A 576,716-nucleotide genomic window follows, 5' to 3' on the forward strand; every position below is an offset into this window, starting at 1 on the left:
CATGTATTCTCCAGTCTGAGGCGCTGTGAACCTTGCCGCACACGCAAGTCTGAGGGCTGGGTTATTCATGTATTCTCCAGTCTGAGGCGCTGGGACCCTTGCCGCACACGCAAGTCTGAGGGCTGGGTCATTCATGTATTCTCCCGTCTGAGGCACTGTGAACCTTGCCGCACACGTAAGTCTGAGGGCTTGGGTCATTCATGTGTTTTCCAGTCTGAGGCGCTGTGACTCTTGCCGCACACGCAAGTCTGAGGGCTTGGGTAATTCATGTATTCTCCCGTCTGAGGCGCTGTGACCCTTGCCGCACACGCAAGTCTGAGGGCTGGGTCATTCATGTATTCTCCCTTCTGAGGCGCTGTGACCCTTGCCGCACACGCAAGTCTGAGGGCTGGGTCATTCATGTATTCTCCCGTCTGAGGCACTGTGACCCTTGCCGCACATGCAAGTCTGAGGGCTGGGTCATTCATGACTTCTCCAGTCTGAGGCGCTGTGACCCTTGCCGCACACGCAAGTCTGAGGGCTTGGGTCATTCATGTGTTCTCTAGTCTGAGGCGCTGTGACTCTTGCCGCACACGCATGTCTGAGGGCTTGGGTCATTCATGTGTTCTCCAGTCTGAGGCGCTGTGACCCTTGCCGCACACGCAAGTCTGAGGGCTTGGGTCATTCATGTATTCTCCAGTCTGAGGCGCTGGGACCCTTGCCACACACGCAAGTCTGAGGGCTGGGTCATTCATGTGTTCTCCAGTCTGAGACGCTGGGGCCCTTGCCGCACACGCAAGTCTGAGGGCTTGGGTCATTCATGTATTCTCCAGTCTGAGGCGCTGTGAACCTTGCCGCACACGCAAGTCTGAGGGCTGGGTTATTCATGTATTCTCCAGTCTGAGGCGCTGGGACCCTTGCCGCACACGCAAGTCTGAGGGCTGGGTCATTCATGTATTCTCCCGTCTGAGGCACTGTGAACCTTGCCGCACACGTAAGTCTGAGGGCTTGGGTCATTCATGTGTTTTCCAGTCTGAGGCGCTGTGACTCTTGCCGCACACGCAAGTCTGAGGGCTTGGGTAATTCATGTATTCTCCCGTCTGAGGCGCTGTGACCCTTGCCGCACACGCAAGTCTGAGGGCTGGGTCATTCATGTATTCTCCCTTCTGAGGCGCTGTGACCCTTGCCGCACACGCAAGTCTGAGGGCTGGGTCATTCATGTATTCTCCCGTCTGAGGCACTGTGACCCTTGCCGCACATGCAAGTCTGAGGGCTGGGTCATTCATGACTTCTCCAGTCTGAGGCGCTGTGACCCTTGCCGCACACGCAAGTCTGAGGGCTTGGGTCATTCATGTGTTCTCTAGTCTGAGGCGCTGTGACTCTTGCCGCACACGCATGTCTGAGGGCTTGGGTCATTCATGTGTTCTCCAGTCTGAGGCGCTGTGACCCTTGCCGCACACGCAAGTCTGAGGGCTTGGGTCATTCATGTATTTTCCAGTCTGAGGCGCTGGGACCCTTACCACACACGCAAATCTGAGGGCTGGGTCATTCATGTGTTCTCCAGTCTGAGACGCTGGGGCCCTTGCCACACACGCAAGTCTGAGGGCTTGGGTCATTCATGTATTCTCCAGTCTGAGGCGCTGTGACCCTTGCCGCACACGCAAGTCTGAGGGCTGGGTCATTCATGTATTCTCCAGTCTGAGGCGCTGTGACCCTTGCCGCACACGCAAGTCTGAGGGCTGGGTCATTCATGTATTCTCCCGTCTGAGGCGCTGTGACCCTTGCCGCACACGCACGTCTGAGGGCTGGGTCATTCAAGACTTATCCAGTCTGAGGCGCTGTGACCCTTGCCGCACACGCAAGTCTGAGGGCTGTGTCATTCATGTATTCTCCAGTCTGAGGCGCTGGGACCCTTGCCGCACACGCAAGTCTGAGGGCTGGGTCATTCATGTATTCTCCAGTCTGAGGCGCTGGGACCCTTGCCGCACACGCAAGTCTGAGGGCTGGGTCATTCATGTATTCTCCAGTCTGAGGCGCTGGGACCCTTGCCGCACACGCAAGTCTGAGGGCTGGGTCATTCATGTATTCTCCAGTCTGAGGCGCTGGGACCCTTGCCGCACACGCAAGTCTGAGGGCTGGGTCATTCATGTGTTCTCCAGTCTGAGGCACTGGGGCCCTTGCCGCACACGCAAGTCTGAGGGCTGGGTCGTTCATGTATTCTCCAGTCTGAGGCGCTGGGACGCTTGACGCACAGGCAAGTCTGAGGGCTGGGTCATTCATGTATTCTCCAGTGTGAGGCGCTGGGACCCTTGCCGCACACGCTTGGGTCATTCATGTATTCTCCAGTCCGAGGCGCTGTGACCCTTGCCGCACACGCAAGTCTGAGGGCTTGGGTCATTCATGTGTTCTCCAGTCTGAGGCGCTGTGACCCTTGCCGCACACGCAAGTCTGAGGGCTGGGTCATTCATGTATTCTCCTGTCCGAGGCGCTGTGACCCTTGCCGCACACGCAAGTCTGAATGCTTGGGTCATTCATGTATTCTCCAGTCTGAGGCGCTGGGACGCTTGACGCACAGGCAAGTCTGAGGGCTGGGTCATTCATTTATTCTCCAGTGTGAGGCGCTGGGACCCTTGCCGCACACGCTTGGGTCATTCATGTATTCTCCAGTCCGAGGCGCTGTGACCCTTGCCGCACACGCAAGTCTGAGGGCTTGGGTCATTCATGTGTTCTCCAGTCTGAGGCGCTGTGACTCTTGCCGCACACGCAAGTCTGAGGGCTTGGGTCATTCATGTGTTCTCCAGTCTGAGGCGCTATGACCCTTGCCGCACACGCAAGTCTGAATGCTTGGGTCATTCATGTATTCTCCAGTCTGAGGCGCTGTGACCATTGCCGCACACGCAAGTCTGAGGGCTTGGGTCATTCATGTATTCTCCTGTCTGAGGCGCTGGGACCCTTGCCGCAAACGCAAGTCTGAGGGCTGGGTCATTCATGAATTCTCCAGTCTGAGGCGCTGGGACCCTTGCCGCACACGCAAGTCTGAGGGCTGGGTCATTCATGTATTCTCCAGTCTGAGGCGCTGGGACCCTTGCCGCACATGCAAGTCTGAGGGCTGGGTCATTTATGTATTCTCCAGTCTGAGGCGCTGGGGCCCTTTCCGCATACGCAAGTCTGAGGGCTGGGTCATTCATGTGTTCTCCAGTCTGAGGCGCAGGGGGCCCTTGCTGCACACCCAATTCTGAGTGCTTGTGTCATTCAAGGGTTCTCCAGTCTGAGGCGCTGGGGCCCTTGCCGCACACGCAAGTCTGAGGGCTTGGGTCATTCATGTGTTTTCCAGTCTGAGGCGCTGTGACTCTTGCCGCACACGCAAGACTGAGGGCTTGGGTCATTCATGTGTTCTCCAGTCTGAGGCGCTGTGACCCTTGCCGCACACGCAAGTCTGAGGGCTTGGGTCATTCATGTATTCTCCAGTCTGAGGCGCTGGGACCCTTGCCACACACGCAAGTCTGAGGGCTGGGTCATTCATGTGTTCTCCAGTCTGAGACGCTGGGGCCCTTGCCGCACACGCAAGTCTGAGGGCTTGAGTCATTCATGTATTCTCCAGTCTGAGGCGCTCTGAACCTTGCAGCACACGCAAGTCTGAGGGCTGGGTTATTCATGTATTCTCCAGTTTGAGGCGCTGGGACCCTTGCCGCACCCGCAAGTCTGAGGGCTGGGTCATTCATGTATTCTCCCGTCTGAGGCACTGTGAACCTTGCCGCACACGCAAGTCTGAGGGCTGGGTCATTCATGTATTCTCCCGTCTGAGGCGCTGTGACCCTTGCCGCACACGCAAGTCTGAGGGCTGGGTCATTCATGTATTCTCCCGTCTGAGGCGCTGTGACCCTTGCCGCACACGCAAGTCTGAGGGCTGGGTCATTCATGTATTCTCCCGTCTGAGGCACTGTGACCCTTGCCGCACATGCAAGTCTGAGGGCTGGGTCATTCATGACTTCTCCAGTCTGAGGCGCTGTGACCCTTGCCGCACACGCAAGTCTGAGGGCTTGGGTCATTCATGTGTTCTCTAGTCTGAGGCGCTGTGACTCTTGCCGCACACGCAAGTCTGAGGGCTTGGGTCATTCATGTGTTCTCCAGTCTGAGGCGCTGTGACCCTTGCCGCACACGCAAGTCTGAGGGCTTGGGTCATTCATGTATTCTCCAGTCTGAGGCGCTGGGACCCTTGCCACACACGCAAATCTGAGGGCTGGGTCATTCATGTGTTCTCCAGTCTGAGACGCTGGGGCCCTTGCCGCACACGCAAGTCTGAGGGCTTGGGTCATTCATGTATTCTCCAGTCTGAGGCGCTGTGACCCTTGCCGCACACGCAAGTCTGAGGGCTGGGTCATTCATGTATTCTCCAGTCTGAGGCGCTGTGACCCTTGCCGCACACGCAAGTCTGAGGGCTGGGTCATTCATGTATTCTCCCGTCTGAGGCGCTGTGACCCTTGCCGCACACGCAAGTCTGAGGGCTGGGTCATTCATGTATTCTCCCGTCTGAGGCGCTGTGAACCTTGCCGCACACGCAAGTCTGAGGGCTGGGTCATTCATGTATTCTCCCGTCTGAGGCGCTGTGAACTTTGCCGCACACGCAAGTCTGAGGGCTGGGTCATTCATGTATTCTCCCGTCTGAGGCGCTGTGACCCTTGCCGCACACGCAAGTCTGAGGGCTGGGTCATTCATGTATTCTCCCTTCTGAGGCGCTGTGACCCTTGCCGCACATGCAAGTCTGAGGGCTGGGTCATTCATGTATTCTCCCGTCTGAGGCACTGTGACCCTTGCCGCACATGCAAGTCTGAGGGATGGGTCATTCAAGACTTCTCCAGTCTGAGGCGCTGTGACCCTTGCCGCACACGCAAGTCTGAGGGCTGTGTCATTCATGTATTCTCCAGTCTGAGGCGCTGGGACCCTTGCCGCACACGCAAGTCTGAGGGCTGGGTCGTTCATGTGTTCTCCAGTCTGAGGCGCTGGGACCCTTGCCGCACACGCAAGTCTGAGGGCTGGGTCGTTCATGTATTCTCCAGTCTGAGGCGCTGGGACCCTTGCCGCACATGCAAGTCTGAGGGCTGGGTCATTCATGTGTTCTCCAGTCTGAGGCGCTGGGACCCTTGCCGCAAACTCAAGTCTGAGGGCTGGGTCATTCATGTATTCTCCAGTCTGAGGCGCTGGGACCCTTGCCGCACACGCAAGTCTGAGGGCTGGGTCATTCATGTATTCTCCAGTCTGAGGCGCAGGGACCCTTGCCACACACGCAAGTCTGAGGGCTGGGTCATTCATGTGTTCTCCAGTCTGAGGCGCTGGGACCCTTGCCGCACACGCAAGTCTGAGGGCTGGGTCATTCATATATTCTCCAGTCTGAGGCGCTGGGGCCCTTTCCGCATACGCAAGTCTGAGGGCTGGGTCATTTATGTGTTCTCCAGTCTGAGGCGCTGGGGCCCTTGCCGCACACGCAAGTCTGAGGGCTTGGGTCATTCATGTATTCTCCAGTCTGAGGCGCTGTGACTCTTGCCGCACACCCAAGTCTGAGTGCTTGTGTCATTCAAGGGTTCTCCAGTCTGAGGCGCTGGGGCCCTTGCCGCACACGCAAGTCTGAGGGCTTGGTTCATTCATGTGTTCTCCAGTCTGAGGCGCTGTGACTCTTGCCGCACACGCAAGTCTGAGGGCTTGGGTCATTCATGTGTTCTCCAGTCTGAGGCGCTGTGACCATTGCCGCACACGCAAGTCTGAGGGCTTGGGTCATTCATGTATTCTCCTGTCTGAGGCTCTGGGACCCTTGCCGCAAACGCAAGTCTGAGGGCTGGGTCATTCATGTATTCTCCATTTTGAGGCGCTGGGACCCTTGCCGCACACGCAAGTCTGAGGGCTGGGTCATTCATGTATTCTCCAGTCTGAGGCGCTGGGACCCTTGCCGCATACGCAAGTCTGAGGGCTGGGTCATTCATGTGTTCTCCAGTCTGAGGCGCAGGGGGCCCTTGCCGCACACCCAATTCTGAGTGCTTGTGTCATTCAAGGGTTCTCCAGTCTGAGGCGCTGGGGACCTTGCCGCACACGCAAGTCTGAGGGCTTGGGTCATTCATGTGTTCTCCAGTCTGAGGCGCTGTGACTCTTGCCGCACACGCAAGTCTGAGGGCTTGGGTCATTCATGTGTTCTCCAGTCTGAGGCGCTGTGACCCTTGCCGCACACGCAAGTCTGAGGGCTTGGGTCATTCATGTATTCTCCAGTCTGAGGCGCTGGGACCCTTGCCACACACGCAAGTCTGAGGGCTGGGTCATTCATGTGTTCTCCAGTCTGAGACGCTGGGGCCCTTGCCGCACACGCAAGTCTGAGGGCTTGGGTCATTCATGTATTCTCCAGTCTGAGGCGCTGTGAACCTTGCCGCACACGCAAGTCTGAGGGCTGGGTCATTCATGTATTCTCCAGTCTGAGGCGCTGGGACCCTTGCCGCACCCGCAAGTCTGAGGGCTGGGTCATTCATGTATTCTCCCGTCTGAGGCACTGTGAACCTTGCCGCACACGCAAGTCTGAGGGCTGGGTCATTCATGTATTCTCCTGTCTGAGGCGCTGTGACCCTTGCCGCACACGCAAGTCTGAGGGCTGGGTCATTCATGTATTCTCCCTTCTGAGGCACTGTGACCCTTGCCGCACACGCAAGTCTGAGGGCTGGGTCATTCATGTATTCTCCCGTCTGAGGCACTGTGACCCATGCCGCACATGCAAGTCTGAGGGCTGGGTCATTCATGACTTCTCCAGTCTGAGGCGCTGTGACCCTTGTCGCACACGCAAGTCTGAGGGCTGGGTCATTCATGTATTCTCCAGTCTGAGGCGCTGGGACCCTTGCCGCACACGCAAGTCTGAGGGCTGGGTCATTTATGTATTCTCCAGTCAGAGGCGCTGGGGCCCTTTCCGCATACGCAAGTCTGAGGGCTGGGTCATTCATGTGTTCTCCAGTCTGAGGCGCAGGGGGCCCTTGCCGCACACCCAATTCTGAGTGCTTGTGTCATTCAAGGGTTCTCCAGTCTGAGGCGCTGGGGCCCTTGCCGCACACGCAAGTCTGAGGGCTTGGGTCATTCATGTGTTCTCCAGTCTGAGGCGCTGTGACTCTTGCCGCACACGCAAGTCTGAGGGCTTGGGTCATTCATGTGTTCTCCAGTCTGAGGCGCTGTGACCCTTGCCGCACACGCAAGTCTGAGGGCTTGGGTCATTCATGTATTCTCCAGTCTGAGGCGCTGGGACCCTTGCCACACACGCAAGTCTGAGGGCTGGGTCATTCATGTGTTCTCTGAGACGCTGAGGCCCTTGCCGCACACGCAAGTCTGAGGGCTTGGGTCATTCATGTATTCTCCAGTCTGAGGCGCTGCTAACCTTGCCGCACACGCAAGTCTGAGGGCTGGGTCATTCATGTATTCTCCAGTCTGAGGCGCTGGGACCCTTGCCGCACCCGCAAGTCTGAGGGCTGGGTCATTCATGTATTCTCCCGTCTGAGGCACTGTGAACCTTGCCGCACACGCAAGTCTGAGGGCTGTGTCATTCATGTATTCTCCTGTCTGAGGCGCTGTGACCCTTGCCGCACACGCAAGTCTGAGGGCTGGGTCATTCATGTATTCTCCCTTCTGAGGCACTGTGACCCTTGCCGCACACGCAAGTCTGAGGGCTGGGTCATTCATGTATTCTCCCGTCTGAGGCACTGTGACCCATGCCGCACATGCAAGTCTGAGGGCTGGGTCATTCATGACTTCTCCAGTCTGAGGCGCTGGGACCCTTGCCGCACACGCAAGTCTGAGGGCTGGGTCATTCATGTATTCTCCAGTCTGAGGCGCTGGGACCCTTGCCGCACACGCAAGTCTGAGGGCTGGGTCGTTAATGTATTCTCCAGTCTGAGGCGCTGTAACCATTGCCGCACACGCAAGTCTGAGGGCTTGGGTCATTCATGTATTCTCCTGTCTGAGGCGCTGGGACCCTTGCCGCAAACGCAAGTCTGAGGGCTGGGTCATTCATGTATTCTCCAGTCTGAGGCGCTGGGACCCTTGCCGCACACGCAAGTCTGAGGGCTGGGTCATTCATGTATTCTCCAGTCTGAGGTGCTGGGACCCTTGCCGCACACGCAAGTCTGAGGGCTGGCTGGGTCATTCATGTATTCTCCAGTCTGAGGCGCTGGGGCCCTTTCCGCATACACAAGTCTGAGGGCTGGGTCATTCATGTGTTCTCCAGTCTGAGGCGCTGGGGCCCTTGCCGCACACCCAAGTCTGAGTGCTTGTGTCATTCAAGGGTTCTCCAGTCTAAAGCGCTGGGGCCCTTGCCGCACACGCAAGTCTGAGGGCTTGGGTCATTCATGTGTTCTCCAGTCTGAGGCGCTGTGAATCTTGCCGCACACGCAAGTCTGAGGGCTTGGGTCATTCATGTGTTCTCCAGTCTGAGGCGCTGTGACCCTTGCCGCACACGCAAGTCTGAGGGCTTGGGTCATTCATGTATTCTCCAGTCTGAGGCGCTGGGACCCTTGCCACACATGCAAGTCTGAGGGCTGGGTCATTCATGTGTTCTCCAGTCTGAGACGCTGGGGCCCTTGCCGCACACGCAAGTCTGAGGGCTTGGGTCATTTATGTATTCTCCAGTCTGAGGCGCTGTGACCCTTGCCGCACACGCAAGTCTGAGGGCTGGGTCATTCATGTATTCTCCAGTCTGAGGCGCTGTGACCATTGCCGCACACACAAGTCTGAGGGCTGGGTCATTCATGTATTCTCCCGTCTGAGGCGCTGTGACCCTTGCCGCACACGCAAGTCTGAGGGCTGGGTCATTCATGTATTCTCCCGTCTGAGGCGCTGTGAACCTTGCCGCACACGCAAGTCTGAGGGCTGGGTCATTCATGTATTCTCCCGTCTGAGGCGCTGTGAACCTTGCCGCACACGCAAGTCTGAGGGCTGGGTCATTCATGTATTCTCCCGTCTGAGGCGCTGTGACCCTTGCCGCACACGCAAGTCTGAGGGCTGGGTCATTCATGTATTCTCCCTTCTGAGGCGCTGTGACCCTTGCCGCACACGCAAGTCTGAGGGCTGGGTCATACATGTATTCTCCCGTCTGAGGCACTGTGACCCTTGCCGCACATGCAAGTCTGAGGGCTGGGTCATTCATGACTTCTCCAGTCTGAGGCGCTGTGACCCTTGCCGCACACGCAAGTCTGAGGGCTGTGTCATTCATGTATTCTCCAGTCTGAGGCGCTGGGACCCTTGCCGCACACGCAAGTCTGAGGGCTGGTTCATTCATGTATTCTCCAGTCTGAGGTGCTGGGACCCTTGCCGCACACGCAAGTCTGAGGGCTGGGTCATTCGTGTATTCTCCAGTCTGAGGCGCTGGGACCCTTGCCGCACACGCAAGTCTGAGGGCTGGGTCGTTCATGTATTCTCCAGTCTGAGGTGCTGGGACCCTTGCCGCACACGTAAGTCTGAGGGCTGGGTCATTCATGTGTTCTCCAGTCTGAGGCGCTGGGGCCCTTGCCGCACTTGCAAGTCTGAGGGCTGGGTCATTCATGTATTCTCCAGTCTGAGGCGCTGGGACCCTTGCCGCACACGCAAGTCTGAGGGCTTGGGTCATTCATGTGTTCTCCAGTCTGAGGCGCTGTGACTCTTGCCGTACACGCAAGTCTGAGGGCTTGGCTCATTCATGTGTTCTCCAGTCTGAGGCGCTGTGACCTTTGCCGCACACGCAAGTCTGAGGGCTTGGGTCATTCATGTATTCTCCAGTCTGAGGCGCTGGGACCCTTGCCACACACGCAAGTCTGAGGGCTGGGTCATTCATGTGTTCTCCAGTCTGAGACGCTGGGGCCCTTGCCGCACACGCAAGTCTGAGGGCTTCGGTCATTCATGTATTCTCCAGTCTGAGGCGCTGTGACACTTGCCACACACGCAAGTCTGAAGGCTGGGTCATTCATGTATTCTCCAGTCTGAGGCGCTGTGACCCTTGCCGCACACGCAAGTCTGAGGGCTGGGTCATTCATGTATTCTCCCGTTTGAGGTGCTGTGACCCTTGCTGCACACGCAAGTCTGAGGGCTGGGTCATTCATGTATTCTCCCGTATGAGGCGCTGGGAACCTTGTCGCACACACAAGTCTGAGGGCTGGGTCATTCATGTATTCTCCCGTCTGAGGCACTGTGACCCTTGCCGCACATGCAAGTCTGAGGGCTGGGTCATTCATGACTTCTCCAGTCTGAGGCGCTGTGACCCTTGCCGCACACGCAAGTCTGAGGGCTGTGTCATTCATGTATTCTCCAGTCTGAGGCGCTGGGACCCTTGCCGCACACACAAGTCTGAGGGCTGGGTCATTCATGTATTCTCCAGTCTGAGGCGCTGGGACCCTTGCCGCACACGCAAATCTGAGGGCTGGGTCATTCATGTATTCTCCAGTCTGAGGCGCTGGGACCCTTGCCGCACACGCAAGTCTGAGGGCTGGGTCGTTCATGTATTCTCCAGTCTGAGGCGCTGGGACCCGTGCCGCACACGCAAGTCTGAGGGCTGGGTCATTCATGTGTTCTCCAGTCTGAGGCGCTGGGGCCCTTGCCGCACACGCAAGTCTGAGGGCTGGGTCATTCATGTATTCTCCAGTCTGAGGCGCTGGGACCCTTGCCGCACACGCAAGTCTGAGGGCTGGGTCATTCATGTATTCTCCCGTCTGAGGCGCTGTGACCCTTGCCGCACACGCAAGTCTGAGGGCTGGGTCATTCATGTATTCTCCCGTCTGAGGCGCTGTGAACCTTGCCGCACACGCAAGTCTGAGGGCTGGGTCATTCATGTATTCTCCAGTCTGAGGCGCTGTGAACTTTGCCGCACACGCAAGTCTGAGGGCTGGGTCATTCATGTATTCTCCCGTCTGAGGCGCTGTGACCCTTGCCGCACACGCAAGTCTGAGGGCTGGGTCATTCATGTATTCTCCCTTCTGAGGCGCTGTGACCCTTGCCGCACACGCAAGTCTGAGGGCTGGGTCATTCATGTATTCTCCCGTCTGAGGCACTGTGACCCTTGCCGCACATGCAAGTCTGAGGGCTGGGTCATTCAAGACTTCTCCAGTCTGAGGCGCTGTGACCCTTGCCGCACACGCAAGTCTGAGGGCTGTGTCATTCATGTATTCTCCAGTCTGAGGCGCTGGGACCCTTGCCGCACACGCAAGTCTGAGGGCTGGGTCATTCATGTATTCTCCAGTCTGAGGCGCTGGGACCCTTGCCGCACACGCAAGTCTGAGGGCTGGGTCATTCATGTATTCTCCAGTCTGAGGCGCTGGGACCCTTGCCGCACACGCAAGTCTGAGGGCTGGGTCGTTCATGTATTCTCCAGTCTGAGGCGCTGGGACCCTTGCCGCACACGCAAGTCTGAGGGCTGGGTCATTCATGTGTTCTCCAGTCTGAGGCACTGGGACCCTTGCCGCACACGCAAGTCTGAGGGCTGGGTCGTTCATGTATTCTCCAGTCTGAGGCGCTGGGACGCTTGACGCACAGGCAAGTCTGAGGGCTGGGTCATTCATGTATTCTCCAGTGTGAGGCGCTGGGACCCTTGCCGCACACGCTTGGGTCATTCATGTATTCTCCAGTCCGAGGCGCTGTGACCCTTGCCGCACACGCAAGTCTGAGGGCTTGGGTCATTCATGTGTTCTCCAGTCTGAGGCGCTGTGACCCTTGCCGCACACGCAAATCTGAGGGCTGGGTCATTCATGTATTCTCCTGTCCGAGGCGCTGTGACCCTTGCCGCACACGCAAGTCTGAATGCTTGGGTCATTCATGTATTCTCCAGTCTGAGGCGCTGGGACGCTTGACGCACAGGCAAGTCTGAGGGCTGGGTCATTCATGTATTCTCCAGTGTGAGGCGCTGGGACCCTTGCCGCACACGCTTGGGTCATTCATGTATTCTCCAGTCCGAGGCGCTGTGACCCTTGCCGCACACGCAAGTCTGAGGGCTTGGGTCATTCATGTGTTCTCCAGTCTGAGGCGCTGTGACTCTTGCCGCACACGCAAGTCTGAGGGCTTGGGTCATTCATGTGTTCTCCAGTCTGAGGCGCTGTGACCCTTGCCACACACGCAAGTCTGAATGCTTGGGTCATTCATGTATTCTCCAGTCTGAGGCGCTGTGACCATTGCCGCACACGCAAGTCTGAGGGCTTGGGTCATTCATGTATTCTCCTGTCTGAGGCGCTGGGACCCTTGCCGCAAACGCAAGTCTGAGGGCTGGGTCGTTCATGTATTCTCCAGTCGGAGGCGCTGGGACCCTTGCCGCACACGCAAGTCTGAGGGCTGGGTCATTCATGTGTTCTCCAGTCTGAGGCACTGGGACCCTTGCCGCACACGCAAGTCTGAGGGCTGGGTCGTTCATGTATTCTCCAGTCTGAGGCGCTGGGACCCTTGCCGCACATGCAAGTCTGAGGGCTGGGTCATTCATGTGTTCTCCAGTCTGAGGCGCTGGGACCCTTGCCGCAAACTCAAGTCTGAGGGCTGGGTCATTCATGTATTCTCCAGTCTGAGGCGCTGGGACCCTTGCCGCACACGCAAGTCTGAGGGCTGGGTCATTCATGTATTCTCCAGTCTGAGGCGCTGGGACCCTTGCCGCACACGCAAGTCTGAGGGCTGGGTCATTCATGTGTTCTCCAGTCTGAGGCGCTGGGACCCTTGCCGCACACGCAAGTCTGAGGGCTGGGTCATTCATGTATTCTCCAGTCTGAGGCGCTGGGGCCCTTTCCGCATACGCAAGTCTGAGGGCTGGGTCATTCATGTGTTCTCCAGTCTGAGGCGCTGGGGCCCTTGCCGCACACGCAAGTCTGAGGGCTTGGGTCATTCATGTATTCTCCAGTCTGAGGCGCTGTGACTCTTGCCGCACACCCAAGTCTGAGTGCTTGTGTCATTCAAGGGTTCTCCAGTCTGAGGCGCTGGGGCCCTTGCCGCACACTCAAGTCTGAGGGCTTGGTTCATTCATGTGTTCTCCAGTCTGAGGCGCTGTGACTCTTGCCGCACACGCAAGTCTGAGGGCTTGGGTCATTCATATGTTCTCCAGTCTGAGGCGCTGTGACCATTGCCGCACACGCAAGTCTGAGGGCTTGGGTCATTCATGTATTCTCCTGTCTGAGGCGCTGGGACCCTTGCCGCAAACGCAAGTCTGAGGGCTGGGTCATTCATGTATTCTCCAGTCTGAGGCGCTGGGACCCTTGCCGCACACGCAAGTCTGAGGGCTGGGTCATTCATGTATTCTCCAGTCTGAGGCGCTGGGACCCTTGCCGCACACGCAAGTCTGAGGGCTGGGTCATTTATGTATTCTCCAGTCTGAGGCGCTGGGGCCCTTTCCGCATACGCAAGTCTGAGGGCTGGGTCATTTATGTGTTCTCCAGTCTGAGGCGCTGTGACCATTGCCGCACACGCAAGTCTGAGGGCTTGGGTCATTCATGTGTTCTCCTGTCTGAGGCGCTGGGACCCTTGCCGCAAACGCAAGTCTGAGGGCTGGGTCATTCATGTATTCTCCAGTCTGAGGCGCTGGGACCCTTGCCGCACACGCAAGTCTGAGGGCTGGGACATTCATGTATTCTCCAGTCTGAGGCGCTGGGACCCTTGCCGCACACGCAAGTCTGAGGGCTGGGTCATTTATGTATTCTCCAGTCTGAGGCGCTGGGGCCCTTTCCGCATACGCAAGTCTGAGGTCTGGGTCATTCATGTGTTCTCCAGTCTGAGGCGCAGGGGGCCCATGCCGCACACCCAATTCTGAGTGCTTGTGTCATTCAAGGGTTCTCCAGTCTGAGGCGCTGGGGCCCTTGCCGCACACGCAAGTCTGAGGGCTTGGGTCATTCATGTGTTCTCCAGTCTGAGGCGCTGTGACTCTTGCCGCACACGCAAGTCTGAGGGCTTGGGTCATTCATGTGTTCTCCAGTCTGAGGCGCTGTGACCCTTGCCGCACACGCAAGTCTGAGGGCTTGGGTCATTCATGTATTCTCCAGTCTGAGGCGCTGGGACCCTTGCCACACACGCAAGTCTGAGGGCTGGGTCATTCATGTGTTCTCCAGTCTGAGAGGCTGGGGCCCTTGCTGCACACGCAAGTCTGAGGACTTGGGTCATTCATGTATTCTCCAGTCTGAGGCACTGTGAACCTTGCCGCACATGCAAGTCTGAGTACTGGGTCATTCATGTATTCTCCAGTCTGAGGCGCTGGGACCCTTGCCGCACCCGCAAGTCTGAGGGCTGGGTCATTCATGTATTCTCCCGTCTGAGGCACTGTGAACCTTGCCGCACACGCAAGTCTGAGGGCTGGGTCATTCATGTATTCTCCTGTCTGAGGCGCTGTGACCCTTGCCGCACACGCAAGTCTGAGGGCTGGGTCATTCATGTATTCTCCCTTCTGAGGCACTGTGACCCTTGCCGCACACGCAAGTCTGAGGGCTGGGTCATTCATGTATTCTCCCGTCTGAGGCACTGTGACCCATGCCGCACATGCAATTCTGAGGGCTGGGTCATTCATGACTTCTCCAGTCTGAGGCGCTGTGACCCTTGCCGCACACGCAAGTCTGAGGGCTGTGTCATTCATGTATGCTCCAGTCTGAGGCGCTGGGACCCTTGCCGCACACGCAAGTCTGAGGGCTGGGTCATTCATGTATTCTCCAGTCTGAGGTGCTGGGACCCTTGCCGCACACGCAAGTCTGAGGGCTGGGTCATTCATGTATTCTCCAGTCTGAGGCGCTGGGACCCTTGCCGCACACGCAAGTCTGAGGGCTGGGTCGTTAATGTATTCTCCAGTCTGAGGCGCTGGGACCCTTGCCGCACACGCAAGTCTGAGGGCTGGGTCATTCATGTGTTCTCCAGTCTGAGGCGCTGGGGCCCTTGCCGCACACGCAAGTCTGAGGGCTGGGTCATTCAGGTATTCTCCAGTCTGAGGCGCTGTGACCATTGCCGCACACGCAAGTCTGAGGGCTTGGGTCATTCATGTATTCTCCTGTCTGAGGCGCTGGGACCCTTGCCGCAAACGCAAGTCTGAGGGCTGGGTCATTCATGTATTCTCCAGTCTGAGGCGCTGGGACCCTTGCCGCACATGCAAGTCTGAGGGCTGGGTCATTCATGTATTCTCCAGTCTGAGGCGCTGGGACCCTTGCCGCACACGCAAGTCTGAGGGCTGGGTCATTCATGTATTCTCCAGTCTGAGGCGCTGGGGCCCTTTCCGCATACACAAGTCTGAGGGCTGGGTCATTCATGTGTTCTCCAGTCTGAGGCGCTGGGGCCCTTGCCGCACACCCAAGTCTGAGTGCTTGTGTCATTCAAGGGTTCTCCAGTCTAAAGCGCTGGGGCCCTTGCCGCACACGCAAGTCTGAGGGCTTGGGTCATTCATGTGTTCTCCAGTCTGAGGCGCTGTGACTCTTGCCGCACAAGCAAGTCTGAGGGCTTGGGTCATTCATGTGTTCTCCAGTCTGAGGCGCTGTGACCCTTGCCGCACACGCAAGTCTGAGTGCTTGGGTCATTCATGTATTCTCCAGTCTGAGGCGCTGGGACCCTTGCCACACATGCAAGTCTGAGGGCTGGGTCATTCATGTGTTCTCCAGTCTGAGACGCTGGGGCCCTTGCCGCACACGCAAGTCTGAGGGCTTGGGTCATTTATGTATTCTCCAGTCTGAGGCGCTGTGACCCTTGCCGCACACGCAAGTCTGAGGGCTGGGTCATTCATGTATTCTCCAGTCTGAGGCGCTGTGACCATTGCCGCACACACAAGTCTGAGGGCTGGGTCATTCATGTATTCTCCCGTCTGAGGCGCTGTTGGAGTTCTGGACTTTTTAGTTCCGTCCAGAGGTGTCAGGGACAACACCCGAAGACCCCGGAGTTCAACCTGTCTTGGTACACAAATAAACAGAAACACGGGCTTCTCGATGGCGGCGTCAAAGACCAAAGGTTTATTACTGCAGGGACACAGAAGTCACAGAAACTACACATGGGCAGTATCTAGGAGCCTGTTCCATTTGTACAGAGAGGATTGCTCCTTATATACTAAATATTGGGCTTCAGGCAAATTCTTTACATGTTACCACAGTTCTAATCATTTGTGTCTTAAACAATAAATATTTGGCGTTGCACAGGAATCGTCGACAGTATCTGATGTCAAAACATTACGAATGAGGGGTTCCCACTAGTCCATCATACTCCCATGTCAATTCTTCATTCAAGACCCGGACCGCCTCATCGTAAATTTCGTTACCTCCCCCTAATAAAGGCCCAGAAGGAAAGGAGTAGAGCCAGGTGTGGGAGATAGAAAGACAGGATAAGAAATGTTTGTGGGTCGTAAATGGGCACGGTTACCAGTTTCGGCCGCCTAATCATGATCAGGCCCACGAACACAAGAACCAGTATAGCAGGACTGGCCTCAGGCTGGGGAAGCAGTTCTTGCCGAGTCATGCTGCCACAGCGTTGCTGGCCTAAGGTGCACGTGTCACTAGCAAGGTGAATCGCCGGTTAAGGCCTACGTGTCCTTAATGAAAAAGAGGTCATTGCGTGTCCATTGACTATGTGAGGGCAAGGAATACAAAATGGCTTCCGTGATCTAAGATGGATGCCATGGGTAAATCACAAAATGTGTTGGTAACAGGAGTGCTCTTGCTCGTAGCATAGCGAAAACACCAGGATATACTAAATGGATCATTTGCGGTTCACCGATACCAAAATTATGTATTTACGACAATGTTATGAACACGAGTAAAATCGCCACGGAACCTCAGACCCTCCTTTTGCCCTTACATAGGCAATTACTTAGTCTATATCAGAGTCAGAGTCCAATTCTATGCTCATTAGATCAGCGATATGTCGTTGTGTCATCATCCTGCCTCGTGTCTTTTCTCCTAATGCAGGTGGTTTCCTGAAACAGGTTGCAGCGCAGAGACTACACAGAGCGGGACCACACTGGATAATAAGACAGCACGAGAACAGAAATACTAGGATGACACCAATAACCATTAGAACCTTCCATCCCCACGCTGATACCAGAGCCCAAAACCACTCCATGAAGGACCAGTTTCCCTTATCTATGTGTATAGAGTCGGAAATCTTATGTAACTTAGAGATTGCTTCATAGACTGTTGGAGCATTATTAGGAATAAAGACACAGCAGCTCGATTGGATCACTCTGCATACCCCACCTCGATCTGCAAGTATTACGTCTAGAACCATACGGTTCTGCAACGTCATGAGACGATCCGCCTGAAGCTCAGCTGTTAAGTTACTAAGGGCACCAGCAGTTTCTGTAATAGTAGATTCAACTACCCGTGTTAGTTGGCGTAGATTTCTACTGTTGGCCATAGGCCCCCAAAACGGAAGGAAACCTTTGAAAAAGTCTCCAGCTTCTTGACCAGCGGTATCTTCCTTGCTGAAGACACCTCTTGCTACTCTGGATTTGTGATAATCTGAAGAAGCAGTGTATGTCGGAGGTAACAATCGAGCAATATAACATGAACCTGAAAAGTCAGCAGGCAGCCATGTATATGCTCTGTCCTGACAAATGAAGTAGGTACCCCTAGCAGTCAGAAAGGCAGGGGAGGAGTCAGACGGAAATACGTAAGTCTCAACGCACTCGCTGCTCCCTAGCTGAGCTCTCGGATTTCTCCCATTTCCTTGCAAACAGACCTGACCTCGGTGAGGCACGACCCAAACTGAAGTGGAGCTTTTACGCTTGCTTTCTCCCAAACTAAGGCGGTACTCTGTAGAGTTCCAAGTCAAATACACCAGCAATTCATCTTTAGGATAAGATGGAGTATTATTGACGTCTTTAATCATATCAATAATTCCCTGGACTAAAGCTTTGTTGGCTGAGTTGTATTTAGTGGACCGTGGTGGACGCGGAGGATAGGTCTCAAGGGCGTATGAGAAAATGGTCTGAAAGGCCTGAAATGATCCATTATAGCTAAAAGGCAAGACTAGATAGGGAATGCCTTTATCCATAGTGTGAGGTATCAACCCACACACCCAGCAGTCTGTAGTATTAACTATCAGTTGGTGTTGATGCAAGAGCTGTACAAATGTATTGTTCATAAATTCTGAGCGTCGAGCTTGTTCGTGTTCAGGAAATGAGTGAAAAGAATGCATAGAAGAAACTGTAGAAGTAACAGGATTAAGGGGAGGCACTGTAGTTACTGGCATAAAAATCAAATGTATGCAAAAGATGATTCCACCCACCAACGTTATTAAAACAATTAAAAATGTAACTGCACATTGTATTAGAAAGCATTTGCTGTGAAGTATTCTGTACAGTCTATTTCTGCGAACATAAATTACATTTTCTCGTTGTAGCTCAGGAAGCTCCATCTTCTACGACCGTTCGCGACCACTGATGATGTGTACGTAGATGAAAATGCCTCTATCAGCCCTGGGAGTTCCCAGAACTAACAGAAAGGTCGACCTTGTGTCGGACCCCCGCAGATTCAACTAGGCACACAGCCACGACCCTACGGCTACCCAGACGGCAAGGCAATTTAAAAACAAAAAGAAACAACACAAAGTATTAGCAAACTTCCTGGCTGGAGGCAATGTTATAGCAAATTCAAATCTGAAAATAGGCAGTTTCCTGCTTTATTTGTCCATATTGCGAGAACGTAAGTTGTATCTCAGTTTTGCAGGAGCTGTCTGATCTGGAAACAATGTATTTTCAGCTGACGTTGCAATGTTCACGTTCGTAGATGGCAAATGTTCTTTTGGTGCAGATGGCAAATGTTCATTGGGTGTGGATGACAAATGTTCAGGGTTCCAAAGAGCAGTTTCAGGAGGAGAGTCAGAATTTGGTGAATCCGTGATCAGTTCTGTATTGCTGAAAGGTATGAACCTGGGGACTTGTTCCGTTTCAGAGGTACCGATTCCTTTCTTTACCCAGTTGTCGTAAGGAAGTGGCAGAGGCACACGTTTAGCGTGTGTTGTATGGATCCAATTTCTTCTTCCGGCCACACGAATAGCAGTTCTCGTTGCTAGCAGGACTTGGAACGGGCCAATAAATCTGGGCTGAAGATTTTTCGTTCTTGCAAAATTTCGGATGACCACCTGATCACCCGGTTTCAGCTGATGGCCTGGACTCTCCGATGGCTTTGGCAATGCATCGAAAACCTGTTGGTGAATAAGACTTAATTTAGCAGTCAAGTCGAAAAGGTAATCAATTAACATTAGGTATTCCAGCTGCTTAAATTCTTTCGGTCTAGGTACCCCCCAAACATTTGCAGGACGACCGAAAACTATTTCGTAGGGACTAAGCCCTACTCTAGAATGTACAGTTGCTCTTGTTGATAGCAAAGCCAAAGGCAATGCGTCTGGCCAGGACAAACCCGTGGATGCTTGTATCTTAGCGAGTTTCAGTTTAAGGGTGCCATTGTAACCCTCGACTAAACCCGCGGACTGGGGATGATTTGCACTATGGAATTTTTGCCTAATCCCTAGGCCGGCACACACACTCTGCATAACTTTCCCTACGAACTCACTTCCGTTATCTGACCATACAATCCGTGGCATTCCGTATCTGGGGAAGTATTCTTTAAGGAGAATTTTGGCAGTGGATAAGGCAGTATTGTCCTTGAGTGGGTATGCTTCGATCCATCTGGAAAAAGCACAAACTACCACTAGGACGTATTTCAGGTTATTACAACGGTCCATGTGAATGAAGTCTAGCTGGATCACTTCAAAAGGGCAGGAAGGAGGAGCGAAATGACCTGCAGGTGTGGGGATTCCCTTGCCAGGATTATGCATCAAGCATACCATACAATTCCTCACCACTCTCTCTGCACACCTACTAATCCTGTCATTCTTCCAGACCGGAGCCAACATCTTACAAATCCCTTTTGAACTGATGTGCGCTGATCCATGCGCCATCGTTACTACTGCAAGCACATACGCATCAGGCAACATCCAACGCTGTTGTTCCGACAAATCAATCCAACATCCACTCGAGTCCAATTTACCCGTGCTCTCTCTCCATGCACGTTTTTCCTCCTCAGTCGCCTCTTTCTGAATTTCCTTCACGCTTTCCACTGTGTCTTCACACATTCCAGACTCAGAAATCCATCTTGCAGACGTTGCAACATACATTCCACTCATCATATTTCTGGCTGTCTGTTTTGCAGTCTCATCAGCAAAAGCATTCCCACGACCAACATCATCCGTGATTGCTTTATGAGCACTGCATTTCACAATCGCAACTTCAGTCGGTAAGGTTAGAGATTCCAACAAGTCATTAACTAGCTGACCATGTTGAATCTTAGTCCCATGGGACGTAATGAAACCTCTCTCTTTCCACAAACGGCCAAAACTATGGGCCACGCCGAACGCGTACTGACTATCTGTGAACACATTCACTCTCTTTCCCTTAGCTAAAACGCACGCTCTTGTTAGCGCGATCAATTCTGCAGCCTGGGCAGAATTCTGACTCACTCTTGCAGTCTCCACAATCGTACTCAAAGTCGTTACGGCATAGGCAGCAGTCACATCACCATTCTCCAATTTGAAGCAAGACCCGTCAACATACAACGTGCCATCTGGATCTGACAACGGAGTATTTTTTAGATCGATTCGTCCTTTTGTTTCTTCCTCAGTTCTGAAACAACAGTCGTGTGGTTCGGAATCACTCGACTCTTGACTAGTCGGCAACAATGTTGCTGGATTCAATACATTGCATCTTTTGATCTGAATATGACTAGCTAATAGTGTCAGTTCATAACCTGATAATCTAGCACTGGTAAGGTGTTGCGTCTTGGTTCGGTTCATGAGTGTATCCACAGCATGCGGAACCATGACTACTAGCATGTTGTTCATTACTAAACCAGCAGATTGTCGAATGGAAGCTGCAGCTGCGGCTGTAGCTCTCAAGCAACTAGGCAATGCTCTAGCTACCGGATCTAACGTTGATGAAAAATACGCACAAGGGCGTTGTTTATCACCAAATTTCTGCGTCAAAACACTCAATGCACAACCTTCTCTCTCGTGGACATAGAGCGTAAATGGCTTACTGTAGTCGGGTGTACCCAATACAGGTGCTGAACACAGTGCATTTCGTAACTCAGAAAAACTCTGCTGACATTCAGCAGACCATGGTACCGGACTTGGAACACCTTTCCCAGTCAAGGCTACCAATGGTTTTGCTAGAAGAGAAAAATTTGGGATCCATTGCCTACAATATGAGGTAATACCTAAAAAGGCACGTACTTCTCTCTGTGTGCTAGGAACATTCATCTGTGTAATTGCTTTTATTCTCTCTGGGGTCAACTTCCTTCCCTCCTTTGACAAGAGATGACCTAGGTAGGTCACTTCTTGGCAGCAGTATTGCATTTTTGAAGGTGACACCTTGTGATTCAAATCTGACAAGTGATGCAATAAAGAAATCGTAGCTGTTTTGCAAGTTTCCTTGTCATCGGCAGCCACTAGAAGATCATCGACATACTGTACTAGAGCAGAACCACGAGGAAGTACGAAGGAATCTAACTGACTTTTTAATGCTTGACTGTAAATGGATGGGCTTTCACAATAACCTTGTGGAGCGCGTTTAAATCTAAAACTTCGTCCTCCTAGAGAAAAACCGAAAATATCTCTGCTTTCCTCGGCTATCGGAATGCTGAAAAAGGCATTTTTCAAGTCGACAACCGAAAACCATGCTGCTGTAGCAGGAATCAACGTTAACAATGCAGTAATGTCTGGTACCACTGGAAACTGTGGGATCACAATTTTATTAACCTCTCTAAGATCAATTACGAAACTATATACTGGAGGCTTTGTAGGGTCAGTTTGTTTCAAAATAGGCAGTACCGGACTATTACAGACATTACCTCTAGTTTCTTCTATAACGTCTTTCTTGATCAGGTCTTGTACTATTAGTAGGAGCGCACGCTCACCTTCACTAGAGATTCTGTATTGTGGAATTCGTGGAAGTTTGACATTTGCTTTCAAAGTTACTACATAGGGTGGAATTTCCAATAGACCTACATCATTAGGACCAGTCGCCCAAAGAGTATCAGGGAGTGAACGCAGCTCTGGTGGGAGCGCATCCATCGATAAGTACATCGGAGAGATTATTCTTTTACCCAACGTAAGCTGTACTCCTGCTGGAGAACAGTACAATGTCGCGTACAGGCGTTTTAACAAGTCTAAACCAAGCAGATTTTCGTTACAACCTGTCGTCAAAATCAGGGGTGCTTTCAATTGACGGGGTCCAACAGAAATAGACAAAGGACCAGAAACAGGGTTGTGAACAGGGGCGCCCGAAAAACCTACTGAAACGTTTGTTGAGCCAGACAAAGGTGCGCCAGGGAGTTTAGCATGTATGATAGAACTTTTTGCTGCACCAGTATCCAACAGAAACGGTTCGACTATACCTGATGTTGCTACTGCGACATAAGGTCCACTCTGATCTACTGGTACTGATACTACTCCCTCTTTTTGTCCATGGCTGTCCTAGTATTCACTTTGCTGAATTTCCTCACTAGTTTCATAATAGTCTTCGACATGATACTGTGGAGACCTATTCTGTTGGGCAGATTGTCCATTTCGCTGATCGAAATAATTAGAGGGGCGATCACTTGTCTGTGGAGGCATAGCACCTCGTCCTCGACCTCTAGAGTTTTGCATAGAACTACCACGACCTCTCTGAGCTGCCGCATCATTATTTTGCGCCCGAACTGGACAATCACTCTTGTAATGACCTTCCTTTTTGCAATAAGCACATTGATTCCATTGATATTGTGGCCTTTGAAAATTATAATCCGTTCTTTGATATGACCCTTGCTGCATATTAGTTTGATTCGTGCGAGGCGGATAAGCTTGCTGTAAAAGTACTTTAGTTTTTAAATCTTTCGTCTTTTTATCTGATTTTTCCTTCTCTTCTTTATCCCTATTTTCGTAGTACTGAGCAGTCGCAAGTATTTGCGCAGTCGTAGAGACAGCCCACGCACTTTCAGAATTCTTTAATTTACTACTAAGTTCTGGCAACAGATTGTGCACAAATTTATCAACAAATAATCTCTGGCCTCCTTCTGTGCTCATATCCTGACCACTATGATCTACGAAAGTCTCTTCGAATCTTGTGAAAAAGTCGGAGACGCTTTCGTCTTTCTTTTGTTTGCACGCGGACAATTTATCCCAGTTAACGCGTAATGCAGGCATTAAGGTTTTCATTAAATCGATTATTCTACCAGGCAAGTCAGCAATTAAAGGTTCAGGTTTGGAACCACCTATTTGTTGACCATCTGCTGCAATTATAGCTGCCCAGTCACCACCTAGGGCAACTGGATGATTCTCTTTACGAATTTTGGCCCAAATTGGTTGCGGTACTACATTACCAAACAGCAGATCTATGTCAGTTAAATTTAATACACAAGCGTCAACTGTCTGAGCCAACTCTTTGTAGTACCCTGCAGGATTTTTACGCGGATCTGGCAAAGCCTGTTTTACTGCTAATACTTCAGCTCGCTTCCATGGAATATGTATCCATACTCTCTGGAATTGGGCCGGAGCGGCTGCAATACCAAGCGGTGCATTAGCTTGCACAGCTTCGCGCCAAATTGGTGGAACCTCTCTCATTGGATATTGACGATTTCGTTTCGTACTACGTTTCTCTAACTCTCTCGGTGAAAGAAGGGATGAGTCGGATCTATAACTTAGAACCAGTTCCATCGCTTCTTTTATATTTTGTCCAACTATCATACCTGTAGCAAACTCTTTCTGAACATTAATTAATTCTCCTAGATTTGATTCAGGGTCATCCTCTTCCAATTCCTCACGTAGAAGGAAACACATTTCATCGAACACATATCGTTGTGTCGGTTCGTTCCATTGCATAAATGTATCTAATACATTTTGTACATTATATCTTCCAACTTTCGAAACCCATCTAAGAGCAGTGGAATCTAGTATTCCTCTTTCCTCAGTACTGGGAAGCTGACTACGTCTCTGCACAGAGTCAGAGGTAGGAGTCTTAATCAGATTTTTATAGAAGGGAGATAGAATATTAGAGACAGAATCAGTGATTCTTCGACGAACAGAAAGCGGAGTCATAATATTAGCAGAGGCAGTGAATAGAGTAGCAGTTGGGACAGATAGATCAGGAACAGTAGGAGTAGCAGGCAAAATAGCTTGTGAAGACACAGGCATAGGAAAAGAAGCCGGCAACCCTAGAAGAGGGGTTGTCGAAGGAACATTAATATTGACTACAGGAGGTACAGGAGCTAGATTCAGGGGAGCGGGAACAGGGACACCAGGTTGTCCAGCAACCGGTAATTGAACATTCGGTATAGGTGGAGCCGTAGCACCTTGTGCATACGGTGGGGGTGATCGTAACAAGTAAGACAACAGGGGATCCTTTTCAGGGTCCTCTACTATCTTAGCCGTACTCGATGGCAAAGCAGGATAGCACTTGTCTATCGCTAAATTACGCTCTCTGTCGGCCATCTCCATCGCTTTCTCAGACTCGTTGAGTTGCAGCTGCCTAGCAGACTGTTCTAAAGTCAACTCTTGCTCTTTCTGTTCTTTCTTCAGCTTTTTAATTTCTCTCTGTTTAGATTCTTTTCGCCAATAACGGAAAGAATCAAACATTGCCGGCCGGGCTTTCTTCTTAAACAACCTTCTTTCTAGATTATCGAGAACTTCAGGTTCAAAACTACCATGTAGTGGCCAACTAAGGACACCATCTTTTTCTGTATAGCGGATCCATATCTCGTTATAAGAGATAGGGCCCACACCAAATTTGCAATATAGATCATAAAGGGGAGTTCCAATCGGAGGAACCAAACACGAGTCCTCCAACCGGGAATCACTGTTGCAACTAAAACAAGACAACATACAATTTTTCTGACTTACCATTTTATAATCCGGAACACAAGACAAACAAGACACAAACAGAAAAGATGCGCACTCGAACCGCGAACTTAGGCCTACCAGAACTGACAAATGTATCGATACCTGAACTGAACAGAATGATTATCGTAACCAGAATAACCAGTGATAATCTTACAGAACTGAACTGAACTGAGAACTAAAAGGATTATCCAAACGGGAGCAATCCTCACAAAAATATTTAACTAGCAACCACTGAATACTTAACTGAGGCACTGAAGACGTCACCAAGGAGAAACCCGTCACGTTTCGCCGTACTGAGGACTGCACCTCGGGTCCAAGACAGGGCGACGGTCAAGGCAACGGAGCACTGCAGCCGTCTGAACGGGAACCCTCGTGGAAGAGGACGTCGGGGCCACTTTTGCGATATGCCGGGATCGATGAAGTGGGGCGCCTCCCTCTGAAATCTTCACACGAAGCTCCTCGAATTCTTCAGGCTTTTGGACCGGTACCGAATGACGTCGCCCCGAGTTGGGCGCCAAATGGAGTTCTGGACTTTTTAGTTCCGTCCAGAGGTGTCAGGGACAACACCCGAAGACCCCGGAGTTCAACCTGTCTTGGTACACAAATAAACAGAAACACGGGCTTCTCGATGGCGGCGTCAAAGACCAAAGGTTTATTACTGCAGGGACACAGAAGTCACAGAAACTACACATGGGCAGTATCTAGGAGCCTGTTCCATTTGTACAGAGAGGATTGCTCCTTATATACTAAATAGTGGGCTTCAGGCAAATTCTTTACATGTTACCACAGTTCTAATCATTTGTGTCTTAAACAATAAATATTTGGCGTTGCACAGGAATCGTCGACAGTATCTGATGTCAAAACATTACGAATGAGGGGTTCCCACTAGTCCATCATACTCCCATGTCAATTCTTCATTCAAGACCCGGACCGCCTCATCGTAAATTTCGTTACCTCCCCCTAATAAAGGCCCAGAAGGAAAGGAGTAGAGCCAGGTGTGGGAGATAGAAAGACAGGATAAGAAATGTTTGTGGGTCGTAAATGGGCACGGTTACCAGTTTCGGCCGCCTAATCATGATCAGGCCCACGAACACAAGAACCAGTATAGCAGGACTGGCCTCAGGCTGGGGAAGCAGTTCTTGCCGAGTCATGCTGCCACAGCGTTGCTGGCCTAAGGTGCACGTGTCACTAGCAAGGTGAATCGCCGGTTAAGGCCTACGTGTCCTTAATGAAAAAGAGGTCATTGCGTGTCCATTGACTATGTGAGGGCAAGGAATACAAAATGGCTTCCGTGATCTAAGATGGATGCCATGGGTAAATCACAAAATGTGTTGGTAACAGGAGTGCTCTTGCTCGTAGCATAGCGAAAACACCAGGATATACTAAATGGATCATTTGCGGTTCACCGATACCAAAATTATGTATTTACGACAATGTTATGAACACGAGTAAAATCGCCACGGAACCTCACTGTGACCCTTGCCGCACACGCAAGTCTGAGGGCTGGGTCATTCATGTATTCTCCCGTCTGAGGCGCTGTGAACCTTGCCGCACACGCAAGTCTGAGGGCTGGGTCATTCATGTATTCTCCCGTCTGAGGCGCTGTGAACCTTGCCGCACACGCAAGTCTGAGGGCTGGGTCATTCATGTATTCTCCCGTCTGAGGCGCTGTGACCCTTGCCGCACACGCAAGTCTGAGGGCTGGGTCATTCATGTATTCTCCCTTCTGAGGCGCTGTGACCCTTGCCGCACACGCAAGTCTGAGGGCTGGGTCATACATGTATTCTCCTGTCTGAGGCACTGTGACCCTTGCCGCACATGCAAGTCTGAGGGCTGGGTCATTCATGACTTCTCCAGTCTGAGGCGCTGTGACCCTTGCCGCACACGCAAGTCTGAGGGCTGTGTCATTCATGTATTCTCCAGTCTGAGGCGCTGGGACCCTTGCCGCACACGCAAGTCTGAGGGCTGGTTCATTCATGTATTCTCCAGTCTGAGGTGCTGGGACCCTTGCCGCACACGCAAGTCTGAGGGCTGGGTCATTTGTGTATTCTCCAGTCTGAGGCGCTGGGACCCTTGCCGCACACGCAAGTCTGAGGGCTGGGTCGTTCATGTATTCTCCAGTCTGAGGCGCTTGGACCCTTGCCGCACACGTAAGTCTGAGGGCTGGGTCATTCATGTGTTCTACAGTCTGAGGCGCTGGGGCCCTTGCCGCACTTGCAAGTCTGAGGGCTGGGTCATTCATGTATTCTCCAGTCTGAGGCGCTGGGACCCTTGCCGCACACGCAAGTCTGAGGGCTTGGGTCATTCATGTGTTCTCCAGTCTGAGGCGCTGTGACTCTTGCCGCACACGCAAGTCTGAGGGCTTGGGTCATTCATGTGTTCTCCAGTCTGAGGCGCTGTGACCTTTGCCGCACACGCAAGTCTGAGGGCTTGGGTCATTCATGTATTCTCCAGTCTGAGGCGCTGGGACCCTTGCCACACACGCAAGTCTGAGGGCTGGGTCATTCATGTGTTCTCCAGTCTGAGACGCTGGGGCCCTTGCCGCACACGCAAGTCTGAGGGCTTGGGTCATTTATGTATTCTCCAGTCTGAGGCGCTGTGACCCTTGCCGCACACGCAAGTCTGAGGGCTGGGTCATTCATGTATTCTCCAGTCTGAGGCGCTGTGACCATTGCCGCACACACAAGTCTGAGGGCTGGGTCATTCATGTATTCTCCCGTCTGAGGCGCTGTGACCCTTGCCGCACACGCAAGTCTGAGGGCTGGGTCATTCATGTATTCTCCCGTCTGAGGCGCTGTGAACCTTGCCGCACACGCAAGTCTGAGGGCTGGGTCATTCATGTATTCTCCCGTCTGAGGCGCTGTGAACCTTGCCGCACACGCAAGTCTGAGGGCTGGGTCATTCATGTATTCTCCCGTCTGAGGCGCTGTGACCCTTGCTGCACACGCAAGTCTGAGGGCTGGGTCATTCATGTATTCTCCCTTCTGAGGCGCTGTGACCCTTGCCGCACACGCAAGTCTGAGGGCTGGGTCATACATGTATTCTCCCGTCTGAGGCACTGTGACCCTTGCCGCACATGCAAGTCTGAGGGCTGGGTCATTCATGACTTCTCCAGTCTGAGGCGCTGTGACCCTTGCCGCACACGCAAGTCTGAGGGCTGTGTCATTCATGTATTCTCCAGTCTGAGGCGCTGGGACCCTTGCCGCACACGCAAGTCTGAGGGCTGGTTCATTCATGTATTCTCCAGTCTGAGGTGCTGGGACCCTTGCCGCACACGCAAGTCTGAGGGCTGGGTCATTCGTGTATTCTCCAGTCTGAGGCGCTGGGACCCTTGCCGCACACGCAAGTCTGAGGGCTGGGTCGTTCATGTATTCTCCAGTCTGAGGTGCTGGGACCCTTGCCGCACACGTAAGTCTGAGGGCTGGGTCATTCATGTGTTCTCCAGTCTGAGGCGCTGGGGCCCTTGCCGCACTTGCAAGTCTGAGGGCTGGGTCATTCATGTATTCTCCAGTCTGAGGCGCTGGGACCCTTGCCGCACACGCAAGTCTGAGGGCTTGGGTCATTCATGTGTTCTCCAGTCTGAGGCGCTGTGACTCTTGCCGTACACGCAAGTCTGAGGGCTTGGGTCATTCATGTGTTCTCCAGTGAGAGGCGCTGTGACCCTTGCCACACACGCAAGTCTGAGGGCTGGGTCATTCATGTGTTCTCCAGTCTGAGACGCTGGGACCCTTGCCACACACGCAAGTCTGAGGGCTGGGTCATTCATGTGTTCTCCAGTCTGAGACGCTGGGGCCCTTGCCGCACACGCAAGTCTGAGGGCTTCGGTCATTCATGTATTCTCCAGTCTGAGGCGCTGTGACACTTGCCACACACGCAAGTCTGAAGGCTGGGTCATTCATGTATTCTCCAGTCTGAGGCGCTGTGACCCTTGCCGCACACGCAAGTCTGAGGGCTGGGTCATTCATGTATTCTCCCGTTTGAGGTGCTGTGACCCTTGCTGCACACGCAAGTCTGAGGGCTGGGTCATTCATGTATTCTCCCGTATGAGGCGCTGGGAACCTTGTCGCACACGCAAGTCTGAGGGCTGGGTCATTCATGTATTCTCCCGTCTGAGGCACTGTGACCCTTGCCGCACATGCAAGTCTGAGGGCTGGGTCATTCATGACTTCTCCAGTCTGAGGCGCTGTGACCCTTGCCGCACACGCAAGTCTGAGGGCTGTGTCATTCATGTATTCTCCAGTCTGAGGCGCTGGGACCCTTGCCGCACACACAAGTCTGAGGGCTGGGTCATTCATGTATTCTCCAGTCTGAGGCGCTGGGACCCTTGCCGCATACGCAAATCTGAGGGCTGGGTCATTCATGTATTCTCCAGTCTGAGGCGCTGGGACCCTTGCCGCACACGCAAGTCTGAGGGCTGGGTCGTTCATGTATTCTCCAGTCTGAGGCGCTGGGACCCGTGCCGCACACGCAAGTCTGAGGGCTGGGTCATTCATGTGTTCTCCAGTGTGAGGCGCTGGGGCCCTTGCCGCACACGCAAGTCTGAGGGCTGGGTCATTCATGTATTCTCCAGTCTGAGGCGCTGGGACCCTTGCCGCACACGCAAGTCTGAGGGCTGGGTCATTCATGTATTCTCCCGTCTGAGGCGCTGTGACCCTTGCCGCACACGCAAGTCTGAGGGCTGGGTCATTCATGTATTCTCCCGTCTGAGGCGCTGTGAACCTTGCCGCACACGCAAGTCTGAGGGCTGGGTCATTCATGTATTCTCCAGTCTAAGGCGCTGTGAACTTTGCCGCACACGCAAGTCTGAGGGCTGGGTCATTCATGTATTCTCCCGTCTGAGGCGCTGTGACCCTTGCCGCACACGCAAGTCTGAGGGCTGGGTCATTCATGTATTCTCCCTTCTGAGGCGCTGTGACCCTTGCCGCACACGCAAGTCTGAGGGCTGGGTCATTCATGTATTCTCCCGTCTGAGGCACTGTGACCCTTGCCGCACATGCAAGTCTGAGGGCTGGGTCATTCAAGACTTCTCCAGTCTGAGGCGCTGTGACCCTTGCCGCACACGCAAGTCTGAGGGCTGTGTCATTCATGTATTCTCCAGTCTGAGGCGCTGGGACCCTTGCCGCACACGCAAGTCTGAGGGCTGGGTCATTCATGTATTCTCCAGTCTGAGGCGCTGGGACCCTTGCCGCACACGCAAGTCTGAGGGCTGGGTCATTCATGTATTCTCCAGTCTGAGGCGCTGGGACCCTTGCCGCACACGCAAGTCTGAGGGCTGGGTCGTTCATGTATTCTCCAGTCTGAGGCGCTGGGACCCTTGCCGCACACGCAAGTCTGAGGGCTGGGTCATTCATGTGTTCTCCAGTCTGAGGCACTGGGACCCTTGCCGCACACGCAAGTCTGAGGGCTGGGTCGTTCATGTATTCTCCAGTCTGAGGCGCTGGGACGCTTGACGCACAGGCAAGTCTGAGGGCTGGGTCATTCATGTATTCTCCAGTGTGAGGCGCTGGGACCCTTGCCGCACACGCTTGGGTCATTCATGTATTCTCCAGTCCGAGGCGCTGTGACCCTTGCCGCACACGCAAGTCTGAGGGCTTGGGTCATTCATGTGTTCTCCAGTCTGAGGCGCTGTGACCCTTGCCGCACACGCAAATCTGAGGGCTGGGTCATTCATGTATTCTCCTGTCCGAGGCGCTGTGACCCTTGCCGCACACGCAAGTCTGAATGCTTGGGTCATTCATGTATTCTCCAGTCTGAGGCGCTGGGACGCTTGACGCACAGGCAAGTCTGAGGGCTGGGTCATTCATGTATTCTCCAGTGTGAGGCGCTGGGACCCTTGCCGCACACGCTTGGGTCATTCATGTATTCTCCAGTCCGAGGCGCTGTGACCCTTGCCGCACACGCAAGTCTGAGGGCTTGGGTCATTCATGTGTTCTCCAGTCTGAGGCGCTGTGACTCTTGCCGCACACGCAAGTCTGAGGGCTTGGGTCATTCATGTGTTCTCCAGTCTGAGGCGCTGTGACCCTTGCCGCACACGCAAGTCTGAATGCTTGGGTCATTCATGTATTCTCCAGTCTGAGGCGCTGTGACCATTGCCGCACACGCAAGTCTGAGGGCTTGGGTCATTCATGTATTCTCCTGTCTGAGGCGCTGGGACCCTTGCCGCAAACGCAAGTCTGAGGGCTGGGTCGTTCATGTATTCTCCAGTCGGAGGCGCTGGGACCCTTGCCGCACACGCAAGTCTGAGGGCTGGGTCATTCATGTGTTCTCCAGTCTGAGGCACTGGGACCCTTGCCGCACACGCAAGTCTGAGGGCTGGGTCGTTCATGTATTCTCCAGTCTGAGGCGCTGGGACCCTTGCCGCACATGCAAGTCTGAGGGCTGGGTCATTCATGTGTTCTCCAGTCTGAGGCGCTGGGACCCTTGCCGCAAACTCAAGTCTGAGGGCTGGGTCATTCATGTATTCTCCAGTCTGAGGCGCTGGGACCCTTGCCGCACACGCAAGTCTGAGGGCTGGGTCATTCATGTATTCTCCAGTCTGAGGCGCTGGGGCCCTTTCCGCATACACAAGTCTGAGGGCTGGGTCATTCATGTGTTCTCCAGTCTGAGGCGCTGGGGCCCTTTCCGCATACACAAGTCTGAGGGCTGGGTCATTCATGTGTTCTCCAGTCTGAGGCGCTGGGGCCCTTGCCGCACACCCAAGTCTGAGTGCTTGTGTCATTCAAGGGTCCTCCAGTCTAAAGCGCTGGGGCCCTTGCCGCACACGCAAGTCTGAGGGCTTGGGTCATTCATGTGTTCTCCAGTCTGAGGCGCTGTGACTCTTGCCGCACACGCAAGTCTGAGGGCTTGGGTCATTCATGTGTTCTCCAGTCTGAGGCGCTGTGACCCTTGCCGCACACGCAAGTCTGAGGGCTTGGGTCATTCATGTATTCTCCAGTCTGAGGCGCTGGGACCCTTGCCACACATGCAAGTCTGAGGGCTGGGTCATTCATGTGTTCTCCAGTCTGAGACACTGGGGCCCTTGCCGCACACGCAAGTCTGAGGGCTTGGGTCATTTATGTATTCTCCAGTCTGAGGCGCTGTGACCCTTGCCGCACACGCAAGTCTGAGGGCTTGGGTCATTCATGTATTCTCCAGTCTGAGGCGCTGTGACCATTGCCGCACACACAAGTCTGAGGGCTGGGTCATTCATGTATTCTCCCGTCTGAGGCGCTGTGACCCTTGCCGCACACGCAAGTCTGAGGGCTGGGTCATTCATGTATTCTCCCGTCTGAGGCACTGTGAACCTTGCCGCACACGCAAGTCTGAGAGCTGGATCATTCATGTATTCTCCCGTCTGAGGCGCTGTGAACCTTGCCGCACACGCAAGTCTGAGGGCTGGGTCATTCATGTATTCTCCCGTCTGAGGCGCTGTGACCCTTGCCGCACACGCAAGTCTGTGGGCTGGGTCATTCATGTATTCTCCCTTCTGAGGCGCTGTGACCCTTGCCGCACACGCAAGTCTGAGGGCTGGGTCATACATGTATTCTCCCGTCTGAGGCACTGTGACCCTTGCCGCACATGCAAGTCTGAGGGCTGGGTCATTCATGACTTCTCCAGTCTGAGGCGCTGTGACCCTTGCCGCACACGCAAGTCTGAGGGCTGTGTCATTCATCTATTCTCCAGTCTGAGGCGCTGGGACCCTTGCCGCACACGCAAGTCTGAGGGCTGGTTCATTCATGTATTCTCCAGTCTGAGGTGCTGGGACCCTTGCCGCACACGCAAGTCTGAGGGCTGGGTCATTCGTGTATTCTCCAGTCTGAGGCGCTGGGACCCTTGCCGCACACGCAAGTCTGAGGGCTGGGTCGTTCATGTATTCTCCAGTCTGAGGCGCTGGGACCCTTGCCGCACACGAAAGTCTGAGGGCTTGGGTCATTCATGTGTTCTCCAGTCTGAGGCGCTGTGACTCTTGCCGCACACGCAAGTCTGAGGGCTTGGGTCATTCATGTGTTCTCCAGTCTGAGACGCTGGGGCCCTTGCCGCACACGCAAGTCTGAGGGCTTGGGTCATTCATGTATTCTCCAGTCTGAGGCGCTGTGACCCTTGCCGCACACGCAAGTCTGAGGGCTGGGTCATTCATGTATTCTCCAGTCTGAGGCGCTGTGACCCTTGCCGCACACGCTAGTCTGAGGGCTGGGTCATTCATGTATTCTCCCGTCTGAGGCGCTGTGACCCTTGCCGCACACGCAAGTCTGAGGGCTGGGTCATTCATGTATTCTCCCGTCTGAGGCGCTGTGAACCTTGCCGCACACGCAAGTCTGAGGGCTGGGTCATTCATGTATTCTCCCGTCTGAGGCGCTGTGAACTTTGCCGCACACACAAGTCTGAGGGCTGGGTCATTCATGTATTCTCCCGTCTGAGGCGCTGTGACCCTTGCCGCACACGCAAGTCTGAGGGCTGGGTCATTCATGTATTCTCCCTTCTGAGGCGCTGTGACCCTTGCCGCACACGCAAGTCTGAGGGCTGGGTCATTCATGTATTCTCCCGTCTGAGGCACTGTGACCCTTGCCGCACATGCAAGTCTGAGGGCTGGGTCATTCAAGACTTCTCCAGTCTGAGGCGCTGTGACCCTTGCCGCACACGCAAGTCTGAGGGCTGTGTCATTCATGTATTCTCCAGTCTGAGGTGCTGGGACCCTTGCCGCACACGCAAGTCTGAGGGCTGGGTCATTCATGTATTCTCCAGTCTGAGGCGCTGGGACCCTTGCCGCACACGCAAGTCTGAGGGCTGGGTCATTCATGTATTCTCCAGTCTGAGGCGCTGGGACCCTTGCCGCACACGCAAGTCTGAGGGCTGGGTCGTTCATGTATTCTCCAGTCTGAGGCGCTGGGACCCTTGCCGCACACGCAAGTCTGAGGGCTGGGTCATTCATGTGTTCTCCAGTCTGAGGCACTGGGACCCTTGCCGCACACGCAAGTCTGAGGGCTGGGTCGTTCATGTATTCTCCAGTCTGAGGCGCTGGGACCCTTGCCGCACATGCAAGTCTGAGGGCTGGGTCATTCATGTGTTCTCCAGTCTGAGGCGCTGGGACCCTTGCCGCAAACTCAAGTCTGAGGGCTGGGTCATTCATGTATTCTCCAGTCTGAGGCGCTGGGACCCTTGCCGCACACGCAAGTCTGAGGGCTGGGTCATTCATGTATTCTCCAGTCTGAGGCGCTGGGACCCTTGCCGCACACGCAAGTCTGAGGGCTGGGTCATTCATGTGTTCTCCAGTCTGAGGCGCTGGGACCCTTGCCGCACACGCAAGTCTGAGGGCTGGGTCATTCATGTATTCTCCAGTCTGAGGCGCTGGGGCCCTTTCCGCATACGCAAGTCTGAGGGCTGGGTCATTCATGTGTTCTCCAGTCTGAGGCGCTGGGGCCCTTGCCGCACACGTAAGTCTGAGGGCTTGGGTCATTCATGTATTCTCCAGTCTGAGGCGCTGTGACTCTTGCCGCACACCCAAGTCTGAGTGCTTGTGTCATTCAAGGGTTCTCCAGTCTGAGGCGCTGGGGCCCTTGCCGCACACGCAAGTCTGAGGGCTTGGTTCATTCATGTGTTCTCCAGTCTGAGGCGCTGTGACTCTTGCCGCACACGCAAGTCTGAGGGCTTGGGTCATTCATGTGTTCTCCAGTCTGAGGCGCTGAGACCATTGCCGCACACGCAAGTCTGAGGGCTTGGGTCATTCATGTATTCTCCTGTCTGAGGCGCTGGGACCCTTGCCGCAAACGCAAGTCTGAGGGCTGGGTCATTCATGTATTCTCCAGTCTGAGGCGCTGGGACCCTTGCCGCACACGCAAGTCTGAGGGCTGGGTCATTCATGTATTCTCCAGTCTGAGGCGCTGGGACCCTTGCCGCACACGCAAGTCTGAGGGCTGGGTCATTTATGTATTCTCCAGTCTGAGGCGCTGGGGCCCTTTCCGCATGCGCAAGTCTGAGGGCTGGGTCATTCATGTGTTCTCCAGTCTGAGGCGCTGGGGGCCCTTGCCGCACACCCAATTCTGAGTGCTTGTGTCATTCAAGGGTTCTCCAGTCTGAGGCGCTGGGGCCCTTGCCGCACACGCAAGTCTGAGGGCTTGGGTCATTCATGTGTTCTCCAGTCTGAGGCGCTGTGACTCTTGCCGCACACGCAAGTCTGAGGGCTTGGGTCATTCATGTGTTCTCCAGTCTGAGGCGCTGTGACCCTTGCCGCACACGCAAGTCTGAGGGCTTGGGTCATTCATGTATTCTCCAGTCTGAGGCGCTGGGACCCTTGCCACACACGCAAGTCTGAGGGCTGGGTCATTCATGTGTTCTCCAGTCTGAGTCGCTGGGGCCCTTGCCGCACACGCAAGTCTGAGGGCTTGGGTCATTCATGTATTCTCCAGTCTGAGGCGCTGTGAACCTTGCCGCACACGCAAGTCTGAGGGCTGGGTCATTCATGTATTCTCCAGTCTGAGGCGCTGGGACCCTTGCCGCACCCGCAAGTCTGAGGGCTGGGTCATTCATGTATTCTCCCGTCTGAGGCACTGTGAACCTTGCCGCACACGCAAGTCTGAGGGCTGGGTCATTCATGTATTCTCCCGTCTGAGGCGCTGTGACCCTTTCCGCACACGCAAGTCTGAGGGCTGGTCATTCATGTATTCTCCCTTCTGAGGCACTGTGACCCTTGCCGCACACGCAAGTCTGAGGGCTGGGTCATTCATGTATTCTCCCGTCTGAGGCACTGTGACCCATGCCGCACATGCAAGTCTGAGGGCTGGGTCATTCATGACTTCTCCAGTCTGAGGCGCTGTGACCCTTGCCGCACACGCAAGTCTGAGGGCTGTGTCATTCATGTATGCTCCAGTCTGAGGCGCTGGGACCCTTGCCGCACACGCAAGTCTGAGGGCTGGGTCATTCATGTATTCTCCAGTCTGAGGCGCTGGGACCCTTGCCGCACACGCAAGTCTGAGGGCTGGGTCATTCATGTATTCTCCAGTCTGAGGCGCTGGGACCCTTGCCGCACACGCAAGTCTGAGGGCTGGGTCATTCATGTGTTCTCCAGTCTGAGGCGCTGGGGCCCTTGCCGCACACGCAAGTCTGAGGGCTGGGTCATTCATGTATTCTCCAGTCTGAGGCGCTGTGACCATTGCCGCACACGCAAGTCTGAGGGCTTGGGTCATTCATGTATTCTCCTGTCTGAGGCGCTGGGACCCTTGCCGCAAACGCAAGTCTGAGGGCTGGGTCATTCATGTATTCTCCAGTCTGAGGCGCTGGGACCCTTGCCGCACACGCAAGTCTGAGGGCTGGGTCATTCATGTATTCTCCAGTCTGAGGCGCTGGGACCCTTGCCGCACACGCAAGTCTGAGGGCTGGGTCATTCATGTATTCTCCAGTCTGAGGCGCTGGGGCCCTTTCCGCATACACAAGTCTGAGGGCTGGGTCATTCATGTGTTCTCCAGTCTGAGGCGCTGGGGCCCTTGCCGCACACCCAAGTCTGAGTGCTTGTGTCATTCAAGGGTTCTCCAGTCTAAAGCGCTGGGGCCCTTGCCGCACACGCAAGTCTGAGGGCTGGGTCATTCATGTATTTTCCAGTCTGAGGCGCTGTGACCATTGCCGCACACACAAGTCTGAGGGCTGGGTCATTCATGTATTCTCCCGTCTGAGGCGCTGTGACCCTTGCCGCACACGCAAGTCTGAGGGCTGGGTCATTCATGTATTCTCCCGTCTGAGGCGCTGTGAACCTTGCCGCACACGCAAGTCTGAGGGCTGGGTCATTCATGTATTCTCCCGTCTGAGGCGCTGTGAACCTTGCCGCACACGCAAGTCTGAGGGCTGGGTCATTCATGTATTCTCCCGTCTGAGGCGCTGTGAACCTTGCCGCACACGCAAGTCTGAGGGCTGGGTCATTCATGTATTCTCCCGTCTGAGGCGCTGGGACCCTTGCCGCACACGCAAGTCTGAGGGCTGGTTCATTCATGTATTCTCCAGTCTGAGGTGCTGGGACCCTTGCCGCACACGCAAGTCTGAGGGCTGGGTCATTCGTGTATTCTCCAGTCTGAGGCGCTGGGACCCTTGCCGCACACGCAAGTCTGAGGGCTGGGTCGTTCATGTATTCTCCAGTCTGAGGCGCTGGGACCCTTGCCGCACACGTAAGTCTGAGGGCTGGGTCATTCATGTGTTCTCCAGTCTGAGGCGCTGGGGCCCTTGCCGCACTTGCAAGTCTGAGGGCTGGGTCATTCATGTATTCTCCAGTCTGAGGCGCTGGGACCCTTGCCGCACACGCAAGTCTGAGGGCTTGGGTCATTCATGTGTTCTCCAGTCTGAGGCGCTGTGACTCTTGCCGCACACGCAAGTCTGAGGGCTTGGGTCATTCATGTGTTCTCCAGTCTGAGGCGCTGTGACCTTTGCCGCACACGCAAGTCTGAGGGCTTGGGTCATTCATGCATTCTCCAGTCTGAGGCGCTGGGACCCTTGCCACACACGCAAGTCTGAGGGCTGGGTCATTCATGTGTTCTCCAGTCTGAGACGCTGGGGCCCTTGCCGCACACGCAAGTCTGAGGGCTTGGGTCATTCATGTATTCTCCAGTCTGAGGCGCTGTGACACTTGCCACACACGCAAGTCTGAAGGCTGGGTCATTCAATTATTCTCCAGTCTGAGGCGCTGTGACCCTTGCCGCACACGCAAGTCTGAGGGCTGGGTCATTCATGTATTCTCCCGTTTGAGGCGCTGTGACCCTTGCTGCACACGCAAGTCTGAGGCCTGGGTCATTCATGTATTCTCCCGTCTGAGGCGCTGGGAACCTTGTCGCACACGCAAGTCTGAGGGCTGGGCCATTCATGTATTCTCCCGTCTGAGGCACTGTGACCCTTGCCGCACATGCAAGTCTGAGGGCTGGGTCATTCATGACTTCTCCAGTCTGAGGCGCTGTGACCCTTGCCGCACACGCAAGTCTGAGGGCTGTGTCATTCATGTATTCTCCAGTCTGGGGCGCTGGGACCCTTGCCGCACACACAAGTCTGAGGGCTGGGTCATTCATGTATTCTCCAGTCTGAGGCGCTGGGACCCTTGCCGCACACGCAAGTCTGAGGGCTGGGTCATTCATGTATTCTCCAGTCTGAGGCGCTGGGACCCTTGCCGCACACGCAAGTCTGAGGGCTGGGTCGTTCATGTATTCTCCAGTCTGAGGCGCTGGGACCCTTGCCGCACACGCAAGTCTGAGGGCTGGGTCGTTCATGTATTCTCCAGTCTGAGGCGCTGGGACCCTTGCCGCAGATGCAAGTCTGAGGGCTGGGTCATTCATGTGTTCTCCAGTCTGAGGCACTGGGACCCTTGCCGCACACGCAAGTCTGAGGGCTGGGTCGTTCATGTATTCTCCAGTCTGAGGCGCTGGGACGCTTGACGCACAGGCAAGTCTGAGGGCTGGGTCATTCATGTATTCTCCAGTGTGAGGCGCTGGGACCCTTGCCGCACACGTTTGGGTCATTCATGTATTCTCCAGTCCGAGGCGCTGTGACCCTTGCCGCACACGCAAGTCTGAGGGGTTGGGTCATTCATGTGTTCTCCAGTCTGAGGCGCTGTGACCCTTGCCGCACACGCAAGTCTGAGGGCCGGGTCATTCATGTATTCTCCTGTCCGAGGCGCTGTGACCCTTGCCGCACACGCAAGTCTGAATGCTTGGGTCATTCATGTATTCTCCAGTCTGAGGCGCTGGGACGCTTGACGCACAGGCAAGTCTGAGGGCTGGGTCATTCATGTATTCTCCAGTGTGAGGCGCTGGGACCCTTGCCGCACACGCTTGGGTCATTCATGTATTCTCCAGTCCGAGGCGCTGTGACCCTTGCCGCACACGCAAGTCTGAGGGCTTGGGTCATTCATGTGTTCTCCAGTCTGAGGCGCTGGGGCCCTTGCCGCACACGCAAGTCTGAGGGCTTGGGTCATTCATGTGTTTTCCAGTCTGAGGCGCTGTGACTCTTGCCGCACATGCAAGTCTGAGGGCTTGGGTCATTCATGTGTTCTCCAGTCTGAGGCGCTGTGACCCTTGCCGCACACGCAAGTCTGAGGGCTTGGGTCATTCATGTATTCTCCAGTCTGAGGCGCTGGGACCCTTGCCACACACGCAAGTCTGAGGGCTGGGTCATTCATGTGTTCTCCAGTCTGAGACGCTGGGGCCCTTGCCGCACACGCAAGTCTGAGGGCTTGGGTCATTCATGTATTCTCCAGTCTGAGGCGCTGTGAACCTTGCCGCACACGCAAGTCTGAGGGCTGGGTTATTCATGTATTCTCCAGTCTGAGGCGCTGGGACCCTTGCCGCACCCGCAAGTCTGAGGGCTGGGTCATTCATGTATTCTCCCGTCTGAGGCACTGTGAACCTTGCCGCACACGCAAGTCTGAGGGCTGGGTCATTCATGTATTCTCCCGTCTGAGGCGCTGTGACCCTTGCCGCACACGCAAGTCTGAGGGCTGGGTCATTCATGTATTCTCCCTTCTGAGGCGCTGTGACCCTTGCCGCACACGCAAGTCTGAGGGCTGGGTCATTCATGTATTCTCCCGTCTGAGGCACTGTGACCCTTGCCGCACATGCAAGTCTGAGGGCTGGGTCATTCATGACTTCTCCAGTCTGAGGCGCTGTGACCCTTGCCACACACGCAAGTCTGAGGGCTTGGGTCATTCATGTGTTCTCTAGTCTGAGGCGCTGTGACTCTTGCCGCACACGCAAGTCTGAGGGCTTGGTTCATTCATGTATTCTCCAGTCTGAGGGGCTGTGACCCTTGCCGCACACGCAAGTCTGAGGGCTGGGTCATTCATGTATTCTCCCGTCTGAGGCGCTGTTACCCTTGCCGCAAACGCAAGTCTGAGGGCTGGGTCATTCATGTATTCTCCAGTCTGAGGCGCGGTGACCCTTGCCGCACACGCAAGTCTGAGGGCTGGGTCATTCATGTATTCTTCCTTCTGAGGCGCTGTGACCCTTGCCGCACACACAAGTCTGAGGGCTGGGTCATTCACGTATTCTCCAGTCTGAGGCACTGGGACCCTTGCCGCAAATGCAAGTCTGAGGGCTGGGTCATTCATGTCTTCTCCAGTCTGAGGCGCTGTGACCCTTGCCGCACACGCAAGTCTGAGGGCTGTGTCATTCATGTAGTCTCCAGTCTGAGGCGCTGGGACCCTTGCCGCACACGCAAGTCTGAGGGCTGGGTCATTCATGTATTCTCCAGTCTGAGGCGCTGGGACCCTTGCCGCACACGCAAGTCTGAGGGCTGGGTCATTCATGTATTCTCCAGTCTGAGGCGCTGGGACCCTTGCCGCACACGCAAGTCTGAGGGCTAGGTCGTTCATGTGTTCTCCAGTCTGAGGCGCTGGGACCCTTGCCGCACACGCAAGTCTGAGGGCTGGGTTATTCATGTATTCTCCAGTCTGAGGCGCTGGGACACTTGCCGCACACGCAAGTCTGAGGGCTGGGTCATTCATGTATTCTCCAGTCTGAGACGCTGGGACCCTTGCCGCACACGCAAGTCTGAGGGCTGGGTCATTCATGTGTTCTCCAGTCTGAGGCGCTGGGACCCTTGCCGCAAACGCAAGTCTGAGGGCTGGGTCATTCATGTATTCTCCAGTCTGAGGCGCTGGGACCCTTGCCGCACACGCAAGTCTGAGGGCTGGGTCATTCATGTATTCTCCAGTCTGAGGCGCTGGGGCCCTTTCCGCATACGCAAGTCTGAGGGCTGGGTCATTCATGTGTTCTCCAGTCTGAGGCGCTGGGGCCCTTGCCGCACACCCAAGTCTGAGGGCTTGTGTCATTCAAGAGTTCTCCAGTCTGAGGCGCTGGGGCCCTTGCCGCACACGCAAGTCTGAGGGCTTGGGTCATTCATGTGTTCTCCAGACTGAGGCGCTGTGACTCTTGCCGCACACGCAAGTCTGAGGGCTTGTGTCATTCATGTGTTCTCCAGTCTGAGGCACTGTGACCCTTGCCGCACACGCAAGTCTGAGGGCTTGGGTCATTCATGTATTCTCCAGTCTGAGGCTCTGTGACCATTGCCGCACACGCAAGTCTGAGGGCTTGGGTCATTCATGTATTCTCCAGTCTGAGGCGCTGTGACCCTTGCCGCACACGCAAGTCTAAGGGCTTGGGTCATTCATGTATTCTCCAGTCTGAGGCGCTGTAACCCTTGCCGCACACGCAAGTCTGAGGGCTTGGGTCATTCATGTATTATCCAGTCTGAGGGGCTGTGACCCTTGCCGCACACGCAAGTCTGAGGGCTGGGTCATTCATGTATTCTCCCGTCTGAGGCGCTGTGACCCTTGCCGCACACGAGGTCTGAGGGCTGGGTCATTCATGTATTCTCCAGTCTGAGGCGCTGGGACCCTTGCCGCACACGAGGTCTGAGGGCTGGGTCATTCATGTATTCTCCAGTCTAAGGCGCTGGGACCCTTGCCGCACACGCAAGTCTGAGGGCTGGTTCATTCATGTATTCTCCAGTCTGAGGCGCTGGGAACCTTTCTGCACACGCAAGTCTGAGGTCTGGGTCATTCATGTATTCTCCAGTCTGAGGCGCTGGGATCCTTGCCGCACACGCAAGTCTGAGGGCTGGGTCATTCATGTATTCTCCAGTCTTAGGCGCTGGACCCTTGCCGCACACGAGGTCTGAGGGCTGGGTCATTCATGTGTTCTCCAGTCTGAGGCACTGTGACCCTTGCCGCACACGCAAGTCTGAGGGCTTGGGTCATTCATGTATTCTCCAGTCTGAGGCTCTGTGACCATTGCCGCACACGCAAGTCTGAGGGCTTGGGTCATTCATGTATTCTCCAGTCTGAGGCGCTGTGACCCTTGCCGCACACGCAAGTCTAAGGGCTTGGGTCATTCATGTATTCTCCAGTCTGAGGTGCTGTAACCCTTGCCGCACACGCAAGTCTGAGGGCTTTGGTCATTCATGTATTATCCAGTCTGAGGGGCTGTGACCCTTGCCGCACACGCAAGTCTGAGGGCTGGGTCATTCATGTATTCTCCCGTCTGAGGCGCTGTGACCCTTGCCGCACACGCAAGTCTGAGGGCTGGGTCATTCATGTATTCTCCAGTCTGAGGCGCTGGGACCCTTGCCGCACACGCAAGTCTGAGAGCTGGGTCATTCATGTATTCTCCAGTCTTAGGCGCTGGACCCTTGCCGCACACGAGGTCTGAGGGCTGGGTCATTCATGTATTCTCCAGTCTGAGGCGCTGGGACCCTTGCCGCACACGAGGTCTGAGGGCTGGGTCATTCATGTATTCTCCAGTCTAAGGCGCTGGGACCCTTGCCGCACACGCAAGTCTGAGGGCTGGGTCATTCATGTATTCTCCCTTCTGAGGCGCTGTGACCCTTGCCGCACACACAAGTCTGAGGGCTGGGTCATTCACGTATTCTCCCGTCTGAGGCACTGGGACCCTTGCCGCAAATGCAAGTCTGAGGGCTGGGTCATTCATGTCTTCTCCAGTCTGAGGCACTGTGACCCTTGCCGCACATGCAAGTCTGAGGGCTGTGTCATTCATGTAGTCTCCAGTCTGAGGCGCTGGGACCCTTGCCGCACACGCAAGTCTGAGGGCTGGGTCATTCATGTATTCTCCAGTCTGAGGCGCTGGTACCCTTGCCGCACACGCAAGTCTGAGGGCTGGGTCATTCATGTATTCTCCAGTCTGAGGCGCTGGGACCCTTGCCGCACACGCAAGTCTGAGGGCTAGGTCGTTCATTTGTTCTCCAGTCTGAGGCGCTGGGACCCTTGCCGCACACGCAAGTCTGAGGGCTGGGTTATTCATGTATTCTCCAGTCTGAGGCGCTGGGACCCTTGCCCACACGCAAGTCTGAGGGCTGGGTCATTCATGTATTCTCCAGTCTGAGACGCTGGGACCCTTGCCGCACACGCAAGTCTGAGGGCTGGGTCATTCATGTGTTCTCCAGTCTGAGGCGCTGGGGCCCTTGCCGCACACGCAAGTCTGAGGGCTTGGGTCATTCATGTGTTCTCCAGTCTGAGGCGCTGTGACTCTTGCCGCACACGCAAGTCTGAGGGCTTGGGTCATTCATGTGTTCTCCAGTCTGAGGCACTGTGACCCTTGCCGCACACGCAAGTCTGAGGGCTGGGTCATTCATGTATTCTCCAGTCTGAGGCGCTGGGACCCTTGCCGCATACGCAAGTCTGAGAGCTGGGTCATTCATGTATTCTCCAGTCTTAGGCGCTGGACCCTTGCCGCACACGAGGTCTGAGGGCTGGGTCATTCATGTATTCTCCAGTCTGAGGCGCTGGGACCCTTGCCGCACACGAGGTCTGAGGGCTGGGTCATTCATGTATTCTCCAGTCTGAGGCGCTGGGACCCTTGCCGCACACGCAAGTCTGAGGGCTGGGTCATTCATGTATTCTCCAGTCTGAGGCGCTGGGGCCCTTTCCGCATAAGCAAGTCTGAGGGCTGGGTCATTCATGTGTTCTCCAGTCTGAGGCGCTGGGGCCCTTGCCGCACACCCAAGTCTGAGTGCTTGTGTCATTCAAGGGTTCTCCAGTCTGAGGCGCTGTGACCCTTGCCGCACATGCAAGTCCGAGGGCTTGGGTCATTCATGTATTCTCCAGTCTGAGGCGCTGTAACCCTTGCCGCACACGCAAGTCTGAGGGCTTGGGTCATTCATGTATTCTCCAGTCTGAGGGGCTGTGACCCTTGCCGCACACGCAAGTCTGAGGGCTGGGTCATTCATGTATTCTCCCGTCTGAGGCGCTGTTACCCTTGCCGCAAACGCAAGTCTGAGGGCTGGGTCATTCATGTATTCTCCACTCTGAGGCGCTGTGACCCTTGCCGCACACGCAAGTCTAAGGGCTGGGTCATTCATGTATTCTCCCTTCTGAGGCGCTGTGACCCTTGCCGCACACACAAGTCTGAGGGCTGGGTCATTCACGTATTCTCCCGTCTGAGGCACTGGGACCCTTGCCGCAAATGCAAGTATGAAGGCTGGGTCATTCATGTCTTCTCCAGTCTGAGGCGCTGTGACCCTTGCCGCACACGCAAGTCTGAGGGCTGTGTCATTCATGTAGTCTCCAGTCTGAGGCGCTGGGACCCTTGCCGCACACGCAAGTCTGAGGGCTGGGTCATTCATGTATTCTCCAGTCTGAGGCGCTGGGACCCTTGCCGCACACGCAAGTCTGAGGGCTGGGTCATTCATGTATTCTCCAGTCTGAGGCGCTGGGACCCTTGCCGCACACGCAAGTCTGAGGGCTAGGTCGTTCATGTGTTCTCCAGTCTGAGGCGCTGGGACCCTTGCCACACACGCAAGTCTGAGGGCTGGGTTATTCATGTATTCTCCAGTCTGAGGCGCTGGGACCCTTGCCGCACACGCAAGTCTGAGGGCTGGGTCATTCATGTATTCTCCAGTCTGAGGCGCTGGGACCCTTGCCGCAAACGCAAGTCTGAGGGCTGGGTCATTCATGTATTCTCCAGTCTGAGGCGCTGGGACCCTTGCCGCACACGCAAGTCTGAGGGCTGGGTCATTCATGTATTCTCCAGTCTGAGGCGCTGGGGCCCTTTCCGCATACGCAAGTCTGAGGGCTGGGTCATTCATGTGTTCTCCAGTCTGAGGCGCTGGGGCCCTTGCCGCACACCCAAGTCTGAGGGCTTGTGTCATTCAAGGGTTCTCCAGTCTGAGGCGCTCGGGCCCTTGCCGCACACGCAAGTCTGAGGGCTTGGGTCATTCATGTGTTCTCCAGTCTGAGGCGCTGTGACTCTTGCCGCACACGCAAGTCTGAGGGCTTGGGTCATTCATGTATTCTCCAGTCTGAGGCGCTGTAACCCTTGCCGCACACGCAAGTCTGAGGGCTTGGTTCATTCATGTATTCTCCAGTCTGAGGGGCTGTGACCCTTGCCGCACACGCAAGTCTGAGGGCTGGGTCATTCATGTATTCTCCCGTCTGAGGCGCTGTTACCCTTGCCGCAAACGCAAGTCTGAGGGCTGGGTCATTCATGTATTCTCCAGTCTGAGGCGCTGTGACCCTTGCCGCACACGCAAGTCTGAGGGCTGGGTCATTCATGTATTCTTCCTTCTGAGGCGCTGTGACCCTTGCCGCACACACAAGTCTGAGGGCTGGGTCATTCACGTATTCTCCAGTCTGAGGCACTGGGACCCTTGCCGCAAATGCAAGTCTGAGGGCTGGGTCATTCATGTCTTCTCCAGTCTGAGGCGCTGTGACCCTTGCCGCACACGCAAGTCTGAGGGCTGTGTCATTCATGTAGTCTCCAGTCTGAGGCGCTGGGACCCTTGCCGCACACGCAAGTCTGAGGGCTGGGTCATTCATGTATTCTCCAGTCTGAGGCGCTGGGACCCTTGCCGCACACGCAAGTCTGAGGGCTGGGTCATTCATGTATTCTCCAGTCTGAGGCGCTGGGACCCTTGCCGCACACGCAAGTCTGAGGGCTAGGTCGTTCATGTGTTCTCCAGTCTGAGGCGCTGGGACCCTTGCCGCACACGCAAGTCTGAGGGCTGGGTTATTCATGTATTCTCCAGTCTGAGGCGCTGGGACCCTTGCCGCACACGCAAGTCTGAGGGCTGGGTCATTCATGTATTCTCCAGTCTGAGACGCTGGGACCCTTGCCGCACACGCAAGTCTGAGGGCTGGGTCATTCATGTGTTCTCCAGTCTGAGGCGCTGGGACCCTTGCCGCAAACGCAAGTCTGAGGGCTGGGTCATTCATGTATTCTCCAGTCTGAGGCGCTGGGACCCTTGCCGCACACGCAAGTCTGAGGGCTGGGTCATTCATGTATTCTCCAGTCTGAGGCGCTGGGGCCCTTTCCGCATACGCAAGTCTGAGGGCTGGGTCATTCATGTGTTCTCCAGTCTGAGGCGCTGGGGCCCTTGCCGCACACCCAAGTCTGAGGGCTTGTGTCATTCAAGAGTTCTCCAGTCTGAGGCGCTGGGGCCCTTGCCGCACACGCAAGTCTGAGGGCTTGGGTCATTCATGTGTTCTCCAGACTGAGGCGCTGTGACTCTTGCCGCACACGCAAGTCTGAGGGCTTGTGTCATTCATGTGTTCTCCAGTCTGAGGCACTGTGACCCTTGCCGCACACGCAAGTCTGAGGGCTTGGGTCATTCATGTATTCTCCAGTCTGAGGCTCTGTGACCATTGCCGCACACGCAAGTCTGAGGGCTTGGGTCATTCATGTATTCTCCAGTCTGAGGCGCTGTGACCCTTGCCGCACACGCAAGTCTAAGGGCTTGGGTCATTCATGTATTCTCCAGTCTGAGGCGCTGTAACCCTTGCCGCACACGCAAGTCTGAGGGCTTGGGTCATTCATGTATTATCCAGTCTGAGGGGCTGTGACCCTTGCCGCACACGCAAGTCTGAGGGCTGGGTCATTCATGTATTCTCCCGTCTGAGGCGCTGTGACCCTTGCCGCACACGCAAGTCTGAGGGCTGGGTCATTCATGTATTCTCCAGTCTGAGGCGCTGGGACCCTTGCCGCACACGCAAGTCTGAGAGCTTGGTCATTCATGTATTCTCCAGTCTTAGGCGCTGGACCCTTGCCGCACACGAGGTCTGAGGGCTGGGTCATTCATGTATTCTCCAGTCTGAGGCGCTGGGACCCTTGCCGCACACGAGGTCTGAGGGCTGGGTCATTCATGTATTCTCCAGTCTAAGGCGCTGGGACCCTTGCCGCACACGCAAGTCTGAGGGCTGGTTCATTCATGTATTCTCCAGTCTGAGGCGCTGGGAACCTTTCTGCACACGCAAGTCTGAGGTCTGGGTCATTCATGTATTCTCCAGTCTGAGGCGCTGGGATCCTTGCCGCACACGCAAGTCTGAGGGCTGGGTCATTCATGTATTCTCCAGTCTTAGGCGCTGGACCCTTGCCGCACACGAGGTCTGAGGGCTGGGTCATTCATGTGTTCTCCAGTCTGAGGCACTGTGACCCTTGCCGCACACGCAAGTCTGAGGGCTTGGGTCATTCATGTATTCTCCAGTCTGAGGCTCTGTGACCATTGCCGCACACGCAAGTCTGAGGGCTTGGGTCATTCATGTATTCTCCAGTCTGAGGCGCTGTGACCCTTGCCGCACACGCAAGTCTAAGGGCTTGGGTCATTCATGTATTCTCCAGTCTGAGGTGCTGTAACCCTTGCCGCACACGCAAGTCTGAGGGCTTTGGTCATTCATGTATTATCCAGTCTGAGGGGCTGTGACCCTTGCCGCACACGCAAGTCTGAGGGCTGGGTCATTCATGTATTCTCCCGTCTGAGGCGCTGTGACCCTTGCCGCACACGCAAGTCTGAGGGCTGGGTCATTCATGTATTCTCCAGTCTGAGGCGCTGGGACCCTTGCCGCACACGCAAGCCTGAGAGCTGGGTCATTCATGTATTCTCCAGTCTTAGGCGCTGGACCCTTGCCGCACACGAGGTCTGAGGGCTGGGTCATTCATGTATTCTCCAGTCTGAGGCGCTGGGACCTTTGCCGCACACGAGGTCTGAGGGCTGGGTCATTCATGTATTCTCCAGTCTAAGGCGCTGGGACCCTTGCCGCACACGCAAGTCTGAGGGCTGGGTCATTCATGTATTCTCCCTTCTGAGGCGCTGTGACCCTTGCCGCACACACAAGTCTGAGGGCTGGGTCATTCACGTATTCTCCCGTCTGAGGCACTGGGACCCTTGCCGCAAATGCAAGTCTGAGGGCTGGGTCATTCATGTCTTCTCCAGTCTGAGGCACTGTGACCCTTGCCGCACATGCAAGTCTGAGGGCTGTGTCATTCATGTAGTCTCCAGTCTGAGGCGCTGGGACCCTTGCCGCACACGCAAGTCTGAGGGCTGGGTCATTCATGTGTTCTCCAGTCTGAGGCGCTGGTACCCTTGCCGCACACGCAAGTCTGAGGGCTGGGTCATTCATGTATTCTCCAGTCTGAGGCGCTGGGACCCTTGCCGCACACGCAAGTCTGAGGGCTAGGTCGTTCATTTGTTCTCCAGTCTGAGGCACTGGGACCCTTGCCGCACACGCAAGTCTGAGGGCTGGGTTATTCATGTATTCTCCAGTCTGAGGCGCTGGGACCCTTGCCCACACGCAAGTCTGAGGGCTGGGTCATTCATGTATTCTCCAGTCTGAGACGCTGGGATCCTTGCCGCACACGCAAGTCTGAGGGCTGGGTCATTCATGTGTTCTCCAGTCTGAGGCGCTGGGGCCCTTGCCGCACACGCAAGTCTGAGGGCTTGGGTCATTCATGTGTTCTCCAGTCTGAGGCGCTGTGACTCTTGCCGCACACGCAAGTCTGAGGGCTTGGGTCATTCATGTGTTCTCCAGTCTGAGGCACTGTGACCCTTGCCGCACACGCAAGTCTGAGGGCTGGGTCATTCATGTATTCTCCAGTCTGAGGCGCTGGGACCCTTGCCGCATACGCAAGTCTGAGAGCTGGGTCATTCATGTATTCTCCAGTCTTAGGCGCTGGACCCTTGCCACACACGAGGTCTGAGGGCTGGGTCATTCATGTATTCTCCAGTCTGAGGCGCTGGGACCCTTGCCGCACACGAGGTCTGAGGGCTGGGTCATTCATGTATTCTCCAGTCTAAGGCGCTGGGACCCTTGCCGCACACGCAAGTCTGAGGGCTGGTTCATTCATGTATTCTCCAGTCTGAGGCGCTGGGACCATTGCCGCACACGCAAGTCTGAGGGCTTGGGTCATTCATGTATTCTCCTGTCTGAGGCGCTAAGACCCTTGCCGCAAACGCAAGTCTGAGGGCTGGGTCATTCATGTATTCTCCAGTCTGAGGCGCTGGGACCCTTGCCGCACACGCAAGTCTGAGGGCTGGGTCATTCATGTATTCTCCAGTCTGAGGCGCTGGGGCCCTTTCCGCATAAGCAAGTCTGAGGGCTGGGTCATTCATGTGTTCTCCAGTCTGAGGCGCTGGGGCCCTTGCCGCACACCCAAGTCTGAGTGCTTGTGTCATTCAAGGGTTCTCCAGTCTGAGGCGCTGTGACCCTTGCCGCACATGCAAGTCCGAGGGCTTGGGTCATTCATGTATTCTCCAGTCTGAGGCGCTGTAACCCTTGCCGCACACGCAAGTCTGAGGGCTTGGGTCATTCATGTATTATCCAGTCTGAGGGGCTGTGACCCTTGCCGCACACGCAAGTCTGAGGGCTGGGTCATTCATGTATTCTCCCGTCTGAGGCGCTGTGACCCTTGCCGCACACGCAAGTCTGAGGGCTGGGTCATTCATGTATTCTCCAGTCTGAGGAGCTGGGACCCTTGCCGCACACGCAAGTCTGAGAGCTGGGTCATTCATGTATTCTCCAGTCTTAGGCGCTGGACCCTTGCCGCACACGAGGTCTGAGGGCTGGGTCATTCATGTATTCTCCAGTCTGAGGCGCTGGGACCCTTGCCGCACACGAGGTCTGAGGGCTGGGTCATTCATGTATTCTCCAGTCTAAGGCGCTGGGACCCTTGCCGCACACGCAAGTCTGAGGGCTGGTTCATTCATGTATTCTCCAGTCTGAGGCGCTGGGAACCTTTCTGCACACGCAAGTCTGAGGTCTGGGTCATTCATGTATTCTCCAGTCTGAGGCGCTGGGATCCTTGCCGCACACGCAAGTCTGAGGGCTGGGTCATTCATGTATTCTCCAGTCTTAGGCGCTGGACCCTTGCCGCACACGAGGTCTGAGGGCTGGGTCATTCATGTGTTCTCCAGTCTGAGGCACTGTGACCCTTGCCGCACACGCAAGTCTGAGGGCTTGGGTCATTCATGTATTCTCCAGTCTGAGGCTCTGTGACCATTGCCGCACACGCAAGTCTGAGGGCTTGGGTCATTCATGTATTCTCCAGTCTGAGGCGCTGTGACCCTTGCCGCACACGCAAGTCTAAGGGCTTGGGTCATTCATGTATTCTCCAGTCTGAGGTGCTGTAACCCTTGCCGCACACGCAAGTCTGAGGGCTTTGGTCATTCATGTATTATCCAGTCTGAGGGGCTGTGACCCTTGCCGCACACGCAAGTCTGAGGGCTGGGTCATTCATGTATTCTCCCGTCTGAGGCGCTGTGACCCTTGCCGCACACGCAAGTCTGAGGGCTGGGTCATTCATGTATTCTCCAGTCTGAGGCGCTGGGACCCTTGCCGCACACGCAAGTCTGAGAGCTGGGTCATTCATGTATTCTCCAGTCTTAGGCGCTGGACCCTTGCCGCACACGAGGTCTGAGGGCTGGGTCATTCATGTATTCTCCAGTCTGAGGCGCTGGGACCCTTGCCGCACACGAGGTCTGAGGGCTGGGTCATTCATGTATTCTCCAGTCTAAGGCGCTGGGACCCTTGCCGCACACGCAAGTCTGAGGGCTGGGTCATTCATGTATTCTCCCTTCTGAGGCGCTGTGACCCTTGCCGCACACACAAGTCTGAGGGCTGGGTCATTCACGTATTCTCCCGTCTGAGGCACTGGGACCCTTGCCGCAAATGCAAGTCTGAGGGCTGGGTCATTCATGTCTTCTCCAGTCTGAGGCACTGTGACCCTTGCCGCACATGCAAGTCTGAGGGCTGTGTCATTCATGTAGTCTCCAGTCTGAGGCGCTGGGACCCTTGCCGCACACGCAAGTCTGAGGGCTGGGTCATTCATGTGTTCTCCAGTCTGAGGCGCTGGTACCCTTGCCGCACACGCAAGTCTGAGGGCTGGGTCATTCATGTATTCTCCAGTCTGAGGCGCTGGGACCCTTGCCGCACACGCAAGTCTGAGGGCTAGGTCGTTCATTTGTTCTCCAGTCTGAGGCGCTGGGACCCTTGCCGCACACGCAAGTCTGAGGGCTGGGTTATTCATGTATTCTCCAGTCTGAGGCGCTGGGACCCTTGCCCACACGCAAGTCTGAGGGCTGGGTCATTCATGTATTCTCCAGTCTGAGACGCTGGGATCCTTGCCGCACACGCAAGTCTGAGGGCTGGGTCATTCATGTGTTCTCCAGTCTGAGGCGCTGGGGCCCTTGCCGCACACGCAAGTCTGAGGGCTTGGGTCATTCATGTGTTCTCCAGTCTGAGGCGCTGTGACTCTTGCCGCACACGCAAGTCTGAGGGCTTGGGTCATTCATGTGTTCTCCAGTCTGAGGCACTGTGACCCTTGCCGCACACGCAAGTCTGAGGGCTGGGTCATTCATGTATTCTCCAGTCTGAGGCGCTGGGACCCTTGCCGCATACGCAACTCTGAGAGCTGGGTCATTCATGTATTCTCCAGTCTTAGGCGCTGGACCCTTGCCGCACACGAGGTCTGAGGGCTGGGTCATTCATGTATTCTCCAGTCTAAGGCGCTGGGACCCTTGCCGCACACGCAAGTCTGAGGGCTGGTTCATTCATGTATTCTCCAGTCTGAGGCGCTGGGACCATTGCCGCACACGCAAGTCTGAGGGCTTGGGTCATTCATGTATTCTCCTGTCTGAGGCGCTAAGACCCTTGCCGCAAACGCAAGTCTGAGGGCTGGGTCATTCATGTATTCTCCAGTCTGAGGCGCTGGGACCCTTGCCGCACACGCAAGTCTGAGGGCTGGGTCATTCATGTATTCTCCAGTCTGAGGCGCTGGGGCCCTTTCCGCATAAGCAAGTCTGAGGGCTGGGTCATTCATGTGTTCTCCAGTCTGAGGCGCTGGGGCCCTTGCCGCACACCCAAGTCTGAGTGCTTGTGTCATTCAAGGGTTCTCCAGTCTGAGGCGCTGTGACCCTTGCCGCACATGCAAGTCCGAGGGCTTGGGTCATTCATGTATTCTCCAGTCTGAGGCGCTGTAACCCTTGCCGCACACGCAAGTCTGAGGGCTTGGGTCATTCATGTATTCTCCAGTCTGAGGGGCTGTGACCCTTGCCGCACACGCAAGTCTGAGGGCTGGGTCATTCATGTATTCTCCCGTCTGAGGCGCTGTTACCCTTGCCGCAAACGCAAGTCTGAGGGCTGGGTCATTCATGTATTCTCCACTCTGAGGCGCTGTGACCCTTGCCGCACACGCAAGTCTAAGGGCTGGGTCATTCATGTATTCTCCCTTCTGAGGCGCTGTGACCCTTGCCGCACACACAAGTCTGAGGGCTGGGTCATTCACATATTCTCCCGTCTGAGGCACTGGGACCCTTGCCGCAAATGCAAGTCTGAAGGCTGGGTCATTCATGTCTTCTCCAGTCTGAGGCGCTGTGACCCTTGCCGCACACGCAAGTCTGAGGGCTGTGTCATTCATGTAGTCTCCAGTCTGAGGCGCTGGGACCCTTGCCGCACACGCAAGTCTGAGGGCTGGGTCATTCATGTATTCTCCAGTCTGAGGCGCTGGGACCCTTGCCGCACACGCAAGTCTGAGGGCTGGGTCATTCATGTATTCTCCAGTCTGAGGCGCTGGGACCCTTGCCGCACACGCAAGTCTGAGGGCTAGGTCGTTCATGTGTTCTCCAGTCTGAGGCGCTGGGACCCTTGCCACACACGCAAGTCTGAGGGCTGGGTTATTCATGTATTCTCCAGTCTGAGGCGCTGGGACCCTTGCCGCACACGCAAGTCTGAGGGCTGGGTCATTCATGTATTCTCCAGTCTGAGGCGCTGGGACCCTTGCCGCAAACGCAAGTCTGAGGGCTGGGTCATTCATGTATTCTCCAGTCTGAGGCGCTGGGACCCTTGCCGCACACGCAAGTCTGAGGGCTGGGTCATTCATGTATTCTCCAGTCTGAGGCGCTGGGGCCCTTTCCGCATACGCAAGTCTGAGGGCTGGGTCATTCATGTGTTCTCCAGTCTGAGGCGCTGGGGCCCTTGCCGCACACCCAAGTCTGAGGGCTTGTGTCATTCAAGGGTTCTCCAGTCTGAGGCGCTCGGGCCCTTGCCGCACACGCAAGTCTGAGGGCTTGGGTCATTCATGTGTTCTCCAGTCTGAGGCGCTGTGACTCTTGCCGCACACGCAAGTCTGAGGGCTTGGGTCATTCATGTGTTCTCCAGTCTGAGGCACTGTGACCCTTGCCGCACACGCAAGTCTGAGGGCTTGGGTCATTCATGTATTCTCCAGTTTGAGGCTCTGTGACCATTGCCGCACACGCAAGTCTGAGGGCTTGGGTCATTCATGTATTCTCCAGTCTGAGGCGCTGTGACCCTTGCCGCACACGCAAGTCTAAGGGCTTGGGTCATTCATGTATTCTCCAGTCTGAGGCGCTGTAACCCTTGCCGCACACGCTAGTCTGAGGGCTTGGGTCATTCATGTATTATCCAGGCTGAGGGGCTGTGACCCTTGCCGCACACGCAAGTCTGAGGGCTGGGTCATTCATGTATTCTCCCGTCTGAGGCGCTGTGACCCTTGCCGCACACGCAAGTCTGAGGGCTGGGTCATTCATGTATTCTCCAGTCTGAGGCGCTGGGACCCTTGCCGCACACGCAAGTCTGAGAGCTGGGTCATTCATGTATTCTCCAGTCTTAGGCGCTGGACACTTGCCGCACACGAGGTCTGAGGGCTGGGTCATTCATGTATTCTCCAGTCTGAGGCGCTGGGACCCTTGCCGCACACGAGGTCTGAGGGCTGGGTCATTCATGTATTCTCCAGTCTAAGGCGCTGGGACCCTTGCCGCACACGCAAGTCTGAGGGCTGGGTCATTCATGTATTCTCCAGTCTGAGGCGCTGGGACCCTTGCCACACACGTAAGTCTGAGGGCTTGGGTCATTCATGTGTTCTCCAGTTTGAGGCGCTGTGACCCTTGCTGCACACGCAGGTCTGAGGGCTCGGGTCATTCATGTATTCTCCAGTCTGAGGCGCTGGGACCCTTGCTGCACCCGCAAGTCTGAGGGCTGGGTCGTTCATGTATTCTCCCGTCTGAGGCACTGTGAACCTTGCCGCACACGCAAGTCTGAGGGCTGGGTCATTCATGTATTCTCCAGTCTGAGGCGCTGGGGCCCTTTCCGCATAAGCAAGTCTGAGGGCTGGGTCATTCATGTGTTCTCCAGTCTGAGGTGCTGGGGCCCTTGCCGCACACGCAAGTCTGAGTGCTTGTGTCATTCAAGGGTTCTCCAGTCTGAGGCGCTGTGACCCTTGCCGCACATGCAAGTCCGATGGCTTGGGTCATTCATGTATTCTCCAGTCTGAGGCGCTGTAACCCTTGCCGCACACGCAAGTCTGAGGGCTTGGGTCATTCATGTATTCTCCAGTCTGAGGGGCTGTGACCCTTGCCGCACACGCAAGTCTGAGGGCTGGGTCATTCATGTATTCTCCCGTCTTAGGCGCTGTTACCCTTGCCGCAAACGCAAGTCTGAGGGCTGGGTCATTCATGTATTCTCCAGTCTGAGGCGCTGTGACCCTTGCCGCACACGCAAGTCTGAGGGCTGGGTCATTCATGTATTCTCCCTTCTGAGGCGCTGTGACCCTTGCCGCACACACAAGTCTGAGGGCTGGGTCATTCACGTATTCTCCCGTCTGAGGCACTGGGACCCTTGCCGCAAATGCAAGTCTGAGGGCTGGGTCATTCCTGTCTTCTCTAGTCTGAGGCGCTGTGACCCTTGCCGCACATGCAAGTCTGAGGGCTGTGTCATTCATGTAGTCTCCAGTCTGAGGCGCTGGGACCCTTGCCGCACACGCAAGTCTGAGGGCTGGGTCATTCATGTATTCTCCAGTCTGAGGCGCTGGGACCCTTGCCGCACACGCAAGTCTGAGGGCTGGGTCATTCATGTATTCTCCAGTCTGAGGCGCTGGGACCCTTGCCGCACACGCAAGTCTGAGGGCTAGGTCGTTCATGTGTTCTCCAGTCTGAGGCGCTGGGACCCTTGCCGCACACGCAAGTCTGAGGGCTGGGTTATTCATGTATTCTCCAGTCTGAGGCGCTGGGACCCTTGCCGCACACGCAAGTCTGAGGGCTGGGTCATTCATGTATTCTCCAGTCTGAGACGCTGGGACCCTTGCCGCACACGCAAGTCTGAGGGCTGGGTCATTCATGTGTTCTCCAGTCTGAGGCGCTGGGACCCTTGCCGCAAACGCAAGTCTGAGGGCTGGGTCATTCATGTATTCTCCAGTCTGAGGCGCTGGGACCCTTGCCGCACACGCAAGTCTGAGGGCTGGGTCATTCATGTATTCTCCAGTCTGAGGCGCTGGGGCCCTTTCCGCATACGCAAGCCTGAGGGCTGGGTCATTCATGTTTTCTCCAGTCTGAGGCGCTGGGGCTCTTGCCGCACACGCAAGTCTGAGGGCTTGGGTCATTCATGTGTTCTCCAGTCTGAGGCACTGTGACCCTTGCCGCACACGCAAGTCTGAGGGCTTGGGTCATTCATGTGTTCTCCAGTCTGAGGCACTGTGAACCTTGCCGCACACGCAAGTCTGAGGGCTGGGTCATTCATGTATTCTCCAGTCTGAGGCGCTGGGGCCCTTTCCGCATAAGCAAGTCTGAGGGCTGGGTCATTCATGTGTTCTCCAGTCTGAGGTGCTGGGACCCTTGCCGCACACCCAAGTCTGAGTGCTTGTGTCATTCAAGGGTTCTCCAGTCTGAGGCGCTGTGACCCTTGCCGCACATGCAAGTCCGAGGGCTTGGGTCATTCATGTATTCTCCAGTCTGAGGCGCTGTAACCCTTGCCGCACACGCAAGTCTGAGGGCTTGGGTCATTCATGTATTCTCCAGTCTGAGGGGCTGTGACCCTTGCCGCACACGCAAGTCTGAGGGCTGGGTCATTCATGTATTCTCCCGTCTGAGGCGCTGTTACCCTTGCCGCAAACGCACGTCTGAGGGCTGGGTCATTCATGTATTCTCCTGTCTGAGGCGCTGTGACCCTTGCCGCACACGCAAGTCTGAGGGCTGGGTCATTCATGTATTCTCCCTTCTGAGGCGCTGTGACCCTTGCCGCACACACAAGTCTGAGGGCTGGGTCATTCACGTATTCTCCCGTCTGAGGCACTGGGACCCTTGCCGCAAATGCAAGTCTGAGGGCTGGGTCATTCCTGTCTACTCTAGTCTGAGGCGCTGTGACCCTTGCCGCACATGCAAGTCTGAGGGCTGTGTCATTCATGTAGTCTCCAGTCTGAGGCGCTGGGACCCTTGCCGCACACGCAAGTCTGAGGGCTGGGTCATTCATGTATTCTCCAGTCTGAGGCGCTGGGACCCTTGCCGCACACGCAAGTCTGAGGGCTGGGTCATTCATGTATTCTCCAGTCTGAGGCGCTGGGACCCTTGCCGCACACGCAAGTCTGAGGGCTAGGTCGTTCATGTGTTCTCCAGTCTGAGGCGCTGGGACCCTTGCCGCACACGCAAGTCTGAGGGCTGGGTTATTCATGTATTCTCCAGTCTGAGGCGCTGGGACCCTTGCCGCACACGCAAGTCTGAGGGCTGGGTCATTCATGTATTCTCCAGTCTGAGGCGCTGGGACCCTTGCCGCACACGCAAGTCTGAGGGCTGGGTCATTCATGTATTCTCCAGTCTTAGGCGCTGGGGCCCTTTCCGCATACGCAAGCCTGAGGGCTGGGTCATTCATGTTTTCTCCAGTCTGAGGCGCTGGGGCTCTTGCCGCACACGCAAGTCTGAGGGCTTGGGTCATTCATGTGTTCTCCAGTCTGAGGCACTGTGACCCTTGCCGCACACGCAAGTCTGAGGGCATGGGTCATTCATGTATTCTCCAGTCTGAGGCTCTGTGACCATTGCCGCACACGCAAGTCTGAGGGCTTGGGTCATTCATGTATTCTTCAGTCTGAGGCGCTGTGACCCTTGCCGCACACGCAAGTCTGAGGGCTGGGTCATTCATGTGTTCTCCAGTCTGAGGTGCTGGTGCCCTTGCCGCACACCCAAGTCTGAGTGCTTGTGTCATTCAAGGGTTCTCCAGTCTGAGGCGCTGTGACCCTTGCCGCACATGCAAGTCCGAGGGCTTGGGTCATTCATGTATTCTCCAGTCTGAGGCGCTGTAACCTTTGCCGCACACGCAAGTCTGAGGGCTTGGGTCATTCATGTATTCTCCAGTCTGAGGGGCTGTGACCCTTGCCGCACACGCAAGTCTGAGAGCTGGGTCATTCATGTATTCTCCCGTCTGAGGCGCTGTTACCCTTGCCGCAAACGCAAGTCTGAGGGCTGGGTCATTCATGTATTCTCCAGTCTGAGGCGCTGTGACCCTTGCCGCACACGCAAGTCTGAGGGCTGGGTCATTCATGTATTCTCCCTTCTGAGGCGCTGTGACCCTTGCCGCACACACAAGTCTGAGGGCTGGGTCATTCACGTATTCTCCCGTCTGAGGCACTGGGACCTTTGCCGCAAATGCAAGTCTGAGGGCTGGGTCATTCCTGTCTTCTCTAGTCTGAGGCGCTGTGACCCTTGCCGCACATGCAAGTCTGAGGGCTGTGTCATTCATGTAGTCTCCAGTCTGAGGCGCTGGGACCCTTGCCGCACACGCAAGTCTGAGGGCTGGGTCATTCATGTATTCTCCAGTCTGAGGCGCTGGGACCCTTGCCGCACACGCAAGTCTGAGGGCTGGGTCATTCATGTATTCTCCAGTCTGAGGCGCTGGGACCCTTGCCGCACACGCAAGTCTGAGGGCTAGGTCGTTCATGTGTTCTCCAGTCTGAGGCGCTGGGACCCTTGCCGCACACGCAAGTCTGAGGGCTGGGTTATTCATGTATTCTCCAGTCTGAGGCGCTGGGACCCTTGCCGCACACGCAAGTCTGAGGGCTGGGTCATTCATGTATTCTCCAGTCTGAGACGCTGGGACCCTTGCCGCACACGCAAGTCTGAGGGCTGGGTCATTCATGTGTTCTCCAGTCTGAGGCGCTGGGACCCTTGCCGCAAACTCAAGTCTGAGGGCTGGGTCATTCATGTATTCTCCAGTCTGAGGCGCTGGGACCCTTGCCGCACACGAGGTCTGAGGGCTGGGTCCTTCATGTATTCTCCAGTCTAAGGCGCTGGGACCCTTGCCGCACACGCAAGTCTGAGGGCTGGTTCATTCATGTATTCTCCAGTCTGAGGCGCTGGGACCCTTTCCGCACACGCAAGTCTGAGGTCTGGGTCATTCATGTATTCTCCAGTCTGAGGCACTGGGACCCTTGCCACACACGCAAGTCTGAGGGCTTGGGTCATTCATGTGTTCTCCAGTTTGAGGCGCTGTGACCCTTGCCGCACACGCAGGTCTGAGGGCTCGGGTCATTCATGTATTCTCCAGTCTGAGGCGCTGGGACCCTTGCCGCACCCGCAAGTCTGAGGGCTGGGTCGTTCATGTATTCTCCCGTCTGAGGCACTGTGAACCTTGCCGCACACGCAAGTCTGAGGGCTGGGTCATTCATGTATTCTCCAGTCTGAGGCACTGGGACCCTTGCCGCACACGCAAGTCTGAGGGCTGGGTCATTCATGTATTCTCCAGTCTGAGGCAATGGGACCCTTGCAGCACACGCAAGTCTGAGGGCTGGGTCATTCATGTGTTCTCCAGTCTGAGGCGCTGGGGCCCTTGCCGCACACCCAAGTCTGAGTGCTTGTGTCATTCAAGGGTTCTCCAGTCTGAGGCGCTGGGGCCCTTGCCGCACACGCAAGTCTGAGAGCTTGGGTCATTCATGTATTCTCCAGTCTGAGGCGCTGTGACCCTTGCCGCACACGCAAGTCTGAGGGCTTGGGTCATTCATGTATTCTCCAGTCTGAGTCGCTGTGACCCTTGCCACACATGCAAGTCTGAGGGCTTGGGTCATTCATGTATTCTCCAGTCTGAGGCGCTGTGACCCTTGACGCACATGCAAGTCTGAGGGCTTGGGTCATTCATGTATTCTCCCGTCTGAGGCGCTGTGACCCTTGCTGCACACACAAGTCTGAGGGCTGGGTCATTAATGTATTCTCCCGTCTGAGGCGCTGTGAACCTTGCCGCACACGCAAGCCTGAGGGCTGGGTCATTCATGCATTCTCCAGTCTGAGGCGCTGTGACCCTTGCTGCACACGCTAGTCTGAGGGCTTGGGTCATTAATGTATTCTCCAGTCTGAGGCGCTGTGACCCTTGCCACACACGCACGTCTGAGGGCTTGGGTCATTCATGTATTCTAAAGTCTGAGGCACTGTGACCCTTGCCGCACACGCAAGTCTGAGGGCTGGGTCATTCATGTATTCTCCAGTCTGAGGCGCTGGGACCCTTACCGCACATGCAAGTCTGAGGGCTTGGGTCATTCATGTATTCTCCAGTCTGAGGCGCTGTGACCCTTGCCGCACACGCAAGTCTAAGGGCTTGGGTCATTCATGTATTCTCCAGTCTGAGGCGCTGTAACCCTTGCCGCACACGCAAGTCTGAGGGCTTGGGTCATTCATGTATTATCCAGTCTGAGGGGCTGTGACCCTTGCCGCACACGCAAGTCTGAGGGCTGGGTCATTCATGTATTCTCCCGTCTGAGGCGCTGTGACGCTTGCCACACACGCAAGTCTGAGGGCTGGGTCATTCATGTATTCTCCAGTCTGAGGCGCTGGGACCCTTGCCGCACACGCAAGTCTGAGAGCTGGGTCATTCATGTATTCTCCAGTCTTAGGCGCTGGACCCTTGCCGCACACGAGGTCTGAGGGCTGGGTCATTCATGTATTCTCCAGTCTGAGGCGCTGGGACCCTTGCCGCACATGAGGTCTGAGGGCTGGGTCATTCATGTATTCTCCAGTCTAAGGCGCTGGGACCCTTGCCGCACACGCAAGTCTGAGGGCTGGTTCATTCATGTATTCTCCAGTCTGAGGCGCTGGGACCCTTTCCGCACACGCAAGTCTGAGGTCTGGGTCATTCATGTATTCTCCAGTCTGAGGCACTGGGACCCTTGCCACACACGCAAGTCTGAGGGCTTGGGTCATTCATGTGTTCTCCAGTTTGAGGCGCTGTGACCCTTGCCGCACACGCAGGTCTGAGGGCTCGGGTCATTCATGTATTCTCCAGTCTGAGGCGCTGGGACCCTTGCCGCACCCGCAAGTCTGAGGGCTGGGTCGTTCATGTATTCTCCCGTCTGAGGCACTGTGAACCTTGCCGCACACGCAAGTCTGAGGGCTGGGTCATTCATGTATTCTCCAGTCTGAGGCACTGGGACCCTTGCCGCACACGCAAGTCTGAGGGCTGGGTCATTCATGTATTCTCCAGTCTGAGGCAATGGGACCCTTGCCGCACACGCAAGTCTGAGGGCTGGGTCATTCATGTGTTCTCCAGTCTGAGGCGCTGGGGCCCTAGCCGCACACCCAAGTCTGAGTGCTTGTGTCATTCAAGGGTTCTCCAGTCTGAGGCGCTGGGGCCCTTGCCGCACACGCAAGTCTGAGAGCTTGGGTCATTCATGTATTCTCCAGTCTGAGGCGCTGTGACCCTTGCCGCACACGCAAGTCTGAGGGCTTGGGTCATTCATGTATTCTCCAGTCTGAGTCGCTGTGACCCTTGCCACACATGCAAGTCTGAGGGCTGGGTCATCAATGTATTCTCCCGTCTGAAACGCTGTGAACCTTGCCGCACACGCAAGCCTGAGGGCTGGGTCATTCATGCATTCTCCAGTCTGAGGCGCTGTGACCCTTGCTGCACACGCTAGTCTGAGGGCTTGGGTCATTAATGTATTCTCCAGTCTGAGGCGCTGTGACCCTTGCCACACACGCACGTCTGAGGGCTTGGGTCATTCATGTATTCTAAAGTCTGAGGCACTGTGACCCTTGCCGCACACGCAAGTCTGAGGGCTGGGTCATTCATGTATTCTCCAGTCTGAGGCGCTGGGACCCTTACCGCACATGCAAGTCTGAGGGCTTGGGTCATTCATGTATTCTCCAGTCTGAGGCGCTGTGACCCTTGCCGCACACGCAAGTCTAAGGGCTTGGGTCATTCATGTATTCTCCAGTCTGAGGCGCTGTAACCCTTGCCGCACACGCAAGTCTGAGGGCTTGGGTCATTCATGTATTATCCAGTCTGAGGGGCTGTGACCCTTGCCGCACACGCAAGTCTGAGGGCTGGGTCATTCATGTATTCTCCCGTCTGAGGCGCTGTGACGCTTGCCGCACACGCAAGTCTGAGGGCTGGGTCATTCATGTATTCTCCAGTCTGAGGCGCTGGGACCCTTGCCGCACACGCAAGTCTGAGAGCTGGGTCATTCATGTATTCTCCAGTCTTAGGCGCTGGACCCTTGCCGCACACGAGGTCTGAGGGCTGGGTCATTCATGTATTCTCCAGTCTGAGGCGCTGGGACCCTTGCCGCACATGAGGTCTGAGGGCTGGGTCATTCATGTATTCTCCAGTCTAAGGCGCTGGGACCCTTGCCGCACGCGCAAGTCTGAGGGCTGGTTCATTCATGTATTCTCCAGTCTGAGGCGCTGGGACCCTTTCCGCACACGCAAGTCTGAGGTCTGGGTCATTCATGTATTCTCCAGTCTGAGGCATTGGGACCCTTGCCACACACGCAAGTCTGAGGGCTTGGGTCATTCATGTGTTCTCCAGTTTGAGGCGCTGTGACCCTTGCCGCACACGCAGGTCTGAGGGCTCGGGTCATTCATGTATTCTCCAGTCTGAGGCGCTGGGACCCTTGCCGCACCCGCAAGTCTGAGGGCTGGGTCGTTCATGTATTCTCCCGTCTGAGGCACTGTGAACCTTGCCGCACACGCAAGTCTGAGGGCTGGGTCATTCATGTATTCTCCAGTCTGAGGCACTGGGACCCTTGCCGCACACGCAAGTCTGAGGGCTGGGTCATTCATGTATTCTCCAGTCTGAGGCAATGGGACCCTTGCCGCACACGCAAGTCTGAGGGCTGGGTCATTCATGTGTTCTCCAGTCTGAGGCGCTGGGGCCCTTGCCGCACACCCAAGTCTGAGTGCTTGTGTCATTCAAGGGTTCTCCAGTCTGAGGCGCTGGGGCCCTTGCCGCACACGCAAGTCTGAGAGCTTGGGTCATTCATGTATTCTCCAGTCTGAGGCGCTGTGACCCTTGCCGCACACGCAAGTCTGAGGGCTTGGGTCATTCATGTATTCTCCAGTCTGAGTCGCTGTGACCCTTGCCACACATGCAAGTCTGAGGGCTTGGGTCATTCATGTATTCTCCAGTCTGAGGCGCTGTGACCCTTGACGCACATGCAAGTCTGAGGGCTTGGGTCATTCATGTATTCTCCCGTCTGAGGCGCTGTGACCCTTGCCGCACACACAAGTCTGAGGGCTGGGTCATTAATGTATTCTCCCGTCTGAGGCGCTGTGAACCTTGCCGCACACGCAAGCCTGAGGGCTGGGTCATTCATGCATTCTCCAGTCTGAGGCGCTGTGACCCTTGCTGCACACGCTAGTCTGAGGGCTTGGGTCATTCATGTATTCTCCAGTCTGAGGCGCTGTGACCCTTGCCGCACACGCACGTCTGAGGGCTTGGGTCATTCATGTATTCTAAAGTCTGAGGCACTGTGACCCTTGCCGCACACGCAAGTCTGAGGGCTGGGTCATTCATGTATTCTCCAGTCTGAGGCGCTGGGACCCTTACCGCACATGCAAGTCTGAGGGCTTGGGTCATTCATGTATTCTCCAGTCTGAGGCGCTGGGACCCTTGCCGCACATGCAAGTCTGAGGGCTTGGGTCATTCATGTATTCTCCAGTCTGAGGCGCTGTGGCCCTTGCCACACACGGAAGTCTGAGGGCTGGGTCATTCATGTATTATCCAGTCTGAGGCGCTGTGACCCTTGCCGCACACACAAGTCTGAGGGCTTGGGTCATTCATGTATTATCCAGTCTGAGGCGCTGTGACCATTGCCGCACACGCAAGTCTGAGGGCTTGGGTCATTTATGGATGTTTCAGAGACTACTATATGAAAATGCACATTATTCCTGCTTTTGAAAGCACTTTACATGCTTTAAAATCGCCAACATGTTGTTTCGTCTGTTGATGTTTGTCATATAATGATCTCAGTCTTATTTTTGGACATATCAGTGGAGAGGTGTGGCTCACTGGTTAGAGGCTGCAGACCTGTAAGCAGAGAACGGCCCCGGACCAGGGTTCAATTCCCGACGCGGCAGGGGCTTGGACCAGGTTCAACGGACTCGATAATTCTCGCCTCAGCGCCTACTCTAACCAGGGAACACACTCGGTAACTCTGGGCATTAAGCTTGCCTCATCTCTACAACGGCCCCCCACAGACGCCGGGGATGCCTGGTTTCACCCTGGAGATACCCAGCAAGGGACCATCTCACAGGGAAAACCAGGACGGGTTCCCCAGCGGTCTACAGCGCAAGGACACTCGGGTAGAGTAACAGTGCGCTTTACAAGTATCCCACATTTACATATGTTCAACACCTCAAAATTTATTTTCTGACTTTTATGCACAGTAGTGATGCATATTTTGTTAATAGTTGCCATATGATTTCATGCGTATAAACCCTGAAGGTCACAGTCCTTGACCTTTGACCCTAAATGGAGTGGTGTGGCTCACTGGTTCCCCAGCGGTCAATAGCGCAGAGATACTCCTTCGGGAGTCGATTCTAGCGCGTTAGAAACTCACAATTATTTAGAAACCCACAATTAATTCATGATAGCTCCTGGAAGTGTGCAAAGGATATGTCTTTGTAACATTGAAATTGTTTTTGCAAAGTGAGGTATCTTTGGAAAGGTCATTATGTGATCTCACAGGTCAACTAGTCAAATTTTATAAGAGGTGAAAAAAATGTGACCTTTGACCCCTAAATACACATTTTTTTTAACCTTTTTTTTTATTCTGTTACCCATGGATCAATTTCAACAAGTGTGACATTATTGGACTCGACGTGCAAAGTACTATTTTTTTCCTTGTTCAAATTATTGTAGAGAACTTAATATTTGACCTTTGACCTCTATTTGCCCTCATTGTAGGTGTTTTAAAGTGTTTGTTCCTTTTTTTGTGCCTATTTTAAAAGAGTAAAATTCAAGGTCTTACTGGGCGCTTTCAAAATCTGGACCGCGATTAGGAAAAAACTCAAGCTGAATAGGATTCATAGATATACACCCTTGTCAAACAATCCACTTTTACCGGAAATTTTTAACGATGGCTATATGGAACTCGGGAGGGAGAAAGGAATTAGATATATTGGGGACTTAATACGGGATAACACAGTTCTATCATTTGATGTCATAAAGGGGAAATTTGGAGTGGGAAACAATCACTTCTTTAAATTTTTACAAATTAGGGATAAAAAAAAAAGAAGATTCAAGGCTTTAACACCCCCCTTATGGAGGCGGCTTTGGGGACCCAAGGAATATCCATCTCTAAGTGCTATACACTGCTCTGTGATACCATGGAGGATGACCTCGCTAAACATATGGACCGATGGCAGGATAAAGTTCAGGCGGAAACAGGGGTGTGTGAGGACTCCCTGCTACTAAGTTCAACAGCAGCCATTTCCGCCAACATACAAGTTCAATGCTTCAAAACATGGCTAAACTTATATATTACTCCCTCTCGGATTTTTAAGTGGGGAGGCTCTACAGGTATTTACTGCCCACGATGCGGAGAGCTTGCCGCCGATAGTGTCCACTTGTTTGCCACTTGCCCTCGTCTTACTGAACTGATTGGCAAAATGGCGTTCTACGTCAAACAAATTCTGGACCATGATATAATGCTGTCTCCACAAGTTATATTATTAGGGGTGAGTAACCAGGCTCTGGCGGCGCCCAGGAAGACTTTACTCTTTATTATGATGGCTATATTTAGGCTTTCCATAGCAACTGGATGGTTAGACAAAGATCCTCCCTCAGTGCACTGTTGGCTGGAGAAACTATTAGCTACATATCGTTGGGAGAAAGAGATATAAAAATGCAGAGGCTTGAGAGCAAGGAAAAGAGGGAGGGATATTTGGTCTCCAATCAGTATTTGGATTAACAAACCTATATTTTAAACCTCAATTAAAGAGTATGACCATATGTGTCTGAAACAATGCGGATCTGGCGGAAATCGGGGGGGATACAGATTAATTAGTGGTCTGACAAAAGACTTAGATGTGTTAATCGGGGAATGTAGCTGCAGTTGAAGGGCAGTCTTCCCTGCAAATATCTGCTTACCTTTCTTTTTTGCTGTGCTTTTCTGTTTTGTAATATGTTCCAAGTTTAGCCTCCCATGGTCCTGGGAAAAGGGAGGGGGGTTGGGTGGGGGGGGGGGCGGGTTGGACAAAAAAAACAAAAATGGGTACATATTTTCTGGTTCTGCTTGTACAACATGTATTATGTATAATTTGTCCTTCCCTTATGTATTTGTAACAAGCATATGATATGGTTGACCAAATAAAGGTTTAAAAAAAAAAAAAAAGGTGTTTATTCCATTATAGTGAGACCATTGTTTACAAGTGTTGCAGTGTTTGAATTGTACTTACATTTGTGTTCATTAAATTGGTGGGAGGGGTCATGTGGTTTGACCTTTGACCTCTATTTACACTTTTCTAAGTGTTTCATGGTCATTAATCCATTACTGTTAGATCATGTGTTACAAGTGAGGCATTATTGTAATTGTAATTATGAGTACCTACATCCTCCTTAGTTACTGTGTTGGAGGAGGTTATGCTTTTTGATCTTTGACCTCTAATTATACTTGTTTAGGTATCTCAAGGTCGTTATTGCATGTCCCTTGGATCATTTGTTACTAGTGTTGCATTATTGTAATTGTCTTGATAAATACCTGCGTTTCCATTGGTTTAATTGGTGTTGGGGAGATCATGTCTGTAATGTTTCCTCTAGAAGCACTATGCCAAAAGTGCCTAGTGGCTTACCAGTTCATGACGACAAGGAGACAATGTCTTACCCTCACGAGCAGTTGTCAGTCCGAGTTCTGGTTCTGCTCAGCACGTTTCTGGTCTCTTGATGCAATTTCTTTAGAAAGTATTGTGCGGCTTTCGGGGTAAGAGGGATCGTGGAGTGGCCATCATGAGTCACCTTCAGCCGAGCTGGGTAGAGCATAGCGTACTCCACACCCAGCTCTCGCAGTTTCTTTTAGCCGGATTGAACTCCTTACACGCTAGTTGAACTGACATAGTGAAGTCCGGGTAAAACTCCAGTGCGTTACCCTGATATCTTATTTGCTGCTTCTCGCGGGCCATCCTCAAGATCACATCGCAGTCTTTATAATTAAGAAGGCGGGCGAAGATTGGTCGCGGAGGTGCGCCTGGTTTTGGTCTCGGGGCCAGGGATTTGTGGGCGGGCTCCACCAGCAACACTGAGGAAAGATGCTCTGTACCAAAGTTGTTGCAGATTAGTTCCTCCTCGTAGGTTTCCGTCTTCCCCGTGTTTGTTGATTCTGGAACACCCATGATCCTGATGTTATTCCGGCGTGACCTCGCCTCAAAATCCTCCGCTTTGTTTTTAATCACATCCAAGAGTTTTTCCATTTCCGCGCACTTCTTAGTGGTAGTATGGGACTCCTCTTCCACCGTAGATATCCGGGTTTCTGCTTCAACGAGTCTTTCACCATGCTTATCTAATTTCGCCACCATGTTGTCGACTCTTTGAGTAATAGTGTCTAATTTTCCGTTGATATCCTGCAAGCTCTGTTGAATGGCTCTTAGCAGTGTCTCCATGCCATTAGGAGCCTCTGTTTTGCCATCAGGTTCAGTATCAGACTGTGCAGTAGCTCCCTTAGTGTGCTTTTTTGCTTTTTGCTGGGTAGTCCCGCCCACTTCCTCTAGCTAAAAGGAGGTGCGCCGACGGGACACACAGCTGAACATTTTAAAAAATCCACCAGGTCAGACAGAGCGATTGTCTGCAACGCAATAGCGCTTTTAAACCTCACTTTAAAAAATTGTATCTTGCGCCGCTTACCTGCCTTGTACGTGCTTCCCCTGGTCCGATGCGGCTTGTGCCGTTGTGCGGAGGGGATCGACATGACCATCTTTGCTCCCTTGCCTCCCCGGAAGCTAGGTCAGCCATCCATGCGCTGGTGTAGTCCCGCCCACTTCCTCTAGCTGAAAGGAGTTGTGCCGAGCGGACGCGCACAGCAGCGCGCTAGCGGCGCGCCAAAGGCAAGCCCATCTGCACCCGTCCGCCCCAGACCAACGCCAAACTCCAGACACCCTGCCCTTTTTCATCCACAACTCCCTCCTAATCCCCACGTACCATTAGCAATGACTCAGATTCAATATACTAGCAAGGAGCTTCTCTCACTTAACAAAGCCTACCCTTTGGTAGCGGGTCCCTTTCCCTCTTATATCACAAGGGCACCCTCTACTCAAAAACATCCTCCTACCAAAGGACAAGCCAAACAAATAAAAAACAAAACTAAACCTCCGCTACTCAGTCCAGAACAACCAGAACATAAACAACTAATTGGTCTAAACTGTAACGCACGCTCTCTGGCTAAACACGCACTTGAGATCTGGTCTCTTCTAGACACAGAAAAACCTGGTCTCCTCTTTATTACCGAGACATGGCTCCACAAACTCTCGCAACCCGACCTCTCAGTGGCTCTCCCACATGACTACCAAATAATTAGACTGGACAGAAAAAACAAGAAAGGTGGCGGCATAGCTATTGCCTTCAGAACTAATACCAAAATTCATATGGTAGAGGCCGTGCAGGCCACTTGGGATGAAATCTGCATTTTCTCAATGGAGAATGCAAAAAGTGGAACCTGGAAAGGTGCCCTTCTCTATAGGTCACCCGAAAATAAAATCCATTTCCCCAGTAACCTTACCGAGCCGATAGCACCACATGTTCTAGCTGCCGATAACTTCCTGCTACTAGGCGATTTCAGTTTTCATGCTGAGCTTAATGCTGACCCCCATACCCAAGACCTTATCAACAGTCTTGAAACCCTAGGTCTAAAACAGATGATGACCGCCCCCACACACGTCACAGGCCACACCCTAGACTTATTATTTACCAACTCCCTGAATGTAAATATAGATCAACCTACCCCATCCTATGGTCCGACCCCCATGTAATAAAGTTCCATTTGAATGGGTTATTAACACAACCTCGTCCTACGAAAGAATATAAACTAAGCAGATCCTGGAATAAAATAAGCCTAGATTCCTTCGCTGCCAATCACATTCCGCCTGCTCTCTCCGAAACAGCGAATGTCAACCAGGCTGCAAAAATCTTTGACTCAGCAATCACTGGACATTATTGCCCCCAAGAAAATAACTAAATGTCCGAAGAAACTATCCCCATGGTTCCCCCTGATCTAAAAAGTGAAAAACTTATCGTAAGGAAGGCAGAATGCAAATGAGACATACGAAAAACATCACGGATAGGCAGCACTATAAAACTTTACACCACCATTACATGGAAAGCATTGCGATAACCAAAAGAGCATATCTAGGCAATTGAATGAACCAAGCTGCAAACTCTCATAAGGAACTATATAAGGTTGTGAAGGAATTCACCAACCCCGCCTTCCAGTCTACTATCTCAAACCGACCGCCTCCCAGGAATGGGTTGACTCCCTCTCAGATTTTTTAATTACCAAAATAAATTATATCCATAAAGCATTCCCTCTAACAAACAATACTCCACCACAGCAAAAATCCGCAGTAACACTCCCCAGCCCTGTCAACTACCTGAAAAATGTCAATGCAATAACAGAGGAAAGCACCTCTGTAACACTTAGGAAGATGCAATCCGGTTCGCCTGCGGATCCAGCATCCCCACAAATGTTAGCTAAAATTGAACAAATTCTCATCCCCAAATTAACCAAAATCCTCAACTTACCACTAGCACAGTCAACAGTTCGTTCTCAATTGAAGGAAGCCGTGGTGAGGCCAATCATGAAAAAAACATCTGCCGACCTCAAACAACTATCGAACTACAGGCCTATCTCACTGCCCCCCCTTTTTTGGAAAGTAATGGAGTCAATGATCAATAAGCAATTATCAAATCATATAGAAAACAATAAAATCCTTGACCCGTCACAGTCAGGCTTCCGATCCCATCACAGCTCGGAAACGGCTCTGGTCGAGATTGCCGACAACATCAGGCTCTCTCTGGATGCCAGGAAGTCCGCCATCCTAATCCTGCTCGATTTGTCGGCTGCCTTAGACACCATATCTAAAATGGCACCCAATGTAAAATGGCAATAAATAAATGTTAAAAAAAAATTCTTGGCAGAGCCAGGAGACACAAGACAATAGCGAGGTTTCCTTGAACCAACTGTACAACGTGGTTCTGTGGCTCTGCTGTCTGCAAACGCACCTCAGTGAGGGCATTAGCTCAAGGCAAGCTGCGAAGTATGTACCTACAAGCTGTCCCTAGGCGTAACCTGTGTAGTTGACAGTATTTGAAGTTCTGGTCCACCTAGAAGGGGAAAAAGGGAGTGTGCCTACCACCTGTTACTGTACTGTACATTCATGGCAGAGCAAGGAGATACAAAACGAGAGGCAGGTTACCTTGAACCAACTGTACAAAGTGGTGCTGTGGCTCTGCTGGCCGCAAACCCACCTCAGTGAGGGCATTAGCTCAAGGTAAGCTGCAAAGCATGTACCTACAAACTTTCCCTAGTCTAATGATATGTCGTAGATGGTTGTACAAGTGCCTGGTCCACCTAGAAGGGGAAAAAGAGAGTGTGCCTACAACCTGTCCCTGTTCTAAACATACTTGGCAGAGCCAAGAGACACACAAAATGAGAGGCAGGTTGCCTTGAACCAACTGTACAAAGTGGTGCTGTGGCTCTGCCGGCAGCAAAAACTCCTCAGTGAGGGCATTAGCTCAAGGCAAGCTGCAAAGCATGTACCTACAAACTTTCCCTAGTCTAATGATATGTCGTTGATGGTTGTACAAGTGCCTGGTCCACCTAGAAGGGGAAAAAGAGAGTGTGCCTACAACCTGTCCCTGTTCTAAACATACTTGGCAGAGCCAAGAGACACACAAAACGAGAGGCAGGTTGCCTTGAACCAACTGTACAAAGTGGTGCTGTGGCTCTGCCGGCAGCAAAAACTCCTCAGTGAGGGCATTAGCTCAAGGCAAGCTGCAAAGCATGTACCTACAAGCTGTCCCTAGTCTAAACATGTGTTGTTGATTGTTGTCGAAGTGCTGGTCTACCTAGAAGGGGAAAAAGAGAGAGAGTGTGCCTACCACCTGTCCCTGTACTGTACATTCATAGCAGAGCAAGCAGATACAAAACGAGAGGCAGGTTGCCTTGAACCTACTGTACAAAGTGGTGCTGTGGCTCTGCCGGCAGCAAAAACACCTCAGTTATGACATTAGCTCAAGACAAGCTGCCATAAACCTACAAGCTGTCCCAAAGCTAAACGTGTAGTTGACTATTGTTGAAGTTCCAGGTCCACCTTGGAGGGAAAAAAGAGTATGTCTATAACCTGACCCTATGCTCCTCTTGTTGAAGGAGTAAAAACTAGATCCGGATTCCTAGAGCGTATACCAAGATGCTTCCCAGGAGGTCCACAGATTTGGTATAACTTCTAGTCACCGACTTACCTGAATGATGTTTCTTTCCAACGTGACGTGATTGTTCATCTTCTTCACCTTCATCACAGACACCATAAAAGTGTTCTCATGAGTACGGTTTACACCTTGTGTGCAAAAAACATATTTTAATGATTAAATACTACTAGTCACACATCCCCAAATCGCACTCATCCATTTATTTGATACTCGCCCCCTTACTATGCAGAGTTGGATTGTAAGTAGCATTTTCAGAGGCAGAGCATCCCTCCAGAAACTCTCATGCAAAACACAGTTGGTGTTAGTGAAACCATGTAGTGCTAAACCAAGGGCAATAAAATCACTTCCAAAAAGACATTGGTCACCATCTCTCACCCCCACATCAAACGTGACTGACTTTCCACTGGTTAATATCCACCCACTTGTCAGTCAACACAGTATGCTTCTCCGTATCCTTTTCTGATAAGTTATTTATTAAGCAGAGTAGAGCAGTTCCATTTACTCTGCACTGTCCGCAAAGTCATGCAAGGCTAAGCTCGTTGTTTATCCAAGCTGAGATCAAAAGATAGTCACAAAACAGGACCCTTCCTGCTGGACTAACACCCCTCTGACAATCTCCCTTACAGCACGATACCAAGAGACCAATGCTTGCGTCAGGTTCACTAAACAAGTCATGTAGCAAGAGGCACAAAGTCAGATGCCTATGCAGGATATCAGAAATCCATGTTATGTGATGTTATTCCGGAAGGTATCCCGGTGCTGAAGCAGGAAATTTTTTGGCCAGAGTAGGGGCTCGGTGAAGAGTCAGGTTTTCAGTTTGTTATGGAATTCAAGAACTCAAGAGGTGGCTGTGATGTGCAGCGCCAGATCATTCCAGGCTTTAGAAGGGAGTTAGAAGGCATGACTGCCAGATCTGCTTATGTATATGCAGGTGTGCATGCGAGTAGGAGTGTGGCAGGGTGGAACTTTCTGATAAGTGTGTGGGAGGTTATGTGGTTGTTGAGGTATGTGGGGCTGTACCTTTATTAGGCACCTTCGATTGTAAGAACTAACTGAAATAAAAGAAGACATATGGTGCATTACTTTGGGACACTATCAAAAGATAGCGTGTGGAGGAATCAAAAGATGTGGGGTGGGGCGTTCCTTGGTAATGATGCCTGGCACTGCGCCAGATGTAACGGCCCTCCATTGAATGTCTAATGCTATGGAACCGGTAACTAGTTGGTGCATGCAAAGGCTATACACTTTCACTCAAGTAGCAAGGAAGAACAGTACAATATTTGCCTTGTAGTACAGGAGGCAGGGTGTGCGTGTGACCCGAGCAAAATCCATGATTTGCCGAGGTCACATGAAGCACTGTCTCTGGGGCTTACACCACTGTAAGGAGGACTTCAGCAACCAATAGCTGTGTAAAGCTAAAGAGCCTATACTTCCCCATCCCCAACCAGTGCACAGGCACTGTGCTGCTGCCTATGAATGTAAGCTGCCAACAGTTTGAAAAGGCTGAGATGGGCAGGAACATACATGTTTGTGACAGAGCACCCTATCCATGAAACTGTAAATCATACCTGCAGTTTATAAATGGCTAACAGACAAACCAGGGAACAGCACCGTCCCAATGAACAAATGCCAAATGGTCAAATGACAAAACAAAACACTGGGAAACAAGAGGCTATAACAATCTAGAGGGCAAAGGGAACCCAAATCTGATTGTCCAGACAGTCCAGCTAGACACTTTCCTATCAGAACAACTGGCCCTACCCTGTGGTGTCCCTCAAGGCTCATCCCTCAGTCCAACCCTATTTAATATCTGTGTCACTGATTTGGCAAGGCTATTTAAAGATTGGGGGATGACCCTAACATCTTATGCTGATGACACCCAGTTAGTTCTTACCATCAAGGAGAATGGAGAGAAAATAGCAGCCAACTTTCAGCCAGGTATGATGGCCATCAGTAATTGGATGTTGGAAAACTGCCTCAAATTAAACTCCAATAAAACTGAGGTCATGACCTTTGGCAAGCTCACTCCCACTTGATCTGATACATGGTGGCCCAGGAACCAAGTCCCCCCCCCCTCCCATCTAACAAGGTTCAAAATCTAGGAGTTCTCTTAGACAACAAACTCACTTTTTCATCCCACGTTAATTCCATTGCTTCCTCATCATTTTTTAAACTGAAAGCAATTAAAAAGATCCTTCCTTTCCTCCCTCCCAATTCTGGTAAAACACTGGTCCGCAAATACCGTCGAGACACCATCGATTATAAACTTGGCGAAGTTTATAATTGGGCAGAAGTATACGCAAGAAGAAAACAAAATCGCCAATACACACAACAAACGGACACATCATCCTCGGATACAGATGCCACATTAGAAACATCTAGGAGGACACCTATGGCACAAAAACCGTCCACAAGTTCAGATAAAGCACCTCAACCTTTTTTAGAGGTAGGCCCAAACGCAGGGGACGACCCAGGAGGTCAAGAAGGAAGCCACGCACAAGAGAAGGAGAAGGACCCCCCACAAACTCGGAATGCAGCCACGAGGAAGGACAGAAAGAAGAATCGTTAGATAATTTGGTCATCAATATCTCTAACATCAAACTCACCAAACTACAAACCAAAATCCTTCAAAAAGGGACATTGTTTGTGCCCACAGCACACACTAACAATTTGGAATTAAACATTAGCCTTTTCAAACTCATGAGGAAATTGAGACTACGCCATTTTTTCACTAATGTTGTAGCGGAACACCAAGATCGAAAAGAAGATTCTCTCAAAGGTCTCACTACTACTAGCACATACATTGCTCCCATCAGCCATAAAACATTAGATCTATTCGAACAAATGGTAAAACAGGATTTAAACAAAATCAACTACCGGAGAAGAACAAAAATCAAAAATCTCACACAAAAAGAATATGCCATTCTTCAAGCTATAGCTAATAACCAAAGCATCATTTGTCAAAAAGTGGATAAAGGTGGAGCTCTTGTTGTTATGAACTAAGATTACTACAACTCAAAAGCCTTATTGCACCTCGAGGATGAAAATACCTACATGGAACTAAATTCTAATCCCACTAAAGAAATTCAAATGACACTCCAAACCATCATACAAGATGCTATGTCAAGAGGATGCATAGATGACAAAATAAAGAAATATCTAATAACAGACCATCCTAAGGTACCAGTGTTTTACCTTACCCCAAAAATTCACAAAGACCCATTCAAACCTCCATGCCGTCCGATCGTTTCCACTTGTGAGAGTATTCACGAACCGGTGGGAACACTCATCGATAAATATCTTCAACCTTATGTTGTCACAATGGATTCCTATGTTAAAGATACCACAGATTTCTTGACTAAATTGAATAAAGCAAACCTTGACACAGATGAAGAAATTATCATGTGCACTATAGATGTCCAAGCACTCTATACTTCAATACCGCATAACATGGGAATAGAAGCTACAGAAGAAGCATTGCTTCACATGGATTATGAAGAACCCATGAAAGTGTTTTTATTGGAGCTACTAAACTTTACACTGATGCACAGTTATTTCAGATGGGAAAATCAATGGTATCTCCAAAAATCAGGTACATCGATGGGGAATCCAGCAGCGCCTTCATATGCAAATATTTTCATGCATAAATATGAAAACACCCACATTCTACAGAAAGACCAATGGAAACAAAATCTACGCTTATACCTGAGATTTATCAACGACATTTTTATACTATGGAGCGGTACAAAGGAAAACTTAATCTTCAACATTCAACAACTAAATGAAGTAGACCAACGAATACAATTCACCTATGAGACTCATGACAGCAGAATTAACTATTTGGATGTAACAGTCATCAAAAGAACAGGTAACAAAATAGAGACTACACTCTATACAAAATCAACAGATCGGAACAATTTGTTAACATACTAGAGCTTCCATCCATCTCCACTTAAACAACACTTGCCATACTCACAACTCTTGCATGTAAAGCGAATCGTCTCAGACCCAGAGGAAGCATTGACGCAATCACAAATCATGCTACAAAATTTTTAAAAAAGAGGATATCCAGATACGGTGTTAAACTCAGCCCCGGAGAGAGCTCAACTGAAAGACAGAGAGACTTTACTTTCAACATCCACAACAAAAAATAAAAATAAAATAACATGTGTCAGCAAATTCTCCACAGCGAGTCCAATATTCAAAAAAACTATCAAAAAACATTGGCGAATATTACAGACAGAACCAGACTTCAATAACATTTTTGCTGATGAACCACTATTCGCATACACTAGAGCAAAAAATCTAGGAGAAATTATCAAACATACCACAGTGTACAAACCGAATATCAAATACAAAGGCACTATTCCATGTAAAAATTGCAGCAACTGCCATAATATAATGGAAGGCAATACCATAACGCATCCGATGAGAGGAAACAAAATCAAATTACACGTTACTGCAACCTGTGACACCAAAAACATTATATATATGATGAAGTGCCCTTGCGGGAAAGCATACATCGGACAGACAGAACGGAAATTCAAGATAAGGCTCACAGAGCATAAAAGTAACATTAGAATGAAAGTTTTGAAATCAGCAGTAGCAACCCATTTTATTGAACACAATCATCAAATCAATCACATCAAGGCATGCATCCTAGAAGTTGTGGAAAGAAGTGAAGAAAGAGACAATAAAAAAACTCTCCTGAAACGTGAGAACCACTGGATATATTATTTACAAACATTAAGTCCTAATGGGATTAATGAACGGACAGAATTCAGCTGCTACTTATGACCACATGCTACTTTACATCATATATAATACCTGATATTGTGCTGTGAGACCATTGTATATGCACGATTTTAAATGTGTCTGTATTCAGTTATGATTTATCCATTATTAATTAGGTTGTTTTTGCAATTGACATGTATTTTGCTTGCCATCATTCACCGTATACTCATTGTTGTTCACACTCGTATGTTTATAAAGCTTTATTCACAACTCGATTGTGAACATTTACATTCTGAGCATTCGGCTCCTTTAAGAGATCACGCGCGTAGCTAACGTTTTAAAACACACCCCCCATACGTCAGACGCGAACTTCTTTCGAACCAAAGGAGAAACACACCTCAGCGCCATAAGACGTTACGAAAATAATATTCGGTAAGCAGCCAAAGCGGAGCGCAGCAACCTTTTGAAACCAGCGCGTAACTTTTCGTATGGTTTAGATAATTCTTGTATCTTTAATACCATAACTATAGATACCAGATAAGGTTGGACGTATGACACATTATGGCATACAAAGTGAAGGATAGTATTAGGAGTTGGAAAAACAATGTTGGTGATTGCACAAGTGATTTTTTATTTAACTTGTTTTTATTTAACTTGTTGATGTTCATTTAACGCACCGATGTTATACCGCATAGAGTTGATAATTGTAACACGTTAATCATTTAATGTTGCACGAAATAGTGATGGTTACATCATTTGTTTCACAGACTTCCCCGATGAAGGCCAGTCGGCCGAAATGCATTGGAAGACATAATTGTGTTGGATATATGAAAATTCAATCAGTCGAATAGTTTTGATACTCGATGGATAACTATAAAATACAATTGAGTAATTGCATTGAACTGATGCCATAAGTATGAATAAAATACTTGCAAAATCGAGAAGCGTATTGACAACCTTTGTTTGAAAACTTTATTCTACAAGAATCAGCTGGTGTTTCCAGCAATTACCCACCAGTGCCATAGGAGACACTGACACAGTTTGTGTCAGTGCGGTCTAGAGTTATTGTCATATACTCCAGAGCAGGGAGTATTCCTCATGATCACGGTATACGCCTTAAAAATCATCAACAAAACAACGCAGTGCACGGACAGTATCCATAGAAAACACTGGTCACCTCATTCATCATGTCCTCAGTGGACTACTGTAACGGACTCTTGGTCAATGCCCAAGAAAAGGTCATAAAAAAACTGCAGTATATACAGAACGCCGCGGCCAGACTGCTTTCGAACACCCCTAAATTCAAACCTATTGCTGACACAATAAAAAAATACCATTGGCTCTCAGTCAAAAATAGGATAAAGTTTAAGGCGCTCTGTATCACCTACAAAGCCACGCACAAACAAGGCCCACGTTTTCTCATCGATCACTTCAAATTCCATGCTCCTAATCGATCACTCCGATCAATGAACAATCTCACCATGACGGTTCCCCGCACCAGAACAGTGGCCTGGGGTGATCGCAGCTTTTACGTTTCGACGGCAAAACTCTGGAACTTCCTTGATTCAGACATTAGGTCTGCTCCCACTCTGACTGTTTTCAGGAAAAAAATAAAAACATGGCTTTTTAACCAGTAACTTATATTCCCTTTCATTCTGCCCTCCTTCACAGCGCCGAGACGCCCTTGGGCAATTGTTCGCGCTCAACAAATCACATAAATAAATAAATTGAATTTATGCTGAAATCTGACCCACTCACTAATCATTTTTCTGAAAGCAAAAATATTAACCGGCATGAAACAAACCAGGGGTTACAAGATGGTACATCTTAAAACCAAAACGGGTTTGGAGCAAAGTGTCTCTCTCCAAAAGTTGAACGCACAGCTCAGTCCTTCATAAATCAACCACAATTTATTCTATTTAAGCCAATTTTATTCCAACTTATTCCATATAATGATATACTCCTTAATCAATGTGCATAGACATCTGCGGGTGGGCGGGGTACTTACATGAGTTGTTTGAATAGGTTTTTGTAATATCATGCAAGTCAGTGTCATTGTAAAACATAGGCGCTAAATGCAACCAGAGCTTCCGAGGCAGCAAAAGCGGTGTGTTATGGAATTCGTAGGAACGAGGGAGTGGAGGTTCACATAATTGATTCATCAGGTGAGGCGTGGCTACGCCACACGAACTGATAAGCGGGAAGTCAGTTAAAAGTGAGGCTTTGCGGAATGGGGGACGAAGTTAAGAAGGCGCTTGCACAATCGGATAATTAAGGTATGGAAAAAATCGATGGGGTCCTGCTTAATGGTTACTATTAACTGTCAACAGCGTGGAGAACTAACTGATGGGTAACAGTCATCATGCCTTTTTTAAATAATAAGTGAAGAGGCAGAACAAGGGCGGGTTGTGCTACTTAGTGAAAGCTTATTCGGGCAACTGTTTTGAAATGCATATGTAAACATCAGTGCAGTTTAGAGGGAAAACGTTGACTAAAAGGTGTTTTTAAGAATATTGCATGCACTGTTTAAAGCAATAATTGATAGTATCTATGTACGGAGGTGTGAAGACAAAGTCTAACATTGATGATTTTAAATTTGTAGTGAAACCCCTGACGAAGGGCTTAAAAAAGCCCGAAATGCATTGGGTGTAAAAGACTAATTACTGAAGATTATGAATGTACGTCTCGTGCAACAGAAAAAGGCCCGGATGGGCATATCTGCTGCATCAGAAACTTTGAAGTACAGAAGTGCCTCTCATGTGAGAAGATGAAAAAGAACTGTTTAAATTATATGGAATAAGTTGGAATAAAATTGGCTTAAATGGAATAAATTGTGGTTGATTTCTGAAGGACTGAACTGTGCGTTCGACTTTTGGAGAGAGACACTTTGCTCCAAACCCGTTTTGCATTCCTATACATGTGGAAATTGGGTGGACCACGGAGCCGGGCTGCACGCTAAATGTTTAAAGAAAGAATAAAACTTCATGAGGAACAGAATTGGACTAACCCGGTGTGCACAGTCACCCTTTCTTGTATACATTTTAATACCAACCAGCAGACGAATATTAATGCAAAATGTTTTAGTGCTGAATACTAATGCAAAATGTTTTAGGACTACAAACACTGCAAACAGAACAGTCACAAAAAATCAGACTACTTCCAAAGCATCACTCAAAAAATAAAGCACAAACACAGAAACATTCTTATATGTTTCCAAATTGTTTTCTGGAACCTCACTAATGTGATTAAAAGAAAAGGAAAAGTGTCCGATACCCAAGAGGAAAACAAGACCAACAAACTCTTCAAACAAAACGTTTTACAATTGCAGTTGCCCGCCAAAGAAAACCTAGGACCTCCAGACGTAAAACAGGGCGGACTAGCATCCAGTCATACAAGGGCAAGTGAAAACCATATGTGGAAAGAAAACCACGGCCTTGTTATGGTCTGTGGCTGGTATGCCAAAAAAAGACTATGTAGATTTCATTTCTTGCACTTTGTCAATGCGCTTACCTCTCTGAAAACTTACCCAACACAACCAAACGTCGACAAAACATTGCCAAACATTCAATCTGCGCCAGCTCACAACATTCAAGATACCATTACAAATCCCCACAAACACCTACAATCACCCCCACCAGCCAGGTAAAAACATTGACACCGCACACCCTAAACAGCTAAATAGCACCCCAATGGCTCTGAAGACACTATGATACACCCAGAGACACCTGTATACACCCAAGGGAACAAAGACCAAGATCTCAGACATTACCAACATCATATACGTCCACATGCATATCCACAGAGAGCAACACCCAGTCTAACATGTCACAAACCAGTACATATGAAGCAACACTTATGAATATTCAAATACTCTGACAATGTATATACCGTGCTATTTGTAATGGAAATCACCTTCAACATAAGGGTAGGAAGAGGTTGATGGGGCGAGGCACAAGATCACAAAAACTCACCTGAGTGATAAAACCACCTACCTTTTCACCAGACTCTCCTCACACAACACAGCCTTGTGAAAACATAGCTCCTTCCAACCCAACAAGGTCTGCAACTTTTAGTCGGTGAGCATGTTTCATTTTTGAAAAAAGGCTGGACTCCCACAATAATACATGTTCGAAACCTGGAGAAAGTGCAGCTCCAGTCTGACATTTTTCCTTAAATAAAAACATAATACTGCAAAGTGTACCTTGAAAATATGCAGCACATGAATCCGGCTGCCCATTTGCTTCATGCAAATTTTAAATATGAATTCAATCAATCAATCAATCAGGGGTTTGTTAAAGCGCAACTACTCACCCGCAAGGGTCTCAAGGCGCTGGGGGTGGGAGGGTGCAGGTTCCAGGCCAACAAGGAGGGGGACCGTCGAAGAGCCAAGTTTGAGGTTTCTTATGAAGATGGGGAGTGATGTTGTCTGTCTGAGGTGGAGCGGAAGGGCGCTCCAGGCTCTGGCCGCGCGGAAGGAGAGGGAGCGGCCTTCTGATCTGTTTTTTCTGGTGCGTGGGACCACGGCATAGAAGAGCTGGGCTGATCTGGGGTCCTTTGGGGTGCGTGGAATTTGAGTCGGCTGTTTAGGTATGCTGGTCCAGTGTCGTGGATGGCCTTGTGTGCATGAGAATCTTGAAGGTGACTCTTGCCTCGATGGGGGAGACAGTGGAGTGTGTGCAGGTGCCGGGCGATGTGGCAGTGTCTTGGCAGGTTGAGGACCAGCCTGCGGCTGCGTTCTGGATGTTCTGTAACTTGCAAGTGAGGTTTTTGTTTGTTCCAGCGTTGAGTGCGTTGCCGTAGTCGAGTCTGCAGGTGATCAGGACGTGAGTGAGGGTCTTTCTGTGTTCGAAGGGTATCCATTTGAAGGTCTTATGTAGGAGGTGGAGGGTATGGAAGCAGGAAGATGAGACAGAGTTGATCTGGCGGTCCATTTTGAGCTCGGAGTCCAGGATGATTCCCAGGTTGCGTGCGTGGTCCGTGGGGGTGGGCCGGTTTCCGAGGGTGGGGGGCAACCAGGTGTCATTCCAAGCATTGGGGTTTGGGCCCAGGATGAGTACTTCTGTGTTGTCGGTGTTTAGTTGTAGGCAGCTGTGTTTCATCCATTTTGCGACGGCTTCCATGCCTTCTCGAAAGTGGTGTCTGGCAGGGTGAACAACCTTTACAACGAAACTTTTACAACGCACTACCATTACAACACGGTCATTACAATGCAAACTATTACAACGCATTGCTCTGAGGGGCGCTCTAGGATAGGGAATAGGTTAATTTACTATCCAATAACCTTCCCTAGTGTCCACGGGGACTGGAGTTGGAATAGTAAATTAAACTATTCACTATCCAGCACCCCAAAGCGCTATGCGTTGTAATGGACTGCGATGTAAAAACCGCGTTGTAAAGGCAGGCGTTGTAATAGCCTGCGTTGTAACGTCATACATCCGTCTGGCAGTGTTGGGTTTGTTGAATAGGGAGAGGATGAGTTGGGTATCGTCTGCATATGACACTATGTTGAGTCCGTAGGTTCTGACGATGGGGGCTGGCGGGGCCATGTAGACGTTGAAGAGTATAGGGCTGAGGGAGGACTACTGAGGGACTCCGCAGGTGGTTGGTGTAGGGTCCGATAGGAAAGGGGGGAGTCTGACCTGCTGCGTTCTATCGGAGAGGAAGGAGCTGACCCAGTTGAGGACCTTGTTCTGGATCCCTGCGTCGTGAAGTCTGCGTATTAGGGTGCGGTGGGAGACTGTGACCAATGCCGCTGAGAGGTTGAGGAAGATGAGGCCTACTGTTTATCCTTTGTCCAGTAGGATGCTGATTTAATCTGTTGTGGCAAGGATGGCAGTTTCTGTGCTGTGGTTTTTCCTGAAGCCAGATTTGGAGGAGTTGAGGATGTTGTGCTCATCGATAAATGTGGCGAGTTGGCAGTTGATGGCTTTCTCAATAACTTTCACAGGGAATGGGAGCAGGGAGATGGGTCTGTAGTTTTAGAGGTCGGTGATGTCTGCCGAGGGTTTCTTCAAGAGGGGGTTTACTTCAGCGTGTTTCCAGATGTCGGGGAACGTGGCGGTTGCCAGGGAGCAGTTGATGGTGTGGCGGAGCATGGGTGCGATGGTGTCAGCGACTCTGTTGAAGATGTGGTGAGGGCAGGAGTCTGTGGGTGCCCCGGAGTGGATTGCGTTCATCGTCTTAAGTGTGTCTTCAGTGGTGAGGGCTGTCAATCATTGGCTTCAGGGTGTCGGGGTGGTTGGTGGGGGTTGTGTGTGATGTTTGTCTTTGTTGACGTTGTTGTAGATGTTCTTGACTTTGTGGTGAAAGAAGGTGCTGAGTTTGTCGCAGAGGCCTTGTGATGGAGGGCTGTCAGTCGACTTGCTGGTAGGTTGGCGAACTCCTTGATGATGTTGAAGAGTTCTTTGCTGTTGTGTGCGTGTGTGGAGATTTTGTCTTCAATCGCTTTTTTCCTCGTTTTTCTGATGAGTTAGTGGTGGGCGTTGTTAGTGGATCTGAAGTTGTTGTGAGAATCTGTGGATTTGGTGTTCCTCCAGGACTTTTCGAGGCGGCAGCAGGTGCACCTGGACTCTCGAAGTTCGGTGGTGAACCATCTGGCTTTCTTGGCATGGGTGTTGTTGTTTTTCTTGAGGAGGGCTATCTTGTTGGCGCTGTAGGAGATCCACCTGTATAGGGTTCGGGCTGCTGTGTTGGGGTCGTGGTTTTCTGCGATGGTTGGAGTGGAGTTGCTGAGTGAGGTGGTGAGCTGGTCGCCTGTGCTGATGTCTGTGGATGGTGGGTGTTCTGAAGGTGAAGTGGACGCATAGGTGGTCAGCCCATGTGAGTTCGGTGGTGTGGCTGAAGGTGATGGAATTTTCTGTTGTGAAGAGGGGGTCGATGGTGTGTCCTGCTGAGTGCATGGGTTTGGTCAAGATTTGGCGGAGTCCAATGTTGTGGAGGTTGTCCAGGAGGGACGTGGTGTTGGGTTCCAGTTGGTTGTCGTTGTGGAAGTTGAGGTCAGCAGGATGTAGTTGGTGGATGCGATGACATGATGTCCGTGATGGAGTTGGTGAACGGTCCACGGGGTCCGGGAAGTCAGTAGATGAGGGTTCCTTGGTTGGTGGTGGTAGGGCTGGTCTGTATTTTGAATTGTAGATGTTCCATCAAGTCTGTGGGCTCGTCGGGGAGTATGCTCAGGCAGAGGGTGGATTTGTGGATGATAACGATTCCTCCTCCCGGGCGGGCGGGGCGGTCCTTTCTGGAGATCTTGTATCCTTGGGAAATGGCGATGTTGATATCCAGTTCCGAGGTGGTGTTGGTCCAGGTTTCGGTGAAGAACGCTATGTCCGGGGTGGTGCTGTTGAGGAGGTCCCAGATTTCAGTGGCATGTTTGTGGAGGAATCGGACATTGAGGAGGATGCATTGCATGGTCTTCGGTTTGGGTGTGTTCTTACGGTCGGGTTGTGCTGGGTTCATGTTCCTGGTGGTGCTGTAGGTTTGTTGGCAGAGGTGACAGCTGAAGGGTCCATGGGTGTTAGATGGTGAAGCTTGCTTGCAGTTGTTGTTGTGGCATGGGTTGAGTTTGTGGAGTGCTGCTGGGTCGTATCATTGGCGGACGGAGGTACAGGGTCCCTGGCACTGTCGGGTCGCGGACGAGTGCAGACGGGCTTGCCTTTGGCGTGGCCGCATAGCGGCCACCTTTAAGTAGGGGTCGGGGAGGGCTGGACAGCTGGGAGATGGAAATGGGGAGGGGGATTGGTCGCACTGGTCGTGCTGGGGGGAGGGTCCACGGTGGCAGCAGCAGCAGGGGAAAACAGACGAGAAAGGAGGAGAGTGGGAGAAAGGTGAAAAAGAGAAGACAAGCAGAGCACAGGAGAGTGCAGAAAACAGAAACGAAGCAGGAATATAGATTAGGCAAAGATGGTGAACAGCAAGTGAAAAAAAGAGTAAAACAAGTGGAAAAATGGAGCGGAAAGAGGGAGAAAGGTGAAAAAGAGAAGATTGGCAAAGCACAGGAAAGTGCAGAAAACAGAAAGGAAGCAGGAATATAGATTTGGCAAAGATGATGAAAAACTAGTGACCAACGAGTAAAACGAGTGGAAAACGGAGCGGAAAGTGGGAGACAGGGGTCCACTGGACCACCAGGGATGAAGCGCAGGTGAACCTGCAGGTGGAAGAGTGCCTCGAACACTCACACTGTAGAGTGCAGGGGCTGGGGGAGGCCTCACTCAATGGTGGAGCTGCGAGGGTGGGAGAGCAATTTCCTTGACAAGAGTCAGTGATCTTGCTCGCCTGTCCCCGCAGCGGCTGCCATAAAGTAGGGGATTGGTCGCGCTGGTGGTGCTGGGGGGAGGGATCGCGGGGGTAGCAGAAGTGGGGAAAACGGGCAAGAAAGGAGGAGAGTGGGAGAAAGGTGAAAAAGAGAAGACGAGTAGAGCACAGGAGAGTGCCGGAAACAGAAAAGAAGCAGGAATATAGATTAAGCAAAGTGCATTAAAATGTTGCATGTATCTATTTTTGAAGATGGGTAGGAAACCAAGCTTCTCAAGAGTAAACAGAGGCTGGTTGCTTTCGTGGTCTGCAGTTGTGCCTTGGTTTGTAAATACTAGTGTGTCTTTGAATGCATTAGGTGTCTAGTCAGCAAAAAAATAAGTTGTATGATTGTGATATCAAACCATAACATCAAACACATTAAAAAAACACACATACACACCTATGACCATATTCATTTGATAGGTAGTAGGTAATAGGAGCCAGGTGTCTGTAGCCACACTGGTCTCTGGTTATGTTTTGTACGAGCAGATTCCTTGGAGCTGTTAATTGATAACAGCTTGTGACATCAGGTGCTATATCAAAAACTGGCTGAGCATTCTGTGCCTTTTTCGTCCCTCAACTGGTAAGACTGGGTACAAGACTCTGACAGTCTGGGGCATATTTCATTGCTCCTGGTAATTACTCAGCCCACCTCCCTCACCCAAACCATGTCCATCTTGTCACTGTGCCTGCTCCTTACATACCACCTGAATTTACCAAAAAAGTGCAGGCCTTTCCTACAAAAGTAGTCTGAATCCTATCAACAAACATGGCCACAGAATTGAAAACACCTGCATTCATCCTCCTATCCATCCTACATAAAATATTTAAACTAGTTGCCTCCGCATGTGTTCAAGTTGCATACAGTTGAAGGTTGTAAAAACATATAAATGGCACAACTTGGAAAAGTGTGAAACCACAGCTTTCAACCCAGAGCCTTTAGTTTGTAAAGCTGCTTGATAGGAAATACCCGTGAGGAAGCAGCACATTGTATTTTCATTTCATGAGAGAGAGAGATCTTTACTCACATAATTGCACAACCACTAAAATTAAATCATAGCCAAGTATATCTTCAGTTTGAAGAGGTCAGACTGCAAAAGCACGTTCTAGTGAAATTAAAAATTACTTGTGTCACATGCATTCGTCGCGTCATCTTTTTCGCTGCTATTACTTCATCCCTTCATATTTTATAATATATTCACTGCACATGTTGATGCTCGAATTTTATCACAAATATTTTTTAAATACCGGCCCGCATGATTCAAAGAAAGGAAAGTATGATGTGCTCTGCTCCATTCATGTTGCAACACCTGATTACTCTATTTTGTGATGCCCCATGAGCACATTGCTACCTCCATCCCTGCTGCAAATGTATTACACTTCAATACAACTCTGGCACTTAGCAGCTCATGCTATTTTCATTGAGGCCATGCTTACAAGGCCTGCTCCCACTGCTGGGAGACGAGAGAATGTAATGCTATGAGTGACTCTTTCACACCAGAACATGAAGCCATTTAGACGAGGTAAACATATAAATATCAAAAAGTACATCCATTTGAGCATTGAGAAGCTAAGATGTCACAGAAATAAAGTGGGCCTATGACAGGCAGCTAAAAATTGAGCTGAGCAGAGTCAGCCTGCATGTCTTCATAGTCGCATTCCAAAGTGTGTGTGGTTTTTTTTCGCAGCAGGTATTATCGAACGTTTATAAATGTGCGCGCCAACTTTTCAATGAGGATGAAGTGACATCTGTAAATGGACGCTCATGGCAGCGCCCGACAAGTAGGTAGATAGACATTAATGCATAGTTTACATGAGTACTCACACACGTTTTACATATTTCAATGCTTGACTGCACAGTTCTTAGAGCTATAGGCAGCTCAGAACAATTGAAGCCTTCATGTAATATATTTAGAGCAGTGGTAGCCAGTCTTCACCCACACTGCCCCGTGGATCCTGCTTGCCGCCAGCATGAGTCCAGTCAAAGGCTGTGAGGCCCTAACATGAAAAACACGGACCTCAGCTGTCACCTGTGCTCGAGTCTTGCTGCCTGTACTTAGTGTGCAGGCGTCTCTTGCAATGGTGGCCGGCACAGAGTCACTAACATGGGTTCAGTCCACTGCTCCATCTCTGCAGGTGCCTGTTTCCCAATTGTTTCAAACATCGAGCAGCAGCTTTCAGTGCTGCGTGTTCTCATTAAATAACACTCATAATTCAAATGGAAACCATAGAGCCATTTTCTGTGTATGGGAGGTTAGACTCAATTCAGCAGGGTGACGGAGGCAGTCATGCTGAAACTGACTGCAAGCTTCGTCTGCCGGCCTGTGCCTTCTGAAAGAACCGTAAAACACACGAGATGGATGGAATGTTGCACAATGGCAAACCATCCACCCCCAGTCACAGATCTGGGTTTAATCCATCGTTATTTTGCTCACCAAGCCAACTGTTGTTTTTGCATTTGTCACCCCGAGTAGGATGGGTATGCTCAGATGTGAGTCCCATGCTCTCCACACCACTGGAGTCAAGCTATCCTGGCTGATGACGGCTGATAGCCAGAAACCGGTCCTAGGATGCTTGATTCCGGTCCAGGAAAGACATGGCTTGGCAGTTCTTGACTGTTCCCATGAGGCACAGGGTCAAGGCTGATTTGCATATGGCCATGTCTGAACTGGGGTGGTGTGGTGTACAAAAAAAACATGGATTTAGGCCCAGATCTCTGTACTGGGGTGAATGTATGACATTGTTCTGCATTCTGTCCATCAACTGTTGTTTTTGCGTTTGTCACCCCGAGTGGGATGGTGTAGGAAGGTGGATACCTGACTATGGTTACCCCAGATTTTTTGCCTTGCGTTTAGCTGGTTTTCGACTTAGTTGGCCTGGGATCCTGCTAATCAGGACCCCAGGCTATCTGTTCTCTCTGTAAAATGGACTCCATGTACCTCAGGTACATCTCCAATTGGGAATTGGGTCACCTTATGAGCCCCTGTACAGTGTACTATAGGTTCCCAGGGCATAGGTGCATCCAAGGCGTACCAGGGGCTGCAGCATGTATTATGCCACCCCTGGCTGGCCATTCGAACTGACACAACTGGCTGATCACTCAGCTCGGGCAAGGTTGTGTAATCACCCCTTGCTTAGGTATAGTATTCCTATATCTACCCTTATATATAGACACACAGTAACCTATAAGTCACTCCTATGGCAGGCCTTAACTATCCTGGAGGCAGAGTGCTTGGGTATGTGTGAGATGGTGCTCTAGCATGAGCTGAGCCTGTCTGCAGCTTACGGAACCAAGTCCTTATAGCTGTTCTATGATATCGCCATACCATATACTCTTAAGTGAATTACAATCCTCGCGGTTGATTGCTAACTTTGGTTTGGCTTTATCTAAACATGTCGTGTAAAGTGTCATAAGCTTTGGAATACTACCCCCTCGCCAATTCTGGCAACGGGGGTAGCATTCCACCCTTCTAGAGGGAGAAGGCATGTTAGTGCTGACTATCCCGGTTAAAGTTAACCAGAGCCCCAGCGTCACAAAATGGACGCTGCTGCCACAGACACAAGTCTGACCTCCTGCTGCTGGGAGTCCTTCCAGTCATGGAGGTTTGGAAAATAGGTTTCCTGCCTGGAGAGGTGCGAGCACCACCCTAGACAGGACTTTGTGTATTGGGACAGGGAGGGCTGAATAGAATGAGACACTGCCTGGGGCACACTAGGTGCTCCATGCATAGTCCAGTTCAAACCGGTGCTGGGGCACTCCAGCCCCAGCTCTGGCGTGAAACTGGACAAAGGAAAGAGGGTGTAACCACCCCCCTTCCTGTCCTACCCGTAGGAGGAACCTAGACAGTAATCCACCCCCCTTTAGTTGTATAAAGGTAGGAGCTGACCCCCAGGACTTTAGATTAATCCTGGAATCGACTTGAAACGAAACTCTGGACCCTTCGACATTCACCTGAGCTGAAGACTGAAGAATCTCCCTTGTGGCCAAGGAGTGACCACCCTGGGAAACCAGGCACCATTCAGCAACTCGACGGCTTGCTTTGTCCCCGTTCCCACCGGAACCCGAGCACAGAGCCTGACACAACCTCGACTCCCAGACCTCTCTGACCCCACTGCACGACTCCAGCACAGCTAAGCCCCGTGGAAGGCGTCGTAGCCCGTGGAACCAGGCAACTTGGAAAGTCTTCAACTTGCTAACAGCGCAGCTCCTGAGGCATCCTCGAAGCTGTGCCCTGGGGACTGAGACACCCCGACACTGAGCTCCACCTGCGCCGAAGCCCAGCCCTCCACGCTCCGCGAGATCTGCGTGGGGCCCTTCTGCTTGTGTTCTGCTCGACGCATTGTCCCGGTTGCTGGCCAGTTGGCTAGTAGCCCTGTGACGACCGTCCTTTTGAAAATCCATCGCTGGTCTGGTTGCTCCAGACTGGCACTTGCTTCCCTGAAAAGGTGAAGTACCTCGGACCCTTCTGGTCTGCACCAGAAGCTCCTTGTGTATCCTGCGTCGGCTGCCTTTGCTTAGGCTTGTTGGCTCCGATCTTGAAGTCGACCCCTCCATCTGCGAGAACCTTTGTGGGACAGCTCCTCTCCAGCACCTGGTCATCCTCTACGCCTCCTGGTCCGCGTGGCTGCAAAGACAAGCTTCACGACAGCACCTGATTGCTCCTCGGCGACGTCTGGTTCCTTCCTGGTTACACCCGGTCACTGGCTAGTGACCTAGACTCTGTCCTCTCTACTTTCAGGTCTTCTTCAACTCCGATCCACCCTTGGATCCACCCGGACATCTTCCTCCTGGTCGCCTGCTGCATCTTCTTCCAAGGCTCCATAGGAATCAGCAAGAAAACCCGACACACTTTGACACCTATGCACCAGCAGCCCGTGGGTGAGGTAACGCGAGTACTTCGGTGCTCCTGTAGGGATTGACTATCCTAGTGTCTGGTATTGTTAGTTGTATCTTCCTAGTTAGACCGGAAATGTCCTAAAACTCCATTTACTTACCTTTTAAGTTCCTATTGACTTTCTATTGACTCTCGCGTGAGTGTACTGACACTGCACGCGCCGCCTGTGGGCCTCCTACTCCTAACCTAAGGGTCAGATAGTGTAGCCCCACCGATTCCCTAGGCCATAGGCCTTCTCCTTTCACAAAGTCGTGGTTCTTATACCACTTGCTTAGTATATGGTTTTACGCGCCCCTAGGGCCAAACTGTAAATTGTGCTATTTAAAGTATTTCTAAGAGTAACTTGTTATGTGCTTTTGCCTCTGACCTCATAAAGAGTTCAGAGGAGTGTGTTAGTGAATAAATACATATATATTTTATATATATCCTGTGTGGTGTCCTTTCATTTGGTATTCAAGGGGTTACATATGGTAAAACAGCTGGCTTTACGCGCCCTCAAGAGTCTTTTAGCCTAAGACTGTTCTGTCCACGCTACCACGCGGATAGCTGGTCTATAAGGTTGACTTACAACCATCACCATAAGGGTTGTTTGGACTGGTGCAAGGTGTTCACTAGAATAGTGATCATCATATACCAGGCCAACTTCTCACAGATGGGTATGCTCAGACGTGAGTCCCATGCTCTCCACACCACTGGAGTCAAGCTATCCTGGCTGATGACGGCTGATAGCCAGAAACCCTTCCTAGGATGCTTTATTCCGGTCCAGAAAAGACATGGCTTGGCAGTTCGAGCTGGACTGTTCCCATGAGGCTCAGGCTCAAGGCTGATTTGCATATGGCCATGTCTGAACTGGGGTGGTGTGGAGTGCAAAAAAAGGATGGATTTAGGCCCAGATCTCTGTACTGGGGTGAATGTATGACATTGTTCTGCATTCTGTCCATCAACTGTTGTTTTTGCTTCTGAAAGAACCGTGGTACACAATACTGGCATATGAAGTCAGCAGGTCAGTCAGAAAAACTTTGCAAAGTTGATTGTAACAGCCCATTCACAGAAAAAGGCTCTATGGTTTTCATTTTATTTACGTAGCTGGAAGGCGGAAACAATTGGGAAACAGGCAGCTGCAGCACACATGGAGCAGCGGACTGACCCATAATAGTAACGGAAATGGAAATAAAGGTGGGAGTATTTGGAGGATGGGGCAAAGGAGAGGAATGGAAAAAAAAGGAGAATAAACGTGTCACACACGATTCAAAAGTAAAATCAATGTATTGTTTGGGAAATAAAAGACCCTACCTGCGCTGGTTTCTGTATGTCTGCAGTTCAAACCCAACACTGAAGTGACGATTCAGTCAAGTCATGTGCCCACACTGGCTGCACTGTCTCTGGGGCTGGCGCAAGTCTGAGGGATCGGTCATGTTTCCAGTCTGAGCGCTGTGACCCTTGCCACACACGCAAGTCTGAGGGCTCGGTCATTCATGTAACCAGTCTGAACGCTGTCTGTGACCCTTGCCGCACACGCAAGTCTGAGGGTTCGGTCATTCATGTAAAGAGTCTGAGGGCTGTCTGTGACCCGTGCCGCACACGCAAGTCTGAGGGCTCTGGCATGTTTCCAGTATGAGCACTGTCTGTGACCCTTGCCACACACGCAAGTCTGAGGGCTCGGTCATGTATGCCCCCACCTGACAATCCCGGACAGTGTCCCGTGCCAGGCTTTGCCTCTAGGCGCTGTGTCTTGAGTCCCCCACTCTACAGTCTGTGGGCTGTCCCCTGTGCCAGGCCTTGCCTCTGGGCGCTGTGTGATGTACCCCCTCCTCTGTGCCCGGCCTCGCCTCTGGCGCTGTGTGATGTACCCTCCTCCCCTGAGCAGGGCCTCACCTCTGGGCGCTGTGTGATGTACCCTCCTCCTCCCCTGTGCCAGGCCTCGCCTCTGGGTGCTGTGTGATGTACCCTCCTCCTCCCCTGTGCCAGGCCTCGCCTCTGGGCGCTGTGTGGTGTACCCTCCTCCCCTGTGCCAGGCCTCGTCTTTGGGCGCTGTGTGATGTACCCCCTCCCCTGTGCCAGGCCTCACCTCTGGGCGCTGTGTGATGTACCCCCCTTCACTGTGCCATGCCTCGCCTCTGGGCGCTATGTGATATACCGCCCCCCCACCTCTCCTGTGCCAGGCCTCGCCTCAGGGCGCTGTGTGATGTACCCCCCTGTGCCAGGCCTCGCCTCTGGGCGCTGTGTGATGTACCCTCCTCCTCCCCTGAGCCAGGCCTCGCCTCTGGGCGCTGTGTGATGTACCCGCCTCCTCCCCTGTGCCAGGCCTCACCTGTGGGGGCTGTGTGATGTACCCCCCTCCCCTGTGCCAGGCCTCGCCTCTGGGTGCTGTGTGATGTACCCTCCTCCCCTGTGCCAGGCCTCGCCTCTGGGCGCTCTGTGATGTACCCCTTTTCCCTGTGCCAGTCCTCGCCTCTGGGCGCTGTGTGACGTACCCTCCTCCCCTGTGCCAGGCCTTGCCTCTGGGCGCTGTGTGATGTACCCTCCTCCCCTGTGCCAGTCCTCGCTTCTGGGCGCTGTGTGATGTACCCTCCTCCCCTGTGCCAGGCCTTGCCTCTGGGCACTGTGTGATGTACCCTCCTCCCCTGTGCCAGGCCTCACCTCTGGGCGCTGTGTGATGTACCCTCCTCCTCCCCTGTGCCAGGCGTCGCCTCTGGGAGCTGTGTGGTGTACCCTCCTCCCCTGTGCCAGGCCTCGCCTCTGGGCGCTGTGTGATGTACCCCCTCCCCTGTGCCAGGCCTCACCTCTGGGCGCTGTGTGATGTACCCCCTCCCCTGTGCCAGGCCTCGCCTCTGGGCGCTGTGTGATGTACCCCTCTCCCCTGTGCCAGGCTTCGCCTCTGGGCGCTGTGTGATGTACCCCCTCCCCTGTGCCAGGCCTTGCCTCTGGGTGCTGTGTGATGTACCCTCCTCCCATGTGCCAGGCCTCGCCTCTGGGCGCTGTGTGATGTACCCCCTCCCCTGTGCCAGGTCTCACGTCTGGGCGCTGTGCCAGACCTCACCTCTGGGCGCTGTGCCAGGCCTCGCCTCTGGGCGTTGTATGATGTACCCTCCTCCCCTGTGCCAGGCCTCACCTCTGGGCGCTGTGCCAGGCCTCGCCTCTGGGCGCTGTGTGATGTACCCTCCTCTCCTGTGTCAGACCTCGCCTCTGGGAGCTGTGTGATGTACCCCCCCTCCTCCCCTGTGCCAGGCCTCGCCTCTGGGCGCTGTGTGGTGTACCCTCCTCCCCAGTGCCAGGCCTCGCCTCTGGGCGCTGTGTGATGTACCCCCCCTGTTTCCTGGCCTCGCCTCTGGGTGCTGTGTGATGTACCCCCCTCCCCTGAGCCAGGCCTCGGCTCTGGGCGCTGTGTGATGTACCCCCCCTCCCCTGTGCCAGGCCTCGCCTCTGGGCGCTGTGTGATGTACCCTCCTCCTCCCATGTGCCAGGCCTCACCTCTGGGCGCTGTGTGATGTACCCTCCTCCCCTGTGCCAGGCCTTGCCTCTGGGCGCTGTGTGATGTACCCTCTTCCCCTGTGCCAGGCCTCGCCTCTGGGCGCTTTGTGATGTACCCTCCTTCCCTGTGCCAGGCCTCACCTCTGGGCGATGTGTGATGTACCCTCCTCCTCCCCTGTGCCAGGCCTCACCTCTGGGTGCTGTGTGATGTAACCCACCTGTGCCAGGCCTCGGCTCTGGGCGCTGTGTGATGTACCCCCTCCCCTGTGCCAGACCTCACCTCTGGGCGTTGTGTGATGTACCCCCTCCCCTGTTCCTGGCCTCGCCTCTGGGCATTGTGTGATGTACCCCCTTCCCCTGTGCCAGGCCTCGCCTCGGGGCGCTGTGTGATGTACCCTCCTCCCCTGTGCCAGGGATCGCCTCTGGGCGCTTTGTGATGTACCCCCCTCCCCTGTTCCTGGCCTCACCTCTGGGCGCTGTGTGATGTACCCTCCTCCCCTGTGCCAGGCCTCGCCTCGGGGCGCTGTGTGATGTACCCTCCTCCCCTGTGCCAGGGCTCGCCTCTGGGCGCTTTGTGATGTACCCCACTCCCCTGTTCCTGGCCTCGCCTCTGGGCGCTGTATGATGTACCCCCTCCTCCCCTGTTCCTGGCCTCGCCTCTGGGCGCTGTGTGATGTACCCTCCTCCCCTGTGCCAGGCCTCACCTCTGGGCGCTGTGTGATGTACCCCCCTCCCCTGTGTCAGGCCTTGCCTCTGGGCGCTGTGTGATGTACCCTCCTCCCCTGTGCCAGGCCTTGCCTCTGGGTGCTGTGTGATGTACCATCCTCCCCTGTGCCAGCCTCGCCTCTGGGCGCTGTGTGATGTACCCCACTCCTCCCCTGTTCCTGGCCTCGCCTCTGGGCGCTGTGTGATGTACCCTCCTCCCCTGTGCCAGGCCTCGCCTCCGGGCGCTGTGTGACGTACCCCCTCCCCTGTGTCAGGCCTCGCCTCTGGGCGCTGTGTGATGTACCCTCCTCCCCTGTGCCAGGCCTCGCCTCTTGGCGCTGTGTGATGTACCCCCCTCCCCTGTGCCAGTCCTCGCCTCTGAGCGTTGTGTGATGTACCCTCCTCCCCTGTGCCAGGCCTTGCCTCTGGGCGCTGTGTGATGTACCCTCCTCCCCTGTGCCAGGCCTCGCCTCTGGGCGCTGTGTGATGTACCCTCCTCCTCCCCTGTGCCAGGCCTCGCCTCTGGGCGCTGTGTGATGTACCCCCCTCACCTGTGCCAGGCTTCGCCTCTGGGCGCTGTGTGATGTACCCTCCTCCCCTGAGCCAGGCCTCGCCTCTGGGCGCTGTGTGATGTACCCCCTCCCCTGTGCCAGGCCTTGCCTCTGGGCGCTGTATGATGTATCCCCTCCCCTGTGCCAGGCCTTGCTTCTGGGTGCTGTGTGATGTACCCTCCTCCCCTGTGCCAGGCCTCGCCTCTGGGCGCTGTGTGATGTACCCCCTCCCCTGTGCCAGGCCTCGCCTCTGGGCGCTGTGTGATGTACCCTCCTCCCCTGTGCCAGGCCTCGCCTCAGGGCGCTGTGTGATGTACCCCCCTCCTCCCCTGTTCCTGGCCTCGCCTTTGGGCGCTGTGTGATGTACCCTCCTCCCCTGTGCCAGGCCTCGCCTCCGGGCGCTGTGTGATGTACCCCCCTCCCCTGTGTCAGGCCTTGCCTCTGGGCGCTGTGTGATGTACCCTCCTCCCCTGTGCCAGGCCTCGCCTCCGGGCGCTGTGTGATGTACCCTCCTCCCATGTGCCAGGCCTCGCCTCTGGGCGCTGTGTGATGTACCCCCCTCCTCCCCTGTTCCTGGCCTCGCCTCTGGGCGCTGTGTGATGTACCCTCCTCCCCTGTTCCTGGCCTCGCCTCTGGGCGCTGTGTGATGTACCCTCCTCCCCTGTGCCAGGCCCTAGCCTCCGGGCGCTGTGTGATGTACCCCCCTCCCCTGTGTCAGGCCTCGTCTCTGGGCGCTGTGTGATGTACCCTCCTCCCCTGTGCCAGGCCTCGCCTCCGGGCGCTGTGTGATGTACCCTCCTCCCCTGTGCCAGGCCTCGCCTCTGGGCGCTGTGTGATGTACCCCCCTCCTCCCCTGTTCCTGGCCTCGCCTCTGGGCGCTGTGTGATGTACCCTCCTCCCCTGTTCCTGGCATCGCCTCTGGGCGCTGTGTGATGTACCCCCCTCCCCTGTGTCAGGCCTCGCCTCTGGGCGCTGTGTGATGTACCCTCCTCCCCTGTGCCAGGCCTCGCCTCCGGGCGCTGTGTGATGTACCCTCCTCCCCTGTGCCAGGCCTCGCCTCTGCGCGCTGTGTGATGTACCCCCCCTCTGCCAGGCCTCGCCTCTGGGCGCTGTGCGATGTACCCTCCTCCCCTGTTCCTGGCCTCGCCTCTGGGCGCTGTGTGATGTACCCTCCTCCCCTGTGCCAGGCCTCGCCTCCGGGCGCTGTGTGATGTACCCCCCTCCCCTGTGTCAGGCCTCGCCTCTGGGCGCTGTGTGATGTACCCTCCTCCCCTGTGCCAGGCCTCGCCTCTGCGCGCTGTGTGATGTACCCCCCCTCTGCCAGGCCTCGCCTCTGGGCGCTGTGCGATGTACCCTCCTCCCCTGTGCCAGGCCTCGCCTCTGTGCGCTGTGTGATGTACCCCCCTCCTCCCCTGTTCTTGGCCTGGCCTCTGGGCGCTGTGCCTGGCCTCGCCTCTGGGCGCTGTGTGATGTACCCCCCTCCTCCCCTGTTCCTGGCCTCGCCTCTGGGCGCTGTGTGATGTACCCTCCTCCCCTGTTCCTGGCCTCGCCTCTGGGCGCTGTGTGATGTACCCTCCTCCCCTGTGCCAGGCCTCGCCTCCGGGCGCTGTGTGATGTACCCTCCTCCCCTGTGCCAGGCCTCGCCTCCGGGCGCTGTGTGATGTACCCTCCTCCCCTGTGTCAGGCCTCGCCTCTGGGCGCTGTGTGATGTACCCTCCTCCCCTGTGCCAGGCCTCGCCTCTGGGCACTGTGTGATGTACCCCTCCTCTGTGCCATGCCTCGCCTCTGGGCGCTGTGTGATGTACCCTCCTCCTCTCCTGTTCCAGGCCTCGCCTCTGGGTGTTGTGTGATGTATCCCCTCCTCTGTGCCAGGCCTCGCCTCTGGGCGCTGTGTGATGTACCCTCCTCCTCCCATGTGCCAGGCCTCGCCTCTGGGCGCTGTGTGATGTACCCTCCTCCCCTATGCCAAGCCTCGCCTCTGGGCGCTGTGTGATGTACCTCCCTCCCCTGTGCCAGGCCACGCCTCTGGGCGCTGTGTGATGTACCCCTCCTCCCCTGTGCCAGGCCTCGCCTCTGGGCGCTGTGTGATGTACCCTCCTCCCCTGTGCCAGGCCTCGCCTCTGGGCGCTGTGCCATGAGATGGAAGTCCCCATTCCCCATGTACCCTGTGGCACAGCTGGTTCTCTGCTTTCTCCGAGAGCTGTTTCCAGGAACAGAGGGCACATCCCGTCCCCGCCCCGGCGCTGCCTGTTCTTTCTGCCCTCCGTGTCCACGGCGGCGCCCTGGGCTCCTCTCAGGCTCTCTGGGCGCTGTGCCCGGTGCCACCGACGCGGCGTGTGATCCTGCGCGGGTCAGTGCACGTCATACGTCATAAACATCAGAAGATGTAACTCGGGCAACAACTGCCAGGAAAACAAAGACTTTAAAAATAAACACCTTCACGTGTTAGTGTCTGAATGAAGTGATCGATTCTACCTCCGAATGGAGCGACATTTCTCGAAGGTCAGAGGTTAAACCGTGAAACGTCCACCAATCCCTGGCGGCGCTGCCTCGAGGCACCTGAAGCCTCATGTTCCTCCTTTAAAGAGCCGAGATTAGGATGGAATGTGAAACCATGTTATTTATACATCAGCATGTTGTTCCCAAGGACTTCCAGGCGCTCTCAAACTGCTTGTTTAAGGAACAAGATGCCTGAAGGCCTCCGATGTGCGGAGGATCACACGGTGCTAGAGGGGGAGCCGGGATTGGAAGTCGAGCAGTGCATGCCGGTCCGTGCAGAGACTGGAGGGTTACAGCGCTTTGAGGGCTTTGTGTTCACTTAGTGTTAGTAGACGGAGTTCAATTGTGGCACCTGGAATCAGACTGACACATGCACACATGCAGGGGCGGCTGGTGACATTTGAAAGTGGTGGGCGTATAGGTTTGAGTTCCTATGGCGAGCACGTGGAAAGGTTTTTCCCATTACACTGTTCGGAGACTCGAAGTCACTGCATTGACATATAGGTGCTTATTAAAATAATGTGGAAGTAAATCAAAAACATTTCGTAACACTAAATGAAATCATGCTATTTTTTTTTTACAGTTTTATATAGCGCTAATTCGGCCCGGAAGAAAGCATTGAAGCGCTTTACATGATCACCAGTTACCTGGCATTATGTAAAAATACCTAGCTGAAGGTCACATAACAACACATAGCAGCATGTAGCGCTCTGTGAACAAACATGCTTGCGGTAGTCATTTGGAGTTGAACACCCATGATGTATAAAAGCCCGGTACATCAGTCGCGCGGGGGGGGGGGGGGAACGGGGGCGGATTTGATGTCGCGCGGGGGGGGTTAAATATATAATAAAACTTACATCACCGCTGGTCCGGGTCCGCACCTCCTCTGCTCCTCAACCCCTTGGCGCCTTCACGTCCTCGAATGCCACTGGCAGCCCCTTGCAGCCAATCCTGGCACTGCAGGGGCACAGGTTACTCTGCGCCCGCAGCACGCCCTTGCGCAAAAAAGCGGAAACACAAGTGCGCATGCGTGGGCACGGGTAAAAAATTCACCCTCCGTCCCCACTCATGCGCACTTGTGTTGCTGCCTCCCTTTTGCCCTGGTGTCTGGTGACAATCATGTCAATCAACATGACGCCAGACCGCCCACCCCCTTCAGTCTCTGAAGGGGGTGGGCGGTCCGACGTCATGCTGACTGGCATGCATTGTCAGTTCTCCCTCGGCGTCTCCTGCGGGCGGCTGAAGGCGGGGGGGGCTACGCCCCCACGGCCCCACGCCCCTATGGACGCACCGCGCCTGCACACATACTGTGTACATGTTTGCTGCCCTAAGATTTCACTGTCTGCTTTTCTGTTTGAAATGTTTCTACGAACCCTGAAGAAAGATCAGTGATAGGTCACGCCAGTCTGAAATCAAGAACAAACTCTGGAAGGGGGGGGTGTTTATTGCTAATTAGACATTGGAATGTTGAGCCCTCCATTGAAGGCCATGAGAGGCGCTGGGCTTCTAATGGCTGTTAGAAGCCCGGAGCTCACACATGACAGGGTTTGTCTTTCACCGCAACAGCTCTGAACCAAGGCCTCACGGAGCCCGAGGGGATTCCTAATAGCCTTACAACCTGTTGTAGCAGGGCTATACCAGCCATTAAAGACCTGCTCCCTTTTTAAAGGCCCTTACCTTCGGCTTGGGCCTTTAACACTGGAGTGGGCCTTAAATGGGCGGAGTAGAGCAATAAGGCTATCATAAAACATTGGAATGTTCAGCGCTCCACTGAAGGCCATGAGAGGCCCTGGGCTTCTAATGGCTGTTAGAAGCCCGGAGCTCACACATGACAGGGTTTGTCTTTCACAGCAACAGCTCTGAACCAAGGCCTCACGGAGCCCGAGGAGATTCCTAATAGCTGTTAGTATTGGGGGTCTCTGGTTGGCGCAGGTATGCACTTGCGACAAGCAAGGACCATCTCCTCTAACTCAGGGCGAAGGATTACTCCCAGAAATAACCCCTGCTCACCCTCTAGGGAGTGTGGCGCAAGCAGTTAAGGCTGATCTCTGGAGTACATACGGTTAAGCATTTGAGGCATCCCCCACAATGACCATCAACCCATCACACAGGGACACAAGACTGTAGGTTTGTAAAAATATATATATCCTTTATATATAACTTTCAAGCAGGCTTCAAAAATACAGTCATTAGGCTTTAGGATGTGTCTCAGTAATGTTTAAAATAGGCCACAGTTCTTTATAGGCAACATTCAGTTCTTTTAGGCAAGTTCCTGTAAGGTACGGTGCTTACTAGCGCTTCTGTGCGCTTCGTTCTATGTGAGTTGAAAGGCCCTACCGATGCTCACGCATCTCGCGGTACCGAGCCTACTGTACTCCGGGTACGGCCCTCTTCAAAGCAAGGGTGAGCTGCGTATCGGGCTGGGGTCAAATGCGAGGTGCACAGTCTCAATGCCAAAGGCGAGGCGTACAGGCCTTAGCAATGCAGCCATACGCCGCGCACAGTCTATCTTGGACACGAAGCGCACAATACATTTTCCTTGATGTGCGGGTGCGATGCGGACGATGCTAGGCTGACGTCCCACATTGCGGTGCCGTCAGAAGAGTGTTGCGGCGCGGGGACCACGGAATCACTTTTCCTTTGGTTGGCGGTGCTCGGGGGGACACAGGCTCATAAGCAGAGTCCGCGACCTGAAGAGGGGGCAGTGGCTGGAGATACTCCGAGCGGCGATACGCTGTGAACAGGGCCTCTTCCTCGGAGGGACGAGTCCGGAGGCCATCAGTCTTTACTGTGCGTTTCTGCAGCTCGGGGGCCACGGGTTCAAGTTGCTTGGACCAGGTGGGGCCACAGGCTCTCAGAGTGCGGGACAAGCGTCAGTACGGTCCCCAAGTGCGGGACGTACCCAGCCGCAGTGCGGGTCGGAACTGTGCACTTCACAGCGGCGGACACTTCAGGCAGGACGTTGATCATCGGGAGGTGATGCAGGGCGGAGGTCCGTCTTTGCTTTGTGATCTACGGCGCGGGGCTCAGTAGATCTCGATGCTTGGACCGGACGGGTCCTCCTTCACTTTGCGAGCTAGGGCTCGGTGCGGTTGCAGTCACGGTGCTCGGGCCAGCGGAGGGCTGGTCTGTACTTTGTTTTTGCAGCACGCTCAGGCCAAAGTCACGGTGCTCGGGGGACACGGGTACACTGAATCACGGAGAGCGCGGCGAGGGTGCACAACGCTCTCAGTCTCCTCGATCAGCGCTGCAGGGACAAGCAGCACACACAGCAGTACCTTCTTCAGGGGGGTAGCGCCCAATGTTCCTGGAGCGCAGTTCAGGGGGCAAGTTCACAAGCAAGCCCTTGGAGATCTTTGTAGAAGAATGCACCAGTTGAATAAAATAAAGTCTTTCTCAGTCTTTGTCGCCTCTCCTTCTTGCAGCAAGGCACCCACCACAGGCCAAACAAGGAAGGAGAACCTGCCCTATAGGATCTAACAAATGGCCTCAAAAGAGGTCCAAAGTATTGGATGACGTACCCAGAACCCACGAAGGACACTTCAGAAGTACATTAGCTCTGATTTATCAAAATTATTTTTTATTTTCAAGTTCATTTTTCTTATAAATAAATGGAAACAATCAAGTGAATAAATATCTACACACATGTACAAAAGAGCAGCAACACGAAATAATCAATGGTTCTTACTCCACACAAACATACCAACTACACACATACTTAGACATTCATACATCACACAACACAATGCAGGGATGGTCTTTGATGCAGTGGAGACCGGTGGTTGGGTATCCTGGTTGGTTCTGAAAGTTCCAGCGAAGGAACAGACGCCAACGCGCGTTTCAGTGTATGGTTCCGTCACAGGACTACACCTTCATCAGGGCAGAGTGAGTTGGAGCAAGTAGAACCACAGAGCAGAAGAATGATCTATGTAGAACAATATATAGACAAAACATTTTTCAGAAACATCCTTACCAGGGTTCGGGGCACAAAAACATGAAATAATTAACAATAACAAGAGATAATGACATCCTGATTACCCAACAGTGATGACTAGGCCAACCTACAAACATTACACTAAAGAGACCACATACAAAAATCTATACTTTTCAGGAGCACACAAATGAAAAACAAACAATCAGAGGGGTGCAAGACATGAGAGCACATCCTACAATAGAAAGGTAAATGCAACTTCAAAGTCCTGTAAGTTACCTGAGAGTATAGACCTAAACTAGCGTAAAGTGATGGAGTCTTCTCATTCCGGGTAATTAGTTTCTGTAGGATCCACGTCTATAGGGGCGTCAAGGTCTAGAGATATTTAAAAGGATAGGATGATGGAAATATTTAAACATACCTGAGACTATAAAACTAAACTAGCGTAAAGTGATGGGGTCTTCTCATTCCGGGTAATTAGTTTCTGTAAGATCCAAGTCTGTAGGGGCGTCAAGGTCTAGAGACATCTAAAAGGATAGGATGATGGAAATATTAAAACATGATAAGTACTGCTTTCTACGGATCCTTTTATATATGGAGCATAAGGGAAGAGGGAAGATCTTTGTTATTACCGATCACAACATACCTGAGGTAAAATTCATATATATTGCCTCGAATAGGTGAAGGGACTGGATCAATAGTGGTCTCCAATACGCCGAATAAAATGGTTCCCTAAAGAGGAAGGAGATGGAAATAAACGGTCTTAGGCTAACAAAATGTGAGATTCAAAAACATAGGTGGACGGTCCCATCGTAAAAAGAGGGTAATATGCACCTGAACGAACCAGAAAAGGCTCCGTGGATTGGATTCCATTTTTCGTAGGAGATTAAGCGTGCTAGTGTGAACGCACGACGCCGACCGGTGGTCTTCTGGCAAAGGTCCTGAAGGAAAGAGTTCGAATTATATTAGTTACCTGTGGGAAAAATAATTGCTAAACATATCCACAGGTAAGAGAATCCCTGGTATAAGAGAGTCGGGTTCTGGGTGCAAGCATGTATCCTTACCAATAGGGGGACCTTTTTCCTCTTTTAAGGGAAACGGACGTATGGCTATCTAGTGATGGGAGAATTCTTTTGATGATGGATGGGAACACATTGCTCGTGGTCTGTGAATAATTACAAATTAGCGGAAGTTAGATGGATACAAATAGATTCATCTACGTCCTGCAGGGATTACAGGGGAGCGTAAAAAAATAATAAACACCGGAATCCTTACCTGGACGATGTTGGTTCCCTTTAAACAAAATAGAAGGACAAATTGCTGTTTAGAAACGCCAGGACTCTTTTCAGGATTGAAAGGAGGCTAGGGGAACGAGATCTATGGGCAAGGATAAGAAGGCAGAGAAATAGTGTACGCTCAGTTCAACTACGCTCGAAAGGAAAAAAAAGGGGCTACGGGAGAGAGGGGTACGAAAGAGATCGTCATACCTGGGGAGAAGGCATCTGTAATTCATCCGGTCGGCGGCGGCGATCGCACTGTCAAAGGCATAGAATCAGCAGACGACTCGGAGGAATAGCGACTTTTTATAAGGAAACGTAGTCTTAATTCGAATCAGCTGGGAGAATGCGAGATGGCTAATGCATAAAAAACATAGATAACGGACCCAAGTGGCCGCGTCTCCCCGTAGGTAATGAAGCGGCCATATTGGTAAAGGAGTTTATAACCCTTAATTCACAGAAGAAGCTTCTCAGGGCAGTGACCTATGTTGCACGAAAAGATTATTACTTGAGAGAAAATGTGTATATGGCAACGACGTGCCAACACATATAGATAATAGTTACACACTAAGGCGACGGATGGAAAAAATAATAATAAATAAAAAATAAAGAATAAAAAATAAAGATAGTAAATAAAAAGTAAGAAAAAAGTCGGGTTTTATCCTCCAGGCACACAGAAGAGCAGACAGAATAGATACAGAGGACCCTTGTTGTGGGAAGGCATCCCACGATCAAGTTAGAGAGGGCTTTCAATTAGAATATGAAAGCAAGATTGTCCAATGGTATCAGACGTGTCAATCAGTAAGGGGGAATAGGGTCAAGAGGAAAGCAGAGGCACGGAGTTACAGTAGGGCGTTGGCCCATGGGCAGTCCTCATTTAGGCCCTTCTCCACACTGTTGAGGTAGAAAATCCAAAAGACCTCACGTTTTTTTCTTTGGGAGACTACAGGCCAGTCTCTCAGGATTAGAGACAGTAGTCCTCCATGCAGCTTTCCCAGGTCCTTCTCTTCAGGCAGAGTTTCTTCTTAGCGCAAACAGGATCTGATTTCTTAGGAGCAGGGCTCCTACTTTTATATGACATTTAATTTGTTCTAGCAGGCCAGGGGGGCCTTTGCCTAATCCAGTCAGTCTCTGAGCACTTGGTTTTGCAGGCTCTGGTTTCTCCTTTCAGTGTGAGGAGTAGGGACAACAGACGCTCCGCAGGAGGTGGAGCCAGCATTGTGATGACAAGTACAGCCAGGAGCACTCTGTTGACAGTCTTCCCTCTTCCTGGGCCAGGTGCAGGGCAGAGTCATCAGTCGCTCCCCAGGGGGCGGAGCCAGCATTGTGGTGGCAGAGCACAGCCCTATTCAGAGTCAAGGGGCACTCCCCCCACCCATTCTGGTGTAATCCCTCCATTCACCACCTGTCATCCCTAGCCCGGTCACTCACAGAACCCAGACAGCAGATACACATAAGAGCAGAGGCGGGCTGAAATGGTTAGGCAAGAAAATGCTAACTTTCTAAAAGTAGAATTTGCAAACACAGAATATTAAAATAAACCTTACTAAAAGAAGTATTTTATTATCCTGAGTTCAGGCATACTAAACTTGACCTTCTACCATGTTTCCTGAGCCTGCTGGGATTATAGAGTGTAATAATTCCAGCAGCCCATTCTGGCCTATGAGAACAGGTAGCCTTACAATAGTGAAAAACGAAATTGGCTGTAATTCACTATTAGGACATGCCACACACATCAGGGCATTTCCTACCTTATGCTTACAATGCACCCTGCCCTATGGCCTACTATAGGGGTGACTAATATGAAGTTAAGGGAAGGTTTAGGGACTGGCAAGTAGGTGTACTTGCGCAGTTAGCATGACAGTACCAGACTGCACGCAGGTGTTGCAATGGCAGACCTTAGGCACATTTTACCAGGTCGCTTCTGTGGGTGGCACAACCAGTGCTGCAAGCCCACCAGCAGCATTTGTATTTACAAGCCCTGGCACTCCTGGTGCACTTTACTGGGGACTGACAGTTAACCGAATAAGTCAATCATGGAAACCAATCACATGTAGCAATTTACAGTAGGGAGAGCATATGCACTTTAGCACTGGTAAGCAGTAGTAAAGTGCCCAGAGTCATTAAACCAACAAAAACAGGTCAGAGAGAATATTGGAGAAGGCAAAAAGTTCAGGGATGACCCTGCCAAGAGGGCCAAGTCCAACATAGCCTTACAACCTGCTGTAGCAGGGCTATACCAGCCATTAAAGACCTGCTCCCTTTTTAAAGGCCCTTACCTTCGGCTTGGGCCTTTAACACTGGAGTGGGCCTTTAAAAGGGCGGAGTAAAGCAATAAGGCTATGATTAAACATTGGAATGTTCAGCGCTCCATTAAATAAAATGGAGTACTCTGTCTGGTAAACAACATTTAGGGCCAGATGTAGGTAATCTCGATTTACCTACTCTTAAATACCGAATCATACCGATTCGGTATTTAGGAGTAGGTAAATGGGATGTAGGTAATTTCTCTTTTTAAATTACCAAATTGGTAAGATTCGGTAATTACCATTCGGAGGCCCATAGGAATGAATGTCAATTACCGAATCGGTAAATACCGATTCAGTAATTGGGGGAAACATTGAAGAGTGGCAGTGTGTCACTTTGACACCCTGTTGCACCCCTCAATCGTTTATGGGTGCACATGTTGCAGACATTCATGCCTAAGGTAGATCCCACACTCCTGAGGCACAGCCGGGAGCTCTGTTCGTGAATTTTGCATTTTTAAAAACTGTTATTTGTGTGAACTGCTTTTAAAACTTACCAGTCTCCCCTTGCTTATACTCTGGTGGGACACTTATCTTCACCTTGTGACACCCGCGCAGCCGACATTAACGCTGCTGCGGGCTTGTAATTTCCATTGCCGCCATCAGCGAGCGAGCCTGTCTTCAGGACACGCCCACTTTTCACGAGGCCACGCCCCGGCCTACATAATCGAGCTGATCACTAGCTCAAAGTAGATCCGACACTTCTGAGGCACAGCCGGGTGCTATGTTCGTGAATTTTGCATTTTTAAAAACTGTTATTTGTGTGAACTGCTTTTAAAACTTTCCAGTCTCCCCTTGGTTATACTCTGGTGGGACACTTATCTTCACCTTGTGACACCCGCGCAGCCGACATTAACGCTGCTGCGGGCTTGTAATTTCCATTGCCGCCATCAGCGAGCGAGCCTGTCTTCAGGACACGCCCACTTTTCACGAGGCCACGCCCCCCGCCTACATAATCGAGCTGATCACTAGCTCAAAGTAGATCCTACACTCCTGAGGCACAGCCGGGAGCTCTGTTCGTGAATTTTGCATTTTTAAAAACTGTTATTTGTGTGAACTGCTTTTAAAACTTACCAGTCTCCCCTTGCTTATACTCTGGTGGGACACTTATTTTCACCTTGTGACACCCGCGCAGCCGGCATTAACGCTGCTGCGGGCTTGTAATTTCCATTGCCGCCATCAGCGAGCGAGCCTGTCTTCAGGACACGCCCACTTTTCACGAGGCCACGCCCCCGCCTACATAATCGAGCTGATCACTAGCTCAAAATAGATCCCACCCTCCTGAGGCACAGCCGGGAGCTCTGTTCGTGAATTTTGCATTGTTAAAAACTGTTATTTGTGTGAACTGCTTTTAAAACTTACCAGTCTCCCCTTGCTTATACTCTGGTGGGACACTTATCTTCACCTTGTGACACCCGCGCAGCCGACATTAACGCTGCTGCGGGCTTGTAATTTCCATTGCCACCATCAGCGAGCGAGCCTGTCTTCAGGACATGCCCACTTTTCACGAGGCCACGCCCCCCACATTCCCCATATAAACATGTGCACCTCACGTACGTGCAGCGGACGGGCGCAGCGGGCGCGCTGTTTGCGCGCCGAAGGCGCGCCTAAGGCAAGCCCATCTGGGCCCATCCGGGCCTAGCCGGACCCAGGCCCAGTTACTCTGCCCAAATCTCCCGATGGCCGACTTATCTATACTAGAGATAGGCTCCAAGCACTCAACCCGCCAAAAAATCCTGAGTGCAACTACATCCATTCGGGAGGAAAACCTTTCATCAACTGTGGTCTTTGTAATCCGGCCTCCACCATCTTAGGAGATCACGGCATACAGCTTGGCCTTCTCAACTGCCGGTTCCTTCCTAAACACTCCCATGAAATCAACCTTCTGATACGGGACCATGGCTTTGACGTCCTGTTCCCCACGGAAACTTGGCTTACTTCCTGGTCGGAGTCTGATATCATTGACGCCTTACCCCCGGGCTACCAAATTCAATCCCAAAACAGACCCCTCGGCAGAGGAGGTGGCCTTGCCATACTCTACAGAGAACATTTCTCATGCAGGTCTATCGACGCCAACATCGACGACTGCGAAAGCTGCCATTTTACGTTGCAAGTATCCCCCGTGCACTCCTTATGGGGGCTGCTGATATACCGCCCGCCGGGAACCCCAGGAAAATTTCCAAGTGCTCTTGTCGATACTGTCACCCAGATAGCGACTACTTCTCCCAACTTTCTTATCGTGGGAGACCTCAACCTCCATCTTTTAGACTCCAGGGACCCTATCACGTCCGAACTTCTTCTTGACCTCACGTCGTTTGACATCCGATTAGTTAACTCTGAACCCACCCATGACAAAGGACACCTCCTGGACAACGTATTCACCAACATAGCAAACCTCACCTCCTGCACCCCTCTTCCCCTTCCTTGGACAGACCACTTTTTAATATCTATCTTTTGGCACCTTTCCATCCCACCCACCCAACAGGCTAAAACTCGAGTCATGGACAGACGATGGCACAAACTTTCGCCAGATGAATCGGCCTCCATTCTCAGGGCCTCTTCCCCCTCCCCGATCTCTGACCCAGCCACCGCCGACAACCAGTTCAATTCTTGGCTCACCACATCACTGGACAAACTCCTCCCCAAAACCACCACCCTTAGGCGAATTAAAAGAGTGAGCCCTGCTCCCTGGTACACTCCCGAGCTTAACCTCCTTCGGAAGGAGTGCAAAAGAACGAAGCGCTCCTGGAGGAAAGATAAATCAACAGCCAACAAGGACGCATTCCGTACCTGCTTAAAAAACTATAAGATCGCTCTTCGCAATACCAAAAGTACATTCTTTCAGGAAAGGATAGAAAATTCCTCCTGTTCGGCTAAAGAAACTTTCATCATTTTAAAAGAATTACTTAAAGTCCCAGACTCGGTAGCAAAAAACCCGTCTGACCCCAAGGCAGATGAAGAGAAATGCCTCAAACAGGCCAAATTCTTCGAGGAGAAGATTCAGAAAATCCTTGCTTCTCTTCCGCCCGTCGACTTCAGCATCACTGAGGAAGACGGCACTAACTCAAACCATACCGCTCCCCACTTAAGCTCTCTCGGTCCAGTCACCATCGAAGAGGTCTTAGCCACGCTAGACTCTATTAAAAGCGGATCCCCCAGGGACCCAGTCCCTTTACGCATACTTAAGAAAGTGGCCCCCACCATCGCCCCTCCACTCACTCACCTTATCAATGCCTCACTGCTCCAGGGTAAAGTTCCTCCCGGCTGGAAGGCGGCGGTTGTCAAGGCGCTACTGAAAAAACCTTCTCTGGACCCCTCGGAGTTGGCCAATTACAGGCCAATGTCTCTCCTCCCCGGAACCAGCAAAATCGCGGAAAAACTATTTAACAAAAAGCTTTCGCAATATCTGGAGACCAACAACCAGCTCAGATGTTCACAAACTGGATTCCGCCCAGGGCAGGGCACTGACATCGCTCTACTCGCAGCAGTGGAGGAGGCCAAAGCCCTGTTAGATGCAGGAGGATCAGTGGCAGTGATCCTCCTGGACCTCAGCGCGGCCTTTGACACCGTTAACCATCGGGTCCTAATCCAGCGACTCAAGAACATTGGTGTTGAGGGCACGGCTCTGACCTGGTTCAAATCATTCCTTGGCCACCGCTCCTTTCAAGTCTGGGAGAATGACACCCGTTCCCCCGAAACCCTCCTCCAATGTGGTGTGCCCCAGGGCTCATCGTTAAGCCTGACATTATTCAATGTCTACATGTCCCCATTGGAGGAGGTTGTCACCCCGTTCGGAGTGAAAATCATCAGCTATGCTGATGATACACAACTAGTGGTGTCTTTATCTCACCCAAACCAAGAACCATCGGACCTCTACAACTGTCTTGCAGAAATTCAAGGATGGATGAATGGATCGTCTCTGAAACTTAACGGTTCAAAGACGGATATTCTCCTCCTCGGCCAGAAGGGGCTTTCCCTCTCGCAGAGCATCTGGCCCCCCTGCTTGGGTGAACCCCCAGCCCCCAAGTCTGAGATTAAGATCTTGGGAATTTGGCTTGAAAAAGACCTGTCCTTTAAGACTCAAGCCAAAAAAATCGCTGGGACCTGCTTCGGGCTCCTCAAAGCTATTAGGAAGATTCTGCTTTTACTTCCTCTTATCTCCCAGAAATTACTAATCCAAGGCCTCATTCTATCAAGGCTAGAATATAGCAATACCATCTATCTGGGCGCTCCCGAGGCAACCCTTAATAAACTGCAAAGAATCCAGAATGCCGCGGCCCGGATTCTCACTAATACCCCGGCCAGATCCTCGGCCAAACCAGCCCTGAAACAGCTCCATTGGCTCCCTGTGAGAGAGCGAGTGGAGTTCAAGGCTCTCTGTCTGTCACATAAACTCTTACAGGACAAAGGACCCCCTATCCTAAAAAAATTCATCAGGCCCTACAAAGCCCCAAGATCCCTCCGATCCGACCATGAATACCTTATCACTATCCCCAGAGTGAAGAAGGTGCGCACGGGTGGACGGCGTTTCTCTGTTAACACAGCCCGTCTTTGAAACTCCCTCCCCCGTGAACTCAGAACGGAACCAGACTATCTCCGATTTAGGAAGCGGCTGAAAACTCACCTGTTCCCCTGAGCTCCTTCTTCCCCCTCCTTCCCCCGGTCTATCCTTTGGCTTGTTTGGATCTTAGCGCTGGGATACTTATGGGTGACTACGCGCTTTACAAAAACCTAATAATAACAAAAACCTAATAATGTATGTCTGCAACATGGCAGCGTTTGAAAAGCAAGAAAAATGCTTTTTCAAGGCTTTTCATTAATTACCACCAACTTCCAGTTGGTGGTAAATAACGAATTCTTAAAGCTCTGTAGCACTAATTACAGTGCTACCTACATCTCATGATACAGATTCGGTAATTTTACAGAATTGGTAATTTTACTGAATCTGTAAAATTACCGAATCTGTATTTTAGGTGGCCCTACATCTCATTTTCCAAATACCGGTCGGTAACGGACGAAATTACCGAATTTCGACCGTTACCGACCGGTATTTGCCTATCTACATCTGGCCCTTTGTACGCAGCTCCTAGTGCGCATATCATTACTTCGCAAACGTTACTTCACTTGCGATGTTACAACACGTACCATAAGTACGCAAGTTGTTACATTGCAAGCGTTGTTACAATGCATGCGTTGTCATGGTATGTGCTATCCACATCGTTGTTTGGAAGGCGCTTCTGTTCGCAAACAACGAAGTACAGATCTGATGTCACTGGAAGCCGGAGAAGAGAGGAACCATGGAGGAGAGAGAGAGATAAGTGTAGTTTTTTTGGGTCATGCAGGGGTGGTTTTTTAGGTTATTGGGTTGTGTTTGAATAGTATAGAGTAGTGTATTTGAGTTTAGGGTAGTGTCGGGGGATAGTGATGTGGTGTTTGTGTAGGGTAGTGTTTTAGGGATTAGGGTAGTGTTGGGGTGTCGTGCCGGGTAGTGTAGTGTAGGGAGCAGACTGGGGTAAAGGTAAGGGTCATGCAAGGAGTAGTGTTTTAGGGTTTAGGGTAGTGGTGTGGGGTGTCATGAAGTGTAGTGTTCGAGTGTAAGGTCCAGGAAGGGTGAAGGTCGTGAAGGGGGTAGTGTATTAGGGATTAGGGTAGTGGTGTGGTGTTTGTGTAGTGTAGGGTAGTGTTTTAGGGTTCAGGGTAGTGTTGGGGTGTCGTGCAGGGTAGTGTTGCAGTGTAGGGAGTGAACTGGGGGAAGGGTGAGGGTCGTGCAGGGCAGTAGTGTGTTGGACCCGGCCTCGTGGCGTGGTCCCTCTCTGCCCACATGGTGGGCACTGGACAGCAGCGACCCCTGACCTCCGCGACGAAACTGCCTCGCCAACCCTCAACAAGAGCCACCACACCTGGCGACCCCCGGCTCTCCCCCTCAAGAACACGGTGACCCCTGCTCGCCCCACACGGCTGGTCCAATACCTACCTCGGGCCGCCATCGCCGGGCCAGACTCCATCTTGGACCCTCCACGTCCTGACCACGTGGCCTCGGCCCGTCCCTGGCCACAACCCCAGTGAAGCCCCGACATCGAGGCACCAAGATCCGACCAGGTGGTAAAGCGGCCACTTGACGGATCAAGGAGGAGGGGAGTTTCGATGGCCCTCCAGCCGTTCCCAGACGCCTGGTTTCGATCGCCCTCCGGACTCCCTGGGTGCTGGCTCCACCCCCCTGCTGGGTGTCTGGTCGCTCTCATCCCGGCCCCTCTGATCCCCAGGCATGAGGGTCCGGACATCAAAGGACTCCAGACCTATATCTGGGGCAGCTCTGGAATGGAACGACAGTTGTATCCTGGAGTCGAGAGCCCTGTTGACGCTGTTGCGGCTGACCCGAGAAGAACTCACTACCTTGAACCTTGAAACCATCTTCGGAGCCTGCTGGCGCAACGCGGTCCATCTTCGCTGAAACCACCTTTGGAGCCCTGCTGGCGCTGCCGCGGCCCAACCTCGCTGAAACCATCTTTGGAGCCTGCTGGCGCTGCCGCGGCCCAACCTTGCTGAAACCACCTTTGGACCCCTGCTGGCGCTGCCGCGGCCCAATCTCGCTGAAACCATCTTTGGAGTCCTGCTGGCGCTGCCGCGGCCCAACCTCGCTGAAACCATCTTTGGAGTCCTGCTGGCGCTGCCGCGGCTCGACCTTTCGGAACGACCCAGCTTGAGGATTGAGAGCTGTGCGCAGGGTATCCCTATCTCCTACCAGTACTGAGACTGTCCCACTACCCCCTGTTTCCCTGTTACCGAGACTTTACGGATCCCTCGATCCGATTGTACATATTGCCGAGATCACCAACCTTTATTACTGATAAAGCCTAAGAAACTATCCTCTTGTGTGGTGTCCATTTGTAGTGGTGTGATTGTTCGACTGTTACGATTATAGGAGAGGAACCTCACCCAGGAGGCCTCTCGACAGCGCTCGGCCACTTCCAGAAGGAGGGGTGGACCTAGGGGTGGTAAGTCAGACATCTTCTGTCTCCCCCGGGATAGCCTTTCTAACATTGGTGGCAGGCGGTGCGATCCGAGCCAACGCAAATTGTACAGAGAGTAACCCACCCACTACTGACAGAAACACACCGCGACCATGACTACCCAAGAAACCAGACCGACCGCAGAGTTCCAGAAAGAACAGTTGGAAGATTATAGTCATAAAGAATTGAAACAATTCTGCAAAGACCTAGGCATCGCTATCACTGGTCTAAGCACCAAAGAAGATTTCAAGTCGGCCCTACAAACATGGGTGGAGGCAGGAGCGACGCCACCCCAGAGCGAAGATAACACGGTCCCAAACGTACGCCCGGAGACCGACGCAACCCCAGCGGGGGAAAGACCTGCAAACATAGACACAGGCCTCTCCCACGAAGACGTCCGAGAGCGAGAAAGGAACCGGCTCCACGAATTGGAGCTCGCCCGACTCCGTCTGGACGGAGAACTGCAGCTAGCTGAAAGAAAGATAGCCCTTGAGAAACTACGGCTGGAGGGAGACCTCGAGGAGAAACGGAGGCAGAGAGACTTAGAGGAGAAGAAGCTCACGTTCGAGCACGAACGTGGCCTGAAAGAACTGGAGATCAAGGCCAAAACGAGTGAGGCCAGCGCCTCCGGGAACAGGAACCCGCCTCCACCTGTGGACACAAAAGTTCACATCCCCAAGGATGTCGTCAAGGAGTACTATAAAAACGACGACATCCAACAGTGGTTCAAAGCTTACGAAGTAGCCATGACCGCCCATCGAGTACCCCTCAAGGACTGGGGTGCTGGCTTGTGGGGGAAGTTCGTCAATGAAGGGAGAGACGCCCTGCTAGAGCTCCCAGACGCCGAGATGACCTCTTATGAACACATGAAAGCCGCCCTCCTCACTCGCTACGGACTCACCCCCGAAATGTACCGGCAGCGATTCCGAGACTGTAAAAAACTCCCCGGTACAACATGGGTGGAGTATGTAAACTTTTATAGTAGAGCCCTGGAGGGATGGATCAAAGGCAGCCAGGTCAGACTCACCACCTACGAGGAGCTGTTCAACCTCATTGTATGGGAGCCTCTCCAACAACTGTTTCATCGAACTCCAGCAGCATCTCCTCGACAGCAAACTGACCGAGCCACGGAAACTCGCCGTCGAAGCCGATCGATGGGTGAGCACCCGGGTCCCCCGGAGCCCGATGGGGGACTACGGCCGAGGATCCCCGGGGAGCCACCGGCCGTGCGGGGGAGGCCAGAACAGGGGCCGAGACTCCCCCATGGGGCCGCCCCCGACCTCCACTTCACCATCCCTGGCCCGAAGGGGGGCCCCCCCAAAACGACCGGGGCCTTGCCTGAATGTTACCTGCCACAGATGCCAACGGCCCGGTCACTATGCTAATGACCCCCTCTGCCCGATGAACACACGGCTCGGCCCCACCGGTCCGCCCAACCGCCAGATCGCGGCCGCCGCACTGGGCAAAGAAAGAGGCGAAGAAGAAGACGACGACCCCGACCAGGCCGAGTGGGAGCCCGCCGCTATGTCTCTGGTGTGCCTAGGTGAAAGAGACATGATCCCCCGGGCCCCGATCCCGGGCAACATGCAAAAGTACCGCCAATGGGTCACCATTAATGGACACCGGGCCGAAGCCCTCCCTGACACTGGAGCCAGCGTGACAGCTGTCCCCTGCCATTTGGTGGCCCCCGACCAGATCTTGCCCAATGTGCTGTGCCCAGTACGGTCGGCGGACAACTCCGAGAGCCTGTGCCAGATGGCCCGTATTCCCTTCGAGTGGGGAGGGGTGTCGGGCATGCTGAAAGTAACTGTCCGGGACGATGCCCCCGTGGACTGCCTCCTCGGGAACGACCTGGAAAGTTCCCCCTGGGCCCACGTCAAGCGGAGAGAGCATCTGGGGATGCTAGGCCTTCCCGAGTTGGTCTGTGCGACCACCCGATCCATGGCCGCACGGGCCACCGCCCCGACCGAAGTCGCCCCGACTGAAGAACCAGAGTGGCCCGCACCTCCGCCGCCCGCCGTCCCCGAAGACGCCGACCCGGAGCCCGGCCCTCGGGGGCCCAGCCATGAGGACATCGCCGAGCTCGGCCACCTCCCCGAACTAGCACAATGGCGCCAAGAAGGTGGCCCCACACGAGAACAGTTCCGGCAAGAACAGAAAACCTGTCCCTCCCTCGAGGGAATCCGACAGCAAGCCGCCACTCAAGCCGCCAGAGACCCATCGGGGTCCCATTGGGTCTATTGGGACCACGATCCCCTCTGCAGTGAACAGAAGATTGCCAGCCGGGTACTGGTGGTCCCCCTCCGATTCAGAGACTTCCTCCTGAACTTGGCACATGATGTGCCTCTCGCTGGGCACCTGGGGCAGGACAAGACATACAGCCGCCTGGTGACCCATTTCTATTGGTCAAAAATGAGGAGCGATGTGAACAATCACTGCCGGACTTGCCCCACCTGCCAGGCCAGCGGGAAGAGTGGAGGGAAGCACAAGGACCCCCTCCAGCCCTTCCCAGTCATCACCACCCCCTTCCAGCAGGTAGGAATCGATATTGTGGGGCCTCTGGAGCCCCGAACCTCTCAAGGTCACTGATTCATTCTCGTCCTAGTGGACCATGCCACCCGCTATCCCAAAGCCATCCCTCTCCGGACCGTGACGGACCCCGTGGTGGGCCGGGCACTGATGGGGATCTTCTCCCGGGTGGGCTTCCCTCGAGAAGTCGTTAGTGACCGGGGTACGAACTTCATCTCCCGGTACATGAAGTCCCTGTGGCAACAGTGCGGGGTCACGTACAAATTTACGACCCCTTACCACCCCCAAGGGAATGGCTTGGTGGAACGCTTCAACCGCACCCTCAAGGGGATGATCATGGGCCTAGAGGAGCCCCTGCGACGCCAATGGGACGTGCTGCTACCCTGCCTCCTCTTCGCCTATCGAGAAGTCCCCCAGAAGTCCCTGGGGTTTAGCCCTTTCGAATTATTATATGGTCACCCCGTCCGGGGTCCCCTCAGCCTGGTCAAAGAGGACTGGGAGGTCGCCGTCCGCGATGCTCCCCCCGACGTCTACCGGTACCTCCTGACCCTTCGAAATCAGACTCGGAAGTTCCGGGAACTAGCAGAAGCCAACCTCGAGGCCAGCCAGGAGGAGATGAAACGCTGGTATGATCAAAACGCCTCGTCCATCGAGTTCGAGCTGGGCCAACAGGTCTGGGTCATGTCCCCGGTTGAACCCTGTGCCCTCCAGGACAAATGGACGGGGCCCTTTAAGGTGGTGGAGCGCAAGAGCCCTGTCACCTTTCTGGTGGACATGGAGTCCCCCAGGAACCCCCTCCGGGTCCTCCACACCAACCGGCTCAAGCCCCACTTTATCCGAACAGAGCTTAGCCTGCTGATGGCTACCAATAGCGGGGCCGAAGATGACTCCGAGCCCCTACCGGACCTCCTGAGCACTTCCGAGAAAGACGGCTCCGCCGAGGGGGTCACCCTCTCCTCCACCCTGAGCCCAGAACAGCGCCAAGACTGCCGCACCTTGTTGGGACAATTTGCAGACTTGTTTTCCCTCACCCCCGGAGTCACCCAGTGGTGCGTCCACGACGTCGACACCGGGGACAGCGCGCCTGTGCGACACCGGGCCTACAGAGTTCCCGACGGAGTTCGGACCTGCATCTAGGCGGAGGTATCCAAGATGCTGGCCATGGGGGTAGTCGAGCCCTCTGTCAGTCCGTGGGCTAGCCCTGTCGTACTGGTCCCAAAAGCCGCCGCCCCGGGTGCCACTCCCAAACTGCGGTTCTGTGTCGACTACCGGGGGTTAAACGCAGTCACCCGAACCGACGCACACCCCATCCCCCGGGCTGATGAACTGATCGACCGCCTAGGGGCAGCCTGCTACCTGAGCACATTCGACCTAACCTCCGGCTACTGGCAGATCGGGCTCAATGTGGAAAAGTAAATTTTGCCATGTTCTGTGTCCCTACGTGTCATCCATCATATGTTATGTGTGCATGACCAATATGCATATGTTATTCCCCATGTCCGATTCAAGACGCAATTATAGTTGTGTCCTCCTCTAGTATGCCAGTTTCCAGTCCTCGTGAATACTACGAATATCAGGCCTATGTAAAGCTACGTTGCCACGTTTCTCAGTGTGCACGTTATTTCATTATAAAGTCCCCGTTTCCAGGCCTCAACAGGGCCCGGACATCAGATTCAGCTCCTGTCTCCTGAGCCTCGCTGAGGAGCGATCCAGCCCCCACCTGTATCCTCGACCTTTCACTTACTTCCTGCCTCGCAGTGCCCGGTGCAGCTTGGCTCTGCCTCTGAGTCTGCCAAGACTATGTTGTGATTCCAGCTATCAGTTTAGTCCTCCTTCCCTGCATTCCTAAGCTACTGAACTGCATCAATAGTTTCCGTCATTGTCTAGCCTATGCGGCTCCATGTTAAGAGAAATACTGTATTTAATGGTCATTTAATATTCTTCATCACGCACTACATGTAGAATAAATGCATGCTCTAGTCTTAGAGTCAATTAGCTTTTCCCCTCATGACTTCTAGTTTATATCAACATGTTCCCTAAACATCAGATACTAGATAGGGTTTAGGTACATGTCGCTCCGACCCTCCAGACTTTAGTCTCTGCTCCTAGCACAGAGTTCATAGCCCCCAGCTTCTCCTAGTAACACGTCATTGCCAGTTTGCGCGCACCACCAGGTTAGAGGTCCCGGCTCCTTAGGTAGCCCCCTCCATGGTTTCCGCCCCATTCATGACATATCCTGTTACGTCTGCACCACATGTCTATGTATACGCCCAGTTACACCTCTTTTTACTCTTATCTTTCGCGACTGCTACGCGTCACACCCACTGCTACGCCTACCGCAATGTAATGCTATGTGTTCGCGCTATGTATATATGCTCATGTATTGTTATTAAAAGTTAGCGCGCTCATCCCAGACCCAGCCCCAGCAGCTGCTGGGCCCTGTCATCCTATTCCTATGCAGGTTGTCCTGTTCCTGTCCTTATGCTGTATTAAACCTGCAAAACTCCTACTACCTCGAATCTTGACTCTTATTTATTGAGCTATCTGTTATGATATATGTCTAGTCAAAAATAGGGTATTATTTATTTATTTACCACATAATGGCGCCCGAATAGGGACTTGCCCTTTCCCCACGCGTCGGTGAAGCCACGCCGACCCCCTGACCCTCTGCAGTCGTGACGGAACTCTTCTGCGCAGTGGCAGATATTTCTGCTCAAGTATCCCTCAGGCCCACGGAGGAGACGGAGGAGGCGGTCCAGCATCCAGACGAGACGGTGGAGGAACGCGGCGAGTTCCGACCAGAGCCCAAGCCAAGAGTCCAAGGTCCGAGGTATCCGGAGGTCCACCCGTAACTGAAGTCCGAAGTCCGAAGTTCGTCGTCATCGTCGTAGCAGTCCAGTCCAGTCCGAGGCTTTCCGTTCTTGCTGCCCGGTGAGTACCGTTACTGGGGTGGTATCTAGACAGGGTCAATTTGATTGACTCTGGTCTGTGGGTTGGTGGTACACAGTCCCACAAACGAAGTGTCCACTTCGGTGGATGCGGGTCCTGACGTGTCTCTTTAAAGAGACCGGTAAGTTTCGTGCTGTTTCAGCAGTGCATCTAGTTTCTGTTCTAGTCAGTTCTGTTCTCGAGAAATTTCAAGTATTTCCAGGTAGTATTCTGTCCGAACTGTTATTTTAAATGTTTTTCATGTATTCTAATGTCGTGGTATGAATGGGAAATAAGTATCGTGTTTATTGTGTATTGTATTGTGTCTAGATTACAGTTCAGTCATGCCTATATTTTCCAAGTTACGTCAGTTAAAGACTAGAAAGGGTCTGCTGGAAGCAGCAGTTCCCGTCCCGCCCAGGGACAGTCCAGGTCACTTTATGTATCAGAAGCATGGCATAAGCGCCATATTGTATCTAGATTTATGGGTAGAGTATACCAAACAGTTAGAAGAAAAGTATAGATGGCCCGTATCGGGTACATGGGATGCCGAATGCATCATGCGAGTAGAAGAGGCATTATGGAAAAAGAAAGCCAGACAATCACAGAAAGACGCCATCGAGCTATGGCGCAAAGAAGCTCATAAAAGAACCGAAAAAGAAATCAGAAAGTCAGAATTAAGTAGAGAATCCCAAGAACGAGCCCAAGAAAGAGAATTGATCGAGATAGGTGAACAAGTCAAAGCCGAACAGAGAGACAGACAGAGGCATGCCCTTATTAAGGGTATGTATCCTCTTTTTGCCGAGGGCTTGCCAAAAGCGACCCCGGAGGCATCCAGTAATTTCCCGCCACCATTAGTTCCGACCAAGCTACGTCACAAACCGACCGCAGCTGATATTTTTATTTCGTCCTATCTGGACGACACAGTCCCCGAGTATGCAAATCCTGTTCGCGCTCCGCCCGTCCCTGTAAATCAGGTAATTCCTGCTCCTCCAGACACCGGGGTGCCCTTAACAGCTCCCCCGGGTCAGCCCGCCATACAAGTCCAGCCCACGTTACAATTACCCACCCTGCCAGGACGAAAAGCATCAGTTGATGATTCTAGTTTAGGGGCCGCAGGAGGAGGTCTTCCTCAAACCCCGCCGCCATACAAGCGTTTATCAGCACTCGAATTACATGCTCAAGCATCACAGCGTACTCCCAAGAGTAATAAGTCTGTTGCAGAGATCAGGCAAACCCTTGGCGAATGTGTCTATGACCCAGTTCCAGGCGAGTTTAATATGGTTTTATATTCCGTACGCGTAAGGAGAGTGACCGAGTATCTAGTCACCCTGCCGAATATGAAAGAAGATCTAGACCGGATATATCGTTTCATCCGTACAGGGGATGACCCACAAAGTATTAGTGATGCCATGTCTCAAAGGAAAGCCGAGATTCAGCGTATGATATTAAAGTTCTTAATTAACTGTCTAATAAGAGAACAGGATTACCCGTCTAAAGACCCGGAAGAAATGAAAACTCTAACAAAATGGAGTGATAATATAGCCGAAGGAAAGCACAATACCATTAGTGCCATGGAGAGTATGTACAAGAAAATCCGTAGAGAAATAATAAAGATACACGAACAACGTAAAGCAGCACAAGTAAGCGAGAAAGAAAGTAACTCTGATCCTGAAGAGGAAGACGACGAGAATACCGCCAGGATAGCGTATGTAGGAAAATCTAGATTTCCAGATCGCCATTTACGCCTAGAACACAAGTCAATTTTCCATCATTCAGCACCAGAACAAGGTTCCCTAGAACAAGTGTTCCAAGCTACCGATCACATTCTGAAATCACGAATCGGTTACAGTGAATTAAGTACCATGCATGAGCAGGAACTAGCCCGATCAGCAGTCCGATGGATTACTGATTCTACCACTTTTCCAGACGAAATAGTGGCACAAATGTTTCTGAAATTGCCCCCAGCCGAGCAGCGACTGGTGGGTATGTATATGATCCAGCACCTCATTACTCTGTATGAGGGTCAGCACTCTGATCCAGGTCCGTTACACGATATCCTGAACGAGTTACTCCAGTATAGATGGAGAGGTCTAGGTACCGATTTAATTAGTGTCATTCTAGAACAGCGCCACAAATATAGAACGTTTTTGAACCCGCATTTTGTCCATGTCCCACCCCCAGAAAGTAAACCCTTTTACATAGACAGACAGAATCCATTACGAGAAGTCCACCCAGTCAGAGGAGCGGGTGGCGAAATGCAGCGAGTGTTTGTATACACTCCGATCACAAAGATGGAACTTCTCGAGATGAAGAAATTAATTCCCTGTCATGACAAAGATCCAGCAGGGTTCCATAGAGAATTAAAAGACATGCTCCGTATGGGAGAATACACTTACCCAGATATCATTAAAATGTTAAAGGTCCTGTTGCCCGCAGGGGTGTATGAAAAGCTAAAGGAAAAAGAATGGGAGGTGGGAGAGAAAAAGATAGATTGGACAGTCCTAGAAGCAGAAGATAAGATACGTGTACCAGGTACCGGTCTTGGAGATAAATGTAAAGAATTACCAGAATTATTGATTCAAGTTTTACCCAGATTATTGACAACTAGAAAAGAAGACTGGGATGCAATCTCAGCCTGTAAACAGAAACAAGATGAAGATATTAGTGATTTTTATTCTAGATTTGAAAAATGTTTCAGTATCAACAGTGGCCTCAAGACAAGTAGTGAGTCATATCCTCACCTTTTCGTTACTAAATTAGTCGAGAATTCAAGCCCACAAGTTAAAAACCGAGTTTTGAAAGTCGAAAGCACCTGGCAAGCAAATACTCCGTCCCAGATGCTCCAGATGCTCCAGTATCACCAGAATAGAATCAGGGAAGAGCAAGAACACGAGAGAAAACGTATGAAAGACACGAAAATGAAAGTGCTAGTTGCACAATCTGTTCCTCAAGACAGTCAGAAGAGGGGTCCGAATCAAGCCAGTCATCCTGCAGCACCCGTTAAAGGGAACTGCAATTATTGTAAACAACCAGGTCATTTCATAAACGAGTGTACGGTTCTGAAACATAACATAGCTACTGGTAAGACTAAAGAAAGACCACGTCCGCCTAGACAAGAGCAAGTTTCACAGACTCCTCAGTCACAGAATGCACAACAGACAGTTACAGTACCGCAGCCTATTGCTGCAACACAGCATGTTACATCGCAGATGTACCAGTATGCACAGTCTGAGTATCCAGAGTACCAGCCATATTCATGAAACAGCCTAGAGAGGGAGGTAGGCTTGCCTCTCATCGAGATACCTGTAGATCAAGAAGGTCCCTATGTTCACAGTCAAGTATTAGGGAAAGACAGAAAGTTTTTGATTGATACAGGGGCAAGTAGGACCACAATTAGTCACGCCGAAGTTCCAGGGGCTCCGCTCTCAGGCTCTAGAAATGTTTCCCTTGGATTTTCAGGAAAGCCTATCGTTAATGAGATTTCAAAGCCAGTCACTCTAGAAGTAGGTCCATTGTCCCGCACTACTGATCTGTTACTTACTAAGTCATGTCCAGAAAATCTATTGGGCATTAAAACACTGAAAGAGTTAGGTGCAGTTATATGTTGTTCCCCGGAGGGAATACGTCTGTTCCTACGTGACTTTAAGGGTCACTATGTATTACGAGATTTTGATCCCAGACTGTCTAAAGTTCCGCAGCATTTATGGGCGCAAGGTCCAACTGATGTAGGTTACATGCAAATCACACCCCATCGTGTGACTCTCAAGCCAGGTGTAGTGTTACCACGAATCAGGCAGTACAGATTGCCACCCGAGGCTGTAGCAGCCTTATCCAAAATTATTGACGAGCTCATGGCTCAAGGAGTAGTTGTAGAAACTGACTCCAATGTATGTAACTCTCCGATCATTCCAGTTATGAAACGTACTGATCCAAATGCACCCCCAGTATATCGATTAGTGATTGATTTACGAGAACTTAACAAATGTATTATTCCACAGTACCCAGTTGTCCCAGATATCTCTTCCCTGTTAACTGCTATTGATTCCGAAGCCACGTTCTTCACTGTCATAGACCTCAAGAACGCATTTTTTAGTGTTCCTATTCATCCAGACAGCCAGTTTCTTTTCGGATTCTGTTTAAATGGAAGGAGCTATATGTTCACACGCGCTCCTCAAGGTTTCACAGAAAGTCCTAGTATTTACAGTCAAGCACTCAAGAGACAACTAGACAATGTTCACATGCCAACTGACACTGCCCTGCTCCAGTATGTCGATGATCTACTGATCACAGCTCGTTCTGAACGTGACTGCGAGCGAGCGTCACTGACGGTTCTGTATTTCCTAGCCGAGATGGGGCACAAGGTGTCCCCTTCGAAGCTTCAATTCTGTGTCCAGCAAGTGGTCTACTTAGGACACTTACTGTCCAAGAGGGGTAGGCAGTTGACACCAGACCGTATCCAGTTGATAGCGAGTCTTCCTCAGCCCAGAACCCAGAAGGAGGTGCGTGCTTTTATTGGCCTTACTTCTTATTGTAGACAATGGATTCCACAGTATGCATTTCTAGCCAAGCCACTGATACAGTTAACGACACAGGAGGCAGCCACAATGACTGTCCTCCCTTGGACATCTGAACATACACTTAGTTTCAACGAGTTAAAGAAAGCTTTATGTCAAGCTCCAGTCCTAGCTACACCGAACTACAGTAAGCCTTTTACACTCTTCGTCACTGAACGTGAAGGTACAGCATTATCTGTTCTCACACAAGACCAAGCAGGACAATACAAGCCGTGTGCTTATTTTTCTAGCACACTAGATCCAGTCGCCCAGGCGTTGCCTGCGTGCCTCAAGTCAGTTGCAGCCACAGCACTAGCTATCAGACAAAGTGATTCCATAGTTTTAGGACACTCCTTGACAGTACAAGTCCCACACTCCGTGGAAGTTCTTTTAAACCGAACACAAACACAGCACTTGACAATTGCACGTTTAACAGGTTATGAATTGACATTGTTTCAGCCACACATAGAAATCAGACGCTGCAACGTCCTGAATCCTGCTACACTGTTACCATCAGTTAATTCAAATCCAGCCACACATGATTGCGTGGAAGTAGTTAACATTACAACAAAGCCAAGACAAGATCTGACAGATATTCCGTTACCAGATCCCGACCTGACACTTTATGTGGATGGTTCATGCATGAGAACTAGTACAGGAGATTTAGTTGCCGCGTATGCAGTGACTACTGACACTGAGGTTATTGAAACACACCGTATTGATACTCTGTCCGCTCAAGCAGCAGAGCTAGTTGCTCTGACACAAGCCTGTATACACGCCAAGAACCTGAAAGTTAATGTTTACACAGATTCACGTTACGCATTTGGAGTCGTTCACGACTTTGGAGTGCTCTGGCAGGAGAGAGGTTTCATGACTTCTCATGGAACCAAGATTCAGCATGGTCTCCTTATTCAAGCTCTGTTAGATGCCATACACTTACCGACATCTATCGCTATCATGAAATGCAAAGCACATACGAAAGTTACTGACATTATTTCTCAAGGTAATGATCTAGCAGATCGCACAGCCAAGCTTACAGCACAGACTCCAGACATTCCAGTTAACATGACACATACTCCAGATCCGACTACATGTATGACCGTTAAGAACCCTACTCAAGATGTCATAGATATCCAGTTACATGCTACTCCCGATGAAATCAAGAAATGGTCTGAACAAGGAGGGGTCCAGACAGATCAAGGATGGTTAACGAAGGGTAGAACCGCATGGTTTCTCCCCGACTCTATGGTTCAAGTCATCATTAATACCGCACATAGTCCAGCACATTTAGGAGAAAAAGCTATGTTAGACAGTATCCAGAACATTTGGTTCAACAAGCATTTACGAGCTGCAGCTAAGCAGAAAGTCCGTACCTGTATGATATGTTGTCAGTTTAATCCAGGTAAAAGTGTCCCGGTGGAACAAGGGGGATTCCAGCCTCCTGACCACCCTTTTGAGGTCCTCCAGATGGATTATATTCAGATGGAGCGATGTCGAGGTTTCAAGTATGTCCTTGTAGTTGTATGCGCTTTGTCCAGATGGACAGAAGCATATCCAGTCCCAGATTACACAGCCGCGACCACTGCCAAACAGTTGGTTCGTGAATTCTTCCCTCGATATGGACTCCCTAGAGTCGTATATTCTGATAACGGTCAGCCATTCTCATCTGAACTGATGAAGCACGTTTCCCTGTTGTTGGGGTACCAGTGGAAGTTTCATTGTGTACGCCATCCTGAAGCAGCCGGTCTAGTCGAGAGACATAATCAGACTCTGAAAATTCGAATTGCCAAAATATGTAAAGATAAGGGTGTGGACTGGCTAGTAGCTCTGCCAGTTGCTTTATTTTACATGCGCATGGTCGCACATTCCAGATCAGGTCTGTCCCCGTATGAGGTCGTATTCGGCCGCCCCCCTAACATGTGGGGTACTCCTAGACCCCGAAGTATTACTGATGTTTCATGTAATATGCTGACAGATTACCTAGCTTCCTTGATGTCTGCCCTCAACTCATGTCGTTCACAGGTTGCCGCCACATTTCCAGACAATACCGAGGTGGCCCCGCATGAAATCATTCCAGGTTCGATGGTGCTCGTACGCAACTTTGACAGATCAAGTCCGCTGGAGCCACGTTGGAAGGAGCCCCGTCAGGTCCTCCTCACCACCCGTACAGCTGTGAAATTGGAAGGACGCCGCGGCTGGGTGCACCTTTCGCACGTCAAGAAATTCTACGGATTGAAACCGGTCTCTAAGAACATTTCCCAGGATATCAAGACTTGTCAAAACATTGTTCCTAAGGACTGTCCCGCAAATGACATTGATACAACCCCTCCCTTGGTAGAGAAAACTCCGCAGCAGGAGTATAAGCAAAAACTCCGGTCTAGTAAAATAAGTCAGTCAGTTTGATTGTATAAGTCCTCCCCTAGGTGAAACGGTTAGACTGTTTCTGACATGTATAAAATAGACCCCCATAGTGAGAGAGTTAGTCAAAACTCAATTCGATGTATCATTTTTCTAAGTTTCATATTATTTCTCAGCCTTTTGATTTCCTGCACCAGTTACGCATTTTACCTGTGTTTTCCAGTTCCTCATGTAAATAAGCATTCTAATGTTACAGTAGAACACACGTTTAGCGATCTGCCTCCTCATGAATATTCATACCGCTTCGCGATGCGTAACAATACATTTATCCGCATGTTGCATTATTCACACCAGACCAGCAATGCCACTAATTGTTGGGTGTGTGGTCGACTCCCCCCTTTCCAGACATCGAAGGGAGTTCTGCCACTCTTTCCTTATCCTTTTTCCCATAATGGTTCGTGTGGAGCATGGTCCACGTTAACGTCATCCTTAACAGATATGTCTTTTCTTAACAGCACATGTTTCCCAGACAAGCAAGGTCTCCCCCACAGAACAGGTTTAGATCTAGAAAATGAAGTGTATAATTTAGGTAACTATTCGTCGAATTTTATGGTCCTGAATGTTCAGTCTGATACTACTCCAGACTCACCTGCTATTTCAGTATTACCAGTAAAAGGCGAATTATGTGTCCGTAATTATGGTTCTGTACACGTAGGACATAGTGATTGTATTACTATTATCAAGTATAGTGACAGTGGGAAATCTATTTTTAAAGCTTCACGTCATTCTTATTTTGTTTGTGGTCAAACCGCATATGTTCGTCTGCCCCTCGATTGGGAGGGAACCTGTTACATTGCCTTCCTACTGCCACCTGTTTTTCTAGCCCCACCTGACTACCATAGGAATTCCTACCTAGTACATACTAGACACAAGAGAAATCTCCCGATTGTCGACTATACTGAAACTGCTCCAGAACAATTCATTGATATTGATAAAGGTGTTTTCCCTTATTTAGGTACAGTTGTAAACAGTAAGCTAATCCGTAGGTTAACAAGAACCCTTGAAGCTGTAGTAGATGAGACTGCCTCCGCTCTAGGTAACTTAACCGAAGAGCAATCCTTTATGAGAATTGTTGTGCTCCAGAATCGTCTCGTCCTTGACGTCATACTGGCCGATAGGGGCGGGGCCTGTAGACTCATCGGATCTAGTTGCTGCATTTTTATTCCAAATAACGCGCCGGCTGTTTATTCAGCTATAACCAGACTCCATAAAATAGCCCATCTATTACACCAGGATCCAGGCACCTGGACATGGTCCGGTTGGTTCTGGAATATAATTTCCGCATGGGGATGGAAAATCCTGTCCTTTCTAGGTATCGCAGTAGCGATCATATTCAGCTGCTGCCTCTGTATACAATGTGGCCCTGCGATTTGCGGCATGTGTGCTACCTCTTGTATTCCTAGTCCCAAGCCCCGTTCTAAATCTCGTTCCAAGACAATTCGAGATGAACAAATGGTACTGTATGAAATGATAGATGGTATCATGAATATTGATGTTTCCTGATGGAAACGTAGTGACAAGGAGGGAATGTGGAAAAGTAAATTTTGCCATGTTCTGTGTCCCTACGTGTCATCCATCATATGTTATGTGTGCATGACCAATATGCATATGTTATTCCCCATGTCCGATTCAAGACGCAATTATAGTTGTGTCCTCCTCTAGTATGCCAGTTTCCAGTCCTCGTGAATACTACGAATATCAGGCCTATGTAAAGCTACGTTGCCACGTTTCTCAGTGTGCACGTTATTTCATTATAAAGTCCCCGTTTCCAGGCCTCAACAGGGCCCGGACATCAGATTCAGCTCCTGTCTCCTGAGCCTCGCTGAGGAGCGATCCAGCCCCCACCTGTATCCTCGACCTTTCACTTACTTCCTGCCTCGCAGTGCCCGGTGCAGCTTGGCTCTGCCTCTGAGTCTGCCAAGACTATGTTGTGATTCCAGCTATCAGTTTAGTCCTCCTTCCCTGCATTCCTAAGCTACTGAACTGCATCAATAGTTTCCGTCATTGTCTAGCCTATGCGGCTCCATGTTAAGAGAAATACTGTATTTAATGGTCATTTAATATTCTTCATCACGCACTACATGTAGAATAAATGCATGCTCTAGTCTTAGAGTCAATTAGCTTTTCCCCTCATGACTTCTAGTTTATATCAACATGTTCCCTAAACATCAGATACTAGATAGGGTTTAGGTACATGTCGCTCCGACCCTCCAGACTTTAGTCTCTGCTCCTAGCACAGAGTTCATAGCCCCCAGCTTCTCCTAGTAACACGTCATTGCCAGTTTGCGCGCACCACCAGGTTAGAGGTCCCGGCTCCTTAGGTAGCCCCCTCCATGGTTTCCGCCCCATTCATGACATATCCTGTTACGTCTGCACCACATGTCTATGTATACGCCCAGTTACACCTCTTTTTACTCTTATCTTTCGCGACTGCTACGCGTCACACCCACTGCTACGCCTACCGCAATGTAATGCTATGTGTTCGCGCTATGTATATATGCTCATGTATTGTTATTAAAAGTTAGCGCGCTCATCCCAGACCCAGCCCCAGCAGCTGCTGGGCCCTGTCATCCTATTCCTATGCAGGTTGTCCTGTTCCTGTCCTTATGCTGTATTAAACCTGCAAAACTCCTACTACCTCGAATCTTGACTCTTATTTATTGAGCTATCTGTTATGATATATGTCTAGTCAAAAATAGGGTATTATTTATTTATTTACCACATCACCCCGGGCGCCCAAGAGCGCTCCGTGTTCTCAACCCCTGATGGCCACTACCACTTCAGAGTGATGCCCTTCGGGATGAAGAACGCCCCTGCAACGTTCCAGAGACTGGTGAATAAGGTGCTGTCAGGGCTAGAAGAGTTCAGCGCTGCATACCTGGACAATATTGCGGTATACAGCCTCCACTGGGCCGAGCACCTCAAGCACCTCTGGGAGGTCCTGACGGCCCTCCAACGGGCCGGACTGACAATAAAAGCCAGCAAGTGCCAGATAGGCCAAAGTTCCGTGACCTATCTGGGACACCAAGTGGGGAGCAGCCATGTGGCTCCCCTGCAACCCAAGATCGACGCCATCATGGCCTGGGAGCCCCCAGTCACCCAGACCGCAGTCAGAGCCTTCCTGGGGCTCACTGGATATTACCGGCGCTTCGTAAAAGACTATGGGAGCATTGTTGGCCCCCTCACCGAACTCACTTCCAAGAGACAGCCCCAGAAGGTGTACTGGACATCCGAGTGTCAGGCCGCCTTCGAGACCCTCAAGACAGCGATGTGTACCGCCCCAGTGCTCCAAGCCCCCGACTACAGCCGGGAATTCATAGTTCAGACAGATGCCTCGAAGCACGGGGTCGGGCGGTTCTCTCCCAAGTCAACCCGGAAGGAATCGATCAACCAGTGGCCTTCATCAGCAGACGGCTGCTAGCTCGAGAACAACGCTGGAGCACCATCAAACGAGAGGCCTTCGCCGTGGTGTGGGCCCTCAAGAAACTCCGACCCTATCTCTTCGGCACCCACTTCCGGGTGCAAACTGACCACCGGCCCTTGCGGTGGTTAATGCAGATGCAAGGAGAGAACCCCAAGTTGCTGCCATGGTCCATCTCCCTCCAAGGGATGGACTTCACTGTGGAACATTGCCCCGGCAACGACCACGCCAACGCCGACGGCCTGTCCTGCTTCTTCCGCCTCGACGAGGAGAACCCCCAAGAAGATGGGTGACTCTCTCCGCCTTCAGCTGGGGGGGACGTGTGTTGGACCCGGCTTTGTGGCGTGGTCCATCTCCGCCCACATGGTGGGCACTGGACAGCAGCGACCCCTGACCTCCCCGACGAAACTGCCTTGCCAACCGTCAACGAGAGCCACCACACCTGGCGACCCCCGGCTCTCCCCCTCAAGAACACGGCGACCCCTGCTCACCCCACACAGCTGGTCCAATACCTACCTCAGGCCGCCATCTTGGACCCTCCACGTCCTGACCACGTGGCCTCGGCCCGTCCCCAGCCACAACCCCAGCGAAGCCCCGACATCGAGGCACCAAGATCCGACCAGGTGGTAAAGCGGCCACTTGACGGATCAAGGAGGAGGGGAGTTTCGATGGCCCTCCAGCCGTCCCCGGACGCCTGGTTTTGATCGCCCTCCGGACTCCCTCGGCACTGGCTCCACCCCCCTGCTGGGTGTCTGGACGCTCTCATCCCGGCCCCTCTGACCACCAGGCGCGAGGGTCCGGACATCAAAGGACTCCAGACCTATATCTGGGGTAGCTCTGGAATGGAACAACAGTTGTATCCTGGAGTCGAGAGCCCTGCTGACGCTGTTGCGGCTGACCCGAGAAGAACTCACTACCTTGAACCTTGAAACCATCTTCGGAGCCTGCTGGCGCTGCCGCGGTCCATCTTCGCTGAAACCACCTTTGGAGCCCTGCTGGCGCTGCCGCGGCCCAACCTCGCTGAAACCATCTTTGGAGCCTGCTGGCGCTGCCGCGGCCCAACCTCGCTGAAACCACCATTGGAGCCCTGCTGGCGCTGCCGCGGCCCAACCTCGCTGCAACCATCTTTGGAGTCCTGCTGGCGTGCCGCGGCCCAACCTCGCTGAAACCATCTTTGGAGTCCTGCTGGCGCTGCCGCGGCTCGACCTTTCGGAACCGCCAAGCTCGAGGATTGAGAGCTGTGCGCAGGGTATCCCTATCTCAGATCTGTACTGAGACTGTCCCGCTACCCCCTGTTTCCCTGTTACCGAGACTTTACGGATCCCTCGATCCGCTTGTACATATTGCCGAGATCACCAACCTTTATTACTTATAAAGCCTAAGAAATTATCCTCTTGTGTGGTGTCCATTTGTAGTGGTGTGATTGCTCGACTGTTACGATTATAGGAGAGGACCCTCACCCAGGAGGCCTCTCGACAGCGCTCGGCCACTTCCAGAAGGAGGGGTGGACATAGGGGTGGTCAGTCAGACATCTTCTGCCTCCCCCGGGATCGCCTTTCTAACATAGTGTCTTAGGGTTTAGAGTAGTGGTGTGGTGGTTGTGTAGTGTAGGGTAGTGTTTTAGGGTTCAGGGTAGTGTCGGGGGGGTCATGAAGTGTAGTGTTCGAGTGTAAGGTCCAGACATGGGGAAGGGTGTGTTAAATCGCAGTTTACAAATATGAACATCACCGGCGCCATCTTGCCTAACAAGAGCCATTGTCCGCAAGTAAACGGCATCCATTTTAGGTGCCGGGCCATCTCGCACTTTGTAAGTCACCCACGATTCACCCTGACCTCGCAACCATCCCCAGTGCCCTGATTCAGCATGACCAAATGCACTAAGGTCATAAAACCTTATTTATTTATTTATTTGCGTGTTTGTAAAGCGCTTGAATAAACTCCCAGAGGAGTATCTCCGCGCTGAGAGACAACAGAAGCAAAACCGGGACAGTATAATCGTACAGGGCCAAGACTCGCAAAGTAGTAGATCATTAAGTTCTTATTAACCTAGCTAGTTAGACCTGAAACAAAAAAGTTTTCAATAGTTTTCTGAAAACAAAATGATCAGAACACTGTCTTAATTGGAGAGGGAGGCTGTTCCACAAAGTAGGACCAACTACTGACAGGGCCTTGCCACCCATTCTAGTCCTGCCAACCCTAAGTATCCTTAGCAATAACTGCTCGCTTGACCTAAGGGAGCGAGTGGGAACATATGGGACAAATTTATTAGCTAAATAGGTAGGGCCTAGATCATGTAGTCCTTTATGTACAATACAGCAAGTCTTGAATTTCACTCTTTGGCGGATGGATAACCAGTGAAGTTTCTGCAGTAGAGGTTTAGAGGAGGATCTGGGGGGAGCATTTAGGACTAGCCTGGCTGCAGTATTTTGTACCACTTGCAGTCGGTCCAACACCTCTTCCTTTGCAGACACCAGAAGACCATTACAGTAATCAAGTTGGCTGATCACTAGAGCCTGAACCAGAGTCTTTCTAATGGAGTCCGGAAGGAGCGGGAATATCCTATGGAGGAGTCCTATCACATGGAAACAGGACCCCACCGTATTATTTCCATGTTGTTCCATAGTCAGCTCCCGCTCCAGACGTACCCCAAGGTTCTTGATTACTAGTATTGGTTCTGGGACTGGTCCTAGATCTAAAGGCCACCAGTCAGGGGACCATAATATCTTGGCCTCACCGAAAAGCATCACCTCAGTCTTACCAACGTTACACTGAAGGAAGTTGGAAGACATCCACTGGGATATTGCTTTCATCCCCTCGGAGAAAGATTGTATAACCTCCGGGGTCAGTGATTTATAAGGAAAAAGCAGCTGAGTATCATCAGCATAAGACACTGGACAGAAACCAAAGGCTCTAGTTATATCTGCCAGGGGTGCCACATAGGTGTTAAAAAGAGTTGGGCTCAAACATGAGCCCTGGGGCTCCCCTTTGGTGATCTTAACCTCATCCGACCGAAATTCACCCATGGTGACACTTTGGGTGCGGTCGGAGAGAAAGCACTTTATCCAGTCCAGTGCCTTGCCCCCCAGTCCCTTCACAGTCAGGCGTTCGATCAAGATCTTATGAGAGATAGTATCGAATGCTGCCGATAAATCTAGCAGCACCAGGACAACCGAAATACCTCTGTCCTGGTACATACGAAGATCGTCAGTTATCGACAGTACGGCCGTTTCGGTACTAAATTTCGGCCTAAAACTAGACTGTGAAAAATCAAGGCTTCCCGATAGTTCCAGGAAGTTGGACAAATGCTTGTTAGTATGCTTTTCAATGATTTTACCCAGAAATGGTAGCAGGGAGATGGGTCTGAGATTGGACAGATTAGTCCAAGGGATGGCGGTGTTCTTCCGGATAGGTCTAACTAGAGCCTTTTTCCACTCACGTGGGACAAGTCCTGTTTCCAACTAGAGGTTCACCAGGCTCTGAATATCTGGACCAAGCACTTTCCCCACCTCTCCCATTGATCTTGCTGGTAATAGATCAGAAGGGCTCCCACTTTTGATGTTATTGATCAATATCTCAACCTCTGGCAGAGTGATATTCGGAAAGTTAAGAAACAAATCAGAGTCGGCCGCAACTGCTTGACCCGATGTATTAATGTTAAGATTATTATTTCTAGATGGAATGGATGCCTCAATTTTTTCATAGATAGCATCGATCTTATCGGTGAAAAAACTTGAGAAGTCGTCACATAGCTGTTGGGACGACATATCCGCACTTTCACATGCTACTGGTTTTAGAAAGGTGTTTATGATTTGATATAACACTTTCGGACCGTTACCTGCTGCCTCCAGTTGTGAGGTAACATGGCTCTTCCGTGTAGCTCGGATTGGCTTTATGGTAAGTTCTTATTGCCATCTGATAATTAGTTTTATCCATCTCTAAGTGCGACTTTCTCCAGACTTTCTCGAATTTCCTGGCAGTACGCTTAAGGCACCGCAGCTCTTCTGAAAACCAGACTTCCTGTTTTCTTGCAGGACGACTTTTAAATATTTTGAGTGGGGCGATCTGCTCTACTGCAGAACGGGTGGCTAAATCATATTTAAGTAGGGCAGTATCAATGTCTTCAGTAAGTAGAATTTTCGGAGCAACATACACCTTTTTAAAGGTTACATCAGATATTTTATGCCATTGCCTTCGGCGCGTCGGGATTTGTACAGGACGATTAGGGGGGATATCAGTTTTAGGCATTGAAAACTTTAAAATAGAATGATCTGTCCAGAACATTTGTTTCTGCGCCTAACATTTTATGCCCGAGAAGTTTGAGAGAATCAGATCTAAAGTATGCCCCGCCAAATGTGTAGGCCCGCTGTTACACTGTTTCAATCCCAGCGAAGAGATATCCAATAAAAAAGATTGTACCTCCCTATTGTCTTTCATCTCGCTATGGATGTTGAAGTCTCCAAGCAGTATAAAATCTTTGTCTGTGTCAACATACGGTGCAAGCGCTTCCACCAGCATATTAGAGACTTTATTAGTAGGACCTGGAGGACGATAGACTAATGATCCTTTTCTACTATGTTTGGCTGACGTGCCAATTATTTTGAAGACCATCATTTCAAAAGCAGAATTACACCACTGATCTAAGACTGAGACAGAAATGCTGCTTTTATGCACGATCGCTATACCCCCACCTACTTTCTTCGGTCGATCTAATCTGACCATTTTATACCCTTCTGGGATCCCAAGGGTGATGGCTGGGATAGAGTGGGGTTTAAGCTATGTCTCTGTAAGGAAGCACAGATCAGGTTCATGTGTAGAAATAAGATCCCAGACCTCGATGTAATGTTTGGGAAGAGACCTTATATTACACAACAAGTTCTTCCCGCCCTGATTGATTTCAGTGGTCCTGTGTGTAATATGATGTTGAGATTGGTCAATCGTTCTAAAACATGGGACACATACCGCCTGAAACTGGCACTGTCTGCATGAAAACGGTCCTTCGGGGGGGGGGATACACTTTTATCTCACAGTCCGACTGAAGATAGGTTTTTAAACACATCAGGGCCTGAGAGGTATAGCTCACCCTAGAATCATTTGGGTCACTTACCCCAGAAGATGTTAATGCCATGGCCCCTGGTCCCGTCCAGTCACGGACGGGCACAGACGGGCTTCTCTCTGGCTTGATGGGTCTTTAACCCAAGTCCCACCAGTGTCTTTAAATGTAGAGGCTCCAGAAGTTATAACTGGAGAGGGGCCATTGGCTCAGGAGCTACTAGAAACATCATTTTTCATGCCACCGCAGGATCTACTTATTGTACCCCCTTAGGTCATAGCTAAGATGGAGGACTATAATGCTCTGTCCTGGAATATCGCGGGGTTGGCAGAGAAGATTATAGATCCATTATAGATGCAGTTTGTCAGGCGCTTTTCTATAATATGTCTCCAGGAGACATGGATGGTTAATTGTAATTGTTTCTTGGAGTGGTCTAAAAAAAAATTCGGCCCTGCAACTCCAGCAGTTAGTGGAAGAGCAAGGGGTGGCCTGGTTATCTTTATTTCCTTGGCTGTAAAATGTAGGATTAAGGATATCTCGTGTGCTTATAGTGATTTTCAAGCATTCTCCTTAAGGCAAGGAAACCTCAGCCTGTGTCTGATTAACTTTTATAATGCTGTGCACAGGCAAGGGGTATGTAAGATAACCCAGCTGGGTAATTTTGTTAAGCAACATTGTGGCCCCTTAAGAAATAGTCTTATGATAGTAGGAGACTTTAATGTCCATCCGTGTGGGGATCCTGGTAATACTAACATGGGTGATCTAGGATGTCCACGGATCCGGGGTCTCCATTTTGAGCATTCTATACAGGGAGATGTTCTTAATGACTTGCTCAACGATTATGATTTGTTCTCAGCTATGAGCCTTCTAGCTCCGTCAAGTAAACAAAAAGTTCCGTCTTTTAAAGGTTGTCTTGGTGGATCCTTTATAGATCACATTTTGATCTTTACAAGCATCCAGTTTATTTTATCTGGGTATACTATACTGGAGAGTGCTTTTAGTGACCATAATCCTGTGTGTGTGTACTTGGGGGGTAGTATACAGGAAAGGGTGATAGCTCCAGCTGCGCTAAAACTTACTGATGGCGGGTGACGCCTTAAATGGGCCCAAGTAACCCCCTCTCATTTCTATGAAAAGGTTTACGATTCTTGCGTTTCAGAACTTTCTCACTGTGCGAACCCTCACTCTACTGCTAAGGGCATTCTTAACGCTTTTAATGGGATTGTCTATAAGGTGGGGACATTGTTATCGGTACCCGCCCAAAAAAGGATTAGCGGTGACCCCAAGTGGTTCAATCCCTTATGCTCCAAAGCCATTAGAGAATTAAAGGCGTCATTGAAAGCGAATCCCAGGGACCAATCCCATATTCGCATTCTTCGCACCAAATACAAAAGAATGTTGGCCAACCGTAAAATGGAATTGAAGGAGGCCACTTGGCGGGAACTTTTAGATCCTTCAACTCTATCTAGTAGTTCTAAATTTTGGAGCCTTATCAACAGACCACTGTTCGAAAGGGACAGAGCCGAGGATTTGGGCACTAACATAACGGAAGAGGAGTGGGTGTCCCACTTTAGTAGTATTTTAAGAGTGCCTCAACCTTAGCTAGGTCGCAAGTGAGGAGTCAGAATAAGGACGTAGTTGTATTTAGCCAAAGAGAAGTGGAGGAAGGTATCGCCATTCTCTCATGTAATAAGGCACCGGGTCGGGACAGTATTCCCCAGGACCTTTTTAAATCAAACCCCACCCTCTGGGCTTCAATCCTGGTGGCAGTGCTCACCGCCACTGCTAAGGAAGGGTGTCCTGAGTCTTGGGGTGTCTCCACAATCGTTCCTGTGTTCAAAAAGGGAGACCGTAACAGCACCCTGAACTATGGACGATCTCCCTCATCAACTCCGCGGTTAAGGTTGTAGGCGGAGTCGTATTAAATAGATTAACATCCTGGGCGGAAGAAAACAAGATTATCTCCGACATTCAGTATGGATACCGTCCAGGTCACTCTACCATGGCACAATGCCTTAATCTCTATCTGATCCTCAGAAAGTACACTGTTGCACGCCAGGGGACAATCTACATGGCCTTCATGGATCTCTCCTCCGCTTTTGACTGTGTCAAACGGGGAAAGTTGTGGCAGTCCATGAGGGCCATGGGGGTGGAGGCAACTTTGGTGGACTTTCTGATGGACCTACATAGACATACTAGGGCAAACATCAGATATGCTGAGGATCTGAGGGTTACTAGGGACCTCAGCAGTGAAAGGGGTGTGCGGTAGGGCTGTATTTTAGCCCCGTTTCTTTTTAACCTTTATAACAATGATTTAGACAAAGCTTGTTAGAAACTGGGGCTGACTTAGGGGCCTGCCCCTCTTGCTTTATGCAGACGACGCAGTTCTCCTGGCTCGCACCCCTAAAAGCCTACAGCTTTTGCTAGACACCTTTAGTAGGTTTATGGCAGATCGTGATCTGGCCATAAATAATTTGAAATCCTTTGCAATGCAGGTTGGGTTGCACCCTAAGAAACAGTACACCTTCAAGGTAAATGGTGAAATAGTGCCCATAACCCTTCTCCTACTGGACGACCGTCTGAATTGGGGTCCCTTACTCAAGAAAAAAAGGGGGGAGGTGTCCAGGTCAATCGCAGCAATTTTTAATTTTGCCTCTAAGATGGGCAAGCGCCCAATAGACGCGATGATAAAGATTTATCAAGCTAAGAGTATATCAATTGCTAGCTATGGTAGCGAATTGTGGGGGTATACAGGTTTGGAGGGAATACAAGTGGCAGAAAACTATTTTTTGAAACAGTTGTTGGGGGTCCCTAAAGGGACCTCAAACTTAGTAGTTCATGAAGAGATTGGTCTTACGTTTATCTCTGACATTCTGGCCTTGCGCCCATTGCTATTTTGCCTCAAATGTTGGCTGAGTGAAGATCTGGGCCTTACCCAAGTACTATTGAAAGAGACTCTAAGCCTGGACCATATGTTTGAAATACCATGGTTAAAGTATTTAAAGGGATGTTTTAAAGAGCTGGGACACTCTGACCTTTTTTTTAAATACCTAATCGTATTACTAGAGCTGATGTGGCTTCTGTGAAACAATCTTTTATTTTACGAAAGAGACTAAAAAGAGAGGAGACGGAATTGTCAAAAAATAGCGTCCGTAAGCATATGATGCTTAAATTTACACTAGATATGGAGCCATATCTCTCGAGGCCTTTGTCGACTCACGAGCGCTTCCTACTGATCAGGTTCAGATTGGATTATTTCCATGTTTTATTAGCCGTACCGAAGGGAAGTTATAAAGGACAAGTGTTAGCACCTTGTGGCTGCGACAGTAAGTCTCCACAAAATCTGCTGCACTTTGTGTTCTTCTGTAGTTTTTACAATGCCCCTCGGAGGCTCTTTTTTAAAACTGCTTTTAAAAAAGCTGGACTTCTCTCAGGTTCGCCCGCTCTCTATTTATTACAATTATTAAATCCAGAATGTATTCCATTTGTGGTTGCCTTTCTGAAATGTTCTCTAATGTATAGAAAAAGTCTGGAACGCTAAAAGTTGGATGCAATACTTTTATGAATTATTTAAAAAAAAATTATAATGTGGAGTCCTTTTTATCCTATGAAACTTCTTTGTATATAAACCGGTATATAGGTACTGTGTGAGAAGTTGGCCTGATAGGTGATGTTTCCAATTCTGGAACCACCTATTATCAGACCAAACAATCCCTTATGGTGTCTGGTTGTAAGTCAACCTTATTAGACAAGCTATCCTAGGGGTAGCATGGACTAAGCAGCCTAAAGGCTTAACTTAAGAGGTCGTGTTAAGCGAGCTGTTTTACCACATACAATCCTGTAATATCAAATGAAAGGACACCACACAAGTATATATTATAAAAATATATGTGTTTATTACTAAAAACAATCCCCAGTATTCTTTATGAATAAAGGGGCACAAGCGTTAAATCAAAAGCACTGTTTAAACATACAAGTTGCACAATTATGGATGAGGGCGGGTGGCCACTCAAACCATATACTAAACAAGTGGTATAAGAGATGCCACTCGAGCAGTGGTTAGGCCTAGGGCCTAGGGAATCGCTGGGAGCAGTCAGGACAAGCAATGCTGAAGTCGGGAATGGCCCTCGGGATTCGGGAGATGTGCGGAAAGCGCACGCATGCACCAATGTTAACCAATGGTGCGTAAAAGTCATAAAGTTAAAGTTTAAGGACACTTCCGCCGGACCTAGAGGAACAAAACTTAACACACAGACCCTAGAGATGTGCACCAGTGTGGGAACACCGGCGGAGCAAAGTTACCTCACCCACAGGAAGTGGGTGCACAGGGTCGAAGCGGCGTCGGGTTTTGACACGCAGGCTCTTGGTGCTTGAAGCTGAAAGGGCTGCAGGCGGGTTAAAGATGAAGTGTCCGGTGGAGTCCAAGGGTGGACTCAAGTCGAAGGGTACCTGAAAGCAGAGGGGACAGAGTCTGGGTCACTCAGCAGTGACCAGGGTGGAACCAGGACGGAACCAGGCAATGTCGGGCGCAATCAGGTGGTCGTTGAGGAGCTTCTCTCCGCTGTCACGTGGGCTCTGGGGCATCTGCGACGTCCAGGAGCAGGTCACGATCTGTCCCACGCAGGCTCTCACCGTCGGTGCAGTCGGCTTCAAGTTTGGAGCAAACAAGCCTTGGCAAGAGCAATCCACGCGGGATCGGAAGATTGCTTCTCACTCGGACCAGGAAGGTCAGAGTCGGGGCTCCTTTTCAGGGGAGCTGGTGTGGATCTGGAGCAACCAGATTCACGAGTCTTCTTTGTAGTTTCGTCGGCACAGGGACCACTAGCCTGCTGACAAGTGACCGGGCCAACGCGTTGAGCCAAATGGAGCAGAAGGGCCCCCCGCAGCACTCGTTGAGTGTGGAGGGCTGAACTTCGGCTCAGGAGTAGATCAGGGTGAGGGCTTCTCAAACCCCGGTGCACAGCTTCAAGGGTCACTCGTGGGCTGCACGGTCAGCGTCTCGTGGTCAATTCAAGATGGCGTGCCCCACGCTTCCGGTCGCCTCCACGGGTCTCAGCTCTGCAGGGACTGTGGATCGGGCTGTTGGAAGGCAGGCAAGCTTGATCTCGTCGATCTCAGTCGCTCGAGTTCCGGCGGGAACTGCAACTAAGTAGACGTCGAGGGCTGGATGGTGCCTGCTGCTGCAGGGTGGTCACTCCTTGACCACAAGGGAGATTCTTCGGGCTTCCACGTTGAGATGGAGGTCCAAGGGTCCAGAGTTTCGTTTCTAATGTTTCTTCCAGGAAATCTGATGTGCATGGGCACTGCTCCCACTCTTATTCGAATCTGGGGGGCGTGATTACCTGCTAGGTCCCCTCCTATGGGTGGGACCCAGGAAGTGGGTGGATACACCCCCTTCCTTTGATCCAGGCCGCCCTGGCACGAGGGCTGGAGTGCCCCAGAACCGGTTTGGCCGGATTATGCAAGGGGCAGCCTTGTGCGCCCCAGGCAGTGTCTGGTTTCTTTCAAACTTCCCTGCTACAATCCACTATCTCCTGTCTGGAGGGCGGTGACACCCTCCTGTGACAGGAAACCCTTTGTCCAGGACCCATTTGGTTGAGTTTCGGTCAACTGCAGGGGTCCAGACATTTGTCTGTGGCAGAGGCATCCATTTTGTGGATCTTAAGGTCTTTGGAGAAATTAACCGCATTTAAGTGAAGTAACATGTCTTACCCCTCTAGAGGGGTGGAATGCTATCCCCGTCGCCAGAACTGGCGAGGGGATAGTATTCCAAATCGTATGACACCTTACACGACATATTTTGATAAAGCCAAACCAAAGTTGCTATTTAACCGCGAGGATTATAAGGCACTTAAGAGTATATGGTATGGCATTATCCTGAAACAGCTTAGGGAGTTGTTCCCGACAGCTGCAGACAGGCTCAGCTCATGCTAGAGCTCCATCTCACATAAAACCACGCACTCTGCCTCCAGGATTGATGAGGCCTTCCATAGGAGTGGCTCACAGGTTTACATGTGTCCAGATATAGGTTTAGATATAGGTATACTATATCTAAGCAAGGGGTGATTACACCACCTTACCCCAGCTGAGTGATCAGCCAGTTGTGTCAATTTAAGAACCAGCCAGGGGTGGCAAAAGATATGCTGCAGCCCCTAGTAGGCCTTGGTGGCCCCTAGGCCCTGGGCACCTATAGTGCATTATACAGGGGCTGACAAGGAGTCCATTTCCAATTGTGGTATGTACCTAGGGTACATGGAATCCATTTTACAGAGAGAGCAGATGGCCTGGGGCCCTGATTAGCAGGGAACCAGGTCAACTAAGTCAAAAAACCAGCTAAACACAGGCAAAAATTCTGGGGTAACCATAGTCAGGTAGCCACCTTCCTACATAACCCCCCCCCAAACGAAAGGAGATAAGGCTATCCTTGGCCAGGTAAGCCTATATTGCCTGAGTGGCCATATAAGGAAGTACCTGCACTAGCATGGGTACCCCCTGTCTCATGGTCCACTAAGCAGTCCCTCACCCTTTGGGTATTAGAGGGTCTCCACCATAGGGAATCACTACCTTGGGTGTGTTTATGCAAAGTTAAAGGCTGGTTTGGATATGGAGTATTGAAGTGAGGCTCTACTAATTTAGGGCTTGGCTTCCTCCAATTATCTTCCACCATGTGTGCCTTTCTTTCTTTAACTGAGTTGCACTGTGCTCTCAGGGTCAACCTCTGGCTACCTAAAGCTGGAGGCTGGGTCCCTCTGTTTGGCTTGCTGGAGGGACAGTTCAGGTTTGGGCCCTTTGGGTCCCAGGTTTGGCTGTGCCCAACAGAATCCATCTGTGGGAGGTCCCTAACTGTTTTTAAGGGGGCTCCCTCAGGAGTTTTTAAAGTTTTCACCTTACTAGGGCTACTAGTTTTGGTGCACCTAATCTTTTGATGGGGGTGCTTTATTTGACAGGGGGCCCTCTGGGTCTCACTGTCCTTCTTGTCCTCTGCAGCCCTGGGCTGAGTAAGGCAAGGTAGAGAGGGGCAGGTTACCAGCTCCAGACTGGGTCCCACCTGAGAAGGGTCCACTGACATCAGAGGTTCTGTCAGGCTAGGCCCAACCACCTCTGGGGCAGTCCCTTCATCAGGGGTAAGATCAGTTCCCTGAGGAGGCTGATCCTGTCCTAAAGTCTGGTGAGGGGGAGATTTCTCTTCCTCCTCCATGCTCTCAGTTTGTGTGGAGTTATTCATCATTTCAGGTTTCACAACACACATATCAGTTTGAGTTTGGGCTGTGGCCATCACAGCCCCACCAACCTTTTCAGGAGGAGACTCAGTTTGGGTTTCTGCTGTTATCATAACAGCTTTGCTATTCTGTTCAGGAAGAGCTGTTGTTAAAGATGGGGCAGAGAGTTTCTCAGCCCTACCAACCTTTTCAGGAAGGACATCTTGGATTGGGGTTGTAGCCATTACAGCCCCACTAACCTTTCCATTGGAATTTACCATTCTAGAATGGATTTCCTGTTCAACCTCAGCCCAGGCTGAGATTTCCAAATCATTACCAAGTAGGCAGTCTACAGGCAAGTTTGATGACACTGCCACTCTCTTTGGGCCAATGACACCTCCCCAGCTGAGACTTACTACTGCCATGGGATGATTTGTTTTGATGCCATCAATGTTTGTTACCTGGTATGTGGTGCCAGGTAAAAGTTGCTTAGAGGGGACTATACAGTCAGCCACCATGGTGATGCTAGCCCCTGTGTCTCTAAAAGCTTCAACTTTCAAACCATTGATGATGGGTTCTTGTCTATACTTGTTCAAAGTATTTGGGCAATCAGAGAAGTTGGCAAACCCCCTGCCAGTCTCATAAACAAGATCATTTGGGGAGGGGGACCTGGATAGGCCAGGGTCCTCCTGGGCTCCAAAAGTATACCCACCCAGATTCCTGGGTGTGCTCCCACTTCCTGGGGGGTTACTGCTGACAGTAACAGGAGGTGTTGGAGCTGGCTTTGGAGGTATATTTTCTTTATTGTTATTCTTGGGACAACAGTTGTCTGTTTTGTAATGCCCAACCTGTTTACAGGCATAACAATAAGGCTTTTTCTCAGTTGAAGAAGTGTCTTGGGACCCACCCCCATCCTTGGAGTTTTGGGGCCCTGGGGAAGTCTTTTCTTTATTTTTATCCCCACCCTTATCTTGAGGCTTGGTAGACTCCTTCTTCTGGTTACTGTCCTGATTCTTAGGCCTAATCCTGGTTCTGACCCATTTGTCTGCCTTCTTTCCCAATTCTTGGGGAGAGGTCAGATCAGAGTCCACCAGGTGCTGGTGTAAGAGCTGGTTCTGACAATTACTTAGGATCTGCTCCCTCATAATCAAATTATACAATCTTGTAAAGTCATGTACTTTGCTGCCATGTAGCCAACCCTCCAGAGCCTTAGTTGCACAATCAACAAAATCAGTCCAGTCCTGAGTCTGTGTCTTCTGGGTGTCTCTGAACTTCAACCTGTACTGTTCAGTGGTTAAGCCAAACCCATCTATTAGGACACTCTTCAGGACTTTGTAATTGTTTGCATCCTCATGTCTGACAGTGAGGAGCTTATCTCTCCCTTTCTCTGAAAAGGAGTACCATAAGATTGCTGCCCACTGTTCCTCAGGAACCTGCTGTACCATGCAGGCTCTCTCAAGAGCAGTTATCCACTTGTGGATGTCATCCCCTTCCTTGTAGGGGGGCACAATCTTTGTCAGGTTTCTACTATCATAAGACCTGGGTTTCTCTTTAGGAATATTGCTGCCACCAGTGGCATCTAAGCCACACAATTTCTGCTCTCTTGCCAAGGCAAGTTTAGCTTGAGCTAAGGTAAGTCTAGCTTGACTCAGGGCTACCTCCTCTCTCTCTATTTGGAGTTTGACAGCCCTCATTCTAGCCCTATGCTCAGCTTTCTGAGAAGCAGTCATGCCTCTCTCTGATTCTCTGGAGGCACTAGAAATATGAGAGTCCCCTGAGGGAGATCTCACTCTTCTGTTGCCTGGGAGAATACCATGGTGGGTTCTGGGGAGGTGCTGGCCCTCTCCATTCCCCAGTAGGTCCAAGTTGGCCTGGCTAAGCCTGGCAACTGGAACCTGGCTACCCCTCTGATCCTGATCTTCTAAGTCCTCAACTTCTGAGTCCTCCTCCTCCTCTTCTTCTTCCTCATCTTCCTCCTGAGGGGGGTCAGTTACAGGGGGGTTCCTTCCATTTCCTGTTTCTAGGGAAGCTTCCTTTGCCCTTTCTAAGTCATCCTGCTCTAGGATTTCTACCAGGATTTGGCAGGTGGGGCTTCTGCCCCTTTTTAACCCTCTTGCTTTGCACAAGGCAATCAAGTCTCTTCGGGTTAGTTTGTCATATCCAAAAGTTGCCTGGGTAAGGTCAACTGTCACAGGAGTAGACCCTGAGGCTTTTCCTGTGTCAGACATGGCTGCTAGTGAGGTGTAAGTGGTGCACTTACCTACACTAAGTGTTTTCCTACTGTACCTTGCTAGTGAGTTGTAGTCAGGGTGTGCTAATCCCTTTAACCTACAACTACTAAGTTCAGTAGAACTTAATATGCTAAGCTTTTGATTTTATATGTACCTAGAGGTACTTGATGTGATCTTTCAATTTGATACAAAGATTGCAATGGTAAAACAACAGCAAGCTCAAATCCGCACCGCTGCTCACCAATGTGAGAAGTTGGCCTGATAGGTGATGTTTCCAATTCTGAAACCACCTATTATCAGACCAAACAATCCCTTATGGTGTCTGGTTGTAAGTCAACCTTATTAGACAAGCTATCCTATGGGTAGCATGGACTAAGCAGCCTAAAGGCTTAACTTAAGAGGTCGTGTTAAGCGAGCTGTTTTACCACATACAATCCTGTAATATCAAATGAAAGGACACCACACAAGTATATATTATAAAAATATATGTGTTTATTACTAAAAACAATCCCCAGTATTCTTTATGAATAAAGGGGCACAAGCGTTAAATCAAAAGCACTGTTTAAACATACAAGTTGCACAATTATGGATGAGGGCGGGTGGCCACTCAAACCATATACTAAACAAGTGGTATAAGAGATGCCACTCGAGCAGTGGTTAGGCCTAGGGCCTAGGGAATCGCTGGGAGCAGTCAGGACAAGCAATGCTGAAGTCGGGAATGGCCCTCGGGATTCGGGAGATGTGCGGAAAGCGCACGCATGCACCAATGTTAACCAATGGTGCGTAAAAGTCATAAAGTTAAAGTTTAAGGACACTTCCGCCGGACCTAGAGGAACAAAACTTAACACACAGACCCTAGAGATGTGCACCAGTGTGGGAACACCGGCGGAGCAAAGTTACCTCACCCACAGGAAGTGGGTGCACAGGGTCGAAGCGGCGTCGGGTTTTGACACGCAGGCTCTTGGTGCTTGAAGCTGAAAGGGCTGCAGGCGGGTTAAAGATGAAGTGTCCGGTGGAGTCCAAGGGTGGACTCAAGTCGAAGGGTACCTGAAAGCAGAGGGGACAGAGTCTGGGTCACTCAGCAGTGACCAGGGTGGAACCAGGACGGAACCAGGCAATGTCGGGCGCAATCAGGTGGTCGTCGAGGAGCTTCTCTCCGCTGTCACGTGGGCTCTGGGGCGTCTGCGACGTCCAGGAGCAGGTCACGATCTGTCCCACGCAGGCTCTCACCGTCGGTGCAGTCGGCTTCAAGTTTGGAGCAAACAAGCCTTGGCAAGAGCAATCCACGCGGGTTTGGAAGATTGCTTCTCACTCGGACCAGGAAGGTCAGAGTCGGGGCTCCTTTTCAGGGGAGCTGGTGTGGATCTGGAGCAACCAGATTCACGAGTCTTCTTTGTAGTTTCGTCGGCACAGGGACCACTAGCCGGCTGGCAAGTGACCGGGCCAACGCGTTGAGCCAAATGGAGCAGAAGGGCCCCCCGCAGCACTCGTCGAGTGTGGAGGGCTGAACTTCGGCTCAGGAGTGGGGGCTTCTCAAACCCCGGTGCACAGCTTCAAGGGTCACTCGTGGGCTGCACGGTCAGCGTCTCGTGGTCAATTCAAGATGGCGTGCCCCACGCTTCCGGTCGCCTCCACGGGTCTCAGCTCTGCAGGGACTGTGGATCGGGCTGTTGGAAGGCAGGCAAGCTTGATCTCGTCGATCTCAGTCGCTCGAGTTCCGGCGGGAACTGCAACTAAGTAGACGTCGAGGGCTGGATGGTGCCTGCTGCTGCAGGGTGGTCACTCCTTGACCACAAGGGAGATTCTTCGGGCTTCCACGTTGAGATGGAGGTCCAAGGGTCCAGAGTTTCGTTTCTAATGTTTCTTCCAGGAAATCTGATGTGCATGGGCACTGCTCCCACTCTTATTCGAATCTGGGGGGCGTGATTACCTGCTAGGTCCCCTCCTATGGGTGGGACCCAGGAAGTGGGTGGATACACCCCCTTCCTTTGATCCAGGCCGCCCTGGCACGAGGGCTGGAGTGCCCCAGAACCGGTTTGGCCGGATTATGCAAGGGGCAGCCTTGTGCGCCCCAGGCAGTGTCTGGTTTCTTTCAAATCTCCCTGCTACAATCCACTATCTCCTGTCTGGAGGGCGGTGACACCCTCCTGTGACAGGAAACCCTTTGTCCAGGACCCATTTGGTTGAGTTTCGGTCAACTGCAGGGGTCCAGACATTTGTCTGTGGCAGAGGCATCCATTTTGTGGATCTTAAGGTCTTTGGAGAAATTAACCGCATTTAAGTGAAGTAACATGTCTTAGCCCTCTAGAGGGGTGGAATGCTATCCCCGTCGCCAGAACTGGCGAGGGGATAGTATTCCAAATCGTATGACACCTTACACGACATGTTTTGATAAAGCCAAACCAAAGTTGCTATTTAACCGCGAGGATTATAAGGCACTTAAGAGTATATGGTATGGCATTATCCTGAAACAGCTTAGGGAGTTGTTCCCGACAGCTGCAGACAGGCTCAGCTCATGCTAGAGCTCCATCTCACATAAAACCACGCACTCTGCCTCCAGGATTGATGAGGCCTTCCATAGGAGTGGCTCACAGGTTTACATGTGTCCAGATATAGGTTTAGATATAGGTATACTATATCTAAGCAAGGGGTGATTACACCACCTTACCCCAGCTGAGTGATCAGCCAGTTGTGTCAATTTAAGAACCAGCCAGGGGTGGCAAAAGATATGCTGCAGCCCCTGGTAGGCCTTGGTGGCCCCTAGGCCCTGGGCACCTATAGTGCATTATACAGGGGCTGACAAGGAGTCCATTTCCAATTGTGGTATGTACCTAGGGTACATGGAATCCATTTTACAGAGAGAGCAGATGGCCTGGGGCCCTGATTAGCAGGGAACCAGGTCAACTAAGTCAAAAAACCAGCTAAACACAGGCAAAAATTCTGGGGTAACCATAGTCAGGTAGCCACCTTCCTACATACTGTATGTCCAGATATGTATTTATATGCTGTGTATATATATATATATATATTTTAAAAGATGTCTTGTAACTTTTATGGTTTTCTACATTTGCAAACCGAATAAAGTTTATTAAAGTAAAGTGCTCAATCTTACAATGAATACTTCCAAAACTGGATTCAAAACGGTTACAAAGATGCAAAGGGTGGCACAATTAAGCATAAGTTGCTTTGGGAACAAGTAGTTCAGTTACGCCAAGAACCACAAAATACTCACTTGATACATAGGCTGAGTCATCAACGTGATGGGGTTCACGTTGCAGGGAATTTATTGGCTGATGAAGCCGCGAAGGCAGCTGTGCTAATGGCTTGCGTAGCTGCAATTACTCGTTCAAAAACAAAAATAAACAGCAAAATAATGTTGGCTGTCAATGCTTCAAGCAAAGACAGTGGTAAAACATTACCAAAAGGGTTTCCACCCAAATACTCATACATAACTGATACGAACAGTGTTTATTTATTTATTTTAGTAATTTATAAAGCGCACAGCTACCTCCGACGGAGGTGTCTCGGCGCTGAAGACAGTATCTCGAAAGTTTCAGAGGGATGCAGAAGAAAGTGGATTGATTAGATTGAGGAAAAGAGCCAGGTCTTGAGTTTCTTTCGAAACAGAGGCTCTGAAGTCAGGAATCTCAGTTCTGTAGGTAGGTGATTCCACAGTCTGGAGGTGGCTACTGCAACGGCCCTTCCTCCCGTTCGTACGAGGTGAAAACGGGGGCAGATCATAAGATGGAGATGGTTATGTTTGCTCGAATCCCTGGAGTGGGGGATAGAGTAATTTCAAACATGAAACATAGATTAGGACTAATCTTCAGCAGCACATGAAGGGCTCGCCTCTGCACATGCAGGTGTTTCCGCCACAGTGTCTTCATTAAAGCAGAGATACTGGTGGCCACGCATGAGGAAACAAACCAGAAACTATGTTTTGGAATGTGAAATATGCCAAAAGATGAAAGTCTCTACTGTGAAACGTCCTGCGCAGATGCCCCTGTTGAATTCAGATAAACCATTAGCTTGCATTTACCTGGACCACTGCGGTCCCATACAGAGTGATGGCAACTATAAATATATCATGATCGCAGTGGATTCGTGTTCAAGATTCATTTGGATGTGGCCGCAGCGCTCGGCTGACGCTCGAACTGTTATAAAAGATTTGCGAGTCTTTATCGGCACATACGTAGTCGGCACGCTATATTCTGACCACGGTCCTGCGTTTAGCTCTCGAGCTTACAAGGAGGCCATGGCCAATCTGGGCGTTGCATTGCGGTACTCTAGTCCATTCCATCTTGAGGGAGTGGAGAGAAAAAACCGGGACATAAAGCAATCTATAACAGCTAGGGTATTAGGTTCAGGTGACGGGTGGGTCAAACATCTAATAAGTGTCCAACGTAGTCTTAACAATCTGCCAAGAAGTTCTCTAGGGGGTATCACTCCATATGAAGTCCTATTTGGGACCAGAATGTTAGTAGCGGACCTCGAATGTCAGACTTCAATGGTAGACCAAAAACTCTTTGATATCAAAGATCGTTTGGCTATCTTACAGGACTTAAATGAAATAAGAACGAAACAAAGTAACGTGTTCCTGAAGCCAACCAAGACTGAAGAGAAACCGACCGTCCCAGCAAGGCCTGTCTGGATCCCAAAGCTTGGTGATCTGGTTACAGAAAAGATCACGGACAAGAAGGAATTTGGGCCTTCTTACTGACAACCAGTACCTATCCTAGCAATCCACGGATCAAGAACAGTATTACTGCCGCCCTTTGCTGGAAAAAAGGAGAACAGGTTCGTGTCTATCAACCTGGTCAAACCACATCATGTGGCTGATCATAAGCAGTAGGCCAAGTGGACTCCGCCGATTTAGCAGACGCCCAGCTCTGGCTACTATCCAAGAGGGTCAAACTGAGAGATTCATCACCTTTGAAAAATCTGCAGTGCGAAATGAAGGACTAAGCAACAAAGCTATGGAACTTGTACCTCTTGAAACCCAAATAACAGTTCGTCAAGAAACGCCTGTCTACAATGAAGTAGCATCTGACTACACAAATGTTACAAGTAATCCTGAGGTTCCAGCGATTTCAACGAATCCAGAGGCAATCTCAACAATTGACAGAACTGCCTCTGGCTATTTCATTAACTTTGATACGTTTTCTGAGGATCCAAGCGAACCTGAAACTGCGCCAGTAAAAAGAACTTTGAAAGAACAAGCAACAGACCTTTTTCATCACCTGGAAAAGACTTATCTGGTTTCACAATGGATTGAACTTTGGATTGTATTGGGTGTGCTTTTTCTTCTACTTTGGTTGACTCTGGTAATAACTTTGGGAATGCTGATAAATGGAAGATCTGTCAAAATGGACACAGAAAGTAAGAATATCAAGTTACTTCGCAAGCCACACAAATCATCCCATTGTGAACAAAGAGACTTGTCATCAGTGAACATCACAGCCGTTCCTATACCAGGGAGTATAGCTTGGGACAGAACTAATTATGACATTTTTGGCCCGTCAGAGCTGTTGAAGATTCTACACCAGTTCAAGATTTCCTTGAATAACTTTGTTTCATCTAATACCTTTTCTGATGATTGGGACATTGAGACTGTTAATAACATGATGTCAGACTTTACAAATCATGAATACTTAGAAGGTTCATCAGATTATGAACAAATGTATTGTTATAATCACTATGGTCATTATTTCTTGCACAAATCTGCAAATCCTAGAAATGTATTAATGCATAACCAATGGGAACATTGTCCTACGCCACCAAAGGGTAGTTCAAAAACATTTTTTAGAAAATTTCCGTACTTTTTAGGGTTCAATTTATCCATTGCGGAATCATTTTACTTAAAAAATGTAAACAAAAACAGGAATGAAAAGTGTGTTAACAAATACCAAGCAAATGTATTCTACAGCCTTTTATGCTCAACTGTCTTCACTAGGTTTCAAATCTTGGAAAGACAACATTGAGACAAAAAACTGTCTAGGGCACAAAAGATTGGCAAGTGCAGGGGATAGAAGCTTTATTTAGCAAATTATGGTTTTGAATGACACTGTCCAACAGACGTCTTGTCTTGGGTTAGCCAAGATAAAAGACTTGAACAATCCGTCTATACCTACACCTACACCTGTTAGTGATAACACTTCAGAGAGAGGAGTCGACGTACATACTATTTTGCATCACAACAGAACAGATCCAGATTGGAATAAATGGTTGATCTGGCCCACAGACACAAACAACTGTCAAGATAGATTCCTGAATAAAACAAAGGGGTTCACATTCATTCATTAGGCCAGAACCAAGATATGTTCAAAGACAGCATCCAGGAATAGTAACAACATACAGTGTAGGGAAACTTTGCCTTGAATGGCTACATAGATCTACACTTAAGCATGTAAAGCAACACTTATCTTTACTTAAAGATGGCGCTGATCTTAGGGAATTGTTGCTAGGACCAAGAACACCGCGTCATAAACGTTTTATATATGCCGTATCTTTGCTGCTTATAATGAAGCATGGAAAATTACGCAAGCAGAGACTGCAGAACGAATACGAGAAATTGATCGTATTAATTTAGAGAAATCTCTCTCTGTGGTTGACAATGGGTTAGCGACTCTGTGGTTAAGGATATATTCATTAGACAGCATAGTGTCTTCTGACAGACATCATGGAAAAGGACTTGGTCATTTTGCAACCTGGTCAGTCACAATTACGTTCTATCATGCTATTAGGCTGGACGTTGCAAAACCTTCAATCAGGCTATGTGCCTTGACGTTTAATCAATACTACGTCACTGTTTTCAGAATTCAATCTAACTGATAAACAGATCAAATTGGCACAAAGGGGAGCAGACAATACGGTGCTGAGCATTGAAAAACTGGAAAGATTGCCATTTACTTTCGCTGAAAAGCCAGTTACGGAAGGTTCACCAGCCGAAGTGATTGATCCAATTTTTGGACAACTCTCGAATGGGAGTTACCGTATGTTGAATGATCGCAGCTGCTGTGGCATGTTGCCAGGAATGAACACTAATACTTTTCAGGGAAGCACACCTTCTAGCGTGCAACAGTGGGTTACGTGCTATCTATGCACGTCTAACTCAAACACTCTATTTCAAGTTTTAATAAACTTGACCATTGTGCACAGTTGCTCAAGCTTTTGCAATCACATTTCTCTTTCATAACAACAATGAACTTTTTCGCAAACAATATTTACATTGCATTATACTAATTTATTAATACAAAAATACTCCATGAGCAAACATATATTAATCAGATAACTTAATTTCCAATTTCAATTTCAAATCCAATCTTCTTCCGTAGTGAATTATTCTACATGTATTTCTTGCATGCCAATGCATTTCGGGCGATGAACCCTTCATCGGGGGCTTTGATCTGAAAATATAACATAATCATTCCAAAACACTATATCATACATCAGAAGTATCCAGAACCATTTTACTAAATCATTATATAACAATCCATTGTGTTTAACTTCACGCTTTAACAATACCACGCATTGACCATTTATTTATGGTGTCAGAATCTCAAATAAAACAAATCAAAGCTAAAATAAAACAAAAGTGAAAACCATAAAACTCACTAACGTAAATCACCCAACTGTTTCCTCCAACGTATACAAAAAATGATGGTAAACACTTCTCAAATACTGCATAATAGTGAAAATGTTTAAAACGATATTCCTTTCACTGATATCCAGCTTCACAAAAGTTGTCTCCAACTGGCTCTGAAAAAGTTTCGAGGTACATCTATAATTAACCTACAATCATCTCAACTGGCTTCAATGCCAGCCACTTATATCTCTAAAATGACTGCTTACCTCCTAAATATTCCTCTGCACGAACAGACGCCTCATTACACTATGTCTTTCATCTATATTGTCACGCTGTCAAAAAACAAAACATTTCTGTTATTATTGCCCTCACATACACGAATGCTAAAAGAGTGACTCCCTGCCTCACATTTCACTCCCGTTTCTGTTCTGTTGAAAAACACGGAAACGGGAGGTGTGTAAAATGTGAGGCAGGGAGTCGCTCTTTTAGCGTTCGTGTATGTGAGGGCAATAATAACAGGAACGTTGGTTTTTGACAGCATGACGATATAGATGAAAGACATAGTGTAATAAGGCGTGTGTTCGTGCAGAGGAATATTTAGGAGGTAAGCAGTCATTTTAGATATATAAGTGGTTGGCATTAAAGCCAGCTGAGATGATTGTAGGTTAATTATAGGTGTACCTCGAAACTTTTTTAGAGCCAGTTGGAGACAACTTTTGTGAAGCTGGATATCAGTGAAAGGAATATCGGGGTATATTATCAACAACTAGCGATAATTTTTGTCTCTAATTTGTTTAGAGACAAAAATTATCGCCGCACATCGGCGATTTTTATCGCAGATAAACCTTGCTATTAGCAAGGTTTATCGCAAATGCGATAAAAAACGCCCGCAATGCATGAATATCGCTGAAAAGTCAGCGATATTCATGCATTATCGAGCAAATGCTCTTAGCCATGTTATCCACCTCCCATTGGATAACATGGCTAAGAACTGCTCAGGGCAGGTGTTAGCTTTTGGAGATATTCGCCCTTAGCGCAAATATCTCCAAAAGTTGGTAATAGGAGATAGCGATGTTAGCGACTGTTTCCAGTCGCTAACATCTTGGCACGCCCACTTTGCATATCAATAGTGATAAATATCACTGACATGCAAAGTGGGGCCCATGATGGTCGCTATCTCCTATTAGCTGTCGCTAACTGGTGTTAGCGACAGCTTGGTAATAGGGAGATAATTTTATCTCCGCTTTCTTGGCTTTTAAAGCCAAAAAAGCGGAGATAAAACCCCTTGATAATATACCCCATCGTTTTAAGCATTTTCACTATTATGCAGTATTTGAGAAGTGAGAACCATCATTTTTTGTATACATTGGAGGAAATAGTTGGGTGATTTAAGTTAGTGAGTTTTATGGTTTTCACTTTTGTTTTATTTTTGATTTGTTTTATTTGAGATTCTGACACCATAAATAAATGGTCAATGCGTGGTATTGTTAAAGCGTGAAGTTAAACACAATGGATTGTTATATAATGATATAGTAAATGGTTCTGGATTCTTCTGATGTATGATATAGTGTTTTGGCACAACTTTAAGAAGGATTATGTTATATTTTCAGATCAAAGCCCCCGATGAAGGGCTCATCGCCCGAAATGCATTGGGCATGCAAGAAATACATGTAGAATAATTAAATACGGAAGAAGATTGGATTTTAAATTAAAATAGGAAATTAAGTTATCGGATTAATATATGTTTGCTCAAGGAGTATTTTTGTAATAATAAATTAGTTTAATGCAATGGAAATATTGATTGCGAAAAAGTTCATTGTTGTTATAAAAGAGAAATGTGATTGCAAAAGCTTGAGCAACTGTGCACAATGGTCAAGTTTATTAAAACTTGAAATAGAATGTTGCCAGGAATACCATATCTAGTAACTGTGTCAGCCAGGGTCACTTGCTGTATGCAAGTATTGTTTTCTAAAACCAAGACAGCTGGGAGTCGCCACTTTGGCCTTCACTGAACATCTCTTCTATACAAATTGATACTTTAAGCAGAATGAGAGCCATTCTTTTGCAAAAAACTGTGCCACTGACCTCGGCCAAAGAAACCTATGATCTGCAAGTCACAAGGACTCCGGCCGAGTTACATGCCCTCTTAACTACAAACTGCCCTATACATTTCTCAGAAATATTAAGTTATATCTTAACCATGTCTGATACGAGTGGTATTGTACATGTATTTAACACAGTATTTTCTGGACTGTTAGCACCTTTTGAAGCAGTCTTAGTAATATTTCCAAACTTTGTGCACTCTGTGTTTGGCGGATTGCCTCTCATTTTGAGACTAGCTGCAGGAATACTATTTTTGCTCCTATTGCTGCGATATAGCAAGTCATTTCACAAACGAATCCTAGTTCTCCATGGAGACAACTCTACTGGCGATGAAGTGTCGTGAGCGCATCGTCCAAATTTTGGGACTACCTCGTCTAAGAGAATTAAATGCCACATGGTTTCTGTCATTCAGACCAATTTGGCAAGATTGCATCCTACCTGTTCTACGCTGCCTGCTATGTGGAGAATGCGTGTTAGACACATGTCTCACACTCCCATCAGTCATGCCAACGGATGTTGATACTTTGCTTGAACCAGTAACAGCCCATGCAGTGTGTTGTCCCTAGCGGCTACCGATTCTGATGACGGCATTCATTGAGATCTCACAGACGCAAAATGCTACTGCTGTAATTCATGAATTTTTATCTTGTGTTCTGATTAACTTGGACATATTATATTTGTCAATCTGTAACTTGGAAGATGTTTTTCTTTTATAAAACCGAATAAAGTTTGTTGATAATAATCACTAGGGGATTCATTTACAGGTAGCATGGTATTCCTCACAATACCTCCAGGAGTCACAGTCCACACAATGTACATGCTTTGTTCCCCTTACTTCCAACCTTACATGTACCCCCAGTCACCTGCCCAAACATCTCCCTGCTGATGCCAATGTGGTCCTCCGTCATCCCACAGACCATATTTTTGGCCCCTTTGAAACTGTCCATACAATAAAAATGCTGCAGTTGTAAATACACATCAACTACCATTTGTTGTGTTTGAAACATTTTATTGAATAATAAAACCTAATAAATATGAGCTGATTATTAAAGCAAAATAAAACATCAGTTGCCATACACATAAGAGACAAAAGTAGTACATAAAAATCAACAGACTGTAACACAGCCAAGTAATGTAGAGCACAATTCCTAATTTCGGGCAATCTTTAAAGTTCAACAATAGAAACGTCCATAAAGAACAGGAAAGGAAACAAAGAAGGTAGGATACAGTGCTTTCATTAATGTAATGCTTCCTACGTATATAATAACAAATACGAATTATTTTCCTTAAGCAATAAAGTCCTTACATTAAAATACTACTAGAGAAATATATTGAACAATGAACATTTCATATGTAATTAGAATTCAATTTGAATATTTTAACCTCCTCAGCATTATTTGACTCATGATTACAACCTGAATGCTTTCTGGAAAGGAACCACCTCATGGGGTTCAAAATAACATATTTTCGAACAATAGGATTTAAATGATAAACTTGAATTTCAATTCAATTTAGTGATTCAGGCCATTTTGGAGATGAACAATTTGCAATAAATGCAAAATCCATACACTTTTGTAAAATTGTCTCCTAAACTTGAATTCCATCCACCTTTTGATTTAACACTTCCCATTCCAGCAAACATCCCAAGACCACTTGTTGTTATCTTCCCAATTAGTGATAATGTTTCGGCTGGCAACAACAATAAATATGTTTAGAATTTTACCTCATAAAGCAAAAACATGCCATTTCTGAATCATGGTGCACAATAAAATGTAGGAAAAGAAGGGCATCTTTTGGTGTAGCATTCATTAAGGTTTGACCAGGCTTGAAACTAGAATTCCTGATTTTTGGACGTTTAAATGTCATATTTTAAAAGGGTACTAACAGACCCAGCACGAGCTCCGCGAAAAATAGAAGATGACTGAATTGTACTTAGAGAAAATGTGCTGATAAATAATCTATTGATGTAAAATACAGTGGTCAGGCAATGCTTGTGGATCTAATCGATTCAGATTTTAACTCCATAGTTTGTTCAATAAATTGACTGAGCATAATACTTGAAGGTCCATCTCTCAGATCAGTTCTATTACAGTTTCAGTTGCGATAACACTAATAGAGATCATTGACAAATAGATTTTAAAAGCCATGGGTGGAATTGATCCTTGGTCTAAATCTAGATTGTTGTCTGCAATAGAAACCAGTACAAACAGATCAAATCTCAAAGCATTGAATATGTTTATTATAGTGGTTTAGAGTAAACCCAGAAGACACACATTGTTCCTGAAACTCAGAAAATGTATCTAAAGATTATGATTACATCCTATTTTATGTCCAGAAACTGCTTTAGCTGCTTTCCTGTACAAGTGACAACATTTGCAAATATATCTAACAAAACATTAACGCTGGATGTCAGAAATTCTGTCTTTAAGTATTGTGTAAGAGTTATGTGTGATGGTTTTTATTTGATCTGAAGCAACACTAACACTAAATAGGTACATGCACCGGTTATTATTCAACTAACATTATTAGCAAACTTAATTTGGATGGAATTGAGAAAAATGGCCTCATGTTTTATTGTTAAAAAAATCCACTGGTTCAGTAATTCACAGAGTTTGCAAATGCTAAACCCCTTTTTGAAATGTACTAAGCCCATTTAACAATTCCGAATTTGGAAGGGGAATGTTAATAGTTTCCCTTCTGAATATTGAATACATTGTAAAGGTATGTATTGAGCTTTGAAACCATATGTGGACTGAAAAACAGTAACAGGAGGTAGTAACCCAAGAGGACATTTGTGAATCTGAAAGTAAAATGGGGTGCATTAAAAATGCCTTTATTTAAAAGCTATCACAGACAAAGTAGTGTGCTGACTCCACAAGCAACCAGTTTTTACCAAATGGATTATTAGTACATGAACCTCAGTATTTCCTATATTGCTGAAATTTAGTATTTTTGTAATGTTGTTTAAATATTTATTCCTGTTAGTTCCCATTTCAATATTGTCATGAAATGTACCTATTCTTTTTGTCAAACATTGAAATATATTTATCAAAATTTTCTGGGCATTCTAAAAAGTGTTTTCACTGTATAACTTTAAGCTTCCTAAGAAAAATACTGACGCCAGTTCCTGGTTTCTCCTCGATCATTTAGCGTTCTCACTAAAACAAGCACAATATTGATTTGAGAGAGGTGGTTATTGTAGTCATACGCACTGGGGTTAGCTTAGAAAAGACCAATTCCTTAATCTTTAGAAATAATACTTGGAAAAGTTTATGTTCAATAATTTCAGATAATTTATTGATAAAGATAATTTCTTATACCTTGTGGTATCAAAAATATGCTAGAATTAACAGACTTCTCTTCTTGATAAATCCAGGTATGAGAAGTTATTAAATGCGATTATCAACTTTCTGTTATTTTAACACATTTTGTCAGTGCACAGAGTATTTTTCCTACATAGATCACAACATTTCATGCAATGGTCTGTGCTTGAACGTACAATGAAGGGGTAAAAATGCATTTCTATCACATTCAAGAAACCCTTGGTTCTCTGAGGATTACTGTTGCAAATGAAGACCTAGCTAAGATGAAATATCGCTTTAAAAGGACGATTTCCCTCACCCACCATAGTTGGCATGCTTCCTTATTGGGAATCTCCTTGCACCGTGATACAACCCCTTCACTGAGAGGGAGGAGTTCAGGCATATTTTGTTATAGAGAAAGGTATACTAAATACCACAATAATGAACTCAGGGTAGTGGGGGCAGCAGAGTGAAAGTTAAAACTTGCTAAAGGGTATGTGGGTTCCATTATTTGTACACCCCTGGGCCAGGATTAAAAACAGGACACTGTGGGAGAAATATATATCCACTGTTAGAGTCAATAAGAGGTCAACATGTTTCAGCCATTTAACCCTCCAAAGAGGTGTTTGCGGCATTCTTCAGGACTTAATCAAAAGTTCTGCCGCTCAATGAACTCAATCAATAACAAGCATTGTCATAGCCAATAGGTCTCGCCTTTGGGACCTTATAAGCGTTTAGCCATGCATATTCAGTAAAAATGTGAAATAATTACTATTAAAAAAAAAGAAGACTATAAACTAACTAAGCTAGATGTGACTTTATAACTGGTTAATCAAACGTTTCTGGAGGTTTAGTATATATAAACAACTCCTGTTTTCTATGGTGTGTCATATAAAATTGATGCTATAAATTTTGGTAAGAGTACACAACGTCAAACAATTCAATACTGCTTTTATATCAATTTACCTTTCAAAGCTTGCAGTGAAAGACAATTCTAAATGGCATTTGGTTATGAGTAGGCGCTAATGACTATTTTCGGATGACAATGTAATTAGCTTTTTTTGTATAAGATGTGTTAAAAGTATGGGTAGGGAAAATGGCTATTTTGGCCAAATGCTGCCCTTTCTATATGCATGCGAGTTTTAATTTGTAAACAGAATCACAATTTGTTATGTGGTACACTGTAATGTTAGATTAATCTGTTTTACCCTTCTGATAAGCAAGGAATGACGATGAACTGTTTTTTCGTCCCTGGTTTTAAATGGATTCAGGTTGGAACAGATGAGGTGTTGGTTGACTTTACCTCAGAAAATGGTTGTTTCCCGCATGCTGTTTTCATGCGACTTAAATCCCTTCAGTGGAAGAGGCGGCTGCATGCCTGCATATATGGCCAGATCAGTACTTGGTTATTTTGGTTCTCCAGTGGGGGCTAGAATAGAAGCTGTTAAGGGCAGGGGCTTAGCTTTCCATTGGTGCAGCAGGTGCAGTGGCACCAGGTCCCAGATGCCCTAAAGGCCCACTGAACCATGATAATTGCTGTATGTCACAGTTCAAACAGAGGCCTGATGGGCCCACAGAACAATGATTATTGCTGTTTTCCACAGCCCAAATAAAGGGCAGAGGTCACATTTCCTTTCTTGCCTTTGGGCCCAGGGCACACTGGCTAGGCCACTGGTTAAGGATGCAGTGGGGAAGAGGTGGCAAGACAGTTGGATTATCTAAACAGCTCGACGATGACTTCATGCCTGGGTATTAAAGTGTTCATTACAATTAAAGACTGAAGCAGGAATAGATATCATAATATAGGAAGGCCTATGTACAAATGCAGCTCGATTAGCAACTGCCGTCAACTTCTCTCTTATCACCTATCCTAATTTACAGTTTTATATTAGATGCAGACATAAATCGTGATTTATGAATATGTTTATCTATCTTTAGGTTCAAATGACCCATCTTTTCCATATGCAAGTATCAGACAGGTCAGGAACGCCTAATGGCTTTGAACTTGATAAAGCCACATTAATCACTGGTCTTGAAATGCAAATGGCAGCATTAGGCACGCAGAGGTGTATTCTACGTAATCTAATTATGTTCAGGGTACGGGAGAGTGTTTAGAGCATAAAGCACTTTGACAAAACATTTCTGCCACCATAGAAATTCAATCTTCCTGGTCTTACTCTAGTATACAAGTAGTACCACATTTTTTGTATACCTGAATTAAAACACAAAATAATACCGTATTTAAAGGCCCAGTTCAGAATTACATGGAAGGTGCACTGTCCCAGACCACACAACGGTGCAGTTTTCAGTGGGTGCTATAATCCCACACAGGGGGAATACACCAGATTATGCTGGAAAAAACATGTGGTGCTCCAACGTAGGCGCAGTTGTAAACGACCAGTCTACTTACATAGTAAAGCGTCTGGCAGCTATTAAATGAGGTGGCACGTTTCCCCTGCAGGTGGTTGGGGTCTGTCACCATCCTGTCAGGTGGGGGTATACAATCAGTGCACCTCCTGACTGCTTGTTTGTCTTTTCGCCCGTGTCAATAATACAGTGCAGTCCTTGGAGGAGGAGTCAATTTGTATTCATGAAAGACACTTGTGTTTCTCGGATATGTAATCCCCAGATGATGCCTAAACTGTTCCCCAGTGGGCTATTTGTATATCGTATTGAATTGTATGTTCTTATGAGGACTGTTAATAATAATAAAAAAGATTTAGTGAGTGTTTTTTGCCCTCTATGTCACTCTACTTCTAAGCACCTAATACAGCTTGTACAGTGCTTACTGTCATCTGCTCACTTACTTGCTTATTATGCTTAATATAAATAGTGCACAATTTAGGCGTTTGTGTCTGCCTACAACGTGGACCTGATACAAATAGTAGTACCTACAAGGTGGATGGTACAATTCAACAAGAGTCTAAGATACTCCAGCACAGATGACTTTGCATCAACATTACGGGGCATCAGTCTTGATGGCAAGCCAACTTAAAACGTATCAGTATTGTATACATTATTATCAGAGACTATACTTGCCTCTTGGATACAACTTTACAACGGAATTTTATTAATTTGTGTACAGTTGTGTGTATACAATAAAACAACCTCCCCACCATAATTGATCTGTCTATTCATCTTGTTGGGATCTGGAGTAGCATGCTACTCGCCGAAAAGCACTTCAACACTTCATCAGGGGTAGCAAGCGCTATATTAATGCAAAACCTTCCCTCTTCTATCCGTCCACTATCTTTTTTAACCCAACTAACAGACCAACATGTCCAGCTCTCATATACATTTTATATTTCCCTATACTAATTCACCACTAATCATTTTTGGATCCTGGAGTAGTGTGCTACTCGTCGAAAAAGCTCTTCAAAGTTCGTATGGGGTAGTAAGTTTTATGTAAATCTAAATACATTACAATTACTGTTTACATTGGGCTGCACTAACACGAGGATAGAAGTAGAGTGCGGATTAGAGTTTATCTGCCCAGAACAAAGCATACTACAGAAAGTGTGTGAACAGTCTATATGTTGTGCACCTGGCAGAGAAAAACACACCAGAGGTGGGAAGAAGGTAGGTAATCTGATGGTCAGACCTATGTGGAAAGAGGCTATCACTTTGGGCAGAAAAGAGGGCTTACACTTTGTTTGGATGGACAGCAAGAAAGGGAGGTCTGGAAGATAAGCCTGAAGCTCACTCATCCTGCAAGCAGAGGTGATGGCAAGCAAAAAACTAGTCTTCTAAGGAGGCGAAGAGGACAATTATGTAGGCGCTCAAAGGGAGCACACATAAGATAAGTGAGGTCAACTCCCACTAGGGTATTACGAAAGGAGAAGGAGGAAAGAGATGAGTAATGCACTTCAGAAATCTGTTAACAATAGGATCGAAGGCCATGCTCAAGAGCTCGGGGTACCAGACTTGGGACTGATCGCGTTTGATCTTCTTCAGCAATCTTGGCAGAAGTGGTACAGGAGGCCGCAACTCCACTCGCAACGAAAAGGGTCGCCGAGCGAGAGCCGCTTTGGAAACTCTAACACGCAGAACTGCTGACATTGAGCGTTCTCTTCAGTGGCGAATAGATCTAACCAAGGCTCTCCCCACTACTGAAAGAGACCTAGCACGACCTTCGAGTGAAGATGCCATTTTGATCCATTATACACTGGCGGCTGAGTTTGTCCGTCCTTGCGTTCAGTGAACCTGTTAAGTGTTGAACTAACAGAGATATGCCCTGATGTTCCAGCCATGTCCAAAGGCGAAGAGCCTCTTGACATACGGTCCACGACCCCACCCTGCCCTGTTTGTTGCAGTACCACATGGCGGTGGTGTTGTCCGTGAACACCTGCACCACTCTTCCTTTGACAGAAAGAAGGAATGCCTTCAGTTGAAGATGAATCGCCCGGAGCTCCAGAGGGTTGATGTGGTGCCTGGACTCCGCCAGAGCAAAAAAATATACAAAATTCCCTCGCGACCTCTATAGTTAGAGGTGATCACTACTTCTATCTTTCTACAATTATTATTTCACACAGGGTGGCAACAACTTTTTTTCATTCGTGTTTTTTTTATTTTAGATTATCTGAGTACAAAGTCACATCATTTTTTTTCCTTTTTTGTCAAAAACATTTTCAGTAGTTCATTTTAGTGAAACATATAGTTATCTATTTACAACATTAAAAATTATTGTGGCATTCCGTGCAGAGAAACATATAAATATAAACAATATCAACAATTTCACCACACTCAAACTCTCTCATTCATACTCCATTCGCTCCTTATTCTGCGTCTGAGGGATCGCAGATTGAGACGCGATATAACTACGCAAGGTCGACGCGTTTCGGCGGTATGAAACCACCTTCCTCAGGACCTTCTGGCAGAATAGACAAGTATTCATAGACAAAAACCACTGCACGGTGTGATATCCTCAAAAAACTCTGTCTGGGAATGAAACTGATTCGGTTACCCACTCAAAAACGGGGGACGTAAAGTTCATTGTGTACTCCACGCATTAAAGGCAACTATTTATTAACGGATAGTCGGCATTGAAATGTCTCTTTGTATTGATTCCCTTTCTTTGGACACGGTGGTATATTCTTGTTTATAATAATATACTTTTATCTTCGAGGGGAGTATCTTCTATTTAGTCTTTATGTTGGAATATTTCCCTTTTGTGTTTTGTCAGCCTTTTCATTTGCTGAGTCCTCCTCGGGCTTTGCCGCGTTCACGATTCCACCGGCATCTCTTCGTTGGTGTGGGTCGGCCGACCCACACCAACGAAGAGATGCCGGTGGAATCGTGAACGCGGCAAAGCCCGAGGAGGACTCAGCAAATGAAAAGGCTGACAAAACACAAAAGGGAAATATTCCAACATAAAGACTAAATAGAAGATACTCCCCTCGAAGATAAAAGTATATTATTATAAACAAGAATATACCACCGTGTCCAAAGAAAGGGAATCAATACAAAGAGACATTTCAATGCCGACTATCCGTTAATAAATAGTTGCCTTTAATGCGTGGAGTACACAAAGAACTTTACGTCCCCCGTTTTTGAGTGGGTAACCGAATCAGTTTCATTCCCAGACAGAGTTTTTTGAGGATATCACACCGTGCAGTGGGTTTTGTCTATGAATACTTGTCTATTCTGCCAGAAGGTCCTGAGGAAGGTGGTTTCATACCGCCGAAACGCGTCGACCTTGCGTAGTTATATCGCGTCTCAATCTGCGATCCCTCAGACGCAGAATAAGGAGCGAATGGAGTATGAATGAGAGAGTTTGAGTGTGGTGAAATTGTTGATATTGTTTATATTTATATGTTTCTCTGCACGGAATGCCACAATAATTTTTAATGTTGTAAATAGATAACTATATGTTTCACTAAAATGAACTACTGAAAATGTTTTTGACAAAAAAGGAAAAAAAATGATGTGACTTTGTACTCAGATAATCTAAAATAAAAAAAACACGAATGAAAAAAAGTTGTTGCCACCCTGTGTGAAATAATAATTGTAGAAAGATAGAAGTAGTGATCACCTCTAACTATAGAGGTCGCGAGGGAATTTTGTATATTTTTTTGCTTTAGCTATTTCCCCTCTTTCCCTGACCGATTAAGTAAAAATAGAGGGGGTCCCAAATAAATGTTAATGGACTCCGCCAGAGACCAGAGGTCTTTGATCTCCACCATTCCCATATGGCTGCCCCAACCCAGGAGTGACGCATTCGTCACTACTGTGAACTCAGGTTGGGGAAGGTAGAGGGATCTGCTGTTGACCCAATCCTGGTTCGTGAACCACCACTGCAACTGACTTGCAGTCACCTCCGAAATCTGAACGTCATCGGAAAGATTCCCCTGGTGCTGCACCCACTGAAACTTCAGGTCCCACTGCAGAGCACGTATATGCCATCTGGCATGATGCACCAGCAGGATGCAGGAGGCACGAACACCGGGATGGAGGCTGAAACATCGGTATCATAGCCCCAATATCCTGGACTTGCTGCTAGGGAGGATAGACCCAAAACTGTGCTGTGTCCAGAACCGATCCGATGAAAAGGAGCTTATCGGATGGAATCAGGTGCGACTTCAGCACGTTAACTGAGAACCCCAGCAAATGCAGGAAGCCCGTCGTAGTCTGGAGGTGGGGGCCTTCAACAGCCAGTCGTCAAGATAGGGGAAGACTGGAACCCCCTGATCTGCGCAGATGAGCTGCGACCACCGCCATCACTTTCGTGAACACCCGGGGGAGGGGGGGCTGGTAAGGTCAAAGGGGAGCGTGGTAAACTGAAAATGCATGTGGCCTACCGTGAACCGTAGGTAATGCCGGTGGGCAGGCAAGACGGGGATGTGAAAGTAAGTGTCCTGCAAGTCCAACGCTACCATCAAATCTCCAGGTTCGAAGGCAGACAAGACCTGAGCCAAGGTTAACAACTTGAACTTCTCCTTTCGGAGAAAGCGGTTGATGTCCCTGAGGACTAAGCTAGGATGCAGGCCTTTGTCCTTCTTGGGTACCAAGAAGTAGTGGGAGTAGCAACCCCGACCTACTTCTGGCACAAGGACGCGTTTGACAAAGAGATCCATAGCTTCCTGGAAGAGAAGGGCCAAATGATCCTCCGTCATGGGATGAAATCACCACAAACTGCATGACCCTTACGCACTCCGCTGCTTGCGGAACTCCGCGTTGACCGCCAGAGTTTTTTAGTCACTTTGCGGAGTTCCTCACTGAGGAACTCCGCATAGGCTGAATCTTATCATGAAAAAATAGATATCAGTCATATGTTAAGAAACAAGGGTGTGTAGAAACCTTTTGGGTGGAGTAAAATTTAAGACATTATTATTGTGATTTTTTGGGCAATTATTTGATTTTTGCAATCACTAACACTTCTCTGTGGAAAGTAAAGACCTTGAGAGTTTTGTAACTTTCAGATACTCAAATTGTGGATTCTGTTGCAATTAAAAATATTTCCAGGCCTGAAATTTCTTTGGAGGTTGCATGTGGGCAGCCTAAGTTATCCTGCAAGAGTTACTTGATGAATCCTATTGCAACTACAATATGTGCTCTCTCATGTAAAGTCAGGTTGTTAGAAGCTTTTCTGCAACTCAAGACTTACTTTTCACCTCATGTGGATGCATTTCTCATGTTTAGTGAGATCTCCTTTCTGAGTAAAACGTTTCTGGCTTTCCTCTCCTGTATAAGGCTTTAGTCCAGTGTGAATTCTCGAACGTGAAATTACATTGTATTCAAGACTAAACCTTATCTGACATTCAGAACACACATAAGGCTTTTTTCCCCCGTGTGAGTTCGCTCATGTCAAGTGAGAAATAATTTGTAACCAAAACTATGCTTGCATTTCAAGCACTCATGAGGTTTTACCCCAGAGTGGGATCTCTCATGAAGCATAACACTGTCTTTCAGATTCAAGCTGTTATGGCATAAGGATTTTCTCCAGTGTGGAGCTTCTCATGGTGAGATAGCGTTTTTCTCTGCAGCTTTTCTGTCATTCAGAGCACTCATAAGGTTTTCATCAGTATGAGTCGCTTATGGTTAGTGAGGCTGTGCCTATCAAATAGGAATTTCGGGCATTCACAGCGTTGGTAATGTTTTTCCCCTGTGTGCGTCTGCTCATGTAGAGTGAGATTGAGTTTAAAATTGATGCTTTTCTTGCATTTGGAGAACTGAATTATTTTGATGGTGTGTTTTCTTATGGGGCTTCAAACCATCTCTACCTCTGAATCTTTTCTGACATTTAGAGCACTGATAAATTTTTTTCTCCAGTGTGGATTCTCACATGTTCAGTGAGATGAGATTTATAGCTGAAACATTTTTGGCATTCGGAGCACTGATAAGGTTATTCCCCAGTGTGGATTCTTATATGCTTAGTGAGACTGCTTTTTGCACAGAAACATTTCTGGCATTCAGAGCATTGAAAAGGTTTTTCCCCAGTGTGGGTTCTTATATGATGAGTGAGACTCTTTTTGGAAATTAAAGATTTCTGGCATTCGGAGCACTGATAAGGTTTTTCCCCAGTGTGGATTCTTATATGCTGAGTGAGACTGCTTTTTTGAATAAAACATATCTGGCATTCAGAGCACTGATAAGGTTTTTCCCCAGTGTGAATTCTTATATGCTCAGTGAGACTGCATTTTTGACTGAAACATTTGTGGCATTCAGAGCACTGATAAGGTTTTTCCCCAGTGTGGGTTCTTATATGCTGAGTGAGACTGCTTTTTTCACTGAAACCTTTGTCGCATTCAGTGCACCGATAACGTTTTACCCAAGAGTGGGTCCTTGTATGTTTAGTGAGTCTCATTTTGTCAATGAAACATCTCTGGCATTCGGAGCACTGATAAGGTTTTTCCCCAGTGTGGGTTCTTATATGCAGCGTGAGACTCTTTTTTTCACTGAAACATTTCTGGCATTCAGAGCACTGATGAGGTTTTTCCCCAGTGTGGGTTATTGTATGTCGAGAAAGACTTCTTTTGTCACTGAAACATTTCTGGCATTCAGAGCACCGATAAGGGTTTCCCCCAGTGTGGGTTTTTATATGCTGCGTGAGATGGATTTTTTCACTGAAACATTTCTGGCATTCAGAGCACTGATAAGGTTTTTCCCCAGTGTGGGTTTTTATGTGCTTAGTGAGATTCCTTTTTTCGCGGAAACATTTCTGGCATTCAGAGCACTGATAAGGTTTTTCCCCTGTGTGGGTGCTTGTATGCCGAGTGAGATAGATTTTTTCACTGAAACATTTGTGGCATTCAGTGCACTGATAAGGTTTTTCCCCAGTGTGGGTTACTGCATGTCGAGAAAGACTTTGTTTGTCTCTGAAACATTTCTGGCATTCAGAGCACTGATAAGGTTTTTCCCCAGTGTGGGTTATTGCATGTCGAGAAAGACTTTCTTTGTTACCAAACCTTTCCTGGCATTCAGAGCACTGATAGGGTTTTTCCCCAGTGTGTATTCTTGTATGTACAGTGAGTTTGCCTTTGCAACTGAAACATTTCTGGCATTCAGAGCACTGAAAAGGTTTATCGCCAGTGTGGGTTTTTATATGCTTAGTGAGATTGGTTTTGTAAATAAAAGATTTCTGGCATTCAGAGCACTGATAAGGTTTTTCGCCAGAGTGGGTTATTACATGTCGAGAAAGACTTTGTTTGTTACAAAACCTTTCCTGGCATTCAGAGCACTGATAAGGGTTTTCCCCAGAGTGTATTCTCATATGTTCAGTGAAATAAGATTTACGGTTGAAACTTTTTTGGCGTCCAGCGCACTGGTAAAGTTTTTCCACAGAGTGGGTTAATGCATGTCGATATAGACTCGGTTTGATACTAAACCTTTTCTGGCATTCAGAGCACTGATAAGGTTTTTCCCCAGTGTGGATTCTCATATGCTCAGTGAGATAAGATTTACGCCTGAAACTTTTTTTGCATATTTTGCACGGAGAGTGGTTTACCCCAGTGTGGATTCTCATATGCTCAGTGAGATAAGATTTACGCCTGAAACTTTTTTGGCATACTTTGCACTGAAAGTGGTTTTCCCCAGTGTGCATTCTGTCAAATTCTGTGAGATAAGATTTATGGCGGTATCTTTTTTGGCACAAGTAACTTTTTTCCCCAACTTCGGTTATTTTGCCTCGATTGAGGCGGGTTTGAACACTGAATTTGCTCTCACAGTCCGTGTTTTATAAGGTGTATTCCTAGAGTTAATATCTCTACATTTAGTTTTCTCTTGCTTATATGCCACGGTAAGAGTGAACCTGATTTTAGAGTCGGGCTTGTTTGGATAATGCTCAGCATGTATCTCTAAAATAAATTGTGTGTAATCTTCTTAACACTTGAATTGAGCAAAATATGTCTGGAAGCAGCCCTGTAACACCTGTTGAAATTGTTCTAGCAGATAATAGTCTTTAGGTTATAGCCTATCCGGCAGCAACTTATTTTGTGACTGAAGTTTTTCTCAAATGTATTTGTATAGGTTCTTAATAATGCAGTAATAAGGTGTTAGTCTGATATTTAATGATTAAACTGATAAGTACCTTTTTGCACTGACGTAATGGCAGTAACTGAGGGCGTTAGAACGTGCACAGTACTATTGTGGATCATAAGTCGCAGAACATTAGTTCCTTTTACCCTTTCTATGTTTGGTGTAAGGTTAAGGTTTGTAGTTCTGAAGACGAGGAATTATTTACATTAGCTATAGCGCAACGGTGCTCCTTTAATCCATTTTTATATTCAACAATTTTACATATCACTCCTGCACAACAGATAATGTTGAGGCGATTTACATAGAATTACAGAACAGTATACAATAAAAAGAAAACAATCTGAGATGGTCATGAACACAATAAAGTGGTGAATTTTTAAGGTTTTCGCAAGAGTGAGCAGAGTAGGTCGAGGTGTTATATCCTGAGGCAGATAGTCTCAAACTTGAGTAACTGGTTAAAAACGGTTGTTGAACAAAGGTGCTTTTCCAATCTTTTGGTTGTAAACGTGTCAGATTCGGAGTCTTCTTTCAGTGTCTTTTCTTTGATGGTATTCAGAAGAAACCTTTTAGTGTAACTTTATTTTATGCAGTGTGTGCTTCCTCTCTGGAATTACATGATGCTTTAGATGAACGTTATTCTGTCATGCTCAGGCAATTTGTCTTTCTGATAATATTTCAGATGAGGATGCTGAAGTGGTGTTTCTACATTATTTCTGATGCTGTGTGCACAGATATGGCTTTGCTCTGGGTTAATGAAATGCAAAATTAGAAACTTCACTTACAGGTATAGTACTTTCCTCGCCGCACTTAGATTTTTGGAAATTGTTTAAACGTAGAATGCTTGATGTCCTTCAGTTTTTCAAAATAATCCTTCTTATGGCACTGACATTCAGTTGCTTAGTGCTAAATCTTGTTTTCTTCGTCCGTAATTTCAATCACCTATAGTATTAAAATTAAATAGTTAATACATGTACATTTCCAAAAATATAATTTACAAGCCAAATCAATGCAGAATTTTGAAAATGTTGAGCTGTTTTTCAGACAGTGCAGAGTGTAGAATGGTAGCATGAGAGTACTTGGATGTAGGAGTGAGGATTTGTAGAATTTTCTGAATTTTGTTACGCTCACAAAGGATACATGTAACCTAATGGAGTTGTAACATAGCTCACTTTGCCACTGGATTCAAGCAAGCCGGGCTGAAGACGGCTGAAATGCCAGAAACCGGTCCTCGGAAGCTTATTTCCGGTCCAGGTAAGGCATGGCTTGGCAGTTCGGACTGGACTGTTCCCATGAGGCACTGGGTCAGACTGATTTGCATATAGCCATGTCTGAACTGGGGTGGCAGAGTGGGCTAAAGAACGGTGATGGATTAAACCCAGATCTGTTGACTGGGTGTGAGTGTTTGATTGGTTCAGATGCTCCGTCCATCACCACCCCCTTTTGTACCGGATAGAATCCCAAAGACAGATATTAAAGTCATATGGACTGGCACCAAACTGATATTAAAAAAATGTATACTATTAATTAATTTGTAATGCAGATTTCTGGGATGGGAATGACTCCGCCATGGACAACAGGCGTTTTCCCCTGCCCTGAGTTACCACCTACTTGTATCGGGTATCTTGACTTTTGAGTTTTGGCCTCTGCCTCAAGCAAATCAATTGTGTGCTGCGAGGACTATGCCTAAACCTTGTCCTCAACTATGGTCCAGAGTGTGAATCAAGGGCAATGAAATTAAGGCGTAATTTCATGTGTTCATTTTATTCCACCTGATTATCAGTTGTTAGGTTTTTCTGCACCTGACTTTTACTGGGTGAAGAAAACCAGGACACCATTATTTTCCAGACAGAAACATTAGACTGAAAAGACACATAAGACTCTGGGTGCAGCAGAAGGAGACTTATGCAGTTTTTTTTACTAACTGGGGGAAACACACAATTCTTCCATCAGTTGGTGTTCACAGTCGTTGTCGGCCTGTGATTCGGCCCTGAGTGCAGAGCGTATCGAGTAGAACCGAGGGGCTGAGCCGAGCCGAGGAAGAGTTGACGAGCAAGCGGAGCGGAGCCTGGGACGACTGCCAGGGTTTGTTTTGTGACCGGTTCCTGCTCCCAAAGGTTTTTCCTGCTTCACCCGCGTCCTGTCAAACAAGCGCTTTAAGTTCTACAGATCTGCTGTGGGGGCAGGAACAGTCGCTGCCAGCACCGCAGGGCCAAGGCGCTGCTGCTCATGCGGCGGCTGCTGCAGGGGTCAAAGGAGCCTTGACCTGCGGTGCTGCTTGTGCGGCGGCTGCTGCAGGGCACAGAGGAGCACAGAGGGCACAGAGGAGCCTGGCCTGCCGCCTGATTTTACGTACATACCAAGCATTGAGCAGAGCAGAGCTGAGCGGAGGAGTGGAGGGAAGTGCCTACATCTGCCGTCTGTAGTGGGACTGGCTCAGGATCCCGCTCTTGCTCCTGAACGATTGCCAGCATTCTCCCTTGTACTCTTGTCAGCGATGAATAGCAACGAACAAGCAATGAACAGTGAGTGGTGAGTGACAAGTGGCAAGAGGTGTATGGCGTGTGGCGAGTAGCTAAGATTGATCGGTCCCTAAGTCGCTGAGCCATTGGAGTCTGTAATAAGTCTGTAATACAAAATCTGAGAAATTATGGAAAGAGGAAAGTGACAATAGACTTAGACCCTCTTGAAGCACCCCTCGGCCCCTGAATTACTCTGCATGCCTAGACTACAGCTCTACCCGGTGCCCGGATGTTAATCAATCGGTTAATTAATTAATTAAGTAACCAGCAGTACCGGCAGATTCTGTACGGAGGTGTGCTTTGTGGGTGTTTTCCCTTGGAGGTGTTTGGTGGTGTTTTTGTCCAATCAAAGCACCCTTTGGTCTTGTCACTGGCCCGTTTGATTCTCTGAAAGGAGCAAGACTTCTTCACCTTAGAGGGTGTATTATGAGCTCGGGAAAGGAGCGGCCACCTTTCCCTCCTATCAAAAGAAAAGAAAAATACAACAAACACCAATGTTAGATACGTTTAAAATAAAACAGGCAGGTGGCATATAGTCCTTTAAATCATCTACGGTCCATACATTTGGGAAACTGGGAAAGTCGCCGTCAAAGTTTGATTTTATGAAAGATCCAGCTGGTGCTAAGCTAACATTGCTAACTAACCTATGTGTTCTTCAAACTCCGATTAAACCACTGAGTAGAAAAAATATTATATCCCCTAAGCAAGGAGTAAGTGAACCAGGCCACCCTGAGTCTGAAGCTGAAGTCGAACGAATGTCAAATTGAACTAAGAACCAAGTCAACGAAGGAGGAGCTTTGCGCGCAACCAAGATGGTCGCGTGAACACAGGGCTCCCGGACCATTGCCACCTCCGCCGTTTATCCTGTATCCTATCCTGACTTAGAGGACAGGTTGTTACAGGCACAGCCCTGCTGATCATTTATTTGTTTCCAGATTTCGATTTGGACTCAGGGAGCCGAAGTTACGGGTTTCTGAATCTTTGTTGGCCTGCTCCCTGGTGCCACCCCGGGCTCTGTTTCTCTGCCAGCCGGACAGCAATCGAACAACAACGGATTGCCCGAGTCTCCCTGGCTCGGTCGTCTACTTTCGGTTTCGTTTTTCGCCCTGAGACCTCTCCGACTCTGTCTGGACCCGCCCGTCTTGGTGGCCTTCCACCCAACCATGACTCCGCACTTGCCGACCTGGCCTACTACGGCTCACTGAATGGTGTGAAGTGCCCACTTTCTTCTTTGAAACTGTTGCGGGCGCATCGAGTGTAGCCATTTTCACCAGGTCTCAGGCTACCCTCCGGGGCACGATATCTAAGATGGCCACCAAGCCCGAGGGCGAAAAGCGCAAGACCAAGCCGGCTCTCCGTGGGAGTTCCGTGCAGTCGAATGTCATGGACAGATACACTCTCGCCAAAGGCTCTCCGGGGGGACCGACCAAATCCCCGAATAATGTCGGAGAGGATTCCTCGACGGGTGAGGACTTGTCGCTAAAAGACGTCATGGGCGCCATTGCTGGCATGAAGGCCACATTGGGTCAACAATATGAAGCCCTGGCCCACAAGCTGGACACGGTTGCTATCGATGTTACCCTGATCAGGGCAGATCTTGCGAAAACCAACGAGAAGGTCAAATCCCTCGAACTAAAGACATCCAGCCTCGTTACTGACGTCTCCGATTTACAGGCAGAAATCGGCAACCTGCGATCCTCCCATGACTATTTCTCTCGGCGCCTGGAAGACTTCGAAAGCCGTGCACGACGGAACAACGTCCGTCTGGTTGGTGTCCCGGAGAAATCGGGAGCCTCTTCGGTGGACCTGCTGGTGGAGGATCTTGTTTTGAATCACCTCGCGCCCAAAGGCCACAGTAAGTTCTTTGCGGTAGAACGTGCACATAGGATACCGGGAGGCCCGCCTAAGCAGGGAGCAACCCCACGTCCCATCATTGCTCGGATTTTCCATTTTCGGGACAGGGATGCGATCCTGCAAGCGTCGCTTCAGTCTGGTCCCATTGCTTTTGAAAACTCTACAGTCAGTTTCTACCCAGACTTCACCCAGCAGGTACAGAAGCAAAGACTGGGATTCCAAGGGGTGAAAAGGAGGCTCAGAGACAGGGACATGAAATATGCCATGCTTTTCCCGGCCCGGCTACGTGTGGTGTACAAAGATCGAACATTTTTCTTCTATCGTCCTGGGGCCGCAAGTGACTGGCTTGACACGCTGCCCTCGGGGCAGAAACATTCTGAGCACTTTGGAAATTCCGGAGGAGCGGAGGGCGGCCCGGTGGAGCAGGAATAGGGAGCGACACCGGCTCCTGGTTCACCGTATTGACTTTCAGCTGTGGTTTGATGCTATGCAACTGTTGCCAGCAATTGTTTTGTCTTTTCGGGGTGTGGGCGGGGGGCGGGTAAGTCTTCCTCCTCTAGGGTTCTTTTCGTAGATTAGTTGTATGTTGGGGCGACAGGCACACTGCAAGTTGGGGTGGCTTTTGAGTCCTACGCAGGGGTGCAGGGTGGGAGGTATGGTGTTTAGGGTCTTTTTGGGGGTCGGGGGGTTGCAGTTTTTGTTTCCCTGTTTTCTTCAAGGCATAGTATTGATGAGCTTCTGCTATATAGTGTTGCTTCTGGTGTGGGGTGGGGCTGGGGTTGGATTCTGGGATGGGGGTAGGGGGCTTAAATTGTTGTGTTGGAACGTCAACGGGTTGGGGGACAGGATAAAACGGGGAGTGGTGTTGCAAATGTTGCGACGTTTATCCCCTGATGTGGTGTTGCTTCAGGAGACGCACTTGATTGGCAATACGTGCCACGCAATGAATAGGCGTGGGTATCGTCTCCTGGCACACTCCGGTTTCACCTCTGGTTCTAGGGGGGTGGGCATTCTGGTCCGGAACTCCCTCCCTCTTGCTGTTGACGACATCATCCTTGATGATAGGGGGCGGTATGCTGCCATTGTGGGGCGCTGGGAGGGGAGGGTTATCACCCTGCTCTCCGCCTATGTTCCGCCTGGTCTGCAGACTACTACCTTTGCCGATCTGGGAAGAATACTCCTGGGAGTCCCGGAGGGTCAGCTTGTAGTGGGCGGGGATTTCAACTCTGTAGTGTCGGGGATGTGCGATCGCTACCCTCCCCGGGAAACTACAAGGTCTCAATCTTGGTTGGGGGACTTCTTAGAAACTCTGGGGCTCACTGATTGTTGGCGCCTGCTCCACCCTGGCCATTTGCAATACACTTTCCACTCTGGGGTCCACGGCAGTCTCTCGAGACTGGATTATGTGTTGATGCCCTCCTCACAGGCCTCCTCTATAAGGGAGATAAAACACCTTGCTTGGGGTATATCGGATCACTCCCCATTATGGTTGGTCGTAGACACGAAGCTAGGGACTGGGGGCCGAGTGGCTCCGATTAACCCCTGGTATCTCCGTGATCCCAAGGTTAGGGCAGAACTGATTAAAGCGCTCGATCATTACTTTGCTGAGAATGTGGGCTCCGTATCCTCCTCTGTTTCATTGTGGGAAGCGTACAAAACTGTGATTCGGGTCCAAGCCCTCTCCTTGATTAGCAATGCTAAGAGGGTTAAACAGGAGTAGGTTGTTCGAATCGAGAACGAAATCACTGTCCTCGAGGGGGAATTGGAACCCGAGGTCACCCCGGATAGACTACACCTCCTGGGTCTTAAACAACTTGACTACAGGGCACTGGTTACTGATGCGGCGAAAGAAATGAGCAGGGAACAGCAGGGATGTCTGTATGATGTGGGTGACAAAGCAGGGAAGTTGCTCGCTTGGCTGGATAAGAGGGAGCGCGCGAGTCGGGTGGTCCCTGTGATTGTGGATGTGAATGAAGTGAGTCTCACGGACCCCGCGGACATTGTGGAGTGTTTCGCGGACTATTTCCGGGATGTGTACTCCCCTGTGTCCGATAGACCTGAGCATGACTCCCAGTTGCTTCTACGAGACATCTTACTGCCTTGTTTGTCGGACCCTGAAAGGGGGCTCCTCGAGGCGCCACCCACAGTGGAGGAAGTAGCGACTGCCATCCGCTCGGTTCGCTCGGGGAAGGCCACGGGCCTAATGGGCTCCCTATTGAGCTCTACAAGCTCCGTCCGGATACGATAGCTCCATATCTACGGTCGATGTTCTTGGAATCGTTGGAGTTGGGTTCCCTTCCTCCTGAGCAAAGATTGGCTTCCATAGTTATGATTCATAAGGATGGTAAGCCACGCGACCGCTGCACCTCCTTCAGGCCCATATCCCTGATCAATGCTGAACCGAAGATCCTGGCTAAATTGCTGGCTAACCGCTTAGTAACTGTCATAGGCGATTTGGTTCACCCGGACCAATCCGGGTTTATACCACACCGCAACACGGCACTGAACCTCCGGCGCCTGCATGGTGCCCTCGCGCGGGCGGGGATGCTACGTGAACCGGCCATTTTGGCGTCTCTAAACGCCACTATGGCGTTTGATAGGCTGGAGTGGCCATATCTTTGGACGGTCCTCTCTAAATTTGGCTTCGGCCCGACCTTCATTAACTGGGTGAAACTGCTCTACACCGACCCCTTAGCACAAGTGGTCGTAAACGGCCGTGTCTCCGCCCCATTTGCTCTCGGCAGAGGGACGCGCCAGGGCTGCCCTTTGTCTCCTCTTTTATTTGCCCTCGCTTTGGAACCATTGGCGGCCTGGTTGAGGTGGGAGCCATCTTTGAAAGGCATTAGATGGACCTCGGAATTTGAGGACCGGGTGTCTCTATATGCGGACGATATCCTGCTGTACCTCACGTCACCTCGTAAATCGTTGATCGTCCTCTTTGACGTCTTGACATCTTTCCGTAAAAACTCTGGTCTCGTCATCAACTGGTCCAAGTCGTGCGTCTACGTTCTCTCGGGCGATGCTCCTCTCTTGCCCCGTGGCTGTCCTATTTCGGTGGTGCGGGAAGGTTTTAAGTATCTGGGGATCTTTATTACCTTGGACCCAGTACTTCGTTATGAACGCAATTTGCTGCCCCCGCTTCAGCGCCTTCGAGCTGATGTTATCGCGTGGGGTAGGCTCCCTCTTTCCCCCTTGGGACGAGCGGCGCTGTTCAAGATGATGTCGCTGCCCCGGTTCCTCTATGCGCTGCAAAACACTCTTGACACGGTGCAGGCTAGCTACTTTCTGGAGGTTGAAAGTCTACAGAGACAATTGATATGGGTTTATTTATTTATTTTTTAAAGGAAAAAACAAGAACCAAGTCAACCATTGGGGTCAAATAACGGACCTAGAGATGTTAACTATTTAACTTACTGGTCGTTCACAACAAAAGAACCCAAAATGCATAAATCTAACAATGGGAGATACTCAGCAATTACTACCAACTTAGGCAGCCAATGCCAATAGAAGTACAAGTAAAAATCAGAAAAGCTAACGGTATAGGGGAACCATCTAATTTGGGCCAAATAAATCAACCAGAGCAAGAAGCTCCAAATGAACTAAATGGTGGTGTGAAAATCATAAGGGAAGCAAATACCCCACTGAAATCGGATCTTACTCTGTCTAAAATAAATTCAGCTCAAAAACAGGACCAGCCGAAATGTAATCAAAATAACGGAACTCAAATTAATAAGGACGAATACACCAGCAACCCAGAAACTCTGCAGCGTTGGAGTACTCCGTATCAAAAAGACGTTTTGAATAGTAGTCCACAATTCATTAATTCTTGTGAAGAGGGACATGATTTTCAAGGACCACAAAAAGAGGAGTATAAGGACCTATCATTCATAAATGGGCAACACCATAGCCTAGGTACTTAGGTACCAGGAAGTGGGAACGCGGGAGCAATTTGGGATTTATTCTTCAAAACTTCGCAATTAACTCTGGAAGCTTTAACATATCAGTTCAACACAAAGGAGGTCCAAATAGATCTCTTGAGCGCTACGGCATCATCTGTGTCCGGAACTGGGCAGAAGATAACAAAACAAAATAATCTAATAGTAAGGGCACAATCTCAGCCAATATCTACGTATGCAGAGTGTAGTTGTGCCCCACTAATTAAACGGGCTACCATTCCGGATATTTTAAAACCAATAATTGACGATGTAAAAGGGAATTTTCCTAATGCAGGAATTCAACCCATCAAGACCGACTGCCCCTCTAAAGATACAATAAAATGTAAAGACAATACTGTTGTTGTTGAAAAAATAGATGATAAAACAAAAGATCAAGAAGTGATAAACCCATGCTCGACACAATCAGCAATGACAGACGCAGCTCCGGAAGTTCATCTATCAAAAAGACAGAGGAAAAAACAACAGAAAGCAAGAAATAAAGCTTCTAAAAGTATAAACAAAAAACAAATGCATCAGATATAGTGAGATTGAACACCGGAAACAACCTTGACTAAATATCATATTGTGAAGGTGAGGGTAAACACATATCTCCAACAAAACCCTTTTGCCCTCTATTTAATAAGGATCTATCGGAGCTACAAGCAGTCATGAAAAATAAATGCCTAAACAAGCAAGCTGATAGTATAAAAATGATAGAGAATGGGAACATTGAGTCCTTAGAAAAGCTGCAAGTGGAGGAATGTAATAAACAGGTGGAGAATAAGCCATCACACTTGGAAACAAATAGAGCAAAGAGTGAGAGTATCAGAGGGGATGAAACGAATAGAGATTTGTTAAAAACCTGGAAGGATATTAAATTACCACAATATCTGGGAACCGAAACGAAGCAGTTACATAAACATTGACAATCATGGTCTCAAACTGTTAGTAATCATAATGGAAGGTTAATTGAGCATGCTCAAGGTGAAAATAGCCTGCAACAAATTAAATTAAATAACCCAGATCAAAAAGAAGGAGTGGTGCAGGTAATTTTTGCGATGGAATATAAATCTAGGGGTAATAATGAAACAACTTGCAAACATCTGGACCCAACACAAGATGGCAGGAGTATGCAAAGCATGTACATCTACAGCATACATGCCTGAGGATTAATGGCCCCAAATCCCTGCCGTTGTATCTTGTCATGTTGTGGCTGAGTGTGCCATGTAATGTGGCAGGCTATAGTGCTTGGTGTGATTTAGTCATTTTTGACACGGTGAAGTGCTGAATGGTTAGGCAAATTTTGATTTTCTTTGTTTTTGGGATCGTGTGATATAGTGCAGTACCTACCGTATGATGTAAATAAATTACATTGCTAATATACCATAAGGATGTGCTATTAGGGCCGAAGCCTTGCTGATTATATGCAGAATAACAGGTCTGGGAGGTCACTACTGACTAGAGCAGGTTAGCAGCTGCAAAAAATCAAAAGAGGGAAGCATAGAGGTTGAGATAGAATCACCCTCCTGAACAGATCATCTAAACATAAGGATTCTATCAATGTGTGGAGGTGCAAAATATTTTTAGAGATTTTATACAAAAATTTAATTGGAGTGAAGTGATAGACTCTCTCTTAAAAGTGGAAAGAAGAGAGCACATGTGCTTGTTTAAAATACCCCTCACACACTAAAAAAATCCGTTAGTGTCATGCTTCATCATAGGGGTCTTCCCGTCCCTATAACGGGGCGGGGCGTGCTACGACCAGACGGACTACGCGGGAGCACTATAATTGTGACAGAGCTATGTGTAGGTGTGTTGGTGACAAGTGAAGTGTAGGGATCTAACTAGTGAGTGCAAAAAATAAAAATTAAAAATTCCCTGGCTAGTAGAACAAATACACTTTATTGGAGTCTCTGGCTGGGAATGTTAAAAAGGGGATGTAGGTAGAGCAATTACTGACTACCAAGTCGACATGTTTCATAGGCAGTCCCCTGCTGCCTACTCATCAGGACCAAATCGTGATCCCTACTAGGAATAGCTCAGTTCTAAAGAAAGTAGGCCTACTGTCCTACAAATATACCGGCAAAAATAAGCTGGATATTTGTGCCTCAGGGCATGAGCTGGCCCGGGTGAAGCAAGGCATCAAAGAATAAGTGCCAAAAAAACGGTGACCATTGGTCTCTGTAAAGGAAAAGGAGAAAAACGAGGGAGAAAGCACAGACATATTCATATCATTACTGCCGGTCATGAAATGCTCTGATATTCACAACCATAGCTAGTTTGGTAGAATTCATAATGCTAGGTACAATTCCCTTCACCGTAGGTATGAGTATATTATTCAAAATGCACCTCTTGTTATTGGACAGAGTGTACGTCATATTGACCAGAACCATCCCAATGGATGTGGTTCATTCATAACCCATCATACATACAGTAGTGGCTCAACACATTCATACAAACGATCCCAAAAGCATCAAAGGGGACATAAATACTTCATATTTTTCCAAGATCGATATTCTAGACACAGTATATCGTATTTTCTTAACACAATTATTCTAGAAATAATGCCAGTGTGGATGGTCACAAAAAACACTCGTTATATACATACTTTTTGGTAGTTCTCTCAGTGCCCCATGAGCTGGCAGGAGGAGGTAGATTCGCGCGGTCTACTGAAAAATAAATGTAGCCGCCCCTACTGTTAGATGTGGTTCGTTCGTTTCCTGATAGTGAAATGGCCCAGTGACCCGTTTTTTAAAGACTCAGGATCCGAGTCTATCACTTACGTTACCGGCTCAAGCGATTCTGGGAGGTCACTACTGACTAGAACAGGTTAGCAGCTGCACAGGCCTTGGGCATTAATCCTATTGAGGATAATATGTGACGGGCACTGGTGACTGGAGTTGGCTAGCAACAACACTGGCCTCTGGTATTCATTACAAGCAGAGTAACAATACATGTCAATATTGACTGGAGCTGGTTGGCAGTAGAGTTGACCTCTGGTTTTGAATATTAGCAGGATTTAAGGTACAGGGGTCACTACTGACTGGAGTTACTTACCAGGATAATAGGTCTCAGGGGGCCAATACTGACTGAAGCTGGTTAGTATGATCACTAGTCCCAAGGTGCTACTAATGACTCAAGTTGGCTAGAATGATAACAGGTCCCAGGGGCCAGTGCTAACAGGAGCTGGCTAGTAGGCTTACATACAAGCCCAAGGGGCCACTACTGACTGGAGCTGGCTAAAAGAATAACAGGCCCAAGGATGGTGGGGGTGCGAGCGGCACCAATGAACGGAGTTGGCTAGAAGCATTGACGACCTTTGGTATTGATTAAATGCAGGATTCCAGGTCACAGGAGGCTCTGCTGAATACAGCTGGATAGCAGCAGTGGTGGCCTCTTGAAAGAAGGAATTGAGAAAGCATAACAGGATATACTGGTTTCTTTAATACCGATAATTGTTTACACATCATACACATCAATGCCACAACATGCATTGATATATTACGTTACCAAATTACAATACTCTTATATTAATTTGACATGTCTGTTCGCCTTAATATGCCTGCAACGTTATATGATTCTATTAGGGCCCAGAACCATTTTATTTAGTGATGTCCATCTGTACACTTTCCTGCATCTTGTAGTAAATTGAATATTGACAAACAGAAGTGTTATTTCCAGAAACAGTGAATTCTGCAGCTTGTCTGTGTATCTTTTATCTGCACCTCACGGATAGATGCTCTCGTCCATTGCAAAGACAATTGTCATTTTTTAGTTTGCTTGGCTTTTTGCTATTTTTGCATTAAATGTATGATAGATTTGTTGGCCTCCAGGTGTGTTGTGTTTTATTTTACAGATCATAAGAGATGAAGAGGAAAATGACAGTCCAGTATACACATTCTTCATATAAATCAACTCACAGTATACTGTTCTGGAGGTTCAGTCCCACAGATATTATCTCTAACTGAACGCAGGAACCCTAGGAAGCATGTGCTTTTCAAACCAGTTGCCCTCTGATGCAGCGTCCTCGCTATTGGATAAGTCAGTTTGTCCTGAATTTTAGGAGGGTTACCGTATCTAGTGCACTCTGTTAGACAGCGCTCACCTGTGGTAGTAAGAAGTTAATAGGTACCTTATCACCTATGCACGGTGCAGGGCTTTGAGTTACAGAGCTCCTCACGCGATGGAGAAGATTAGGTCACATTTACCCATTTTCCCATATTTGGTCCTGATGAAATGCCAACAGATTGCTCCATGACTACACAAGGCATGAAAAATGTTGACCTGAAGTATAGATCCCAGCTTACCAGCAGGTCCATAGGTGATCGACACCTTCACACAGTGATAGGTGCCATTAGTTCCTCAATTTCTCTGCCACTTTTTTTTAATCTCAACATGGACTAGTATGATCACATTAACTATATTGCGGCAACTGGTCGATAGTTGATCTTATATTCAGACTTTCACCAATCTCACATCTTATGACAAAACATCCTCTGTTATACTATGCTCATCCGACGTACTTAATAAAAGCTCTCTGACAAAATGCCCTCTTGTGGTGCCCGCCAGGCATTGTAGCGCCGGCCTAGTGAGGTGTATAGCCCAATGATGAAGTATGTCACCTTCAGGTGAGTGAAAGCAACTTGTCTTAAAAGCACATGCTTCCTAGGGTGTCTGCGTTCAGTTACAGATAATGACTCCGGGACTGAACCTCCGGAACAGTATACTGTGATTTGATTGTATTTTATTTTAACAAATGTACATAGCAGATATTGGCGCTTGCTTGTTTCACAAAAATTATCGTATACCTGCCTCGAGCGCACTTCTTACTGACGAGTATGGGGTTATCATGTTGCTGCTACAAGCTCCTTACCTGAGCGAGTTATCGGGAATGATGCAGGGGCAGACCAAAACCAGCCACACGTGGAGATCAATGACAAATACTGAAGAATGAACAGAGCTTCCAAGCTGGTGACCATTACTTAATTGACCTTGAAAATAAAAGACACGTTTTTAGTATTCTGGTGACTCATAACCATAAAAAACAAATGTTATAAATTCACTATTGTGTCAAATACTTAAAAAATGGAAATGGATGTGCTGAATCAGATGCTGCCCCAGGTAATGCGTGACACCTTCCACCACTATTGCTTATGGGACTTGTAGTTTTGTTTTTCTCATTTAAAGGATGGTCTCTAAAGTCCCAGTGTTCTAAGCGATGCTGGTTAAAATCAGAGGCCTGAGTGAGGGTGAAGCATGACACTGCTCTGCTTAGCAGTGAGATGAATGACATTTTCTCAGCCCTTCCATTCTTTGTCCTACAGAGGCTCGTTGGCCATTCATATTTTTTTGCAACGGCAAAGAAACTTTTATTGCAGCTCCTTTAAACTGAAGAGATAAAACGCCTGGGCATGTTTCATTAACTACTGACAAACATGAACAATCAAGAACATGAGTTTCTGGAAAACTATCAAGCACCCAATCAGAATCAGCAGCCACTCTTCACAGCCAGGAATTCTTGAGGCTTTGGAGAGGGTGAATTGCACGTGGCATAAGAGGAACACTACATCAACTCAAAGCTCACTTCTCAGGGATGTACTGAACAGCCAGCCTCATGGCACACTTAGCCAGCTCTTTACCTCCTCCTCCTCCTCCTCCTCAAACTGTTGACCAGCTATCAGGGCAAATGAGCCTGCAGCAAAGCACCGCTGGCTTGGTTCCACAACGGACCAGGCAAGGTGGTCAACTCCATACTCCTCCAAGTCAGCAAGCACTCTGGTCGAGCCAGTCCTAACCCCACATGAATGTTCCCCATCACAACTATTTTAATGGTACTAAGTTATGTTTCTGCCAAATGATTGAGTCAAAAATTGAAAGGTTTTACTATGAAGTGCTGAAAGAGAAATCATGAAGTCAATATTTCGGAGTCTGCCACAGTACAGAGGAGCATTATTTCTCTACAGCAGCAAATCATGTATGTGCCCTGTAGAAAGCACGTTTGAATGAAACATGGAATTCATTGCAGCCAAAAATCCATGCAATAACATAGAGTGCAAGATAACTTGTGTTATTATTGCAGCAGAACAAAATGCCATTCCTAATGGTTACGTCATTTTAAAGACAAACCCAGAAAAATGTATGGTCAGTGTTGTTCTTCTGCCTGTTAAACGACAATCTCCATTAATGTGTCAGGAAATAAACTACAATGAGAAATCCTACTCTATGGCAGGGTGCTGCCTGCCACTATATTGCAGGTTACTTCCAACATATTCTGATTTATACATACATACTCCAGGGTGCTGCCAGCTATCGGGTCTGCACACAGCAGACTGGAGCCACTCAGGAAGGAGGTAAGCTCTACATTTCATCTTAAGCCCTTAGGTTACATTCACAGCCTGATGGGTCTGAAGAACTTTATCCTCACTCTAATTGCGCCGAGCAGATGGACTTAGCCCAACATAGTCTGTGTTGTAGGCTGGATGATGCCTGGCATCCTATTATCGTTGGCGGGAGGATGAAGCTCTGATAGGAGCTGCTACAAGAAGAGCGGAGAAACAGGACCACAGATCGCCTCAGATCGACAACTGCCCAGAAGCTGAAGAAAGAACTTTGGAATAGCAAACCTCCTACACCCTGGAGATTCTCCAGGGTAAAAAAATTATTGTAATGAAATGCAAACTGCAGCATTAAGGTAACACACTACAACATCTTTCCCTTTAAACCGAAGATAACAGCATACAATAAAAAACTAACCAAAAAGCAACAAAACTAATAAATGCATTTCCAAATGCTGCAAAATAGAAACAGTTAATACAAATTAACAATATTAAACTTTGTTAGTACCTTAGTAATGTGCTTACTTCTTGGCTTCACTCCATCTGCAGCAATAATGCTCTGAAAGGAGAAATTACTGCTGTGAGTCTCAGAGTCTTCAGTATTACCGGTATCAGTCACGAAGACTGCGGTGTCAGAAGATAACTTTCTCTTATTTGGCTTTATTGTTCCACCACTCACGCCATCGCTTTTAGCAGACACACTACTGTCAGCAGCATCATAACTTCAGGCAGATCAGCAAAGCGGATATCACCACTCACATTGGGTGAACAGACTCGTCTCTGCTACATACATCCACTCTGTTCTCAAATTTGCTTGGAGCTTCCAAAATGCAAAGAGCTGCAATATATTCGCCACACTTTCCGGACTACCTTGTTTTTAAAAGTTGTGACATTCAAGCGTGATTCTTGGTTCATCTGCAGCTGATTTTTATTAGAGGTTCTATTGCCACACAATACTCGTCCCATATTCCAATTTGTCCACAGGGTGCTTCAACCCTAGTAGGTTATCAACTGCCTGTTTTGCAGATAATTTCAGATCGTTTCTGTAAGAAACTGAATTATTATTTGCGGTAGATGAGGAACAATCATAACCGTTGTCATAGTGAACTTTCAAAGCCATTCGATTAACCTAGTATCAACCCCCTGGTACCTAAGCACCGAACAGGCAGGCTTATCTTAAGGTAATATGTAAAATATTTATGCAGAAACCAAACAAGTAAAAGTCAAAATGCAAAAAAATAAAAAACCCAAACCGAAATGGAAAAATAATAAAGGAAAATGTATTGAACACAATGACACTAAAATGACAAAATCCAATAAGGGGAATGAGATATGAACTGTAACGCTGTAAGAATCACAAGGTGCCAATGGATGAGGGGCCCGGTAATGGAGTAGTCTCTCTGGAGCTGACTGACAAGTCAGAGGAAACCGGAGACCATGGCCTGCAAGCACATAGTGCAGGAATTAGGCGCAGTGGTCCAAGAAGACATCTAGTGCTCCAGGATCAGATAGGGCTGCTGGCCTACAGGGGGATTCACGGCAGGTTCGGGCACAAAGTGCTTAGAGTACTGAGAACAAGCAGCAGATGCCCAGCAGGGCAACAGGAGACAGTCGAAGGCAGCAAGGCCCGGACGAGACTGAAAGGGAGTGACACCTCTGGCCCTGTCCATCATGCAATAGCGTAGTGGAGCTCAGCAGGAGGACAACCCGGTGACTGCCACCCACTGGGGCTGTGACCCCCACGACAAGGCAGGCCGGTCTGGTGATGTGGTAAGAGATATAGCAGCCATGTTCTCAGCGAGAAGAAAGAAGTATCAGAATCTAAAAAGATGCTGACCAAGCTCCCGATGGCCGGCAGCGGAGAAGGGAGGCTCTCCCCAACGACACAAATCAGCCAAGATGTTGACACCTCTGAAGCCCCAGTTACCCACGCCTTTTTAGAGTCGCTATTTGGTGCATTACAAGGCGACTTGCAGACGCTGAAAAGGGAAATAGCGGGGTAGATGAAGGAGATAACCAATGGAGGCCACACGTTCCCAAACAGCATCAACGTCCCGCCTTTTGATAAGGCGGGATGTTGATGCCGTTGGGGACCGTATGGCCTCCATCGAGGATCAGAAGCAAGCACGGGAAGGGGAGGTGAAGCATCTACAGCAAGAGATAGTCCGGCTCAAGGCTCAACAGATCGATCTCCAGGCACACACAGAAGACCTGGAGAATCGGTCTAGGCGAAACAACATCCGCGTTAAGGGAGTTCCACCTAAAGAAGAAGGGCCAGACATCACACAATACCTGCAGGATCTCTTCAGGAGCATACTGGGCACCCCCACCGGATATTTTGGCTTACATTCCAGACTTTCAACTAAAAGAGTGTATGCTACGTATATCAGGACCACTGCATAGCTTTGTACCAGAACCTGGCTCTAATACGCCTTCAAAAGTGTAGGGAGTTCCAAGTGGCAACCCCGCGTCTTCAAAATCAAGGAATACTGTATTCTTTGGGTCACCCTTTCCGGCTGATTTTCATATGGCAGGGCAACGTCCTCCAGCTCAGATCCATGCAGGACACTTGCCAGGTGCTGGGCATCGAGAATCCAATACAGGAGGAGACAGAGGGCCCACAGACCACAACTCCTCGAGAAAGATGGCATAAGGTCTACGGGAGGCGTAGCACAGAGCGAGCAACGAGACCGGACCCCAAGACCATGGCACAAGAAAGACTGGCAGTGCTGGAGACATTGTCGAAGGAGTCATTCCCCCATGATGACACCGTGAACGACTGAGGGACAGATACGTGACATTTGCAAGGCTTGGTGGGCAGTGAAAAAGTCTGCGGGGAGCGTAGAGACACGGGGAGTGTAGAGACACGGGGAACAGGCCACACACATTCACAACTATTCCGACTTCTAAGGACGCGCACGTACGAATGGCGGGCCCTGGACAATTTGAGGTTAATGGGTTTCTAAGTTTGGGTTAGGGAGGGGAGGGTGGAGAACTGGTATGCAGGTTAAAGGTGTTGAAGAGAGGATCACAGGGCAATGGAGGCCGGGCAGACGTTGGGGGCTCAGGGGTAAGAGGGATCACAGGGACCCAAATACAGGCCAAAGCTGGTGCACTCACTATGACACGCTATTTCCCAGCCCACACTGAAAATTCTCACTCTCAATGCGAGAGGTCTCAACAATCCCAATAAAAGGAGATCCATCCTTTCCTACCTCGAAAACATGGAGGCAGATGTGTGCCTCCTCCATGAGACACAGCTCCTCTCCAAAGATTGGCATAGAATGAGGTCACAACTCTTTCCCCAGCTGTTCTTTTCATCTCCCCTGGATAAGAAGGCGGGTGGCTATTTTAGTAGCCAAACATTTTAAGGGGACAGTGGGGTAAAAGGTGGCCGAAATCAAAGAGGTTGATGGGAGCAGGGCCATCGATAGTGTAGGTGTTGGTATGAGTATTTTTGATGCCGAAATTGTGTTGCAAACCGCCAGAGTTACTGCTCCCGCAATCACCCTTCACCCAATATACGATCAATCCAGGGGCTGCCTCAATTGCCCATAGATAGGAAAGGGTCCCCCATACCCCTATACCAATAAGCATTTCAAATACCAACCCCACCAGGGATGTTGCTAATAGGTTAAACTGGCCCAGGAGCTCGAATCAGAACAGGTTGTCTAGTACCTTGTGCATTAATGTTCCTGCCGCCCCAAGTATGAATGGCTAATCAGGATGTCCTGAGTCTGCCGCCCGCTGCTTGCCCTTATGTGTTGGTACTGGCAGGAGTACCTACTTTAAAGAGGGATCAGTATGAGTCATGGGACCAGCTACGCGATAAATGTGCGGCCGGGCTATCAAGGCATAGTAGCTTCGAATTTTCCGAAATATAGGATATTATTATGGCACGCAGGGTTGGGTGAGTCAGTGCATCTACAAAAAATATCGAAGGGTAAAGTATTCTAATTAACTTTCGCAGACCTTCTTTGGCGAGACACCTACTAAGGTGTTGCGAATTCATAACACCTAATAGCACTAACATAAGCGCACTACCCCTTGGTTATTTCTACAAACCAAGTCATGCTCCTTTCACCAACAATTACTCTTGAATTACTACCTCTAATAGGTTCCAGGCCTTATCTGGATTAGAGACCCAAGACTGACTATCAACTTTTGGGGAAAATACTGATCCTGATATTAGGTTACCTCATGCCCTGCCAGTAACTGAGTGTATTATTCCCACAACCCACGTATCCCCCTATGCAAACGAAGGCCTCAGCAAGTTCAGACCTCCTCATCTTAAGCTGGAATGTTGCAAGGTTGTACTCTAAACTGGTTAGTGGAAACATGAATCTTATTAACATCTGTTTAGAGGCCCTGTTGCACACCCAGTGGCTATCAGCGCCTTTACCAAACTCAGTGGAGCCATTAAATCCTCGCTGTCTAAACCCTTTTGTACAGTACTGCGCGAACCTAGATCGTTCAATCAGGAGTGCTCAATTGTCAACAGGAAGCTCTGCAAGGCCCTATCTCAAAGGCCTAGGTGACATGATTTGGTCAAGTCCTTACGGTTGACATATAAGCAGGCTATTGCTAATAGGAAGGAACAGTTATTAGGTGAGCACTGGTATGCGCTCATTAATGTTGCCAGCTTAAATAATGGGAATATATTTTGGACTACCATTAAAGAGTTAAGATCAATGGGACAACCGTTAACTCCCATCAGCTGCAACATAATGAGCACTTCCTGGGAAAGTCACTTTTCCACTATTTACCAAGAGCCTGCTTTTTAATCCGACCCTTTTATTAACAGGGTGCCACCTTGAGTCTCATTATCAATAAACGAGGTTGAGGAGGTTATCTGTCAGAGTGTGGGCAATAAAACTCCAGGCCCTGATGGGTTGCCCATCGATCTTATTAAATATAAACCAGATTTTTGGGCCCCACTGTTGTTAAATATTTTTAATATTCTAACCAATGCCCCACTGCCTAAGACATGATCTACTAGCACGATCGTTCCCATTTTTAAAAAGGGCGATTGCACACAACCTTGTTGCTGTAGACCGATCTCCTTGTGTGGTCTCATGACAATCCTTTCGCCATTTTTCTAATAAAAAATCTTCATGACTTTTATTTGGTTTCAAACATCATTTCTTTTTATTCCTTTAATCTTTCGGAGTCAATTGAATTAATCCATTCATTTATGACGATTCGTTACTTTGACATTCAACGTCTACCCAATGCATTTCGGGTCGAAGTTGACCCTTCCTCGGGGGTCTGTGTAGGGAAACAAGGGATACAATGAGCTATACAGCTAATGTTTCAACTTAATTAATAATACAGTTAGTTGCTGTTAGATCTACATTAGACAAATTCATCAATTGCAAAAGCCATTTCATTACGTTCTGAATCTTACTGAACTGCGTGCTAACAAAAATGAACCTAGGTTTGTGATTTACCAAACTCGACATATCCGAATTTCTCAACCCTTATTCATAAATTATTGACTCTCTACATTTCAAGGTGTGACCATTACATATCCAATATCTTGAATGCTATGCGCTGTTCAAAAGAAGAACACACTAAACTAAAATATTAACGTGCCGAAGCCAAACAAACATTCAAACTTCACTTACTGCCAAATGTCAAGTATCGCGCGCCGTGTCTCTTCTGCCAATCAGAATACCGGTGACATACTCTGATGCATTCTCACCACTTTTAAACCATGCGATAGGCTCAAAACCGCGATCACGTGATTGCTACTCGGTTAAGTTGTTTATATTGTTCGAACGTGAATTAAATCTAAATCCTCTCTATATCCGGATGGTTAAAATAACCTGAATGATATAAACAAAATGTTTAAATGCAAAACACTTTTACGCGCAGTTAATGTTGACATACAGGATTTAAACTTCACTATCAAAGAACAAGCCAGAATGCAATTCCTGTCTTTTTCATACAGTAGCATACAAAAAACAATGATGGAAATGAAGAAAAAAGTCAATAATCAAAAACGTAAAGAGTCAGGTAGTTCATTTATATGTCAGCCATCTTAGATTGGGACCATAGTTCGATGTTCATAACAAAGGTAGCAGGAACCCGGTCAAAGCTTTCCTAAGTTGTTCATAAAAAACAGGATAATTCTATCCTATCATTTAATCCATGCGGGTATAGACTTCCCATTCTGTGAATCCAAAAATATTCAGATCTTAATCTCTGTTTGTGAGTATCCAAATCCAGTCTTGGTTTCATCACCTCCAGTATAGTGAAACGCATCTGAGCTATGTTGTGTCCTGATTCAGCCCAATGTGTTGCCAGTGTCGATTTTACATTTTTCATACGGATATTACTTTTATGTTCCGTGATTCTTATCTTAATTTTACGCTCAGTTTGGCCAATATATAGTTTCCCACATGGGCATTTGATACCATAAATTACTCCTTTGGTGTCACATAGCATTCAAGATATTCGATATGTAATGGTCACAACTTGAAATGTAGAGAGTCAATAATTTATGAATAACAGTTGAGAAATTCGGATATGTCGAGTTTGGTAAATCACGAACCTAGGTTCATTTTTGTTAGCACGCAGTTCAGTAAGATTCAGAACGTAATGAAACGGCTTTTGCAATTGATGTATTTGTCTTATGTAGATCTAACAGCAACTAACTGTATTATTAATTAAGTTGAAACATTAGCTGTATAGCTCATTGTATCCCTTGTTTCCCTACACAGACCCCCGAGGAAGGGTCAACTTCGAGACCCGAAATGCATTGGGTAGACGTTGAATGTTAAAGTAACGAATCGTCATAAATTAATGGATTAATTCAATTGACTCCGAAAGATTAAAGGAATAAAAAGAAATGATGTTTGAAACCAAATAAAAGTCATGAAGATTTTTTATTAGAAAAATGGCAAAAGGATTGTCATGAGACCACACAAGGTCATGTTAATGATGTGCACACCTCCTCCTGCAAGTGGAATTCCCGCTTTCTCAATTTATCTCTTTGAATAAATGTGTTTCTGGACAAAACACTTAAAAGGAGTGAGTAGCACATAAATAAAATTGTGAAAAAATTTGAAAAATAAGACGAGTGCCAGACGGGTCAAAGCTAAGATTTATGTAGACCGATCTCCCTCATAGATAACACCCTTAAAATTTAAGGCAGAGTTTTATACACAAACATTTTAACCTGGACAGAGGACAATCAGATTTTAGAACAATGTCAACTAGGTTTCAGGGGTAAAGTTGGCACAAACGAGCAAAGCCCTAATCCTAATTTGATCATAGGGAAGTACACTATTGCACATCACTCGCCACTTTACTTAGCTTTGATGGACCTGTCCTCAGCTTTCGATTTTGTCAATAGGTCCCGTCTATGGTCCATCCTTTTAGAATATGGACTGGATGAGACCCTTGTTAATTTTTTGGCCTATCTCCATATGGACCTGAAAGCGCGGGTCAGGACTGTTGGTGGGGGAGAAGTTTCCAATTACATCAGTGATGACAGAGTGGTCACACAGGGGTGTGTTCTGGCCCCTTTTCTATTTATCATATATATAAACAATTTACATAAATCACTGACCACACTAACTAATGATATTCCCAGAATTCAAGGCAAACCTCTCCCAGTGCTTTTATACACAGATGATGCGGTTTTATTGGTCGCACACCAAATGCACTGTACACTTTAGTTTGAGGTTTCACAGATTTTATGTCCGGCTTAGATTTATGCACAAATTTTAAGAAATCTTTTATAATGCCTTGTGGGCCAAGGAAATGTCCTTTAATTTTATCTCTGTGGGTGACCAAAAATTAACATGTAACTGCTACTTTACCTTATCTGGGAATGGTCTTTGTTGCGAACGGCACCTGGTGTGAACACTTGGCATATTGTAAAAGTAAGTTAGTCGAGGGATTTTAACTCAATCCTCAGTCTCCTCTGCCCTAAAAGATCGAGAACAATTCTAGCCTTTTTTAAGATTTTTAAGATCCAGAGTGTACCAATAGCTACCTATGGGGCAGAGGTATGGAGTGTTGCCAAATGCTCTTGCGTCCAATCAGAGGAAAATAGATTTTGTAGAAAACTCTTGGCCCTCCAATCTCCACCCCTCTGTACATATGTTAAGGCGAACTGAAATTAGGATACATTGAAGACATCATAAGGGCCCGCCCCACACTATTTTGGCTATCCATAATGAAGAATCCCGAGGCTTCTCTCACAAGGGACATAATAGATGATAGTCTTCGCTGTGAGAAAGGATTGGATATTCCATGGCTTCCTGGGGTAGTCAAGAGTCTGAAAAGCGTTAACCTTGGTAGACTGTTTGCCAATTCAAACACAGCTGTATCAATGGACAAAAAAGTTTTAAAGACAGCATTGTACGCACTTCATAGCGCGGAAAGACTAGAAAGGGAATTGAATAAACAAACTGTTGCAAAATGTATATCCATTGCGTACCCCGTGCATTGTCTACCAAGTTATATTGCACTACCCATGTCCCAATGGGAGAGAGGCCTCCTATTCCGTCTAAGAGCTGGGACAGTAAGATATTTTCTTTGTTTTCCCTATAGCTATGAAGCAAAACGTGACTCCCTGCCATGTCCATGTGATGGTCACAGCGGTCAAACACTTTTACACTTTTTATTCTTTAGTAGATACTATATGAAATATGCACTATGGTTTCTAATTCCGTATTTAAAAAAATTGTCACCTATTAATTTATCAGACGCTCTTGACTGCAAATTTAAATTGGACAATGTTTAATTTATGTTGAGCATTGGCACCTTTTTGAGAGTAGCTACGGGTGCACGGAAATCTATGTGCGATCTATGAAGTCATTTGTATTGTACTATTCACAATATGCACTTTACCTAGGTTTACTGTATTTTGCTACATTATGATTGGATATTGCTATCTATTTCATTCAAAACATCTTTATTCGATTCGTGGAATCATAAAAGAAAAAACAATGCAATATTTATAAATACAACATTTCCGTCCAATGCCATAATCCTTGAGAAAGTACATTTCAGATTTTTGGGTATCATTACATTTGTGCAAATACGCAATTCCAAAATAAACTGCAGTTAGTAGAATCAGTGCAAATAACATGGCCAATAGGTTCTCGGTGCAATAGACAATTAAAATAATAAAGTACAGTGCATATGTATCATAGTTGTATTCCCAAAGGTACTTGTGCCCCTTATATGTTTATCACAGTAACAATTAAAAAAGGAAATATTAAGAACTACTATAAACAAAATACATTATAAAATATTAAATACTATATACAATAAAACGTTTCGGCGATTCAGTCCTGCAATACTCAATTAATGTTCTTTTATCCTCTATTGCAGAATCCTAGTTAAAATTTCAAACCCTTCTTCAGTCGCATATAGTTGATAGCCAATAAAAATCTAAAAACTCCAAATACAGTAAGCTGGGTGTTATCTGTTTTTAAAATGCGTAACATATCATTATATCTTCTGACACCCATATTCCTGCCCAACGGCACAATCCATTTTTGTCTAGCTCTCAGGTAAGTGGGGCAGAAGAACAAAACATGTGCTATATTTTCCTGCGTACCCAGCTGGCACATTTTACACTCACTATCTTCCCCCCCTTTTCGGCAATTTTCCCATTTGGTTGTAAAGGACTTAACACGGAGGGTCCCATACCTGAATTTCAAGTGCAATATTTTCGCCAATTGGGGTTCGATTTGGTCTAAAAATGCCTCAAAGCGGGGTGTTGGTTTAACCATCAGAATATTGTTTGTGAGTGAGCCAACTCACTGTGCACAAATTTTGTAAAACTTTGTGCACAGTGAAGTTCCAATAGACCCTTCTGAGTTCCCTTTTTGATTCTGCGGTCAACCTTTCTGGGTGGTGCCGGAACTCACTAAGCCCCAAGGTCAAAAGCCATCTACGTATATTAGCCAGCCATGGGAAAGTAACATGGGTATCTAGTGCGATAAGTTCACTTAGTGCCTGCCTGTAGATATGGAGTTCATCAGTGGCCCATAACCTAAACCAATATGACAAAGTCATCCACACAGCCCTTTGCTCGATGCGTTTTAACCCCAGATTGTACATGTAGGGGATCACCAGTGTATTTTGGGGGAGGGGGACCATCGCTCTTAAAACCCTGTTTTCTCCCAGGGTTAAGGTGGAGATTTGCTCTCCGCTCCACAGCTCCGAGCCATAGAGAGAAGCGGTTTGGGCCCTAGATTCATATACCTCCAATGCTGGGGTGATGGACTTGGTACTAGTTGCATGGAGCTTTTTCAAGATGGGCACTGAATTTTGCATTAAAATGGTCCCAGATTTTCTGACATGCGGGCACCATGAGAGCTTAGAATCTAGGGTCACCCCTAAGTAAACAAAAGTGTGAACCCTCTCTATCGCTACGTCATTCAGCATCATCTTTTTCTTAAAACTTTTGTGCGGCCTGATGGACATGTATTTTGTTTTTGATGGGTTTATTTCCAATCCTTTTTGTTTACAGTACACCACCAACTTCTTCAGAAGATTTTGCAGTCCCATTGGGGTCTGTGAGAGGAGGATGGTATAATCCGCAAATGTCAGAGCACATACATGAGAGCCACCTAACTTTGGGGAATCGTGGTTTGTGTCCAATAGGAAATCCACCATATCATTAACATAGAGGAGAAACAGGGTAGGCGCCAGGACACAGTCCTGGCGGACCCTCTCCTCACCGGTATTTCCTCTGTCAACTCCCCGCCCATACCCCAGCGCACTTTTGCAAAATTATCCTTATGTAATTTTATGAGTTGCACCAGTAAGTTTTTTGGAACCCCTTGATTTAGCAGATTTATCCACAGCAGATCTCTTGGAATTGAATCGAAAGCGGCCTTTAGGTCAATAAAGGCCATATACAAGTTGCCGGATCTTAGTTTAGTATACTTCCAGGCAATGGTTAGCAGCCTAAACACCTGATCTATGGTGCTGATTCTTTTTCTGAACCCTGCCTGGCATGGGGATAATATGTTGTTGTCAACTAGCCAGTTGTTTAGCCTGTCCAGTATCTGCTTTGAATAGACCTTTTGGGTAATATCTATCAAGCTGATAGGTCTATAATTAGCGGGATCGTCCCTACTGCCCTTTTGTATATAGGGACGCTCTCCGCGCCCTTCCATGATATAGGGATAGGCTTCCCTCTGCTAATTGCATTGCACAGTAAGTTGATATACGGTGCCCATACCTCTGGGTCATGTCTAAAGAGGTCTCCCAGGATAATATCTGGGGCTGGCGCTTTGGACGGCTTAATGGCGGCTATAGCCTGCTTAGTATCTAAGATACTAAAATACAGTGGTTCAAACTCCTTGGACATTGTCAGCGTTTTAATTATGCATAAGTTCTCGCTTGAAGGGGAACCCGGACATGCTTATAAATGTGCAAAGTGTCTGAACCATGTTTTAGGATCTAGATGGTAGTCCTGGGCTGGTTTGATCGACTTATTGCCGTTTGCAACAATCCGCCAAAAAAGTGATTGATCTCCTGCCCTTGCTGCGGCTAGCAAGTCTTCCCAACCAGAGTCCTCCCAATGTCTACGTTCTGGTACAGTCTGTGCTTGCTGTGCTTGAGATTGTGTGCCTTTTGCCTGCGTTGTTTTGATTCTATGGCCTGCTGTTTTTATTTGTTCCATTCTGTAACAGTTCTCTCATGTAATGTCACTGGTTCTATTGGTTCTATTGTACGGTGCTCTGACACCTTCGGGTAAGGTCCCCGCTTTATAAGAATGCATTAAATAAATGACCTCACCTGGGGTTTCATGTGGGTGCTGTGCTCTCTGTTGTGGGTCGGGTTAAAAGAGGGCCTGTGGATAAACAACTGCGCATGCGCCAGGGACAGACATTGCTACCCACAGAACGGGCTAAAGAGGCCTTGGATTAGGTGCGCATGCGCGGAGGACAGACACTGCCTCCCGCTGCGGAGCGAAGGTTAAAGAGGGCCTTGGATAAACAACTGCGCATGTGCTGGGGACAGACACTGCTACCCACAGAACGGGCTAAAGAGGCCTTGGATTAGGTGCGCATGCGCGGAGTACAGACGCTGCCGAGCGAGAGTTAAAGAGGGCCTTAGATGAACAACTGCGCATGCGCGGAGGATAGACGCCGATGTTACTACAATCCAACTCCAGAAGTCGATGCAAGAAAGATTTCATTTAGTTCACAGCACGGAGCGCAGTAAAGGGCGACAGCTCAGAGACAGCACAGGTGGGACTCAAAGAAGCACAAGAATTCCAGTGTCCGTGCGGGGACACAATGAATGAGATATAACTGCCTCCCGCCGCAGAGCACGAGGCGCCTCGCGCCACTGCACAGGGTGAGAGGTATGTAAATGCAAAGCTCCTCGGTCCGCTCCTCTGGGGAAAATGTCTTTCCTCTGCGCATGCGCAGTGCGGCTGAGTGTTCTCTGCAGAGCAGTTCACAGTCCGTACCCCGAGCAAGGACCTAACTCGGCGATAGGACGTAGTGTCTTCGCTCCGCACATGCGCAGCCGTGACGCGCGGTCCTGCGCGTGCCCAGCTGTGAGACGCGTTGTTTTATTTTGTTGATGGGGAATAACACACCGGGCCCCACTCCTCACAGGCAGCCGGGCCCCCGGGGCTCCAGCAGAGGTGAGGGAGGCCTCTGACCCCAGGGTGACGCACGAGCACGGGGGCATCTTCAGGACACTGAGAGGCAGCATTCAGGACAGGGGCTGCAGAGCTCTCCAGACTCTCAATCAATCAATCAATCAATCCTCTGAACTGTTTCATACATGTGTGACTTAAGAAAAGAAAGTGCATTCAAAATAATAGTTCCACCATCTATCTAAAACAATGTACATATGCCAGCATAGAACAACTGTATGTAGCGTTTTCCAACTTTGCTTTCCCTCGTGTGTGTGTGTCTGTGTCTGTGTGTGTGTGTCTGTCTGTGTGTGTCTGTGTGTGCCTGAGTGTGTGTCTGTGTGTCTGTGTGTGTGTGTGTGTGTGTCTGTGTGTGTGTCTGTGTGTGTCTGTGTGTGCCTGAGTGTGTGTCTGTGTGTCTGTGTGTGTGTGTGTCTGTGTGTGTGTCTGTGTGTGTGTGTCTGTGTGTGTCTGAGTGTGTGTCTGTGTGTCTGTGTGTGTGTGTCTCTGTGTGTCTGTTGGTCTCTGTGTGTCTGTCTCCCATTCCCTGGAGGGAGAGTATGTAGCTTCCCCTTCTAGAAGAGTCGGTCTAGAAGGAGCTCACTGCATTGAATAATTTCTTGGTTTGCATTTTTTATTAGTATTACAGGAAATCACAATGATTGATTGTCTCTTTTGTATTCTTCTTGCCCACAGGGTCTTCCTCTTCAGTCCCTTTGGTGAGCCTCGGCCGCCGTCGTCTCTCGGACAGAAGGAAAAGACTCGGGTAAGTGTTTTTGCTTTATGGTGTGTCGTGCCCCACAGGATGGCACTAGGACCCTGGAGCCCAGGGTCAGGGGAACAAGGACACCGGACACCACATCCGGTCAAGGGGCGGAGGTCAGGGGACACTCTGCAGCAGGACAGGGACGTGGGCGGTCAGGGGTCCAGGAGCTCACCCCAATGATGTAAGGACGATACCTGCATGCCAATAAAGAATATCTCAAAGCACCCTACCGTCTCCTGTGTGTGTGACCAGACCGACGCGACAACTGGCGACGAGGGTGGGATATCGACCAGTGTGACGAGCGCATCTCGTCGAGACCGTGGTGCCCAGGAGAACCAGCGCCGAGAAGACAGAGCGCCGAGAGACAGGAGCGCAGCGACGCGGGAGCCCACCCCGGCCGCTGCGAAGAACGACTGCCGGTAAGCGCTGTGCCAAGCCCGAAGCGCGAGAAGAAGAGGAACTTTGCCTCGTTTGCCGCGAGCTCTCGCGAGAGCACGAGAGTCTCGGCGGCCATCTTGAGGGCAGGCGGGAGAGCCAATAGGCGCGCGAGGAAGGTCCGGTGGCCATCTTAGAGTCAGGCGGCCTCACCATTGGCCGCGAAGCACCACGTGAGCGTCGGCGGCCATCTTAAAGGCAGGCGAGAGAGCCAATCGGAGAAGAGATTGGCTCAGCGGCCATTTTGAGGACAGGCAAAATCGATCTGCCCAAAGAAAGGGCTAAAAACGAAGGAAAGAAGGAAAAAGCACATACAAATGCAAAGGACAGGTCACAGGAACAACAAAAGATAAAGACAAAAGGCAATAAAGAAATAAAAGAAAAGAAAAAAAAAATAATAAAAACGAAGATAAAGAGACAAAAAGAGAGAGAGAGAGAGAGAGAGAGAGAGAGAGAGAGAGAGAGAGAGAGAGAGAGAGAGAGAGAGAGGAGGGCAACTGTGTGTAGTGATAGCCCCCTCACCTGGAACTAGACCCCCAGTCGAGATACATCACAACGTTCTCCACCCACCTTGGACTATTTAGGTACAAACGACTGAGCTTCGGGATCTCGTCGGCTGCAGAAATATTTCAGGAGACGATCCGTCAAGTCATCAGGCCGGTCAAGAACAGTTTGAACTACAGTGACGACATCCTGGTGTTCGGCAAGACGGATGAAGAACATGACACGGCTTTGAGGGAGGTATGCTCACACCTGGAGGAAGCAGGCTTAACGCTAAATGAAGAAAAATGCGAACTGGGGCGGAATGAGCTAGTGTTCTTCGGTCACATATTTTCCAAAAAAGGCATGCGGCCAGATGGCAGCAAGGTAGAGACATTAGAAAAAGCAAAGAAGCCCACGGACGTGGCAGAAGTGCGATCGTTTCTAGGGCTGGCAAGTTACTGTGCACGCTACATCAAAGACTTCGCCACCGTCAGCGCGCCACTGAGAGAGCTGACGAAACAAGGACAAAAGTTCCAGTGGACCGGCGAGTGTGACAAAGGGTTTGAAGAGATAAGAAGAGCAGTGACAGCAGTAGATCATTTGGCCTACTTTGACCCGAAGCTATGCACAGAGCTGACAGTGGATGCAAGCCCCGTGGGGCTGGGAGCAATTTTAGCACAACATCAGCCTGGGAGAGATTCCCCAAGACACATCGTTGCGTATGGGAGCAAGAGCTTGACAGACGTTGAAAAGGGATATTCACAACCGGAAAAAGAGAGCCTGGCGGTGGTGTGGGCCTGTGAACATTACCACATGTTCGTGTACGGGAAACCGTTCACGATCGTGACCGACCATCAGGCGTTGATAACAATATATGGCAACCCAAACGCTAAGATACCGCCAAGAATAGAAAGGTGGGGAATAAGGCTCATGGACTACAATTTCAAAATCATCCACAAGCCAGGAAAAGAACAAAACCCAGCAGACTATGTGTCAAGACACCCCCTGCCGCAAAAGTCACAAGCGACCACAATGGCAGAAGAATACCTGAACTTCGCACTGAAACTGAGTACACCGGCGACAATAACAGAGAGTGAATTAAAGGAAGAAACAAAACAGGACGCCACCATGCAGGAGGCAATGAGAATCAACAAGGCGCAACGATGGAGACACGTAAACAACAACATGTGCGTAGGAAAAGGAATAGACAGAGAAGAACTGCTGACCTTCAAAAGAATAAATGAGGAGCTGTCCGAATGCGAAAACGGGACAATAATGAGAGGCACCAGCATAGTGATGCCCCAAAAGCTGAGAAAAAGAACAGTGGACTTGGCACACGAATCACACCGAGGCATGGTGGCCACGAAAAAGATGCTCCGGGAAAAAGTGTGGTTCCCGGGACTCGATAACATGGTGGAAGAGATGGTGACGAAATGCCACGTATGTCAAATAACAGGACCGCTGTCAAAACCAGAACCCTTGCAAATGTCCCCGCTACCACAGGCGGTGTGGACTGAACTGGCAGCTGACTTCTACGGGCCGCTAGAAACAGGAAACTATTTTCTGGTTGTGATAGACGAGTACTCAAGATTCCCCCTAGTAAAGACAGTGTCGTCAACATCGGCGAATGCAACGCTACCGGTGTTAGATGACATGTTTGCAGCATGGGGCTCGCCACAGACATTGAAAACGGACAATGGCCCACCCTTCTCAGGCGAAGAATTCAAAAGATTCATGGCGTATTTAGGCATACGTCACAGGCGAATAACGCCGCTGTGGCCACAGGCGAATGGGATGGCTGAGCGGTTCATGGGAACCATCAAAAAGGCGGTGCAGAGAGCAAAAGTGACTCAAATATCGATCGGGCAAGCCCTGTGCCAGGTACTAAGGGACTATCGGAACACACCACACAGTTCCACAGGAAAGTGCCCGGCTGAACTGGTACTAGGGCGAGTGAGCAGAACACGACTGCCACAGATGAAAGAAGAAAAAAAAGAAGAACAGAAAGAAATAGCTATCAGAGACAAGGGACAGAAAGCAAAAATGAAAGAATACGCCGATCAAAAACGACATGCCACGCCACACCTGTTAGAGGAAGGGGACATGGTGTTTATGAAACAGCGGCAGGTGAGGAAGTCAGACAGCGCGTTTGCAAAAGATCCGCTAAAAGTGGTGAAAGTAAACGGGCCCATGATCACGGCTGCCGCTGGCCAACACCAGGTCACACGAAACAGCTCCCACTTTAAAGAGGTGAAAACGGAAGAAGAAGGAGACATGCCAAAGAACGAACCAACAAGAGAGATGTGGCAGGAAGATCCAGCACCAACTGTCGGAGAACAGCGACCAAGGCGAGAGTGCAAGAAGACCAAGAGACTGATCGAAGAGATGTGAGGGGGCTATCACTACACACAGTTGCCCTCCCTCTCTCTCTCTCTCTCTCTCTCTCTCTCTCTCTCTCTCTCTCTCTCTCTCTCTCTCTTTGTTGCAACAAGGGGGGAGATGTCGTGCCCCACAGGATGGCACTAGGACCCTGGAGCCCAGGGTCAGGGGAACAAGGACACCGGACACCACATCCGGTCAAGGGGCGGAGGTCAGGGGACACTCTGCAGCAGGACAGGGACGTGGGCGGTCAGGGGTCCAGGAGCTCACCCCAATGATGTAAGGACGATACCTGCATGCCAATAAAGAATATCTCAAAGCACCCTACCGTCTCCTGTGTGTGTGACCAGACCGACGCGACATGGTGTAGTCAAGGGAGGATGTGAGGGATAAATAATTGCTATGCATAAATGTGAAGGGAGGGGGTAGAGGTTGGAGCAACCAAAAGAAAAAGAGTAGCCGATGATTTCTGCTCTTGTCTTTCTTTTCCGTCTCACTTATTTCCTTTTCCCTGGGTCCCTTTCACCCCTCAGCCTCCCCTCTTGTCCCTCTCTGACGCAGCCCCTTTCCAAGAGTCCCGTAGACGCCCACGCGCCTGTAAGAGCCACGTCACTCCGGGGCCATGGCGTGGTGACTCCACGTCCTTCAGTGAGGTCTGGTCTCCTTCTGTTTCGACTTTCCCTCCTCCGCCAGGTTCGGGTGTTCCGCTCGCCAACAAGCTGTTACCTCCCCAAGGCTCCAGTTCTCTCTCTCAGAAGGCTGTTCGGTATTCTCCGTTTCTCCGGGCTTCCCTGCTGGTTTCTCCGCCTTAGGTTATGGCTCACTTGATCTCATGGAATGCCTTTCTGACGGCTTGGGGAGGATTTACCATGTCTTAGTTCCTTTTCTCTTTCTTCAGTAGGTCGGTTAGTGGTGCTGCTATTTCAGAATAATTGGGTTTAAACCGGCGGTAGTAGCCTTGTAAGCACAAAAAGGATCTAATGCCTTTTTTGGTGGTAAGGAAGAGGGTGTCTAAGACTGTTCCCAATTTCTCTTGTTGCAGAGCGATAGCCCCATCTCCCAATAAATAGCCCAAATATTTGACTTTGGTGAAGGTTATCCTGGTCTTTTTGGAGTTCACGTGGAGCCCTGCAGTCCTAAGTGCTTGGAATATCTTCCCACAATGGACGAGATGTAGTTCCCAGTTAGGGCTAAATATTATGATATCGTCTATGAAGGCTAAGGAGTACTCTTGATGTTGAGAGCAAACTTTGTTCATAGGTCTTTGGAACGTCGCTGGTGCTCTGTGTAACCCAAAAGGCAGTGCAGTAAACTCGTATAGCCTATTAGAGGTGCTAAAGGCGTTTTTTTCTTGGTCTTCCTGTTTAAGTGCTAATAGTCTTTTGTAAGATAGAATGTGGTTATATATTGGGCTAAGCCTAATTTCTCGATTCATCGACTCTTGGTAATGGGTATGAGTGAAATTTCGAGATGGCATTGACTGCTCGGACGTTTATACAAAAACGGATGGAACCATCAGGTTTCAGAACTATGACAATGGGGGAGACCAGTTACTGCTGGAAGGTTTTATGACTCCTAGTTGTAACATGCTCTCTATTTCGTCAGGAACTGCGTCCCGCCTAACGCCTGGTATTCTGTAGGGGTTTTGTTTTATTACTTTATTTGGTGGGGTAACAATGGCATGCTCGAGTATTGTTGATTTTCCCAGGAGGTCGGAAAAGATGGAGGAGAAGGACTCTAAGAGGGTCTGAAGAGACACTTTTTGTTCCTCTGTTAGATGTTCGTTTATGGGCAAGTTATTCAATGTTGAAGGAATGGGTTTTGAGTCAGACAACACGTAATGGGTGTCTTTGGGGAGGGGTCCCAACCATTTCTTTAGTAGATTTATGTGGTATATCTGGGTTTTGGTTGAGGAAAGGCGTAACCGGTAAGTAGTGAGGCCTACCCTTTCAGCACCGTCATATGGTCCCTTCCATTCTGCCAGTTTTTGGCGTATAGAGGAAGGTAGGAATAGGAGCACCCAGTCATGGACCTGTAACTGTTGTCACCTCTTTCCTTTATTGTAAGACATCTGCTGGCTTCTTTGAGCTTTTTCTAGGTTTTTGTGAGCAAAATCTCGCAATTTCTGTATGCGGTTTCTTAGGCTTTGGGTGTATTCTAGATGGTGTTGTGTCTCTTCTTGTTTCTCTTGTTCCCACGCTTCTCTTGTCATTTCTAGCAAGGTTTGTGGCTGTCTCCCGTAAAGAAGTTCAAAGGGAGAACAACCCAAGCTTCTCTGAACCTGGCTTCAAATAACAAAGAGGGCGAGTGGCAACAACATGTCCAAATTCTTTCCCTTCGGTGGTTAGCATTTTCTTCATGGTTAGTGTTGGACTTGGCCCTTCTAGCAGGTTCACCCCTAGACTTTTTGCTTTTAATGGTGACCTAGTGATGGTGATTTTTGTGTTCTGCGCACTTTCACTGTGTCCCAGTGGAAAGTGCGTGCGCACTCTGAGTGCGTGGAGTAAGGTTGGCCTGCCCTCCCATAGGAATGCATGGGGAATGTATGTGTCCCTGGTAGTTCCTGATGCGTGGGGTGTACAGGCTCGAGTCTGGTATGTGGGGACTCGTGTGATTGAATGCTGCGAAATGATGTATGCGGTGTGTATGTGTCTAGTGTGGAAGTGCCACTTCTAGACATGGCTGTGTGTGTGCTGTAAAGGTGCTGGCGTGTGATTGGCTGGGATGCCAGGCTCCATGAGTCATGATGGGTCTGCCCGGTGGTAAGTGTGGAGATTAGCGTGCTGATGGCTGGGGAGGAGTGCACCTGGGTCCTGAATAGGGCTGGGCTTTCCCCACACAATGCTGGCTCCGCCCCCTGTGGTGCGTCTAACGACCCTAGCCTGCCTAGTGAATAGAGTGAGGGGCTGAGCACATCAAGGGTGCTCCCAGACCAGCTGCGACTGGTTCTTCCCCCACCCTGCACACAGACAAAGGATTTATTAGTATAAAAAGGGTCTGTGTCCCCTTGCAAGTTGTTCTTTCCTGATCTTACTGAGGGGGGCTGCTGCTGCTGCTGGCGCCAGGAGGAACCGCCACTTGGGACTGCCTTTCTGCCTGGAGGGCCCAGTGAGCTGGGCCCTGGCCCAGCCTTGCCCCCCCATCTTGCTGCATTCCAAGGACTTTCTCTGGACTTGTGCTGTCCTCTAGCGCTGGGAGCGCTGGAATTGCCTCCTAGCGCTTGGAAGCGCGTTATTTGCACCTGGACGCGCTTTATTTTCTGGTTATAGCGCTGGGAGCGCTTTATTTTACCTCTAGCGCTGGGAGCGCTTTGTTGCTGGAGGCCAGTGCCCACCCACAACCATTCCCCCCAATGTGACCTGCACCTAGTCTTGTTCTGTGTGTTTTATAATACAGGAAGAGAAGACTTTATCCTTTCGATTTTAAAGCGCCACAATTTTAAACAATGCCAGGTGGCACGTTACTTCTTTAAATCTCTGCCTGATCCCTTTGTCTGTGGAAGCCACCTTTTTGTGGGCCTGTATGAAAAGTAGAAAGGCGCGAGGTTGGTTTTAACTAATAATTATATGCAGAAATGAGTAATTTGATGTAAACTAACTGGATTCGGTCTATGAGGCACATGATGCACTTTATGGGATAAAATGTCCTGTAAAAAGTATCTGATGTTCTTTTTAGATAATTCTACTTGCTCTAGGATTTTAACTTGTTATGAACTGGGGCTGGTTGTTGATCACTGATTTAAATTGTGCTTTTATGATCTGTATTTAAGAGATCGAATACAGATTGTATTGATTGATTGTTTGCATGTGTGTCTCAGAGTCTCACCCCTCTGTGCGCCCTCTACCTGCTGCTTGGAGCTGCTGCTGCAGTGTCCCTGGCGTGGCAGTGAGGAGCTCATGGTAATCCAAGGCCCGGGAGCAGTGTCTGTCCTCAGCGCATGCGCAGCTGTTAATACAAGGCCCTCTTGAAGGTGTCTGTTCTCAGCGCATGCGCAGTTGTTAATCCAAGGCCCTTCTTAGCTCGCGCTCCGCTGTGGGACGCAGTGTCTGTCACCAGCGCATGCGCAGTTGTTAACCCATCACGACCTCTTTAACCCGCGCTCTTAGTTAAGTCCTGGGGTTTTCAGTTTTTCTGAATGGAAGACAGTGTGGACGTTCCCAGTTGCGTCCCCTCTCGGTTGGACTCTCCAGGCCGTGCTTCCCTGCGGGCTGCTCAATTACACACTCTTTATGTTTCATGGGCACCGCTATTCTCAGCGCATGCGCGGCCACAACAAGCAGACATCCTGCGCATGCGCACTTGTGACAAACTGAGTGTCCTGCGCATGCGCAGCTACAGATCAGGGTAGCCCTTGTCCAGCGCGCGCTTTGTTGTCACGTGGGGCCCTCGGTGTGTCCCCTCCACCAGGCCGACACTGCCCCCTCGAAACCACAAGAGAGGTAAGGGGAGACAAGGACTCAAGGCAGTGGTGGAAGAGCATTAACGTATGATTCCTGAGAGGGGGTGGGGCCTGTGGGTGTCAAGGCGGGGCCTGTGGGGGCGGGGCCTGTGGGTGTGGATGCTCCTCCTCTGCCGGGGCGGGGTCAGTGAATGTGGGGGCGGGGCCTGTGGGTGTGAATGCTCCTACTCGGGTGGGGGCAGTGAATGTGGGGGCGGGGCTTGTGGGTGTGGTGTGTGTGGGGGCGGGGCCTGTGGCAGTGAGGGCGGGGTCTGTGCGTTGGGTTCGGGGCACGTGGCCAGTGGCTGGGGGGCGGGGTCAAAACAATACACCTACACAGCCTGGAGGCATTGACTGTTTCGTGTTCCTCACTGGAGACTAGTTTGTCCTTACGCTTCAACTCTGGAATGTGTTTTTTTTGGAACCCTAATCGCTCCAACTTTAGTTTGTATCGTGTCATTTTTGGTGGATTTATACTCTGTAAATATGTTACCATAATATCTAATCCTATATACTTCGCTCTATTGTAAAGCGCTCTGACTCCGCTGGGTAAAGTATGCGCTATAAAAAATGCCTAAATAAATCCAATGCCCTGCGACCAGGCTGTTGGAGGCTCGTCGTGGCCTTGGGGCTCCCAGTCACATGTCCTCAGGTCTGTAGACTAAAGACTGTTGCAGCTTGCAACTCAGAACTGGCAATTCCTCAGGCTCCGTCCGGCTGCTTTTGGAGGCTTCAGGCATGATTCTGAGTGCCGCCGTAGTCCGCGAATCTCAAGTTGCACATTCTTACCTTTCTCCTGAGCCACCGCAACCACAGACTTTACCCACTTGCTGACCGCATCTATAAAATAAGTTTTTGACACAAGTGTGTCCACATGAGCATCTTTTAATTTGGCTGATCTGGGGTTTGCAGCAAATATTTTTTTTAACCCTTGCGTGCGTGTGTTGGCCAACAGCCGTCGCAAGCACTACCTCAGTAGTGCTGCGCACGTCCGTTGGCGTACACGGCCCCGGACGCGCATTCGAACGCCCACATCGCAGCGGAATTGCCACCGCAATAAACGGGTTAAAGCCATGCTCTTGTATTTACAATCAATAGAAGCTTGTGCAGTGAGGGCTGGTGCTGTTCCTGACCTCCCATTCATTTTGTGGAAGTGCCTGGACCAGTCTTCAGCGCGTTCCTTGCTCCCAAATGGTGCCTCTCAGGCCCTAGACCCTTGCTGTGGTTCGGTGGGCTCCTAAATCAAGCTTTTGAACTCTTCATGAGTGGAAATGAGCCCATTCACACCGGAATCCCACTGCTCGCACGGAACTTCAGCACAAGCCCCTGCCGCCTATCCCCTTGCACGGAAAGCATCAATCGATCTGGAAGACCAACAACGTAAAGCTCCTGCCCGACCTTCTGCGACACCTGGCCTGCTCTTTGTGCCATGTCCACCACCGCCATCAACTCTCTCCTTACTCCCTGCGACCCTCTCCAATGCGAACGGGGCTCTTGGCTCAAAACTTGAGAGGGTAAAACCTTCAGCTGAACTAATCTGGGGCTCTATCTAATTCGCGCTCCATCGTGATTAGCTTGAACTTTTTACTTTAACCTGGTCCAGCATGACCAGATTGCCTCGGTTGACGCTTTATGTTTTTAGGTGCTGTATAGAAGTTTATACTTTAAAAATTCATATCTCCGGTTATACTGATTGGATTTTTGTCTTTGGGTTTCGATTTGTTGATTAAATTGAGCTCTATTTTTCTAACCTGGTGTTGATTTTGTGTGCTGTTTACGCTGTTTTACTGTTTGAAGTGTTGCACAAATATTTACACATTGCCTCTAAATTAAGCCTGACTGCTCTGTGCCAAGCTACCAGGGGGTTTACCACAGTTTAAATATGGGGTTTGCGTGTGCCTTATACTGACTAGGATTGTCAAATTCTGAAAAGGAGCATACATTTATTACTAGATTCCTAAATCAATTATGCTCAAGCATGTAATTAAACCTCATTTCCTTTGCAAACTATACAAAATATTATAAGTTCCACCAAATCAGAAAATACAGCGCAGAGTCTTGAGATTTCTTTTTTTCAATGTATTCTTTATTTGTACTCAAATGCATCAGCCCAGCCAACGTGTTTCGTCCAACATGGACTTCATCAGGGTTGGAATAGTCTTTTATAGAAGCTCACCAAGGTGCTATTTCTGTAATCAGATGTAGTATAGATATATAGGCAATCACCGTATCATTCATGATTGATTTAATTCCTTCGATCCATATTGAAATAGTTTTATTGAAGAACACCAAGTCGCTTATTCTTATTAAGAGATGCAATATCAATAAGCTGGTAATCACCATCGCATCCAGTCAGATAAAATCATGAAAGGATTATTGCCTTTGATAAGTCCTAGCATGTAGTCTCATCGGGTATGCAAAGCCATCTATCCGATCTGATAGACAGACGGCCTTGCATGCAGCGGTGATTGGCTATATATCTATCCTACATCTGATTACAGAAATTGCACCTTGGTGAGCTTCCTTGCACCTGCTTCACTAATGATTGCTGCTCCTGTGTGGGCGTAGGGTAGGCTTCAGTGAGCTCTTACCCCTTATTTTTTTTTAAACTTTATTTTGCGTTTAGGTATGAGTAAAGAAGTACACTAGGACAAGTAAAATCCTTTGGCAAGTACAGGTAGACATAATACACACTGTCAAGGGTTCAATCAATGCCGCAGATTGATCACATGTTACATAAAGCAAGTCCCTCGGCTGCTAACATATTTTCTGTTACAATCGTTCTTGACTCTAATTCACATAAACGGTGTTTACAAACATGACATAGGATACATCAACTGTACCGACATCAAAAAAGGAGTTTAGCATCTGGTGTAGTTGATTATTGACATGTATCTCGGGACAGTCTAACCCACCCCTGTTGGGACTATGCCCTGTTCTTTCTGGGTAGGGGGTCTTGTCGCTGCGCCTCTAGGTATGTTCTGAAAGCTCCCCAGATATCTTTGGGCCTGGAGGTGGGGGGGACCGTTATTGCGTATAGGTCGCTGTTTGTGGAACAGGACGCCATGCTCTTCAGCCATCCCTTCATCGATGGTGCTGTTCTGCCACCCCAATGAATGGATACCTCCCTTTTGTCCAGTAGTAAGCTTATGGCAACAAACCTGCAAATTGCCGGTGGGAACTGCTTTACATATCCCAACAGAGCAATCTTGGGCAAGGGGGTCATCGGTACCTTAACCAAGCCACTCACTATCTTATGTATTCCTACCCAGTATGAGTGTTTGCGTGGACAGGTCCAGGCGAGGTGGGCGAAGTCTGCATTTGGAGCGTTGCATCTTGCACAATGGTGCAATCTGGCAGGGTCTATCCTGTGGAGTCTGGAGGGGGTAATGTATATCCTACGAAGAAACTTAAAGTGTATTAGTTTGTGTCGGCTATTAAGGGAGACATTTTTCGTAACTGCACAGCAGGCAGCCCACTGTTCGTCTGTGATCGGAATACCCAAGTCGGTCTCCCAGGGGATCCAAATTAGTCTGGGGGTTGCATACATATAAAATCGTGTCATCTGCATAAAATGATACTAACAATGGGCCGGTGGTGAAGTGTAAACACCTATGAAGGTGTTTCTCTTGGAAGTGCCGTATTAGTGGGTCCGTGGCTAAAATGAACAACAGAGGCGACAACGGGCCGCCCTGTCTCATTCCGCGTGAAAGTGAGAAGGGAGCCGTCAATGTACCATTTAGATGAGAAATAGCATGAGAGAATGAAATCGGGTAAGAACCAGAGCAAAAGAGAAACAAATTAACATGAAAGTGACTGCAAACTCAAGGGAATTATAGAATAGAGTGAAAAAGTCAAAGGTTAGCATTTAGAATTTGTGAGATGATGGATATCAGCCAGAGATTGGCAGATATTATGTCCCCCTTATTCAGAGTGCTTAAAGGTGCACACTCTGCAAGTAGGGTGGAGAGAGAGAAAGATGAGAATGGAGAGCAAGAGGAAACCCAAAGGTATCAGAGAACAGAGTGAAAAAGAGGAAAGAAAGAGGGTGATGCAGACAATGGTTGAGAAGAAGAGCAAATAAGGCAAAAATAAAGAGAGAGATAAAAGGAGACAAAGATGAGGATGAGAGAAGAACAGAGAGCTAGAAGAGAACAAGATCAAGAGAGCGAAAATACAACAGACAGTGAGACATAAAAAGTAAAAGCAAGAAAAAAAGTGAGAAAAAAACAAGATTGAAAGAAAAAAAGGGTGTTGAAAAAGATGAAGAGAGTTAAAAGAAAACAGTGAGATAATACGGGAAAAAGAAAGTGAGAAGCTAGAAAGAGAAAGTAAGAGATACATTAAGACCATGAAGGTCCACTTGAGTGAGGGAATGAGAGGCTGAAAAGGATAGAAGAGGGACCACATTCGTGAGAGACATGTTAGGAGAGAAAGTAAAGTGGACTGAGAAGAAAGGCTCAGTGAAGGAATTTGTGATGTTAAAGGTTTTTTTCTCATAACTTGACGTACTTTTCATAAAAACTATAACCAGGCGCAGGTAGCAATGTCTTTTGCACGGGGATTTACTAATGAAAATCAAAACAATTACACCACTTGTAGGTGGTGGGAATAAAGAAAAATCAGCAATATTGATCCATTAAAAAAATTCAGGATAAATAGTTTTGAAGTTAACTCACAATAGAATGGTACATAGACTTTCAGTACCAACTAATTCTCACAAGGAAATACAGTCTGTACACTGCTGTTTTAGGGGAAAAGTATGCCAGAGAGTAATCGCAGGCACATCTGTGAAGTATAAATAGTCCAGTAATCATGATCTATACAAGACTTTGATTGCCAACGGTCTGCACTCCAAAGAGTAGGCAGTCAAAGCAGTTACAAATGGAGGCTGCATAGATTGAGAGAGAGAGAATGTACTAACTAGCCTATGGCTTAACTGCAAGATCCTATTATAAATTGATATCTTTGAGCGTAGAGGTAAGGGCTGAGGAGCACCTTTGGTGTCAGTGAGTACCCGTAAGTGGATAGGATCACTCATCAGTGAGGCAGTAAAGCCAGAGTCTCAGAAAATGCAGACCACTGCCAATAATCACATGTGATACAAAAGGGGATGATGGATGGAGCGTTTGAGCAAATCAAATACTCACCCCCAGTCAACTGATCTGGGTTTAATCCATCACCATTCTTTAGCCCACTCAGCCACCCCATTTCAGACATGGCTATATGCAAATCAGTCTGACCCTGTGCCTCCTGGGAACAGTCCAGCCCGAACTGCCAAGCCATGTCTTCCATGGACCGGAAACAAGCATCCTGGGACCGGTTTCGGATTCATAATCCTCATCAGCCAGGCTATCTTGAATCCAGTGGCCAAGTGAGCAAGGGACTCACGTCTGAGCATACCCTTCCACACGTAGGGCAAACAAAGCGATACAAAAGGGGATGATGGATGGAGCGTTTGAGCAAATCAAATACTCACCCCCAGTCAACTGATCTGGGTTTAATCCATCACCATTCTTTAGCCCACTCAGCCACCCCATTTCAGACATGGCTATATGCAAATCAGTCTGACCCTGTGCCTCCTGGGAACAGTCCAGCCCGAACTGCCAAGCCATGTCTTCCATGGACCGGAAACAAGCATCCTGGGACCGGTTTCGGATTCATAATCCTCATCAGCCAGGCTATCTTGAATCCAGTGGCCAAGTGAGCAAGGGACTCACGTCTGAGCATACCCTGCCACACTTAGGGCGAACAAAGCGATACAAAATGGGATGATGGATGGAGCGTTTGAGCAAATCAAATACTCACCCCTAGTCAACTGATCTGGGTTTAATCCATCACCATTCTTTAGCCCACTCAGCCACCCCATTTCAGACATGGCTATATGCAAATCAGTCTGACCCTGTGCCTCCCTTTTTGTATCGAATAATCACATGTGAGCTTTAATTGCGACAGTGCCCTGTCCCTCGGGGCCAACTAGCCCTCCTGTTACCTCCAGTAAGCCCCATACAGCTGGATTGCTGAGAGTGTTCAAAGGCCATGCCACCGTTTTACACCATTCGGCAAACGTGACTTCTGGCGCACTGCTGCTCAGGGGATGAAGTTCACTTTAGTCCTGAGGGCCTCAGGACACAACAGAACCTCATTGCCCCATCAGCAATGCGCCACAAGGCACGTTTGCAAAGTGGTGTAAAAAAAGGTGTGGCCTCGGACCACCTTTCAGCAATCCCACTGTGTGGTGCTTGCTGGAGGTACCTGGTGGGCTAGTTGGCCCTTAAGGACCCATAAGATGCGAAGGGACTTCATCCCCCAACCCAAAACACGCCAGAAGGTGTGTTTTCAAGTGGTGCAGGGAGGGGGCGGGGCCTCCGGGGAGATCCAGGTTAGGTTTTCTTTTTCGTTTTTTAGAAGGGGGCTGTGTGGCCCGCCTTCTCTTAACATTTTTTGGGCCCTGGAGAACTCATCTCCCAGGGCCTGAGCATTTAAAAAAAATAGGAAGGGGGCCGTGTGGCCCCGCTTCCTTGGGCCACTATTGGCCCCGGGGACCCCATCCCCCGGGGCCTGGCCTTGTTTTATTTATTTTTTTGCAGGGAGGGGGTCCCCTGGGTCACTTGTGACCCCGGGGACCCAATACCTCAGGACCTGGCCTCGTGTAAAAAAAAGAATTGCCGGGAGGGGACAGCGTGGCCTCACTCCCCTGGGCCACCTCTAGCCCCGGGGACCACATCCCCCAGGGCTGCCCTTCCATTAAAAAAAAATCTAAACTAAAGGAGAGGGGGCTTTGTGCCCCCCCTCCCATGCCATTTCTGGCCTCAGGGACCCCATCCCCAGGGGCTGACCCTTAATTTGGAGGGAGCCCCAATGCCCCCACGGTCCCTGCTGGCTCCTCGCCTCCTGTGGGAGCCATAATTGCTTTTGGGCAAGGGGAGCTGCTAACATGCAGCTCCCTTTGCCCAAAAGCAATTCTGCTTTGCTTCTTGGAAGCGAGAGCAGGTTTCCTGCTCTCGCTTCCAAGAAGCAAAGCAGAGTTTGCTATGGCATAGCGGGAGACATTGCAGCTGGCTCTAGGGGGTGATAGTGCCCAGGCCATCAAGGGCTCTAGAATGGGGGCTGCGCGGCCCCCCCTCCCAACAAGTACAAAGCCCCTTGGAGGTGGTGGTCCCCGGGGCCCAGGGTGTCATGAATTCATCCTCCTGTACTCCGGTTTGTTCCTTCCTTGATGCTGCTATTACCCAACTCCCTCTGAACTCCACCAGAGAGGCAAGGATAGGATTCACTTGCTGCCCTGATCAAACCCCGGGGGAGGGGGGAATAGGGACGAGAGAAAAGAGAAGACACACTAGATTCTTATAGACCGACTTGACAATTCAGTCGTGTAGAATGTCTCTCGAGAAAGGCAAAGTGTTACTGGGCTTCAGTTTTCACCTCGTGTATAATCTGATAAATGTACCCGATTAATCTGAACATCCTAAATCACTTTTTTAGGTCAAACATCTGCTTTGGAAATATTAATTGGGTATACCTGAATTACCCTTGACCATTTCTCAAAAGGATTCTTGAAACTAAAAGAAAGAATAAACAAAAAAAACACTACAGGTGCACTAATAATCTGTGATTGCTCAAATTATCACAAGAGTTACTGATTTCCTTTACAATATTTGCTCCGTAATTTCACATTAAATATATATAAATAATAACAACAATCAAGCTCTCTGTTCCCTTTCAGTCTTCTAATCAGACTCAAGGTATTTACACAAATGTCTGTTTTACTTTAACAGTCTTCACTTACTCAATGTCCTTAAAGTCCTTGGATTGTTTCAGGAAGAGTTTCAAAACGTTCTCTTGATATATAGAAGGTCAAGAGGTCTGCCACAGTTTTCATAAAGTTTAAATTCTTACTGGTATGTGTTCAAGCATGCTAACGCTTTACCATTCAGAGCGAGGTGTTGCTTGGCATCCCTTTGTTGATTCTCTTTTCTTTTCTCTTTTGCAGGAAATCGGAAACAGTGCCGGGAGAGGATCTGGAGCCGGAAATTCAGAAACAGGAAGGAATGTCTGAAATGTGCTCCGGGGAGCAAGAACACACCCGAAGACACTGAGTGAAGACAGGAAAGGAAGCAGGGTGGAGCGCTAAAGAGCTTCGGATGATCTGCCACCAAGGTCCGGAGTCAGGTGAGTGTTTAGGCACGAAGCGAAGCATCGGGAACCAAGTGGGTGGGGTTTAACTTGCTTTGGGTCTCAGGTTTTCTCACGTGTGCATGTGAAGGTGATTTGGGCCTTAGATCTTTCCCAAGTAATTCACGTGTACATGCCAAGAACGTTTACACATGCAGGAAATGCCTCCTGCCCCCCCAAAGGTCTTCGTATGTGACAGGGTTTTTCCGGATGCAAGGCATGGAAAGATCTGACCAATCTTGTAGTATGTACATGTGTTCCTGTTTCCAGGATCTTTCTGGCGCATCATAACCCTTCCAGTTAATTAAATACTGTAATCGACCATGTTTACGTTTTGCATCTATAATACGATTTTCTTCATATGGACTGATGTAATGACTGATATTTTCCTACTTTTCTGGTGTTTCAGCTAGTTAGCTATAAAGTAATTACTCATCACAGTCCCTTCCCAGAATGCCTAACAACAAAACACCACATTCAGACTACCTATCTGAGAAAGGAGTAACATAAATAACTAAAGATACTATAGATCAAAGCTCAGAGGGTATGTATAGCAACGTCCTCCGACGAATCAGAATCAAATATCAAATCAGGTCAGCAACGTCTTCCGACGATCAACGCGCACTTACACGAGCAACGCACCCTGGTGTGAATCGATATCAAATCAGCAACGTCTTCCGACGAATCAATATCAAATCAGCAACGTCCTCCGACGAATCAATATCAATTCAGCAACGTCCTCCGACGAATCAATATCAATTCAGCAACGTCTTCCGACGTTCAACGCGCACTTATGCGAGCAACGCACCCTGGTGCGAATCAGCAACACCTTCCGGTGAAAATCAGTACATACCTCTTACGCTATGTTGGGTTGGTCTACCAGCAATTTAGGTATTCCTGCTTAGGAGCCGATTTCCCTTCCGTATCTACAAGTACTCATTAGAGGGGAACTAGCACATCCCTCTGTAAGCACTTGGTAAAAAAGGGGCCCGACCTTCCTCCACAGAGAATAAGGACAAATTATATATTCTCCCATGTAGTCATCCCTAATCATGAGCAGCACACCTTCCCATCATCAGTTACCTGTAAGAAGGGAATCACCCCTCCTTCTATACTACAGCACCTGGTTAAGAAGAACCCACACTCTCTCTTAGTGACAACAAACAAATGGAATTAATGCAAATTGGGGTCTTTTATTACACAATGATGAAAGGACATAGAAAGAAATGACTTATTAATATACATACACACATATAGAACCTGAAAATAAAGGAATAATTAGATACAATTAGTCATAAATGGAACACCTCACCATATTATTAGACATCTGCAATCTGAAGACAGGTCCGTCTCTCTTTCCCTCTTCGGTTGGGTCAGGACTCTCTGTTCCACAAACACGACTGCACGTCTGCACCGTGATGCTTCACCAGACCGCCAAAACCACCAGACAATCCTCTCACCCTCACTTGGACCCGCTTTCACTAATATAGAATGTAGCTCTCTCTCGAAGCTTCTAGAAGAACCCGCCTACCGTTCTCATGAGATTCCTGTACCTTTCCGTACCTGGCACACAACAGCAGCTGGCCAAGCTTTTGTTATGGCTCCAGCGCGAAGAGAGTACATTTCTCCGACAAGAACCGGTGCTTGCTGGTTCACTACTAGCGAACAACACCTTGAAACTAAAACATTGCCTTTCACCTAAAGAGGCTTAGCAGGATGGTGTCAGAAAAGAACATAGCATCGCTCGAGCATAGGCCTTTAGGCCCGAAAAAGAGCAAAAAGCAGCATATAAGGGGACATAAAGCTGTCAAAGTCTATAGGCAAGCCCTACCAAGTAGGTGAAATAAAGGTCGGGAATGGACAAAACACCATACATGTTCGATTGACAGCAGCATATATTGAGATGGTGGTGGGCAACGGTCATAACCGAGCCAAAAAAGCACCAATACCTCAGTCACTACACCGGATCATGTGGTTTGAGCAAAGATACACGAAAAACTGGGTGATTGGCATATTCCGAGGGCAAAGTTAATCTCATTGAAACTGGATTCAAAATGTTATTTATGGGAAAGGGGCCAATGAACCTAGGTTTTAGTTTCTTGGGGCCTTCAATCTGGATATTTCTGGTTGATAACCAGACGAGATCCCCTACTTTATAGGGTGATGCTGGTGTTTTGTGTTTATCGACTGATAATTTGACCTTTTTGTTTATTGTTGGCTAAACTACGCTTGGCTTGTTCTTGAAATTCCCGCAATTCTGTTAATCTTTTGGTCACAGCAGGCATAAATCTGGAAGGATGGCAGGAATAGATCGTGGATGTAAGCCAGTTATAAAAAAGAAAGGGGAACAGCCTAAAGCTGCATGATAGCTATTGTTGTATGAAAACTCTGCCAATGGTAGGACCTCATCCCAATGAGCCGATATAATGGAGGTTAGGCACCGTAGACTTTGTTCAAGGTTATTGATGAACTTTTTCTGTCTGGCCGTCAGTCTGTGGGTGAAAAGCGGAGGATAATGCTATTTCAATTCCTAAATGTGTGCACAACTGACTCCAGAGTTTTGAAACAAATTGAGGGCCCCTGTCGGAAATTATTTTACTGGGAAGGCCATGTAGTTTTCCAATATGGTTTCAGAACACTTCACTAAATTCTGTAGCTGTTGGTAGTTTTTGTAAGGGAATAAAGTGCCCCCTTTTAGACAAAAGATCCACAACTACTGAAATTGCAGTGAAGTTGTGGGATTTAGGCAAATCTGTGATGAAGTCCGAACTGATAGTATGCCAGGGAAGCAGAGGTATGGGCAATGGTTGTAGAAGACCTTTAGGGGATGAATGGGAGGACTTTTGTCGTGCGCACACTGGGCAGGCTTTTATATATTTTTGGACGTCCTTGGTGTTTATTCCCTGTGTGTTAGCTTCTTTATTTGTCTGAATGCAGAGAACTGTTGTCTGAAGGCCAGTATTAAGGGCTACATAAAATAACTGGACCCTGCTGTAGCGCCTGGAAGCACCTAGATATGGGTGTGTAGGTGTGACCAGAATCACCTAACCCTCTGAAACTTTGTCTCTTTTAAATACCCAAGAAATTATTGGCATACCTTCCTGTACCATGTAGAAGCGATACAAAGCTTACCTTCGAGGGCCCCTTGGAATGACTGAAGGCATGAGTGACATAAGTGTACATTGAATGTGTGAATGAGTGTGCCTTACGGCTGAAAAGAACTGACTATAGTATCAAGCCTCTTGGGAGGACTTTCGATTTGCTTTTATCACAGTTTATCCCTTAAGCCTTATCGCCTGCTTCTGAGGGCATTAACAAACAAGATTAACGCCCTGCAAAGGATGTTAACTGCTGTTAAGTGAAAGAGCCAAAGGCGAGGGAATGCAACGAGGGGACAGACAATTAACAACTGTTAATGCCAGACGGCATGTTAAAAACAAGTTTATATCCTTTCTCCCTCATCATACCACACCCAGATAGGCACACTCTTACTTTCCGGTCGATGTCCATACTTCTCACTCTCACAGGGCCTATAATGCAGACAAATGACAGTATTAGTGGCAGCATTCTAAGCATGCTGATTGGTTGAGCCGATCTCTTCACAGTGATGGCTGAAGAGCACGTGCTGATTGGTTGAGCCGATCTCTTCACAGTGATGACTGAAGAGCACGTGCTGATTGGTTGAGCCGATCTCTTCACAGTGATGACTGAAGAGCACGTGCTGATTGGTTGAGCCGATCTATTCACAGTGATGACTGAAGAGCACGTGCTGATTGGTTGAGCCGATCTCTTCCCAGTGATGGTGATTGCTGAAGAGTGCGTGCACTGTGATCATGCTTCTAAGTGCAGGAGAATCGGGGATAAGTTATCAAGTGAAGTACAGGTGTTATTTCAGCTACGTTTTCATTATACAAAATGAAAATATAATTATGTAAAAAGAAGTTTTTCAGTAGGCTAGTTTTAGGGACCTCAAAGTTCTTTATTCTTCCCCAGAATCAGGACCTTAGTTTTCTCTCCACTGAGTTTGAGAAAATTGGCCTGCATCCAGTATGCAATTTTACTCAACTCCATCTGGAGAGCAGATGTCTCAGACACCCTCTCCATAGAGAGAGAGAAGACTATCTGGGTGTCGTCAGCATAGGAGAACAGGGTCAGCCCGCCTCCTCTGCAATGTCAGCCAGAGGTCTGACACTCATGTTAAATAACAAAGGGCTAAGAATGGAGCCATAGGGTTCCCCGCAGGGAGAGAAATGAGTAACAGAACTGGCCGTTGGGGCGAAGACCTGGAACGTTCAGACGGTGAGAAAAGAGATAAGCCAGTTGAGTGCCGGCCTGGTAACACCCAAAGATCGTAAGGCTTTCACTAACACGGTGTCAGACACCGTGCCGAAAGCTGCTCTCAAATCAAGTAATATGAGGGCCATCGTGTCTCCAGAATCTAAACGATGTTGCAGCCTTTCCCTAACTCCAAGAAGGGTAGTTTCAGTTGAAAAGCTGTCTCTAAAGCCCGACTGAGATGAGTGTACAAAATGTTGTGACTCGACAAACTGAGATAGCTGTGAATTAATGTGTCTTTCTGGGATTTTCAAGAAGGCCAGGAGCAATGAAATAAAAAACAAAGACACACAATTGATGGATGGAATGCAGAACAAATCAAAACGTTCACCCCCAGTCAAGAGATCTGGGTTAAATCCATCATTCATTTGCTCACCATGCCACCCCAGTTTAGACCTGGCCATATGCAAATCAGTCTTGACCCTGTGCCTCATGGGAACAGTCCAGTCTGAACTGCCAAGCCAGGTCCTCCCTGGACTGGAAACAAGCATCCTAGGACCGGTTTTGGACTTTCAACCCCCATCAGCCAGGATAGCTTGATTCCACTGCCACATTGAGCCTGGGACCCATGTCTAGGCATAGGCATACTACCAGCGCACTTAGGGCGAGAAAGCAAAAGACACACAATTGATGGACGGAATGCAGAACAAATCAAAACATTCACCCCCAGTCAAGAGTTCTGGGTTAAATCCATCATTCTTTTGCTCACCATGCCACCCCAGTTTAGACCTGGCCATATGCAAATCAGTCTTGACCCTGTGCCTCATGGGAGGCCAAGTCATGTCCTCCCTGGACCAGAAACAAGCATCCTAGGACCGGTTTTGGGCTTTCAACCCCCATCAGCCAGGATAGCTTGATTCCAGTGGCACAGTGAGCCTGGAACCGCTTCTGGGCATACCCGGCGCACTTAGGGCGAGAAAGCAAAAGACACACAGTTGATGGACGGAATTCAGAACGGGACTGTTCCCATTGTGTGCAGGGTCAAGACTGATTTGCATATGGCTGGATCTAAACTGGAATGGGATGGTGAGCAAAAAAAACCGATGGATTTAGGCACAGATCGCTGTACTGGGGTGAATGTAAGACATTGTTATGCATTCTGTCCATCAATTGTTCTTTTTGCATTTGTCACCCCAAGTGGGACGGGTATGCCCAAACATTGGTCCCTTGCTCTCCATGCCACTGGAGTCAAGCAATCCTGGCTGATGGATGCTTGTTTCCAGTACAGGGAGGACCGGCCTGGCAGTTCGGGCTGGACTGTTCCCATTGGTTGCAGGGTCAGACAAATTTACATATGGCTGGGTCCAAACTGGAATGGCATGGTGAACAAAAAAACTATGGATTTAGGCCCAGATCGCTGTACTGGGGTGAATGTATGACATTGTTGTGCATTCTGTCCATCAATTGTTCTTTTTGCATTTGTCACCCCGAGTGTGACAGGTATACCGAGGCGTTGGTCCCGTGCTCTCCATGCCACTGGAGTCAAGCTATCCTGGCTGATGGGGGCTGAAAGCTGGTCACCGGTCCTAGGATGCTTGTTTCCATTCCAGGGAAGACCTGTCCTGGCAGTTCGGGCTCGACTTTTCCCATTGGGTGCAGGTTCAAGACTGATTTCCATACGGCTGGGTCCAAACTGGAATGGGATAGTGAGGAATGAAACGATGGATTTAAGGCCAGATCGCTGTACTGGGGTGAATATATGACATTGTTCTGCATTCTGTCCATCCATTGTTCTTTTTGCAGAGAGCAATGAAAGAGGCCGGTAGTTAGCCTTCTTCAGAGGAGGAAGCACCATTCCGGGTTTCCACTCAGGTGGAACCATTGCCTCCTGTAAGGAGGCATTCAAGAGTTCCATGATTATTGTGAGTGAAAGCGACTGGTGCACCGAGATCGGAAGAGGGTCACAGGGTGAGCCAGATTTAATCCTGGCTATGAGTCGTATAAGGGAGTTCATATCTAATGGAGCCCCCATTTCCAGTTTATTCGTGGATTCAGCGATCCTGTTGTCACTGTGAGAGATAGTTCTGGCTGCTTGAGGGGATGTAGGTGCTTGCTGATGGGGGGTAACTGGTTTCATGCCCTTCATTTCAGAGTATATTTTCTCCACTTTATGGAGGAAGAATTTTTCCACGTCTTCACATTGTAAACCATTCAGGGAAGGGGGAGTAGATTGAGTTTCAGATCCAGAAAGTTCTTTGACCATTTTAAATAATGTCTTGGAACAATTCAGCGCACTAGAGATTGTCGAGGAGACATATTCAGCACGAGCTGACTTACAGAGAGTGTGGTATTCTCTTTTTTCCCTTTTATATGCAAGTTTGTTGTCAGGCGCATAGTTCCTCCTTCAGCATCCTTCCAAAGCTTTGCATTTGGCTTTCTCTGTTTTTAAATTCTCAGTGAACCAAGGGGCAGGGGGCTGTGGTTGTTCACCTTCTTAATAGAGGGTGGGAGACAGGTATCAATGGCATGTAAAAGCCACTTTTGGACGCCACCCGAAAGAGTGACATACATTTGTTTTGTGATAGGAGCATTGGAAGACAGAATCTTATTGAGAGCTTCAATGTCCAGTTTTCCCCAGTTCATAGTTGGTTTCCTGATGTTAGGTGCGGCTACAGGTGAGTTCACTGAGATCTCGAAACGCAAGCCGATCGCAAAGTGATCAGACCAACATAAGGGAAGAGCTGGTGGGCTTTGAATGTTGGATAAACTGGAGAAAATAGGGTGGCCGGCCACATGAATGGGACCGGAGTTGCAAAGTGCAATATTCAATGCTGCCAGATAAAAGTAGCGCTATTAGTACATGCAGAGTCATCCAAGCGTAAGTTAAGGTCGCCCAAGAAGTAGAAGTTGGTGGCATTTAAGAGAAAAGGGGTTATTAGGTCATGAAAGGATGAAGCCCATGGACCGGATGGCCCTGGTGGACGGTAAACTAGTATGCCTGAGAAGGTGAACTTAGGGGTCAGGGCAAGCTTAAATAAAGCTGCCTCACAGCTCGTAAATGGCAGGTCTTCAAATTTGCATATAGCCAGGTTCTGAGCTGGGATGGTGCAATGAGCTAAAAAACAGGTGATGGATTAAAACCTTGATCTCTTGACTTGGTAAGAGTATTCTGCATCATTCAGAAACTCTGTCCATCACCACCCCCTTTTTCTAAAATCGATTTTATCCACACTATGTGTGGGAGGGTATACTCAGACGTGAGTCCCTTGCTCATTGCACCATCAGGATTCAAGCAAGCCGGGCCGACGAAGGCTGTGATGCCAGAAACCGGTCCCCGGAAGCTTGTCTCCTTCCCAGTATAAGAATTGGCTTGGTAGTTTGGTTTGCCCTGTTCCCATCATGCACTGGGACAGGAACAGACTAATTTGCATATAGCCAGGTTCTGAGCTGGGATGGTGCAATGAGCTAAAAAACAGGTGATGGATTAAAACCATGATCTCTTGACTTGGTAAGAGTATTCTGCATCATTCAGAAACTCTGTCCATCACCACCCCCTTTTTCTAAAATAAATCGATTTTATCCACACTATGTGTGGGAGGGTATACTCAGACGTGAGTCCCTTGCTCATTGCACCATCAGGATTCAAGCAAGCCGGGCCGACGAAGGCTGTGATGCCAGAAACCGGTCCCCGGAAGCTTGTCTCCTTCCCAGTATAAGAATTGGCTTGGTAGTTTGGTTTGCCCTGTTCCCATCATGCACTGGGACAGAAACAGACTAATTTGCATATAGCCAGGTTCTGAGCTGGGATGGTGCAATGAGCTAAAAAACAGGTGATGGATTAAAACCATGATCTCTTGACTTGGTAAGAGTATTCTGCATCATTCAGAAACTCTGTCCATCACCACCCCCTTTTTCTAAAATCGATTTTTTCCACACTATGTGTGGGAGGGTATACTCAGATGTGAGTCCCTTGCTCATTGCACCATCAGGATTCAAGCAAGCCGGGCCGACGAAGGCTGTGATGCCAGAAACCGGTCCCCGGAAGCTTGTCTCCTTCCCAGTATAAGAATTGGCTTGGTAGTTTGGTTTGCCCTGTTCCCATCATGCACTGGGACAGGAACAGACTAATTTGCATATAGCCATGTTCTGAGCTGGGATGGTGCAATGAGCTAAAAAACAGGTGATGGATTAAAACCATGATCTCTTGACTTGGTAAGAGTATTCTGCATCATTCAGAAACTCTGTTCATCACCACCCCCTTTTTCTAAAATCGATTTTATCCACACTATGTGTGGGAGGGTATACTCAGACGTGAGTCCCTTGCTCATTGCACCATCAGGATTCAAGCAAGCCGGGCCGACGAAGGCTGTGATGCCAGAAACCGGTCCCCGGAAGCTTGTCTCCTTCCCAGTATAAGAATTGGCTTGGTAGTTTGATTTGCCTGGTTCCCATCATGCACTGGGACAGGAACAGACTAATTTGCATATAGCCAGGTTCTGAGCTGGGATGGTGCAATGAGCTAAAAAACAGGTGATGGATTAAAACCATGATCTCTTGACTTGGTAAGAGTATTCAGCATCATTCACAAACTCTGTCCATCACCACCCCCTTTTTCTAAAATCGATTTTATCCACACTATGTGTGGGAGGGTATACTCAGACGTGAGTCCCTTGCTCATTGCACCATCAGGATTCAAGCAAGCCGGGCCGACGAAGGCTGTGATGCCAGAAACCGGTCCCCGGAAGCTTGTCTCCTTCCCAGTATAAGAATTGGCTTGGTAGTTTGGTTTGCCCTGTTCCCATCATGCACTGGGACAGGAACAGACTAATTTGCATATAGCCAGGTTCTGAGCTGGGATGGTGCAATGAGCTAAAAAACAGGTGATGGATTAAAACCATGATCTCTTGACTTGGTAAGAGTCTTCTGCATCATTCAGAAACTCTGTCCATCACCACCCCCTTTTTCTAAAATCGATTTTATCCACACTATGTGTGGGAGGATATACTCAGACGTGAGTCCCTTGCTCATTGCACCATCAGGATTCAAGCAAGCCGGGCCGACGAAGGCTGTGATGCCAGAAACCGGTCCCCGGAAGCTTGTCTCCTTCCCAGTATAAGAATTGGCTTGGTAGTTTGGTTTGCCCTGTTCCCATCATGCACTGGGACAGAAACAGACTAATTTGCATATAGCCAGGTTCTGAGCTGGGATGGTGCAATGAGCTAAAAAACAGGTGATGGATTAAAACCATGATCTCTTGACTTGGTAAGAGTATTCTGCATCATTCAGAAACTCTGTCCATCACCACCCCCTTTTTCTAAAATCTATTTTATCCACACTATGTGTGGGAGGGTATACTCAGATGTGAGTCCCTTGCTCATTGCACCATCAGGATTCAAGCAAGCCGGGCCGACGAAGGCTGTAATGCCAGAAACCGGTCCCCGGAAGCTTGTCTCCTTCCCAGTATAAGAATTGGCTTGGTAGTTTGGTTTGCCCTGTTCCCATCATGCACTGGGACAGGAACAGACTAATTTGCATATAGCCATGTTCTGAGCTGGGATGGTGCAATGAGCTAAAAAACAGATGATGGATTAAAACCATGATCTCTTGACTTGGTAAGAGTATTCTGCATCATTCAGAAACTCTGTCCATCACCACCCCCTTTTTCTAAAATCGATTTTATCCACACTATGTGTGGGAGGGTATACTCAGACGTTAGTCCCTTGCTCATTGCACCATCAGGATTCAAGCAAGCCGGGCCGACGAAGGCTGTGATGCCAGAAACCGGTCCCCGGAAGCTTGTCTCCTTCCCAGTGTAAGAATTGGCTTGGTAGTTTGGTTTGCCTGGTTCCCATCATGCACTGGGACAGGACCAGACTAATTTGCATATAGCCAGGTTCTGAGCTGGGATGGTGCAATGAGCTAAAAAACAGGTGATGGATTAAAACCATGATCTCTTGACTTGGTAGGAGTATTCTGCATCATTCAGAAACTCTGTCCATCACCACCCCCTTTTTCTAAAATCGATTTTATCCACACTATGTGTGGGAGGGTATACTCAGACGTGAGTCCCTTGCTCATTGCACCATCAGGATTCAAGCAAGCCGGGCCGACGAAGGCTGTGATGCCAGAAACCGGTCCCCGGAAGTTTGTCTCCTTCCCAGTATAAGAATTGGCTTGGTAGTTTGGTTTGCCCTGTTCCCATCATGCACTGGGACAGGAACAGACTAATTTGCATATAGCCAGGTTCTGAGCTGGGATGGTGCAATGAGCTAAAAAACAGGTGATGGATTAAAACCATGATCTCTTGACTTGGTAAGAGTATTCAGCATCATTCACAAACTCTGTCCATCACCATCCCCTTTTTCTAAAATCGATTTTATCCACACTATGTGTGGGAGGGTATACTCAGACGTGAGTCCCTTGCTCATTGCACCATCAGGATTCAAGCAAGCCGGGCCGGCGAAGGCTGTGATGCCAGAAACCGGTCCCCGGAAGCTTGTCTCCTTCCCAGTATAAGAATTGGCTTGGTAGTTTGGTTTGCCCTGTTCCCATCATGCACTGGGACAGGAACAGACTAATTTGCATAAAGCCAGGTTCTGAGCTGGGATGGTGCAATGAGCTAAAAAACAGGTGATGGATTAAAACCATGATCTCTTGACTTGGTAAGAGTATTCAGCATCATTCACAAACTCTGTCCATCACCACCCCCTTTTTCTAAAATCGATTTTATCCACACTATGTGTGGGAGGGTATACTCAGACGTGAGTCCCTTGCTCATTGCACCATCAGGATTCAAGCAAGCCGGGCCGACGAAGGCTGTGATGCCAGAAACCGGTCCCCGGAAGCTTGTCTCCTTCCCAGTATAAGAATTGGCTTGGTAGTTTGGTTTGCCCTGTTCCCATCATGCACTGGGACAGGAACAGACTAATTTGCATATAGCCAGGTTCTGAGCTGGGATGGTGCAATGAGCTAAAAAACAGGTGATGGATTAAAACCATGATCTCTTGACTTGGTAAGAGTCTTCTGCATCATTCAGAAACTCTGTCCATCACCACCCCCTTTTTCTAAAATCGATTTTATCCACACTATGTGTGGGAGGATATACTCAGACGTGAGTCCCTTGCTCATTGCACCATCAGGATTCAAGCAAGCCGGGCCGACGAAGGCTGTGATGCCAGAAACCGGTCCCCGGAAGCTTGTCTCCTTCCCAGTATAAGAATTGGCTTGGTAGTTTGGTTTGCCCTGTTCCCATCATGCACTGGGACAGAAACAGACTAATTTGCATATAGCCAGGTTCTGAGCTGGGATGGTGCAATGAGCTAAAAAACAGGTGATGGATTAAAACCATGATCTCTTGACTTGGTAAGAGTATTCTGCATCATTCAGAAACTCTGTCCATCACCACCCCCTTTTTCTAAAATCTATTTTATCCACACTATGTGTGGGAGGGTATACTCAGATGTGAGTCCCTTGCTCATTGCACCATCAGGATTCAAGCAAGCCGGGCCGACGAAGGCTGTAATGCCAGAAACCGGTCCCCGGAAGCTTGTCTCCTTCCCAGTATAAGAATTGGCTTGGTAGTTTGGTTTGCCCTGTTCCCATCATGCACTGGGACAGGAACAGACTAATTTGCATATAGCCATGTTCTGAGCTGGGATGGTGCAATGAGCTAAAAAACAGGTGATGGATTAAAACCATGATCTCTTGACTTGGTAAGAGTATTCTGCATCATTCAGAAACTCTGTCCATCACCACCCCCTTTTTCTAAAATCGATTTTATCCACACTATGTGTGGGAGGGTATACTCAGACGTTAGTCCCTTGCTCATTGCACCATCAGGATTCAAGCAAGCCGGGCCGACGAAGGCTGTGATGCCAGAAACCGGTCCCCGGAAGCTTGTCTCCTTCCCAGTATAAGAATTGGCTTGGTAGTTTGGTTTGCCTGGTTCCCATCATGCACTGGGACAGGACCAGACTAATTTGCATATAGCCAGGTTCTGAGCTGGGATGGTGCAATGAGCTAAAAAACAGGTGATGGATTAAAACCATGATCTCTTGACTTGGTAGGAGTATTCTGCATCATTCAGAAACTCTGTCCATCACCACCCCCTTTTTCTAAAATCGATTTTATCCACACTATGTGTGGGAGGGTATACTCAGACGTGAGTCCCTTGCTCATTGCACCATCAGGATTCAAGCAAGCCGGGCCGACGAAGGCTGTGATGCCAGAAACCGGTCCCCGGAAGCTTGTCTCCTTCCCAGTATAAGAATTGGCTTGGTAGTTTGGTTTGCCCTGTTCCCATCATGCACTGGGACAGGAACAGACTAATTTGCATATAGCCAGGTTCTGAGCTGGGATGGTGCAATGAGCTAAAAAACAGGTGATGGATTAAAACCATGATCTCTTGACTTGGTAAGAGTATTCAGCATCATTCACAAACTCTGTCCATCACCATCCCCTTTTTCTAAAATCGATTTTATCCACACTATGTGTGGGAGGGTATACTCAGACGTGAGTCCCTTGCTCATTGCACCATCAGGATTCAAGCAAGCCGGGCCGACGAAGGCTGTGATGCCAGAAACCGGTCCCCGGAAGCTTGTCTCCTTCCCAGTATAAGAATTGGCTTGGTAGTTTGGTTTGCCCTGTTCCCATCATGCACTGGGACAGGAACAGACTAATTTGCATATAGCCAGGTTCTGAGCTGGGATGGTGCAATGAGCTAAAAAACAGGTGATGGATTAAAACCATGATCTCTTGACTTGGTAAGAGTCTTCTGCATCATTCAGAAACTCTGTCCATCACCACCCCCTTTTTCTAAAATCGATTTTATCCACACTATGTGTGGGAGGATATACTCAGACGTGAGTCCCTTGCTCATTGCACCATCAGGATTCAAGCAAGCCGGGCCGACGAAGGCTGTGATGCCAGAAACCGGTCCCCGGAAGCTTGTCTCCTTCCCAGTATAAGAATTGGCTTGGTAGTTTGGTTTGCCTGGTTCCCATCATGCACTGGGACAGGACCAGACTAATTTGCATATAGCCAGGTTCTGAGCTGGGATGGTGCAATGAGCTAAAAAACAGGTGATGGATTAAAACCATGATCTCTTGACTTGGTAGGAGTATTCTGCATCATTCAGAAACTCTGTCCATCACCACCCCCTTTTTCTAAAATCGATTTTATCCACACTATGTGTGGGAGGGTATACTCAGACGTGAGTCCCTTGCTCATTGCACCATCAGGATTCAAGCAAGCCGGGCCGACGAAGGCTGTGATGCCAGAAACCGGTCCCCGGAAGCTTGTCTCCTTCCCAGTATAAGAATTGGCTTGGTAGTTTGGTTTGCCTGGTTCCCATCATGCACTGGGACAGGACCAGACTAATTTGCATATAGCCAGGTTCTGAGCTGGGATGGTGCAATGAGCTAAAAAACAGGTGATGGATTAAAACCATGATCTCTTGACTTGGTAGGAGTATTCTGCATCATTCAGAAACTCTGTCCATCACCACCCCCTTTTTCTAAAATCGATTTTATCCACACTATGTGTGGGAGGGTATACTCAGACGTGAGTCCCTTGCTCATTGCACCATCAGGATTCAAGCAAGCCGGGCCGACGAAGGCTGTGATGCCAGAAACCGGTCCCCGGAAGCTTGTCTCCTTCCCAGTATAAGAATTGGCTTGGTAGTTTGGTTTGCCCTGTTCCCATCATGCACTGGGACAGGAACAGACTAATTTGCATATAGCCAGGTTCTGAGCTGGGATGGTGCAATGAGCTAAAAAACAGGTGATGGATTAAAACCATGATCTCTTGACTTGGTAAGAGTATTCAGCATCATTCACAAACTCTGTCCATCACCATCCCCTTTTTCTAAAATCGATTTTATCCACACTATGTGTGGGAGGGTATACTCAGACGTGAGTCCCTTGCTCATTGCACCATCAGGATTCAAGCAAGCCGGGCCGACGAAGGCTGTGATGCCAGAAACCGGTCCCCGGAAGCTTGTCTCCTTCCCAGTATAAGAATTGGCTTGGTAGTTTGGTTTGCCCTGTTCCCATCATGCACTGGGACAGGAACAGACTAATTTGCATATAGCCAGGTTCTGAGCTGGGATGGTGCAATGAGCTAAAAAACAGGTAATGGATTAAAACCATGATCTCTTGACTTGGTAAGAGTATTCTGCATCATTCAGAAACTCTGTCCATCACCACCCCCTTTTTCTAAAATCGATTTTATCCACACTATGTGTGGGAGGGTATACTCAGACGTGAGTCCCTTGCTCATTGCACCATCAGGATTCAAGCAAGCCGGGCCGACGAAGGCTGTGATGCCACAAACCGGTCCCCGGAAGCTTGTCTCCTTCCCAGTATAAGAATTGGCTTGGTAGTTTGGTTTGCCCTGTTCCCATCATGCACTGGGACAGGAACAGACTAATTTGCATATAGCCAGGTTCTGAGCTGGGATGGTGCAATGAGCTAAAAAACAGGTGATTGATTAAAACCATGATCTCTTGACTTGGTAAGAGTATTCTGCATCATTCAGAAACTCTGTCCATCACCACCCCCTTTTTCTAAAATAGGTCTTCAAATTTGCACATCAAGGAATTTTTATAAATTATAGCAATGCCACCACCTGTCTTGGAGTTCCTGTCTTTCCTGACTATAGCATAGTTAAACAGTAAAGCTGCAGCTACATCAGGGCGGGAGCTCATGTGCAGCCATGTTTCAGTAGGAAACATTGCGTAAAATAAATAGTAACTTGTAAATCCAGTATTTGTAAAGCGCACAGCTACCCGGAGGCATCCCGGTGCTGGGGGCCATTGGGAAGATTAAGCGAGCTGCACGCGTCCGATCTGGGGCCATTGAGTAGGGATTAGGCAGGACGCCTGCAGCGACTAGAGCGCTTCCCGGAGGGAGAGTGTAGCCGAACAAAATGGCCACCCGGGCAGGAACAGCTCCTCAAAGTACAAGTGCAGGAAAAAAAGGAGTATAACACCCTCAGTAAAGCAGAAAAATAATGCAACAGCAAGCAACAAAACTATAAGCATCCCTAAACCTAGAAAGGTAGAAAATGGTTTTGGCAGCCACCAAACATGACTTCCCCGTCTCCCTCCAGGAATTGTGGTAACAAATCTATAGCCCTTTCGCTCAGTCACTCGTGCTTTCTCTCAGAGAAATATATAAGGAATACACAGCGGACCTTGCAGGCAAATGAAAATAGAGCATTAGTACTTCTTAATACTTTTAAAGACAAAAACTTGGCTGCTTCTGATTTTATTGTATATACCATCTTTGTTTTTTTTATAGACTGTGCTGTATCTTTTTGACATCCCGATCTGCAGCAAGACTTCCCCGATTGAGCAGAGTAAGTCTTTCAAGCCCCACATCCAGAGCTGTAGGGGCAAATTAGCAGACTAGTTGTTTGGAACCTGACTATTTTATTTAGCGACTTATGTGTAGTCATCACAAACATTTCTCCTGCTTGGGGATTATAATTATCGTGGAGAAGATTTTTTTAGATATGGAAGTAGCAAAACTATTATCAGACTTAAAGACTTGAGGACTGCAACAAAAGATTACGGACCCTACTCACTCGGCGGGTCATAATCTTGGACTTAATCTTCTCCACCTCTACTGCACTAACTTGTGAAGCACATGCCTTTGACGTGGACTGACCACTCATTACTCTTCACCACCTCTACTGCACTGACTTGTGAAGCCCATGCCTTTGACGTGGACTGACCACTCATTAATCTTCACCGCCTCTACTGCACTGACTTGTGAAGCCCATGCCTTGACGTGGACTGACCACTCATTAATCTTCACCACCTCTACTGCACTGACTTGTGAAGCCCATGCCTTTGACGTGGACTGACCACTCATTAATCTTCATCACCTCTACTGCACTGCCTTGTGAAGCCCATGCCTTTGACATGGGCTGACCACTCGTTAATCTTCACCACCTCTACTGGACTGACTTGTGAAGCCCATGCCTTTGACGTGGACTGACCACTCATTACTCTTCACCACACCTACTGCACTGACTTGTGAAGCCCATGCCTTTGACGTGGACTGACCACTCGTTAATCTTCACCACCTCTACTGGACTGACTTGTGAAGCCCATGCCTTTGACGTGGACTGACCACTCATTACTCTTCACCACCTCTACTGCACTGACTTGTGAAGCCCATGCCTTGACGTGGACTGACCACTCATTACTCTTCACCACCTCTACCGCACTGACTTGTGAAGCCCATGCCTTGACGTGGACTGACCACTCATTAATCTTCACCACCTCTACTGCACTGACTTGTGAAGCCCATACCTTGGACGTGGGCTGACCACTCATTACTCTTCACCACCTCTACTGCACTGACTTGTGAAGCCCATGCCTTTGACGTGGACTGACCTCTCATTACCCTTCGCCACCTCTACTGCACTAACTTGTGAAGCACATGCCTTGACGTGGACTGACCACTCATTACTCTTCACCTTCTCTACTGCACTGACTTGTGAAGTCCATGCCTTGACGTGGACTGACCACTCATTAATCTTCACCACCTCTACTGCACTGACTTGTGAAGCCCATGCCTTGACGTGGACTGACAACTCATTAATCTTCACCACCTCTACTGCACTGCCTTGTGAAGCCCATGCCTTGACGTGGACTGACCACTCATTAATCTTCACCACCTCTACTGCACTAACTTGTGAAGCCCATGCCTTTGACGTGGACTGACCACTCATTAATCTTCACCACCTCTACTGCACTGACTTGTGAAGCCCATGCCTTTGACGTGGGCTGACCACTCATTACTCTTCACCACCTCTACTGCACTGACTTGTGAAGCCCATGCCTTTGACGTGGGCTGACCACTCATTACTCTTCACCACCTCTACTGCACTGACTTGTGAAGCCCATGCCTTGACGTGGACTGACCACTCATTAATCTTCACCACCTCTACTGCACTGACTTGTGAAGCCCATGCCTTTGACGTGGACTGACCACTCATTACTCTTCACCACCTCTACTGCACTGACTTGTGAAGCCCATGCCTTTGACGTGGACTGACCACTCATTAATATTCACCACCTCTACTGCACTGACATGTGAAGCCCATGCCTTTGACGTGGACTGACCACTCATTACTCTTCACCACCTCTACTGCACTGACTTGTGAAGCCCATGCCTTTGACGTGGACTGACCACTCATTACTCTTCACCACCTCTACTGCACTGACTTGTGAAGCCCATGCCTTTGACGTGGACTGACCACTCATTAATCTTCACCACCTCTACTGCACTGACTTGTGAAGCCCATGCCTTTGACGTGGACTGACCACTCATTAATCTTCACCACCTCTACTGCACTGACTTGTGAAGCCCATGCCTTTGACGTGGACTGACCACTCATTACTCTTCACCACCTCTACTGCACTGACTTGTGAAGCCCATGCCTTGGACGTGGGCTGACCACTCATTAATCTTCACCACCTCTACTGCACTGACTTGTGAAGCTCATGCCTTTGACGTGGACTGACCACTCATTACTCTTCACCACCTCTACTGCACTGACTTGTGAAGCCCATGCCTTTGACGTGGACTGACCACTCATTAATCTTCACCACCTCTACTGCACTGACTTGAAAAGCCCATGCCTTTGACGTGGACTGATCACTCATTAATCTTCACCACCTCTACTGCACTGACTTGTGAGGCCCATGCCTTTGACGTGGACTGACCACTCATCAATCTTCACCACCTCTACTGCACTGCCTTGTGAAGCCCATGCCTTTGACGTGGACTGACCACTCATTAATCTTCACCACCTCTACTGCACTGACTTGTGAAGCCCATGCCTTGACGTGGACTGACCACTCATTACTCTTCACCACCTCTACTGCACTGACTTGTGAAGCCCATGCCTTGACGTGGACTGACCACTCATTAATCTTCACCACCTCTACTGCACTGACTTGTGAAGCCCATGCCTTTGACGTGGACTGACCACTCATTACTCTTCTTTCAAATACCTAAAGCTGGGTTGCCTGAGAAACAAGACCTGCGCAAAAGAGTCTCTTGTCAATGGCAGCGCATTACTCCTATCGCTGAAAATTGGATTTCTCTGTAACCTCAAAGGAACAAGACATAAACCACACCTTAGCGGACTAGTGTACGGCTTTAAATTCTGCCTTTGATAACATTGCTCCTTTTAGAACGCATTCTAATAATTAACACAGGACTCATGCCCTTTGGTATCCTACAGAGCTGAGCCCGGAAAAGTCACTATGTAAAAATCTAGAGTGGCATTTAACTACCAACCCTTGCGACAGAGATCAGACACCTTTATTGCGCTCTTTTTTTTAGGTGCTAGATTGTTGGCTACTGTGAGGCATTTCACCAATTGTTCCTTCACGCTGAGTCCTATAACTAATGTCAATCGATTGGGAGATGCGTCTGGTTAACTGAATAAAGTCCAGAAGGCCTTGGGTCCTTTTTGTTAAAAGGTAAGGATGTTCTATGGGATACAGCCATGGATTGTGGTATGCAGGCTGCATTTTATGTACTGCCTTGGTATGCAGAGTATAACAGCTGACAATGCTAAAACTAGTGCCCATCCTGGAATAAAAGAAGACACCTAAAAATAGCTTATCCTAAAAACCCACCTTCCAAAAACAAGATACCAAACAAAAGGAGAATCTTAGGAGCTTCAGGTGATGTCCCTAGTGTCTGATTACAGGTGTTTGTTTAGGTTTACAGGAGTCCAGAGGTTACATAGCAAACCTTGTCTATGCATGCCGTGTGTTTTTCATTCATTATTCTAGTATTTATGTAATCCACTCATCGCGTGCCCGAAGGTAGATGTATTTGGCTACAGTTGTTTATATAGCCCAGACTAGATCTGGTCTGTGTCTCCTGCTCCACAGCCTGTACCCGTAAAAGTGCATCAATATCTCCTTCCCTTGGAAGAAAATCCACCTGTATTCCAGTTTAAGCATATTTATTCTCATAAAATCACTTTCAAAACCCACTGTTCCGCAAGTAAATTCAAATTCAGTCTGACCCAATTCATTTTGGGGGTTCTCCCTTCATCAGGGGGCGCTCGTGAGGAATCTATGTTGTATGTTGTGTGCAGAAAATAGTGAAATAAGAATTAACCTGCAATGCAATCTAATCCTACATTTTTCTTCAAAGGAATGCATCTAAATAAATATAAACATTTTGGCAAAATGTTGTTTTTAATAAGATTGATTCGCCCAATAAGGTTTAAAGGCACCTTATGCCATTTTTTAAGGAGAGTCTGAGTTTCTTTTAGTAAAGCATCATAGTCCAATGCCATTATGTCCTTGATATTGGATGTTATCTTAATACCTCGATAGGTAGCAGCGTGGCATATTCCAGTTACCTGTATCTGTGGTTTGTAATTGGCTATTGTTGGAAACCGGCTATTTCTGGTAGGCTAAGGCTTATGCCAAAGCCAGGCAGAAACCACCATTCCAGTCAGGGCAAGGAAGTCACACGCCAAGATAACCCCTGCTCGCCCTCTAGGTAGCATGGCGCGGGCAGTCTAGGCTAAACTCGGAGGCGATGTGTAAAGCATTTGCGTCAGCGCACGACAGTAACAACATACTAGGCACACCACAAAAGAGACTCCACACAAGGTTATATTAAAATAACTTTTGTATTGTCAAAACATATCAGATAGAAATCACACATGTACATTGTGCCAACTGGCACGGCAATATTCACAAGGGATTATGTACACAGGACAGGGCCACATAGGCCACTGTCATAATCAGCACTTCTAGAAATAGAAATAATACTTATAGAAATTTGAATAAAAGTATATAAACTTCACTGTAACACAAAGTAACAGTTATAGATCACATCCAGTAACTACTGGGAACAGGTAAGTACCACCTACGCAACCCTAAACTCCTTGGGAGACTGTCACGCAGGGGACCAGGACCTTACTAGGACTACCTGTACTAAGAAAGAAGAACCACCTAAGTATCACACAGCATTTAGGGGTCTAAGAAAGAATACATTACTCATGATGCAATAAACCTACATTCAGAGGAGTAGAAAAGACAACCACCTAAGAGTAAACACATTTAGGGGTATAAACCAGAACACCTTACCCATGATGCATGAACACATTCAGAGGAGTAATAAAGAGAGACACATGAGGCCTAAAGCATTCAGAGGTGTTAAGAATAAAGCACATGATGCAATAAAATACATTCAGGGGTGCAGCGCAAGAAGACCCATTGTAGGAAGGTGGCTACCTGACTATGGTTACCCCAGATTTTTTGCCTGTGTTTAGCTGGTTTTTTTGACTTAGTTGACCTGGTTCCCTGCTAATCAGGGCCCCAGGCCATCTGCTCTCTCTGTAAAATGGATTCCATGTACCCTAGGTACATACCAATTGGAAATGGACTCCTTGTCAGCCCCTGTAGAATGCACTATAGGTGCACAGGGCACAGGAGCCACTAAGGCCTACCAGGGGCTGCAGCATATCTTTTGCCACCCCTGGCTGGTTCTTAAATTGACACAACTGGCTGATCACTCAGCTGGGGTAAGGTGGTGTACACACCCCTTGCTTAGATATAGTATACCTATGTCTAAACCTATATCTGGACACATGTAAACCTGTGAGCCACTCCTATAGACAGGCCTCACCAATCCTGGAGGCTGGGTGCATGGTTTTTATGTGAGATGGAGCTCTAGCATGAGCTGAGCCTGTCTGCAGCCGTCGGGAACAAATCCCTAAGCTGTTTCAGGATAATGCCATACCATATACTATTAAGTGCCTTATAATCCTCGCGGTTATTTAGCAACTTTGGTTTGGCTTTATCAAAACATGTCGTGTAAGGTGTCATACGCTTTGGAATACCATCCCCTCGCCAGTTCTGGCGACGGGGATGGCATTCCACCCCTCTAGAGGGGTAAGACATGTTACTTTGCTTTAATGCGGTTGATTTCTCCAAAGGCCTTAAGATCCACAAAATGGATGCCTCTGCCACAGACAAATGTCTGGACCCCTGGAGCTGACCGAAACCCAGTCAAGGGGGTCCTGGACAAAGGGTTTCCTGTCACAGGAGGGTGTCACCGCCCTCCAGACAGGAGATAGTGTATTGTAGCAGGGAGGTTTGAAAGAAACCAGACACTGCCTGGGGCGCACAAGGCTGCCCCTTGCATAATCCGGCCAAACCGGTTCTGGGGCACTCCAGCCCTCGTGCCAGGGCGGCCTGGATCAAAGGAAGGGGGTGTATCCACCCACTTCCTGGGTCCCACCCATAGGAGGGGACCTAGCAGGTAATCACGCCCACCAGATTCGAATAAGAGTGGGAGCAGTGCCAATGCACATCAGATTTCCTGGAAGAAACATTTGAAACGATATTCTGGACCCTTCGCCCTCCATCTCAACGTGGAAGCCCGAAGAATCTCCCTTGTGGTCAAGGAGTGACCACCCTGCAGCAGCAGGCACCATCCAGCCCTCGACGTCTACTTAGTTGCAGTTCCCGCCGGAACTCGAGCGACTGAGATCGACGAGATCAAGCCTGCCCAGCTTCTAACAGCCCGATCCACAGTCCATGCAAAGCTGAGACCCGTGGAGGCGACCGGAAGCGTGGGGCACGCCATCTTGAAGTGACCACGAGACGCTGACCGTGCAGCCCACGAGTGACCCTCGAAGCTGTACACCGGGGTTTGAGAAGCCCCCACCCTGAGCTACTCCTGAGCCGAAGTTCAGCCCTCCACACTCGACGAGTGCTGCGTGGGGCCCTTTGGCACGATTTGGCTCAACGCGTTGGCCCGGTCACTTGCCAGCTGGCTTGTGGTCCCTGTGCCGACGAACTACCGAAGAAGACTCGTGAATCTGGTTGCTCCAGATCCACACCAGCTCCCCTGAAAAGGAGCCCCGACTCTGACCTTCCTGGTCCGAGTGAGAAGCAATCTTCCGATCCTGCGTGGATTGCTCTTACCAAGGCTTGTTTGCTCCAAACCTGAAGCCGACTGCACCGACGGTGAGAGCCTGCGTGGGACAGATCGTGACCTGCTCCTGGACGTCGCAGATGCCCCAGAGCCCACGTGACAGCGGAGAGAAGCTCCTCGACGACCACCTGATTGCGCCCGACATTGCCTGGTTCCGTCCTGGTTCCACCCTGGTCACTGCTGAGTGACCCAGACTCTGTCCCCTCTGCTTTCAGGTACTCTACAACTTGAGTCCACCCTTGGACTCCACCGGACACTTCGTCTTCACCCTGCCTGCAGCCCTTTCAGCTCCAAGCACCAAGAGCCTGCGTGTCAAAACCCGACGCCACTTCGACCCTGTGCACCCACTTCCTGTGGGTGAGGTAACTTTGCTCCGCCGGTGTTCCCACACTGGTGCACACCTCTAGGGTCTGTGTGTTAAGTTTTGTTCCTCTAGGTTCAGCGGAAGTGTCCTTAAACTTTAACTATTTGACTTTTACGCACCATTGGTTAACATTGGTGCATGCGTGCGCTTTCCGCACATCTCCCGAATCCCGAGGGCCATTCCCGACTTCAGCATTGCTTGTCCTGACTGCTCCCAGCGATTCCCTAGGCCCTAGGCCTAACCACTGCTCGAGTGGTCTCTCTTATACCACTTGTTTAGTATATGGTTTGAGTGGCCACCCGCCCTCATCCATAATTGTGCAACTTGTATGTTTAAACAGTGCTTTTGATTTAACGCTTGTGCCCCTTTATTCATAAAGAATACTGGGGATTGTTTTTAGTAATAAACACATATATTTTTATAATATATACTTGTGTGGTGCCCTTTCATTTGGTATTACAGGATTGTATGTGGTAAAACAGCTCGCTTAACACGACCTCTTAAGTTAAGCCTTTAGGCTGCTTAGTCCATGCTACCCCTAGGATAGCTTGTCTAATAAGGTTGACTTACAACCAGACACCATAAGGGATTGTTTGGTCAGGTAGTAGGTGGTTCCAGAATTGGAAACATCCCCTACCAGGCCAACTTCTCACATTGGTGAGCAGCGGTGCGGATTTGAGCTTGCTGTTGTTTTACCATTGCAATCTTTATATCAAATTGAAAGATCACATCAAGTACCTCTAGGTACATATAAAATCAAAAGCTTAGCATATTAAGTTCTACTGAACTTAGTAGTTGTAGGTTGAAGGGATTAGCACACCCTGACTACAACTAACTAGCAAGGTACAGTAGGAAAACACTTAGTGTAGGTAAGTGCACCACTTACACCTCACTAGTAACCATGTCTGACACAGGAAAAGCCTCAGGGTCTGCTCCTGTGACAGTTGACCCTACCCAGGCAACTTTTGGATATGACAAACTAACCCGCAGAGACTTGATTGCCTTGTGCAAAGCAAGAGGGTTAAAAAGGGGCAGAAGCCCCACCTGCCTAACCCTGGTAGAAATCCTAGAACAGGATGACTTAGAGAAGGCTAAAGCAGCTTCCCTAGACACAGGAAATGGAGAGAACCCCCCTGTAGTTGATCCCCCTGAAGAGGAGGATGATGATGACTTGGATGAGGACTCAGATGTTGGGGACTTAGAAGTACAGGATCAGGGTAGCCAGGTTCCAGTTGGTAGGCTTAGCCAGGCCAACTTGGACCTACTGGGGAATGGAGAGGGCCAGCACCTCCCCAGAACCCAACATATGATTCTCCCAGGCAACAGAAGAGTGAGATCTCCCTCAGGGGACTCTCATCTTTCTAGTGCCTCCAGAGAATCAGAGAGAGGCATGAGTGCTTCTCAGAAAGCTGAGCATAGGGCTAGAATGAGGGCTGTCAGACTCCAGATAGAGAGAGAGGAGGTAGCCCTGAGTCAAGCTAAGCTTACCTTAGCTCAAGCTAAACTTGCCTTGGCAAGAGAGCAGAAATTGTGTGGCTTAGATGCCACTGGTGGCAGCAATATTCCAAAAGAGAAACCCAGGTCCTATGATAGTAGAAACCTGACAAAGATTGTGCCCCCCTTCAAAGAAGGGGATGACATCCACAAATGGATGACTGCTCTTGAGAGAGCCTGCATGGTACAGCAGGTTCCTGAGGAACAGTGGGCAGCAATCTTATGGTACTCCTTTTCAGAGAAAGGGAGGGACAAGCTCCTCACTGTCAGACATGAGGATGCAAACAAATACAAAGTCCTGAAGAGTGTTCTGATAGATGGGTTTGGCTTAACCACTGAACAGTACAGGTTGAAGTTCAGAGATACCCAGAAGACACAGACTCAGGACTGGACTGATTTTGTAGATTGTGCTACTAAGGCTCTGGAGGGTTGGCTACATGGCAGCAAAGTACATGACTTTACAGGATTGTATAATTTGATTATGAGGGAGCAGATCCTAAGTAATTGTCAGAACCAGCTCTTACACCAGCACCTGGTAGACTCTGATCTGACCTCTCCCCAAGAATTGGGAAAGAAGGCAGACAAATGGGTCAGAACCAGGATTAGGCCTAAGAATCAGGACAGTAACCAGAAGAAGGAGTCTACCAAGCCTCAAGATAAGGGTGGGGATAAAAATAAAGAAAAGACTTCCCCAGGGCCCCAAAACTCCAAGAATGGGGGTGGGTCCCAAGACACTTCTTCAACTGAGAAAAAGCCTTATTGTTATGCCTGTAAACAGGTTGGGCATTACAAAACAGACAACTGTTGTCCCAAGAATAACAATAAAGAAAATATACCTCCAAAGCCAGCTTCAACACCTCCTGTTACTGTCAGCAGTAATCCCCCAGGAAGTGGAAGCACACCCAGGAATCTGGGTGGGTTTACTGTTGGAGCTCAGGTGGACCCTGGCCTATCCAGGTCCCCATCACCCAATGATCTTGTTTATGAGACTGGCATGGGGTTTGCCAATTTCTCTGCTTGCCCAAATACTTTGAGCAAGTATAGACAAGAACCCATCATCAATGGTTTGAAAGTTGAAGCTTTTAGAGACACAGGGGCTAGCATCACCATGGTGGCTGATGGCATAGTCCCCTCTAAGCAACTTTTACCTGGTGCCACATACCAGGTTACAAACATTGATGGAATCCAAACAAATCATCCCATGGCAGTAGTAAGTCTCAGCTGGGGAGGTGTCATTGGCCCAAAGAGAGTGGCAGTGTCCCCAAACTTGCCTGTAGACTGTCTACTGGGTAATGATTTAGAAATCTCAGCCTGGGCTGGGGTTGAACAGGAAATCCATTCTAGAATGGTAAATTCCAATGGAAAGGTTAGTGGGGCTGTAATGGCTACAGCCCCAATTCAAGATGTCCTTCCTGAAAAGGTTGGTAGGGCGGAGATACTCCCTGCCCCATCTTTAGCAAAAGCTCTTCCTGAACAGAATAGCAAAGCTGTTATGATAACAGCAGAAACCCAAACTGAGTCTCCTCCTGAAAAGGTTGGTGGGGCTGTGATGGCCACAGCCCAAACTCAAACTGACACGTGTGTTGTGAAACCTGAAATGATGGATAACTCCACACAAACTGAGAGCATGGAGGAGGAAGAGAAATCTCCCCCTCACCAGACTTTAGGACAGGATCAGCCTCCTCAGGGAACTGATCTTACCCCTGATGAAGGAACTGCCCCAGAGGTGGTTGGGCCTAGCCTGACAGAACCTCTGATGTCAGTGGACCCTTCTCAGGTGGGACCCAGTCTGGAGCAGGTAACCTGCCCCTCTCTCCCTTGCCTTAGCCAGCCCAGGGCTGCAGAGGACAAGAAGGACAGTGAGACCCAGAGGGCCCCCTGTCAAATAAAGCACCCCCATCAAAAGATTAGGTGCACCAAAACTAGTAGCCCTAGTAAGGTGAAAACTTTAAAAACTCCTGAGGGAGCCCCCTTAAAAACAGTTAGGGACCTCCCCCAGATGGATTCTGTTGGGCACAGCCAAACCTGGGACCCAAAGGGCCCAAACCTGAACTGTCCCTCCAGCAAGCCAAACAGAGGGACCCAGCCTCCAGCTTTAGGTAGCCAGAGGTTGACCCTGAGAGCACAGTGCAACTCAGTTAAAGAAAGAAAGGCACACATGGTGGAAGATAATTGGAGGAAGCTAAGCCCTAAATTAGTAGAGCCTCACTTCAATACTCCATATCCAAACCAGCCTTTAACTTTGCATAAACACACCCAAGGTAGTGATTCCCTATGGTGGAGACCCTCTAATACCCAAAGGGTGAGGGACTGCTTAGTGGACCATGAGACAGGGGGTACCCATGCTAGTGCAGGTACTTCCTTATATGGCCACTCAGGCAATATAGGCTTACCTGGCCAAGGATAGCCTTATCTCCTTTCGTTTGGGGGGGGGTTATGTAGGAAGGTGGCTACCTGACTATGGTTACCCCAGATTTTTTGCCTGTGTTTAGCTGGTTTTTTTGACTTAGTTGACCTGGTTCCCTGCTAATCAGGGCCCCAGGCCATCTGCTCTCTCTGTAAAATGGATTCCATGTACCCTAGGTACATACCAATTGGAAATGGACTCCTTGTCAGCCCCTGTAGAATGCACTATAGGTGCACAGGGCACAGGAGCCACTAAGGCCTACCAGGGGCTGCAGCATATCTTTTGCCACCCCTGGCTGGTTCTTAAATTGACACAACTGGCTGATCACTCAGCTGGGGTAAGGTGGTGTACACACCCCTTGCTTAGATATAGTATACCTATGTCTAAACCTATATCTGGACACATGTAAACCTGTGAGCCACTCCTATAGACAGGCCTCACCAATCCTGGAGGCTGGGTGCATGGTTTTTATGTGAGATGGAGCTCTAGCATGAGCTGAGCCTGTCTGCAGCCGTCGGGAACAAATCCCTAAGCTGTTTCATGATAATGCCATACCATATACTATTAAGTGCCTTATAATCCTCGCGGTTATTTAGCAACTTTGGTTTGGCTTTATCAAAACATGTCGTGTAAGGTGTCATACGCTTTGGAATACCATCCCCTCGCCAGTTCTGGCGACGGGGATGGCATTCCACCCCTCTAGAGGGGTAAGACATGTTACTTTGCTTTAATGCGGTTGATTTCTCCAAAGGCCTTAAGATCCACAAAATGGATGCCTCTGCCACAGACAAATGTCTGGACCCCTGGAGCTGACCGAAACCCAGTCAAGGGGGTCCTGGACAAAGGGTTTCCTGTCACAGGAGGGTGTCACCGCCCTCCAGACAGGAGATAGTGTATTGTAGCAGGGAGGTTTGAAAGAAACCAGACACTGCCTGGGGCGCACAAGGCTGCCCCTTGCATAATCCGGCCAAACCGGTTCTGGGGCACTCCAGCCCTCGTGCCAGGGCGGCCTGGATCAAAGGAAGGGGGTGTATCCACCCACTTCCTGGGTCCCACCCATAGGAGGGGACCTAGCAGGTAATCACGCCCACCAGATTCGAATAAGAGTGGGAGCAGTGCCAATGCACATCAGATTTCCTGGAAGAAACATTTGAAACGATATTCTGGACCCTTCGCCCTCCATCTCAACGTGGAAGCCCGAAGAATCTCCCTTGTGGTCAAGGAGTGACCACCCTGCAGCAGCAGGCACCATCCAGCCCTCGACATCTACTTAGTTGCAGTTCCCGCCGGAACTCGAGCGACTGAGATCGACGAGATCAAGCCTGCCCAGCTTCTAACAGCCCGATCCACAGTCCATGCAAAGCTGAGACCCGTGGAGGCGACCGGAAGCGTGGGGCACGCCATCTTGAAGTGACCACGAGACGCTGACCGTGCAGCCCACGAGTGACCCTCGAAGCTGTACACCGGGGTTTGAGAAGCCCCCACCCTGAGCTACTCCTGAGCCGAAGTTCAGCCCTCCACACTCGACGAGTGCTGCGTGGGGCCCTTTGGCACGATTTGGCTCAACGCGTTGGCCCGGTCACTTGCCAGCTGGCTTGTGGTCCCTGTGCCGACGAACTACCGAAGAAGACTCGTGAATCTGGTTGCTCCAGATCCACACCAGCTCCCCTGAAAAGGAGCCCCGACTCTGACCTTCCTGGTCCGAGTGAGAAGCAATCTTCCGATCCTGCGTGGATTGCTCTTACCAAGGCTTGTTTGCTCCAAACCTGAAGCCGACTGCACCGACGGTGAGAGCCTGCGTGGGACAGATCGTGACCTGCTCCTGGACGTCGCAGATGCCCCAGAGCCCACGTGACAGCGGAGAGAAGCTCCTCGACGACCACCTGATTGCGCCCGACATTGCCTGGTTCCGTCCTGGTTCCACCCTGGTCACTGCTGAGTGACCCAGACTCTGTCCCCTCTGCTTTCAGGTACTCTACAACTTGAGTCCACCCTTGGACTCCACCGGACACTTCGTCTTCACCCTGCCTGCAGCCCTTTCAGCTCCAAGCACCAAGAGCCTGCGTGTCAAAACCCGACGCCACTTCGACCCTGTGCACCCACTTCCTGTGGGTGAGGTAACTTTGCTCCGCCGGTGTTCCCACACTGGTGCACACCTCTAGGGTCTGTGTGTTAAGTTTTGTTCCTCTAGGTTCAGCGGAAGTGTCCTTAAACTTTAACTATTTGACTTTTACGCACCATTGGTTAACATTGGTGCATGCGTGCGCTTTCCGCACATCTCCCGAATCCCGAGGGCCATTCCCGACTTCAGCATTGCTTGTCCTGACTGCTCCCAGCGATTCCCTAGGCCCTAGGCCTAACCACTGCTCGAGTGGTCTCTCTTATACCACTTGTTTAGTATATGGTTTGAGTGGCCACCCGCCCTCATCCATAATTGTGCAACTTGTATGTTTAAACAGTGCTTTTGATTTAACGCTTGTGCCCCTTTATTCATAAAGAATACTGGGGATTGTTTTTAGTAATAAACACATATATTTTTATAATATATACTTGTGTGGTGCCCTTTCATTTGGTATTACAGGATTGTATGTGGTAAAACAGCTCGCTTAACACGACCTCTTAAGTTAAGCCTTTAGGCTGCTTAGTCCATGCTACCCCTAGGATAGCTTGTCTAATAAGGTTGACTTACAACCAGACACCATAAGGGATTGTTTGGTCAGGTAGTAGGTGGTTCCAGAATTGGAAACATCCCTTACCAGGCCAACTTCTCACACCCATGATGACTAAACATTCAGAGGTGCAGCGCAGGAAAAGTAAGACACATGCTGCATAAACCTACACATTCAGAGGGGTCAAGAGTAAAGCGATAGCGCAAGAATCACATGATGTCTAAAAACAGTCAGAGGTGTAAGATCAAGGTGCGTAATCATACTAAATGCATTACATTTCCTAGCACCACATCACAATGCGCAAACCTCACATTAGGCAAATACTATCACATGAGCCACTACCTGTGGCAGTCCCTAGGCCAACGGCCTTGTTGGGGCTCCGACGCCCTGAGTCCAAAGTCAGGGTGCCAGTCTCAAAGTACAAAAAGCCTAAACGTGGCAGGTGCCCACAAAGTGCTGGGCACCTGGAGAACAACAAACTTGCGCCAGGGCCCTCACTGGCCCTTAGGCGCCAACTGCGCCACTGCTGGAGCCACACAGGCTCTGGGCATATCACACATGCCCCAGACGTTGGAGCCACACAGACTCTTAAAACAATGATGCCCCCAGGAGCCTCACCGGACTCTAGTCCTCACACTCGGGGGCAGGAGGGGACGAGCACCGACAATATGCCCCGAAGCCCCCCCCCTCTCGAATATGGCCCTCTCTGGAGCCAAACGGGCTCTACACACCGTTGGGGCGGCCCGCTGCCATCTGGGGCCGCCCTGAAGCAGTGCCTCTAACCCGGCACCAACACGAAGTAATGCGGGCCCTCAAGAGCCCCTCGCGGGCTCTTTGCTCACGGTGGGGCGACCCACTGCCATTCGGGGCCGCCCTTCCTTGGTGCCTCTACCGGCACCACGAGAACCCATCTGCTCCCTCACGGAGCAGCAGCATCACGGAGCCCCCGTCTCACCCGGTCCACACGGAGCCCCCCAGCCCTTCAACTCACCGGGCCTCAGGGGCGGCTCCTCCGGGCGGCGGCTCTCTTCGTCTGGCCAGCGCGGGGCTCCTCTTCCACCACGGAGCCCCGCCGGGCCGCTCAGCCGCTCGCGGCCGCTCTCCTCTCGCTGCAGGGCTCCCTCTGCACACGGGAGCCCTGTTAACCGGCCGCCGCCTTTCTCGTCTTCCCCATTCTTCCACGGCCTCAGGGGCGGCCCAGCCAATCGCGTCGCGGCTCCTGCGACGAGCCCCTCATGACGCGAGGCCGCCAACCAATGGCCGCGCGGCGTCGCCGATGACGCGACTATCCACCGGCCAATCCGGTCGGGCCCCTTCGTGGTTTGTTTTCACCGCGGCAGATCGAGGTGGGCACTCGTAATTGATTAAGTAAATACGGCCAGGAATCCTCTGCGCCTCCAGCGCTATAAGCGAGCACCAAAAGCGCTCCTAAGCACTAGAAAGTCCAGCGACAGCGCTCTCATGCGCTTGGGGGAAATGAAGCGCTCCAAAGCGCTAGACAGCAGGCAGAGCGCTCCCAGGCGCTCAAGGCGAAGCCCAGCGCCTCTAGGCGCTAGAAACCAACTCCAGCGCTCTCCACAGGAAAAGGGCAGCTTCTCCATGCTGCCATGGTCCCAGAACTTCCCCAGGGGCAAAGCCAAGTCCCCCCTTCAGCCCAGGCAGGCAGAAGGGTCCCCCAGGAGTCCAGGAATCCAGGTGTCCAGGGGCTGGGCAGCGCCCACCCCTCGTAGATCCCAGTCAGCCACAAGAGCAAAGACAAGAACCTTTTGGAAGGAGACACCGTCCCTTCTTATACACAGAAATGCCTTTGAAGTACTTTGAAGCTTTCGTGCAAGGGGCCCTGAGTACTGGAATGTTTCTGGTTTACGTCTCCCTGACAGCTTCAGGGCCAGAGGTGACAGTAGGCCGCCCGGATGGAGAGCCAGCAGGGTGGGCGACAGGCACAGCCCGGCACCACCAGATGCTCTTTCCTCCCATCCCTGACAGCAGAGGGGCCTTTCATCTACCCCCTCCTCCGGGGCCTTGCGGACCCTGCAGACCCTGTTCTACTCAAACCAGACAGTCCATCTACCAACAGGCCCAGGCATGCCTGGGCCAGGCCCATCAGCCAATCACGTGCTAGCAGACTCACTACACAATTATGCCAACTTCTAAAAGTGGCGCTTCTAGACTACACACAGCCATGCCGCATATACCATTCTGCAGCATTCATTCTCACGAGTTCATACATATCAAACTCGACCCTGCACTCCCCATGCATCAGGAATCTACCATGGGCATACATATTCCCAGTCATTCCTATGGGAGGGCAGGTCACTCACCATCCATACACAGAAAGCACACGCACTTTACACTGTACCACAGTGAAAAAGTGCGCAGAGGCCTACAATCACCAATCCAGGTTCCAAAAACAGGCTAGGAAAAAGCAAAAAAAGTCACGGGGTAGACCTGCCCAAAGGACCGGGTCCAACAGCTATAATTTGAGTCTTGCCTAAATTTAACTTGTATCCTGAAACTTCGCCAAATGCATCTGCTTCTTTGATAATTCCTGCCATAGCTTCAATCACATCAGTTGTATAAACTGCCAAATCATCCGCGTAAGTAGTAATTTTAAGCGAGTTTGTCCCAGATATAAATGGTTTTATCATCACCTGCGCCTGTATAGCATTAATGAAAGGTTCCATGGCCAGAGCAAATAATAGAGGTGATAGCGGGCATCCCTGCCGGGTCCCTCTCAAAATTGAAAATTTAGAAGAAAGTAAACAATCACACCCAATTACAGCATTAGGACACTCATAAAGTGCTTGAATTTTCGTTAAAAACTTAGTTTTAAACCCGATTTCTTTAAGGATTACCCAGAGATAATCCCACCCCACTCGGTCGAAAGCTTTTTCAGCGTCGAGTAGTATTCCGAGTGGGGAGGGATTAATGGCAGCTATGTCAAACAAGGTTATAGCCGTGTTTACATGTTGAGTTGTATCTCTGCCCAATACAAAGCCATGCTGGTGTTCACTAACCAGCTTAGGCATGAGGGGAGAAAGTCTTGTGGCAATTAATTTAGCAAATACCTTGGCATTGGCATTAATCAAGGAGATTGGACGGTAAGACCCGCACTCTGTAGGTGGTTTGTTCTTTTTTAGGAAAAGGATATTTTTTGCAGTGTTCCAAGAGGTCGGGCCCTATCTGTTGTACTTATCTAATTAATGACTGAACAAAATAATGGAAGTAGTTCCTCGCAGCAAATTTTATAAATTTCAATCGGCAAAGTGTCATCCCCCGCAGCCTTCCCAGAGAGAAGAGAAAAAATAGCTAATTTTAATTCTTCCTGAGTAAAGTCATTTTCCAGTCCTTCCATATCTACTATATCCTTCTCTAGCCGCCAATTGTTTCTGATATAGTTTTCCACTAGCTCCGTAGGGGGGACACCTTCGGGGGTGTACAATTTAGTATAGTATTCTACAAATTGTTGCAATATCTGATCTGGGCGAGTATAATTAATACCGTTTGCACTTTCTATGCTCTTAATTAAAGAAGTGGCTCTGTCTTCAGCAATTTTATAAGCGAGGATTTTACCTATTCTGTCGCCGCTCTCATATTGCAAAAGTTTATATTTATGTAGTTTAGTGATGACTTTATCTCTTAAAAATTTCTTAGTCTCGCATCGTAGCGTTATCAGCTTGAGTTCTAGGCTAGCTTTGTTTAGGTTATGAGAGGCCCCCGCACCTTCTTTTCTAGTAATTTCGGCCAAATGTTCTTCTAACCCCCTTATCCTTGATGTGATTAAACGGATCTCTTCCTTACGATTGGCATTCTGTTGTATAATAAACTGTTGGGCAAAGCCTCTGATGCTAGCTTTACAACAATCCCAAACTGAGGTAATTTTGGCCGTATCAATATTAAACTCTAGAAATTCTTTTATATGTTCTTTCAAAAGAGAAGTGAACCTCGGATTAGATATCAAATGTCTGGGAAAGGAGAATAGCCTAGGTTCTGTCTTTTTAGATACGATCTTGAAGATTACCATTATGGGGTTATGATCAGATGTTACCTTAGGGCAAATCTCCATTTTACAACACTCCAAAATATGGGTCGTTGCCCAAGCCATATCTATGCGCGAGTACATTTTATGTGGTATAGAGTGATAAGTGTATCCAGCAAGCACAGGGTGAAGGTGCCTCCAAATATCTTTCAGTTTATGTATACGGGCTAGTTCTAAAATAGATGCCCTAGTCTTGCGCATTCTTTGTGAGGGAATGCCCTTAGTAGTATCTTTTGCGTAGTTTATAACACAATTAAAGTCCCCCATAAGTAATATCTCCCTTCCCAGCCTAGTAGTTCAATTTTTAATCGGTCGAATATTGCTGCATCATCGTGATTAGACCCGTACACTGCGCATAGGGTATATTTAAAATTAGATAGCGTAATTTGAGCAATTACCCATCTTCCAGCTTTATCCGATGCTACCCTATTAACTTCAACCTTAAATAACTTTCTCTTGAGTATAGCCACCCCACGGATAGAGGCATTCAATGGTGTGCATGTTATAAGCTCATACCCCCCTTGCTCCAATATTTTCCTATCTTGGTATCGTATATGTGTTTCATTTAATAGTGCAAAGTGAGGGTTGTACATTTTTAATTCTTCAAAAACAAGTTGTCTTTTGCTTTTATTATTAAGCCCTGAAACATTCCAAGCAAGGCAGCTAACTTGACACATGTCTTAATTCAGATATGTCTTGAACAATTGCTTCAAAAAAAAAAAACACTTCTAAGATTGTAAATTTGTACCTGCCATTGTGCCTGCTTGTGTCACCTTTTTCAGTTTCCCCTAGGTCCCTGCCACCCCTCCCACAAACTCCCCCTAACCTCAACCTACATCCCTCCCCACACGCTGTACCTACCCGAAAGCCTACCCCTATCTTCTGCTGCCGCTGGATGGGCAGCCAGTCAGTGGGAGCTCCTCAAGGACCCCCTCCTTCCGTATTAAATCATACATGAGTACCTTAATGCCTTATTAGAAGAGTAGAGAAAAATAGAAAGGTGTGAAAACACACGGAAAGAGAATGACAGAAAAAAAAATTAAGAGAGCCAACCCTCTATGCCTTTATAACTTTAAGCCTGGCGGGCTCCTGGAGATAGACCACTGCCCCCATAGATTTTAAAGGGTCTATCAATTTTCACAGCTCTCATTGTTTGTCCATTGTAACTTTGCTAAGGTCTGACTTCGTAAAGAATGTAACATCATCCACAGTCACCGGTTTGTTGGGCCTGGCTTTGATGGAAATAGCCTGTCTTAATAAGAAATTTCCCAGATAAATGAGTATAGGTCTAGGAAATCTGCCATCTTTTTTCTTCGTGAACAAAGGTAATCTATGAGCTCTTTGTATTTGGGAATCCCAATCCCAATCGGATAGATCTGGGAAGGCTTTGTGCAGAAACTTGACCATATATGCCCGGGTGTCTGCCCCTTCTGACCCCTCGGGGATTCCAAAGAAACGCAGGTTCTTGCGCCGTTGGCGATTTTCCAAGTCCTCAACCTTATTCTTAAGTACCAGAATGTCTCTATCCTGGCAATCTGAAGATACTACAGTAGTAGCAAGAGTTTCCTCAACTGTGACAATCCTCTGCTGTATTTCAACAATCTCCTCAGTGACATTGTGCAGTTTACCTCTAACCTCCTGCAGACAGCTCTGCATTTTACAGCTGTCCTCCCTTAATTGAGAGAAGCTGAGCTGAACTTCTTGGCGATGTTCTAATAGCGTCTTCAAAATTAGATCCAAAGAAGTTCCCGTGGGGGAGGCTGCAGTTGCTTGAGATGGCTGTTGTTGGGGTGAGGTTGGTATCGTTGGTATCAGTGCTAGGTCTAATGCAGTATGAGGGGCCTGAGTAGACTGAGACTCACTGCCAACGTGAAAGGAAGACGAGGAGTCAGCATTCTCACCCACTGTAGTAACGGAACTGGAGCCTTTACCTATTACATTCTGTGAAGCTATCTGCAGAGAGTCTGGAGGTATATTATCACTGGCAGATATAGTCTTAAAGTTATTTATGTTATTATTGCCAGAGAGGCGTTTAGAAATGGTTTTAACTCCTCCTTTTGCCTGTATCCACTTACGCAGTGGGCTCTAATCTTTCAAAAGTTTTTCCCGGGCACTGGCAGATGTCAATGTCGATGGCAGAGTGTTAAGTTCAAGCCCCTGCCCTTCTTGACCTTGGTCTTAGCTTTCCCTTCATCTTCAGTCTCTTCAGTCTCCTCACCCTCGAGGCCCTCTCCAACCCCTAGATCCTCATATTCATCCTCGTTAGATTCTGCTGCTGAAAGGTCAATTCTGGCTAGATCTTCCCCCTTTCCAATTTCGTTTGCAGTCCCATTTGAGGCATTTGCTATGTTTGTGTTTATGTAATTGGTAATCACAATATCATTGTCTGAGTTAGCTGGTGAATCAGGTTGATTAGATACAACATCGTTGATCAGTTTAACTCTATCCGTATCAGATCCTGGGGTCTGAGCCACCCTGCTCGCCCCCTCAGGACCCTGACAGTTTTCGACGAAACTCTGCGCCACATCTGCCTCCGTCTGGAATGTGTTGACTGAAATTGTAATGGTGTCGTCTGTAGTTATAGGCACGCCATTAGTGGTGGTAAAGCCAACGTCTGTATGATTATTGGCCATGGGGACAGTAGTAGAAGAAACCGGAGGACTAGCTAGCCCCTTATTGCTAAAAGTTACATTTACATTCTTTCCTTTTACATTCTTTCCAGCACTTGATGCTGTATCTTTCACCTCTGAGGTCAGTAATACCAACGGACGGGTTACTACTGGTTTACTGACTTGGTTTCCTTGTATGCAGGGAGTGAGAGCGCTTGGGGAAGAGGCATGCTTGGTAACAGCCATTGGTGTTAGTGCTGTTGCTGTTGCTATTACTGTTACAGTTTCTGGTGCTGCTATTGCTGGTTTAACCCCCACCGGCACACCAGTCTCTTTACCCTCATTAGTCTCCTTCTGCAGTTTATTCGGGCGAGGGGGGTTTTTGGGTGCTTGTTTAGGGGCCATCGCTGCACCGTTCTCAAGCCTCTTCTTACTCCTGGTCCTCGCCACTTTCGTTTAACCCTCGCTGCCGCCCTGAGCTCTCAACTGGGAAAACCGCTGGCTTGCTCCTACCTGACGCTTTCCCCTCCGCAGCGCTCTGCTCCGCTCTGCCGTGGCTCTGTACAGCGTCTTTTCTCTCTCTCTCGAGCAAGCAGCAGCAAGTAAGTAATTTTAAAAAGTTTATCTAGCGAGTTAACCACTTTTCTGAAGAGAAGTTTAAAGCTTCTTAGGGTCCCAGGCTCTTAAGTCATCTGCTCGTCTGCATACATCGTACAATCGTACGAAAAAGAAACGTATCTCTATCTCTCCATCCTCCTAGCTCTCTTGATGCCGTTTGGTTCAGCTTAGCATGAAGGTCGGGAGGTCCAGCAGAAGCGTCCTCACTGTGGCGGCTTCAGTCCGCCATCATTGCTTCCTCCACAAAAGTCTTGCTTCCTCCACAAAACTCTTGCTTCCTTCACAATTTTTTTTTTTTTATATTTATTTAGATGCATTCCTTTGAAGATAAATAAAATATTTTTTAGGAAACTTGACGGCATATTGGGCAGTTTTATATGGGGCTTTAAAAAGAATCGTAGAGCACTTTCTTCCCTGAAATTACCTTTCATTAAAGGAGGGCTTAATTATCCAGATTTCAGACTGTACTACTTTGCCTTATTTCTGGGACGGTTACAGAGCTTGTTTAATTCTAGCGATCCATATTTTTTTCACCAATTTATGTTAGGATCAAATTCCTTACAATTCTTGGCCAGAAATAATGACCCGAATTACTTTAAAAGAGTTAAGTTCAAGACAGCGAAAGATATAATAAACATATTGAAGACAGTAATGACTCCGAATAAAGCATCATTCTACCATTCTCTTTTAACTCTTTGGAATAACCCGGGATTACCAAGTATTTTTAGCGATTCAGGATGTAAGATATGGGCGAACCGAGGCATAACAAGATTGGGGGACCTATATGGGTCAGCAGGATTCCTTGACTTTGATACACTTAGGCTATTATATAAATTACCAGCAAATACTTATTTTAAGTACATACAAATACGCGACTTCCTTATAGGGAAACTAAACCTTAAAGAGATTGTTGACTCAGGCTTTTGGCTATGTATGTATAAAGGAGCGGGGAACAAGAAAAATACCATTAGCCAAGGATACAAATGTTTTATTGAATGCAAGATAGATGACTGTCCCAAAATAGCACTGAAATGGGCTTTACGGTTTACTACCAGTATTTGTTCAAATGATATTTCCTCCTTTTTAAACAAAATCGATACATTAGTCCACTCTTCAAGCTTAAAACTGCAAGCTTATAAAACGATATGTCAACTTTACTATACCCCTTTACAAATAAGTAAATGGGCTCCCAACAATGCTTTCAGTGATTGTACTAAATGCCCAAAGTGCCATACTCAGGCTACCGATTTAGAACATATGCTGGTTCTTTGCCCTGTTCTTGCTCCCTTTTGGGACAGTATAGAAAATACTCTGAGATCGAAACACCTCATTGAGGTTACATTATCATCAGATATGATTCTCTTAGGCCTGCAACTCAACACTTTATTATTTCAAGATCTAATTTTTATTTTATTAGCATGTGCAAGGCTGGTTATAGCTCGAGCATGGATGGCGGAACAACCACCTCATGCAAACGAATGGTGGTGCTTGGTGACAGAGATTCACCACATGGAGCTACTGCTAGCTAGGAAAAGAGGTGCAAAAGCACGGCCCAAAATTGATAGAATATGGGGCTGCTTGTTTCCTACCTGCGAATTGAATTAATGTGCAACTAAGCCCTGTTTTATCTTACTATTTTGCAATTCTTTTTACTGATTCTATTCTTTGTCGTCTTTTTATTTTTATTTTTTTTTCTCTGCAACTGCTTCTTGTAATATTTACACAGATGATGGAAGTTTTGTTAAATGAAATACTCTGTATGTGCTTCAATTGCTTGTGCCACCTTTAAATAAAAATGTTTTAAAAAAAAGCAATCTAATCCTACATATACATAAATGAATAGTTTACTGCATGTCCTGGTAGAGCCTACCCGCATGTCTCCGTTTGTGTTATACCAGGGTCTTCGCCTTTTCAATAGTGAGAGCTACTTCTGATCGAGGAGAATCATCCTGATCTACTGCCTTTATCACGTGGCTTAGCCAAGTGTAGATGAATGCCAAGCAACTTAATTGCGCCCCTAGAGCGCCCAGTCTTGCTGCAGTGAGCACATAGCATTTGTAGCACTGGGCTAGCAAAATGTTTCCTGTAGGGCGCTTAAGCCTTTGTAGCACTGTTAGGTTTACCTGCGGGACCCCAAGCATTTATGGTACTGGTAGGAACGATGTATCTGTGGGGTCCCCAGGGACGCATTATGTTAATTTTATTCTTATTAACGAATCACATTTGAGAGGTGAGTGTTTCACTGATGGTTGTGGTCTCTTTGTCATGCAATACATGGGATGGCATTGTTCTCTCTAAGTGCGTGTGAAGACAGAAGACTTCTATTATCTGGTGAGTTGCCCTCCTGTTCATTGGCTCCTGTCCAGATCCTGGCCCTGGTTTAACAATTCAACGTTAATTTTCAGTAGTGGAAGTCACAGTAGAAGGACTATGAGCAAGACCTGCTGTAGAGTTTTCGCTGTCCTAGGAAATATACCTGCGCTGATTGCAGTGTCCGATTTATTAAAAATTGCACACAGAGTACCCCTTAGAGGGCTCCCCTAAAATCTACCAATCCTTATTGTGGTCACCGACTGGCCTGAGCCAGCCACCACCAGAGTGTGTTGTGTCCTCATGGGGAGAGTGCCTGTGCACTTCGAGGTCGATAACGATGTCTTTCCTGGGTGGAGGTGCTCACACCTCCCCCTGGTCAGGAAGAGCCATCTGTGGCAAGGATTTTCAAAGGCCTTGCCGCCTTTGTAATGTGACCCCAGACACTACTGTTAGGTGGAGCAAGCGATCTTCCTGTCCTCACCCCCTTTTAGGCGCAAGGACAGGTGGGAAACCTTAGATACAACAGGAGAAATTTCAGTTCTTGGCGACCTAAGGGCACTGCAGCCTTCTCTGCTGGTGAAGATCTGTAGAGAACTATTGTCTTGGTCCCAGTCCTACTGGCCTGTCTGCATCCCTGGATGATCCAGAACCAAAAGGCAAGTCGTCTTGCAGCCCAGCGACCTCCAGAACCTTGGTTATGTTACTCACTCTATATTTGCAGACTTTGTGTTTTTGGTCTCATCACTCTCACTAATGTGCCCCTTATTTTCGGTGTCAACACCATCGATTGAGCACTTGTTTAATAAAAAGAGATTTACAAAGTACCTGTGTCTTGGCAAGATAAGCAGCGTGATGGTCATTTATTCAATCGAGTCTGTTGTTGAGCCCTGAGTTCAAGCTGCCCTTTAATGTAAACAGGGTCATTGATTTGGCAGTACCAGTATCTGTAGTTAAATTAGACAAAAATGAGTTCTAATTGCCAACTCTCTGACACCCTGAATGGCCTCAACCCAATCGCCATCGCCAAGCGTGCCTAGATCCCTCTCCCGCACAGCTCTCCAGGTCCCCAAGTGATCCAGAGAATTGTAGATCAACTTCCTATAGATGGTTGAGAATGCTTTTTCGGTCAGGAGATCAATTAGTAGCTGGTCCTCCAGTGGGGTGCATCAGGCAACTGCCCCCCTTCCCGGATGTGACTTTGCAGAGCGTGGCCACCTGCAAATGTCAGAACCGTTTTTAGTCACCTAATTTATACTTTTGTTGTAGGATCGTGAAGGACACAAGCACCTGTCCCCCCACACATCGCCCGGCCGCTCTAAGCTAATCAATCCCCATTTTGTGAAGCCCTGCAATCCTCCCACTGCACTTAAGAGATCACCATCATACAGTGGAGTAATTTCAGTCAGCTTACCTTCCCAGCCTAAATACTTGGTAGCCTCTCTCCACACCCTTACCACTGTTTGGCTACGAATAGGTAGGGTGCCCTCAAGCTTTCTTCGATAGAGCACCAGGTGGGGTAACCTCTCTTGCCCATGGACTATCTATCTACCCGGTAAGCAGGTTCCTCACGGTCCGCAAAAACCCAGTTGTTGACTGCCACCATCTGCGTGGCCCAGTAATACTTGTGAATGCTCCGGACCGCCAGTCCACCTTAATAAACTCCCCTCTGCAACTTACTCAGCGTGACGTGCCACCATCCCACAACAGGAGCCGAAGTTCTCAGACTACCTTTTGAAAAAAAATGTCTGGTGGGATCTTAAAGGAATTTTTTGCACAATGTACAGGAGACCCTGGAGGGTGATCACTTTAAATAGGGCCACCCAGCCCAGTAAGGAGAGGGGGAGCGCCCGCAAGTGTGGGGGATCCCAGCGAAGACTGTCTAATTTCGGGAGTGTGTTCCTGCCTGTGCTCTCTTGTAATGAACACAACCAAATATTTAAAGCTATGTAGTGCCCCCCGAACTGTGCACCTAGAGTGCAGCAGCAGGGTCCCTGCCACCAGCAGGAATATTAAGGACTTCTTCCAGTTGATATTATCTCCTGAATAATCTCCAAGTATGTGAAAAATGTGTAGGATTCGTTCACTAAGGAAGGCTGGCTATGTGTCATATAACAAAACGTCTTAGCAGACGGAGATTCTCACATCCCACTCCTGATCAACTGGAATACCCCATAAGAGAGGTCCTAGTGAACCCAAACATGTGTGAAGAGCATAGGAGACAAGGAACATCCCTGTCGGACGGCAAAGACTCGGTAGACTGTATTATTGACGCACATGCTCGCTAGAGGGGCCACATACAAGAGCTTAACAGCAGCGCCACTGGTTCAGCAAAGGAATCCCCTATTGCATGTGGTACCCCATTAAGGTGTTGGAGATTTAAGCGCCTTCCCTGGTGTGGCATAAAGCCAGATTGATCAGGATGAACCATTGTTGCAATTACTGTCCGCACGCAGATCGCCAGGGCCTACGCAAGGACCTTCGTCTCAAAATTAAGCAGGGAGAGAGGTCTATAAGACCCAAACTCAGTTGCTGGTTCATCCTTTTTTGGGATGACCACGACCTCAGACATTCTTTGGTGCTCCGGGAGACACCCTTATTTTCAGGCAATCTGAAACCTCCTCGGGAGGCACTCCCTGATTTTATCCATCATGCTTTTATATAATTCTAAGGGGGGCTCATTAGGCCCCATCGCTTGCCCTGTTTTCAAGGTTCCTATTGTCTTATATATTTAGTCTATTGTCAGGTCTTGGTCTGGTGCGTCTCGGTCCTCATTCGTTAGCATTGACAGGGTCAGTTCTTTCAGGAAGTCTCTCCCAGTATTTCCGTCCCCTTGTTGTCAGTGTCCTCCAGGATCCAGTTCCGTCCTTTGTCTTGTCTCTCTAACCATTTAAGCAACTCATTGGCTTTATCAACGACATCATAGAGACAATGCTGGGTAGCCAGCGCAAGACTGCACGCTATTTTCAATTAGTGCTCTTAATGTGTGCTGCTTCAGTTGATGGTGTAATCGGAGAGAAATTGATTCCCCACTTGCCAACCCAACCCACCAGGAAAGCACATTCCCTGTCCTTAACCTCGCACTTCAATTTACGTTCCTTCGACATTCACCCAATCAAGGCTTGTATCTGGCCGTGAATCACTGCCTTAAATTCACCCTATAGCACGCAAGCTGATTCAACAGGCCGCCCGTTCTCCTTAAAATAGAATTCTGCTCTATCTCTCATACGAGCTTTGTACGTCTTGTCTTTTAAATATCACGGATCAACCCTTGGTGGTAGGATGAAGTCCACAACCGGACCATCGAGTTGCACCTCCACCAGAGAATGGTCTGAGATTCCCCCTGCTATGTGCGTAGCAGCTCTAAAATCAACTTTATGGACAGTCTGGGTGAAAGGAAGGTGCAGGCATGCCAGACTACCATGTGCTGTAGACAGGTGTGTCCGGTTCTGATACCCTCTTCCCCTCTAGGGGCATTTAGGAGTACCATGAATATAGTTTAGGTGCAGTTCTGTCACTCCAGTCACCCCAATGTGTATATGCTCTGTCGTAAGCGTCTTGTCCTTCCACAGGATGAGTCAGTCTTGTCTGGGTCTCTTTCCTGTTTCCCGGCACTTGAATGGCACGCCCGAACATTTGAGAGAGCAGTGACCCACCAGCAGGCTTTTGTGGAGCGCTTTTGTCCTGGATGTAAGGCTGCATACAGTAGGACACCCACTCTGTCTTTTCTTTGCCTTTGCCTGAAGATCAGCAGTCCCAAGGTAGCAGTCACACCTGGCCTGTCAGTAAGTCCAGCCCCTCTGGAGGACCGACCGTCAGCAATTGAGCCCACACTATGGCCGGCTGGACCACAGGCGTAAGCTCAGACAGGGTGTTCGACACTTGGATAGTTGTAGTCCCTCATGGACCTCTGACACAGAGTAGTCAGAAATTCAGCAGCTAAAAGCCCAGCACATGCTCTCCAGGAATCTTGTAGATTCAGACCCTGTTGTGTTAGGAATTTGGCAAATGCAACCTTGAACACGCCGTTGGCAGCACACAATCGTCCAACTGGGCCTCAACAATCACTTTGTCGTAGAGTTTCATTTTCTTCCTTGAACTGTTGGTAGAGTCTTGGCGGGGCGGGAAATCCCTCAGACTAGCTGGTCCTGCTGGATGGCTTTCCGGCCCGCCCTACAGATAACGAGGATGTGTCAGACCTTGCTTCTTCCAGGACAGCCTTCTCCTCCCTTCCCTTTCTTACCAGACAGGCAGGCTTCTAGGCAGACTTCTAGGCTTTTCAGGACAGGTACACAGCTTCTCCATTAAGTAATTCAGCCTGCAGGTGATGTCCCCTCAACTTAGATAGGCTGACACCAGCCCTGGTGTCACAGCAGGCACCTGAGTACTTTGTAGTGCACTTTATTCCTTGGTATCAGAGGACTTTGAACTATGGTATAAAAGAGGGATAGATGGTCCCACTTGCATACACAACTGGCAGGCAGGAGATGCTGTTTACTCTGTCGCACTCTCACATTGCATTTATTCTACGCGCACCAACACCCTAAACACACACTTGATGTTAGCGCAAAGTCTGGGCACAGACATAGAAATGGAGCATTACATGGGTGTGTCAGTAGGAAGCCACTCCACTGACCATGATGCAAAGATCTCATCAGGCTATTGATCCTTACAACAGGGTGCATTGCCACCACCGCTGTAGCTGTTAAACCCATGACAGTCGTCTGCCTTAAATAAGGGCACACTTGGTGTGACCCTCCAGGTCACAGGACCGGTCCAAGACCCCTCATAGTCCCTTGTTAGAAGTTGCACAGTACTGGGGAGGCAGAAAAATCTAATGTAATTGTTTTGTGGTAGATTTATCGCAGTAATGTGTAATTACCAGTTTGACGCCATTGACTGGGGAGTTGCCACAAGGAACAGATTCTTCTGCCTGTTAAACCGCATGCCATTCATTATTTCATAATGTTTTTGGGCTTTTATTTACCACTTGATTTAAGCAGGTGGTATTTATATGCATGTGGTTGGTTGGGCGATGGGTGAAGCAGGGGAGGGAAGGGTAAAGAAATGTCCAACAAAGGGAAGAATTGTGTGTTTCCCCCAGTTTGTAAAAAAACAGCATAAGTCTTGGCTGCTTCTGCTGCACCCAGAGTCTTGTGCGTCTTTTCAGTCTAATTTTCCTGTCTGGACAAAAATGGTGTCCTGTTTTTCTGCACCCGGTACATCCAGGTGCAGAGAAACCTAACAAAGGTTAATCAAGTGGAATACAATGATCACTTGAAAGTACGCCTTAATTTCATTGCCCTTGATTCATACTCTGGACCATAGTTGAGGGATATGTCTAGGCATAGTCCTCGCAATACACAACAGATTTGCGTGCGGCAGAGGCCAAAACTGAAAAGTCAGGATACTAGATACAAGTAGGTGGTAACTCAGGGCAGGGGAAAAATGCCTGGTGTCCATGGAGGGGAAATTCCCGTCCCAGAAATCTAGATTAAAAATTAATTAATAGTATCCTTTTTTAAATATCTGTTTTGGTGCCTGTGCATATGACTTTAATTTCTGCCTTTGGGATTCAATGTTACAAGTCCATAGGGTACATGTATCCTTTGTGAGCTTAATAAAATGTTGAAAATTCTATAAATCCTCACTCCTACATCCAAGTACTCTCAGGCTACCACTCTACACTCGGCTCTGTCTGAAAAACAGCTCACATTTTCAAAATTCTGCAACTCTGCATTGATTTGGCTTGTAAATTATATTTTTGGAAATTTTCATGTATTAACTGTTTAATTTTAATATTATAGGTGATTGAAATTACTGACGAAGAAAGCAAGATTTAGCACCAGGCAACTGAAGTCAGTGCCATAAGAAGGATTATTTTGAAAAACTGAAGGACATCCAGCCTTCTACGTTTAAACAATTTCCAAAATCTAGGTGTGGCGAGGAAGTGGGAGCTGAGGAAAGTACTATACTGTAAGTGAAGTCTCTAATTTAGTATTTCATTAACCCAGAGCAAAGCCATATCTGTGCACAGAATAACGTTCATCTAAAACATCATGTAATTCCAGATAGGAAACACACATTGCATAAAAGAAAGTTATAACAAAAGGTTTCTTCTGCAGACCATCAAAGAAGAGACGCTGAGAGAAGACTCCGAAGCTGACACGTTAACAACCGAAAGATTGGAAAATTACCTTTGTTCAACAACCGTTTTTAACCAGTTACGCAAGCTTGAGACTATCTGCCTCTGGGTAGAAAACCATGACACACTCTGCTCACTCTTGCGAAAACCTTACAAATACACCACTTTATTGTGTTCATAACCATCTCAGATTGTTTCCTTTTTATTGTGTACTGTTCTGTAATTCTATGTAAATTGCCTCAACATTATCTGCTGTGCGTGAATGATATGTAAAACTGTTAAAGATAAAAATGGATTAAATGAGCACAGTTGCGCTATGGGTAATGTAAATACATCTTCGTCTTCAGAACTACAAATCTTTACCTTACACCAAACAAAGAAAGGGTAAAAGGAACTGATGTTCTGCAACTGGTGATCCACAATAGTACTGTGCATGTTCTAACACCCTCAGTTACTGCCATTACTTCAGTGCAAAAAGGTACTTCTCAGTTTAATCATTAAATATCAGACTAACACCTTATCACTGCATTGTTAAGAACCTATACAAATAGATTTGAGAAAAACTTCAGTCACAAAATAAGTTGCTGCCGGAGAGGCAATAACCTAAAGACTATTATCTGATAGAAACATTTCGACAGGTGTTACAGGGCTGCTTCAAGACATAGTTTGCTCAATTCAAGTGTTAAGAAGATTATACACAATTTCTTTTAGAGATAAATGCTGAACATTATCTAAACAAGCCTGACTCTAAAATCGGGTTCCCTCTTACCGTGGCATATAAGTAAGAGAAAACTAATCGCAGAGATATTAACACTAGGTATACACCTTATAAAAATACGGACTGTGAGACCAAATTCAGTGTTCAAAACCACCTCAATGAAGGCAAAATAACCTAATTTGGGGGAAAAAGTTACATGTGCCAAAAAAGACACAGCCATAAATCTTATCTCACAGAATTTGACAGAATGCATACTGGGGGAATCCACTCTCAGTGCAAAGTATGCCAAAAAAGTTTCAGGCGTAAATCTTATCTCACTGAGCATATGAGAATCCACACTGGGGAAAACCACTCTCCGTGCAAAGTATGCCAAAAAAGTTTCAGGCGTAAATCTTATCTCACTGAGCATATGAGAATCCACACTGGGGAAAAACCTTATCAGTGCTCTGAATGCCAGAAAAGTTTTAGTTTCAAAGCGACTCTAAATGAACATGCATTAGTTGCCAACAATTGGCGGATTTCTTTCACGGGAAAATCCTAAAAATCCTCGAGGCTATTCCCTCCGCAATTCTGGGTGAGGAACACGATCTCCCGCAACCGTCAACACCCTGCCGTCTTTCTTCATGGGGCCAAGTCACGACTGAAGAAGTAGAAGACACGTTAACATCCATAAAAAGCGGCTCTCCTAAGGATCCCGCCCCACTCCGAATTCTCAAAAAGGTAGCCTCCACGATCATCCCCCCCGTGACTCACCTGATTAACACCTCACTCCAAAAGGGAGTCGTACCCCCAAGCTGGAAGGCGGCGGTCGTGAAAGCTTTGTTAAAAAAACCCTCCCTCGACCCCGAAAACCTGGCAAACTATAGGCCCATCTCCCTACTCCCAGGAATCAGCAAGATTGCTGAAAAACTGGTGAATAGAAAACTTTCCCAGTTCCTGGAGGGCAATAACATACTAAAAAGCTCCCAGACGGGCTTTCGCCCAGGGCAGGGCACAGACATCGCCCTCCTAGCAGCGGTTGAAGAGGCCAGAACGCTATTGGACGGAGGAGGATCAGTGGCAGTGATCCTCCTCGACCTAAGCGCGGCCTTCGACACCGTCGACCACCGACTCCTTATCAAAAGACTCAAGGGAGCCGGTGTAGAGGGCTCCGCCTTAGCCTGGCTTACATCTTTCCTGGCTCAAAGGACCTACCAAATCTGGGAGAACAACGCCCGCTCCTCCGAAATTCCCCTCCAATGTGGCGTGCCTCAGGGCTCCTCCCTGAGCCCCACTTTATTTAATATCTATATGTCCACATTGGAGGAGGTCATCATTCCATTCGGAGTGAGTGTCGTCAGTTATGCTGACGACACACAACTGGTTGTGTCACTATCCCACCCCAAACAACAACCAGCAGATCTATTTAATTGCCTTGTGGAGGTCCATCACTGGATGAACACCTCTGCCCTAAAATTAAATGGGTCAAAAACGGAGGTTCTGCTCCTGGGCCCAAAAGGACTCACACTGTCCCCAAACATCTGGCCAGCCTGTCTGGGCCCTCCTCCAGAACCCAGAGAGGAAGTAAAGAGCCTGGGAGTGTGGCTTGACACCGACCTCTCGTTCAACGTGCAGGCAAAGAAAGTGGCCGGGACCTGCTTTGGTCTTTTGAAGTCATTGAGGAAAGTCCTGCCCATCCTGCCCCCCAACTCCCAAAAGTTGCTTATTCAAGGCCTAATAATCTCGAGGCTTGACTATAGCAACGTGATATACCTGGGCGCCCCAGAGATGACCCTGAATAAACTTCAAAGAATTCAGAATACCGCGGCCCGTATCCTCACGAATACCCCTGCCAGAGCGTCGGCCAAACCGGCCTTAAAACTCCTCCACTGGCTCCCCATAAGAGAGCGGGTCAAATTCAAGGCCCTGTGTCTGGCCCACAAACTACGACGAAATCAAGGCCCCCCTGCTCTCAAGAAATTCATCGCCCCTTACAAATCCTCAAGACCTCTCCGTTCTGACACCGAAAACCTCATTGTTGCCCCCAAATTCAAGAGAGCTCGATCGGGAGGAAGGCGTTTCTCAGTCCAGACTGCACGACTTTGGAACACTCTCCCCCGAGCCCTGCGTCTCGAACCTCAATACCTCCGGTTTAGGAAACAGCTCAAAACCCACCTCTTCCCACAGTGAATCACTCCTGGCCCTTATCTTGTTCCTTGTTCCGCCCTCCCCGTCCTCTTCCTTGTCCCTCCTTCCCTCTCCCCCTCCCTTGGTCCACTGTACTCAGGAGATAAGATTTTTTAGCGCTGGGATACCTCCGGGTGACTACGCGCTCTACAAAATAAATAAATAAATAAAATAAATAAATAAATAAACATTAACCCACTCTGGGGAAAAACCTTACCAGTGCGCTGAATGCCAAAAAAGATTCTGCCGTAAATCTAAACTCACTAAACATATGAGATCCCACTCTGGTGAAAAACCTTATCAGTGCGCTGAATGCCAGAAATGTTTCAGTGACAAAGGAGGACTCACTCTACATACAAGGACCCACACTGGGGAAAAACCTTATCAGTGCTCTGAATGCCAGGAAAGGTTTTGTAACAAACAAAGTCTTTCTCGACATGCATTAACCCACTCTGTGGAAAAACCTTATCAGTGCTCTGAATGCCAGAAATGTTACAGTGACCAAAGCAGTCTCACTCGGCATGTAAGAACCCACATTGGGGAAAAATCTTTTCAGTGCTCTGAATGCCAGAAATGTTTCAGTGACCAAAGCAGTCTCACTCGGCATATCAGAACCCACACTGGGTATAAACCTTTTCAGTGCTCTGAATGCCATAAATGTTTCAGTTACAAAATCAGACTCACTGAACATACAAGGACCCACACTGGGGAAAACCCTTATCAGTGCTCTGAATGCCCTAAACATTTCAAACTTAAATCACTTCTAACTACACATTTGAGATTCCACACTGGGGAAAAACCTTATCAGTGCTCTGAATGCCCAAAACATTTCAACCGTAAATCAACTCTAACTGCACATTTGAGATCCCACACTGGGGAAAAACCTTATCAGTGCTCTGAATGCCAGAAAAGGTTTAGTTTCAAATCGACTCTATATAAACATGCATTTACCCACTCTGTGGAAAAACCTTATCAGTGCTCTGAATGCCGGAAATGTTTCAGTACAAAAAGTAGTCTCACACTGCACAGAAGAATCCACACTGGGGAAAACCGTTATCAATGCTCTGAATGCCAGAAATGTTTCAGTGAAAAACACTTTCTCACAGTGCATATAAAAACCCACACAGGGGAACAACCTTATCAGTGCTCTGAATGTCAGAAATGTTTCATAAACAAATTCAGTTTCACTAAGCATATAAGAACCCACACTGGGGAAAAACCTTATCAGTGCTCTGAATGCCCAAAAGATTTCAGACTTAAATCACTTCTAACTGCACATGTGAGATTCCACACTGGGGAAAAACCTTATCAGTGCTCTGAATGCCAGAGATGTTTCAGTGAAAAAAACAGTCTCACTCAGCATATAAGAATCCATACTGGGGAAAAACCTTATCACTGCTCTGAATGCCACAAATGTTTCAGTGTAAAAAGCAATCTCATTCAGCATATAAGAACCCACACTGGGGAAAAACCTTATCAGTGCTCTGAATGCCACAAATGTTTCAGTGAAAAAATCAGTCTCATTCAGCATATAAGAATCCATACTCGGGAAAAACCTTATCAGTGCTCTGAATGCCACAAATGTTTCAGTGAAAAAATCAGTCTCATTCAGCATATAAGAATCCACACTGGGGAAAAACCTTATCAGTGCTCTGAATGCCACAAATGTTTCAGTGAAAAAATCAGTCTCATTCAGCATATAAGAATCCATACTCGGGAAAAACCTTATCAGTGCTCTGAATGCCACAAATGTTTCAGTGAAAAAATCAGTCTCACTCGGCATATAAGAATCCACACTGGGGAAAAACCTTATCAGTGCTCTGAATGCCTAAAATGTTTCAGCCAAAAATCTCATCTCACTGAACATGTGAGAATCCACACTAGAGAAAAAAAATTATCAGTGCTCTAAATGTCAGAAAAGATTCAGAGGTAGAGATGGTTACAAGCGCCATAAGAAAACACACCATTAAAATTATTCAGTGCTCCAAGTGCCAGAAAAGAATCAATTTTAAACGCAATCTCACTCTACATGAGCAGATGCACACAGGGGATAAAACATTACGAATGCGGTGAATGCCAGAAATTCCTATTTGATTGGCACAGCCTCACTAACCATAAGCGACTCCATACTGATGAAAAACCTTATGAGTGCTCTGAATGCCAGAAAAGCTGCAGAGAAAAACGCTATCTCACCATGAGAATCTCCACACTGGAGAAAATCCTTATGCCATAAAAGCTTGAATCTGAAAGACAGAGTTATGCTTCATGAGAGATCCCACTCTGGGGAAAAACATTATGAGTGCTCGAAATGCAAGCAAAGTTTTGGTCACAAATTACTTCTCACTTGACATGAGCGAACTCACACGGGGGAAAAATGCCTTATGTGTGTTCTGAATGTCAGATAAGGTTTAGTCTCGAATACAATGTCACTTCACAAGAGAGAATTCCCACTGGACTAAAGCCATATACAGGAGGGGAAAGCCAGAAACGTTTTACTCAGAAAGGAGATCTCACTAAACATGAGAAATGCATCCACACCAGGTGAAAAGTAAGGCGTATCTTGAGTTGCAGAAATGCTTCTAACAACCTGACTTTACATGAGAGAGCACATATTGTAGTTGCAATAGGATTCATCAAGAAACTCTTGCAGGATAACTTAGGCTGCCCGCATGCAACCTCCAAAGAAATTTCAGGCCTGGAATTATTTTTTAATTGCAACAAATCCACAATTTGAGTATCTGAAAGTTACAAAACTCTCAAGGTCTTTACTTAACACAGAGAAGTGTTAGTGCTTGAAAAAATCAACTAATTGCCATAAAAATCACAATATTAATGTCTTAAATTTTACTCCACCCAAAATGTTTCTACTCACCCTTGTTTCTTAACATATGACTGGTATCTATATTTTCATGGTAAGATTAAGCCTATGCGGAGTTCCTCAATGAAGAACTTCGCAAAGTGACAAAAAAACTCTGGCGGTCTACTCAGATTTCCGCAAGCATCGTAGTGCGTAAGGGTCATGCCGTTCGTGGTGATTTTGATCTCCTGTTGTTTGTCCCGCCCTGTAAAAATAATTGCGAAAGGCACCATGTGCAGCACAAGAGGGTGCAGCTGCTTCTACTCAAGCGGCAGCTTGGTCAATGCGAAGGAGGGTTTCTCTATGCGAGTGGTGTGACCGGCCACGACCACTTGCATTGAGAAATCCGACGACCCGCTTTGAGAAATCTCGCCAGGAGGTTGATTTTGCTCGCCAACTAGACCATGGCGAGCGCGAGCAAGGAAAAATCTTATCAGGAGGTGGATTTTCCTCGCTCCAGCACATAGCGTTGAAGAGTGTGAGCGTTGAAAAAAACTTGCTACGCTCCACGGAGCGGAGTTTTTAGGAACTATGTGAGCTCCGCGGAGTACGGAAAACTCTACCAGCGGAGTTCACCACCCAAAATGAGATAATATACAACAGCAGGAAAACATAACACACCAGTTACTTGCCTTCGATAACGCTCTTTCTGGTCGATACTCCTTTACCTGCAGATTTCTCACCTTGTAAATATTTCCCACACACCAGACTGGGTCCTTCAACTTTAAAGCAGAGTAGGAGACAACATGCAGCTCAGTGTCGCCGTCATTCTGCTACAGAAGTGACAAGCGGAGACTCAAAGAAGCACTTCCCAGGCGCACTAATAATAATAATAATAAGGGAAGTTTGTAGAGCGCCTGGTTACGCGCAACGGCGTGTCCCCGCGCTGTAGTGAGTGGAATCAACAGAGTCACAGCCACCAAGTCGGCCCGGCTTACTGCGTGTAGAGGTGAGTCTTTAACTTCTTCCTGAAGCCAAGTTCAGAGGGCTCCAGGCGAAGTTCCAGTGGTAGGGCATTCCAGCTTTTCGCGGCCAGATATCTAAAGGACCTACCCCCCATGCGTGCCTTTTTTATCCTGGGGACCTTCATTAGCCCTGTACAGGAGGAACGCAGAGCGCGCACAGGCGCATAACGGGTGACCAGGCCCTGGAGCGAAGCCGGTGCCTTACCGCACAAAATGCGGTGGCACGTACAGAGAGCCTTAAACTCAACCCTGCTCCTTACTGGGAGCCAGTGAAGGGCCTGGAGGGCTGCCTTAGACGCCGATCTTTTAGGAAGCTTCAAGACCAAGCGGGCCGCTGCATTTTGCAGCACCTGGAGGCGGTTAATGGCCTTTCCAGTGGCCCCCAGATAAAGCAAGTTGCCATAATCCAGGCGCGATGGGACGAGGGTGTGCACCAGCGTCCTTCGGGCTGCCGTAGGAAGAAGATCGATAACTTTCTGCAGCTTTTCAGGATGCCAAAGCATACCCCCACCACACGGCCTATCTGAGGTCCAAAAGACAGATCGGCGTCAAACCACACCCCAAGATTTTTCGCTTCCTGGCAGGGTGTGGGAGCATCCCCGAGACAGGGTGGCCACCACGCCGATGACCAAACAGACAGGCCCCCCCCACCACGAGCACCTCAGTCTTGCTGCCGTTTAACTTTAGGCAATTGGCGGACATCCAGGTAGCCAGCTCCTGCATGCAGGCTCTGAATCTGTCTGCCGCTAGACTGGGCGCGGGCGATAGGGAGATGACCAGCTGCGTGTCATCTGCATAGGCACTATGTGCAGGCCGTGGCTTTCGACGATGGACGCCACCGGGGAGACATATAGATTGAATAAGGTTGGGCTCAGGGACGAGCCCTGAGGCACGCCCTGGCCCAAACCAATCTCCCTCGAGTAGCAGTCTCCCTGTCGAACTTGAAAGCCTCTCCCTGTCAAAAAAGACTGGATCCATTCAAGCGCAGCCCCTGATATCCCTCCATCATTCGGACACTGTAGCAAGGTGGTATGAGCTACAGTGTTGAATGCTGCACTTAGGTCCAAAAGGATGAGAGCCATAGTCTGGCCCTCATCCACCCCCTGGCGTATGGTTTCCACCGCCATCAGTAGCGCCTATGCCTTCCTAATTAACCCATGATAAGCATGCCTCCCAGTTAAATATTCCTCCTTGACATGCGTGGCAAATGCCACCCGCCACTGCCTTTCAGGGCGCTTAAGTACGGCTTTAGCCACCCGAAGCTCATCACTATACCACGGGCCGTTTTTTGAGTACGGCAACCCAATTTTGCCAGGGAGAGTCGGGCAGTACAGTTTAGCGCCTCGGTAATGCGCATACTTAGGCTAGTGTTAGGTGTTTCCACATCATCCCCCCCTGGACTCCCCCCTCTAATAAGTGCCGCACTGAACTTAGCTTGGGAGAAAGTGGCCCATCTCCGCCTCGGGTGGTTCAAAGGAGCTGGCTCTGGTAATCTAACCCCTGGGATCCGTATGGTAAAAGGTACCAGGTGATGGTCCGACCAGGGAATAGGTATAGGTATAGGAGTCAGAGCATCTACTTCCCCCCAGTTGGCAAATATGGGGTCCAGTAAGTGGCCTCACTGGTGGGTGGGATCTTTTACTTTCTGATCTAACTGAAGGGCACGTAATTCTTGGCAGAGGTCCATGGCGGCTCTATCTGTGGGGTCGTCCAAATGTTAAGATCCCCTAGCACCAGGAACTTATCCCTGCGCAGCGCAGCCTCTATAATGCCTTCTACTAGGCTGTCCCCAAACCTGGCAAGAGGGCCCGGGGGTCTATAAATCAGGAGGCCCTTCATAGTGTAGCCATCATTCACCTTAATGGTAAAAATACCCGCCTCGCTATCCATAATGGCGATGTACTCTAAGTGGCATCGTAAGCGTTGCTTGGCTACGATAGCTACCCCCCCTTCTATGCCGGTAGGTCTATCCGGCCTAATCATAGTGTAGCCTTCCAGTAACGCCTCCATAACATCAGGGGCCGAGCAATCATCAAGCCAAGTCACAGTGAGAAACACGAGATCCCACTGCTTCTCAGTGTGCAAATCGTAAACATCCAGCTTATGTTTCTAAGTTGTAGGCAAAATGACAGTGCCCACAACCCGCATTCTCCTCCACCCTCATACTGTGCAGGCAGGAGCTTGGGGTGGCATTACGGAGGGACAGCAGCTGCGACCTACTCCAATTTAAGGGCCTTCCCGTTGGGGCAGGGGATATGGCCCTGGCCCGCACTCGACCGCGGACGGGCGCAGACGGGCTTGACTTAGGTGCGACTTAGGCACGCCTCCGTCGCGCCCGCTGCGCTGTCGATTCAACATCCGCCTTTTATCCCCCCACAGCGTCCTAACAACTAGAGCGCTGCCCGTCCTCCTCTGCACACTGGAAGTGGCTGGCTCGGACCTTCCACGCCCCCTGCTCAAACGGTGCTAATCACCGGCTTCAGAACGAGGCGGGAAGGAGAGACGAGCCCAGCCCTTCTGCGTGCCGTGATTGCAACTGCCTTCAGGTAGGAGACCTCGGCCGTGCGAAATGCCCCCAATACAAGTTATTAAAATTAAAGTGCAAAGAATAGCAGCACACGGAGGGAGCCTAATCGCTCTCCTCCCAATGCCCCACACTTATTTAAAATGAGCTCAATCAGCTTAAAATACCATCACCCGTGAATCACAGAAAGCGCCAGTGCTCGCGCTGTAAAAGCAGCAGGGACACTGCCATTGTCCACTCACCACCACTGTGAACAACTACAGAGGCCTATGAGTTCATTATCTAACAGGTCTGTATCACATATGCAGGCCCTGGCCAGATATTAATTCAAAACACAACAGAGCAGACCAGGTCTAAAAGGACCATGTAGTTTCTGACTATGGGTGTCCTGGACAGCTATCCCGGTGGTACTTCTCAGGACCTCCCACGAATGTCAAACAGTCTGTGATTTTCAGGAGTTATAAAGAAGTTGTCTAGAGGCACTTTTATAATAAGAAGTTGTCTAGAGACATATATAATTATCAATATTGTGTCCTTTGAACATGAGAAATACCGCAGTATGTGTATTTTCAGAAGCGCCTAATGGGAGTCTCAGTGTGGGATGGTTCATGGTTTGACAGAGGTTTTCTATCACACGTTTGTTGGGTTACTGTGTAGACTAATCAGAATGGGCACTGTAGAGTTGTGTGCTCACTGTGTCCTTTTTCTACACTGCAGAGCGGGGCCTCATAACTCCCGAGCGGTTGCCGGGTGAGGTGAGGTCTTCACCCACACAAAGCTGGGTGAGTATCACTGTGAGGAAATGCCTCTGGGTGATAAAGCTATAATGCTTTTTATATAATGCTGAATGCAACATTATTTATGCAGGTGTGTTTGTTTATGCTGTTTCTGTGCATTCACACGGATGTGGGGGTGATATTCAGTGTTGTTGTAAAAAAAATTTGTTTTTTAGGAAGAAGATATTCTTCTTTCCCTCTACTGGGTATCCAAGCATGAAAATTCCTGGTAGATATGTAACTTCTTTCTTTGTACACTTATTGTTTGTTGTCACTTGACACATTATTTGTAGTTGCAGTAGCTATCATATATCTATGGTCCTGAAGAAAGCCGGGGCAACGCCCCGATGGCTGAAACATGTCGCCCGTCCTGCATAGCGCCAGAGGGTAGTCTTACTACTTGCCGTGTTTTTAACCTTTGACACACGGACTTCTGATCGAACGTTTCTCAGAGTCAATGTAGTCAATTTTATTTACCACTACCACTTGAGCACTGCACTTTATATACACCACTCCATATACACCACTCTATGATGGATTACATGGCTAGATCACAGACATCCATTCCCGCACCAGCACTAATTGGTCGGACGTGGTATGGTTTGATCAGCAATTCCCACATGACGTGAACTCCACCATAACGGTGGGCTGATGGGATTTGTTCTAGCCATTGTTTTCAATAGCACATTGTTTTTAATAGCACATGTGTTCACACCCGCATCCAACTGCTCCACAGTTACTGGTATAGCTACACACCACCTTTTAGACCTGGTCTGCTCTGTTGTGTTTTGAATCTTGACAGTTGGGGAGCGAGCGGACAGGTCGTTAAAGATTCCCCTTGACCCTCCACACATATTTTGGTTTTTTCAGATATTAATTCACCATTTTTATCATGGTTAGAATTCAGATGAGGCCTTTTCATTTCCCAAAATTCTAATTGTGTTCTCAGCAGCAAGGGTATATAAAAATCGTTGAGTGATGACTGCGCAGGGCTCAGATGAAAGTGATTTGATGATAAAACCGTCCGATCCACATTTTGTACACAGAAACGGGGCTATAAATACTTTTGTACAATACAAGTTAAGCAAAGGCGATTCTTAGAAGACATAATTTATATGAAATAGCCCCTGTATAGTCAATGTTTCGACCGTTCCAGTTAATTACCATGGCCTCATCAGGACGGTAGATCGCCACCTCTCCAATATGCTTCTCAACTATATTCAATACAGCCTAGTAAGGATTCTTCTGTATCTCTGGGCAGCGTACCTGGGAGGAACTCACATTTAACTAAGCAGTTCCATCGCCCGTTCATCGGACCAAACAACTGCAGCCAGTGAATCCTCGGCTCGCTGTCAAACACGTTCAAGTGTGACACTTCCTGATGAGACCATCGTTATTGATGTCTTGTCTGTGAGAAGCTGCACCAGCCCTCCTGTGATGGTGGGCCGGAAGACCTTCACCGCTGATGGTGATGAAGTAGCAGCTTAATTTCCAGAAAGGCATGTTGGCCATCAGTTGTTGGATGGCCAACAATTGCCTTAAACTTAACTCTGAAAAAACACAGGTTATGATATTCAGCAAATTGCTGCCAAATTGATCTTCTTCATGGTGGCCATCTTCTTTGGTGCCCCTTCCACTGCCAGTCACCAAAGTCAGAAATGTGGGCATCATATTTGACGACAGACTGTCATTTGTCCCTCATTTTTTTATTTTTATTATTTATTTGTTATTTTCAAACACCCACAACAAATAAGAGGATGGGAAATTGCTTCTACATGGAGCCCGACCATTAGGAAGAAGGAGATAGTGACATCGTTACACAATCAAGGTTAATCAACGATCCCAAATCAACCCCAGACATAGATACACCTCAATACCAGTATTGCCACAGTGTCAAAGTTCCTATAATTCTCCATGCTACTATGGTTAATGTCTTCTGCATCAAAGCCTCATCCTACTCTTCCTCAGATGCCCGCCCCAAAATCCCCCTCCCCCTCACCCCCCTGCCGGCGCTACTGTCTTAAGGCTAAGTGGGATCAAATGGTGAGTCATATTGTACGGGTTCCCCAGGTGACCTCATTTTAACAACATTATTAAGCATCCTGACTACTATGGAAGCCGGAAATCGCCTCACGCTCTGCGCCTCAATATCAAGATACCTAGTCTACTGGTCTCCCTCAGCCATTAATGCGCTCATCTCTGAGTCAGTTTCTAGATCTGTCGCTTTCAGCTCTGTCACAAAGGCCTCCCAGGCTCGCGCCGCCTCTAATGCCTTGTCATTATGGGATCTATGGGCTTGCTGTAATTGAACTGAGCTCTCGCTGTTTGCCCTCTTAAGGAATGCAGATTTCCACCTTGTATAGCTAGGACCCGCCGCTGCTTTCCAGTGGGATGTAATTTCTCATTTAGCAAGCACCAATCCTAAGTCCATGAATTTGCTAGTTAACTTCGTTTTGCTAGTATGCGGAAACCAATGTAGCAGGCAAGTCCCCCCATTCGGAGCGATCTGTCGCCCCGTTATATTACAAAGTAAAGCGGTTATCTCTTCCCAATATGTCCAATCTGCAACGGGGGCAAAGAGCCATATTAACATGGAAATATTGGTTGATTTTAGCCGGCGTAAGATATGCCCTGTGCAATATAAAAAATGGAATCAGCTGGAATCTAGCATTTCTGGTGCCCTTCCATGCCCTTTTAATTATCTGCGACCAGGCCGCGTCAGGTATCTCTTTAGCTAAATCCACCACCCACTGCTCACGTAGCCTCTGCAGCGGTGCCAATCCCTCTCCCAGCATACATTTATATAAACAAGTGACCGCCTTATACGTGCCCGCTGCCATCACTACATATTGACACGCCTCGCTCGTTGACGGTTACGAAAGGCCAGTGCCCCAGTGCTTCTGGATGACGGCAACCAAGGCTGCATGCAATAAGAAGTGACCCTGCGGGAGTCCAAAGGTGTCCTGTAATGCGCCATAAGGTAATAGTACACCATCTCCATATAGATCGCCCACCATCTAGAGTCCCTGTGTTTCCCACTCCGCGAGGGCAGACCAATCTCCACCATGTGGCAGGGCCATGCACATGCCCAACGGTATTTCCGGGCCGTAAGGTCGCTGTACCCCAACTCTGCTGTGGTAGCGTTTCCAGCAATGTCTCAGGACATATTCTGCAGATGACAAATCGGTAGCCCGTAACCTTTGCTGCAGTACCACAAACGATAGAACATGCCGCGGAACATCTGGCTCAGTCTCTCTCTCCGGCCCTCGAAACTCCTGCGCCACCGCCTGGGTGAGGTGTTGGAACTGTGCAGCTAAATAATATAATTCAAAGTCAGGGACAGCTAGGCCTCCCTCGGCTCTTGGGCGGATCAGAGTATCCAACGCCACTCGGCGCCTCCCTATTCCCCAAATAAAGCCCCCCACCATAGAGCAGAGTTGCCGTAATAGTCGACGGGTATACATATAGGCAAGGTCTGGAAGAAATATAAAAGCCGAGGGAGCGCCACCATTCTCAACAATGCTACTCGGCCTGCTACTGACAGTGACAGAGTCCCCCAGAAATGCATGCTGCCCTTAAGCCCCCCGTAACACTCTACCTATGTTACCATCAAGCAGATCTTCCTGCCTATGATAAACGTGCGTCCCCAAATAGGGAAGGCACCTAGGTTCCCATACCAAATCAGGCTGTAGGTCAGGTTGGACACACGCTCCGGCTGCCAGAAACACACATGTCTTCGCCCAATTACTCGCAGACCAGAGATATCCCCAAATTCGCTGAGCAAGGAACTCGCTCCCTCTAATACACCTCCCGCATCTCTCAAAAACAGCAGCAGATCGTCTGCATATAATAAGATCTAATGTGACTGACCACCGAGCCTCAAGCCCCGAAATGCCCTCCCCATTATGGCCCTTGCCGCTAACGGTTCCATCGCTAGGGCAAAGAGCAGCGGGGAGAGTGGGCACCCCTGTCTAGTACCACGCCCTACTGGGTACGAAGAGGATACAATTCTGCCAACCCTCACTCTGGCACTTGCCGACGAATATAATATTTCAGTCCAGCGTGTATATCCCTCGCCAAGCCAGAAGGCTTTCATGACTGAAAATAGGTAGGGCCAGTCCAAGCTGTCAAATGCCTTAGCAATGTCCACCGAGAGGACAACTTCGTGCCCCTCCGCTCCATGGTCCCCATCTAGTATCCGTATTAGTCTGCGTATGTTGCCAGCAGTATTGCGAGTCGGGTTGAAGCCGGCCTGGTCCGAGTGTACCAGCCGCGTCATTAAGGGAAGGAGTCTCGTAGCTAATACACAACTCAGTATTTTATACTCAGTGGTGAGCATAGATAGAGGTCGGTACGCGGACAGGTCGGTCGGGGTCTTCCCTGGTTTAAGGAGGGGAATGTTGATGGCCTCCCTGGTGGAGGTCGGCAACACACCCCCCGGCCTGGCCTCTTTATATACCGTCAACAGTCTGGGGGCCAGGAGGTCGACATATGCTAAATCGAATTCTACGGGCAACCAATCGCTGCCCGGAGTTTTGTTGGGCGCCAATTGTTTAATGGCACAACGAATTTCAGTGAGTGTGATGTCCCGACCAAGTGACTCCGCCTCTTCCGCCACGACGGTAGGCAGTTCGAGGTCCTCCAAAGATGCCTGCACATCCATCTCCCCTGTTTGTAAGCAACTGGTATATAAGTCCGCGTAGAAGGACCTAAACCAATCATTTATTTGATGTTGCGTATATTCCAGTCGTCCCGACGATGAAGTCAATGCCAATATGGGCACACACCTAGGGCTGGGATCAGCCAACCATGCCAATAGCCTACCCACCTTATCCCGTTCAGCATGTGCGCGGGCTAAGTAAGCTCTGTGGTCGAAGCACCGTAAGTGTTCCACGATAAATACTTCAAAGTGTCACCTCCCGCCCATAGAGGCTTCCGAGGACCACAGGACAGCAGCCCTCGGGATCTACCAGGTGGTCAATCATTTGGAAGGGGACCCCAGCCCTAATCCAAATCAGCACCCCTCGCGCAAAAGCTGAGTAAGTTGTGTAATAACGTTTCCCCCGCCGTCTGCGCTGCAGCGCCAGCCCTTCTGCTCTAGTCAGGTTTGTTTCTTGCAGGAAGGCTATTTGCGCGCCTCTACGCACTAAGTAGAAGTGTACTTTATACCTGCGCTGCATGGAGTGCAATCCCCGCACATTCCAAGTCACACATTTCACATCACGTAACGGACCCATAGAATGGACTTAAAAAACACAGAAACCTCACATTACATCTTTACCACTCCGGCGGGCTCCCTCCCCCATATAAATCATTCCTTTCCTCCAACAATCCCACCCCACCCTCAACACAGCCCTCCCCCCCCAAGAACAGGCACTAACGTAGTGAATCCCATCCAAACTAGCCCAACGTATGCCTCAACCGGTGTCAAGGCCATCTAACTGGGAACCATCCGGTGGGGGCTGGAAGGAGCCTAGCACACAATCAGTAGTTAGTCAGCGCCACACCCAGCCTCCGCCCCTAGAACCCCCCACTAATCCCTCCCACTCAGCTCCCCCAAGCATAGTTCCACACATCGCATTAACCTAAGCTACAGTCCGTACTGTCCACCCTGAGTGAAGCCCGGGTTCTCCTTCAGTTCAGTGCCAGTAAGACCCCTAAGGGGTGCACCACATTTGCTATACCCCCCCGTTTTCACTCCACACCAGACCATAGCAGGCCCCCCTCCCCGCACAATACACAGTCTACTCATCCATCAGGCTGTCCGCCGTTCCCGGTGTAACCAGTGGTAAGTGCACACCCTCTGATGCTGAAGTGTCTGCCTCCGACTCATCCTTATCGTTCTCCAGGTCCGAACCTCTCGGAGAAGTCAGCAACAGTTCGCCAGAGATCGCTGAGACCGCCGCCAACGCCCCTTTGCGCTCCAGCTCAGTTTGTGAGGTCGATGGTTTCCACAGACCTCGTCGCCGGCGTCTTATACGCTGTGATCTTCGGGGTAGCAAATCCTCAGTCATTGCCCTTGCCTCGCGTTCCAGTCCATCCCTCCCAGCACTATAGGATTCTAGCCAAGTCCACGCATCCTCCGGCGCTTCATGAAAAACTCGTTTTCCCATCCAGTATTATGCGAAGCTTGGCCCAGAATAACAGGGAATATTGTATTCCCTCTGTGCGCAGTTCTTTTTTCACGGCTTGGAAGGTCGCGCGGCGCCGTTGAGTCTCAAATGAATAATCCGGGAATATTGCCGACCTGATAGGGTCCATCTGTGCATGACTTTTAAAGAAGCACGTCTCTGTCTCTAAAATGTAGCCGGCGTGCCACCACCGGTCTAGGAGGGCGTCCCTGCAGTGGGGGTCTAGTAGGGACGCGGGGCGCACGTTCAAGAGTGTACAAGGCAGATAAGCCCACAGGTGCCACCTCCGTTTGCAGCCAATCCTCCAGATATCTCACCATGTCTGACCCCTTCGTTTTCTCAGGCAGACCCACCACACAAATGTTGTTGCGCCTATTTCTTCCTTCTGCATCCTCCGTGCGCTTCTCCAGCACTGCTATCCGGTCTAAGGCGCTCGTCATCGTTGCAGCATCTGTGCAGATGCTAACTATTGGATCACATCTTCCACATGTTTCACCCGGTCTGATAGTTTCGAGTGGTCCGCCCGCAGTAGGGTCAGCCCAGTCGCCACTTGTGCAATGTCCTGCTGCAGGGCAGTTCACGAGTTAGCGATGGCGGATAGTATCTTATCCAGCTGTTGCTGCAGTCCAGGCTCCTGTGCCAGGTCATGCGCATCTTGTTTAGCTTGAGATGGGGACTCTGCGTCAGAGGGCTGGGGATCTCCTCCCTCGGGGCTTGCCCATGGTGTCAGCAGGCCTAGTTCAGAGGAAGGGGCCGTGGACCCCAAACGCACCGCACTCGTCGGGTAGGTACGGGGTCCAAGCCTCAGTCCGGCAGGTCCTCCAGGCCTCTGAGCAGGTGTTCAGTTCATCTTCCGCTGAGTCGCCTCTATCAGCACTTCAATCCAGTGCCTACCGTGCGCCATGCCAACTGCGTAGGCCAAGACATGGCAGCCAGTTCAGGATTGTGTGGCCCAACACACTCGCGAGTCAGGTGGTCACCCCGCAGCTCAATGCAGGGTAGCCCCGGGCCCACGCCAGTACTCATGCATCTCAGCGTCCCCGCAGTACTGTGCAGGTAGTGCCCTTCTTCCCAGTAGGGCCGCTCCTTCGGTGGGCCCGCCGCGACCTCAAGCCCATGCCGCTCAGTGCCAGCCAGTATCCCTGGGCAGTGTGCCTCCCGTCTATCCACTATGCGGCTCCATCCACGTGCAGGCAGCCCCCGTGGGTCCCGTGCAGAGCAACCCGATCACTCCGCAATAGTCAGCCAGTGTTTCAAGGCACCAGGCTCAGCCCTCGCGTTTCCAGGCCGCTAGCCGCACCTCAGGGCCAAATGCGTGTGCCTCTGCCGTCCAGAGCTCCGGCGGCCGCCTCACCTCGCTCTCCGGTTCAGCCCCTTGAGCCCCGCAGGCCTCAGCGAGCCCCGGATCACAGTCTCTGCTCCAACGGCCTCCGGTCCACGATGCAGGACAAGGGCGGGTCAAGGCCCCACCCTCCGCGAGCTCCGGATCACGGCCTCCTTTCCAATGGCCTCCGGTCCGCAGTGCAGGGCAAGGGCGGATCAGGGCCCCACTTTCCCGCCTCCCGGCCCGCTCGACGCAATCGCCGGTGCTCCGGCCGCGGCTTCCAGTCAGCGCGCGTCGCCCTCCGCAGCGGCTCCACCAAAGAGAAGCCCCCACCAGTAGTACTCCTCTTCCAAGACCGCTCCGCTCCTTTGGCACTGGGCTCAGCGAGTCACTGCCCATTTAGCCTCGGGGGCCCCAGCCGATGTAGTTTCCCCTCAGTCCGTCCGCCGCAAAGGGCAGCGCGCTCCGCAGTGCAGTCTCAGTCCCGCCCACAACACTCACGGCGCTTTGCAGCTCCTCTCACACCGAGAAGCCCCCATTTTGAGTGAGCTGATCGCGGCCAGCGCCGGTCGGAATCCCCTCACGGGGATCGGGCTGCGCCGTCGGGTGAGTCCAGATCGCCCAGGGCCTGCTCTTCTCCGTCGCGTCGTCCCCCGGTGGTGCCTGGGGGGGCGCTAGGGGGTCATTTAACAGGATTACAGCAGGGTTTGCGGGCAGAGCTCAGCGCTCACACCGCTGCCTGCATCGGCGTCCAAGCCATGCCCCTGTCCTTTGTCCCACATGCCATCGCTGTGGTTTCATCATCATTCCATAGATTGCGAATGATAAAAAGGCTCTTACCTTTCTCTTGGGGCTTGAAAGACACCAGTAAGCACCTTAGTTATGTCCACCATTGACTATTGCAATGGGCTCCTTATTAATGCTCTGAGCAAAGTCCTCCATAAACTCCAAGCGGTTCAAAACTCAGCAGCCAGAATGCTATCCGGTACCCCCATATACAAATCCATCTCACATATACTTCACCAGTATCATTGGCTCCCTGTGAAAAATCGAATTAAGTTTAAAGCTCTCTGTATTGCATACAAAGCTTCACGTAACTCATGACCTCTGTTTCTGAATGAGGTCCTTGATGCTTACATTCCAAATTGGGCCTTACGCTCTTCCACAGCAATCCTGCTAAAGGTACCTCGTACTAAGACAGCATCATGGGGTGACAAGCGATTCACTGTTGCTACAGCGAAACTTTGGAACTCCTTCCCAATTCATATCTAAGCCAGCCAGTCCTCACTTGCTTTCAGAAAAATGACAAAAACATGGCTGTTTACTCAATTAGCTACTCTGTAGTCTGGTTCATGCTAGTTGTCCCCAGCGCCGAGACACCTTCAGGTATTTGCGCGCTTTACAAATCAAATAAATAAATAAGATAAGTAACTTGTTCGTTTTGTGTCAGCCAGGGATGGTGCATCAATTGAGAAGAAGGGCAGATAATGAACAACATTAAGAAATAAAGAAAACTGGGTGGACGCCTGTGCACAGCCCTGGTGAACACCTTAATTGATAGGAAATCGTTCAGTCACCTGGCCCTGGGTTCTCCAGCGAACCTGGGCATAATTACCCTCATGTAGACGGATCAATAGCCTCAAGAGCCTCCTGGGATGGCCCATATCACCCAAAACCTGCCATAGCCTGATTGGTGGAACCAGGTCAAAAGCAGATTTAAGGTCAATGAAGGTAACATACAAGTTGCCCTGCCGACCACAACGATCTTCCAATAGAATAAAAGGAAGCAGAAAACCTGATAAAATGTGGATATCTTCTTCCGAAAGCCTGTCTGAAAGGGGGATACGATATGATGGGTTTAGCAGCAGCCCATTCCTCAATCCTGCTCAAGACCAATTGGGCAGAAATTTTCTTTGCACAGTTAATCAAGCTGATTAGCCTGTAATTGGCTGGATGGAATCTATCCCCCTTCTTATATATCGGGACGACGTCCGCTCCCTTCCAAGAGTCAGGTACTGGGGCACCACTGATAATGGCATTAGTTAAGAAAAGGTTATACCAAGACAATTTATCTCTTTCTAGCAGAAGGATATAGGCTGCAATGCTGTCTAATACTGGAGCTCGACCTCTGGTTATTGCATCCAGAGCTGAGGGTATCAGCCAGGTCAAGGAAAGGGCCAGGTACAGCTATAGAGTTACAACAAACACAATACGGTGGAGGGGGACCTAGGGGAGATTTAAAGACCGAGCTCTGGGTACTATCCCCAACAGAACCAATAAACAACAAAGGTACCAGAGGGTCTCAGGTAAATGTGCCCATAAACACAAAAAACCAAACAAGAACTCACCCTTACAACCAGGTTATGTCACAGAGAGCTCTCCGTGGATGAGGACAAATACCCATCAGTCACCATTCGGATCCGCCCTTCATCATTTGGGATTTTATCCGTACCACCCGTCAGAGATTGTTGGTACTCTCCTAGGAGGTCAACCCGGTGGTAGGGGGTATCCTCACTGGAGTAAAGAAACAACAGTGTGGTATACCACTCGATGTAGGTGAGTGGTAGAAAAGATGGGACTGGGGTGTGCAGTGCAAAAGAAGGTGTGAAGGAAAAAAAGACCAAAAGAAGTGGGTTTAAAATTGGTTAAGAATAAGCACCAAGCCAAGATTTATTTCAGTTGTGCTTACCATACCAATGTTAAAAACAGTGCGCCCGCTGACTGTCTAATTATGTGGACAGCCTCAGGACAATATGGTCGACTAGTTTCAGCAATTAAAGGACTGATTTTGTCATTGCTTTCTTCAGGACCAAAAACTAAGAATAAAAGCTACTACACCAAGTGAAAAGAGTTGCACCCTAGAAACACAAAACAAGTGCAAACAGTCACCTGTACGTTCTGGGTGTCCTTACAGTCTGTGCAAATCACTTAACATGTAAGGTCAGATGGCCTCACCCCACCTGGCAGTGGCTCAGGGGAAAAATGAAGCACCGCTCTAACCGTCGGTACTCCTGGCCGGCGTCCTGGCCATCTGGTCCTGAAGAAAGCAATGACAAAATCAGTCCTTTAATTGCTGAAACTAGTCGACCATATTGTCCTGAGGCTGTCCACATAATTAGACAGTCAGCGGGCGCACTGTTTTTAACATTGGTATGGTAAGCACAACTGAAATAAATCTTGGCTTGGTGCTTATTCTTAACCAATTTTAAACCCACTTCTTTTGGTCTTTTTTTCCTTCACACCTTCTTTTGCACTGCACACCCCAGTCCCATCTTTTCTACCACTCACCTACATCGAGTGGTATACCACACTGTCGTTTCTTTACTCCAGTGAGGATACCCCCTACCACCGGGTTGACCTCCTAGGAGAGTACCAACAATCTCTGACGGGTGGTACGGATAAAATCCCAAATGATGAAGGGCGGATCCGAATGGTGACTGATGGGTATTTGTCCTCATCCACGGCGAGCTCTCTGTGACATAACCTGGTTGTAAGGGTGAGTTCTTGTTTGGTTTTTTGTGTTTATGGGCACATTTACCTGAGACCCTCTGGTACCTTTGTTGTTTACAGCTATAGAGTTGTCTGTTTACACAGTCCCCAGCATAGTGTCCGGCTCATTAAAAGGAGTGACTGAATAAAGATTGGAGAAATGATCAACCCAGGTCTGGGGAGAAATGTTTTTTTGCAGAGGTGAAGCAGAGACCTCTCTCCCCTCCACTTTACAAGTGCCCAAAACCTGGTGGAGTTCTTAAGAAAGCGAGCCAATTTGAGTTCCTGTCGTCTTTCTTCCTCCCATTTCATTTCATAAAGCTTTATTCAGAACATTTAAAAAACATGTCCATAAAAGCACATACAGTTGCAAATACACATAATATATTGAAATACATATTTCATTAAAGAAAACACATGATACAAAATATCCAGTGGAGGATGGAATAAATAATTAAAAAATATTTACATATATTAAAAACACATACTTTTCCTGGCGCTAATAGCTTTAAGTATAAAAGTAGCAGTAAAAAAGCATATGTCCGGATGAATCAAGTTAAAAAGCAGTCTCATAGCATCCGTAGTAGTTCTTACTCCAAATCTGTTTAGCATAGGCTTCAAGTAGAATTTCCGTAGTTCCCTATACAATTCGCATGTTACAAGAAAGTGCTTAGTGCTCTGTTCCGTTTTGTTATCACATTTACATGGGCCAATAGGGCGCGTTTTAATGTTAGGGCACGCAACAAGATAATGTACTATACCCATCCTCATTCTGGTTAGTACAAACTGATGCGAAACTCTAGTAACTTGTGACAAATACGGACTAAATCCAATAAATTCATTCATGCTATTGTACAGTACACATGTGGATAACCTAGAATCCTCCAGAGAATGCCTTTCGTCACAGTATTTCATAAAAGTTGTTTTCATGATTGACTTGGAGATATCCGAGACACTGTACGGATCATTAATCACATTGGTCCCGAAAATCTTTTGAGAACATTCAATAATATATTTAATCCAAGGGATCCTTAAGTGCTGGTCTAATAAAAGACAATCCTTGATGATTGCTCTGTTCAATGAGGTACCGTCGCTAAGCCAAATTGAGCGCCATAATAATAGGGGCCTTAACATGGTCATATCAGTTAGGGTGTAGATCCCTGTCTCCTTATGAACCAAAGAGTTGGAGGTAGACTTGGGCAAACACAGGAGCCTTTTCAGGAAGATATTTTCTTCTACCTGAAGGCTCCTCGGGGATGACACACCCCAGATGCCAGCCCCGTAAAGGGCCGCAGAAAGACATCTCGATTGGTAAATTTTTAGCATGTCTTTAATACGTCTATTCCCCAGCTTCTTGGCAAACAAGAAGACCCCATTGGCACTCCTGATCATCTTTGTTCTGATAACTTTGTGTTCAGTGGCCCAGCTCCCATTATTAGAAAAAGTAATTCCGAAATAGCAAAAATGTTCAACTTTTTTAACCGATTCACCATCGATTAAATAGTGGGTTTTACCTTTAGTTTTACTTTTTCCCAGTCCACACTCCATTACATATGTTTTAGACTTATTGATCACCAGTTTCCTGCTTTGAATAAATTGTACAAAACGGTCAATCAAACGTTGAAGACCCAGGGGAGTCCTAGACAGTAACACTGCGTCATCCGCATAGAGTAGTACAGGTATATTAAAATTATTTACTCTAGGGGCATCCGCAGCGACTGTCTGCAGGACAGAATCATCCTCATTTATGAAGAGAGTAAAAAGCAGGGGCGCTAAAACGCACCCCTGTCTAATACCTCTTCCTATCCTAAACTTGGTCGTACATTCCCCATTAGGTCCATAACGGACACTGGTGCGGAGCTTTTCGTACAAGCGGGCAAGGAAATATATAATGCCTTCTGGTGCCCCCATTTCTAATAATTTGACCCATAAAATAGCGTGGTCTACCAAATCAAAAGCGCTGCTTAGGTCAGCGAAACATAAATAAAGCGACCCTTTTTTGGCCTGGGTGTATTTCCCTACCAAAAGCTCTAAATTCAGGCACTGTTCAATGGTACCACGGCCTTTTCTAAAACCAAATTGGCAGTTGCTTAAAATCTCATTGGTTTCAGCCCACTCCTCTAGTCTTACTAGGAGGACCCTACTCATAATTTTAATAGATGAGTCCAGTAAGGATATTGGTCGGTAATTTTTTGCATCCCCCCGGTCACCTTTTTTATAAATGGGGATGATTATTGACTCTTCCCAGGTAGACGGTATTTTGCAACAGATGGCTGCGTTAAAGATTTTGGTCAACACTGGGCCCCAAATCTCCGGTGCAGTCTTATATACGTCTATGGGGACGCCATCCGGACCCTGGGCTTTTCCTCCTTTACTGGTGCTTATACTATCCATGACTTCATCTATAGTAATACTTAGGGCAAAGATGGGCCAGCCTTCTTCATGGGAATTAGTTGTATTACTAGAATCAAAAATATTAGAAAAATGTAGGATCCAGGATTCCATGCTCACATTAGATGTGAGTTCTGGCACCTTATCATCTTTTATGAATGGGCTATTCACCGTGGACCAGAACAGGGTACAGTTCTTCGTATCCGCTGCTTGGCTGAGGTTATCCCATGCTTTCTGCTGTAACTCAGCTTTTCTGCGTTTAAGGGTCAGATTATATCCCTGTCTAAGTTGAACCACCAGGTTCTTATCCCTTGGTTTAGCTGCTAAAGCCTCTTTAAGATCAATCCGGGCAATAGAACAAGCATGGTCAAACCAACCCCTTTGACATCTTTTCTTGGACCCAGCCTCTTTAGTAAACTTCTTGTTAATGGTGGAATTAATTCTGTTAAAGTGGTCAATACTGTCAGTTGAGGTGTCATCCTGTTCTAGTATTGCCGTGATTTCCCTCAGACAACTAGAAATGATGGAATCAGATGTTATATCCGCCTTTTCTCCCTTCCACCTCAATCTAAACCCATTCGGTCTATGGGGTTCTATATTAACAATGTTACCCTGTTCACGAGCATAAACATTGTTCCAAAAAGTTAATTCTGTAACCAAACAGTTATGATCACTTAACATAATATCAATCACCTTAGGCGTGGGGCATAACGAAGCAAGGGTTGATGACATGCAAATAAAATCGATGATGGTATTAGCGCCTCTTCCTTTAAAAGTTGGAATATTTTCACCCACATCATTTTTAACATGGTCCATAATTTCCATATCATACTGTATCAAAAAGTTGTTCAGAGTTTCCCCATAAGTATGATGAGGGAAATGGGCATCAGCATCCCCTAGACGGTTATACACACCGCAAACCTTCTGAGAAGATAGTGGGCACACAGAGACATTAAAATCCCCCACAAAAATAAATTCAAATACTCCATTAAAATTCTTCACAAAGGCGTGGCCAAGATGGCGGGCTGAGAGGTCGCACTCGCCGAGAGCTCTCGGACCCCTGAAATCCTGCGCCGCTCGTAACCGCTGATTCCCCCCCGGATCACGCGGTAACTGAGCCTGGAGCCCCCGGTGGAGGTGTGGATCGATTGTTGAGCTTTGTTAGCCCCGTTGGGGGTGAGATCCTGTCCGGAATAGCCTGGGTCGGAGCCCGCTGAGCGGCCCGGGTGTGAGCCGGGAGCCGTGAGACCTCCGGGCTTCAGAACCTGACGGAGCGCTCTGCCGCCTGTGCGAGGCCCGCTGAAGTGCCTGTGCTGTCGGAGTGGGAGTCGACGGCGGCTTCGCGAGCGAAGCGGAGCCGGCCAGCGGCGGATGCGGGGAGCGGAGTTGAGCGGAGGAGATAGGCGGAGGCGGAGCCGGCATCGAACTGCTACGCTGGTCCGTGGATCGAAGGGGCTCGTCCTGAGAGGCCGCTCCGGCCGGTCGTTGGAGGTGGAGTGGTGGCACTGTGCTCCTGGAGCAGATCTTCCCCCCGGGATTGCTGACCCCGGCGACCATCGCCTCGTGAGTCTGCCTACCGGCTGGATTTCTCGCTACCGGACCCGAGCAGAGGATAGGCCTTCCTTCTTGGGCGTTGGCCTATTGATATTACAGGGCGGCCATTTTGTGAACTCCGGCCTGGCGGCTCGGCCTTCCTGGTGCTCTTGGTGTGGCGCTGCCCCCGTCTGGTGTATAGCTGCGACGGCGCGGCTGCCCTCTTTGCCGGACGGACAACCTCGACGTCCCCTACACAGCTGAAATGTCGAACGCTAGAGGACAGAGAAGGGGTGACCGGACCTTGCCGGACATGCTGGGGCGCGGCGCCTTGCGTAGTGGAGGAACTCAGCCCACCACGACCTCCCCGGCCCCGGCCAGGGGTGCAGATGGCGGAGAGCCCCCGGTGACAAGATCATTTCTTGAGTCGCTCTTCAGTTCCCTGCGGGAGGACTTTCAAACGCTGAAGCGTGAAGTGGCCGGGGAGGTTCGTGAAGTACGGAGAGAGATGGACTCCCTGGGGGAGCGTGTCAACACCGTGGAGGAAGCTGGCCACTCTAGAGACGAGGAGATCACCCATTTGCAGCAGGAGGTCCTGCGGCTGCGGGAACAACAGATTGAATTGCAGGCCCACGCCGAGGACCTCGAAAATCGATCCAGGCGGAATAACATCAGGGTCCGTGGCGTGCCGTCCGGCGAGGAGGGTGAAGACGTGACTGCATACCTGGTGGCCCTCTTTCGTGCAATTCTGGGGGAGTCGGAAGACTTTCGGATCCGTATAGACCGGGCACATCGGGTGGGTCGCCCCCGCAGAGCCACGGCGCCCGCCCCGGACATTCTGGCCTTCCTCCCGGACTTCCCCCTGAAGGAGAGGATCCTCCGCGAAGCGCGTGGGCAGCAGCCTTTCCGCTTCCGAGACCACCCTGTAGCCCTGTATCAGGATTTATCTACAGTCACGCTGCAAAAGAGAAAATCGTTCAAGATCGCTACCGACTTCCTCCGGGAGCAAGGGACACAGTACTCTTGGGGGCATCCTTTCCGCCTGATTTTTCGATGGAACGGTACTTTGCACCAGCTCCGGTCCCTCCAGGATGTTTGCGCGGTGTTGGGCCTCACAGCATCTGATACGGACACCCCGGCACCGCGTCGTAGACGAAGCACTCGTGACGGATGGCAGCAGGTGGGAGAGAGGAGCTCTCCACCGTCGGAGCGACCGGGCTCGCCCACGATCCGGGCGGACATGGCGTCCGCCATCCAGGAGGCCTCCAGAGTGGCGGTGAACGGCGAAGTGGCCCTGACGGCCTGAACTTACTCCGGGGGGAGTCTGCTCTAGCTTTTTCTTCTTGCAGGTGCGGGGATTCAGGGGGAGGGCGGGGAGGAATGGCGAGTGCTGGAGGTGGTGGCTGGACGTCCACTAGACTGATTTACCACGGCCTTGTCTTATGAGGACCGGGCTGGGACAATGTCTTTTTTGCAAAGTTTGAGAAGTGGGGTACGGGAATGGGACCGACGGGGGGATGTTTTGAATTTGGGGACTAGCGGGGGGGCTTGTTGTTGGGTGTGGTGTGGATTTGGATGTGTGGGGTTCCGGGGGGAGGGGGGGGCTTTTCCGGTTGCGGGGTGTTGGGGTTCGGGGACTGTACTGTGCCATGGGGACGCTCGTAGTTGCACTGTGTTGAGGCCTCGTGTGGTGACTTCCATGTTTGCCTGCTGGGCTCTGCTTCTTGATGTGTGCTCCACTGATTCCCCTCCTTGATGGCTCTTAAAGTGATCACTCTAAATGTGAAAGGGTTGAATAACCCGGTTAAAAGGCGGGCTGTGCTATCTTTGTTGGAGAACTCCCGGGCGGATGTCTGCCTGCTGCAGGAGACCCATTTGCTGGCTAAGGACTGCTCTAGGATGCGTACCCCCAAGTTCCCCACGCAGCTGTTCTCCTCTGGTGCTTCTAAGACGGCAGGGGTGGCGATCTTGTTCTCTAGGGGGTTCAGGGGAGAGGTCTTGCACAAAGTAGCGGAACAGAAGGGGAGACTTCTGGCATATAGGATCAGGGTGGGGGGTTTAGTACTGACTGTTGGCACTATCTACAGCCCCAATGACCACCAGGACCAATTCTTGCACAGGGCACTAGATGACATGGCATCCACCTCTGATAGGCACATAGTATTAGGGGGTGATTTGAATCTAGTCTTTGATGCGGCAATGGACAGGTCTGTGCAGCGGCGCCACCAGTTGGGTGAGCTTTCGGGCTCGATTCGAACTCGACTTGAGGAGCTGGACCTGCATGACATGTGGCGCCACCTTCACCCCACCACCCGCGCATACTCCTACTTCTCACATGCTCACAGGTCCTATGCGCGACTGGACCATCTACTTGTGTCAGGTCCAATGCTCCTTTTGGCTTCGAACGCAGATATGGGGGTCCTCTCTCTTTCCGACCACGCGCCGGTGGAGGGTGCTTTCACTCTGCCACCGGTGGTTCGGCCGAGAGGAGTCTGGCGGCTCCGAGACACGCTATTGCATAAGCGGTCGACAGTGGACCAGATCCGCGCGGCCATTTTGGATTTCCAGAGTGTGAACGATAACGATGACACCTCTCGCGCGACACAGTGGGCGGCCCTGAAGGCTGTGCTCCGGGGCGAATTTATAGCTATCTCCTCGGCTGAGAATAAGGAGCGACAGCTCAAGAGGGATGAGCTTACCCGGCAGGTGAGGGAGCTGGAACAGGTTCATCATAGGACGGGGGCCCCCAGGGTTTGGAGGCAGCTGAAGGCAGCCAGGAAACTTTTGGCTGCCCTGGACATGGACCGGGCGGAGTATGCGATGCTTCGCCTGAAACACAAGTATTACACGGGGGGGGATCGGTGCGGGAGGCTCTTGGCCAACAAACTCAGGGTGCAGCACCAACAGCACCGAGTGAAGGAACTGGTTGACTCGGCCGGAGGTTTGGTCACGGCTGATGAGCAAATAGCAGACGTCTTTCGCAGCTTTTACGCTGCCCTCTACACTGGAGAAACCTCCTCTGCCCAGGCTGAGGTGGACTATCTAGAATCGGTGCCGCTCCCGTCGTTAACGCCAGATCAGGCTCAGTATCTGGAACGAGACATCCGGGTCGAGGAGGTGGTCACGGCGATATCCCGGCTCAAACCGGGTAAGGCCCCAGGACCGGATGGCTTTATCCCTCTGTTTTATAAGACCTTCTGTCAGGAGTTGGCGCCTCTGCTGACCCGCCTTTTCAACACCTTTGCGGAGCCGGGCGCCATCCCCTCCGAATTTCTGCAGGCCACGGTCTCCGTGATCCCGAAACCGGGCAAGGACAGGACCGCCTGTGGGTCCTACCGCCCTATCTCGCTGCTGAACACGGATTTGAAAGTATTCACCAGCATATTAGCGGCACGTCTGGCACTGCATCTCCCGGGCATGGTTGATCCGGATCAGGCGGGCTTTGTGCCTGGCAGGCAAACAGTAGACAATACAAAGAGGGTGACCCACATTCTTGAGAAGGCCTCCAGGATCCCAGGGGAGAGGATGCTCCTGTCCATAGACGCGGAGAAGGCCTTCGACAGGGTGCACTGGCCCTACCTGGAGAAGGTCCTGGGCAAGTTCGGGATAGGTGAGAAGTTCCGTCATCTGATCTTCAATTGTTACCGGTTCCCATCTGCAGTGGTCCGGGAGAACGGAGGCAGCTCTCGGCCCTTTCCCATTGAACGGGGTACGAGACAGGGGTGCCCACTGTCCCCTTTGCTCTTTGCCCTCTACATGGAGCCATTTGCTCAGAGGGTTAGGCAGAACCCCGACATTGTCGGAGTCAAGATGGGTGCATTCCATCATGCGATTAGCCTGTACGCAGATGTCATTCTGACATTAGACGACCCGCGGAGGTCGCTACCGGCTTGCATTGCGGAATTGGACCTATTCGCCGAAGTGGCGGGCTTCAAGGTGAACTTAGGGAAGTCAGCCGCCCTTGACCTTTCGCTTGCTAGCGCCACCAGAGCGGAACTACAGAGGCTTTACCCTCTGAGCTGGTCCAAGGACCGGATTCCATATTTAGGGATCCTGTTGGCGCCTTCCCTCCCGGCGATGGTAACGGCCAATTATGCGGCTTTGAGCACGAAAATCAGAGAGGAACTTGGCCGGTGGGATAAGGGCACGTTGTCGCTGTTGGGCAGAGTGGCCGCGGTGAAGATGACCCTCCTGCCTCAGGTGCTTTACCTCTTCAGGGCGTTGCCGCTCCAGCCCCCAGCGGGGTGGCTCGCGGAGACCCAGTCGGCCATCGCACGGTTTGTATGGCAGGGCCGCGGATTAAGAGGAGCATCGCTACGCTGGCGCCCGACTCTGGGGGGCTGGGGATTCCGGACTTGCGGAAATATTTCCAGGCCGCCCAACTCCGCTATCTGGTGGAATGGAGTCGGTGGGAGTCTGATAAGCACTGGCTGTTCCAGGACCAGGCGGTGGCGGGTAGGACGCTACAGGAAGTACCATTCTTGAAGCGGGCCCATCGACCCCCTAACCTCTACGCGTCTTTGGTGACGCGGGTCCCGCTTCGGACGTGGGACTCGGTGGCCGTTAGGCATGAGCTTACTACCTTCCCCTCTCCCTTTACGCCGCTCATTGGCAACCCGGACTTCGGCCCCGGGATGGAGCACGGTGCTTATGAGCGATGGCGGGCGGCCCGCTGCTGCACCTTGTATCATTTGTACAGCCCTGAGGGAGTTGTCCCCTTCCAGGATTTGCGGCGGGATTACGGCCTCCCAGAGGCGGAACGCATGCGATACATGCAGGCGCGTCACTGGGCACTCCAACCCCAGGTGCGCGATACGGCAAACCGGGAGATCACGGTGTATGAGCGCTGGTTAATCACTCGCACGTCGGACGCTAAACTGATCTCAGATCTGTATAAAATGCTGCAGCCCCCCTCCTTTCATATTCACAACCCTGGACGGGAACGTTGGGAGCGGGAGCTCGGGCGAGTGTTGAGCCACAAGGAATGGGACCACATCTCCTTCCGCGCACGCCACTCGGCCTATCACATGGGTCTTACGGAGACCTTCACCAAAATCTCGACCTATTGGTACCGCACCCCGGAGAAACTGCACGAGATGGACAGGGCAATACCGGGGACGTGCTGGCGCAACTGTGGCAATATTGGTACACTTACACACATACTGTGGGAATGCCCCCTTCTGGCTCCTTATTGGGAGGAGGTCCTGGGTGAAGTGGACAAATGTTTTGGGATAGAGCTGCCGAGGTTCCCTGCCTATGTTCTACTGGGATTGCCAAATGGGTTGATGTACCCACTCAGGTCCAGGAGGGGTAGACAGATTGCGATTGCTCTGGGGTCAGCGGTGCAAAATATTCTCATACATTGGCGCTCTACCACACTTCCCTCGGTAGTTGGCTGGCTGCATAGGTTATGGCATGTCCTTGGAATGGAGAAGATGTCCTTAGTAGCCCTGGGAGACACTGATACTTTTGAGGAACTGTGGGCGCCCTTTCATAGCCTGTTGTGCTCTGAGTTTCGGGAGATTACCTGTCCCAGATATCTTAGGTTGCTACGGCTGACGCCGCCACCGGACCCGCCTGTCTGATCGGACGGGGCGGGCATTGTACAGCGGGGATTACTGGAGGGACGAAAGAGCTGATGGTAATGGCACAGTACAGGGGGTGGGTTGGGGTATGGAAGTTGGGGGGGTTCTGTATGGTTAGGTAGGTTTTTGGAGCGGGGATGCTTCTCCACCCTTCACCCCCCCTTTCCCCCCCCCTATTTTCTTTTTCTTTGCCCCCCCTATTTTTCTCTTCCTCTCCCCTCCCCCGTCCTTCCTTCCCCCCCCCCCTCATTATTTGTATGTGACTACAGGCGCGAAAGCTGTGTTCCTGAGTTGAAAGAAGCTTATTGAAAAGATGTAACTGCTTTGCTGTATTTGCTGTCTCATACGCACCGATTGTGCAGATCCTGTGGTTTATTTTGTTTCTTTCCTTACCCTGTTGTTTCCTACCCCACCCTGCTTCAATAAAATACTTTAAACATAACATTCTTCACAAGGTTATTCAATGTCATGTCTAATTCATTAGTTGCAACATGTATTGTGCCATCAAATATATTATTATAAAAATTAATCAGAAGTATATTTCTGCCAGCTTCACATGTAAGCCATAGAATTTGTGAATGAGCCCCCACATTAACAAACTTTTTCACTGTGATGGGTAATTTAACTGAGATCAACACCAGCAACCCTCCTTTAGCTCTACCATGGGTTGACGGTACTGCTGGAAGCTCATATGATACAAAACCATCGATGCCATTAAAGTTTTTGCACCAGGTTTCCTGAAGACAAAGAATACTGAATAGATGCATAAAGTCCTTCCATCCCAACATGTCCTCCTTAGCCGCTAATCCAGCAATATTCCAGCTGACAATGTGACAAATTACCTTCTCACTCTCTTGGCTTATAATAGGCTGTTCAACACTGAGTATGGGCATGTTACTCTCTGAATTAAAAAGCTCTATGTTAGGTATTAAATTTGAGACATCACCCCCTATCGACATACAGTCTAAGCTCACATCGTTACCCAATACATCTGTAGACAAAATTACTTCTTCATCAAAAGTACTATTTACAGCATCCCGTAACGGGTCAATCTCATGTCAATCGTTTTGGTCTAAGTAACTCAGGGACTGAAACCTGTTCTGAGTTGGGACCTGGTAGACCATTCCACTATCAAACAAAGGCGTACTACCAAAAGATACAAATGGGTTGGGGGTATGTATTAACGGGTTATTCCCCCCTAACATAGTATTCCCCATTTGCATAGGTGGAGTAAATAAGCCGTTTTGTAGACCAGGGCAGAAGTTAGGTATCTCAGGTCTATTTACTAGAGATGGATAGGTAAAATTACTCATTACCCTCTCCTTACAACTGGCTGGAGGTTGCCTGCTTAAATGGTTATAAAAGTAGCCCAGTGGTCTAGCGACTACTTCAGTCTCTGACTGCGTTATTGCGGCAGCTCTGAGTAAGACAGTCGCAACATGTTGCGGGTGCTTAAAATTAATAATCACACAATCCCCCCCACAGGTTTTTTTGGTGTTACCAATCCAGTTGACTCTTCTGATAGAGATGATTTGATCAGAGTAGCCAACTGGATAGCCACAATGTCGACTTAACCAGGAAATTGTTTTATTCCTCAAAGACTCCGCCGTCTCGTAATCATTTGGGGGCTGGGTTAAGATTGGGACGTTGGTTAAAACCACAACGTAGGGTACACAATCAGATGGAAGATCAACTGGACGCCTGGATGTCCGTATGGGTACCCCATTGGACCCCCCTGTGGCATCTGAAGGTGCTGATACCACTGGTGCCGGTGCTGTCTTAGGGGCTGGTAATGTAGGTCTATCATTATGTGTATTACCCGACGTAGAACTTGTCTCCCCAACATTTGGTTGCCTTGAAGAACTACCCACCTCCTGGGTCACAGTAGGTGACAATACAGTTAACTCTTTAGGAGGGTGTTTCCTGGTGTTGGTGGGGGGGGCACTAGTTGTAGGTAATAACTGCACCCTATCTTTTGTGGAGACAGTAGCTGTGCACGCTGGCTTTTTGATATGCAATATAGACTTTTCCAGTTTATCAGCGTGCTGGTCCACCGCGCCCCTTAACCTAGCTACTTCTGCCTGTAGGTCTCCTATTTTGTTTAACAAAGGCTCTACCACCATATTAAATTTATTGTAGATTGTACTCAATAATAGGTCAATTTGGTCAGGCTTGATAGAAACAAATTTATCTTGACCCCCAGATCCTATTTCCTCAGTAAGCTCCATATGAGTGGGGTCTTTTTTACTCTTTCTAGTAATATGGCTACCTCGTTTAGGAGCCGTTTTCCTACAGGCTCGCATAAACTTGGTAGCCCTACCAGATTGCTGAGGAGTCCCCCCAGACTTATCACATGTTTCATCGTCCCCCCTTATCGAATTATCTGGGACCATAGTTAGATCAACATTTATAAAATTTATACTATTATTGTCAAGCTCCGCTACGGCGTCCGTCTCCATGATACTAATGTCCGGATTATTACAATTGTTAGAATCAGCAGACTGGATCAGTGGTAGGTCAGAAACAGTACTTTTCCCCAGTGATTTCCTTCTGTCACTGTTGATCCTAGAGACTACTTTCAATAAATAGTTATCTGGTAGGGTACTTTGGACTGACATTTTTGGGGTTACTCAACAAAGTCTCAATAAATGTTAGTTTATAAAACGGATGGGAGAAAGCAGTCTTTCCTCAATACCAATCCTGCAGGTACTCACAGTTCGAACCAAGGTGGGTGGCCCTGCCCGGCCTCTTCTGGCCCCTGACGGCCACAGACGGCCCCGCCCTTGTCCCGGGCTTCTCCCGGTCGCTCCCGCGCGCGACTCGCGGGGTGAGAGGGGGTGTCAGGCTTTAACTGGTGCCTCGGGGCGCTCTTTGCGCATCACGGGCGCGCTGCAGGCACAGGGCGTGCTGGGTAGTGTGGTCCGGTTACACTGGACGCCTCCCGGCGTGTTGTCGTCCCGCCGTTTCCCTCACGGCAATGCCCGTCGGCCAGAAATTCAGGTAAGCTGCTGGTGTTCCCCCACTAGGCTCCCGGGGGGTCAGGCTTTAACTGGCGCCTCCGGGCGCTCTTTGCGCGTCACGGGCGCGCTGCAGGCACAGGGCGTGCTGGGTAGTGTGGTCCGGTTACACTGGACGCCTCCCGGCGTGTTGTCGTCCCGCCGTTTCCCTCACGGCAATGCCCGTCGGCCAGAAATTCAGGTAACCTGCTGGTGTTCACCCACTAGGCGCCCGGGGGGTCAGGCTTTAACTGGCGCCTCCGGGCGCTCTTTGCGCGTCACGGGCGCGCTGCAGGCACAGGGCGTGCTGGGTAGTGTGGTCCGGTTACACTGGACGCCTCCCGGCGTGTTGTCGTCCCGCCGTTTCCCTCACGGCAATGCCCGTCGGCCAGAAATTCAGGTAAGCTGCTGGTGTTCCCCCACTAGGCTCCCGGGGGGTCAGGCTTTAACTGGCGCCTCCGGGCGCTCTTTGCGCGTCACGGGCGCGCTGCAGGCACAGGGCGTGCTGGGTAGTGTGGTCCGGTTACACTGGACGCCTCCCGGCGTGTTGTCGTCCCGCCGTTTCCCTCACGGCAATGCCCGTCGGCCAGAAATTCAGGTAAGCTGCTGGTGTTTCTTCCTCCCATTCTTTCTTAGCCTGAGCCGGGGCCCTTTTGTACCTCCACCCAGACTGATTTCTGAAATGTCCTTTGTGCAAAGTGCCTTACCCCGATATCTACGTGAAAGTCTGAATTCCTTATTAAACCAATTGTTTACTTTATGAAAATGCTGTTTGTGGTCGTTAATAGGGCCTATAAGGTAAGACAATATTTTCTTGAAGTTGTTGTGGAAGCACTCATTGGCATGCCACACTCTTAGTTCTTTCAAATCGATTTCCCGAAGGTAGTGATAGATTGATCTTCACCTCGCCAGATGACCAAAATATCGTTGATACACACATATAACTGCAATCCCAATTGGCACAGACAAACCATGGGAGCAAAAGCAGTGATTGGGATCGGACAGGCCTAAACACCATTTTCCCATGTCCATGTAAGATAGTCCCAAATCTCCATTGGTTGCAATAGGAACAAGGGAGTTGTCCCTTCCCTGACGGAGGGGGCGCCATTAGACTTGACCTTTTCCACGTGAGCGATTTTTCAGGGTGTGTGGCGAAGTGCCACCGGTCACCTAACATACAAGAGAATACGGATGACTAACCATATAGAACTATGGCTCCTGATAACCAGGTGCCTTAGAATATGTGCGAGGGACACTGCCTGTTCTTTTCTATATTTTCATATATATCTTTATTTTTATTATATTCTCATAAGCTTAGAAGAAGATTACCACCACCAGATACCTGTAACAAACTTTCCGTTGGACATGGTCCAAACATCCTACACTTATCCATACAACATTGGGCACTCTGATTCGGGTGCACTTACATCTTTATACCCTTAGACATAAGGTGCTGACTACTTGCAATAGGATACATGTGTAGTACAAAGGACATGGTTTACACACCCATCACTCATTTCTACTATGGGCAATCTGGTTTTCGGGGGGTGTGCTTATTTTCCTAATGGGTCTTCTGCCCTTGGGTATACACCTCTGACCCTTTAAAAACACATGCCAGTACATTGTGGTGTTTGCATTTAACTTCGATGGAGGTCCGTCTTTAGTGATTCTATTCCACGGGAAGAAGTGGCTGTGTGTGACAGGCACGAAAGCCTTCAGCATTTAGTGCGCGTTCATTCAGATTCATGCTGCCGGCATGAAACTACCTTTCCCAAGTACTCGCGGCTCGTGACTGCATCAGAGTGATGCGATTATACAACCTGAGTGAGTAGCCACACACCAAATTCGGCTTTAGCGAGCCCCGGATCCTCTATACAAGCAACAGCAATTGCTCTGGACACCGTCCTCCATCAGCCGTGGTATAACGGATTGCTGGCTCCCCATGTACAGGTATGGGTCTCTGACCCTACGGTTGTTATATCTGTAATTGTTTCGAGGCAGCGTGTTCCTTGTATACAGGAATGGGTCCCTGAACCTACCTTTTTGTTTGACTTGAATCTTTTTTGCACAAAGCACGTCTTTTCTTTTTTGTTTTGTTATGAAAACGTAAAGAATGTTGCATTCGTGTTAAAGATATGAAAGTTTCAAAGCACACTCTCTCATGTCGTAGGAAAGTTCTCAGTGCAAAGTGTCAGGTGTTGTGTTTTGAAAACAAAGACTCTTGTTGAATTGTACCATCCACCTTGTAGGTACTCCTATTTGTATCAGGTCCACATTGTAGGCAGACACAAACGCCAAAATTGTGCACTATTTATATTGAGCATAATGTAGGTGCACAGATGACAGTACCACTGTACAAGCTGTATTAGGTGCTTAGAAGTAGAGTGACATAGAGGGCAATAAACACTCTACTAACGCTCTCACTCGCTTAGTACAGATGAACAGCAAAGGCCCTCGTACATAATGAAGCATCGGGGTGCACCCTCTTTCTGCGTCCTATGGGCTTTTTGGCTTTTGTTCTACAGAAGAGGCTGCAGACACTTACATAGCCCTTCATGTAGTGTGGATCACGTAGAAGAGGTTCTAAGCGGGCATGCTTTCTTTTGCATTGGGCATGGCCACGTTCAAATGTGGGAAAACCTTTTTTCTTGTGACTGCACTGTACTTTTTTTTTTTTAAATCTTTTTATTATTAACAGTGCTCATAAGACCATATAATTCAATACCATGTACAATTAACCCATTGGGAAACAGTTCAGGCATCATCTGGGAATTACACATCCAAGAAACACAAGTGTCTTTCATGAATACAAATTGACTACTCCTCCAAGGACTGCACTGTATTATTGACACAGGCGAAAAGGCAAACAAGCAGTCAGGAGGCGCATTGATTGTATACCCCCACCTGACAGGATGGTGACAGACCCCAACCACCTGCAGGGGAAATGTGCCACCTCATTTAATAGCTGCCAGACGCTTTACTATGTAGGCTGACTGGTGGTTTACAACTGCGCTTACGTTGGAGCACCACATGTTTTTTCCAGCATAATCTGGTATACTCCCCCCTGTGTGGGATGAGAGCACCCACCGAAGACTGCACCATTGTGTAGTCTAAGACAGTGCACCTTCCATGTAATTCAGAACTGGGTCTTTAAATACCGTAAAATTTCTGTGCCTATTAAATTCAGGTATACAAAGAATGTGGTACTACTTGTATACTAGAGTAGGACAAGGAAGATTGAATTTCTAAGGTGGCGGAAATGTTTTTGTCAAAGTGCTTTATACCCTAAATACTCTACCGTACCCTGAACATAATGAGATTACGTAGAATACACCTCTGCGTGCCTAATGCTGCCATTTGCATTTCAAGACCAGTGATTAATGTGGCTTTCTGAAGTTCAAAGCCATTAGGCGTTCCCAAACTGTCTGATTGAGCTACATTTGTACATGGGCCTTCCTATATTATGAGATCTATTCCTGCTTCAGTCTTTAATTGCGATTAAGTCATCGCCGAGCTGTTTAAATAATCCACCTGTCTCGCCATCTCTTCCCTGCTGCATCCTTAACCAGTGGCCTAGCCAGTGTGCCCTGGGCCCCAAGGCAAGAAAGGAAATGTGACCCCTGCCCTCTGTTTGGACTGTAGAAAACAGCAATAATTATTGTTCTGTGGGCCTCTCAGGCCTCTGTTTGAACTGTGACAAACAGCAGTTATCAGGGTTCAGTGGGCCTTTAAGGCATCTGGGACCTGATGCCACTGCACCTGCTGCACCAATAGGAAGCTAAGACCCTGCCCTTAACAGCTCCTATTCTATCCCAACTGAAGAACCTAACAGCCAAGTACTGATCTGGCCATATCTGCAGGCATGCAGCCGCCTCTTCCACTGAAGGGATTTAAGTTGTATGAAAGCAGCATGCGGGAAACAACTATGCTCGAGGCATATGAGCTGCAGATTACACACTGTGCATAGATGGCCACCTAGTGTTGGGCCCGGATGTTTGCAGTTTGTTTTTGTTATAGTATAGGAGAAGTTCAAGATGTTAACCTTGGCTCAGGCCTTGTCTGCCTTCGACCCTGGAGATTTGATGGTAGTGTTGGACTTGCAGGACACTTACTTTCACATCCCCGTCTTTCCTGCCCACCGGCATTACCTACGGTTCACGGTAGGCCACACGCATTTTCAGTTTACCATGCTTCCCTTTGACCTTACCAGCCCCCCCCTCCCCCGGGTGTTCACGAAAGTGATGGCGGTGGTCGCAGCTCATCTGCGCAGATCATGGGTTCCAGTCTTCCCCTATCTTGACGACTGGCTGTTGAAGGCTCCCACCTCCAGACTACGACGGACTTCCTGCATTTCCTGGGGCTCTCAGTTAACGTGCTGAAGTCGCACCTGATTCCATCCGATAAGCTCCTTTTCATCGGAGCGGTTCTGGACACAACACAGTTTTGGGTCTATCCACCCTAGCAGCAAGTCTAGTATATTGGGGCTATGATACCGATGTTTCAGCCTCCATCCTGGTGTTCGGTGAGAATGACCCTGAGCCTGCTGGGCCTCATGGCCTCCTGCATCCTGCTGGTGCATCATGCCAGATGGCATATACGTGCTCTGCAGTGGGACCTGAAGTTTCAGTGGGCGCAGCACCAGGGGAATCTTTCCGATGACGTTCAGATTTCAGAGGGGACTGCAAGTCAGTTGCAGTGGTGGTTCACGAACCAGGATTGGGTCAACAGCAGATCCCTCTACCTTCCCCAACCTGAGTTCACAGTAGTGACGGATGCGTCACTCCTGGGTTGGGGCAGCCATATGGGAATGGTGGAGATCAAAGACCTCTAATCTCTGGCGGAGTCCAGGCACCACATCAACTCTCTGGAGCTCCGGGCGATTCGTCTTGCACTGAAGGCATTCCTTCTTCCTGTCAAAGGAAGAGTGGTGCAGGTGTTCAAGGACAACACCACCGCCATGTGGTACTGCAACAAACAGGGCAGGGTGGGGTCGTGGCCCGTATGTCAAGAGGCTCTTCGCCTTTGGACATGGCTGGAACATCAGGGCATATCTCTGGTAGTTCAACACTTAACAGGTTCACTGAACGCAAGGACGGACAAACTCAGCCGCCAATGCATGATGGATCACAAATGGCATCCTCACTCGAAGGTCGTGCTAGGTCTCTTTCAGTAGTGGGGAGAGCCTTGGTTAGATCTATTTGCCACCGAAGAGAACGCTCAATGTCAGCAGTTCTGCGTGTTAGAGTTTCCAAAGCGGCTCTCGCTCGGCGACCCTTTTAGTTGCGAGTGGAGTTGCGGCCTCCTGTATCACTTCTGCCAAGATTGCTGAAGAAGATCAAACGCGATCAGTCCCAAGTCTGGTACCCCGAGCTCTTGATCATGGCCTTCGATCCTATTGTTAACAGATTTCTGAAGTGCATTACTCATCTCTTTCCTCCTTCTCCTTTCGTAATACCCTAGTGGGAGTTGACCTCACTTATCTTATGTGTGCTCCCTTTGAGCGCCTACATAATTGTCCTCTTCGCCTCCTTAGAAGACAGTTTTTTGCTTGCCATCACCTCTGCTTGCAGGATGAGTGAGCTTCAGGCTTATCTTTCAGATCTCCCTTTCTTGCTGTCCATCCAAACAAAGTAGTCCTCCGTGTAAGCCCTCTTTTCTGACCAAAGTGATTGCCTCTTTCCACATAGGTCTGACCATCAGATTACCTACTTTCTTCTCACCTCTGCTGTGTTTTTCTCTGCCAGGTGCACAACATATAGACTGTTCACACACTTTCTGTAGTATGCTTTGTTCTGGGCAGATAAACTCTAATCCGTACTCTACTTCTATCCTCGTGTTAGTGCAGCCCGATGTAAACAGTAATTGTAATGTATTTAGATTTACATAACACTTACTACCCCATACGAACTTTGAAGCGCTTTTTCGACAAGTAGCACACTACTCCAGGATCCAAAAATGATTAGTGGTGAATTAGTATAGGGAAATATAAAATGTATATGAGAGCTGGATATGTTGGTCTGTTAGTTGGGTTAAAAAAGATTGTGGGGGGATAGAAGAGGGAAAGTTTTGCATTTATATAGCGCTTGCTACCCCTGATGAAGTGTTGAAGTGCTTTTCGGCGAGTAGCATGCTACTCCAGATCCCAACAAGATGAATAGACAGATCAATTATGGTGGGGAGGCTGTTTTATTGTATACACACAACTGTACACAAATTAATAAAATTCCATTGTAAAGTTGTATCCAAAAGGCAAGTATAGTCTCTGATAATAATGTATACAATACTGATAAGTTTTAAGTTGGCTTGCCGTCAAGACTGATGCCCCGTAATGTTGATGCAAATTCATCTGTGCTGGAGTATCTTAGACTCTTTTTGAATTGTACCATCCACCTTGTAGGTACTGCTATTTGTATCATGTCCACGTTGTAGGCAGACATAAACACCTAAATTGTGCACTATTTATATTAAGCATAATAAGCATAATGTAAGTGAGCAGATGACAGTAAGCACTGTACAAGCTGTATTAGGTGCTTAGAAGTAGAGTTACATAGAGGGCAATAAACACTCACTAAATCTTTTTTATTATTATTAACAGTCCTCATAAGAACATACAATTCAATACGATATACAATTAGCCCATTGGGGGACAGTTCAGGCATCATCTGGGGATTACACATCCGAGAAACACAAGTGTCTTTCATGAATACAAATTGACTACTCCCCCAAGGACTCCAATGTATTATTGACACAGGCAAAAAGACAAACAAGCAGTCAGGAGGCGCATTTATGTATACCCCCACCTGACAGGATGGTGACAGACCCCAACCACCTACAGGGAAAACGTGCCACCTCACTTAATAGCTGCCAGACGCTTTACTATGTAAGCAGACTGGTGGTTTACAACTGCGCCTACGTTGGGGCACCACCTGTTTTTTCCATCATAATCTGGTGTACTCCCCCTGTGTGGGATGATAGCACCCACTGAAAACTGCACCGTTGTGTAGTCTGGGACAGTGCACCTTCCATGTAATTCTGAACTGGGCCTTTAAATACGGTACTATTTTGTGTGCCTATTTCATTCAGGTATACAAAGAATGTGGTACTACTTTTATACTAGGGTAGGACAAGGAAGATTGAATTTCTATGTTTGCAGAAATGTTTTCATCAAAGTGCTTTATGCCCTAAACACTCTCCCATATCCTGAACATAATGAGATTACGTAGAATACACCTCTGCGTGCCTAATGCTGCCATTTGCATTTCAAGACCAGTGATTAATGTGGCTTTATCAAGTTCAAAGCTGTTAGGCGTTTCCGACCTGTCTGATACTTGCATATGGAAAAGATGGGTCATTTGAACCTAAAGATAGATAAACATATTCATAGGTCACGATTTATGTCTGCATCTAATATAAAACTGTAAATTAGGAGAGGTGATAAGTGAGAAGTTAAAGGCAGCCGCTAATCGAGTTGCATTTGTACATAGGCCTTCCTATATTATGATATCTATTCCTGCTTCAGTCTTTAATTGTAATGAATACTTTAATACCCAGGCATGAAGTCATCGTTGAGCTGTTTAGATAATCCACCTGTCTTGCCACCTCTTCCCCACTGCATCCTTAACCAGTGGCCTAGCCAGTGTGCCCTGGGCCCCAAGGCAAGAAAGGAAATGTGACCTCTCCCGTTTATTTGGACTGTGGAAAACAGCAATAATCATTGTTCTGTGGGCCCCTCAGGCCTCTGTTTGAACTGTGACAAACAGCAGTTATCAGGGATCAGTGGGCCTTTAAGGCATCTGGGACCTGGTGCCACTGCACCAGCTGCACCAATGGGAAGCTGAGCCCCTGCCCTTAACAGCTTCTATTCTAGCCCCACTGGAGAACCTAAACAGCCAAGTACTGATCTGGCCATATATGCAGGCATGCAGCCGCCTCTTCCACTGCAGGGATTTAAGTCGCATGAAACCAGCATGCGGGAAACAACCATTTTCTGAGGTAAAGTCAACCAACAGCTTGTCTGTTCCAACCTGAATCCATTTAAAACCAGGGACGAAAAAACAGTTCATTGTCATCCCTTGCTTATCAGAAGGGTAAAACAGATTCATCTAACATTACAGTGTACCACATAACAAATTGTGATTCTGTTTACAAATTAAAACTAGCATGCATATAGAAAGGGGAGCCTTTGGCCAAAATAGCCATTTTCCCTACCCATACTTTTAACACATCTTATACAAAAAATGCTAATTACATTGTCATCCAGAAATAGTCATTAGCGCCTACTCATAACCAAATGCCACTTAGAATTGTCTTTCACTTCAAGCTTTCAAAGGTAAATTGATATAAAAGCAGTATTGAATTTTTTGACATTGTGTACTCTTACCAAAATTTAGAGCATCAATTTTATATGACACACCATAGAAAAAAGGAGTTTTTTATATATACTAAACCTCCAGAAACGTTTGATTAACCAGTTATAAAGTCACGTCTAGCTTAGTTAGTTTATAGGCTTCTCTTTTTTAATAGTAATTTTTTCACATTGTTACTGAATATGCATGGCTAAACACTTATAAGGTCCCAAAGGCGAGACCTATTGGCTATGACAATGCTTGTTATTGATTGAGTACATTGAGCGGCACAACTTTTGATTAAGTCCTGAAGAATGCCGCAAACACCTCTTAGGAGGGTTAATAGGCTGAAACATGTTGACCTCTTACTGACTCTAACAGTGCATATATATTTCTCCTACAGTGTCCTTGTTTTTAATCCTGGCCCAGGGGCCTACAAATAATGGAAACCACATACCCTTTAGCAAGTTTTAACTTTTAACTTTCACTCTGCTGCCCCCACTACCCTGAGCTCATTATTGTGATATTTAGTATACCTTTCTCTACAACAAAATATGCCTGAACTCCTCCCTCTCAGTGAGTGGGTTGTTTCATGGTGCAAAGAGATTCCCAATAAGGAAGCGTGCCAACTATGGTGGGTGAGGGAAATCATCCTTTTAAAGGGATATTTCATCTTAGCTAGGTCTTTATTTGCAACTGTAATCGTCATAGACCCAAGGGTTTCTTGATTGTGGTAGAAATGCATTTTAACACCTTCATTGTTCGTTCAAGCACAGATAATTGCATGAAATGTTGTGATCTATGTAGGGAAAATACTCTGTGCACTGACAAAACATGTTTAAAAGACAGAAAGTTGATAATCGCATTAAATAACTTCTCAAACCTGGATTTATCTAGAAGAGAAGTCTGTTAATTCTATCATATTTTTGATACCACAAGGTAGAAGAAATTAGTTGATCTTTATCTGATATCTTTATCAGTAAATTATTGAACATAAACTTTTCCAAGTATTATTTCTAAAGATTAAGGAATTGGTCTTTTTTAAACTAACCCGAGTGCGTATGACTACAATAACCACCTCTCTCAAATCAATATTGTGCTTGTTTTAGTGAGAAAGCTAAATGATCTAGGAGAAACCAGGAACTGGCGTCAATATTTTTCTTAGGAAGTTTCAAGTTAGAGAGTGAAAATACTTTTTAGAATGCCCCAAAAATTGTGATAAAGATATTTCAATATGTTTGACAAAAATAATAGGTACATTTCATGACAATATTGAAAGGGGAACTAACAGGAACAAATATTTACACAACATTACAAAAATATTAGAGACTAAATGTCAGCAATATGGGAAATACTGAGGTTCATGTACTAGTAATCCATTTGGTAAAAAGTGGTTGCTTGTAGAGTCAGCACACCACTTTGTCTGTGATAGCTTTTAAATAAAGGCATTTTTAATGCACCTCATTTTACTTTCATATTCACAAATGTTCCCTTAGGTTACTACCTCCTGTTACTGTTTTTCAGTCCACATATGGTTTCAAAACTCAATACATACCTTAACAATGTATTAAATATTCAGAAGAGACACTATTAACATTCCCCTTCCAAATTCTGAATTGTTAAATGGGCTTAGTACATTTCAAAAAGGGGTTTAGCATTTGCAAACTCTGTGAATTACTGAACCAGTAGATTTTTTTAACAATAAAACATGAGGCAATTTTTCTCAATTCCCTCCAAATTAAGTATGCTAATAATTTAGTTGGATGATAACCGGTGCATGTACCTATTTAGTGTTAGTGTTGCTTCAGATCAAATAAAAACCATCACACATAACTATTACACAGTACTTAAAGACAGAATTTCTGACATCCAGCGTTAATGTTTTGTTAAATATAATTGCAAATGTCACTTAAACAGGAAAGCAGCTAAAGCAGTCTCTGGACATAAAATAGGATGTAATCATAATCTTTAGATACATTTTCTGAGTTTCAGGAACAATGTGTGTCTTCTGGGTTTACTCCAAACCCCTATAATAAACATATTCAATGATTTTAGATTGGATCTGTTTGTACTGGTTTCTATTGCAGACAATAATCTAGATTTAGACCAAGGATCAATTGCACCCATGGCTTTTAAAATCTATTTATCAATGGTCTCTATTAGTGTTATCGCAACTAAAACTGTACTAGAACTGATCTGATCTGAGAGATGGACCTTCAAGTATTATGCTCAGTCAATTTATTGAACAAACTATGGAGTTAAAATCTGAATAGATTAGATCTATAAGCATTGCCATGACCACTGTATTTTACATCAATAGATTACTTATCAGCACATTTTCTCTAAGTACAATTCAGTCATCTTCTATTTTTCGGTGAGCTTGTGCTGGGTCTGTTAGAATTCTTTCAAAAATATGACATTTACATGTCCAAAAAATCAGGAATTCTAGTTTCAAGCCTTAAAGAATGCTACACCAAAAGATGCCCTTCTGTTCCTAAATTTTATTGTGCACCATGATTCAGAAATGGCATGGTAAAATCCTAAACATATTTATTGTTGTTGCCAGCCGAAACATTATCACTTATTGGGAAGATAACAACAAGTGGTCTTGTGATGCTTGCTGGAATGGGAAGTGTTTAATCAAAAAGTGGATGGAATTCACGTTTAGGAGACAATTTTACAAAAGTGTATGGATGTTGTATATAATTCAAATTGTTGATCTCCAAAATTGACTAAATCAACAAATTGAATTAAATTTCAAGGTTATCATTTGAATCATATTATTGGAAAAGATGTGATTTTGAACCCCATGATGTGGTTCCTTTCCAGAAAGCATTCAGGTTGTAATCATGAGTCAAATTATGCTTAGGAGGATACAATATTCAAATTGAATTCTAATTACATATGAAATGTTCATTGTTCAATATATTTCCCTTAGTATTTTAATGTGAGGACTTTATTGCATAAGCAAAATAATTAGTATTTGTTTTTCTATATGTAGGAAGCATTACATTAATGAAATCACTGTATCCTACCTTCTTTGTTTCCTTTCCTGTTCTTTATGAACGTTTCTATTGTTGAACTTTAAAGAGTGCCCGAAATTAGGAATTGTGCTCTACATAACTTTGCTGTGTTACAGTATGTTGATTTTTATGTACTACTTTTGTCTTTTATGTGCATGGCAACTGATGTTTTGTTTTGCTTTAATAATCAGCTTATGTTTATTAGGTTTTATTATTCAATAAAATGTTTCAAACACAACAAATGGTAGTTGATATGTATTTACAACTGCAGCATTTTTATTGTATGGGCAGTTTCAAAGGGGCCAAAAATATGGTCTGTGGGATGAGGGAGGACCACATTGGCATCAGCAGGGAGAGGTTTGGGCAGGTGATTGGGGTATATGTAAGGTTGGAAGTAGGGGGAACAAAGCATGTACATTGTGTGGACTGTGACTCCTGGAGTTATTGTGAGGGATACCATGCTACCCTGTAAATGAATCCCCTAGTGATTATTATCAACAAACTTTATTCGGTTTTATAAAAGAAAAACATCTTCCAAGTTACATATTGATAAATATAATATGTCCAAGTTAATCAGAACACAAGATAAAAATTCATGAATTACAGTAGTAGCATTTTGCGTCTGTGAGATCTCAATGAATGCCGTCATCAGAATCGGTAGCCGCTGGGGACAACACAGTGCATGGGCCGTTACTGGTTCAAGCAAAGTATCAACATCCGTTGGCATGACTGATGGGAGTGTGAGACATGTGTCTAACGCTCATTCTTCTCCGCATAGCAGCCAGCGTAGAACAGGTAGGATCCAATCTTGCCTAATTGGTCTGAATGACAAAAACCATGTGGTATTTAATTCTCTTAGACAACATTTGGACTATGCGCTCACGACACTTCATTGCTAGTAGAGTTGTCTCCATGGAGAACTAGGTGTCGTTTGTGAAATGACGTGCCATATCGCAGCAATAGGAGCAAAAATAGTATTCCTGCAGTGAGTCCCAAAATGAGAGGTAATCCGCCAAACACAGAGTGCACAAAGTTTGGAAATATTACTAGGACTGCTTCAAAAGTTGCTAACAGTCCTGAAAATACGGTCTTAAATACATGTACAAAACCACTTGTATCAGACATGTTTAAGATACGACTTAACATTTCTGAGACATGTATAGGGCAATTTGTAGTTAAGAGGGCATGTAACTCTGCAGAAGTCCTTGCGACTTGCAGATCATAGGTTTCTTTGACCGAGGTCGGTGGCACAGTTTTTTGAAAAAGAATGGCTTTCATTCTGCTTAAAGTATCAATTTGTATAGAAGAGATGTTCAGTGAAGGCCAAAGTGGCGACTCCCGGCTGTCTTGGTTTTAGGAAACAATACTTGCATACAGCAAGTGACCCTGGCTGACACAGTTACTAGATATGGTATGCCTGGCAACATGCCACAACAGCTGCGATCATTCAACGTAAGGTAACTCCCATTTGAGAGTTGTCCAAAAATTGGATCAATCACCGCGGCTGGTGAACCTTGCAGGTGGCAGAATAAGTTTTTAGAGGAACTATTGCAGGCCCCGTGTAAGTTTATACCCTGACATAGGAGAGAACGGCTTGGTACATTTTCGCAATTTTCCCCGCTAAGAAACACTTCACTACCCCCACTCCAACATCTGTATGTGTACGGCAATTCCCAGGATGTCTTGATGTATTCTTTACCCAACCTTTTATATGTGCTTGCTGGTATATGTTGTAGGCAATATTGAAAATAGAAAATTGTAACAGGCAGAGTGATTGTTCCATGTATAATCCATTCCATAACTGGCTTTTCAGCGACAGTAAATGGCAATCTTTCTAGTTTTTCAATGCTCAGCACCGTATTGTCTGCTCCCCTTTGTGCCAAGTTGATCTGTTTATCAGTGAGATCGAATTCTGAAAACAGTGACGTAATATTGATTAAACGTCACAGCACATAGCCTGAATGAAGGTTTTGCAACGTCGAGTCTAATAGCATGATAGAACGTAATTGTGACTGACCATGTTGCAACATGACCAAGTCCTGTTCCATGATGTCTATGACAGAAGACACTATGCTACATAAAGAATATATCCTGGACCACAGATTCGTTAACCCATTATCAACCACAGAGAGAGATTTCTCAAAATTAATACGATCAATTTCTCGTATTCGTTCTGCAGTCTCTGCTTGCGTAATTTTCCATGCTTCATTATAAGCAGCAAAGATAACGGCATATATAAAAGGTTTATGACACAATGTTCTTGGTCCTAGCAACAATTCCCTAAGATCAGCACCATCTTTAAGTAAAGATAAGTGTTGCTGTACATCCTTCAGTTTAGATCTATGTATCCAATCAAGGCAAAGTTTCCCTATACTGTATGTTGTTACTATTCCTGGATGCTGTCTTTGAACATATCTTGGTTCTGGCCTAATGAATGTGAACCCCTTTATTTAATTCAGGAATCTATCTTGACAGTTGTTTGTGTCTGTGGGCCAGATCAACCATTTATTTCAATCTGGATCTGCTCTATTGTGATGAAAAATAGTTTGTACATCGACTCCCCCCTCTGAAGTGTTATCACTAGCAGGTGTAGGTGTAGGTATAGACAAGACATCTGTTGGACAGTGTCATTCAAAAACATAATTTGCTCAGGGGTGATGCAGGCTCTAAATGAAGCTTCTATCCCCTGCACTTGTCAATCTTTTGTGCCCCAGACAGTTTTTGTCTCAATGTTGTCTTTCCAAGATTCAAAACCTAGTGAAGACAGTTGAGCATAAAAGGCTGTACAATAAATGTGCTTAGTATTTGTTAACATACTTTTCATTCCTGTTTTTGTTTACATTTTTAAAGTAAAATGATTCCGGATTGGATACATTGAACCCTGAAAAGTACGGACATTTTCTAAAAAATGTTTTTGAGCTACCCTTTGGTGGCGTAGGAGAATGTACCCATTGGTTATACATTAATACATTTCTAAGATTTGCAGATTTGTGCAAGAAATGATGACCATAGTGATTATAACAATAAATTTATTCATAATCTGATGAACCTTTTAAGTATTCATGATTTGTAAAGTCTGACATCATATTATTAACAGTCTCGAAGTCCTAATCATCAGAAAAGGTACTAGATGAAACAAAGTCATTCAAGGAAATCTTGAACTGGTGTGAAATCTTCAACAGCTCTGACGGTCCAAACATGTCATAATTAGGTCTGTCCCAAGCTATACTCCCTGGCATAGGAACGGCTGTGATGTTCACTGATGACAAGTCTCTTTGTTCACGATGGGATGATTTGTGTGGCTTGAGAAGTAAGTTGATGTTCTTACTTGCTGTGTCCATTGTGACATATCTTCCATTATCAGCATTCCCAAAGTTATTACCAGAGTCAACCAAAGTAGGAGAAAAAGCCCACCCAACACAATCCAAAGTTCAATCCATGGTGAAACCAAATAAGTGTTTTCCAGGTGATGAAAAAGGTCTGTTGCTTGCTCTTTCAAAGATCTTTTTACGGGCGCAGTTTTAGGTTCGCTTGGATCCTCGGAAAATGTATCAAAGTTCATGAAATAGCCTGAGCCAGTTCTGTCAATTGTTGGGATTGCATCGGGATTCGTTGAAATCGCTGGAACCTCAGGATTACTTGTAACATTTGTGTAGTCAGATGCTACTTCATTGTAGACAGGCGTTTCTTGACGAACTGTTATTTGGGTTTCGAGAGGTACAAGTTCCTAAGAATGCCCAAATTCCTTCTTGTCCACGATCTTTTCTCTGACCAGATCACCAAGCATTGGGATCCAGAAAGGCCTTGCTGGGACGGTCGGTTTCTCTTCAGTGGTGGTTGGCTTCAGGAACACGTTACTTTGTTTCCTTCTTATTTCATTTAAGTCCTGTAAGACAGCCAAACTATCTTTGATATCAAAGAGTTTTTGGTCTACCATTGAAGTCTGAAAATCGAGGTCCGCTACTAACATTCTGGTTCCATAAAAGACTTCATATGGAGTGATACCCCCTAGAGAACTTCTTGGCAGATTGTTAAGACTATGTTGGACACTTATTAGATGTTTGACCCACCCGTCACCCGAACCTAATACCCTGGCTGTTATAGATTGCTTTATGTCCCGGTTTTTTCTCTCCACTACCGAATTTCCCTCAGGATGGAATGGACTAGAGTACCGCAATGCAACACCCAGATTGGCCATGGCCTCCTTGTAAGCTCGAGGGCTAAACGCAGAATGTAGCGTGCCGACTGCGTATGTGCCGATAAAGACTCTCAAATCTTTTATAACAGTTCGAGCGTCAGCCGAGCGCCAAGGCCACATCCAAATTAATCTTGAGCACGAATCCATTAGAGAGCAGTTGTAAAAAGATAAGAGCTGGTCTCTCTCTCCTAAAACCCGCTTTTTTGAGAATGGGAATAATAAATAACTTTCTAGGGACAGCATAAAAACTACAAAACATTAAAAAAGTGCATCATGTCCTGAGGAAACTCACTGTTGCAGCCACAGGGCATGAGACACGAGGCCTCTGTGGGAGCCGGAAGGGTGTTCCAAGAGGTAATGGAAGAGTTTGAGCCAAAACTGGGTGAATAGAAAAAGATCATGGATGCTTTTAAGCCCTAGAAGATAAGGTTCGTGGTTGGTACAGTTTTTAACACAATGTACTTACGCACACTAGACTTCCACAGCTCATTTCCCTCTCTATCACAGCAGCTCATTTTTAAAAAACACTCTTTGACCAGAGTAAGGTCCCTCTTACATATGCGCTCAGGGTTAGCAAATAGTTCCTACCTACCCTGGAGAGGCCAACTCTTATATACTAGAGCCATCAGATGCTTGAGACATGGTCAAGTGAAAGGCATTCCCATAGGACATCTTTGCTAAGTATATTTTCTTAATTAGCCCAAATATTAAGCCACAACGCCAGGGGACGGAAAACCAGTACATCTGAGAGGAAAGGCATCCCCAACTCTTCGTGCACGACATAAAACTGGTTGCTTTGTGGGACAGAAAGGGCCCATCGCAGGAAAGAGTTTTCAGCATTTTGCACTATCCCTACCCCAATGTGGCCCCATATCTCACTCCCATAACTAACCTTTGAAATATATTTGGCTTCATATATCTTCAAATGAGCCGCTATTGGCTTCCCTCCCACTCTGCTAGCAAAGTTAAAAACAGCTGCAAAAGCTTTCACTATATCCCCTTTCTTCCAAGTAAGCAAAGGGCACCAACTGAAGGAATTGTCAAACACAACTCCCAAATAAGAGAAAACATTGGCGTTCGGTATTGACGAAAATCCGAATTTAAAAGTGAACTGCTTAGTTTTACGAGGTCCCACCTGCATAATGAATGACTTGGAATGATTAAACGAAAGGTCCAAGTCCTTCATAAAAAGGGCAAAATAATTCAGAAGAAGATGTAGGCACCTAGCTATCGCCAAGAGGACTGCGTCATCCGTGTTTAGGAGGACTGGCAGGCTACGCTTGCCTACCTGGGGACAATCCACATTTGTAACCAAAAGGGCCTTCTCTAAGGAATTAATAAATAGGTTAAAAAGAAAGGATGCTAAAATGCACCCCTGACACACCCCTCTCTTGATGTCAAGCTGACTGGACACTTTCAGATCCTTTGAATAGTGGACAACCGCAGTTGAATCACGGTGAAGATCCCTCAAAAATAAAATGATGTTACTGTCGATGCCAATGGAGGACAGCAACTGCCACTGCTTGACCTATTGACCCAGTGAATGCTGAGGACAGGTCCATGAAGGCTAGGTATATGGGGCTGGAACGAGCCACAGTGTATTTGTTCAGAACCATGTACAGGTTTAAACACTGTTCCACAGTGGAACGACCTGGACGAAAGCCGATTGGATATCGGATATAAAGTTGTTTTCATCTTCCCAAGATACAAGTGTGTCAAGTACCATGCGGCCCAGCACCTTCACCACAGAGTCCAGAAGAGAAATGAGCCTATAACAATAGGTACTGTACCGATCACCCTTTTTAAATACAGGGACTATATAAAACCCAAGAATCTGAGCGGCCAACCTGGACTGCAGCATTGATAACAGCTGTGAGGACAGGCACCCAGGTTCTACGTGGGCGATGTAGAGATCTGACAAGATCCCATCTGGCGTGGGGTCCTTGTTTTTAGACAGACCCAGAATACCGGCACTCACCTCTTGCGTGGGGAGTATGTTCCATGTGTAAGCCTGCTTGTTGTACACAGCCCATAGCTTCCACTCCTCCTTGCCTGGCGTTCCCACACATATGAGTGTTAAAATCCCCTGTTAAAAAATGTAGGGATAACTCTGACCTTTCAAGATGCTATGCTGAAGTACAGACCCCAGCCGAGTTATATTGCCCTCATCCAGGTGTGTAACTCCCGCGTTGTGAAAGTTTACCAGAAGTAGCTTGCTCTTTCCACCGGACAACAACATCACGTGTAAATTGGGAGAGACATATAGTGAGCGGAGATGCCAAGGAAAGCTAGAGAAACAAAGGTGATAAGCTCTCCCCTTGGCTCTCCCTGACCTGGACGGGGTACCTGGAACGAAGAGGGTTTTAAAGCCATCCAGGTGATAATTATTGTCTACAGCCCATGTTTCCTGGAGGCATATCACATCAAAATTCTTAACAAGGGTCAACCATTCAGTGTTCTCGATCTTGCTCTCTACCCCCGCAATATTCCAAGAAAAAAATGTACACCCTCCATTCACCTTTTAAAAAAAATATATCTTTATTGGTCTTTTTCATATTATTCCATTCTCTTGCAATACATGGCAAAGCAAAAATGTGGAGAATACAGTGTATATCCGCATGTAACGTCGTCTTAATAACATTATAATAGAATAACTGTTCCTATTACAGCAACACGATTTATAGTTTCACATCAGCTTATCGCTAATAGTGAGTTTCACGTAAATTGTTGCGATTGCCTGCCCACCACATATCTCTGCAGCTTTTCAGTGCCTATGCTAGAATAAAAATATAAAGAGATCAAAGGGTCATGTTTCTAATTTCACTTGCTAATATTTCCCACCTTATTTAAGGCCTTTGTGTCAAATGGACACAACGTTATCCGGCGCTGGAGACCTATACATGTGGCCTGTTCGATATTACAACTAAGCGGGCTTTGCGAAAGAAGAAAAGGGATGGTGCATGATTATAACAACAGACACATCAATAAAGCATATTTTATGTAAATGAAAAATAGTGAACAACAAAACTAAAAGGCTGCTATCTCGAAAAATTATGTTAACCATTGCCTTACTGAGTGTGGGACCGGTTATTGCACGAATAACTACTTGGAGACTCATCGGGACTCAACTCGGACTCATGTGGGTGTAGGGGGCTAATGTCACAGCACTAGGCGTCGGGGCAGGAAAGAACAGGGCCCCCAGTACATCAGACTTTCTCCACGGGGTATCATGTAGTAGAATGCGATAGGCATCCACCGCTATCTCCCTCCCCGCCGCCTGGAAACTTCAATTAGTATATCATGGGGTCGCTGGCTCAGTGTCATTGCCCTCCCCGTTTACTCCATTTCTGAAGGCCGTGAGTCTGGTGTCCCATTGTTGCGCTATGGGGCACTTGCAGAGCCCTGCCGTTTCCTCCCTGTGTAGCGCTGTACTCTCTGCCTGTGCCCATATTTTAAGTGAGCTTATCCAGTCGTTCATTTCTGGGGGATCTGCCTGCTTTCACCGTTTTGTAATTAAGCACTTGGCAGTTATTAAACCTAGGTCTCTGAATCGGGGTGTGACGCTATTTTTTTAGATCTGACATATACCCCTAAAATGCAGATTTTCCCTGTGGGCGTAAAGGAGGGTACGGTACAGTGCGCCAGAGTTGCAGCAACCTTTCTCCAGTAGCCTTGAAGGGAGGTGCAAGACCAACTCATATGGAGCAGATACACATCGGGCTGCCGACAGCGTGGGCATTACACCCTCCATTCACACTCAATACCTGTTCTGGGGGCGATTCATTTCCCTGAGATGTGGGTGCCACAGGGTCCGAGGGACCCACACATCGTCAAACGCAATCTTCCAATGAGCTCAGAGGAGTAAACCTATTTTCTGTGCTTACCCCTATCATCCCCTCTGCACGACCCCTATGACCCACCTCTTGGAGCCGCTCGCGCTGGGACAGTATTTGGTAATAATTGGGTCTGTAGAAGTATCCCAGCGGGAGTGTCAAGATTGCTGAGTTCCAACACTTGTAGTTAGACTGGACAACCGTGGTTAAGGTTCGGTTTACCATGACTGGATTGTTAAAATTGATAATAATACAGTCCCCCAGCCAGGATTTCTTGGTGCTACCAACCCACTGTGTCCAGCACACCATGAGAATTTGGTTTTCCACCCTAAGCCCAGGGGCAATGTTGAAATTGAGCCAGTGCACTGCCTTATTCTTCAGCTGGTAAAAGTCTTCCTTGGTCCCAGGGATGAGGCATGGTACTCCAGCTAACACCACAACAAGCGGAGTGGACTCAGGTAGGAGATGAATAGAGCCCAAAGAAGGCGAATAGTTATTCACGTCCACAGGGGTCATGTCTTCCAGCCCTTCCCACCTATCATCTGAACTGTACAATCCGCCCACTTTGAAACCCTGAGATTTCAGAGACTGAGGAGAAACTTGGTTCCGGGTGCCCCACTGCCCCCCTCCGGTTGACTGGACGGTGCTGAAGGTCAGTCCTGGGCATAATAGGTGCCATTGTATCTCCTACCATATGACTAGGTGGCTTTGTGATAGACACTGCTCTGTCTCTTGCACCCGTGCCCCTACCACTGGGACTGGAAATGGTGGTCGAGATCGTTGGCCTTGTAGGAAGGATACTTGTGGATAGAAGGGCACGATCCCTTTGGTTGCTTCCAGTGCAGAAAGTCGGAGTAGGATGGAGTCCATTTTAGTTCCAAGTGCTGACAGCAAGGCTGTTTGAGCATGTCTAATGAAATAGCATCCAGATTAGGCACTACTGTGTGGACTGCTGAAGATGACTGTGTTCCAATGTTCTTTCTGTGTTTACAAGGGCCCCCAACCGAGGGACGCTTCCTCTTAGTGCCTCCTGGGCCCAACCCATTGCCAGGGGTCATGTCAGGGGCTGACCTAAAAATTGGTGACTGGGCATCCTATGTATGACTTTTATGGTTTATTTCTTTTATAAAACCGAATAAAGTTTGTTGAATTTCCTAGTGTTTAGAAGAAACATAGATTAGACAGTACTGGACCTTAATGTAAACCTTTTCTGCCTGCTATTGCTGCATTTGGTGAGCCAAGTTTACACAGGAAGTAACTTGATTGGTATGATATACAATCTTAGGCACCACTATCTCCTTATTCTTTTAGTCTCTTATCTGTAAACACTTTGAGTGCTTGGTAACGGGCTCTGTTAAAGTACAGAGTGCTTTAAAAAATCCTTGTGAACCCCTCAACAAGGTGTTTAGTTCATTGAGTTGGGCAGCCACAAACCTCGCTCAATTATTCCTGGCTTGACCTCTTTGCCAAAATATTGTGGTTAAGAACTCTCTATTCAAGGTCTGGGCAGCTCGCACTCAGTGGCATTTCCTTGATAAGAACAGTCCCGGTTTCACCATCACAGGCAGTGACATCCACGTTGTGTTTCAAACAAGATGGAATCTATAAAACCAGGAAATTTGTTTTTCTTAATTCTCAGCCTCCCCTTGTGACAAATTCTGTTCTCAAGATTAATCTCTTCATTTTTAACAGTTACAGGAATATCTTAAATCAAACTAAACATTTGAGGTAAGTTTGTGATAGAAAAACAGGACTGTAACCTTGGGTAGTCTTAGATGCATACTTCATATCATCCCACTTGTACCATACAGCAAGCGGCAGCTAAACCGCCACTCAACTGATTGGCCATCTTACACGAGGGTATATGCAGTTTTAGAAGGCATTACCAGTGGCTGGTTATGTGTGGTACTGCACTTTCTAGTGCTCCATTTATGCTTCAGTAAGTTACATTTGTACATTTTGCTCCACATCTATTTAAGGGTGTGCAGATGTGCAAGTACACAGTTTTGAGTAACGTTATCGTAATAGTGAATAGATAAAAGTAGAAAAGTTACTCTACGAGCATCCTTGCATGTATAGATTACTCACATGTGTACGGTACCTTTGTGAATATCCTTCGAGGCATCCAATCCGGCCTGGGTGTTTCATTTTTGTGGTAACTCTAAAGTGGACGCGGGCACTTGGGCTGTTATTAGAGCGAATGGGATGATCCTGCACGAACACCAGAGCACTTGTACGATGTGTCTGTTTGGCTGGGGAGCGGCAACAAATATCTTGAAGTAATTTTCCTGAACTTGCTACTTCACTCGGCCTCCTGAGGGTCTCCTGTAGCAGCGATGTATCATTACCTTAGTAGGATCAGGTCATTTCTGCATGTTGTTAGCCATTTTATCATGATTTGCTTTTGTTTTTCCCTTCTCCTCTTCCTTTTACCTGGTTTTGTTGGTTTCACCACAACATTAACAAACACAGAAATGTACTTTGCTATTAATTGGTTCTGAGGTCTTATCCTTTGTGTAAATTTTTATACGATGAACAGTTTTTACCCTCGCTGTACGGCTACAATGTAAGCACCGAGAGCCCAAACCCTGAGATCCCTGCACCGTGATCTGCCTTTACTGGTATTCTACCTTTCAACTTGGATAAGTGAGACATGGGTTTGAATCACTGAACAACCTTTGAACCTGCTGCGATACACCTTGACGGTTACAAGTTTCATGTTTGAACCTCCAGTGTGAGCTCCAGTACGCTGTTTGTCTCGCACCACGTTCCATGCTTTGGCTCATATGATCAACCTTTGAACCGGCTGCGATACACCTTGACGGTTACAAGTTTCATGTTTGAACCTCCAGCGTGAGCTCCAGTACGCTGCTTGTCTCACACCGCGTTCCATGCTTTGGCTCATATGATCAACCTTGAACCATCTCCACAACTTGGAACCTCTGAAGACTTCGCAGCTGTTGTAACTGCCTGAAGTTTCATAGATTTTGATGGCTGTAGATTCAGGTTCAATGTGATGACCCAACTCTACTCTGTGGGAATTTTGCACTTCAAGCCACTTCTGTGCAGCTCGTCATCTTCTGAGACTGATTCAGCCAAAAACCTCACATCAAATTCAAGTGTTGATCATCACCAGAGACTAAACTTACCTTTGTCCCCTCGAGTATAGCTACCAAAGTCAGCTACAATTTTGTAGGTGACTTTCTGATTGATTCAGTGGATCTGCTTTTTTTTATTCATGTACCTTTTTGTTTAGTTTTGACAGTTGTTTTTTGCTAATTAATAATCCTTAAATCACAGCCCTCCTTTAGAGTTTGCTTCTAAATAATTATTAAATATTGTTTTTGATCTAAACTTGGTTTGAATCTTAAAGTTCCTTGTCTATTTTTAATAAACTGTATTGAAATTTGTGACTTCCACTGTTTTGCTTAATCTTCGAGTGCGCCTTAGGCCATATTGCTCAAGCTACGTTACCAAAAGTGAGCTAAGAACACTTTAGTAGAAGACACATTTAGCTTTGCTGACCAAAGTTTGGGAAAAGCAAAGCAGGCTGACTCCAGAAAGCACACTAAGGTTACTCTCTTAGGTGGCATCTGCACCAACTGGAGAAGCAAAAAGCAAAGATTATGAGGGAAGCTGTTGGTATCTGTGCCCCCAGAATTTGAGACTGCCACCCTCTCTCAAACCGTTGAAAGAGCTAAAGATGCACCCTTCAGACAATAATGTCTAAGCAACTTAGACTGCCCTCTCCTGTCATACAACACTCACACTGTTACCTGAATCACACTCCCTGTGTAATGTACAAAGTTTTACATAAATAAGTTGGGTTGTGCTTTGTGAACAGGCTGTCACCCCCTCAAGGGCTCCATTGAGAAATAATCGTCTTCCAAGTCACACAGTAGTTTGTAGTTCTTTGTTAGTTTTTTAAATGTACATCCCCATCCCGTTACAAGGTAGAGTAAAGTTTGCGAAGCCCCACTCTTGTGGCCCGCTCCCCAGATTAAGTCCATAAGGAAAAAAAACAGAACCCATCCACTGAGTGAGAGACCCCTGTGTGGGTGAAATGCCCCCTACTTCCTCAGACCCCATCCCCTGAGTGAGAGACCCCTGTGTGGGTGAAATACCCCCTCCAACCTCAGACTCCATCCACTGAGCGAGAGACCCCTGTGTGGGTGAAATAATTCCCCCTCCATCCTCAGACCGCATCCACTGAGTGAGAGACCCTTGTGTGGGTAAAATACCCCCTCCATATTCAGACCCCATCCACTGAATGAGTCCACTGGGTAGGTGAAATACCCCCTCTGTCCTCAGACCCCATCCACTGAGTGAGAGACACCTGTGTGGGTGAAATACCTCCATCCTCAGACCCCATCCACTGAGAGAGAGACCCCTGTGTGGGCGAAATACCCCCTCCATCCTCAGACCCCATCACCTGAGAGAGAGACCCCTGTGTGGGTGAAATACCCCCTACGTCCTCAGACCCCATCCACTGAGTGAGAGAACCCTGTGTCGGTGAAATACCCCCTACGTCCTCAGACCCCATCCACTGAGTGAGAGACCCCTGTGTGGGTAAAATACCCCCTCCGTCCTCAGACCCCTTCCACTGAGTGAGAGATCCCTGTGTGGGAAAAATACCCCCTCTGTCCTCAGACCCCATCCACTGAGAGAGAGACCCCTGTGTGGGCGAAATACCCCCTCCATCCTCAGACCCCATCCACTGAGAGCGAGACCCTTGTGTGGGTGAAATACTCCCTACGTCCTCAGACCCCATCCACTGAGTGAGAGACCCCTGTGTGGGTAAAATACCCTTCTCCGTCTTCAGACCCCATCCATCCATTCTATATGTTCAATCAGGTTTTAATACTGGAAAAAAGAGGATTATTCAATGTACAACTATAAGGCATTATAATGCTGTGATCTTCAGCTGACCCCAGATAGCTTTAATGTTGTGTTTGCTTCTGGCTTCGGAGGATATTGAGCCTGTATTTGGGGCTCAGCAATGACCTGTAGAATAGATTCTTTATCCCCCCTTCTTGGTTTCCATACAGCCCTGGAGCCTGCTTTAAAGCTTACTCAGACGCATACTTTTCCCTCAGGTTTGTAGGAGGAAAATGCTGATAATTTTACCTCCTCTTCTGAGGGGGCATCCCTTATAAAGGCTGGAGGACTGTGACCCTCTGCAAGAAGGATTTTGTCGGCAGCTGATAAATGCGGGGAGAATATTGCTTTAAATTTGTGTGTATATCGCCCTCAATTAGTATTTTTACAATCTGAACACTATCTGCGGGATTTACATGTCCATCGGAGTTTCAGACTGTATATATTCTTCAGTCTGACTCACCAACAGAAGTTCTCGAAGAATCTTGCGCTCTATTTTCCCTTCAGCTGAGCTGTCCACCAACGCCGTCACCCAAGTCCTGTTCCGCAGAGGTATCCGTAGTTTGCAGTGCATTTTCTATAGTTAATCAAGTTCCTTTCTTTCTTTTTAAAGTTATAATAGAGTTCAACCTTTCTCTTCCTTCTTTACACTAGCCTCAGTGGCTTGTCCTGATTCGCCTTTCTGATTAGTACACTCACTTTTTCTGTGGTATTCGGTCCGTCCAGTCCTCTCGGCCCAAAAAGAATGAGAAGTAATGCTATTAGAATACAGATGCCAGTCTGTCTTTTATATTTTTGTACGGTCCGTCAAATTTTATCCACCTTGGCTGGACTTCTGAGTTGATGGAAATCCAGTCCTTTTATTTTTGTGTTAGTCTTTTTCGTCTTTTTATATCCTTTCTAGTCTATGGTGTATTTTTTTCTTCACCAGAACCCTCAGTCTCATTTTTTGTTGTGAGGTGCGGTTTGATGGCTTGTGACCCCAAGGTGTCACGCTCACAGAAGTATATGTTTCAAAATAATTTTAGGTGGCTCCTGTTCACACTCTTGAACAGGAATTGCTGCAGCCTCCGGCGCATAGCCACAGCCGCAGCTTCTCGGCTCAACATGATTGAGGAAAACTGTTTTAAGATTTCCCATTCATTTAATTCCTAGGTCTAGGGAGGGTGCAGCCTTGTACTCATTTGTTCTTGCCTTAGTACATCGGGTAGTACTGCCAATGACGGGGTGCCATGGGTAGTACGGTTGATACTTCTTTTTATTCCTAGATCTAGGGCTGGTGCAGCCTTGTACTCATTTGTTCTTGCCTTAGTTCATCAGGTAGTACTGCCAATGAGGGTGTGCTTTGCGTAGCAGTGTAGATACTTTCCTAGGTGTTGTGTGCCTCTGAAGGTGGCACCAACCCAAGAGGACGTCTCATCTTCACAATGCTGCTCCTCTCGTTGGTGTTGCAAGCGATCCAGAAGGCAGTTTTGTTGCTTTTTACGTGCACTTTGCCCATACTGGCGCTTAGAGTCCGTGGACTGATTGCTTGTATGGAACCCTGTGTCTGTGGTGACGGTCCTACTTGACATGCTCTGCCTGCTTTGTTCTGCAATTCATACTTTCTGGGCCACCTGGACAGGATACTGTGTGTACTGAGCCAGGACGGTATCGGCTGCCCTCTGCTTTGGGGAACCCTGTCTGACATTCTGAGGTGTGGGAGGCTAAGTGACCCACAAACCAATCTTGTGAACTGGAGGGGTGAAAGGGTCCTCCGGGCCATGATATGCTTGGGGCTGAGTAGGAACGGCTGCATCTTTGTAGGAGTGGAAAGCCCAGAACTGGCATCTATAGGATCAAAGTTCACTCATGAATAATACATTTACACTGCATGTGCATGTACAACAAATGTTATTGCCCCCTATGCTCAGGGTTGCCTCTGTCTTCACAATGTTGTGTAACTTCTGCCCTGTAATTGACTCCGATCAAACCAGGAGCTCCATGTTTAAAGAACCCTTTCAACTAACAAAAGATCCAATGTGCAAATACCACAGATTTGTTTGGATTAATAGTTTTGTGCTGAAAAATTCCCCTAATGGTCCACTTGTAAAAACAGTTTCAATCGGGTCGGGGACAATCGATATTTGCCCGGCGGTATTGCCTCTGTGACCCTCTAGTTATTTAAATCAATGAAGAGGCAGGCGCTGGAGACTGGAAAGCAGGAAACAAGGTTTTTTTATTCTCTCCGGAGGAGAACACAACGAAACGGACAGAAGGTATCGTCCTGAGGTGCTCTAACTGTATTTCTGAGGCCTGGCCTCTTATATCCACATTTATGACTTTATTGCAGATTACACATACATGTTTAAAGCTTTGATGTGCGGAAAAGACATTCTCGGAACTCCCCTTTGGGCCCGTTCCCATACACATTTACAGTTAAAGTCCCCACCCTAGTCACAACAGGTGATGAGCATCGCGCAGCTGGATAATCCGCCGATTCACGGAATGAGGGGAGTCTGATCGGATCTCATGGGGTGGGGGGGGCTTTGATCAACCCGGGGATTCTTTGATGGGGGAAGCTTTCTATTGTACGGGGAGGGGCAAGGATGGTATCGGCAGGGCTGGGTGTCGGCTTGGGAACGGGGAGGACAAAACGGGCTCACGGGGAAAAAGGGGTTTGCATCTAAGGGCCGGAGATCATGAAAGGAAAGCAGGGAGGTGTCGCGCTGGGAACAGGATGAGGGCCGGGGGCAGAGCAGCGCCGAAGAGGGGTTTATGACTCAAGGCAGGTGCAAGCAGGGGGGGGTGGTCAGCGTGCAGGCTTGGTGAAGGCAAAGGGCTATGTCAGAGGCCAGCGGCATGCAAAAGGGTTTGTTCTGATCGGGACATCTTAAAATGGCGGGCGCGCACGACAAAAGTGTGGCATCAGGGGAAGAGGCAAGATGGCGCAGATAATGTTCACCAAAACGCACTAATTTTCCACAGTCCTCCCTTTAACATATTCAAGACATCTTGCTGGTTCATTTTCTACTCGGGTCTATTGTGGTGGGCATGAGAAAGAAACCGGTAGGAACCCTCGAAAAAAGAGTTGTAAACAATACATTTTGAGGTTCCTAGTTTTTAGGAGGTGCACCTATTTGATAAACTTTGATAAATTTGTTCAGCAGGAAAGTCATAGGAATGAAATACAAAAAACGGCGAGCAGCAAGTACATATCATAACGTGAACTGGCAGGTTAATACATATTTCAGATTCGGTTTGGAGCAGGCTCAATACAATGGCGGCTGGGAGAGAAATGAGGCAAAAAACGGTGATTGAGGATGTCAAATGTTCGAAGTTTACGAGTTCTCATTGTTCTTTGTGGTCTTTCGTTGGCGCTGTTGAGCACCGGCGGTGGAGCTACAAGTCCGGCTCTGTTCTAAGTTCTGCGTTGCAGGGCACGACCCTTTCCTCGCGTTTCTGGTCGGAAAGGTCCTTTTCGCCCTGTGTCCTTTGAGGTGATTGTCAGAAAGTTCCGATGGAAGAAGAGCGTTCAAAACAGTCCATAGGGTAGGTCAGAGGAAAAAAAGGGGGATGGAGCAAGGCCAAATTAGGGACAAACTAGGGGAACGAGAGACTTCAAATAGGCGGGCGTGTGACGGAATTCAGAGAGCGGGGACTGGTCGACAGGCACTGGACGTCGAGCAGGAGCATCAGGTCGACCCTTTCTTTTCATGCTGTCGAAAACAGTGCCTCGTCCTGCAGCTCTTTTCAGTCGTGGTCTCGCCTTGGCTAATGTCGCAGGTGTCCCTTAGTCTGCAGTCGGGCCTCGTGCTCCCACATCCGGTCCTTCTCTCCTCCAACAGCAGTACCCTTAAACAAGTTTGAAAAGACAGTCTTTTAGAAAATTTTCGGATGAAGATAATCAAAAAAGTCTATTTCTCTCCCAGCTCCAGGCAAAGAATGAAAATGTCCGTCATTTTTAACGTTCACAACTGGCATATGAATGACCGGTGGCGGACCTGCTGGATTTACTATGACTTTCCTTCATAATCATTTATTACAGGCATGACAGTTCATCTGATGGTAACCCACCTTCGGGAGACAAATCTGGCAAAGATATGCCGTTCTCTAGAGTTTCACATTTACAAAAGGGTACAGTGAGTCGTCAACATGGTACTACACAGGTATTTTGCTGAGAGACGAACATGGCTAAACATTTCCTTTCTATCGGTGCATCCTGTTTTTCAACTACTGCGGGGTTCATTTTGATGATTTCTTTACCTTGGTCTAGTCTGTTAACCTTGTAAAACATCATTCTGGGTCCTACGTAACCTTTTACAGCCCGGTTACTTAACTAGGAAGGACAGGGGTTTTATGGGAGACAACCAGGGACATAGACAGGGGAGGTAGCGGGGGTGATCGTTTTTCTGGTTTGGGTATTGCGACGATTCGGGGAGGGGAGGGTCGCGTATTCTGAGGTCCTTGTTTTATACTATAGGAGCCGTTGACATGTAGTTCCCTTATTTCGGGCCAGATTAGGGAACCTCTGTCGTCTTACCTGTCCTTTCCCTTACGGCCCAACCTGGGTTCATTGACTTCTAGCGGAAAAGGAGAGGTAATGACGCGGCCTCAGGGTGATTGTATTAAAGACAAATGTTTGTGCAAATACTGACGGTATTTGAAGCCAATTAGGTGGTGTGCTAGGGGCGGCAATCTGCCAATTTCGGGGCTAACCACTCGGAAGAGTGGTAGTGCAAAAAAAATAGAGAGAGAGAGAGTGAGAGAGAGAGAGAGAGAGAGAGAGAGAGAGAGAGAGAGAGAGAGAGAGAGAGAGAGAGAGAGAGAGAGAGAGTGCAACGGCAGGCTAAATAGTACACGTGCAACAGAGGGGGCGGCAGTGCATTCAAGAAAGGCTATTTAGTGCATTACACAGTAAAGGGTATTCACGAGTCCGCGTTAGAATCTTGTAATCACGCAGTTTGAGCATTAGACAGGGTAGAGGGGACGTGCTTTGAGAAAAGGAAAGAAGAAAAAAGGAGGTACCATTTTGTCGCACTTTCTCGCATTCTCGGTCCTTTGACCAGTTGGGTCAACGCCTCAGTCACACACACACACACATTCCCTCACAGTTTCGCATCATACGTGACGTGGGTTCATTCGTCCGGTCTGGTTTAAGGGTGATCACTTTTTATCAGGTTGTGCTAATTTTTCGGGTTTGTTCGATACGTGAGTAGTTTGCAGGCGTGCTTAGACACCACCCCGCGGCGCTAGTCCGTTTCGCGTATTTAGACGTGGCAAGGTCTCAGATCTTCGCCACACCTTGGCTGTAATCTCTGATGTAACCTGCAGAGGGAGGAAAAAAAGGGGGGGGGGTGGGGGAGACAGCATTCGCGCGCATTCAAATACATGGATTCATAAGTCCTTTACTTACCCTTTACTCGTCTTTCCTCCTTGGGGCAGGGTCCCCGGGGATATGGTTTTCGGAGTCGGGGGGGGTAGTGTGTTCATGTAGGGCGTGTGCGGGGAAACATAAAAAGGAAACCAGAGGGGCCTAGTGCGAGGTATCTAGTCAAAGGGTATATCTCACTATCGGGATCCTTAAACCTCTCTCAACGCCTTGGCATTCTAAAGTTCTTCGGTTCTTGGGTCCCTGCTACTTTGGAACGTTGTACTTTACAATATTTACATTATTTCATTTCACCCTCCTTTTACATTCCCTCATTTACACCATTCGTTTTACCCATCCTTGGAAGTCACGGTCTTCCTCTACGCGAGAGTTCATGAGTCAGTCGCGTACTTTTAAGACGGAGTGTCGTGTTGTCGATCCGATCCGTCCTCCAGGGCTGGGCAACCATCTTCCTTTAACCTTAAAGAGAGAGCAGAGTAGGGTGCACAGAAAAAGAACTTTCCTACCCATCCCATATTGTTTTAAAATAAAGCATGCAATACCCGTCCATAGTTTCAAAGACTTTATTTTGCAAATTCATTTCAGCATATGGATTAGGAGGGTGTGGTCGTATTTGGTCGGTCGTGGCAATGGCTAAAGTGCGTACAGTGGGGGGTGTCGTTTGCAACAGTAAAAACATCGGAAAAGTTTTACTCATTCATTTGTAAGAGACTAAAACGTCTATTAATTGGCTGGGGGTTCGGGGGCATATATTTTCATAATTTAGAAACATAATCATAACAGTTGTAATCAGATTTCCTATATGCATACCGTACGTATGCATCGTAAATGAGGTTTACATCAGTTATAAAGATATAATACATTGTATATTCGTAGTCAACATTTGTAACGGGGATCTTTTCATACTGTTCGTCGAGTGAGCTCTCCTTGTCTTTTCTAGCCAAGTGTACAAAGGATCACAAAAATCTCAGAACATCAAGTTTATATTAGTGCGAAGGAACACCACGAGGTGTTCGTAAGTTCCGATTGATACCAGCGCCATTTTGGGCGGGGCCGGCACAGTCCGGAAGCAGCATCAGGGGGAAATGTTTCCATTACTGGCAGTTTGGACCAGAGTCCTTTTCGGCAGTTCTAGAATTCACGCTAACAGAAGGTGTGGCAATGTCATGTTTGTTTCGTTGGCGATCGAAGCAGCCGTCCCTTACCGGAAACCTGCAAAGGCCGAAGGCTCCGCCGGGGACCTTTGTATGATCTTCAAGGCTGCGGAGATGCTGTCGGAGATGGGGGCTCGTGCTCCATGGGACAAATGTTCGAGTTGTATGGCTGGCCAAAGTTACTCTAGTGGCCGGGGCCCGCCTTCCAGCGGATCCAGACGCCATTTTGAGGCCCTACAGGGGCCACTCTCGTCGAGTTTGCAAGAATGGAAGAGACCCTTTGGAGTGAAGGGAAGAGGTCCCTGTTTTGTGAGAGCGGGACGTTCAGCTGGGGTGCAGCTGTGATGCCCCCACCTGGGGGGGCGAGGGAGACTCGTTCACATCGTCTCCTTCTCCCGGTGCACTCCATGCCGCTCCTTTTCATCGCCCTGCATGAAGGCCTCTCCACATCCGGTGTTCCCCAAGCGTCACCATTGTACGTTCGGTGCTGCGCAAATACTGGGGTGCCACCATTGTGTGTTCGGTGCTGCGCAAGTACTGGGGTGCCACCATGGTGTGTCCGGTGCTGTGGAAGTATGGGCACCATCGCCTGACTGGGGGTGTTCGGCGCCGGGCTGGGGGCTGGGAAACCTCCTACCGGTGGAGGTGGGAGAGGCTCGTCCGCGTCGCCTCTCCCTCCCAGCCCAACTTGGACAAATTGTTGTGGAGGTACGTGCAGGACATCCCGCCGTCCAGGACTGCTGCGGCTGTGACGGAAGAGAAAAGGAAGAGGTGCCTCGCTCTCCTCTTGACATGTGGCGGGACTACCTTAGTCTTTCCAGGCCCGTTGCGGCCGGCCAAGGAGACATGTGGCGGGACTACCTGCAAATGCCCAGGCTGCGGGCTCCCGCCTCTCCTCCGGCTCCCCCATACGTTAAGATTTCCTGACCAAGAGTTGGCGGCGGGGCTCGCCTTATATGGGTTGCCGTTGGTTGGGCGTAGCCGTAACCCTGCCCTACTTTGGAAGGTTCCAGAATGGGGGGGGGGGGGCGAATGTTCTGTTTGACTTCTACTTTCTACAGTTTATCGTTATTATTCCTTGTTTGTTGTGTTAAATTAAAAGTTCAAGTTTATTAATGTTCTACGGATTTTGTTTTATCATTTCTTTCTTTCCAGGTTGCTTTTATGCTAAGTTTCTGCTAACAGGGGTCGAGTAACACGGAAACACGTGTAAAAGGGATGACGCAGATTTGTACATTACATACACACGAACTCAGACGGGGGACAGTACAAGTACGACATACAAAGACCCAAGACAAATATAAAAACAGTTATCGGTCATAATTATCTCTTTCCGTCTGTGAATTTTAAACGAGGCTGGGTTCCCGTCTTGACATTGCCCGACCTAGGAGAACTTGATCATGCCGCTGAGATTTTCCTGGCGAAATCTGTGCCATCGGGCATAATCAAACGTGGTGGTTCTGTCTGGTCTGTCTATGTAAGTCGGGCTCTTCTCTGTCTCGCGCCTTTTCTCGTACTGTCGGTCTGTCGTTCTTGTCGGCCCTTTGCTTTTACTCACGCTCAGTAGAGTCGGGCATTGGGCTTTCCAGTGTCCGACATACCTACAAAAAGCGCATTGGTCTGACCCTAAGTCTGGTCGTCCTTTGTATAGTGTCGGGGGATAAGTTGTGGGTAGCGGTGTCCTGGGGTTGTCCTGTCGGTATATTTCCCTACTTGGTTTATCCTCGTCTTTTCTCTGTCGTTTCGTAGCCTCTCTGCGCCACATACCGAGACTGTCGAGCATAATTGGCGTCGTCTTATTATTTCGAAGGGCTATTTCTAACGTTTCTATTTTATCAAGGTCAAAGGATCCTGCCAGTGGCCACTGTTTGTCTTGGCTATCTTCGGTATACCTGTGCCATAATTTATTATAAGCTATGGTGACTAACCCATAGTTTATGAACATGTCCTTATTAGGGGTGCCTTCTAGTGGAGCCATATGGTCCACCTCTAACACCCGGTCCGGGCTAAACAGGCTATTTATCAATGGGGAGAAGACAGACATGACGGCTCGTAACGAGGGACTAAAAAGTCAGCACTGCCTATCTTATCACTAGGTGCAAAGACTAGACAGAATATTTCTATTCTACGTTGTTTGCAGGCAGTGAATACCTCATGGATCCAAAAAAAACCAATAGACCAACAAAATAACAATGGGGAGAATGAGTAGGACCGCAAAGATCTGCGTTACCTACCCTTTTCACTATCTGCAAAAAGGATGGTCTCTTCCCTGCTTGCAGACAGAGAATCTCCAGGAAACAATAGTTTGTGAACAACAGTTCAGTTTCAAGCAATTATTGAGTGGGGGAGAAAAAGAACAAGCACGGCTGCTACCCTACTTATCCTCCACTGCTTGCAAAGGGAGAGAGAGCCTGTTGCTTCTCCGTTTGCAGACAGTGAATCTCTAAATAAAAATAAACAAGGCAATACTAGTATTTTTGAACAATCAAGCAATCAAAACAAATTCTTTCGCAACTTGTCGTGGCAACACGACCTTACCCGGACCATGTGGACAGTTTCTTGTCTTCCGAATCCAGCGCCCGATCGTCCTCTTTTTCTCGTATTTCTCACGGCACTCCTGATGGTTCCCAGTCAGGACCGTAGATCACTCGAGAGAGGTCTGTTCGGAACTAGTGAAGTTCGGATGATCGGCTGCCAGACGAGGGTCTATTGGGCAAGAGCTCTCCCGATCGTTGCAGTCGTTCACTCTGTCGTCGGGACCTCTCCCACTGGATCCACGAGTCGCTGATGGGCCCCACGCTTGGGACGCCAATTGTAAAAACAGTTTCAATCGGGTCGGGGACAATCGATATTTGCCCGGCGGTATTGCCTCTGTGACCCTCTAGTTATTTAAATCAATGAAGAGGCAGGCGCTGGAGACTGGAAAGCAGGAAACAAGGTTTTTTTATTCTCTCCGGAGGAGAACACAACGAAACGGACAGAAGGTATCGTCCTGAGGTGCTCTAACTGTATTTCTGAGGCCTGGCCTCTTATATCCACATTTATGACTTTATTGCAGATTACACATACATGTTTAAAGCTTTGATGTGCGGAAAAGACATTCTCGGAACTCCCCTTTGGGCCCGTTCCCATACACATTTACAGTTAAAGTCCCCACCCTAGTCACAACAGGTGATGAGCATCGCGCAGCTGGATAATCCGCCGATTCACGGAATGAGGGGAGTCTGATCGGATCTCATGGGGTGGGGGGGGCTTTGATCAACCCGGGGATTCTTTGATGGGGGAAGCTTTCTATTGTACGGGGAGGGGCAAGGATGGTATCGGCAGGGCTGGGTGTCGGCTTGGGAACGGGGAGGACAAAACGGGCTCACGGGGAAAAAGGGGTTTGCATCTAAGGGCCGGAGATCATGAAAGGAAAGCAGGGAGGTGTCGCGCTGGGAACAGGATGAGGGCCGGGGGCAGAGCAGCGCCGAAGAGGGGTTTATGACTCAAGGCAGGTGCAAGCAGGGGGGGGGGGGTGGTCAGCGTGCAGGCTTGGTGAAGGCAAAGGGCTATGTCAGAGGCCAGCGGCATGCAAAAGGGTTTGTTCTGATCGGGACATCTTAAAATGGCGGGCGCGCACGACAAAAGTGTGGCATCAGGGGAAGAGGCAAGATGGCGCAGATAATGTTCACCAAAACGCACTAATTTTCCACACACTCTGGAAAACAAATCTACCTGAAATGTTTGTTGACAGCTCACATAAACCCCTAAAATGCTGGCCTTTCTCCTCCCCTCGCCCACATGACGAGCACTTTTTTGGATATTTAGGGTAGCTCATTGTTGGACTTTTTGCCTTGAACTCTGGTATAATGGTAGTGATTTCTGATCTCTGTGCACTTTGGCACTGTGGCCCAGTGTAAAGTGCGTGCGCTCTCTGAGTGTGTGTGGTGAGATTGGCCTGCCCTCCCATAGGAATGCATGTGGGATATGTGTGTCCATGGTAGTTCCTGATGTGAAAGGAGTGCAGGGGCGAGTTTGGTATGTGCGAACTCCTGAGATTAAATGCTGCGCGATGGTGTGTCTGATGTCCCTGGCCTGTCCAGTGAATAGGGAGAGGGGCTGAGCAAAACAAAGTGCTCCAGAACCAGTTGCATCTGGTTCTTCTCTTGCCTGCACCTTTGGAGACAAAGGAAAAGTGTGTATAAAAAGGGGCTGTGACCCCAAGTAAAATGTTCTTGTTCTCTTACTTGAATCTACCAGGGGCGTGCTGCTGCTGGGGCCCAGGTGAAGGCTTGCCTCCCTGGGCCTGCTCTGCCCCTGGATGCCTGGAAGACTGCTGCCTGGGGCTCTTCTACCCTGGCCCTGGCCCTGGAGGGCTGTCCTGTGTGGGGAGCAGTCTACTCCATTCCTTTGCACCAGAGTCTTGAACTGAGTTCCTTGTAGTCCTAGGAGGGCTGGTTTTGCTTTGAGGATCACCTGTTTCTTCTTTTTTTTATCTAAAGAGAAAACGCGCTGCCGGCATTCCCCTGGGGCGGCTGCACTTTGCTGCCCCAGGGCTGCACTGCGCTGCTGGAGGGGGGAATCCCCAGCGTGGAGAAACCCCGTGATGGCGGGCTTGCGGGTGCCTCCCCACTTATTCGCCCCTTGTTCGCAGGTGCCCACCCTGCATTATGGCCGCTAGTTGTATATTTTCCCTAGTAGTAGCCTACCCTGCTTTTTAGCCCGATTTGGAGGGAGCCTACCCCTCATTTTGCCCTTTTAAACTTATTTAAACCTGAAGCAGGTGCCCACCCCGCGCTTTCACCGCCGCAGCCCTGGAGAAGCACCGGAAGGAGATGTTCGGCCTGCTGCCTGATTGCGCTCCAACGATTGGGCATTGTTTTGTACTTAGAGGGCCAGAGTTCTCCACCAATGGCACCAATATTTTATGGCTGGGCCAGGGGGGCCCATAATTTCCTTATCATTTTCAGAGCTACTGCCCTCCTTGGGGGACATGTTTTCTTTTAGAGCCAGGTGGCTCAGTTTGGCGCACATTGTTCCTTTAGGCTAGTGAGAGCCCATGCCCCATTTGCCTTTGCTGATTCACAGCTGCCCAGCAAGTAGTGGGCAGCTGCACCGTTTAGGCACCATTGGAGTAAGAGTACCTGAGAGGGACTGAAGTGGCACAGAGGTGCCAGGCCTTTAACAGCTCCGCAGCACTTAGTGCCAGCTGCATCGTTTAGGCCCTGTTTTTATACTCAGCTGCCCAGCAAGTAGTGGGCAGCTGCAACGTTTAGGTTTTGCGCAGTGGTGCATTCTTGACTTGCTGCCTAGGCAGCAGTCCTGACTCTGTGGACATAGGGCATTTGAGATGGCCAGTTGGCCAGGGGGATGGTTATTGTTATAGGGCGCCAGGCCCTAATGTTATTTATGTGCTAATGCTTTTGTGTGCTAGGAAATGTATTGTGTATAGTATGTTTGCGCGCCCTATTTGATACCTCTAGATATGGTTTATGATTATGAGGTTGTTTTACCTGTTTAGGTTTGTGTTAGGGAGATTATCCTTCCCTGTGTGATTTACGCCCTTAGTGTAATGTTTACTTAGGTGGCTAGGTCTAATGTATTTAGACTTGTGGGATACTGTACATGATGTAGTTCATGTCACAGACTGTTGCACAGTACAGTGATTACCAGTGTTTACTGGTTGTATGTTCTATGACCTATTTTACTTGTATGCTTATGATCTAGTTCACTTTTACCAAGTTCACTCTGTGATGATTCTGACAGTGGTCCATGTGGCCCTGTCAGGTGTATATTATCCCTTGTAAATATTGCCCCGTGCCAGTTGGCACAGTGTACATAATATGTTTACTATTCTATTTTTGATATAACCTTGTGTGGAGTTCCTTTTGTGGGGGGCCTGGGATGTTGTTGCTGGTGGGTGCGTGCGCAAATGCTTTACACATTGCCTCCGGGATAAGCCTTACTGCTTGTGCCATGCTACCAAGGGGGTGAGCAGGGGTTATCTTTGGAGTGTAACTCCATTGACCTGACTAGAGTGGTGGTCTCTGCCTGGCTTTGGCGCAAGCCTTAGTCAACCAGAGATCCCATTTCTAACAGTGGTGAGCAGCGGAGGGATTAGGACTTGTGTTTGCACAATACCACAGCAACAACCTGCTTCACTACAAAACTCTGCATTTGAGATAGTCACATGGAAAGGGATTATTGTTTCTAAGTTGGTTCTAAATGTAATTTCTTTGGAAATGTGTTTCTTGTGCACTGTGAGTTGGGTATCCTGCCAAGGACAGAAACCAGAGAATCTGGAGGAGAGACTGCCCTTGAGCCATTGTGCTGGTTCGTGGGTTGGCCTACAGTGGGGACTTATTGGTATGGAGTCACTAGCTCGGGAGGGTAGATCATCCCCTAAGTGCAGTGTGAGGTTTCTGGATTCACCAGTAAGGGTGGGATCCAGTGGTAGCAGCAAATGTGTGTCCAGTGCATGAAGTCCCCGTCCCATTCCCAGAGTATGGTACCTGGTGCTCAGTAAGAGGGGTGCAGGTTGAGATTCAGGGGCAGTAGATACTGTCTCACCGGTCTGGGGGTGTGTGTGTGGATGAATGGTGTGTTGCACCGAACGAGTGAGTGTGAGCTCGCTGAAATAAGGAGCTGCTGAATACTTTGTTGTGAGTTTTCTGAAATAAGGAGCATGCTGAATACTTTGGTATGAGTTCTCTGAAATAAGGAACTTGCTGGTTGATTGGGTGTCAGCTCTCTGAAATAAGGATCTTGCATTGGGGAGTGATTCCAAAAGGAGTGGCTGAGGTGTCTTCCAGCCTAGAGTGGTGGAAGAGGTTCAGAGTAGCCCAGCTAGGTCCAGGTGTAGGGGCCCACGTCCTGTCTCTGAGGAGAAGGAGTGGGTAGGGCTGCGTGTCTCCATGTGCCTGAAACCCTGGCTCAGGACCTGGATGGTTTCTTTAGGGAACATCAGATTGGGAGCCCAGGCTATAATGGTAGGCTATTTGAGGAGGATCTCCCAGTGTTTAGAGAACGTGGAGCCTCTGTAAGCAGGGCTCCAGTAGTTCTGGTATCTGGTGGTACCACTCTAGTTGGGAGGGTGCAGAAGTCCAGATGGAGGAGTGAGAAGGGGAAAGAGTCCCCAGTGGGAACCAGTGGGTCAGGGGCTAGCCGGAAGGGCTGTGTCGCCAATGATTTACCATAGTAGCGCCACTTCTGTCCTGGGGGATCTGCACACACTGTCAGTTGGACAGGAGGTTGTGAGATCTGCTCCAGGCCGACTGTCACACAACACATTAGTTATGTGTCACACTCGTGGAGTCCTAGTTCGCCAGGCATCTAACCAAAGGGTAGCTTCCCTGCGTTGGGGAGCCAGGTTCAGGTGTTTGCCTGCCCTGGATGGAAGGGCAACTGTAATCAGTGTCCTTGACATTAGTTATGTTTCACCCTCGTGGAGTCCTGGTGCGCCAGGCATCTGACCAAAGGGTACGTCCCTCGGTTGGGAAGCCAGTAGCCGGTTTTTCCGGATCTGGACGTCAGGGCGACTGTAATCAGTGTCCTGGCCGGTTTTGCCTTCTAGGGGTACCCCTGTGAACACAGGTGGAGCTCATCTTAAGTGAAGAGACTCTGTGTTTCCCAGAAGGGGTGGTGCAGGCCTAGCAGGGTTCTTTAGGGTCCTTGGCTGAGTGCTGTAGTACTACCCTGAGAGCAGGTGGGGCCTACCTTAAGTAGAGGGACCCTGTTCTACAGTGAGAGGGAAGAGAACTCTGGAAGGGAGTACCGAGGGAGGGAGCACCTCGCCTCTGACCCCTGTGCATCCGGTGAATGTGGATCCCAAGTGGTAGACCAGTTGATGGAGAGAGGTCCTAAACTGGTAGGAGAGTTGTGTTCTGGAAGGTGCTTCTCCTGGGAGAGTACGCAACCCCAGAAGTAGAGGTAGGGTACGGCACTCTTGCCTGTGACCTCGGGTCAGCCTGAGGGTGCGGACCCTAGGTTGAAGGATCAGTGGCAGTTAGGAACTACACTGAGAAAGGGAGTGAAGAATGGCTATTGACTGCCTGGGGTTACTACCCCCACTCTGGATTGGCAAGGACTAGTGGTTTCTGGGTGGCCTAGGGCCTGGTCCAGGCTGTGGACAACTAGAGAGTACCGGTGGAGTAGCCTAGTTGGGCCTGAGTTTTTTGGAACCACGTGGTGTAGAACCGGAGGGTGTCCCTGCAGTGGGGGCCTTCGTCTGTGTTCTAACGCCCCGAGCAGGGAAGCCCATCACAGTGGTGATTGGTCTGCCCTGCGTTTTGGCTGGAAGGGGGTTGTGTTGGACTTAGCCCTTTTGGCAGGTTCAACCCTGAACTTTTTGCCTGTTAATATGACATAATGGTAGTGATTTCCGGTCTCTGCGCACTTTAGCACTGTGGCCCAGTGTAAAGTGCGTGCGCTCTCTGTGTGTGTGTGTGGTGAGATTGGCCTGCCCTTCCATAGGAATGCATGTGGGATATGTGTGCCCATGGTAGTTCTTGATGTAAGAGGAGTGCAGGGGTGAGTTTGGTATGTGCAAACTCGTGAGATTAAATGCTGCGCGACGTTGTGCGTGGATGTAATGTGACTAGTGTAGAAGTGCCACTTTTAGAAGTTTGCATTTCTGTGTGCAGTGAATGTGAATTGACTGTCTGGCTTGTGATTGACAGGAGCCGACTGGTGTGATTGGCTCCAGGAGTCGGGATGGGTCTGCACGTTGGTGAATGGGGAAGATCTGCATGTAGATGGGAGGGAGGAGTTGCACCTGGGACCTGAATAGGGCTCGGCCTTCCCTTCACAATGCTGGCTCCACCCCCCGTGGTGCGTCTGATGTCTGTTGCCTGTGAATAGAGAGGGGAGCTGAGCAAACTAAAGTGCTCCAGAACCTGTTGCATCTGGTTTTCCCCTTTGTTGTAATTTGGCAGCGATGGGGTTAGCATTAGCAGAAGCCATCCTGTACTTAGGAGTAATCTTGTCTGTTTTGTGAAATCCATTTTGTATTTCTGGCAGCCATCTTGTTTGCCATGTGCTACCGTGTGCTCACCATGCACTCTGTTCTACCTTGAAATCTGTCTAGAGACAGGTTATATTTAGCCTCTTCTGCTTCGCACATGCTCAGTTGAGATTGCAGCTGTCCTTGCAGCTGTCCCTAGTTTGTAAATGTCAGTATGTGTTCACCAGAATTAGCAACTGTTAGCTCCTCCCACTCGTTGACTGTGCATTTTCTCTATGACCTTATATGTACCTAAAACCTGCATTTTGTACTTGTACTGGCTTCTTTTGAGCCCATGTGTGGGTAAAAAAAAGGACCAAGCTCCTTCCATTCAGGGTGCTACTTCATACATTACCAAAGGGTGTTGTGTGAATGTAGTTCCACCTCATGAGGTTTAATAAATCTTGTATTTTCTATTCCAGTTTCTGTGGCAACTTCTATTCTATGGTCTGAGGACTCTGTGCAGAGAAGGGCAAACCCCTTGCACTGGTAGGCCTTACTGAGGTTCACTACTACAAATTGGCGCTCCAACGCGGGGCTTATCGGTGACTCGGATGCCCGAAGGAGTGGCCAAAACAAAGGATTGGAATCTCGCTTTGGACGCGATCACTGCCCGAGGAGACCCGAGTCTTGGCAACCACAGCGTTTTTCCTTTCTTTCTGATCTGACCATCCAGGTGGTGCCGGTCCTCGACTGAGATCTCTTCTGTTGATTCGCCGTGCAGTGACCAGTTGGTCGATTTGAGAACTTGGCAGTTGGAATCTGGACACCAATTGATTGGTAAGAGTTGTTGGATGCAGCACTTTCTGTTGGTTTTTGATGCCTTGGATTGGTAAGGTAGCTTAGTAACGCTTACTGTGGCTATTGATTTGTAGCATTGGCCAATATTTGTATTTGAAATTCGTAATATATAAATTGTAATTTATATAGGCAGGTAGTGATGAGATGTTTCTCTTTGAATTGATTTGAACGGCGCAACGTATGAAGTGTACCTTAAGCGCTACGTTGATTATAATACTGCATATTTCGCACTATTTTTGGCATGCCTGTTTTTAGCACACTTCATAGGATGTGTTGCTTTTGTAGTGGTACCAGTTTGAGACTTGATGAAGCACAATCAGCTCCCCCGGAGGGGAAGCCTAATAGGGACATGTATATTAAGTATGGTATTTCTTCTATATTGTACAGCACGTTATGGAATAAATATACTAGGAAGGATCCTGAGTTGCGTTGGCCTATGCATGGGTCATTTGATTTATGAAAGTTTCAGTATGTGGAACAATGTATGTTTAGGCGAAAGGCTAGGCACAATATGTTTGACTGTGTACGAATGTGGTAGACAGAAGTGCGTGAACGAATGAAGAGTGAGAAAGCCTTGATTGAAAAAGAACAGCAAAAGAACATTTATGCGAAGGCATTAGATATGAAAAATACTGAACTGAAAGAACTAAAAGAGAAGGAAGATAGGGAGCACCATTTACAGGTAACTGGCCACTACGCTGTTAGGCAACCCCTTTATCCTATCCTTAATAACCGCAAGATGATTCCCTTTTTATTAGATCCTTCTCCACCTCCATATACTCTTTCTTTTGCGCCTCATGAGGCGGATGAGGATTCCCCTACAGATCAGGACAAAACACGGGAAACTCGCTCTAGGTTACCAGTAGCACGTTCCGCAGAGCTTAGATCGGATGCTCGTAAAGCCGCCTGTAACACTGATTCTGCTTCTGATATATTAGATCACACAAAGGATTGGCAGGAAAGGGAGCAAATATATTTCACAGAGGTGTTTGCCGCCGAAGATGTTGAACGGTTTAGGAAACATTCTGAGGAATTGGAGCCTGTTGATGTAGCAAATGATTGTAAGCAAATGCGTGATGGTCTTTTTGTCTTTTCTCAGGTGGCTGACTCTATCAGGCGTTTGGTTAAATTACGTGTTGAGGCCGTCCATTTGCGAGAGGAGAAAAAGGCAGCAGACGCAGCTGCACAAACGTCTCAGACCGGTGTGACACAAGCTTCTATCTTTGGCTCCGATAAGACCATTATAGTTCATGCGAAACCTATGCAGGAAGCCGCACCTTTGTATGTTCCTCCTAAAGGAGTACGAGTGATGATAAGACTTCTGCGGATGCAAAAGTTTATTTTATTTATAATTGGGTTTACACTCCTTGGAATAGAGCGGATGTTATGGCTCTTAAAACTGCATTACCTGATCCGCGGAAAAAATACAGCAGCTTTTTATGAGGAAGTTGAGGGTGCCATTAGTTCCTGTACTATGACTCTGCTTGATATTGATTTGTTTTTCGGATTGATATTACCCCCTGACATGTGGAGAACTGTTTGTAAAGTTGATGATAATGCGACTTTTGGGGCATTATGGAATCAATCAATCAATCAAGAAATGTATAGAGCGCGCTACTCACCAGTGGGGGTCTCAAGGCACTGGGGGGAGGGTGGGTGGTACTGCTACTGCTCGAACAGCCAGGTCTCGAGGTGTCTCCTGAAGGTGATGTGGTCCCGGGTCAGAAGTAGGTGGGCGGGGAGAGAGTTCCATGTCTTGGCGGCCAGGTAGGAGAACAATCTTCCTCCGGTGGTGGTTCTGTGGATCCATGGGATGGCGGCGAAGGTGGCGGAGCGGAGCTAGATGAGCGGAGCTGGCGGGTTGGAGTGTAGAACGTGAGGCGTCTGTTGAGGTATTCGGGTCCGGCGATGTGGAGTGCTTTGTGTGTGTGGGTGAGGAGCCTGAACATTATTCTTTTGTGCAGGTCTCTCAGGTGGGCGGTTATCTGGCTGTGTGGGGGGATGTCCAGGATGAGGCGTGCAGATGCGTTCTGTATGCGCTGGAGTCTGTTCTGAAGTTTTGCTGTGGTTCCTGCTTATAGGGCGTTTCCATCCTCCAACCGGCTGGTGACAAGGGCCTGGGTGACGTCCTTCTCGTTTCGGTGGGGATCCACCTGAAGATCTTTCGAAGCATGCGCAGGGTGTTGAAGCCTGAGGACGACATGGCGTTGACTTGTTTGGACATGGTGAGCGAGGAGTCCAAGATGAATCCTAGGTTGCGTGCGTGGTCCGTGGGTGTTGGTGGGGAGCCCAGCATGGTCGGCCACAAGGAGTCGTTCCAGGCAGATTGTGATTTTCCCAGGATGAGGACCTCCGTTTTGTCTGAGTTTAGCTTTAGGCGGCTGTATTTCATCCATTCCGTGACGTCTTTCATTCCTTCCTGGAGTTTGATTCTGACGGTGGCTGGGTCTTTCGTGGGTGTCATCGGCGTAGGTGATGATGTTGAGGTTGTGTTTGCGTGCGATGGCGGCGAGGGGGCTCATGTAGACATTGAAGAGGGTCGGGCTGAGTGAGGAGCCTTGGAGTATACCGCAGATGATTTTGGTTGCCGTGGACTGGAAGGAAGGGAGGGAGGCGGACTCTCTGGGTTCTGTCAGAGAGAAATGAGGCGATCCATTCCAGGGCCTTTCCTTGGATCCCTGCGTTGTGGCGGCAGGATCTCAGAGTTCGTGGCAGACAGTATCGAAGGCGACAGAGAGGTCTAGAAGGATGAGGGTGGCGGTTTCCCCGTTGTCGAGCATGGTCCTGATGTCGTTGGTGGCTGCAATGAGGGTGGTCTCGGTGCTGTGGTTGGCTCGGAAGCCGGACTGGGAAGGGTCGAGGGAGCCATTAGCCTTGAGGAAGTGGTCAGCTGTTAGTTGATGGTTTTCTCAATGATCTTCGCTGGAAAGGGAAGAAGGGAGATGGGCCAGAAGTTCTCGAGATTCTTTGGGTCCGCTGTGGGTTTCTTCAGTAGGGCGTTGATCTCAGCATGCTTCCAGCTCTCTGGGAATGTGGCGGACAGGAAGGAGTTGTTCATGGCGTTCCGTAAGTGGGGTGCAATGATGGTGTCTGCTTTGTTGAATATGTGGCGAGGGCAGGGGTCTGATGGTGAGCCAGAGTGGATGGTGTTCATGACGTGGGTGGTGTCCTTGATGCTGACGTGGGTCCAGGTGCTAAGGGTGTCGGTGGGGGGCGTTGGCTCGGTGGCTGGTAGCGGGGTCTGAGCATTGAAGCTGTCGTGTATGTCGGCGATCTTGCGGTGGAAGTAGATGGCGAGGGAGACGCACAGATCCTGTGAGGGTGAGGAGGCGTTCATCCAGGTTTCTGTGAGGAAGGCGAGGTCCGGTGAAGTTGTGTCGAGGAGGTGCCGGAGTTAGATGGCGTGTTTGTGGATGGAGCGGGTGTTGAGAAGGATGTACTTAAGGTGGTTGTTGTTGCGTGGTCTAGGGAGGCGGGGTGGCAGTGCGGAGGCAGGTGAAGTTGCAAGTTCGGCAGGAGAAGAGTCCGATGGGTGCGCTTCGGGGTGGCTCAGTAGTAGGTGGATGATCGGGCGGTGTTGAGTGCGTGGAGGGAGGCGGTGTCATAGCTCAGCCTGGTTGTATGGCTCTTCCGGGGGCCAGGGGTTATTGCGCTGGGCGCAGTCCAGGGGCGGACGGGGGCATACGGGCTGCGCCTTCTAAATGGAAGGATTTAGAACGACTGGATGTAGAAAGGGTACCTGCACAGAAACCGTGTCAGTTAATTCTAGATCTCCCCGCAGCTATATTAGTTAAATTAAAGACGATTATCCCCCCTAAAAAGATAGATTGGACTATATTGGCGTCATGTAAGCAAAAGGCAGACGAATCGGTTTCTGACTTCTTTACACGCTTTGAGGAGGCATTGTAAGAAAGCAATCCAAGGATTTTAAGTAGTTTATTGAAGGAATCAGCACAGCATAAATCCAGTCTGGATGGTAGCAGGATACAACTGACCAACCAGTACAGAATGCTACATTAACAAAGCTCTGTTTGGTATATAGAATGAATTGCAGAAGAAAACAAGTCACATGCCTTAAAGTGATATGACTGAATACATTTACATAATACATTTAAACTATAATACAGAATGCAACACATCTCCCCCTTTAAATAAAAGACCTTTACAAAAGAATGAGCATAAAGACTTATACAAAATCATGTAAAGAAATGGGCCTGTTCCTGACCCTAACATTACTCTTGATTCTAGAAGCCACAGAATCACAAATTGGTACATCAACACTCTTGTTATCAACAATGGAATCTTTTTGGTACCATTTGATATTTTGAACAGGACACTTAGCCACCCTTCTTGAATTCCAAACCTTACCATCTTGGGTGATGACAGTATTTCTAAAAACTTTTTTTATTTGAATAGGTCTACCATATTTACTCATTCCTTTACTCATAAGAAAAGGTTTGAGGATCCTCACCCAATCACCTACTGCAAAGTCATGTTCTTTGGTCTTCCATTTATTATTGTACCATGACGTGGCTTTGTCCTGTTTGCAAACAACTTTATCAGCAACCTCCTGAAGATCAACTTTGTTTTCCATTACTTCAGTAAACTTCTCTTTAAACCACCAAGGGCAAATAGCCGAAGCTGGTTCTCGACCCTTAAGTAGTCTAAAGGGGCTAACCTCTGTGGTGGTATGTGGAGTGATGCGGTAAGTCCATAATTTTTCTCTAACCACATTTAACCAATCACCCTTTTCCTTAACTGCATCTGCTACAAACCCTTTTAAAACTCGGTTAAAGCGCTCAACCTGTCCATTCTCATGGGGTTCATACAAAGAAGTGCGCACATGTTTAATCTGACAACCATTCAGAAAACTTTCCATCTCTGTAGAGACTAATTGCACCCCATTATCCGATACCAAGGTAGAAGGACAACCCTCCCGTGAAAAGACTTCTCTAAAAAAATTAATGACCGTACTAGTAGTAGCCTTGGCCACAAATTTTACCTCAGGCCACTTCGAGTGGTAGTCAATCATGACCAGAGCAAAGCGTGATGTTTCTGGTAGGATAAAAAAAGGACCAGAGATGTCGAAAGCAATCTTACTCCAAGGAACTAGCGGCCATTGGACAGGTTTAAGCGGTGGCACATGAACCTTTAACATTTTGTCCTTATCACAACATTCACAACAATCCCTAACCGTGCGATCTATGAATCTGTCCATGCCTGGCCACCAAAAGTGCAATCTAATCAGATGCTTCATTGCAGAAATGCCAGGATGTGTTCTGTGTGCCAACTTTAAAATCAACTCTCGTAGACCATGTGGTGGGATACATTTTCCAGATTTAAATAGAAAATCTCCTTCTAAGAATAATTCATCAGCAATATGGAAAAATGGTAACACATCTGAACTAATACAATTTTTGCTGGGCCAGCCCTCCATCATATATTTTTTTAGAAGAACAAAAACTTCATCTCTATCTTGTGAATCTTTCCACTTACTCTCAGTAATTTCCTGATAATGGGATGGAATAACATCCGTCACACTCAATACAAAATCCACATCATTAACAACATTCACTTTGTCTGAACAAACACTACAAGGTAGACGTGAAAGAAAATCCGCAGTTAAATTTTTCTTCCCAGGAATGTACTCTACAGTAAAATTATACTCTTGCAACTTAGATGCCAAACGTGCAATCCTTGCCGTAGAATTCCATCCTCCACCAACTGATAGTATGTGCATAAGTGGTTTATGATCTGTCCTAAGTACAAAATTGCTGCCCCAAACATAAATTCTAAAGTGTTCTACTGCCTACACACATGCAAGTAATTCTTTCTCTATGACAGCATATTTTCGTTCAGTTTCGCTTAGAGTTCTGAATGAAAAAGCAACATTCCATTCAGTATTTCCATCGCGTTGAGATAGAAAACAACCAAGCCCATACAAACTAGCATCCGTAGTTATGATGCACTTATGACCCATCCTAAATGGTTTCAAAGTAGGGGCACTAACAATATCATTTTTAATATCCTGAAAAGCCTTGTCCTGTTCATCTTTCCACTCAAAAATTACCTTCTGCCTCAACAACTTTCTTAGTGGTTCCATTTTGGTTGCAAAGTTTTCTACAAATTTACTGTAGTACTCACACATGCCTGAAAAGGACAGTAATTGTTCTCTATTGATTGGAGCTGGTGCCTTGAGAATAGCTTCAACATTGGATTTCTTGGGAACTAAACCTTCTCCCGATAACGTATGTCCTAGATATTCAACTGATTTACAAAACAGCTTACATTTGTGTGCCGTCAAAGTGAGGCCACTATCTTCAAGTCTTTTACAAACTTGATCCAAATGTGACACATGTTCTAGTTCATTTTTTGAAAATACTAAAATGTCATCTTGGAAACATTTTACAAAAGAATCCAAATCCCTGAAAATTTGAAACATTACTCTCTGAAATACAGAGGCCGCTGAGGCTAATCCAAAATGTAATGCTCTTAAATCAATGCATACGCGCAATTTTTGATCAGGTTTTCTCACTAGGACGATGGGAGAAACCCATTCTGAGGATTCAATGGGTTCTATTATATCTTCTTTCAGAAGATCATTTAGCATATCTTTCAACTCATCCCTCACATTGAGAGGAACACCTCTCAACTTTTGTTTAACAGGAACTGCATCTTTTTTTAACACAATTTTGTGGGCAAAATGTTTTAATTCCCCCAACTCATCAGAAAACACTTTGCTATATTTGAGACTCCAACATTTCATGTCTTCTCTAATATCTTCTTTTCCAACTTTTCCAATTACATCATGACTTGTAGAGTTTAACATGTCTTTTTCACTACATAGAGATACTGGATCTTTTGAACGAGGGTTAAGAGTAATACCTAACTCATATTGGTCCTGCCAACCTAAAACATTGACCCCTTTGACCGCAATATACAACTTAATCATAGCATTTCTGTTCCTGAACGTAAGTGGTACCTTTAAGAAACCCTCAATGTCAATAATAGATCCATTGAAACTTTCGGCAATGATGTCAGATGGTAGTAAATCCCTAATATCACATACATTTACCAGTCTCTCACTAAAGTGTTCTTTAGTGATAATCGTCCATGCCGATCCTGAATCAACCATGAGATTTATTTCCTTACTATACACATGAAAAGAACAAATGGGAGACTTCATGCTACCTATAATAACACAGCTTCTTTGTACAATAGAAACAACAAAACCTTTGTCAAATTCTTGAATTTGATTATTTTCTGTACTTTCACTTATGTAAGACACTTTTGAGGGATCTAATTTATTGGAAGACAAGCGTGTCTGGTTAAAACGTCTGTCTCTACAAACATTGCTAAAATGTCCTAACCTTCCACAAATTTTACACTCCTTGTTTATGGCTGGACATCCCTGAAAAGAAGCGATATGTGATTTACTATAACATCTATAACAAGAAAGAGAAGTATTAAAATTATCTTGTTTTCTATAAAAAGGATTGTTAGAAATCCCTTTATTCTTTCCTTGCGCCAAGAAAGAACCTCTGTTATCAGATTTAGGTTTAACAACACAAACTTCTTCTTCAGAAATGGATTTGTTAGAGTTAGAGTTTTGCTTAACAACATCCATCCATTTCTCAGACATTTCAGTGGATTTAGCTACAGAAATGGTTTCTTCTAGATTTGGATCTCCTATGCACCAGAGTTTCTCTTGGATCTTTTTGTTTTTAACATGGACAATGATTTGATCCCGTAACATTTCATCACACATTGTTCCAAAATTACAATGTAGACTAAGTGATCTTAAAGCCGTGAGAAAGTCATCAAATGATTCATCATTTTTTTGTGCTCTGGTGTAGAATTTAAATCTATTTAAAGCAATGCTAGCAGTTGGCTTAAATCTTTTCTCAAGTCTAGACAATGCTTCAACATATACATTCAAAGCATCGCCTTCCCCCATACGTGAAACAGACTGAGGCAAAGTTCTGAAAATTTCTTGGCCTTCTGAACCAAGGCAATGAAGTAAAATGCTTTTTTTTCTTTCAGCACCCATACGTTCCCCATCAATAGCCTTCATATAGTTAAAGAATTCCTCCTTCCATCTGGACCATGGCATAGGAGGGTCACCTTTATTCTGTAAAAATTTGGCTGGGGGATCATATTGCATTTAAAAAAAAATAATAATATAAATAAATCGAAAATAAAATGACAAGGGATGAATAGATAATGAATTAACTAATTCATTAAAGTTAAATGTTACCGTGGGAGGGATTCAGCAGATCACAGCAAAGTCGATAAAGTATTTCAAGATAACACTTGGCTAAGTTTAAAACAATGTTGTTGTGTTATTAATTTGCTGAAATAGAAATTGTAATAAACAGAACAGCTTCCGTGTTGTTTGTTTGCCAAGCACACGAAGAAACGATGGAAAAACGGAAGCTTCCGTAGCAATTGCTTCCGTGTTGTTGTTGCCAGGTAACAGAGAGAAACAATGGGTCACCGCCGCCGCTTCTGTATTGTTTATGGCGTTGCCAGGAAACCAAGGAAAAGAAGACGTTCAATTGTAACACGCGCGTGTTACGTAGGCTGCAGATGAGCGTCTTGTTGCTAAGCAGGACAGCGAGAACGTTGCTGGAAGAGACGCGCAAACCTGTATCTAGGCAGCAGCGCGAAGAAACATGGAGGCCTCAAAGCTTCACGAGTCCAATTCAAATGATGCAGGCTTCGTGGCGCTGGGTCTAAGCGCTTGTTATTGAAATCAATCTTCCAAGTTGCAGGTACAATTAAAGATTATTCCAAAGGTAAAAGAAAATGAAAATAAAATCGGTGTGGAGAAAAAAAAAATGAGTAGTCCACACGCTGGCAGCTTAGTAAACGAAATCTAATTAAATTAGATAAATTGTAAGGAACGGTAATCTCAGTCTCAAAGTAGAAATAGCCAGGGAAAGAATGTAGAAACACAGTACCTTGAATAAGGATGCACCTTAGTAAAAATCCATGAAAGTGAAAAATAGTTGAAAAATGTCCGTGGGTTCAATTTATACTCCGCTCCTGTGCTGAGAAAGGCAGGAGTAATAGGTCCTCGTCGCCAAAATTTGTAAGAAAGCAATCCAAGGATTTTAAGTAGTTTATTGAAGGAATCAGCACAGCATAAATCCAGTCTGGATGGTAGCAGGATACAACTGACCAACCAGTACAGAATGCTACATTAACAAAGCTCTGTTTGGAATATAGAATGAATTGCAGAAGAAAACAAGTCACATGCCTTAAAGTGATATGACTGAATACATGTACATAATACATTTAAACTATAATACAGAATGTAACAGGCATCTGTTCATAGATAAATATGTTGCCAACTTGTTGCCTGGAATAGCTAGTCGCCTAAAGGCCAGTGAAAGCTCATGGACTACCTCTTCTCCGGTTTCTCTTTTGACTATGGCTCAGTATTATGAACGCCAGGAGGTAGAGGCGAAGGGCTGTGAGGATAAAAAGACAAAAGACTTAAAAACGAAGGTTATGATGACTCAGGCTTATGGTCCGCAATCCAGAGGTAATGATAGAGGTAGACGTGGATCTTATGGTTCGTCTTTTTTTCGTTTGAATTTGTCCATTAACCAGTGTGCGTACTGCAGGCAGTTTGGACATTGGAGTTCTGATTGTCCGGTGCTGCGTGCTCAGCAGTGTCCACGTGGTCGGGGATAAATGAGAAATCGCTCAGGATATTCAGGGCCTAGAGAAAGCACAGGTGATTGTGCTAGGTTTTATGCTAATACACATGGGCAGGATGGGTTTAACACATTTGATAGGCAAAATCAATATCAAATGTCCGACTATGTGCCGTCTGATTTTCAAGATTCTGCTTATGCATAGGATTGTCTAGGAGGATGGGGTAAGGAATCACTTGACGTTCCAGTAGATCAGAAGGGTCCCTATGTTACAGCACATTTTTAGAACTGGGGGTCTCTGATTGGCACAGGTAAGTACTTGTGACAAGCAGGGACCCTCTCCTCTAGTCAGGGTAAGGGATTACCCTCTAAAATAACCCTTGCTCACCCTCTAGGCAGTGTGGCGTGAGCAGACAAGGCTTATCTCAGAGCGTTATGGGTTAAGCATTTGTGAACACATACAGTAACTCGGTGACAACACCACACATGGACACCACACAAGGTTTTGTATAAAAATAAGTATCTTTTATATAAAGGCTTAGCACAAGACCAAATAACATAAAAATAGGCCACAATACTGTTAGGAATGCAGTTCTTTGTTAAAAATGCGTAGTTTTTCAGTTCTGTGCGCTTCGCCCTGTCTGTGCGGCTCTCACCGGAATGAAACGTACCTAGGCAGAGTCAAATAGGCGCCGCGGACTCTCGGGTACGGTGCGCACACAACCGCAGTACGAGCCGTACAGTTACCTTGGATCGATGCGGACGAGGCACTGTGAAAGTGGAGGCAAACCAGGAGCATTGTCGGCCCTGCTGCGGTGCTGACCTCAGCTCTCTGTAGGCGTCCCATGTGAGGCGTAGAGCGGGGGCCACGGGGAGCGAGTCGGACGGTCCTGACTTTCCGGCATCCACGTCCAGTGCTTTGTGCGCATCGTGCCTTCAGAGCGGGGATGCCGTTTAGTTCCGAGCAGCGCAGTGTGGGGTGAACTGTACGTTGCAAGAGTGCAAGCCGTACTCTGCCCGGCGGTGCGCTGCATACTTCAGAAGGCCAGCGGCTGGGATACGGTGAGTGGTGCGGTTCGAAGGGGGGAGGGTGATGCGGTGTGCGGTGCGGCCTGGGTAGCTTACTGTGTGAGCTACGGCTCTTAAAGAGAGCGGAGTCACACGGTTCGGGGAGGCAGCGGCACATTTTCCATGGCAGTCAGGGCTTCGAGGCGCACTTTAGATCGCGGGTCCAGCAGTCCAGGGAAAATGGCAAATTCCAATAGCTCTTTGTGAAGGCGTTGGGAGTCCAAAAGTCCTGGGACTCCGTTCAGGGGGCAAGCTCACTCACAAGCCCTTGGAGATCTTAAAAGCACAAGTTGAAATAAAGTATTTTCCTCTCCTCTCGCAGCAAGGCAACCACTGCAAGCCAATCCCCCGGGTCAGGGACAGCACTCCTCCTGCCAGTTTTCCCAGTTCCTTCTCGTCAGGCAGAGGTTCTTCTTGTTTCAGCAGGATCTAATTTCTTGGGAGCAGGGTCCCAATATTTATACCACAATTCTTTTGTTCTTTGAGGCCAGGGGGTCTTTGCCTAGTTCAGTCCAGTTTTTGAGCACTTTGTTGACATGATTCTGCTTTCTTCTTTCAGTGTGCTGGGCAGAGACAGCAGACGCTCCACAGGAGGTGGTGCCAGCATTGTGGTGGCAGAGCGCAGCCCTATTCAGAGTCTAGGTGCACTCCTCCCACCCATCTGGATGTAATCTTCCTATTTACCACCTGACTGCCCAGCCTGTCTCCTGGAATCCCCCAGCCCTGTCACTCACAGAAACTAGACGGCAGATACACATCATAGCAGAGGCGGGCTGAAATGGTTAGGCAAGCAAATACCAACTTTCTAAAAGTGGTATTTGCAAACACAGAACATTAAAATAAACTTTCCTAAAATATGTATTTTATTATTCAGGCATACTAAACTCGAATTTCTACCATGTTCCTCGAGTCTGTTAGGATCATAGGATGTAAAAATTCCAACAGCCCATTCTGGCCTATAAGAACAGGTAGCCTTCCAATAGTGAGAAACTAAAATGACTGTAATTCACTATGAGGACATGCCACACAAATCAGGGCTTGTCCTACCTTATGCTTACAATGCACCCTGCCCTTGGGCCTACCATAGGGGTGACTCACATGAAGTAAAGGGAAGGTTTAGGGACTGGCAAGTGGGTGCAGTTGCCCAGTCAGCATAACAGTACCAGACTGCAAGCAGGTTCTGCAATGGCAGACCTTAGACACATTTTACAAGGCTGCTTCTGTGGGTGGCACAACCAGTGCTGCAAGCCCACTAGCAGCATTTGGATTTACATGCCCTGGGCACTCCTGGTGCACTTTACTGGGGTCTGACAGTAAACCAAATAAGCCAATCATGGAATCCAATTAACATATACATTTTATACAGGGAGCACTTGCACTTTGGCACTGATTGGCAGTGGCACAGTGCTCTGAGCAGCTAACACCAGCAAAACACATGAGACACAGGAACAAAAAGTGGAAGGGAGACCCGCGCCACGGTGCCAGGTCTAACACACATGTTTTGGGTTCTACTGATCAGTTTCTGGTTGATACAGGAGCTACTCGTAGCGCTTTATCAAAACACTTGGTTCTGAGGGCTCCCCTGTCTGGCGACTCTATGTTGACAAATTTACTGCTCCATGTCTGTTATTGCTCTCTGCGAACACACCAGACAATATTGTGGGTCTTGATATGCTCAAATATTTCAGGGCTACTATACGATGTTCTCCTGAAGGAGTATGTGTTATTTGGAATGTCAATTACCCCGTGATTGAGAGATCTTGTCTTGTTAAAGAGGATACTGCATTAGCTTCACTCCCTAGTACTTTGTGGGCTACTTCAGACACAGATGTAGGACAGATGGTTATCCCACCAGTGCATATTGGTGTTGAGGAGGGTGCTTCATTGCCACGATTGCCTCAATATAAAATCTCTCAAGAAGGCGAAGAAACATTTACACGCATTGTCCAAGATTTGATTAAAGTTGGGGTTGTGGTGGAAGTCCTTTACAATGTTTGCAACAGTCCTATTTTGAAAAAAGATAGTGACACTAGGATTTACAGATTCATTATTGATTTGCGAGAAGTTAACAAGATTGTAGTACCGCAATATCCTTTGGTTTCTGACATAATGACACTACTTACTTTGGTTCCTCCGACAGCAACTACATTCTCCGTGATAGACTTGAAGAACGCTTTCTTTTCGATCCTGATAGCTGATATTTGTTTAGTTTCACTTTAAATAATCGATCGTATGGATTTTGTAGAGTTCCTCAAGGCTATACTGAGAGTCCTTGTATTTACAGTCAAGCATTGAAGAGACAGCTTGATTCTTTTGTTTTGCCTAAAGGAGTGTCTCTCATACAATATGTCGATGATATCTTGTTGGCAGCCAATACGCCTGAACTGTGTGAAGAGTGTACTTTGTCTTTGCTTTCTTTTCTTGCTACACAACGTCATGGAGTGTCACGAAAGAAATTGCAATATTGTAGACCAAAGGTAACCTACTTAGGTCACCTTCTGTCTAAGGAGCGCCGTGCACTGACACCAGATCGCATTCAAGCAATTTTAGACACACCCGTACCTTCTACTCAGGAAGATGTTTGTGCCTTTATTGGTTTGACTTCATTTTGTAGGCAATGGATATTATGATTTTCACACATTGTAAAACCTCTGCTAGCGCTTTTGACTAAAGACACTCCAATGTCCCTTCCATGGACGAATGAATGCCAGAATGCTTTTCATCAGTTACGTCAAGCTCTTTGTTCTGCACCAGTTTTAGGTACTCCAGATTACACGAAGGCCTTTACACTCTATGTACACGAGAAAGATGGGTGTGCATTGTCAGTTTTAGTACAGACACGCGGTGATAAGCAGCGTCCCTGTGCATACTTTTTAGCGGTTCTTGATCCTGTTGCTCAAGCATTACACAGGTGCTTCCGTTCAGTTGCAGCAACAGCTGCTTCCATGCGTCAGAGTGAAGGGATAGTTTTGTCACATAAACTGTTGGTGCGAGTACCCCATGCAGTAGATGCCCTTTTGAATCAGTCTAAGACACAACACTTAACTAGTGCTCGCCTGACAGGATATGAATTGACATTGTTAGCACCTCATATTACCTTGAAGAGATGTGCAACACTAAACCCAGCCACTTTGTTGCCACATCCTGCGACTCAGTCTCAGTCAAAGGAGTCTCACTACTGTATATTTCTTACTGAGGAACAGACAAAGGGTCGTGTCGACTTGCAAGATACGCCCCTTTCAGATGTAGATGCGGAACTGTGGGTTGATGGGTCCTGTTTGAAGTTACCAGATGGCACGACCTCAGCTGCATATGCAATTACGACACTTGAGACAGTAATGGAGACAGTTCGCATACCACAGAAGTTGGCTCAAGCAAGCTCTGAAGACCTAGCTTTTTCTCTCTGTGTTAAATAAGTGTCATTTAGGCACTATGCCCTTGTTCACTTTCTACTGTGAACCACCCTAGTGAACAGTTACCTGCAACAATCTTAAACTGTGCAGTGTGCCCCCGCATGCTCCTTGATGTTGTCCCTTATGCATTTTAGTGAATTGTGATCCTCTCAATATCTGCACGGCTCCCTCACACACTTCTGTCTGTGGAACTCATGAGTGCCAGTAAATGGTGCCCTGCGCCCTTACAATGGAAACAAGCATTGGCATAGCCAATAGGTCTCGGCTTTCAGACCTCATAAGTGTTTAGCAATTGAACAGTTGATGTTATTGCACCAAAGATATTGTGCTGCATAACTAAATACTTATAAGGTCCCAAAGGCGAGACCTTTTGGCTATGCCAATGCTTGTTTGTTTTTGACAGCCGCTTATTTATTTGTATATACATAAAATACCAAGTAAAGGAACTTAGTTGTTTTGACAGAAATTGTTTCTTCTCTTGGTGTGTTACTTCATTATATGACTAAAAGCATATTATATTCAGAGGATTAAGTACTGATCACACATCAGTTGATATCCCCGACAGAACCACTGTGTTTCTCTAGCATACTTACTCAGGTTCTGAGGGTTACTGGGTCACCCCATTGTCTTTAATGGCCTCCCTTCTTTTTGATATCTCCAGGAGTTCCTCCTCTCTTGTGGCTGAAGTGGAAGAAGGTTTTTACACATTATGCTCCTGTCTGTGGCACCTCCTTAAGTGCCGAGAGGAAAGCCTCATTGTTAATGCTTTGTTTGGGCTCTGTTAGTCTGAAAAATCCCTTAGCTGTGTTATCCTTGCACTGTGCTACATTAGATTAGCATTATATAGCTAAGTTAGTAGCCGTTGCCACGTTTGTATGCAACCCGCTGAGTTATCCACGTAATGGGCAGGCCTCAGTTAGCAAGTGTGACTCCATTTTATATTTAGTAATTCTTATTAGACTGCCTAGGCTGCACCCACATTAGTACCATGTATCCAGAATTGCTTGCCTCAGAAGAACACTGCATTTCACTGTTATTTTCTTTTCTGCCCAAGGTTGTTTCTCAACTTGCTAATGAATAAGTTGTTCTCCCTTCAAATACTAATCTGAGCGTGTAGCTCTGCTCCCACGTTTAGAGACGCTGAGGCCCAGCACTGTAACCTTGAGTCGCTGATAAGGTGTACCCATTTAGCAAGTAGTAGCGCATCTCTCTGTGCCCCCATTCTTCAGGTCCAGCTCTTTTCCACGGTGGGTGGGGCTAGAGATGGCTGGAAAGGTTCTTTACCTACTGTAACCCGTTGGGAAGGCAGTCCCCTCAGCGTCCATCTTAGGGTGCAGGTCTGACTGGGGCTCTCTATGCAGAGAACTGATAATAAAGCCTGTTTATATTCTCTACTGTCTGACTGACTCTTCAATCCTGGGAAGGCATAGCAGGTGGTACTTAGTAACCCGGGTCACCCCTAAGGGCCACTTCCTTCAGTTGGTGCCCACACAGGGACCCCACAAAGTGTGGCCCCCTCAACCGTAACTGGGTCGCAGGGGCCAGGGTGGTGTCTGGTCGGTCGGGCGGATCGGGCCACATACATAAGACCGAGCTTAGTTCTCACAGCTGCCCCGACCTACCGATTGGGCGGATCCTCTGCTAGTGGGCACCGGCTTGAGTACTGAGAAGGCGAAACCTTGGAGACAGACTGTTTTGTCCGAAGAGTCGGCAGTGGAGGATAATCTGAATCAACCTGAGTGCACCAGGTGAGTGATTTGATTCTTGGTACAATGTGGCGCCACTCCTGAACGACACTAGCCAGTGGGGATGTGTCCTGATTCTATCTGAACCGCACTAGCCAGTGGGGCTGTTTCCTGGTATTGTCTGAAGGACACTAGCCAAGGGTGGGGCTGTGTCCTGGTATTGTCTGAACGACACTAGCTAGTGGGGCTGTGTCCTGGTATTGTCTGAACGACACTAGCCAGTGGGGCTGTGTCCTGGTATTGTCTGAACAACACTAGCTGGTGGGACTTAGTGCTGGTATAGTCTTTGGACTGTCTTGCTTGAACCTGGTGGATTTGCGGACCCTTAAACGACACAGGGTGTTTGCAAACATACTGCCAGACCAATCGGAAATTTGGCTGACTCTTTGAAAAGGTCTGGGGCTAGTGAGGCCTGTCTTTCTGAATCTGGTGCAGTCTCTGGACTGTGGAATAAGGTTTTCAGACTGCTTTGGTTTGGTTTACAGACCATTTTGTTGGTCGGGGTTTTATCTGTCCATTGGGGACAGTGCATGTGTCTTATATTAAGATGCCTTGTTTGAGTAAGTTTGGGTGTTTTGGGTGTCAATGTTGTCCAACTGATGCTCGATTGGAAGAGAGACAACCTGCACCTCCGGAGGGATCTCCAAATGTTGACGCATACGTCAAACATGGTATTGGCCCTATTATGTTTAGCACATTGTGGCATAAATATACGAGGGACAATGCCGAGCTTCAATGGCCACTTACTGTTTCGTTTGATGAACAAAATTGAATTTCTTGCAAAACGAATTGTTCGCTAAGTAGAGCAGGCAGTCGATGTTTGTTTCTCTGAGAGTGTGGCAGAAGGAAGCGAAGCAGCGACGTATGAAAACAGAGAACGAGGCCCGGAGGGGGCAGACACAGACGATAACGCAGAAATCAGTGGCCTACGAGAGGGAGAGAGTAGAGAAAGGCATAGAATGTACAGACAGGAAGTTCCGCTTACAGACTGATAAATGCTATGTTGCGAGAGATGAAGGTGATGATTTTGTTGAGGAGTTATTGGATGCTCGTCCTCCACCCCCTATGCTCTTCAGCGGATATACCCCATAGTCCCTTCGTCCCAGTCTTCGGCCCCTAGTGCCGCCCCCTCTGATGCCTCAGTGTCTGGCTCCACTGCCACGGCCCGACCCCCCTTAACTCTCCTATGCATCTGCAAGTGACAGGGTTGGGAGCCGTTCGCTCTCCTGTTCTGCCTATCGGCTCCAGCGTTCCTGCACTCCCTTTTACCCCTACAGCACTGTCCCCCTCGCTATCCCCCTCCATGATGATGGCCGTTTCTGCTTCTGCTCCCTCCCCTTTGGGTACGATGCCCCCCAACTCTGCTGCATGTGGAAACGCCTGTGCGGGGATACTTGCAGGGAATTGGGCACCAGCGCGAGACCGCATGAAGAGAGTGTTCGTGGGTTCTGCGTTGGGTGGTGAGGAAAAGATAGTCGTGGTGAATCAAGTCGCCCAGTGGGCTCGGAATGTGATTTATACCACGGAAGATGTGTGGAGTGTGATGAAAGATTATTAGCCGTTGGCTCTCAAGCACATGTCGGCCACACTGATAGGGTTGTGGGAGCAGTGCTTTCATGGCGTTGCTCCGCAGAATATTTATGACATAAGAGACAGGGTCATGTGACAGGTATGGCTCCGAATGAAGTCTATAGCAATTTGATAACATTAGTGGGGTACCAGACTGCCCAGAAGGTTCTGCTGATAGGGGCGCAGCACCCTATGAGGGAAATCCATCCCATTTACCATCCTGAAATTCCAGAACTGCACGACTCCATGGACACAATAATTAGGCCACTGGTGGATGCTCGGTTCCAGAAACAGTGGATCTATACTCATTGGAAGAGGAGTGAGGTCCAATCTTTAAAAAGCCAGTTGCCGGATCCCCGAAAAACCCCACCGCAGATTATAAAAAGTTGACGGAGGCGGCCTCCTCCATTATGATGACGTTGGCTGACATAGAGTTTTTTTTCGGCCTGCTGGTGCTGGTAGATATATGGCTCATAAAAGGGGGTGGTGATGGACAGAGTATCTGAATTAAGCAGAACACTCCTACCCAGTCAAAAGATCAGGGCTTGATCCATCACCGTTTTTTAGCTCACTGCACCATCCCAGTTAGGAACCTGGCTACATGCAAATTAGTCTGGACCTGGCCCAGTGCATCATGGGAACAGGGCAGAGCAAACTACCAAGCCAATTCTTTACTGGAAAGGAAACAAGCTTCCGGGGACCGGTTTCTGGCATTGCAGCCGTCTTCGGCCCGGCTTGCTTGAATCCTGATGGTGCAGTGAGCAAGGGACTCACATCTGAGTATACCCTACCACACTTATAGTGGCCAAAACGATTCATAAAAGGGGGTGGTGATGGACAGAGTATCTGAATTAAGCAGAACACTCCTACCCAGTCAAAAGATCAGGGCTTGATCCATCACCGTTTTTTAGCTCACTGCACCATCCCAGTTCAGAACCTGGCTACATGCAAATTAGTCTGGCCCTGGCCCAGTGCATCATGGGAACAGGGCAGACCAAACTACCAAGCCAATTCTTTACTGGAAAGGAAACAAGCTTCCGGTGAAGGACTGGGCTAATTAAGGCCCAGCGGTGCCAGGGAACAACACCTGAAATCTTCGTGGGTTACCTGTTCTGGCGCACTAATGACAGAGAAACGGGACACTTCCTTCGGCGTCAAAGATCAGCGTTTATTACTGCAGGGATACAGAAATCGCAAGAAGTACAACAACGTGTAGGTTCTGAGAGTCTGCTTCAAATTGTAAATGTGGATCACTCCTTTTATACACGTTTTCGACATTGCACAACATACGGACAAAAGGTTACAACTCAGTTCCCACAGTAAAACTTCAAAAGGGCTTCTTTCATGTTTTCAGAACCCCGGAACATAATTACAGTAACATTGCCGGTTCCCAACTGTAAAAGCACATCTTCTCACCGTTAGGCACATTCCATTTTAGTTGTAAACGAGCAAGAGAAAGAGACAAGAACAGCTGCAAGGAAGACAGACATCAGTAGAGAAAAGAGTGTGAGGGTAATATCGGAAGCATGATCACAGGATCAAAGGATTCGATCCTAGCACATGCACGGCTGAAACAATAGACCGGCACGGCAAGATTACCCTCGAGCGGAGCCATCTGCCTTTGCAGTGTCATTCCCCTGGTCATAAAAGACGCATGAAAGGAATATGCGTCTTCCGTAAGGCTTGGGAACTAAAGGGTCATGAGGCGGACAGTTGCCTGCTTGCTGACTACGTGAGGGCAAGAAACAAAATGGATGCCGTATCTAAAATGGAACCCGGGGGTTCAGATGAAGAAACGCGTAAATAAGGCGAACCCTGCCAAGTAGTGTAGCGAAAACGCGTACACTTACTAAACTCGTCATTTACGGTTCATAGATACCAAACTTGCCCATATTCGATCATGCCCAAAACATCATAAGGATTCTCACGGAACCTCACCGGGGACCGGTTTCTGGCATTGCAGCCGTCTTCGGCCCGGCTTGCTTGAATCCTGATGGTGCAGTGAGCAAGGGACTCACATCTGAGTATACCCTACCACACTTATGGTGGCCAAAACGATTCATAAAAGGGGGTGGTGATGGACAGAGTATCTGAATTAAGCAGAACACTCCTACCCAGTCAAAAGATCAGGGCTTGATCCATCACCGTTTTTTAGCTCACTGCACAATCCCAGTTTGGTCTGCCCTGTTCCCATGATGCACTGGGCCAGGGCCAGACTAATTTGCATGTAGCCAGGTTCTGAACTGGGATGGTGCAGTGAGCTAAAAAACGGTGATGGATCAAGCCCTGATCTTTTGACTGGGTAGGAGTGTTCTGCTTAATTCAGATGCTCTGTCCATCACCACCCCCTTTTATGAATCGTTTTGGCCACTACAGGTGTGGAAGGGTATGCTCAGACATGAGTCCCTTGCACACTGCACCATCAGGATTCAAGCAAGCCGGGCCGAAGACGGCTGCAATGCCAGAAACCGGTCCCCGGAAGCTTGTTTCCTTTCCAGTAAAGAATTGGCTTGGTAGTTTGGTCTGCCCTGTTCCCATGATGCACTGGGCCAGGGCCAGACTAAATTGCATGTAGCCAGGTTCTGAACTGGGATGGTGCAGTGAGCTAAAAAATGGTGATGGATCAAGCCCTGATCTTTTGACTGGGTAGGAGTGTTCTGCTTAATTCAGATGCTCTGTCCATCACCACCCCCTTTTATGAATCGTTTTGGCCACTACAGGTGTGGAAGGGTATGCTCAGACATGAGTCCCTTGCTCACTGCACCATCAGGATTCAAGCAAGCCGGGCCGAATGATGGCTGCAATGCCAGAAACCGGTCCCCGGAAGCTTGTTTCCTTTCCAGTAAAGAATTGGCTTGGTAGTTTGGTCTGCCCTGTTCCCATGATGCACTGGGCCAGGGCCAGACTAATTTGCATGTAGCCAGGTTCTGAACTGGGATGGTGCAGTGAGCTAAAAAACAGTGATGGATCAAGCCCTGATCTTTTGACTGGGTAGGAGTGTTCTGCTTAATTCAGATGCTCTGTCCATCACCACCCCCTTTTATGAATCGGTAGATATATGGCGACAGGTCCATACGCAGGATCATACTCTGGAGTTGGGGGGAACATGGGATGAGACCAGGACAATGGATAAGGAACACAAGCCCGGCGACAAGCCGAAGGTGGAGGTACTGGCGTTACCGGGTCGTATTATAACTTACATGCACTCCCTTATCCCACCGAAGAAGGTGGATTGGGATAAGTTGACTGCGTGCTGCCAGAAAAAGGATGAGAGTGTGTCAGATTTCTTTACTGGATTCGAAGGGGTGTTTCTAGATTTTAGTGGTCAGGACTTGTCTCAGGAGGGTGGCGTTCGTTTGTTTGTTAACAGATTTGTCACTAATTTGCTTCCCGAGATCGCAACATGGTTGTGGGCATTGAAAAGTACCTGGACGACATCATCCCCGTCCGTGATTTTAAGTATGGCTCAGTATTATGAGCATAGAGAAAATGAGGAGAAAGAGAAGGTGGAGAAAAAGAGAAAGGATCTGAAGATGAGGGTGTTGTTGCAGCAGGTTGTGAGGGGCAGAGGAAGAGAGTCGGGTCAGACCAGCAGCTACCCGGTCCAATAGGGGTGGCACTTCCAGTGCACCCCTTGGGATTAACCAATATGTATATTGTAAAAAGGAAAGACATTGGCGGGATGAGTGTCCTGAGAAAAACAGAGAGGCGTCGAGAGGCCGAGGGTATAGAGGACGTGGTAGAGGAGGAGGAGGCCGAGGGGAGATGCAGTTAGGGTATGCATAACCCCATAGACAGAGCCGGAATTATTTTGATGACCCGCGAAGCCGACAGTACTATCACGGACATTGACATGGATGAGGTGACTGGATTGTCTCACAGCTAGGATAGCCAGGGACAGGGTGAGGGACCAGTCGCGGTGCATATAGATCAGCGTGGACCCTATGTCACCGCTGATTTACAGGGCACCACAGAAACATTTATTATTGACACAGGAGCTACGAATAGCTCTGTTTCCAGTTAACTGGTCCCAGGGGCAGCTCTGTCTGGTTTTGGTGGGTTTCTCAGGCGAACCGGTTGTTAGCCCCATTTCAAAGCCTCTGGCCTTGACCATTGGCCCCTTCATGGTTGATTCACCTTTTTTATTGACATCCAATTGTCGGGAAAACTTGCTAGGGTTAGATTTGTTAAAAAGATTACCTGCCACAATATCTTATTCTCCTGATGGTGTCTACATGACTGTAGGACCTCGGGTGGCCCGTGTAAAGCAATGTCTCGCCAAGGATGCCCAGCTCCCAGCTGAATTTAAAGATGTGCCACATACTTTGTGTGCCACAGGTGACAAGGATGTGGGACTACTCCAAATTCCGCCGGTCTCCATTCAGATTAAAGAAAATGTCACATTGTTACGCATTCCCCAGTACAAAATTTCACAAGCAGGAGAAAGGGCTTTACTGTACATAATACAGGATTTGATTAAGTCAGGGGTGGTTGAAGAGACAGTGGCTAATGTATGCAAAAGTCCCATTCTTTCTATTGTCAAGAAGGCACCCTCAGATTCATCTTATACTAACCCTGATGTTTACCGCTTTGTGATTGACCTGAGAGAGGTCAAATAAGATTGTGGTTCCCCAGTAGCCTGTGGTCCCAGACATTACCTTGATTCTGACAATGATCCCCCCCCTCAGCCAGGTTATTTTCTGTTATAGACTTAAAGTACGCTTTGTTTAGTATACCAATCCATGCAGAGAGTAGGTTTCTTTTCGGTTTCGCAATAGCCAGTCGAAGCTTTAGGTTCTGTCGTGCTCCACAAGGCTATATAGAAAGCCCTAGTATTTACAGTCAAGCTCTGAAAGCCCAATTGGATTCTCTAGACATCCCCTTTGGTAATGTGCTGCTGCAGTATGTAGACAACCTCCTCGTGGCATCAGACACTGAGCATGGTTGTAAAGCTGCCACAGTTAAATTAGTGTTACATTTGGCACGACATGGACACAAGGTGTCCCATTCAAAATTTCAGTATTGTCTACAGGAGGTTACCTACTGTTGAAGTATGGTCGCAGACTAACACCTGAGCGCATTACTGCTATTGTTAACATACCTGCCCCTAAGACGCAACGTGAGGTACGCTTGTTTATTGGGATAACATCTTATTGCCAGCAATGGATCCCTAAGTACTCCCTACTAACAAAACCCCTTCTTTACCTAACCACCAAAGATGTGCATGAACCTTTGCCTTGGACACCTGCATGCCAGCAAGCTTTTGAGCAATTGAAAGTTGAGCTTTGCTTTGCACCTGTGCCTGGTACTCCTGATTACCAGAAGCCTTTTGTGCTTTACGTGCAAGAGGCGGACGGTTGCACGCTTTTTGTTCTAACAAAGGGTTTTGGTGGTAAGCCGAGACCCTGCCCCTACTTCTCAGCAATGCTTGATAACGTCGGCAGAGCCCTCCCAGAGCTGCCGCTTCGGTGGCAGTTTCTATCAGACAAATGGCAGGGCTCGTTCTTGACACTGACCTCACGGTAATGGTACCGCATGCTGTGGATTCGCTTTTGAATAAGACAAAAAAGCAGCACCTCACCAGTGCACGTTTCACTGGATATGAGCTCACCTTATTTTCTCCGCACATTACCATCAAAAGATGCGCTACCTTGAACCCAGCCACATTACTACCCCTCCCTTCGGAAGAAAAGGACGGTGACATCCATGATTGTTTGTTTCGGACCGAGGAGGAAACAAAGGGATGGGTAGACCCGACTGATGTTCCCCTATCTGACCCTCAAGGGGAACTATACATCGATGACTCTTGTTTCAAGTTACCAGATGGCACCACCACTACAGCATATGCGATAACAACGTTACACACTGTAGTTGAGACATCCCGTATCTCATATCAGTCAGCTCAAGCAGCAGAGCTGGTCGCCCTTCTTTGGGCCTGTGAGTTAAGTGAGGGACTGCCCGTAAATATCTATACCGACAGCCTTTGGGGTGGCCCACAATTTTGGACGCTTCTGGGCGGAGCGAGGGTTTTTGATTTCGCATGGACTGTGAATACAGAACAGCCCATTGATACACAGATTGTTGTCTGCATTGACACTTCCCGATAAGTTAGCAATAATAAAATGCAGTGCTCACAAAGCCATAACAGATAATGTCGGAAGAGGCAATGGGTTTGCAAACCAAACAGCTAAGGAGACAGCTCGATCAAAGATGACAAAAATGTTGGTGGCAGGTCCCGCTAGGTAGGTCTCAGACAATGGTATGTTTGAAGATACACTGGAGAGTGTCAAGGAAATACAGAGTGAGGCAACCCCAGATGTATTGGCAGAGTGGGAGGAAAGGACAGGGTGCTTGAACGAGGAAGGGTGTTGGACTGACTTGTCAGGGAAACAGAGATGGTTGTTGCCCAACTCGTTGTTGCTTCCCGTTCTCACTATGGCCCATGGCCCTGCGCACATTAGTGTCAAGCAGATGTGTAAGTTACTGGACTCGGTATGGCAAAATGATAACATTACTAAGGTAGCTGTAGGAAGATAGGATCTGACTGCTTGGTTACTGCCCCTTTTTTCCTGGTGTTTTGCTGGTTTTTGACTAGTCTGACTCGGATCCTGCCATTTAGGAACCCAGTCTATCTGCTTTCTCCCTTTAAGTCTGTACTTTAGGTACACTCCAGATTGGATTCTGGGGTATCCTTGTCAGTACCTAGCATATGGTACACAGGTACCAAGGGCATAGGTACCCCAGGGGCCTCTCATGGGCTACAGCTGTATTATGTCACCCTTGAGAGACCATTCAAACTGAGACCAACAGTTTGCTACCGCGAACTGTGTAAGCTGGTGCTTGTACCACTTAATCAGATATAGTATCCCTATATCTGCACATCTATGACTACACTTAAAACCTTTCAGTCACCCCTATGGCAGGTCTTATCAATCCTGAAGGCAGGGTGCTGGGTTTTACATCAGAGGGTGCTCCTGCATGAGCAGGGCCCCTCTGCAGCATTCGGAGTCCATTCTCTGGGGCTGTCTATGATGCAGTCAAGTAAAGAGAGTCCCAGACGGTAAACTTCTTAAACAGTGCTAGAAGCTACACATACATAAACGTCTTCTTTCATTCCACTCAACCAACTTGCTCACCCTATACACCAGTAGATTGTGCCATATATATTAAAAGGATTCTCATAAAAAGTAAAAATTGCACACATTTTTATTTTTAACACATAGTCAAAATGTCATACACATGCGTAGGCCTAACAGTCTTCTTAGTTGTCTGAAATAAAAAAGCAATAATACAAAACACAACAAATTAAATTGACAAATTTTAAAAACACATTTTGAGAGAGTTCCACAAACAGACTGATATAATCAGTCTTTAACAGATAACACATCTACTATTATACAATATTACTTGCACTGAAAGATAATTTCCATTCTTTTCAATATTCCCACAACGCTAAGGTAGTAGATTGTGAATATTCAATTAGCGTCGACGCGTTTCGATGGTTCATTAAAATTGTTCCATCTTTATCAAGACCAGATCATATCTCTCTCTAGGTGCCCGATATGCCAATCTGCCCTACGGTGTAGTCTGCTGGAATTAATCATTTTAAAGAAAATTACAGACGATCCCAATAAGAATAAGATATTGGATATCGCTTTTAAGGTGATGGAACAAGAATAAGGATGGAACTATTAGGTTGGTCGAAATTATCTTTCAGTGCAAGTAATATTGGCCTAATCGTGGGCACAACACATGAACACTGGCACCAGGCCAACGCACTATGTCCAACAGTGTCAGGGCTGCTGCAAAAGCAGCAAAAGCAAAGTGCGCAAAACTGGCCTAAATGTGGCAACTGCCCACTAATTGCTGGGCAGCTGTGAAAATAAGGCCTGGAACCAGCGTGCCTCCTGAGCCCCTTTTAGGACTTAGTCACTAGTTTGCACAGTGTAACAGCTGCCCTCTGCCAGGTGGGGCAGCTGGTGGAAAATGGCACTGGCCCAATGAATACTGTCACTCTTCGTGCCTGGGGAGCCCCTTTGCACTGGGCTCCTCCTGGTGCCTCTTTAGTAAAGTAATGCTTGGGGTAAGGGGATCGATTCTGTTAGGGACACAAGAGGCTGGAATCTGTATGACAGTGTACGTGAAAAAATACCTCTGTGACCATGAATTATATATAAGTATTTCAAGGCCTAGGCTTAAATGTATTACCTATGCTGATTTTCTATAAATGAACACAATACTTCTATCAATTTGACAAATGTGGTAGATAGACATCACCTACATCACTCTACTTATGTGGCAATGATCATCACGACACTCGAAAAATACAATCTGTACCTTTTCAAGCATGGATTTTACTTCAGATTATTTTGTTAAAAAAGAAGAATAGTGGATTGTACAAATTATTATACATTACTTTTTGATTTAATACAAAACTGTCCTATACATCCATTTTTCTTGCAAATTATACAAATATCAAAAACCGCCCAGCTTGTAGTACCACGGTCGAAGGCACAGACTATTTGTACGGCACCAAAAACATCAAGCACGAGGAATTTACTAATTGTAATACCTCATATGTGGTATATTGTGTCATCTGTCCATGCGGTCTAGCTTATGTTGGAAAAACCACCCAGCAAGTGAAAACGCGAATAACCCAACATAAATCACGCATTAAATGCCAAGTACTAACAGCACCAATGGTAAAACCCTGTTTGAAATTAAACCACACACCTTAACAAATGAAATGGACAGTTCTAAAACACATTAAAGGTGGTGTTCGATCAAACTTATTAACCAACCACGAAGCCAAAATGATACTGCGATTGGGCATGACAGAAAACGGCCTAAATGAACTCTCGGAGATAATTCATTGCATTTAACTAAACCCCTGGTCACAGCTCCATTTCTCATCCAAAAACAACAACAAGGGGAGCCAGAAGCAATGGTTGGAATATTTCCCACAAAGGGAAAAAGGCAGATGCTACAAGAATAAACTACATAGAGCAAACCGTGCCCATCCAAAAACCTCCTCCATCAGCTTGAAGAACTACTGCCTCTGCACTACAACTGCAGAGTAAGACTGCTGGGAGTGCGAACATGCGGTTTACTGAACATATACAGTGGTCCCGGCCATATGGAACCACTTTATCATCAGCAGAACTTGGCACACAACTGAAACACCTCGGGGGTGTTACGAAGAAGAGAAAGCCGCCCATGAAAAATGATAGAAAATCAAAGCCATCAAGACTTAAGGGCTATTATGGTCCTGCCAACAGGGTGCGCAACTCTAACATCGGTGACACTTTAAATGTGAAGCTTACAATGTGGTTTCCTCCAGTAAGAGCATGCACAAGTACCATATTAAGTGTATCAACATAGGCAACGATGATCCTGGTAATCAAATGCGACGATCTTCGAGATGTCCAAAGTAAACAGGAAGTCAGGCAAAGGCTTGGGACAGTACGCGAACGCGAACGTCAAGTGCAGCACGTAGCAAATCAGCTACCAATCATCAGATTGCACGACAAGCATGTGAATAACCCGGATATCCAGAGCCGCGAGAAGAAGTTCGGAAGAGCCTCGAGGAGAAGTTCGGAAGATCGTTTACTTGCCGAACAAAAAATCACAAAACTCAGTGACAACGGAGAAGGTATGAATCGGGTGGCACAAGCTTGAATGTTAATCTTTGAAACTGCTAGGCACCAAAGTAAAGCTTGCCGATCTACCAAATGACGCAATGCACGGCACCCGGCATCGTTAAAAACAGCATGAGCACTGCCCTAGAGCACGCTGCATTGATAAACCTCACGCATGGCCAAATAATTAGGCAATCCTCGTCTTGGCATTTAGATTTTAAAAGTTAAATACAAGGTGCCAAGCAACAACACAAGGATAAGACCATGAAGACACAAACACTAGTCAGAACCCCCGCTGGAGACGGGGACACTGTACAAGTAATACTAATAAGCACAGAATGCATGCCTGAATCTGACCTAGGGAAGACTTAAAAGAATCACGAAGACACACTTCCGATACGGCCACGATATAAGCTAAAGCACTGTCAAGAGCACACCCCTTACAAAGACTGTAAAATGTTTAGAACATGAGGTACTTTATCTGACAATGCATAACCTTACCCACAGATATAAGAAAAGAAACAAGATGTAACTCCCTATGTGACGTGAAGAATTGGACAACAGGACAAGTTCCAAAAAGTCTTCCCTTCACAATATGTTTGAATCAAGAAGCCCACCCAGATTATATGTGACAGTACCAGATTGATTCAACATTTGGTAGAATTAAAAATCCCCCTCATTTCTCCTTTCTTTTAGAGCACCAAGTCCTACACTCACAGCCCAGCCCCAGCACTGACGAAGACCTTCCTAGAAACCCTCCCGGTCTCCTGCACGAAGGTCGAAATGCGTCAGCATCATAAACAAAATTCTCAGCTTTTTTCATGTGACTCAGAGTGTCATTAGAAAATCTGAAAGTTGGAGTGACATATATATTTAGCAAACAAAAGATGGTCTAAACAATAGAAGAGTCCCTTCAAACCACTCTCAGCACATTTTTTAGGACCACCAAGTTAGAGAGTATCGAGGACAAATTTGAGTCTAGTTCTTCTCGATATAGAAGTAAAAACTGAGTAGGACGTATATAATTGATGAGTTCTTAATGGAATAAATTTCAACATATGTTTTGCACTGGTTTTTGATATTTGTATAATTTGCATGAAAAATGGATGTATAGGACAGTTTAGTACTTGCTAGAGATAAAACAAGCACCCCCTGAATGGACATAAATCTCCTGGGTAAGGGTAAAGCAATTTAAGGCAAGGTAAATACCCAGGCAAGATAGTTAGAAAAAACTCTGGCAGGATATCATAATGAGAGAATCAAATACATTATAAAGGAAAACAAACACAAGGAGAAAAACAACGTACTATGATAGCATAAAAATTTAATTATAAAAAGATTCTTGATATAAACATGTTCAATCATACATAAAAATTCATATTAAAAATACATAAAAACAAAAACAAATTTTTCAAGCAAAGTGATGCACAATTTTCCGGGGAGTCTTAGAGTAATGATAATTCCCAGAATTGATCGGAAGAACTGATCTTTGTCGACGCGTTTCGACACATACAATGTGTCTTCATCAGGACAATTTCAGCATGATTCTAAAATTTAACAAATAACAATTACAATCACTCTTTCTTGTGTTTGATACAGTACAGTTATCATTGTGTTCTAATCTTTTTGCCAGATATTCGATAATTCAAATTGATAGAACCGCTTAAGACAAGGCCTATACATTAAAGAAATAAATATTATTTACATTATTTACAGTCATATTTATACAGTATGCCAGAAATTGTTGAGGCATCAAATCCAGAGTTCACAGGAAATAAGAAATAAAGACATAATTGAGAAAAATAGAAATGGAAAGATTCAAACAGAGGCAGAGAATCCCTGGTGCTCACATCTTTACTAAATGTTGAACCGAATTTTCAATTTCGATCGATGTTATATTATCTAGGTAATGGTAGTGGAAGATTTTTCTATATTTATAATCCAAAATTTCCAATTATCTTTGATCAAAGTGGAATCTTATCATTTAACTCTAGCGAGAATTAACCTAGAGTCTATAATCCTTCTTCCTGTAGGTGTTATATGCTAACTTTTGAGGAGCTGCTTACCTTAAAAAATAGAGACACAGTTTTTCAAGTCTTTATTTTCGAATTCAAATGAAAGAATAATGCCTGGTTTAGAATTGTAAATCTAAAAAGACAAGAGAAAAAGGGGGCGAATAAAGAAAACAAGCATAAACGTTATTCTTTGCTAGGTAGCAGATGAAATTTGACTATGAGTAATATTTATTATGGGAAACGGATATCTATGCTCTCCTTTTTAATCATCTAGCTCTCTATTTATATATAAGGGTAAGTATATTCACACTATGAACCTAAACTCCGCTTTCGATATCTAAAATTAAAGAGCCATAAATAAGTCTATATAAAAGATAGAATATTACGACGCCAAGGTCATCAGGACAGTTTAGTATTAAATCAAAAAGTAATGCATAATGATTTGTACAATCCACTATTCTTCTTTTTTAACAAAATAATATGAAGTCAAATTCATCCTTGAAAAGGTACAGATTGTATTTTTCGTGTGTCGTGCTGATCATTGCCACATAAGTAGAGTGATGTAGGTGATGTCTATCTACCACATTTGTCAAATTGATAGAAGTATTGTGTTCATTTATAAAAAATCGGAATAGGTAATAAATGTAAGCCTAGGTCTTGAAATACTTATATATAATTCATGGTCACGGAGGTATTTTTTCACGTACACTGTCTTCAGTAAAGTAAGACCCCGGCACCCACTGTACTCGAGGGGCACCAGCAAGGCTCCACACTTTAGCTCCAACGTTGCAGTGGCCTGCAACTGCGGCGCTGCTGTGAACCCAAAGTCAGAATTGGCACAACCGTGCCTGGAAGCCCCTCTCGGGGGACTCTTAGGAACAAAATGCCCCCACAACGTTAAAGCGGTCCGCTGCCCTGCGGGACCGCTCAATAAGCATAAGGAGAACAGGCAAAACTGTGCCTGTGAGCCCCACTCAGGGGACTCAAAAATGTCTCCCAACGTTGGAGCGGTCCGCTGTACTGCAGGACTGCTCAAGGAGAACAGGAACCGGACATGGGGGGGACGTCCCACTCATCTGGGACTCCCTCGCGGTCTCCTCTCTTCCTAGTGTCAGCTTGCGCGGGGCTGACATGCGGCGGGGGCAGGCACCAACAATGTGCCTCGTGCCCCCACCGTGTTACTTCCAGATGGCTGCGGCTTCTCCATGGAGCCTCCGATGCTCCATACCTTTCCTGCAGCACGTCCCAGTGTGGGGTAGGCTGCCACCTTGGTCTTCTGGTTTCCAGGAACACTGGCACAGCTTTGCCGGTGTTCTGACCGGCTCTTCTCTTCCGGGCTGCTCTCAAGCCCCGCCCACAGTCAAGGCTTGCAGAGTTCAGCTTCCGGGTCACCGCGGGCAGCGCGGCGTCCCTCAGGGTTCAGTGGTTCCTCCTGGCCGCAGTACGGGGTAGGCTCCCATTATTTCCACTTAAAGTCCCTGGTGGGGTGGGCACCCGCTATGGGTATTTAAAACGGCAAATATGCGGGGTGGGCACCCGCTTCCAAGGTACCGATGCAGGGTAGGCTCCCACTCAGATTTCACAGTGCACAGATGCAGGGTGGGCACCTGCTGGATAAACAGCACTTGCGGGGGAATCCCTACATCAGGATTCCCTCGGTAGAGGAGGCAGCTCAGGGCTGCAGAGCCCACATGCTCCTGGGACAAGAAAAGGGCTCTGTACCAAAAATGAAGCGCTTTCAAGGATTGACAGTCCTGCAAAGTCCAGGGAAAAGTTCTTTAAGAGGCAGGGGGCAAGGGCTGGGCACAGGCAGGCCAGCTCACAGGGCCCTCCAGCAGGGAGGCAGTCCCTAGTTGGGGTTCCTCCTGGAGCCCAGCAGCAGGCCCCCCTCAAATTAGAACGGCATAACCACTTTTCATGGGGTCACAGCCCCTTCATTTATACCACTTTTCCCTTTGCCATACAGCACAGGGCTGGGGGAAAACCAGATGCAACTGGTTTGGGGGGAGCTTTGGAGTCCTTTGTCGTGCTCAGCTCCTCTCTCCTTTGTCAGGTAATGTAATTGGTCTTTTATATCGCGCAACTATCGCTCCAAGGAGCATCTAGGCGCCGTTTACTGATCCAGAGATGTAGGAGATAGGTTGGTTACTGGTGATAGCTCATCCAACTATTACACTAGTGCTCTAGCACAGGTATCCTGTAACTTAAAGACCCAGGTTTTCAGTCCCTTTCTGAAATCCTTTTCCTTTTCTAAAGCCCGTAGAAAAGAGAGGAAAGTATTCCAGGCTTTTGCTCCAAGTACTGGAAGTGATTTGCCACCTCTTGTGCTAAGCCTGAAGGTTGGAACCGACAGCAGGTTAGCATTAGAAGAGCGGAGGGTGCGTGTTGGGTGGTATCTGGCAAATCTCCGCTGTAGGTATTTTGGGCCTAAGGCGTGGACGGCTCTGAAGGTAATAATCAATATTTTGATGAGAACCCTCTTGGTTATAGGTAACCAATGCAGTGTGTTTAATGCCGAGGTTGCTGATGATTTCTTCGGCCATTTAGGGACCAGCCTGGCTGCTGCATTTTGCACCATCTGGAGTTTATGGGTAACAGCTTTGTTGGTGCCTGCATAAAGACTGTTACAATAGTCTATCCTTGACGTCACCAAGGCAACTGTTACGGTTTTTCTAGCCTCCAGCGGAAGTAGATCAAAAAACTTCCTGAGTCCTTTGATAATGGCAAAGCACGTTCCTGCTACTTTCAGAGCCTGCTGCTTAAAAGACAGATTGCTGTCAAACGTGATCCCCAGATTCCGTGCCGACTCGGTTGTGTGGGGGTGGGATTTCTGCCTTCTCCGGCCACCATGTTTTGGGGACAAAGTTATTATATGGGCCCATTGGCATGATCTCAGTCTTGCCCGTATTACATTTTAAATGATTTGCCCTCATCCAATTGAATGTAGCGGTAAGGCAACATTTGAGATTTTTTTCCCCTTCCTGGGTATCTTTGTCCAGGACTAGGATCAATTGGGTGTCGTCGGCGTATGCTACCACATCAATTCCAAATGATGATATTAGCTTAACCAAAGGAGCTGCGTAAACATTAAACAATGTCGGGCTCAGGCTTGACCCTTGCGGCACTCCCATCTTTATTTGTTTCTCCTTAGAGCAGAATTCGCCCAGAGGCCACTCAGAAAGTACTTAATCCAGTCTAGGACTGTGCCGGAGATTCCAGATGTTTTCAGCCTGTCAATCAGGATGGCATGTGAGACCATGTTGAAGGCCGCCGACAGGTCTAATAAAATCAAGACGGCCTTCTTACCCTGGTCCAGTGCCATACGAATGGTGTCAGTAGTGAGCAGGAGGGCAGATTCGGTAGAATGCTGCGCCCTGAAACCTGATTGATTAGGATGCCACGCTTCGTTATCCTCCAAAAACTTGGTGATCTGTTTATTTACACATGCCTCTGTGATCTTACATAGCACTGGGAGTAATGATATTGGCCGAAGATTCGATAGCGTGGTGGGGTCGGGCAGTTGTTTTTTTTGCAGTGGTTTGACTGCAGCTAGTTTCCATTCTGATGGAATATTATCCGTGGCTAGGGAGGTGTTTATAATTTAATTGATCATCAGGTTAGCTACCTCAACAATCATGTGTAGGAGCGCAGGGGGACATGGGTCAAAAGGAGAGCCTGAGTTGGCAGCTAATATTGCCTGGGATGTCTCCTCCATACTAATTGGGCGAAAAGTCGCCAGCTGGTTCCTTACCCTGTTTTCGGCTACTGCTATTAATTCAGGAGTAGTGAAGTCCTTCGTAAGGCCCAACACTTTATCCTCAAAGTAGTCCGCTATGATGTTGCACAGATTCTCAGAGGGCGGGATTTCCTGTTCTAATATTTTGGGCTTATTGAAGCAGTTTACTATTTTTAAGATGGTTTTTTGTTTATTGCTGGCGTTTTCTATTTCTGCAGTGTAAAAATTCATTTTTGCTTGTTTGATCAGTGCATGATATGCACTTCTAGCTATTTTGAATTTCTTGCATTCTTCAATACAATAGTTTTTCCGCCAGCTACGCTCAGCTTTCCGTACCTCTCCTTGTTTGGTTTTTAGGGCTCGGACTCCTCCCCACTGTAAGTGGGGGAGGAGTTTCGAGATCCTAATGTTATAAGAAAAAAAAGAAGAAGTATCCTTAGGGCCTTGGTGAGAGGAATTCCACACATTCCTTAGCGTTTTCTGTCATCTGGCCAGTGATTCGTCTTCCTTGTGTTTTCGTTTTAATAGGCTTGAAGTGATAGGGTAAATGTAGTTTTGTTCCGCCATTTTGGGCATATTTCGTGCGTGCTTGCGCAAAGAAGTACATAAATTATAATTAGGAGCTGTCAGGGTGCCTCCGTTAGTGAATCCAGATGGCCGGGCGCGTTCACAATTCTGCAGCGCTCAGCGCGCAGCTTCCTTGTTCTTGTTTATTATTTGAGAAGAAGGATCGACTTCCCTTGTAGTGGATCGGGAAAGACAGGGAAAGAGATTTATAACAATACATGGGTGCACTGAATTAGAAACGACAGCTCCTGGCCCTCTCCTCCCTTGCGCCCACCGCAAAGATGTCTCAGCTGCGCTGAATTAAAAGTGCATGAGGTTTTGAATTTTTTTTTTCTACGCGCTCAGTTTCTTTTGACAACCTTCCCTGACTGCATCAAGGGAATGCTTTGTAGCCGGGGGGTGACAACTGCTACCAGCGCCAGTTCACGGCCGATGCATAGAACTGCAGTAAAATTTCACATCTGACATTTGAATCACTGCCCCAGAGCCTTTGTACAGTCAGAGCTGCCGTGTGGTATTTCTAGCTGTTGCATTCATATAGATTCTGCCCCGCCTCTCTCCTCTTCCGCTAACATTTCTGAGCTGATTCCAGGTAGACTCAAAAACACTTATCACGTCAAACAAATCTACTCCCTAAACCACGTCATGCGCACTTTATTTACATTAAATGCACATCCGCAAGGTGTTTAATGATGTATTTGTGACGCTGACGTTTATTCTTCGTCAAATCAGGTTGTGGTTTGCTTAAAGAGACCGTGTTGGTTAAGGATAAGTGACTCGCATTCTGTAGTTTGTTATCAACTGGCAACTACATCTTTTCTGAATGGATTAGCCAAAGTGTTTTTTCTAACAAATACTTCCGACTTAATTTGTTTTGTCACTTTGTATAAAAACCCTGTTTGTAAAATCTTTAGAGAAAAGAAAATCACCGCAAAAAAAGGGTGGCAGACAGTTTTCAGCCCAACAGATGGCTAACTTCTAGAAGCAACTACGTGATAATAAAAATAAATGGAAGTTAACTAACATTAGCGCATGGAAAGACGGCAACCGACTTGTAAAGCAACCTTTCAGGAGTAAAAGACTTGATTCGCGTTCCTAGTTTCCTTGTAAATAAACATGAACTACGTTGTGGCCCCATTTTAAGGCAGGCAGGTCGGTGTTCAGCCATTCCCAGGAAATGATGAGGCAGATGGGCCGCGCCCGGCAATTGTTGTTCTCACATTCAGTAACTAGAAATGCTTGTGAGGAGTGTCACTATCAACAATGGTCCCCAGCTGCAACTCATTGTAAAGGGCCACATCCACTAATAAGGTTCATCACGATGCGTATCTATGGCAACAGACAATAGTAAATAGAACTGGGGTGCCCTCTGGTTTACCGATAGAGCTGCAACTGTTCCTTTTCATCTACCAATAATCTGATAAAATCACGTGATTGGGTTCTTTTCAGGTTACTTCTTGTTTACCGTTTTTCCCACCATTGAAAACGTAAAAAATTGCATCATTTAAGGTTTCTAAGAATTGCTTACGTTTTAACGTAGTATATTCCAGTGATGCTGTCTTCCTTATGCTCTTTATACACTGTGAACCTTCGTTCTTAGGCTCTATCAGAAACCGTCAATTTCACAACATCACCTTAATACAAAGTTACAAAAATGTAAAAAAAAAAAAATTGTATAATATTTCTAAAAATGGATGCCAAGTCTGTGCATGTAACATGTTATATTTTCATAATGCAGTTTTGAGGTGATATTGATATTTTTAAAAGGCAGTGTTCAATCTTGGGTCAATCAGAAACCCTCAATAGCTTGATAAGCCCATATAACACACAGTTTAGCTGGCTGTTAACACGTACTGTAACTATCATGGCTGTACACAACAGACAATGTTTCATAAAACAGAAAGTCTTCACAGATATAATCTATTTCACCCAAATGTGCCACAGTTCCAAAAGAAAGGCCTTAGTGACAACGAAGTGCAGAGTGCAGTTTGAGAGTGGAGAGTGCAGATTGAGAGTGCAGTTTGAGAGTGCAGTTTGAGAGTGCAGTTTGAGAGTGCAGATTGAGAGTGCAGTTTGAGAGTGCAGTTTGAGAGTGCAGTTTGAGAGTGCAGTATGAGACTTGAGAGTGCAGATTGAGAGTGCAGATTGATAGTGCAGATTGAGAGTGCAGAATCAGAGTGCAGAGTGCAGATTGCAGTTTGAGAGTGCAGTTTGAGAGTGCAGTTTGAGAGTGCAGAGTGCAGTTTGAGAGTGGAGAGTGCAGTTTGAGAGTGCAGATTGAGAGTGCAGTTTGAGAGTGCAGTTTGAGAGTGCAGTTTGAGAGTGCAGTTTGAGAGTGTAGTTTGAGAGTGCAGTATGAGAGTTGAGAGTGCAGTTTGAGAGTGCAGTTTGAGAGTGCAGTTTGAGAGTGCAGTATGAGACTCGAGAGTGCAGATTGAGAGTGCAGATTGATAGTGCAGATTGAGAGTGCAGAATCAGATTGCAGAGTGCAGATTGCAGTTTGAGAGTGCAGTTTGAGAGTGCAGAGTGCAGATTGAGAGTGGAGAGTGCAGTTTGAGAGTGCAGTTTGAGAGTGCAGATTGAGAGTGCAGTTTGAGAGTGCAGATTGAGAGTGCAGAGTGGCAGTGAGTGCAGACTGAGTGCAGAGTGACAGTGAGTGCAGACTGAGTGCAGAGTGACAGTGAGTGCAGACTGAGTGCAGAGTGACAGTGAGTGCAGAGTGACAGTGAGTGCAGAGTGACAGTGAGTGCAGAGTGAGTGCAGAGTGAGTGCAGAGTGAGTGCAGAGTGACAGTGAGTGCAGAGTGACAGTGAGTGCAGAGTGACAGCGAGTGCAGAGTGACAGCGAGTGCAGAGTGACAGCGAGTGCAGAGTGACAGTGAGTGCAGAGTGACAGTGAGTGCAGAGTGACAGTGAGTGCAGAGTGACAGCAGAGTGACAGTGAGTGCAGAGTGACAGTGAGTGCAGAGTGACAGTGAGTGCAGAGTGACTGTAGAGTGAGTGCAGAGTGAGTGCAGAGTGACAGTGACTGACAGTGAGTGCAGAGTGACAGTGAGTGCAGAGTGACAGCAGAGTGACAGTGAGTGCAGAGTGACAGTGAGTGCAGAGTGACAGCAGAGTGACAGTGAGTGCAGAGTGACAGTGAGTGCAGAGTGACAGCAGAGTGCAGAGTGACAGTGAGTGCAGAGTGACAGTGAGTGCAGAGTGACAGTGAGTGCAGAGTGACAGTGAGTGCAGAGTGACAGTGAGGGCAGAGTGACAGTGAGGGCAGAGTGACAGTGAGGGCAGAGTGACAGTGAGGGCAGAGTGACTGTAGAGTGACAGTGAGTGCAGAGTGACAGTGAGTGCAAAGTTACAGTGAGTGCAGAGTGACAGTGAGTGCAGAGTGACAGCAGAGTGACAGTGAGTGCAGAGTGACAGTGAGTGCAGAGTGACAGTGAGTGCAGAGTGACAGCAGAGTGACAGTGAGTCCAGAGTGACAGTGAGTGCAGAGTGACAGCAGAGTGACAGTGAGTGCAGAGTGACAGTGAGTGCAGAGTGACAGTGAGTGCAGAGTGACAGTGAGTGCAGAGTGACAGTGAGGGCAGAGTGACAGTGAGGGCAGAGTGACTGTAGAGTGAGTGCAGAGTGAGTGCAGAGTGACAGTGAGTGCAGAGTGAGTGCAGAGTGACAGTGAGTGCAGAGTGACAGTGAGTGCAGAGTGACAGTGAGTGCAGAGTGACAGTGAGTGCAGAGTGACTGTAGAGTGCAGAGTGACTGTAGAGTGCAGAGTGACAGTTAGTGCAGAGTGACAGTGAGTGCAGAGTGACAGTGAGTGCAGAGTGACTGTAGAGTGAGTGCAGAGTGAGTGCAGAGTGACAGTGAGTGCAGAGTGACAGTGAGTGCAGAGTGACAGTGAGTGCAGAGTGACAATGAGTGCAGAGTGACAGTGATTGCAGAGTGACGGCAGAGTGACAGTGAGTGCAGAGTGACAGTGAGGGCAGAGTGACTGTAGAGTGAGTGCAGAGTGAGTGCAGAGTGACAGTGAGTGCAGAGTGAGTGCAGAGTGACAGTGAGTGCAGAGTGACAGTGAGTGCAGAGTGACAGTGAGTGCAGAGTGACAGTGAGTGCAGAGTGACAGTGAGTGCAGAGTGACAATGAGTGCAGAGTGACAGTGATTGCAGAGTGACAGCAGAGTGACAGTGAGTGCAGAGTGACAGTGAGTGCAGAGTGACAGTGAGTGCAGAGTGATAATGAGTGACAGTGAGTGCAGAGTGACAGTGAGTGCAGAGTGACAGTGAGTGCAGAGTGACAGTGAGTGCAGAGTGACAGTGAGTGCAGAGTGACTGCAGAGACAGTGTGTCAGGGTGCACATTGTGTGAGTGTGCAGAATGAGTGTGCAGGGTAAACAGTGTGTGACTATGCAGGGTGACATTGGGAGTGTGCGGGTGAGCAGTGTGTGAATGTGTAGGGGCAGTGTGTGAGTGTGCAGAAAACACCACACACACATACACCACACACACATAACGCACACACAAACCACACACCTCAGTCTCTCAACACCACACACTTGTCACCACTCAACACAACACACTCACCACCACACTCACTCCCCAGGCTCACCCCCACAGACTCACCACCACACACTCACCAGCACACAGAAAACAACACACACAACAACACACCCCCAGCCGTCAATGAATGCTTTCACCATGCACAAACACCAACAACCATCATCCATCTGTGCACGCTTTTACCAAGCACACACCCACCAGCCGTCAGTGCACCCTTCCACCAGGCACACACACCTCCAGCCGGCAGTGCACTTTTCCACCAAGCAATCGCAGTATGGTACACTTTACTTTTAAACATATTCATATAAAGCACAGCATGCCACCATTGGTAAAATTACAATTCAACCAAGATACTTCCACTACACACCACATGCACACACTCCATAACACATGGCAAAAAGACATTGGCATTTACAATGCCATTAGCTCAAACTCAAATAAATCCGAGCCCGATTGCATTTCTAATGCTTGTTTAACATGTGATCGAACCATGGTGCTGATTGTTTTTTTTCAGCTGACCTAACTACGTCTCCCCGGGTCCGCTTTCTCTTTAAGTTCTAGCATCCATTTCCTAAAGATGTCATTATCCACATCCGGTTGTCCTGACAACACTGGCTTATATTCCTTGGCCATCTGAATTAGTTCAGGGTGTTTTATTACAGCTTTCCAATCTCCCTGACTGCAGTAGATGCTATTCCCTGACTGTTTGTTCTTTCTAATCGTCTCTAATGGTAAGGTAAAAGGTATCAATGCATGGTCTGTCCATATTTGGGCCATGGGTGTTTGGTTTTGAGTTCTTGTAGGTTGGTCGAGATGCAGTCGATCGTATGTCCTGCCTCATGAGTGGGCGGTGTGGTGCATATATTTAAACCCAACACGTCCATTGTGTCCCTAAAGGAGATTGCTGCTGCATCTGTGTGGGACTCAAGGTGTATATTGATGTCACCAAGTAATGTGAAGTTGGAGAATCGAAGTACCAGGGAGCTCAGCGCCTCCCCGATACTTTCCAGGAAGCCTTTGCATGGGCCTGGAGGGCGATAAATCAAAGCCCCTACAAACGTAAAAGATTCATTAATCTTAATAAGAAAGCCCATCCCTTCCGCGTCTTTTAGCTCCTGAAATGTCATTATAGTACAATTTAGTGACTCTCTGTATATAATCGCTACTCCCCCCCGATTTTCCTCCCTATCTGCCCTCTGAATACGATACCCCAGGGGAAGGGCATGCACTATGTCCGGGGTGGACCATGATTTGAGCCACGTTTCGGTGACAAAGAGACAGTTTCCTTCTTTTATTACATCATAGATGTGTAGTGCGTGTTTCGGTAGTGACCTGGCATTAATCAGAGCCCCTTTTAGTTCTTTATTAATTGTAGTATACACAGCGGTTTGAGTCCAGGGAAAGACTCTATGACATCCTCTACAACTTACCGGGCCCTTCCATCTAGAGACGTCCAATTTGTGACTGCAAGTGTAAGAGCTAGCCTGAATTGCCAGGACCTCTTGTCTGTTAAAAATTATGGGTTGCGCAGAACCGGCAGCATCTCCTCCTGCCCTATGCCCGGCTCGTGCGCGGACGGGCGCAGACGGGCTTACCTTTGGTGCACCTTCGGCGCGCCGTCGGCTCGCCCGCTGCGCTCCCTGGTAGAGGGATCCATTTTGTAGCTACATGGGCGGGAGGGGCCGAGCACTAGACCGCTCGCCTACTCCTCACCTCACCTAAGATGGCGGCACCTAAATGCTGTACCCCAGGTAGCACCAAATCGGCTTCAATGGGCAGCGCTCGATCAGAGAGGCTTATAAAGGGGGTGAGCGATCCCTTATCTGTCAGGAGCACTGTGCCACAATTTAAAAGCAGTGAATGTAATAAAAATACGGACGCAGTGAAATTTTTTAAAACGAGTAGGCAAATACTCGGTAAGTACAAGTCAAGTAATCTGCATGTACACACACTCTCACGTCCCGGCTTTCCGCCTCAGGACACCACGAGCACTCATTCCCCCAAAGTGGGGGCTAGGTGTTCAGAGCCAGCATTGTGGAGGGAAGGCGCAGCCCTATTCAGGTCCAGGTGCAACTCCTCCCTCCCATCTACATGCAGATCTCCCTATTCACCACTGGGCAGACCCATCCTGGCTCCTGGAGCCAAGCACACTATCCAGCCCCTGTCAATCACATGCCAGACATGTAATTCACATCAGGCAGGGAGACACACAGCACACAGAAAGGCCAACTTCTAAAAGTGGCACTTCTCCACCAGTCACAATAAATCTGCGCACACCATTGCACAGCATTTATTCTCACGCGTTTGCACATACCAAACTTGCCCCTGCACTGTTCTCATACCAGGAATTACCATGGACACACATATCCCCCATGCATTCTTATGGGAGGGCAGGCCAAGCTCACCACACGCACTCAGAGTGCGCCCACACTTTACACTGGGCCACAGTGCTAAAGTGCGCAGAGACCAAAAACTACTAATATTAGGTCACATACAAGGCAAAAAGTTTAGGGGTGAACCTGCCAAAAGGGCCAAGTCCAACATCTGGTGATTGAGGGGGCAGGACCCACTCCACCCCTGCTGAGCCTCCACCCTTCTGTCCGGTGATTGAGAGGGGCGAGACTCGCGCCTCACCCTCCAGAGCCTCAACCTTCATTTCTGGAGCTCTCAAGAGGTAGGACATGTTTCTCAATCTCCAGAGCCTCCACCTTCATATTTGGAGATTGAGAGGGGCAGGACCCGCACCTCACCCTGCAGAGCATCCACCTTCATGTTTGGAGTTTGAGAGGAGCGGCACCCACAACTCACCCTGCAGAGCCTCCACCTTCATGTCTGTAGGTGGAGAGGGCCAGGATCCGCACCTCGCCTTGCAAAGCCTCCACCTTAATTTCTAGAGATTGAGAGGGTCATCAGAGCTCCTTCCAGCTGCCAATGGAGGTGATTGATGTAATTTTGTCAGATTGTTGCCCCTCCACCTAGGCAGCCTATTCTGGAAGATAAAAAACATACATCGTCTGGAGTGTTGATCATTACGTGGACCCTTTGAAGGCTCTCCTTTCAGAAAGTTTCCATTGTGCTCTGTCTCTGCTCCTGCTGAGTTCAGCATTAGATGAAGGATACATTGCGGCCCTGTCCAGCATGCCACATACAATCTCCATTCATATCCTGATTTTTGAAGGGACTGGCACATATCTTTGCACCTATTCCCTTTCTCATGCGTCAATAGTCTTTGTTGGACTTGGCCCTTTTTGCAGGGTCATCCCTTAACTTTTTGCCTTTCTCCTAGCCTTTTTCTGACATGGTATTGGTGGTTTTAGGACTCTGGGCACTTTAGCACTGCTGTCCAGTGTAAGGTGCGTGTGCTCTCTGTGTTAAATATGGTAAAATTGGTCTACACCTATTTGGCCTATTTAATTTACTTGTCAGTCCCTTGTGAAGTGGTATCTCATATACCTAGGGCTGGTATATTAAGATTAAGATTAAATGCTGATTGCGCCACCCACCAAAGTAACCTTTCAAACCTATCTCAGGCCTCTGCCATTGCAGGGCCTGTGCGCGCAGTGTTACTGCCGCTGTGACGTGGCACCTATAATGTGTACCATGTCTGTGACATTCCTTTTACTACATGTCAGTCACCCCAAAGGTAGGCCCTAGCTATCCGTATGGGCAGGGTGCATTATAGGTAAAAGGTAGGACATGTACCTTAAGTGTGTGACATGTCCTGGTAGTGAAAAACAGCCATTTTGGTTTCTCACTACTGTGAGGTTGCCCTCCCATAGGAATGCATTGGGGATTCCCTGATAAGTGTTTCAGTGGTAATTCCTGATATGAGAGGAGCAGCGTGGTCAAGGAGAGCTCTTTCGGGGAACCCTCCCTGCTCCCGGGACCGACGTCACAGAGCCTAACAGCAACCTAGGTCTGCTGCCGATGCCAGACACAATTCTGCCCTCCTGCTGCTGGGCCATGGCCGAGCAGGGGAAGGTAGTACAATAGGTTTCCTGTCACAGGGAGGTCGCTCCCCACACTGCAACAGCACCACCTGTCTGCCCGTGTCTCCCAGCTCGCTGCTGTTGCCTCGGACACGAGATCAAGGCCCTCCTCCACCCGCAGGCTACCACCTGTGCCTCATCCCTGGTGGCCAGTGGTAGGTTGCTTTGTGTAATTGTATTGCTTGTTGTATTGTTTATTTTGTTTTCTTCATTCCCCCTGTTACCTCTTGCGCTACTTATGTGCCCTGTGCCCTTCTGCCTTCTCGCCGTTCCTCCCATGGTTTCTCCGTCGCTGCGTCCCCTCCGGCCCGCCCCACCACTTGCTACACTTCGCCTTAGTGTATTTTGTATTGCATTTTGTTGGATTGTTAGTTGTTTTCCTTCCCATTCCTCCCTTTCCTCTTGTGCCATTTCTGTGCCCTTTCTGCCTTCTGTACCCTCGCCGTTCCTCCCCAGTTTTTCCGCCGCTGTGCCCCCACTCCCCCGCTCGCCCATTCGTCTGCCCCCACCACCCAGCTGCTCCTCCCTTCTACCTCCCCTTCTTATGGCGTCCGCGCCTGAACCGCGCCCAGAGCCAGAACACCTGGCCCCCGCGAACGCCACGACGCCTGTCTCCGCTACTACTTCAGTTCCCTCCACGCACTCAACCCCGGACGATCATGCACCTGCTGCCTGGCTGCCCCGAAACGCACCCAAGGACCCTTCTCCTGCCGGAACTGCAGCTTCACCAGCATCCGGCCCGCCAACTCTCCTACCAGGAAAGAACCCAACTACCTTAGATGCATTCATCTCAACACTCGCAACACTAGAAAGCATGTTAAGACTCACTTACCAGCCGGGATGAGATGAAAACTGTGGATCAATGTTTTATCCACGGGGCAAAGTAACATAATTAGGAAAATTAGTTAAATTAGGATCGCTATATAAGATACATTGCCAAAGTTCATAATGCCATCTTTGATGTAATCTTTCCTAGTTTTTCAGTGCAGGGCAGTAGAAAAACGAATTTGCAGGAAGTCGCGCTGAGTGTGGCACTTCTTTACGATCCCATAGGGATTCTATAAGGACAGTATCCACTTGTCCTAGCTCAAATTTACATTTTGTTACAATCAGTAAGGGAACTTAGAGTCAAAGAACTTAAAGTATAAGTAAAAGATTCATATAAACGATATGGAATCAGCACCTATCCAAACAGTGTTTTCTCAATAGTTTCAATAGTCTACGATGCATTTAGAAATATACAGTCTTGTAACAGATAAGTCCGGGCTTCAGTAAGATTTTTCTTTTCCAAAGTTCTTTATTGTAGTAATACAAGGTAAAAAAATCCAAGAATACAAATAGATTCCTTTCTTAGTTCGTGGCTAAGAAAGGAATCTATTTGTATTCTTGGATTTTTTTACCTTGTATTACTACAATAAAGAACTTTGGAAAAGAAAAATCTTACTGAAGCCCGGACTTATCTGTTACAAGACTGTATATTTCTAAATGCATTGTGGACTATTGAAACTATTGAGAAAACACTGTTTGGATGGGTGCTGATTCCATATCGTTTATTGTAATTTTCGGGCTTTGACCTTGAAGGAACAGACAGGGTTGTGTTCCTTGGATTCAAAAGCAACATCCCCATTACTCTCAAGCCACAGGTAAAAGTAGGTGCATTATTCTCTTGCCTCAACCCTTGTTGTTGTATAGAATTAAAAGATTCATATATTCATTTGAAATTTCAATGCTCCACATTCGATTTCTGAAGAACGAATAAATTATTGTGGCTTCTCTCCGTGCTTCTGGTTAACGAAACACGGCAGAGAAGACCTACAACATAAACGGGATACAGCTGGCAGCCGCAGCGTGTGCATGCAGTGTTCAAAGGCCTCGTGTAAGATGGCCGATCAGTTGGGTGGCGGTTTAGCTGCCGCTTGCTGTATGGTACAAGTGGGATTATACAAAGTATGCATCTAAGACTACCAAGGTTACAGTCCTGTTTTTCTATCCCAAACTTACTTCAAATGTTTTGTTTGATTTAAGCTATTCCTGTAACTGTTCAGAACGAAGAGATTGATCTTGAGAACACAATTTGTCACAAGGGTAGGCTGAGAATTAAGAAAAACAACAAATCTCCTGGTTTTATAGATGCAATCTTGTTTTTTAGTGGATGTCACTGTCTGTGATAGGGAGACCGGGACTGTTCTTATCATGCAAATGCGACTGAGTGCAAGCTGCCCAGACCTTGAATAGAGAGTTCTCAACCACAATATTTTGGCAAAGAGGTTAAGCCACAAATAGATGAGTGAGGTTTGTGGCTGCCCAAATCAGTGAACACCTTGTTGGGGGAGGGGGGGATTCACAAGGATTCTTTTAAAGCACTCGCTACTTTAACAGAGCCAGTTTCTAAGCACTCAAAGTGTTTACCGATAAGAGACTAAGGGCCAGATGTAGGTAGCTAAATACCAGTCGGTAACGGCCAAAAATCGGTGAATTTTCCATTACAGACCGGTATTTAGCCCTTTCCATTGTAGGAGGCTGTAAATAAGGATTTGGTAATTTACCGATTCGTCATTCTAAGGAATCGGTAAAATTCCGATTTCTTATTTTAAGGAATCCGTAAATTACGGAATCCTTAAAACCTATGTAGGTAGCACTTAAGTGAGTGCATTTTTGCTTTAAGGATTCTCTATTTACCACCAACTACAAGTTGGTGGTAAATACCCAATACCTTTAAAAAAGCAATTAATTGCTTTTTTCAAAGTGCCATGTGGCAGACGCCACATGTGCACACATGCACGATTCAGGGGTGTAACAGGGTGTCAATGTGACACCCTGCCACTCTTGAGTATGCTCCCGCTATTACCGATTCGGTATTTACCGAATCGGTAATAGTGAATGGCTTCCTATTCATTCCAGGCCCATAGGAATGAATGGGAAGGTATTCCTCATTACCGAATCGGTAATAAGGAATATTACCGAATCTGTAAATTTTACCTATTTTTTACCTACATCATATTTACCGATTCTTAAATAACGAATCGGTAACATTCAGTATTTAAGAATCGGTAAATTGAGATTACCTACATCGGGCCCTAAAGGTATAATAAGGAGATAGCGATGCCTAAGATTTTATTTCATACCAATCAAGTTACTTCCTGTGTGGACTTGGCTCACCAAATGCAGCAATAGCAGGCAGAAAAGGCTTACTTTAGGGTACAGTACTGTCTAATCTATGTTTCTTCTAAACACTAGGGGAACAAACTTTACTTGATTTTATAAATGGAAAAAACCATAAAAGTCATAGATAGGATGCTTTTTTGCAGCATGCTGCTGGGGTTCGGGACAAGGAGATTGAACTGGCTATTAGACAATTATCTCGCTCACCTTTCCACCCTTCCCTAGTGGTTTCTTCTGTTGCCCCATATGCCGGTTCCCATACTCAGCCTCAGTCCCCTCAAGTAGGCTTGGTGGACATACCTCAAGATATGCCTCAAGACCAGGCTGGGGGTATCGTCCCCCTTACACCAGTTGTTGTCACACGGGTCGGTGCCCAGTCTCCAATTTTTAGGTCAGCCCCTGACATGACCCCTGGCAATGGTTTGGGCCCAGGAGGAGCTAAGAGGAAGCAGCCCTCGGTTGGGGGCCCTTGTAAACGCAAAAAGAACATTGGATCACAGTCATCTTCAGCAGTCCACCCAGAAGTGCCTAGCCTGGATGCTATTTAGTTAGACATGCTCAAAGCAGCCTTGCTGTCAGCACTTGGAACTAAATTGGACCCCGTCCTACTTCGACTTTCTGCACTGGAAAGCAACCTGTCTGCACTGATAGCTACTTGCAAAGGGACCGTGCCCTTCTCTCCACAAGAATCCCTCCTACAAGGCCTACGATCTCAACCACCATTTCCAGTCCCAGTAGTAGTGGCATAGAAGCAGGAGACAGAGAAGTGTCTATCACGAAGCAGCCTAGTCACACGGTAGGAGATACAACGGCACCTATTGCCCAGGACTGACCCTCAGCACCATCCAGGCAACCAGAGGGGGGTGGGGGGCACCTTGAACCCATTTCTTTTCAGTCTCTGCAATATCAGGGTTTCAAAGTGGGCGGATTGTACATTTCCGATGATAGGTGGGAAGGGCTGGAAGTCATGCCCCCGGGGACTAGAATAACTATTATCCTAGTTTGGGCTCTGTTCATCTCTACCTGAGTCCACTCCGCTTGTTGTGGTGTGAGTACCATGCCTCAACTCCGGGACCAAGGAAGACTTTTACCAGCTGAACAATAAGGTGGTGCACTGGCTCAATCCCAACATTGCCCCTGGGCTTAGGGTGGAAAACCAAATTCTCATGGTGCACCGGACACAGTGGGTTGGTAGCGCCAAGATCCTGGCTGGGGGACCACATTATCATCAATTTCTAAATCCAGTCATGGCAAACCGAATCTTAAGCTCTGTTGCCCAGTTTAACTATAGGTGTTGGAACACAGCAATCTTGACACTCCCGCTGAGATACTTCTACAGACCCAATTATTACCAACTACGGTCCCAGCGCATCCCAGGAAAATGTATCGCCCCAGAACAGGTATTGAGTGTGAACCGAGGGTGTCACTTTCTTTCTTGGAATATAGCGGGCTGGGGAGCAAGATCGAGAACACCGAATGGTTGGCCCTTGTTAAGAGTTTTGATGTGATATGCCTCCAGGAAACTTGGGCTGTAGACAATAATTATCACCAGGATGGGTATAAAACCCTCTTCATTCCAGATACCCCATCCAGGTCAGGGAGAGCCAAGTGGGGACTTATCACCTTTGTTTCTCTAGCTGTCCTTGGCATCTCCGCTACCTCACTATATGTCTCTCTCAATTTACATGTGATGTTGTTGTCCAGTGGAAAGAGCAAGCTACTTCTGGTAAACATTTACAACGCGGGAGTTACACACCTGGATGAGGGCAATATAACTCTGCTGGGGTCTGTACTTCGTGGTACAAAAGGGGGTGGTGATGGATGGAGCATCTGAACCAATCAAACACTCACCCCCAGTCAACTGATCTGGGTTTCATCCATCACCGTTCTTTAGCCCACTCTGCCACCCCAGTTCAGACATGGCCATAGGCAAATCAATCCGACCCTGTGCCTCATGGGAACAGTCCAGCCCGAACTGCCAAGCCATGCCTTCCCTGGACCAGAAACAAGCTTCAGAGGACCGGTTTCTGGCATTTCAGCCGTCTTCAGGCAAATAGAAAAGATCACCCTGCCAAGGAAGATAATCAGTGGTCCCAGATGGGATCCAGTTCTGGTTAGGGGGAGCAATCTCAAATGAATACCTATGACCAAGAAAGTAAATGTGCCGCAGTCAATTCATTCTTTATAGAAAACATATATTTTTTATTTTATTTGTTTTAGTGCAAACGCCAGTTAAACAGTGGGACCCCTCTATCACCCTAATCTGGGATTCTCGCCACCTATTGACCCGACCCTCCCGAATCGAACTCGCCATCTAAACCCGTGACTTCCGCTAACCTCAGCCAGTGTGTTCCCCTCCTCCCTCATCTCTGCTAGCCCTGACGAAAGTGCCTCACACCGAAACGCGCTTTGGCGTTATTACGGCGTTACTATCAGGAACGGCAACTACACTTCATCTGTTTGCCTTCCCCAAGCTGCACCCACGTCCATGCAACCATAACTCCACCTTCTGTGTTGCAGACCAAATGTGAATTACCCGTATGAAGTGACTGAACACGTTTGAGTATGAATGATTCTTGGGAGATGTGAATGTCTGTTGAGTGCCTGGTTTTACCCCCCCGGAGTTAGTGGAACACTGTAATTTTTCCTTATTAATTTATTTCCCCCCCTGAAATGATGAATAGCACTGATGATTTTATGAAATTTTGAACCAGTTATCTTCTGATTGCTTTGTAAATATGATTACTTGCACTAAAACAAATAAAATAAAAAATATATGTTTTCTATAAAGAATGAATTGACTGCGGCACATTTACTTTCTTGGTCATAGGTATTCATTTGAGATTGCTCCCCCCTAACCAGAACTGGATCCCACCTGGGACCACTGATTATCTTCCTTGGCAGGGTGATCTTTTCTATTTGCCCGTTTGTTTTCCCCTTCTCTCCTGCCTATATCACTTATTTGCTCTGGGGAACCCCCTTCTATTCCATTTCAGCCGTCTTCAGTCCGGCTTGCTTGAATCCAGTGGCAAAGTGAGCAAGGGACTCAACGTCTGAGCATACCCTGCCACACTTATGGAGAAAAACTCCACTGGGGTCTGTACTTCAGCATAGCATCTTGAAAGGTCAGAGTTATCACTACATTTTTCAACAGGGGATTTTAACACTCATGTGTGGGGACATCTGGCAAGGAGGAGTGGAATCTATGGGCTGTGCACGACAAGCAGGCTTACACATGGACGATACTCCCCAGGGTATTGAGCTTAACTCCATCTTGCTTGAATTTGATCTAACATCTGTAATAAATAAGCTGCCTCCAGGGAAAAAATACATTACTCTCACCTTTATTGGGAGAGGGTTTGAGATCTTTATTGAAATCACCTTTGTATCGACCCCCTTTTATTTTCTGGTTACCGATTTTTCTGTGCAGGCGAGTGAATGTAGTGACCACAACCCCATTTGTGTCTTAACAGGCTGGACCCGAACACTTGGACACACCAAGGTGGGCGGGGGCTGGTTTCCCCCTTAAAGTGGTGGAAGCAGGAAGGAGCGTAAAGTGGGGGTGTATTGTCCCAGAGCTACTCCACGAGTCCCTTTTAACTCAGTGTCGCAGCGAGTTTGCAACTTGTCTTGATGATGATGCAAGTGCTCCGGACATCATGGGTGCATTTGGATCCATGTCTACTGTCATAATGAAGTTACTACGGGCCCCGGGTGGGGGTCGTTAGCAACCAGGTCCATGATGGTTTGACTCGGCGTGCTCCCAGGAACCTGAGACAGGCCTTGGGTGTTAAGTCTCGGGACCGGGTGGCGTTCAAAGGTCTACGAAGAGCATATAAGGCTGCTCTAAAAACTCGCAAGTCTACCCTGCGTAATAGCTCAAAGTTCTGGGGCATTATTATCAACCCATTTTTATCTGGAAATAATTCTTATTTACTGGATGCCCAAATCACAGAGGACGATTGGGTACATAATTTCGAGGGTACCTTCAAGTGGGATACCCCGCCAACTGAGGGGCAGGAAAGGGTGGAAGGCAAGTCGGAACTTATTCTCACCACGCAAGAGGTGAGAGCCGGTATTCTGGATCTATCTAAAAACAAGGCCCTCGCGCCAGATGGGATCCCGTCAGATCTCTACATCGCTCACGTAGAAACCTGGGTGCCTGTCCTCACAGCTGTCATCTATGCTGCAGTCCAGATTGGCGGCACAGATTCTTGGGCTTTATCGATTATAGTCCAGGTATTTAAAAAAATCATGGGTTGATGAAAACAACTTTTTATCCAATATCCAAAACAGCATTCAACCAGGTCGTTCCACTGTGGAACAGTGTTTAAACCTGTACATGGTTCTGAACAAATACACTGTGGCTCGTTCCAGACCCATATACCTAGCCTTCATGGACCTGTCCTCAGCTTTCCACTGGGTCAATAGGTCCAAACTGTGGCAGTTGATGTCCTCCATTGGCATTGACAGTAACATCATTTTATTTAGAAGGGATCTTCTTGGCGAGGACAGCTAGGGGCCTACAACTTCCTCTGAATTATTTTCACATTTTTATGGAGGACTTGGACCTTTTGTTTCATCATGCCAAGTCGTTCATTAAGCAGGTGGGACCTCGTAAAGCTAAACAGTTCACTTTTAAACTCTGTCTTTCATCAATACCGAAGACCAATGTTTTCTCCTATGTGGGAGTTGTGTTTGACGATTCCTTCAGTTGTTGCCCTTTGCTTACTTGGAGGAAAGAGGATCTAAGATCTTTGCAGCTGTTTTTAACTTTGCCTGCAGAATGGGAGGGTAGCCAATAGGGGTTCTTTTGAAGATATATAAAGCCAAAAATACCTCAAAGGTTAGTTATGGGTGTGGAAAATTGGGCCACGTTGGGGTAGGGGCAGTGCAAAGTGCTGAAAACTCTTTCCTGCGAAGGGCCCTTTCTGTCCCACAAAGTACTTCGTTTTATGTTGTGCACGAAGAGTTGGGGATGCCTTTCCTCTCAGATTTACTGGCTATCCGTCCCCTGGATTTGTGGCTTAATATTTGGGCTAAGCAAGAAAATACACTTAGCATAGACATCCTACGGGAATACCGTTCACTTGACCGTGTCTCACGCATCCGATGGCTCCAGTATATAAGAGTTTGCCTCTCCAGGGTAGGTAGGAACTATTCGCTAACCCTGAGCACAGATGTAAGAGGGACCTTTCTCTGGTCAAAGAGTGTTTTTTAAGAATGAGCCACTGTGATAGAGAGGGAAATGAGCTGTGTAAGTCTAGTGTGCGTAAATACATTGTGTTAAGAACTGCACCAACCACAAAAATCTTCTAGGGTTTAAAAGCATCCATGATCATTTTCTATTGACCCTGTTTTGGCTCAACCTCTTCCATTACCTCATGGAACACCCTTGCAGCTTCCACAGAGGCCAGTGCCTCATACCCTGTGTCTGCAACAATGAGTCATTTATTTCTAAGATTTTTGATTATCACTAGGTGATAAAGATGTGTGATATCAGTCTCAGTTGATGACTGAGACAAGCATTTATGTGTTTTTAAAATACCCCTCACACACTATGATCCACATAGTGTCATGCTTCATCATAGGGGTCTTCCCGTCCCTCTACGGGGTGGGGCGTGCTACGACCTACGAACTACGTGGGAGCACTTTTGGTTATGAACAGACTATGTGAGGTGTAGGGATGTGAGTGTACTTAGAAGTTATAAAAATTTAAAATTCCCTGGCTAGTAGAAAAAAGAAATGTATTCGCTTCCCTAGCTGGAAATGTTAATAAAAGGGGTTGTGGTAGGGCTATTGGATGAGCCCTACTTGGTCGACATGTTTCGTAAGCAGTCCCCTACTGCTTACTCACCAGGACCTCTGTAAATCCCTACTAGACTCAAGTAACTAACTAGTTTTAGTATGCCTACTTTCCTACAATAGATCAGCTGTTCTATTGTTACATCGGGGCTTGAGTTGGCCCTCAGAAAAATGACCCAATCTGGTCTCTAGAAAAAAGGAAACAAAAAGGGAAAGAAAAAACACATAAGAAATACAGAAAATTGTAAACTAATTTGCAATTATCCATCAAGTACTTATTGCAACCTGTGGATAAAATTGTGATATATTTTTCATATTATACTTTAGATCTTTGATGAGTTTTCCTCTTTAGTAAATCATGACAGATTTGCCTGCTTTAGACTGGACATGCTATATTATTCTTGTCTTGTATCAAGATTTGCTGAACACACATTACACACATACTCTTCAATCAGTCATCACTACTTTAAAAACAACATACACACATATAAGGAACCAAACTGCTGCGGATTGGCATATATAATTTAGAACATCATACTTTCAATTGTCTTTTAGCGTATCAAGTTCGCAACACTCGGTCAGTTTGTGCCGCGCTGTTTGGCAGCCACCAGCATTCTTTAGATTACGGGTTTTAAGACCAGGGATAGAGTGAGTGCAGATACATACATTGATAATAATTGTTCGTGCACCATGAGACAGCCGGGTCGGGTGATCCTTCCGGTCACTGGAAAAAATAATAATAATAATGAATATTGAAGACCATTGATTTTGGATTCAATTGTGTGAGACAATCGCCTGTAGCCATATTTGAAAGACTAAGGGCCGTAGTCTTACTCACTTCACCGGTGTATGGACTGCTTCTTCATCCGAACTGTGCTGCTCCGCCGATGGGTTTGGGTGGCTAATCATGTGTTATTTATGCTCGAGAAAAGCCATAGTCACTGCTCAGGACTAACCCGGAAGGAAAAACAATTGCTGCTGGGACTAGCACGGAAACAAAAATGGTGCCCTGGATGTGGCAAATGCTGAAGTCGGAAAAACTGTTGCTGCTGAAACTAGTACGTAAATAAAAATGGCGCCCTAGATGTGGCACATGCGGAAGTCGCAAAACATGTATGTCATTCTTAATGTAATGCCTCGATATAGTTAACGCTGCTGTTAGAGCGTCAAAAAAGATGGCGTATATTTTTTGGAACCACAATTAAACCTCTACAAATCAAAATGGCTACGAACTAAGATCTGACTTTCACTGAAGATGAGATTGCCAATATAATGTCACCATTGGGCACTTTTGAAGGACTAAATACAGCCGAGGCACTAAGGAGAACCCAAATTAAGACTGCATTGCAGGGGTTACTGATGTCAGAGTACTTGAAAGTAAATACGGCACCACCAGGTCTGGTAGCACGAAACGAACCCCACATCTTCTTAAATGACAAGAGTTTTAGAGTTGATTGGTCGCAGATATCATAGAGATGCACACGTGATTGGATTGTACTAATCATGAAAACATCAAGCAGATTGGCACACAAACTAAAAATCGAAATTCAAGCTATCGAGGTACGGCTAAAGAACTATGAATCACCTGCCAATCTGAAAAAACATTTAGAAGAACTTAACAAAACCCTGAACGAGTTCGAAGCGGGTCTAAAGCAAAGCAAATACAACAAACTTAAAAAAGACACAAGCCGTTGGAGTCACGAAAAGACCTACCCATACGTCAAAGATGACGATACACCAACACATGGTGATGCCACTGACGATGAATCCTCAGACACAGGCTCCTCGGGTTCCGACTCCAGCAAAGGCAGAAAACCTAGATACCAAGCAACTCGTTATAATCATAGACGTCCGTACCAACGTGGACCAAGAACTTGGAACAATTTCCAACCACCACCAATGTTCCAACCCCAACAATATGGACCCCCTCAAGGAATGTATCCACCCTGGTCCTACCAACCACAAGAATACCACTATTTCGATCAGAGCCATTTTTTAGACTTGCGCCAGGGGAGGAACAAAGGCAGGAACCGGAGTGGCACAAACGTCCATTGGACACTCCCCAGCGAAGACGAACCAGCGAGAGTATCAACAAGAAGCATGACAGGGGCATCGACAAGCAGAAAATGAATTTAGTTGTGAATCTCACCAATATCGATCTAACGGATGCACAAATTTCTGTACTGGAAAAAGGGTTAGGATATGTACCAACGGCCAATATGGACAAATTTCTGCTTCAAGAATTCATACGGCAAATCAAGTTACAAGTATTTTTCAAGGATAAAGAAAATGAACCCCAACGAGGAGACACGGGGCTAAAACCCAGGTCTAAATTCACCCCTATGGATCACACCCTTCCTATTGAATTATTAACTTTTGAAAAGGCTGTAATGAAAGATCTCAATGACCTAGACCCACGGAGTAAGAGAATTTTTCAGAACATCACTAGTGACGAAAGATTGGCAATACAAGAACTCAGTAACAACCCAGAATTAGTTATAAAACTGTTGTGATTCTATCTAGGACCCTATCTAATCGTTCCTGATTTCTGCGTTCAGCTGGTTAATTAGTATCATGACCACATGCGCTTAGGAAATCGCACCTCTATTAATTCGTATCTGATCCATATCTGATGCAGCACGCATACAGATGACCAAATTACATGACGGCTCCTAGGAATGTACAACGTGTTCCTAAATAAACCAAACCTGCAGCAGCACCGGGAAATTCCCCCTGCTTTTGTTTTGATTTGTCCATGAACTCGCAAGTCCTGAAGAAACTTGTGGTGACGTCTTATGTCCAACCCTTACGTCAAACCCGGCACCTTTCAGGTATAAATATTACCACATAGGTCTTAAGTAAACATACGGTGGTGTGGAGCAGATCAACTGACTGCTGACCTGAAGCCTTGCAGTCGCAAAGAGCTGAAGAGAGCCAACCCTCCTATCCTGACGCACTGGGAAAGACGCTGCCCTCTCTCTGCAGAGAGAAATCCAGCTCCAGTGTTTCCCAGACACCCTTGCCGGTTGCTGGGAGATCGAGTCCTGAGAACGAGATACCAGACCTCCTACATCCTCTGCCTAAGGTACGGAGCTGATTAGATCCTTAGAGAATTCCTAACTTAGATTCCTGGCAGAAACTACCTTAACTTAAACTATAATTCGATTTACCTCTTCCCTGTACTAGGCTTAGGTTAGGTACACTGGGGTAGGCGTATCTTAGAAGCACCAGTTGAATACTTTTAGATATTGTATATTACTGTTTGCATTTCAACCATTTTAAAGAACGTATGGCTTAGAAACTGTACCATGCTTTTACAGTATTATTTCATAATACTCTTTTTACTGTACGCACTTTACTTTACAACAAGTATACCCATCGTAGCAATACACTTCTCTTGCATGAGAAAGAGGACTGTTCAATAAATAACCCTTTTTATTGAAAACGCCCCGTCTCTCTATTTTCTCTGCAACTCTGTTGAAACGAAGCATGCACTGTTGACTGAGTGAAATAGTTATCTATTGTTTCCGCGACTCTGGAGATATACTCCTCGTTCTGGAGGGAGCAAAGTTGTCATGTTTATGCGGTTGTCAGAAGCTAATCCCTTCTTGTCTATTTAGGAAGGTTAACACCTTCTTGTGTATTCGAGAAAGTTTCTAGTGACCTCTGAGCTAGCTGGCATTCATAATTAAGTCTTACATATTCAATAGAGGCCTAGTCGACTTCAGTCCTACGTCTATACTATCGTTTATGGTATTCCAATGCGCAGAGCCTATTGGGAATATAGGAACTATACTACATAACCAGCGGACAAAGGGGGAGCAACAGTCATACAGACTAGACAACGATACGACTTGGAATGTCGACGACTCCTAGAAGACCGCCGCAACTATGAGGTCCTACACGCTGATCCCACAGACAGGATCAGAATCAAAATCAAGCTTGCCCATGGCTGGATAAGCAAAAAGGAAGGAGATTTTCTTTGCCAAGAGAATCCAAAAACCCCCTATCTGTACACTATTCCAAACATTCATAAACGCCTAGACAACCCACCTGGACGACCGATTGTGTCCGGTATTGGTTCAATTTTGGAACCAGTGTCAAAATTCGCCGATGCTTTCTTAAGACCGATGGTACAACAAACATCAACCTATCTCAGAGACATGAAGGACGTCTTGAACCTTTTGGAAAAAGTCACATTCAACCCAGAAACACAACTATTGATTAGCTGTGATGTGGAAAGTCTCTACACCAGTCTCCCCCATAACGAGACACTGAACATCATCGAGGACGTCCTCTTCCAAGTCGACTGGGAATATCAAACCCCCAGGAACGTGATAATGGAGTGCTGCAGTCTGGCACTAAAAGAACCTTTCTTCGAGTATGAAGACACCCTGTATCTCCAAAAACATGGGACCAGCATGGGGAGCACCTTTGCTCCCAGCATTGTTGGTCTCTATGTCCATCATTTGGAAATCACCAAGATACTACATCCAGGCAATCCCTACAGAAAACACATCAATGTATGAAAACGTTACATTGACAACATTTTTATCATATGGGATGGGGATGAGAACACGTCAAAACAGTTCATTACCTGGTTGAACCTCCAAGATGATTTTCTCAAATTCACAAGTAACCACTCCAGCAGCAACCTGGTTTTCTTAAACCTCAATATTTTCCCAAGAAATGGAAGACTAATGACAACAACCCATTTTAAAACAACATCCAAGAACTGCCTCCTGATGTATCAGAGTTTCCATCCCAGACATCTGAGAGACAACCTGCCCTATGGCCAATTTCTAAGGTTGAGAAGGAACTGCACAGAAATCATCAATTTCAAATCCCAATCAAAAGATCTGAGGATGAAACTGGAAGCACGCCAATATCCTGACAAAATCATTAACCAAGCTTATAAACGTGCACGCAACAATTGCAGAGAGAGCCTACTCGAAGATAAACCACAGAAGGAAGATGAAGAAAGAAGACCGATCTGTATCACCACTTATAACACCAGTTCCAACCAAGTGACTAAGATTGTGAACAGACATTGGAAAATACTCAATAGTGGTGGCCTAGGCGTTCCAAAGCCCATGTTTTCACACAGAAGAGGAAGGAGCATACGCGATATGTTGGTACACACCCGACCGCGAAAACAAACAGAGAATTGTCTCCAAAGGGGAATTACAAACTTACAAGGTCACTATCCATGTGGTCGTTGTAAAGTGTGCCCCCTAACAAGGAGGAGCAAAAAACTGGATTTCGGAAACGGAACAGTATGGGAACAAAGACAATTCACCACATGCAACAGTCACAACGTTGTATATATAATAACATGCCCATGCCGCTTGGAATACGTCGGCATGACCACGAGACCAGTAAAAATCAGGATAGGTGAACATAAGAGCAGCATAAAATGTAGAAAAACAAGCACAAAAATGTCCTCCCATTTTCTGGAAAAGGAACACAAACCAGAAGACATCACTTGGAGCATCATCGAACAAGTGAGCGATGAAAGACACCTTTTCGAGAAAGAACAAAGATGGGTGTTCCGTCTTCAGATGAATATCCCTGGGCTCAATGATGAAATACCATGGGGACAATAATGAACCAGTGGGGTTACCGCAATGACCATACCATCTCCAAAACTTTGTTTTTTTCTTTCCCACTTTTTATTCAAAACAAAGCACTGCCCCCTGTATATATGTATTTTTTAGTTTTCATCATTGGTGTTAACAGATTGACACCACTACCAGTCTCCGATTCTTTGTCACTCATGCCGCTTTGAAAGAAATGCCAGCTGTGGCAATAATTGTTCTGTACATACACCACTAAGCAGAAACGCATCCGCGTTTGCCATTTACCCATACGCTATCTTTTTTGACGCTCTAACAGCAGCGTTAACTATATCGAGGCATTACATTAAGAATGACATACATGTTTTGCGACTTCCGCATGTGCCACATCTAGGGCGCCATTTTGTATTAACGTACTAGTTTCAGCAGCAACAGTTTTTCCGACTTCCGCATTTTCCAAATCCAGGGCGCCATTTTTGTTTACGTGCTAGTCCCAGCAGCAATTGTTTTTCCTTCCGGGTTAGTCCTGAGCAGTGACTACGGCTTTTCTCGAGCATAAATAACACATGATTAGCCACCCAAACCCATCGGCAGAGCAGCACAGGTCGGATGAAGAAGCAGTCCATACACCGGTGAAGTGAGTAAGACTACGGCCAGAAGTCTTTAAAATATGGCTACAGGCGATCGTCTCACACGACTGAATCCAAAATCCTTGGTCTTCAACATTCATTATTATTATTATTTTTTCCAGTGACCGGAAGGATCACCCGACCAGGCTGTCTCATGGTGCACAAACAATTATTATCAATGTATGTATCTGCACTCACTCTATCCCTGGTCTTAAAACCAGTAATCTAAAGAATGCTGGTGGCTGCCAAACAGCGCGGCACAATCTGACCGAGTGTTGCGAACTTGATACGCTAAAAGACAATTGAAATATGATGTTCTAAATTATACATGCCAATCCACAGCAATTTGGTTCCTTATATGTGTGTATGTTGTTTTTAAAGTAGTGATGACTGATTGAAGAGTATGTGTGTAATGTGTGTTCAGCAAATCTTGATACAAGACAAGAATAATATAGCATGTCCAGTCTAAAGCAGGCAAATCTGTCATGATTTACTAAAGAGGAAAACTCATCAAAGATCTAAAGTATGATATGAAAAATATATCACAATTTTATCCACAGGTTGCAATAAGTACGTGATGGATAATTGCAAATTAGTTTACAATTTTCTGTATTTCTTATGTGTTTTTTCTTTCCCTTTTTGTTTCCTTTTTTCTAGAGACCAGATTGGGTCATTTTTCTGAGGGCCAACTCAAGCCCTGATGTAACAATAGAACAGCTTATTTTTGCTGATCTATTGTAGGAAAGTAGGCATACTAAAACTAGTTAGTAACTTGAGCCTCGAGGGATTTACAGAGGTCCTGATGAGTAAGCAGTAGGGGACTGCTTGCGAAACATGTCGACCAAGTAGGGCTCATCCAATAGCCCTACCACAACCCCTTTTTTAACATTTCCAGCTAGGGAAGCGAATACATTTCTTTTTTCTACTAGCCAGGGAATTTTTAATTTTTATAACTTCTAAGTACACTCACATCCCTACAATTCAATTCAATTTAATTTTATTGATATATGATTTGGAACTGGATTGAGATCCACATATAAGCAAAACATGAAAGACAACAAAATTTGCAAAAGCATATAATCCATAAAATACATTCTATAAACACAGAAACTGAAATATGGAAATCATATCCATTAATATAATTCTAAAAAACATTTAAAAAAGTTAAAAATTCTATAACAAAACATTTCATTGGGGGGTTATAAGTAGCATTGATTAGAGATTTGGCAGACAAAATGCTTAATTGTAAACAAATTGGTCTCACCCACTTTCGACCGTGAGTCATTAAGACAGGGCATACGAAAAGAACATGGGCGGTATCCTGAGTCAAATTATTATTATTGCATAGGTTACATTTGTCGGAGGAACCATATCATCTGGCTAATAATTTATTCAAAGGGAGGAGATCTTGCCTCAGGAGGAACCAAAAGCGGCGTAAGCCGTGAGGAAGGTTCCAAGAGGCGTAAGGTTGTATGTGTTTAAATAAGAATTAACAACCTGAGTAACACCTTTCTTAGCAATAAGGGCATCTCTGTCCCTCCTAAAACTTAGCTCCCATGTTGCCCGTTTTAGGGTGAATTTTAGCTGATGTGAAGATAGCAAAAAAAGAGATGATTCCTCCAATTCAAGTAATGTAACGGCCCGTCTAAAATTCTTTATAAGTAAGGAGTATTCTTTTAAGGGACCCAATAATTCTTTTTTGATAAGGAATCTTAGAGTGGCCGGTTTTCCCTTGACTAAACAGGAGACCCAACGTATTACTCCCGCCAGGGCCTGAACCCAACTGCTTCGTATGCCAAATTCGAGTCTAAGAGATGCCACTGTACAAGCATTATTCACCGTAATTAGATATCTTAGAAGTCTGCCCTCGATGGTATCTAAAAAACCCCATTGCCCAAGGTCAATAAGCTCAATGCCATAGAGCAGAGAGGCTGGAATTTTTGCCCAGAAAGCCTCTAGCAAATGAACAAAATGTCTTTTGCCGGTGGCTTTGTAGAGAGCACTTAGTCCATTACCCTGTGTCATGGCCTTTCGAGTGTTATTGTCTATACCAGCGCTTGGACGCCTCCGGGCAGCAATTTGCGCTATATAAATGCACATCCTATCCTATCCTATCCTATGAGCCTTATCGCTCAAGTTGTCGCATACTATTTTCCCTAGAAAAACATAAGATTTTACAATTTTCAGTTTATGGCCGCCTAAATACCAACTAAAATTCCCAGATTTCGATTTTTTCTTTCCTATCATACACATTACCTTACTTTTAGAAATATTGATCTTCAGATGATGGGACTCGGCAAATACATGTAATGCATGCAGACGATTGTTAAGTCCTTTTGGGGTAAGGTCTAAAAGTAATATATCATCTGCATACATCAAACATGTAATTGGTCTGTCCCCTAAAAGAGGGGCAATTCCTTCGCTTAAGGATAATGTCTGGGGGAGGTCACAAACATAAAGGGAAAACAATAGTGGAGCTAATAAACAGCCCTGTTTAAGACCATTAGCTGAGGGGATTGCTTCGGATAGGCCTCTCTCTCCTCCCAACAATACTCTGCACCAAGTGTCAGAGTGGAGGTCATGAACTAGATTTAACAACCGGGCTGGCATACCAAAAGCAAGTAGTTTCTTCCACAACAGAGGACGATCAACTTTATCAAAAGCTGTGGAGAAGTCTATGAAGGCTGCATAGACTCTCCCTCCTCTGACCCTGATATATTTGTCGGATATTACTTGCAGAGCTGTTAAATTATCCATGGTGCCATGGTTCTTTTGAAAACCCCTCTGCTCAAGGGGGAGTATATTGGATTGGTCCACCCAATCATTAATTCGTTTCAAAAGGCATCTAGCAAAGACTTTGCCAATTGCATCCAAAAGGGCAATTTGGCGATAGTTTTGGGGAGACAACCGGTAACCCTTTTTAAAGAGGGGAACCAGAATACTCCCTTTCCAAGAAGCTAGAATCTTTCCGCTGAAAAAGCAAATGTTAAACACAGGGCATAGCAATTTGCTCCATTTTGCACAACTTTTCTTTAGGACAGAAATTGGAAGTTCATCCGGCCCCATTGCCCCAGAAGAGCGCTTTCCTTAATTGCTAATTCGATATCCTTTTCAGATAAAGGAGCCAAAGGCTGACTATTCTCGATAAAACTTATACGGGGAATCGCAGCTCCGTTACTTGCGTATAGGGCTGTGACATAATCCACCCATATTTGTTCTTCAATGGGGATAGGAAGCGGTCTTGTTCTGGCCCCGCAGCCCTCACCTATGAGGGACCAAAACTGTCTCATTTCTCCATTAAAAGCTGCCTCTCTCAATTTTATCCAAATAATGTCCTCCCCCTCTTTTCGTAATTTTGCCTGTAACCTTCTGTGGAAAAGTAAATTTTGCCTTGCCATATGTGCCTACGTGTTCCCCATCCTATGTTATATGTGCATGATCGATATGCATGTATTCCCCTATGATCGATTAAAGACGCAATTATAGTTGTGTCCAACTCTAGTATGTCAGTATCCAGTTCTCGTGAAAGCAATGAGTATTAGGCCTATGTTGCCACATTTTACAGTGTGCACGTTAATTCACCGCATTGTCCCCGTTTCTAGGCCTCAAAAGGCCCGGACACCAGATTCAAGCTCCAATCTCCTGAACCCACTCCGAGGAGCGATGCAGCCCCCACCTGCATCCCTGACCTTTCACTTATTTCCTGCCGCGCAGCGCAGTGCCCGGCCTGGCTCTGCCTGCCTGTCTGCCAAGAGTATGTTATGCTTCTAGTTATCAGTCCAGCTTTCCTTCTTCGCATTCCTAAGCTACTGAACCGCATAAACAGTTTCAGCTATAGTCTAGTCTTTCTGTCTCCATGTAAGAGAAATACTGTATTAATATTCATAGAAGATTCATAGCACACGCAATACATGTCAGATATATGCATGCACCAGCCTTAGTGTCAAGTAGCCTTTGCCCTGATAACTTTTGGATTCTATCAACATGTACTCCAAACACCAGATACCAGATATGCTATAGGTACATGTCGTCCTGACACCGCAGACTTTAGTCTCCTCTTCTAGTGTAGAAGTCATAGCCCCAGTTCTCCCTGGTAACACGTCATTGCCTGTTTGCACGCACCACTAAGTTAAAGGTCCCAGCTGCTCAGGTAGCCCCCTCCATGTTTCCGCCCATTCATGATACTTCTGTGACGTTCTCATCACATGTCTACGTGCACGCCCTGTGCACGCCTTCTTTTCACGCCCATGTCTTCTTATCTTACGCTTGTCACTAGTTACGCCTACTGTATGTAATGTAATGTAATGGAAATGTCTTACTATATATATGTTGAATTGTGATGAAAACGTGTGCAGCTGCCTCTCCATTTTATTTCAGGCTGTCCCGATCCAGTCCCTTCCCTTTTGCCTGGATAAATCCTTTCGACTCGGACACATCGGATCCTGCCTCTTATTTATTGAGCTATCTGTTATTGTTAATATATTCAAAAATAGTACCGGTATTTAATTATTTATTTACCACATAATGGCGCCCGAATAGGGACAAGCCCCTTCCTCACGCGCTGGCGATGCAACGCAGGCCCCCTGACCCTCTGCAGCCGTGACGGAACAATACCGTGCACGTGCAGATATTTCTGCTTCAAGTCTCCCTCAGGCCCACGGAGGAGACGGAGACTGCGGTCCGACATCCAGACGAAGCGGTGTGGAATGCGGTTCGTCCCAACCAGAGCCCAAGCCGAGAGTGCAAGGTCCGAAGTATCCGGAGGCCCACCTGTTTCTGAAGTCCGAAGTTCGTAGTCCGACGTCGTAGCAGTCCAGTCCAGTCCGAGGCCTTCCAGTTTCTGCTTCCCGGTGAGTACCGTTGCGGGGGAAGTATCTAGACAGGATCATTAGTTTGTTCCTGGTCCGTTGGGTTTAGGTACGCAGATCCATTACGAAGTATCCACCTAGGTGGGTACGGTATGACGTGTCTCTTTATGGGACCGGTATGTTCTGTACTGTTTTAGCAGTGCATCCAGTAATTCTAGTAAGTCCGTTCTCGAGAAATTCATGTGTTTGTTTTCAGTGTATCAGGTAGTATTCTGTTCGAACTGTTATTTATGTATTTTTATGTCGTGGTATGAGTGATCTGTTTGCCATTTTTATTACTGTGATTATTGTGTATTGTGTATTCTGAAAATGCCTTTGTTCTCGAAATTACGTCAGATAAAAACCAGAAAAGGGTTACTCGAAGAAGCAGTTCCTGTGCCCCCTAGGGACAGTCCTGGACATTTTATGTATCACAAGCATGGCTTAGACGCCATATTATATCTAGACTTATGGGCGGACTATACCAAAGATCTTGAAGAGAAATATAGATGGCCTGTATCAGGTACATGGGATGCCGAGTGCATCATGCGAGTAGAAGAAGCCTTATGGAAAAAGAAAGCCAGACAGTCCCAGAAAGATGCCATCGAGTTATGGCGCAAAGAATCTCATAAAAGAACCGAAAAAGAATTCAGAAAAACAGAATTAAGTAGGGAATCCTCAGAGAAAGCCCAAGAAAGGGAATTAATCGAAGAAGGTGAACGAGTTAGAGCAGAACAGTCAGACAGACAGAGAAATGCCCTTATTAAAGGTATGTATCCTCTTCTTGCCGAGGGCTTGCCAAAGGCAACCCCGGAAGCACCCTGTAATTTACCGCCGCCATTGGTCCCGACTAAGCTACGTCATAAACCGACCGCAGCTGAAATTTTTCTATCGTCCTACTTGGACGACACAGTCCCAGCATATGCAAATCATGTTCCGCCTATTCCGCCTGCTCAACCCCAGCCTCCCGTTAATAATGTAATTCCCGTTCCTCCAGTCGCTGGTCCCGTGGGTCCAGTTAATGTTACAGTACCTGTTACAGTACCCGCGGACCAGCCCACAGTAAATGTACCCGCTTTGCCAGTTACCTTACCAGCACGTACGGTATTCACCGACGATTCTAGTTTAGGAGCAGCGGGGGGAAGTGCTCCCAGCACCCCGCCTCAAGCAAGACGATTGACGCTACATGACATAGCGTTACAGCGTACGCCAAAAGTGGCGACATACAAAGATCTCAAGCGACTTCTTACTGACTGTATATATGATCCAGTCCCAGGCGAAAATCACATGATCTTATATTCAGTACGTTTAAGACGGGTGGCCAGCTTTTTGGACACCCTGCCCGACATGAAGGAACATCTAAACAGAATATATCGTTTTATCCGTACAGGAGAGAATCCAGGAAGTATTCACGAAGCTATGTCACAGAGGAAAGCCGAGGTTCAACTTATGATTTTAAAGTTCTTGATTAATTGTTTAATAAGAGAGCAAGATTATCCAGATAAAGATCAAGACGAGATGAAAGTCCTGACCAGGTGGAGTGACAATATAGCCGAGGGAAAACACAAGACACAAGGTAGTGTAGAGAGTATGTACAAGAAAATTCGTAAAGAAATAATACGTATACACCAGAAAGAAGAAGAAAAACGAGCAACCGAGAAAGAGAATGACTCTTCTAGTGAAGAGGTAGACAGCGAGAATCCCTCCAGAATAGCGTATGTAGGTAGAACTAGACTTTCCGACCGACATTCACGCCTAGAGTACAAGAAAGTTTTTCCTCCTCCAGTACCAGAACAGTGTTCTCTTGAGCAAGTATTCCAGGTCACCGATCAAATCCTGAAATCACGAATAGGTTATAGCGAGCTTGGTACCATGCATGAACAAGAACTAGCCCGATCAGCAGTCCGATGGACTAGTGATTCTACCACGTTTCCAGATGAAATAGTGGCCCAAACGTTTCTGAAACTGCCCCCAGCCGAGCAACGTCTGGCGGGTACGTATATGATCCAACACCTCATTACACTGTATGAGGAACAGCATTCTGATCCAGGTCCTCTACATGATGTATTAAACGAGTTACTCCAAAACAGATGGAAAGGTCTAGGTACCGATTTAATTAGTGTCATATTAGAACAGCGCCACAAATACAGAACTTTTCTGAATCCACATTTTGTTTCCGTCTCACCCCCAGAAAGAAAATCATTTTACATAGACAGACAGAATCCATTACGAGAAGTGCATCCAGTTAAGGGAGAAGATGGTAGTCTAGAACGAGTATTTGTTTACACCCCTATCACGAAAATAGAACTCTTGGAAATGAAAAAGTTAATTCCCAGTCATGATAAAGACCCAGCAGGGTTCCACCGTGAATTAAAGGACATGCTCCGTATGGGAGAATACACGTATCCCGATATCATTAAAATGTTAAAGGTCCTGTTGCCTGCGGGCATATATGAAAAACTCAAAGAAAAAGAATGGGAGGTGGGAGAGAAAAAGATAGATTGGACAGCATTAGAAGCTGAAGATAATACACGAGTACCAGGTACCGGTCTTGGGGATAAAGCTAAAGCTTTGCCCGAATTATTAATACAAGTCTTGCCAAGATTACTAGCCACGAAAAAGGAAGATTGGGATGCCATCTCAGCTTGTAAACAGAAACAAGACGAAGATACTAGTGATTTTTATTCTAGATTTGAGAAATGTTTCATTATTAATAGTGGTCTGAAAACAAGTAGTGAGTCGTATCCCCATCTTTTTGTTACCAAACTAGTCGAGAATTCAAGTCCACAAGTTAAAAATCGAGTACTGAAAGTCGAAAGCACCTGGCAAGCTAATACTCCGTCACAGATGCTCCAGATGCTCCAGTATCACCAGAACAGAATCAGGGAAGAGCAGGAACACGAAAGGAGATGTATGAAAGACACGAAAATGAAAGTATTAGTTGCACAGTCTGTTCCACAAGACAGTCAGAAGAGGGGTCCGAATCAAGCCAGTCATCCTGCAGCTCCCGTTAAAGGGACATGCAATTACTGTAAACAGCCAGGTCATTATATAAACGAATGTGCAGTTCTGAAACACAACATAGCTACTGGTAAAACTAAAGAAAGACCACGTCCGCCTAGACAAGAACAAGTTTCACAGAATTCCCAGCCACCACAGAATGCACAACAGACAGTCACAGTACCGCAGCCTATAGCTGCCACACAACACGTTACACAGCAGATGTACCAGTATGCACAGTCAGAGTATCCAGATTATCAGCCGTATTCATGAAACAGCCTAGAGAGGGAGGTTGGCTTGCCTCTCATCGAGATTCCTGTAGATCAAGAGGGTCCCTATGTACACAGTCAAGTATTAGGGAAAGACAGAAAGTTTCTGATTGATACAGGGGCAAGTAGGACTACCATCAGTCATGACGAGGTTCCAGGGGCTCCACTCTCAGGCTCTAGAAATGTTTCCCTTGGATTTTCAGGAAAGCCTATTGTTAATGAAATATTGAAACCAGTTACTCTAGAAGTTGGTCCATTGTCCCGAACTACAGATTTGTTACTCACGAAATCTTGTCCAGAGAATTTATTAGGCATTAAAACGCTGAAAGAATTAGGAGCAGTCATATGCTGCTCCCCAGAAGGGGTACGTTTGTTCCTACGTGATTTTAAAGGTCATTATGTATTACGTGATTTTGATCCAAGATTATTGAATGTACCACAGCATTTATGGGCGCAAGGTCCAACCGATGTAGGTTGTATGCATATCACACCCTATCATGTTACTTTAAAGCAAGGTGTTGTATTACCACAAATCCAACAGTACAAATTGCCACCTGAGGCTGTAGCAGCCTTATCCAAAATTATTGACAAACTTATTGTTCAAGGAGTAGTTGTAGAAACTGACTCCAATGTATGTAATTCTCCTATCATTCCGATTCTGAAACGTACTGATCCAAATGCACCTCCAGTTTATCGATTAGTGATTGACCTTCGAGAACTTAATAAATGTATTATACCCCAGTACCCAGTAGTCCCAGATATTTCTTCCCTATTGACAGCCATTGATTCTGAAGCTACATTCTTTACAGTTATCGATCTCAAGAACGCATTCTTTAGTGTCCCCATTCATCCAGACAGCCAGTTCCTTTTCGGATTCTGTTTAAATGGAAGAAGCTATAAATTCACACGAGCACCTCAAGGTTTCACAGAAAGTCCTAGCATTTACAGTCAAGCACTTAAGAGACAACTAGACAATATTCACATGCCAACTGACACTGCCCTGCTCCAGTATGTCGATGATCTACTGATCACAGCCCGTTCTGAACGTGACTGCGAACGTGCGTCACTTACAGTCCTGTATTTTCTGGCCGAGATGGGGCACAAGGTGTCCCCTTCCAAATTGCAATTCTGTGTCCAGCAAGTGGTATACTTAGGACACTTACTGTCCAAGAGGGGTAGGCAGTTGACACCAGACCGTATCCAGTTAATAGCACATCTTCCACAGCCCAAGACACAGAAGGAGGTACGAGCTTTTATCGGCCTCACTTCCTACTGCAGACAATGGATTCCTCAGTACGCATTTCTAGCCAAGCCACTGATACAGTTAACGACACAGGAGGCAGCCGTATCGACTGTCCTCCCTTGGACCCAGGAACATACACTTGTTTTCAATGAGTTAAAGAAAGCTTTATGCCAAGCACCTGTTCTAGCAACACTGAACTACAGTAAGCCTTTTACACTTTTTGTCACTGAACGTGATGGTACTGCATTATCTGTTCTTACACAAGATCAAGCAGGACAATACAAGCCCTGTGCTTATTTTTCTAGCACATTAGATCCAGTGGCCCAGGCTCTGCCTGCGTGCCTCAAGTCAGTTGCAGCCACAGCTCTAGCTATCAGACAAAGTGATTCCATAGTGTTAGGACACTCCTTGACAGTACAAGTTCCACACTCTGTGGAAGTTCTTTTAAACCGAACGCAGACTCAGCACTTGACAATTGCACGTTTAACAGGTTATGAACTGACACTGTTTCAGCCACACATAGAAATCAGACGCTGCAACATTTTAAATCCAGCTACACTGTTACCGTCAGTTACTTCAAATCCTGCCACACATGACTGTGTGGAAGTTGTTAACACCATGACAAAGCCAAGACAAGACTTGACAGACATTGCATTACCTGATCCCGACCTGACACTTTATGTGGATGGTTCATGTATGAGAACAAGTACAGGAGAACTAGTAGCCGCGTATGCAGTGACTACTGAAACTGAAGTTATAGAAACACATCGTATTGACACCCTGTCTGCTCAAGCAGCAGAGCTCGTCGCTCTGACCCAAGCCTGCATACGTGCCAAGAACCTGAAAGTAAACATATATCAATCAGTGACACTCAATCAGTGACACTTATAAAGCGCGCTACATACCCGTAGGGTCTCAAGGCGCTGGGGGGGGGGGGGTGCCGCTACTGCTCGAACAGCCAGGTCTTCAGCTTCTTCCTGAAGGAGAGGTGGTCTTGGGTCAGGCGCAGGTCGGTCGGGAGGGAGTTCCAGGTCTTGGCGGCCAGGTAGGAGAAGGACCTTCCTCCTGTAGTCGCTCTTCGGATGCGGGGGACGGCGGCGAGGGCGTGGTTGGCTGATCGGAGGTGGCGTTTGGGAGCGTAGAAGTTGACTCGGCTGTTGAGGTAGCTCGGGCCTTGGTCGTGTAGGGCTTTGTGTGCGTGGGTGAGGAGGCGGAAGGTGATTCTTTTGTTGACGGGGAGCCAGTGAAGGTCTCTCAGATGTCCGGAGATGTGGCTGGTTCGTGGGATGTCGAGGATGAGTCTGGCTGAGGCGTTCTGGATCCGCTGGAGTCTCTTCTGGAGCTTGGCGGTGGTACCGGCGTATAGGGCATTGCCGTAGTCCAGACGGCTGGTGACGAGGGCCTGGGTGACGGTCTTCCTGGTCTCGGTGGGGATCCACCAGAAGATCTTCCGTAGCATGCGTAGGATGTTGAAGCACGCCGAGGAGACGTTGTTTACTTGCCTGGTCATGGAGAGGGAGGAGTCCAGGATGAAGCCCAGGTTGCGTGCATGGTCTGTCGGTTTGGGTGCGGTGCCCAGGGCGGGGGGCCACCAGGAGTCGTCCCAGGCGGAGGGTGAGGAGCCCAGGATGAGGACCTCCGTCTTGTCCGAGTTCAGTTTCAGGCGGCTGATCGTCATCCACTCGGCTACCTCTTTCATCCCTTCGTGCAGGTTGGCTCTGGCGGCGGCGGGGTCGTTGGTCAGGGAGAGGATCAGCTGGGTGTCGTCGGCGTAGGAGATTATGCTGAGGTTGTGTTTGCGTACGATGGCCGCGAGGGGGCTCATGTAGACGTTGAAGAGGGTGGGGCTCAGAGATGATCCTTGGGGGACGCCGCAGATGACTTCGGAGGCCTCTGACTTGTACGGTGGTAGGTGGACTCTCTGTGTTCTTCCGTCGAGGAAGGAGATGATCCATTCCAGTGCCTTCTCCTGAATTCCTACGTCGCTGAGGCGCTGCACTAGGGTGCGGTGGCAGACAGTGTCGAATGCCGCGGAGAGGTCTAGTAGGATGAGGGCCGCTGTTTCTCCATTGTCCATCAGGGCTCGGATGTCATCGGTGGCGGCGATGAGGGCGGTCTCGGTGCTGTGGTTGGCTCGGAAGCCGGACTGTGAGGGGTCGAGGGATCCGTTCGTCTCGAGGAAGGCGGCCATCTGCTTGTTGACGGTCTTCTCGATGACTTTGGCTGGAAACGGGAGAAGCGAGATGGGGCGGTAATTCTTGAGGTCGGTGGGGTCCGCTGTTGGTTTCTTGAGTAGAGCGCGTTATGCATTCGGAGTCGTACACGACTTTGGAGTGCTCTGGCAAGAAAGAGGTTTTATGACTTCTCATGGAACCAAGATTCAGCATGGCCCCCTCATTCAAGCTCTGTTAGATGCAATACATTTACCGACAGCTATTGCCGTCATGAAGTGCAAGGCACATACGAAAGTCACTGATATCATTTCCCAGGGTAACGATCTAGCAGATCGAACGGCCAAGCTCACAGTTCAGACTCCAGACATTCCAGTTAACACGACACAGACACTCACTCCAGATCAGACTACTTGTATGACAGTTAAGGACCCTACACAAGATGTAATAGATATACAGTTACATGCTACTCCCGATGAAATCAAGAAATGGTCCGAACAAGGAGGGGTCCAGACAGATCAAGGATGGTTGACGAAGGGAAAAGCCACATGGTTTCTCCCCGACTCTATGGTTCAAGTCATTATTAACACCGCACATAGTCCAGCACACTTAGGAGAAAAAGCCATGTTAGACAGCATCCAGAACCTTTGGTTCAACAAGCATTTACGAGCCGCAGCCAAGCAGAAAGTACGTACCTGCATGATCTGTTGTCAGTTCAATCCAGGTAAAGGTGTCCCGGTGGAACAAGGTGGATTCCATCCTCCTGACCACCCTTTTGAAGTCCTCCAGATGGATTACATTCAGATGGAGCGATGTCGAGGTTTCAAGTATGTCCTCGTAGTTGTATGCGCTTTGTCCAGATGGACAGAAGCATATTCAGTCCCAGATTACACAGCCGCGACCACTGCCAGGCAGTTGGTTCGTGAGTATTTTCCCCGCTATGGATTACCTAGGGTCGTGTATTCAGATAACGGCCAGCCATTCTCATCCGAGCTCATGAAACAAGTATCCCTTCTGTTAGGGTACCAGTGGAAGTTCCATTGTGTACGACATCCTGAAGCAGCCGGTCTCGTAGAGAGACATAACCAGACTTTGAAAATCCGAATCGCAAAAGTATGCGCAGAGAAAGGTGTAGATTGGATGGTAGCACTGCCAGTCACCCTTTTTTATATGAGAATGGTTGCTCATTCCCGTTCAGGTCTATCACCGTATGAGATAGTGTTTGGTCGTCCCCCAAATATGTGGGGTACACCTAGACCCCGTACAATTACCGATGTTGACAGTAATATGCTGACAGATTACCTTGCCTCCTTGATGTCTGCACTACAATCTTGTCGTTCACAGGTTGCCGCTGCTTTTCCAGACAACACCGAAGTAAAACCGCATGAAGTCGTTCCGGGGGATTTTGTATTGGTTCGCAATTTTGATCGTTCAAGTCCGCTGGAGCCCCGCTGGAAGGAGCCCCGCCTTGTCCTCTTCACCACCCGGACAGCAGTGAAAGTGGAAAACCGAAAAGGCTGGCTGCACTCCAGCCATGTAAAAAAGTTTCATGGACTTAAATCAAAGACTTTTCTCAAGGACTGCCCCGTTCTCAAGGACTGCCCAGACTCTGAATCTAAACTTCCCCTGTTAGAGAAAACTCCGCAGCAGGAGTATAAATCAAAGTTGAGGTCTAGTAAGTCAGCCAGTTTAATTGTCTAAGTCCCTCTCGGGTGAAACGGTTAGACAGGTTCCTGACATGTATGAGATAGACCCACACAGTGAGAGAGTTAGTCAAAACTCTAAGAGATGTATCATTACCCTGTTCTTTCTAGTATTTCTGAGTCTTATGGTTACTTGCATAAGCTATGCTTTACATTTATGTTTTCCTATTTCACATGTACATATGTTTTCTAATGTTACAGTAGAGCACACATTTAGTGATCTGCCTCCTCACGAGTTATCCTATCGTCTTGCTATGCGTAATAATACTTTTATCCGAATGCTGCACTATTCACACCAGACCAGCAATGCCACTAATTGTTGGGTGTGTGGTCGACTCCCCCCTTTCCAGACACCGAAGGGAGTTCTGCCACTCTTTCCCTATCCGTTTTCACATAATGGTTCGTGTGGAGCATGGTCCACGTTAACGTCATCCTCAACTGATATGTCCCTTCTGAATCGAACATGTTTCCCAGACAAGCAAGGTCTTTCCCATAGAACAGGATTAGATCTAGAAAATGAAGTATATGATCTAGGTAATTATTCCTCGAATTTCATGGTTTTGAATGTTCAGTCCGAGACTACTCCTTCTTTTTAGCAGGGCTACTCTGCGCGTTCCTTCAGCCGATTTGCACAAATATTGTTCCCTTACTAACTTATTTATTTCTATATTAAGTAGACGCAAGGGACTGAGGGGTATTGTAGTATACCTTTTCTTATTTGGTTTTTTAGCGACAGAGGTCACTACCTTCATAAAATCTAGGAAGCACACAATTTCACAACCATGCCAATTAGCAAGGTCATTAATTGCTACATCAAGAGCACTCTCCAACTCTCGTTCAGCTTTTATATTCCAATAGCACCTTCCCGATTTCGCTCCAAAACTTACCAGATCACTATTAAGTGACCACTGGTCAGATTTGGGAGGGTTTATATTCACAGAGGTAGAAAGTATTTTGTGGTCGCTAAAAAAGAGTTTCAATAACCCTGAGATCCTTTAATAGGGCAAAGGTAGAATTCTCTACTATCACAAAATCTAAAATGGATTCTCCCTGATGAGATTTATGGGTAAAATTTGCAGGGGAATCAGAAGGGAGCCTTCCATTCGTGATGATCCCATCCATATGGGACAGTTCTTTAAGAAGTATCTTCCCTCGCTTATTTGTTTTAATATTCTCAGGGAAGAGAGCTTGGGGGATCTGTAATGATTCTTCTTTGTGTTTATCACGAAACAGGCTCACACTGAAATTAGAGATTTTACAATTCAAGTCACCTACTAAAATTATGTTAGGAGAAGGAGTTTTCTCCCTAATACTCTGTATATAGACAAAAACCCTTTTTAAAGTTAAGTTAAAACTAACTTCGGGGGGAATATAAGCGTTAATCAAAACTAAAGGTTTAGGCGCATCAACATTGTCACAACTAAACAACGTTACCGCCTGAAAAAGGTTACAAGGATCCAAGTAATGAGAGAAGTTCCATTTTATCTGGTTGGATAATAAACAGGCAATACCCCCACTAGCGTGGCCTCTCCTGGAGGGGGAAGCACGGCCCTCAAGTACAAAGTAATCCCTTCCTATCTGAATTTTCTCTGAACACCATGTCTCCTGGAGACAGATCACACTGGCTTTTAAAGACAAAAGGAATTGAATTTTTTCAGGGCTATTCTTCAACCCAGCGTAATTCCAAGATAGTATCGTTATATTGCAGCTAAAAATGAGGGTGGGACGAGTACTTAGTAGTCAATTTCCTCGAGAGAATTTCAGGTAAACAGTTCCAACGTAGATTTTCATCCACCACCTTATCCTGGGGAGGGGGCATGGGAGGGTTAATGTATGATACAAAACGGAGATCTTTTGATATGCCGATTTTCAAATAATCAAAACCACCAAACTGTTCTATATTTCCAGAGTCTGTACGCAAAGAAGACAAAGGAAACCCTAAGGGTTTTAAAGACTTAGAAGGTCTACCAGAATAGATATTCCCCCAAAAGGGCATAACATCGATCCCTCTACTCTGGAAATCTTCTGACCGTTGTAGGATTAAATTTGCTACTAATTTGGAATATAACTTTACCCTGGTTAGATTACCAACCTCTGTCTTCAGAATCCGTACTATATCTATATCTGCAGATTGTAATAATTTCAGATTTGCGGATTCTTGAAAATATTTAAGGAGTAATGATCTATTTAGGATGCAGTCAGCATCAAATAGGGGGAAGAAGTCAAGAGTAAGGGTATCGATACTTTCCTCCCTGGGCGTTTCAGGAGGTTTATTACAGACCACTGCTCCTTCCCTCTTGTCAGAGTAAGGTCTGGCCAGAGGATTAAGAGCTAAAGAAGCAGGGCCCGTGAAATTAATCTCATTTCCCTGGGGAACTAAGTTTAAAAGATCCCCTTTGACCGTATTAAGCTCGCCAAAAGAGCAAGGAATTGATGACAAGAGGGCAGGTCTTTGTACTACGGAGATTGAGGTGTCCACAACTCTTTTTACGTCCCCGCTTTCATCTTTTAGTACCAACAGGGAGACCTGATATAGTTCTTTATTAGAGGGCGTATCTATATTTTCTCCAAAAAGAATTCTTCTCCGCCTATTTTTTTCGATTCTTCTAATGAATTTCCTCTTTTTTTACCCATTCTTTTTAACTTTCCCTGATTTACCCTTTTTTCTATTGTCTTCTGGTTCTAGAACCTCCTTGTCTCCCTCACCCGGCTGTTTATTAAAAATCGGAAAGAGTTATTTGCCTTCCTTTGAAACCGTTTCATATGGAACCTCTATTGGTGGAAAGAGTTCTTTACCTTCCTTTGAAACCGTTTCATGTAGGGCCTCTATTACTGGAACAAAATCAACTATACAGTTTGAGACTGGAACTCTCGATGGGGAAATTGGTTTTTCCCTATCGTAGGGTAGTTGAGAGATGTTAGAAGTCCCATTCTCTGTCTTAGGGACTTTCTGCACTACGATATCATGTCCATTAGCCTCTAAAATTGGACTGATTTCCTTCTCCTGTCGGTTGTACAATAAGACCTTCAGTATTTGGGTAACTGTTTCCAGTACACAGTCAGAGCCCCCAACAAATTTTTCTAATAGTAACAAAATGGAGGAAAGCAAATGTTCAAGAGAAGATAGGGAGTCGGAGACAGGTTTATCTAACCTAGGCGTGTGGATGGCGTCGATACCCGTTATGTTAAGGTTGGGGCTCATCGAGGTATTTAACTGGGAGATATTTGAGGGAGTACTGCTATAAAGATGGAGGTCAGGGGGAACTGATATTACAGGAGTTTTTATGAAATCCCGAGCCTTACCAGTATCGACCTCAATATATCTCCTACAGAGCTCTATATCCAAATCAGAAGAAGATAGGTCATTATTATGCACTCTTCTAAAAGAAGACGGACTAAAATCATGATGTTTAGGTGGAGACTCACTAGATTTAGGAAGAGAAACATGTTCTATCACCCCCGCTACTTCTAAGATAGCTTCAGGAGTTTGTAGGGGGAGAAGGGATTGTATATTTTTATTCTTTGCGGCATACAAGGAAGGAGACCCACAATTGTCCACAGAGCCCAAACCTTCCGTTACTGCCCCTGATGTAATAGCTCCCTTTTCCTTGTTGTTCTGGTACCCCGGACCCACAATACTCAAACCCATCACAGAAGAAGGGACTTTTACCATGTCATTGTGAGTGGGCTCTACAATTGTAGCTCTATCCTTTCCCCTTTCCCAAAGGTTGAATAACTGACAAGTGCCCTTAAGTTGCACAACATGGCTGTCCTTATTTCGAAGGGGATTCGATTTAGTTTTAGAGCACGACCTTCCAACTAATAGTCTCCCGGATCTTAGTTTTTTGGCCGTCATTTCAAATAAATATAAACGGAGCACAAAGTATCACTTGAAACAACAATACACACTAATGCAGTAACAGACCTACAAACTGAAGTTATAACGATTAAAATGTTCTTTGAAAAGGGATGGGCACAGCACAGCCTTCTTCAGCCTCAGAGGGCCCGCCCTTTGTCTGGGCTTCGTCCGGGTATCGTCCCGCGCGCGTTCCGCTGAGCGTAATGACTACTCACTGATTAAGTAGATGAGGGAGGGGCGGGAAGAGGACCAGCTGCGGCCGATTATCGCCGCACAGCAGGCTGATCCTCGCAGTCCCGCTGCAGTCAGAGGGTGGGATAACGGGTGATCAACTCCTCAGGGCTCACAGAGGAAAAATCCACAATCCCTTAAGACTCCGGGCACGAGCGGCCCCCGCGAAGCGGGGGCCGCGAGGTGTGGCGAAGAAGCCCGCAAGTTGTCCCAAGTAGCACAATGTTTGCAGCAGAGCGACACGCCAAAGCAGAACAACAGCCGTCCCTCTGAGAGTTCGCCAGGAAGAAACAACCAAACAGGTACTGATCCACAGGCTCTTAGTACAGGGAGGGGCGGGAAGAGGACCAGCTGCGGCCGATTATCGCCGCACAGCAGGCTGGTCCTCGCTGTCCCGCTGCAGTCAGAGGGTGGGATAACGGGTGATCAACTCCTCAGGGCTAATAGAGGAAAAATCCACACTCCCTTAAGACTCCGGGCACGAGCGGCTCCCGCGAAGCGGGGGCCGCGAGGTGTGGTGAAGAAGCCCGCAAGTTGTCCCAAGAAGCACACTGTTTGCAGCAGAGCGACACGCCAAAGCAGAACAACAGCCGTCCTCGCAGTCCCGCTGCAGTCAGAGGGTGGGATAACGGGTGATCAACTCCTCAGGGCTCACAGAGGAAAAATCCACACTCCCTTAAGACTCCGGGCACGAGCGGCCGCGAGGTGTGGCGAAGAAGCCCGCAAGTTGTCCCAAGTAGCACACTGTTTGCAGCAGAGCGACACACCAAAGCAGAACAACAGCCGTCCCTCTGAGAGTTCGCCAGGAAGAAACAACCCTGCCACCACATATCACTTACACTTTTGTTACGCCTCACATAGTCTGTTCATAACCAGCACGCCCCGCCCCGTAGAGGGACGGGAAGACCCCTATGATGAAGCATGACACTATGTGGATCATAGTGTGTGAGGGGTATTTTAAAAACACATAAATGCTTGTCTCAGTCATCAACTGAGGCTGATATCACACATCTTTATCACCTAGTGATAATCAAAAATCTTAGAAATAAATTAAAAATAGCAATAAATATTCACTTTTCACATACAAATTGATAGAATCTGTAGGAAGGTGGCTACCTGACTATGGTTACCCCAGATTTTTTGCCTGTGTTTAGCTGGGTTTTTTGACTTAGTTGACCTGGTTCCCTGCTAATCAGGGCCCCAGGCCATCTGCTCTCTCTGTAAAATGGATTCCATGTACCCTAGGTACATACCAATTGGAAATGGACTCCTTGTCAGCCCCTGTAGAATGCACTATAGGTGCACAGGGCACAGGAGCCACTAAGGCCTACCAGGGGCTGCAGCATATCTTTTGCCACCCCTGGCTGGTTCTTAAATTGACACAACTGGCTGATCACTCAGCTGGGGTAAGGTGGTGTACACACCCCTTGCTTAGATATAGTATACCTATGTCTAAACCTATATCTGGACACATGTAAACCTGTGAGCCACTCCTATAGACAGGCCTCACCAATCCTGGAGGCTGGGTGCTTGGTTTTTATGTGAGATGGAGCTCTAGCATGAGCTGAGCCTGTCTGCAGCCGTCGGGAACAAATCCCTAAGCTGTTTCAGGATAATGCCATACCATATACTATTAAGTGCCTTATAATCCTCGCGGTTATTTAGCAACTCTGGTTTGGCTTTATCAAAACATGTCGTGTAAGGTGTCATACGCTTTGGAATACCATCCCCTCGCCAGTTCTGGCGACGGGGATGGCATTCCACCCCTCTAGAGGGGTAAGACATGTTACTTCACTTTAATGCGGTTGATTTCTCCAAAGGCCTTAAGATCCACAAAATGGATGCCTCTGCCACAGACAAATGTCTGGACCCCTGGAGCTGACCGAAACCCAGTCAAGGGGGTCCTGGACAAAGGGTTTCCTGTCACAGGAGGGTGTCACCGCCCTCCAGACAGGAGATAGTGTATTGTAGCAGGGAGGTTTGAAAGAAACCAGACACTGCCTGGGGCGCACAAGGCTGCCCCTTGCATAATCCGGCCAAACCGGTTCTGGGGCACTCCAGCCCTCGTGCCAGGGCGGCCTGGATCAAAGGAAGGGGGTGTATCCACCCACTTCCTGGGTCCCACCCATAGGAGGGGACCTAGCAGGTAATCACGCCCACCAGATTCGAATAAGAGTGGGAGCAGTGCCAATGCACATCGGATTTCCTGGAAGAAACATTTGAAACGATATTCTGGACCCTTCGCCCTCCATCTCAACGTGGAAGCCCGAAGAATCTCCCTTGTGGTCAAGGAGTGACCACCCTGCAGCAGCAGGCACCATCCAGCCCTCGACGTCTACTTAGTTGCAGTTCCCGCCGGAACTCGAGCGACTGAGATCGACGAGATCAAGCCTGCCCAGCTTCTAACAGCCCGATCCACAGTCCCTGCAAAGCTGAGACCCGTGGAGGCGACCGGAAGCGTGGGGCACGCCATCTTGAAGTGACCACGAGACGCTGACCGTGCAGCCCACGAGTGACCCTCGAAGCTGTACACCGGGGTTTGAGAAGCCCCCACCCTGAGCTACTCCTGAGCCGAAGTTCAGCCCTCCACACTCGACGAGTGCTGCGTGGGGCCCTTTGGCACGATTTGGCTCAACGCGTTGGCCCGGTCACTTGCCAGCTGGCTTGTGGTCCCTGTGCCGACGAACTACAAAAGAAGACTCGTGATTCTGGTTGCTCCAGATCCACACCAGCTCCCCTGAAAGGGAGCCCCGACTCTGACCTTCCTGGTCCGAGTAAGACGCCATCTTCCAATCCCGCGTGGATTGCTCTTACCAAGGCTTGTTTGCTCCAAACCGGAAGCCGACTGCACCGACGGTGAGAGCCTGCGTGGGACAGATCGTGACCTGCTCCTGGACGTCGCAGATGCCCCAGAGCCCACGTGACAGCGAAGAGAAGCGCCTCGACGACCACCTGATTGCGCCCGACATTGCCTGGTTCCGTCCTGGTTCCACCCTGGTCACTGCTGAGTGACCCAGACTCTGTCCCCTCTGCTTTCAGGTACTCTACAACTTGAGTCCACCCTTGGACTCCACCGGACACTTCGTCTTCACCCTGCCTGCAGCCCTTTCAGCTTCAAGCACCAAGAGCCTGCGTGTCAAAACCCGACGCCACTTCGACCCTGTGCACCCACTTCCTGTGGGTGAGGTAACTTTGCTCCGCCGGTGTTCCCACACTGGTGCACACCTCTAGGGTCTGTGTGTTAAGTTTTGTTCCTCTAGGTTCAGCGGAAGTGTCCTTAAACTTTAACTATTTGACTTTTACGCACCATTGGTTAACATTGGTGCATGCGTGCGCTTTCCGCACATCTCCCGAATCCCGAGGGCCATTCCCGACTTCAGCATTGCTTGTCCTGACTGCTCCCAGCGATTCCCTAGGCCCTAGGCCTAACCACTGTTCGAGTGGCCTCTCTTATACCACTTGTTTAGTATATGGTTTGAGTGGCCCCCTGCCCTCATCCATAATTGTGCAACTTTGTATGTTTAAACAGTGCTTTTGATTTAACGCTTGTGCCCCTTTATTCATAAAGAATACTGGGGATTGTTTTTAGTAATAAACACATATATTTTTATAATATATACTTGTGTGGTGTCCTTTCATTTGGTATTACAGGATTGTATGTGGTAAAACAGCTCGCTTAACACGACCTCTTAAGTTAAGCCTTTAGGCTGCTTAGTCCATGCTACCACTAGGATAGCTTGTCTAATAAGGTTGACTTACAACCAGACACCATAAGGGGATTGTTTGGTCAGGTAGTAGGTGGTTCCAGAATTGGAAACATCCCCTACCAGGCCAACTTCTCACATTGGTGGCAGCGGTGCGGATTTGAGCTTGCTGTTGTTTTACCATTGCAATCTTTATATCAAATTGAAAGATCACATCAAGTACCTCTAGGTACATATAAAATCAAAAGCTTAGCATATTAAGTTCTACTGAACTTAGTAGTTGTAGGTTGAAGGGAGTAGCACACCCCTGACTACAACTCACTAGCAAGGTCCAGTAGGAAAACACTTAGTGTAGGTAAGTGCACCACTTACACCTCACTAGTAACCATGTCTGACACAGGAAAGGCCTCAGGGTCTAGTCCTGTGACAGTTGACCCTACCCAGGCAACTTCTGGATATGACAAACTAACCCGCAGAGACTTGATTGTCTTGTGCAAAGCAAGAGGGTTAAAAAGGGGCAGAAGCCCCACCTGCCTAATCCTGGTAGAACTCCTAGAACAGGATGACTTAGAGAAGGCAAAAGCAGCTTCCCTAGATACAGGAACTGGAGGGAACCCCCCTGCAGTTGATCCCCCTGAAGAGGAGGATGATGATGACTTGGATGAGGACTCAGAGGTTGAGGACTTAGAAGTACAGGATCAGGGTAGCCAGGTTCCAGTTGGTAGGCTTAGCCAGGCCAACTTGGACCTACTGGGGAATGGAGAGGGCCAGCACCTCCCCAGAACCCAACATGTGATTCTCCCAGGCAACAGAAGAGTGAGATCTCCCTCAGGGGACTCTCATCTTTCTAGTGCCTCCAGAGAATCAGAGAGAGGCATGAGTGCTTCTCAGAAAGCTGAGCATAGGGCTAGAATGAGGGCTGTCAGACTCCAGATAGAGAGAGAGGAGGTAGCCCTGAGTCAAGCTAAGCTTACCTTAGCTCAAGCTAAACTTGCCTTGGCAAGAGAGCAGAAATTGTGTGGCTTAGATGCCACTGGTGGCAGCAATATTCCTAAAGAGAAACCCAGGTCCTATGATAGTAGAAACCTGACAAAGATTGTGCCCCCCTTCAAAGAAGGGGATGACATCCACAAATGGATGACTGCTCTTGAGAGAGCCTGCATGGTACAGCAGGTTCCTGAGGAACAGTGGGCAGCAATCTTATGGTACTCCTTTTCAGAGAAAGGGAGGGACAAGCTCCTCACTGTCAGACATGAGGATGCAAACAATTACAAAGTCCTGAAGAGTGTTCTGATAGATGGGTTTGGCTTAACCACTGAACAGTACAGGTTGAAGTTCAGAGACACCCAGAAGACACAGACTCAGGACTGGACTGATTTTGTTGATTGTGCAACTAAGGCTCTGGAGGGTTGGCTACATGGCAGCAAAGTACATGACTTTACAGGATTGTATAATTTGATTATGAGGGAGCAGATCCTAAGTAATTGTCAGAACCAGCTCTTACACCAGCACCTGGTAGACTCTGATCTGACCTCTCCCCAAGAATTGGGAAAGAAGGCAGACAAATGGGTCAGAACCAGGATTAGGCCTAAGAATCAGGACAGTAACCAGAAGAAGGAGTCTACCAAGCCTCAAGATAAGGGTGGGGATAAAAGTAAAGAAAAGACTTCCCCAGGGCCCCAAAACTCCAAGGATGGGGGTGGGTCCCAAGACACTTCTTCAACTGAGAAAAAGCCTTATTGTTATGCCTGTAAACAGGTGGGGCATTACAAAACAGACAACTGTTGTCCCAAGAATAACAATAAAGAAAATATACCTCCAAAGCCAGCTTCCACACCTCCTGTTACTGTCAGCAGTAATCCCCCAGGAAGTGGAAGCACACCCAGGAATCTGGGTGGGTTTACTGTTGGAGCTCAGGTGGACCCTGGCCTATCCAGGTCCCCATCACCCAATGATCTTGTCTATGAGACTGGCATGGGGTTTGCCAACTTCTCTGCTTGCCCAAATACTTTGAGCAAGTATAGACAAGAACCCATCATCAATGGTTTAAGAGTTGAAGCTTTTAGAGACACAGGAGCTAGCATCACCATGGTGGCTGATGGCATAGTCCCCTCTAAGCAACTTTTACCTGGTGCCACATACCAGGTAATAAACATTGATGGCATCCAAACAAATCATCCCATGGCAGTAGTAAGTCTCAGCTGGGGAGGTGTCACTGGCCCAAAGAGAGTGGCAGTGTCACCAAACTTGCCTGTGGACTGTCTACTGGGTAATGATTTAGAAATCTCAGCCTGGGCTGAGGTTGAACAGGAAACCCATTCTAGAATGGTGAATTCCCATGGAAAGGTTAGTGAGGCTGTACTGGCTACAGCCCCAATCCAAGATGTCCTTCCTGAAAAGGTTGGTAGGGCTGAGAAACTCTCTGCCCCATCTTTAGTAAAAGCTCTTCCTGAACAGAATAGCAAAGCTGTTATGATAACAGCAGAAACCCAAACTGAGTCTCCTCCTGAAAAGGTTGGTGGGGCTGTGATGGCCACAGCCCAAACTCAAACTAACATGTGTGTTGTGAAACCTGAAATGATGGATAACTCCACACAAACTGAGAGCATGGAGGAGGAAGAGAAATCTCCCCCTCACCAGACTTTAGGACAGGATCAGCCTCCTCAGGGAACTGATCTTACCCCTGATGAAGGAGCTGCCCCAGAGGTGGTTGGGCCTAGCCTGACAGAACCTCTGATGTCAGTGGACCCTTCTCAGGTGGGACCCAGTCTGGAGCAGGTAACCTGCCCCTCTCTACCTTGCCTTAGCCAGCCCAGGGCTGCAGAGGACAAGAAGGACGGTGAGACCCAGAGGGCCCCCTGTCAAATAAAGCACCCCCATCAAAAGATTAGGTGCACCAAAACTAGTAGCCCTAGTAAGGTGAAAACTTTAAAAACTCCTGAGGGAGCCCCCTTAAAAACAATTAGGGACCTCCCACAGATGGATTCTGTTGGGCACAGCCAAACCTGGGACCCAAGGGGCCCAAACCTGAACTGTCCCTCCAGCAAGCCAAACAGAGGGACCCAGCCTCCAGCTTTAGGTAGCCAGAGGTTGACCCTGAGAGCACAGTGCAACTCAGTTAAAGAGAGAAAGGCACACATGGTGGAAGATAATTGGAGGAAGCTAAGCCCTAAATTAGTAGAGCCTCGCTTCAATACTCCATATCCAAACCAGCCTTTAACTTTGCATAAACACACCCAAGGTAGTGATTCCCTATGGTGGAGACCCTCTAATACCCAAAGGGTGAGGGACTGCTTAGTGGACCATGAGACAGGGGGTACCCATGCTAGTGCAGGTACTTCCTTATATGGCCACTCAGGCAATATAGGCTTACCTGGCCAAGGATAGCCTTATCTCCTTTCGTTTGGGGGGGGGTTATGTAGGAAGGTGGCTACCTGACTATGGTTACCCCAGATTTTTTGCCTGTGTTTAGCTGGGTTTTTTGACTTAGTTGACCTGGTTCCCTGCTAATCAGGGCCCCAGGCCATCTGCTCTCTCTGTAAAATGGATTCCATGTACCCTAGGTACATACCAATTGGAAATGGACTCCTTGTCAGCCCCTGTAGAATGCACTATAGGTGCACAGGGCACAGGAGCCACTAAGGCCTACCAGGGGCTGCAGCATATCTTTTGCCACCCCTGGCTGGTTCTTAAATTGACACAACTGGCTGATCACTCAGCTGGGGTAAGGTGGTGTACACACCCCTTGCTTAGATATAGTATACCTATGTCTAAACCTATATCTGGACACATGTAAACCTGTGAGCCACTCCTATAGACAGGCCTCACCAATCCTGGAGGCTGGGTGCTTGGTTTTTATGTGAGATGGAGCTCTAGCATGAGCTGAGCCTGTCTGCAGCCGTCGGGAACAAATCCCTAAGCTGTTTCAGGATAATGCCATACCATATACTATTAAGTGCCTTATAATCCTCGCGGTTATTTAGCAACTCTGGTTTGGCTTTATCAAAACATGTCGTGTAAGGTGTCATACGCTTTGGAATACCATCCCCTCGCCAGTTCTGGCGACGGGGATGGCATTCCACCCCTCTAGAGGGGTAAGACATGTTACTTCACTTTAATGCGGTTGATTTCTCCAAAGGCCTTAAGATCCACAAAATGGATGCCTCTGCCACAGACAAATGTCTGGACCCCTGGAGCTGACCGAAACCCAGTCAAGGGGGTCCTGGACAAAGGGTTTCCTGTCACAGGAGGGTGTCACCGCCCTCCAGACAGGAGATAGTGTATTGTAGCAGGGAGGTTTGAAAGAAACCAGACACTGCCTGGGGCGCACAAGGCTGCCCCTTGCATAATCCGGCCAAACCGGTTCTGGGGCACTCCAGCCCTCGTGCCAGGGCGGCCTGGATCAAAGGAAGGGGGTGTATCCACCCACTTCCTGGGTCCCACCCATAGGAGGGGACCTAGCAGGTAATCACGCCCACCAGATTCGAATAAGAGTGGGAGCAGTGCCAATGCACATCGGATTTCCTGGAAGAAACATTTGAAACGATATTCTGGACCCTTCGCCCTCCATCTCAACGTGGAAGCCCGAAGAATCTCCCTTGTGGTCAAGGAGTGACCACCCTGCAGCAGCAGGCACCATCCAGCCCTCGACGTCTACTTAGTTGCAGTTCCCGCCGGAACTCGAGCGACTGAGATCGACGAGATCAAGCCTGCCCAGCTTGTAACAGCCCGATCCACAGTCCCTGCAAAGCTGAGACCCGTGGAGGCGACCGGAAGCGTGGGGCACGCCATCTTGAAGTGACCACGAGACGCTGACCGTGCAGCCCACGAGTGACCCTCGAAGCTGTACACCGGGGTTTGAGAAGCCCCCACCCTGAGCTACTCCTGAGCCGAAGTTCAGCCCTCCACACTCGACGAGTGCTGCGTGGGGCCCTTTGGCATGATTTGGCTCAACGCGTTGGCCCGGTCACTTGCCAGCTGGCTTGTGGTCCCTGTGCCGACGAACTACAAAAGAAGACTCGTGATTCTGGTTGCTCCAGATCCACACCAGCTCCCCTGAAAGGGAGCCCCGACTCTGACCTTCCTGGTCCGAGTAAGACGCCATCTTCCAATCCCGCGTGGATTGCTCTTACCAAGGCTTGTTTGCTCCAAACCGGAAGCCGACTGCACCGACGGTGAGAGCCTGCGTGGGACAGATCGTGACCTGCTCCTGGACGTCGCAGATGCCCCAGAGCCCACGTGACAGCGAAGAGAAGCGCCTCGACGACCACCTGATTGCGCCCGACATTGCCTGGTTCCGTCCTGGTTCCACCCTGGTCACTGCTGAGTGACCCAGACTCTGTCCCCTCTGCTTTCAGGTACTCTACAACTTGAGTCCACCCTTGGACTCCACCGGACACTTCGTCTTCACCCTGCCTGCAGCCCTTTCAGCTTCAAGCACCAAGAGCCTGCGTGTCAAAACCCGACGCCACTTCGACCCTGTGCACCCACTTCCTGTGGGTGAGGTAACTTTGCTCCGCCGGTGTTCCCACACTGGTGCACACCTCTAGGGTCTGTGTGTTAAGTTTTGTTCCTCTAGGTTCAGCGGAAGTGTCCTTAAACTTTAACTATTTGACTTTTACGCACCATTGGTTAACATTGGTGCATGCGTGCGCTTTCCGCACATCTCCCGAATCCCGAGGGCCATTCCCGACTTCAGCATTGCTTGTCCTGACTGCTCCCAGCGATTCCCTAGGCCCTAGGCCTAACCACTGTTCGAGTGGCCTCTCTTATACCACTTGTTTAGTATATGGTTTGAGTGGCCCCCTGCCCTCATCCATAATTGTGCAACTTTGTATGTTTAAACAGTGCTTTTGATTTAACGCTTGTGCCCCTTTATTCATAAAGAATACTGGGGATTGTTTTTAGTAATAAACACATATATTTTTATAATATATACTTGTGTGGTGTCCTTTCATTTGGTATTACAGGATTGTATGTGGTAAAACAGCTCGCTTAACACGACCTCTTAAGTTAAGCCTTTAGGCTGCTTAGTCCATGCTACCACTAGGATAGCTTGTCTAATAAGGTTGACTTACAACCAGACACCATAAGGGGATTGTTTGGTCAGGTAGTAGGTGGTTCCAGAATTGGAAACATCCCCTACCAGGCCAACTTCTCACAGAATCCCAGTGTTTGTTTATCTAGTTCAGGAGGGTGATTCTATCATTCCTACCTCTACCTCCCCCTTATGTTTATTTGTGCAGCAATGAGTCTCCTCAGGACATGATGCACTTTATAATGTTTTGTAGTTGTTATGCTGTCCCTAGAAAGTTATTTATTCTCCCATTCTCAAAAAAGTGGGGTTTAGGAGGGTGAGACCAGCTCTCATCTTTTTACGACTCTTCTCTAATGACACTGTTTTGCATACACTTTACTTTTTACGGTTCGCTGTTCGACTCAGGTCAAGCTGCGATTAACTTCTGTACTGTAATTCATGAATATTTATCTTGTGTTTTGATTAACTTGGACATATTATATATGTCAATCTGTAACTTGGAAGATGTTTTATCATTTTATGCATGACTTTTATCGTTTTCTTTTATAAAACCGAAAAAAGTTTGTTGATAATAATCACTAGGGCATTCATTTACAGGGTAGCATGGTATCCCTCACAATAACTCCAGGAGTCACAGTCCACACAATGTACATGCGTTGTTTCCCCTACATCCAACCTTACATATTCCCCAATCACCTGCCCAAACCTCTCCCTGCTGATGCCAATGTGGTCCTCCGTCATCCCGCAGACCATATTTTTAGCACCTTTGAAAGTGCCCATACAATAAAAAATGCTGCAGTTGTAAATACATATCAACTACCATTTGTTGTGTTTGAAACATTTTATTGAATAATAAAACATAATAAACATAAGCTGATTATTTAAGCAAAACAAAACCTCAGTTGCCATACAAATATGAGACAAAAGTAGTACATAAAAATCAACGTACTGTAACACAGCAAAGTTATGTAGAGCTCAATTCCTAATTTCAGGCATCTTTAAAGTTCAACGATAGAAACGTTCATAAAGAACAGGAAAGAAAAGAAAGAAGGTGGCATACAGTGATTTCATTAATGTAATGCTTCCTACATATAGAAAAACACAACTAATTATTTTCCAAAGCAATAAAGTCTGCAAACTAAAATACTAAGAAATATATTGGACAATGAACATTTCATGTGTAATTTGAATTCAATTTGAATGTTTTAACCTCCTCAGCATTATTTGACTCATGATTACAACCTGAATGCTTTCTGGAAAGGAACCGCCTCATGGGGTTCAAAATCACATCTTTTCCAACAATAGGATTCAAATGTTAAACTTGAATTTCAATTCAATTTATTGATTTAGGCCTTTTTGGAGATCAACAATTTTAAATATATACAAAATCCATACACTTTTGTAAAATTGTCAGCTAAACTTGAATTCAATCCACCTTTTGATTAAACACTTCCCATTCCAGCAAGCATCACAGGACCACTTGTGGTTATCTTCCCATTTAGTGATAATGTTTCAGATGGCAACAATAATAAATATGTTTAGAATTTTACCTCCGAAAGCAAAAACATGCCATTTCTGAATCATGCTGCACAAGAAAATTTAGGAACAGAAGGGCATCTTTAGGTATACCATTCATTAAGGTTTGACCAGTCTTGAAACAAGAATTCCTGAACTTTTGGACATTTAAATGCCATATTTTAAAAGAGTTCAAACAAACCCAGCATGAGCTCCGTGAAAAATTGAAGATGAGTGAATTGTACTTAGAGAAAATATGCTGATAAATAATCTATTGATGTAAAATACAGTGGTCAGGCAATGCTTCTGGACGTAATCTATTCAGATTTTAACTCCATAGTTTGTTCAATAAATTGACTGAGCATAATACTTGAAGGTCCATCTGTCAGATCAGTTCTATTACAGTTTTATTTGCAATCGCACTAAAAGAGATCAATGATAAATAGATTTTAAAAGCCATGGGTGGATTTGATCCTTGGGCTAAATCTAGATTATTGTCTGCAATAGAAACCAGTACAAACAGATCAAATCTAAAAGGATTCAATATGTTTATTATAGTGGGTTAGAGTAAACTCAGAAGACACACATTGGTCCTGAAACTCAGAAAATGTATCGAAAGATTATGATTACAACCTATTTTATGTCCAGAGACCGGTTTAGATGCTTTCCTGTTTAAGTGACAACATTTGCAAATATATTTAAGAAAACATTAAAGCTGGATGTCAGAAATTCTGTCTTTAAGCATTGTGTAAGAGTTATGTGTGATTGTTTTTATTTGATCTGAAGCAACACTAACACTAAATAGGTACGTGCACCGGTTATCATTCAACTAACATTATTAGCAAACTTAATTTGGAGGGAATTGAGAACAATTGACTCATGTACCAAGGGTTTTATTGTTAAAAAATCCACTGGTTCGGTAATTCCCAGAGTTTGCAAATGCTAAACCGCTTTTTGAAATGTACTAAGCCCATTTAACAATTAAGAATTTGGAAGGGGAATGTTAATAGTGTCCCTTCTAAATACGTAATACATCCTTAAGGTATGTATTAAGCTTTGAAACCATACGTGGGCTGAAAAACAGTAACAGGAGGTAGTAACCCAAGGGGACATTTGTGAATCTGAAAGTAAAATGGGGTGCATTAAAAATGCCTTTATTTAAAAGCCATCACAGACACAGTAGTGTGCTGACTCTACAAGCAACTACTTTTACCAAATGGATTATTAATACATGAACCTCAGTATTTCCTATATATTGTTGAAATGTAGTCTCTAATGTTTTTGTCATGTGGTGTAAATATTTGTTTCTATTATTTTATTTTCCATTTCCATATTGTCATGAAATGTACCTATTCTTTTTGTCAAACATACTGAAATATCTTTGTCACAATTTTTGGGGCATTCTAAAAAGTGTTTTCACTCTCTAACTTAAAGCTTCCTAAGAAAAATACTGACGCGCAGTCCTGGTTTCTCCTAGATCATTTAGCTTTCTCACTAAACCAAGCACAATATTGCTTTGAGAGAGGTGGTTATTGTAGTTAAACGCACTGGAGTTAGTTTAGAAAAGACAAATATAGAATTTCCTTTATCTTTAGAAATAATACTTGCAAAAGTATATGTGCAATAATTTCAGATAATTTACTGATAAAGATATCAGATAAAGATCCCCTAATTTCTTATACCTTGTGGTATTAAAAATCTGCATGAATTAACAGACTTCTCTTCTAGATAAATCCAGGTATGAGAAGGTATTAAATGCAATTATCAACTTTCCGTTATTTTAACACATTTTCTCAGTGCACAGAGTATTTTTCCTACATTGATCACAACATTTCAAGCAATGGTCTGTGCTTAAACGTACAATGAAGGGGTAAAAATGTATTTCCACCACAATCAAGAAACCCTTGGGTCTATGAGGATTACTGTTGCAAATGAAAACCTAGCTAAGATGAAATATCCCTTTAAAGGGAAGATTTCCCTCACCCACCATAGTTGGCATGCTTCCTCATTCAGAACCTCCTCCCACCATTATACCTAGTTAAAGTACAGGGTACAGCCCCCTCACTGAGAGGGAGGAGTTCAGGCATGTTTTGTTATAGAGAATGGTATACGAAATACCACAAAAATGAGCTCAGGGTAGTGGGGGCAGCAGAGTGAAAGTTAATAAGAGGTCAACATGTTTCAGCCTATTAACCCTCCAAAGAGGTGTATGCGGCTTTCTTCTGGACCTAATCAAAAGTGCTGCTGCTCATTGTACTCAATCAATAACAAGCATTGGCATAGCCAATAGGTCTCGCCTTTGGGACCTTATAAGTGTTTAGCCATGCAGATCCAGTAACAATGTGAAATAATTTCTCTTAAAAAGAAGACTATAAAATAACTAAGCTAGACGTGACTTTATAACTGGTTAATCAAATGTTTCTGGAGGTTTAGTATATATAAAGAACTCCTTTTTTCTATGGCGTGTCATATAAAATTGATACTCTAAATTTTGGTAAGAGTACACAATGTCAAAAAATTCAATACTGCTTTTATATCAATTTACTTTTGAAAGCTTGAAGTGAAAGAGAATTCTAAATGTCATTTGCTTATGAGTAGGCGCTAATGACTATTTCCAGATGACAATGTAGTTAACATTTTTTTGTATAAGATGTGTTAAAAGTATGGGTAGGGAACATGGCTATTTTGGCCAAAGGCTCCCCTTTCTATATGCATGCCAGTTTTAATTTGTAAACAGAATCACAATTTTTTATCTGGTAAACTGTAATGTTAGATGAATCTATTTTACTCTTCTGATAAGCAAGGGATGACGATGAACCGTTTTTTCATCCCTGGTTTTAAATGGATTCAGGTTGGAACAGACGAGGTGTTGGTTGACTTTGCCTCAGAAAATGGTTGTTTCCCGCATGCTGCTTTCATGCAACTTAAATCCCTTCAGAGGAAGAGGCGGCTGCATGCCTGCATAAATGGCCAGATCAGTACTTGGCTGTTTCGGATCTACAGTGGGGCTAGAATAGAAGCTGTTAAGGGCTTCCCATTGGAGCAGCAAGTACAGTGGCACCAGCTCCCAGATGCCTTAAAGATCCACTGAACTCTGATATCTGCTGTTTGTCACAGTTCAAAGAGAGGCCTGAGGGGCCCACAGAACAATGATTATTGCTGTTTTCCACAGTCCAAACAGAAACAGAGGGCAGGGGTCACATTTCCTTTCTTGCCTTGGGGCCCAAGGCACACTGGCTAGGCCACTGGTTAAGGATGCAGTGGGGAAGAAGTGGCGAGACAGGTGGATTATCTAAACAGCTCGACGATGACTTCATGCCTTTGTATTAAAGTATTCATTACAATTAAAGACTTAAGCAGGAATAAATATCATAATATAGGAAGGCCTATGTACAAATGCAGCTCGATTAGCGGCTGCCTTTAACTTCTGACTTATGACCTCTCCTAATTTACAGTTTTATATTAGATGCAGACTTAAATTGGGACCTATGAATATGTTTATCTATCTTTAGGTTCCAAATGACCCATCTTTTCCATATGCAAGTATCAGACAGGTCGGAAACGCCTAATGGCTTTAAACTTGATAAAGCCACAATAATCACTGGTCTTGAAATACAAATGGCAGCATTAGGCACGCAGAGGTGTATTCTACGTAATCTCATTATGTTCAGGGTACGGGAGAGAATTTAGGGCATAAAGCACTTTGACAAAAACATTTCTGCCACCATAGAAATTCAATCTTCCTTGTCCTACCCTAGTATACAAGTAGTACCACATTCTTTGTATACCTGAATTAAATAGGCACACAAAATAGTACCGTATTTAAAGGCCCAGTTCAGAATTACATGGAAGGTGCACTGTCCCAGACTACACAACTGTGCAGTTTTCAGTGGGTGCTATCATCCCACACAGGGGCGAGCACACCAGATTATGCTGGAAAAAACATGTGGTGCCCCAACGTAGGCGCAGTTGTAAACCACCAGTCTGCTTACATAGTAAAGCGTCTGGCAGCTATTAAGTGAGGTGGCACGTTTCCCCTGCAGGTGGTTGGGGTCTGTCACCATCCTGTCAGGTGGGGGGTATACAATCAATGCGCCTCTTGACTGCTTGTTTGCCTTTTCGCCCGTGTCAATAATACAGTGCAGTCCTTGGAGGAGGAGTCAATTTGTATTCATGAAAGACACTTGTGTTTCTCAGATGTGTAATCTCCAGATGATGCCTGAACTGTTCCCCAATGGGCTATTTGTACATCGTATTGAATTGTATGGTCTTATGAGGACTGTTAATAATAATAAAAATATTTAGTGAGTGTTTATTGCCCTCTATGTCACTCTACTTCTAAGCACCTAATACAGCTGGTACAGTGCTTACTGTCATCTGCTCACTTACATTATGCTTATTATGCTTAATATAAATAGTGCACAATTTTGGCGTTTGTGTCTGCCTACAACGTGGACCTGATACAAATAGCAGTACCTACAAGGTGGATGGTACAATTCAACAAGAGTCTCCAGCACAGATGACTTTGCATCAACATTACGGGGCATCAGTCTTGATGGCAAGCCAACTTAAAACTTATCAGTATTGTATACATTATTATCAGAGACTATACTTGCCTCTTGGATACAACTTTACAACGGAATTTTATTAATTTTTGTACAGTTGTGTGTATACAATAAAACAACCTCCCCACCATAATTGATCTGGCTATTCATCTTGTTGGGATCTGGAGTAGCATGCTACTCGCCTAAAAGCACTTCAACACTTCATCAGGGGTAGCAAGCGCTATATAAATGCAAAACCTTCCCTCTTCTATCCCCCCACAATCTTTTTTAACCCAACTAACAGACCAACATGTCCAGCTCTCATATACATTTTATATTTCCCTATACTAATTCACCACTAATCATTTTTGGATCTTAGAGTAGTGTGCTACTCGTCGAAAAAGCGCTTCAAAGTTCGTATGGGGTAGTAAGTGTTATGTAAATCTAAATACATTACAATTACAGTTTACATCGGGCTGCACTAACACGAGGATAGAAGTAGAGTGGGGATTAGAGTTTATCTGCCCAGAACAAAGCATACTACAGAAAGTGTGGGAACAGTCTATATGTTGTGCACCTGGCAGAGAAAAACACAGCAGAGGTGGGAAGAAGGTAGGTCATCTGATGGTCAGACCTATGTGGAAAGAGGCAATCACTTTGGGCAGAAAAGAGGGCTTACACGGAGGACTACTTTGTTCGGATGCACAGCAAGAAAGGCAGGTCTGGAAGATAAGCCTGAAGCTCACTCATCCTGCAAGCAGAGGTGATGGCAAGCAAAAAACTAGTCTTCTAAGGAGGCGAAGAGGATAATTATGGAGGCGCTCAAAGGAGCACACATAAGATAAGTGAGGTCAACTCCCACTAGGGCATTACGAAAGGAGAAGGAGGAAAGAGATGAGTAATGCACTTCAGAAAATCTGTTAACAATAGGATCGAAGGCCATGCTCAAGAGCTCGGGGTACCAGACTTGGAACTGATCGCGTTTGATCTTCTTCAGCAATCTTGGCAGAAGTGGTACAGGAGGCCGCAACTCCACTCACAATGAAAAGGGTCGCCGAGCGAGAGCCGCTTTGGAAACTCTAACACGCAGAACTGCTGACATTGAGCGTTCTCTTCGGTGGCGAATAGATCGAATCAAGGCTCTCCCCACTACTGAAAGAGACCTAGCACCACCTTCGAGTGAAGATGCCATTTGTGATCCATCATACACTGGCGGCTGAGTTTGTCCGTCCTGGCGTTCAGTGAACCTGTTAGGTGTTGATTCACCAGAGATATGCCCTGATGTTCCAGCCATGTCCAAAGGCGAAGAGCCTCTTGACATAGGGACCATGACCCCACCCTGCCCTGTTTGTTGCAGTGTCACATGGCGGTGGTGTTGTCCGTGGACACCTGAACCACTCTTCCTTTGACAGAAAGAAGGAATGCCTTCAGTGCAAGACAAATCGCCCGGAGCTCCAGAGGGTTGATGTGGTGCCTGGACTCCGCCAGAGACCAGAGGTCTTTGATCTCCGACATTCCCATGTGGCTGCCCCAACCCAGGAGTGACGCATCCGTCACTACTGTGAACTCAGGTTGGGGAAGGGAGAGGGATCTGCTGTTGACCCAATCCTGGTTCGTGAACCACCATTGCAACTGACATGCAGTCCCCTCCGAAATCTGAACGTCATCGGAAAGATTCCCCTGGTGCTGCGCCCACTGGAACTTCAGGTCCCACTGCAGAGCACGTATATGCCATCTGGCATGATGCACCAGCAGGATGCAGGAGGCCATGAGGCCCAGCAGCCTCATCGTCATTCTCACCGAACACCGGGATGGAGGCTGAAACATCGGTATCATAGCCCGAATATCCTGGAATTGCTGCTAGGGAGGATAGTCCCAAAACTGTGCTGTGTCCAGAACCGCTCCGATGAAAAGGAGCTTATAGGAGGGAATCAGATGCGACTTCAGCATGTTAACTGTGAAGCCCAGCAAATGCAGGAAGTCCGTCGTAGTCTGGAGGTGGGAGACGACAGCCTTGGCGAGCTCGCCTTCAACAGCCAGTCGTTAAGATAGGGGAAGACTGGAACCCCTGATCTGCACAGATGAGCTGCGACCACCGCCATCACTTTCGTGAACACCCGGGGGGGCTGGTAAGGCCAAAGGGTAGCGTGGTAAACTGTAAATGCGTGTGGCCTACCGTAAACCGCAGGTAATGCCGGTGGGCAGGCAAGACGGGGATGTGAAAGCAAGTGGCCTGCAAGTCCAACGCTACCATCAAATCTCCAGGGTCGAAGGCAGACAAGACCTGAGCCAAGGTTAACATCTTGAACTTCTCCTTTCGGAGAAAGCGGTTGATGTCCCTGAGGACTAAGATAGGATGCAGGCCTTTGTCCTTCTTGGGTACCAAGAAGTAGTGGGAGTAGCAACACCGACCTACTTCTGGCACAGGGACGCGTTTGACAAAGAGATCCATAACTTCCTGGAAGAGAAGGGCCAAATGATCCTCCGACATGGGATGAAATCACCACACACTGCATGACCCTTACGCACTCCGCTGCTTGCGGAACTCCGCGTAGACCGCCAGAGTTTTTTTGTCACTTTGCGGAGTTCCTCACTGAGGAACTCTGCATAAGCTTAATCTTATCATGAAAAAATAGATATAAGGCATATGTTAAGAAACAAGGGTGAGTAGAAACCTTTGGGCAATTAGTTGATTTTTGCCAGCACTAACACTTCTCTGTGTCAAGTAAAGACCTTGAGAGTTTTGTAACTTTCAGATACTCAAATTGTGGATTCTGTTGCAATGAAAGATTTTTCCAGGCCTGAAATTTCTTTGGAGGTTGCATGCGGGCAGCCTAAGTTATCCTGCAAGAGTTTCTTGATGAATTCTATTGCAACTACAATATGTGCTCTCTCATGTAAAGTCAGGTTGTTAGAAGCTTTTCTGCAACTCAAGATACGCCTTACTTTTCACCTGATGTGGATGCATTTCTCATGTTTAGTGATATCTCCTTTCTGAGTATAACGTTTCTGGCTTTCCCCTCCTGTATATGGCTTTAGTCCAGTGTGAATTCTCTCATGTGAAATGACATTGTATTCGAGACTAAACCTTATCTGACATTCAGGACACACATAAGGCTTTTTTCCCCCGTGTGAGTTCGCTCATGTCAAGTGAGAAGTAATTTGTACCCAAAACATTGCTTGCATTTCAAGCACTCATGAGGTTTTTCCCCAGAGTGGGATCTCTCATGAAGCATAACTCTGTCTTTCAGATTCAACCTTTTATGGCATAAGGATTTTCTCCAGTGTGGAGTTTCTCATGGTGAGATAGCGTTTTTCTCTGCAGCTTTTCTGGCATTCAGAGCACTCATAAGGTTTTTCATCAGTATGGAGTCGCTTATATTTAGTGAGGCTGTGCCTATCAAATAGGAATTTCTGGCATTCCCAGAAATTGGTAATGTTTTTTCCCTGTGTGCGTCTGCTCATGTAGAGTGAGATTGAGTTTAAAATGTATGCTTTTCTGGCATTCGGAGAACTGATTATTTTGATGGTGTGTTTTCTTATGGCACTTGTAACCATCTCTACCTCTGAATCTTTTCTGACATTTAGAACACTGATAAAAAAAATTCTCGAGTGTGGATTTTCACATGATCAGTGAGATTAGATTTTTGTATGAAACATTTTTGGCATTCGGAGCACTGATAAGGTTTTTCCCCAGTGTGGGTTCTTATATGCTGAGTGAGATGGCTTTTTACACTGAAACATATCTGGCATTCGGAGCACTGATAAGGTTTTTCCCCAGTGTGGATTCTTATATGCACAGTGAGATGGCTTTTTTGACTGAAACATTTGTGGCATTCAAAGCACTGATAAGGTTTTTCCCCAGTGTGGATTCTTATATGCTGAGTGAGATCCCTTTTTTGCCTGACACATATCAGGCATTCAGAGCACTGATAAGGTTTTTCCCCAGTGTGGATTTTTATATGCTCAGTGAGATTGCTTTTTTGACGGAAACATTTGTGGCATTCAGAGCACTGATAAGGTTTTTCCCCAGTGTGGGTTCTTATATGCTGAGTGAGACTGCTTTTTTCACTGAAACATGTGTCGCATTCAGTGCACTGATAACGTTTCACCCAAGTGTGGGTCCTTGTATGTTTAGTGAGTCTTTTTTTGTCACTGAAACATTTCTGGCATTCAGAGCACTGATAAGGTTTTTCCCCAGTGTGGAATCTCACATGTGCAGTTAGAAGTGATTTAAGTTTGAAATGTTTTGGGCATTCAGAGCACTGATAATGTTTTTCCACAGAGTGGGTTAATGCATGTTGATATAGACTCGCTTTGACTCTAAAGCTTTTCTGGCATTCAGAGCACTGAAAAGGTTTTTCCCCAGTGTGGATTCTCATATGCTCAGTGAGATAAGATTTACGCCTGAAACTTTTTTGGCATACTTTGCACTGAAAGTGGTTTTCCCCTGTGTGCATTCTGTCAAATTCTGTGAGATATGATTTATGGCTGTATCTTTTTGGGCACAGGTAACTTTTTTCCCTAACTTCGGTTATTTTGCCTCAATTTTAGAGTCGGGCTTGTTTAGATAATGCTCAGCACTTATCTCTAAAAGAAATTGTGTGTAATCTTCTCAACACTTGAATTGAGCAAAAAATGTCGGGAAGCAGTCCTGTAACACCTGTTGAAATCTTTCTAACATATAATAGTCTTTAGGTAATAGCCTCTCCGGCAGCAACTTAATTTGTGACTGAAGTTTTTCTCAAATCTATTTGTATAGGTTCTTAGCAATGCAGTAATAAGGTGTTAGTCTGATATTTAATGATTAAACTGATAAGTACCTTTTTGCACTGGTGTAATGGCAGTAACTGAGGGCTTTAGAACGTGCAGAGTACTATTGTGGATCATTAGTCGCAGAAAATCAGTTCCTTCTACCCTTTCTATGTTTGGGGTAAGTTTAAGGTTTGTAGTTCTGAGGATGAGGATTTATTTACATTAGATATAGCGCAACAGTGCTCCTTTAATCCATTTTTATATTTAACAGTTTTACATATCACTCCTGCACAACAGATAATGTTGAGGCGATTTACATAGAATTACAGAACAGTACACAATAAAAAGGAAACAATCTGAGATAGTCATTAACACAATAAAGTGGTGAATTTTTAAGGTTTTCGCAAGAAAGAGCAGAGTGGGTCAAGGTGTTTTATATCCCGAGGCAGATAGTCTCAAACTTGCGTAACTGGTTAAAAACGGTTGTTGAACAAAGGTGATTTTCCAATCTTTTGGTTGTTAACGTGTCAGCTTAGGAGTCTTCTTTCAGCGTCTTTTCTTTGATGGTATCCAGAAGAAACCTTTAGTTGTAACTTTCTTTTATGTAGTGTGTGCTTCCTCTCTAAAATTACATGATGCTTTAGATGAACGTTATTCTGTCATGCTGAGGCAATTTGTCTTTCTGATAATATTTCAGATGAGGATGCTGAAGCGGTCTTTCTACATTATTTCTGATGCTGTGTGCACAGATATGGCTTTGCTCTGGGTTAATGAAATGCAAAATTAAAGACTTCACTTACAGGTATAGTACTTTCCTCGCCACACTTCGATTTTTGGAAATTGTTTAAACGTAGAATGCTGGATGTTCTTCAGTTTTTCAAAATAATCCTTCTTATGGCACTGACATTCAGTTGCTTAGTGCTAAATCTTGCTTTCTTCGTCCGTAATTTCAATCACCTATAGTATTAAAATTAAATAGTTAATACATGTACATTTCCAAAAATATAATTTACAAGCCAAATCAATGCAGAATTTTGAATATGCTGAGCTGTTTTTCAGACAGAGCAGAGTGCAGAATGGTAGCATGAGAGTACTTGGATGTAGGAGTGAGGATTTGTAGAATTTTCAACATTTTATTAAGCTCAGAAAGGAAACATGTACCCTATGGAGTTGCAACATAGAATCCCAAAGGCAGATATGAAAGTCATATGGACTGGCACCAAACAGATAAAAAAATATATATACTATTAATTAATTTGTAATGTAGATTTCTGGGATGGGAATTACTCGTCCACGGACAACAGGCGTTTTCCCCTGCCCTGAGTTACCACCTACTTGTATCTGGCATCCTGACTTTTGAGCTCTGGCCTCTGCCGCACGCAAATCTATTGTGTGCTGCGAGGACTATGCCTAGACCTATCCCTCAACTATGGTCCAGAGTGTGAATCAAGGGCAATGAAATTAAGGCGTACTTTCATGTTTTCATTTTATTCCACCTGATTATCAGTTGTTAGGTTTTTCTGCATCTGGACCAGGACACAATTTTTTTCCAGACAGAAGAATTAGACTGCAAAGATGCATAAGACGCTGGGTGCAGCAGAAGCAGCCAAGACTTATGCTATTTTTTTTACTAACTGGGGGAAACACACAATTCTTCCCTCTGTTGGTGTTCACAGTCGTTGTCGGTCTGTGATTCGGCATTGAGTGCAGAGCGTATCGAGTAGAGGCGAGGGGCCAAGCCGAGCCGAAGAGGAGTTGACGAACAAGCGGAGCAGAGCCTGGGATCTCTGCCCGGGTTTGTTTTGCGACCGGTTCCCACTCCCGAAGGTTTCTCCCGCTTCACCCGCGTCCTGTTATGAGGGCGCTTTAAGTTCTACAGATCTGCTGTGGGGGCAGGAACGGCCGCTGCCAGCACCGCGGTGCTAAGGCGCTGCTAGTGCTGCTCGTGCGGCGGCCGCTGCAGGGGTCAAAGAAGCTTTGACCTGCGGTGCTGCTGGTGCGGCGGCTGCAGCAGGGCACAGAGGAGAACGGAGAAGAACAGAGGGCACAGAGGAGCCTTGGCCTGCCGCCTGATTTTACGTATTTACTAAGCATTGAGCAGAGCAGAGCTGAGCCGAGGAGTAGAGGGAAGTGCCTACATTTGCCGTCTGTAGTGGGACTGGCTCTGGATCCTGCTCTTGCTCCTGAACGATTGCCAGCATTCTCCCTTGTACTCTTTTCAGCGATGAATAGCAACGAACAAGCAATGAACAGTGAGTGGTGAGTGACGAGTGGCAAGAGGTGTGTGGCATGTGGCGAGTAGTTAAGGTTGATCGGTCCGTAAGTCGCTGAGCCATTGAAGTCTGTAACAAGTCTGTAATACAAAATCTGAGAAATTATGCAAAGGGGAAAGTGACAATAGACTTTGACCCTGTTGAAGCACCCCTCGACTCCTGAATTACTCTGCATGCCTAGACTACAGAAAGCCCTACCCGGAACCCGGATATTAATCAATCGATTAATTAATTAATTTATTTAATAAGTTACCAGCAGTACCAACGGATTCAGTACTGAGGTGTGCTTTGGGGGTGTTTTCCCTTGGAGGTGTTTGGAGGTGTTTTTGTCCTATTAAAGGCACCCGTTGGTCTTGTCACTGGCCCGTTTGATTTTCTGAAAGAAGCAAGACTTCTTCACCTTAGAGGGTGTATTATGAGGTAAGGAAAGGAGCGGCCACCTTTCCCTCCTATCAAAAGGAAAAGAAAAATACAACAAACACTGATATTAGATACGTTTAAAATAAAACAGGCAGGTGACATACTCTCCTTTAAATAATCTAAGGTCCATACATTTTGGGAAATTGAGAAAGTCATCACCTCCACCACCACATCAACCACCACCACCACGTCCACCGTGAAATAGCGTTTTTTTTCTCTGCAGCTTTTCTGGCATTCAGAGCACTCATAAGGTTTTTCATCAGTATGGAGTCGCCTATGGTTAGTGAGGCTGTGCCTATCAAATAGGAATTTCTGGCATTCACAGCATTGGTAATGTTTTTTCCCTGTGTGCGTCTGCTCATGTAGAGTGAGATTGAGTTTAAAATTGATGCTTTTCTGGCATTCGGAGCACTGAATTATTTTGATGGTGTGTTTTCTTATGGTGCTTGTAACCATCTCTACCTCTGAATCTTTTCTGAAATTTTAGAGCACTGATCATTTATTTATATAGTGTGGATTCTCACATGTTCAGTGAGATGAGATTTACGGATGAAACATTTTTGACAATCGGAGCACTGATAAGGTTTTTCCCCAGTGTGGATTCTTACATGCTGAGCGAGAGTCCTTCTTTCACTGAAACATTTGTGACATTCAGAGCACTGATAAGGTTTTTCCCCAGTGTGGGTTCTTATATGATGAGTGAGACGGCTTTTTTCAATGAAACATTTCTGGCATTCAGAGCACTGATAAGGTTTTTCCCCAGTGTGGGTTCTTATATGATAAATGAGACTGTTTTTTGTACTGAAACATATGTGGCATTCAGAGCACTGATAAGGTTTTTCCCCAGTGTGGGTTCTTGTATGCTGAATGAAACTGCTTTTTACACTGAAACATTTCTGGCATTCAGAGCACCGATAACGTTTTACCCTAGTGTGGAATCTGACATGTGCAGTTAGAAGTGATTTAAGTTTGAAATCTTTTGAGCATTCAGAGCACTGATAAGGTTTTTCCCCAGTGTGGGTTCTTATATGCTGAGTGAGACTGATTTTGTCTCTGAAACATTTCTGACATTCAGAGCATGGATAGGGTTTTTCCCCAGTGTGGGTTATTGTATGTCGAGAAAGACTTCTTTTGTCTCGGAAATATTTCTGGCATTCAGAGCACTGATAAGATTTTTCCCCAGTGTGGGTTTTTATATGCAGCGTGAGACAGCCTTTTTGACTGAAACATTTCTGGCATTCAGAGCACTGATAAGCTTTTTCCCCAGTGTGGGTTCTTGTATGCCGAGTGAGACAGCCTTTTTGACTGAAACATTTCTGGCATTCAGAGCACTGATAGCGTTTTACCCAAGCGTGGATCTTTGTATGCTGTGTGAGACTACTTTTTATACTGAAACATTTCTGGCATTCAGAGCACTGATAAGGTTGTTCCACAGAATGGGTTATTGCATGTCGAGAAAGACTTTGTTTGCTACCCAACGTTTTCTGGCATTCAGAGCACTGATTAGGTTTTTCCCCAGTGTGGAATCTCAAATGTGCAGTTAGAAGTGATTTACGGTGGAAATGTTTTGGGCATTCAGAGCACTGATAAGGGTTTTCTCCAGAGTGGATTCTTGCATGTTCAGTGAGTCTGCTTTTGTAACTGAAACATTTCTGGCATTCAGGGCACTGATAAGGTTTATCCCCAGTGTGGGCTCTTATATGCTGATTGAGACTGATTTTGTAACTGAAACATTTCTGGCATTCAGAGCACTGATAAGGTTTATCCCCAGTGTGGGTTATTGTATGTCGAGAAAGACTTCTTTTGTCTCGGAAATATTTCTGGCATTCAGAGCACTGATAAGGTTTATCCCCAGTGTGGGTTTTTATATGCAGCATGAGACAGCCTTTTTGACTGAAACATTTCTGGCATTCAGAGCACTGATAAGCTTTTTCCCCAGTGTGGGTTCTTGTATGCCGAGTGAGACAGCCTTTTTGACTGAAACATTTCTGGCATTCAGAGCACTGATAACGTTTTACCCAAGCGTGGATCTTTGTATGCTGTGTGAGACTACTTTTTGTACTGAAACATTTCTGGCATTCAGAGCACTGATAAGGTTGTTCCACAGAATGGGTTATTGCATGTCGAGAAAGACTTTGTTTGCTACACAACGTTTTCTGGCATTCAGAGCACTGATAAGGTTTTCCCCCAGTGTGGAATCTCAAATGTGCAGCTAGAAGTGATTTACGGTGGAAATGTTTTGGGCATTCAGAGCACTGATAAGGGTTTTCCCCAGAGTGGATTCTTGCATGTTCAGTGAGTCTACTTTTGTAACTGAAACATTTCTGGCATTCAGAGCACTGATAAGGTTTATCCCCAGTGTGGGTTATTGTATGTCGAGAAAGACTTCTTTTGTCTCGGAAATATTTCTGGCATTCAGAGCACTGATAAGGTTTTTCCCCAGTATGGGTTTTTATATGCAGCGTGAGACAGCCTTTTTCACTGAAACATTTCTGGCATTCAGAGCACTGATAAGGTTTTTCCCCAGTGTGGGTTCTTGTATGCCGAGTGAGACAGCCTTTTTGACTGAAACATTTCTGGCATTCAGAGCACTGATAAGCTTTTTCCCCAGTGTGGGTTCTTGTATGCCGAGTGAGACAGCCTTTTTGACTGAAACATTTCTGGCATTCAGAGCACTGATAACGTTTTCCCCAAGCATGGATCTTTGTATGCTGTGTGAGACTACTTTTTATACTGAAACATTTCTGGCATTCAGAGCACTGATAAGGTTGTTCCACAGAATGGGTTATTGCATGTCGAGAAAGACTTTGTTTGCTACAAAACCTTTCCTGGCATTCAGAGCACTGATAAGTTTTTTCCCCAGTGTGGAATCTCAAATGTGCAGTTAGAAGTGATTTACGGTGGAAATGTTTTGGGCATTCAGAGCACTGATAAGGGTTTTCCCCAGAGTGGATTCTTGCATGTTCAGCGAGTCTACTTTTGTAACTGAAACATTTCTGGCATTCTGAGCACTGATAAGGTTTATCCCTAATGTGGGTTCTTCTATGCTGAATGAGACTGTTTTTGTCAATGAAACATTTTTGGCAATCAGTGCACTGATAAGGTTTATCACGAATGTGGGTTTTTCTATGCCGAGTGAGACTGTCTTTGTCACTGAAACAATTCTGGCATTCAGAGCACTGATAAGGTTTTTCCCCAGTGTGGATTCTCATATGTTCAGTGAGTTTAGATTTACGGCTGAAACTTTTTTGGCATACTTTGCAGGGAGAGTGGTTTTCCCCAGTGTGGATTCTCATATGCTCAGTGAGATAAGATTTACGCCTGAAACTTTTTTGGCATACTTTGCACTGAGAGTGGTTTTCCCCAGTGTGCATTCTGTCAAATTCTGTGAGATAAGATTAATGGCTGTATCTTTTTTGGCACAGATCACTTTTTTCCCCAACTTTGGTTATTTTGCCTCGAATGAGGCGGGTTTGAACACTGAATTTGTTCTCACAGTCCGTGTTTTTATAAGGTGGATTCCTAGAGTTAGTATCTCTATGTTTAGTTTTCTCTTGCCTATATGCCACGGTAAGAGTGAACCTGATTTTAGAGTTGGGCTTGTTTAGAAAATGTTCAGCATTTATCTCTAAAAGAAATTGTGTATAATCTTCTTAACACTTGAATTGAGCAAAATATGTCTGGAAGCAGCCCTGTAACATCTGTTGACATTTTTCTAACAGATAATAGTCTTTAGGTAATAGCCTCTCCGGCAGCAACTTATTTTGTGACTGAAGTTTTTCTCAAATCTATTTGTATAGGTTCTTAGCAATGCAGTAATAAGGTGTTAGTCTGATATTTAATGATTAAACTGATAAGTACCTTTTTGCACTGATGTAATGGCAGTAACTGGGCGTTAGAACGTGCACAGTACTATTGTGGATCATTAGTCGCAGAACATCAGTTCCTTTTACCCATGCGATGTTAGGTGTGAGGTTAAGGTTTATAGTTCTGAAGACGAGGATTTATTTACAGTAGCTATAGCGCAACGGTGCTCCTTTAATCCATTTTTATACTTAACAGTTGTACATCTCACTCCTGCACAACAGATAATGTCGAGGCGATTTACATATAATTACAGAACAGTACACAAAAAAAGGAAACAATCTGAGATGGTCATTAACACAATAAAGTGGTGAATTTTTAAGGTTTTCGCAAGAGTGAGCAGTGTGGATCGTGGTGTCCTATCCAGAGGCAGATAGTCTCAAACTTGCATAACTGGTTAAAAACGGTTGTTGAACAAAGGTGATTTCCCAATCTTTTGGTTGTTAACGTGTCAACTTCGGAGTCTTCTTTCAGCGTCTTTTCTTTGATAGTATCCAGAAGAAACCTTTAGTTGTAACTTTCTTTTATGCAGTGTGTGCTTCCTCTCTAGAATTACATGATGCCTTAGATGAATGTTATTCTGCCATGCTGAGGCAATTTGTCTTTCTGATAATATTTCAGATGAGGATGCTGAAGCGGTCTTTCTACATTATTTCTGATGCTGTGTGCACAGATATGGCTTTGCTCTGGGTTAATGAAATGCAAAATTAGAGACTTCACTTACAGGTATAGTACTTTCCACACCTAGATTTTTGGAAGAATGCTGGATGTCCTTCAGATTTTCAAAGTAATCCTTCTTATGGCACCGACTTTCAGTTGCCTTGTGCTAAATCTTGCTTTCTTTGTCCGTAATTTCAATCATCTATAGTATGAAAATGAAATAGTTAATACATGTACATTTCCAAAAATATACTTTACAAGCCAAATCAATGCAAAATTTTGAAAATGTTGAGCTGTTGAGAGTACTTGGATGTAGGAGTGAGGATTTGTAGAATTTTCAACATTTTATTAACTCACAAAGGATACATGGAGTTGTAATACAGAATCTCAAAGGCAGCAATTAAAGTCATATGGACTGGCACCAAACAGATATTTAAAAAAAAATGGAGGGAATGACCCCTCCACGGACAACAGGCATTTTCCCCTGCCCTGAGTTACCACCTACTTGTATCTGGTATTGTGACTTTTGAGCTCTGGCCTCTGCCTCAAGCAAATCTATTGTGTGCTGCGAGGACTATGCCTAGACCTATCCCTCAACTATGGTCCAGAGTATGAATCAAGGGCGATGAAATTAAGCCGTACTTTCATGTGTTCATTTTATTCCACCTGATTTTCAGTGGTTAGGTTTTTCTGCACCTGGACTTACTGGGTGCAGAAAATCAGGACACAATTTCTTTCCAGACAGAAAAATTAGACTGCAAAGACGCATAAGACTCTGGGTGCAGCAGAAGCAGCCAAGACTTATGCTGTTTTTTTTTTTTTTTACTAACTAGGGGAACAAACGGGCGTGGCCAAGCAGCATGGCCGGCAGGACGTGAGCTCCGCTAGCTCCCGGCCTGAGAACCCATAAATCCTGCTTATATATCCTGTAAGTGCTCGGAACCGGTTGCGGCGGTGGTCGGAGGATCCCCTCCCACTGGTGACCCCCCCTGTGAGTGGCGGTGGTGAAAGCCGGGGCGCACAGCCGAACCGCAAGCTGATGTGGGTGAGCCCCGGGCCTCTAACTACAAGAGGCCGGGGTCTGAGGCCTAGGCGGGAGTGACTGAGGTGGAGCGGACCCAATCCCCTGTGGCTCCCGGAGGGCCCGGCGCCTTCATACCCGTGCCGGAGCCTGCTGCCATCTACGGCTGCTGTGGCGGACCCTAGAGCCTGCTGGTTGCTGCCACGGGAGTGCCATATCGGCCGGCACCCGCGGAGGTGGCCGCACCGGAAGGCCTTTCTCGCCGGCGCCGCATCGCGGAGTAGGTGGAGGCTGTGGGAGACGCCTGCAGTGACAGTGAGGAGACCCTGTCGGCCCTAGCGACCCAGTCCTTTGGGTGCCCGGCGGAAGGACGGAGGCTGTGCGTGACGGAGGTGGCTTGGCTCGTGGTCCTCTGGCCTGCCCCGTTGCGGCGACTTTCCCCTGCTGGCGGCTGGCGGCCATTGGAAGGTCCAAACACGCCGATCCGACTGCTGGAGAGGGTCTGAGACCCCTGGGAGTGGAGCTGCTCTGCGGCCATATACGCCCTGCTGGGAGAGGATTGGGGGCCCGGAGGGCGCTCCGGTGAGTGGCGTTCCATATCCTGATCCCCCCTCCACACTGACTTGCCTGTTCCGGGGGGCGGCGCACCGAAGGGGACTGGTGTGTGGTGTGGGTCCACTTCACCGGACTGAGGCTGATGGGGCCTGGATCTTGACCCATTTCACGCGGTGTCGACGCTTTGTGCCTGGGGGGGGTCGCCCTACGTCACTGCATCCCTGTACCCATTGACTGGGTGTCGCCTGGGACTTCAGATCTGAGGGTGCCCAGTGCTGTTACAACCTGAGGGGGCACCCCGAGTGGCTGGTGAGCGCTCTTGGCACTGGCCATGCGTAAAGACAGAATGTCGCGTGTCACGCAGCCCAACACCATCACCCCATATACTACGCAGCGGCTGCCCTCCCAACGGATTACGCGCCAATCAGGCCAGGATGAGGGAGTGGGAGATCCTGGGGAGCCAACACGGGCGGATTTGTTGAAAGCCATACAGGGCTCACATCCTGCACTAGAGAGGCAGATCGAGACGGTCTCCATAGACATCAACCTGCTGCGCACTGACCTTCGTAAGGTTGCTGATAAGGTCACTGATGCCGAGGGGAATATTGCGAAGCTGCAGGGTGAGGTGGCCACTCTCAAAAAGACAGTCACGCACCTCACAGCTGCGACACAGGCTCTGGAGCGAAGGGCTGAGGATGCAGAGGGAAGGGCCCGCCGAAGCAACATACGGGTCCTTGGGGTGCCAGAACGGCTGGAGGCGGGGAACGCTGAACGCTTTCTGGAAACATGGATCCGTACAACGCTGTGCCCGGTGGGCCTCTCAAACGTCTTTGTCATCGAGCGAGCGCACCGTGCTCTGGTCCTGCCGCCGCGCCCCGGTGCGCCCCCCCCCCGCGAGCCTTGATCGCCAAAATCCTGAACTATAGAGATCACGATTGTATTCTGCGGGTGGCACGGGAAACAGCGGATCTCACCATCGAGAACAGCCGGGTGTCCATCTACCCTGACTACACGCAACAAGTCCAGGAGCAGAGGAAGTCCTATTTGGGGTGAAAAGGAAGCTGCGCGAGATGAAGCTGCAATATATGCTATTGTATCCCGCAAAGCTCAAGGTACTCTCGCAAGGGAAGGTGCACTTTTTTGACTCTCCGGCGGAGGTTTGGGAGTGGCTGGAAATCCGAGGCGACGACCTCCCGCCCGGGGAACGGGTGGGACCCCGAGAGACCTGGGGAACACGGCCTTCACGGAGACGCCGTAGCAGACGGAGGCGCGGATCTGGGTCGGCTGACCCGGAGGAAACTAGGATTACGGTGGGCAAGGACGGTGCTATGCTTCTGGTGCCTTTGCCTGGTGAGTCTGAGTTGGGGGACCCGAGTCAGGTGGACCCAGAGGAGGTCCTGGTCCCTGACACCTTGCAAGACACGATACAGAACACGCTCCTCACTGCTCCTGTGATCCCGGAAACAGGAGGGACTGAGTTGTTGCAGGTACCGGTTTCATCCTGAGGTGATGTGGCTCCTGGCTGTTCTATGTGTTTGACCTACTGGCCTGTGCCTGGGTCGCATTCCTGATTGAGAACTGCTGTCGGCAGCGTTTGACATTTGGTGACTATCTGCCTTGGAGGGCCTTCATTGTTTCTTTTTCCATATGAGAGATCTGTTGGGGGTTGGGGGGGGAGGAGCTACTCGATGGAACGGGACCTACACTGCACTGGTCGCACCGGGGAGAGTGCAACTACTCTTTGCTGGGTTCGGTAGGGGGCTTGAGGGGGGGGTTGTTTGTGGTTGAGTGCGTGTGTGGTGGGGGGGTGAATGGGGTGGCTGTGTACGTCCTGGCACTGGCAGGGGGAGGGCGGGGTGGCATGTTTTGTGGTTACGCTACTCCTGCTTGTGGGTGGGGGAGGGGGGTATTTCTTCAGAGTTTGAGTGGTTGGGGGGGACTGTGGGGTTGGAGGGAGTTATGGGGGGAAACTGTTTTTGGCATCGAGTGTACCGTTGTTCGAGCCCCTGGGAGGCTGCTTGCAGATGCTATATTTGGTTGCCCGGATGGGCATGGCCAGTGCTTATGGGATACAAATTTTTAACTTGGAACGTGCGTGGACTGGGCACCTGCACTAAGAGACACAGGGTACTGTCCTTTCTTTGCCGCCATGGAGTCTCTGTGACGTGTTTGCAGGAAACGCATCTGAATGAGGAGGGTGCTCTTAAGCTGGCAAAGAAGTGGAGGGGTCAGATGTTCCATTCCTCCTTCTCTACCTATGCTAGGGGGATCCTGATCTGGGTGGCACCCGGGGTTCCCCTGGCGGTTCAGTTTGCCGAGGCAGATATTGAGGGCAGATATATACTTTTACGGGTGAAGCTGGATGGGAGGGATTTCCTGCTGTTGAATTCCTACGCACCCAATGTAGATGACCCGAGTTTCTTTTCCAACTTACAGGAGCTTATTGTTTCAGATTTAGATGCCCCCCTCCTCTGGTTTGGAGATTTTAATTGTGTACTAGATCCGCTGCTGGACAGGCATCCTCCCCGCGCGGGTACGAAACCGCGGATGACGGCGCGTCTCCGGGAGGTGATGGATAACCTGGGTGCTGTTGATGTGTAGCGCCTCGGTAATCCGGGAATGAAACTATACACTTGTTACACCCCCACGCACAATACACATAGTAGGCTCGATAGAGTCCTTGCTGCCAATCTCGGTGCATCCCTTGTCTTATCGGTCACCCATTAGGCTCGGTTTTTGTCTGATCATTCGCCTGTAACGTGCGTAGTACAAAGGGTGGACCAGTCCTCCCGCCCGCTGACCTGGAGGATGCCGGGGGATCTCCTGCAGGATCCGGTAGGAAGGGAACATGTGGAGACGATCCTACGTACCTACTTGGACCTAAACTGGGGAGATGGCAACATGCCTTATGCGACCAAATGGGACGCTCTCAAGGCGGTTGTGCGGGGCGCATGTATGGGCCTGACTTATGGGGTCCGGAGACAGCTGCTTCGGGAGCTCAAGTATGCTGAGGAGCGCCTCTGCCACTGTCAATCCTTATCGGAACCGGATGGCTCGGACCTGGACTCTGAGCGGACGGCCCGTGAGGGCGTTCATGATATCCTTACCCGGCTGGATAGGTTTACTCTCGGCCGATATCGCCAGCAACTCCACCGTGAAGGGGACAAATCGGGCCGCCTGTTGGCCTGGATTCTTCGGAGGGAATCGGCACCTGCACGGATAGTGGCGTTGAGAAACCCCGCTGGGGACCTGGTACACTCGGAGTCGGACCTCCTCGCGGTGCTTCACACTCATCTGCAGGCAGTGTATACAGCGGACCCCCTAGTGACGGAGGCATCGTATCAGCCATAACTTCGAGGTTTGACCCTCCAGACCCTCTCTGGGGAGGATGCAGAGGAACTGGACGTTGCCGTGACGCTTCAGGAAGTCAGAGTGGCGTTGGCCGCCCTACCGACGGCTAAGACGCCGGGTGGAGATGGTTTTCCACCAGAGTTCTATCAGGCGTTTGCGGATACCCTCGCTCCCCATCTCCTGCAGGTTTACCATGAGGCACAGGAGCGTGGCACACTCCCACCCACCATGCAACAGGGTGAGGTCTGCATGCTTCTGAAGCCGGTAGGGGATGGCTGTGATCCCGCGGCCTACCGGCCTATCACTCTAATCAACACTGATGCAAAAATCCTCACTAAGATTTTAGCCACCCGGCTGGCGCCACATATGGCGCGCTTAGTCCATCAAGATCAATGTGGGTTCATCCCGGGCCGCAACGCCGCCATGAACCTTCGGCGCTTAAACCACGTTCTCCATGAAGTGCGAGATAGGGAGGATCCTCAGGTCCTGGTGTCGATAGACCTGGCTAAAGTCTTTGATACTGTCAGCTGGGGGTACCTTTTGGAGGTGCTTCGGATGGCTGGGGTGGGGCCCTTCTTCTGCGCCTGGATCCGGATTCTCTACAGTGCGCCTACGGCCAGGGTCAGACTCGGGGCGGCCCGATCGGAGGAGTGGCAACTGGGCAGGGGCACCCGTCAGGGGTGCCCCCTGGCGCCACTCCTATTCGCACTGGCGATTGAGCCCCTGGCGGTGTCGCTCCGAGCGGAGATGGCCCCCTGGGGGATACAAGTGGGGGATACTGTGCACTTGGTCTCGCTGTACGCCGATGACGCGCTGTTCTACCTGACCTCCCCCCGGGAGTCGCTGCTGCTCCTGTTACGTCACTTGGATCGTTTTGGTGCAGCTTCTGGGCTGCGCCTTAATCCTGAGAAGTCCTTGATCTTCCCCCTTGCGGGCTGTGATGAGGACCCTAGAGTGGGTTTTCCGTACCTGGGACTGAGGTGGGAACTGGAGGCCTTCCGATACCTGGGAATCCAAGTGGCCGTGTCCGATGAGCAGTTGCTGGCCCGGAACGCCGACCGAGTGCTCAGTTCCCTACAGCAGTCCGTGTCCTTTTGGAATATGCTCCCACTCTCTCTCATGGGAAGGTTGGCCGTCTCGAAGATGATGATGTTGCCAAGAGTGTTGTATATCCTGCAGAATACCCTCTGCCCTCTCCCCCCTCGTATACTCAACAAACTTAATACGCTGCTCACCTCCTTGCTTTGGGTGGGCAGGCGCAGCAGGGTTGCATTACGCAGACGCTGGGAAGAGGGGGGTCTAGAGGCCCCGAGGTCCGACCTATACTATTATGCGACCCAACTTCTGCCAGCCACGCGCTGGTTCGCGGGTACAGACAACTGGGAGTTGCGACTCCTGGCGGGTAGAGCGGATGAGAGGATGCTACAGGTGGCTCTGATGCGGGGTAGAGGAGCGGATGAATCCCTGCCGTATGTTGTTCGACACACTGCGGGACTTTGGCAGCGAGTTGTGGAGAGGGTGTTGAGGCGGGCCCCATTTCATAGGGAGCTACCGGTGTGGATATTGGCACCGGTGACGCTGATGGAGGAACACATGTCATTACGGGAATGACGTGAGGGCGGCTGTGAGACTTTGGCAGACCTGTCCTCGGACGACTCTTTCGTGACCCTGGAGAGGGCTACGGAGGCCTTTGGGCTCACGGGGGGACAGTATCTTGTAGGACACAAGTATATATTATAAAAATATATGTGTTTATTACTAAAAACAATCCCCAGTATTCTTTATGAATAAAGGGGCACAAGCGTTAAATCAAAAGCACTGTTTAAACATACAAGTTGCACAATTATGGATGAGGGCGGGTGGCCACTCAAACCATATACTAAACAAGTGGTATAAGAGAGGCCACTCGAACAGTGGTTAGGCCTAGGGCCTAGGGAATCGCTGGGAGCAGTCGGGATAAGCAATGCTGAAGTCGGGATTGGCCCTCGGGATTCGGGAGATGTGCGGGAAGCGCACGCATGCACCAATGTTAACCAATGGTGCGTAAAAGTCATAGAGTTAAAGTTTAAGGACACTTCCGCTGAACCTAGAGGAACAAAACTTAACACACAGACCCTAGAGGTGTGCACCAGTGTGGGAACACCGGCGGAGCAAAGTTACCTCACCCACAGGAAGTGGGTGCACAGGGTCGAAGTGGCGTCGGGTTTTGACACGCAGGCTCTTGGTGCTTGAAGCTGAAAGGGCTGCAGGCGGGTAAAAGATGAAGTGTCCGGTGGAGTCCAAGGGTGGACTCAAGTTGTAGAGTACCTGAAAGCAGAGGGGACAGAGTCTGGGTCACTCAGCAGTGACCAGGGTGGAACCAGGACGGAACCAGGCAATGTCGGGCGCAATCAGGTGGTCGTCGAGGAGCTTCTCTCCGCTGTCACGTGGGCTCTGGGGCATCTGCGATGTCCAGGAGCAGGTCACGATCTGTCCCACGCAGGCTCTCACCGTCGGTGCAGTCGGCTTCAAGTTTGGAGCAAACAAGCCTTGGCAAGAGCAATCCACGCGGGATCGGAAGATTGCTTCTCACTCGGACCAGGAAGGTCAGAGTCGGGGCTCCTTTTCAGGGGAGCTGGTGTGGATCTGGAGCAACCAGATTCACGAGTCTTCTTTGTAGTTTCGTCGGCACAGGGACCACTAGCCAGCTGGCAAATGACCGGGCCAACGCGTTGAGCCAAATAGAGCCAAAGGGCCCCACGCAGCACTCGTCGAGTGTGGAGGGCTGAACTTCGGCTCAGGAGCAGCTCAGGGTGGGGGCTTCTCAAACCCCGGTGCACAGCTTCGAGGGTCACTCGTGGGCTGCACGGTCAGCGTCTCGTGGTCAATTCAAGATGGCGTGCCCCACGCTTCTGGTCGCCTCCACGGGTCTCAGCTCTGCAGGGACTGTGGATCGGGCTGTTGGAAGGCAGGCAAGCTTGATCTCGTCGATCTCAGTCGCTCGAGTTCCGGCGGGAACTGCAACAAAGTAGACGTCGAGGGCTGGATGGTGCCTGCTGCTGCAGGGTGGTCACTCCTTGACCACAAGGGAGATTCTTCGGGCTTCCACGATGAGATGGAGGGCGAAGGGTCCAGAATTGCGTTTCAAATGTTTCTTCCAGGAAATCTGATGTGCATTGGCACTGCTCCCACTCTTATTCCAATCTGGGGGGCGTGATTACCTGCTAGGTCCCCTCCTATGGGTGGGACCCAGGAAGTGGGTGGATACACCCCCTTCCTTTGATCCAGGCCGCCCTGGCACGAGGGCTGGAGTGCCCCAGAACCGGTTTGGCCGGATTATGCAAGGGGCAGCCTTGTGCGCCCCAGGCAGTGTCTGGTTTCTTTCAAACCTCCCTGCTACAATACACTATCTCCTGTCTGGAGGGTGGTGACACCCTCCTGTGACAGGAAACCCTTTGTCCAGGCCCCATCTGCTGAGTTTCGGTCAACTGCAGGGGTCCAGACATTTGTCTGTGGCAGAGGCATCCATTTTGTGGATCTTAAGGTCTTTGGAGAAATTAACCGCATTAAAGCAAAGTAACATGTCTTACCCCTCTAGAGGGGTGGAATGCCATCCCCGTCGCCAGAACTGGCGAGGGGATGGTATTCCAAATCGTATGACACCTTACACGACATGTTTTGATAAAGCCAAACCAAAGTTGCTAAATAACCGCGAGGATTATAAGGCACTTAATAGTATATGGTATGGCATTATCCTGAAACAGCTTAGGGATTTGTTCCCGACAGCTGCAGACAGGCTCAGCTCATGCTAGAGCTCCATCTCACATAAAACCACGCACTCAGCCTCCAGGATTGATGAGGCCTACTATAGGAGTGGCTCACAGGTTTACATGTGTCCAGATATAGGTTTAGATATAGATATACTATACCTAAGCAAGGGGTGGTTACACCACCTTACCCCAGCTGAGTGATCAGCCAGTTGTGTCAATTTAAGAACCAGCCAGGGGTGGCAAAAGATATGCTGCAGCCCCTGGTAGGCCTTGGTGGCCCCTATACCCTGGGCACTTATAGTGCATTCTACAGGGGCTGACAAGGAGTCCATTTCCAATTGATATGTGCCTATAGCACATGTGTCATTAATTTAGTGAGAGAACAGCAGGCTGGGGGTCTGATTAGCAGGCCCACAGCCTCAGTAGTCGAAAACCAGTGAAGCAAAAAGCAAAAATTTGGAGGGACCATAGGATAGCAGACCCTACTCTCCTACATATCTCCATTATAGCGGCCTGCAGGACATGGCGAGGGCGACCTGGCCACAATATCCGGAGGCGCCCCAGGTGTCCCCTACTTTGAATATCCTATTGTCAGGGGATGGCGACTGATAACGCTGTTATATACGGCTATGAGATGTGATTCGGCCCCCCCGATATCCCCGTCTTGGGCGGCATGGGAAGCGGATCTAGGGGTCGCCTTGGACCCGGGACATTGTAAACGAATAGGGACACTTACCAGGAAGGTGTCGTGTAATGCACGTTTCAAACCGATCCATTTCAATTTTGTACATCGCACTTACATGACCCCAGTTGCTTTACACCGCATCGCCGCGGATAAATTGGATGCCTGTCCTAGATGCGGTATAGTCAGAGACGGATTTCTCCATCTGGCTTGGGAGTTCCCGCTGGTCGGAGACTTCTGGAAGGCAGTGGTAGTCCACATCCGGAAGATCACGAGCCTGCGTATTGACCTGACCCCGCTTCACTGCTTGCTGGCCCTGGTCCCTAAACCTAGGAAGAGGAACCTATCATACAAAATGTTGCAGCTGCTCTTGGTGCTGGCTAGGAGACGAGTGGCTATTACCTGGATGGGACAGAGGGCACTGGACATGTCATTGTGGCTTCGGGATGTTGGGGAATGGACATTGGCTGAGGAGACACACATGCAGCGTACGCGTAAGGATGAGCGGCTGCAGGAGGACTTGCTCGCCGGCGTATGATGTGCGCTGTGGGGTCAGTTGGCAGCGATTCCGATGCAACCAGTGCTGAATTGTCCTCCCCTGAGGAGTCAGGCCTGAGGACGGGGAGGCTGGAGGTGGGGAGGGAGAGCTGGTGTTGGGGTAATGCCCTGATGACTACGCACAAGTTTTCTTAATGTCAGTTTCTATGATTGCTTTGCATCCCGAGGATTTGGCTCTTGTATCTACTGTTATATCTGCACCTGCTGGAGCCATACTGGGACAATGAACTGTGTACACCTGTATTTTCTTTCTAACGATGCCAATTTTGGGGGGGATTATGTTGTTCATCTTGCTGAAAAAATAAAGTAAAAAAAAAAAAAAACTAGGGGAACACACAATTCTTCCCTTTGTTGGTGTTCACAGTCGTCGTCGTCCTGTGATTCGGCTTTGAGTGCAGAGCGTATCGAGTAGAGCCGAGGGGGCCGAACCGGAGTTCATGAGCAAGCAGAGCGGAGCCTGGGATGACTGCCTGGGTTTGTTTTGTGACCGGTTCCCGCTCCCGCAGGTTTCTCCCGCTTCACCGCGTCCTGTTATACGGGCGCTTTAAGTACTATGGATTTGCTGCGAGGGCAGGAACGGCCACTGCCGGCATCGAAGTGCTAAGGCACTGCTGGTGCGGTGGCCGCTGCAGGGGTCAAAGGAGCATTGGCCTGCGGTGCTGCTGGTGAGCCGGCTGCTGCCGGGCACAGAGGAGCACAGAGGAGCACAGAAGAGCCTTGGCCTGTCGCCTGGTTTTACGTATATACCAAGCATTGAGCAGAGCTGAGCTGAGGAGTGGAGGGAAGTGCCTACATCTGCCGTCTGTAGTGTGGCTGGCTCTGGATCCCGCTCTTGCTCCCGAAGGATTACCAGCATTCTCCCTTGTACTCTTGACAGCGATGAATAGCAAAGAACAAGCAATGAACAGTGAGTGGTGAGTGAAAAGTGGCAAGGTGTGTGGCGTGTGGCGAGTAGTTAAGGTTGATCGGTCAGTAAGTCGCTGAGCCTTTGGAGTCTGTAATAAGTTTGTACTAAAAAATCTGAGAATTATGCAAAGGGGAAAGTGACAATAGACTTTGACCCTGTTGAAGCACCCCTCGACCCCTGAATTACTCTGCATGCCTAGACTACAGAAAGCCCTACCCGGAACCCGGATATTAATCAATCGATTAATTAATTAATTTATTTAATAAGTTACCAGCAGTACCAACGGATTCAGTACTGAGGTGTGCTTTGGGGGTGTTTTCCCTTGGAGGTGTTTGGAGGTGTTTTTGTCCTATTAAAGGCACCCGTTGGTCTTGTCACTGGCCCGTTTGATTTTCTGAAAGAAGCAAGACTTCTTCACCTTAGAGGGTGTATTATGAGGTAAGGAAAGGAGCGGCCACCTTTCCCTCCTATCAAAAGTAAAAGAAAAATACAACAAACACTGATATTAGATACGTTTAAAATAAAACAGGCAGGTGACATACTCTCCTTTAAATAATCTAAGGTCCATACATTTTGGGAAATTGAGAAAGTCGCCGTCAAAGTTTGATTTTTATGAAAGATCCAACCGTTGCTATGCTAACTAATCCATGTGATCTTCAATTTCCAACTAAAGCACTGAGTAGAACAAATATTATATCCCCTAAGCAAGGAGTAAGTGAACGAGGACACACTGAGTCTGAAGCTGAAGTCGAACGAATGTCAAATTCAACTAAGGACCAAGTCAACCATTGGGGTCAAATAACGGACCTAGAGATGTTAAATATTCCACTTACTGGTCGTTCACAATAAGAGGACGCAAAATGCACAAATTTAACAATGGGAGATACTCAGCAATTACTACCAACTTAGGCAGCCAATGCCAATAGAAGTGCAAGTAAAAATCAGAAAAGCTAACGGTATAGGGGAACCATCTAATTTGGGCCAAATAAATCAACCAGAGCAAGAAGCTCCAAATGAACTAAATGGTCGGGTGAAAATCATAAGGGAAGCCAATACCCCACTGAAATCGGATCTTACTCCGTCTAAAATAAATTCAGTTAAAAAACAGGACCAGACGAAATATAATCAAAATAACGGATCTCAAATTAATAAGGACGAATACAACAGCAACCCAGAAACTCTGCAGCGTTGGAGTACTCCGTATCAAAAAGAAGTTTTGAATAGTAGTCCACAATTCATTCATTCTTGTGACGAGGGACATGATTTTCAAGGACCACAAAAAGAGAAGTATAAGGACCTATCATTCATAAATGGGCAACACCATAGCCCAGGTACCAGGAAGTGGGAACGCGGGAGTAATTTGGGATTTATTCTTCAAAACCTCGCAATTAACTCTGGAAGCTTTAACATATCAGTCCAACAAAAAGGAGGTCCAAATAGATCTCTTGAGCGCTGCGGCATCCTCTGTTACCGGAATTGAGCAGAAGATAATAAGGCAAAATAATCTAATAGTAAGGGCACAATCTCAGCCAATATCTACGTTTGCAGAGTGTAGTTGTGCCCCACTAATTAAACTGGCTACCATTCTGGATATTTAAAAAACAATAATGGACGATGTAAAAGTGAAGTTTCCTAATGTGGGAATTCAAACCATCAAGACCGACTGCCCCTCTAAAGGTACAATAAAATGTAAAGACAATACTGTTGTTGTTAAAGAAAAAATAGATGATAAAAAAAAGATCAAGAAGTGATAAAGCTATGCTCGACACAATCAACATTGACAGACGCAGCTCCGGACGTTCATCTATCAAAAAGACAGAGGAAAAAACAACGGAAAGCAAGAAATAAAGCTTCTAAAAGTATAAAAAATACAAATGCATCAGATAGTGAGATTGAACACTGGAAATAACCATGACCAAATATCATATTGTGAAGGTGAGGGTTAACAAATGTCTCCAACAAAACCCTTTTACCCTCTATTTAATAAGGATCTATCGGAAGTACAAGCAGTTATGAAAAATAAATGCCTAAACAATCAAGCTGATAGTATAAAAATTATAGAGAATGGGAAAATTCAGTCCTTAGAAATGCTGCAAGTGGAGGAAAGTAATAAACAGGTGGAAAATAAGCAATCACAATTGGAAACAAATAGAGCAAAGAGAGAGAGTTTTAGAGGGGATGAAACGAATAGAGATTTGTTAAGTGGTGCAGGTAATTTTTACGCCGGAATATAAATATAGGGGTAATAATGAAACACCTTGCAAACATCCGGACCCAACACAAGATGGCAGGATTATGCAAAGCATGTGCATCTACAGCACACATGCCTCTAACAGAGAATTAATGGCCCCAAATCCCTGGCGTGGTATCTTGTCATGTTGTGGCTGAGTGTGCCATGTGATGTGGCAGGCTATAGTGCTTGGCGTGATTTGGTCATTTTTGAACAGTGCTGAACGGTTAGACAAATTTCGATTTTCTTTGTTTTTGGGATCGTGTGATATAGTGCGGTACCTACCGTATGATGTAAATAAATTACATTGCTAATATACCATAAGCATGTGGGGTGAGTGTTTTTTAGAACCGAAGCCTTGCTGATTATATGCAGAATAACAGGTCTGGGAGGTCACTATTGACTAGGGCAGGTTAGCAGCTGCACAGGCCTTGGGCATTGATCCTATTGAGGATAATATGTGACGGGACACTGGTGACTGGAGCTGGCTAGCAACAACGCTGGCCTCTGGTATTCATTACGAGCAGGGTAACAATACATGTCAATATTGAATGGAACTGGTTGGCAGTAGAGTTGACCTCTGGTTTTGAATATTTGCAGGATTTAAGGTACAGGGGTCACTACTGACTGGAGTTACTTAGCAGGATAATAGGTCTCAGGGGGCCAATACTGACTGAAACTGGTTAGTATGATCACTAGTCCCAAGGTGCTACTAATGACTCAAGTTGGCTAGAATGATAACAGGTCCCAGGGGCCAGTACTAACAGGAGCTGGCTAGTAGGCTTACATACAGGTCCAAGGGGCCACTACTGACTGGAGCTGGCTAAAAGAATAACAGGCCCAAGGGTGGTGGGGTGCGAGTGGCACCAGTGACAGGAGTTGACTAGCAGCATTGACAACCTTTGGTATTGATTAAGTGCAGGATTACAGGTCACAGGTGGAACTGCTGAATACAGCTGACTAGCAGCAGTGGTGGACTCTAGGAAGAAGGAAGTGAGAAAGCATAACTGGATATACTGGTTTCTTTAACACCGATTTGGTTCCACATGAATGCCACAACGTGCATTGATATATTACATTACCAAATTACAATATTCTTATATTCATTTGACGTGACTGTTCGCTTTAATATGCCTGCAAAGTTACATGATTCTATTAGGGCTCAGAACCATTTTATTTAGTGATGTCCATCTGCACACTTTCCTGCATCTTGTAGTAAATTGAATATTGACAAACAGAAGTGTTATTTCCAGAAACAGTGAATTCTGTAGTTTGTCTGTGTATCTTTGATCTGCACCTCACGGACTCCTCACATTCCTCTCGAGAGAAGATCCTGCCTCCTACTCATTAGTTTCGTTTCAGTAACTGTTTCTATCACGTGTTCATGTTTCATTGACTGGTATTAGGAGAAAAGTGCATAAAAATACATTGTGTAGCATTAGCATTATATAGTCCAACTTGCTTTAGGGTGGATGCTCTCGTCCATTGCAAAGACAATTGTCACTTGTTAGCTTGCTTGGCCTTTTGCTATTTTTGCATTAAATGTATGATAGATGTGTTGGCCTCCCGGTGTGTTGTGTTTTATTTTACATATCATAAGAGATGAAGAGGAAAATGACAGTCCAGTATACACATTCTTAATATAAATCAACTCACAGTATACTGTTCTGGAGGTTCAGTCCCACAGACATTATCTCTAACTGAACGCCCTAGGAAGCATGTGCTTTTCAAACCAGTTGCCCTCTGATGCGGCGTCCTCGCTATTGGATAAGTCAATATGTCCTGAATTTTAGGAGGGTTACCGTATCTAGTGCACTCTGTTAGACAGTGCTTACCTGTGGTAGTAAGAAGTTAATAGGCACCTTATCACCTATGCACGGTGCAGGGCTTTGAGTTACAGAGCTCCTCACGCTGTGGAGAAGATAAGGTCACATTTACTAATTTTCCCATATTTGGTCCTGATGAAATGCCAACAGATTGATCCATGACTACACAAGGCATGAAAAACGTGGACCTGAATTATAGACCCCAGCTTACCAGCAGGTCCATAGGTGATCGACACTTTCACACAGTGATAGGGGCCATTAGTTCCTCAATTTCTCTGCCACTGTTTTTAATCTCAACATGGACCAGGATGATCACATTAACTATATTGTGGCAACTGGTTGATAGTTGATCTTATATTCAGGCTTTCACCAATCTCACATCCTATGACACAACATCCTCTGTCCTGCTATGCTCATCCGACGTACTTAATAAAAGATCTCCAACAAAGTGCCCTCTTGTGGTGCCCGCCAGGCATTGTAGCGCCGGCCTGGTGAGGAGTATAGCCCAATGATGAAGCATGCCACCTTCAGGTGAGTGAACACAACTTGTCCTAAAAGCACCTGCTTCCTAGGGTGTCTGCGTTCAGTTACAGATAATGACTCTGGGACTGAATCTCCAGAACAGTATACTGGGATTTGACTGTTTTATTTTAACAAATGTACATAGTCATTCACTGACAGTGAGCCGATCGTGAGAGATGCCAGCCTGCAATGCGTGGTGACGAATAGAACCACCGGGGCAGTGTGACCCCCTGTGCACCCTGACGGCTGCCTTTGCATACAAGAAAAAGAATTGAAAACAAACTCAAAACTGCGACTGGATTGCTACGTCCCAGTTATACTCTTCACCATAGGAACCTAGGACGGTCCTACCTTAATGGCCACTGGATGGCCAGACGTAAAGCGCTCCTGTCCTATCTATGTCCTGATGAAGACCCCAGAATGAGGTTTCCACTAACCCTTACACCAGACGGGGTCGAAACGTAGACCAGACCACACCTTTTTCTCTACGCATAGGATAAAATAAATGGAATAAAACAAATCCCATGTAAAAGAGCAATACGGAACTACTGATCTTAATCAGACTGTAAAGGTTTTACTGAATTGCACTGTGATTGTTTTATGGTCACAACACCTTTACCCAGTCCCTACACGTATTCCATCACACCTATCCCACCTAACTACCTCCTTTCCTTTATCACCGAGAGCGCGTTGATATGCAACTATGTAAATAACATGTTAAAACTCATGACTGATACAAGTTATACATTTGATTTGTTTCTAATCAATTGATCTATATGTTTTTCTACAAGTTTTTTTGGATTCATTGAATTGATTTATATGTTCTTTACAAACTTTTCTGATCCAAAGATTTCTGGAACTTATTGATTGTTGCTAAGTTTCCGTTCTACTATGTGCGAAAATAAAATATGCACTATATAAATGGACTGGTTATGATTTGAGACACGCTATGTTCATATGTGACATTTGATGCTTTGAAAAGAAATACTCTCTGACCACTTCATACGTAACTGTTTTTAATCTCAACATGGACCAGGATGATCACATTAACTATATTGTGGCAACTGGTTGATAGTTGATCTTATATTCAGGCTTTCACCAATCTCACATCTTATGACACAACATCCTCTGTCCTGCTATGCTCATCCGACGTACTTAATAAAAGATCTGCAACAAAGTGCCCTCTTGTGGTGCCCGCCAGGCATTGTAGCGCCGGCCTGGTGAGGAGTATAGCCCAATGATGAAGCATGTCACCTTCAGGTGAGTGAACACAACTTGTCTTAAAAGCACCTGCTTCCTAGGGTGTCTGCGTTCAGTTACAGATAATGACTCTGGGACTAAACCTCCAGAACAGTATACTGGGATTTGACTGTTTTATTTTAACAAATGTACATAGCAGATATTGGCGCTTGCTTGTTTCCCAAAAATTATCGGATACCTGCCTCGGAGCGCACTTCTTACAGACGAGTACAGGGTTATCATGTTGCTGCTACAAGCTCCTTACCTGTGAGAGTTATCGGGATCGATGCAGGGGGCAGACCCAAACCAGCCACACGTGGCGATCAAAGACAAATACTGAAGAATTAACAGAGCTTCCAAGCTGGTGACCATTACTTAATTGACCTTGAAAATAAAAGACACGTTTTTAGTATTCTGGTGACTCGTGACCATAAAAAACAAAGGATATAAATTCAATATTGTGTCAAATACTTAAAAAATGGAACTGGGTGTGCTGAATCTGATGTTGCCCCAGGTCATGCGTGACACCTTCCACCACTATTGCTTATGGGTTTTGTTTTTCTCATTAAAAGGATGGGTTCTAAAGTCCCAGTGATCTAAGCGATGTTGGTTAAAATCAGAGGCCTGAGTGAGGGTGAAGCAGGCTCTGCTCTGCTTAGCAGTGAGATGAATGACAGTTCCCCAGCCCTTCCATTCTTTGACAGACAGAGGCTCGTCGGCCATTCATATTTTTTTGCAACAGCAAATAATCTTTTATTGCAACTTGTGTCACTGAAGAGATAAAATCAATGGAAGTGTTTAATTAACTACTGACAAACATGAACAATCAAGAACATGAGTTTCTGGAAAATTATCAAGCACCCAATCAGAATCAGCCGCCCTTCACACCCAGGAATTCTTGAGGCTTTGGAGAGGATGAATTGCACGTGGTATAAGAAGAACAATACATCGACTCAAAGCTCACTTCTCAGGGATGTACTGAACTGCCAGCCTCATGGCACACTTAGCCAGCTCTTCACCTCCTCCTCCTCAAACTGTTGACCAGCTATCAGGGCAAATGAGCCTGCAGCAAAGCATCGCTGGCTTGGTTCCACACCGGACCAGGCAAGGTGGTCAACTCCATACTCCTCCAAGTCAGCAAGCACTCTGGTCGAGCCAGTCCCCAGATGAATGTTCCCCATCACAACTATTTTAAGGGTACTAAGTTATGTTTCTGCCAAATGATTGAGTCAAAAATCGAAAGTTTTACTATGAATGCTGAAAGAGAAATCATTACGTTTTTCAATATTTCTGAGTCTGCCACAGTACACAGGAGCATTATTTCTCTACAACAGCAAATCATGTATGTGCCCTGCAGAAAGCATGTTTGAATGAAACATGGAATGCAGTGCAGCCAAAAATCCATGCAACAACATAGAGTACAAGATAACTTGTGTTATTATTCCAGCAGAACAAAATGCCATTCCTAATGTGTACGTCATTTTAAAGACAAACCCAGAAAAATGTACAGTCAGTGTTGTTCTTCTGCCTGTTAAAAGACAATCTCCATTAATGTGTCAGGAAATAAAATACTATGAGAAATCCTACTCTATGGCAGGGTGCTGTCTGCCACTATATTGCAGGTTACTTGCAACATAATCTGATTTATACATACATACTCCAGGGTTCTGCCATCTACCGGGTCTGCACACAGCAGTCTGGAGCCACTCAGGAAGGAGGTAAGCTCTTCATTTCATCTTAAGCCCTTAGGTTACATTCACAGCCTGATGGGTCCGGAGAACTTTATCCTCGCTCTAACTGCGCCGAACAGATAGACGTAGCCCAACATAGTCTGTGTTGTGTGCTGGGTGATGCCTGGCATCTTATTATCGTTGGTGGATGGATGAAGCTCTGATAAGAGCTACTACAAGAAGAGCAGAGAAACAGGACCACAGATCGCCACAGAGTGAAAACTGCCCAGAAGCTGAAGAAAGAACTCTGGAACAGCAAACCTCCTACACCCTGAGATTCTCCAGAGTAAGCAAATGATGGTAATGAAATGCAAATTGCAGCATTAAGGTCACTGTAACACTGGACAGGGGACGGGAGGAAAAGAACCGGATAATGTTGAGTGGTGGCGTAGTGAACTGACGTCCTCCCCCTCTCTGCCTCATTATCAGCATAACTGGAACAGGGGAGAACCTTGTTCCTGGGACCTAGCCGACGAATTGGATGACGGCCCCTTTAACTGGAAGACACACGAGTACGCAGCTCCGGCCCCTGATGACGACGCGGGATTCCTAGTGGGTAAAAACGCGGAAGAAGATGTCCTGGCGTGTGACGTCACCGACCGAGGATCGAGAGTGGGAGAGCGGCCCGGAGGAGCAGAGAACGTAGCTTTTGGAGGCGAACCCGAGGATGACAGGAGTAAGCCAGGGGGCCACCGAATCCGTGGAAGACGGGGTTCTTGTAAACCGTAGCCGCGTGTGTGCCACAATATATGCCCAACCTTTCTTTGTCCTCACCGTGTAAATATACCCCTTCTCACCAGTAATCACGCCTCTGCACCCTCGCACGTTTAATAAAGTGTTTAGCACCTTAGCACGGGTGTCCGCTGCACTTGCCCGGTTCCCTGTGGGAGAGTCCTGATAGAGTACATATCCTGACGACCTGTACCTTTTTCTTTTCCCTGGCGGAGTCCAATGAGGAGTTAGGAAGAACGGAAAATCCCCTGAAGTCTGCTTCTTAACCATCTGGAAACAAGACCATAACCAGACGCCATCACGGACCCCAGAGCTTTTCAGAGAGACACCTTGACAACCTGTCATAAAAAGACGTTTTCCAAAATAAAACCTTACCTACCCCGAACTGGTCTTAGGTCTCTTCTTGATCCCACGCCACAGTCACACACTACAACATCTTTCCCTTTAAACCGAAGATAACAGCTACAATAAAAAACTAACCAAAAAGCAACAAAATTAGAAAATGCATTTCCAAAAGCTGCAAAAGAGAAACTGTTAATACAAATGAACAATATTAAACTTTGTTGGTACCTTAGTAATGTGCTTACTTCTGGGCTTCACTCCATCTGCAGCAATAAAAACTCTGAAAGGAGAAAATACTGCTGTGAGTCTCAGAGTCTTCAGTATTACTGGTCTCAGTCACGAAGACTGTGGTGTCGGAAGATAATTTTCTCTTATTTGGCTTCATAGATCCACCAGTCACGCCATCGCTATTAGCAGACAGGCCACTGTCAGCAGCATCATAACTTCAGGCAGACCAGCAAAGCGGATCTCACCACTCACATTGGGTGAACAGACTCGCCTCTGCTATATACATCCACTCTGTTCTCAAATTTGCTTGGGGCTGCCAAAATGCAAAGAGCTGCAATATATTCGCCACACTTTCCTGACTACCTTGTTTTAAAAAGTTGTGACATTCAAGCGTGATTCTTGGTTCATCACCAAGCTGAATTTTTTTAGAGGTTCTATTGCCACACAATACTATTCCCATATTCCAGTTTGTCCACAGGGTGCTTCAAGCCTGGTAGGTTGTCTCCTGCCTGTTTTGCAGATAATTTCAGATAGTTTCTGTAAGAAACTGAATTATTATTTACGGTAGATGAGGAACAATCACAACCGTTGTCAGAATGAACTTTCAAAGCCATTCAATTAACCTAGGATCAACCCCCTGGTACCTAAGCACGGAACAGGCAGGCTTAACTTAAGGTAATATGTCAAATATTTATGCAGAAACCAAAAAAGTAAAAGTCAAAATGCAAAACAATAAAAAACCCAAACCAAAATAGAAAAAAAAAGTAAAATGTATTGAACAAAATAACACTAAAATGACCAGATCCAATAAGGGGAATGAGATATGAACTGTAACGCTGTAAGAATCACAAGGTGCCAATGGATGAGGGGCCCGGGCATGGATTAGTCTCTCTGGAGCTGACTGCCAAGTCTGAGTGAACTTGTATTCTCAGTTCAGCAGGAAGCCACTATACCGGAGAAAGGGCTTTAAGTGGAATGAAAAACCTTGTGCTGGCTCCCAGAGGGACGTGGTCGATGTAATGAAGGGCGTGGCTTAAACACCCAAACTGAAAATACATGCTCGGCATAGTGTGTCGCCCCAAGGGTATTTTGCTGCTTCGCCATTCCATCCACATGCAACAAGTAACATTACATCTACTACAAGCCAGGACTATTGGCTTTGTCAATGGTTGTTAGTTGCATAAGATAAATATGCAACAGCGATGGCTTCAAAGCTTGAGGGGGGCTGCTAAGGGTGAGAGGGGGCTGCGAGAGGTGAGAGAACTGTAGCTGGTGTGAGAGCGGCGCTGCAAGGGTGTAATGGGTGCTGCGAGGGTGTGATGGGCGCTGCGAGGGTGTGATGGGCGCTGCGAGGGTGTGATGGGTGCTGTGAGGGTGTGATGGGTGCTGCGAGGGTGTGATGGGTGCTGCGAGGGTGTGATAGGCGCTGCGGGGGGTGTGATGGGCGCTGCAAGGGTGTGATGGGTGCTGCGAGGGTGTGATGGGCGCTGCGGGTGTGATGGGTGCTGCGAGGATGTGAGAGGCGCTGTGGGGTGGTGAGAGGAGGCTGTGAGGGGTGCTGCTGGGGATGAGAGTGGCGCTACTAAGGGTGAGAGGGGCTCTGCTAGAGGTGAGAAAGAACTCCAGGTGGTGTGAAAGCTGCACTGCTTGAGCGAGAGAGGGCCTGGTGGGGGTAACAGATGTGCTGAAGAGGGAGCGAAAGGGCACTGTAGTAGACAAACAGTAATTCAGGCGTTAGAAGGGTAACACAGGGTTCGGGGACGGGGGCTGCAGAGGGCAAGGGATGCCCTGCAAGGGGGGAGAGGGGACATTGCTGGTGGGAGAAGGACACTGACGTGTACCTGGGAGCTGTGCACGAGAGGGGATCGCTGCAGACTTCATCAAGGGCATTGAAGAGGGGAGACTGGGGGCACTACCACAGTGAGGAGTGCCATGGCAGTGGCTAACAACAACAAAAGGATGGAGCAGATAGTGTGATAAGTGTGTAAACGGGCGCCCTCTGGTGTGAGATTGGATGCCCCACGGAGGGAGGCCGATCAGCGCGTCACTGGTTGAAGGTGTAACTCGGGGAGTGATCAGAGGTGCGCATCTGGTAGTGAGCCGTCACAGTGAGATCTTGAAAGGAGTGAGTTTGTATGGGAGGGGAAGTCCCTGTCTACCGGGACTGTGTGTGCACGCGTGTGGTTGAGGTGTGAATAGAGCGCACACTGCAAGAAGTCACTGTGGGGAGAGTGGATGTGTGCACGGGTGATAGTGAGTGTATGGAATCACCGAGTGAAGGTTGCATCCGTGCAGGTGGTGAGGAAGCAAGGAGAGGGTGAACCAGTGTGTGTAATGACTGTCTGCTGGAGGGCTGTGTGCAGCAATGAAGGGCTGCTCGTTGAAGGTGTGTGCAGCGTGATTGTGAGGGGACTGTGAGTGCAGGTAGTGTCTGAGAACAACTGTCTGCCAGCAGTGCGTGATACGTCACCGATGCCCTGAAAACGCGCTGGCGGTATATATATCGCTGTGACACCCCTCATGGAAAGTGCGTGCAAGGCGCGTGTCTTCAGAGAAATGTGTGCACCGGGAACCATTGTGCAGACGTTATATCAGAGGGAGTGTGTCAGTGAGATTGTGCATAGAGAGGCTTCTTGCAGAAAGTCACTACAACAAAGTGTGTGCAGGGGGAGTGCGTGTATGGGGGTCACAAGTTAGGAAGTCACCACAGCCGATTAGGAAGTCACTGCAACAAAAGTGTGTGCAAAGGGGATCACCAGCTAGGTAGCCACTAGCCACTGCAGGGAGAGTGCGTTCAGGGTGAGTGCGTGCATGGTGAATACCAGCTAGGAAGTCACCGCAAGGAAAGTGTGTGCAAGGTAAGTGCGTGCATGGGGGGTCACTGGCTAGGAAGTTATTGCAACAAAAGTGTGTGCAGGGTGAAGGTATGCATGGGGGTCACCAGCTAGGAAGTCGCTTTAAGGAAAGTGTTTGCAGGGTGAGTGCATGCATGCGGGTCACCAGCTAGGAAGTCGCTTTAAGGAAAGTGTGTGCAGGATGAGTGCATGCATGGGGGTGTTACTGACTTGAAAGTTATGTGGCCTACACTGTCATCCACTCGAAAGGGTGCTCTGTTCTGTATTATTATATGTGTGGTATACGAGGCTCCTTGTCCACCACCACCACCATGTCCACCACCACCACATCCACCACCACTACATCCACCACCACAATGTCCACCACATCCAACAATACCACCATGTCCACCACCACCATGTCCATCACCACCACCACGGCCACCACCACATCTACGTCCACCACCACGTCCACCCCACATCCACCACCGCATCCACCACCACCGCATTCAACACCACTGCGTCCATCACCACCACGTCCACCACCACCACATCCACCACCAACTCCACCCCAACCACCACGTCCACAACCACCACCATGTCCATCACCACCACATCCATCACCACCACGTCCACATCGTCCACCCCCACCACGTCCACCACCTCCACCACCACCATGTCCACCACCACCACACCCACCACCACGTCCACCACCACCATGTCCACCACCATGTCCACCACCATCATCATGTCCACCGCCACCACGTCCACCACCATGCCCACCACCACCACATCCACCAACACCCCATCCACCACCCCGTTCACCACCACCATGTCCACCACCACCGCATCCACCACCACGTCCATCACCACCACCACATCCACCACCATTTCCACCACCACCACCTCGTGCACCACCACCACATCCACCACGTTCACCACCACCATGTCCACCACCACCACCACCACACCCACCTCCACCACCACGTCAACCAGCACCACACCCACCACCACACGTCCACCACAACTACCACCACCACCACATCCACCACCACCACGTCCTTCATCACATCCACTACCACCACCTCCACTACCACCACCACGTCCACCACCACATCCACCACTACCACGTCCACCACTACCACGTCCACCACCATGTCCACCACCATCACGTCCACCACCACCACGTCCACCACCACGTCCATCACCACTATATCCACCACCACCGCATCTACCACCACCACGTCCACCACCACCATGTCCACCATATCCACCACCATGTCCACCACATCCACCACCACGTCCACCAAATCACTAACAACACCATGTCCACCACCACGTCCACCACTACATCCACCACCATCATGTCCACCACCATAACATCCACCACCACCACATCCACCACCATGTCCACAACAACCACATCCACCACCACCACATCCACCACCACCACGTCCACCACCACCATGTCCACCACCACCACCACGTTCACCACGAGGCCACCACCACGTCTACCACCAACACGTCCATCACCACCACATCCACCATGTCCACCACCACGTCCACCACCACGTCCACCCCCACATCCACCACCACCATGCCACCACCACTACGCCCACCACCGCGTCCACCACCACTGTGTCCAACACCACCTCGTCAATCACCACCACGTCAACCACCACCATGTCCACCCCCACCCCCACCACCAGCATATCCACCACCACCAAGTCTACCACCACCACTATGTCCACCACCACATCCACCACCACCACCATCGCATCCACCACCACCATGTCCACCACCTTAATTTCCTATGTAATGAATAACGTTAAAAGATTTTCCAGTGGCGCATCTGCAGAAAAGTCCTCTTCCTGTTGGAAACTAAGAGGAACTTAACCCATCACCCAAACAATACATTTACAAAAAAAATGGACTGAATGAGAGCCGTGGCCTGCGGCCTTGGTGCTACAGTAATATTACACGTGGAGGCCAAGAAACCAAGCGCGTAGAAGCCCTGAGAGCACGGCCGTCACGCCGCAGATGCACGCACCGCGGCTGCCATCTGTGGGTTCTGCCCCGGTAGCTCGCGTGGTTTAATGTAACAGGCCATTGGCTTTGAATAGATCCCACAGGCTTCCCAGGAGCGGGATACACTTACAGGGGCAGATTTAATCTTCCATGAAAAATCAGTGGGATGCCAGTGGAGCATGGGACAAAGAGGCGCGAGTGGTTTATAGCCGCTGCCAAAAGGACCACTGGACATAACTTCTTCAAACAGTATATGTCCATCTTCACCATTGACCCAGTAATGCACACCAGAACCGGAGTCATCAAGGACAACTGTGGCAATCAAACCACACACACAGGTATCTAGGTAATCCATAGGAATGCTTCTGTTGTGGGGTGGGAAGGGGGAATTCCATAAATCTAATGCCATTTGAATATAATTAAATTGGGGACTTTACTGTAAGGAAAATAGTACTTCAAGGAAGTAAGCGGCCACTAAGGCATTTATTCCACACACATGTTTATTTGTTGGCAGGAAAATACACTATGCAAAATGTTTCAGTAACTGACAGCTTTTGGATAAACCTGGGCAGAATCATTCAAATTCAAACTTTGTTGACAACGAATTAGAAATGTATGGTTGTGTGTACAGCGCCCTAGGCCATAAGGGTCCACACCAAAGCTTCAAATTTAAGTTTTCTAATGTTACTAAAAAGACCATGAGACTGAAGATAACAAGCATTTGCAATGCAACAGGTAGCGCATTTACACGAGTTTAAGCTATTGGGATTGTAAATGACAAAGCATTTTATTTATGTTTTGAAACCCAAAACATAAATAAAAGGCATTGTCATTTACAATGCCAATAGCTCAAACTTGCGTAAATGTGAGACCAATTGCATTGCAAATGCTTGTTCCAGTTTGTTGTGTGTCCAAACACCCATTTGGTAGCAAGTAGCAGGTTTACCCCAACTGCCTGGTATTTAGTAAACATCAAATGAATCGCTAGTGGGCTGCCAACTATCAGGGTCGCACTGACATAGAGAATATTTACGGGCACCAAAATAAAAATGCTCACCATTAGTGAATAGCTGAAGAAGTGGCATCTATAATCTAACTGTAATGCACAGCTATCATGCAAAAGGAAAATAATAATAGACTACTGCATAGAATATCTGTGCAATGCAGTAAAAAAAAGTACATAGATATTGTAGGAAGGTGGCTACCTGACTATGGTTACCCCAGATTTTTTGCCTGTGTTTAGCTGGTTTTTTGACTTAGTTGACCTGGTTCCCTGCTAATCAGGGCCCCAGGCCATCTGCTCTCTCTGTAAAATGGATTCCATGTACCCTAGGTACATACCCCAATTGGAAATGGACCCCTTGTCAGCCCCTGTATAATGCACTATAGGTGCCCAGGGCATAGGGGCCACCAAGGCCTACCAGGGGCTGTAGCATATCTTTTGCCACCCCTGGCTGGTTCTTAAATTGACACAACTGGCTGATCACTCAGCTGGGGTAAGGTGGTGTAATCACCCCTTGCTTAGATGTAGTATACCTATATCTAAACCTATATCTGGACACATATTAACCTGTGAGCCACTCCTATGGAAGGCCTCATCAATCCTGGAGGCAGAGTGCGTGGTTTCATGTGAGATGGAGCTCTAGCATGAGCTGAGCCTGTCTGCAGCTGTCGGGAACAACTCCCTAAGCTGTTTCAGGATAATGCCATACCATATACTCTTAAGTGCCTTATAATCCTCGCGGTTATATAGCAACTTTGGTTTGGCTTTATCAAAACATGTCGTGTAAGGTGTCATACGATTTGGAATACTATCCCCTCGCCAGTTCTGGCAACGGGGATAGCATTCCACCCCTCTAGAGGGGTAAGACATGTTACTTTGCTTAAATGCGGTTGATTTCTCCAAAGACCTTAGATCCACAAAATGGATGCCTCTGCCACAGACAAATGTCTGGACCCCTGCAGTTGACCGAAACTCAACCAAATGGGTCCTGGACAAAGGGTTTCCTGTCACAGGAGGGTGTCACCGCCCTCCAGACAGGAGATAGTGGATTGTAGCAGGGAGGTTTGAAAGAAACCAGACACTGCCTGGGGCGCACAAGGCTGCCCCTTGCATAATCCGGCCAAACCGGTTCTGGGGCACTCCAGCCCTCGTGCCAGGGCGGCCTGGATCAAAGGAAGGGGGTGTATCCACCCACTTCCTGGGTCCCACCCATAGGAGGGGACCTAGCAGGTAATCACGCCCCCCAGATTGGAATAAGAGTGGGAGCAGTGCCAATGCACAGCAGATTTCCTGGAAGAAACATTTGAAACGCAATTCTGGACCCTTCACCCTCCATCTCATCGTGGAAGCCCGAAGAATCTCCCTTGTGGTCAAGGAGTGACCACCCTGCAGCAGCAGGCACCATCCAGCCCTCGACGTCTACTTAGTTGCAGTTCCCGCTGAAACTCGAGCGACTGAGATCGACGAGATCAAGCTTGCCTGCCTTCCAACAGCCCGATCCACAGTCCCTGCAGAGCTGAGACCCGTGGAGGCGACCGGAAGCGTGGGGCACGCCATCTTGAATTGACCACGAGACGCTGACCGTGCAGCCCACGAGTGATCCTCGAAGCTGTGCACCGGGGTTTGAGAAGCCCCCACCCTGAGCTACTCTTGAGCCGAAGTTCAGCCCTCCACACTCGACGAGTGCTGCGTGGGGCCCTTTGGCTCTATTTGGCTCAACGCGTTGGCCCGGTCCCTTGCCAGCTGGCTAGTGGTCCCTGTGCCGACGAAACTACAAAGAAGACTCGTGAATCTGGTTGCTCCAGATCCACACCAGCTCCCCTGAAGAGGAGCCCCGACTCTGACCTTCCTGGTCCGAGTGAGAAGCAATCTTCCGATCCCGCGTGGATTGCTCTTACCAAGGCTTGTTTGCTCCAAACTTGAAGCCGACTGCACCGACGGTGAGAGCCTGCATAGGACAGATCGTGACCTGCTCCTGGACGTCGCAGATGCCCCAGAGCCCACGTGACAGCGGAGAGAAGCTCCTCGACGACCACCTGATTGCGCCCGACATTGCCTGGTTCCGTCCTGGTTCCACCCTGGTCACTGCTGAGTGACCCAGACTCTGTCCCCTCTGCTTTCAGGTACTCTACAACTTGAGTCCACCCTTGGACTCCACCGGACACTTCATCTTTAACCCGCCTGCAGCCCTTTCAGCTTCAAGCACCAAGAGCCTGCGTGTCAAAACCCGACGCCACTTCGACCCTGTGCACCCACTTCCTGTGGGTGAGGTAACTTTGCTCCGCCGGTGTTCCCACACTGGTGCACACCTCTAGGGTCTGTGTGTTAAGTTTTGTTCCTCTAGGTTCAGCGGAAGTGTCCTTAAACTTTAACTCTATGACTTTTACGCACCATTGGTTAACATTGGTGCATGCGTGCGCTTTCCGCACATCTCCCGAATCCCGAGGGCCATTCCCGACTTCAGCATTGCTTGTCCTGACTGCTCCCAGCGATTCCCTAGGCCCTAGGCCTAACCACTGTTCGAGTGGCCTCTCTTATACCACTTGTTTAGTATATGGTTTGAGTGGCCACCCGCCCTCATCCATAATTGTGCAACTTGTATGTTTAAACAGTGCTTTTGATTTAACGCTTGTGCCCCTTTATTCATAAAGAATACTGGGGATTGTTTTTAGTAATAAACACATATATTTTTATAATATATACTTGTGTGGTGTCCTTTCATTTGGTATTACAGGATTGTATGTGGTAAAACAGCTCGCTTAACACGACCTCTTAAGTTAAGCCTTTAGGCTGCTTAGTCCATGCTACCCCTAGGATAGCTTGTCTAATAAGGTTGACTTACAACCAGACACCATAAGGGATTGTTTGGTCAGGTAGTAGGTGGTTCCAGAATTGGAAACATCCCCTACCAGGCCAACTTCTCACATTGGTGAGCAGCGGTGCGGATTTGAGCTTGCTGTTGTTTTACCATTGCAATCTTTATATCAAATTGAAAGATCACATCAAGTACCTCTAGGTACATATAAAATCAAAAGCTTAGCATATTAAGTTCTACTGAACTTAGTAGTTGTAGGTTGAAGGGATTAGCACACCCTGACTACAACTAACTAGCAAGGTACAGTAGGAAAACACTTAGTGTAGGTAAGTGCACCACTTACACCTCACTAGTAACCATGTCTGACACAGGAAAAGCCTCAGGGTCTGCTCCTGTGACAGTTGACCCTACCCAGGCAACTTTTGGATATGACAAACTAACCCGCAGAGACTTGATTGCCTTGTGCAAAGCAAGAGGGTTAAAAAGGGGCAGAAGCCCCACCTGCCTAATCCTGGTAGAAATCCTAGAACAGGATGACTTAGACAAGGCAAAGGCAGCTTCCCTAGACACAGGAAGTGGAGGGAACCCCCCTGAAACTGATCCCCCTCAGGAGGAGGAGGATGATGATGACTTAGATGAGGACTCAGATGTTGAGGACTTAGGAGTTCAGGATCAGGGTAGCCAGGTTCCAGTTGCCAGGCTTAGCCAGGCCAACTTGGACCTACTGGGGAATGGAGAGGGCCAGCACCTCCCCAGAACCCAACATGTTATTCTCCCAGGCAACAGAAGAGTGAGATCTCCCTCAGGGTACTCTCATGTTTCTAGTGCCTCCAGAGAATCACAGAGAGGCATGAATGCTTCTCAAAAGCTAGAACATAGGGCCAGAATGAGGGCTGTCAATTTCTAGATAGAGAGGGAGGAGGTAGCCTTGGCTCAAGCTAGACTTGCCTTGGCAAGAGAGCAGAAATTAAGTGGCTTAGATGTCACTGGTGGCAGCAATATTCCTAAAGAGAAACCCAGGTCCTATGATAGTAGAAACCTGACAAAGATTGTGCCCCCCTACAAGGAAGGGGATGACATCCACAAGTGGATAACTGCTCTTGAGAGAGCCTGCATGGTACAGCAGGTTCCTGAGGAACAGTGGGCAGCAATCTTATGGTACTCCTTTTCAGAGAAAGGGAGAGATAAGCTCCTCACTGTTAGACATGAGGATGCAAACAATTACAAAGTCCTGAAGAGTGTTCTGATAGATGGGTTTGGCTTAACCACTGAACAGTACAGGTTGAAGTTCAGAGATACCCAGAAGACACAGACTCAGGACTGGACTGATTTTGTAGATTGTTCAACTAAGGCTCTGGAGGGTTGGCTACATGGCAGCAAAGTACATGACTTTACAGGATTGTATAATTTGATTATGAGGGAGCAGATCCTAAGTAATTGTCAGAACCAGCTCTTACACCAGCACCGGGTGGACTCTGATCTGACCTCTCCCCAAGAATTGGGAAAGAAGGCAGACAAGTGGGTCAGAACCAGGATTAGGCCTAAGAATCAGGACAGCAACCAGAAGAAGGAGTCTACCAAGCCTCAAGATAAGGGTGGGGATAAAAATAAAGAAAAGACTTCCCCAGGGCCCCAAAACTCCAAGAATGGGGGTGGGTCCCAAGACACTTCTTCAACTGAGAAAAAGCCTTATTGTTATGCCTGTAAACAGGTGGGGCATTACAAAACAGACAACTGTTGTCCCAAGAATAACAATAAAGAAAATATACCTCCAAAGCCAGCTTCAACACCTCCTGTTACTGTCAGCAGTAATCCCCCAGGAAGTGGAAGCACACCCAGGAATCTGGGTGGGTTTACTGTTGGAGCTCAGGTGGACCCTGGCCTATCCAGGTCCCCATCACCCAATGATCTTGTTTATGAGACTGGCATGGGGTTTGCCAACTTCTCTGCTTGCCCAAATACTTTGAGCAAGTATAGACAAGAACCCATCATCAATGGTTTGAAAGTTGAAGCTTTTAGAGACACAGGGGCTAGCATCACCATGGTGGCTGATGGCATAGTCCCCTCTAAGCAACTTTTACCGGGTGCCACATACCAGGTTACAAACATTGATGGAATCCAAACAAATCATCCCATGGCAGTAGTAAGTCTCAGCTGGGGAGGTGTCATTGGCCCAAAGAGAGTGGCAGTGTCACCAAACTTGCCTGTAGACTGCCTACTTGGTAATGATTTGGAAATCTCAGCCTGGGCTGAGGTTGAACAGGAAACCCATTCTAGAATGGTGAATTCCAATGGAAAGGTTAGTGGGGCTGTAATGGCTACAGCCCCAATTCAAGATGTCCTTCCTGAAAAGGTTGGTAGGGCTGAGAAACTCTCTGCCCCATCTTTAGCAAAAGCTCTTCCTGAACAGAATAGCAAAGCTGTTATGATAACAGCAGAAACCCAAACTGAGTCTCCTCCTGAAAAGGTTGGTGGGGCTGTGATGGCCACAGCCCAAACTCAAACTGATATGTGTGTTGTGAAGCCTGAAATGATGGATAACTCCACACAAACTGAGAGCATGGAGGAGGAAGAGAAATCTCCCCCTCACCAGACTTTAGGACAGGATCAGCCTCCTCAGGGAACTGATCTTACCCCTGATGAAGGAACTGCCCCAGAGGTTGTTAGGCCTGGCCTGACAGAGCCTCTGATGGCGGTGGACCCTTCTCAGGTGGGACCCAGTCTGGAGCAGGTAACCTGCCCCTCTCTCCCTTGCCTTAGCCAGCCCAGGGCTGCAGAGGACAAGAAGGACAGTGAGACCCAGAGGGCCCCCTGTCAAATAAAGCACCCCCATCAAAAGATTAGGTGCACCAAAACTAGTAGCCCTAGTAAGGTGAAAACTTTAAAAACTCCTAAGGGAGCCCCCTTAAAAACAGTTAGGGACCTCCCACAGATGGATTCTGTTGGGCACAGCCAAACCTGGGACCCAAAGGGCCCAAACCTGAACTGTCCCTCCAGCAAGCCAAACAGAGGGACCCAGCCTCCAGCTTTAGGTAGCCAGAGGTTGACCCTGAGAGCACAGTGCAACTCAGTTAAAGAAAGAAAGGCACACATGGTGGAAGATAATTGGAGGAAGCCAAGCCCTGACTTAGTAGAGCCTCACTTCAATACTCCATATCCAAACCAGCCTTTAACTTTGCATAAACACACCCAAGGTAGTGATTCCCTATGGTGGAGACCCTCTAATACCCAAAGGGTGAGGGACTGCTTAGTGGACCATGAGACAGGGGGTACCCATGCTAGTGCAGGTACTTCCTTATATGGCCACTCAGACAATATAGGCTTACCTGGCCAAGGATAGCCTTATCTCCTTTCGTTTGGGGGGGGGTTATGTAGGAAGGTGGCTACCTGACTATGGTTACCCCAGATTTTTTGCCTGTGTTTAGCTGGTTTTTTGACTTAGTTGACCTGGTTCCCTGCTAATCAGGGCCCCAGGCCATCTGCTCTCTCTGTAAAATGGATTCCATGTACCCTAGGTACATACCACAATTGGAAATGGACCCCTTGTCAGCCCCTGTATAATGCACTATAGGTGCCCAGGGCATAGGGGCCACCAAGGCCTACCAGGGGCTGTAGCATATCTTTTGCCACCCCTGGCTGGTTCTTAAATTGACACAACTGGCTGATCACTCAGCTGGGGTAAGGTGGTGTAATCACCCCTTGCTTAGATGTAGTATACCTATATCTAAACCTATATCTGGACACATATTAACCTGTGAGCCACTCCTATGGAAGGCCTCATCAATCCTGGAGGCAGAGTGCGTGGTTTCATGTGAGATGGAGCTCTAGCATGAGCTGAGCCTGTCTGCAGCTGTCGGGAACAACTCCCTAAGCTGTTTCAGGATAATGCCATACCATATACTCTTAAGTGCCTTATAATCCTCGCGGTTATATAGCAACTTTGGTTTGGCTTTATCAAAACATGTCGTGTAAGGTGTCATACGATTTGGAATACTATCCCCTCGCCAGTTCTGGTGACGGGGATAGCATTCCACCCCTCTAGAGGGGTAAGACATGTTACTTTGCTTAAATGCGGTTGATTTCTCCAAAGACCTTAGATCCACAAAATGGATGCCTCTGCCACAGACAAATGTCTGGACCCCTGCAGTTGACCGAAACTCAACCAAATGGGTCCTGGACAAAGGGTTTCCTGTCACAGGAGGGTGTCACCGCCCTCCAGACAGGAGATAGTGGATTGTAGCAGGGAGGTTTGAAAGAAACCAGACACTGCCTGGGGCGCACAAGGCTGCCCCTTGCATAATCCGGCCAAACCGGTTCTGGGGCACTCCAGCCCTCGTGCCAGGGCGGCCTGGATCAAAGGAAGGGGGTGTATCCACCCACTTCCTGGGTCCCACCCATAGGAGGGGACCTAGCAGGTAATCACGCCCCCCAGATTGGAATAAGAGTGGGAGCAGTGCCAATGCACAGCAGATTTCCTGGAAGAAACATTTGAAACGCAATTCTGGACCCTTCGCCCTCCATCTCATCGTGGAAGCCTGAAGAATCTCCCTTGTGGTCAAGGAGTGACCACCCTGCAGCAGCAGGCACCATCCAGCCCTCGACGTCTACTTAGTTGCAGTTCCCGCCGGAACTCGAGCGACTGAGATCGACGAGATCAAGCTTGCCTGCCTTCCAACAGCCCGATCCACAGTCCCTGCAGAGCTGAGACCCGTGGAGGCGACCGGAAGCGTGGGGCACGCCATCTTGAATTGACCACGAGACGCTGACCGTGCAGCCCACGAGTGATCCTCGAAGCTGTGCACCGGGGTTTGAGAAGCCCCCACCCTGAGCTACTCTTTAGCCGAAGTTCAGCCCTCCACACTCGACGAGTGCTGCGTGGGGCCCTTTGGCTCTATTTGGCTCAACGCGTTGGCCCGGTCCCTTGCCAGCTGGCTAGTGGTCCCTGTGCCGACGAAACTACAAAGAAGACTCGTGAATCTGGTTGCTCCAGATCCACACCAGCTCCCCTGAAGAGGAGCCCCGACTCTGACCTTCCTGGTCCGAGTGAGAAGCAATCTTCCGATCCCGCGTGGATTGCTCTTACCAAGGCTTGTTTGCTCCAAACTTGAAGCCGACTGCACCGACGGTGAGAGCCTGCGTGGGACAGATCGTGACCTGCTCCTGGATGTCGCAGATGCCCCAGAGCCCACGTGACAGCGGAGAGAAGCTCCTCGACGACCACCTGATTGCGCCCGACATTGCCTGGTTCCGTCCTGGTTCCACCCTGGTCACTGCTGAGTGACCCAGACTCTGTCCCCTCTGCTTTCAGGTACTCTACAACTTGAGTCCACCCTTGGACTCCACCGGACACTTCATCTTTAACCCGCCTGCAGCCCTTTCAGCTTCAAGCACCAAGAGCCTGCGTGTCAAAACCCGACGCCACTTCGACCCTGTGCACCCACTTCCTGTGGGTGAGGTAACTTTGCTCCGCCGGTGTTCCCACACTGGTGCACACCTCTAGGGTCTGTGTGTTAAGTTTTGTTCCTCTAGGTTCAGCGGAAGTGTCCTTAAACTTTAACTCTATGACTTTTACGCACCATTGGTTAACATTGGTGCATGCGTGCGCTTTCCGCACATCTCCCGAATCCCGAGGGCCATTCCCGACTTCAGCATTGCTTGTCCTGACTGCTCCCAGCGATTCCCTAGGCCCTAGGCCTAACCACTGTTCGAGTGGCCTCTCTTATACCACTTGTTTAGTATATGGTTTGAGTGGCCACCCGCCCTCATCCATAATTGTGCAACTTGTATGTTTAAACAGTGCTTTTGATTTAACGCTTGTGCCCCTTTATTCATAAAGAATACTGGGGATTGTTTTTAGTAATAAACACATATATTTTTATAATATATACTTGTGTGGTGTCCTTTCATTTGGTATTACAGGATTGTATGTGGTAAAACAGCTCGCTTAACACGACCTCTTAAGTTAAGCCTTTAGGCTGCTTAGTCCATGCTACCCCTAGGATAGCTTGTCTAATAAGGTTGACTTACAACCAGACACCATAAGGGATTGTTTGGTCAGGTAGTAGGTGGTTCCAGAATTGGAAACATCCCCTACCAGGCCAACTTCTCACAGATATGCAAGTCAGATTCAGAGAGCACTATATTCATTCTATATCATGCATTACAATATTTTAGCTTTCTCCCACTGGAAACTTGCTCTGCCCAATGAAAGTCAATGTTAACATGTTCCCCCACGTTTCATTAAAACTCTCCCACATTGTTGTACCAAAATACATTTAAGACTTCTTTATTCATGTACATGAGGGTATACGCTGCTCATGTGTGTGCTTATATTACGTGAATGACGGTTCATTACCATTAAAGAGAGGCATAATAGATTTGCAATGTCCCTCTCTGTGACATTACTGCACACTGCCTATGCTAATTAACAAACCCTGCCCCTCTGAAACCTATTTTTTGTTTTGTTTAGGGCTCGTGCCCCCAGTACTTTTCATTTTTGTACTTGCGGTTTGCTGTTTTCAGTATCTGTATGGGCTTAAATATACAAAAGGGATGTTACTACAATCCTTAAAATAGCAAATGTGTCACAAATTGTGGCTTAAGCGAGGACGGAGGGACAGGGGACTGATTAGTTAAGTGGTGAATAAATACACCAGCCTCGTCACACTCACACTTCCTTGAAGACTTGACAAGCCTGTCTGCTCAACTGCGACCCCTTTTTGAAGAACATGGAAATACACATGTAGCTGGGGTGGTCGCCGGAAGGATCTAGATCAGTGATACTCAAAGTACGGCCCGGGGGCCGCATAAGGCACTTCAGGGCCTTTACATGCGGACTCCTGGGCAGCAGCAGCACTGCGCTGCTGTTTACTCGAGTCAGAACTAACATGAACAAGAAACGTACATATACAGCAAACACTTACTTACAGGTTAATTGCAGTTAGGAAAATGAAGTAACAAGGCCTTTAACTTTAGGAACACCTTTATTCTTAAGGGCAGCCACTAGATATACATGCTTTGTTTCCCCACCCTGACTTTACACCCCGCTGGCATCAGTGCGGCACTCGGTCACACCATAGACCAAACTTTGCGGCCCCAGAGAAAATGTTTGTGAGTACCCATGATCTAGATCAACAAAATGCGGGAGTAGTTAGACAGGAGGATGAAACAGAAGCTTGCATCTCTAAGAGGCACAAACAGGAACCAATGAAAACAAGCATTGGCATAGCCAATAGGTCTTGCCTTTAGGACCTTATAAGTGTTTAGCCATGCAACAGTTGATGTTGTTGCACCAAGGATATTGTGCTGGATAACTAAACACTTATAAGGTCCCAGAGGCGCGACCTACTGGCGATGCCAATGCTTGTTTACCTGATGGGCATTGGCTGACCGCTGCCTGGTCACTGAGGCCCTAGTGAGGTGGAGACATATTTGGGGGAGTTTTATCCTCATCAGATGATGCTGTGCAGGCCCAGGCCCAGGTGCAATGAGGCGCAGTCGGTGCTGCCTGGGAGTGCGTTCTTTCACTTTCGATTGGCGGGGCTGCCACCCTTCACTCTCCCAGGTGCAATGAGGCGCAGTCGGTGCTGCCTGAGAGTGCGTTCTTTCACTTTCGATTGGCGGGGCGGCCCCCCCTCACTCTGGTAAAAGCCACAAACGGGATTCAAGTCGATCTTCTCATCACACAGATAAAATGTCCCCGTTTGCTGAGGCCTTCAAAAGAGTGACCCAACTCCACCAATGAGGGCCAATGAGCATTGTTGATACAAAATAATCATCGATCGATGCAACAAAAACAACAACAACAAATGAACCCCGGAGAGCAGGCTCGAGACCCTCCAGCAGCAGACAGTCTTTGTATCTCTTGGCCTCAGCTGGTCGGGCCTCACCTGGGGTTTATTTCGGGGCCTGAGCTCCCTGCTGAGCCAGAGGCCAGGACAGAACCATGAGCGCGGGGTGAAGAGGCCTTGGATTAACTGCGCATGCGCGGAGGACAGACACCTCTCCCACCAAGGACCACGAGGCGCCTCGTGACACAGCAAACGCAGAGATTTCAGGGCAAAGCGTCTCGGGTTGGCTCTTCTATATTGGGGGGAAATGTCTCTCCTCTGCGCAGGCGCAGTGAGACTGAGTGTCTTCTGTCCAGGGCAGTTCACAGGCTGCACTCCGAGCAAGGCCCTAACTCGGCGATAGAAAGTAGTGTCTTCGCTCCGCACATGCGCAGCAGTGACGAGCGGGCCTGCGCGTGCGCAGCAGTGAGACGTCTTGTTTTGTTGGCGCGCCTGTGGCTCGGCGTGAGCGTGCGCGTCACTCCTGGGGCAATAACACACCGGGCCCCACTCCTCACAGGCATCCGGGCCCCCGGCGTGCCCCCACCTCTCCCCCAGACCCTGCAGCCTCCACTGAGCGGCGCACAAGGAGAGGTGAGGCACTCTAATCCCAGTTACCAAGCTCCATTGGTACTGGACTGTTTGCGCGTGCTGGAGACAGTGTCTGTTCTCCGCGCATGCGCAGTTGCACGGCGCGTGAGACTCTTTTATAGACCTGTCTGCAGCATCCCGGTTTCTAGGGTGCGTTGGTCGCTCTGTATCTGGGACATTTCAACGGCCGCTGGGGCTGGGAGGAGGTTGGAGCCCCCAGTGTGGTCATGGGATGGGCGGGGGGAGCATTGAAGTGTTGAAGAAGCCGAGTCAGTCACCGGTCACTCCTTGTACAGACCCTCCGAGGGATCATAAGAGGGTCAGTCACCGGTCACTCCTTGTACAGACCCTCCGAGGGATCATAAGAGGGTCAGTCACCGGTCACTCCTTGTACAGACCCTCCGAGGGATCATAAGAGGGTCAGTCACCGGTCACTCCTTGTACAGACCCTCCGAGGGATCATAAGAGGGTCAGTCACCGGTCACTCCTTGTACAGACCCTCCGAGGGATCATAAGAGGGTCAGTCACCGGTCACCACTTGTAACGACCCTCCGAGGGATCATAAGAGCGTCAGTCACCGGTCACTCCTTGTACAGACCCTCCGAGGGCTCATAAGAGGGTCAGTCATCGGTCACTCCTTGTACAGACCCTCCGAGGGATCATAAGAGGGTCAGTCACCGGTCACCACTTGTAACGACCCTCCGAGGGATCATAAGAGGGTCAGTCATCGGTCACTCCTTGTACAGACCCTCCGAGGGATCATAAGAGGGTCAGTCACCGGTCACCACTTGTAACGACCCTCCGAGGGATCATAAGAGGGTCAGTCACCGGTCACCCCTTGTACAGACCCTCCGAGGGATCATAAGAGGGTCAGTCATCGGTCACTCCTTGTACAGACCCTCCGAGGGATCATAAGAGGGTCAGTCATTTGATGCTTTTGCAGATTATCTTTTCTGAGGAAACCACAGCCCCCTCAAGACGCCGCATTTGTCATACACCAGATACACCTGCGTACAATGAGTGTCATTTAAGCCATACATATTCGGAGGCACGAATGCGTGTTTGTCGACATGGCCGAACATACTATTCAGTGGACTAATAATTACTGTATCGAGTTACTCTTTCTCTTAACTATAATACACTTGCACCGATTATATGGGGCCCCGGACTGAAAGCTGGGTGTTTCCGGTTATCATACCAGATTTGGGCGCACATACTCATCCAATATGGCTGTGTTTACTAAACCGTCGAATCGGAGAGGGGGAGAGGTGTCATATCTCCCATTAAAAAAAAAAAAACATTATAATTAATGCACCTTGTTTTTAAACTGCATAGCTAGAATATGACATTTTACTGAAGGTTTTATGTTGAACTGACTGGAGTAAACAAAAAATTAGGGAATATAACTTATGTCGTTTTTTAGATAACTATTTTTATATTGTCAGCATATTGTAATGATTTTAAATAATTGAACAATAAAAGCTTTTTCACCCGTCGAATCGGGCAAAACGGTCTAGCTATTGCACGGTTGGCACTCCTTTACAGTGCTTCCGGCATCCGGCTCTGAACTCTCGACCATACTGAGTTGCCGGGTGACGAGTGAGGATCACGGAGGATGCCGCATACAGGTTAGAAGTGACGCCGGTTAGAGTTAACTCGCACCACGTGCCCTTTTTCTTCCTAGATATGGATGTTTGCTCGGATACTAATGGTAGTCCCCGTTTGTCCTTTGTATTTGCCTTGTAGCATCCAAGCACGGACTATAATACAGTTTGCGAAGCAGCACGCATACCAAACCGTGCTTTTTGAAAATAGAAGGATCTTTACAGCGCGCACACATATCGTGCGCTGATTTTGGGGTAATCAATCATCAATCATAGCATTTGTATAGCGCGCTACTCACCCTGAGGGTCTCAAGGCGCTTGGGGGGGGGTCTGCTATTGCTCGAAGAGCCAGGTCTTGAGTTGCTTCCTGAAGGAAAGGTGGTCCTGGGTCAGTCGGAGGTGTATGGGGAGGGAGTTCCATGTCTTGGCTGCCAGGTAGGAGAAGGATCTTCCTCCAGTGGTGGCTCTGCTGATACGTGGAACGGCGGCGAGGGCGAGGCTGGTGGAATGTAGCTGCCGGGTGGGAGTGTAGAAGGTCAGGCGGTTTTGAGCTACCTGGCTCCCGGGTCGTGGAGAGCCTTGTGTGCGTGGGTGAGGAGTCTGAACGTGATCCTCTTGCTGACGGGGAGCCAGTGCAGGTCTCTCAGGTGTCCGGAGATGTGGCTGTGTCGGGGGATGTCCAGGATGAGTCGTGCGGAGGCATTCTGGATGCGTTGGAGTCTTTTCTGAAGTTTGGCTGTGGTTCCGGCGTAGAGGGTGTTCCCATAGTCCAGTCGGCTGGTGACGAGTGTCTGGGTGACTGTCTTCCTGGTTTCGGTGGGGATCCACCGGAAGATCTTTCGGAGCATACGCAGGGTGTTGAAGCATGACGACGAGACGGCGTTGACTTGTCTGGTGATCGAGAGGGAGGAGTCCAGGATGAAGCCCAGGTTACGAGCGTGGTCCGTTGGCTTGGGAGTGGTGCCCAGGGCAGGGGGCCACTCGGATCTGAATGGGGGAGGCGGACTCTCTGGGTTCTTCCGGCGAGGAATGGGATGATCCACTCCAGTGCCTTCTCTTGGATTCCGATGTTGTTGAGGCGCTGCACTAGGGTGCGGTGTCAGACCGCGTCGAATGCTGCGTAGAGGTCCAGGAGGATGAGGGCTGCTGTTTCCCCGTTGTCGAGCAGGGATCTGATGTCGTCTGTGGCTGCGATGAGGGCAGTCTCGGTGCTGTGGTTGGCACGAAAGCCGAACTGCGAGTGGTCGAGGGATCCGTTCGTCTCGAGGAAGGTGGCCAGCTGACTGTTGACGGTCTTCTCGATGACCTTGGCAGGAAAAGGGAGGAGCGAGATGGGACGGTAGTTCTTGAGATCGGTGGGGTCCGCTGTAGGTTTCTTCAGGAGGGCTCTGAGCTCGGCGTGCTTCCAGCTATCCGGGAAGGTGGCGGTGTTGAAGGAGGTGTTGATGATGTCCCGGAGTTGGGGTGCGATGATGGAGTCGGCTTTGTTGAAGACGTGGTGGGGGTAGGGGTCGGTAGGTGATCCGGAGTGTATGGTGTTCATCACGCGGGTGGTGTCTTCGGTGCTGACCGGAGTGCAGGCGCAGAGGGTGGTGGTGGGGGGCGTTGGCTCAGTGGTACGGCGCGTGGTCTGTGCGTCGAAGCTGTTGTGTATGTCGGCGATCTTGCTGTGGAAAAACGAGGCAAGGGAGTCGCAGAGGTCTTGCGGGTAAGCCTCATTTCTGCTTCTAATCAATACACACGGTATAAATAGGGAAGGTGAAACCCTCTGTAGACTAATGATTACCGAGCACGTAATTAAAGCCACAAACCCGAACACTAGAAGTTGATGTAAGTCACCGGATATGAGCACTTACCATATACTCACATAATAGATGCTATATAAGTATGATGCAAGGGCTAAATTTACACTTGTATGATAATGATAGTACCCATCATCTTTGTACAGAGAATTTAACAAGATTGACGTTCAAGATTACGTTTATTACCCAGCCGATCTTAGGCTGGGTCGGAACTATAACCAGGCAGAAGGTATGTTTCTTACCTCCTGGTACTAAATAAATTCACAATCTTGGGATAATGAGCAATTACTAAATATGGTCACATCTGGCTACCCTCTTTGGGCATAGAAAGAGAAGTTGTACTTTACAAGGTAGGCCTGAGCTTTTCTGCTCAGTGTGTGTTTGGGAGAGGACACAGATGAGTGTATTTTCACTGACGTATATTATTAAGTATACTAATGCGCTTGACCCTTCCTACACTTTCCACCACGAGCACCATGGTTTTTCTTTGTGATGTTCTTGATCTGTTGCTTATACTTCAACGTTTAACCCTTTAACCCAGGATATTGGGGCTTTTGTGTCTTCCTGTCCCTCACCCTTTTTTTCCCATCTACTACCTCCAAGTGCTGGTGGGATTTGTGATGTTGTATCACAACTTTGGAAATGTCATAGCATGGATTCTGCTAAAGTGATTTTAATGTAACAATGCCCGAGGAATTGCGGGATTACATGATGTTTTCTGTTTTTCTTTCCCAGCCCTGAGGAAGTCGTGGGCCCTACCCCATACGACGAAACACGTGTTGGCTGGATTCTGAACAAGATACTAACATTAAAAGCATCTTGTCTAACTATTGTGCTCATTCTGTAACTTGAAAGTAATTTAACTTGAAAAAATCTGTACTTTGGTGTGATAGGGCTTTACATGTACGTTTGAGATCTGCGGATCTATTTTAGGGGATTTTGGATGATTGCCCCTCCCTAAGCACCCACTAAAACAAATAATCTCAAGTAACCCAATATTGCCGAAAGACCTGAGAGTGCCATAATCCATCCAGGATAAAATCATCCCAGCTTTTCTCATAGAAAGTAGTAGTCTACTTTTGTGTGTGGAAGTGGTAGGTCATTCACCAAAGATTAAAGCCACAGGTTTGGATTCGGGCAGCGCTCTTTCAATGACGAGGCTTCTAATTTGTTACTGTGTCAAATCCATTGGGTCTGGGAACGAAACTAGAATATCTGCAAGAAATGTGATATACATTGATTGCAACTGTTGTATGTATTCAGGAATTGCTGCTGCCCATCGGAATTGAGACACACATGTACATCAAATAATGCGGCTGGTGATACTAATATTTCTGCGGAGAGATTGGACTTTTGTTGTCTATTGGCAGTTTTAACTGACCAACATGGCTAGTAGCTCTGATTGTAAATTATCCAGCTCCAAAGAATGCGTACCACACTTTTATCACAGAAATGACTGTATTTTATGAGGATTATAGCAATGAGTTACTGGTTTTGTCATAGAGATCCTTTTGCTATTAGTGCAATGTCTGGTGCACTACAGCACCTAGCACTGAGCTGGGAGAGTGGAGGGTCAGGTGCTGTATATTCAGAAATAACATGGGTTTAAAACCACCTGCTGACGAATTCCTTGTGTGTCCAAGAGTTCTCAGGCAACAATAAAAATGTAAAGATGCCTCCTGTGAATAATGTTCCTGCTAGAGAGAGATAGGCATTTTGTCTAGTGCCTGTTTTTCCTCATCATGAAGTAGCGGAAAGGGTTAATGTGACTACTGCAAAGAACGTGTACTATGCAGACCACTTAACAGCATTTTATGTGGCTAGCTCAATGAGTTACAGCTTGTCGCAGAGGTCCTTTTGTTACTTGCATTTCATTAGTTACAATCCTAAAATGGCACAGTTAGGTATGAACTGTCTTCAAGAACTGCATTCAAACTGTGTGTATAGGTTAGAACATTCTTTTCTCCCCCAGTTTTTCATTATCCTAATGCTGCTAAAAAGGGTTAGTTCGCGTAGATGAGCATTCTTTTTACTTATGCCAATTACTGTGGTATGTTTTAAATCCTGAGTTTATGCTTCTCCAGACCATACACTCTTAAAATATACTGCATACTAATATCTATGACGTGATTCCTACAACTTGCAATCCTCACCGTCATATGTAACATTTCCTATAGACTACATTTACACAGATATGATTCATTGTCTCTGTATAATGTGTGTGTGATGTATCGATCTCTGACACTCTACATTGTTATGAGCAGCTCTATAAAACAAATAAAACGTATATGAGAAGGTAAGTACCCTTCCATTTTCATAACTTGATTTTGATAGAAAGTGACACTCAGTGTCACACATTTGGTCGTTTGAAGTCATTCATAAGTAAACTGAAACTATGAAAATGTCACACTTAAGCAGTCTGAAACCTTGGCAGCTATGGAGATTTAGTGTGCCTCACTCACATAAATGCACTTTTTGCATCAGAGAGTGATTGATACTGCCAGGATTCTGTTCCAGTGTTAGCCAGCCAGGTGTTCGCTTGGGAACATTTAAGGGATGCTACTACTATTAAGATAGTAGTATACCAGGGGTGTTAGCGTTCTTCCTTGTGGCTTTATGTAGCTCATACAATCTCAATCTCCCTGATGTACGTACTGTACTATGCAAAGGGAGATATGTACGTTAAAGCTTCAAAAAGGTGGAGGGTCCATAAGAATACCTCAGCACTGAGTAGCTTAGATATGAATATACCATGAAAAACCAGCAACACAGAGACATAGGCAATTTTTTATTTCATTTATTTTTCACAGAAATCAAAATCTCCTGATCTAAAGGATTTCTGTTTTGTGGATATCCATAGACCCACATAACTGCAGGCATTGATGTTGGTGAGTACTCACTCATCCGATTAATATGTAACAAAAAATCCTTATAGAAAAATGAGTTAATGAGTTTAATCCTTTGGTAACATTCTCCACATTTAGGCAACAAGAGGATTTATATTTTTGTATATCAACATAAAGAATCAACTTCTACTGACCTCGGTGGCCCCTCCGTGCAAATATAAAATTCTGATGATCTATCTTTAAGGTAAACTAATGTGCCTTTGAGAGTATAGGTGTAGTGTTGAGCCCTATTGAGTAACAAATGGGATACATTGATCTCCATTTCTCCTGTTTTAGGATTTATATATATCCGGTGATCTGCCTTTTGAATTCGATATCAAACTGAACTGCAATTGATAAGCAGTCTCTACATAAAATACAGACACAGGTACATTAAGCCATAACTTAGAGTAATGAAAAACTAGCAATAAATTTATTTGTTAGTATGCATATAAGATGTGAACGTTAGCTACTAAGGGGAACCAATAGGAAAGGATCTAGAAAACAATCATGAAGTAACATGTTAGTAGAATGAAATAGAAAAAAATGACACAATGATTCTAAAATATTGTTATTTGTTTGTAAATATCAAGTCAAATGTCCTTAATGTCCTGAAGAAGGTGTCAAGACTGACATACACCGAAACGCCGCGTCGACTTTGTACATTTTGACTATTTTTTATAAATTGTACCACCGCCTTTAGTGGTTTTTTAATTATTTTATATTATGTTTTAGATTGTAACCCAGATCGGGAGGTTTGAAATAAATTTCGCACATTCCCCCTTTTTTAAATTCTTGTGTCCGTCAGTTACTTCTCTATATCCATTTTTCTTGTTGTTTATGTAAGATCCTACCTAGGCCATATTTGAGTATAGTCTAAAACCTCAAATAACTCCCCCCCCAGTTCACTTCAGCGATCCCAGTCTGCTACAACTAAAACAGGGAACTCCACCAATTGTGAAATCGAAATCCCCCTCCCTGACATTAATAACAGGGGACCCTCCACCTTTTTGAAGCTTTATCCAAGTAAAGCCAGCCTTATTATATTTACAGCTACTAAATGACCCCAATGAGATCTTCTATACAGCCAGTTTCCTTATGGCAGATGTTAGGTCGAGAAATAGCCGCAAGGATAGCCCATAATTAACAAGGTTTTTGACCATTTGCTTTTATCTTCTTAAAAATTTTAATGATTGATATTTTTAACGAGGTCCATATCAAATTTCTTGGATGCACTGTCACTTTTGCCCTGGAGTGCACTTTACCTGATTAGTACTGTATCGCGTCTTTTGCACATAGACTGTTACTGCCGGATTGCATTATATTGTTGACACTGTATTTTGTATTTTTGCACATATATGTCTGTATTTTTGTAAAGTAAAGTGGTTTGATGATGATGATGATGATTGTCATATTTGATTTACTAGTAAGTCCGTAGTACAGTACACTGTGTGTGCCCAGGGCCTGTAAATCAAATGTTGAGGGTGGGCCTGCAGCACTGATTGTGCCACCCACACCAGCAGCATTTTAAAGGTGTCATAGACCTGCCACTGCAGTGTATGCACTCAGTTGTGACCGCCAGATCGACTTGGCAGGGCACCCACTTGCCAAACCCTAACCTTCCCTTTTATTGCATGCAAGGCACCCCTAAGGTAGGTCCAAGGTACCCCTATGGGCAGGATGCAGTGTATTTGAAAAGTAGTACATGTCCTGGTGTGTGTGACATGTCCTGATGGTGAACTACAGCGTCATTCGTTTTTCACTTTTTGAAAGGCTCTCTGTCCCATAGGATAGAATGTGGAATACTCTGTAAGATTGTACGAGTATGTTGTATCTTGACTCCCATGTTATGCCTCCCCTCTCTGTGGAATCCTCATGTGATGTCACTTCGCAGAATGTTGGGAGTCAAATAGCCACAGTTGGCTGGGCTGAGCAGCATGCTGGCTGCTTCTGGTGGGGTCTCCCTGTGGTCTTGTTTTGTTCCTATCTGCTTATCATCTTCTAACTATCCTGAAAAAATCCATCTTTAAACTACATGATCACTTGTGGACATGATCATTACAATTTGGCGACGTGGCGACGATCTTTAAAAGAACCTACATCTGTCACCTCTACAAGGACTTCAAGCAAGTTAAAATACAGAATATCCTGCAACTTAAGTCAAGTTACCCCAACTGGCATCCTGACTCCACCAGTGACTGGGGGTGAATGTTTTGCCATTGTGCAACATTCCGTCCATCATCTTGTGTGTTTTGCTGACCACCAGTGACCTCCCATCGGTCGCCCACAGCAGTCTGCCAGTTGTTCCTGTTCGTCTGGAGAGCCTACTAACGTCTGCATTGGTGCTGTGCCCTCAGTGAGAGTAAGCCCATAACTCATCAAGTCTTGGCTCATCCTGTGCTGTGCCTTCATCTGAGGGTAAGCCTATCTTTCTTCAAGCCTGCCAACACATACGTCTTGGTGGTGAGTCTGCCATCATCACGCTCACACACTGTCTGGTGAAGAAGTGTGTCTCTTCAGGTGTGTGTCTGTTTCCACACTTTTTCCCTCAGAGTGGAGAACATGTCTACCAGTGTACCTTAGCGTCAGTGACTTAGCGTTGAGACTGTTTCACTACGACCTCACATGGATGCCTGGGAGTTCTGCATAGAGGTTGTCTCCATTGTTCAAGTCTCTGCCGGTTACTGCTGTGTCTACAGAGGTACAGCCTGTACTCGTGTGGCTTCTTAAGTCGTGCTAATTTAGTCTGCCTGAATGTTTCAGCTACACTGTTTGGATAGATCAACCCAATCCTACTATGGCGATTTGGATTCCTTTGAAAACAGAGTCAGCACCATGGAGCCGGTAATAACTGCCACCCTGCTCTTCAAAACTTTGAAGTCAGCGCGCGCTCCTCACCTCTTCGCTTGTACCACCTGTGGAGCCATTCATGACGTTTTCCCTGCTTGGCAGACACCAGTGCTGCTGTTGGATGCCTCGCAGCAAGAGCGTGTCTGAAGCCACTCGGCATTCACGTCTACGAGCGTGCCACCATCTTGTGCCTGACTCCATTTTTTTAATGCTGTCTGCCTATTACCTGTTCGTTTCTGGATTAATAAAGTTTGTCCAGTTTTGGGACAATGAGGTATGAAGCGCGTCTTTCCACTGTAAGGGGTTATGACATGACATGTTTTCAACGATGCGCACAATCTCTAGTTGTGGTAATGACTTCTTGTTTTTACAAGTACTAAGTGCTTTGTTGATTTGACACCGCTCCTCGCAAGTGAGGAGGAGAGGAGGAAAGGCCTGTCCAGGGGTGCAGAGGAGGTGAGGCCTGCCCAGAGGAGGTGCAGAGGAGGTGAGGCCTGTCCAGGGGTCACAGGAGGAGGGATTGGTGTCACTACAACGCATGCTTTTACCACGCATGCCTTTACAACGCGGTTTTTACCACGCAGTCCATTACAACGCATAATGCTTTTAGGCGCTGGATAGTGAATTATTTAATTTACTATTCCAACTCCAGTCCCCGTGGATAGCAGGGAAGGTGTTGGATAGTATATTAAATACATTCCCTATCCTAGAGCGCCCCCCAGCGCATTGCGTTGTAATGGTTTGCGTGGTAAAAGTTGCGATGTAATGGTAGTGCGTTGTAAAAAAATCGTTGTAACCGTGCTACACCCAGGAGGAGAGGCCTGTCCAGAGGTGTAGAGGAGGAGAGGCCTGTCCAGGGGTGCAGAGGAGGAGAGGCCGTCCAGGGTTGCAGAGGAGGAGAGGCCTGTCCAGGGGTGCAGAGGAGGAGAGGCCGTCCAGGGGTGCAGAGGAGGAGAGGCCGTCCAGGGTTGCAGAGGAGGAGAGGCCTGTCCAGGGGTGCAGAGGAGGAGAGGCCGTCTAGGGGTGCAGAGGAGGTGAGGCCTGTCCAGAGGAGAAGAGGAGGAGAGACCTGTCCAGGGGTGCAGAGGAGGAGAGGCCTGTCCAGGGGTGCAGAGGAGGTGAGGCCTGTCCAGAGGATGAGAGGAGGAGAGGCCTGTCCAGGGGTGCAGAGGAGGTGAGGTCTGCCCAGAGGAGGGGCAGAGGAGGAGAGGCCTGTCCAGAGGAGGAGAGGGGGAAAGGCCTGTCCAGGGGTGCAGAGGAGGTGAGGCCTGCCCAGAGGAGGTGCAGAGGAGGAGAGGCCTGTCCAGGGGTGCAGAGGAGCTGAGGCCTGTCCAGAGGAGGAGAGGAGGAGAGGCCTGTCCAGGGGTGCAGAAGAGGAAAGGCCTGTCCAGAGGAGGAGAGGAGGAGAGGCCTGCCCAGGGGTGCAGCGTAGGTGAGGCCTGTCCAGGGGTGCAGAGGAGGTGAGGTTTGTCCAGGGGTGCAGAGGAGGTGAGGCCTGTCCAGGGGTGCAGAGGAGGTGAGGCCTGTCTCGGGGTGCAGAGGAGGCGGGGCTTGTCCAGGGGTGCAGAGGAGGTTAGGCCTGTCCAGGGGTGCAGAGGAGGTGAGGCCTGTCCAGGGGTGCAGAGGAGGTGAGGCCTGTCCACTGGGCAGAGAAGGAGAGGCCTGTCCAGAGGAGGAGAGGAGAAGAGGCCTGTCCAGGGGGCAGAGGAGGAGAGGCCTGTTCAGGGGGGCAGAGGAGGAGAGGCCTGTCCAGGGGTGCAGAGAAAGAGAGGCCTGTCCAGGGGTCAGAGGAGGTGAGGCCTGTCTAGGGGTGCAGAGGAGGAGAGGCCTGTCCAGGGGTGCAGAGGAGGAGAGGCCGTCCAGGGTGCAGAGGAGGTGAGGCCTGTCCAGAGGATGAGAGGAGGAGAGGCCTGTCCAGGGGTGCAGAGGAGGTGAGGTCTGCCCAGAGGAGGGGCAGAGGAGGAGAGGCCTGTCCAGAGGAGGAGAGGAGGAAAGGCCTGTCCAGGGGTGCAGAGGAGGTGAGGCCTGCCCAGAGGATGTAAAGAGGAGGAGAGGCCTGTCCAGGGGTGCAGAGGAGGTGAGGCCTGTCCAGAGGAGGAGAGGAGGAGAGGCCTGTCCAGGGGTGCAGAAGAGGAAAGGCCTGTCCAGAGGAGGAGAGGAGGAGAGGCCTGCCCAGGGGTGCCACGTAGGTGAGGCCTGTCCAGGGGTGCAGAGGAGGTGAGGTTTGTCCAGGGGTGCAGAGGAGGCGAGGTCTGTCCAGGGGTGCAGAGGAGGTGAGGCCTGTCCAGGAGTGCAGAGGAAGCGAGGCTTGTCCAGGGGTGCAGAGGAGGTTAGGCCTGTCCAGGGGTGCAGAGGAGGTGAGGCCTGTCCGGGGGTCAGTGGAGGAGAGGCCTGTCCAGGGGTCAGAGGAGGAGAGGGGGTGAGGCGTGTCCAGGGGTGCAGAGGAGGTGAGGCGTGTCCAGGGGTGCAGAGGAGGCGAGGCCTGTCCAGGGGTGCAGAAGAGGTGAGGCCTGTCCACTGGGCAGAGAAGGTGAGGCCTGTCCAAGGGTGCAGAGGAGCTGAGGCCTGTCCAGTGGTGCAGAGGAGGAGAGGCCTGTCCAGGGGTGCAGAGGAGGTGAGGCCTGTCCAGAGGAGGAGAGGAGGAGAGGCCTGTCCAGGGGTGCAGAAGAGGAAAGGCCTGTCCAGAGGAGGAGAGGAGGAGAGGCCTGCCCAGGGGTGCCGCGTAGGTGAGGCCTGTCCAGGGGTGCAGAGGAGGTGAGGTTTGTCCAGGGGTGCAGAGGAGGTGAGGCCTGTCCAGGGGTGCAGAGGAGGTGAGGCCTGTCCAGGGGTGCAGAGGAGGCGAGGCTTGTCCAGGGGTGCAGAGGAGGTTAGGCCTGTCCAGGGGTGCAGAGGAGGTGAGGCTGTCCGGGGGTCAGTGGAGGAGAGGCCTGTCCAGGGGTCAGAGGAGGAGAGGAGGTGAGGCGTGTCCAGGGGTGCAGAGGAGGTGAGGCGTGTCCAGGGGTGCAGAGGAGGTGAGGCCTGTCCAGGGGTGCAGAGGAGGTGAGGCCTGTCCACTGGGCAGAGAAGGTGAGGCCTGTCCAGTGGTGCAGAGGAGGAGAGGCCTGTCCAGAGGAGGAGAGGAGAAGAGGCCTGTCCAGGGGGCGGAGGAGGAGAGGCCTGTTCAGGGGGGCAGAGGAGGAGAGGCCTGTCCAGGGGTGCAGAGGAAGAGAGGCCTGTCCAGGGGTCAGAGGAGGTGAGGCCTGTACAGGGGTCAGAGGAGGTGAGGTCTGTCCTGAGGAGGTGAGGCCTGTCCGGGGGTGCAGAGGAGGTGAGACCTGTCCAGGGGTGCAGAGGAGGTGAGGCCTGTCCAGAGGAGCAGTGTCTCTCTTCAAGGCCTGTGCATAGTGCCCCTAGGCTCGGGGCAGAGTCAGAGGTGCTGTATGGGGTGGAATGAACTCTGGGCTCCTCTGTCCTTAAAGAGAATCCTTCACCGAGAGGCCTGTCAAGAGGAGGGGCAGAGGAGGTAAGGCCTGTCCAGGGGTGCAGAGGAAGAGAGGCCTGTCCAAGGGTGCAGCGGATGCGAGGCCTGTCCAGAGGTACAGAGCAGGTGAGGCCTGTCTAGGGAGTGCAGAGGAGGTGAGTCCTGTCCAAAGGGGTGCAAAGGAGGTGAGGCCTGTCCAGGGGGTGCAGAGGAGGTGAGGCCTGTTGTGAAGGGTTGTGTTTACTGACAATGCCGACACTCCCAGGAGCAGAATGATGAGATTTTTTAAATTCCTCCACTGGTTTTCCCACAGCCACCAACTGAAGAGTTAACTAGTGGCCGTGCGAACCCAGCCGGGGGAAAGGGGAATGGGACAGAGAAGAGACTGCCTGACCTTCTGGCTCTTCCACTCTACTCTTCCTTTCTGCCATACTCTGTTTTATTCCTTTCTTACTCCCTCTCTATCTTCAAGCATGAGTGGAAATCGCTGTAAAAGAAAAGCACACCATTACTAATTTCCTTCAATTCCTTCTCCACTTTCTTACTCTCTTTCTCTCTATTTCCTTACCCAGAGTGCCTATGGCTTTTGCTCCTCATCTATTCTTCAATATAAGTATTTTATTCTTTGGTAACCTGCATTATAAACAACATTTTAGCACCCTTTAACTCTGTGAGTTCATTTATTCTTTTTCACTCATTCGTTCATTCACTCTCTGCCTTACTTTCTTATCTTCTGAATTCTTCTTACTTCTCCCTTAGAAACCTTCTGGAGCCTCCGGCGTCAACCAAGCAAAAAAGAAATCAGGAACTGAAGTATTCAATGGGTAAGTATTAATTCTTCTCTTTATATTTCTTTTTTCCTATTTACTTTAAATTGGTATTTCTTTCTAGTTCTAAATTACCGAACTAACGAACCGACGCACCGAAGTGCTCTAACCTAAGCCTGGCACAAAATTGCACTATTTCTATCTAACTAGACTACAGAAAGAACGTGACTAATCACTGAAAATCCGTTGGTGAAGTGCATTTGGTTCTAAAATCAACCGGCGCACTTCACAGCAGGTCTAGACCTCACGCTCGTGTCCAGGAACTCAGGACTAGACCGGCAACTTCCACCGTGGTCCTCCCTGTTGGTAGTACAGGGGAGAAAGCCCTGTTCTGTGCTATAATCACCCGCGACCTTTTGCGAGCGGGTGATCTTCGCAATGCCGGTTCAATGGCAGATACTTCGAGACAAAGAAGAACTTTGATTCCTTTTTCCTGCACCCTGACACCTGTCCAGGGGGTGCAGAAGAGGTGAGGTCTGTACTGTGCTGAGGAGGTGAGACCTGTTCAGGGGGTGCAGAGAAGTTGAGGCCTGTCCTGGGCCGGGGTGCAGTGGAGGTGCGGCCTATCCAGGAGGTCTATGCCGAGGCATTGAAGGGCGGTGTGTCGCTGGCGTCTATAAGTGATGCAGTCATATCAGTGCCCCCTAAGCCTGGAGGAAACCCTGTAAGTGTACATCTTATCGCCCTCTGCCACTGCGTAACAGTGATCATAAATTCCTGCCTGAGGTGATGCGACTCGGCTAGCCTTCCTACTAGAGAAAATAGTCTCCCCTGTACAGTTGGGATTTGTCCCACATAAATCCACAGCGGTTCATCTACGGACGGTATTCGCAATATTTGCAGTGCTGCATCAGGTAAACCCAAACATGAAGTCAGCTGATGCCGATAAGGCGTTTGACTCCCTGGAGTAGCCTTTTATGGTCGAGATGTGTAGGCGGCTTGGTATGTCAGGGAGTTTGAGATCATGTATGAAGCTGCTGGACCCACAGCCTATGGCCTGCGTTTACGTAAATGGGCTCAACACAGACGCCATTCACATAGCCTGGGGCACTGGGCTTAGTGTTATCATGTCTGATGTCTGCGTCTCAAACTGGATGGTCGCTAATTTGAATCCTGGTTGGTGCACTAGGAAATAGTGACTTGTATATATATATATTTTTTTATCGTTTTTTTTTTTACTTTATTTTTTGTTATGGAATAAAACAATAACAGTCCCCCCCCCCCCAAGTGCGGCATCATACAAAAACTGTTGCATACAGAACGATAACCTCATTAAGGCACTGTAGGGGCACAGGTATCACTGGGCAAGAAATGGTCTTAAGGGATATAATAAAAATCCATATATTGCAAACAGGAGATAGCGATAGTAGACATGAGGTAGCAGCCGAGTGCCACCGACAACGCAGATCTAAAAGTCCCCATTATTCCCCCCCTCCCCTTCAGCTCCCGACCCCTCAGACGTGAACAGTTCTTCACTAGTCCCCTCAGAATCACTCAAGGTCAGACCGGCAGCACACATGATTCTCCATGCCAGTAAGTCTTCCTGCAGTCTCTCATCCCTGCGCGCGTATTGCATATGAGTCTCCTCTGCCAGAGACCACACCCGAACATCCTTCAGCCACGTGGCAATCTCCGGTGCCCTCCGCCCTATCCATGTAATGGCCACCCTACGCCGCACCCGGACTAACATAAGCTGCAATAATTTGTAGGGAAGGTTCTTTTTCTTAGGCATAGGAAGACTTGTATATTTTTACAGTGCTGTGATGTCTGCCCGTGAGAGACAGCACTTTGAATAGGAAAGCCAATAGTTTAAAGAAAGAATTCACCAAAATATAAAATAGGCTACACAAATTATAGGATGGGCTGTACAGAGTATAAGATCAGTCAAGCATAATTTGTAAAAAGAGAAAATGTGTAAATTCTTACTGTGCTATCAGATGTTAAATTTTTAGTAACCGCAATCATACTGTAGCTAGTGTTAACCTTTTTTTAAGGTTTCCATGAAAATACTGCATTAAAGAAGTACTGATAACACCCTCACAGTAATCTTGAAAATAATTATATCAGCATACTACGATTCTTTGCCGCCACCAAACAAGCAAACTGACCCAGAAGTTACTAGTTAGCCATGGCGTCTCCGGGCCATTGCTTACATTGATTGCCCCACCCAGGTCTCTAGCCCTCTGGACAGCTATCTAAACAGAGGACATGCCCTTTTGAGAAGCTGGTAACCCCAGTGCTTCTTCGAACAGTTCATTTATTGTGCCGCTCCATTTTAAGCGACCAACTCTCACCCCAGTGGCCTCCTCAACATGGTGCGATGTTTGGGTGACATTCGTTCCGCAAATTCCTGAAGCATGCATAAAGCACAAGCCCGAAATCCATCAGCCTACATCTTCCAGGATCAACACCTAACGAGAAGAACAAACGCAGAATTCAAATGTTTTGATAGACCAATGTCATAGTCACAGTTTGAGGCGCTGTAGTCGTTCACCGTATTAGCAGGTCTTTTATAATTAGGCGATCCTACCTGGAGACGGTTGTTATGTGGTCACTATTAATAAGCGTTTATTGTCCGCCATTGCAGATACACTGTCTACCTTGATACTTCTGCTTTTCCTTAACCTTTGTGTTGTTTTAAAAGTATCAGTAACCTTTATAAGACAAGTCGGTAAGCTTTATAATGTTGTCTATCAGTTGTCGCTTTATCCCCTTCTTGTAAAATATGCAAACCAAACTTGAAATAAGAAATATTTGTTGTGAGAATTGCTATTGTTGCCCTGATTTCCTTTATTGCAGCAAAGCAATGCCTCTATTATAAATCGAACATTGATTATTCGAATAGTATTGATTTCATTCCAGAGTGACTTTTGCACCATTAAGGCGATAAATAATACGTTGACCTCATATTTGAGTTTGATCAGTTTATCCTGTTAGAGTCCTGTCCTGTCCTTTGTCGTCGTTTTCTAGTGAGCGGCCTAGGCTCTAGAGGATCACAGGGCTCTCCCACTCCCTTTGCTGCGACAGTGTTCGCCTTTAGAGATGCTGATATGCAGTGCGGAGACCTGCAGTTAAGCAGCTCTGAACGAGTGAATGAAATCCATGCTGGTGGTTTGAGCTGGGATCGTGCCTTTCATGTTTATTTCTTCCATCCAGCCTCCTTCGAGGTACATACATTGTCAGATAAGGGGACAGAGGCACAGAAAGAGTAGGATTTGCCTAGTACTAAACAGTTTAAGTCTGAATAACACAGGACTACTTTTTCCAAAGGTTATTACTTGGCCACGTTACATTCTGGTGAATAGTCCATGAGAGTGGGCGCTGTGTACCCCTCCCCCCCAAAAGAGGCAATGTCTATGTGGTAATCAAACTCTCGTGTCATCAGTAGGCTAAGGGTAAGATTAATTCACCACTCACCCAACTGCACCAGGAACGTAACTGCTGGGAACACTCCTGGCAACGCATCAACAACAACATTCCAGGAGCCGCTGGAAGGAATATTTAGTTAAAGACGCATCACCACAGTCTGGGTCCATTTTTAAAAGCACAGTTTTATTTACAACTTTAGGATGGTAGTAAATACCCCGATCTTGGACATAAATGGGGGGGGAGGCATAAATTTACTTAGTGATTCCTGAAGCTCAATATTTTACAAATTGGTAGGTCAGGGTTAAACACAGAGTCTCCTGGTTGCACAGTTTCCTAGTGCAGTAAACCACACGTGGGGTGGTGGAGATCGTGAGGGAGAGGCCGAGGGACTACAATCCCAGGATAAGGACATGTATAGTGGCCCTGTCGAGAAGTAACATTTGGTGTTTATTTCCAGCATCTTTAGGTAAAGTGGTAAAGCCGGGATTAGATGTTATGTCTCCCCTCGGCCCCTCCTAGGATGATTGGTTTGTGTGTAAAGGCGCTTTCGTGTACTGCATACGTGTGAGGTGCAGAGCCCATTTCAGGTGTCTCCCTTGTATCTAAGTAACCTCTAAAGTTGTGTGCTGTTCCATAACGTTAGCGAATCTCTGCAATCTATCCTCTCACTGCATGCCCCGTCGCTGCTTTTTAGAGTCACTCCTTGTATTGAAATTCTTTGTAAAGCAGATGACCCTTGTAGGAAAGATTATAATATCTCTGACACTCCTTGGTACGTAATATCCCATACCTGGTCCAAAAAAAAAAAAACGGACTCTGCATGATTTACTATATGGTAAATACTTCCTTAAAATATTGCTCATTTTGCCCATGGTTCAGTCCATATGAAGCTAGTCTTTGCCCTCCCACCCTCTTGTCCACACAGTACACTAGATCCCGCCAGGTATTACATGCTCACCTGCATCAGATTCTTCTAGTGCCTGGCCTGTGTTATTGCATTGTTTGCATCAGATTCTCCTATTGCCTGGCCTGTGTTATTGCATTGTTTGAGTCAGATTCTTCCAGTGCATGGCCTGTGTTATTGCATTGTTTACATCAGATTTTCCTCGTGCCTGGCCTGTGTTATTGCATTGTTTGCATCAGATTCTTCCAGTGCATGGCCTGTGTTATTGCATTGTTTACATCAGATTTTCCTCGTGCCTGGCCTGTGTTATTGCATTGTTTGCATCAGATTCTTCCAGTGCATGGCCTGTGTTAATGCATTGTTTGCATCAGATTCTTCCAGTGCATGGCCTGTGTTATTGCATTGTTTACATCAGATTTTCCTCGTGCCTGGCCTGTGTTATTGCATTGTTTACATCAGATTTTCCTCGTGCCTGGCCTGTGTTATTGCATTGTTTGCATCAGATTTTCCTCGTGCCTGGCCTGTGTTATTGCATTTTTTGCATCAGATTTTCCTCGTGCCTGGCCTGTGTTATTGCATTGTTTGCATCAGATTTTCCTCGTACCTGGCCTGTATTATTGCATACTTTGCATCAGATTCTCCTCGTGCCTGGCCTGTGTTAATGCATTGTTTGCATCAGATTCTTCCAGTGCATGGCCTGTGTTATTGCATTGTTTACATCAGATTCTCCTCGTGCCTGGCCTGTGTTAATGCCTTGTTTGCATCAGATTCTTCCAGTGCATGGCCTGTGTTATTGCATTGTTTACATCAGATTTTCCTCGTGCCTGGCCTGTGTTAATGCATTGTTTGCATCAGATTCTTCCAGTGCATGGCCTGTGTTATTGCATTGTTTGCATCAGATTTTCCTCGTGCCTGGCCTGTGTTATTGCATTGTTTACATCAGATTATCCTCGTGCCTGGCTTGTGTTATTGCATTGTTTGCATCAGATTTTCCTCGTGCCTGGCCTGTATTATTGCATTGTTTGCTTCAGATTCTCCTCGTGCCTGGCCTGTGTTACTGCATTGTTTACATCAGATTTTCCTCGTGCCTGGCCTGTGTTATTACATTGTTTGCATCAGATTCTTCCAGTGCATGGCCTGTGTTATTACATTGTTTGCATCAGATTCTTCCAGTGCATGGCCTGTGTTATTACATTGTTTGCATCAGATAATTCCAGTGCATGGCCTGTGTTATTGCATTGTTTACACCAGATTTTCCTTGTGCATGTGACAGAGGGGAAACTGGAGGCCCTTCTGAGCCCCCTTTGAGGGTGTGGTCACGTGTACTGTGATCTGGAGTACCGTCTCAATAATGCACTGATAAAAGAGGAACAATGAAGTGAGATGACGATATTTCACGTTGGAGTGGCACTTTATTACACAAAAACATATGTATTTCAATAAAATGTATTGCTAAAGAACACGCTTAAGAAAACCTGGCTTCACTCTGTCATGGGTACATGCTAGATGAAGATTGCTTGTAAAATGCTGCGAGGCAAACAGAAGTGATTAATTATTAAAATGCGAGATTTGATTAACTTGAAACTTTAAGAAGACATTGAAAACCAGTTCAAGACAATATTTCGTTGTCACGCAAGTCTCCTGGAGAGAATCATTTTAGCAAGTTTAAACATTTCAGAAAGAACAAATACCAGAGGCTAAGACCCTTAAGAGGCATAATTGAATTTAGCTGAGTTATACAGAATACATTTTTATCAGGCCTAGTGCCTTAAAGCACCTAACTAGGAAGAGTAACCCTACAAGATATAATGCTGCTAAGGTACCTTAAGAATATAAGGGATTGGGTGTGGATGGAAAAATCCTAGGTAAAGTCAAGAATTCTAAGAGAGAGAGGTATTATCTTATCTGGGAAGGCATCACCTGATAGAATAGGCTTGGCAGTCCCAAATCAGATAAACGGTCGACCGGAGAATCTCGCCAAAGTCAGCTGGAGAGTTCTGTCTTCTGATTGTGATGCTGAATCTTTTATACCTGAAATTGCAGAACTGACACTGTCCTGACATATTTTCTGACACAGGTGGCTTGTCCGCATTGTCCTAGGACAGTGGGGGGCGGTCAGGTGTCCTAACGGTTGGTTGGCCATGCGTTACCGCAGAACGGAAACTATTGACCTTTTGTCCTGTACAAATTTTTAAAAATGTATGTGAGAGCGGAACTTACGCCAGGTGCTAGTATTGCAAGATGTTACGGCTTATATTTCGGCAAGCTAAGTTTCAAAACAATATTTCAGTAAAAAGTCCCAAGATGTGCCAACTTGTACCAGTTGGGTTTGTGTACGTGTGGGCGTTGGTTTTGATGCTGTGGAAAATTACTGTACTTCGTGTTAGCCCAATTTACCACGTTGTTTTCAGTGAACCAGAAATGCATTTTTAACATTATTGTGGGCCTAGTGCATTTTGTTATCCTAAGGCATGTCTTTTTGGCCTTTGCCTTGGGTCTATAACCCCAGAATTCAGGGGATTTGTGGAATTTAATTTGCTGATCATACATAGCAAAAGGTGAGGGTTTTAAAAAAAAATTCAGTTTCTCCTGGGTGTGGCCATATAGCACTTTTATACTACCAAGGTAGATATGAGATGCTCTTTTTGGTGATCAGATGGTAGAGCGTGATTTTAACCCTTCATCATCTCCCCCCTCTTGTTCATTTATGAACACACTCTTAACTGAGTATCTCGGTGACCCTTTAGCCAGTGGGGGTACCCAGGGCATGTTGTTAACATAACACTTAAAGCTGCCTTGGAATTACTCTTGTTTCTTGGCTCTTTTTCCATCTGGCCTAACAAATATTTCGGCATATTCTGCACCTGATTCATTAAGCAGGCGTTCATATTGGGCTGCTGCAGGGCTCTTGCTCAGGATGTCCCTACTTGGGGGAAGGGAGCTGTGGGTATGCTATAGTGAGTGCCAGGTGCTGCTAATTCGCTCATTTCTAATTGCATTCCAGTCCCATCCCCAGGAACCCGATCCATGTCTTCATACTTCGCTACCTGGTAGATCGCTGTGCTCGCATAATTCATCACTACAGCTTTGGTACTTAACCTTTTAATAAAGTGACTCCCAATCTGAAAGGCGCAACACAGAATTATCATAATCCCAACTATGGGTATCATTAATTTCAAAATTGCTGTTAGCCATGAAGGCATCCAGTCAAAATCGAACCAGTCCGTTGGAATAATGTCCGCAGGGGCACCTCCTTCATCGGTCATTTCTTTTCCCAATTTTGTCCACTCCTCAATGGCCCTCGCTATTGATCCGTTATCCTCATTGTTTCCTTGTATGAAAGTGCAGCAGGATTTTCCGATTTGATGACACAACCCACCATCTTTGGCAGTCAGCATGTCGAGGAAATAGCGATGTTCCAAAACCATTAGTCTCAAGGGGTGCAGTTCTTCCCTGATTGCATTTAGTCTGTCTCTGGTGCTGTTAATGGCTTTCATGACCTCATAGCGAGTTACTTCCAGCCAACGGGCATTTGCATACGTTTGGAATATTGGAACTACCCCTCCGAAAAAAAGCTGTGCCTCGTTGAAGAGGCGGAATTCTTCTGGAACTTTACCAAGGGCTTCTGCTGCGAAGTACTCCGCTGTTCGCTGGTGGCGGTGAAGGAATGTCACGTCGCCTGACATGGGGTGTGACAGTATGTGGGAGGCATTCGATGCCGGCACAACCAGATGTACTTCATGCAGAGTCACCAAAGAGCACAGTCTGAGCCACTGAGGAGGTAGGTGGAGACATAGGCGTTCTCCACAAGCCCAGTAGTAGTCCATTAATGCGGAGGTGCCAAACTGCATGTCGAAATTGAAGATAGTTGTGTTACAGTCTGTGTTACGCCCAACAGAGACAGAGTCATTACCTTTGCATCACGGCTGCTGTATTCACGGAACAGCTCGGGGGTGTCTTCTTCTTCTTCTTCTTCTTCGGCAGTGGACGGGAAACCGCTGTCTTCATTCAGGGGGACCATGGACATGTCACTTTCCTCTCTCAGTCCATTGTTTGTTGCTGCGGAGGCACAGGATTGAGGCGGACGTCCTTCCGATGGATCCATGCCTTCCTCTCGGCTATCCGGACGGCAGTTAGAGAGGAATCAGTCACTGCAAAGGGTCCATCAAACTTGGGGTCCTTCCAGTGCCTGACGTGCCTCCGGACGAAGATCAGAGTCCCAGGACGAATAGGTGGAAGTTCTGGATCGATGGAGCTCTTCTCCTTCCTTTTGGACACCTGGGCAGAAAGGAACTGCGCAGCGCGGGTTAGTGTGCACAAAAAATCATAGAGCTCAATCAATCAATCAATCACAATAATTTGTATGGCTCGCTACTCACCCGTAAGGGTCTCAAGGCGCTGAGGGGGGGGGTCGCTACTGCTCGAACAGCCAGGTCTTGAGTTGTTTCCTGAAGGAGAGGTGATCCTGGGTCAGCCGTTGGTGAGTGGGGAGGGAGTTCCAAGTCTTGGCTGCCAGGTAGGAGAAGGAGCTTCCTCCGACGGTGGATTTCCGAATTCGTGGGATGGAGGCGAGGGCGAGGCTGGCGGATCGGAGCTGGCGGGTGGGTGTGTAGAAAGTGAGGCGGCTGTTGAGGTACTTCGGGCCCATGTCGTGTAGAGCCTTGTGTGTGTGGGTGAGGAGTCTGAACGTGATCCTCTTGTTGACAAGGAGCCAGTGCAGGTCTTTCAGGTGGGCAGAGATGTGGCTGCGGCAAGGGATGTCCAGGATGAGTCGTGCTGAGGCGTTCTGAATGTGCTGGAGTCTTTTCTGGAGTTTGGCTGTGGTTCCAGCATAGAGGGTGTTCCCGTAGTCCAGACGGCTGGTGACGAGGGCCTGGGTGACCGTCTTCCTGGTTTCTGTGGGGATCCATCGGAAGATCTTTCGGAGCATGCGCAGGGTGTTGAAGCAGGATGATGAGACTGCGTTCACTTGCTTGGTCATCGTGAGGGAGGAGTCCAGGATGAAGCCCAGGTTGCGTGCGTGGTCTGTTGGTATGGGTGCGTTGCCCAGGGCAGGGGACCACCAGGAGTCATCCCACATGGAGGGAGATGGTCCGAGGATGAGGACATCCGTCTTGTCTGAGTTCAGTTTCAGACGGCTGATCTTCGTCCATTCTGCGACGTCTCTCATTCCTTCCTGGAGGTTGGCTTTGGCGGTGGCGGGGTCGTTGGTGAGGGAGAGGATCAGCTGGGTGTCGTCGGCGTAGGAGATGAGGTTGTATTGGCGGGCGATGGCTGCGAGAGGGCTCATGTAGACGTTGAAGAGGGTGGGGCTGAGTGAGGATCCTTGCGGGACGCCGCAGATGACTGTGGTGGCCGCGGATCGGAACGGGGAGGCGGACTCTCTGTGTTCTTCCGGCGAGGAATGAGATGATCCACTCCAGGGCGGCTCCTTGGATTCAGGTGTTGCTGAGGTGCTGTATCAGGGTGCGGTGGCAGACGGTGTCGAAGGCTGCTGAGAGGTCCAGGAGGATAAGGGCAGCCGTTTCTGCGTTGTCGAGCAGGGACCTGATGTCGTCGGTGGCTGCGATGAGGGCGGTCTCGGTGCTGTGGTTTGCTCGGAAGCCGGGCTGTGAAGGGTCGAGGGATCCGTTGGTCTCGAGGAAGGTGGAGAGTTGTCTGTTGACGGTCTTCTCGATGACTTTGGCTGGAAAGGGGAGGAGCCAGATGGGGCGGAACTTCTTCAGGTCCGTGGGGTCCACGGTGGGTTTCTTGAGGAGGGCGATCAGCTCGGCATGTTTCCAGCTCTCCGGGAAGGTGGCGGATGCGAAGGAGCTGTTGATGATGTTCCGGAGTTGGGGTGCGATGATGGAGTCGGCTTTGTTGAAGATGTGGTGTGTGCAGGGGTCGGTGGGGGAGCCGGAGTGGATGGTGTTCATCATGTGGGTGGTGTCTTCGGTGCTGACAGGGGTCCGGGTGCAGAGGGTGGTGGTTGGGGGCGCTGGTTCGGCGGTTGGGTGCGTGGTTTGTGCGCCGAAGCTGTTGTGAATGTCGGCGATCTTGCGGTGGAAGAACGAGGCGAGAGAGTCGCAGAGGTCTTGCGAGGGAGTGATGTCGGTGTTGCAGGCGCTGGGATGTGAGAGCTCTTTGAAGATGCTGAAGAGCTCCTTGCTGTTGTGGGTGTTGTTGTCCAGTCTTTCTTTGAATACTGTCTTAAAGCTCAGCTTTAATAATTTCAGAGGATGATTAGCTATCTGTTTTGGGCCTGGTGAAGGGTACGGTTACATTTATGGATCGTCCGGTGACAAGTTGGTGGGGCGTGAGGTGGTGATCCGAGCTTGGGGAGTTTCTTAGTGAGTAGAGGGCAAGTGTGAGGCAATAGAGCCATTTTTTACCGATGGTAGCGCTAATTTTGCTTATTTTATTTTTGAGCAAGCCGTTGAGGCGCTCACAAATGCCATTGCTTTGGGGGTGGTAGGCAGATGTTAGTTTGTGTCTGATGCCTAGCATTGTGGTCAGAGAGGAGAAGATGGCATTTGAAAAATGACTTCCGTTGTCTGTCCTAATGGCATCCGGAATTCCAAAGCGGGAAATGACGTCACGGAGTAGGAATGTGGCTGCTGCTTTGGCATCGCAGTGGACGCAAGGTCCAGCTTCGATCCAGCGCGAGAATGGGCATACCACCACAATGAGATATCGGTAATTTTGGCACCGATCAATCATGTCGACATAGTCAAGGTGGAGTTCTTTGAAGGGGCCAGATGGTTTGGGGATGGTGGAAGTGACTGTTTTGAGTGTTGGGTTTGGTGAGTACTGTTGGCAAATAAGGCATTTGTTAACAAAGAGTTGTATTAGTTCGTGGGCATTGGGAATGAACCAGTCTGCTTGCAGCGTTGTGGACATGTTATCTCGGGAGACATGTGCGGGAAGGTGGAGTTGGTCCAGTGCCTTCAGCAGTAAAGCTTGTGGCATGACAGGCTTCCCAGACATTGTTTGCCTGTAAATGAAATCAGCAGGGTCCTGCTGTACTCCCCTCTTCTTCCATAGCTCTTTCTCTATGTGGTGCACTTTCTTGTATTTCTCTGAGATGCAGTTGGGCAATAGAATTGTATTGCTGTGTGTTATCCATTGGGCAGAAAGCATTTGTGTCAAGAGTGTACTTGTTGTTGTCTGCGTGCTGTGCTGGTGCTACACTATCTTCATTCGTGTTTGTCTGGTGTACTGGAGTTACACCTTGGGCGAGTAATATTGGGGTGTTCCGGGGATCTGGCGTGATCAACGGTATGGGGGGTGCGACTGCCGCTCTGTCTGCCCAATCTGCCAGAGCGTTATCTCTGGAGAGAAAGTCCTCAGGTGTAATGAAAGGCACGGGGGGTCTGGCTGCCGCTTTGGCTGCCCAATCTGCCAGAGCCAAGTTAGTCAAGTTAAAATTTATATAGCGCACTACTCACCCGGAGGGTCTCAAGGCGCTTGATGGGGGGGGGGGGTTACTTATCAAATAGACAAGTTTTGAGTTGTTTTCTGAAGGAGAGGTGGTTCTGAGTAAGGCGGAGGTGGGTGGGGAGAGAGTTCCAGGTTTTGGCCGCCAGGTAGGAGAAAGATCTTCCTCCCATGGTGGTTTTATGGATACGTGGAATCGTGGCGAGGGCTTGATTGGACGATCGTAGTTGGCGGGTGGGGGTGTAAAAGGTCAGGCGCGTGTTGAGGTATTTGGGTCCTAGGTCGTAGAGGGCTTTGTGTGCGTGGGTGAGAAGACGGAACGTTATTCTCTTGTTGACGGGGAGCCAATGAAGGTCTCTCAGGTGACCGGAAATGTGGTCGTGGCTGGGTATGTCTAGGATGAGTCTGGCGGAGGCGTTCTGAATGCGTTGGAGTTTTTTCTGTCATTTGGCTGTGGTTCCAGTGTAGAGGGTGTTTCCGTAGTCCAGTCGGCTTGTGACAAGTGCTTGAGTGACTGTTTCGGTGGGGATCCATCGGAAGATCTTTTTGAGCATGCTTAGGATGTTAAAGCATGATGATGAGATGGCGTTGACTTGTCTGGTCATCGAGAGGGAGGAGTCTAGAATGAATCCCAGGTTGCGAACATGGTCCGTTGGTTTGGGCGCGCCGCCTTGGGCTGGTGGCCACCATGAGTCATCCCAAGCGGAGGGTGATGATCCTAGGATGAGGACTTCCGTCTTGTCTGAATTTAGTTTTAAGCGGCTGTTCTTCATCCATTCGGCTTCGTCTTTCATCCCTTCGTGTAGGTTGGTTTTGGCGGTGTTTGGGTCTTTGGTGAGGGAGAGGATCAGCTGTGTGTCGTCAGCGTAGGAGATGATGTTGAGGTTGTGTTGGCGTGCGATGGATGCGAGGGGGCTCATGTAGACGTTGAAGAGAGTGGGGCTGAGCGAGGAGCCTTGGGGAACGCCGCAGATTACTTTGGTGGCCTCTGATCTGAAAGGGGGGAGGCGGACTCTCTGGGTTCTTCCGGTGAGGAACGATATGATCCAATCCAATGCTTTTCCTTGTATTCCGATGTTGTTGAGGCATTGTACAAGGGTGCTATGACAGACCGTGTCAAACGCTACGGAGAGGTCCAGGAGGATGAGGGCAGCTGTTTCTCCGTTGTCGAGTAGTGATCGGATGTCATCTGTGGCTGCGATGAGGGCTGTCTCGGTGCTGTGTTTGGCTTGGAAACCGGACTGTGAGGGGTCGAGGGAGCCGTTAGACTCGAGGAAGGCGGCGAGCTGATTGTTGACGGCCTTCTCTATGACTTTGGCAGGGAAAGGGAGGAGCGAGATGGGGCGGTAGTTCTTAAGTTCAGTGGGGTCTGCTATAGGTTTCTTCAGGAGAGCACTGAGTTCGGCATGTTTCCAGCTTTCCGGGAAGGTAGCGGTGTTGAGGGAGCAGTTGATGATATTCCGGAGGTGGGGTGCGATGATGGAGTCGGCCTTGTTGAAGATGTGGTGGGGGCATGGGTCGGTTGATGATCCGGAGTGAATGGAGTTCATCAAGCGGATGGTGTCTTCGGTGCTGATCTGGTTCCAGGCGTCAAGGGTGGTGGTGGGGGGCTTCAGTTCGGTGGTAAGGGGGGTGGACTGGTCGCAGAAGCTGTTATGTATGTCAGCGATTTTACTGTGGAAGAACGAGGCTAGAGAGTCGCAGAGGCCTTGAGAGGGAGTGATGTCGTTGGTGTCGGCGCTGGGATTGGTAAGCTCTTTGATGATGCTGAAGAGTTCCTTGCTGTTGTGGGCGTTGTTGTCGAGTCACTCCTTGAATGCTGATTTCTTGGTGGATCGGATCAGCTGGTGGTGTTTGCGGGTGGCCTCCTTGAGGGCGGTCATGTTGTCTGTGGTAGGGTTTCTTCGCCAGGCTTTCTCGAGGGTGCGGCATTTCTTTTTGGAGTTCTTGAGGTCGGCATTGAACCAAGAGGCTTTTTTGCAGCCTGGCTTGTTGTGTTGCTTTTTCAGGGGAGCTAATTCGTCGGCGCAGTGGGTGATCCATTGTGCGAGATTGATGGCTGCTTGAGTTGGGTCCGATGATTTGGCGAGAGGGTTTTGGTATAGCAATGTGGTGAGCTGGTCGGTGGTAAGTTTGTTCCAGTTTCTGCGGGGGACTTGTTGTGGGTGGTGGTGGGTCATGGTCTTTCTGAAGTTGAAATGTACGCAGCTGTGGTCCGTCCAGTGGAGTCCTGTGGCGTGATTGAAGGAGACGTGCTTGCTGGAGGAGAAGATCGAGTCGAGCGTGTGTCCGGCGTGGTGGGTGGGGGTATTCACCAGTTGTTTGAGTCCGAGATTGGAGAGGTTGTCCAGAAGGGTGATGGTATTGCTGTTGTTGTTCTTTTCCAGGTGGAAGTTGAGGTCCCCTAGGAGAATGTAGTCCTCGGAGGGGAGGGCGTGTGGGCTGATGAAGTCAGTGATGTCTTCGCAGAATTGTGTGCGGGGTCCTGGTGGTCTGTAGATGAGGGTGCCTCTAAGTGTGGTTTTGGGGTCGGTGTGTATCTGGAAGTGGAGGTGTTCGGCGGCTGTGAGGGTGTCGTCGGAGCTGGTCGTGATGCGGATGGTTTTCTTGTGGACGATGGCGGTGCCTCCTCCTGTCTGGTTGATGCGGTCCTTTCGGATGATCTTGTAACCGGCGGGGATGGCTATGGCGATGTCGGGCGCTGATGAGGCGTTCATCCAAGTTTCTGTAAGAAAGGCGATGTCCGGCGTGGTGTTGTCTAGTAGGTTCCATAGTTCACTGGCGTGTCTGTGGATCGAACGGGTGTTGAGCAGGATGCACTTCAGGTGGTTGTTGTCGGAGCTCTGTTTGGCGTTTGTGGATTTAGTGTGGGTCTTGAAGCAGTCGAACTTGCAGGATTGGCAGGTGAAGGGTCCATGCATGCGTCCTGGGGCAGCTTGGTGACAGTCGGGGAGACGGCCGGTGTTGAGTGCAGAGAGGGTTGCGACGTCGTACATTAGGCGGGTGGAGTGAATTTTGCAGGGGGCAGGGGGTCTGGCGCTGGGCGCGGTCCAGGCGCGGACGGGCGTAGACGGGCTTACCTTTGGCGCGCCTTCGGCACGCATAGGGCGCGTCCGCTGCGCGTATGTTGCACTGACATAAGTGGATAGTGGAGGGGGCGGAGCGAGGGAGGAGCAGCTGGGAGGCGGGAGCAGGGTGGCGAGTGGGTAGGGTCAGTAGGAGCTGGAGGGAGCATGGGTGGGGCCGCGGGGGAGCAGCGGCATGGACGGGCTAAGGGCACAACAACAATGCTCGGCGAGATCACTGGCACAAAGGAGGTCGTGGGCACAAAAAACAATCCCTGGCACAATCAATGGCACAGAATGCGGTCGCAGGCACAAATAGCTGGCCCAATTGTAATCAATGCAGGCAACGATACCAGGCACAATGCAGGTCGCTGGCACAGATAGCAGGGCAGAATGCAGGTCGCTGGCACAGATAGCAGGTCGCTGGCACCGATAGCAGGGCAGAGTGCAGGGAGAGTATGTGGCACGGTCATGGGTGTCGTCATCTGAGGCTGCAATGGGATGGGCAAAGAATGTGGCAGGATTTACTGTGTGACATTTGACAACTTTCAGAGAGGGTAATGACAGTATGACTTCGTAACCTGACACTCTTTGTGTAGTTAATGTTGTCTTGGCTTTCTGAATTATAGCAAAGACAGCGTGCTCTGTGTACATTGTTAGCGAGGATCCCATGACAATGGGGGTGCTTTTATCTACAGCAAAGGCTGCAGCAGTGAGAGCTTGTTCGCAGGGGTAATGGCCTTTCATGACTGAATCTAGCATGCCGCTGAAGTAGGCAATAGGCTTGTGGCCCATGGGGTATTTCTGAGTAAGGACAGCAGTCATGACCTGACCATTGCAGTGGGTGAACAGGTAAACAAATTTTGTATAGTCAGGTGTTCCTAACACTAGTGCGTTTGTTATTTCATCTTTGAGCTGCTTAAAGGATGCTGTCATTTCAGGTGTCCAGTCTATTTTGTTGCGTTTGTCTTTGGCTGCTTTGACTGCCTTCAGCAGGGGGGCAGTTATCGTGGAGAAGTCAAAAACCCATTGATGGACATAATTAATAAGTCCAAGGAATTTTTGCATTTCCGTCACAGTTTGGGGCTCTGGGGTGTTTCTTATGGCTTCAACTCTGCCTGGTGTTACTCGTCTCCCTGATGCTGATAGTACCTGGCCTAAGTAGTGTACCTCTGTTTGGCAGTACTGAAGTTTGTTTTTGTCCACTTTATAGCCTCTGTGAGCTAAGGTGGTAAGCAGAGAGATAGTGTCTGTGCTGCACTGCTGTTCTGTGGTGCTGCAGAGCAAAATGTCATCGACATATTGCAGCAGAGTGCTGTCACATTGGAAATTTGATAAGTCTTCTTTGACAACTTTGTTAAAGTTGCTAGGGGACTCACAGTACCCCTGAGCCAATCTTCTGTACATCATTTGCACCCCTTTGAACGAGAAAGCCAATAGGTACTGGCTGTCTGGGTGAAGGGGGACGCTGAAAAACGCATTTTTCAGGTCAATCACGGAAAAGTATTGTGCATTCGGGGTAACATTCGTGAGGATGACACTCCATTGATTGGTCTTACCTTTTCGAACCGGAAAAAGGCAGGTGTTACAAGGCGATACACAGGGGTATATGACTCCCTGATCCAGCAAGGCCTGTATGGTAGGGGCAATCCCTCCCCTGCTTCCTTAGAGAGTTGGGTACTGTTTAATTCTGGGTAGCATTGCGCCTGGCTTCAAGGTTATTTTAAATGGGGTGGCAGAGCGAATAAGGCCTACATCATTGGGTCCAGTGGTCCACAGATGCGGCGGGACTTGAGCCAAGTCCGCTTCGCGCACTGAATCATATTTTTGTGAGGTAGTGGGTGTTCTCTTTTCCACTGTCACCGAGAGGGGTACCTCATACTCATAGACGATCTCTGTGATGGGATATTCATCAGGATCACCAAAGAGCTGTTCATCTGAAATGTCCCTCACTTGGTGTCCGGGCTCGATGAAGATTACACAGGCCTAGGAGCACATATAGTCGTCTCCTGCTATGAACGCCCCGTATGTAGGTGTAATGTGAAGAGCGTGTATGCCTAAGATCATGTTTCTGTCTGATGTCTGGGAGTTCTGGGACTGTGGACAGAAGAGGAACTCTTTTGGGAGCTGGACAGTGCGATCGTGCAGTTCTGGTGTGTTGGCTACAATGATGTGTACCGCAGTGGAGAACGCTTGCTCATCCACGGGGCGAGCTCTTATTTGATCCTTCAAGGAAGAGTCAATAGTGAGTGCCATCATCCTTGCTGGGGGTGTGCCTGGTATGGAACAAACCATTGTTCCATTCTCACGGAAGTGAAGGGTCATGTTCAATTTTGCCATGAGGTCTCTCCCTAAAAGGTTAACTGGAGAATGTGGCGAGTACAACAGTGGTTGCTCCAGCATCCGGTCTCCTATTTGTAGGGGTACTGGCTTGGTAAAGGGGGCCCTTGCTATTGCCCCAGAGAATCCCTGTGTGTCCGCTACTTGATCAGAAATAGGCAGATGTCCGCCTGTAATGCAGGAGTAGGTGGCGCCTGTGTCAATGAGGAAGCTATATGTTTTGTTATTTATCGTGACCAAGACGGTGGGGTCATCTTCACCGCTCATGATGCATGATAAAACTGGACACACAAGAGTTGTCTGTGGGCTGTCCTAGCAAGTGTATCCTCCAGCTTGGTATTGTTGGATAGTGCCTTGTGTGAGGGTATTGTTGGGGGTAATCACCACTCCTCCTTGGGGTGCGGTGTTTTGGGCTTGAGGCATCATTTGGTATGTGGATATTTGCTGTTGCGGCTGCAGGGGGGCTTGCATCTGCTGGGGCTGCATAGTTTGCGGTGGGGCAGGTTGAGCATAGGCATACAAGATCTTGGGCTGTTGTGAATACATCGGTCGTTGTTGTTGGAATTGTTGGGGTGCTTGTTGGCCTTGCTCTCGAAGTCTAGTACGACATTCTCTTAGCATGTGGCCCGGTTTGTGACAATAAAAGCAGGTGCGTGGCCCTGCCTCTAGTGTGGCCCTTTGCTGTCCCATTCCATTTCCCCTTCCCTGCATGCCTGTGTTTTGGTAGGTGTTATTTCTGTCATTGTTGTAGTGCTGTTGTTGGTCACTTCCATAAGCAGGTAGTGGTGATACGTATTGTACAGGGGGCTGTTGTTGCACGTACTGCGCTGTAGGCTGTGGTTGGGCCTGTACATACTGTACTGCTTGTTGGGGTGGGGTCTGCACGTACTGTACGGCTGGCTGTGTTTGTTGTTGTGTCTGTGCCTGCACATATTGTATGGCAGGCTGCTGCCCCTGTTGCGGAGTAGACTGGGTATTGGTGGCGAGCGCGTTTCGAGCAGCCTGTGGAAAGGTGGTGACTGCCGTCATTTGGCTGACAGGTGCAGCTAACATGACATTGTCTAATGCATCTTTTTTCTTATTACGCTTCTGCTGTACCAGTTTTGCAGCTGCATTTTCAATAGCTAGCTGTCTACTTTTTTCCTGTTCTATTTTCTTTTTGCAGAAATGTATGATGTGGTCTTGGATCTCAGGCCATGGTTTTGCCTCCGTGGATACTACCCCATCTAGTTTTTCCTGCACGTCTTCTGGCAGTCCTCTCTTGACCATGTGGTAAAAAAGCCTGCTGTTTCTTCCAGTTGTATTCCAGGAGTCACCTAACTCCTGGTGCCATTTTTCTTTCATTCTGGAAATAAAGTTAATCGGGTCTTCATTTGTTTGCATAGTCAGTGACATGAGAGACCCAATATCTGGAATGTCAGGGTATTTTAGTTGCAATTTAGTCCAGGCGGCTGCCCTTATTTTGTCGAATGGTTCTCCATCATACTTGGTGTCGTTCATAGTTATTAACCCTCTACTGATACTTGTGAACATTTCTTCTGCTTCCCCTCCCATGAGGGAGATAAGCAAACTTTTCATATCGCCTTTCCCTGGGGTGGTGCCTGTAGTATTTTTCTCTAGGGCCACTATCCATTTGCTGGCACCCTCCGCGAGGGGCGGGAGGTTCTTTTTAATGTTATGTTATGTTATGTTAGTTTATTTCTTCTATAGCGCTTGGCTACTCCTAGGAGCATCCCGGCGCTTTGGCGAAGAGTATCAGCAAGTAAGACAACAACATAACAACTAAAATGCAGACAGAAAAGAGGGGAAGGAATTATTTGGTAAAAAGCCACGTTTTAAGATCTTTTCTAAAAGCGAGGAGACTGGGAGCCTGTCTAAGGGAGAGTGGTAGTTCATTCCAAGCCTTCGGGGCTAGGTAGCGGAAAGATCGACCTCCCATCCTTGCACGCCTAATAGCCGGGACTGTCATCTTGGATAAACAAGATGATCTCAAAGACCTGCTAGGTGCATATCGGGAGAGACGTTTCCTTATGTACTTGGGGCCAGTGCCTTGTAAAGCTTTGAAGGCAAAAGTCAGGCTCTTGAAAAGAATTCTCTTTGCGATCGGTAACCAGTGTAAGGTGTTCAGTAGGACAGTGGCACCTGCTCTTCTCGGGAGCCCGTAAATAGCACGGGCTGCCGAGTTCCGGACTACTTGCAAACGGGTCAAAAGATATTTTGGTAGACCCAAGAAGAGAACGTTTGCATAGTCCAGTCGAGATCCAATCAAGGACTGAACAATTATCTTCCTATGCTGGAAAGACACTAAAGGAAGAAACTTCCTCAGCATCCGTAAAATGCCGAAGCATTTACCTGAAAGGCACGAAATATGTGGCCCAAAGGACAGTTCCCTGTCCACAATCACTCCCAAGTTTTTAGCCTTGAGAGACACATTGTCAGGGGGAAACATATCTTGTGGCCACCAAGCTTTCCAATCTGGTTCACAGGCGCATCCAAAAAAGAGCAATTCCGACTTATCGGAATTGCACTTTAAGCCATTACACCTAAACCACTCAAAGACCGCACCAAGGCAATCCCTGATCTGTATGCCGTCGAATGACCCGCCCCTACCACAAGTGAATAGGAGCTGGGTGTCATCGCCGTAGGATACGATCTGGGCGCCAAAGGATGGGGCTGAGAATGGAACCTTGCGGACCCCCCACCTCTAGCGGAGCCATATCAGCGGAGAAAGGGGGCGCCCAGATCGTTTGCCGACGGTCGGCCAGAAATGATTTAAGCCAATTCCACACCGTTCCCCGGAGGCCGCTCTCCCAGAGTCTTACAAGGAGGCGATCGTGAGGAACGGTGTCGAAAGCCGCCGACAGATCAAGCATTACCAACATGGCACTTCCCCCGGAGTCGAGTACTTCCCTGATTGCATCCGTGACCTCGAGAAGAGCCGACTCCGTGCTATAATTTGCACGGAACCCAGATTGCGTGTCATGCAACAGATCGTTTCCTTCGATGAAATTGGAAATCGTCCGATGTGCAAATCTCTCGGCCACTTTTGCCAGAGCAGGGAGAAGGGAAATAGGCCTGTAGTTGGCATGGATAAGGGGGTCCAGGGTAGGCTTCTTGATCAGTGGCAGGATCAAAGCATGTTTCCATGCCTGCGGAACCACACCAGTTGACAGAGAGGAATTCAAAAGGGGGTTCAGCAGGACATTTAAGGCAGGAGCCACCTTCCCCAGATGTTTAACCGGGCACGGGTCAAGTGGAGAGCCTTATTTCAAACTTGACAGAAGCTCGAGAGAAGTATCAAGGCACAGATGGGGAAATTCTGAGAGAAAAGGGCCTAGACCCTCCATAAGTGAAGGGGGGGTGAAGGGCCCGAAACCAACTGGGAGCTGGAGTGGGAAAGAGAGGCTTGAATGGTTGTGATTTTACTAACGAAGAAAGTTGCAAGCTGTTTTATCCATACTTCTGAATGAGTATGAGATGGAGTGCAGATGGCTGGAGAAGTAAAATCCAGGACAACTTTAAAAATTTCTTTACAGCCATTTTCAGCCTCATCAATTCGGCGCTCAAAATAAGCCTTTTTTTCATTCCAGATCAACTGATGGTAGGCTTTAGTTATCGCTCGAAATTTCAATTTTTCAGTCGGATCATAGACCCATCTCTAAACTCTCTCAGCCCTTTTATATCCCTGCCGTTGCATCTTTAACTGGGGAGTGAACCATGGGGCCGATGCTCTACGTTCACCTGATTTAAGCTTTTTTTCAGGGATTAAGGTCTCACATCTGGTTATCAGCCATTTGTGGAAGAGACCAAGATTCTCTTCCAAATTGCCCGGAAGAGGACATGGAAAGGTGGTAAGGGCCTCAGATAACATATCCATCGAAAGTAGATGGAAAGGACGCGAAGTCCGCGTGGTCTCTATTGATTCTCTCACCCGAGTGATAGTGGTGGCAGGCACGGAAAAGGAGATCAAGAAATGATCAGACCACAGTACTGGTTGTATGGACGTTATAGTTATAGATTTCGTTGAAAAAACCTGATCCAGGGTATGGCCTTTATTGTGTGTTGGTTCTTGCAGAAACGGAGACAATCCTAATGGGGCTGTGACGTCACTAAGTTTCATTGCATCGGGGTCAAGTATATTATCCATGTGAACATTAAGATCCCCAAGAAGAATACAGTGCTCAGATCTAAGACAGGGGACTGAGAGAGCTACTTGTAGTTCGTCAAAGAACAGCCCTGCAGGTCCCGGAGTTCTATACAGAAGAATCCCGGTACAAGCCTGAAGGGGAGAGAAATGAAGGGTGAAACCGAGAGCTTCACATCCCTGAATATTGTCTACCAGAAAGGTTGAGCAGGGAATGTTTTTATTTACAACTAGTGCTACTCCTCCTCCTCTGCCCGATATTCTATCCCTCCTAAAGATGTTGTATTCCGGTGGAATGGCGTTGGCTAAATCAGGAGCGGAGCAATCACTCAGTCAGGTCTCTGTAAGAAATAAGCATGATATATTGGAATTCTGTAATAAATTCCAGATATCAAGAGAATGACAATTCAGAGATCTGGTATTAAGAAGAGAACATTGAAAAGGAGCCGGGATATTGTCCAGCGCAGTTCCAGTAGACACCGGAAGACGCCAACCGCAGATCGAGCAACCTTTCCTTGAGGCCCGACCGCCAGGGAAGATAAGATGACATTGGCCACGGGGGGGGGGGGGGCGTAAAGAAAGTAAATCTGCCGAGGTATAGCTAGTCATATCCATGAAACAGCACAGTAGTTCAGCTAACATGAAAACACCCAGCCGTCCTGCTCCGTCCGCTGCCGAGAGGCTGACAGGCGCAGACGGGCAGGACTCTGGCAAGACTCCGGCAAAGCGGAGGCCGACCCGCTGCGCGATCCCGCTGCGCTCGGAGGACTGGTTTAAGTAGTCCCTCCAGGTGGGGAGCAAAGCGACCCTCCAGTACACTCAAGATGGTGCTAGAAGAGCGTTAAAGCCCTTCCCACGATGGCGCCCGCTAGGGAAGCAAGAGAAACCCTCAGCCACCCCGGAACCGGGCCCGCTCAAGCGGCGGTGTTCTGCCTATTAGGGTGCAGGTAAGGGGAGAGCCCCGAAAATGCTGCCAATTAAAATCAGGGTGGAAGAAAAGAAAAACGAACAAAAATACAAAACAGGGTGTTAAAAGCAAAACGCGCTCTCCACGCTGCGCAAGAGCTGCTACAAGCTGCCAGTACCTGGCTAATATTTTCTATCAAGGTGCACAACACATGAGGACCGCCTTAAGTAGTCCCTCCAGGTGGGGAGCAAAGCGACTTTCCAGTACACTCAAGATGGCGCTAGAAGAGCGTCAAAGCCCTTCCTAAGATGGCGCCCGCTAGGGAAGCAAGAGAAACCCTCAGCCACCCCGGAACCGGGCCCGCTCAAGCGGCGGTGTTCTGCCTATTAGGGTGCAGGTAAGGGCAGAGCCCCGAAAATGCTGCCAATTAAAATCAGGGTGGAAGAAAAGAAAAACGAACAAAAATACAAAACAGGGTGTTAAAAGCAAAACGCGCTCACCACGCTGCGCAAGAGCTGCTACAAGCTGCCAGTACCTGGCTAATATTTTCTATCAAAGAGTCAGGGATGTGACCCATATACACCCCCTAGTCGTGATTAGAAAATCACTTAAATACTGAACACAAAATGACCCGCACCAAGGTACATGAGTTAAACTTATATTGACAAAATTCTATGGCTTTCTTCTCTGTGTATGACCAGCAGTTATAAATTGGGGGGTCCTTTGCCCTTTTGTATAAAAGCGGCATCTGGCGGGTAATTCCTGCACCTTGATGCTTTGGTCTTGTGGTGTCATATTGCCTGGCATATTTCTGCCAAAATTTGAGACTGGCTCGCATATAGGCATAATCCCAATCCTCATCCCCTACACCCTGCAGGATACATTCTACTGCTGTGGATATGTGCTGAGGTTCGAAAGACCCTTCTCTTGGCCAGGGGATCATCTGCGGGGCCAAAGACTCTGTCCATCCGGCCAGATCGTCTGTGAAGGGGTTGACAGCATAATCTGAATCCTCTCCTTGTGTCACTATTTTGTTGGGAGTCAGGCCATCGTCCCGCAGGGCACATGGTCTGCTGAGGAACATGCCATTACCCTTTTTCGCTCGAGTGTTGCGCATGGAAGCGGTGCCAGTGACATCATAGTGGATGTCCTCTGGGCGTCCGTGTGTTCCCAACACTGTAAGTCTTTCTACCTCTGTTGTCCTAGTCCTCCTTCTCCCCCCTGTATCCCCTGAATTTGGGAATTCCTGATGTTCGTAGAATGAGTTTGTCGCATTTGGGGCGCGTGGCTGGCTGGATGAGTCTACCATGGCTGTGGCGGATGGTGGGGCAAACGGATCCACCACAGGTGCAGTATGTCGTGGTGGTGGCTCTGGGTGTGTGGAGTGGACCTGTGCTGTCGTGGTAGTCGCATTGGTGTGGTCTAGTGCAGTTGTCTGAGGGCAAGGGGAATGGGCGCTGTGGCACAGTACTTCCATCAGTTCTTCGTTGTCTCCCATGTCCCGAGAGATACCTGCGCTAGTCAAAGGTGTGGATGGGAAGTAGGCTGTCTGCTGTTTACTACGGCCATGTTCCCCAGTCCCTCCTGTATTTTCAATAGGGTTTGTCTGTACAGTAAGTTGTGGTGAAGTGTTCATTATTGTTTGGGTACTGGATGGTTTAAAGTGGGCAATCTTGAGGGTCTCAGATAATCTGTCACTGATTTGTTCTAACTTTAATGAGGCACGTCGGACTACCTGAGATATGTCGTCGTGTTCGGGGTTGCGTGGAATTTCTCTGATGAACATGTCTGTTCGGGTATCCCCATTTTGACTGCACTCTAAGCTTTTATTGAAGTCTGCGGCCATTCTCCATGTGTCATAGTGGACTAGATACGGTGCCGGAGGGCCCTGTAACTCCCTGTCCCTATTCTGTGGTTGGACAGAGGAGAATGTGATCAGTGGTTCGCCTGCGTTTGTGCCGCAAAATGGCATGGGGTCTCGGGGGGTGGCCTCCTGCTCCTGGAGTTGTGGAGCATTGGCATCACGGAGGCCGTTGAGATCAGGGTAGTGGGGGAGTGCATGGCGAAGCGAAGCGGATGAGTGGTGAGATGACATGCGTGAGTTGTTTGATGGTGCAAGGGACACATTGTCGGAATCTTCCTCTTCCTCCTCAACAGGCAGGACTGCGACGGAAGTGGGGTTCAGTTGTAGCATAAACTGCGCATTTATTTGTCCTGGTAAACCTGGCACCGTGGCGTGCAGTGTTGGACTAGTACTAGTGATAGGTGTTACAGGTGGGGGAATGTCTGTGGCTGGCACTGTGATGGGTGTGGGGGCTGGCACTGTGACGGGTATGGGTGCCGGCACTGTGACCGGTATAGGTGGGCCACTGCTGGTGCCGGGTGGTGCCGATGAGGCAGCACTACATTCAACGACAGGTTGAGGGTGTTCGGATGTGGTAAAGAGGTCACTTGGGAGTTGACTGTATCCAACAGTTCAGAGAGATAAACGGTTAAGGGGGGGTCCGAGGAGAAAAAAATTATTATAGACCTACTGGTACCTAGTCCCCCAACTAGACACTAAAACACACGGAAGGTACAGAAGGTCTCAGAAATACCGAGGGAGAGAAAAGAAAATAGCAAATCTCTCTATTGGGACCTAATAGTGTCCTCTTTACATGCCCAGAATACACAGTTAATCTGGAAACAACCAAGAAAACAAAAACAAGAGAAGATGCACAAGGAGAGGAAAAAGATACCCATCAGCCCACTCATAAGTGGAATCTCGTCATCTGGGTATATGTTGGTAAATGGTGTCCTCTAGGGTCTGCCTTGGAAACGATCCATAGGACTGCCTAGTGATGGACCCAGAACATTTCACCAACAGATGACAGTATATGAGCGGGAGGGGTTGAGGTTGCAGTGCTCAAAGAAAAAGAAGAAGAAAAGGAAAATAATCCAAGTGATTCTAAAAATACCTACGATGATGTCATGAAATACTTTATTAGGGCTGACCATCAAAGTGGTAAGGTTAAAAACAGTATGCTGATAGCATGTAAGGAATTGCTACCCACCAATGTTGTTATTCGGTCAACATGTTTCAGCCTCAAGGGCTTTCGTCAGGACCTATGGTGCTACTGCAACACTTACTTAAGTGATGTGAAAGTGGGATCTACATCTGCTTTCCAAACTGAAAAGAGTGTATCTTCTCCTGCATAGATACAATACAAAAGACAGAAACAGAGACATGGACAAATTATGTCAACAAAAAGAAGTGCACAGACTGCAAACTCTCGTTTCTATGGTCTTTATAATATGGCTATGAACACTTGAAAGACACTCACCCTTATTGTGGGGAGAGAAAACCTCACCTCACCTGGCCACTGCTCAGGAAGAAAGGGAGGCCACGCACTGGAAATAAACAGAACACTTAGAAAGTTATAACCAGTGGTAGTAGAAACACAATCTACAGACAAGAAAAACTGGATTCAAAACACATAAATCAGAGACACACATGGTGACACAATGGCCAGACTGGTTTCCTCTTGCATCAGGAAAGTATCACTTTTCACTCCGAGGCAACGACGGAGAGGTCAGTGGTGGTGGTACAGTCAATAGCATTATTGCTTTGGTCTTTGGTCTTTGAGTACTAGGTGGAAAGCACAGGAGTAGGCGCCTCTATTCCCAGTGACTGCGGCCGGCTACCTGGGCCTTTGTACTTTATAGGTCTACAGGTTTGTGCAAGCAGTGCAGTCAGTGAGGCTTTGTGGTATACTTTCCTGATGTAAGTGTTCTGTTTATTTCCAGTGCGTGGCCTCCCTTTCTTCCTGAGCAGTGGCCAGGTGAGGTGAGGTTTTCTCTCCCCACAATAAGGGTGAGTGTCTTTCAAGTGTTCATAGCCATATTATAAAGACCATAGAAACAAGAGTTTGCAGTCTGTGCACTTCTTTTTGTTGACATAATTTGTCCATGTCTCTGTTTCTGTCTTTTGTATTGTATCTATGCAGGAGAAGATACACTCTTTTCAGTTTGGAAAGCAGATGTAGATCCCACTTTCACATCACTTAAGTAAGTGTTGCAGTAGCACCATAGGTCCTGACGAAAGCCCTTGAGGCTGAAACATGTTGACCGAATAACAACATTGGTGGGTAGCAATTCCTTACATGCTATCAGCATACTGTTTTTAACCTTACCACTTTGATGGTCAGCCCTAATAAAGTATTTCATGACATCATCGTAGGTATTTTTAGAATCACTTGGATTATTTTCCTTTTCTTCTTCTTTTTCTTTGAGCACTGCAACCTCAACCCCTCCCGCTCATATACTGTCATCTGTTGGTGAAATGTTCTGGGTCCATCACTAGGCAGTCCTATGGATTGTTTCCAAGGCAGACCCTAGAGGACACCATTTACCAACATATACCCAGATGACGAGATTCCACTTATGAGTGGGCTGATGGGTATCTTTTTCCTCTCCTTGTGCATCTTCTCTTGTTTTTGTTTTCTTGGTTGTTTCCAGATTAACTGTGTATTCTGGGCATGTAAAGAGGACACTATTAGGTCCCAATAGAGAGATTTGCTATTTTCTTTTCTCTCCCTCTGTATTCCTGAGACCTTCTGTACCTTCCGTGTGTTTTTGTATCCAACAGTTGCCATATTATTAGTCGTACACTGTAGGTCTAGTTCTTTATTTTCGGCAGATGCAATTGCGGGATACATGCCATTGGCGTGGTATGGTGGGGGCGCGGAAGGGGCAGTGGGCAGGGTAGCAGTGTGCTCTTGCGTATTGTCTTTAAAGATATGCCAAAGGTCCAGGGTGGCTTTCCTTTTGTGTAATTTAGTGCCGGAATATTTGGTGTTTAGGAAGGTGGTGGCGTGCTCAAGGGTAGTTACGTCAAAGCTTCCTTCTGAGTGCCATGGATAATTCATGTTTCTGGTCATCTTATGAAGCTCCCTACAATGTTTTTTTTTTTTTACATTCAAAACCATTTTATTTTATTTATTTAAACAGTTTTTATTTGCATTTTCAATGTAACAGTACATATCAATTTCAGTTTCGGACATGCAGTAAACATACATTTGCATCCTCGTGTTATAGCGACAGTACTACTTTTGGTAATTAGCGAATATCACAAACCATTACATCATCCATGTGTTAATAGTATAGCTTCGGCCTTCGGTGAGAGCCCCCCTGGGCCGACCCCACATGTGTAGTGAGCGGAAGAACTCCAACAACCAGCTCACATGTCAAAAACTAGTAATGTTAGTTACCAGTCCAATTCTTTGATTTAGCCCAGGTGGCCCCTGCGTCTATGACACTAGAGCTATGGCTTTGTTCCCTTCCTAAGGACTTACAGACAGCTCAGGTGCTTCCCGTGGTGGTTTGCATATGTCCCCTCGGTATTCGTTCCATTTGCCCCATATAACGGACCATTTCTTTGGGCACCCCCTCTGTATATATACTGCCTTTTCCGCCACCATCGCCTCATCCATGTCATTTCCCCATTGCGTCCTCGTGGGAGTGGTACCGGACCCCTACCTTCTAGCTATGTTACGCTTTGCCAGTGTCATGCCCAGTGTTGCCCAAGTCTGTTGTCCCCGGTTAAGATCCGTGGGCGGCCAGATGTTCAATATACAGCACCGGGGATCAAGTTGTATCTCCACCCGCTCGCATTTGTGAGTTCTGACAGCACCCCTGACCAGTATGTTCGAATCCTGGGGCACTCCCAAAGTATATGAAAGTACGTTCCCGGAACTCCACAGCCCCTCAGACACCCCGGCTCCAGGACATGACCTAATTTGTGTAGGAGGGTGTGGGAATAATAGATTCGGTGCAGTATCTTCAGTTGTATAAGTTTCAGCCGAGATGGAATGGAGGCGTCTCTTGGGAGGCAAGGGCGTGCAGCCAGTCTTCGTCCACTATGTCCCCCAATTCTACTTCCCACTTGCTACGGAGGACCACTGTGGGGTCTGGAAGATTGTTTATCAGCTTGCGGTATGTCAACGAAATTGCCTTCTTCTCCAGATGGTCAGTGAGGAGTCTGTCCTCCAGTGGGGAGGATTCGACCAGGGTCGTCCCCGTTGGGATGGCTCCTTTTAGGGCGTGTCTGATTTGTACGTATCGGTATCGCTCTGTGGGTGCCATTCCATATTTTGCTTACAGGGCTTCAAAGGTGATGATGTCGCCTCTACTCCACAGATCCCCTATCTTCGAGATACCTATGAGGTCCCACTGTCGGAATCCCTTAGTGTTAGCCAGGGTACCCAGGCGGCGCGTGTCCCACAGCGGGGTAGCCAACGTAAGCACTCCCTCCCATCCTATGGCTCTCTGGGCCATGTGCCAAATTTTAACTGTGTGCGCCGTAGGGCCAGTAAGCGTATGACGCCGTTTATTTGTGTATAGGGCCTTCAGCAGGTGGTCTGTGAGGAGTAGCGTTCTGTCCAGCCGGCTCAGTGTGTGGGGCGTGCAGCCATTGGTTGATTACTGTTAGCTGTGTCGCCCAGTAGTATAATTTGACACTCGGTAGCGCAATCCCTCCATTATACCAGCTACGGATTAATTTGGAGTGGGCTATACGCGCCGGTTTTCCGTCCCATAGAAGGGAAGATATTTATGCGTCTATTGCCTTGAAGTAGGTTAGTGGGACCGGAAACGGCGTGTTTTGGAGTGCATAAAGGAATCGCGGGAGTGAAAGCATCTTAAAAAGTGCCGCTCTCCCTAACAGTGTCAGCAGGAGGGTACGCCAGTGCGTCACATCTGATTTGGGCCTCTGTAGGGGTTTCTGCAGGTTTTCTTCCATGAATACCGCGGCTTGCGGAGTAACATAGATACCAAGATATTTGAAAACTCTAGTTACTATTTGTAGTGGACAGGCCGGGGGAAGCACGGGCAGTGGGCCGTGTAAGACATATAAGATCCATTTAGTCCAATTTATCGAATATCCCGAGGCTTCCCCATAGTTCTCGAAAATGATTAACAGAGCTGCTATGGATGTTGCCAGGGACATAAGGTATATTAATACGTCATCGGCATACAGGGATATGCGATCTTCCCAGCCCGTCTCCCATGTGATCCCACGTATCACTGGGTCCGTTCTAATTATTACCGCCAGCGGCTCTAGGATGAGGGCAAACAACAGAGGGGATAAGGGGCAGCCCTGTCGTGTACCGCGTCCTAAGGTAAACGTGCGGGACGTATGGCCGTTGGCCACTACTTGTGCTAGGGGCGTTGTGTATAACAATTTAATCCAGCCACAGAATTTGGGGCCGAATCCCATCTTCCTGAGCACTGCAAATAGGAATGGCCACTCCACTAGGTCGAATGCCATAGTGGCGTCTAGGGAAAGAATGGCTTTCCTCCGAGTGGCAGTAACACTAGGCGACGAGGCGGATTACTAGTGTTACTGCCACTCGGACGATTGCAACTTATCAAGGTTGCGAATACGGACTTCCTCAATCCTTTACTAAGTCCGTCTAAATCGACTCTGTGACTCTTACAATAGGATCCCTTGTATTTCTGTGGATTCTGTCATCATTAACGTATATCTCATATTTTTTCGCCTATGATATTTTGTCGGCTAGAAAAATGATAATACATTCGTCAAGATCATTATGCTTATGTTTCTGTTGAAGTGAATCCAGTTACGAGCTTACTTCACTCTCTATTTTTGGTATCGTATTATCAACACGTAACGTTGTGTCCTCACTTCATTAACTGATTACTAAACACCTTCAAATCACTATTCATGCCTTGATGAAGTCTCTGTGGGAGACGAAACACGTGTTGGCGATTTGTATGCTGGAAAAATCTGTTTTTTATGAACTTTGAATAAAGAAGAATAACAAAAACAACGCTATATGAAGAGGACCCCTTTTTTTTGATTCTATATTTGATCACTACTTACCCTTATACTGTGTGAATCTCATGCTGTTCCATAGATTTTACTGGTGACAAATGTTAAATTTTCTACCTATGCGACACGCACATAAAGACTGAAATAAGTTGAACAATTTTTGGTGTGCTGTAATTAGAACCTCACCTCATAAGCATTTTCCTGGTTGCACGTCTTTGTGCACCGATATAGTACCTTTAGGTAGTAGGTACTTTGAGTTTCTTGAGCACCCAGTGTATACTATGTTTTACTTACAATGCGCATTTACTTAAGGATACTTTGAGACATGTCTTTTTTTGAATGTTGCTGACTTTTCCATCTTGAACCTTACGTTTTAGGTATTGTAGGACCAGGCCTCTTTTAATTTTATGGCCGAGCCCATTCACATTCCAGGAGATGATTGTCAGTGGTGGGGCTACCAGTGTATTCCCTGGGGGATCAGTACCTGGCATTGTGTGTTCTGTCATTGAGTGCAACATACAGGTGTGATTCTGGTGCTGTCTGCTGTGTTTCTGTCTGGGTTGTCAACCAGGTCGCAGCTGGTCCGGGCCGCGGGTTCTCCAGAGGCCATTATACGAGGTGGGTGCGGTGCAGTGTTGAGGCAACCCGTGTCTCCCTAGAGCGTGCCTTGTTCGAGGTGATGTGTTGGGATGTGCGGAGAGGAGCCTGAGTCTGTGCTGCATGTGTGTATGAGTGAAATCTCAAAGCCAATAATAAAGAACATAAACAAGTCAAACTAGAAATGTATAAACCCCTCTCCCCCCTCCCTGCCTCCCTGCCCGGTGGATAAAGAACCCTCCACCTCCCCAACTGAGCGGAGTGCTTAAAGTCCCAACTTATAGGTATTGTTCGTGGGGGTGAGACTTCTGCGTCCGCTGCCGAGTCCCTTCTCCATGAATATCATGCAGTGTCTATCCAGAGCATATCGTCATACCTAAATGGGCCCGCGTTCCTGCGGTCAGAGTCTTACCATGGCTGGTCACCTGCTTCTGGGAAAAAATGTTCTCTCTGTTGGTCGCCATTGCAGCATCTCTTATATCCCGAATGGTGAGGAAATCAGGTATGTCTGTCCTATAGGCAGGTGCCGCCCGTCACTGTCGAGGGGAGCCTTCCGTTACTGTCGCACTTTCCTGGTTAGTCCATTTCAGCCGTGATCCGTGGGCTTCCGTTGCTGTTCCCTCGCTGTGGGCCACGATTTCTGGGTCCTTTAGCTGGCCTCCACCCCTCCAACCAGTCCTGGGCGCCGCGTGGTGACTCAAAGAACCACGTCTTCCCTTCTGGTTCGACTCGTAGTTTTGCTGGGAAGAGCATAGAGTATTTGAGTTCTCGTGCCCTTAATTCCTTTTTTACATCTGTGAAGCCCCGTCGTTGTTGGGCCACCGCAGCCGTGTAGTCTGGGTAAAAGTTTATTTTTGAGTTGTCGATTTTGAGTGGTGGGCGAGTGCGTGCTGTTTGTAAAATGGCGTCCCGGTCTCTGAAGTTGAAGATTCTTATCAGGATGGGACGCGGAGGTGCCCCTGTTTTAGCCTTCCCTCGGGGCACTGAGGTGCCGGGTTTTTAGGAACCCGGTGGTGCCAGGGGACAACACCCGAAGACCTCTGAGTTCTCCCTTGTTCCGGACCACAGAAACAATGAGTCTTCTAGTCGCAGTCAGAGATCAAGTTTTTATTGGTAGCTACCAAGTAACACGTGTCCTAGAAGCACGACAAACACGGGTCATGTATTCTCAGGAGACTGTACGTGTTCGTTTTTACAGAACCAGTCTTCTCCTTTTATACAGAAATAATGGCTTCAAGCAAGAATTCTTGAGTTTATGATATGGCTGTAAACATATTTCTGCAATAATACAAAGTGCGGCGTCACGTAAGCAAGCCCACATTTTAGATGTCCAGTTCGTGACAGATTACCCAGCAAGATCCGGGACTCCCATCAGATATCGATGAAACACCAATAAAGGCAGGTACCACCCAGTCATAAAACTGGCCATAAAGAAGAAGTATGGACAGGTGCATGTTTGTAGAAAGCATGTTCTGTATGGGGTGAATGGTTTGTGGAATGTTATGTGTCGATAGTATCGTATTCGGCCACTGGGCGGGGAGCCGCCCAAACAGGTTTGGCTTAAGGCAATGGAGTCAGTTTGGACAGGTCAGGGGGAAGTCAGGGAAGGTGGACGTGTCCTTTTGGATCAAGCTCGACCTTTAATTGACTTAACATGAGGGCAAGACGTAAGATGGATGCCGTTCACAAAATGGAGTCTAAGGGATTGGGACGGAAACTACGATTTAGGGGTGTTGGCAACCCTCGATTGTCACGCAAATACATAGGAATGATGTCCTAATCATTATCGGTTCACGGACACTAAATTCGTCATGGTATGTTGATATTTTGTGACACGGGTATTGGACCTCGATATTGGGATAACAATAGGGTCCAGATTTTCAGAACCACAGACCCTCCTTTTGCCCTTATGTAAGGCAATAACTCATGTTAATCCGAGTCCAAATCTGTATGAATGAATTCGTGGAGATGCTGCTGTAACATCATCCTGTTGCTTAGTTCGTCCCTTGACGCAGGCTTCCGTACACATGAAGTAGCACAGAGGCCACAGAGTGCAGGAGCGCACTGGACACATAGGCAGAACATAAACAGAAGTGTTAAGATCATCCCAATGAAGATTAGCGTTTTCCATCCCCAGGCAGCGATCAGTCCCCAGAACCACCCTAGCAAGGACCAATCCCCTTTCTCAACGTGAAGGGAACCAGATATTTCATGTAGTTTAGAGATGGCCTGGTATACTGTCGGTGCATTATCAGGGATGAATATGCAACAACTGGATTGGATGACTCTACACACACCACCACGGCGAGTATGATATCAAGGGCAATTCGGTTCTGAAGGGTCATAAGTCGATCCGACTGAAGCTCGGTTGTCAAATTGCCAAGTGCTCCGGCTGTTGTAGTCACGGCGGATTCAACTATCCTTGCTAACTGGCGAATATTCCTGCTGTTCACCATAGGCCCCCAAAATGGCAGAAAACCTTTTGCGAAGTCAGCGAATTCCTGACCCGCGGTGTCGTCTTTACTCACGACACCTCTAGCTGTCCTTGTCCGATGGTAATCTGCTCGGGCCGTGTAGGTAGGAGGCAGCAGAAATGAGATGAAGCACGTGCCTGAGAAGTCAGGGGGTAACCATGTATAGGCTTGGTCGTGGCAGACGAAATACGTGCCTTTGGCTGCTAAGAGTATAGGGGAAGTTCGGGAGGCGAGCACATATGTTTCTGTGCAAATGCTCTTTCCTAACTGTGCAGTGGGATCTCTACCAATACCTTATAAACATAGGTGACCTCGGTGGGGCACTATCCAAACTGGGCGGGATTTCTTTGCTGCCTGGCTCTTGATCAGGTAAACGCCATGTTTGGTTACGTTCCAACGAGTGTATGGAGTCAGTTCATCTTTGGGGATAGTCAGATATGTGTTGAACTCTCTACTCATATTTCTTATCCCTGCTATTAGTGCCTTGTTACTGGAATCGCTTTCAGAGGAACGGGTCGGGTATGGTTCTAGGGCGAATAGAAACATGGTCTGAAAAGCCCACAGAGAACCATAATAACTAAATGGCAGGATGAAGTATGGGATACCCTTATCCGTCGTGTGCGGCATGAGTCCGCATATCCAACAGTTTGATGTGTTCATTATAGACTGGTGTTGGTGTAGGAGTTGGATGAAAGAGTTATTTACAAATTCGAGCCTTCTGGCAGACTCGTGTTCAGGTAGAGGGTGAAAAGAATGTGGGGAGAGAGTGGGAGAAGGCGTCGGCAGAGTGTCATTTGAGAATAGGGAAACTTGAAATACGAATAGAGCATAACCAATCAAAAGCATCACAGTGCTACACAGCATTAGAACACATATTATTAAAAATCTTTTCTTGGACAGTATAGTACACAATTGTTTTTCAAAGTTCGTAAGCTTGACAGGTCTCTCTACCCTTGGAAACTCCATCCTCTACTTGCTGCCCGCGGTGGTAGGTTGATTCTGCCAGGGAGCGCGCTCCGTTCGGTCCGGGGTGACTCCCTCGGACCAACCAGAACCATGGACCTAAAACTTCCTTGGTTGCACTCCCTACACTTCAAACGCGACCCTAGCAGCGGAACCGGATGGCGGTTCGAAAATCAAAAATGAGCTAGTTCCCTGGGACGAGAGAGCTGGAAGATAAAAAATAGTTCTTGGGGGAAAAGGGAAATCACATTAGATCAAGGTTTTATTAGTCCCTGGGGCTGGATCTCAGGTAGTATCGTCGCTTCTCAGGTAAGGTGTGGTCTTTAAACAATGTCTCAGGTTCGGTAGTGTCCAATTGCATAGATGGTGACACACGTCCTTGCAAAATACGATTACTCTCCTTTTCGGTACCAGTCTCTTTTAAACGTGCATCGGGATGAAACGAGGTACGGATTCAGTCTTAGAGTCGGCAAGTCCTTTATCGACCCACCGGTCGTATGGAAGGGGCAGAGGGACCCGTTTGCAATGGGTCCCATGCACCCAGTTCTTTTTGCCGTCCACCCGAACCGCTGATCTCGTGGAAAGAAGTACCAGGTAAGGTCCGGTCCACCTCGGCTATCCGTTGTTGGTGCGCTGGAAGTTCCGCACCAAGATCCACGTGCCGGGTTTGATTGTATGACCTGGATCGTCAGAGGCTGGCGGAGAGGAACTGTGAACCTGTTGGTGTAAAACACGCAATTTAGCTGTCAATTCGCACAAATAATCAAGCAGTACGGGGTGTTCTATTTCACGGAGTTTCTTTGGTCTTGGCACGCCCCAGACGTTGGCTGGGCGGCCAAACAAGATCTCGTGGGGGCTAAGACCTAATCTGGAATGGACGGTCATCCTAGTTGACAAGAGTGCTAGGGGCAAGGCGTCAGGCCATTTAAGACCTGTACTGGTTTGGATCTTTGCTAGCTTGAGTTTCAAAGCGCCATTGTAGCACTCTACTAATCCAGCTGATTGGGGGTGATTTGCAGCGTGGAATTTCTGGTGTATGCCTAGGCACTCACACACTCTCTTCATCACTCGTCCTATGAATTCACTTCCATTATCACTCCAGACAATTCTAGGCATACCGAATCTCGGGAAGAACTCTTTGACAAGGGCTTTGGCAGTTGTCATAGCAGTATTGTCTTTAAGGGGGTACGCTTCCACCCACCTTGAAAAAGCGCAAACAACAACGAGCACATACTTTAGATTGTTGCACCTTTCCATGTGAATGAAATCGAGCTGCAAAACCTCGAACGGATACGTAGGAGGCGCAAAATGACCAGCTGGAGTTGGAGTTCCTTTACCGGGATTGTGTTTTAGGCATATCATACAGTTTCGGACCACATTTTCTGCATATTTTGGGATATTGCTATTCTGCCATACTGGGGCCAATAGCTTACATATTCCTTTCGAACTGATGTGTGCCATGCCGTGAGCCATTGTTACTACTGCAAGTACGTATGCATTAGGTAGTAGCCATCGCTGGTGTTCCGATAATTCGACTCAACAACCATTCGTATCCAATCTACCCTTACTTTCTCTCCATTCATTCAACTCATTCTCAGTTGCCTCAGCTTGTATACATTTCACGCTTTCAATGGTGTCCTCAAACATTCCCACATCAGCAGTACATCTAGCGGGACCCGCAACATACATTCGACTCATCGTGTCCCTTGCGGTCTCTTTCGCAACCTCGTCTGCAAATGCATTCCCGCGGCCAATATCGTCTTGAATTTTCTTGTGTGCACTGCATTTCATAATGGCAACTTGTAGTGGCATGGTCAGTGACTCAAGGAGCTCATTAACTAGCTGACCATGTTGTATCTTTGCACCATGTGAGGTAAGGAAACCACGTTCACGCCATAATCTCCCAAAACTGTGAGCCACGCCAAAGGCGTATTGGCTGTCCGTGTACACATTCACTCGCTTTCCTTTTGCTAACACGCATGCCTTGGTAAGTGCAATAATTTCCGCAGCTTGTTCAGAGTTGTGGGAAATACGTGCGGTCTCTATAATGGTGTGTAATGTTGTTACAGCATATGCGGCAGTGGTATCACCATTCGGTAACTTGAAACATGAACCGTCAACCCATAAAGTATCATTGCATTCAGGAAGGGGAGTGTCCTGTAAGTCTACTCTCCCTCTTGTCTCTTCTTCTGTCCTAAAGCAGCAGTCATGTTTATCACTCTTGTCTGTTCCTGTCGGAATGGATAATAACGTTGCGGGATTCAGTGTATCACACCTCTTTATGTGGATGTGGCTTGCTAGCAACGTCAGTTCGTAACTGGATAGTCGAGCGCTAGTAAGGTGTTGTGTCTTCGTCCTGTTTAGTAAAATGTCTACTGCATGCGGAACCATAACGATCAGAGTATTATTCATGACTAATCCAGCGGATTGTCGAATGCAGACAGCTGCTGCGGCGGTAGCCCTCAGACAACTTGTGGTTCTGAAAATCTGGACCCTGTTGTTTTCCCGGTATCGAGGTCCAATACCCGTGTCACAAAACCTCAACGTACCATGACGATTTTGGTGTCTATGAACCGATAATGATTAGGACATCATTCCTATGTATTTGTGTCACAATCGAGGGTTGCCAACACCCCAAAATCGTAGTTTCCGTCCCAACCCTTTAGACTCCATTTTGTGAACGGCATCCATCTTACATCTTGCCCTCATGATAAGTCAATTAAAGGTCGAGCTTGATCCAAAAAGGACACGTCCACCTTCCCTGACTTCCCCCTGACCCGTCCCAACTGACTCCACTGCCTTCGGCCAAACCTGTTTGGGCAACTCCTCGCCCAGTGGCCGAATACGATAGCATCTATGCATAACATTCCACAAACCATCCACTACATACAGACCATGCTTTCTGCAAACATGCACCTGTCCACGAGTTCCAGGCCTAACTAGGTCATCTATCAACAAACTGGACATCTAAAATATGAGCTTGCCTACATGACTTCGCTCTTTGTATTATTGTAGAAATATGTGTATTGCCATACCATAAACTCAAGAATTCTTGCTTGAAGCCATATATCTTGTATATAAGGAGAAGGCTGGTTCTGTAAAAACGAACAGTCTCCCGAGAACCTACTCTCCGTGTGGTGTACTTCTGGGACACGTGTTACTTGGTAGCTACCAATAAAACATGATCTTTGACCGTAACTAGAAGACTCCGTGTTTCTGTGGTCCGGAACAAGGGAGAACTCAGAGGTCTTCGGGTGTTACCCCCTGACACCACCGGGTTCCTAAAAACCCGGCACCTCAGTTGGCGCCCAACTCGGGGCGATATCAAGCGGTGACGGTCCAAGCCAGATGTTCGTGAGGAGCTTCGTGTGAAAATTCCGGAGGACGGCCAGCCACTTCAGCGACCCCTGTATGTCGACGTGGTTCCGAAGGTCTTTGCTGCGAGGTTCCCCGCGTCCCGACGGCTACGAAGGACTGCTGCCCTGACTATCGCCTTGTTTTGGACCCAGTGATCCTTGGTAGAGCGAAACGATAGACGAGTCTTCTAGCGACGTCACAGATCTTCAATTACTTCAGTTAAGTATAAGTGGAGCGTCTCCCAGTCCTTAGTTTGTCCTTAGTTTTGGTATCCTTGAGATACACTTTGATTTGGAACTTGCAAGCCCCAAAGCCGAAGGACTCGTGTATTCCGAGAAATATCGTAATTGATAATCCTTTGAAGTTTGAAGCTAGACTAGTGAGCGAAGATGCCTGGTTTTAGCAGACTTGGAAACTTGTTTTGTCTTGGTTATAATAAGGACTCCCGATTAGAGGATTCTTGTCCGGTTCCTCCATTTGGAACTCCAACGTATGAGCTCTATGTAAAGCACGGCGTAGGTCCTATAACATATAACGAAGCAGCAGACATAGAAAAAGGAAATCGCCTCTTGTGATTTACTTTGTGCATGAAGGTCTCCCTTCCTTCACAAAATTCCAGCACCCTTGCATTGCACCATGGTGAAAGGCTGCCTGCATTGGCGCATGGCAGCCCATTGTGCGCCTGTGCTGGGGACAAGGACAGGAATGCGCTGTATCACATAGATACGGCGCATTCCTGCCCTTTTCTTCTGGTGTAGAGCAGTGCAGCAATATTCCTTGTGGTGCTGCCCTACCCAAAACCTCATAAATGAGTCTCTGGGCTTCCTGACGGAGGAGGAGAGACCTGCAGCAGGACGGCGTTCGATCGACTGAATCCAGTCAAGCGTGAACTAGAAAAAGAAGAGATCACATTCTTTGGCCACAATTACACCGACACAAGATGTTTGGAAGAAAGAGCCAGACCACCTGTAGGATTATGAGACCACCATGAGCCAGACCAGATTACCCCACCCCCCCCCCTCCTGAAGACTCATGAGACCACCATAGCGTTTGAGCAATAAGCAACAGCTAAGACGCAGACATTCGCTGTATCAGAAGTCCACAGTGGCAGGTCGAGGAGATGTGGTCATGGAGTGACTCGTGCATATTCTCTTCCTCTAGCATTCTCTTTTTTGTGTTTTCTTTCCTTTAATTCTTCTCCTTCCTGTCTGTTTTTCTTCTTTCTGCACCCTGCCCGGTCTCTCTAAATTCTTTCATCTATCAACCAAGGGGTAAGATGTTGATTAAAGCTTAATTTCAGCCGGTGGTTGCAGGTGGGGCCCATCAGCACTCTCCTTGTGAGGGCCGGCACTTATTTTTCGTCATCAGACTTTGACACTTAACAAGGGTGCGAAAAACACCCAAGGGGGAAGAACGAGGAAGAGAAAGATGAAAACAAGTGACATAGGGGGAAATATGAGACCTACAGAAGTGAGATAAAGGAGCCAAGAGTGTCTGGGAGTGGATTAAAGAGCCACGAGGTGGAATCAAGAGTGAGATAAAGGAGCCAAGAGTGTCTGGGGGTGGATTAAAGAGCCATGAGGTGGAATCAAGAGTGTGATAAAGGAGCCGAGAGTGTCTGGGGGTGGATTAAAGAGCCATGAGGTGGAATCAAGAGTGAGATAAAGGAGCCAAGAGTGTCTGGGGATGGATTAAAGAGCCACGAGGTGGAATCAAGAGTGAGATAAAGGAGCCGAGAGTGTCTGGGGTGGATTAAAGAGCCATGAGGTGGAATCAAGAGTGAGATAAAGGAGCCAAGAGTGTCTGGGGGTGGATTAAAGAGCCATGAGGTGGAATCAAGAGTGAGATAAAGGAGCCGGGAGTGTCTGGGGTGGATTAAAGAGTCATGAGGTGGAATCAAGAGTGAGATAAAGGAGCTGAGAGTGTCTGGGGGTGGATTAAAGAGTCATGAGGTGGAATCAAGAGTGAGATAAAGGAGCCGGGAGTGTCTGGGGTGGATTAAAGAGTCATGAGGTGGAATCAAGAGTGAGATAAAGGAGCTGAGAGTGTCTGGGGGTGGATTAAAGAGTCATGAGGTGGAATCAAGAGTGAGATAAAGGAGCCGGGAGTGTCTGGGGTGGATTAAAGAGTCATGAGGTGGAATCAAGAGTGAGATAAAGGAGCTGAGAGTGTCTGGGGGTGGATTAAAGAGTCATGAGGTGGAATCAAGAGTGAGATAAAGGAGCCGGGAGTGTCTGGGACGGATTAAAGAGTCATGAGGTGGAATCAAGAGTGAGATAAAGGAGCTGAGAGTGTCTGGGGGTGGATTAAAGAGTCATGAGGTGGAATCAAGAGTGAGATAAAGGAGCCGGGAGTGTCTGGGGTGGATTAAAGAGTCATGAGGTGGAATCAAGAGTGAGATAAAGGAGCTGAGAGTGTCTGGGGGTGGATTAAAGAGTCATGAGGTGGAATCAAGAGTGAGATAAAGGAGCTGAGAGTGTCTGGGGGTGGATTAAAGAGTCATGAGGTGGAATCAAGAGTGAGATAAAGGAGCTGAGAGTGTCTGGGGGTGGATTAAAGAGTCATGAGGTGGAATCAAGAGTGAGATAAAGGAGCCGGGAGTGTCTGGGGTGGATTAAAGAGTCATGAGGTGGAATCAAGAGTGAGATAAAGGAGCTGAGAGTGTCTGGGGGTGGATTAAAGAGTCATGAGGTGGAATCAAGAGTGAGATAAAGGAGCTGAGAGTGTCTGGGGGTGGATTAAAGAGTCATGAGGTGGAATCAAGAGTGAGATAAAGGAGCTGAGAGTGTCTGGGGGTGGATTAAAGAGTCATGAGGTGGAATCAAGAGTGAGATAAAGGAGCCGGGAGTGTCTGGGGGTGGATTAAAGAGTCATGAGGTGGAATCAAGAGTGAGATAAAGGAGCTGAGAGTGTCTGGGGGTGGATTAAAGAGTCATGAGGTGGAATCAAGAGTGAGATAAAGGAGCCGGGAGTGTCTGGGGTGGATTAAAGAGTCATGAGGTGGAATCAAGAGTGAGATAAAGGAGCTGAGAGTGTCTGGGGGTGGATTAAAGAGTCATGAGGTGGAATCAAGAGTGAGATAAAGGAGCTGAGAGTGTCTGGGGGTGGATTAAAGAGTCATGAGGTGGAATCAAGAGTGAGATAAAGGAGCTGAGAGTGTCTGGGGGTGGATTAAAGAGTCATGAGGTGGAATCAAGAGTGAGATAAAGGAGCCGGGAGTGTCTGGGGTGGATTAAAGAGTCATGAGGTGGAATCAAGAGTGAGATAAAGGAGCTGAGAGTGTCTGGGGGTGGATTAAAGAGTCATGAGGTGGAATCAAGAGTGAGATAAAGGAGCCGGGAGTGTCTGGGGTGGATTAAAGAGTCATGAGGTGGAATCAAGAGTGAGATAAAGGAGCTGAGAGTGTCTGGGGGTGGATTAAAGAGTCATGAGGTGGAATCAAGAGTGAGTTAAAGGAGCCGGGAGTGTCTGGGGTGGATTAAAGAGTCATGAGGTGGAATCAAGAGTGAGATAAAGGAGCCGGGAGTGTCTGGGGTGGATTAAAGAGTCATGAGGTGGAATCAAGAGTGAGATAAAGGAGCTGAGAGTGTCTGGGGTGGATTAAAGAGTCATGAGGTGGAATCAAGAGTGAGATAAAGGAGCCGGGAGTGTCTGGGGTGGATTAAAGAGCCACGAGGTGGAATCAAGAGTGAGATAAAGGAGCCGAGAGTGTCTGGGGTTGCATTAAAGAGTCATGAGGTGGAATCAAGAGTGAGATAAAGGAGCCAGGAGTGTCTGGGGGTGGATTAAAGCGCCTCAAGGTGGAATCAAGAGTGAGATAAAGGAGCCAGGAGTGTCTGGGGGTGGATTAAAGAGCCATGAGGTGGAATCAAGAGTGAGATAAAGGAGCTGAGAGTGTCTGGGGGTGGATTAAAGAGCCATGAGGTGGAATCAAGAGTGAGATAAAGGAGCTGAGAGTGTCTGGGGGTGGATTAAAGAGCCATGAGGTGGAAACAAGAGTGAGATAAAGGAGCCGAGAGTGTCTGGGGTGGATTAAAGAGCCAGGAGGTGGAATCAAGAGTGTGATAAAGGAGCCAAGAGTGTCTGGGGTGGATTAAAGAGCCATGAGGTAGAATCAAGAGTGAGATAAAGGAGCCGAGAGTGTCTGGGTGGATTAAAGAGCCACGAGGTGGAATCAAGGGTGAGATAAAGGAGCCGGGAGTGTCTGGGGGTGGATTAAAGAGCCATGAGGTAGAATCAAGAGTGAGATAAAGGAGCCGAGAGTGGCTGGTGGTGGATTAAAGAGACACAAGGTGAAATCAAGAGTGAGCCGTAAGTATCTGTGTGCTCGCTCTGTTCCTTTTTGCCTGTTATTTGTCTGCTGTTGTATTATTTTTTGTGGTATCTGTTACCCACTGTTGTATTACTTTTTAGTATTCTGCTGCTGTGTTATTTTGTGCCCACTGTTGTATTCCTTTTCTTTGTTTTCTTTGCTTCCGCCCATTTTTTGCTCTGTAGCCCTCCAGCATTCCAGCCTACCTCTACCCTTCCCGCTGCTGCGTCCCCTGCGGCCCCTACCCCCGTTTGCCCATTCGTCCCACTCCCGTCTCCCATCTGCTCCTCCCTCCCACCTCCCCTTCTAATGGCTGCCGTGCCAAAAGCGTGCCGAATGCAAACCCGCCTGTACTCGTCCACGCCTGGTCCGCGCCAAGCGCCAGGCCACCCTGGCCCCCCAAACTCCACGATGCCCGCCGCCACTACCACACCAGCACCCTTCATGCACTCAACGCCGGCCGATCATACACCTGCTTCCTGGCCACCCCGAAGCGCACCCAAGGACCCTTCACCTGCCGGAGCTGCAGCTTCACTAGCCTCCAAGCCGCCACCTCGCCCATCGGGGTAGGATGCCACCACCTCAGATGCATACTACTCAACCACCGCTCTGCCCATAAGCATGGCATCGAACTCTGGGATCTACCTGACTTATCCTCCCCGGACGACGCCTTCCTGATGGAGACCTGGAATTAACCCCTCCTCTGCACCCGACATCGCCATAGCCATCCTGGACGGCTACAAGATCACACGCAGGGACCGTACCAACATAGCAGAAGGAGGAATCACCATCGTCCACACCCTCAGAATCTCGACCAGCACCAACGACACTCTCAGCTCCACCGAACACCAGCACTTCCAGATCCACATCGACCCCAATACCACCCTCAGAGGAACCCTCGTCTATAGACCCCCCCGGCCACAGTGAAGCAACTCCATCCTCGACTTCGACAGCACGCTTGCCCTTGCATCCACGGACTACATCCGCCTCAAAGACCTGAACTTCCACCCACTCCGCCGGACACATGCTCAACAGCATCTTCTCCACCAGCAACTACATCACCTTCAACCATACCACCAAACACCACTGGACCGACCACTGCTGCATGCACTTCACCTTCGAGAAACCCACCATGCACCACCACACACAACGGACTCAACGCTGCAGCTAGAGCAAAGTCACCGAAAACCAGCTAATGCCCACCCTTGCCTGAAATCCACCAACTGACACCGCCGTCACCGACACTGTGGCCCGCAACCTCAGGCAATGGATCGACGACTGTGCCAACACTCTCACCCCGATCAAGAAACCCTCAAACAGACGCATCAACAGAACATCCATCTGGTTCACCGCCGACCTCCAGGCATCTGAGTAGACCTGTCGAAGGCTCGAGATGAAGTGACACCACAAACAGACAACACCGGTCAGTAATGCAGCCCAAAAGAGTGCCATCCACAGACACCACCAACTCATCCGAACTGTCAAAAGGACTTCCTTCAAGGAATGCTTTACAACAACACACACAACAGCAAAGAGCTCTTCAACATCATGAAGGAACTCTCCAACCCCAGCTCCAACTCCAACGACATCCTGCCATCGCAAGACCTCTGCGACTCCCTAGCCACCTTCTTCTACTGTAAGATCGCAGACATCCGTGACAGCTTCAACAACCGGGCCCCCTGACAGCCAACGACACCTCGGACTCACCGCCCCCAGCCACACCAACCCCCTGCTCTCCTGTACCCATGTCACCGACGACACCAACAAAATCATGAACACCATCCACTCCGGCATACCATCAGACCCCTGCCAGCACCACATATTCAACAAAGCAAGCTCCACCATTGCACCCCATCTCCGCAAGATCATAAATAATTCCTTTGAGACCGCCACTTTCCCGGAGAGCTGGAAGCACGCCGAGATCAACGCCCTACTCAAGAAACCAAAGGCGAACCCTAAGGACCTCAAATACTTTCGGCCCATCTCCCTACTCCCGTACCGGCGAAAGTCATCATGAAGATTGTCAACAGACAACAGACCCTCTTCCTCGAGGAGAACAACATCCCCATCCGGATTCCGCAGCAACCACAACACCAAAACTGCCCTCATTGCCGCCACCGATGACATCAGGAACCTGCTGGAGAATGGAGAAACCGCAGCCCTCATCCTCCTGGACCTTTTGGCCGCCTTTGACACCGTCTGCCACTACACCCTACGCACACGCCTCCACAGCGCAGGGATCCGCGGCTAAGCCATGGACTGGACCACCTCCTTCCTCACTGGCAGAACACAGAGCTTCCGCCTCCCTCCGTTACGATCTAAAGTTACCAAGATCATCTGCGGCGTTCCCCAAGGATCATCCCTCGGCCCAACACTCATCAACATCTACATGGCACCGCTCACCCACAAAGCCCGATCGCATGACCTCAACATCATCTCATATGCCAACGACACCCAGCTGATCCTCTCCTTCACCAATGCCCCACCACCGCCAAAACCAACCTCCACGAAGGGATGAAGGCCGTCGCCGAATGGATGAAGAACAGCCGCCTGAAACCGATGGATGCACCCCGTTCACCTGGGATGACTCCTGAATGCCACACTGGGAGCTGCACCGACTCCCACCGACCACACACGCAATCTGGGGTCCATTCTGGACTCATCGCTGTCAAGGATCCAGCAAGTCAACACTGTATCCTCCTCCTGCCTCAACACCCTCTGCATGCTCCGCAAGATCTACAGAAGGATCCTCACGGAACCAGAAGGACAGTCACCCAGGCCCTCATCACCAGCAGGCAGGACTACGCCAATGCCCTCTACGCAGGAACCTCGGCCAAACTCCAGAAACAACTACAACGCATACAGAATGCCTCTGCATGCCTGAGCCTCGACATCCCCGGCCACAGCCAAATCACATCCCACCTGAGAGACCTGTACTGGCTCCCCGTCAACAAGAGGATCACCTTCAAGCTCCTCACCCATGCATACACGGCACTCCACAACACCGGACCAGCGTACCTCTGCAGACGACTCAGCTTCTACACCCCGAACTGCCAGCTTCGCTCCGCTGACCTTGCCCTCGCCCTCGCCACCGTCCCTGTGTGGGTGAAATACCCCCTCCGTCCTCAGACCCCATCCACTGAATGAGAGACCCCTGTGTGGGTGAAATACCCCCTCCATCAGACACATCCACTGAGTGACAGACCCCTGTGTGGGTGAAATACACCCTCCGTCCTCAGACCCCATCCACTGAGTGAGAGATCCTTGTGTGGTTGAAATACCCCCTCCGTCCTCAGACCCCATCCACTAAGTGAGAGACCCCTGTGTGGGTGAAAACCCCACTCCATCCTCAGACCCCATCCACTGAGTGAGAGACCCCTGTGTGGGTACAAATATCCCCTGCATCAGACCCCATCCACTGAGTGAGAGACCCGTGTGTGGGTGAAATACCCCCTCCATCCTCTGACCCTCTCCACTGAGTGATAGACCCCCATATGGGTTACACCTAATGGTCTGTGTTATGACTTTATTGTGACTACAACCTGCTTCTTTGCTTGTTTTGTGAGTGAGCTCCTGAAGGGGGTGGTGGACAGGAAAGCAGCAGATAAATGCAAACCCTGATGTGGTGCAAAGCAGCGGGAGAGTGTTGATTGTCGGAGGTAGTCATTGCGGCGAGGTCCGGCCCGTACAATTGCTGCTCCTCGAGAGGTATCGGTTTTCTTCAAAGTGTACTTTACATTTTATTAATAGCGCTTGCGCGCTGCCTGTGCTGCCGTTCCTAATACTTTCAGTGGCTGTTTGTGACCTGAGTTGTTTGTACTAAATAGTAAAAGGTTGTGCTGCTTATTCGCAGCGAAACCCTCTTCTATGCAGTCCCGGCTATGTTTTTGCTTACTGGAGTGGCATCGTTCAATAAGAATGGAAAATATCTTCAATTTGTAGCGTTCCTTAAAAAGTAAACATTTCTTTAATTACAAATTTTCCTTGATTTATGTGTGGTACGACGTTCCCGTTGTGCGCTCTCTATCATCATGTAACTAGCATGTGTGGCAGAGTTTTTACCTTTTTTACAAGTCATGCAAATACATTGTAGGTGTCTTATTCCATTGTTGTAAAGACAGAAGCCTCATTTGGCACAATCGTCTAAGCTATTCAGCTTAGTTGTGCCAATGTAGCTTTGATTTTAGACTGAATTAATCTATTTAGCAAACAGGTTCTCTTGGTTTCTTCTAGCGAACTTAATTCAGCACAGCTCACGTGCTCAGTATCTATGTAGTAGCTCTCCGTGACAGCAACTTCTGAAAACAAATGTGTGCAGGGCCCTTCTGTTCATCTGGGTAGTGTGCGGGCTCTGCATTCACATCATAATGTTATGCAATTATTTCATAACCTGTTGCAGAGGCCTGCTTGGGAATGTTTAGCAGTGATACGAGTGTTTTTAATACCGAACGACTCTTGTTTAGCACATACTCCGGTTCTTAGCTACATGACTGCGTTTTTGTCAAAACTATTGCATTTTATTTTCCATGGGCTGTTTCTTTAGTACATGTTAGTCTCGAGGTCACCTAAAAGCGATCATGGGAGTTCTGTACTTCGTTTTCATGTTACACCTGACCTAGCGCTGTCATCCGTACTGGAGTGTGCACGTGCCCTGCTCTCCACATGCGGCCTAAGCAGAATATTGCTTGTAAGACCTGAACTCTTCTGTTTTTATAAACGCCAAAACAAAAACCTTTTTTGAAAAGCAGTATGAAGACGGAAAAGGGAGAAGTGGTCCCTTAAAAAAAAAACATGCTTGGACGAGGTACAGTTCACATTTAATGCTTCTAAAAATGATTTCTTCATTACCATGATTGATCATCTGTGTGCAATTTATATCCCATGAAGTTTTAAAACATATGCTCACAAAACGCCCTGGTGTAGCCACACTCAGGGCGGAGCATAAGGGAAGGGGAAAAAATAATAAAATATTGAGAAATGACAAGACACAACACAAATGTAACAAACCAAATGATAGAACAGTGAATATCACCCTGTGACTGGGAATGGTGATAAGACAAAGTGCAGTAAATGGGAAAGTGCTTTAAAAATGGTTTGTGGATACCAATGAAACCTTTATTTATAGGTTCCACAACCAGGCTTAACCCCTTCAGCGCTAATGACAAGGGTAACTCGTCATGGACTTTCCATTGATTTCAATGGAAAGTCAATGGAACCCCTCGCACACCCCTTAGCAGCCAAGTGGTTAAAAAGAATGAGGATGGGTCGTGTTAGAGGAGAAGACTAGGTTCTCAAAACATTATTAGTTTTTCCCCTTCCCTTATGCTCCGGCCTGAGTGTGGCTACACCAGGGCGTTTTGTAAGCAGACCCGATGATGAAGCATGTCACACACTTTTGTGTGTGAGTGAGGGCAGTTTTCAAAACAGATTTATTTTTTCTGTCTCGTGTTGTTACACGTGTACTCTAATCTTTCCACCCCTTCTTGTGTGTTTACTTTGCCTTAGGGGGTTCGGAGTGGTGGAGTTGTATAATTTCTTTGACCCTCTCCCCTTCTTTGTGAATAGTGAGTTTTAAAACATATGCCTTTTGCTAGCAGGCCCCCTTCCAGTAACATTCATCTTAGAAAGGGGCTGTAGGTTAGTAAGTTTGCAATTCAGGGGCTATGTAGAAGCTTGAACGTCTTTCCAAAGCTTATAACTGTTTTAAAGGGCGTAGTAATTTCTGATATTTCGCTTTTTCCATGGACTTATGTGTTTGGTTTTATTTCAGGGGGAAAAATGTCTCTGTCTCTGAGAGCTGCAGCCATGCAGTCTGTCTCCGGTTAGTGCCCTTCCTTCCATTTCTGCTGCTTTGCTGCAGTTTTAAGACCTTGTTAGAGTTTACTGTTGCTCAAATAGGGGTAATTTCTGATATTTATCTGTTTCCCTAATCTTCATTACTTGATTTTGCCCGCCGCAAGACAGTGTCACTCATAGTCATTGAAATGTCACTCATAATTTCACTGAAATGATGAAAATGTCACACACAGCAATCTGAAACCTTGGCAGCTATGATTAAGTTTGGGGATTCACGGCCCTGTCAAATATAAAAAATCACCCCCAGGAACAGGAACATTAGAAACGCTGCCCAGTCTCATTGCAGCAGCTGTGTCTACCTTGCACACATTGAAGGAAATACAAGTCGTCATTTAAATTCACTCATGAATGTCATGTCTGTTCCTTTGCAGGCGCCAATGCTTGTTTCCCATACAAGACCCTGTCATGGACTGTGTATCCCCACACCTCTGTGACATTTAAAAACCCAGGTCTTTACAGTCACCAAAGCTTGTTTCCCTGCTGGAATCTGGAGGCGTCGGTTCCGTCAGTGGCCACCAGAGGGTGCTCCTCGCCTGCTGATGAAACACACTGAGCTGCACATTGTATGGAAGGGAGAAGGGTTTCCTCTTCCGGGTCAGCAGTGGCAGAGACAGCACCAGCAGCAGAGGTGGTGACATCACTTCCGGCCTCTCCTGGTGTGTCCAGCCTGCTGCAGAGGAGGAAGGAGACCTGTCTGTCCGCAGCGACCTTCATCTTCAGACCCCAGACCTCCCCCGCCCCCCAGCTCCAGGAGGAGGAGAGAGCCCGGACAGGTTTCTGCTCAGGTAGGAGAGCTGCCAACTCACTTGGCTGCAATTTATTAATCCATGGATCAGATTCCCCCCCCCCTGGCATTCAGGAGAGCTCAGCTCTTCCTGCTGCTGAGGCTGAGTGGGGAGCGGAGGAGGAGAGGCCTGTCCAGGGGTGCAGAGGAGGAGGGGCCTGTCCAGGGGAGCGGAGGAGGAGAGGCCTGTCCAGGGGTGCATAGGAGGAGAGGCCTGTCCAGGGGTGCTGAGGAGGAGAGGCCTGTCCAGGGGTGCGGAGGAGGAGAGGCCTGTCCAGGGGTGCAGAGGAGGAGAGACCTGTCCAGGGGTGCAGAGGAGAGGCCTGTCCAGGGGTGCAGAGGAGGTGAGGCCTGTCCAGGGGTGCAGAGGAGGTGAGGCCTGGGGGTGCAGAGGAGGAGAGGCCTGTCCAGGGGTGCAGAGGAGGAGGGGCCTGTCCAGGGGAGAGAGGGGGGGGTGCAGAGGAGGAGAGGCCTGTCCATGGGAGCGGAGGAGGAGAGGCCTGTCCAGGGGGGTAGAGGAGGAGAGGCCTGTCCAGGGGGTGCAGAGGAGGAGAGGCCTGTCCAGGGTTGCAGAGGAGGTGAGGCCTGTCCAGGGGAGCAGAGGAGGAGAGGCCTGTCCAGGGGTGCAGAGGAGGAGAGGCCTGTCCAGGGGTGCAGAGGAGGAGAGGCCTGTCCAGGGTTGCAGAGGAGGAGAGGCCTGTCCAGGGTTGCAGAGGAGGTGAGGCCTGTCCAGGGGGGCAGAGGAGGTGAGACTTGTCCAGGGGTGCAGAGGAGGTGAGGCCTGTCCAGGGGTGCAGAGGAGGAAAGGCCTGTCCAGGGGTGCAGAGGAGGTGAGGCCTGTCCAGAGGGGTGCAGAGGAGGAGAGGCCTGTCCAGGGTTGCAGGGGAGGTGAGGTCTGTCCAGGGGTCAGAGGAGGTGAGGCCTGTTCAGGGGTGCAGAGGAGGAGAGGCCTGTCCAGGGGTGCAGAGGAGGTGAGGCCTGTCCAGGGGTGCAGAGGAGGTGAGGCCTGTCCAGAGGTGCAGAGGAGGAGTGGCCTGTCCATGGGAGCAGAGGAGGTGAGGTCTGTCCAGGGGTCCAGAGGAGATGAGGCCTGTCCAGGGGTGCAGAGGTGGAGAGGCCTGTCCAGGGGTGCAGAGGAGGTGAGGCCTGTCCATGGGTCAGAGGAGGAGAGGCCTGTCCAGGGTTGCAGAGGAGGTGAGGCCTGTCCAGGGGTGCAGAGGAGATGAGGTCTGTCCAGGGGGTGCGGAGGAGGAGAGGCCTGTCCAGGGGTGCGGAGGAGGAGAGGCCTGTCCAGCGGTGCAGAGGAGGAGAGGCCTGTCCAGGGGTGCAGAGGAGAAGAGGCCTGTCCAGAGGAGGGGCAGAGGAGGTGAGGCCTGTCCATGGGAGCGGAGGAGGAGAGGCCCGTCCAGGGGAGCAGAGGAGGTGAGGCCTGTCTAGGGGTGCCGAGGAGGCGAGGCCTGTCCAGGGGTGCAGAGGAGGTGAGGCCTGTCCAGGGGTGTCGAGGAGGCGAGGCCTGTCCAGGGGTCGGGAGGAGATGAGGCCCGTCCAGGGGAGCAGAGGAGGTGAGGCCTGTCCAGGGGTGCAGAGGAGGTGAGGCCTGTCCAAGGGAGCAGAGGGGGTGAGACCTGTCCATGGGAGCAGAGGAGGTGAGGCCTGTCCAGGGGGTGCAGAGGAGGTGAGGCCTGTCCAGGGGTGCACAGGAGGCGAGGCCTGTCCAGGGATGCAGAGGAGAAGAGACCTGTCCAGGGGTGCAGAGGAGGTGAGGCCTGTCCATGGGAGCAGAGGGGGGGAGGCCTGTCCATGGGAGCAGAGGAGGTGAGGCCTGTCCAGGGGGTGCAGAGTAGGTGAGGTATGTCTGTGGGTGCAGAGAAGGAGAGGCCTGTCCAGGGGTGCAGAGGAAGAGAGGCCTTTCCAGAGGAGGGACAGAGGAGGAGAGGCCTGTCCTGGGGTGCAGAGGAGGAGAGGCCTGTCCAGGGGTGCAGAGGAGGAGAGGCCTGTCCAGGGCTGCAGAGGAGGTGAGGCCTGTCCAGGGGTGCAGAGGAGGTGAGGCCTGTCCAGAGGTGCAGAGGAGGAGTGGCCTGTCCATGGGAGCAGAGGAGGTGAGGTCTGTCCAGGGGTCCAGAGGAGATGAGGCCTGTCCAGGGGTGCAGAGGAGGAGAGGCCTGTCCAGGGGTGCAGAGGAGGTGAGGCCTGTCCATGGGTCAGAGGAGGAGAGGCCTGTCCAGGAGTGCAGAGGAGGGGAGGCCTGTCCAGGGTTGCAGAGGAGGTGAGGCCTGTCCAGGGGTGCAGAGGAGATGAGGTCTGTCCAGGGGGTGCGGAAGAGGAGAGGCCTGTCCAGGGGTGTGGAGAAGGAGAGGCCTGTCCAGGGGTGCAGAGGAGGAGAGGCCTGTCCAGGGGTGCAGAGGAGAAGAGGCCTGTCCAGAGGAGGGGCAGAGGAGGTGAGGCCTGTCCATGGGAGCGGAGGAGGAGAGGCCTGTCCAGGGGAGCGGAGGAGGAGACGCCCGTCCAGGGGAGCAGAGGAGGTGAGGCCTGTCCAGGGTTGCAGAGGAGGTGAGGCCTGTCCAGGGGTGCAGAGGAGGTGAGGCCTGTCCAGGGGTGCAGAGGAGGTGAGGCCTTTCCATGGGAGCAGAGGGGGTGAGACCTGTCCATGGGAGCAGAGGAGGTGAGGCCTGTCCAGGGGGTGCAGAGGAGGTGAGGCCTGTCCAGGGGTGCAGAGGAGGCGAGGCCTGTCCAGGGATGCAGAGGAGGAGAGACCTGTCCAGGGGTGCTGAGGAGGTGAGGCCTGTCCATGGGAGCAGAGGGGGTGAGGCCTGTCCATGGGAGCAGAGGAGGTGAGGCCTGTCCAGGGGGTGCAGAGGAGGTGAGGCCTGTCCATGGGAGCAGAGGAGGTGAGGTCTGTCCAGGGGTCCAGAGGAGATGAGGCCTGTCCATGGGTGCAGAGGAGGAGAGGCCTGTCCAGGGGTGCAGAGGAGGGGAGGCCTGTCCAGGGGAGCAGAGGATGAGAGGCCTGTCCAGGGGTGCAGAGGAGGTGAGGCTTGTCCAGGGGAAGGAGAGGAGCTGAGGCCTGTCGAGGGGTGCCGAGGAGGTGAGGCTTGTCCAGGGTTGCTGAGGAGGTGAGGTCTGTCCAGGGGTACAGAGGAGGTGAGGCCTGTCCAGGGGTGCAGAGGAGGTGAGGCCTGTCCAGGGGTGCAGAGGAGGTGAAGCCTGTCCAGGGGTGCAGAGAAGGAGAGGCCTGTCCAGGGCTGCAGAGGAAGGGAGACCTGTCCAGGGGTGCAGAGGAGGTGAGGTCTGTCCAGGGGTGCAGAGGAGGTGAGGCCTGTCCAGGGTTGCAGAGGAGGTGAGGTCTGTCCAAGGGTACAGAGGAGGTGAGGCCTGTCCAGGGGTGCAGAGGAGGTGAGGCCTGTCCAGGGGTGCAGAGGAGGTGAAGCCTGTCCAGGGGTGCAGATAAGGAGAGACCTGTCCAGGGGTGCAGAGGAGGTGAGGTCTGTCCAGGGGTGCAGAGGAGGGGAGGCCTGTCCAGGGGTGCAGAGGAGGTGAAGCCTGTCCAGGGGTGCAGAGGAGGTGAGGTCTGTCCAGGGTTGCAGAGGAGGTGAGGCCTGTCCAGGGGTGCAGAGGAGGTGAGGTCTGTCCAGGGGTGCAGAGGAGGGGAGGCCTGTCCAGGGGTGCAGAGGAGGTGAGGCCTGTCCAGGGATGCAGAGGAGTTGAGGTCTGTCCAGGGGTGTAGGCATAGAGGCCTGTCCTGGCTTGTCATCTGGGTTCTGTGCGTTTAGACAGCATAGACTATAGGATTGGTGTCAGACTGATTCTGGACACCTCTATCTGGTATGTTGGCGTGTATACCAGCTAGCTCACAGTGCCAATGGAAACTACTCTTACCAAGGAGGGAAGAGTTTCTGGCAACTATCAAACATGACAACTCTGATCCTCTCAGATAGATACACAGAATAAACGGTTGGGATGTTTTCAATATGTATTTTATGAACAGTCGTTATTCTAGTGTAAAATAGATGTGCTGAGACAATCAATAGACAGTAGAGGATATACATAACTCGAAGCGCTAGAAACGTAAAAGGATGATAGATTTCTACCATTCTGCTAAAATAATGAATGCATACCAGCATATAAAATACATTACAGTAAAATGCGTACTCCTACGATGTAATCCTAGCTAGATGTACCTAAGTGTACCAAGCATGTATGTAGGTGTTAAGCCAAGAATCCTCCTAGGATAAGTCAAACCCCATTACCTGAATTGAGAGAGTGTGGGACCTCCGTTCTGGTCTCGAACTGGACAACCCGCAAGAGATGTTCAGACCACTGCGAGCTGGAGTGTCTGCATGCAGGAACCTCAGCGTCTCGTTGCAGTGTGTCGGCATGAAAGTCCTGATCTCCCCTCTCTTAACTCAGTAAGATGTGCTGTATTTATACAAAAAATATCTAGTGTTTCTTTATCCCTTGTTGCTTGTACTAGCCTTTTTTGGATTTGAGCATGACGTAGGGGATGAACCTTGTACATAGATATTATGCAGGTGGTGTAGCTTCTACCTAGGTTTCCAAGAACCCTCATGAATATTCATTCATACTGTGTGAGTCCATTGATGGAGTTATAGGAGGCTATGGTTTAGGGAAAAACCCTCCTGCTGCACCCAGGACTTGAACTAGGTAAATGTTCAATCCTAAAAGGTGAAAGTATATGATATTACCCAGACCTATATATGGGTACCTATATGGAACATAACAGGTCCTCACCAGGCCACGGTTCACATCCTGGACCTCACAAGGCCCTGGTCCACCAGGCCCCAGGTCATGTCCTGGTCCTCACTAGACCCAGGCTCACGTCCTGGTCCTCACAAGGCCCTGGCTCACATCCTGGTCCTCGCAAGGCCCCAGCTCAGGTCTTGGTCCACCAGGCTTCGGCTCACATCCTGGTCCTCACAAGACCCTGACTCATGTCCTGGTCCTCACAAGGCCCTGGCTCACGTCCTGTTCCTCACTAGACCCTGACTCACGTCCTGGTCCTCACAAGGCCCCGGCTCACGTCCTGGTCCTCACTAGACCCAGGCTCACGTCCTGGTCCTCACCAGGCCCTGGCTCACGTCCTGGTCCTCACAAGGCCCCAGCTCACGTCCTCGTCTTCACAAGCCCCAGGCTCACGTCCTGGTCCTCACAAGGCCCCAGCTCACGTCCTCGTCTTCACAAGCCCCAGGCTCACATGCTGGGCCTCACAAGCCCCTGGCTCATGTCCTGGTCCATACCAGGCACTTATCACATCCTCATTCTCACTAGACTCCGGTTTACGTCCAGGTCCTCCCCAGGCCAAGCAGAAGAGGGAGATCAATTGGTTGTTGGCCCACAATGCCACCTCAAACAGGAAGCACCATATGCAAATCAGCTTTAGACTCCTTCCAATAGAAGCAGTCCAGCCTGAAGAGCCAATGCAGATCTTTTCTGAACCGGAACTCAACCAACCCAAGACCGGTTTCAGCCTATCTGGGCCTTTACTGTATGGTGCGGCTTGATTCCAGCGGTGCAGCGAGCACTGAACCCACATCTGGGTCCTGACTGTAGGGTGCGGCTTCATTCCAGTGGTGCAGCGAGCACAGGACCCACATCTGGGTCCTGACTGTAGGGTGTGGCTTGATTCAAGCATTGCAGCGAGCACGGGACCCACATCTGGGCACACCTGGCATATTTATGAATACGGGAAATGATGGGTGGAACGTTTGAGTTCATCTCTGCCACTGGTAATTACTCTGAGACACATCCAAGCCCAACCTTCTTGTTCTTGCCCTCCGTTGCACCTCAGTATGCAGCCGATTTAAGATCCACAAAGGCAGCATAAAGGCTACCCTTGTTGAAGACCAAATTCTTCTAGTAGAGCATAATAAAACAAAATACCTGATCAATGGTACTAGTACACGCCCTAAAGCCTGCCTGTAGAGGAGATAAGCTATCTGTCTCCCCCACCCAAACCTGCTGTTTGTTCAAAACTAGATGCAGAATTATCTTTTGGAGTGAGTCTATCAGGCTGATAAGCCCGTAGTTGCCTGGCAGGGATTTATCCCCCTTTTTAAAAACGGGGATAATCTCCACCCCTTTCCACGAATCAGTAACTGGGGCACCCTGCGCAATTGCGTTAGACACCATCGTGATTTAGTGGCACCATTTAGATTTTTCATACAGAAATATGTACGGCAGAATGCCATCTGGGCCCGGTGCTTTACCTCCTGTTACTGCCCCCAGGGCCAGACTAACTTCAGCATCTTCAAAAACTGTGCCTGTTTAGTACCGGCATGGGGGCTTCTCTTCCGTCCCTTCCCCTGAGCTACGTGCATATTGAGGCTTAAAGTGAGTGACCCAATGCTCCTGTGAAACGTGGTTTTGCGGCTGGGTTGGCAGAGCACCCCTGTCCCACTTAACTATGTTCCAAAACTGTTTGGGATTTTTGTTTACGCACGCTAATTTGAGTTCCTGCCATCTATCCTCATCCCAGGATTGTTCTGCCTTAACGTGTGCTCTTCGGTAATTATACCTTAGTTGCCGTACAGCACTTGGATTTCACTCTTTAATAGCAGCTCCTGTGGTTCTGAAAATCTGGACCCTGTTGTTATCCCGATATCGAGGTCCAATACCCATGTCACAAAATATCAACGTACCATGACGAATTTGGTATCAACGAACCGGTAATGATTAGGACATCATCCCTATGCATTTGCGTCGTGATTGAGGCATGCCAACACCCTTAAACCATTGTTTCCGTTCCGACCCCTTGGACTCCATTTTGTAAACGGCATCCATCTTATATCTTGCCCTCATGATAAGTCAATTAAAGGTCGAGCTTGATCTAAAAGGACACGTCCACCTTCACTGACTTCCCCCTGACCTGTCCCAACTGACTCCATTGCCTTTAGCCGAACCTGTTTGGGCAGCTCCTCGCCCAGTGGCCGAATACGATAAGCATCAATGCATAACATGCCATAAACCATTCACTACATTCAGATCATGTTTTCTACACACATACACACCTGTCCACGCTCCTTGTTTATGGCCAGTTTTATGACTAGGAGGTGCCTTCCTTTATTGGGGTTTCATCGATATCTGATGAGAGTTCCGGGACTGGCTGGGTAATCTATCATGAACTGGACATCTAAAATGTGGGCTTGCTTACAAGACTTCGCTCTTTGTATTATTGTAGAAATATGTGTATAGCCATATCATAAACTAAATAATTCTTGCTTGGAGCTATTGTTCGTGTATATAAGGAGAAGGCTGGTTCTGTAAAAACGAACAGTCTCCTGAGAACACACGATCCGTGTTGTCGTGCTTCTAGGACACATGTTACTTGGTAGCTGCCAATAAAACTTGATCTTTGACTGCGACTAGAAGACTCCGTGTTTCTGTGGTCCGGAACAAGGGAGAACTCAGAGGTCTTCGGGTGTTATCCCCTGGCACCACCGGGTTCCTAAAAACCCAGTACCTCAGTTGGCGCCCACGTGGGGCGGTATCAAGCAGCGATGGTCCAAGCCAGATGTTCGTGAGGAGCTTCGTGTGAAAATTCCAGAGGACGGCCAGCCACTTCAACGACCCCTGTATGTCGACGTGGTTCCGAAGGTCTTTGTTGCGAGGTTCCCCGCGTCCCGACGGCTACGAATGACTGCTGCCCTGACTATCGCCTTGTTTTGGACCCAGTGATCCTTGGTAGAGCGAAACGATAGACGAGTCTTCTAGCGACGTCATCGATCTTCAAATACTTCAGTTAAGTATAAGTGGAGCGTCTCCCAGTCCTTAGTTTGTCCTTAGTTTTTGGTATCCTTGAGATACGCTTTGATTTGGTACTTGCAAGCCCCAAAGCCGAAGGACTCGTGTATTCACGAGAAATATCGTAATAGATAATCCTTTGAAGTTTGAAGCTAGACTAGTGAGCGAAGATGCCTGGTTTTAGCAGACTTGGAAACTTGTTTTGTCTTGGTTGTAGTAAGGACTCCCGATTAGAGGATTCTTGTCCGGTTCCTCCAATTGGAACTCCAACGTATGAGCTCTATGTAAAACACGGCGTAGGTCCTATCACATATAATGAAGCGTGGATAAAATACACTCGCAAGGATGGTGTTTTAAAATGGCCCCAATATGGTAGTTTTGACTCAGAAATATTAGATAACTTAGAGGTCAAAATGTTCAAGAAAAAAGCCCGGCCGGCGATGTTTGACTCTTTCCGCTTATGGCGCAAAGAAGCCAAACAGAAAGAAATAAGATTAGCGAAAAAGAATAAAAGAGGAATGTCGATGGTGCAAGCTGCCGTTGCATACAGAGATAACGAGGAAGAACAGGAAAACGAACAAATGTTTAGGAGCAAGAAACTAGCAGTAGATAAATGCTACCCAATGTTACCACATAAGGGACAAGGTCAAGAGGAAAAATCCGAGAAAGATCCATTAATGTCCCACTTATTAAACTCACCTCCACCGTATGCGTTAGACGCTACCGCACCCCCAAAGCATTTTACTATACCGCGCCCTGGCGCACGTAACCCAGCTCTTGCACAAACGCCAGCTCCTCTTCAGCTGGTTCCTACTTCTCCGGTGCAGCCTTCTCAAGCGCCGCCGTCTTTGCTACATACTCCATCTACTTCTACGACTTTGCCTACAGCTCCAACTATTCCCTATGATACTACGTCTGCCACTGTTTCATCTTCCTCTGCTATTGCCTCTACTTCTTCTTTGTCTCAGCGTGTCTTTTCCGATACACTTGCCCCTCCGCAAGCTTCTCCTTCTATTGGACAAAGAGTGACGAGTACCGTCACTGGTCTATTTTCACCTTTCTTTGGGTCGCCCAAAACGACCCTTAAAACAGAACATAGACAGTCACGTAGTCAACTGCCTGATTACGAGGAACGAAAAGTGCTGAATGAACTAGCACGTCAATGGATTGCAGATACTGCTAGATATGATGTTCAGTCTGTTATGGATGTTTTCCGCCAATGGAATGCACCCACTCAGAGATACGTATTCGAAGAAATGTGTGTATATCTGTGCGAAGATTTGGAGACAAATGATCCCAAATGCACAATGGACGAACTATGGCGTACACGTTTTAAGTTCCACGAAGGTATTATTATAGGCGCAGATGTCGAAAAAGCGATAGAGTTATTGCTCTCTTATAGGAGTAAGGGAAACATCTCTAGATCGTTACACAAAGACGACGTATCAGTTAGGAAAAGAGCGAGACAGTACCCCATGAGAGAGGTTCCTCCGGTTTGGAGGGAAGGTGACGCGACTGCAGTTCCACCTGTTCTGCCTCATTTCCAGCGCGTATGGGTACATGTCCCCTGGAAAAGATCCGAAGTCTTAGCACTCAAGCAGTCACTGCCTGATCCTCGTAAAAACCCTGTGGTAAATAAATAAATTACCGGTACTATTTTTCTATGCATTTAAAGGAAAAAGGATAGCTCAATAAATGAGAGGCAGAGTCCGTGGTATCGGAGTCATACGGGTTTTAATGAAATGGCTCGAGCCAATGGACATCGGGTTCCATCACCTGCTAAGGTTCAGGAAGGGACAGACAATCTCTTATTAACATCTAACAGTATATATAATAAAACAGTACAGTTGCATTGAATACAGTAGGCGTAACAAGTGAAAAAGGAAGATAAGAACATATGGGCGTGAAAGAAGGCGTGCACGGAGGTGTGTCATGTAAACGTCACAGAAGTGTCACAGGTGGGTGGACACATGGAGGGGGTTTCATGGGCAGCTGGAACCTTTAACCTACTGGTGCGCGCAAAACTAGCCATGACGTGTAACTGGGGAGAGCTGGGGGGCGCTGACTTCTAGCACTAGTAGAGGAGACTAAAGTCTAGGATGTCAGAACGACCTGTACCTATAGCATATCTGATATCTTGTGTTTAGAGTACATGTTGCTTGATTCTAAAAGTCATCAGGGCAAAGGCTACTTGTCACTAAAGCTAGTGTATGCATATATTTCTTCATGTATTGCGTGAACTATGAATCCTCTATGGATACTAATTCAGGAAATCACTTTGCATGGAGACAGAAAGACTGGACTGTAGACGAATATGTTTATCCTGTTCGTTAGCTAGGAATGTGAAGACGGGGAGCTGAACAGATAACTGTAGGCATAATATATTCTTGGCAGGCCGAGCCGGGCATCGTGTTGCTTGGCAGGAAGTAAGGGAAGGGTCAGGGATGCGGGCTGGGCTGCATCTCTCGGAGTGTTACAGGAGGCTTGAGGCCTGGATCTCCTGTCCGGGCCCTGCTGAGCCTTAGAAACGGGTGCATCTCGATGATTTAACGTGCACCATGTAAAGACATTGGCAACATAGGCCTAAAAGCCTAATTCACGTTGCTTTCACGGAGGACTGGATAACTGACATACTAACGTTGGACGTAACTGTAAATACGTCTTTATATTCGGTCATGAAGGGAAAATGCATAGAAATCATATATATATATTACATGTTGGGGAACACGTAGGGACACATAGCAGGGCAAAATTCAATTTTCCTCAACCCGACTGGGTATTATAAGGAGTTATCGCAAACTGCAAGCTCATGTATAATGAATTTAGCGGATGTAGACATGTTGTTTGGGAACGTTGTTCCACATCCTTTATGGAGCAAAATCCGTCATACGGATCATGACCAGGAATTAGGAGACTCATGGGCTAACATTACCGCTACAGATGCTAGACAAGTTGGTGGTTTCAAACCTGAGCCGTTAATAGCTGAACTTCCCGGTAGAATTATCGAGTACATGAAGACAATTATGCCTGAAGTACGCGTGAACTGGGACAAGCTATCTGCATGCAAGCAGAAGAAGGATGAGAATATATCTGACTTTTTCACGAGGTTTGAGGAGACTTTCACCGATCATAGTGGTCAGGACACGGCTACCAAAGGTGGTCAAAGATTGTTTGTAGACAAATTCGTACATAATTTGCTTCCTGAACTTTGTACTAAACTAAAAGATTCAGAGAGTGCTTGGGCTGTCTCTACGTCAGCGCAAATTTTAGCTACAGCCCAGTACTATGAAAATAGGCGCAAAGACGAGCTAGATAAGGCAGATAAAAAGACGAAAGATTTAAAAACTAAAGTTCTTCTCCAACAGGCCTATCCGCCTCGTACAACTAGTCAGCCTAATTCTCAACAATCACAGCAGTATTCGAGAAACACGCAAGGTAACGAGTTTTCCCATCAGCGTCTTCCGTATGGCCCGAATCAATGTGCGTATTGCAAGGAAGAGGGTCACTTTAAAGGTAATTGTCCGGCTCTTGCGCGACGTTTAAATGGCGCTTCAGGTGTAAGGGGAAGAGGTGTTCAACATGCCCCTAGAGGTAGGGGCCGTGGAAATTTCACCCAAAATACAACTTCCTTTCCGCCTCAGAATTCCATGAACAGCTTTGACCAACACAATAATTCATCGTCTAGGTCAGCTCAGTACTATGCTGACGACTATTACACCGAACACGAAAATGAGGGTAATAATTGCTAGGACAGCCATGGACAAAGAGAGGGAGTTGTTTCAGTTCCAGTAGATCAGAATGGACCTTATGTCGAGGTGATTACCTCAGGAGTGTCAGAGCCATTTCTGCTGGATACTGGTGCTACAAAAAGTTCTATTATGCACTCGAAACTTCCTGGCGCACCTTTGTCTGGCGAAATGAATGTTTCAGTAGGTTTCTCTGGCGCCCCTGTTAGAAACCCGATCTCTAGTCCTATATCCCTTTCTGTTGGCCCATGCGAATTAGAAGCACCCCTCATTCTTACAACAGGTTGCGGTGAAAATTTGTTAGGATTGGATTTGCTAAAGAGGTTATACGCGACTTTGTACTGTTCTCCCTCGGGAGTACAACTTACTTTAGGGAAAAAAGTCATTTCTCCAATGTATTTGTCAAAAGAAAATATTCCAATTGAATTGTCATCACTTCCTGATATACTGTGGGCTAATGGTTCCAATGATGTAGGTCGTTTGGAGATAGCCCCGTATGTCATAACTTTAAAAGCTAACGTTAGGTTGCCACGTATTCCTCAATACAAAATATCTAGCGAATGCGAAAAAGCGTTGTTAGCGATTGTTCATGATCTAATTGATAAAGATGTCATCGAAGAAACAACAGGTAATGTTTGTAACAGTCCAGTTTTGCCCGTCTTAAAGCGTACTGATCCTTCACAGCCCCCTGTGTATAGGTTCGTGATTGACCTCAGAGAAGTGAATAAGGTAGTTATTGCACAGTTTCCAGTTGTCCCCGACATTACTGCTTTATTGACAATGGTCCCAGCTTCAGCAGCTTGGTTCTCGGTGATTGACCTGAAGAACGCTTTCTTCAGCATCCCGATTGCTGAGGAGAGTAGAGATATTTTCGGCTTTAATTTAGGAGGACGAAGCTTCCGCTTCAAATGCGCTCCTCAAGGCTACTGCGAAAGCCCATCAATATTCAGTCAGGCCCTGAAAACACAACTGGACACGATTATTCTACCCGATGGTTCAAGTCTGATTCAGTATGTAGACGATCTACTGATCGCTGCAGACACTGAGGAGATTTGCAAGGAAGCAACGATGTCACTATTGCGTTACTTATGTGACATGAAGCACAAAGTCTCTCTTTCAAAACTGCAATTTTGCCGACAAGAAGTAACCTACTTAGGTCACATCTTGTCGAAGGAGGGAAGGAGACTGACACCAGAAAGAATACAGGCAATTGCAGAACTAAGTGCCCCAAGGACACAGAGAGAGGTTCGAGCCTTCTTGGGCATTACATCGTACTGTAGACAATGGATACTGAATTTCTCACTACTAGCCAAACCCTTGCTGGTACTACTCCGCAAAGACACGCCTAATCCTATGCCCTGGTCTGAAGATTGTCAGACGAGTTTCCACGAGTTGCGTGATGCATTGTGTTCAGCTCCTGTGTTGGGAAACCCCAACTACAGTAAGCCTTTTACATTATATGTCCACGAGAAGGAAGGTTGTGCATTATCAGTCTTAACACAACTCTTTGGGGACACACAGCGCCCATGCTCGTATTTTTCGGCAACTCTGGATCCTGTGGCTAAGGCACTGCCAAGTTGTCTGAGAGCTACCGCCGCAGCAGCTGTCTGCATTCGACAGTCTGCTGGGTTAGTCATGAATAATACTCTGATCGTTATGGTTCCGCATGCAGTAGACATCTTGCTAAACAGGACAAAGACACAACATCTTACTAGCGCTCGACTATCCAGTTACGAGCTTACCTTGTTAGCAAGTCACATCCACATAAAGAGGTGTGATACACTCAACCCTGCTACGCTATTACCCATCCCGACAGAGACAGACAAGATTGACAAACATGACTGCTGCTTTAGGACAGAAGAAGAGACAAAAGGGAGAGTAGACCTACAGGACACTCCCCTTCCTGAATGCAATGACACTCTATGGGTTGATGGTTCATGTTTCAAGTTGCCGAATGGTGATACGACTGCAGCATATGCCGTAACAACATTACACACCATTGTAGAGACCGCACGCATTTCCCACAATTCTGCACAAGCCGCGGAACTAATTGCACTTACCAGAGCATGTGTGTTAGCGACAGGAAAGCGAGTGAATGTGTACACTGACAGCCAATATGCCTTTGGCATGGCTCACAGTTTTGGGAGATTGTGGCGTGAACGTGGTTTCCTTACGTCACATGGTGCAAAGATACAACATGGTCAGCTAGTTAATGAGCTCCTCGAGTCACTCACTTTGCCACTACAAGTTGCAATTATGAAATGCAGTGCACACAAAAAGATTCATGATGATGTTGGCCGCGGGAATGCATTTGCAGATGAGGTTGCGAAAGAGACTGCAAGGAACACAATGAGTCGGATGTATGTTGTAGGTCCCGCTAGATGGATCACTGATGTAGGAATGTGTGAGGACACCATTGAAAGCGTGAAATGTATACAAGCCGAAGCCACTGAGAAAGAGGTGAATGAATGGAGAGAAAGTAAAGGTAGGTTAGATGCGAATGGTTGTTGGGTCGAATTGTCGGAACACCAGCGATGGCTATTACCTAAAGCATATGTACTTGCAGTAGTAACGATGGCTCACAGAATTGCGCACATCAGTTCGAAAGGAATATGCAAACTATTGGCCCCAGTATGGCAGAATAGTAATATCCCAAAATATGCAGATAATGTGGTCAGAAACTGTATGGTGTGTTTGAAGTACAATCCCGGTAGGGGAACCCCAACTCCAGCTGGTCATTTTGCGCCTCCAACGTATCCGTTCGAGGTTTTGCAGCTCGATTTCATCCACATGGAGAGGTGCAACAATCTGAAGTATGTGCTCGTTGTTGTTTGCGCTTTTTCCAGGTGGGTGGAAGCGTACCCCCTTAAGGACAACACCACTTTGACAACTGCCAAAGCCCTTGTCAAAGAGTTCTTCCCTAGATTCGGTATGCCTAGAATTGTCTGGAGTGATAATGGAAGTGAATTCGTAGGACGCGTGATGAAGAGAGTGTGTGAGTGTCTAGGCATACACCAGAAGTTCCACGCTGCAAATCACCCCCAATCAGCTGGATTAGTAGAGTGCTACAATGGCACTTTAAAACTCAAACTAGCCAAGATCCAAGCCTGACGCCTTGCCCCTAGCACTCTTGTCAACCAGAATGACTGTCCATTCCAGATTAGGGCTCAGCCCTCACGAAATAGTGTTTGGCCGCCCAGCCAACGTCTGGGGCGTGCCAAGGCCAAAGAAACTCAGCGAAATAGAACACCCTGTACTGCTTGACTATTTGTGCGATTTGACAACTAAATTGCGTGTTTTACACCAACAGGTTCACAGTTCCTCTCCACCAGCCTCTGACGATCCTGGTCACGCCATCAAACCCGGCACATGGGTTTTGGTGCGGAATTTCCAGCGCACCAGCAACGGACAGCCGAGGTGGACCGCACCGTACCTGGTACTTCTTTCCACGAGATCTGCTGTTCGGGTGGAAGGCAAAAAGAATTGGGTACATGGGACCCATTGTAAACGGGTCCCTCTACCCCTTCCATACGACCGGTGGGTCAATGAAGGATTTTCCGACTCTGAGACAGAATCCGTACCTCGCTTCATCCCTTTCAGCGATGCACGTCTGAAAGAAACTGGTACCGAAAAGGAGAGTGACTACATTTTACAAGGACTTGGGTCACCATCTATGCAGTTGGACACTACCGAACCTGAGACATTGTTTGAAGACCACACCGTACCTGAGAAACGGCAATATAATCTCAGGTCGAGACAAAGAGACTAATAAAAGACGACTTTACTGTGATTTCCCTTCCCCCAAGAACTATTTTTGATTTTTCAGCTCTCTCGCCCAGGGAACTTGCTCATTTTTTGATTTTCGAACCGCCATCCGGTTCTGCTGCTAGGGTCGCGGTTGAAGTCTGGGGAGTGCAACTGGGGAAGTTTTAGGTCAACGGTTCTGGTTGGTCCGAGGGAATTACCCCGGACTGAACAGAGCGCACTCCCTGGGAGAATCAATCAACCACCGCGGGCAGCAACTAGAGGATGGAGTTTCCTAGGGTAGAGAGACCTATCAGACTCACGAACTTTGAAAAACAATTATGCACGATACTGTCCAAAAGAACGTTCCTGATAATATGTGTTTTAATGCTGTGTAACATAGTGATGTTTTTTACTGGTTATATTCTATTCGTATTTCAAGTTTCCTTGTTTGCAAATGACACCCGGCCAGTGCCTCCTCCCACTCTCTCTCCACACTACTTTCACCCTCTACCTGAACACGAGTCTGCCAGAAGACTCGAATTCGTAAACAACTCATTCATTCAACTCCTCCACCAACACCAGTCCATAATGAACACATCAAACTGTTGGATATGCGGACTCATGCCACACACGACTGATAAGGGTATCCCATACTTCATCCTGCCATTCAGTTATTATGGTTCTCTGTGGGCTTTCCGGACCATGTTCCTATTCGCCCTAGAACCATACCCGACCCGTTCCACTGAGAGCGATTCCAGTAACAAGGCACTAATAGCAGGGATAAGGAATATGAGTAGGGATATCGACACATACCTGACAATCCCCAAGGATGAACTCACTCCATACACTCGTTGGAACGTAACTAAATATGGGGTTTATCTGAGTAAGAGCCAGACAGCGAAGAAATCCCGCCCAGTTTTCATAGTACCCCACCGAGGTCACTTATGTTTACAAGGTATTGGTAGGGATCCCACAGCACAATTAGGAAAGAGCATTTGCAAGGAAATATATGTATTCGCTTCCCGAACTTCTCCTATACTTTTAGCAGTCAAAGGCACATATTTCATCTGCCACGATCAAGCTTACACATGGTTACCCTCGGACTTCTCAGGCACATGCTTCGTCTCATTTCTGCTGCCTCCCACCTACACGGCCAGAGCAGATTACCATCGGACAAGGACAGCTAGAGGTGTCGTGAGTAAAGACGACACCGCGGGTCAGGAATTTGCAGACTTCGCAAAGGGTTTTCTGCCATTTTGGGGGCCTATGGTGAACAGCAGGAATATTCGCAAGTTATCAAGGATAGTTGAATCCGCAGTGATTGAAACGGCCGGAGCCCTTGGCAACTTGACAACCGAGCTTCAGTCGGATCGACTTATGACCCTTCAGAACCGGGTTGCCCTAGATATCATACTCGCCGATTGTGGTGGTGTGTGTAGAGTCATCCAATCCAGTTGTTGCATTTTCATCCCTGACAATGCGCCGACAGTGTACTAGGCCATCTCTAAGCTACATGAAATCTCTGGTTCTCTTCACATAGAAAAAGGGGATTGGTCCTTGCTGGGGTGGTTCTGGGAACTGATCACTGCCTGGGGATGGAAAACACTGATCTTCATTGGGATGATCTTAGCACTTCTGTTCATGTTTTGCCTGTGTATACAGTGCGCTCCTGCACTATGTGGCCTCTGTGCTACCTCGTGTGTACGGAAGCCTGTGTCAAGGGACGAACTGAGTAACAGAATGATGCTACAGCAGCATCTCCACGAATTCCTTCATACCGATTTAAACTCAGATTAACGTGAGTTATTGCCTTACATAAGGGCAAAAGGAGGGTCTGTGGTTCTGAAAATCTGGACCATGTTGTTATCCCGATATCGAGGTCCAATACCCATGTCACAAAATATCAACGTACCATGACGAATTTGGTATCAACGAACCGGTAATGATTAGGACATCATCCCTATGCATTTGCGTCGTGATTGAGGCATGCCAACACCCTTAAACCATTGTTTCCGTTACGACCCCTTGGACTCCATTTTGTAAACGGCATCCATCTTATATCTTGCCCTCATGATAAGTCAATTAAAGGTCGAGCTTGATCTAAAAGGACACGTCCACCTTCCCTGACTTCCCCCTGACCTGTCCCAACTGACTCCATTGCCTTTAGCCGAACCTGTTTGGGCAGCTCCTCGCCCAGTGGCCGAATACGATAAGCATCAATGCATAACATGCCATAAACCATTCACTACATTCAGATCATGTTTTCTACACACATACACACCTGTCCACGCTCCTTGTTTATGGCCAGTTTTATGACTAGGAGGTGCCTTCCTTTATTGGGGTTTCATCGATATCTGATGAGAGTTCCGGGACTGGCTGGGTAATCTATCACGAACTGGACATCTAAAATGTGGGCTTGCTTACATGACTTCGCTCTTTGTATTATTGTAGAAATATGTGTATAGCCATATCATAAACTAAAGAATTCTTGCTTGGAGCTATTGTTCGTGTATATAAGGAGAAGGCTGGTTCTGTAAAAACAAACAGTCTCCTGAGAACACACGATCCGTGTTGTCGTGCTTCTAGGACACATGTTACTTGGTAGCTGCCAATAAAACTTGATCTTTGACTGCGACTAGAAGACTTCGTGTTTCTGTGGTCCGGAACAAGGGAGAACTCAGAGGTCTTCGGGTGTTATCCCCTGGCACCACCGGGTTCCTAAAAACCCAGTACCTCACTCCTAGTTGTCTACGCACCTCTTTACATTCCATATTGAACCACTGTGGGCCTTTCCTAGGATAGACTCCCTTGGCCTTATGGCATCTAATGAAATAAGTGCGTAGCTTGGCAAAAAAGCTAACATGGGTACCGATCACCGGGTCAAGAGCCGCTGAGTTTAGCATGTATACTTCCAACTCTGAAATCGCCCCTTCAACATCTAGGGATATTGAAGCTAAAGATTCGGGGTGCTTGAGTATATTTGCCCATTTTAGGCATCTCATGTCGTTTGATGGAACCACATCCTTGTGAGCAAATTACTCTCTGATCGCGTGTGTTCCCATTGTGGTAACAAATCTAGAGTTGCACACAGGGGGTTGTGGTCACTCTCTGGCCGCTCTCTTACTACCATATCCCATAATGGATGCCACAGTCGCAGATTGATTAATAAGTAGTCTATGCGACTGGCTCAAATGCCATTGTTGAAAGTATTTGCTCCATGCCTATCGGATGTGGATCTGACATTCGCCGCCCGTGGTCCCTTCTCTAGATAAGTGGCATTGATTTGGATTGCCATGTCAGACCATTTTTTAATTGGTGGCAGTTCTAACTTTAAGATCCCCTCATTGCTCATCAGCATCTGCAATAAAATCACAATATTGTATTGTATTGTAATTGCATTTGTATAGCGCTTACTACCCCATACGAGGCGTCGAAGCGCTTTTTCGGCGAGTAGCAAGCTACTCCGGGACCTATTGAGGATTAGTGTTGAATTAGTATAGTAAAACATGCAAGTAACTTTTAAGTGGTGGATGTGTTAGTCAGTTATTTGGATTCGGAAGGATAGCAGAAGGATAGAAGAGGAAAGAAGGTTTGTATTTATATAGCACTCCTAACCCCTGATGGGGGTGTTGAAGCGCTTTTTTTGGCGGGTAGCATGCTATTCCGGAAACCCATAAAGGATTAGTGGTGAATTAGTATGGTGAAACATGAAAGTAATTTGAGTGGTGGATATTAGTCAGTTATTTGGATTGCGAAGGATAGCGGAGGGATAGAAGGGAAAGAAAGGGTTGCATTCATATAGTGCCTGTGACCCTTTATGGGGTGTTAAATCGATTTTCTGGCAAGTAGCAGGCTACTCCGGAACCAAGAAAGGATTAGTGTTGAAAAATTATATATATGAAATATGAAGTAATTTGAGTGGTGGATATGTTAGTCAGTTATTTGGATTGAGAAGGGTTGGGGAGAGGTAAAAAAGAAAAAAAGGTTTGCATTTATATAGCGCTTGTAACCCTGATGAGGTGTTGAAATGCTTTGTTGGTGAGTAGCACGCTACTCTGGAACCCATAAAGGATTATTGGTGAATTATTATGGTGGAATATGGAATTAGAGAAGTGAACATGTTAGTCTGTTATTTTGATTGAAAAGGATAGTGGAGGCATAGAACAGTGAAGGATTTCTTTTTTAGGTCATAGCAGTAGGAGGAGGCTTTTGGATGAGTAAAATGTGTTTTTAGAGGGGAAGAGTCAGAGGGAAGAGTTTAGAAAGGTTTCTTTTGGGGGATCGGTATAGTAAGAGAGGTGTCTGTTGATACAAGGTGGAATAGAGTAGGAGAAAGGATTATTTTGTGAAACATAGTAGTGGTATGGGGGTTGGGATAAAAGAGAGTGGGTGTAGAGGATATATTGATAGATGTATAGGGTGAGACATAGGGTAGTGAATTGGAAAGAGTAGTAGAAAGAAGTTTGAAATGAGTCAGAAAGTTGGGCTAGAAGATATATTGAGAGAAGTATAGGCTGAGAAATAGGGTAGTGCATTGGATATGCTAAATTAGAAGAAAGTGATAAATATATAGATACATAATTAAATTGAAAGTATATGGATGCATAAAGGAGGTAAGTATATGCAGATTAAAGATATTGATAGAGGTACAGGATGAGAAATAGGGTAGTGCATTGGGTATGCTTTTTAAGGAGAAAAGTAACAGACACATAGATCCAAGTATGTGGAGGTACATAGATGCACAATGGAAGCAAGTACATGTAGACCAAAGATGACTTTTGTCTTTTTTGTTGTTTTATAATATAAGTATTGTACATGTTTATACAAAGCAATAGACAAAGATAGGCACATATCTATAGTGAAAATAAATGTATATCTACAGAGTGACAAATACGTAGGGTGGGTATTAATGAATGGCCAGCATTCGTGGCACTGGTCCCGGCCAGTCTCTAACAGGTTTAAACAGGCACTCACCCATGTCCTCTCCACCCTTAGCTCCGACTCCCAAGCGGCGATGCCCTAAGCCTTGGCTGTTTATAGCCCTAGTAGTCAGGTGAACCCCTTCAGCCATTGGGAACCCTAGCCCAAACACTATCTAATCACAACACTAACCCTAAACTCTAGAACCAATTGGAGACCAGGACCTTACAGCCAATCATGACCTTAGTCCAAGCACCCAATCAGTTTAGAAAACCCTGATCTCTACGTCCAATAGAGGCCCTAGCCCTACCAGTAGTCTCAACCCTAGTCCAAGCAACAAATGGCACAGGAAGCCCTAGTTCCTATTTTCAATTGAAAGCCTAACCCTACTCTTAGTCCCACACCTAGTCCAGGAACCAATCACACCAGAAGCTCTAATCGCTACTTCCAATTAAAGGCCTAACCCTAGCCCTAGTCCCACCCTAGTCCCAACAACCAATAAGACAGGAAGCCCTAGTCGTGAATGCAGTGCAGTAGTGTGTATGTGATGTGAGTTAAAATTACCAATGGGAAGCAAAACTATTTATTCGTGCCTCTCAGAGATCAAGACATAAAAACAGTGCAAAACGACAGTCTTAAACAAGTAACTGTCTAGATGTGAAGGGTCAACATGTTTCAGCAATTAATGGATAACGTGTCCTATGCCTTCGTCAGGACCTTAAGTATTGCTACTGGGAGTGAGTGTTATAAATACACAATATATAATGTGTGTAAAGAGTTGGAACTGATACAACCTCTTTATCTGTAAATAAGGATAACAGTTCCTCTGTAAATGACGATTTCCCGTCTTTTGAGAGGATAAGACCTCGCCTCACCTGGCCACTGATCAGGACATAGGAGGCACCGCTCTCTCCGTCGGTACCTCTGTCGGTTCCAAAAGCCCCAGACGGCTTTTGGAACCGCCAGAGGTACTGACGGAGAGCAGTAGCAATACTTAAGGTCCTGATGAAGCCATAGGATAAGTTATACATTAATTGGGCAATGGTGCCCGCTTGTTTGCATTTGCAGCCGGCCCTGCACGCTCCCACGTCAAGAACAGCCGCCGCCCCACACAGCACGTGCAGGACACGCATGCTGTGTGGGGCGGCAGCCACTCCCAAAGAGAAATCCTGCATGGCGCTGCAAATACAAACAAGCGGCGTCCCACGAGTGCTGTGTGGGCTGCATTTCAAATAAGCGACAGGCGTTATTAAAGTGGAAGGGCTCATGGCATGCTGCTGCAAATACAAAGAAGAAGGGCGCCAATGCTGTGCACTTTGTCGTGCCTGCTTTAGCAAGACTTGAATTAATATGTGAGAAGTCGGCCTGGCATATTCTGTCCACTATTCTTGTACCTTGCACCAGTCCAAACGACCCTTATTGATGATAGGTTACAGACAACCTTTATTGAAAGCTATCCTTCTGCTATGGAGCAGCCTTCAGGCTATGTATTGGAGGAATGTGAAGCAGCTTGTTTTACCAGTCGATAATCTCGTGAATGACCAAATGAAAGGAGAACCACACAAGGGATACATATATAAAATATATGTATTTATTCTAAACACATCCCTCTAGTCTCTTTATGAGGCTAGAGTCAAAAGTACATACAGAAAACTTAATAGCACACAGTAAATTAACACAATATATGTTGAGCCCTAGGGTCGTACCAAACCATATATTAATAAAGTGGTATAAGAACCACAACTTTGATAGACACAAGGCCTAGAGCCTGTAGAAGTGCTGGGCCCACCAGGAACCACCCAAGGTAGTGACGCAGGGGACCCACAGGGGACACGTGCAGTGTCTGAACACAGCCACGGATCGCCGTTAACTTCAATGGGGAATGTCGCGGTTGGAACTTTAAAGAAAAGGGACACCTAGTGGAGGACTTTGAGCAAACCCCTTTAGACTTAAGGGGTTCTAGAGCCAACACCCACAGGAGCAATGGAGTACTCGAGTTACCTCACCCTGGGAAGCCGGGTGCATAGGTATCTTTAGGTGTTGGGAATCGTCGCTGTTTCCAATGGCGATCTGCTGCAAAGTGCTACTGCAGTCGAAATGGAAAGTGTCCGCAGTGATCCAAGCCTGGATCGAAGATGAGAAGAACCTGAAAGCAGAGGGGACAGAGTGGGTCACTAGCCAGTGACCAGGGGCACGATAGGCAGATACCCACCGATGTTAGGTGATTTCAGGTGAAGGAAGTGAAGCTTGACACTTCAGCCACGAGGACCAGGTAGCGTCAACGACAACCAGGAGCTAGATTTGTGCTGTCCCATGAAGGATGTTGAGTGCTGCGGTATCGGTGCCCGGATTGGACCCAACAAGCTGTGGCAACAACAACCCACGCAGAAAGGAGAAAGATACTTCGGTGCGGGCCAGCAAGGTCCGAGGGACTCACCACTTGGTGGGGAGTCAGGGCACATCTAAAGCAATCAGAGAAGCCTAAGGAAAATCAGAATTGACTTCACAGGGACCCACCAGTCAACGGACTAGGGATCGCAAAGGAGCCTCGAGTGGAAATGCAAGAATCGGGCCCACGGAACACTCATGGAGTGTGGGCCCACAATCTTCATTGCAGATGGTGCTCGGGGCTAGGGCTACAAGTAACCTAAAGCACGACTTCAAGAGATGTCGAGAAGTCAATGCACTTGCAAATGTGCACGGTGTCTAGGCGTTCCGGATCCACGTCACTCACGAGGGCTGCAGGTCTCAGCTTTGCTGGGGACTCAGGTCAACCTCTGAGAAGTCTGGAAATCCTCTTCCTGGGCTGCAGATACTTCGGAGTCCGTCGGGAGCTTTGGAGATGCAGACCGGCAAATGCTTTGTGGGTGCCTGCCAAGCAGGGCAGTCACTCCTTGACCCCAAGGGAGATTTCTTCAGTCCTCTAGTCTTGAGTAGAGCGTTGAAGTTCCAGGATTCAGTTGCAGAGTTTCGTCCAGGGATATCTAAAGTCCTGTTGCCAGGGGTTCCTTACTTATACGTAAGAAAGGGGTTGGACTAACTCTGGTGACCCACCTAAGGGAGGGTTTGGTAAGAGGGGTGGCTACACCCATTTCCTTTGTCCAGTTTCTTGCCAGAGCAGGGGCTCGTAGCCCCGTGCAACCGGTTTGAACTGGACTATGCACAGGGACACCAAATGTGCCCCCAGTGCAGACTTCAAAGCACTCCTGGAGTGCACCCACCCAGCCCTAATTCCCTAAGGCCTGTCTGGGAGGTGGTTACACCTCCCTGTGACAGGAAACCTATTATACAGGCCTCCCTTGCCGGAATTTCGGTCAGCAGCAGGAGGCCAGACTTGTGTCCGTGGCTGCAGCATCCATTTTGTGATGCCAGGGCTCTTCAAACTGGTTGTACATGTCTCTCCCTCTAAAAGGCTGGAATTCTACCCCCACCGCCAGGACTGGGGGTAGAATGTGTTGACACCAAACACAACATGTTTGAGTATATTGTCAGGCTGCATCACAGAACAGCCCCATAGAATAGGTTCTGAGGCTACAGAGGGGCTCTACTCATGCATAGGCACCCTCTCACATGAAATCAAGGCCTGCCATAGGAGTGACTGATAGGTCTCTATGTGAACTGATTTAAGGTAGATATAGGTAACCTATATCTATGCAGCCTGGGTAAGGTGGTGCATGCACCTTACCCAGGCTGCGCCACCAGTCCTGTGGTGTAATTTTGGAAGGCTTCCGAAGGGTGGCATAATGCATGCTGCAGCCCCTGGTAGGCCTCTGGGGTACCTATGCCCTTAGTACCTATTGTACCATATACTAGGGACTCACAAGGGTACCCCAGTAACCAAACTGGAGTGTACCTTTTCTACATGGAATCCATTTTAGGGAGAAAGCAGATAGGCTGGGGTCCTGAATATCAGGATCCCAGCCAAACTAAGTTGAACACCAGCAAAACACCAGGAAAAAAGTGGGGACAACCATGCAGTCCGATGACACCTTCCTACAACAATGTTCAAGAGTGAGGGGCTCAAAAGTCACATTAAAATCCCCCGCAATCAGAATGTTTGAACCACGGTAGATCTAATAAGTTGTCTAAAGGCGCTATAACTTTAGACTTCTTCCCCTTTGAGCCCCTGGCATAAACGTTAGAAATGTCCACAACCCCTTGTTGGCCCCACTTCAACCTGATCGCAACAATATCATTACTCTGTGTTTCAAGGACCCAATATTAAAACCGCCAGCTTGGCGCACCCAGATTACCAATTCACCTGAGGGTCGACCCTTACCCCCACATGTTGCAGGGGTATAGACATTTAAGTAACCTAAGCAGTATAGGGGGTCTATTGCCCAGGTTTCTTGAAAACAACAGACATCAAACTGATCAATAAAAGCGAACCAATCAGGGGAGACGGTCTTCATCTTCAATCCTGCTATATTCCAGGATAACATGGATGTCCCATGGGCAGCAGGTGAACGTAGCCGCTGTCCGCTTGTAACATCAATAAGTACATCATTTGGGCCCGATACTCTTACAGGTTAGGAGGGTGCTTCCCGAGAGGCAGTAGCCTCCCTTCCTGGATGAAGGCAAGGGAGTTGAGTACCAGCTAAGGGTAAGAGAGGGGATTCCATAATCATATGGGGAGCAAAAAGACCATCTAGTTTGTTCTGGGTATTACAAAGCAGTCAATCATTAGCCTCAAGAAAGAAAAAAACTCTTAACCTCGAAAGTGTATTTTCTAGTGTTTAGTGGCACGTACTTGTTCTGTAAGAACCGTCTGAATGGGATCAAGGAACAATCTGGGGGAAAGTACGATATTCCAGGGAAAGAAGATTTTCTGCAACATTAATCTCATTCAGTGTAAGCTCGATACAATCTAGTGATTAGGTTCGGGAGGTAAACCTGGAAGCCCTTGAGATGTCTTCGCGAATTACAGAGCGACAGCCTCTAACATGGCGTATCCAGTGTATGACCTTGCTGGTCAGGGAATGATTATTTTCATGGCCCTTGCTTGGGTCATATTTGGGTACGTTAATCATGTCAATTTTGGGAGGAAAATGGATATTAGACCGCGCAGGTAGTCGTGCGTTATGGTTTTGTGTAAAGCGCTGTAATGGGGGTGGTTCGGTGGGTCCAGTGACCAGTGGGTGTGCCAACTTTGGGGGTACACTACTGCAATTTGCATGTATTGGGCATGACTAGGGGCTATAGGGCGCTCGGTCCTGGAGGGTGCTGGAACCACTATACGTGGCATGGCTGCGGGGGCTAGCTTGCAAAAAGATGCCAACTTGGGAGCTTTACCTACAGTGGGTATCTCCCGCTCTGGATAAACCACCTGATGAGATGTAGAGTCAGTGGGGAAGGGTCCTTATTCAATATCTGATTTACCAGGGAAGTAAGACCCTTAATTATGGTTCTCATATCCTTGACCTCTAGTCTGAGAGTATTAATGAGGTGTATTTCTTGGGGAACATTGGTAGATCTACAATCTGGTTCTAGAATACATGTCTCGGGATGCTGTGTTTGATGAGGTGGTTGACACCTAGGCCCCGTTTCGGTGTCCTCCTCCAGCAATTCAACCAGTGGTAGAAACCTATTAGTGTACGGGATTTCCGACTCTGTCTTCTGTAGGTCACTCCCAGATGACTTATTTGAGGATTGGCTATCACTTCCAGCATCTAGGTTTCCCTCACAGCCTATGTCTGGGCACCCTTTTTAGGTCAAGCCTAGAGCAGCCCATGCGCTGCTCTAGGAAAACGACATTTTGGAATTGCTGTGGACTTTTCTCGCCCTTGTGCGTGAGAAAAGGCCTACGGCTTTCGGTCACGAGCGGCGGCACGCAGTGTGCCATCTGTTTTGTGTCACTTTTCACACCAGCGCACGCGCACCACTCGCAATAGACTCGCACCAGCAATGTCTGGTAAGTGAGACCTAAAAAGGAAAGTGCCCCACTTCAAACATCTACAACTTTCACTTTTCTGTACTTTAAATCCATTAAAATTGTATATTTGAAGTGTAGGGATACATTATAAGGGAGTATTTGGTTGATACCGATTTTTACTTTATTAGTGGGTTTTTATTCCGTACTAAATAAATAGCTGAACCTTTTGAAATGTAATTCACTAAAAGGGCAACCTAAGCCAGAGTCTCGTAAGAAAACAAACACAACGGGACAGTGTCTGAAGTGCTGATGTGGAAGAGGCTATCCATAGCCTTCTGTCAATGGAAATGGGGCAGGACAGTGAGTCGGCGTTCATCCTCTGGTGGCCAATCATTCTTTTACTAATTTTCCCTTATCACTTTGGCTGGTGGAGGGTGATTTTTGCTTGCCCTTTCCTCCTGTCCTGCTTGCTGGATTGACAAACTTGGAAGTGATTGTCCGGGCATCATTAGGCCATCAAGTATTTTGGGAGCTTCTTCCTCTGATGTTGCCCATAAGCCAAGAGCATGGAATGAGATCAGGCCCTGGTGGCAGCCAATGTGCTTTATTCCTTTCTCTTTTTAGCTAAAATTCTGGTGCCAGTCACACCCTTTGTTTTCGTCCTAGAGTTTGACTTAAGGTGTTTCTTATTCACTATTTTCAAAGTCAGTAGAGTGTGACAGAAAATGTTGCTTCAAGCACGCCTTAACAGCTTGTTTGATCATCAGAGTAATATGCACCATTATTTTCAGGGATATCTCATGTTGTTCCCTACTTAAATTAAAGTATCAAACAGTGATGGGCAAAGGGTAATAAATGTTGGAGTTATCTTACTGGGTCACCCCGGTTTTGGAACTGACGCTGTTGTTTTTTTTTTTTTTTTTAAAACCTTTATTGAGATATGCAAGTTGTTACATGCGCAGGCCCACAACCACAGGGGCCGGCCGCAAACGAATCAAAGAAACCAGGATTCGGACAAAAATCAATTAAAAAAGGATAAGCAGTACGACTACCACACGTGGTCATGGGCACCTCAGGGCAAGAGGATACATTAGGTTTTCTTTTTTTAATTATAAAGAAGAAGTAGCGGCGGCTATCTCAAAGGCATCACACCATTCAGTTTGAGAAAGAAGAGATGAGGGGGACATACTCCGCAAAGCAATCAAAATCAGGTGAGAACCCACACAGCCATGCGAACAATACGGTCGCCGAGGCAGCCACAGGGCAACAGGCATTACGGCAGCAAGCAATGTAGCAGAGCACCATCCCATAAACCCACCCTCTAATGACAGAAAGGCATAGGCAAGTGGAGACGCCTGATAGAAAAAGGAGAGGAGGTAAAAGAAACCGCCAACCCTACTGGAGAGACAGAGTACCCTCCCAAGTACAGACAGAAAAGAAAAAAGGACCATAGAACAAAACAAACTAAAACAACAAACCCCCCCCCCCACACCCACCACCCTGCACACTTGTAATGGCTACGGCCAACCCCACTAACAGCGTGCCTGTCGCCCAGAAACTGCCCCACAGAAGGGAAAAATATAAAATGGAGGAGTAGAGCGACAAACACACTCCCGGACACCCATACCCTCCACCATTGGCGACCTCCCCAAAGCATATCCACCAACCATTAGAAGCAAGAAACAAGTGTCCCACTGGGGAGGACATCAACCAAGACCACCCATCTCCCGGTGAAGCCCAGGCGAGTTCAAATCCGCATTAAGACACATATCGCCCAAGTGACAGCAATTACGAGGGAAAAAATACAACAGTCCATTCGAAGCAATGGTGACGTGTCAAAGCAGGATACCAGATGAAGTCAGCCCTGGCCAGTGCGACTCCGCATAGAGCCCCATGTTCTCCGAATCACGATAGGCAGGAGACAGTCAAAATGTCTGCGGAGGTGCGGGGCAGCTAAATCCGAACAAAGACCAGGCACAAAATGGCGGAGGAATACAAAGACACTGAACCTGGAAGAAGGGAAAGAATGGAGACAAATTGCACACACAAATTGCAACAGCAGCAATGTTGTTTACTTAATTGAATGCACCTGAAAAAAACAATATGTAGGAATGACCACCCGCATGATCAAGCAACGAATCTGCGAACACCGCAGCACCATTCGCTGTAAAAAAAGTGCAACCAGACTGACTGACCACTTTCTAGAGAAAAATCACACGCCAAACGACATGATATGGACTATCATTGAACAATTACCTACTGGGCCAAACCTACAGAAACGTCTGTATGAAAAAGAACAAAGATGGGTGTACAGACTGTCCACACATATCAATGGTCTCAACGATAACATACAATGGGCTAATGTCCTGTAAAACACTCCCTTCCCAGATGTTTACAATATGCCTTTACACTCCAGGCACTTCAGGACTGTTAATTCTTAGCCCTCTTAGCAGCCGCTTATTAACTTCCCTTGTCTGATATAGGCTTTTGTTCTGCTACGTCTGTTTTTCCTCACATGAAAAACTTGCAAAAAGCTTTACTATCTTGAACTGAGACACGTCATGTGCTTTATTGACTGTGCCTCCTCAAATGAGAGTCTCTCAGAAGTAATAAGCATCACCCCCCAGATCTCCTCTGAATCATTTACTTGTGGCGCTACTTCCCCCTGTACTAAATTCAATCCAACGCATACATCGGAGTACAAACGTCACCCCCTAGATCTCCTCGGAATCATTTACTTGTGGCGCTACTCCCCCCAATACTAATGCATACACCGGAGTACGAGCGTCCTCCTGGTGACGTAACTATGGCAACTCAAAATTCTGCACCCGCGAGGCTTCCGTAGTAAACGCCTGAGCTTCGGCGTGGCGTCATCACGCCAGGCCGGCCACGCCCATCACATCCTCGATGGCGGCCGCCTTATCACCGGCCCCGTCTTCAGTCCTATTACGGGCACGTGGAGGGACTCCATAGGTGCATTGCCTTGTTAGACCTGCGGAAACTGTAAGTAGAGACCCTCCGCACCTCCAGGCAACATGAAACCCTATGCCTCTTGACTCGAGTTTTTCGAGTGCCTTTAATCCCTTGATCAGGCACTCAGCATTTTTCTACGCCTTATCTTGCAGAATATGTCTTCAAATACAGGCCTTCCCTCCCTTATCCCGTGCTGCCCAATGACCCCTCATTAGGAGTAAGCCTTTCTACTTTGTGTTTGATGTTGTGTTTGTTCGGTATTGTCATGTGTTGAATCAAGAGACAATTATCACACTTCGCTATGTCCTTCACCTATAATGACATGATTGTTGCATAGTCACGCACCTATAGATTTCGGATGCGTGTGAATGACTAATTAATCTCAGATTACTACCACAAAGCACACTACGATTGATAGGTGTGTTAGGAAGACATTGAGGCTTTTCTGCGCCAATAATTAATTACGATATTTTTTGAGCTGCACTGTGCACCCCAGGAATAATGCCCTATAATAGTCCGCATGAACTCAGTATGGGATGATTCATGAAGCACAAAGACAGGAGACTCCGTCACTTCACTACGTTGCAGGCTTGTAACGAGTTTTATTGTGATTATTACCTTTCTCTCTCCACAGGTCTTTTTAGGATAACCACCACTGGGTTATACCTTTATTTGTTTGTTTTTTCTGCCTGGTACCACGAATTTTGTTACCTAGGCACAAAGGAATGTCGGCACGGAAGGGTGTTAGTGTACCCTGACCACCCGTTTCTTTGATTTGGTCCTGAAGAAAAAACGGTAATTCCCATTACGGTTTGAAACATGTAGACCCACCACATATTCTCCAGATACATTTGGTCATAAACATACCTGTTATTGTATTTACACCCACATTTTATTATTGTCCAGTAGTCTTAAGAATAAAGTTTTTTCCAATAAGTCATACCAGGACAATTTTTAACTCACCTACTTTTTTCTTTTTCACACCCATCACTCACATACCAGCTCCACTGTAGTTCAGGTGTTGTAGCACACCTTGATGGCACTCGGTCATCGAGGTGGCCCAGATGATGAAGCATGTCACCGACCAGGTCGGTGAGTGAGGGGTTATTAATAACCAAAGAAGGACTTTTCTTCTTTTTGATATTGAATCATCCCGCCGGAATCGCTCTTTGAGCACCTTTTCTGGTGGTACTCCTTATTTTGTTAATTAAGATACAAAATGGCGGAGTCCACAGAGCCAGCAGGGCAAAACGGAAAGGAAATGTCGACTTCTCAAATAGTCTCGGAAGGACTTTTTACTGCGATCAGGACCATAGGCAGCGAAGGTCCGCCGGGCAGGGAGCACGTAGGGAAAACCATCGGTAGTTGCGGGTGTAGCATAAATCGGGCCAAAAGAATCTTAAATGAGCCAAGGCAGGCCGCCGCTCGGGAACCTCAGAACGATGGGTCAAGTCCTCCACCGGTATCAACGGATGCAGGTCACATGTCACAGGGTCGTCGTCCGGTCCCAGGCAAATGTTTTCCAGCTTTACCGCGATGCGGAAATACGTGACGGTAAGCTGGATATGGAGCGCCCCTATGGCGGCCATGATGGACCCCAACAATGGTGCGCCATCCGTCCCCTCCATCCCCCGGGCCACAGGGACGAAGCAGGACTCGAGCCCCGGACTCACTTCGGAGGCTCTAGGCACACACAGAGCAGATGTAAACTGCGGGCGCTCTCACCACCGGCAAACACTACACCCTCTTCGGCCGCGGGGGACAGCCCTTCGACCCCGTCTCCCCAGCAAGGTCTCCGGGCGGCGTCCCCGGACCGCGGTTCAGGATGATCGCCGTCCGTCACGATAACATATCTTCGTCGCCTATTAAAGACTGGATTGCGATGCAAAGTCTCAAAATCCGAAGTCGGAGGACCGGACTAGACCCCGGACTCACAGCCGCTGTCGATCTACTGCAACCCGGGTGGGCCGGAAATCGAGGTCCCGGCGGCAGCCCTGGAATAGGCCAAGAACAAAACACGACAGAACTCTGTCACCCAAGCAGTTAGGAAGACCGGGTTTGCACTTACGGTGTCAGGCAGACTTCACACACCCAGGCGCCCGGTGGTGGTACAGGATGAATAGCAGGATATACGAGCCGCCGGCGGAGGTCGACGGAGCCGGGAGCTTATGCGGCCATCTTGGATCGTTGCGTAGCTCCTCCTCGACGCTGTTGGTTTTTAAACAATCCACTGGTACCCTGTCAACCATTAACCAGTGGATGTGCGTTGACCTTTGAAACCATGTACGCATGCGCTGCTCTAGGAAAATGACCTCTTGGAATCGCTCTGGAAGCGTGTGAAAAGGCCTACGGCTTGCGGTTACGAGCAGCGGCGCGCAGTGTGCCATCTGTTTTGTGTCAGATTTCACACGAGTGCGCGCACCACTCGCGGGACGCTGCAGCTTCTAAAAGTTCTGAGTTTGCTCCTGAAACTGATGCTCAAGGGGCAATCTTTCTTACCCTGGTTTCACCCTTTCTTCCACCCTGTTCCTTAAACCTGCTCTTATGTGTTCCTTATAATGTTCTATTATCTCTTCCCATCTCTTGTCCTTTATTCGAACTAAGCCCCCCCTCTCTCTAGTTCTCACGTTTAGCGGCGCGCAGTGTGCCATCTGTTTTGTGTCAGATTTCACACGAGTGCGCGCACCACTCGCGGGACGCTGCAGCTTCTAAAAGTTCTGAGTTTGCTCCTGAAACTGATGCTCAAGGGGCAATCTTTCTTACCCTGGTTTCACCCTTTCTTCCACCCTGTTCCTTAAACCTGCTCTTCTGTGTTCCTTATAATGTTCTATTATCTCTTCCCATCTCTTGTCCTTTATTCGAACTAAGCCCCCCCTCTCTCTAGTTCTCACGTTTACTAATTAGACGCATTTGGTTTTAATTCACTGTAAATCGAGTCAAATGATTCGATTCAGTCACTGTGCCGCAGAAGGAGTCACACACCAGAGTTAGTATTCTGTAAGAACACAGTCAGTTCAGTAAATGAAATAAACCCAACAACACAGAGAATTGGTCACCCCATCCAACAGACGAGAGGCTGCGCACAATGCTCGCACAAGTGAAATGCACTCATTGTCTGACATATTTAGCACTGAACCTCCCTGATTGGCTTTGGTTCAATATTTATGTACATATGTGGTATCTGTAGAGCGCAAACCTACCCTAAAGGCAGCTGAGCACTATACACGGGCAAAGGTAAAGGAAAGTCCATGAGTGATCGGAGGGGTGTCTGGGTTCAGGGAACAGAACAGAAGTCTATTGTTATTGCATTGTGATGTAGTGTTATTTTTTAAGGTGACTTGTGTTCTGCACTATGCTAAACTCGAGCAGAATTAAGGGTGTTGTCCCCAGATCCTGGGTGCATGCATAGATGGAGTCCGCTTTGGGGTATCACGATAGATACCACATAATTACATTGCACTAAATGCAACATACACTCCAAATAATAGCACTTAGTGCAACATGATTACATGCCACATAAATACACGCCACATAATTACACTCTACTGAATAAAACACAATCCACACAATACCACTCAGTGCCACATAATTATATGCTACATAATTACATTGCACTAAATGCAACATACACTCCAAATACCACTCAGTGCCACATAATTACACACCACATAATCACACTCTACTGAATGCAACATACACTCCACACAATACCACTCAGTGCCACATAATTATATGCTACATAATAACACTTCACTCAATGCAACATACACTCCAAATAATACCACTCAGTGCCACTTAATTACGCACAACATACTTGCACTCCACTCAATGCAACATAAATACACTCCACATAATACCACACAGTGCCACATAATTATTTGATACATAATTACACTGCACTCAATGCAACATATACTCCAAATAATACCACTCGGTGCCACATAATTACTCTACTGAATAAAACATACACTCCCCATAATACCACTCAGTGCCACATAATTACACGCCACATAATTACACTCTACTCTATGCAACATTAATACACTCCACATAATACCACACAGTGCCACATACTTATATGCTACACATTAAATTTCACTCAGTGCAACACATGCTTCAAATAATACCACTCAGTGCCACATAATTATACACCACATAATTACACTACTGAATGCAACATGCCCTCCAAACAATACCACTCAGTGCCACATAATTATATGCTACATAATTACACTGCACTCAATGCAACATACACTCCAATTAATGCCACAAAATTACACTCCACTGAATACAACATACACTCCCCATAATACCACTCAGTGCCACATAATTACACGCCCATAATTACACTACTCAATGCAACATAAATACACTCCACATACCACTCAGTACCACATAATTACAAGCCACATAATTGCACTCTACTCAATGCAACATAAATACACTCCACATATTACCACTCAGTGCCACATAATTAAACACCACATAATAACACTCTACTCAATGCAACATAAATACACTCCATATAATACCACTCAGTGCCACATAATTAACCAACATAATAACACTCTACTCAATGCAACATAAATACACTCCATATAATACCACTCAGTGCCAGATAACTACACGCCATATATTTGCACTGTACTCAATGCATCATAAATACACTCCACATAAATGCACTCTATACCACATACCACCAATTAGCATAAATGCACTCCACACCATGACTCAATTTTCCTAAGCATAATTTCACTCAACACCACAGTTCCAGGCCACACATTTAAACTCCACATTTCCAAAACACACTGCTTAATTACACACCAACCAAACAACATGTTTCAACTCCACAATCCACAACATACCTCCAATCCACACCATATATTGTCACCACCTGAGCCCTAGTCATCATTCACCACCACCATTTTGTATCAGTGCATCACCTAATCATCACGTCAGTCTGCCCTGGAATCTGTTGATTCTCCCCTAGTGTCCGTCCGCTGCTCGTGTTCTAATTAAATTACTGTTTTCCAACCTGCACTCCCCCGTTATTTATGTCCTGCTTTCCCATAATAAAAAAATTATAACAAACAAGCATGAGAACAGGCAGGAAAAAGTTGCCAGCCGTGCAAGTACAAAAAAAATAGAAGACATTTTTTATGTTAAAATCTTTTTTATCAGGTTTTTCAGTTGTATATAATGTTGTCTTCGTTTGTATAAACTTAACAAAAATGCTTAACACTTTTTATTATAACTTTTCAACAAAATTCACAGCAGCCACAACGCTGTACAACATAGCCAAAAGTTCTGGCTAAACGAATAAGGTCCCAAAGGCGAGACCCATTGGTTATGACAACGCTTGTTTTAGGGGGTTATGAAACATAGCTGGAATAGCTAATTGGCGGGCCGTAGTAGGGTTGTTTAAACTAGCTGGTTGGGTAGAGCGTTGTGGGGATTTAGTATTTGCTACATGGGTGGTTGTATCTGTCACTAATATGTCCTCGCACTCGCTAATGCGGGTGTCTATCCTATCCAGTACACAATTACTCCCTGCATGTTTCTGTATCTTCCTAGCCTTTTTCCCTTTACTATCCCTCCCGCCCCTCCCCCACTGCCCTCCACAGTTTTCCCTTTCCCCATGCTACCTCTATAGTGCAAGTTAAGTCTAAAGCAACCTGTCTACACAATCAGCAATGAACAGGCCTCTTGGCCCCGTGGACAATGAGAACCCTCAGGCCTCCCTTATACCGGCCCCACAAACCCCTCAGGAGAGAGAGCGTAATTATTTAGAATCAAAGAGAGTAGTTTGGGCAATGCTGGGAGATAACCGCGTTAACAGTACCTTGACTAGTCCACGACAGTTCTTGGATGTCCAGCGAATCTGAGTAGGCAAGATGCCTAATGCCAGTGGAAAGGGGTGTAGCCTTGCCCTGCCTCTTCCTGGCAATGAGGGCAAGGACGGGACAGCCCTTGGCCCAGGCTTCGCCCGCGCGCGTCCCGCACTGCGGGGGGAGAGGCAGCGGTATGAGCGCGGTGACATCAAGGGATGCTGGGGCAGGCAGTCCTCACACTGAGGTTGAGCGCCTGGATAGGCTGATGGCAATAGCGGCGTTTCCGACGTGGACCCTGGGACTCCTTTGCTACCAGGGTGCTGCACAGAGCTTGTGGAGTCCCTTGCTGGTGATAAGATAGCGTGCTCCCCTAGTGCCTGGCCTGTGCTATTGCATTGTTTGCATCAGATTCACCTAGTGCCTGGCTTGTGTTATTACATTGTTTGCCTCGGATTCTCCTAATGCCTGGCCTGTGATATTGCATTGTTTGCGTTCCGTTTTCCTAGTGCCTGGCCTGTGTTATTGCATTGTTTGCCTCGGATTCACCTAGTGCCTGGCTTGTGTTATTGCATTGTTTGCATCAGAATCTCCTAGTGCCCAGCCTGTGTTATTATATTGTTTGCATCAGATTCTCCTAGTGCCTGGCCTGTGTTATTGCATTGTTTGCGTCGGATTCTCCTAATGTCTGGCCTGTGATATTGCATTATTTGAGTCCCGTTTTCCTAGTACCTGGCCTGTGTTATTGCACTGATTGTGTCATATTCTTGCAATGCCTGGCCTGTGTTATTGCATTGTTTGCATCACGTTTTTCTAGTACCTGGTCTGTGTTATTGCACTGTATCAGCGGCTTTTGGTATGTTATTATTCCAATAGTTGCAGCTTTTCTAACAAACATGGTACCTTTTATCCCAATCAAGTGCATCTGACTGCAAGGACACTTCCTGCAGTAACAATCTACTTCCTATTTATGTGGCAACAGACAGCACAACATGTCTGCCAGAGATGCTGTAGGGTCAGAAACAGTACATAGGTAAGTAGGTATGATGGAAAACAAACTATTGCGTAAGGTTTTAAACGAAGAAGCTGCTGTGATAGCCGGCAAAACATCCATGTTAAAACAGCAGCAGTAGGACAATGGTACATGGAACAATAATGGTAGATATATTTACACTTCTGTGTAGTGCGTGTCACTTAATGTTCTTTTCTTGCACTCTCATGAGATGGTTTTTCAAGGCAACTCTGAGCTCACTGAGTGTGGAGCTTCCACGAATCTCAGAGACAGGCTGTTCCAAAGACGGTAACAGAGAAGGTTGAACGATCTGAGTCTTGATCCTGGCAGATGGACTGGTGATCCCTGAGGGGGTGTGGGTGGTCTGTGTGTTGCCACGGCTGTCCAGGGGGTGTAAGAAAATGTCAGCAATTTGTGGAGGGCCCTCTTTTGCGTGAGAACCACCCAGCTTCATGCAATACAGACTTGAGGGTTTGTGTCTGCGCAGGATGAGTTACATTCTGATAGCAAAATGGAGGACATTGTCCAAAGGCGATAGATGTTACCAAGGATTAACATCTTCAGTTACGACAGACAGAGAAAGTCCATGTACCTCGAGGAGCTTGAAAAGCTTTCTGCACTCTGCTGGTGCAGGCTGGATGTTTATTCTCTAGTTGGCATTTGCCAGGGGATGTTCAGATACAGATACAGTGGGTTAAATAAACCTTGCAGCAGCACTTGTAGCGTGGACTCTTGGAGTCTTGTAGTATGTGTTAGATGCGGAAGAACTGTCTTAATGTTCTACGGAGCTCAGAAAATCCAGACTTTCCGGACCAGAACTGGGCGCTGTAAGCTGCACTAGTTTCAGGGAGATGTACAGATGCTATGGCGATAGGAAACCCCGACAAACCACAATAATGTTCCACTCTTCCAGGTTAGACGAAACCAAAAATGCTTGAACCAAGGGAGCTGTTGAAAGTGTCAAAGGTGACCTATGAACAGCAAGGTAAAGACAGGAGTTGGTATTTGAGATAATCTTAAGTGAATAGGAAAGAAATGAGAAGTGTGTGAATGGAGTTACTTTCGTTGTATACTTCGTAAAGAGTTACTGGAAATTTTGCAGCCCCGCCTGGTCCATCTCTTTTTCTAAACTCTATTGTTGTTTGAATGAAATCTTGACCGTATGCATCTATCTTAAGCAAAACCTTAAGCACTTGGGAGCTCCGAGCACCCTTACTTTGCTAAGTTACTCAGTGAACACTGTTAAATCACCTAGTTTTCAGACATTAATAAGATGTCACCTGATCACCAGAACTTTTAGTTAAATATTTGTGTATTATGAAATATTCCCTACTAAGTTCAAAGGCAGTAAAGAAGAAGGGGCGATTTACTAAGATTTTGCGTCGTGTTTGCGTCACAAAAGTGGCACAAAAGAGTGCAAAATCTTTTTTTCCTAATTTTCTTTCCAGCAAATAGCGTAAAAGTAATGTGAAGCATCGCACTGCACTGCTTCGCGTTACTTTGCACCTTGGGGCCTGCCAATGGTGGGGCATGGGCGTTCCCGTGCAACCACTCATTGGGGCAGATTTATGAGTTCTGGCGCATCTCTGCAAATCAGCAGGGATGCGCCAGAACTGATGTCACGCAATTCCCTCCTTGCGGCACCACAGATGCGCCGCATTTACATTGCGGCGCACCATGGTGCAAGGAAGGGCAGATGCGTGACGCATCTTGTGGTGTACGGGCGGCGCATTGCTGGAGTAGCGTCGCAAGTGCGACGCAACTCCTGCAATGTACAGAGGCCTCCCATACATAACGTGGTGCGTCACTCCTTACGCCTGCTTCAAGCAGGCGTAAGGATTTGACCCAGCAGCGTCGTAAAACTGACTCAGTGAAATCTTATAGATTTCACTACGTCAGTTTTACGGGGCTTTCCTACGAGGGAACGCCCAACCTGCGACAGAACGCCCACATGAAACCTGACGCAGGTTTCATGTGGCGCAGGGCTTTACAACGCTACGCATCTACCTAGATGCGTCACGTTGTAAATAGGTTGCAGGGATGCGCCACGTTTCCGCGTCTGACATAAATCTGCCCCATTGTTTCTCACGCTAAACTCAATTTACCAAATACAGTAGATTGGGTTTAGCGTGAGAAAACTGCGCCCTTTTAAACTAGGCGCTTGGAAGGAGAAATGCTTTAATTTCTCCTTCCTTTTCTGAATTTTGCATGCGTGCTGCACTGTGCAACATGCATACAAGGTTGGAAAAGGTTTCCCTCATGTCTAGGCATAGTATTTTGTACAGGAAGGGTGTCCTTCCTGTAGAAAACCTATGCTGGGCTCACACACACACGCTAGCGCTCTGGTGCTAAGGTGTGTGCATGGCGCAGGGCTGCTGTAATCAGTGCCGGCGCAAGGGAAAGGGAAGGAGAGAGCCATATCTTTGAAAATATGGTGCTCTCCTGCTCCCTCCCTGTCATGCAGTGCAGCCTCGCAGGGGGAGGCCTGCGCCACATTGCGTGGAGATTTGGTAAATCTCCCCTGAAATGTCTTTTACAACCAGATAAATATTGTGATTTCTCATTCTATTTTGTTTCAATTTAGTAATTTTAAATATCTTTACATCCTACAGATAACAAGCCTTGAATGTATGAATTGACCATCAATAATAACGCGAATGCTGTAAATCTTCAATAATAGCAGAAATATTGAGCTACAGTATTCAGGAAAACATCAGCGCAGTCGGCGACAGAGGAACCTGCACACAAACTGACAGATCCCGGATGAAGCATCAAGGGCAGTTCAGTGATTGTAAGAGTCTGAGCTGTGCACCTCCACGCCAAAAGACGAATAAATGACCTTAGGAAAATTAAGGCAACAACAATAACAAACCACCTCCTGAATAAACAAGTGTCAAATACTAACTTTGATCAATGTATCGGTATGATGTGATTACCGCAGTGCTCTATTTTCTAAAATGAAGACAAGCCTTCATTCCGTGCTCTAGGTGAATTGTAAACTCTTTCTGGCCAAACCACAGTAACAAGTGAAAAGCACAACAGAGCGGAGCCAGACAACTGACGGGTAAAGGAAAGAGGAGCTCTTCTATCTACAATACAACAGACTGTCCCAATTTGCACCAGCCAGAAGGAAGATACATCTTTACCTGCAAGCGTCCACAGCCATAATCCAATCTAAAGGCACAATCCCCTACAAAGACACATACTACGTACTAGGAGTGTGGCAAATATTTGGTGGCTATTGTATTTTATTGTTAAAACAGAAATCAAACGTGCAAAATACTGCACACATTTAAAGTGTGTGAGAAATCACAAGTGCTTTATCAGCCATGTTGGCCCATCAGGAACTACAGTCAAGGGATGTAGATAAATGTATACCCGACCCACAGGCACTAACTAAGAAAGAAGAATCATACACATACAGCAAGAGCTTTAGTTTGTCATCACTACTCAAGCTTCATCAGCACACGAGCACAGGACAAAAACCATTCAAGTGCAGTGAATGTGTAAAGTGCTTTAGTCAGTTATCACACCTTCAAAGACATAATCAAACACACACAAGGGAAAATTCATTTAAATGCAGTGAATGTGTGAAGAGCTTTAGTCGATTATCAGAGCTACAAAGTCATCAGCGAACACACACGGGGGAAAAACCCTATCATTGTAGTGAATGTGACCGTAGTTTTAGTTACTCTTCAGCATTAAGGATTCATCTGCGAACGCACACAGGAGATAAACCATTCAAGTGCAGTGAATGTGCCAAGAGCTTTAGTCTGTTATCACACCTACAAAGACATCACCGAACACACACAGGAGAAAAACCATTCAAGTGCAGTGAATGTGGGAAGAGCTTTAGTCGATTATCAAACCTACAAAGACATCAACAAACACACACAAGGGAAAAACCATTCAAGTGCAGTGAATATGCAAAGTGTTTTACTTTCTCGTCACACCTACAAAGCCATCTGTCTAACCACATAGGAGAAAAAAAATTCAAGTGCAGTGAATGTGCAAAGTGCTTCAGGAAGTCATCACACCTACAAAATCATCTGCGAACACACACAGGAGAAAAGCCATTTAAATGCAGTGAATGTGGCAAGAGCTTTAGTCAGTTACATCACCTACAAAGACATCAGCGAACACACTCGGAGGAAAAACCATACCAGTGCAGTGAATGTGGGAAGAGCTGTAATCGATTAGAAAATCTACAAACACATCAGCGAACACACACAGGGGAAAAACCATACCATTGCAATGAATGTGAAAGCATTTTTAGTCGTTACTCAACATTAAGGATTCATCAGCAAACACACACAGGGGAAAAACCATTCAAGTGCAGTGAATGTGCAAAGTGCTTTAGTCGGTTATCAGACCTAAAAAGTCATCAGCGAACACACACTGGGGAAAAACCCTTTCATTGTAGTGAATGTGACAGTAGTTTTCACAGCTCTTCAGCATTAAGGTATCATCAGCGAACTCACACAGGAGAAAAACCATTCAAGTGCAGTGAATGTCTAAAGAGCTTTAGTAAATTATCAGCACTACAAGGTCATCAGCGAACACACACAGGGGAGAAACCATTCAAGTGCAGTGAATGTGCAAAGTGCTTTGGTCGGATATCAGACCTAAAAAGTCATCAGCGAACACACACAGGGGAAAAACCCTATCATTGTACTGAATGTGACAGTAGTTTTCACGTCTCTTCAGCATTAAGGTATCATGAGCGAACTCACACAGGAGAAAAACCATTCAAGTGCAATGCATGTCTAAAGAGCTTTAGTAAATTATCAGTACTACAAGGTCATGAGCGAACACACACAGGGGAGAAACCATTCAACTGCAGTGAATGTGGGAAGAGCTTTAATCACTTATCAAACCTCCAAACACATCAGCGAACACACACAGGGGAAAAACCCTATCATTGTAGTGAATGTGACAGTAGTTTTTGCGGCTCTTCAGGATTAAGGCGTCACCAGCGAACTCACACAGGAGAAAAACCATTCAAGTGCAATGAATGTGTCAAGAGCTTTAGTCAATTATCAGAGCTACAAACACATCAGCGAACACACACAGGGGAAAAACCTTTCAACTGCAGTGAATGTGGGAAGCGTTTTAGTCTCTTATCAAACCTTCAAACACATCAGCGAACACACACAGGGGAGAAACCCTATCATTGTAGTGAATGTGACAGTAGTTTTCATGGCTCTTCAGCACTATGGTATCATCAGCGAACTCACACAGGAAAAGAAACATTAAAGTGCAGTGAATGTGCAAAGAGCTTTAGCCGATTGTCACATCTACAAAGTCATCAGCGAACACACACAGGGGAAAAACCCTATCATTGTAGTGAATGTGACAGTAGTTTTCGCAGCTCTACAGCATTAAGGTATCATCAGCGAACACACACAGGGGAAAAACCCTATCATTGTAGTGAATGTGACAGTAGTTTTCGCAGCTCTTCAGCATTAAGGTATCATCAGCTAACTCACGCAGGAGAACCATTCAAGTGCAATTAATTTCTAAAGAGCTTTAGTCAATTATCAGTGTTACAAAATCATCAGCGAACACACACGGGAAAAACCCTAACATTGTAGTGAAGTTGACAGTAGTTTTCGCGGCTCTTCAGCATTAAGGATTCATCAGAGAACTCACACATGGGATAAACCATTCAACTGCTGTGAATGTGGGAAGAGCTTTAGTCACTTATCAAGCCTCCAAACACATCAGCGAACACACACAGGGGAAAAACCCTATCATTGTAGTGAATGTGACAGTAGTTTTCGCGACTCGTCAGCAATAAGGATTCATCAGCGAACACACACAGGAGAAAAACCATTCAAGTGCTGTGAATGTGCAAAGTGCTTTAGTCAGTTATCACACCTTCAAAATCCTCAGCAAACACACACTTGGGAAAAACTATTCAACGGCAGTGAATGTAGGAAGAGCTTTAGTCACTTATCAAACCTCCAAACACATCAGCGAATTATTATTATTATTATTATTATTATGCGGCGTTCTTATATAGCGCTCGATTACCCGTAGGCATCTCGGCGCTTGCCTTGGGAACCCGTCCTGGCTTTTTCCCTGTGAGACACCCGTACTGGGCATCCCCAAGGTGAAAGCCAGGCATCCCGCTGCGGGGGGGGCCGTAGTGGAGATTAAGCAAGTTGATGCCCAGAGCTGCAGAGTGTGAACCCGTGATTCGAGTAGGCACCGAAACTAGAATTATCGAGTCCGTGGATATTTGGGCTCAAGACCCCGAACACAGAGACTCTGGAAAGAACTTAAGAACATCAAAAATAATATTGACCCATCTGAGGACAAAGACAACAGCAGAACAGTGCAGTTATTGTGAGAGGAATGAATTACGGAAAAAAATTCAATTCAAATTATGTGGGACATTGAAATGCCAGATGATAGAAGACAGGACTAGCAGTAAAGAAGGAAAACAGATAACAGTATTTGCAGAGTTATAAAAGTGTTTGTTTCCAGTGATTGTTCACTTCTGTACACATAGCAAAGCAGCATGATGTACCAGGATACACAGTGGGAGGCTAGCACAATGTGGACTAAAAGAAAAGAAAAATTGTTGATTTTTATTTGGTGAAGAAGAGATACAAAGAAAAACATTCAATCGCACCGGATCACACTTCCTTTAAAAGCAACACTGAACAATACTGGGACTAGCAACGATATTTTCAGCTAACTTGTCGGATTAGTGATAAAACCTATAAACCAAACACACCCAGAGTGGACATGTTGTCAGAGCTCTGGAGATGGGAAGCTTCATTGGTAAAATGTAGATATTACTATTAACAAATGCCGCAGCAGTATATGTGATGAACTAAAGTGAAGCACAGGTGTTCAAGAAATAACCTGTTTTTAGATATAAAAGAGCATATAAGTGTTTTTAAGTAATGTTTGCTGCATCTTTTACACTCTGTTATCGGTTGATGGATCAGCTCGTGCCTCGGGCCTTATAACTAAGTGTGACCCGTGGCTCCTCTCCGACATGGCTCTCCCTATTCAGTTTGTGACTTGCCAAACTCGTCTTTTTACCAGAATTGAGCCATTGTAAGCAGTCGACTCTGTTTGAAGAATGTGGTGAAAAAGCGAAATCCCACATCAACAGCATATATGTGCCAGGATAATCAGTTGCACTCCCAGCAGCTAGTCTTCCACACTTGATTGTCCCTTGTCCTCAAATCTTCTAAAGGATTTGTCGTATGAATGCCAGAAGTGGCAGTGACATTCATGAAGCTAACGCTAACAGGAGTGTGTGGGAGATAGAGAGGGTGAGAGATAAAGAGAGCGAGAGAGACAAAGAAAGGGGCGAGAAATAGAGAGAAATGGAAGGAGGGGAAACGGCACGTTACATGTACTCACCTAAAAATAGAAGAAGCAGCCGAATACATGTCAATGTGTGACATCACCAGAGAAATGGTCTGAACACCTGTGAATTTATATGTTTATTTTTAATACCTATAGACCCATGTCATGCCAATAAACAGCGCACAAGTAAGGAAAATAGTAAAGGAGCCCATTATCATATGCAAATCACAGTGACGTCACATGTAGTGACATCACAAGAAGTGTTGTCAGGCCCTTATACTAATTTTCACGTGAAAGGTTGACGGCCAGTTTTAAAAACACAAAACAAGAAATATAAAATAATGTAAAAATATGTTTTTGGTTTCAGTTTTTATACATCATTTGTTTTTCCCACTATTAGTTTGTAACTAAACTCGGAAATGACTGAAAGTGTAAATATTTTTAAGCAGATATGTGAAACTTTGAAATTACATTTTTAAACAATTTTCAGCAAATAAATAAAATGTGCTTTTAATTTGCGTTTGTTTCCTGATGTTATTCGTTATCCAGCCCCTAAGCCCCAAAGTGGTTCACATTTACTGTGTATTAAGCAAAAGAAGGGCTAACTTTGTCAAGTTCTCTGTTCCTCTCTTGCGCCACTCACACAAACAAACAGTCGCAGGCTAAGGAGCTAGATGGAACTGAGTCAAGTTTCTAGATAATAGTGGGGGGACCCCTTCAAACTGTGGCTACCCCCGACTTGTGCCGTGCTGATAAAGCAATAGTGAATTTGAGTAATTTATGATGAATGAAATGAGAGAAAGAGAAGAAGAGAGCGAGGTGCAAGATATATTAAAGAAAATGAAAAAAAGAGACTCAAGACTTTACCCTTTTCTGTGTACAAGCTGTGCTGTGCGTTGTGAACAGGTTGTCACCCCCTTTGTATGTAAATGAGCTTCTGTGACCAGACATCCCAGGCTCCCATCTTTTCTAGCACGGATGATAATGTGAGCACTGTAAGGTAATCATAAACTAGGGCTATATTGAGAAATAATCGGCTTCCAGGTCTCACAGCTGTGGATATGTAGTACTTTTATTAGTTTTTTAAAATTTACTTTAGTTTGCAGCAATTCTCAAGGTTACTTTTTCTCATTATATCGCTTTATATCCCTCTTTGCGCTTCATGAGTTAAACGTGAGGTTTGATGTAGGAGTTGTTGTCAGTGTCCCTAGACCATGTTCCAATACCTTTGCCCTCGATTTGTCGGCATGTGTTTTGTCCACACACTGGTCTAGGATGGGCCTTCTCAAGGTTGAAAGCGCGGTAATAGGAATAATAAATCAGACATATTTGAAATTGTATGTAAACAAATGCGTGCCTTTCAGTTATCAGGTTCCACCAGACACATCTACATATGTAATTAAGCACCAGACTAAAGTGACTCCTCCCTATATGTAAGGGGGGAGAAGGTGTGACGTCCTGTGTCATGATATTCTGGAATGTGGGGACGGTTGCTAGGCCGTGAGCTGGAATAGAGACATTTGTCCGTTGGTCTTAGCTTGATGATGGAAAGGGTCTCTGCATCTGTGATACTTAAATAAACCTTTCTTGCCCCCCACCGTATGATCTACTCTGATTTCTGGAGGGACACACTTCCACAGGCGACCATGTTAAATCTAGCTTTGCACAACCCACTGAGCATTCCTGCAGGTGTGGTACTTGATAGCAAACGTTTATTGTCAGCGTTATTTACAGCAGATAATAAAACAATCACAATTCGTGTTGATTTAAAACGACTTAAGCACAGTTCATACAAATACTACACTTTGCGCATAATCCATGATCTGACGTAAAATGCTGGTGCAAATGGAGGACGTACATCACTTTTAAAGCCAATCAATTAAATAGAGCGGTCATTAGATCTTACAAAGCGTACCAGCTAACAAGCACGTACATAGGTGCAGATACCGGCGTCTCCGTCTGCTTGTTGCCTACTCAGAGCAAGTAAACCCCTAATAAAAGCGCCGGACACTCTTTTTGAGTAGCCGCGCGCTCTAAAAAAACCAATTTAACATAACATAACATTAACAAGCCTGACAGCTGTCTTATAAACATCAGAAATAAAAGAAGAGCACAAGCCTGCTGCGCAGACGTTACCTAGTGTGTTAAAAAAACAAGGATTGTCCAAATAGTTTGTTTTGCTGACAGCCGGGTGGAAATTAAACCCTCAGATATGGGCCAATAGACGGCCAACACCTAAGCGAGCATTTTATAAAGTGCAGGTACAAGTAGAAATGTGCGCGGTCACGGGTCGGCAGATTGATGCAGACACGGGTGCATGCCTACTACTCTGGTTTCCCCATACTCCTGCCACAAAGATAACTAGTAAGTTTTATGATTTGGGGTTCATAATGGCTAAAAGGGAACTTACACTACACTGGAAATCTAGAGGGGGACCTAACTTCCTGAGGTGGCGGAGGTGCTTCCTGCAATGGGCCTCGTGTGAAGGTTCTCTCCGTTTGCAATTAGCTATGCGCGCGGCAAACGATAAAGCGCTAGAGACTGCTAGGGCATGGAGCGCGCTTGTGACAGATTTGCAGTCACTTCTGGAGGCTGATGATGGTGGGGAGGCTGGCGAACCGACAACTATGGAAGGGGATGCGGGGAGAGGAGGAGGCTACAGGGGGGGAAGGGAATTAGACAAAGAGCCCGGAAGTAGGGAGGAGGCGGGCTGTGTGAGACACCGGAATTTGGGGATGGAATGGAGGGCTTGGCCAGTGCTGGACCATACCTGAACTTTGATGTGGGCGATGGACGAAGGGGATTGATACCTGCTGCTGAAAGGATGGTTATGATAAGCCGTAACGAGGGCGTAGAGGCACACTGACAAGGGGGGGTGGGGGTAGAGGGGGAGGTGGGATGTCAGGATTAGGATAAGTTGATGGGGACTGTGCGGGAGGAACGGACAGATACGGAATATAAGCGAGTTGATGTGAGAACTGAGACTGTATGTTATGTGCACAAAATCAATAAAAAAGTAAAAAAAAAAAAAAAAGTAGAAATGTGCAACAATACCTCTGGATGCTCTGTCCAGTCCATAAGGTTCTCCAGTGCCTTTCATGTTGGAGTCGAGCTACGCCCCAGTTTATGAGGGCAAATATGTCAAAGGACGAGCACAGCCCCCAGAGATAAATGGAAAATGGTTTATGGTTTGAACCCACCTCCTTCGCTGCTGTCTGTCGCAGGTCTGCATATACGAAGCAACTGCCTGGCAAATCTCCATACGATCAGTTCTATAACATACGAAAAGTACTACACTGCAGCATCTCAGAATACGTGTTAGAAAAAGTGGACGTAGGTAGTACCTACAGATTTTATGCGACATATCACACAGCAGCATAAAATGCATAAATGACTCAGGGCCCCTTATGTACGGGGACATGTGTCAGCTCCGCCCCCAGGGGCTTTACCCATGATTTAGTTAAGGTCCGCACCTGAAGACTTCCTAATCTGAACATGAGATATAAAGCCGTTTTCTCAGCAGGGAACAGCAAGTCCATGGAATGCTCCAGGCGCGGTTCACATTTTACTTTCTGGTAATTAGTCGGAAGGATGCCTTTCCTTGCTTCTTGCGTGCTCCACATGAATGCACAATATCTCCTTTTAACCAATTCTAGTGTTGCATTATTCATCAGTTCTATTTCTCTACTCAACTAGTGTATGTTAGAATGTTCTCAGCGTGCTTGAACCGGAGTAAATTATTGTAATCCTGCATCGTCGCAGTTCCTGCGGAACCATACTATATGATGCAAAGGATAGATTTGACCACACTCGCATCCATTATCTTACGGGGTGAGATCCTCCAGTGAACCCCAGCTCAGCTCTTAATACTGTCAGTGGGATTCCAGGACCCAGGTTTAGTACATGTTACAAAATGATGTTTCCCAGTTTAAGAAGAGCCTGAACTTTCGTAAAATCCCACCGTTCAGCACCATAAGCGCAGGCCATACGTGCATTTGTCTTGAATGCATCAGTGCTAGTTTTATTGGTCTCTTGCTGCTTGAGTTAGCAAAATGTAGAATAGTGGCGTCAAGTTTGTTTCCGCCTTCGCCACATGAGCTTTCCAATATAAATGGTCATCCATTCGTATGCAGAGGTAGTCATGTTTTAAGTCGCTTAGTTGGTTTACCATTAATCCTGAATGTCAACAATACCTTTGATTAATGAATAATTATCATATATTTTTCTCTTTATTGATTATTAACTTCCGTACCTTACAGAATAGCTCGAAGCCTTCCAAAAGTTGATGCATTGATTTTTCAGTACGCGCTAATATTACTGCATCATCTGCAACCAGCGGGATTGGAATATTTTCGTTCTCCAATATCGGAACATCAAGATGAAGATTCCCGAGAGAATTCAGTTCCACTGATGTGAATGTTGAATAAAGCTGGGGCAAGAACGCAACCCTGCCTAACGCCAATGTTTATTTCAAACTTCTCTGTGCATTCTTCTTTTACACCAAATCTTACTCTGGAATGATTGCCGCTGCAGATCCTTTCGGATACTCAAATAGTTGCTTGGGAACCTCCTTCCTCCAGAAGACTCAGAAGGACGGAGCGGCGACAGAATCGAATGCTGTTTTTAGGTCTCTTAAGACCAAGTAGAGCGGGGAGTTTCCAGGGACACAAACTTCATACAGATCATGTGCAACCTCAGAGCCTGGTCGATTCTACTTTAGCCTTTTCAGGATCCAGCCTGAGAAGTAGAGGCAATATTGTCCTCCTCTGTCCAGGTCTCGAGTCGTGACTGTAAGGGTTTCCCAAAGATTTTCCAGATGTTGCCTAATTGGGAAATTAGCCGATAGTTGGGGGGGGTCATCTCTCCCCCCCCCTTTCTTTTTTTTTTTTTTAATACCTTTATTTCGTAAAAAAGAGTACAGTTACAGACCTACAACCACAGAGGCCGGTCATTTACATGCAATAACAATAACAACTCTATACACAGCTCATCAGCCGACAGTCCGAGGGTCCGGCAGCGTAGAAGCACGATGTTATCCGGAGCCCATGGCAAGAGAGGATAAATAAAGGTTTCCATTTTTTACAATGTATAAACAACACAAAGAAAAACACGAAAAAGAGTCGAGGCAAAACCAAGCAATATAAGGACTGTTACGTATGATAGGGGGAGACAAATGAGTAGCAGGCATCAAGAAATCACGGGAGAGGGGAGTGGGGACTGAGAGTGAGCAGTGCATCACATATAACAGGAAATCAAAGTAACACACATGCCACTTTTTCCTCCTGTAATGCATTGTTTGCTACCTCAGGTATTTTGTTTGCTCACAATTGTCACTTTTACCTCATGTAACTTATCGTCTGCTTTTTTAAGTTGTTCACCTGTAATTTTCTGTTCCTATTGTGAAGCGCTCTGACGCCTTCGGGTAAAGTCCGCGCTATAGAAAAACGCATTAAAAAAAATCCACAATCCTTCCCCTCCCCAGTTTCGCTTTCGTTCTCCACCCTCCTTGTTTCCTCTGGTGCCCCCTCTTTTGTCCACTCCCCATCCGCCTCTCCCGACGTCCTGATTCCCGACTGGCCCCTCCTCCTTCTCTAACCCCAGTCAGTGACCTCATCCCCTCGATCTGCCCCCTCTCTGCTCTGTTGCCCCTTCTCCCCGCTCTCTCTCTCTGTCTTGCTTCACTGACTCCCTGTGGCTCCCTCTGGGGAGTAGTGTCTCTCCTCTGCGCAGGGCGGGGCTGTCCTAGTGCTGGGGAGTAAGTGTCTCTCCGCCGCGCAGGGCGGGATGTCCAAGTGCTGAGGAGTAAGTGTCTCTCTGCCGCGCAGGGCGGGATGTCCAAGTGCTGAGGAGTAAGTGTCTCTTCGCCGCGCAGGGCGGAAGTAGCCTTGATTGAATCTCCTCCTGACCTCACAGAACAGGTAACACATCTCTTTTACGCATGCGTATTTACCATCGAAGCTCTGCGCACTTATAAACGTTTTTTCTGCGCATGCCCATCAGGCCAATAGCTCTCTACTGAGCATGCTCATTACCTTTTTTTTTCTGCGCATGCCCAGTGACCGGTTTTTGCCACTCGGTAAGTGAAGCTCCCATCAGGCCTCTCTGCGGGTTGTTGTTTTTCGGCGCCGTCCTGGCCCTGCCCCCGGTGGAAAGGAGAGGCCTGCCCCGGCGCCGGAGCCCCTCTCCTGATCCAGCGGAGCCCACAGCCCGGCCCTGCCCCCGGTGCGGGGCCCTCCAGGGCGGGCCCGGTGTCACTGTCTACAGTCCCGGTGGAGCGGCCTCGAGTGAGCCGAGGCGCTCTGGCCCCCCCGGCCCTGAGGGACACCGGCGCCCCCACCCCCGAGAGACGCGAGGACGAGCAGAGCTGCCCCAGCGGGAGGAGATAGGGAGAACCGGTCAGAAGATGTG

The 576,716-nt window shown here is 47.9% G+C and overlaps 4 protein-coding genes and 4 long non-coding RNA genes across 8 annotated transcripts in view; 4 read left to right on the top strand and 4 right to left on the bottom strand.

Moving 5' to 3' along the window:
• Positions 1 to 65,541: 65,541 nt before the first annotated feature.
• Positions 65,542 to 421,310, bottom strand: LOC144806139 (uncharacterized). The gene is given in 7 exon segments (XM_078672571.1): positions 65,542 to 66,288; positions 70,031 to 70,125; positions 161,388 to 162,730; positions 162,815 to 162,870; positions 209,770 to 209,798; positions 420,285 to 420,529; positions 421,288 to 421,310. Coding segments are annotated over 7 exon segments (2,538 nt in total).
• Positions 163,977 to 178,669, bottom strand: LOC144806158 (uncharacterized). The gene is made up of 3 exons (XR_013605706.1): positions 178,615 to 178,669; positions 176,645 to 176,762; positions 163,977 to 164,402 (listed from the first exon to the last, which is right to left on the bottom strand). It is a non-coding gene; the product is annotated as an uncharacterized LOC144806158 (long non-coding RNA).
• LOC144806156 (uncharacterized) lies at positions 253,377 to 257,565 on the top strand. The gene is made up of 3 exons (XM_078672583.1): positions 253,377 to 253,542; positions 255,487 to 257,079; positions 257,480 to 257,565. Exons 1-3 carry the CDS (start codon positions 253,377 to 253,379, stop codon positions 257,563 to 257,565), a joined length of 1,845 nt encoding a protein of 614 aa, XP_078528709.1.
• LOC144806149 (uncharacterized) lies at positions 351,023 to 355,744 on the bottom strand. The gene is made up of 2 exons (XR_013605700.1): positions 355,539 to 355,744; positions 351,023 to 355,019 (listed from the first exon to the last, which is right to left on the bottom strand). It is a non-coding gene; the product is annotated as an uncharacterized LOC144806149 (long non-coding RNA).
• A 680-nt stretch (positions 421,311 to 421,990) lies between the features above and the next one.
• LOC144806150 (uncharacterized) lies at positions 421,991 to 448,316 on the bottom strand. The gene is made up of 3 exons (XR_013605701.1): positions 448,271 to 448,316; positions 445,504 to 445,622; positions 421,991 to 422,338 (listed from the first exon to the last, which is right to left on the bottom strand). It is a non-coding gene; the product is annotated as an uncharacterized LOC144806150 (long non-coding RNA).
• Positions 448,317 to 478,728: 30,412 nt separating this feature from the next.
• LOC144806148 (uncharacterized) overlaps positions 478,729 to 576,716 on the top strand; it is a 1,180,470-nt gene continuing 1,082,482 nt past the window's right edge. The window contains exon 1 of the long non-coding RNA XR_013605699.1: positions 478,729 to 478,795. This is a non-coding gene — a long non-coding RNA (uncharacterized LOC144806148). The remainder of the gene's footprint in view (positions 478,796 to 576,716) is intronic.
• The window catches only part of LOC144806144 (uncharacterized), a 176,492-nt gene continuing 165,797 nt past the window's right edge, over positions 566,022 to 576,716 (top strand). The window contains exons 1-2 of the mRNA XM_078672577.1: positions 566,022 to 568,446; positions 568,610 to 568,846. Of these exons, the coding sequence (XP_078528703.1) occupies positions 566,306 to 568,446; positions 568,610 to 568,846 (2,378 nt within the window). The 5' untranslated portion in view covers positions 566,022 to 566,305. The remainder of the gene's footprint in view (positions 568,447 to 568,609; positions 568,847 to 576,716) is intronic.
• Positions 571,955 to 576,716, top strand: part of LOC144806132 (uncharacterized) — a 51,910-nt gene continuing 47,148 nt past the window's right edge. The window contains exon 1 of the mRNA XM_078672562.1: positions 571,955 to 571,997. Within this exon, the coding sequence (XP_078528688.1) occupies positions 571,955 to 571,997 (43 nt within the window). The remainder of the gene's footprint in view (positions 571,998 to 576,716) is intronic.

This window comes from Lissotriton helveticus (assembly GCF_964261635.1).
Source record: "Lissotriton helveticus chromosome 1_1 unlocalized genomic scaffold, aLisHel1.1 SUPER_1_unloc_5, whole genome shotgun sequence".
Taxonomy (NCBI): domain Eukaryota; kingdom Metazoa; phylum Chordata; class Amphibia; order Caudata; family Salamandridae; genus Lissotriton; species Lissotriton helveticus.

Excerpts from the sequence above, each read along its gene's own strand:
- LOC144806156 (XM_078672583.1), top strand. The coding sequence starts at position 253,377 with ATGAGAATCCACACTGGGGAAAACCACTCTCCGTGCAAAGTATGCCAA. Across the intron at positions 253,543-255,486 it reads CAAAGCGACTCTAAATGAAC|ATATGAGATCCCACTCTGGT; the intron begins ATGCATTAGTTG and ends AACTCACTAAAC. Across the intron at positions 257,080-257,479 it reads CCAAAAATCTCATCTCACTG|TTCATGAGAGATCCCACTCT; the intron begins AACATGTGAGAA and ends ACAGAGTTATGC.